Source organism: Bombus vancouverensis, chromosome 10, assembly GCF_051014615.1.
Source record: "Bombus vancouverensis nearcticus chromosome 10, iyBomVanc1_principal, whole genome shotgun sequence".
NCBI classification, from domain to species: Eukaryota; Metazoa; Arthropoda; class Insecta; order Hymenoptera; family Apidae; genus Bombus; species Bombus vancouverensis.
Genome location: NC_134920.1, coordinates 4,851,357 through 5,373,957, shown reverse-complemented (window position 1 = coordinate 5,373,957; position 522,601 = coordinate 4,851,357). Strand labels below are relative to the sequence as shown.

Here is a 522,601-nt window from a genome sequence, read left to right as displayed (position 1 = left end):
CGTAATACGCGGTGCCGTGACAGCCTCTTGAAAATTGAAACATTCTATTAAAATGTATGATTCGTTTACACTCATTCCGTTAGCTGTAAACATTTCAGATCTACTTCGATGACATTACACTTTTAATCTTTGTGCTTCATACGGAAACGTTCAACCAGAAAACCTTTCATATGGAACGACATATCGTCGTCGGTTTGCTGAAAGACTAACATAAATAAGGTAACACTTCATACAACATTTTCTTCTTATTTTTCCTTGTCGATATTATACCTCTGTAACTTGCCCGAAAAAGCTAGAAACATCTTACAAAGATAAAGAATCGATGGATCCGTGAAGCGAAATCGATGATCTACACAGCAAGAACGTTTCTTCTCTTCGTCTCTTAATAGCTTGTCTCCTTTCAGACGAAGGTTTGTGTTTATGTAACGTGTTCGATTCGTGGTGAAGTCACGAGGGCGGTAAAGGGTGATAAAGAGACGACCGTTCGTTAAGTAATGTTCGAGGGCAAGTGCGCAACCATATTTACGCGGCCATATTTATTTGGTTCGTAAAAGTTTCTTTACGAGACAAGGCGCTTTACGACGGCCAACGCGTGACATTCCTTTCTTGGCTGCCTCGTACTCGAAATCGACGGTTTCGTTGAAAGTCTCAGAACGTATCATTCGCATAAATTCTTCGCAAGAATCGTCACCTATGCTCTGCTGGATTTTCCTATGGTGGACTAACTCCTATGCTGGAGTTTGTAGAACAGGTCGTCTTTGAGATCGTTTTCGGCCGTGCAATATTTTTATTTCGCCTTTATTTTTGTCGAGACTCGTAAAAGAATTTCGTGACGATCGTTCGGGCGAAAGAGTTCTCGTAAAATCGTCTGTCCTGTCAAAGGTTAGCGGTAACGATCGATTTTCGGTAATGATTAAGTGTCGTACTTATACTTCGATTCTTTTTATCTTAAAATTGTAAATTATTATCCCGAAGCAATAAAGTAATACAGATGTACGTATAACCTGAAACACGAATTAATTTATAAGTTTCATTGATTTTCAGCCATACTTTGTGATACTTTAATGCGGGTTTTTAATTAAAACTCAGATATATCCGAACTTTTTTATATGTTTCAAAATAACGCCTTTATTAAGGTTCTGAACTGAACGTATCAATTAAATTTTTTATTACTACGAACCTATTTTCCAAAAGGATGTTGGCTAATATGAACAATAACTGAGGAAGTACAAAGTAAAATTAGATATTTACCTCGCTATCATTCTTTTGGAAATACGATACGCATATTAAATTATTATGTTTAAATTAATGTCGTCTTTCCATCATTTGAAGTCGTTAATTAGTTTATTTTTAACGCGAAAGCGTTTATTAAATTTTTGTATCGTTAACTATTTCCTTTATTCCAAGGGATAATCGGTAGCATGATCAGGGTCATAAAAATTCTAAAATATAATAAAGTTACCTGCTATGATACGTACATCTGTCAGTTGATAAAAGAAGTTGAAAAAAAGTTCCTAAAAATCTAAACAACGCTGAGGTACAATGAATAATCACCAAAGAATAATATATATAAATTAACGGGATTAAAATAATTAAGTGGAGAATAAAAGTACTTGTCTTATTTTCTATTAATTGTTGACTCAAGAAAGTTCAAGGTTGAGATTTTTCTTCACCGAAGAATTCACGGAGCGAGGTATTCGCCGAATCGGCGTTCCAGGATGGGCCGGTTGTGTCTCGGGTAGTCAGACAAGTTTTAAAAATACTTTACCAAACCTGTGCCGTCCTGTCGGAGACTTTTTGCATGATTTGGCGCCGGTTACCGATTCACACTGGCGAATCTCGACTTACTCCCTGCGTTCGACTAGGTGTAACGAACTTTGCTTTAAGAAACTACATCGCTAATGCGCGACCACCTTCGGGAATAATTTGAGCAAACAAATTATAGTTATTTTAATTTTTTGCTATATTTGTACATCGGAATAAAGAACGTAATAGTAACTAAGAATTGAAATATTTCGATAGCGATATTGCGTAAGGAATGTTAGCTTTTTAACATTATACTTTCTTTATCTTGTTATGGCTCTTAATATTTTAAAGGCAGTCACTGAAAAATAATTTGTAATTATTTTGAGCCAAATGCAGAAAAATCTACTTTACTCGAAATCGGCTTTACGAGTCAAGAACTTGGGAATAATTATACCTCACTCACTCAAAATAATAATTTTTGCTGATTCATCCATTGATGTCATTGCTGGTCTTTTTAGTGTAAATCGTTCAATTTATTAAAACTTTTTCTTTTAATGAAAGTCCTCACTCTCCATATTATTCTTCCTCATTTTTCCATAAAAAAGCTGATGAAAGTAAATCATTGAACACAAGCTTTCCAAGCGACGAGTTTTTCTTTTTTCACAAGGTTGTAAATCAGATAAACAGCATGATCTGAGTTAGATAATGACATTCAAGGCTACCATCCAAGTGACATAATGCCATGGAATCATAGAAACGCGTAATAACAAGACATTCTCATAGGATTAAGAACAAACTAGATCTTTGTATCCAAGTTGAAAAATAGCATCTCTAGATCTGTGATTCCAGTGATCTATAAAGATTCTTCACTCACCATTATTCCGTAAATACAATAAAACAATTATAAAACAACCATCGAGCAGAAAATTTTCGCAGAGTATAGAAAAAGATTGTTTCATAAAAAATATGTAGCCGAGGATATACGAGTTATTTTTCTCAACGTTCTGAAATCGACTCAAAAAAGCTTTCGACGAAGTGAAAAGAGTGCATTTTAAACGCGAAACACGCGTTCGCCGGAAGGGGCGCCAGCTACATTTCAATCCCCGAATATATTAATACGAAACTACAAAGTTCTCCCTGTGACCCTGCTAGATGCGTTGTTCGCGGTTCTCTGGTATGCGGACAACGTGTCGCGCAATCTTTTCTTATTCGTTCGCGCGAGCCGCCGATAGTACGACATCCAGCGATTCAAGAAACTATTTGAATCTAACATAGAAAACATTTAAGAATATACAAGGTGTTTCAATGAGTTATAGTGAAATTTCAAAAATGTGGATACAGAATGACAAAAGTATTCGAACGTTAAATACCTTTTATAAATATATCATTAAATATTTTGTAAGCTTGTTATAGACTTCCAAATTCGTTTCAAATTTCACCAGTATAATTATGACTAAATATCTATCAATATAATGACAATTGATAGTTCAAGTGCCTTGGTAATCTCTGGCAAAGTATATGGTTGCAGGGAATATCTTGTAACTTCTGTATACATCTTCAGATCTAAGATTTCAAATTTTATCAACGTCATCATGACAATCGTGTCTTATTATATTGCTAGTGAAATTTTTAAACGTTCTACGTGACACGCAAAATATATTCGTAAATGTTTTCTACGATAAACGTTTGAAAATTTGTATGAGCCTTATGTATTTGTATGCCGACGTGGTGAACTTTTGCACCACGGCTCGTCGTCATGAAGAGAACGCGCCATCGTTCAACCTTGCCCCCTTTGACGTCTCGCCGACTCGAAAAGAAGGAACGCCAGCTTCGCCGCCCCCATCCCACCCGCCGTGTTATTATTTAACGCAACTTACATAAGTAATAAGTTAGCCGCGTGGACGTCTCCTCCTTCGAGAAGGAAAGTCGATCGTAGGTGGTCGTGGAGGACCTGTGGTTTAGCAAATCATCCGAAGAAAAAGAAGTAGAATGCATAAATGGTGATTCGAGAGAGACGGAGTGAAAATCATGGTGAGATAACTCAGGAGTTTCAGAATTTGAATTTAATTACACATTTTAATTCCTGAAAGTACCATTTTTTAGGTTCATAAATATCTAAATTGTTAATTTAATCGGTGAAAAATATAAGGAATTTTCTATATAATGATAAATAAACGCAAAGTGCTACTTAATAAAAGATAGCAGTTGACTGACTTACAATGCTATGATTCACAGTTCTTCGACCGAGGAGCTTTCTGGAACAACAAACTACAAAAAGAACAGTATTTTCTTTATATTCAGAAAATGAAGAAACATTTCATAATAATTCAATTATTCGATGACCGATTGAGAAACTACACTCGGCACATGTATGTACATAAATTTACCACAGATGTATAGACTTTCTTTTAGAAAACTTTTCAGTTATGGAGGAATTTGACGTAAGAGGTGATATTTTATTCTTGCATAAAATGTTGCGGTATGAACAGAACGAAGTGAAAATGCACTTTGTCCTGACTTTATATATGGATTTTGCATTGAGGCTACCTAAGACAGCCGTGGCGTTCGAGTGGGCGGTGGTATACGGTGTTAGGACAGGCGATTTGTTCAAATAAATCGATGGAAACTGGAGGGAAACAAGAATTTCGTGACGATAGTTGAAAAGAGGCGTGTAAAATGTCACCAGCAGGAAGTGTAATAGCTAACAATTTAAGAACAAACACTGTAAATAGGGAGTGAGACTTCAAATATTTTAGCAAAAATAGTTTAGAAAAACGGAAAAATGCTAGGTAAGCCGGATACTACATGTAATAAAAACACTAACTCACCGCGATTCTGTCACAATATATATTTCACTGGTCGTTAAACACGTTATACAACGTTGAAGAAACATTTCTCGCTTACTCTGCGGACAAGCCGAGAAACTTCGTTGTTGTCCAAAAATCGCCAGCAACAAAACCTCTCTCGGAGCAAAGTCGCGCGCACGAGTCGGCTACACGATGACCAGGAGACACAGCCGCAAAAGTTGTTCGCCAGAATGGCGGCGGTGTCTGGCGGGTCCGCGAGGCGACACTCTTTATTTTCGCTGTCGCGATACCGTGCACGAAAACACGGGAACGAGGTCCGATAAAAGAGGGCCGCGGAATTTCGCGGCAAGTGACAAATTAGCTTGCCACGCGGCTTCGTAGCAGAACGTAGCAACATATTTATAGAGCGTCTGGCCGCTAATGGTAATCCAGGTGTTTCCTCGGCGACTCTATTTTCGTCCAGCCGTTTATCTACCTAGCGGCCCACGGGATCGCCGGTTGATCTTTTCTTTTCTCCTTTCTTTTTCTTTTCTCTATCGTTGCGTTCCCTTATCCCTTCCACCAAACTGTCTCGTTCTCTCGAACAAGTTGAATAAATACAAGCGTGGACATTACCAGATAATGGCGTGATTGTTAACCGCAATTCATTTCACTACCTACGTTATACGGCGCGCCGCGTGACGTCCAGACGCGGCGTGGATTTATCGCTATCTAAACGCTCTTTGGAAAGAACGCGCCACGATGTTCCGCGTTAATCCGCTTCGAGCACGCTCGCCATTTACTCGGTAACCGCGTGTACACGAGCTTCTTCATTCTACGGACTTGTTAGCCGCCGACTAAGGTTAAAATGAGCGCGAATAATTGAAACGTCTCAGCTCCTGCTCCTGTTTTCAACGGATGTCCCATGTGCGTTTTGCAGATAGCACGTGGGGAAACTAATTGTGCAATTTGTTTCTGTTTCCGGAACGACACGTGTGATCGTATATTTATTCTTTCCACGGGAATATATCGATGTTCGTTTTTTCATAATCAAGCAACTCTCTGAAAAGGTACTAACAATGCAGATAATAATAGCAGAGACAGGTATTGACAGTGAACACTAATAATTCGCAATTCCGCACATGTAGCTCGATGAAATAAAATAAGAAACTGATTTTTCTGTATTTGTCACGGCGCTCAAGTCGACCGAATGATGTCCAGACATGGTCGGGTTCACCGAACTCGATGCTCAGAAATGGTCCTTGGCATGTTCGGGAAGCGACTCGAAAAGGGTGCTGCTCGTTCACAGTGTGAGTCATCGCGGGAATTAGCACGGGAGGAGTGAGGTCCACGAGCGTAATTCAGCGGTGAATGTGTCGCTAGTCTTATGAGTGCGCGAACGCGTCGTGCCACGGTGCGTAATATCATGTAGGTGGCATTAAAATGGGTGAAGGTGGCCCCGGGGCATAATGGCTGCTGGTACAACGATACCCTGCGACGCAACAAGTGTTAGCCCACGCGCTCCACCACATGAAACGATACGTTGGCACAGGTACGGTCGGATGAGTAAAACAACGTTTATATTAGGCTACAGTTATACCAAATGCGTGGTATTTCTTACGAGTATGTTAATCCTGTTACGTTCTTTGAGTTATTTTTGTTCTGGCTAACCAATGTTGTCCATTGTAAACGCGATTTCGTGTAAAGATGGTTATGACAGACCAGTTGGATGTTCTTCTCGAAAGAAACACAATAGACGTGTCTATGTGTCTCTGTTGTTTTGTGTGGAGCTTAAGAAAATAAAATGCATAGATGATAAATGAACGAAAGCCTGTGTTGGTCGATCTGCATGGAGGACACGCGCTGGCACCTCACCTTGAAGCTGTTTCTCGGATTTCTACGCGCTTCCAAGGTGATTTCAACGGGCTCCTGTTCTCCTTTACCTTCCGGATGGATTGCGATCGGGGACCACAGCGTGAGAAACCCAAACGACAACACTGCTTCTCCGACGTTTTAGATTTAGGCGGCTGGGATGTTGCATTTTCTGCTCTTCTGCACTTTCTCGAGTTTCTTCCTTTTCCTATCGCTTTTCTTTTATATTCAAAATGTTAAGCTAAAATACTTGGAAAACCGTGATCTATGCTCAACAAAGTAAGTATAACTTATTCTTACAATAATTAATTTATCATCCATGTATATGTTCTTTATATCTTGTAACCACTTGACTGTTTCTCCCAAATAAAAATGATTCTATTGTCCTACGATATAATTGGCAATTCCGAAACGTTTGTGACGTATTTGAAGGTTGACGATTAATTTATGCTTTAAGTAATTGACGGGTTGGAAAGATCAACGACAAAGATCAGACAAACCTGGGTCCCGGATAATTATATACAAACTTTCTTCGTTGCTTGCATTTTACACGATCGTAACCTATTGCATAACGCTATTTACCTAATTTTCTGCTTATTTTCTATCAACTTTCAAATTCATCAAACATCTAATTCAAATTGAGCAATGCTGTCGGCGATTGCAATTTCCATAGTGAGGAGGGAAACGAACCCTCATCATGGTAATTGCCGTCATCGCTTAGTCTTCAAATCGAGGTTACACAGTCGCCTGATGCCAGCAATTAAATAATTTCCGTACGTTACACGGATAATTTCTCGCAGGAATCCAACGTCAGATCATTGGAGAAGTCTCTTCGTTTTCGCGGGCCCGAGAGAATTAATGGCTTGCCCCACCCTGTTCCTGGATGTCGTAGCCTGTATCATTTTCGCGACCCGCAGACTTTCACTCGAGACACCGTGAGGTTCCTTTTGTTATGAGACCGCGTGCCTCTTGTCGCACCTCGCTCGATTCCCACGTATTTTTCTGACGACTACGCATCGTTTGAAAGTGATCCCTTGTGGCCCTTTTCACTTTGATTACTTTCACGTTTTCGTGATATGCTTCAAGCATTAAAAATCACTGTAAACTTATGATTTCTTACAATCAATAAAATTTAGTTGAAGCGATAAAATTTTCTACTTTGATTACTTTCATATTTCTATGGCACGTTTCGAGCGCTAAAGATCGTTTTCACGATCAATCGATAACATGTAATTAAATAAAATACAAAATTTAATTAGATTTAATTAAAAGGAACGGGTTTTGGGAGGAAAGTATGAAAGTATAGTTCTCTGTGGCATTTCGTAAATTGATTACTTTACTCGTAGAGTGTGCCAAACATTGGAAATTTCTATAAATTTCTTTTAATTTTTTATAGTTGGTACAATTTCATCGAAAGGATCAAATTTTAGAACGAATTACGTAGTTTTCAAAGTAAAGGATTACGTTGACATTATAGAGTTACGTTTCTCTCCCTCTTTTTATTATTATATTGTATTCAAACATTTAGTAGAACAGAAGATTGTAATAAAAAAGTACTTTGTCATAATCTATTTCTATTCACCAATAACAGAGAAGATGATAAAACATATTTCTTCGTAAAATGATATATAACTATTTCTATGGTCAGGGAAAAGCAGAAGAGGCCGACTAATTAAAATTATTTCTCAATTAAGGATCGTTGCTAGCGTTAGAGGTATTCCAGCGGCTTTAAACGTACAAAAACAGCATTTCGAGAGATTAGAAGGTGCAGTCACGTTGTGGTCGCCCTTCGAAGCGAAAATAGCGTCGGAGCAGCCGTCTAAACCGGTAAAATTAACCGCAACAGGTGTAATTTATACTGGTAAATTGCTGTCTCTATGTACTCGCTATCGCGTACGCGCGTGTAATTACACAAGCACGTTTGTGTGAAGTGTTCGTTCGTCCGCAAAAGCGCTTTCAACACGTGCATCCCAGCGATGGCTCTTTAACGCGGCCGCTTCCGCCCGATTAACATTTTAATATCTTATTTATAACTTGACCATTGATCTTTAGCGAATGAAACGGAGAAAGATGGGAGGAGTGGAATAAAAACGAGCAAGAATTTAGGTTTCATTTCAAAGTCATTAACGATCGGGTAACTCAATATTTGAATTATGCAGCTTACTTATCTGTAAGTACCAAAGTGTAATTAAGGAAAATGGAAGTAATATTCATAAATAAACGTACAAGGTTGAACTACGTTTCACCACTTTTACTCAAATTATTCCAAGTCTGATATTGGAGTAAAACACGAAGTCGCAGGCTATCGCGTTACGATCAAACGTACGATATTTTTCATTACTTTTTAATAATTTTACTTTTTAATAATATTCTGAGGCATATATTCCAGCAATAAATGTGAAATTTCTGCATGTGACCCTAACTTCGTGTCTAGAAACTAGGAACTGTATAAAATTTCGAATGTTCACGATCCAATCTCAAATGAAAATACTTTTAACGTTCGAAGAAAAACTGTAACGAAATTGAAACAAGAAATCACATATATTAAGACATTCGCTGCTATTCAGATATGTATATGTATATGTATAATTATGTATATATATACCGTATGTACCTCTCAACTATGTTTTTTTTCGCTAAACCTGAGAAATTTTTTAACATTAGAAAGCCCATGATTGAGTTAAAAACAGTTCGAAGGACATAGAGGGGTCAATTACCTCACCAAATCCAATTAATCACAATTAAATGCAATTAAATACAATTAAATGCAATTAAATAGAAAAACACCATCTAAATTCGTCATCTACAACTATGGAGCGACTCGACCAACGTCAAATACGACCAACATAATCGAACCTCGGGCAAAACAGCGAAGTAGGACATGCAATCCCCCGCACAATGGGGTCGCCGAAGATGCGGTCGTTGCATTTCCGTTTCGCGGTGAACAGCAAAAGGCGAGTACAATTCACGGGACGCGGGCTGACGTTGTATGTCATCGCGCATCGCTGTCGTTGTCGTCGCATGAGAGACCGGTATTGTTTCATTAAAAGAACGTTGCAATTCACGACGATGGATAAAGACTGGTGGGGGATTCTGGTCGAGGTCTGCCAGAGAGGATCTCCGCAGCCTCTTCTGCTTTCGCAACGACCGATTCTTACTCTCGCGACGTCCGCCCACCTCGATCTCTCGATCGTGACCTTATATACGAGCTCGAAACTTGCGGACGTCGTAGACGCTGTCCCGAATAGATCGTGGCCACGAACCGTGAGGAACAGAGAGAAAGAGAAAGAAAGAGAGGAGACTATCACGGAGAGTCAAGTTCAAGGAGAACCTCCGGTTACTCTCTCGATTACATATCTGCTGGAGATCTGGCCGGTTCCCATGAAACTGACGAGAGAAAGGCGCGAAATTGTGTTGTTGTCGATGGAATAGTTTTTCAACGGCGAACTTTTGCTTGCTCGATCGATCATCCTAATTAACAGAACTTCTACACCGACATATTATGGCAAAGGATAGTATATGTCGAAGAATCAATTCGTGGCAAATAGATATACACTTTTGTAGCTTTAGTCATGAACTGTGTGAATGATTATATTCGAAAATTACAGAAGAAGAATGTGAGATACAATGGCTACAAGGAATATATGTACATCATCGTATTTATAATAGCGTTTATACACTAATTAATTAAGTCCAAGCGTATTGAGTTTCATATCATTTGGCAATACCTGCGTATGACTACAAAGATTCAATATGTTGCTCTGGTACCCAATGAGAAAAATGCTTCATTGGAAAATAAGGATATATGTAAACACTTTTTCCAGCCAATATATGATATACTCATAAAATTCATAAAAAGTTTCTACAAATTATCCGTATTAAATACAATTTAATCTGAGGCTTAAATATCGAATGTACAAAAATGCGGTCTCAAATACAATTCAACCTTAAGCGCAGAGTAACATCAAATATAAGTTTGCTGAACACGCAGGATATCATCAGACCACGCCAACTTTCGACCATATTGTAAATTTCAACGTGCGAATCTCGAGTGTTACGATAACCATATATAAAATCAAAAAACATTAAGTAACGTTACGCAACCATGGCGCGTCCCGTCACGCAATATTTGCATACCAATCGCACTTCCTCCTTGATCGTTCTGTTTGCGATGACATAACGCTCTCTCCTTCTCGCGTTTTCTCGTGTACGCACCAAACCGTCGAGAAAATTCTACGTGCTCGTCGATGCATCGTAAAAAAAAAAAAAAATATATAGCATAACCGATTATTTCTTAACTTTTTTAATCATTACAACATATCGTGAATTATTTTTTTAAATATTCCGCATTAATGTTATTCTATTCTCCTTTCACTTGGTTTAACATTTCTTTAAGGCTTATTGCAGTTTCTCTTACTCGTCGATCTAATTTATAAAATTAAATTCTTGAATTCTTACTTCGTAAATTTTTTGTAGTATTTAAACTGGAGAATACGAGCTGCCATTAAACGAACGCAAATTATAAGTAATGAAGGTAATGAATTAGGTAATTGAACTTTTATTATACGGACCTGCTTATCTTTTGATAGCTTCATATAAATTTCGTTTTTCTGCACTCGTTCTTTACGTAATCGGTCGACAAAGATTATTGCGAATGCTCGATTTTCTCGTCCGGTTCGTCTCCGTTTCGCCAGAAGATTTCTCAGATAAAAAAATGTAATTACACAGTGCCGATATTGGTTTCCTGGTGCTTGCCTCTTCGCCCGTTGCTTTTTTCAGGAAAGGGATGCCTTATAACTCCACGGTTATACCTAACCGCACCGTTAAATTGTTTATTAACGCGTTACGCGCCGCATGGATCATCGTCGACCCGGTTCACAGGAAGATGCGTTACACGATACCCTAAGAATGAAATGAGGAAGAGTGGAGATTCAGTTTTTGAAACCAGTGGACCGGTTATTTTGTAATTTTTTATATTTCGTGCGGATTTTCTATGTTAATTGGTGTTGAGGAGTTTCGTATGTTAATTATAATTAAACTATGAACATCTATGGAAATTCAGATTCGTATGAATAATTAAAGAAACAGAGTCTAACTAGAGGTATGTTTCAGTATATAAATACTATAACAAGTATACGTTGTATATTTTATATATTCTTGCACATTATCTGAATTCTACAAATCCACAGAGAAATTTTTAGTCCATGAAACTCGTCTTACTTTGATCATTCTGAAAAATTTAGTAACATGGGTCAGCGATAATCACCATGGCCGTCAATACGTTAAATAACGCGAAACATTAATGACACCCTCAACTTTTTTCAAATGTTTAACAAATGTTTAGCTTTTTTGTTCAATTTAGCGCACTTTCTCAGACATCTATTTATGGATCGAAGTAGGACAGTAGGTATTTTATTCTAAAAATTGCAGGGTCTCCGGTATAGTGCTATAAAGCTCGTCTTCGATATTCATGACTGAAGCACCGATGCGTCGTATTATGATGTCGAAATGTTAAATAAAGTGGGACGCTTAACCGTGTCGAAAAATTACGACGCGAGACGAAACGATTACACGAAGAGAATTGCGAACGTCGCTTATTTGCATACAGCCGCTTAGATGAAATATCCCCTGCCGGAGGACATAAAAACCGAAGAAAAATTAATGACGCTTTTCGCGGCGTGCTTCGATAAAGACAGGACTGACCTTACGTAAAATTAGCGCGAACGCCGTAGGTGGGTAGCTAAAGAAAACCTGCAGAGCGAAAAATTGTGAAATTTAAGCCGCTGCTTCATAACTTAATCCAATGGTAATTCTTTTACGATCCAGACAAACACGCAATTATATGAATTTTTATTTGGAATTTCGTCCGCCTTCGCAGCTATAAAAGATGCTGTATACAAATAAAGATTACGTTTTAAAGTTGCAGCGTTGGAACATTTATTAGTGGAGAAATTCACTGCAATCGACAGGCGACTAAAATTCTCAAGGCGTCAGAAACTGTAAGCTCAAAAATTGCTTAAAACACCAGAAGTTACTAAAGCGTTAAAATTACCGAGATTCAAAGACAGATTAGTTTCGTGAATCGCTCAGTTTCTAAGATTGTCAAAGTCCCAAGATCGGTAAAATGCGAAATTAATAGAACGGAAAGTCTGCGTTCTTGAGATCTTAGGGTTGTTGCACTGACAAGATCATGGAGATTCGCTAAGAAGTCACTGTTGAAGATTGATAATTGAGACGTCTTAATGTAAATACATCTATCTTATAATCGTGAACATAAGAATATCCATATTGAATTGCTTGGATCAAAAGCAGTATTTATTGAATCTACTAAGTTTTCGAATAATCGGTAGTGGATGTGCCAGTTCTGAAAAGTTTATCATCTTGTTTCAGGTGGCTACAGCTGGATCCTATTGATCAATGATGTTTAAGTACAGTCATAAAGTGATACATATTTATTATTTAATCATTTTCTCAGTGTACAATTTAAGGCAAGGTATACGGACAATTTTTAGAAATGAAAATGATAGTTCGTTTCTTAATCGCGTAGTAGTTTCAACAGTCGATTCAAGGCCACTGAAGTGATTCAACGATGAAATTATATTTGAACCGCGTTACGCGTAGCTCACCACAGGTGCAATGATATTTAATTTTAGCACGGTAGGCGTTATCCTTGACTAGCTATGCCAGTTGAAAGGTGTGTCTACACAGGTTTCGCGCCCGATCGCTAAACGTATTGCACACATTCCAGCGTGCCTCATTAAATCATTTGACAAGAATAATAGAAGATGTCCCGGCGGGTAAGATGGAGAAATTTATGCAATACTATCCTCGTACACGATGATACCACGTTAAATCACTCGACAAATTCATCAATGAAAAATACAGGTAGAAATGAAGTATCATTGAATCTAATCGTTAACACGCTATTATATCAAGTAGGTGAAATTTATCTATAATTTATTAAACGAGGAAAAGGAAATCGTGAAGCTGATGTGGTTGGTAAGCTATTAGGAAAATTTTTGTTTCGTATCTGAGTAGATTCTTTCATTCGAGAAGTCATTCACTCCTTCGATTACATCACCAATCGCTTTTCAGCGTTCAGCTGTTTGAAGATCCCTGAAAAGATTGAAACAGGTGGCGGCTGAAAGGCGCAATTTGTAGAGAAAACGACAAATCATTCGGCAGATTCGAAGCCAGGTCTATTAATTATTCTAACAACACCAAGAATAGATAGTAATTTAGTGCTATCGAAGACTGACAGACGATAATCTTGGCTTTAACTTTTACACTCATCATCGTGTCGCTACACGCTGTAACGTCGAATTTATTTTCTTCGGACACGAAGACAAATTCCACTTATCAAGAGCTATAGCCCAAACCTAATACAGCAGAGCTTTCTGTCTGAGCCCCATTATCTGAATATCCGAAATTTATTTATGCGGATTCATCGTCAATGCGATTAAATTACGCGAGCGCGGGACACGGCTTATCACGGCGGCATCGCGATTTCTACAATGGCCGGCACCCTTGTATTAGGAAAGCTGGTCGAGCGTCGATCTTTTCTGTTTTATGCGTACCTCGCAAACAAGAAAGACGAAAGCAGGGTAACAGCGCGACGTGAACGTAACTCGTCTGTTGTAAACGGTGCATTAGTGAAAGTGGCGCGGCCGATTACACCGATAACACGGCAAGAACCGACGTATTCGATGCTTTATTGGTGCGATTCCTCTACCGATACTTTCCTTCTATTCCCCGGTGACCTTCCACCGGCCATGCTCTTTTTCTCCAGAGACTTCACGTTCCATCGTCGATCACACGTGTTCTCGCGTGGGAGACGCGTGAGCCATTGTTTCGTCGCTTTTCGATGAAACCAATGGTACCAAGCCAATGGTACGGAGATAAGGTGCTGTCTGACCGATTGAAATCAACTGGTGGATTGATCTATGGTGGTTCAAATTGGATCGATCTTTTGAATAGTACGACGGATCACGAAAGCGTTCAAACACTTGCCACAGAATATTTGTTATTCAAGTTAATAATTACGAACTCTTGCGAAAGTACTTGAGACGTTGCAGGCTGTCCCAGTTCTTTCCGGCCAAACGTTGTCGATGTATTCTATAGGCCAAGATAAGGAAAAAATGTCATATAGACATATGTCATTGGAAGCATTGTTAAATGGTTATAACAAATGAGTGGGTATGAATAGATCAGGAATATTTGCACCTAGTAGTAGTCAGTAGAGGTATCATAATACTTACCATTCCAACTTCGACTAATAAATGAGAACTTCAACAAGTAACAAACGAGAACTTCAACAAGTAACAAACGAGAACTTCAAAGAGTAATAAATTCAATTGTTCTTGTCTTGACAGCAGAGGTGAACATTCTGAAATGGAGTTATCGTTGGTATCGTAGAAATATTATGACACCTTCTGACTACTACTGGATGTAAATTTCTTTATCTATTCATACTTTGTACGCCGTAGTAGCATTCGTTCTCTCAATTTTGTATGCCGAATTTTTTGTTACAACTCCTTAACAATACTCCCAATGACAACGACTTTAATGTGGCGTTTTTCCTTATCTTGATCTATACAATATACCCACAACGTCTTGTCAGAAAAGCTACGACACTCTGTATGTTCTAAAATAAGTTTTAGAATCACTATAGAGATAACGCCATTCACGTCTACTATGAATCTCCTTTTAAGAATTTATGTTTGACTTATTTCTTCAGATTTGAAATATGCTATATTTTATTAAGTATATTTCATTCCAATTATATTATACATAATGAACCTATTATATTTTATCATATATGGCCGTTATCGCTATATCATCGTATGAATCGTTAAAAGAAAATTTTGTATCGGAGAAGATAATCGATTCGTTGTACGAAACTCGGTCAAAACCTGAGCAGCTTACGACAAAAGGAAAATGGCCAGTGTGCGCGATTCCTTAGAAGAAGCGGAGGCAAACGACGCTACGCGGTGAAAGTAATTACGTAAATACAGCGGGGGCAGCCTCGCTGTCGACCACGGAAATCGAAAAATGCGTGTTAATCAACGTCAGCCTTGTTCGCTCGACTCGCCGAACTACATTCATTGTCGACTGGCTGAGTATCGACGAAACCAAACGATATACGTATCCATGTATTGCAAATACAATATGAACACGAAGAGCTTTCGACGGAAAATCAGCCGACTTCACCTTGTTTCCAGTTCGTGGCGAGTTCCCTATTAGCAACGCCAGACCTTTCACCGCAGACGCGTGCACGAGTACGAGCACATGGTCGATCGTTTTTCTCTTTCGCATGAAATTGTTACATCGCGTCGTTTATCTGGGTCTCAGGCGGTTGCCGGTTTCACCGCCTTGGAAAGGTCGCATCGTTGCACGATAAGCCAAACAGCCGTGGTAATTGCGCGTTCATAGGGAGAAAGAGAGAAGGAAAAGAGAGAAGGAAAAGAGAGAGAAATTGAACATAGCCTCGATCAAGGGAAGTTTTCGCAACGAGACGAATTTTAAAGTCGACTCGAGCTTAGAAAGCGCCGCTCTCAACGTGGAACGCGTCCGATCGGCGCGAGCTGGACGTTAATAATTCGTCGACGACTTTCGCGCTCGACAGTAGAAGAGTTACACTCGGCAGAGACCACGCGGTTTGCTTTCTGCGAATTTCACGGTTATTCGTTCGCCGCGTTGAGAAATTCTCGCATCGTAGCGATTAATAGATGTCGAACGTCTGCAGAGATGAATTCAGGCTCTTGGTTTCGTCTGTAGTAAAAATTCGTAGAAAGGTATTACACGTACTACAGCTCGTAATTATTCAAATGATACATCTTTGATATTTTATTTTACTTTTGGAATGTTAGGTTGTCCGAAAAGTTTCTTTCGTTTCATAAAGAAATTATAGACACACAACGTTTTTTGTTTTATATTATTTTGTCGAATTACGCACGATCCATTTTGTTCTGTCGAGATAAACGCCGTGACATTTCACAGACTTGGTTTCACGTTTGTATGAAGGTGCACTGTTGTAAAAAACGCGTTTGCGAAAGAAAGACACTTTCCGGACAACCTAATACAAATTAAATAGGGATTTCTTACTATTTTAAATACATACGGTTTTTTATGAGAAGAACGAACGTTGTTTTGATTGTGTTATTACCTATACTTGCTCGAGTAGGTAAGTACGAGTGCATCAAGATGTGCTCTAATTGACAGAATAAAGTAACATGTCTGTTTTAATGTGAAATCTAAATGCTACAATATTTCTGATGCTTTATAAAGATTTGAATAACTTTATGAGGATTTTCTCTTGAAAGTTCAAGTAAAGATTAATTTTCTTCGATTAAACATTCCGTATTTCCAACCCCTTCGATCATATATCTCGCTTTTGAGCGATTCTTTACATCGGCTAATCGTTGCAGGTTGATTTCTAAGAAGCACAGGACAATTCTTGGAAGAGAAAGTAACACTTTCAGCCACGCAGATACACCCACAACAACATAAATCTACCAATCATCTGTAACGCATCTATATGCAGCATGCGAAAAATCTAGCAGTCAAAACTGATTTGTATTAACCATTAAAGGTGTCAATGGATTGATCGATCAATCGACGGTCAGACTTAGAATGCGTTCTCGAATATTATCTGCGGATAGTCGGTCTGTTGTGACTTTCGTGCTAGACCTCATCTAGAGAATACGTTTCACCATTTAGTCGTTATATCACTTCGTCGCTTTCGAGTAGCCCTTACGATACTAATTCATCGCTGTCGGAATGGCGGAGCATCGCGAGAAAGGATCGACCAGCATCTACTCGCGACTTTCTGCGCAGCAGAAACACGCTGTTCATTGAATACGAAGCGCGATTCTTGCTAAGAAAGTTCCACTAAACGTCACTTCCGGAATAATTCCTCAGAAAGTTATTGTCGTCGTTCTCGAATGCTATTACATCTTGCGAATTGCTTCATTATGAATCGTGGTTCATTTCCAGTGTGGCAATTTGGGATGAGCAAGATTCATCGACATCGTGAAATTAGTTGAATCATTAACTCCAGCGAAATAAATTATCTAGTTTGTACAACTGGACAGAATTGTAAATTAGTCAGGAATATGCACCCTATATGGACATAATATGAAGTCTAACGTTGTAGCTTGATTCAATAACCTATTTAATAAACTTTGTTCCTTTTTGAAATAATTCACATAAATATACTGCGGATGTTTATGTAATTTCATACATTTTTATGAGTGACACTAAAGAAATAGAATTTACATAGAGATTTGTTTCGCTCGTTAAGATAACAAGTGTCTTATTTTGGACATTTTATGTACTTTTGTATATTACGTGCATTCTATGCATTTTTTACCCTTCCAATATCCGATAATCATTTAACAGTAACATCTAATAGCCAGTGAAAAACCAAGCTCTATGAAAATTCCAAATTTATGTCTTCAATAAAACCATCATAAACATATCTGCAGTCTAAAGTTGCAAAGATAGCTGAACGATTACATCGCGGATTACACAAGACAAAGTGTGGAAAGTCAGTTGGCCTAGGTACGAAAAAAGAAACGTACTCTCGTGACACTGGTATCCATTCCGGAAGACAGGCTGGCCAGGTCGCGTCCGAGATTAATCGCTGGCATTAGCGGGATTTATCGGACGTGCATCGTTTACTTCGCGGCCTGTACGGCACTCGCGGTGTATCGTCTCGTTACTCAAAACGACGTTTCGACCGTTTCCACGGTTCTTGGCTCGCGATGAAATCCGGCCCATTCTTCGGCCACACGAAATCTCACGGTCTCGGACGTCTCTTGATGTGACATCCCGATGAACCCTCGCGCCACATGGGAACGCCGCCGTGGAAATTTCATGTCGCGCGTTCTATAGTACGGCGAAACCTACAGGCCGATTCAAAAATGTATTCTTTATGATTCGAAGCTTCGTGGGGATTCAAGAACGAGCACCAGATCGAAGCTGGAATGAACAGAGCGTTTCTAATGAATATTAAGGAGCTCCTACATTGCTTTCTTCTAGATCGGAGACTTCTTAATGAAAATGGTAATGGTAATGCCAACGTGGATTGAATGCTTCGATGATGGTCTTAAGAATTAAGGTACTTCTTGAAAAAACTATAGAAAGTTATTAAAAAGAAAGATTCTTGAATTGTATTACCCACTTCCATTATTTAATGTATAGAATTGAAAAAATATTGGAAAATTGTTTTCCTATGTATTTATGTATTTATTTAAAAGTCATCATTCATTATGGTACTAGCGATCATGATATTTATGTGTATTACATAATTAATAAATGAGACAGAGTTATATAATATGTCAATTTGTTTTAAAAAAGTTTCTTAAAGAAAAGAACTGAACTGGATTGTAACAATTTCTGTTACGTCATATGAAAGAAGTCTGAAATCGGATGCGTATACTAACAAACAATTCCTTTACTAAATACATACAAATCCATTGTTCCACGTTGCTGTTATTAAATGGTATAATTGTAAGCCACGTTTATATAACTATTTATTATATGTTCATACATCGCAAATACTATCAAAAATCTTCATGATATTCCTCAAAATGTAACATCAAAAGACGAATTATTTACGTTCCACACCAACGGTCAAAGAAGAAATCGGCAGGCATACAAAAGAATACAAAGAAAGAATGGTAACACATCCAAACCTACTAAAGCGAGGAAAAACTCTCATAAAAAGAAGACCAAAGAGAAAACATCCTCACTAAAAAAATAAAATAGACAAACTCGAAGATGGTATCCCGCTGGGGATAGCCATCTACATGTTATTTAGCAATAAAGTTAGAAAAATTTACCGAATGTCCAGCTGGACAAATTATAAAGTACAAATTAAATAATAAAAAAAAATTACATGTTCTGATAGTGTTCGTTATTATGTTTATATAACGTTATAATTTGTATAAAGAACATATACGCGAGACCTCTGATACTTTCTTTGAGCATTAGCTGTGTGACTTAGATGAGATAAGCGTCAATGAACTCCTTCTGCTTACTTAATTGCAGATGCAATCTTTCTTGGGATTAGCAGGTTGCTTTTGTATCGTTCTGTAGAAACGCATGCATCTAGTACGTATATCCTGTCCCGTATACAAGTAGAATTTCATTAAACGTATCCTGACTCTGGTTGAATGCTACATTGTTTTGAAGATGCCCCCTTACATTCTGAATTAAACGAAGAACTCGTGACTCAGTCTGAGAAAGAACAGATTTATCTACGTGCCGGAGAATGCACCACTCACTGTGCGACTGCGGCAATCTCGCCATCATCCCCCATTCACGATTTCCCTCGATAAGAACATTCACAAGCGCGTGTACGCGTGTACCGGGTCGTTCAAGAATCCTGTCCCGCGATACGTGTACATCACACAAGCTTTAAAGGAAGCGACACGTAAATGTACTTGCTGTTGGTATATACAACTGCAAAGCATTGTCATTTTTGTCACATGCGCCAGTTTGAGACGAATCGGAAGGCACGACGGATCTAGGAATCGGAAGTTTGAAAGTTTGCAAATGCGAATGCTTGAAAATTTGAATATTTAGAAATTTAGAAGCGGAGAAAAAATTTGAGAATATATTTAAATTTGAGAACTTGAGAATTCAAAGTTCGAAAGTTTGGAAAGTTAAAATTTTGAACCCTTGGGGATTGAAATTATCGACAATCTGAAAATTAAAAGTTTGAGAATATTTCAATTTCTTATTTGAAAATTTAGGTGGAAGTTCACGCGTTTAGATTATACAAAATTTGTAAATTTCAAATTCTCAAGATTCGAAGAATTGAAAGTATTAAAGCATAGGAATTCATGAACTTGAAAATTGAAAAATTAGAAAATTGGAATTTTAAAAGCTTGGAAATTTAGATTATTAACATTTTACTTGTAATTCAAAGATTTCAAATGTTTAGACATTTGAAACTTATCCCGTCATGCCTCTGGCTTAATTCCCAATCGACTTCGTTCCACTTAATTTTCCATGAGAAAACTAGTTTCGCACGGTTCTAAATATTCGAACCACCTTGGATTCCAGATTCAAGATCCATGCCAACGAACAGCTCGAACGACTTTTAATCTTTTCACGCATCAACGCGAGGGAGGAAGATTTCACGGTTCGCAAGGGCGGAACTTCAGCTCGCCGTCCATTTCCTGCGACGAATTAATGAACTACGTTTCGCACGAAGCCACAGACCGAGGTGTAAAGTTCTAGGTAATCCGTAGTCTGAGCATTTGCGTAGAAAGCAGGTAAACGAACCACCTGTAGAACATAGAGACCGGATAAGGCAGCGACAAGTCGCTGTCGTTCCTTCGTAATAAGAGTTGTAATAATACATGGTACGTTGAATACGTAACTTCCGGCCCTTCTATTTCTCCCACAGAATATTATCCATAACATTCGATTAAATTAAAGATTAAGAAAAAGACCGGCACTGCGCTGTCTGAAAAGATTAACTTTAAATATTTGTAGCGACACACGAGCTAGAGGACAATTCAAATCATGTTGTTTTGCCTCGGAGTAGCAATATCGTTAGGATACACAAAATGTAATAATGAATAAACTCCGGGCAAAACAATGTCAAACGTAGACGAATTCGAATTTTCCGGCTCTCTCCCAACCAGTATAAATAAACGAATACGATCGTAAGGAGTTCAGTTATCTATTAGTTATCTATCAGTTATCAGTTAGTCGAATCAATATGAGAGCATCTACGAGTATCGATCAGTTATCAACGAGTTATCAGTGATCTAATTAGCGATCTTATTTTGCGACTTATACACTGTCTTAGCGAATCCGTTAATACGAGTGTCTTTGCGAACATTAACTGTATTTATTTATTTAACATTTTAAATATACTTGACCGTTTCAACAACGAGCAATCATGTCTAATAAAAATCACGATCAACCATCCTACACAAGTCCACTACACATTTCTATCAGATCAAATAATGAGAAAAATCCTAAGCTATTAGGTTGTCCGGAAAGTGTCTTCTTTCGCAAACGTGTTTTTTACAACAGTGCACCTTCATACAAACGTGAAACCAAGTCTGTGAAATGTTGCGATGTTTATCTCAACAGAACAAAATGGATCGTACGTAATTCAACAAAATAATATAAAACAAAAGACGTTGTGCGTCTATTATTTCCTCATAAAACGAAAGAAACTTTTCGGACAACCTAACATTATGGAACAGATTGTACAGAATATTCTTCCAAATGTTCATGCAAATATATACACTTTTCGAAGCTGAACCTGAGGACGGAACTAGTCTCGAAAAATATGTCAAAGAATTTCTAATAAATTTCTCACGAATTCATCATCACTATAATTTCGTCGAGGGTTTGAATATTGATAAATCCATTTAATACGATATCGTACGCACCTCGTTTCTACGGAATTTCAAAAAGTTAAAATGAAAAATCAATTTGTTGAAACTGTCAGAATACTGTAACCGTAACCCATTAATTATCCTACGAGTAATCGGTTAGAGTCAAGGTCGTTCGGGTTGCGACGTGAGCTTGCTTCCGGTGCAGTGGTATGGAGAAAGCGGTGACGACGAATTAATTTGACAAGCAACGTGTAATTGCGAAAATAATGTTGATTTATGGCTAGCTGGTAGAAAAAAACCCGCTCTTCCGAAGCTGATCGCCTTTCTCTCTTCCCGTTCAACGACTGTATGCTAATGATATCAAGCGTGAAAAAGCAACCATTAATGACGCTAAACGCGGCTCTTGATTTATCAGACGATAATTGGAATCGGCTTTACTACCTGGTTAGGATTCACCTTCGTCCTATTAAACAGTACGAAGGATTCTGAGGCCAAAGAATCCTTCGCCAATCTCGGCCTTTTCAACTATCTTGCAATTAGATAAAAGGATGCATAGAAAGCGGCGTGGAACGCGGATATATCGCGACAAACACACGATTATTAATTTCTGCCACAGCGTGCATTTCTGACCTACTGCCGATTAAAAACCGTAGCGAACCACTGAAATGGAATTTCTCGAGCGAACCAACTGCTGTGTCTCTCCTTTTTTCCTTAAGATGTTATCGCGAATAATTCCACTACTTTTATTGCATGTTGCAAGATATATGTCTTCCGCGATCCTTAGTGGCGCGATCGTGAACTGATTAATCGTTTTTCAACATTCTTCCAGGTGATATTCGTTTTAGCGAATATCAAGCTCAGGGAGAGTCTATTGCCTAACGTACAGAATGTTTCCTGATGATTTTTTTACATCGGTACATCGTTTCCATTAGCAGTAAATACAGGATAGGTCTAAGTGGAACTCGTGTTTAGTTGGAGGTGAAAAAATGTTAAGTGGTGTCGGTGAATCTATTTTCTAACATCACCTTTTTCTAGTGTAAGTGAAAGGCTATAATTATAAAATTTAAATGCACCTTCTCTTAAGTGGCACTGATTGAAATAGTCGTTTGGAAAAGGAGTGTTTAATTACGAAATTTGTACTGCAATGATTTTATTCTTCGTAATCGTCATAGTTACGTATAATATTACAGGATATCATGGGACGATTCGATTGATTTTTAAAAGTCGATATCTAGTAGTAAAACTGGCGTTTTTAATTGGCAAACCTCGTGGAAGTTTTATGTCACTGGGCAAGTCCTTCATCTTCAGATTATTCCATTCTTGACTTATAAAGTCAAATTAACCGACCGATCAGATAGAAGAATTTAATTTCTGATTTTAATGCAATTTGATTTAATTGTGACTTTAATGCAAGCAATAATATTTTTAAATTATAAATAAATTATATATATTTAAAGAGTAAATGTATCTAGTAATATATATACAATGTATTAATGCTATGTATATTAGTTCATAGTAAGTACCGCCTCCAATTATTACTTCGTCATTAATATATTCTTTGTTCTAATATAACTTTATTCGCACTGAATCAAACGTTCGGAAACTTATGAACAGTAAGATACACACACGTATCGTACAATAACGAACAAACAAAAAGATATGTATATAACAATACATATGTATATATCTGCATTGCAAAAAGAAGAGACAAAGAAAAAAGTACGCAAAACTGTAAACATACAAACACGTGACCTTGCTAAAAAATCAAGAAAATCCAAAAAAGAACATTTTAAGCTAAATCTTCATCTCGTTGGTTTCCATATCGTTTCAATCTTCGCAACCACCAATCCATCGATCCACGGAAGCAACATCTCGCGTAAACGAAGATCCCGAAGATAAGAAAAACACGGTGATCAGGGTTCGAGACGCGTGATTTCAGTTGCGTGAACGTAATTACAAGCAACCTTGGCATTGGTATCTTTCCTCCTCGTTCTCCGGCCTCTCTTCCTCCTTCTGTGTGAACGGGTTCCATTCATTTACGTGGCCGGCGTTCCTCGAGCGTTACGAAGGCGTACGTTCGCCGCAGCGCGTGTTAAACCTCGCGTAAAGATCCCAGACCAGCCACTGAGATTCTATGGGGACGGAAGAGGAAGGCGGAGACGACGGGACGATGCCCTGGGAGCACGGTTGACAAAGTCATTTTATGAGCGCCGCTTTTACGACGTGCTTTAGCGACCTCCGCGTTCGAGACAACTTCCAGTTCCACCTTGAACTTCCTGCATGGGGTAACCGGCTCGTTCGTATCGTCGCGACGATCGTCTCGTTCAACAACCACCGACGTTTTCGTTACGCGATCGCAATTGCGTGGGAACGATCGTGATCGTTTCGACGGAACGACTTTGTTTTCGTTCAATAAAAAATTCGAGTACCGAGCCTGAATTCGCTTTCATTTCCGCAGATTTGAGCTTCGAACGTGGATCGATGTCGTAATAGATCGTAGCACAGCAGTACATATATTATACAAGGTAGCATAAATAAAATATTACAAGCTGTTTTCTCAGAAATTAACGAAAATATCGATTTCATTCTTGCTTTCTTTTTTGCAACCCATTTTTTGATGGATTTTTAGAGGGAAACAGCGGGGCCTTCTAGATTTTTCAAACGAAAAGGGGTATTAATTGTTCGTTATTCGGATAGCTTTTATCAAACTGAATAATTTGTTTGAACCACTTTTTTTATTCCTTTGTATTTTTATATATTATTCAAAATTACTACTAAGGAATAAAATATAATACTTATAGCAATAGTAAAATGTATGATATGCAAAAACGTTTAACAAAGATAAAAAATCGTTGAAATCTTCAAAAAGTAAATCGTCATAAACCTATAACATTTCTGATCTAATATTAGATTTCAAGTTTCTGTGAATTACGTATTACTTATTTTGATTACTGCGCTATACCGGCTCTAACCAATGTTAATGTGGAAAGTAATGGTGTGTTGTATAACTCGATCGAGATAATTCTATTAGCGATAATTCCCCTGTATAATTTCTACGAGTTAACATTTCCTTCAAGATTGGAGAACGTGTTTTTGGAGGGCGAATTATAAGAATCATTCGCTATCTATCAAAAAATGTATTTTCAACGTACTTTAAAAACACAGCAATAAGACGTGGAGATGATTATAAAAAGGGAGTACCAGATACGTCGAGTAACATGTTACGCGCAATTTCATTAGAAAGACGTCCAATCAATTATTCGTAACGATATTAAATTACCGAAAGTGCAACAAGTTTATGACAAATCGCGTTACATTCACGAGCATCTGTTCTTACCACGATTTCACCTTTCAGACTATCCATTCTACACAACTATATTCGCCTGCGACTTGTCCCATCCGATCGAATATATTCATCTACTATTAACTTAATGTTCCATGTCCATGTACTATTTGACAGAGATACGATACTCAGCAAGATTCATTATATAACTAACGTTGATCCATAAGGGCACCGTAGAAAGAAAAAAACAAGATATATTCGTTCGATGGTTTCTCAAACTCGGGCCTGATTAATTGATACACGCAGGTTCGCGCAGAATCTGACGGAACGCTTCGAATTGTTCGGCTCAAAGGTTAATAAGATTATATTTGCAAATAACTGTGACTACGTTTTGCGAGCGAAGCTGTTTATGATTAATCGTATCCTCGCTGGTGTCTGCGATCCACGATGACTGAATGATATATTCCCGCTGACGTTTCACTCTATTCTGATCCTTATGATATTCGAACGCGTCTTTGACGTTGACTCTTTCCTTTCTTCCTGCTATCCTGCTTTTTTCATTTCGAGTGAAGGTAGATACGCTACAGTTGTCTATACTCCACATGTTGCCGATGAGGCTAATATTTCATCGATAATCATACCTCCGGACGAGAAGAAAGTCTCGATTTTTACTACCGTCGATTGTTTTAAAATTCTCGAAAGGGAAATGCGTAAATGTACCGCAAGACGATTGGCTTTTTTCTTCTTTCTTTCATGATCATTCCCATCCTGGTTATTAAGAAAAATGTCTGAACAGTGTATAGGCGTTTCGTGACGGTGAAACTTCGCCGTTTCGTTGTTTAGAAAATGATTCCGACTGCGAGGAAACATTGGCTCCGTAGCGATTATATTAACGGAAAGTCGTTGGTCTATCGTTTGGAAAGCCCACTCGACTGTGTGAAAATAATGCCACGTTGCGCCGATGTTATTGTACGGCTATTGATGTTGGTCGTGTCTTCGACATTCAATTATTAGGAAAATTAGTTTCATTGTGTGTAAGTGTTAACTGTCGCTTCTTGACAACTATATTGATGGAATGCCACCGTTTGATCAGTTTTAGAAAGTTGCTGCCATGGAAAGGGTAGCTATTTGATTGAACAGGAAAATTTTCCAATTATTTGACATTAACAATAAAGACGGTGGGAATGAATTATTATCCTTTTCACAGACGAATTTATGAAAACTGAAAGAATATTGTTTTCTTACTTTTTTTTTAAGAGAAATAACCGTCCTTTTCTAAATCGTGCTTGTCATCCTTCGTAGATTGTGTTTTATCAATTATTGATACCAGAAACTTGCATCTTTTATGTTTTCACAAAGAAGACATAGTGCAATTAACCTACTATTAAAGAAAAGAGCTGAAACAGTTTTCAAATTGCTTTTCATAGTTATTTCTAGATCGACGATCTTTTAAATATATCACTCCTCTATTAAACTTAATTAGCAATTAACTTTCACAAATTCTTCCATTTTAATGATCTTGATTCGATTTTATATAGAAGAAGGTCGCATTAAATCCTGAGTTTATAAATTATTAAGATGTTATACCTTCCCAGCGTCGTTCCATATTATCTGATACGAATTGCATGATTAAATTCAACTTACCTTCATGTATCCCATGTATCCCATTTCTCAAGGTGTCGCGCATTCTCGTGTGCAAGGAAACGGATGCAAAAAGCAGTCACGAACGCACACGCTCATAGATATGCAATACGAAAGAGAAAGTGGTCGTCTAACAATAAGTGGCACCATTCAGGCAAATTAGTCTGGTCGAATAATAGACTAATGTGCCAGTTCTTTTCGCGTTCAAACAGCTAATTATCGTTGGCACGCAGGAAGGTCGTGCCATTTTATATACTCGGTCATTGCCATAATATTCGGTTCGCCTTTTCACGCGTCGAGAAAGTGTAAAAGCGCGACTTACAGGATAATAGAGTACGCGCGAATGTAAAAGCAAACGGTAAATTCACAGGAAGCATTCAATTCAAGAAGCATTCGCAGAGGAATTCGGGAACATCGTCGTCTCTATTCTGACAGAAACAACTGTAGTGCTTTGTGATAAATAGGTTCATGCAACAAAATAATGAATCGAGTAAATTATGCTTGGTTTTCATTATGGGACACAACGATTATGACAGCCATTTTTTTTTTTTAATGTTAGCTACATTTGAATTGATAATCAATTTTTTCTTTTCATATTTACAAGATGAAGAAAAATTTCATAATATAATTCAACCATTCGATTGAAAAATACACTGAGCATTTATACATCCTATATTTATCTTTCAAAGCTCCCTTTTAAGAAAACTCTTCAATTTATAAATTATAAAATCGTGTAAACGTGCGTATAGAAAGTTTGGTAGTAAAGTTTTAATATGAGTGACTAAACTGATTATTCTTTATTTTGTTGCTTCGTAGATTACGTGTTGTACGAGTTACTAACATGTACCAAAGATATTCAGAAACCTTGAGCGAAGACCCTGTACTCGAAAAATATAATGTTACGCAACGAGAAAAATATGGAACACGACAACACGACGATTATGAAGGGCAGTTTTGTGTCAGAGAAAGATGATTTCACAGAAAATCGTTTCTAAATCGATCCTGTCTGGATTGACAGGTATTCAAATGCTCGATCTTACAATCGACAGTAAGAAACGTTTGAATATTCTATTACAGGCACAAGGATACTCTTTATGATCATTCAATAGATCCGCATACTCTTTGAATAACATAAACGCACTCGACAATCCAGGAAAGGAAGAAGAAGAAGGAACTAAGGACAAATGGATTGTCGTACAAATGGATTGTGTTTATGCAAATTTATGTCGTTATAAATACAACTAAAGAGATGAATTCTAAGTAAAGATTTATTTCAGTCATTAAATTTTATGACAAGTATGTACTACATTTTGTATATTTTGTAATCAAACGAAGAAATATTATGTCAATATAGGGTATCCAAATTTTTATTAAAGAGTTATAGTCATAATAATAATAATAATAATAATACCATAAATTTGTTATTGTATCCTAACTTCTCCTGAATCATGTTTTTATTATTACTCTTTTAATAAAGCTTGAAACGACCTAACGTTTTTATATAATATCGTTTGTATAATAAATATCTTTAATACTAAATTTGTTTATAAAACAGACTGCTTAATTATATCCATAGAACATACTAAACAAGTTTGCTTATCAAATTCTAAGATATCCTGTACATCTCCGCATATTAGTGTGTGCACTTTTCATCTTCAAATTTCTAAAATATAAATACATAAACTTCTCTTTGCTGGACCCAGCAATCTTACGTAAACCCATAAGCGGCGTTCACAAAAAGCGTCAGAAGCAGCTTCGAGCAACGACACGATTTCCCAAACGGTGACCGAGCTTATGGAGGGATAGCGTCCATAAATTACAGTCAAAGACGATGCAACAAGAAGAAATAATTTGAATACGAACAGTTTTTCAACGACGACACCAGTAGTCAAGGTGTTGCGCCACGTCACGTCGCAAGAAAATCGTCACGATGCGTCCATCGACTGGGAGAGAGATCGGTAGAGACAGGCAAAAAGTTGGCCGTTACGTTAACAGACAAGTCGAGCTGGGGATAGCTTTTTTTCATGCTCATAATTATCGGATACGATCGATGGATCATAGAAGATATCGTGCGTCGCAACACGCGCCATCGATAGCTATACAAACCGGAAGTAGATGACTCCTATGTCAAAGAAAACGATCGAAGCAGCTATTGCTTCTACTTTAAAATGCGTTTCACACCGAGTTTTCGCTTGTTTACACGTGAATTTTTATTGTCAGTATATTGTTTCGTCTTTGTTAGAGGAAGAGATAAATGAATGCAAATTACGACATAAATACACATACGTTTCTCGTTATTAATATGAATTGGAACACTTAACGAAAGTAAGATATATCTAACAAATGATTAGGAGGTTATTAAAATCTTTGGAGTTATTATTTTGTTTGAAATTTTGAAATATAAGGGGCCTGTATATTGTACGTGATAATATAAAAATCCCATTAATTGTAAATAATACAATGAAATTACTTTTCTTATTATTATAAATTCATCAATGATGAATTTTGATATTTGTATTATCAGATTTCCCATTGTATCTGTCGTTCCTTAGTCTCTCGCGTTTCATAAATGATTTCAGACTGTGAATTTTTGCTCAATAAAATATCTTTGAGAACCATGACACGGTGAACCGGAACTGCAACGTCAACGAGGTCCCGTCACGTTAATTACCAACGGTTGAACCAAAATCGAACCACGTATTTAGGATTGGAGATCGCGCGAAAGCGATGCAGCGGCTAATTGGATTTTACTAATTAGCTTTCACCTTTGTACAATTAAGCCAGCTTTTTCAACTCGCGAAGACGGAAGTCGAGTACTGTTTCTCCGTCGCGTTGAACCCGCGAACAGCGGTGGCGACGCTCGCTCCGATCTTCTCTAGCACGAGGCGATCGTTCGCGTGCGACTCGTTCGACGAGCGATTAGGCCAGCCGACTCCCGGGATTTCTACGGGGTTCAACGGCTCGTATTGTTCGTCTCTTGATTGGCGAACACACGGAGGCCGACCAGACGTTTTGCCTGCATTGCTGGTGAAAGTGGAATTAGGGAATCAGTGAGGAAATTCGAAAAAATTCGTGCCACGAAACAGGAGACTTTTAAATGCCAACTTTTTTAAGAACACGTTAGTACCTCGAACAGAAAGGGTTATATAAAGGAAAAGAAGGAACAAGAAGATAAAAGACAGGGAAGATTACGGCCGTTGATTACTGGGAAAATTAAATCGGATGACCCGAAGCGCGTCGTAAAAGTCGAAGCGGAATTGCTTGCATGACTGCAATAAATGCGGTGCGTGAACATGAACAACGCCGAGGGACAACTTCAACGAAACCTTCAACCCGGTCGTCCCATTCTCGTCGGGAATGTATTGGATCGTTTACAAAAAGGAACGATTTTTTTATCGAGATGAATAGGTAGTGGAAGAGCGTGGAGCAATTAAACCTACCCTTAAGGTGCGTAATCTAACCGTGAGTTCGAGTTGTCTTAATTTATGCTCGTCGCTTAAATTGCCAATCTTAAACGTCCTTCGCCTTCGTAATTCATAAATGATAAATAATCACAATTATCTGTACAATAGGTGGTCTAGATTTACTTAACGCATTCGCTGCTACTAAAATAGGGCTACCGCTCATATTTTTGGAGCCGGAAAAATATTTATTTTAAATAACAGTTATTACGTCCTATTATTGATGCTTTATGTTTGAGGCGCCCACCAGCTGCACGCATAGAATTAAGCTGGTCGCAATATTCCTAAGGAACGGTCATAAAACGAGGTTTTTCGATTTTATGTTAAGACCGGTAAGTGGCATAAAACATCTTCGATTCAAGGGGTTCCTTATGGTTATTGCTTCATCAGGTGAAAATTGGGCAAACGTGGGTTTTCTCATGTTTCCCGGGATTCCACCCGCAAGCGACCAGTGGTGGGCCGATCACCACCGAGTAAGAGTTTTCCTTTGCAACAACATCGTCACCGAACTTCACTGGATCTATGACTACAGATCAGTCAACATTTCTAGACTGGTTCATCATCTTTAGAACAGTCAACATCTCTTTATCGGCTTTACATCCTTAGATCATTCATCTACTTAACTTATACCATACGCACTAGCGTAACTATCTTTTTTACAAAGTTGTTGGGAATATATACTATCTTTGAACTGTTAATCAAGCGTTATACTAATTAAACCACCTCTATTATCCTAATCGAAATAGGGGATCGATCAGTTCGTGGCGTTGATTATCTAATCGTAACGGGAATTTACGACTCCCGTTGACGCGCTACCTCGCAACCACGTCTCTCCGCGACTGGTCGAAAAAACAAAAGTGTTATTTTAATATAGTGTTCTCTGTCTTGTTGCTCTTTTGAAATCTTTATATCGAAATTCATAGATTTAAAGACGCAACAGATACGCTAACAATATTATTTGGAATTAGGACCTGATATAGTAATATGTATAATAATGTTTAATATATAACAAATATGTACAATAATTCAATTGGTGCAACAGATATTCCAGTGACAGCGAAAATGTTAATCGTGAATTATAGAATGATACATAAGTTAAATCTTATTGGTTATTTCCTACGTTGTTAAAAAGTAACGACAGAGGAATTTTTTCCAGTCATTTAATAGTCTCGTTGATCGTCACGATCATGTGCTGCTTCTAATAGCCGACAACTAACTATTTCTCGATTTGCATCGCATTAGCGGCGCATACAAAGAAGTATTGTCAGGTGTTACGTCAGGTAACAACGTGACGAGAACGATAATTAAACCGACCACCTCCTTCTACGGGAAATCGGTGCTCGTTACGCGTGCGGTGTATCCGACGTGCAAATTGTCCATTTTCTAACGACGTTAAAAATAGAAGTGTCGATTAACACGATTGAATTGTAAAACCGTCACGATTAAAATGAAACTGAGTGGCATTGACGTATATATGGAATTTATAACGACGAATGGAAATGGAATAAAAGCGAAAAGCTGTGCATTGCAGAGATTCCATGATCCTCCGGGGAAAACCGGAAGAGTCTCTGTCACGTGGAAACTGTATCCAAGAATGATATTCCAAGAATAACAAATATTCAATACCCATACTCCTTCGCCATGATACGTATGTAAGATAAATTCCACGAAGTTTAAGATGCGTAGAATTTCAAATAGGAAACTAAAAATCCGTCATACGATACGACAAGATCCTCAATTTTTTAATAATAGAATATCTTTAAACGTAAGATAGAGAGATGTAAAAAGAAATGTTAAAATAAGAAGAATCACAGATATGACAATTCTGATATTGTTAAATGTTTTTAAAATCCACAAAAAACCTAAACTCTAGGCACAAATTTTTGACTAGATTCCTTTTTCAAAATATACTATCGGCCGATGTTTCATGCGAGATAGATAGTTTTGCGAGGCACGAGCACTGGCACGGCCGCGTTCCTCGATCCTGTGCACACGCCCTTCCCGTATTTTTTCCGACTCTCTGCTGACGTATACGCGGCTGGAACCCGACGTCCTCGGTGGAATGCATTTCAGGTACCAGCGGCGTTGTACCAAGAATTGGGCCCGTCGCCCTCCGTGGAATGCGGCGCTGGTTAATGTCGTTTTGCGATTATGCTCTAGCATATTTTCCACCAGACAAGTACTATTCCTCGTTTAGAAGATGGTATCTGAGACGACGACACAGGGTCGAGAGGAATACTTTTCTCTTTCACCCATTACAATAATACACCATGCTATACGATCTTATTTGTATGGTTCCTAATCATCGAATTAGCATCATTCAAAATTTCCAATATCATTCTTCCGATAAAATTGAGGAACCCGCGCAAATTGTAATAACCAACTTTATTAATCACTAAGGCGATATTTCCACAAGAAGGTAATTTAGTTATTTGTGTTTGTCTTTTCTTTGCCATCATTGCTGGCCGTGTGACTGACAGTTGATGCGAATCTTTTGAGTAATACACGTGTCTATTTTTACGATTGCATTGGACCTATGAGAAATAACCAATCAGATCAACATTCCTTGCAAGTGCCTTCTTCTGAACGACGAACAGTACATGCCTGCTCGTATAGGCCCTCGTGGCATCCCACACGTGTGTAACTTCATCGCCGCGCCGCCGTCGCCAGGCTCTTCGGCCGCTACGCAGATCGTGCATCCAGATACGAAATGGCATACGTGCCCGGTTGCCCGTTTCCACACAGGCGGATCTCCAGTTTCGCTGCTGGTCGACGCTAACGTCGAACCTGCAAACCGTGAACTCGTCTCCCTCCTCTTTGCACGCCGTTTCACGCTCGCTGGAATCTTCTCCGAGATCAAACGATGCGTTGGTGGCTCGATGGACTTCTTTCCAGATTTTTATCGGATTACTTCTTTTTGCTGAGCAAGAGATAAACGATATAGAGCGTGGTTCGATAGTTGAATTTTGCTTTCCTCGGTGTGAATTTTGCTTTCCTTTTGAGAATACTAATGGGAATTGAAATATAGAGCAGAGAGCGTATAAATAGGGAAATGTTTATTCATAAATTGAAATAACTGTGTTGTTACTTTATTTCTAAAATGAAGATATTAAAACTTTATTTCTATCTTTTTCTGTAATGTATATAATAAGAATTTTTCATATTTTTATAGATACAAATATTTATAAATATTTTTAACGTATAAGGATGGATGTATGTACTTCATAGCAAATATCTTGTCTTTTAATATCGCCCACTTAATAAGTAGTGTTAACCCCATTAATAAGTAGTTAGTTGTTCGAGAAACAACATTTTGTATGCACCGATCTAATAACCTGTGACTTGTAAAATACCTCTAACAATATTAATCTAATTACACAATAGTCATTTAAATGACACCAATTCCATTGAACCTAAACTTTTTCAAGCACCCAAGGTTTTCAACTAATTACCCTTTCGTCAAAGCGGGAATCGCAATGGAACCACGGTAAAACATGCCTGCAGGTACTGGCTACCGATCTGAATTAACAGGCGGCTGTACCTACTTCTTATGATGTACGCAGGAATCTCGATTAACTGATACATAACGATGCTGTCTCGATTGACGTTCAGTCGGCTCACGTATAACAATCGGAATCCCGCTGGCAAATAAATGAGCTCGCTGAAACGGGAGGAATTTCAAAGCGGCGACCTCGCATCAGGAAAAGAGAGTCTTGCAGCTAACCAATAAGTCACGTCAAAATAGAAAAAGAAAGGAAGAAAGAAAGAAGAAGTTGCATAAAATCTTTCATGGTTTTTGCCGCGTGAAACATTTAACAATCCGCTTATAAATTAAACAGCTTGGTTCGCAATTTGGTTTGCACAATCCAACGGCGGTGCAGCCGTTTCTTCGAGGTGTCGAAGCGGCTGTAAGTTCCGTAAGGTAGCTCTTTTTGCCCGGATGTAATAGCGTACGGCTCGTTGGCTCGCATAGATCGGTCAATCGGGGTCTAACAGTTGGGCATTTCTTTGCCAGCGTCTTTGCGGCAATTGAGATAGAATCTCGTTTTCTTAGCCTCCTCTCCGTACTTTTAACCAGCAACTACGGTTAAGTCATAGTCCGGCATGTGCACAACGGCCATTCATACAGTCGATTTCATTGACCATTTAAATGCCAGCAGAGAACATACATGTTGGTGCTAGGTTGCCCGGAAAGTGTCTTTCTTTCACAAACGTGTTTTTTACAACAATATACCTTCATATAAACGTGAAACCAAGTCTGTGAAATGTCGCGGTGTGTATCTCAACAGAACAAAATGGATCGTACGTGATTTGACAAAGTAATATAAAACAAAAAACGTTGGACGTCTATTATTTCCTTATAAAACGAAAGAAACTTTTCGGACAACCTAATACTTTTATGTTCGAACTTTGGAACAGAAATCTCAAACGCTATGGAAAATTTTAGATTTCAAACTTTTACGATGTTTACTGGATGATGTATTCGTGGCTCTTCCGGCTCCTGTTGTTCTTTTTCATAGCGTACTATGTTTTTCTCTGACGTTTCAAGTTTCTCGATCTGTCCTAAAGAATTAAACTGACATGATCACGAAATTAGAAGAAATTATATTTTAATATGTAATTTAATATCAATGTTTCGATATTATTAAGTGGAGGAAATGAAATAACAGGACTCTCGGAATTATAACAGGAATTTTCATAACATGACTCGTGTTACTATAACTGACAACCTATCGAATTTAAAAACTGCTCCGTAAAAAGTGCAAGACGTGGCTCCTCCCCTTCTTCCTCCTTACTCTCCAAATACAATACACGATTCACGTATCATCGACGATTTTATTCAACGCTAATCACCAAGATATGCGACTGACTATCACGAAAGCGACGAAGAATGACAGAGGATCGCGCGCTAACGATATCAACCAATCGATAAAGGTAGAAGCGTCGACCTTTCGTCCAGGTGACAGCGGCGGTTCGCGGAGCACGGCCCGTTTAACTGAGAAAATAATAAACGAGGGGAAAGTCCGGGCAAGTTATCCCTCACACGATTATGTCCTGACTTACGTTCTGACTCCCACGTTATGTAGCGGCGAGGATTCGCCTCGGCCGTAATTTACGGCCGTTTGACATTATCCCGTGGCCCTTGCAGGCGTGACCCGTGTGTTCACCGTCGGCTACACTGTCACCGTGCCAACGACGTCCGTTAGATCGGCCTAGGGACCCTAGCCTGGGTGGGAAGAACGAGCGAATGCTTGGCAAACCTTCCAACTATCCGTTCAAACCGAACTTGCCTGCTTTCGGTAGAGAACGATCGAGACGCGACTGCTGGTAGACTGGTTTGACTGTGGGAATATTCGTTGCTTTTGTCTCAGCTTCGTTCCATGAGATGTTTATGAAAGCGCACTTGCAACTTGGAGTTTCCATGAGAATCTTTGAGCGAGTCGATAGCACTGTCGGGTGTCTGAGTAATATGGACTTCTTAGAAGATAAATTGGTCACGTGGCACCTTTTATAAAGTTCTAGGTTCCATTCAATTCAGGTTCATGACTACCTAATAACTCAATGTCTTAGAAGATATATATTACTTATCTTCATGAATTTTGTAGTTACAGAGTTTGCAGCGGTAAAAAGGTGGCCCTTGTATCTATATCTTATTTATTGGGGAAATATAAGTTTCACATTAAGAAAAAAAAAAAAGAAAGAGACGAGGTTTATTGTAAACTTGTGCCCCTTTCGCTTAAATGGATCATCTGTTCGCAAACTCATTACCTTTTACAATAATCGAACCTTCTTGCATTATTTTCAGAGAATTCTTAGAGCATTCGATTTTCGGTTCGGCAAGCAATCGTCAAAAGTCAAAAGAATGTTCGTTTACACTTCAATTTTACTAAAATGAGGGAAGAACGAGCATTCGCTTGCTTGATCTAAATGCGCCTTTAGGAATATTCAGCGTGACATAACACAACGAGTTTCTTCACCATGAAAATACGTGATTCCTCCAACAATACAGAACGAACGAAGAGGACAGACGAGAGGAAACCGCGCGACTCAGCCCCAGGTCACGCAGGATAGCCAGAAGAGGTTCCTGTAGCCGGAGTGCGATGCCCTCTGACGATAAAATACACATTCGTCTGTCGCTGGTCCCTCGGCGATTAACAACGAAACTCTCTCGCGCGTAATTAAGACGTAACTCGCGAGCACTGCGTTGGCCAGGAAACACGTAATCTTAGGTGTTCCTTTTATGTCTCCTCTTTTTCTCTTTTTTTTTTCACAATGTAAACGTAACGACTTCTCGTAACGACGGAACGACGAAACGATAAGGTCGGATTATATCACTACTCGAACTCTCACTTTTACGCGAACACGCGATTTTCGTAATCGCATTTTGAAAATGGGACCTCTGTGCCGCGTTTCACTGTATCGTACCAAAAACGTAATGATCGTTCTGGCTAATATATCCGGCGTAACTGAACGATAAAATATCGCTCGACTCTCGTTTGCGATAGTGGAATCGCGCCATCGTACGAAAAATTTATTTATTTACTCGATCGAATTCGAGATGAAGCAATTCTCTGGACAATTATTAAACGTGCCTTGGATCGAACTCGGACCGAGGTGTGTTGTAAAATCCCGCGATACGTTTGATTTATATTTACTGCGGCGGAAAGGTGCGTTCCACGGCATAGAGAGAAAAAAGTAGATACATATGTAACAGACGGCTGCTCCATATAAATTTATATCCGACAGGCCGTTGCGTAAGAGAGAACTTTAATTCTCGATAGGCGAAGATTGCAGATGTGAAGTCACGAACGTGCAAGTTACGATTAATATCGACATGCTAAAACAGTTTATCCAACTTCTAAACGTTTTTCAGTCAAAGTTTACAAACTATCAAACTACAGAAAGGTCTTGATATAAGAAAAATAGGACAAGTTTAACCGATTTCGCAAGCTTTTCAAGTAAGCCTAGAGAAGTCATAGAAAAATCTTGATGTGGCAAAAGTAAAGCAAACGCGTATTCACCCTGCGTGTAAGAAAAAATCGTAAACTCTAGAAATATGAAAGCGTCTCAATGTGCAAAAAGAAGAGATGCCAACGTATTCCATCTCTAAAGGTACCATTTCCAGATTTCATAAAATTTATAATGCAAAGAACCTTACAGAGCTCTCATTATGGAAGATAAAATGGAAGAGGCGATCGTTTATTCGATTTGTTGCAACAGTTTCCATGTAAAACTTACAAGGTGGAAATAAATGGACGTATAAACGTCTGAACATTGGAATGTATGAATATAATAATATAAATAGTTTGATCCCCAACGCTGCGCGATGAAATTCAAATTAGAAAGTTCTCCTCTTGTTTCCGCATCGTCGGTAGAAAACAGTGACGGACATTTACTCGTGCAAACTTCTCTGGCACCAGCAAAACGTCAAGAATCCCTGTTGGAAGAAGAAAAGGGACATGGAGGCACGAAGAGATGCAGCGAGGTCGAGTCCACACCGGCCGGGAAGCGGAAAGCAAACGTCTGCCCGACATTTCTCCGGCACGGGCGTCTCACTGTCAATGTAGGTGACCTCGTCTCTTAATTAACATGGCTTCACTCGACGTAAGAGCGAGTTTAACTAACTTTTACATCGACCGCTCGTTCGGCGAGATAGCTTCATTAGCGCCACTTCATCCGCGTGCACTTTAGAAAGTGGCTGATGAACGTGCAATATGTTGTGGAACCGCTTACATCGAGCTTTCCTGCATGAACAGGAAAATCTGATCGGAAGACCAACGCCTCCTGAGAGGGCTACTCCTGCAGAGGAGTGCTTCGCTCGAGGCTGATAGAAAAACGGCCTATTGCCGAGGTGATTTTACAGAGAACGATAATAGGACATACGATACTGACGGTTGTGGCAGAGTATTCTGACCTAGCTGTATGTACATTCTCATTCAGAAGTATTAGAACGCCTGTAAATTCTGTATACTACGTGATAACTCATCTGATGATTAGACCGTCAGAGGAATAATTAGGTGAAATTTTATATTTGTGTAAACGAATAATTCAAAATATACACAGTAAAATATTGTGATAACCATACGATAACTAATTCGTCGATCATACAATTTTTTCGATCTATAGCACGTTAAAAGAATTTGAGACAAACTAATAGCACAAAGTTTGGATCTGATTTATAGGAATGTTTGTAACATATATGACAACAGAATATCTAATGTAGAAGATACGAATATTATATAACGTCACAGAAGTGTGAAAATACTTCTGAACGATGGTTTATATCATTTAGAATATGAGAAATATATCTATGAGAAATAAACCTATGCAAAACTAACGGTACAAGTTTCTTTGCATAAACTTTTACAAAAAATTTCGCTCAGTTTTAGCAACGATTTTTGACGATTTAATTTATCTGTTGATTTAATTTACCTAAACATGTTTCATTACACGAATGAAAAATAATAGCCAGCGGAGTAAAATCAATAAATTTCTATTGAAAATGAAATCCAATTATCGTGTGCAGAGTAGACAATTGAATTTTAAGACATTAAAACCTAACTGAACCAAAATGACCCTAAAATCACCTGCTGATTTTTAAAGTATATTACATTTTCTATCAAATCAGCGATATCGTTTAACGATTGTTTCAATGTACATATATTGGAAAAATGGACAAGGCAAAGGGGGAAGCAATTTCTCGGATTCCCTCGAAAGCTTCGATAGATCCTGCTGTCGAAGCGAAATTGCATTCGATCGTTTGGCGAAGAAGGCGCTCACGCTGGAGTTCATTTTTCCCGTTTGGAAATGCTCACGCGGAGAGTCCGCTACGCAGATGGGTATACACGACGACCTTATTCGGCTTATTTGGCATGGACAGACGCAGGTGCTGCAGGAAATCGACGGGAAAGGGGTCGACCGGAAAGAGAAACTGTGAGCTAATCACATCGAGAAAAGGGGCCCCGGTCGAGAGCAGATATACGCTCGTTAAACAATTATAGGTGTTTCAATGGTACTTAAGATTTACTCTACCACTTTAGCTTCAAATGTCGTATTGTTGCAAACGTTTCTTCCAAAAATGCATTAATCTCTGTCGACGATTAATATTTTGATGTGTTCCGGCAAGGTTCTTCTATTTCAATGAAACAAAGTTTAGATGTTTAAGATGAAAAAGCTCAAGTATTTTTTCGGAAATTAATAGTCGATACTTTTTTCCTGCGTTGTTTTGAAATATTTTATTATGCTTTATAAAATAATTGTATACTTAATTTTTATGAGAAATTAATTTTTCTGTTAATAAACTAATTCTGATAGTTGATTGTATTCAGGTTTTTTTCTATGAAAGTGGCGAATAATTTATAGTTGGAGTTCTAATCACGGTATCATTAACTTAAAAATCAATATATCAGTTTCACAATTTTCAGATAACGATTTATGGCTTTGGACGTTAAATGAATAAATCGTGCATCGATAAAAAGTTCTTCGCATGTAAAACATAATTCTTTGCGTTTCGTGATATTTGGATGTTCGTAACGTCCAATTAGCCTTCTACAAATTATCGCGGTCTATAATTAAGAGAAATCTTTGCATAATGAAGCAACTTTCTTATAGATATAGATGGTATACTTTGGTTAAATCGGCAACGTTTTCGACAGTGAGTTTCAGCTTTTGTTTCCTTCGTTTCATCGCCGTATATTCGTACATTTGGTTTCCATTTATGGAGCTCCTGATTTGTTAAGTACACGCGTGGCTTATCGTCACGCGTCGTCTACTCCTTTGTGTTCCATTCCTGTATCCTGGTAGATTCAAGGTCTTACATGCGATGACGATCGGTGCATTGCTTTTGTGGAAACGATGGAACAACCATACTGTAAGTGGTACGCGATGATTTGTTTGTAAAAGTGATCTTTCAATACTTTTGGAACAATGTACATCTGATTAGAAAGTACTCGCGTTTCCCAGAATTTCACAAGTAGCTCCACGATCGAATATCTTCCTGAAAACATACTTTCCAAACAAACAGGGTAATTGCTTCAGAAGCCTTGAGAAACCGAAGCAGGAAGCCATTCCATTCTAATCAAGGACGTACTGTACTCGAATCACTTTTAACCCGATGTTTTAATTCGATATGTATCTAATTGTTTAATAGAGACTTTGTGTTTTACTGAGAAAATGATGACGCTATACTTTCGTGTTACTACTAAAATTTTGATTATAGTTTATCATGGTTTTTCACTTTTAAATGAATTTAAAAAACACTACGGAACATTCGAAACACTGATTATTAGACTGCGTATTTTTATACATCTGTGGGAAATTTGAAGGTGCAACAATGCACAGGACTAATGTAATACACAAACGCATATAAAAATAGGCAAACTGTAGTACTCTTTATAATATTTAATTAGTAAAAAAAATTGCCTACTCAAGTCCTAGTTTTTTAATTATTGGATCAGTGCAAAAGTTCATGCCCGATTTCAATGAATGTCGCTAAATTATTTGTCTGCAAGCCACGTTTGTTGTTACATGTACAAACTTCATAGCGGATGAAAAAGTTCCGGGAAGGTGTAACAGTGGAAACTGCTGTAAAAAACATTCAGGACATTTACCAAGATGATGCGCCAGTTCTTCGTGAGGAAGAATGGTTTGCAAAATTCGGGCAATTTCCAATTAGATGACGAGCCACGCTCTGTCCGATCTTCTTTTATAGATGACGACGTTATGTTTAATTCGTTGCAAAATGATCATCGAATTTCAACTGAAGAAGTTTCAGAGAAACTTTTTTTATTGTACCAAGAGCTAGCAGGTGCACAGTCTTGGTAAACGTCCTGAATGTGTCTTACAGCAGTTCCCACTCATTACATCAGTTCCCATTCTTAAAGAATGACATGACGCAAATGAACCCTTTCTCTGTTCATTTTCGAAATCTTTTCCACAATATAGAAACTGTCAGAACACAGATGTCTGCTGGAAGTTGAAGTAACAATTGAATTTTGCTATGAAGTTTGCACATGCAACAGCAGATGTGATTTGCAGAGAAATAATTTAGTGACATCCATTAGAATCGGACACGAACCTTTGCACTGACCCAATAAATGCACAAAAATCTGAATTTGCATGAACAGCCACGGTCTACCAATCACGTATCCTGATATTAAAATTAACAAACTTTCCAAAAGTTGATCAATTTATCTTCTGTGTGTCACAATTATTAATGTTCGTATCATGGATGACGCATTGATCTAAATTTACCTATATATGCATATGATACCATGAGCGCCTTTTCATTCTGTTTTTCAACAACTCGAGCTACTCTGTTGCTCGATCCATATGCAAACACATGGAAATCGTGTCAAGAGCATGACATAGAAAAAGAACAAATGTCGATAGCTTGATGACGCTATAGTTAATCTTTTTGCAAAATTCGCGCAGTATTCATCCTACATACACGAAGCAATTACGTTTCACGACGGTCGCGTCAGCAATTTTCTGGGTGCTTCGAACCGTGGACTCGTGATCGTATCACGTTAATTATCTCGATCCATCGTCCACTATCAAATCCGTGAAGAAGCATAAATTCGAGAATCTTCGTCGTCTTCCTTCTAGGTAGAAAATCCTGTTACGTAACTCAACTTGTCTGTACGGGCAAAGAACCAGGATGTCAAACGACGGTAATCACGGAACAAAATAACAGCCACGCCACGAAAATTCCAGCTTTTATAATCGCACGAGAAAACGATCACCGGTGGCATAGCAATTACAGAAGTCTCGTATAAAATTAATATCTCGACCGGAAATGGATCGTATTTCTACAATAATGTTGCATAAACGCTTTTACGAATCGATCTGAATGCCAGACGTTTTTTTAACATTTGTTAAAAATCCTCCGATGCAATGCAAGCTGGGAAATGAAAGAACATTGACAAAGTGGTATATAACTTCCGTCAGACGAACAGTCAGTCTCTAACGCGTGAAAGTGGCTATTAACCTTATAATATTAACACTTGTACTCGTATTAACCTTGTGCCGCACATACTAAATTATCGTTTTTCTTTAAACTCTCTTCAAACGCTCCATTTTCGTCTGCGTTTTATTCTCCACGAACACTTTCATAGAGATTCAACATGGCACGTGACCGATTCGCACGAGAGACTATTAAACTGTGCTACGGTTTACCTTTTAGTGAAAACGGTTCGCTCTACATTACATATACATATACATGTTATATGTATTACACATACATATATATATTACGTATACATATCACAGCGAATATCTTGAAACTTAGCACAACATAGTCTAACTTAGTTTAACTTTCCTTTGTATTTCCGGCTCAAGTCGTTACAATTAAAACACGAGCTACCTTGCACTACTAGATGCACGACTAGCATACGAAAATCGAGCTCTGCTCGCGACATACCTATTACTTGGACTTAAATCTCATTGTCAACGATACTCGTGCGCCGTTTCTTTTCCAGCTGTACGGTGGAACGAGTTAAAAGATAGCGAAACACAACATAGCATGACATTACAGCCTAGGTACACGTGGAACGTAGAAGAAAACACTTGTTCCCCATTGTTCACCGATGGCACCTCGCTGAGGTAAGATCACCTACGGTCTCCCTCTACTTTCCTTCCGCCTATCTTTTGCCTTACAACCTTACTAGGAGCCATCGAAGGTCGACGTAAAGCGACGCTGGCGCTTCGTTCGTGGAATGCAAAAGAACGAGCGATTCTGCTCGCTCAGCCGTTTTGTCATTGGTCAAAATAGAACGGATGAAAAACGCGTGAATGAGGGGAAAGAAAAAACGGAAGCAGGCTGTCCGCTTTTGAAAACAACGACTGCCAGAATAGATTTGTTCATAGGTTCGTGTCTGTTTGTAGGCAGGCGGCCTCTTGTTTGTCCGCAACGCGCGGCCATTCAAAGAAAGCGAAGATTATGAATCTTAAGTAGTGGTGTGGTTTCTCGTAAAAAGGTGACGCTGTTGTTTTCCTTCATTTCTCCGTTCCTTTTTCAAGTTAGGGATAGTTACGACTGGGATAACGTGTTGACTTAAAATGTGCGAAACGTCTACCAGCGGGATAACTTGGTATAACATTTGTCTATGAGTTTAGTAGCGCCCATAGCTGCTGCTGCTTTTCTCTGCACGTTAACCGTGACGATAATAGAGACAAAACTGGTTCGTACATAGGTTGCCTCGTTTTTCGAAACCGATGCTTGCGAAGTTAATTATAGACCAATAATCCTGGTCGATTTAAAAACTGCCTCGTGTGTAAGTTTACCACTGCATAGCGGGGCGCTCGTAACAGAAATAGCACGATGTTTTCAACGACAATGATCGCTTACATGTCTCGAATGGAAATCGGAGAAAAATGTTTCCGCTCTGGTCCATTCGCTACATAATTTATTCGTTATCTGCCACGAACGCAACCACGGATCGATCGTGCCCATGCGTGCAACGGACAGAAAGATAATGGGTAAAAACGACGACTAACAAATTCCAGGCAATAAGCCGGATAATTTAAGGCCGGAACCTTTTCGACCGGTTTCTCTATCTCTCGCTCTCCCTCTCTCTTTTCTCTCTCTCTCTCTTTCTCTCTGCTTTAATACGGCCAGGCGTAGAACCGAAAAAGAAACCACCAGTAACGCTCGATGTCGTTGAGTGATTCTTTCATTTTCCAGCGAATTGACACCTCGGTAACGTTGTTGGCGTATGGACACAACGAGTCGAAAGTTTCCTAAGCGGACGTTAAAGTATGACGAGAGTAACCGAACGCGACGTTTCGCGATTTATACGCGGCCGTTGATAATAATCGATCGCCAAAAATGGAGTCGTTTGCGTAAATATCGGCAGCGTTCTTACGCTCGAGGCCAGCCAATTAGCTGATCGACCGCTACGCGTCCGTTTTTTCACACTGTTTCGTTACACTTCACCGTCCACCGTCGATAACGGCCTCTAATTCGCATCAATAGCAATTCCTGCGAAAAATGAAAACCAGTTCCCAGCTAGCATATCCGTTACGCTAAATCGCGTTTTAAAAGAATCGTTAGACCGAATCATCTTCCCAACGAATCGATCAAAACGACATGTTAATTGCACGTGCGCTATTGTCCATAGGCATTCGAAGACTTGGTGCAATTCGGTCAAAAAATTAATATTCTTGTCATCTGTGTTTTTACGAATGTAACTGAACAGATAGTATCCTAGAGAAAAAATGATTTTTTTTATTCGATATCATAGAGACTATTCTAGTTCGGACATTTTATGTACATTTGCTTATTACTATACATTCTATATATTTTTCTAACTTAATTGCTATATAATACAGTTACTATATTTTTTTGCTAGATATTAATTTGCAAGTGCCTAAATACTTATATAAGATCGTCTATACGAGGAATATGATAATAAAAAAATAGAACTATGTCATTTATAAAACGTAGAACTCGTGCTGTACCATTTTTCGCTTAACGGTTCGAGCGATCACGCTTTTTGCCGCTTTTAACACATTACTTTGAAGTGGTACATGATGTTGCGAGTTTCTTTGAACTTTGCGTGTGGCGTGTGGATGGTGTTGAATGCGATTCGTTGTACGCTTGTTGGACAACTGTAAAAACAGTGGATTCGAGAGCGATAGATACGAAATGAAATGCGAAAGATAATCGATAAAGCTGTTAAGTAAGTTTACAGTTCTGGAGAACGGTTAATGCGCGTCTTAATAACTGTTATTTAAACCAAGGCCTACCTTTTTGTCCTCTGGTTAAGGTGTCGTTAAAACAGTCACGAATACTCGCTGCGGTACTGTCACAAAAGCTCCGTACGAATATCCATGATTCCAGTCGAAGGTTCATTCCAGAGGTCGCGGACCTTAACGGTCACCCGCCTTTTTGGGAACGATTCTTCTTGCCGCGTATTGCTGTTTAGTTGCCACTCTATCCTCATTTTCCATTTTCTACAGTTACTATCTTGCATCGCTGGAAAAAGTATGAAGAATGTTCTTTATTCTGTTAGTTGGTCGTAAATCAATAGGAAAGTAACTTCGAATTGTGTGAGAAGAATGTAAATGAAAAAATTTCAATGTTCATACCTGTTCATATTGAACCTAAAGAGTAATTAAAAAAATCAATAAAGGTATAACTATAATTAAGAATAGAACTATAAATATAATGTATATGTGTACTCTGATCTGGGTCTTTGCATCCATGGTGTTACAATACAATAGAATCGATAGAGAGCACGTTCATATATTTATAGCAAAGGATTACCAAAAGTAAGTTATAGCTCTAGCTAAAGGCTACAAGGAACATAAATAGAAATCTATTTATTAGTTCCTTTGTTCCTAGATCTTATAACCCAAAACATAATTTATATTCAAGGGCACAATAATATGGGTCCCTCATTATTTAGAATATTTTTGTTTCACTAAATTCTATTTTTTGCGTAATAGCGGTCTCCAGGTCACGGATGTACATAAATAAAGATGTAAAGTTTTTCTTCAAGTAATTACTTCTACAATACCCATACATGTAAATAGGTATTAGATCATTCGATAATTTCATGCCAATTTAGAAGTACACATTGCCAATAATAATTGGAATCCGATAATTTCTGCACTCTAGCCTCCCATAATTCTTTCGATTATTCATACATTCTATCAGAATGTCTTTTAGGGGCATTCAAGAAACTAAATTTCCGTTTTGAGGAGGAATTCAGGTAGCTCTTTTTTTTATAGTCGATACGTTGCGCTGTGTTTCGACGTTTCGTGTACGTTTCTATCGATTTGAACAAAATTTCAATTTAAACATTTCCTCGTCTACTCGTTTCTGGAAACTTTCCAGAGGAAAAGGTAGGACTTTTGCGAGAAAACCGACGAGATCTCGCTCTTATTCGTTAGGCATGGCCCGCGGACTAATTACAGCGTTACTAATCGCAGAGAGGATCCTGGGCGTCGCGCAACGACCGCTCGACTTTCTTCTTACGGGCGAAATTGTTGTGACGTTCGAGCGACGGCCGATATTAATTTTAAACGCCAATCCGCGCATCATCCATAAATGGAGTGTCGTGATTCAGCCGGTCTGGTTTCGAGCCAACGCACGCAGAGAACTTGACCTGCTCGTCTTTCCGTCACAACTTCTTTCCTCGTATCCGATGGACTTTCTCGCTGGAGCGATCGCCTAACGTTTTTTTACCCATTGCCGCTCGGCTCTGCTCGAAAATTAACGAAAGCGTGGAAATCGTTACAACGATCGCAGCTAATGACCGCCTGCCACGGACGTCATTATTGTTGTACCGATCTCGCCGAACCGTCCTTACCGAACGGTTCGGTCGAGAAGGCATCGAGGATGATTGAGAATCGCTTGACATCGGCTCTAACGCGGAATTATATACTCGAGGTCGTTGTTAAGAAATCGTTAGAAAAGTTTAGGAACCGTTAAGATTCGCTACGAACTAATCCGACCCTGCTATGTTCCTTGGCTCAGTTTCGGGCCATTAGAAGTTTCGTTAGGTGTTTTCTTAGAACATTAAAAATCCTTCTGTTTGTCGAGGACTGCAGGAGGATTAAGGCAAATTATGATATATCCACTATTCGTAAGTATTAGAACAAAGAATGATAATTGATGCTACTGATCGATTGAGATCTAAATTATCAAAGGAGAAAAGTAATTGAGCGATTGTGTTTATGCAGAACAACGATCTAGGAATTTGTAAAAGTTATTTGTAAGACGTAGAAGAGAGCAGATGGAATTTGCAGCTATCTATGCTACTTCCTTATGGTAAATGAATCCATGAAAATACATTCTTTATTTTTCAAATATTTAATATTATTTATATATCTAGATAACGAATTTGGAAACTTCGTACAACATGGAATTGATCGATGTAACCACTGAGAAGTTCACATACCAGGAAAAACAATGTGCGATTAAGTATTTACCCCTGATATTGGATATGTTTTTATAGTAAGAGCAGAATTAAGGAGCGAACAGGTATTCTTCTTGACAAGTGCAATATATATTTTCTCAATAAAAAATCAAAGCTAAGATCGCAGCAAGTTGCACGTTCTATGAACCGTGTAAGATTCTCTTCCCACGAAATCGTCATGGTATCAAGGACTCATTAATTCCGTCAGACGTAACAGCGACACTGTTACTCGATTATTCAGTAGAACTGTTACAGCAACCCGAGTCGTATATTACGTAAATGTCCGCCGCTTTCAACCGAACTCGTGGCACTGAGTTCACGGTTAATCCTAAAAAAATGGACAAGAAATCGCAACACCGGAATGCAACGTTTGATTTATACTCTTTATCGCGTCTAACGGGCGCTGTGTGCATCCACTATGCAACTGGTCACGTTATTAACAACAATTAATTACCTGTTTAACACGGCGATTGCAACGTTCTGCTTCTTCTTTTTTTGATTTTCTGTACGTGTGCGTGCACAGAGAATATTCAATCGCGTTGAATTTGCATACGAGTCCGTTTCATTTCTAGAATGAAACGGGTTAGTCGTTTGTAAAACGGTGTTTTGTTGTTTCTACGCATACTTGTTCCGGTGGAAACGAGTTTAAATGTCTTTCGAAGAAACTAACGTTTACGTCATATTCGCTTTGTGCAAACTTCCTCAAAATATATACGTAGACGGTATTTTTAGAGATTTTAGAGAAACGTTTAGAAGAGGTAACGCATTTCACGGGAATTCTTCTGTTTCCTAACTCGCACGTTCCCACAATCGATAGATGGTTGAACGTTTAGAATTATAAGCACAATGTTCGTCGAAAGATAACTAACAAAATTATAGATACTTTTCATCTCATTCATGAACTGCTTTACCTATTAATATCATTATAATATTGTAATTTTCCTATTATATTATCTCAATATTAAAATATTTGTACGAATTGCTTGCTTATCATATAAGACGAACGCAGCTAACATAATTTGTTAAGCTTCATATTCTTTCTCGGTCGAAATGAATTGGCACTTTTGTATGTAAAATCTCCAAGGAAAAAGTTGTGCTACAAAATATCTTGATAGTACAGGTAGAAAATTCTGCTCAGGAATAAAAGCGTGCAATGTGAATACATAACTAATAAATCACGAATTCAGTCTGCCATTCGATGCTCTATCCTTAACGTACAAACTTCACCAAGCAAAAGTAAAAACCAAAGCGTGGTAGGAAATATAATGAATAGACTGGCGTCTCACGAACCACCCTATCACCCGTACACATCTGCACATCCATCAGTCGTTATCTTGGCGCGTAAAATTCCCACGTGTCAAAAATCGCTACGTCAACGAAAATTCCCATCGTCATTCGAAAGTTCAGCACAATCGCTGTAGCTATACCAACGTATACAAATACAGTCGTCTGTTCCATTACACCGGAGCACTATCGACCTCTGATAATAAATCGTACGCGCACAGTGTTATCTCCGCGGTGTAATTGCCGACACTGCCCTTGAATTAAATCTCGAAAAATTCACCATTTGCGAGTTCTCCCTTTACGGGCTCGACGAAATCAGATAAATGGAATTTTGGTGTACTCGAGATGCAAGGAAATTCACGAGGCGATTGAAAGCACGGCCGAAAACTGAACGCGCAGAAAAAGCGAGAAACGAGGTGGGAAGCCCGCTCGAGCGTGGAGACACGAGCCTGGGGCCAAGTCAACGCACTCCGATCGAATGAACGCAACGTGTGCTGACCGGATCTATGCACACACGTTGCGTGTATCAAACAATCCGTCGGTTGCGCAAGATACGACGATCGATTCAGAACTCTGCGTCTAATACGCTCGCTTACGTTGACAAGTTATTGTGAAATCCGCGCGCGTTCGCACGAGGCTCGCGCGCCTTTCCACTCGCCGCGCTCCTTTTCATTGTTAATTGATCGAGCCTCTCCTCTTAGCGTTCGCTTCTTGTCGCTTTGCTAACGCTGAAACCGTGCCAGTTTGACGTTTGACAAATGTCCGTTGAACGTGGTGATAATCGTAATGGAAAATAGGATTCTCCCTACGGAAGCAGTATCCCATTCTCCGCGTGAAAGTTTCCTACTGTGCCTTATTTGATTTTCAGACTTTTGAGACTCTACTTTTGAATAATGGTGTATACGTATTACACTGTCGACATCAGCGTACCGGAACCTTCTTCTGCGGTTTCGAACAGCTGCCAACACATCGACGCTGGTCCATTTACCTCGATTTAATTAAGGAAACTTGCAAACGAGTCGCTGCATCTACAAGACGTTTTCATTTTCATGGAAACGCTGTGATACCGTTCGTGAAGGAGATTAGCCGCTTCGCTGCGTTACTAGGCCGAGAATAATTTTACTCGTGTTTTTTTACTGCGTCAAAACTTCCGAAATATTCTTTCCCTTGAAAAACCGTGAAACGAGAACCGAAAAATACTTCGGTCTAATATAAGAGAACTCTGTATGTAATGTTGATGCGATTTTAATGCGGCGTTACTTGAAGCTTAATTATATTCCCAATAATGATATCGTACACTTAGGTGTGCTGCGTCATTAGAAATATAGATCTGTGAGATCGCAAAACGCCACTTAAAATTTCCTGACGAATGCGAATATTTACGCGAGTGTAATTTTATATACACGAAGAATAAAATATCCGCGATGATAGTGAATTTTTTGCATTCGTTCGCTGAAATGCAAAATTTTTGTTAGCGCTATGAATATTTCACGTTGGAATAATTTCCACTATCAAAATACGATACGCAACAATCTGTGTTTCAGCCTTTCCTGTTTATTAGCTTGCTTTAACCACTGCGAAATGGAGTTGTTCGCGAGTAAACAATTAAATCAAAGAGACAGCGCTTATGTTAATGTTTAACGCTTTCTCCAAAAACGATAAAACATTTTCAAGCAGTTTCATATCTATCTCTATTCTATCGATCGAGCATTGTTTAGAGATATTTCACAAGGAAATTTGAACAAAGCCATCACGTCGCGTCGTCCCGCGATACATAGTCGCTAGAAGTAAGAACTACACGAGGCACAAGAGACATAGATGCATACAGGCCTCGTTTCGTGCGATCGCTCGACCTCTGTGCATAAGTCGGTGATAAGTGGCCGACTGTATCAAGATAGAAAGCAATCTGGCCACGAGCGTCGCCGGTCTGTCCCAGATGAAATGGAAAAAATATCCTATTAGGAAAGCGCAGGAGGCTGCCGTTCAAATACGCCGCAGTTTGCGCAAGAGACTCGGGTTAAGTTAACAGAGGCAACGGTATCTCGTTTGACCCCATAACAACGCCGGCCACTTTACGTATCCGTGTATTAGGAGCGCGTTTGAAGATTCCATCGATGCCATTGGAACGCAAATGCTCGAGGAATGACGCTGTGATCGGGCAGGGGTAACACGTACTCCACGAGACGATCGTGCAGGCGTTTGCAGGATGGCATTGTCTCGCGGTTAGCAAGTATACGATCGAGACACGTACGAATTAAAAGGCAAATAAAAATTATCCACGTTCTTATATAAATATCTTGCGATACGTTGTTATATATTAGGTTGTCAGAAAAGTTTCTTTCGTTGTATAAGGAAATAATAGACGCGCAATGTTTTTTGTTTTATATCAGTTTATTGAATTATGCACAAACATAATAATAGAAATAGGACGGGATGGATCATACCTAATTCAGTAAATAATATAAAACAGAAATTGTTGTTCATCTATTATGACCTTATGAAACGAAAGAAACTTTTCGGACAACCTAATAGATACATTGAGCAAATTAAACGACGATCATTTTTACTGTTCTCAATGACGGTTGGGATGTGATGTCTTTAAATTAAAGTTGCAATTCCGATCGATTAACTCGAGGATAATTAATTTACAGAAAGTTTTTTTTTTTAACTTACCAGGAACGTTTCAAATAAAGGAACTCTTTGGTTTTAGAACTTCGATTCCATAATTTCTACCACGTTAGTTAGTGTCATTTTCTAAATTCATTTGGCAAGACGTACGTCGAAGAACACAACGATTCGATTATTTAGAATAATTCAAGACGTCCAGTATCTGTTAGAGCTACGAAACTCATTATCAAGAAGAGAAAGTGATAAATACTCGAAGGCGCCATAAATTTGACCTTCTTCGGTACTGCGTCATAAGCCAGATGGATCAACCGTTTTACGACTGCGACGCAAGAAATTGGCGTTCACTTCTTTGACTCTGACGAAAGCCTTGAAGAGGTATATATCTTATCGAAGCTTTCCCTGCTCTAATTATTAACACGTATATCCTACAAAAATTTGCAGATATCTGCATAAGCAATTATCCTATTGTAATATCGTAAAATAATTTGAATTAGAGATCGGTTGAAATTAGAAAAAACCGTGTACGTCGTCCTTCTGTGGTTCGTTTACATTTAAAAGCGCCTATGTGACTAATGTCACCTAGTTCTTACAGAGATATGAGAAGAACAACAAACAACGTTAGAGCAGAAGGACGGTTTCGTGTTTTAAGGAGGGACGACCGAGAGGTCAGAGTATGCGAGTCGAAAAGTGAGTATGTTGCGAGAGTCAAAGTTGATCGAGACATCGAAGAGTAGAGTTGAGAGAATTGATGGAGTTGTCAGTTGTTAGAGTTACTATAGAGAGAGTGAAAGAGTGTATGTTAGATTTGTTGTGACGAGAGTTGCCAAATAACTGTAAAGTTATTTGATATAGATAAGAGTATCGCATTTAGTTTCAGTTAAACAAACATCGTTTTCTGTCCAATTTATATTTGTATATTTAATTCACTATTAATAAATTGTAAATAATCGGAAAAAATTTATATCTTAATTTCCACGATACTACACTATTTTGTTGCATTATTAAAGTTTGGCCCTGAAATCGCTTCTTCATTACTCCGATTTTATTAAGAACCGAACCTACGTATATTCTCTCAAAGCGTACAAATCAATGTGAGTAGTAACGTCAACCGAATATCCAACGACGTCCCATCCGTAATATCCTAACATGACTGATACAACCAGAAGAAATAGTAAAATAATTGATAAATCGAAAGGCGAAGAAATGCAGTTTACCTGTATGTACACACTCGTGTATAGGGTAGAAATAATGGTTTTAGCAGCCGGTGATTAATGTTACGATGGCAAAAGCCGGAGGAGGAATTAGCGCGTCTGAATGTGACGAGCGGATAAATTTCCATTTTCAACGTCGCGTCGTGAGCTTGCGCGCTAGTTTAATTATCGACGCAAGCGTACGAAGAGAGGAGACGACAGCTTTCTTAACCAGATAGTAATACAAGGTCTCGCCGTAGCCCCTACAGCTCCCCTGCAAGGCTAACTGGAATATTTGCATAATTATTATAATAATACAGCATCGCGTTTAATAAACCATTTACCGATGGAAGAGGAAGAGGGGAGGGGCGTTCGATCATGCGTAGGGAAATAAGGGGGAGATCATTTAGAGAGGCGAGGATAAAATCACTTGGCACTTCGTGGGCAACGATATCGGCTATGTTTAACGAAACCGAAGCAGCTAAAACACTCGCTCTAGGCAGGAATATTAAAATAATTATTAGACGAGAAGCGCGAGGGAAGTTGCTGTATCTCGACAAGTTGGTAACGAACGCGATTGAAGTGTAATTCGCGTATGAAAGGATGCGTCAAATGTATATTTATCGCCACGCATATAATGATTGGATAGTGCGTAAGATGTTATCATCGCAGGTTGATTATAATTATTCGAATATAGATTTTCATTAACGAATACACGTACTGTGAATATGAAATTCTCAGATGTGAATACATACAGTGGCGAATGAAAGAATGTTTGAAAGATAAATAGTACGAAGGCGTGTTATAATTCAAGAAAAGTTATAATTGATGATAGTAATAAATTCTAATAAGTAGAAAAATATTTATAAAATTTCTGAAACAGAACTTACTAATATTTAAACACGCAAGCAAGTACTGATTTTTAACCTTCTGCTGGTGTATGTAATTTTAATTAAGAGCGAATAACCTTGCAGTTAATTGCGATCTGATAAGCTGCACTTTTATCGGAATAACAAAAATAGGCATCTATTATTTAACTTCAGTACGTTAACTTCAGCGTACGACTACCGTAACAACGGTTACAGGAACGTTAGTCACAGGCACGAGGATATATACTAGTGTTTTCCCACTGTCCTACACAGGCATAACAACGTTACGCGTTCCCGGCGTTTATGCTAATTTTTTCCGACAAGCCTGGCTATTTCAGAAGAAAACAGGGCCGCGTACGTAATATAGTCGTGTATAACGTCGGCTTGGTCGAGACGAAGAAATGAGATTTTCCACGTTTACGGGGCATTCCACGTGGAATTTCCTGTAAAGTCGCATTAAAGGAGTTTGGAAAAGATTCCCCGCAGAATTATACGTCGTTTCACTCGAATATGGTCTTGTTTTCACGTCCCTTTTTCTGGAATCCACCGCATGACAATCGACATCGTGAAAACAGTCACACAGCAAAAAGTGTACACCACGTGTTCCTGGTGATTTCTATTTTGACGTAGGATCGAGACAGGAGGCGAGAGAGTTGCAATTAAACGGCAAATGAAACGAACGCGGGTGTTCCAATATGGCGAACAAGGGAAACTGTGTGAAACCGTGATCGCGGGAATTTAAATCGATACGCATCAGACAGTAAGAGCGCAGTTTCTAGGTTTTCTCGATTCTCTTTTATTTTAATTCATGGACATTGTTACATAGCGGGTTGATGAAGTATCGTGTAAATATCATTTTTTTCTTTTTTGCTAATTGATTTCGCTAACAAAATTCTTTAGTAATTGAATATTGCTCTGCATATTGAATTGACGTAGAAAAAATTAAAATCTTTTTTAACGTAATTTTATAACAAGACTTTTGGCGAGTTAAATGTTTTAATTTTTTCAAACTGCTTTAAAAATACATTTACATTTTGCTGTCAGCATGAATTGTAACTTTAACCAATAGCCGGCGTCTTTTTGGTAGAAAATTTTAAGTTCGTAAACTTTGCGTAAAGGGTCAACTTGCGCGTGACACCAACGTGACCTCACTGGACGCTAGCATTTGGCTTGATAATACGTTCCTGCCACCGGATATGGAAATGTTGACACTTTGACTACCACGCCGAAATCACATGTTTCGCTCAGGACGCCACGGGAGTATTTTTGTTATTCAAAGCATATAATGGCAAAATAATAATAAATTGATGATGTAAGACAACATTCTTTCTCGATGGACCGTTTATCTTATTGGTGGTCACGGGTAACGACCATGGCGCCTTGGTAACAGTTGATAGCGACATATTATAACAAGGCTTCGTTTATTTCAACAAACCATTCGCATTCGAAATTTCGTCGTGAGCAAAACGTCCAGAATATATTGTTGAAACGTGTAGAAGATATTAGTAAACAGTATTTGCTCATTCTATATATAATAGCAAGGTATGTTCACACTTCTAACTTCAATTATATGATTATAAAGCAGCATTTACGATTTTTTTCTAAGCTGTGTTTATAATAATATTCGTAGATTACCCTTCAAAGATATGGATGCAAACACAGTGCACCGTTAGATGCAAGATTTGTTCTCATTTTTTTTTTATTGATGTTCTAATAAAAATGTTTAATTGTTCAATGGGGCACTTTTTATTTCAAAGTATCTTCTATTTGTCGGTTATATTCAAAATGTCCTAACTGTCAATTTTCATTCAATTTTTACAATTGTAAGAAGTTCAAGCGCTCCGGTCACCAATGACCACCGTGGCATCACAGGAGAAACCGTGGCCGGTCATATGACTAACGTGGCAGTCAAAGTGTAAATGATAATTGTATCGTTATGTGAGTACAAATAATTTTGTGACAAAGTACGTCTATAGGTTCTTTGACTTTGACGGTTCGCGATTGACTAATAACGTTGGATAAATAAGTTGATAGACATAATATGGGGAATAGTGGAGCACCGCGCCCCATTTTTCACGTGTTTTTCAAACAGTGTTTAATTATGGCGCATAATGTATTATTTACCGGAGTCAGTCGTATCGCAACAGATTCCTCAAATATTTGAAAGCGGCTCGCCGTTCGCGTTTCCCTGTCGAGGTATGGTCGATTAATAGGGCGCTCGTGTTTGTTCAGCTGTCGCCATCGCCTCCCAAATTTTTCAACGGCAAGCAAACGATCTGCATGGACCGATATCACAAGGCGAGGAAAATTTGTTGACGTTCCATGGCAGTGTTTACAGAATCCGTGGAAAGGCTTCTGCGGAGGAACTCCAAGAACAAACAGTCCGAATAAGAGATCTATACGCGTGTCGAGGAAAAATACGGTTGTGATACGTTCTCCATTGATTATTATTCTTTGTGATCTTTTGCGAATCGTACGATGTTCCAACGATTCACGGCAATGATTTAAATGGTCTAAGTTTAAAAATATTTGAATAACATTGGCTGAGTACCAAAAGATAAAAAGATAAAAGAGCGGAGATAAGAAGATCCAAAGCATCGTAACCTGAAGTTTCAAAAGGCCACAAAGTGAAAGAAATCAAAGATCTGGAACTTCGGGCATCTAAAGATCCGAAAAAGGAGATCCAAAAGGTTCAACCTTGGTAATACAACAAACTTGTTGCCGCATTAAACCATCGATCTTTCCGCTAAGCCTTTAAGTACCATACACGTAACAGAAGATCGTAATGTTATAAATGTGTGTTAAGCCGATCGTCGGCAATACCGCGAAACTGTATCCTTCTCGTTTTACCTGTGCAATTATCCTCAGCATCGTTTCCGGTTTACAGCGCATTACGATCTGTCTATAGGCAGGAAGTCGAGTGGTTCACATATTAATCTCGGCGAATTAAAATGCACGACGCGCACGCAGCTTCTGTTTTAGTGGCGCAATGAAACGCATTGAGTCACGCTCGCGTGCCAGCCAAACGGCAGAAAATATCGTGCGGTTTTAAACGCTGCTCAAAGTTTTCTGGCGGTCAGCGATTTTCATCGCATAATCAACTGATATCTATGGTAAACAAAGCTATTCTGAAAAAGTTCGAGAAGCCAGTTTCCTAGATAACGTAAAAACATTGAACCATTGCTCAGATAAAGTTCATCAAAATCAAAGGGAACTACGTTAAAAAATAACAGTAATTTAAATCCGAGCCGAGGATACAGAGGATTCATAAATATTGAAACAAATTAACGATTTCCCTGGACTCTGTTTGAATACGCGAAATTCGTTATTAGAAAAGTGATCGTTGCATTATGTAAAAATTCCACTATCATTTTTATCTGTTTCGATCTGATTCGAATATGAAAAACTTTACTGTATTTCCACTGTTAAATCACAAATTTTTCAACCTGCCATATATTAATAACCATCCGCTATCCACTATCATATATTGATATATAAACTATAAATCAACTGTTACACGTTAGTACGAATTAAACGTAATCGTCGTTTCATGACACAGAGAAAATTCAAATTTTACTAAAACCGTAATCAAAGTCGACAAACTTTCATCGCGATAGAAGGCGCCAGATACCGTTGCCGTGGTGTCTAGAAGAATGTCCTCGCGCCGCTATCGGTCCGAGAAGTGCCTCGAAATGTAACCGTTGAAAACACGACAGGACCGATTAAATCGCGAGAGAGGTAAGAAGCAAGAGAGCAAGCTTCTCCGAGCTACGTGGACACCGACGTTGGATAGAGGCGGTGGAGCGGCGATTCGCGGACGGACACGGTCGCTCGCGGATTCGTAGCGGGCCAAAGCAGGAACACGGGTTCGAAACAGGTTCTGGCGACGGCAGAAACCGTAGATCCCCGAGATGTCATTGAGGCAAATGGTAGGCGACCGGCTACGGCCGAGATTTCACTGTAAATGTCAAGCGTCGGCACATAAAACGTCCTGGCGATTTGAAGGAAAGTCGTTCGTGGCACAGGCGGAGGCTCGCTGTGTGCTTTTTTCGCGTTTTGTTTTAACTCTGTGTCGCCTTCCGACTCGTGTTTAGACACGAGGCTCGGTAACCGGCAAATATTCGACGAGTCGTGAGATTGCCAACGACGCAAGACATTTTCGATCTTTACACCCGATAAATGTAGGAAAACAAGTGCAACTTCGTGGCGATAACCCAAGCAACCAAGAGCGACTCGGTATCGGCAAAAGTGGAAAAGTTATAAATTCCTCCGACCACGCTGGGATCATTTTGTTCTACTCTGAAAGATCTCCTTCTCTGTCTTGTCCTTTCTTCTCGTATCTTTCTCTCTTCTTTCTTCTTTCTCCGATCGAACCTCTTTTTCCGTCTGCACCGTCTGCTCCACCCATTTTCCTTGTCACTCCCATTCGTCCTCCTCGTCCTCTTCGTCCTGTAGCTTTCTCTCTCTTGGCGAATACCTTCGCCAGACGGTAATGCCTTGAATGAAGTACGGTTACTCCACGCTCTAGTGTTTGGTATTTTATCAGTGACATTATTATTCCCGCGTCGGCGACGCTAGTTCGAATTTATAGACCGACAGAAATGTCTCCGTTGTTTCGCAATCGCTGTATTTTCGCGTCGTGGCACGAGGGACCACGTTCCACCGAGCCTCGTCGTTCGACTTCAAGCGTACACTGTTGCTCATAAGTACACGAACACTAAGTGTCCATTTCAATGGTCTCTTTCCTTTTTAATTTACTGTAGCTACAAAAGGTATTCGCCATTGTATTTGTTATAGTATTTAATCATAATGATTACTTCCATCTCAGTATATTAAATTTTACATTATTTAATAGTGCTTTCGTATAATTACAAAAATCTGATATTATGAAAATGAAATGAATTTAGAATCTGATAAAGGAATTCTTCGTTAGAAAATAAGGGTATGTAACCACTGTATGTTTATAAAAATGTGAATTTGCATTTAATGAAGCATAAAATCGTACTAAATCTTTCCACCTGTATTTCTTCAACTAAACTCGATTCCATCAGAAATAAGCAAATGGCTGTGTTCGATCGCTTCGCGGGGAGACGCTTTCACAGCATAACGCGCCAACGAGAGTCATAAATTCTCGTTACGATATGATGACCGACGCCACGAATCAGTCGACCCCTATATCGATTAAGATAATAGGGGTGGTTGAATAATTATAACACTGATTTGACAGCTTAAATATACTCTCTATTTCCAACTTTCCCTCGAAGAATATAAGGTGAAGTGTGACTGACAAGTTAAGATGTATTCTGTTGCTAACCCTTCTGTTGAAAGGTTGCTAGCAAGTAAGGTGTTTTCCGTGAAGCCAATATTTACACGGAACTAATAATGGCTGTTGCCCGCCCTTCATCACCGGCCGCTTGCAGGTGGAAGTGGCCGTTGAATATTGTACATGAGAAAATCCGCTTTTCCCATTTTTCCCTTAATGAGTAATAACTGTAGGGACCGTTTCGGCTTGAGAGATGTTTCTAACGGTTAAGGGCCTTTGACAGAAAAGTAAAGGATTGAACTTTATGGGGAGTCCTTAGGATGATTACTGATGTGAGTTAATATGTTTGTACAGGTGATAGCCATCTTGACCAAGGGGTGGATTGTGGTTTATGGAAAGGTCACACGACGAGACAGGTCGCATACTCTCGAGCTAGTATATACGTCAAGTACGATATATATAATGGGTACGAGCACGAACACACTCGAAGGACCAAGTTTCGGAAAGGTGTGACGCCTTGAATTTCGGAGGACAGCTTTGATTTAACGACGTTCATCAGGCTGAACGTTACGAGGGTTCTTCGCCCCTTGTCAAAACCGTTCCCCTCGTAGAAATCTCACCCACACAACTAGCACTCGCGTATACAAAGAGAAAAATCGTCGGTTTACGGGGTCTAACCGTGCGTTCGGCTCGCCCTGCTCAGTGCAGCTGTTTGCGAGCTTTTTATATTCCACTTTCCATCTCGACGGCAGGAAGATTCTTTCGAGACGCATTTACAGGTTTTTTTACAGGTTTACTACTTAAAGTTTAAATCTTGAAACGGAGTTGATTACACTGGTATCCATTATTAAAATTCTTCGCCATCGATAACGGTTATCGATAATAAAAATAAAATTCGGATCTTTTATATTAGTCAGTGATAACCAAAATTAAATTTCCCTCACTGATAATGATCACCGAAAATCGAACAATTTTTAATCATTTATAATGGTTATCCGTAACCAAAATTTGTTAATTACAGGTATTAACTCTTATACCATAACTTTTAAAATTTATCTTACAATAGTTATGATGTCTGGATTAATCAGAACCAGAATGGCTGAAAGATAATGTTGTGTTGCATGGCAGGGAACTCTTAGGCAGAACGTTAGTTTTATCTCCACGGAAATCCAACGCCTTATTTCTTTCAAACAGATAATACTAAAAGGCAACGTTCCAAATTCTAATGCTTTCTACCTAATTACAAGAATCGGGGATCATATCTAAACGATTGTGCAATTGTATCAGTAAAAAAACCCGACATTTATCTATTCGGTTGTAACTCAATCGTGACCCCAGCCACCGGTTATAAACAACAAACTGGAAGAAAAAAATCGTCGATAACCGTGGAACATGTTCGAAGGGGTCCAGCGGCTCATTCGGACATGGCGCGAAACGCTTTTCCAGGCTGAGCGCCCGTGCCATCGACGAGAGCCCAGAGCGTTCCCCTCGTCTCAAAACGCAATCGTTTTTGCTGCCGGTCCGGTTCTCCTCTGGCACCGACCTACCGGAACGCGTGGAACTCACCCAACATCCATCGAAGACCGGCTACGAAGTGCTGGAATATCAGCGATTCTCGATGTGCCCGTGAGCAACCGAGAACTCACGACTCGCGACTCACGGCGACCAACGGAATGAATCGAGATGAGGAGGGGGGATGTTCGAAGCGCGGTTGTTGGGGTAGCTGTGGGGAGGTTCCACGAGGGTAGGGGGAGGGAGGCTGTCCACGACAAGAGAAGGTGGAGAAGGCGAAAAACTGGGGCGAGGAGTCGAGGGGAGGCACGAGTACGTTGCACGAGCCGTGTATTCCCACTCTTGGACCAACGATGTGAAAAGGAGTGGGGGAAGGAGCCGGAGAACAGCGGCGGAGAGCAAGCGTGGAACTAGCGTAGAGTCTGCGCTAGCTCCGACTTTTCAGTGCCGTCGCCAGTGGCAGAGCCAGTTTCTCGTAGCATCGGTGAGCCGGCGGCATCGAGGCGCCCCTTCAGTATGAAGCCGACGACCGTGCCAGCTGCAGCTGCTGCACCTGTCGTCCCGTCTACCGCGACAACTACGCTCGTCGTACGCTCGGGTGATTTGCTCGCCGGACGCTCCTGATCGTGGATCCATACAACCGCTCGACACCGATACTACATGGATACCGTGCTTCAGGCTCCGATTTCGTTCATCGAGAAGGACTGAGCGGAAGAGATACGTCGCGCGGCTGACACACAAGTATATATACCGTGCCTCTGGATAAACCGTTCCCGTGGATCGTTCAGTGGAATAATACAGAGGAGGTAGGAGGATCGATCCGAGCGATTCCTCGACAAAGATCCTCGGGACGCCGCGAGAGAGGATCTCGTGAAATCTCCTGTCTCCCTTTATTTCTCTAGCCCTGTTCCTCTTTATATTTTCTCCTTCGCCTTTAATACGGCCGGTTCTTCCTGGACGTGATCGGACGGCGATCGGCTTGTGCTCCTCCAGTGTTTCTTATTCCTTTACCCTTCGCTGGGTAAGGTTGCCATTTCTTTCTTCGTCGTTATCATCGTCGTTATCATCGTCGTTGTTGTCGACGTTGCTCCAGTTCATCCTCCTCCACCTCCTCCTTACGTTCACTTCGTCGCGTCTTCTATAATATATAGCGGCGCGACGAGGTCGACCGGTCGCGAAGAAACTGTGATACGTAACGCGGTGAAGAAAGAGGAGACGCGTGCGGGACTCCGTATAATAAAAGTGAAAACTCGTTCCTCCGGTGTCGTGGTTCGGCTACTCGAACGAGAATCCGTGGAGCCTGTATCCCATCACCCCTTCGTTTGGATATTTCGGACTACTGCAAGAAACTCGTGGTTGGATCTCGAAGGAACGTGTGGCGTCGAACCAACCGCTCGTCGTTGGATCGAACGGGCAACCAGCGTGTGCATCAGTGGCGAGGTGAGTCCTTCGAACGATAAATTCCAGCACCCTGGCACGAGGGTCAAGAGCGGTCAGACCTCTCGCGCGTCGCGACGTGTGTAGACTGGTTTTCGAGTTCTAGGACTCTCTGTCTCTTTCTCTTCTTCTTGGTCTCGCATCTTCTTTTTCCTTCGTCGTTCTCTGTCTCGCGCATTGTCGTCATATCGTTTCCCTTTCTCCTGTCCTGTCTTTTTCTCTCTGTCCATCGAACATACCGGTGATAAATCTTCGCGATCTCGCCGACCGTTGACTGAGCAAATTACCACCGTGATCCTTCATCTTCCTATTACCACGCACACGCTACGTCGAAGGGTGATTGTTCTGACGGCGCGACCGTGGGACCATGGGGTTGCGTCGACGTGATCAGCTCGTGGAAAGTGAACGCACGTCGCGGACGGTTCACGACCGTGAAACGAGCTCCGCTCCGAAATTGGGATGGTGAAATTAACCAGGATCAACAATGGCGATCGGGCGATTATCCCGTTCGACGCAGCTGAGCAAATAACTGGGCTAAAATGCGTATCCCGTATCGTCTTCTCTCCCTGCGCTTTTACTCTTTTTGCAAAAACAGGCTTTAATTATTTTCATACCTCGTCGCCCCCTGATTAACTTTCTCGATAATTCGACAACTTTCTCGGAAGTATACGATCGCTGAAATATACGATCGATCCGTTTCGAATGGGTATTTTAGCTGGACGAAAATTTCAAAGCAGCTGTTAGAGGATCCTCGAATACGACATTGGTACGATAAAGTGGAAAACGTGCTCGTCGTTGAATCGACAGTAATAAGTCATACTAGGTGCATTACGAAGCAGAGAAAATTACCGGCATGATCTTTCATCTTCCCATTATCGTCCGGGTAGCACGGTCAGGATCACGTTGATCCCTGTCCCGTGAGCAGCTCCGATTCAATCGACTTGAGGGACTAGTCAACGTTACCGGAATCTCCGTGCTATGTCCTATGATCAACAGAGACGCATAACGAGACCTCCAGTCATTCAGAGGATCGTATTAAGCCGGACGATTATGTTAATTCCCGTGATCTTAATCTCTGAGAAGATACTGAACTTTCTTAGGTGCCGAGCGCGTGACACGCAAACGAGCTTAATGCGACTTGCTTCAAGATATCAGAAGATCTAGAGAACCGAAATCTTCCGAGTTACGATGTAGACAGTCAGGATGTTATGTAATAAATGTACTTATAAGTCCGAAGCTTCAGCACTATGACGTCACTCGGACTATGTGAGTGTTAATTGTTACTATATAATTATTATTAGTAAATTTTCAGTAGTCCTATAGATTTGCAAAAATTTACCGAATTCTGTAACATGGAAAAGAAATATTTTGAATTATTCAACTTCTCTATAAACGCGACAAATTTGGAATTTCCGTAAAAATATTTCAAGGATGGAGATCCAGAGCGGTTTAGTAATATTTTTACTAAGAAATGCGAAGACTACAAGAAGAAATATATATATATACATAGTTGCACTAATTATACGGGAACGTTCGTACAAAGACCAATCGAAATTTTCTATGAAGGTTAACGTTATCGATTAATTACATAGAAATCGGAATATCGAAGGTTCGCATAAAATTTACACCACTTTCGTCAACGATTACACGTTCGACTTAACGATTCCCCGAGTGACCCACATAAACGTTCTCGAAACCGGTGGATTCCACCTGAATTCTGTGTGCGTCGCGTCGTGCCCGAGCAAGAGTAGAAAAGTTTCCTTCAGGCGAAACTCAACACCTTCACCGTCCCATCAATGACGAGAATAACGAATCATTTTGCTCGTCCACGTTCTCGTTTACCGATTGTTCAAACAGACCGTTTCAACGGAGGTCGATGACCTCCTTACACGAATCCCAGGGTTCTTACGACCTCGACCTCGAGGTATAACCGCGGAATAATTCCACGATGGGATAGTTAAAAGAGTGGACGCAACGTGACGGAAGATCTCGAGGCCAGAGGTGAGATCGCCTCTCGTTTCGAGACTCTTGAATCTGCATCGTTCGTCAGATATCCAGCTCGATTACTCGAACGAAGGTTAACCCTCTCCATCGACGCTTCTTCCGTTTCATTTAAACCGTAAACCAGGAACTGTTCGACTATTAGCAAACGTGTGTTGCATTGAACGAGACAATGTAAAAAAAATCACACGATAAAAGAGCCAGGATTTCCATAGAAAAGTTCTGTTTCCACGTTGATGAGAGAGACCGAGGTTGCGTTCCCCGCGGAATTCTTCGTTTTGAACCTATGTACATTGTTCCATGTTGGCAGACGTCATAACAGTAATTAAACGTAATCTAGCTTCGGAGAGCCGCGCTGGGAACGAAGAAAATAGGGGACGTTATTAAGTTCGAATTCGCGCAGACAATAATCAAGCTGGATTGCGTCCCTTCTTAGAGGAAAGTGGCCTAATCCACTTTTCGTCTATTCAATTATACCAGATTACCATGGGAGATTCTTCTGCGTTCCGCTAACGCGAAACTTCATTAAACTTTATCTTGGGACGTCAACAATTTCTCGCTATATTTTTTCCAGATCCCTATATTTTCTAATAGCAAGTACTCAACAAGAATGTTAGCTTTTAGATTAGAAAAGTTCCTTTGCAAATTATTTTTATTAGTCTCGATGTGTCACAGCATTTAGTTTATACAGTAAGCGAGAGTAGGTTTGAATCGGGATCAGATTAGATGAGACTTGGTTTAAGGTTTTAAATTCAATTATATCCAGATTTGAATTCAGCTTAAATTTCACAAGTTCTCTATATGCTATAAAACTAGTATTCTCTGATTCTGCTCGCCGAATACTTATAATTTGAATAGATAATGATTTTTAATTAAACAAGGCAATATATGATAATTGCAAAAAGTTTTTTCTACGAAAAAGCAGGGATTAGTTAAAAAATTTTCGTGTTAAAGCAGCCTAAAACTCATTACAAATGTTTCCCAATTATCGATAACAAGTTTAGCAAGGAGCCTTTAAATTTTCAAGAAAATGTCGGTATAAAATAAAGCAAAAGAGCTAAAGATAATAACTTCGACAGACGGCGGGTTGAAGAAGCTAATCGAAAAGTCGTTTGCTTCACGAGGCAAGTTCGCGAAGAGACGATGGCTTAATGTTTCACTGATCGAACAACTCAGGAAGAACGTGGCCGTTTTCATCCGGCAACACGAAGCACCAAACGCTGTCTATACTGCTGCAATCTTGACCTAATCGGCGATTCATCCAACAGGCGGAAGAGGAATGCAAATGATAGATCACGTCGCGAGTGACGTAACGTTTGTCCAGGTTTGCGCAACGCCACCGTTTCACGGTCAAAACGTGCGACACGTAGCTGAAACCAGCTGGTCGAACTCACGGCTAAGAAGACGATTTATGGTCCTCGGTGCAGGGAAAGCAGAAATATTATCGTTTAGAATACATTAACCTTGCGAAAATGAGATTTATGTATTCACGATTTGATCGAAAGATTTGCGGGATCGCGTACTGTGCACGCGAATACATGAGATCTGGGTCGAGATATTATTGAATTCTATTATCACGTTCGTCTTTGTATCACTTGAAACGTTGATTGTGTATCTACAATACTACTTGAAGTAGCGTGTTATTGAAAAGACTACTACTCTCGAAATAAGCGAAACATTTCGACTATAATCTTAACATGTTTATAAATTCATTATTAAATCGTATTAAACCGTGTCATACATTCAAAAACTTCATCGACAAACAAGAATCACTTTTTCAAAATACCTCATTCTTTAAAATTATCAGCACATATTGCAAGCCACTGTAAAACATTGTTTGTCGTACTTTGTAAAAAATCATCTCTGCTATGTACAGACAAGACTTTATTTGCCTTGTCAAATTAAAAGATTAAATTCCTATGTTATACTTATGCACGTAACCTTGATCTTTCATGCAAAACCATTGCGTCACACGTAACTATGTGAATGACATCATTAAACTGTTGTTTACGCAATTTCATATTCTAGAACAAATGGTACATATTCTAGAAAAAATGGAAAAATTTGGAAATACACAGATTTGTTCTATTCAGTAGATATAACAATGAACGTTTTACTTCGGATGTTTTATACATTTTACATTTAAGTTTCTGAAGTGTATCCTAAAGGCATAAACATCCTCGATTTAGATACCACGCGTGCTAACAACGTGTTAAAAAACGCAAAGACTATACTTTCTAATCCTAAACGTGTCACGCCAAACTACTATACAAATTCCATATAAATCCTCAAACAAATGCCGCTACCGTCGAAGACACGATAATTAACGACAATTCGAGCCAGCGTTCTTCGTGCCACGCCACGTAATATTTGCATCCAAAGAGGCTAGTCGTTTCATTGTACAAGTGAGCCGCCGTTCTTTCTCCAGACACCGATCGTTAGCAATAGATGAAACGTCGTAAAAAATTAGCGTTGTTCAAACGACTGCGCTGTTCGTTGGTAGCGTGGAAAATTACGGTTTACGCCGAGAGCACGCCGTTTATGCTTTTTACGCTTTGCACGCGGATCGCCGTTTAGGCGCTGTTTACAACGATCCTCAGGGCGATCCGCGAAGAGTACGCTAGGCTACTTGTAATTCAGCGGCTGGATCGGCTGAAAGTAAGTTAGTCCAGGGTTACCGGTTCCCGTGGTAGCCGTTGTCGTTCAGTCGACGCGACAAAAACCGCGTGAACTCGGGCGTGAACGCGAGATCTGTCTGCGAACCTGTCGCGAACTCTAACGTTCCGTTCGGATCGGCCTTCCTCGTTCATCGGCGTCGCTTCTTTCGCGCTTACGAAGCTGCACCGTGAAGTTTTCCTACTTTTTACCAATGATAACGAGTAATGGGTAAATTGAGGGAGAATTGTTAGAAAATGATGGAATTTTTTGAGTGGAATAAAAAGTGATTGAATTTCAACATAATGTCTGTGTTGTTTCTATAGCCAAAATTTGGATAGTAGACGAATAAACAGGTACAAGTACTGCTGATAGTACTTAACAAGTATGTACCATCGATACTATTGATGGAAAGTATTTTCTGTTTCACGTACATTTTTGACGAAAACATAGCGCGTTGTCTTTTTATTTCAAATATATTCCTGTCTGAATGTTGTCTGTTTTTTGAATGTCCATTACAGTGTGTTTGCTAATATTTCAATTAGTGTTATGACAGATTTCTTCGATTCGTAAACTCGTTACGACATGGAGCTATTTATTGCATTACGGATGCTCTGTTCCGTATGAAAAGACTTATTCTACATATAAAAAACGAGCAAATATCCTGAAAATTTCCAAGAAAACTTCAATACGCGATATCTTAGAGACCAAAATGCAATCAAATAATAATCACAAAACTAGACTAATTTGGTTATTAGAAGAAATGTTGCCAATGAAAGTAACAGACAGAGAGTTTCTTTGATTATTTTTCCGCGCTATGAATCACCAAAAATGTATCGTTTTTCTCTCTATAAAAACAGGCAAAAAGAAGACGTCATTGAAATCAACGCGTAACGAAGTTCTTGCCCATTCCCATGGGCAAGCGAGTAGAACGTAAAACCAGGGAAAAGCTTGAAATCGCGGGGAATTGGTTGGATCGCGCCGGTGAAAGAGACTTTAATGCCCGCTAACAAGAAAGTCTACGGCACGAAGGTCGTGGTAAAACGAGGGACGAATTTTAAGGGTTCGAGAAGAGAAAGGCAGAATGGAAGATTGGCGATGTTAGAGAACAATAAACGCAAAGTAACGCGGCAATATCGCCGGCAATTAATTCAATTACACAGTGAAAGGAAGTTCAATGTCGACTAACAAGGCTCTTCGCGGACGTCACTGTCGCAGCGTACGATCGTGTCTGCATACACGGGTTTCTTTCTCTTTCCTTTACCGCCGTTTCCATATTCCTCGGCTATGAATGGGACACGCGATAAATCTGTCAGGAAAAAGCGAGTTGCTAAGGAAACCGCGTGGCATCCGCGTTTGACCTGGACTCGACCAAATGTTATTTCCTGCCAGATTAAAACCTCTATGCAGATATTTCGATTTCATCCGATATTCGATGCATAGGTGAATTAATCTTTTCATTCCTACGATTAGGTTACGCGTCATCAATTTAATCCTGCAATCGCCGTAAGCTCAAGTGCTACCTTTCTGGTTTCGTTCTTTCTCCAAACGTGATTAACAGCTTTTCTGTAGAAGAAAGCGTGTTTCGTATGGCTCGATTAGCTTTGTTATTCCACTGTGATCGCAAAAGAACATATAAATTATGTTTCGATTTTTTATTATTATTTCAGATTCATAGAAAATTTGCTACAAGTTTCCAACACGTACAAAATAAGTCCATATTACACCTAACTCGGCAGCAACTTGTCTCCAAAATTGGAATCTAACATACGAAGGTAATAATCGAAGCCAAGGCTGTTCAGGTTCTGCAAACTTCATGATTTCTGCACGAATAACCCAGTCGTTTCGCAATAGGATTTCAGACAAATGAAGATAAATATAGTAACTATTGATGAAGCGACGCATGCAACGACCTTGCTGAACAAATGCTACGATCACCGGTACAATCACATGTCGTGTCACTCTTCTATTCATCCTTTGATTCGATTTCCCATACGATTCGCACCGTGCGTTATCTGCAATCACCACGTTCCAACGTTTCAATGTATCCAACGGACAAATGAAGAATAATTGCCACGTAGATAAGTTTAAAACGGACAACGGCGTTAATTTTTGTCAATACACGCGGGTCGGTAATCGATGAAGTAAGGGGGATAATTGATAGAATTCGTGGAGGGGACAAACGATCGCGTCGATTACTCGGGGATAAGTTATTTTCTCCGACGACGACGTTGGTCTCTCGATCGATCCGCGGGATGGCCGTTAATAAATCGCCACGACGATAAAAAGACATTGCGAATGGTGCTTTTCCAGCCCGCGGGGCAGCTGTCGCCGCAATTACTTCTAATCGGTTTAGAAAATCCCGCGTGCCGAAACATAGCTACGACGTCCAATTAAGGAACATCTTCGACGATCGATCGCGATCGCCGAGTTCTTTCCGCGCTCGGTCACTCGACCGCGCGTTGCTGATTCGGCCCTTGATTTCACCACGCGCTCGATAACGAGCATCGCCAGCGAACCTATTAAATCTCTATGGTATCACTACGTTATGCTGCCTTTTGCTATTTGCTACAGCTTCCTGTAAATTGGATTGTGTAAACTGTCTTTTTTTTGTAAATGAAGCGGAAATAAATATAGGAAAATTTGGAAGATTCTGATCATTTAACGAGAATCACTCAAACCTTTCAATATTTTTCGTCGTTAAAAACGAGAGACACGAATGAATTCTCATGGCAGAGATTATTCATTTCTAACGTTATACGCATACTATGGCGCTCGTAAATTACAGGATTTTTTGTATTTTATTTCGCTTCTGCTATGAACGCTAAGTAAGCAGCGTATCATTAGTCAGACATTTTCGTGTATTAAATTTAGATTATTCAAGCAATGTACATCAACTTTTCAAGTGATTCGAATAATTATGAGCGGTAGTGCAAGTGGTTCTAATTCGATGATCAAAGACCGTGTGACGAGGAAGATAAACGTGCTTTAATTACTTGTTATATAATTTCCAGATGAAATAACAAATGAAAAACAACATTTCTAACGAAGATTGAAGAAGCATACTAAATTCTGCGCAAACTTCAACATTTTAAACTACCTTAGTACATGCTACAGAAAAATATTAATGCAATCGATTGATAAATTAATTCATAAATTCGTTTATTTTACTTTTACCCGGCCATAAAGTAGAAAAATGTACTTATCCCTTCGAGAAACTCGTCGAGTTTCCGGTAAACGTGAGCAATAACCAACCCAACACCGTGGACATTAATAAATCGGTCATTTTCTTTACTTTTTGGGCGGGACACGCTACACACGATTTCTACTCGCATGTAATTTCCAAGCGATTGCACTATTTGCAGACAGAAAGCTGCTGTCAATTACTCTTCCTGTAACATCAATAATCACGGTGTCTTGGAAGTGATTCAGGGGAGCAGCTAGAGGAACATTTGTCAATCAGGGAGCACGAAAAGAACCGTTTCTGATAGTTTCGAAATGTAAACTCTAAAACTGGACCGACGTCGTCGATCCTAATTTGCTTCTTGCTCCAATAACAAATGAATAATGAACTCGAGTGAAAAAAAGATCCATCCGTTGCCTGCTTCTTACTTATTCTAACGGATGTGATCTGTCGTAGTGCTCGAGGATTTCAGTTTAATCTAAATTACCAGCAAAGTTACGATTAATTATACGCGCGAGAAAAACGAATACCAGATACGAATTGTCTTTCATCGTCCACGAATGCCAATTTTACTGTTGAACCATCGAGAAACGAAAGGCAGTTAAAAGCGTTGAACGCTAAGCTATCTGCGACGACGAATTCAATGTATCGTCACCGCAAAAGGATCGATATCGTTCGACCAAACTACCGAAAGAATATTACAACGGACCGATAGAAAGCTACGTATCTCGATTCCGTCGCGTTTCATTTCTCCAACGAGCTAATATATGCCATGTCCATTTTAACGCATGTAATTACGATTGCAGCAAAAAAGCCAAGTAGCCATTGGATCGTTAATAAGAGGCGACTTCGCGCCAGGAAAAGTTCCTAACGGGCGTGTCAACCATACCGACACCATAGGCGAGTTGCCTGGTCGAGATAACTAGCCGTCCTCGATAGTCGATTAATAAAGAAATTATACGACGTAAACAGTGACCAACGGTGCTTGCGTGCCCCGTGACGACTTGCAGAAGATTTCCAGTTGCTTTTCTAGAACCGCATTAACTATAGCGAAGGCTCGCGCGAACGCAATTACTTCTAATCGTTTTAGAAAATCCACGATGTCGCTGGTTGATCCAGTCGAGACCAGACGCGAGCTGTGTGACTAAGCCGTCCTTCTGGTTTCTGTACGCCGGCTTTTCAAACCTCGTCCAGGTTTCCCCGACGCGTCTGCTTTAACCGTATCTGGCCGATAATGCCTCTTACCCGGTTGTGCATACAAGTCGCGAAGGAAGAGAGGAACGTAGCCGAGAAGCACGTTGATCGTTCCTCTTCCTGCAGCCGGTCTTGTTTTTCCCGCGGAATCGAGCGTAGGAGAAATTACCCGGTCGTCGGCTCGAAAAGCCGACCGACGATCGTTCTCCCATTAGCCTCGTTACGTTCGAGAATGGGTCGAGGAACTCTCTCCCTCTTCTCTCTCGTGTAAGTACGTACGTGGCTTGTCGCGTCTCTTCATCCTGTTCGACCGCCTCGATCGATCGCCACACAACCATGTGATAACGACCGGTGACGAGATGGTTTCTAGGTGACGTCGTAGGTGGACTGGACAACATGAAAGTTGCGTTGCGCCTGATGGAGGATTCGATAGTGGTTTTCGAGACGAGACAATGATTGGAGATGAAACGAAAGGGGACGGAATATTGTTGTTGATAATGAATCAAGATATACCTATAGCGTTCTTACTTAATAGACGCGTTTTCACCTTGGTACTTATTTGCTTCGATAGTGGGAACGTATTAAAATTAGAACGATATAGGCAAGATTAGCGTGGTCCTCGTATAAGGATAACACACAGAATCCTGAAACGTTCCATTTTGTCTTTGTACTTCTGAAGGATTTGTCAGTGGGTAATATTAACGTATAGCTTGTTCAAATAAACCAAGTATCTCGTACTTGATCCTTGGTGATACTGGTATTTTAAAGTAGGTATTTCTTTACTCGTGAAATTTGCAGGTTTTAAAAAACACTTTAGAAGAAGTGAAATATTTCAAAAGGAATTTTATCGAGTAGCTGCCAAGTTTTATTCCAGCAATGCTCTGGTACCGTGAAACTCTTGAGATCTATCACGTTGGCAGATAAAAGTTTGTTTGAACATAACTATGCGTTGGCGTGGAACTTTCGTGGAACGGTTGTACAGAGGTACAGAGCAATCTCTGTATCCCACCGGGACAAGAAACGAATTCTACGAGTTGGCAAACCCGGCTAGTTTTCTACTAGCTTGACTAGTTCATTGAACGTCATGCTTTCAAATCCAATTGTTCCAAAAACGATCCCAAAGTTTCCTCCAACTATAATCAGCATCGGGCCAGACGGAAAATTACTCGCCTTCGGGCGAGCAAAAGTTTTTCAAGCAACTTCTCTCCTCGAGGACAATGACCGATCTTATTCGGAGCAAACACGAGTACTTCGTCGAAAAAAGTTTGCCACAGAAGTTTCCAACTAACGAGTGCACGAGATAGTTAAACGATCTACCAAATTAGTTGCATCTATACAGAATTTTCTAAGAAGATAAAGAATTATTGAATTTTATTGACTTTTATTATCAGATTCGTCTTTGTTGAAACGTTAATTGTGTATATGCCAGGAGCAATATATCGATAAAAAGGGCGCTGTATTTGTCAGAAACGAAAGATTTTAGTCGAAATCTTAACACGTTTCATTATCTAATCGATTAAATTATACCGTATATGCACGTATATTGTGACTAAAGTTAATGAAATTTGGGGATCGTAATATTTCAACGGTTAAATTAACTTTTATACTATCACGACGTATTTTATCATAGCACTAAACAAAGTTTGATAAAGTATGATTTTGCTAAGAATCTTCAGAAAGTAGGAGAGTCTTTAATCTCATTCCCCAGAAGAAATTCCCCAGTTAAAAGTTTAACCGAAGTAGTTTGAAACTCATCAGAGCACACGGGATGGCTGTTCAATCTGTAAAGTTAGCTTCGCCAATAGACGATCTTTTCGAAAGAAAAGTAAAGTGAAAGAGCAAAGAATCACACGTTTATCGAGATGCGTATCTATACGAGATTCGTTATTTATCGTTGGTACCGTAAGCACCTTCACCTCGGTGCGGTAACGAATTTTTCCGCTATAGATCGGCAATGTTGCTGATATTTAGTTAGCCTGGTACACGTGGAAATTGGCGGCGAAAAATGATCGACTACGTGATTCGATGGATTTGAAAGTTTCAATTAAAAGCGCCCCGGATATGAGTGGCGGGCACCGTTTCTCAAGTTTCACTGGGATCGATCACGTATTTCATTAGAATTTACGTACTCTAGAACATGCCGGGGCGGCTCGTTACCTTCGAAATCGTTGCCTTGCAGCTTTTCGACTCGCCTATACCCAGCTTACTTCGTACGATTTAATGGCTTAATCGTCCTCCATTTTTCGCTTCGATAAACACTTCAATCTTGCGTAGTAATAGCCGCAACGATTTGCTAAATAAGATATCAAGATATGGAGATTTGAACATTTACAAGATTTGCCACTCAGAGATTAGAAGATTTGAACAATTGATAGATTTGAATGTTTAAATATTTGAGAATTGAGATATATTTAAGTATTTAAAGAGTTGAAAATCGAAAGATTTTAAGTTCGGAAATTTGGATAGTGGAAGACTACAAAATTTGAAAATTTGTATACTCGGAGGTAAATATTTAAAAATTTAAGAGATCGAAAGTTTAAATATTCGAAAGTTTGAGCTTTGTAGAATTTTTATATTCGCAAATTTAAGTAAACCAAAAATTAAACAAATTCGGGAATTTGAAAATTTGAAAATATATTCTTCTGCAACTTCGCGCTTCGTCGAAACTTGATTTTCTACGTATGTAAATTTCAACAATCTATCAATGTGTCAACTCCGAATGCAACATGCCAGACCTTGAAAATCACATATCAGGTGGGTAGTAATCAGTTCAAAAGTACAATGCTTAGTTCGTAGGGGGCTCGTAACAAAGTTGTAAATCAGCGGTTCGCTAACTTTCTCGAGACGTCGTTACTATCGATCATGCGTGCAGCTGGATGGAGCTGTTCGCGTGCCATTTCGCAAGGGGCCACGTTCGTTCTATTCTTAATGTCCGCGTGACTCCGTATATGGAAAGTGCGTGAAACGCACAGCAGCATTCCATATAACGAGGCGCACGTCAGAAACGGAGAAATGAATTTTCGCGCGTTTTCACAATTTGACTGTGTATCGTCTTTAACCCCAAGACGTGCAATTAGCCTCGCTAAATAAAAAGGAAAACGGTCGATCTCGCGACTCGTTTCTCACGCCGTTCGCGAGACCAGACCGCCATCGGTAAATTGTTGGCTCGCGCTGTTCGCGAAACGTCCATTAATCAGAAGCAATAACGCCGCGACGTCGGTGCATCCTGTTTTTACGGTTATTGAAAGTTATTACCTTGTGCAGACTGTTTCGGAATTATAGGCTAACAGAACTGGATGAGAGGAGTCGAAAGCTAGCAAAAAATTCTCGATAAACTTGTGTCCATAAACTAATGTTACATGGAATATTCAAGTTTCCACTTTGCGTGAATGTACATTAGTTCTCTTTTCACATTTTTACCTTATAGAAACGCGACTTTGTTGAAAATAATTCTCCGACGCATTCATAAGCTGTTTCAAAGAAGATTATTTTCTATCTACTTCTTTGGAACATCCTATAAACGAATTAAAAAATTAGCGAGAAACAAGTCATGTTAGTAGTGAAACGTAGAAAGAGAACTCATATACATTCCACGTTCTACTTTACATTCGGTATTTACTTGAGCATTAACATACATTCGTGGAAAGTGGAGAATCGAAAAGTGGCAGAATAATTATTCTGTTGTTTCTTTTTTCCTTGACATCACATAACATTTTTTAAATATCGTATTCTACACTAACTTTTAGTTAAAAATCGGCCTCTTCATTCCGCGTCACAGACTTTCCATCTCGTTCGACCTAACCGACTTAACCTCGGATAAACGAGGACCTCAGAACAACCAAATTTCAAGGCGAATTTTCAAGAGACCGCGAAGCGGACTCGAGCCGACCTCACCAACAAAACTGACACGTGAAAGGCGATTTTCCTCCTGGAATCGCTCAGTAGCGTTCGAAGAGTCCGTTAAACCCGTTTCCGTGCAAAAGGAAGCCATCGCGTGGCACGCGTTCGCGGGAAGCTTTCAGGACGTCGACACGCAGGCAAATCGACTACCCGCTTCCTTTACTTTCTATGAGAACCGCGCTTAACCGGTAAATTATGCGCCGTTGCGGCAAGAAGTCGCCACGCGAACCGTTTCCGAACGATCACGCCCGATCGAACGCTATCTAGTTCCTAAACTCGTGATTTCCCACCGAACGAGTCGGCAACAAGAAATTTACCCGTTTCATCGGATGTAAAACGCGTTTACTTTCTTCTCTCGGTGGATACTTTTCATCGTGGCCATGGAATAAACGGATGAGAAAGGATGATTTACGTAATTCCACGGGCACATTTCCATCGAACGATCGACCAGTGGGGAAACGACTGTTACAGCCGAGTCGTAAATTTGCCAACTCGATCTCCCGATTGTCGCGTTAGCCTCCTAGCGGTTATTTATACGTAATTCCCGGCGATTTACAGCGACCTCCGTTTGCGTCCATCGCGATCGCGCCGGAAGTCGAGGATACGCGACCCTTGACAGGCCAATGTGAACGTGCACGCGCGCCTTCCTGTCGCGCGTGAAACGCAAACCGCCGCGATCGACGCGGATCGTAGGATCAAACGCTACACTCCTAGACGAAAACTCTTGCGAAATAAACGTCCACGTGACTTTTCTATTCCGAGCGGTTACAAATAGTACTGGCGACTTTCTACGCAAATCGCGTCTTAAGAAGCGTCACAAATCATACGCTGCATCCCCGACCGATAGTCTCACAGACAGTTTCACGAGATTTACGTTTGCTATTTTTCTCATTCGACTAGGCGAATCTCCTGTGAGCCATTCGTGTCCTCGATTAATATTAGTTGCCGACCGAAATCTCCAGGTACTTACAAACATACATACGTGCATCGTAGAAATCTTTCTGTTTCCATGGTGTTTGTCGATTATTTTAATCCTTTGCACTGGATCGTTTGTTTATTCAAACCTAGTACTTTTTAATATTCTAGGCTTTCAAACTTTCTGAAAAAGTTCTTTGATACTAGAAACTCTCTACTACTGTTACGTCCGGTGACTCTCTTCGGTCGAGGCGTCCACCAGCTGTGCACATAGAATTAAGCGGGTCGTAATAATCCTAAGGATCGTACATAAAACGAGGTTTTTTGATTTACCGTTAAGACCGGTAAGTGGCATAAAACATCTTCGATTCAAGAGGTTCCTTATGGTTATTGCTCCATCAGATAAAAATTGGGGAAACGTGGGTGTTTCCCGGGATTCCACCCGCAAGCGACCAGTGGCGGGGCGATTACCAGCGAACAAGAGTTTTCCTTTGCAACAGCATCGTCACCGGGCTTTACTGGATCTACGACTACAGATCAGTCAACATCTCTGGACTGGATCTACGACTACAGATCTGTCGACATCTCTAGACTGGATCTATGACTACAGATCAGTCAACATTTCTATACCTTCAATCATTCACCTACTTCTCTTATTCCTTACGCAACAGCGTAACTATCTTCTCTACAAAGTTGTTGGAAATATATATTATAAGCTGTTAACCTGAGTGTTATACTAATGCAACCACCCCTATTATCCTAATCGAAATAGGGGATCAATCTGTTCGTGGCGTCGATTATTCTAATCGTAACGGGAATTTATGACTCCCGTTGACGCGCTTCCTCGTGATCGCGTCTCTCCGTGACTGGTCGAATAAACAACTACGTTATCATCAACCATCTGTTAACTCGAATGTTCCGAACATTTTCAAGAGAAATGAATGTTCGGAGGAAAGAAACTCAAGGGTAAAATACCACTGAAGTCACCAACGATCCAACTCACCTATAAAGGTGTTATTATCCTCCGAACTTTCTCCAGTTTCGTGCTTTCCGTCAATAACGAATTTCCATTTGCGAAAGAAAAAGAAGAAAATCCAGCCAATATATGGTAATAATAAAAATTGCTTCCCGTAAATCCGAAGAGTGGCTTTCGCTTCGAACGCACAATTTGCTGAAATCAGTCCGTTGAAATTGATCTTGGTCGTGCACACGGAACCATATTCCTTTGCCAGTTCGTCCAACGAAGCTCGCTGTACTTACAAAAATTGATGTCCGCCCCGAAAAGAAAGTTTCGTTCCGTTGGTTTCCGATGCGACTTCCTACGTAGTCGCGATTTCTAACTTCGCGCAGCACTTCCAGCTCGGAAAGCCGGTTTTCCGATGAAAAGTAAGAGCGTTTCACGGTAAGAGGCGTGGATGCGACTCACAGTGTTGGCCCTCGTGATTTGTTTGGACGTGGAACACGTGTGAAACACCCACGTTCCGCCAGAGTTTCGTGGGGGTCTCTCGAATTTCATGCTTTCTCCGTGGCAAAACGGAATTCGAGATCTTGTGCCGGTCGAGGCGCGTGAATAGGCCATCCGGAGACCTGCGCCGCTTTTTTTCAACTGTTCGTACCTCGTCACTCTTCGGGTCAGTGGCGAACAATTGGCCTTCGTGAAAGCCAAACAACGTGTCAGTAAGTCACGCCTTTCAGTTGAAAACAAGGGATGAAGGGTAAGGGTTGGCTGACGTACTGACACAAGAGGATTCAAGCTTCGTATGTGTCGTAGGAAGCTGAAAGGATGATTAGAGAAAGGAGTGCAGGTCTGATTAGTTGTTTCTGACAGAGCTTTTACTGCCAGAAAGACAGACACGCGTATTGGCGAAGTGCTTTTAGCATTTAGTAAGCTCATTGACGAAAGTGTTGTATACAATCTGGGATAAAAATAGTTGTATAGGTAATGCACTAGTTTTATTTATTATACTGCACTCTTTCAGTAGATAGATCATTTATCGAATAATCGAAATTAACGTTTGCATTTTCGTGTAATACAAGCGTCGTAATTTGTCGTATCATTTGAATCGATTTGTAACAAGCCATATTTAACAAAATCTTATCGATATTTTCTCTTTTCGACTACCTGTTCATTTATTTTTGTCTTCGATCGTACACAAATACTGTAAATAAAATAATGTTAGCACGACGCTAACGTATAATACTTCTTTTGTCCCTGCGCAGTCCCGTTAATCATCTTTCTAGTTCTGCACGGCACTTATTGTTAGTTAGAAGAGATCAATCATTTAAGGTGTAAGAATCGAACGTTTTGATTGATAGATCAACAGATTGACAGATTACTTTGGAGGATAATGTGAAGCTTTAAGAGTACAAAATGGTTGTTTAATTTTTGTCAGTGTTACAGGACTCATTGTCAGCAAGAGAAAACGATAAAGTCTCGAAAGTGTCATAAATTAGATTCTAAGTACTTTGTACTGTGTCATGGGTCAAGTTTTTGCCACTACGACATAGAGAAATGGTATTCTTTGTAAGAATCGCCGGCTCCGAAGAACATTCAGACAATATACGTGCAACAGATGTACCACGGTGTGTACACTTTTCATAATGTTTAATCTTAAAATTTTCTGGCATTTCTCTTTCAGAAAGATTCAAACGTGAAAGTCGTCGGATTACTCTTTGAAGCTTATAAATGACGAAATAATTCAAAGGTCTAACGTCGTTATCGTCATATTATTATTAAAACGTTACTAACTGATTAAGCAAACATTGCATTTATTTCCGATGAAACTCATACTAATTTTAATGCATTACATAATAATGTATTTATATCGTCAATAATCGACAACACAATTTTCCATATATCTGGAGAAATATTCAGTCGTGAAAAGGTTAAAGCGGTACATTTCACATGCCCTATCCGTTGATCCCAAGTATTATTCGCGAAGTATCACATTCAAGCGATTATTCCGCGATAAAATCCTGAAGAAATGGTTAAAGTTCCTTCCTCTGCCATCGGCCGTTTCAGAAAACTCGTGACTAAGGGGCATTACTAGATAAGCATCGCTTAATCAGTTCGTGCCCCGGGGCCACGAATAAAAAGCGAAGCAATAATATCAGGAACGAGAACCATATCCCAGGACGCAGCTCTTTTCAGCAGTGACGTCATGGCGCATTGCGGCTTTTCTGCTTGACATGGTTGCGTATCGGAACTAGTTTTTCTATCGCTGCAGCAGTGCCTAGCGCTAGTTAACTCGGCATAACCGAGAGAAGGTGAAAGAGCAAGCGTGCGTTTGCAAAGGTCAAAAGTATAACTCGTGACACGCGAAACGCTCATATTAACCACTGTAATAAAAATGTTCGTGCCGAATCTGGCAATAATTAGCAATAATAAAGCCCGCAGATCGGCTGCAATGCCTGTTCGTTTTGCGAACCAGAACAAGCGGAAGTTGGCTAACCACAGTGAAATATATCGCCTGATGATAAGTTTCAAATAATTTCGTAATGGTCATTTGCATCGTAAAGAATTTCGAAAAAGAAACATGTCAAATTTGCTTATCCTTTTCATCTTTGTTGAAGCGAACAGTTCTGAGAACGCATATGGATGCACGGTGTCATGTGGAGATTTAACTGCACGTGGTAAGAATATGTGCTGCGTACGTGAAACCTGTAAGAGTGTAATGTGCTTGTGAACGAGAGAGTTTTTTTACGACACGTCAGAAAGTACAAGTCATTCTAACCTGGTACAGCAGTGTAATTGAAACATATTATCACATATTTAACTCAAGTGTTTCGTTCATTAGCCGAACACGCGATTCTTACACAGAGATCGATTTGAAGCATAATTTAACTACGATTGCCAATTTGGAATATTTGAATAATAATACTGAAAAATAGAAATGATTCTGAATTTTCATATTATTATAGGATCAAGGATGCTTTAAAATTTTCTTATTTAAAAAATATAGGAAAAGAAGAAGAAATTGCTATTCTACGTTTAGTTGTCTAATGGAATAGAAATTATATTATATTTTCATCGTTCACATTAAACGGTAAACCGTGATCATAATGACCGCACCGTAATTAGTGATTCGTCGAAAAATCAACAGTATCTAATCACATGCAAATAGTAGCTGACATTATCATGCATACGATCTAATCTTTGAAATGGACTTCATCAAAACTTCGTTTGAATAAATTTTACACTGCTTCTTATGTAGGTCGAAAAATATCATAACATCTCGCGTACCCTGTTCACCTTCTCGAACTATGCCAAACTATCTGCGATCCGACACACCACGCCCTTCTTAAATAAAGATATCTAAACTTTTTCGAATTCCAACGCGAGATTTACTCACAAACCATTACCCTATCTCGACACTCCATCTCGATGCTAAATAACTCGGCGAAAGATTAAAACATTCTGTCCTTCGTTGTTCGATCACACCGGTATCAATTGTACAATCACTCGTACATTGTACAATCGACCAACCATAAATACGAATAATATGTATGTATCTCGTTAATCGTGTCAAAACCATAGAGTAGAATTTTTCTAAACTTTATTTATTGAAACAATTCGTATCTTGTCCTTGTTGACTAAATCGACTTACCGGAACCTGGACTTCTATTACGATATTTAAATGTAATTTAACGTCTTCTTCGAGTAGTCTTCAAGTAGCGTGATATTTGTATCTTATCGATAAACTAATGGTTGCAATTATAGATAATACAAGTATAGATAAATATACAGTGGCTACGAAATAAGGCGGTTCTTCGTTAGGTTTTACATTTCATTTTCAAAAAATCAATTCTTTATAATTATATGCGAGTACAGTTAAACGATACAAAATTTAATATACTTCAATATAATCGATTAGTATGTAAATGTGATAATAAATACAGTGCTAATAGTTTCCGCTAACTGTTCACTTACTTTTGTATATTCGTGTAACGTGAAGTTCTACCGTAATTCTTGATAAGCACTGTAGCCATTCTCAACAAAAAGCATCCATAATTCAATAAATTCACCGTCAGGAATCGGACGATTTTCTCAAACAGCAGCGCACGGAAGGCTTGGAAACCGGTCGACAAAAACAGCGTCGGCCATTGACTACCGGTAATCCTTGACGATCCTTTCTCGTCCTGTGCATCGAATAAGCTCCGTAAGGTAATTCACGCGGCTTGCTTGCACGCGACACAGGATATCCTTGAAGCCTGCTAACGGTGCTGCTGGGATCGGCCCGCGTCTGCTCGCGATGCCACGGGAACCTCGACTGAATTTTCCCATAGACCGCTCATCGCTCGTGTGCACACACGACTAGATAATGCCGAAGCTCGCGAGCTTGTCACCGGCACGCTCGTCGTGCACGTGTACACCTGACCAGGCCGATCATTCGAGGTAACGGAGCCTGGTTTCGATGGCGTTGCGGTTTCACGGAACAAGATTTTTACCGGTCGTGTGTTGCTTCTAACCACGCGATCCTTTCGTTCGAATTTGGCTCTTTACGCTTGCTAAGTCTTTGTACTTGGAATACTAGTACAAGGCTGGTACAATTTTTTTTTTTTGGTGTCATGAGTCATGAGTCATGTGTCTTATAAGCATATCAAGTTTACAGAATTATTAGGTTATCCTAAAAGTTTCTTTCGTTTTAGAAGAAAATAATAGATGCACAACATTTTTTGTTTTAATGCAAACGAAACGTGTCCTACGACAGCTAGAAGACAATAGAAGATAAAGTCCACAACATTTGTCAGATTAGGTTTCATGTTTGACCCACTGTAATTCCTTTTTGCAGCTGTGTGTTTAAAGCTACGTACACCTTTTAAGATTATTAGCGATTACGTTAAGAAATTGTAATCGTTAAGTCTTCGTGCTGTAAGTATTGATTGTTCTGATACGATTACTGTGATATCACGACTCACGAGTCTTCTGAACTGATTTGATTGGCAAAATGATTTGGGCAGCTGTGTTTTTTAGCTGTTCTAAATTTTAAGAGATATAATAAAGCTTCGAATTATTCATAAATTGTCTCGTTCGCGATCATATTCATGAAACATAGTTCCTTGCAACGTCTACACGTTTTTGTAGGTTGTGAGAAATAGCACTATTCGCTGATGAGTATGCACTTTCGAATTTCGCTTGAGTCATTAACGATTCGATCAAAGTCTCTGACTCTAGTGAAATATCGTAATCTTTTGTAATCCACTGCAAAATTAATAGCGAGTTGACAAATTATTGTACGAATAGCAATCCCATAGTTCTGTTCTAACGTGCGTGGTAAAGAGACAAAAACCACAACGAATTATCCGTTATTGTATCAGGCAGAAAAAAACACGCAACCTTAGCGGTAAAGTAATTTTCATTAGAGACATCATCGATGTTATCCGTCAAGTTATAAAGGAGCCCGTAACATTTACAAACAATCGCATGCAGGATAATTAATGAGCAAGGTGTAGCAAAGGTTTTCATAGCCTCAAGGCCGGCGTTTCTATTTATACCATGGACTTCCGGATGCGAGACGCAACCACGTGGAAAGCAATATAGGTTTAGGTGTACACATTGTATTTATAGAGGAAAGCTTCGAAATGCTTTCTCGACGTATCTTGTCGTTTATTTTAGTACAAGAACGTCCCTGCAACCACGATGGAACGTGGAATACGTAAATGTTTGCATTCCAAAAGCCCAGCAAACTTTGGCTGTGAGATATCTACGACGTACAACGTATTAACATTTTCAACGATCGAATTATAAATTCCGGCTCGAGCTAAAATCTGACGCAAGATGATTTAGAACGTGGACGGCCGTTCTAACCCGGTGCGATAAACGAATCGATTAAAAATGCATCGTAAAGTTTCGCAGCGGGCAATATGCGCTCGCAGAGAGGAAATCCCTGGTGAACATGTTGCTGAACGCGTGCAGTGTATACACGAGTCCCTTGCAATATGAAAGGGTCCCTTTAAGCCTCGGAGATTCATAGCGGGGAATCAAATGTAGATGCAGACGCGCAGAGCAAAGCGTACGCTCTGGCAGAGCCGCGATCCCATACGATTCGTGCCGTTACTCTCATTTTTCTTCCCACACACGTGCCGTTGTTACCATACTCGCAGTTCATTTGGCTGTCCTGCTCGTGGGGGAGCGTTGTATACTTCTATAGAGAAACGAAAGGGTTAGCGGAACTGCGCGTTTCTGCAGCGTTTGCACGTTTGCCTATAGGCGAATGATATTCCCAATTGCAAGAAAAATTTATTATTGGTATTATTTATCTTATTGCAATGGTCTAGAATAGTTTTTGACTTTTAACATTGCATACGTATTCCATTTGTTTTATAATTTGTATTATTATATAAGTTATTAAGTAAATTTAATTTGATCATATTTGCGACGTTCGGATACTGTTTTATTAACCTTTATGTTGTGTAATTAATTTCTTTAACTCTTTAAGACAGACTTTATCGTGTAATGTACCACCGTACGATTACATAATATCGAAAAGTATCGCAAGAGATTCGTTTCCGACATTTTCAACCGATACTCAGTGCGAATGAATAAACAGCGAATAAATAAGCGGCATTCTTCGACAGCAGTCGAACGTTGCAGCGTAAATGTTAAAGAAACGCGTTTAATAGCGTTTGGTTGAAAAGAGAAATCGCGGATTATTCTTTTAATATCGTATTTAAAGTCATCGTTTTTAATGATACTAGCAGTCTTAGTACGATATAAGGAAATAGGCTATTCAAACAAGACCAAGAAACGAGATAGCGAAATAACGAACCATAAAGGAGCCGCTATATCCGCGAGAAAAAAGAACGGCTAATAAAATTGACACACGTCAAGCGAGGATCATCGCACGAGATTGAAATCGTTGTTCTCGTCTTCTTTCGATTCTGGCTCTCGTCTCCGGTATCGTGCAATTAAGTAATTATATCGCGTATTCCTTATCGTGGGAACGCAACCACACACTTGTATCAAAAAGTCATTACGATTTTCGCTTTAGATAGACGGCACAAAGTAGCTTCCACACGTGGATGCTCTATTATTTTCTGCTCGGTCATCGATTTCACGAAACATCGTGTTTGCAATTTGCAACGCAACCTATCCATTACGAACTCTCGAAACGCGAATTTCCAATGATTCATTGCCTCTCCCTGAATATATCCGGAGACTCGGATCGCGCGGCGATGTTTATTCGAGCTATCCATTTTCGCGTATGAAAACCGGCTCGTCGTAAGAGTCACGCTCGAACCGATCACAATGAGAGAATTCTCGGACGATCGAGTCACAGAGAGGCGACGTGTCGCTTTTTTCTGGTTAAGACGGGATTTCCTATAAACGTCAGATACATCTACAATACAGATACAATGGAGAAGCATATCTCCGTTTTCCTATAAGCGAGTTTTATACGTTACGTACGCGTCGGACGATCGACCGCCTGCTGCAATAGCAATCTACACGCGAACGATCGATTTCTGTCGTGTTTGAAAAGTTTCAACAAGATCTCCTTTTTCTTGCGAAGAGAATGAAAGCTTGGAATACGTTGCAAATTAACTTATTCTACAAAAGTACTTTCAGATATCTATATCTGCCAATGAATAGAATTTTTAGTCAGATCCTACATTTCATTTGCATAGCGTCAAATTCTTATAGTCGTATAAGAATGCTACTAAATAATACGAGATTTAATGTACTTGGACCTAATCAACTGGTATGTAAATGCTATAACAAATACAATGGTATGCAAATACTTTTCGTAGCCACTGTATATGATAGTAGCGAGAAAGATTAGAATTTCAGTTCACTTTAAACACATATTTCACTTTCTCTGTACGTAACTCTCTCTTTTGGTAGACAACAATATACTAAATAATGAATACATAAAGAAACGAACGCGTTATGCTCGTACAACCCGTTCAGAAGTCACATAGATCAACTGTGTACATTAAAAAGCAGAAAAATGTCATGTTGCAGATATTACTTTTTAATCTTATCTGTGAATTTGCTATTATTTATCATCGACTCGTGACAAATGAACTCGTGGAAATAATTTGGTTTTTATGAATTGAACGTTACTCGTGTACTTACGTAATAAAATTGAGAAATTGCTTAAAAGTGAAGTTGACCGAAGAAATTGAGTAAAAGTAACTCAGTCGAACCATTTTACGTTTATGAGAAATCTCATCCGAGCATGGGTGCCGTGTTCAGCTGACAGCAGAGAACGTATACGTTTAAATGTTCGTGCCTGACGCTTACAGGAAATCCTGCCTTTGCTCAAGGAATATTTCCTACTGTTTCATCGTCAGTTTCCTTTTCCTCCACGCAACGACAGCCTCCCATATAAACTTAATCGCGAGAACTGTTTGTTACGGGCGGCCATTACAGACTCTCAATGGCGAGAGACAAACGCCACTTTGTTTCCCTCATGTCGTTCCTCTCGTGCGCGTACGTATACGCATACCTCGTTGCCATTGTGTCCATTAAAGGATCCAGTTCGTGATTTCATCTGGATCTCCGAAAGCCAACCGGCTTTCCAACTATTGCTTAATCAATTTCCAACTAGTAGCTTCTGGATTGTAATCGGTGGTGGAGAAGAGAGTTGATAGCGGTGGGGTATGAATACTCCATTACCAAGTACATTGCTCCGATTGAAACTAGTCGGCGAGCTAACGAGGACCAGGTACTAAGAAGCTCGTCCTGTTCAAGATAAGTCGTCGATTAAAACTTTGGTGTAGTGACTTCACGTCACTTGGAAACGCTTTAACTCTCGGACAACGAAGAATGGACCAATTCTGATTATCCAGACATTTCACGTTTATTATATTTTAAGTTACGTTCACGTGTTATTGCTTGATATTTTTATTATTTATGGACAGACGGAACCTAGAAAGTGATTTTTACCATCAACTAAATATCATAATAAGTGGCTTGTCTGGAATATTTCATATATTTTGTATACCATACATAATTTATATTATGGTAAATATACGTTAGACTAGTTATCATTGTATCGAACTATATAAAATATTGCATTTCCTATGTAAATTTAGTTATCATATAGGGGCAAAACACCTTGTCTTCGCTTTATTACTCTAAAGTAAAATATTCGACGTTGATGACAACAACGAACGAATTAGGTCTCCCTGTATCGTAGGATTAACTTCAGGAATACAGCGAAGAGAGGACAAGAAGAAGCAAGCATAAAGAAACCGTCCACTATCTAACTTCCGGGGAAATTCCTAACAACGTCACTCCTGGTTGTGGTTTCGCGTCCAATCTCGTCTACCGTGAAATTAATCGAATAAACCTCGTGCCCCTAAACGAAGCGGCATTCTGAATAGAAAATTTAATTCCCTTCTCTGCAATGCGTCTTTCATAACCTTTCGCTGCCTGGTCCAACACGATGCGGGTGCATTATTCGTTCAAATACTGGCATAGATCCAACTGGAAAACGCGCAACATTTATACTCTAAATAGTTGCTTTCCGTGTTCATCGATGAAACGTTTGGATAGGGACGCGAAACGTCGACAGGCAAGGCTTTTTTTCTCCGTGATCGTTTCAACGAGCTGACGTACCAATTTCGATGATCGAGGATGATCGAAAGCGGATCTGTTTCAGAGGCCGAACCGTGGCCCCGAATTCGATGGAATCCAGTTCAGGTCTGGTTTCAGACCAAGTGCCGTGGTATCCGCGCGTTGCACCGTGCCATCGGTTTACCACGCGAATCTCGGTCGCATGCAAATTGCATTTCATAACTTGTTACCCGTGCCGTGTTCACTAAGAGTTTATCGGCCTGATCTTCGCCTCGAAAACCGTGCTCTTCCTCCTGCATTTTTCCGTCAAGATCGATGTGTCCGCTGTATACACCTTGCGACACCGATCAATTGTCTCTTCACATTGAAATACTTGTTCTTTAACGTTCCTCTTTTCTTCCTTTCTTTTTTCTTTTGTTCTTCTTCAAAGATTTGTTAAAGACTATATAAAAGTGAAATATTAAACTTGAAATTATCGGAGATTCTTTGAAGAAAAAGTATGGGGTAGTTCAAAATGCTTTTGTAGAATTAGAACGACATTAGTTTGTATGTGCATCGTTTCGTTACGTGGATGTTTACCAGTCACTGAGTAGCTTCCACGGATACATCTTTCTGAAGTAGTTTGCGCAAATCACTTTTCTTGAGGTAAAAACAACTTTCTAAATTGTAGAATAATTGATAGGTGGACGATGTTTGTTGGTGAATGAAATATATGGAGTCGAATATCTCAAATAAAATCTATATTTCTTGCTCTTGTTCTTCGATGTACGATTTGATCGTTGCAGCCAATCGTGTAACACTAGTTTCGCAAATAGTTCTTTTCTAATGTCTCCTAATCTTTCTAATCTAATGTACAGGAACTTAACATCAATTATGAAAAATATAGTATTATTCGTTGTTTTCAAGAAGAATCTTCAATCTTGAAAGAAAATTTGATTAACCGTAAAACAAAGGAAGAATTAAGTGGCTGATCCCTTCGACGATAATTCGCTGTTTGTTTTAGCACAACCATTAAATTACCATTCACCTGCACATCTCGTAATTAGAATCTAACTTCTGCATCGTCACACTCGGAGGGCCGGGTGAACTTACAACCAGCGAAAGATATTTGAATGATAATACGCCGCGGAGACGTTCAGTTGCATCCGGTTCCCTCAATTATTGCCGCAGCTGACCCGCATACCATTAATTAGGTCGGTGGATCGTGCAAGATCAAAGATCTGGCTGGAGGAGTTTCATCGTGAATCTATAGGCCATGTACTGCTTGTGTTCCCTTCTCGCTTCTTATCTCCCGCGAAACTCTGTACTCTCACGATTGTCCTAGGCTTCACCTTTGCCCTCCCGTCTCGCCGCGAACGAGACCGTTGAAAATCGATTAATCGGCGAATCGATTTTTCACGCAACGCCACCACGACCGATCGGCTACAGCAAAAAACAATAAACAACAGAATCTGATGCTTCGGAACCATTGAAAAAGAAACCGCGTTGGCAATTAGTTGCGCCTAGCAAGGTGACGGAACGTTCATAAAACTGTACAATATCCAGCGTCCCACTGAGAATTGTTCGTTCTTCGAAGATCTTTGTTCCAAGAAAACGCCTTAAATCGCCAAGTAGCAAGCAACTGTCCCAACCATAATTCAGCTCCGACTGAATAAAACGCGGCTCGTATTGATGCGCTCGGAGGACCACGAGAATCCAAGGTCACCGGAAAACGAAACTCCTTCGGAAAGAACGAGAATCGCACGCAACAAATCTTGACCCAAAGGAACCGACTATTAGCTAAAAATAGACGCATCTGAAAACCTTCTACGATTCTTTCCGACAAATCGCTGTTACCAGGAAACCTAGCCAAACTGAACCTATCCTAACTTCCGTAGATTAAAGCAGATACATGTAGAAGAAGGCCGACGAAGCTCGTGAGAATCGAGGTTAGGCCGGTAAGTAGCCACGGGTGTACGTGAGTTGGCTCGATCCAACTCCTCTATGTATGTGCCACGATCTTATGGAAACAAGTCCAACCGATGTGGTTTCGAGCGGTGAGAATCTAGCCAAGAAAGATCTTGGGCTATGTTAGGTTGGGTTAGCATAGGGCGCGACCACCGCACTCTCATGCCACCCAAGACTCTCCGTGCTCTGTCGGGTCGCACCAGGTAGAACCTGAATCTCGAAGGTTCTCAACCGGCTCTCTCCTGCGTCTCGTCTCTCGTCAAACAACCTGATCTCTCTCGCGAGAGGTTCGCCAAGAGATGTTCTTTCTTTCGTTCTGTTAACCGACAAGGGAGCCGCGGAACGGTCCAGGTGAATGGAAAGCAAGTTTCGGCTACCATTTTCGAAGGAGCCGAGTTGCTCCGGAAAGAGCATGACCGCTGAAAAGAGCACGGTTCTTTCTGTCAATGGAAATGAATGATAGTTTTCTACCTGCGTGACGTTATTTCTGTACTGTTGTTCGTGTCGTGTTATGGAAATATTCCCTATTTCGTAGTTATTTACGAGTTAAAAATTCTATAGAATTCGAAATTAGAATATTATATGGTAGAGCTCGTTCGAATTCTAATAAATCGGAGTTCCGTATTGTAATTCTCGCGGAGCAGTAATGATTTTATTCCGGGACTATTCTCCAGCTCTTTAACAAGGGAAAAGAATAGATCTGGCAAGAACAAGGGAGAGAACCATAATACTTCTCACCTGATCTCGTTATTTCTATTCATTGCGTTTAAAAATAGGTTTAGATTTTGCTAACAATGAGCTCGAATCAGTCACGGTCAATAGCGAGGAATAATGGATCGCTTGAATTTGGGAGAAACAACTCCGTAGAAATTAAAGTTTACTACTAATTTTAATACGCAGATTACGTACAATTGGCTAATAAACAATGACACGATCGCAATTCGCGTAAATTCTCTGGACGCATCGATGATCGTTACGCGGCATTACGTGACCGTGAGCAGGCAGCAAAAAATGTATATAGAAAAGGCCATTCTATCTTATCGTTCGTGGGTTGGTGAGCAAGGAAATTTGTCGCGCGGCGGTGCCGAATTTTTATGGGACGGTAAGTTTTCGTTAAGTGGAACGCCGTCCGATTTTATTTGGTGATTCGGTTGCCGCCACACCTCGGCTCGCTTGCGCCGAGGCGAAAAAGAAACACTGCAGCAAAAAGAAGGATAATTAACGGCGGCTGTGCAATTCCTTGCCAAAAATGGCCGCGTGGTGTAACGCGTCCGCGGGTTACATAAAACGACCACGTGCCATAAAAGGAGCGTGTCAATTTGAATGGGAAGGATTCACGGGGGGGGGGGGCATGGAACGTTGCGAAGTTGAAAATGTATTACATTTTCAGCAACGTAATAATAAAGCAATACCGTACCTACGTAGCCGATGCGCAAACACAAGCGAAATAGGTGTAGAGAGCCAAAAGAAAGGTGTGAACGCGGCTCAAAGCCAGATACAGAAATTAAAGTGCGCGAAGTTTACCAGTTCACGGTCGTTGCGCGCTACGATTCGTTGCGACGATGATTTATTAAACCTCGTGTGCCTAGTGTACCCTGCTAAACGACCACGTTTCTTGCAGTGTTGCAAAATAGACGAAGATTAGAATGATACAGCTGGATTTATATCTACCTGTGTGGCATTCCTCCCTTCTTCGTCTATTTACGGTGTAATAAAGAGACGAGTAGTAACGCGGAAAGAACGCGTTGACCATTTCTAACTGGATTTTAGCTTACCTATGTGACAAAAGTTACGGCTGAATGCTATAGGCAGTTTGTTGTCTTATGTACAACACCTTAGTAATGAATAAACTCTGCCACTAGAATTGGATAAATGAAAAATATTAAAAACTTCGACTGGTCCTAATTAAATACTATTTTTTAATCGCGGTGGACGCAATTTGAATAAAAACATAATTTGAATGTAATTTAGGTTATAAAGCGCAGTATTTAAACTTAAGTAGAGTATACACAGCGCGTTCAAAGAATATTAAATTCAGCGTGCCTATTAAATTCTTCCAGCTCAACCACAGTCGTATTCGTATCAAAGATTAAACGTAAACGCGTTCTGCCCGATCGTTCTGGGAATATTTTAACGTTCAACCTACCGAAGAGTCCTACATAATCATCGAGTGAAGAGAACTAACGACCGCTACCTTCATCGTAGTTCCAAGTGATTAATGAGTTCCCCTAATTTTTATCTCGGCTGTTCAGTTTCGTTCATCGACGACAACCATATTCGGCGCCACGTATAGCGTCTTTCTCTGATTGGACTTTCAATATCATCCCGTTACGAACGAGATTTCACGTTTCATTAGGATACTCCATGGAAGAATCGCGGCGAACGTATCGCTGCAATTAATGAAACGGGATCAAAGGATGCGCCGCTTTCAACCTCGACCCTTGACTTCCTATCGTCCAGATCGACCTTGCGCTTATTAGAGCGATTCACCGAGCGGCATTTAATTAAAGCTCAGAGAAAAACAAACATCGATAATCGTAAGGCAGGAATGACTATCGTGGACTTTTATTCTCGAAACTACCGTTCGTTATACGCCCATTCTTGCGAGTTATGCTCTAGTAGTTGGCTCGAGAACCAGCCTCGTCATCTAACTGCCATAACCGCAAGCGCTGCAAACCCAGTGACAAATCCGTCAGACATGTGGAAGAATAGGTCAACTACTCGTAAGGCGATCTGAATTCTCAGCATTCAGCTACCGTGTCATACAAATGAAATTATTCGTTGTATGCGACACGGAATTACGTTAGAATCTAAATATTTCGTCATATTTAACATTTTCTAGACGAATCCTTCTTAGTGTGCCTTTTTTAAATGGAAACATTGAAATATCTGGAGAACCATTGGAGATACGAATCAAAACGTTTGAGTAACTAAAGGATCGTTAAAGATGTGAAAATATCAATCATCCTGACTCCGTAATATTTCGCAGTCCAAACAATGTTTAATATTTGATTTCAACTAGTTCATAGACGATAAGTAATGTTGATAAGACTTAACTGAAATAGCATGTCTAGTGCTATTTAATAATGAAACATTTTATACCATTAAGTAACTCTACATGACGCACCGTAGAAAAAAATACTATTGTATTTGTATAATAAATAATATCGTAAAACATTCCATTGGAAAAATGAATATAATTTTGAAATCTGCCCAATAATTTCATCCTTTACAATTCATATACGATTTACGCCATACGAAACAACTCACGTAATGTCAATTTCCGCATATCTCTGATATCCTAGATATTTCCGCATTTCTCAACTAAAACAAAAGATACTTACTTAAATACCTAAATTGTAGAAAATACTATTCGGAGGATACTATTAAACACGTAACGCAACGTAGAAAGGTTTGATTGTAAGTTAATTTCCAATTGAGCGGCTCGCTAGGAGAGAAGGTTTGCCTTTTGCTCGACTGGTACTTTCCTTCCTGCATTTAGGCACGCGTCGTCCGGCAGCTGGACACACCAGCATGTTACACGGTCGCGTGTCCACCGAGACGGATAGAAAGTATACGTCTCGCCGCGGAAACGAACCTCGAAGACTACCTGCCACGACATTGTCGAGAACAATGCAGCCCGGCCTCGGACAATGTGGTCTGATGTTAAAGGAAATATCCCCGGTTGCGCCGCGCTTGCAGTGTCGCTTTTCACTGAATTTCGTCCGAGAAATTTAAGCGTGCCCTTTGGGTATTAATGGCAGAAGGCTGTGAATGAAGTTCAGGTCACGCGACCGCTCTTTTGTTCGAGTAATCCGACGGTTTGTGACAGACCATTATCAGTGATTCTATGGAAGGTGAGACCGTTCTTTACACCGCTGGAGATTTATTTCTGAAGCTATTGTCTCACAAATTCTACGAAGAATAGAATTATTCGTTACTCTGTGGATAGATCTATCCACCTGAGGTCTAATTATAATTTCTTGTCATAACATAATCCTGTTAACGGTATAATCAGGGACTGAATATCTTGGATATCTCAATTATGAAATTAAGTAAAAGTTAAGTTTAGAGAGTTGTGAAATAGAGTTTTATAAATATAATGAAGTCAAAGTTAAATTAGTTTATAGTTGTTATCGTATAGTTTTCGTCTTACCGTGTTAAGACGCTATCAGGAACTATTAATAACAGAGGCCCGCCGTCTCTTAGAAATAATGAAGAATACAATACTTCGCTATAATTTTCCAGGGTTAAAGTAAATTTCTATGGACGATCTGAACAAATGTCCAACGATCAAAATTTTCGTCGACTAATATTTTTTCTACCGTGCTCAAGTCTATATGACCTGATCACAATTATCTTTACAGATTAATGTAACTTTCTTGTATTGAACTTTATCGAAAACAATAATTTTTTGTCTTATTTATTTTTTCTATACGCATTTTAGAACATGCGATTAAATGTATCATTAGATTCGTTGAAAAGATATGCGATCATAATTTACGCGAATAATAGGAGAGTTGACTCGATGTTCAATTGTCCTAACACTTAACGTCGTAACACTAAATTTCAACCGAGACTAAACGCATCGCATCCCAAGGGAGGATCGAATAGTTTCCAAGTATCCTTCCCTTTGCTCCACCTTAGAAGGATTCCTTCTACTACAAGGCTTTCCTTGATCGGCTTATATGGCATAAATGTTCGACGCCGGCATGAAACATCCGGATATACTTGTGCGCTGCTTTTAAAACGCATCGTCTCGGAAACACGTGGCTTTGATGTTACGACGTAAAAAGCTGTTGGGAGCTTCTTTGACTGCGGTGCCCGTGAGTAGCACAATGATTGACACTAAGAGGTGACTGTCTGAACGATGCGCTCGACAGCTCGACGCACGTGTTTTCTCTTCGCGCGATATATGTTCATCGCTTTTACCTGTTCTTACGCTCGTATTTTGTTTAATCATCGAACGTTTCTCACGAAACAAACGGAGATTCTCTCGTTCTCACCAGAAACAAATTTTCCAACCAACTTTCCACCTATATCTTCTCACGATATTTCTTCTCTCTGTTTCTTTTATTTCACTGATATCGATCTTTCATTCCCCTCGATTGGTTTAAACACTTAAGAAGACGAGACGCGGCGGTGGCGTGCAAAAACTTTCACGAATTCAATTCGCAGCCAACAGCTTCCTGCTTTCTCGATAACGACCCTAATCCTCGGGATAAAGACGGCATTGTTCGTTCGACGTCGGCCGCTTTAATTGTTATTTAATTAGTCATTGTTACGGACGGCCGAACCAACGGATTCACGCTATCGAGATCAAGGCGTTCGACCTCGGTTGAGCCTTCCAGATTACCCTCGCATCCATATCGATTTTATCCTCATGTACAAATCGATCGATCGCGAGTTGAATCAATTGTTTACTCGTACTACTTTTGTCTTGCTCGCGATACCTTTTCATCCTTTCATTAGGACAATTTCAATCTCCATGAAGAGGTTATTTTGCAGTATATTTGCGATATATCTTCATCGCTGTTCTCTGTTATTCGTTCCAAGACATTATTATCTATCGATTAAATAATATTCTAGTTTTCGATTCTACTTTTCAATTTATGCGCCGAATTCAAATAAAAAAGTACTTCCAATCATCGTCGCGATCGTTATTACCGTAAATCGAGGGAAACCAATCATCGGTTAACAGGAACTAACCAGAGTCTATAAATTGAAACTTGTCTTGCTAGTGGTTCAAGGATAGTCGCCAGAGAAGAAGAAATGTTCTTCCGGGAAGAGCTGGTCGGAAAGACGCGCCGCTTGGAAGAGAATCCCGAAGGTGGATACGCGTGCGTGGATATTACACCACCGCCGGGCTTGGATGCGGCTGATCATAGGATATCTAATAGTCGTGAGAAGTTGAGCAAAAAAGACGAACGAGGAAGATGCTTTCCTGCGAGCTCCGCGTACACACAAGCCATCACGCGAGCCCGTAGGAAGATCGCGAGCTACGAAACGGAACGTTACCAGGCAAGGCATTGAAATAAAGGGATAACGGTAGCTGGCCTATTACATTGCCACGTCTCTGTTTAACGTTCCGACGTTGACTCGTGCATAGAATCCGCATGGAAAACGAACTTCCAACGAAAGAAGTCGTTGATGGAAAAAGGTGCCTCGTTGCGACTGTTAATTACTTTCTCTGGTTCGTGATAAGAAAACACAATTGCTTGGTTTATGATGTATTGTCTGACAGTTATGGTCTTCTATTATATAGTCGGGCTTATTATTATTCTTCCGACAATAAGCGCGGCGAAGAAAAAACACGTGGAACGTTCATTTGTTTGAACTCTTTTAAGGATTGTTTTAATAGCGTTACGAAGGCGATATGGATCAAACTGTAGAGAGTACGTCAAGTTCGAAATACATCTAATTGTCACTTTTATTAACCATTCTATTGTATTCTTCGTCAAAGCTTACGCTCATTGTATACGTGTCGTGTAAATTCTCCCAAGATGTGCATCCCTCTATGATTATACCAGCTGAAGCAACTATCGGAATGCCCGATAAATCTTCTCAACAGACCTGAAAAAATGGCACGGCAAACAGGAAAAGGGCACGACCGATACCGCTTTGCATTTTTTCAACAGATTTTCTCAGAGACCCGTGGCGTTCGACTACTTCTTACAACGAGTCTTCGTGGTAAATGCGACTCGTGTTTGTGGTAATTGGACCATAATCCCTGTCGTTGGTATTCTTCTTGTGCGGCCTGTCGATGTTCACCATAATCACGAAAAACATCGTATAACAGAAATACCGTGCTCGATCGTTCGACCAGCGAAAAGGAATCTCTAGCATCCTGCGACTTTTACCAAGTCAGAGAAAGGGAAAAAAGACAGGGAAAGAATGCCGCGAAAGAAATTTATACCGAGATATCTGGCACTTGATGCAAGGCTATCGCAGCTGGGCACAGAAGGTGAACTCGTCTCGCCTTTGGGCATCGATCTCGAGAAGAACCGAGCTTCCCTCTCGTATCTCCTCTTTCGTCTCCGCGCGAGCATTATCCAACGATCGACCACACCCGAACCCTCCAGCGAAATCCGTCGTGGTATCGCAAACGCGTACATCTTCCTCCGGAATTCCTCTTTCGGCCTGGCATCGCCACCTTCCTCTTCCCATTCCCCCTCGACATTCGCTGGCCCTAAGATCATCGAACACAAGCCGATCCTTGTTTCCGTGTGTTTTATTTCAAGCTGTGTTCCATGAGAAGCCGCCTTCGTCTCGAGATTTGCCTGCCGGAAACTCTTGTCGACAAAATTTACTTCGTGAGAAAAGTCGCCCCTTGCTCGTACGCGAAGAAGACTCGTAATAATTATTTATTAAGGTTGATAAATAAGTGCTGATAATGTACTAGATTAAAACATCAATTTCAGCAAAGGTAGATTTATCCTTCAGTCAGTTACTAATTTGTCAAAGTGCAATATGGCGTATATACAACGTCGACTATGAAAAATGTAAAAATGAAGAAACAAATTTTTTACATATTTGGCAGATAGTATTTAAATGATACAAAAGATTCATAGCTACATTGGAAAAATTCCTGTAAGCAGAATGGCGAAGTCTATCAATAGGCAAAATCTTAATTAATGAACGATGCAAAGATCTCGCGTTCTTCTTGTAAACTGCAACGTCGAATGTATAAATAAGGAAATATGAACTCAATTTAAAAATAAATCTCTTGTAAGCACCATAAACATAAAACAGCTTTCAAATCTTCATTTCGAGCAATAATTACGACTTAAATTAAGTCGTATTCGGTATAAGGACTTTCCCTGTTTATATGCCACAGTATCTCTGCGATCCTTCGAAAGTCAACCTACTTGTTCCGAATATTCCGTACAAGTCAAATTCCCAGAAGCGACATGCGTCGTCGTGCTTCGATCCTCGAGAGCTTTCTCTCGCGGGCGTCTATTCGGAAGCGTCGTGCAACAAAAACGCGCACGATTGCCGCGTAAAACGATTATCGATCCCCTAAAGGACAATTCAACCGTTCCACCCGCTTAGAGACGAGCCGCGTAGACGAATGGATACAGAGAGAGAGAGAGAGAGTACGAAGCTGTCGGACAAAAAGCCGTTTCACAGCGAAAAATCCGTGAAGCGGCGCACTCTGGAGTCGGCGGCGCCTATAACTGGCCGGCAGAAGCCGAGGGAAAAGAGAGCTCGTTATCTTTTCTTTGAACGGCTGCGCTAAACAGCGCCTCTACATAATTGAATGGCTGAGGCTATTCAGGACCAAGGATCGGATCATTGGTGAACACTGACCGTGCTTTTTGTCCCGTTTTCTGCCCCGGAGACTCTGCGCTCGGACAGAGGAGATTTCCCTGGCGGCAGCGAAAAGTATCGTCACGATTTCAAGAAGAAATATTTATATAATACCGCGTCTGTATGCTCGTTTGATTTGACGTGGGTGGATTCGCCGAATGGATATGTCGGATTTGTAAACATTTGACAAGTAGCCGACTGTTTCGACCGACGAACGAATCGATCCGTGTCGCTGGATGAGAAAACACTTTGGAGTTACATCGAAACAAGTTTGATTCTTCGGCTATTATATTTGCATTTACTTGATTAATTTGTAATAAACGATAATGATATTGCTATATACGCTTTACAGTGCACTAATCATATTAGCGATTTTGTTTGCAACTTGTGGAATTGTATCGTATGATATATGCCTATACTGAACATTGTAAAATAAATTGTTATTATTATGGATGAATAATAATTGTAGAGGAACGTCAGCACCGTGCGTGCAAAAATATTCCAACGACGAAATCGTGCTCGGTTTTGAAGGATTAATTTGAGAATGAAAGAAACATCCACGTCGAAGAGACCGATGAAAAACAAACGGTAGGAAAGCAAAATAAATACCGTGGACTTGGAGCGATTAACGCCCGCCGTGTAATATTCGTCGGCGAGATTTCTACTAGTTGACTCTCGTCTGACGTGCGGTTGGCCTCTCCTGTAACCTTATAACCGTGCCAGCAGCGTGTACACGCACAGACAGGGAACTGGCAAGGAGACTGGCCAACTAAACGACGAAGAACGACAAAGATTAGCTGGGAACAGGCTATGTGTACCAGGGATCAGGAGAAAAGATCCGGTGAAAACAACCTGCGATCGTGTCTCTGTCATCCCTCTATCGTGATCGATCGCTACAGAGACCAACGATCGTCCCGTAATCATCAACATTACAAGTATCAGATTGCTGAAAATGAACGATTCGTAGCTTTGGTCAACTTACACAGAAGGCTCGTCGGTATATCGCTGATGTTGAATGAAACTAAGGCATTTAAACCAAAGAGTAAATAACTCTAACATTCACGAAACTGCAATACAATTGGAAATGTAAAACACGTTTAGTCTGGTAGAAGATTATTGCTGTTAGTCGAGTATGAAATATTTTCTTCTCGAACAAACATTTGGTAAAGCTTTCTCTTCCTTAGTGGATCCTATGTTATTTCAGCTCGCAAACTTTGTAGCACGCGTTGAAGAAACAATTCTTCAAAGTCCAACTTATATTACTCGCACCCTCGTTCGAAAAGTGTTGACCTTAGGGAAAGCCCGCAGATGGAGCGTTCGAGTTACAGTACCGAACATAACTCGTATTCAGACACTTTGTAAGTCACAGATAAAATTCTCTCCTTTTCTAACTGTTCAACTTTTACGGGACAAGCGTGACAAACGTCATGCGGGACATCGATCATACTGACTAATGTCCGAAACCGACTGTGTTGTCTAAAGCCGATTCACGGTTATCGTTCACGGTGTTCGCGTTCGTTTCTCACGTCCGAAAATTTCCAGTTCGTTGTTCCGTTGCTTTTCTTGTTGAAATCCGCTGTCTCGAACGATTGACCTTTACGAGCCCGTTTCTCCTAAATCGAAATATTTAAACGAGGCAGCCGACGTAAGCGTGGAATGCGGTCAACCAATACCATCGCTCGAAAATGCAATCACATTATATCATCCAGGAAGATAGCCGATATTTTAGAGAAACTTCACCAATCTCTACGGAATGGATCATAAAATTTTATCCACGTCATTTTTTTTTTCTTCTTATGACATCATTATCGTCTTCTTATGAAAGGCGCAGTCCTTCGATCCTTCAGCTATATTTTTTCGCTTCTTCAACGTCTTGAAAGTACCTTTCCATTAAAATTTTATGTTCAATTATGAATCAAGTATGCTTAGAATCCTAAAATATAACATCAAATTCAGAAACGCATTTGGTAAAAAATTTAGAACCATCGTCTAATCCCTCTATGTTCTCACGGTGTCATTTCTTTTATTAAGATGCTGTCCTGAACCAAGTATGATAATATATAACGTATATATGGTGTATAATTGATGATGTGTAAAGATATGACTTGCATAGAGTTCTATATATGCATTTATGCTCTAGTAAATGCAAAAAAGTTGTACAGTTACCATGCTTAACGTATATGTATATTATTAGAACGGTGTTGAAGTATTTAAAATAGCAATAACATATAAGAATAGTATAATTCAGCACATGAAAGGTTAACGAAGACGGGTTGAAGGTAAGAGAAGGGTATATAAAAAAATAATTCAGCGAGTCATCCGGACGCTGGTCTTTGTCCAGTGAGTGAAAGAGACCGGTTCAACCGCCGGAGAAAGGCTTCTTGTCTGTCCTTGCGCGTGTAAAGAACGAACGGAAAGAAAAAACCAAAAAGCAAGAGTGATTTTAACCGAGAAACTTGCGTGTTCCGTGTCTATCAAGGTCTCCGGCGAGTTCGTTCGTTACTTTGAGTCCTATGGAACGATATTCTGACGCTAACTCGATATAACCGTCTCGGAAATCGAATCTCTAATCAAGAAGACGAAGTAGTAAGACCAAACGAACGATAAACGAACAATGGGAATGCTTTAAATAGAATTTATGCCAGCGTCCATCGGATGTTAGAACTAGATCGTTCAACGCGTTTAACTAACGTCGTATTCCTTCCTATTGACCGTATTGGTAATGTAATTACAGGTCAATTTACGTTCAGCCGGTGTTACGTTTCGTAAAGCAACTTTTTCCCCTCAAGCTACACCGATTCGTCTCACTTGCCGTACCATGGAACACGTATCGCTTTCTCGCAGAATTTTAAACAGTAAATTCTCTGCGGCCGAGAATTGCTATCGCGCCGTGACGAAAACACTTGGACTCGATCGAGCGTCGCTACCAACGACGGACTCGTTTCACGATATTTTCGAAATCGATTTTTATCAAGATTCAACATTGAAAAGATATTAGGGCTTTCGACTGTTTTAAATATATTTGTAGCAACATCGAGCAGGTAGTTCTCGGCAGGCATACAGGAAACAGTTAAACGACACCGCTACTCTACTACATCTACCGTCTATCACCGAGACACCCTTTCAATTTCTCAATATTCTTGCTCCTATTTTCTTGTACGAAACTACAATGTCGAATTTATTTTGTGTTTTAACACTAGAACTACCGGCATTTGAGACGTAGCTATCTCTACTAAAGCCAGTCGAAATGACTGGTCTTTAAAAAATACGTAACAGTAGAATATTTTTATATTTATTGATCTATCACTATCTTATAAAAGGTACTCCATTTTTTGAGATCATAAAAACTATATAATAACAACTTTAATAATAACAATAAGTACAATAATAAAGAATATTCAGTACCAAAATCTTTGGTAACAAGAATATTAAAATAAATTTCCATTGGTAAATATAAGAAGTATAATATAATAAGGTAACTCCGATCTTCGTAATACCGGAAAACTTCAAATTCTTCTCTTTCGCTTCGTAATTGCGATTCATACGCTCTTGACGATACGCGACTAGGCGAACACACGATCGTAGCGAGTGCCGATAGTCCAGAACCACGTTGGCAATTGACTACGTGTTTAATAACGAACGCGCAGCACGCGCTTCGATCGAGGTCCGATTATTTTCTGCGGGCTCGCGAAGAGAGAGAGAGACTCGCTCTATAAATTTCGTACGCGAGGACAATCCACGATAAATCATTTTCCAGCGGCAGCGAACAACTAACGGTAATTGGTCTAGTCGATGCATAAGCACTACCTGGTTCGGAAGGTAGTGATATTAATGATCGCGAGCCGACGTGTATAACAAAGACCCGTTGTTCGTTTTGTGGTATCGCGAGGATAGTTGGTGCGGGTACACCCGGCCCGTTTCCCTCCCACGAACACTTTCTTCCGTGAAAAGTATCCGCACAGAGAAGAAAATACCTTTCTGCCTTCGCTCTTACGTGACGTTATTACGATCCTGAGGAAACAATGCTGTGTGTGCACGAATGTGTGCGGTCGATAGGCCTCGATTTTCTCGATGAAGGATAAATTTAGTAATTACGGCTACTAATTTCAACCGGCAATCCATCCACGCGATTAATTATCTTCGTTGGCGGTGGTCGCATAATTTCGTGACTAGTATTCGAAGGAAATATACAAGCACCGTAACGTCGAATATCTTGCAAAATGTAAAAGCGTTAAAATATCTTAAGCAAATCCTCCTTTACGGGCCCATGTTTTCATTTATAAACCTTGCGAGATGTAAAAATGCCAAAAGAGTCGACATAAATCTTGCTCGGTATTTACCGTATTCGCATTTGCGTCCGTTGCGAAATATAAACATTCCGCAAGATTTTAAATCTATCTTTCTCAGATCTATACGTTTGTGTAGGTACATTACCTACAGATTCTACGAAACGTAAGAGTTAAATTAATCTTCCTCGTACTTCTACGTCTCTATATCTACATCTACAGCGATGATCATCTACGGACAGCCGAAACTACTAACAACTACTTACAGACTTCCAATATGCTAACAAGCAGAGAATAAACTAATGTTGAGATACGAATCCACGGTAAAGAGTCAAGGGAAAATTGTGGTAATAAAATATGATCCGAGAGAGGCAGGTCTAGAAGCGGTATGGAAACGTCGAATGAATTGCGAATCGACCGAGCAAATGTATCTCGAGTCCGGTTACGATAATCAAGTAAATGATTTAACGAGCGCGCACCTATTCGCGAACCGCAGGATATTAATGATCGTGGACCGTGGAGAGGAACTCGTCTCGCTGTTCCCTTTACAGCCTGGAGAACACACGCGGCCAGCAGCCAGATTGTTTTCCTCCTACAGCCGTCACTTTCCTCTCGTACGTAGCAGGTCGCCGCGAAAAAATCCCGCTTTCAAGACTTTAGCTCGTGTTCCCCACCTTCGTACTGCGACAACCTGACATCAGGAATGATAATTCGCTTCTACGAATGCCTCTGCAAATGTTACATGCCTCTTCTAGTGCGTGAATGTAGAAGATAAAGTGGCGAGATGGGTTATATAATGAAAGACAAGCATATTCTGTGCTATGAATGATGGAGCAGTTCAGTGTTTTAGGATTAAGATCGATCGGTCGTGCAAGTATAGTTAAACAAGACTGGATGCGTTCTAAACTCGTGAAATGGAGTTGAGAAAGGAAAACAGAAGCATATCGTGGTGTGCGCATCGAGAATGGGTCTCTTAATGGATCCCCAAGTGGTAGTGAAATCAAATTTCGAGAAACCAACGAGGTCGTGCTGCTTTCAGGCAATAATTATCTCTAGACAAGTTATTTGCATACCTCGCAGTTCGGATCAACTTCCGCGGATGCGTCGAGTCGTAAATTGAACCATATACCGTAACAGATCTATCGGTGAAACCTGCTCGTGTTTAAAGTAGATTCTTATGTAAATTTCATCCGAGAGAGACATTAGCCATGTCGATACGTCCTCTATTCATCCAACTATCAATTTTTCATTGGTAGAATATCTTTTACGCCTCCGCTCGATCTTCACGATTCAACGCATTTTCCACGGTACGGTCGTTTATAGACGAACCTGTCGACGCCGACCTGCATATTTTTTCAACCACATGACGTCAATAGCAGATACGTATCTACGCAAGTGTTCCGTCGTTTTTTCTACAGGGTTCAGATGGTTAACGACAATTAAACCTGTATATCTCTGCGAACGAAGCCTTGTCGCGAATATTTATCGTATAATTACGATCTGCATGTTCATTTTCCTCTTCGATAACGTCAAACACGTGATCTAATTTACGCAACTACGATACGAGGAAAATCATGGTGTCACGGTGTCAAGTATTCCTTGTAACGCGCTATCGTCTCGTGTTTGCACAGCCTTTTAACGGTTCGTCGATTCGTATCCATCTTAATCCGCGTTCTGGAACATCGTATATTTTTCGAAAGGCAAAACGGTATCGCGAAACCGAACAGCCATCGAGTAATTACTTGGCACACGATTCTCTGATGGTAATCGAACCCATTGATCATTCTCCTACACGATCTCTAAATCACGTTTGTACGTATACACGTCAGTTTCTGGACAAGTTCCCGGGGTCGGTGGAAAGTGAAAATGGCTGACTCCCGTTTCCAAGCGATGGCATGTCATAGTCATAGGACCATGACGGGTACGACACATCGATAATGATCCACGCGACTATAATTAGCCCCGGTGGCTGCGCAGATCGTCGATTAATCGCCTAGCGAAGTAAACTGAGGAGGAAACGCATGGTTGTGGATGATGCCGCCGCGTAATGATCTTCGTGCACGCGCTCCATCCGCGCTCCCGCAATTAATAATGCCACGCGGATCGGTGTTCGTTCACGATCCTTCGACGTTTTAAAAAATTTCCCGTTGATGAACTCTGACCTCGACGCGCCGAGCTTTCTTATTCCCCCACAACCACGTGACACTTATTATTTCGCCGTGTGTACGATAATCAGCTAACGATTCTTTTAATCATACTTTTAAAGAATCTCTCGTTTCCGCGTTCAAACTACCGGTTTCCTGGAAGCCTCGCGGGAAAAATCATTAAGTCACCGTCATTGTCCAGGATGTTAACTGTTTTTACGACGCTTGTAAATTTCCATCCTGGAGACACTTTCGTGCAATCGAGTTTCCATTGGATACACTTTCATCCGAGGTTTAATTTGTCTGCGGGCGTCGCGACTAATCTGTCCGTGTCATTCGAGATTTCTACCACAGCCATTCTCCTATCTGTCTTCGATATTTACTAACGCGTCGTGTTAAAGTGCATGAAAAGTTCGTAATTGTTTCGAGACCGGAGTATTTTCACAAGACTGTTCCCTAGAGGCTAACGTCCCTGCAGGCGTAATTTGTATTTTGGTAAAGTGATGGATGGTTGATGGATGGTGTGGTTGTGGTATATCCATTTTTTACTTAATCCGATAGTGTATCCTTTAGACAGCTTATTACATAATTCATCTCTTTAGTAGGACAATTCCCTTGACTGCAATCCGATAATTGATTGATAATTCAACTTCATACAAATGACCCATATGTTGTTGTCGACCATTAGAAGGCGGTATAGTGAGGCTCGATGTTATGTACCGCGAGCAAATATACACGATGCCAACTTCTAGTAAACATAAGAAAATACTAATCTTCCTAAATGTACAATTCATTGCTACATAGGATAATATAACTACTGATACACGCGGTAAAATCACAGAGCAACTAATGATTCAAGAGCGAAAGATGTTTCTGCTTCCTGTGGTGTATCTTTTATACATTTTCTTCTCTAATTACCCTGCTGACTAGTTAGTCAGGAAGCCTTTGCCATACCATCTTTAATGATCGATGATTCAAAAATTGTTTAGGTCAATAGTATACATATGTCTTAATAATGTGTATCTCACTATATATGTCACTATATATCAACCCAATCTAAACGTATGCAAAGGACGACTGAATTTTTGATATCAAATAGAAGCTAGTTGAGACGATAACAGGCGAGAATCATAAAAATCTGAAATCGAAATATTCTGACGGAAAATTATTAAAATAATTCGAAGTCGAAGTTATGGAGCCCGGTGTACGTTGCACCATCGTCGTCAAGAATCACTCGTTCAACTCGTTATGTCCGATGCAATTTATCCTGCTGGCTAGTGTTACTCTCCTGACAACCGGTAGTCACACTCGACTGCAGTTGACATCCTTTGCCTGGATACCGAGAGGCGACTGCTTCATATTCCTCGATTTACGTTTGTTCGTTAGCGACTCGTAGAACCTGATCTCCGGCACGATGACATTTTCTACCCTGGAAGCGGCCATATAAAACCGCCTCGTTGGAACGGCATCGTCGAGAGTCCGAGTTTCCTTCGCGCACCATTTACCTCGCTAACGACACGCGACCCGCGCGAATTCCTTCGTTTTCTAATCGTTCCTTTCCTCTCCATACACGATCCTCGATCTCGCGTCTCGTACACGTAACTGAATTTCGAAATTGCCTCGCTTCGTAACGTTGACGACGTCGTGTTCTTTGCCTGAGACAATCACGGAAAGTTTAGTTTTGTAGAAAACTCTTTCGCGTACACAGTATCGATAGGAGCTAATTTCATGGTGGTACCCAGGTAATTAGTGCTTAACATCGTAGCGTGTATTAACGGCAATTTATAATACGCCACGGCAGTACCGCTACGTTTGCCTATCGCTGATCGAGACCCAGTTCCATAAGTCGACGCCATTAACAACCGAATTCATCCTGCTAAACGCGATCTTCGTAATTTTCACAGTGCGAACCTATTATTATAGCTACTGGTTATTGAATTAGGCTCGCTCTAAATTTCCATTTTTCACTCTTTTGAAAGAATTAAGCGGTAGAATTGTGAGTGTTTATTGATTACTGTGCTACTATTTATACGTACATCAGATAATTTATATTTCCACCTTTATCTTCGTTAAAGCTTCATGCATATTCTTATGCGTTAACCACGTGACTTATGAATACTAATTTTTCACGATCTTCATCAAACATCTCAGATCACAACAACTGTGTTTGGTTGAATCAGCAATAATAGCGCGATATTGAAATTAAAATATCTCCTAAAGTAATAGCTCCTTGATGTAAATAGAATAATACTTTCTTTATAAATAATAATGAGTGACATCAAACATTGTACTATAGTAAAAAAGATGTATGATACCATTTAAAACAACATACTTGACATACCCTCTGTACATCCATTTACAATGAGATAGCTACTAATATTAAACTTTGAACTTTGGTCTGCGATATTTTTACCGGAGATAATAATAATTTTATTGTTTACATTTTTAATAAATAATTGAGCAACCAGGGATAATAACACGTCTGCGTAGATACGATCGTTTTTTGACAAATAAAACTGAGATTCGCTGGGATGGTCAAACTCGTCCCAGGCCAACCGAACCTTTCCCTCTATCGTTATTTCAATAATGTTCATGTACGGTGCAATTTATACTGTTTGAGCCGCATTATCCTCGCGGTGACCCATGCGCTAACGGCCTCGACGCAATTGACATCCTTTAGTTGAGAATGCATCAGCTCCTCACGGCGTCATCCTCGTCATCCGCCGTTTTACCGTTGCTTGTCATTATGGAGATACGAAGCCTCGGTTATCCCTCGTGACCCTGCTCGCTAGTTGCTTTTCTGTATTTTTCCCATCTTTTATTTTTTCACACGACGCCCAACAGATTTCACGCGAATGACTCTATGGAAATCGTCTCGAGCGATCCTTGGAAAGTTCTCTGGATTTATCATGGACAATGTTTCTCTACGAAATATGCCTCGAATTCTGTTACGTCTCAATCGTGTTTTATTATCGTCTCGACCGAGAAAAAGTTTCTTAATGTTTTAAGAAAATCTTTGAGATACGAGAGAGATCATGAATATCGGTAATTCTTTGAAGAAATTTTCTAAGAATGAAAAAATACAATCTGGTCGAAAGTGAGCCAAAGGGGGCAGCAGAATTATACTTGGCGTGTGAAATAGACGCCAATTATATGGATAGAAAGATAATGAATTACATACTGTGATATTTGTGCGATATTGGATAATGGAGCATGATGTGGATAGTATGAGTAACATCTGAAAAGTCATAGTGGAAGTGTAAATCAAAAATCAAGAGTACACTGTTAAAAATGTGCGGCTATATCATCTTCATTACTTCATAAGGTGGATATTGCATAAGGTGCAAAATAGTTAAATTGATAAAGACAGTAATTGGTATCGACTTTTTACTGACAGCTTTTTATACTCCTGTTGCAAGTGAGTTTCATAACAAGCTAGATAGTCTAGCGATATTCTAATCACATATTCGATTACATGAAACGCACATTTCAAACGCTTTTTTTGTACTCATAAGAATTACATAATATATATACTGTCATTTCAGGTGAGTATCAAAGTCACCTTTACGCTACTTAGTAACTTAATAAACCAAAACGTTTACATATAGAATTAGTCTTATTAGCTTTTACCTTATAAGCATATACTTATTTTCGACCTAATTGTATGTTTCTAACGCTAAAAAAATATCTTTAAAACTCGCAAACTTGCTACAAATGCTCCTCCGTTCCAAATTTCGTGTTACATATTTCCTTAAAATATAACAAATCTTTCTTATTTGCTACAGTATGAACAAAACTGAGATACAAGGATTCGCAAAAGGGTTAAAAATCCAAAATTCGTTGCATTCTAATACGAAAGAAAATAACGTAATAATCCATTAATCTTAATTGTTCCACCGTTTTCCAAAACGTATTGCATGATCGTCGCGTAAAAATCGCGAAATTAACTCAACTCATTAGCGAAGCAGTGCGAACACGTTCGAACGAATGATTTGCGCTAATCGTTGGCGAGACCGTGCAAATTACGGACAATTTGAGGCTTTCCGTTAGCATATCGTGGCCATGTGTACATAAATCTTGATACGAGACGCTCGTTGGCCGTCTACTGAAATACGGTTAAAAGCGGAAATCAAGTATCCGCGGAATCGATAGACGATTTAAATGATAATTTATCCCGGCAGGAATACTCGAGTTTTATAATTATTGACTTCACGAGCTTTAATAGGCTGCTGGTCAGCTTTCCCATGTGGATATACTATATCGTTAACAAGGACCCAACAGCGGTGGCACTGTTGCGCGCAAAAGCGTTAAGGATAAATAAAACAACAAATGAAATGAAAGTAAATGCATAATGCATGTAGTAAGAGTAACGATAACTCCGTGCTCTATTTCACGTACGAGGACGATCATTTTAACAGACAATCAGAAGCAATTTCGCAAGAACGAAATTATGCTGGACATTTACAGCGTCCGCGGGAAACACGCTTGATACTGGCAATTTTAGTATCTACGTGTTCCGCTGCAAATACAACCTAACGATTCGAAAGATCGCCGAGGCAATTAAAATGAAACGAGGAAGGTACCTAAAGTATAAAGGTGATACAAAAACGCTAACGATAGGCATTTTTCGCCTGTATAATGTGTATTACATAAAAGATTATACAAAACATTTTCATCGTATCACGTAGCTTTGTTGTAATAGGTTGATATTGAAATAGAATTTATACCTGCATTTAATTGAAAAGTTCCTGTGAATACCGCACCGATAGCGCAGACAGGTGCAAATTAGTCCGTGACGAGGCGCGTAATAAATAGGAATTCCTACACATTCTCTCGCGGCGATGCTAAACGACGCCGATAGGTGCAAAATTATTTTCATACGCGAGTGCGAAACACGTAGTTTGTTGTTTGGCTTATTCCATCCGGATATCTCACATACATCAAATGCCCGTTAAGAAATAAAATAGGAGGATCTAGAAGTTAATACGAATTAATTACCACTTCTGCGAATACACGCAATTAGACTTTTATTAATCTTATACTAACGGAAAATCATATCATTTGCAATTATGAAATATTTTTTCCATTCGCTTCCTACGATGCATTTTTCACATCCTTTGTATCAAAGATAAAAGATACCTATCGTATCTCAAAAGGAACATAGTATTCGCGTAAGAAAGGAAGAACTTCGTCAGAAAATTTGTCTATCGTTTTCCACCTTTAAGATTGATAAAAAGTAAGAAACTTTAAACAATCGTAAACTCTATAACTACGAACCAATCCTAATCTAAAGATCCTGATCAAACCACTAGACAACCGAATCACGCAAATCGAAAACTCTAAAACATCAAGATAAGGCTCTGAACTTTCGCTATATCCATTAAAACAAAATAAAACCTCTTTAACAGAAAACACAGCAACCTCGTAGATTCCACCGTGGAACGTTGCCATAGAATGGTACACCTGCCCGTCGCATTGTCAGCGAGTAAAGAAAGAGAAGCGGAGCGTAGGATCGAAGACTGGGAGATCGAAGTACCGGAGGTTGTCCATAAGGAAACGGAGAACGAGGCGACTGAGCCGCGTGTGTTCTCCGGGACTCCTCTTCTCCTTCTCTCACCGACCGCCACTATGGTATACGAGCGTAATGGACGAATGGGCAGCTGCTGGCAAGGATTTAACGCGCGGACCTGGGTGGTCCCGGATAGATACGTACTCACGAGAGTTATACGTGCTCGCGGCGCTACGTATTCATAACCTTATCCACGCTCCGCAGAAAATAATACCGCGCGCCATTCATTATGTATACGTTTGCGAGCCGCGCCGCGGCATGTGTCCGCGCGGCTTGTGCATCCGAGCGGAGACCGCATGCGGCGAAAACTTTTCCCGCGAGCCGTCCCGTCGAAAGGGAGCGCGCGTACTTCGTGTCTTCGACCTCCGTTGACGGGACAACGCGACGATCACGATCCAGTTGCCTCGCCGGAATCGATGAATGCCAGATAGACGCGATCCAGCGTTCTCCTCGATTTAATAAATTACGAACGTGTGGAGTGCACGGGTATACGTGAGAAAGAGGAAATGTAGCCGATTGTAGAAGTCTGTTTACGTTCACTCGATTTATTCGTCTGCGTTGTTGAGGAATCTTTTACGCTTGCGTATCGATACGAAATGACTCCGAATTGTGTTGAATACTTTTTTATTTTATAGCGGTAAAGCGAAGTGCCGAATGAAAAGCATTTTAACTATGTGATGGTAAAATTTGTTCGAAAAATGTAATTGTTATTATGCTTATATAATAACACGTAAATATAGTTTGAAAAGTAATATATGTGAAATATGTCATGTATATGTATATAAAGATATGCATGCGTCAAAATTAGCTTTAACCGAACAGGTCACAAAATTGTTTGGACTCGATTTTGACAGAAATGACGAAGCTTCTAATTTTATGGGTGCTAGGAATATTTCTTGTTATTAATCCTTATGGAGAACTTATAAAATGCCTGTTACTATGATTTTATACATATGTACGTATATACAGACAGAGCAAGTACACGTACTGCACGCTTTTGCGATATTCTCCTCTTTGTTGGAAAATCGTCGATCTGAATAAAGTTTTGTCTCCACGAATTACGCACAATTACAAAACATGGTTGATAAGCAGCGTTTACCTTTGTACATCTAATAATACGTTTTTCCCCTGCATAGCGCGAAGAAATCTTCACAATGAAGTAGAAAGAGTATAACAACTTGCTTACAATGACCCTCTGTTTGCAGGTCTTTGCACCGATCTGGAATCTTTCCCATGACTCGAGAAAAAAGATTCATTTCATCTAAAACAATAAAAAGTCACGCTATCTCGTAGGCTTCTTCTACGAAGAAATCATCCCGCTACTTTCACGGTTTCACAAATATCATCGATATTTTATTACACGCGTTTGATTTATCTTTCTCTCTGCTCCTTTGTTCGTTTCTCTGTTCTTGCGTTCCTTCGATCGTTCGTCATCTGTTTCTTCGGGCCGACGCGCGACGTTGTATATCTGGTATATTTGTCAAGTATCGCTGCAGGGTGAACTCAAACATAATTATACACCGCACTGGTCACTGTTATATAATTACACCATGGTAGATACGAATATAAACCGTGCGTTCAACAGTTGGCTCGTTATCTGCATGTATCGAGGCTGCTCGAGCCGCAACTCTTTTCCGTGATTCAGCGGTAGGTGGATACATCCTCTTCGCCGTGTGTGCTTATAGTCGAAAGACAGAACGACCAAGACTTCCACTTCATTGTTGCCCTTGCTGGTGCTTACAATGAAGTCACGTTGAATCGTTGAATGCAACATAAACCGTCGCTTTGCTGTATCGTGCTGCTTGATTTAATAAATCACGAAAGCGCCGCGTTTAATACGCGCATCTCTTCCATCAATAACGTAGATACGTAGCAAACCCTCGGGGATCGTTCTTTCGGGATGGAACATTGTTCGTAGAACTCATCCCTCCTATGACTTCGAAGGATCGTAAATTTGAAAATTACACGCCTCGTTCAGTTTAGCAACGGAGCCAGAAACGGAGGGTAAGCTCAATTATATGGCGGATAATCGAAAGGGAAATGGAACAGGTACGAACAATCGTTTTAACTGTTGGAATCTGGGCGTGAAACGCTACGACGAAATTTAGCTTCTAGATCGCCATGATGTTTATTAGATATTTGTGGTTCTTCAGGCTAAGATCGTACTTTCGATGATATACCAGTAGCATCGATAATACCGATGGAAAATCCATTACGACTCAAAGTGCAAAAGCCCGTTGTTTCTTGACAGAAGTTGGATCTCCAACGAAAGAACCCCTGTACCTAATTTTTAAGAATTTTCTATACTCTCGGTAGTTTAATAGGGAAAGGATTACCGCAGCTGAACGATTACGCTTTCTCTAGATTCTGAATTTCAAAAAAACAAGAATGAGTAATTTATTTGGGCACATATGATGGATAAGTCAGCGACTTGATCATTCGATACAACTATCCCATCGACCAACGTTAAAAATATTCTTCGACGTTCGATCACTCGAGTAGTAGTTTCTCTTTTCTTATACATATTTTCGATAATCGACATTCGCTTTTAATCGTGTTCGGTGGTAAATCAGATTGGTCATGGTGTTCGCGGAATGAGCGGAGTAACCTTCGGTAAAAATTACAGCGCGACTGCATCTGCCGGCGCGTCAACTTGCTTTTAATTACCTAATTTCTCTTTAGGGACGTCTGCCTTTATTTGGCCTATCATTAGGGGCGACGATGCTCGTTCGATCCTACCCGTTATACGGTTTACGAGGAATGGTCCGACGATGTGCTTTCTAGACACTCGACGAAGCTCGTTCCGTTCGCTGGAAGAGCCGGTGCTACATCAAAAGGTCCGTGGCAACGGTTAATATATGCAAACCTCTTCTACTCGCCTCGCGTCTGCATTCTACGTATATACCCGATTCGACACCGTACCAACAGATGGATGAATAACGACAGAGTGGCAAATTGATGTTACAACGGATCGAAAGCGCGCTGGGTGATTTATTCGCTCGTAAAAATGGTACCTGTGCAAATATTCCGTGGTAGCCATCGTTCTCGGCGATTCTACCTTCTCGCCGATGAGCAGAGAAGGGGGAACACTGAAATCCTGACAAATATTTATGTACGCGAACGGCCACGTATTTATCGACAAGTTAAAAAGTATTATAGTTGAGCACGATTCTCTCTAGGCACGATTCAACTTCTCAGTCTTGCTATAGCTCGCGCTATTATTCATCTTTCATAAACACCGGTGTGTGTACGCGCTCATGTGTGCGCCGATATGTCCATATACAGATCCGTGCAAGGCTAAACAGATTTTCTTACGGGCAATGGCATGCTCATCCGCGTCTAGCGTCGACTAATTGTGAAACGAAACGACGAGACTATGATAAACTCGCGGCCTTCTTGCCTGCCTCCTGGGAAAACAGTCTTAACTCGACTGTTATTTTAAGCTTTCTCAACCGACGTTTTAGATTTTCCATTTGGAAATCACTGGCAAACACTTTCCAGCAATAGTCAGTTTCGAATATTTCAAATTGATCTGCTTGTACAAGATATTCTACGCGACCTTGAGCAGCAATTATGAACAACTACTACTAAAGCACCGTGACTGTGCTTCGTGTCGTGGCGTTACAGGTGCGTATTAAAAAGACACGGAGGATTGCGTTGATGTGCTGGCAATTAAGGGTGTAATTATCGTGTTCAATTTTGAACGTGTAACAGGTAAGAAAGAAATTACAGCGGGCTTATCGGACCGGCAATCAATCCTCGCCTTTCTCAAGCCACGATAGTCTTCACTGTGGAAGATGAACCGTGCGGCCTACTTTTTCATTCTACCATGGAACACTAGAAGCAATCCACCCACAATATTCGAATGTAGAGCCTGCGAGATCTTGATCGTCATTGTAGGTCAAGAATCGCGGAATATGTTCCTTCGGATGGGAAGACGTTGCACGAGTGGAACGAGGAAAACAGACGACAAGAAAGTGGTTTTTTGGAAATTAGTTTTTCAAGAAGAAAAAAATAAAATAAACAAGATATAAATAGAAAAGAATAAAAGAAATAAACAAGAAAGGGACACGTGAATATCGACAAGCAAAGATATTGGATAAATTCCGTTGGAATCGTTTCACAGAATGAAGCAATCAGTTTCTTTGATAAGACGAGACATCCTTTGGAAAAGACACATAACTGACGCAAGGAATGCATTTAAATGGCTCCATTGTGAGCAAAGTCCTGCGTATGGAATGGGACTCCGCTGGAACGGTTCTATCCCCTGTTCTATCTAACTTTGGGAAAGTGGGGGTGATCGATGAAAAATTATGTCGATGAAGTTGTTAAAGGACGATGTAAAGGACGATCATAGTTGAATCTGCCTTCCCTTAGAATATGGTCCATTCTTTGTAACTTCCATACAATCGATACATATTTTTTTCGATTTTTGAAAATTGTATATACGTCGTATTTTTTTATATTGCAAACGAATCAGAAAGCTGTAAAATCATTGTAGTTTGTGTTCGATCGAATTCAGGGACGAGTTAATAAAGCGGTTCAGATTTGAATGAAAAATAAGGCGTCTGTCGAATGACTTTCTCTTGACACGCGCGTCAATGAACGAAATTGGTACGAGCTGAAAAGGATCATTGCACGATCTTGGAATCAATCTATCGACATATCTGGATGGCCAGTTTCGGGAGACGAGCGGTTAACAACAGAGCCGGCATGACTGACGGCGACTTAATGAGATTCGTCACAATGCAAAGACACGCTGATGACTCATACTGCAGGAAGTCTACCCCGAGCGAAGCGAGACCGGATGTCTTCCGTTCTTTAAATTGGCACGAGGTGAAACGAAGTCAGTGACACTGCCGGTGACAGAACAATCTTAACCGTTTCAAATTTTCAGGTTTCTACATATTTAAATGTTCAAACGTGCAAACTTCCAAACTTTTAAATTTTCAAATATTGGAATATTCCAATTTTTATATTTTTAAATGCTTTGAAGATATTCAAATATTCGAATTGTCAGAAATTTAGAAATCTTTCAGTTATCGAATCTTAGTATTCGAAACTTTACAAAACTAAAACCGAACTTCAATCGAAAACTGCAAATATTCTATTCAGAAGATTGTTTCAGAAATAGAAACCTACTAGTCTTTAGAGATTCGTTGGACTTTCGAAGCCGAATGATAATTTATATACCTTTTAAGCTGTGAATGACAACTGTTCACGATCAACTTTCGCCGACGCGGTTAATTTGTCTCATAAGACAAATTTACTCGGTCATACTTCCCAAGATTCATTGATGAATCACTCCGAGACAAATTAATTTTCTCTGCCGCGTCATTGCGACCTTCACTCGCAGACTTAGTATATAAATTCATCGCGATTTTATCGAACGTACATATCTTGTTTAACGTTACCTTGTAAATATGGTTGATTTTATTTCCTGTCTTATCCTTATCCATAAAAAGCATGAACGTATTACGCGATTCAAGAAAGTGCATGTGTCGGTGAGTCACGCCAGAGGAAGTTCTCTTTTTTTTCTCCCTTTCCGTTTTCCTGATTTTTAATCGAGTACGATCTAGGCAAACTAGCACAAGGTGAAACGAAGGAAATTAAGCGACCATACGAACAAAAAGCATTAACGGAACAATTTTACCTGGCAGGGATTGCGTGTCTATGCGCCATTTTATATCTACATTTCTAGTATTCAATCGCCGCAATGCAGGAGAAGTTTCGCCTGTTCTCAAGATCGGCACGATAATAAAATATGATGAACGGTCTGCTAATTGAATACTGAGAAAGTTACATTATTGTTCCATTAACAACACCGATCTATCCTCTCTACGTTCCTCGACTCGTTCCACGTTTTACAGAAAATTCTCCATTTGATATGTAATGAGATATAAAAGATGTCTCACGGAGCTGTAATTCTTTACAAAACGACCAATAAAATCTCCGCAATTTCCTCTTTACGACTATTACTTCTCCTGAGAATATTTAATTTTCTGATTCGTAATAACATTTAACAAAATCCAATTTACGTCTAATTTCACTTTACTCTCTATCGAATGACGAGCTAGAAAATATTTCCACTAACGAAAATATGCAAATATTAAAACATCAAATATCTTGGTTGTTATTTGTCAACGCGAAGAAAGTATTCAAAGACTGTCAACGTTTCCCTCATTGTTCCCATATTTCAGCAAGGGACGTCAAAAAGTTTATAGGACCAATGAATTTCGTCTGACCCCAGGGGACAAGGGACCAAAGAGAGAAAAATATTCGCGGACGAATTTCATGGTCGGTGCAATTTCTTCAGGGTAGCGCAAACTGCAACACTATATTAGAGGAATTGTCTGGATCGGCTGCGCCTTGGAGCGTTGCCAAAGGCGCGAGATTACTTCGTTGATTCCTTCCGGGCCCCACAATTCGATGCGGCCGTAATTGCCAGGCTTCCGTGCCAAATTTACGACCGTTCTGTTTTACCAAAAAGATCTAGACGTTTTAGAGCGTGTACCTTGGCACGCTGTACAGCGATATAATATTCATCCATGCTGTTATCAGTGATAGCTGCAAAAGCCATTTTTCTTTGCTGTGTATCATTATCGAACCTAGATCGCGAAACGGATTTTTCCACTCTGCTATAAAGCAGAGACAAGCTTCAGAATAGAATAATATAATAAACTTTATCTCTAGATGGCTAACCAACTTAAAAAGATTATAAAGTGGCGAGTAAAATTATGACGAACTCGATTTAATTTACGAAATAAAAATGTGCAAACCTATATTTCTCCAGTGCTTCGAGTTAAGATAGATTCGGGAAAAACATCACGCCACATTTTTATATGAAATATTTTCGATAGAAAACGAAAATGTGCCGAGAAAAAGAATTCTTCGTCTTCTACTACATTTCGCTCATAATGAAATTTCCAAAAAGGAAGCATCCACGAGAAAACAATTTCTTCCGACGGTGTTTCACGTCAGAGCCGTCACGTTGATGCAATCATGTCCCCTTCGCACATAATTCTTCTCCGAAACGGCTCTTCCCTCTTTAGCACCCCTTTTTGCAACCTCTAGTCCTAGCGACCACGTGGATTTTTGCGGATGAGATTCCTTCAGCTTGCTGATGACCAAAGGGACTGGGCGTAAATCAATTAGGAGGCCGGCGTGGTAGTTGTTGATACAATAAAGAGAAACGTGACGTTGCTTTGTGACCGGCAGGAAACGAGACGAAGGGCGAATCGAACGTGTCGAGATGAAAATGAACGTTTCATCTGTTACATTTCATTGAGTTTCTTCGCTAATTATCCTACTTAATTCTTCCCAGTTTTCTGGGTTGAAACTCTTCTGTCGTTAAAAAATCTTGCAAATTCGAAGAAAATGCGAAAGAATCATTGTTGGCACGTATGCCCAAATTTTTGTTTCAATTTGGTAATGGTATCAGTTCTTTTGCCTGTTGAGATAAAACTGAGGTTGAAATACGAAGCGTTCGGACGCCACAGTGATCAACTCTGTAAATTGGAAAGTACAGATAAACGATGTTACAAATATTATTCTTTTAAATTCCAACAGGAATTTACTGTCAGTTGCGCCATTTACTTGTAATTAGCGAAATTATAAAAGTAAATTATCTGTTTCTTGAAAATTGAACATCGCATATATTGCCTAACATAACGAAATTAAGAAATTTATAAAAAAAAAATAAGGTTAATCAACTTGACTTTTGTGAGGCACATATGTACAAATTGGAAGAATAAACATCCTTTCACCGTGTCAAAGATTTTCTACAGAGAAATTAAATACATATATATATATACACCCATACGATTATTCCAAAAGTTTACGATCGTGCTAATGGAAGGAAACCTTAAACATATTGAGAAACGCAGCAGCTCGAAACCTTTTACAAATCGATTCGCGCGTTAAGTATTATCCAGCTGCGTTTAATTACTTTTAAGAGGTACTAATTGCCGAACGTCGATTCGAGGTGAACGCGCAGCTGCAGAATTCCTCGAAGCAGCCTCGTGGAATAATGCAACTAATGCAAGGTGCTGCTTCAACGTCCCATCCACCCGTGTAGCTTGATAGTATGCGCAGCACTCGAGTTTGCGCGAAAGTTTCACAAACGAGGATAACGGTACCGCGAACTCCACGAGTGTTATCGTTCCTCTACGTAATCGTAGATAAGAATTATCAGAGGAAAGCTTGTATACACAAACGAATTCAACGCTTGTCTACCTGTCGGTTGAAAGTAAATGAATAAAAACCATTAAGAAAGAAAGAAAACACTCTTACGAGTTCATCAAACTTCTTCGTTCGCGGATTTACGATCGAGAGATAGTGGCAAAAAGTAAATCGATCTTCGATCTAATTCAAACTCTAACTTTCGTCTTTTTCTCTCAACGCGAAATTGCTACATCAGAAGTACGTTAACGGGTTCGTTTCCTGTTTTTCAGATTCCGTGATGCCACCACCGCCGAGTGTTTGGAATCGTTAAGAACGGGCCTCGAAAAATGGGCTCGATCTTGGGAGACGGGACGAGCCCTGGAGGCTCAGGACCCTCCCGATGCCTCTTGCTTTTACAAAGGTCCCTGGCGATTCAGCTGACTAGGGGCCCGCCTCCTCAGGTTCTGAACGCCAGCCCACGGGAGAGTCCCAAGGAGCATCCAGCCGACGAGATGTGGATGTACGATAAAGGTTACAATTTGTTTCAGGTGAGTCGATGTACACGCCGCATTATCCTGAATTATCTGTATACTTCTCTATGCGTGTTATAGCCCGCGGAACGCATTCCTCTCGGCAGAGTTAGCCTCCCAACATTTTTCCATGTAACGATCTGTTACAACCGTACCGTGTGGCTACCGACTGTCCGTCCATTATACCCAACATACTTTTCTTTTATTCAGAAGCACAACTAGTTACATGCTTTATGCCTCGTCGAAGAGGCTAGCTATTCCGTATAATCTGACTCGATGATGGCGACATTTCGTTACGCTATTATAAATCCTCGTACGAACCCTCTTTTTGTTCCTTTCGCGCGAGGTATGAATCGGATACGAACACCATGAGACGTGACGGTCGAAATTGTTTTTGGGAAACGGCCAGATTAGACGTTAACGACGTATATGATACACGTGTACGTATAATAAAACGATACGGTGTATCTCTTCCGAACTGCTGAGCCGTTTTTACAACTCAGCGTTTCCGAAGCGAAGATTGGCGTTGATTGGATGCACCGTTACGCCGGAATGAGACAATATGAATTACGAGCAATTTTGCGAGGCAACCTTAACGGCAGGGGAGGATGAGACGAGGCAACGAGTTAAGTGGCGGATGTTCTATGGTCTTGTCGACTCTTCGATATCTGTCGTAATCCTGGTCCACGTGGCCTCTTCTACTCTGTCGGTTGCGGATTTACGCGACACGCAGCGAACGTGACAAAGCCGCTCAAACACTACAAACACCTAGATTCCACGCAAACGTGTTCCATCCATGGGTCTCTATCTGTCCATAAACAAGTTCCAGAACGGCTGATCGCTAATTTAACCGAATCGACGCTCATTCGTGAAGACAGGCCGTTTATTGACCACACCTAGATTTCTTTTCTCTTCGGGAGAGAACGATCTGTTCAATGGTTGCTCATCGAAGCTCATGCTGCCAGGCAAAGGAAATCAAATTGGGATCCGCCTTTCGACGGGGAAGAGCACCTCTTCAGTTTCAATGAGCACTAGCCGGGGGTGGAGCATTCTCCGGGGGAACGTTAACCACAGCTGCTCCTTCTTGCAAGGCAGGAAATAAGATGATAATAGTTTAGCTAGCAGGGCTCACTGATTCGTTCGATCTACGACAATGCCGCCTTCGTGCCAGCATCCTCGGCAACCTTTAACTTTTCCTTTAACTTTATACCTGCACCTCACTGAAGCTTGACTTTACAATCTCTGTCTGGGTCTGTTTTAACACTTGCCCTCGCACATAAATTCAGTAGTCGGATTGCGAAGCATCTTTTTAGACGCGTAGTATGTGCCACACAGATATAGCGAGGTTATAAATTTAACAAATGAATTCTTTCCATCTCCGCAAATTTGATGCCGCAAAGGTGTTAATCTTGAAGAGAAATCTCAAAGGACCTTAAGACTACGGGGAAGACAAGAAACTTCTATTAGAAAGTCAAAGTTTTGAGTATTGAATGGAGGAGGAGGGACTTTGTAAAAGTTTATGAGAGTTTAAAAGGTTTCATGCCCTTTTTACGAGATCAGAGTCAAAGTCGTTGACTACTTTGGAGGCTGTATTAAAGATCAAAGAAGACGACGAATCTCCAAGGTCTTTCTTCTTTGAAAGAACGTGAAAACGTCAAATTGATAAATTGGTGCCAGACAGATGCTTTCGTCACGCTTAGCAAGCAAAGGCAGTCGGGGAAGAATCGATCGTTGAAGGGCAAACGATAATAGCTCGTGCCACCCTCTTCTTGTTTTGCATATCGTCACACGATCACATCCCATGAATGCTTACTTCCCTTGCGCTTACGACCTTTTTTAGGTTTCAAGCCAGAAAATATCGTACGAATAAGTATGCATATACGTACTACTTGTATTATATCTTATAATTTTTGTTGAGGTTGACTGATAGAGGAACGAGTAGATGAATTTGTAATAGAAAAATATATTGAAATAAGTATAGGTATAAGTATAAATATAAGTATAGGTATAGTGTATGCTGATCCAGATCCTCACTCTTACAGTGTTACAATGCAGTAGGAAGAAAGAATGATAGAGAGCACGTTGATATATTTTTGGCAAAGGACATTAGCAAAAAGTTAACCTTGGTGTGTATCTGTAGCTGAAGGCTACAAGAAACAGCAATAGAAATGTACTTATAGCTCTTTTATTTCTAGACCCTGTAATCCGAAACAAAATTTATATTCAAAGGCACAATAATATGGACCTTTCCTTATTTTGAATTTTTTCACTAAATTCTATTCTCCTCGTAACAGCGGTCTCCAGGTCACGGATATAGAAAAGAAAAAGTTGTAGAGTTTTTCTTCAAGTAATTACTTCAACAATTTTAATAATTTTTATCTTTATTGTTGTTCAAGTCATGTTTTGTGATTTGTCTCAAGTCGCATTCTCCGCGGTTATTTACGAGCTTGTTACGTCATTTTTATCTAGCAGAACGGTTTATTGGTCATTTTGTACTTGGTAAATAACAAAACGTAAAATGATTTAAGTAGATCGATTCGATCGTTAAGAAAGGGTGTGAAACGATCTCTTGTTCGCTTGATAAGGAGTCATAATCTTACGGTGAATTGGATCAACGCACTATAATTGTCAGACTAATTAGAGCCGCGGCAGAAACTGCTGCATTTACAGCCGGCGTTGTCGTTTCACAATACGGAGACCAGCTTATTTATTGCCACCGTTAATTATTGTTCGCCGCGACTGACTTCAAGAGAGATATTATCAATGTTGCACGGAACTATCGAGTTGGTACTGCTGCTACAGATTCCATCTCGTTTAAGTCTGCCTTATGTTCGACGTTCTCTTTAGAATATTATACGGTGCTACGGTCCTCGATGAACGCTGGTATAGATAAATATCAATCGAATCTTATTGTACCTGTGGTCGTAAATTGCACTTAATTGCAGGGACTTAAACTCTGGGACAATTAACAGGTAATTGTTCGATCGAGTGGTCGCTGTCGCTCTTCATTTAGAATGGATTCGCCTATTATTGAGACATTAAATTAAAATCGTTTAGACCGTTCGAAATCAAGAACGTATTGTAATTAGTAATATCTGTGAAATGATCGGATATAAAATTAAACCTGTCCCGTGGAGTGAAAGCGCGACACGCTAGCGGTAACTGACACGGTGCAGTGTTGATTTTGCTATAGTCCAACGAGAGCTACTTGAAAAGAATGATTATTCGAGAAAACATAGAGAAAATTGAGTTCTCAGTTCGAAAATCCCGTGTATCCGGATATTGTAAATAAACGAGCTCTCGCGTATCAAAGGAAAATGTTTCGAATCTGTTATTATAAGGTTAGGATGCTGTTCCATTCATCGCGAAATAACCATATTGTATAGCAACGGAAAAGTCAGATACTTGAGCGTTTCACGACTATAATCTACAGATTACACAAGGGGTGAGCAGTTTACTTAGGGTCGCCGTAATCAAGCCAACTTTGCCGATCGATATCAAGGCAAACTTTATTTTGTACCTCTGGAAAACATCGTTCTCCACGAAATAATCGATATTTAGGTAGATCAGTAATTCTTTCGTATTAAAGAAATCGCTTTATCATTCTTTGTGCGACGAGAATATTGCCGTAACACGTTAGAAACGTTAGAAACACACGAGAAACAACATTTTTAGAAACAATGTCGTGTGGATTGTAAACAAGTTGAATGTCGAGTGCATAAACAACGTATGTACTCGGTTACACACCGGAGGAAGGAGTGAAACCATAGTTCGTTTTATTGCGGATATTATGCCAGGAACACACATATTTGCGATACATTTTCCTTTTGAACGTGAAACACGATCCTAGAGCAGACACCACTACACAACAGCAACAGTAACATACATCTCGAGCTGGATGCACCGAGGAATCGTGTTACCCCTGGTGCCGCCGTAAGCGGAAATGGATTGTAAATAGGAGTAAAACCGCCGGATTAATATAAATATCACGACGCAGAAGATCTAGGAAGTATATATCCTGGAAAAATTTTCCTCTAGATAATCGGATGAGATATGGCCTTTAGATAAATATAGAAGCTTCGATTAAATTTATGATTCCTATCGAAAGTGTGACTAACATAATTTATCGTTTTATAACAAATTTTAACAACGTTAATTTATTAACAGTATGAAATATAAAATGTATATAACGTTCAACATTTTATAGAAAATAATTCTGAACAGTTCGCTAAAGGATCGACACAGGCTCGTGCCTTTTATCAATTTGTTACGTTGCGATAAGAGTAAAAACGCAATATGCACATCGTTTCATTACTTATGAGCGATCTTATCTTCGTAATTTCTAATAAAAATTTGCAAGAATTAACAATTTATTTTTCATTATATCGTTGTGTCCACCTGACACCAAGAAATCAATTAAACTGAGATAATTTAGAAAAATGTAGGTTAATACATTTAAGAATTCAGGCAGTTTAATACCTTCATGAATCTTCTGCTAAAAGCATTAACGAGACATTCGTTGTCGATATATGCAAATTTATATTAATAATGGCACGCTTTCTCCGTGAAAATATCAAGCTAACGTTATTTGGCGATAAAAGCCCGGATATTTAAACAGCGTCAAGCCGATGTTGTTTATGTATTCGCATAGTAACCGGTTAACGGTAACTCGGTCAAATTAAGCTGATCTTAGATTGGAATAACGCTGAAATCTTGACGCATGATAGATGCTCAGTGCTATCACTGATACCAGCTAGAAACAAGATAATATACATAAGCATTGCGCAATAGTACCGCATGCCGTATTATACATGCAAGACGCGCGTAGATCACATTCCATATGTGCCTTGCATCTGAAATACGTAATTCCGTCTATAACGGATGCTACGTAGACGATTCCAGAGAAACTTCCAAACTAAGCATCCAAACAGTCATGAAAATTATTCCATTAACAGTCCATATAGGGAAGTCTCAAATTCGAAATTGGCAGTCACTCTGTACGAGTGAAGGTATATGTATTCGCGATCTGAGTTGGTAGTACACGAAGAAATTGAATTCTTCGAAGTGTTGCGACAGGTGGGCCTTGATGGTTGAATTACTCCTATGAAAGGCATTTTCGCAATTACTCTCGCGCAGTGATGGCCAGCATGTTCATCCTTCTATATTTGGAACGTACCGAATCTTCAACGTGCAAGACTTTCAGATTCTTAATTTCGGATTCGAGTATTTGAAATTTGAAATTCTCAATTCCTCAGTTTTAGCGATTCTAATTATCGAAAAAATTTAGAGAAATTTTGAGATATCTATCAGCGTTTCCAGTACGATACAATCGTGCGTCAAGTCAAAGATATTTCCCGATAGAAATAAATATTCAGAGGAAAGAAACTGAAAAGTGAAATTTCCCCTATTTACCTGATGGTTGTTAAAACCAAAGATTAGAATAACATTACGATAGAAGTCATACATCGGTTACGAATAATAATCACCGACATACTACTCTTCCATGATACAAGAACAAACCCGAATGCATCACAATCGCTAAAATCATTGAAACTGTACGATCCACCTGATCCTGAGTGAAACGATAAGATGATAATTTCCCCGGGAACAGACCTCGTTAGACCGCCAACAGTTCCTGCTCAATCTTGGAAATAGTATTCTTGGTAACTGGTAGAGCAAGTATCGCCGGTTGAAACGCGTGTATGACTGGCCATGTTGGAGCTTGAGCATGGGCGCACGCGCACGTGCACGTTGCATCTCGCCGGAAAGGGTTTCTATGGCGGGTAAGTCATAAAGATGCAATACACACGCGGCCGAGTTCCTCGTTTCCGCGCGAGCATTCGCCCGACGCAAAACGCCGTGAAATATGCATAAAGATAAGCGACGCCCTCTTCAAGCCGTAGGAACTCCTTTGGTCGCTTACGCTGCATTACCGCTGAGCTGGGGCCAGCTCGCAGCCCTACGGCGATTTAGGATCCGTTCATACTGATACATCGTGAATCCCGTACCCTCTCTTCCGTCCTAGTGTCAGTTTGAGCAATAATGCCTCTCTCTGCTGGCGAACAATACAATGGGCTGCATATATCTGAGCGAGCTTTGCGCAAGCTGTGCCAGAAGAACCAAACGAAGAAGAAGAAGGAACACGATGATTCCATAGATCTCGATGTGTTCAGATCGCCTGTTTAATTCGTTTCGAAAAAGTATAGCGTGAATATCGCAAGAGGAATGTGTCAGATAGTCGAAAATAACGAACACGTACGTTTTCTAAACCCCGTAACGGATTTCAAAGAAATGCAAATTGCTGTGTTCCTTTCGAATTACCGTTATTACGTCTGGTATGTACGTATTACTTGAAATACCAGCACTAACGCAACCAGTCGGCGTAGACGTCGAGCATACGGGTACATCCACGAGGATTTTGGTTCCGGAGGCCGCGTAGAACGAGACCGGCCCACGTTTGAACGAACTGATTTGCATAAACACCGAGCAACAATGTGCATGGACCATGAAAAGGACATTTTCGAACCAAGTCTATTTAAGTGGCAGTTCTGTTTACGCGACGATGCGTAGTTTGTAATTAGGATTTTATTTCCTTCCTAGATCCGGTACATCCTTGTTGGCAAAAAATATATGGTGGACGATATTTACCTTGCCTCTATTTCCTCCATAGATCCCAGTTGAGTTTCGCTACGAGGCTGTACGAATAGCAGCGATCTGTCCTTAAATGACCGTTATTACGATACATTGATCACGTTACCTTGAGGATGGTCGATGCAGCAATCGAGCGGACACTTTCCATCCGCATGGCGATTTCTGCCACGAGCACCGCCGCAAAAACACCGTGCTTTGTGCCGGCCTTCTCCGCCCATAACCGCAGTGTAACCAAGGATACCGGTTTGTTATATTCACCTTTTTACAATCTCAACAGCCGAGACTTCGATATTTGATTACAAACATTTTCTATCGACTGGAATGATCGTCAAAATATTTGGATCGCGTGTTTTCAATATTTCTGACTGTGGGATTTTTAAATAGACAGAATGATCTTTGACTTCTCTACGAGAGCAGCTGCAGTGAAAAATAATCGAGGAGGAAGCTATATCGCCCGGAAAATCGTTCCGTTTTATTGCATTTCACTTCGCGCCAGTTCTTTTTTCTTTTTCTTTTTTTTTTTTTTTTTTTGTTTGAGTACTCTCGATTAACCGCGAAGACCAGCGTTTTTAACTCGGCACAAGAAAGCGAAATAAACCGGGTAAACAGACGGGACCGTTTAAGAGAACTTTCAAACGTTCCCTCGGCCGGTAACGCGCGTCTGTCTCCTTCTATCGTCGACGGAACACAGCCGCAGGATTAAAAAGTAGCGGGTAATTGCCAGCAAATTTCTTCATCAAACATACAATTTCCAAGTGCATTAATCAAATCGCGCGACTGCAACGCGCTTCTTAATATGCCGTTCAGGCTTCTGGCTTCCGATCGTGTACGCTCAACGAGTCACACGTACATCCACTTCGTCTAATCCGACCGTTACACGTACAACGATAAACGATCAACAGAACCAAGGGCAAGAAACGAAAATGAAGAAATGATAGATGGGAGAGAAGGCGCTTATGCAGCTACGACTGCCTCAAAGATATTAATTAAGAAAAAAGAACCATTCTCGATACACCCTTGAACAACGTTCAAGTACCACATTGACTATGATACGTCTAGGTTCTCTCGATGATTAAGATTACACGCCCGTGCCGGCGTAATGCATCACTCCATCGGACGATTTATTCAAAAGTTGAAACGTGACTATTCCATAACAGTCATATAGAAAAAAATTCTACGAAGTTGTTTATTTCGATAATACAAGGATACGACTGGACGTTTTTCCAAATATGATATCAAAACGATCCTTGGCTTACTTCGTCGTCTCGATCGTCGCCTATGTCGTTGACTTCGTAAATCAGCATGTCGTGCAGCCGTGCACCGTGAACAGACGCGGAGACTTCTATCCGCAGCGCGAGAACTCGTTTATCCGCAGGATGCCCATTCACCTCGCAGGCGCGTCTTCCTTTATTTGTTTGCCAATTTAATTGCAAAAAAATGAACGAGACCTATCCCCTGTTTTCCCTTCGTCCGCCTCGCGGCGTGCTCCCTTCCCGTTCCATGGCATCTGGCCCCCCAGCCCCAGTTTCAAGTTTACGATGACATAGAACGACGACATTGCCGGCAACCCTGGCTCACCATTGGCGTCCATCGAGAAATATTTCCCGATGATGCGCTATTATATCGTAAATCCATGTGAGAAATTAACATACTCGCTACCAGCATCGTATTAATATTTTCACCTGATACTTCTTCAATAAGTTGAGATTAAACCGTGTACAATTTCTAACCGATAATATAAACAAAATAGTGTTCCTTGTTCTAAACGTATGTGTTAAAAACAGCAAGGAATTCTTACTTGATTCTCATAGAACGAGTGAGGTAAAGTATAAAATGTTTGAAAAATTATAAACCACGCTGTACGTGTGACGTTTCAAAGTTAATTTGGGTTAATCTTAAATATCTGCGAAATAAATGAACATGAATAGACTTGTTCAATTAAAAAAGAATACACCTCGGACATTTATTATTTACAGATGGAGAATTTAATACAGGTTTAGAGTGCTTAATATCTATTTATGAAAAGGGAATGATTAAATATGATTAAACGATAGAAATAGTAGATATGAAGGTTTAAGTTAATCTTATGTCAGAGTTTGTCGATAAAAGGACAACACAGTCGACGAAAGTCGACGCCTATGTAGTAGCCGGATACGTAGTTATACCCAGTTAAACCCTTCGCTCTGCATTGCGTCCGCGCAAACGCGCACGCTGCACTCGCGGTATTAGCATATAAATTATGTTATCGTGATTTATGTTCGCGAGCCGCGTGCCCACACAGGCACTGTGGGGCTACTGATTAAAATTCGACGGCAACCAGATCCGAAGGCCTATCAAGCGATTGAGAGCCGACAAAATGCTTCGATCTTCCGTCGATATCGACTTTCCATATTTCAATGAAAAGACAGGCTCTCCTTGATCGAATCAAATGGGGAAAAAATGTTTCCAACGCACTACCTTTATGAAATTTTATGTAAATTAATTTTTCATCCGTATTTAAATGTAAATCTCGGTTTCCAATGACTTCGCATAATTTCACACGTACCATGAATGAAGTGTACATTTTTACTTTTCTTACACAGTTAGATCTGTTTAAAACTCTGTATGTTCTTGATTTCGCTTATTTTTCAACTCGATCGTATCTTTCCATCGTTGAAAGACTTGGTAAGTTTCGTTGTAACTTTGAGTGCATTCTAGTTTCATTCTGAAGTTTGTGTTACACCATTGAAAAAGGGTAAAAGTGGAACACAAACTCGACCATAAAATTCGATGTTCGTAACAGGGATAAACCTACTTTCTTCCGGCTCTGCCGTCCATCACCATTACCCTCGATTACCGAAATCACACGAATCGTTGTTAATCTTTCATTTTCTCCTGTTCATCCTTTTGACCTTCTATCATCTATCTTCTCTGGAGTTCTCCGTCATTCTACTAACAATCTATTGGTTGTAGGTTTCGATAGTTTCGATTGTCTAATCCGAGGTCGACTTCCTCGAAACATTTGTTTCTTCGACTCGTCGCGAGTTCTTATTCGGCCTCGCGTAGCCGAGCCTCTAAAAGGATAAGCATGCTCGCGAGAGCATGGCTAGCATATTGCATAATAATTAGTGGGCAGCCAACGACCGTATACCCTGTAGAGTGAATTGCCGCAAGTTCATTGTCGGCAAAGAAATAGCAATATAAACGTAACGTGCACCAGGAACAGCGAGCCGATTAGCAACGCTATTACAAGAGTTCTCTCAGTTTCCACCTCTCTCCCGCTTATCCCTTTATTTCTCTCTGTCTGTCTGTCTCTCTCTCTTTCTCTTTCTTTATGCGCTATTCACAGGTAACTCTCATATAACGTGTCAATCAGTGTTTAAAAAAATGTCACGTTAGAAAAATCGCATTCCTTCGAACTCATATTACATACAGAAAACTTCATGTAAAATCAGAATTATTAAAGTTAAAAAGTACACACAAAAAATCACCTTTAATCGTGATTACTAGACTACGGGTATTTATGTAGTTAAATTCTCATTTTTGTAAACATTATGAAAGAACTGGTATCTGAGTAGAAATTTATTTTATCTACGAAATATTATAGCGAGTCTATTTTGAATATTTTACATATTTTTGCATATTATGTATCAACAGTCTCCACATTCTCGTATCTTTAACTTTTCCAACAATGTATTCCGCTGATATTTCTTTCTTGGTATAGGTATCACATTATACGATGGTTAGCAGTATTTTCAAGCATGCCGCGGCTCCCTCTCATAGTTCTTTTCATTCTTCCTGGTGTTATCGTAAGTAATGGTCGCTCAAGAAGAACAACGATCAAGTTTATGTACTGTTTACACGGTCTTCGACCGCTTTCTTCATGCATCGTTCCCAGACGCACGTTTTTCCATCGCGGTGAATTTATGCGACGCGAATACTGCCCTTGAAAATTCCTTTCCGCATTCTGTGCGCATGGAACGATTTGTCGGAAGAATCTTGGAAATTTATTGCACGAACTAATTGTTAAAAGTGATTTCAAAGTAGTTTGGTACTTACTTTATGGTAATATTTTTTATTTAAATTTTTATTGGGAGGAATTTGGCTATTCTCGTGATATTAAAGAATTTTGTAACGAATTTTGTAGCACCCAAATTAATAAGAAACATTCTCAATGATGGCGATAATGAAATTCGCGTATGTTCGTATCTGTTGGAATATTGAAGAATGGGAACAACAGACTTAAAACTGAGAAACCGCTTTCTTTCTTGTACGCAATGGACCAAAAAGACTGAGGTTGCAAACCATAGGAAGAGGTCTCGTTTCGAGAAGAATTCGTGAAAGAAACGATCTCGTGAAATCGATGTGGTCGACGTTATGCGTCCGCGTGAGATACGAATCAACGACCGTCGACAAAAGAAAGTTTGACGTAATCGAGGGAGTTTCACCTGCCGAAACACAAAAGCGATCAAACGATAGCAATTCCCCGAGATTGGTCAAAACTGCATCGAAGAATTGCGAGATCCGTCGTCATCCTTGAAGGCACCTTGACACGGATAAATCTGTTAAATCACCGCGTTAAGTAACGTCTTAATAAAAGCTGAAATGTTACTACCTACGATTCGCTCACGTGGCTTGTATTGCGATTATGTCCATATACCTTTCAATTTAATCCTTTTTACGAAAAATTTTATACTTCGATCGTTGGTAATCTTACTGTTAAATGATTAATATCCAAATGATTATTTCTTTACGCAATCGTAACTTTAACGATTTAAACTTGTAAACAATGATTTGCACTAAACATATCACCCCATAGTTTGGTGTTATTACAATTATTCCTTAAATGGACCATTATCTCGTCTTCTACTAGCGGAAAATCATCCAAAAGAATTCACAGATAATGCGTAACTATTTTCACCGATTGGAAATCGAACAGAGCTGTTATTGGCCAATCTTTACTTCCGAACGAGGGAACCTTCCTGCTGCGACGAATTATATGTAGTAAATCGAATCGAGAACAGCACGAAACTCTCTCGTTTTGTGGCTGTGCAGTCGAGCAACGCGAAATTCCCATCGCGGGGATCGTACTGCGCATTTCGAATTGGGACGATCAGAGTACTAAGGAACTCGAGTATGCTTTAAGGGATGTTATAAAGGATAACTACTTTCCTGTTTACGCGTGTATACTTGAAAAGTATTCTCGTTGCATTTTGAGACTCGCTCGGAAGAATATCTTTCGTTTCCGCGATTCGAGCACCGATATCTTGCCAAGCTGAAAGTTTCTAGAGCTTGACATCCACCGAATTATTTATTCCAATTTCCATTTTAATAATGCAAATGCAAAGGAAGTTTTTAATTAATTAAGTCTTCATACAAGATGGATTTCTTCTGTTTGAAATTCTAATGAAAATTAAAGAAATTAATTGTTCAAAATGTCTTCGTTATACGCTAGAATTTCGATAGTAACGACCATAATCGTATACCGTCATCTATCGTCGATAATACTCGAACGATGGACATAAATTAAGAAAGTTAAAATACGTATTTATATGTTTTATATTTGATAATCTAATAATATAATATATAATATATAATATTGTAGGATCTTTACTACAATTAGTTTATTTACAATAAATGAATTAAATATATGTTGGTTAAACAGGAAACGATGGTTGCTTAACGTGAACTAATCACAATAACGTATTATAATTAAGACAACTAGATAGTTAATTTGCAACTCTCGTCACCACGGATCCAACGCTCTCTCTCTCTCTCTCTCTCTCTCTCACGCGGACCACACTCTCTCGACAACGCTAGCAACATTATCTCCCTGACTTCTCGATTCACACTCTCTGGCTTCTCAACTAACACTGACTGTTAATTTGTCTTTGTCCCTTAGCAATCCCTTGTCTTTTGTCTTAGCCTCACGTCTTTTGTCTTAGCCCCACACGCACATGTTCCGCAACCGCTTGTTTATAATTCGCCCGATACCTCTTAGGCCTTTTGTCCACGATACTACAATATATAATATAGTATAATAAATCTAATAATATAATTAGATTATTAAACGTCTTTACGGTATCGCAGATATAGTTCAATAATTCAGCCAATTTTATAACTCAACATTGCCAAAGTATCGAGCACACTGGATTATTGGAATTCTACGATAACTTAATTTTTGAAAGTATCAGTCATTTCATTCAGAAATATCTTATTTTCGACGCACGGGAATGATTTTTAGCCCGAATTGGATATCGTTAGCGAAAAGTCACGCTCCGAGAGCACAAGTGCCATTACGGTCGATACACGGTCGGATTATTCGCGACGTTTCGGGGAGGAGCTCGTTGAACGCTTTCAATCGGGGCTCCAAGTGAAAAATGTCCTGTCAGGTGCAGCGAGTCAGACCCTATCGAAGGTCCTCCAATATAGGAGCTGCGTTGAATGCGCAAAAGGAAAACGGGAATACAAAAAAATTTGTGGAGAAAACGTTTCACGAGTGCACAGCACTAAATTGGTAGTGAGATTGTTGGCATCGGATATAGTAAACAGTATTATTAAAAGTGACTGGCTTTAAAGAACAAGAAACCGAAAGACCAGATTTAAATCGACGATCACGTAAGGTAAATCGAATATATAGGATAACACTTTTTCATATAATCCTTTCTTAAGAAAATCGAATATTAAATACGTACTTATAGTAGAACTCAGCCAGTTTCTGATTTGACAGAATTGGCGATCGACAGGAGTTATTAGTTATAAATTATCCTATAAATGAAAATAAATCGAATATTGACGATAAAGTCTTTTCGTTTGAAACCTCATCTTCAAGAAAATCAAGTTTGAAGATTTATCGACATATTCAAACACCATTTTAAGACACGTGGACTGTACTGCGAAGTTAATCAAGGATATGTGTTTGCACAATAAATATATTTCATACTCGAGCAAGTTGTCTTTAGTTTCTACGATTTCCCGTAGTTATAAATTTCTCAAACATAATAAAAATTAAAAATTCGAATTATAGCTTCATGCACGGTATGACAGTCCTGCAATTAAACTAGTTGCAAATAGAATTTGAGCAAGGTTACAACGCGAGAAAGTACACTAAAATCAAAAGAAACGCGTGATTAATGCCGAAGAAAGTAAGTAGAGAGAGGAAGTAGCAATGGATAAGCGACGAGAAAAATATCGCAATTTGCGATAACCACGAGAAACGTATTCTTGCGATATATTAAGTCGTGAACAGAGCAATAACCGTGGTCACGAAACGAAAACAGCTATGTTTCCTTATCTCAACCTTTCTGAAGAAAGAAACGAATCTTTTAACAACGATCCTCTCTTACCTCTAAACGAGTCTTTCTAATCTCAGCATAATACATTGCATAAGAAAAGACTTAACTTTCTAACTCATTATATAAACATAAACGCGTGCAACATTATGCTCATTCAACGTGACTAATTACCGATTTATCATTTATTTACTTGCTCTTACTATTACTATCTATTACCATTATTTAAGAAAAGTCGTAGCGAGAAAAACTTTCGTTCCAAATATCTAACTATCATCCTTTGAAACACCTTGACGACAAGAGCAACATCAAAGCTGCATGATTTACGGGTCACGTGTGACTCCTCCTTCCATCTCGAATAGAGAGACGAACATCATGAAATGAACAAAAGCATAATGCGTTGTATTCCATCCGCACAAAGGCCGCAATGAATCATAGTAGCCCGTGAATCGACCAATCGATTCGTCCACTTCTCTCTAATTTCATGGTTTATCGTGAAGCACAGAGGGAGAACAAAGTTCATTGATCACGTAGCGAGACAGAGAAGAAAAGAAGGGAAAAGGGCAATCGTCGGTGAAAATCCTGCGGGGCCATTCGTTTATGAGTACGTACTGTCTGGCTTATTCGACCCCCATCATGGCTTACGCCTATATATACGGACCGTAACTACATGGGGAACCGGGGAAAACTACGAGGGTGGCACAGTTTCGGAGTTTGTGAGAAGGGTGAACGCCAGCCAGCCCCGTGGCACTAAACACTTAACTGCCCGACCGTATTTTACAGGATGAATCCTAAGATTCTATCTTTCGTACGACCGCCATCTCGGTAATGGAGGATTCACCTTTATGGCACTGTAGTCGACAATTTGGCGAAATTTACATTTGCGGACCATCTGTTACGCAACGTCAAAGAGAATTATGATTATCAGATTGCCGATGTTTGTGTAGATTTATTTTTATATTGTTATTTTTATATTAGAATTATTTTTGTGAACACGGCTAAAGAAATGAAATATATATGTAATTGTGATTCAAACTGTTTCAGAGCTTTTTGGAGGCGAACTCCAAATGCTGGTGGAACGCAGCCTTGGTGGACGCAACCCGACAACTCAGGTACAAGGGTCACGTGTCACCTGGGGTGCTGATGGTCGGTGGACCACCCTGTGCCCTCGAGGTCTTGAGGGCAGCCTGGGCTCGGAATGTCCTACGACCGCCGGCCGATCACGCGATAACTTGCCTTGGTAAGTACATTCTCAAGCTTCTAACCATGATTACCCTCAATTTTTACCTACTCCTTCGTCCTTTGCAAACCAAGTTGTTACATACAACGACCAAGACCTGTTCTAATCGTACCGATTAATTACAGAACGATTTATTTCGAATGCTAATGAAACTCGAATCGGACGCATCAGCGACATGCGTCGATTATATCGCTGATCAAGAGAACGTTCGATGCCCATAGCTGGAATGGACGCGCGTACACCGTTGCAAATAAACAGAACTGCTATGCCACGCGGTTGTATCTCGTGTCGTTAGCGGAAGCGGATGATAATGCAAATTGGATGTGGCGTTAACGTTTGGTTGTGCATCGCGCTAGTATACGTTTAAATCGAGGAGAGCAACGTATCTCACCGGCTTTATCTTTACGCAACTATGGTTCTTGCATTATCGGCACCGCTTTACCGCGTTCCTTTGTGCAAGTATTCGAGTTCCAAGGAAGTCAGGCGGCGTATTCCATGCTCTTACGCGCTACCATGTGCTACCTAAGTATCGTTCGCTGTTGTCGTTCCGCGTGTCTCTAAATGCCTCTACGAAATTCATTTCCAACAGCGGCGAATAGGAACGCGAACGATATCGTCGATAGCATGCGATGTTTTTCTGTTTTTTGTCTTCTCGTGTACCTTTTTCACCAGCACGTTATTCATCGACGTGCCCTCCATCTTCTTTTTTCATTCCACGCCACCACTATTGCCATTTTTGCGCATCGCGTTCCTCTATCTATATACACCTACGCACCACTACCTCGCATACCAAACGTATGCTAATGCATGTAAGTTCCAAGGTACATTGGCGTAACAGCGCAATTAATAACGCCATGACTACAACATTCAGAGGTAGCTGGATCACCTGCATGGTTTGTTGGATTTTCGAGTCGATCACGTTTTACTGGTCCCGTCGTAGCTATCTCCACAGCTACGATCGAAATAATTCCGATGGAAACGAGACATTGCTCCTCCCTTATGCCGCGTCCTCGTTGAAGCAACAATGCTTATCCTCGTTGCTGCATGTCCTAAACAGAGCGCCCAACAAAGATATTAACTTGTAGAAACATTTTGTCCGTACTGCAGCAACGTAATCGAAAGAATTCACGCGTCGATTATCACGTAGAAATACTACCACACGAAATTTCCACTCGAAAAACTTCGACCTGGAACTTGATTACACAATGCGGCAGTTGCATAACGTGTAGCAGACAGTTATCGAAACATCCGTAAAATACACGTTTGGCATTTCACCATAAAACTCGAGCCAATCGTAACGCTAACGCAACGAGTCACGATGTCAGCCGATTCCTCGCATTATCCAACACCACGGTTGGCTAAAATTTCCACTTTATCAGGAGGATTTTGTCAGCCGCCGCGCCGGCTGATAAACGCGTTCAAACACACAGCAGGGTACACGCGCCTATGCGACTCGCTGCTCCGGCGGTGTCTCCTTGTAAAAAGCAAACGATAGCCTGCTACGTTCTACGTCGTTTATCTGCTTGGATTATAGAGCATCCGTGGTATCTAGGGGCCGCTTTCCTTATATGCTCGCTTTTCTTCTTCCTTCCCCTCCCTTTTCGCGTGTCTCTTTTCTAGTGCCTCGGTATCTCCTTCTTCATTTTCCTCATTTTTTCCTTCTTCTCTTCCCGCAGGCCGGTTCTCATATGCCTTAGACACTTGGATACACCTACACTCGGCTATCTCGTGTATTGGTTTTATGCTAATGTATATGCATTCCAACATGCCCGGACACAGTCATATAATTAATGATACCTTGTTCTCGCGGTTACTTTTTTCTACAAGCGGATTTAGAAAACTTCGTACATTGTTCGCGGCCTCGTTCGTTACCGCGTTCTCGTGACGAATACCTATGAATACCAACGACCCGGAGCTTTAACGCGAGATACACCCTTATTCATGGGATTATTAACAAATGTTGTTAATTTTGTATTGAACGTGATAATTGATCTAGATCGCTAGAGAAACAATTAACATACGATGAGAAATTATGGAAGCTGTTTGCGACAGTTTTAGAAAATAATAGCGAATTGATAATTATACGTAGACATAACTGTACAGTGTTTCCTATAAATTTAGTTGAAAGAATTTTGAGACAACTCAAATGGCCCAAAATTTAAATCTGCTTTATGAAATCATTTATATTGTAGGAAATGATCAAGTAACGCCATATAAAACATAGCAGTATATCAGAACAGAATTATATGAATATCGAAATTAACTAAAACAATATTCGTGAGATAGAATGAATAAAAATATTTATTAAATACATAATTGTTGATACTGAGCATACGTGATCTTTACAATCTAAAGTTTCAAACGAAGTTTGATGATTTCCAAATGAACTAACAGATTCCACTTCGTTTTTCTGTAAGTGTCCTGATAAACAGCGTAACGTAGATCGTTCGGTTATACTTGAGTTAAAACCGAAATTGACCGCGTGTCGCAGCTCAAAGTTATCCCGATCATGTAATAAAATGCTACCCTTCAACGAGCATCGATACGAGATCCACCTTGATCTCCCATATAAATATCTTCTACTATGCTCGGAGCGTCTTTGTAAAATCTGTGAAAACTGTCGGCTGAACACCGTGAAATCTCGACTCTCTAAGAGTATTACGCAAGAGAGAATAGCCGCGAATCTTCGAATGGTTTTCGACGAGTTTATCGAAAAAAGTAATCTGAAAAAAGGGGGCTGTTGAGCAAGGCGGCTTTATCGTCGATCATTAAAGAGGCACCGATGGTAATATAAATGAATCGTGGCGTAAAGTTCTTTGCCTTTCTCGCCGAGAAGATCCGTGCCAACGGCAGCAGGAGTGCTTAAATCGCGAAGTTGCCTTATCTCGAGTACCTTATCTTTACGCGGCTACGGTTCTCGCTTTATCGATACCAGTTTACCCGCGTAGCGTTTAGATGAGTTTACCCTTGCAACCAGAGACACGCGACGCGTTTGCAACAGCGTGCAAACAGCAACAGCAGTCTTTATTAACAACGATCGTGTCAAGCACGAACGTCGAAATCGTTCGTTCATATTCCAGTTTAACGATTGCGACATACCGACGATCCTATGTTTCCACTTTTAAACTACAGGGTGTCGTTCATACACCGTGCACCGGTCATTTTCTTCGTCGTCTAACGTTTCTTCCCTCTTTCCTATCGCCTCGTTTGCATACGTTCTGCTCCAAATTCAACATTCCTATCTCCGTTGCAGACGCGCGTATCTCGGCGACCAGCACGCGCTGACACCTATGTGATTTCGTTCCTCGCCATTCTTTTCCTCTTTACCATCGTCTTTGCGTTCCTTAGCTTCTTTTCTCTCTTTCTCTTCTTCAAACCACCGTGCTTCCCTTCCCAGCCTGTCGGCATTCTTTTTACTCTCTTTCCACTTTTTTACACATCGTCCGCTCGTATCTACACACGCCTACGCGTGACTATCTCGCATACCAGGCTTATGCTAATGCACGCGCATATCAACGCTCACTGGCGTAGGAGCTCGTTTAATATTATCCCCGCGTCGTGTGACCTTATTTTTACGAGGTTGTTGCACGAAATTACGACGCTACGCTTCCTTCTTCTGCCGTCTACTCTTCCAAGCTCGTCGGAAATTTTTCTTCTTCCTAACTCGGGAACTGAGAGAATTCGTTCGGAAGGTCGCCAACGGCGCAACCGAGCCGATCTCCCGGACGATCAAGCGCGTATCTGGAGGGCACTGGTCGTTCGTGTCAGAAATTCGAGAAGGAAAGGGCCTCGAGGATGCGGCTGTATGTAAAAGACACAACAATTCCCTTCGACTCGTTGCAAGATTCTCCATTCTCTTCTCGCGTATAAGTTGAAATGGACGAGAAATATCATGTTAATGTCCCGATAAATTCCCGATTTCTCCGTAGTTGCGAGCAACGCACACGTTCGTGCGTGAACATAACGCGAGAGGCGAAGCGAGTTTCACGCCGGCAACATAATTGGTCTGTCGTCTACCTCGTGGACGCCGGACGGCTTATCGGATCTCTCTATTTCCCTTCTTTCATCGTTTCGTTGGCTGTGTGTCACGAGAATGGCAAGCGGGATCCATAAAAGCGGCTGTAGTCGCATGCCTTCTCTGCCCGATCACTATCGATTTCGCAGAGCTACCTCAAAACGTACGCATCAAGGACAAGCATTACGCACCCATGCTAACAACGAAGATTCTTCCCTCGACGCGATAGTAAAACGAGATCCGTAATTTGCGACTTCTAAGCTCGTTATAGAAATTGCGTTTTATAGAAATGACAACACTGGCCGTTGCTCGTGGTTAAGATTTATCTTGCCGAACTATCTTTGCACGAAGTGAATGTACCGTTCGTATCTTCCGAAGGGATGATTCAGTGCATTTTCTGTGGGAACCGACTAATAGAAGGCGATATCTATCCATCGAAATTTCCAGATTTAATTCAGTACTAGATAGTGTAAGAATATAAGAATTGAATAGAAAATTTGAAACTCGTTAAGAAATTTGACGCCTAAACATGTAGTACAATGTTGCTCGCATCCTACAAGCTTCTCCGTGCATTAAAAGTTACCTTCTTTCCGTCGTAATATTTTCATCCGCACAAAGGATGATATGAAACTTGTAAATTTTGTGTAAGTGAATTTATTTTAACCGAATGAAGTATTGTATTGTATATCTTTTATGATATAAAACTACGTTTTATGTGATTTCCTTATAAGCAGAAAAACTGAGAATGGCCAAACAACAGCCATACGCTCATGGCAGAAATATCTGTAATTTCCACGGGATGGAGTTAAGATTGCATCGCTTTTATGCTACTCTGTACATGATAACCACGCAAAGTTTACAGATTTAATCGATTAGGGGGTAGCACAAGCATAGCAGTGTTACAAATTTGAAATTCATAATGGAGACCTTTATGAACAATTACAAGTAAATGATCCTTACATCATGCTACTATGTTATGTACCATACAATTCTTTCAGTGTTCCTACAAGCTCCTCCATAAATTGAGAGTTAAGATCGCTACTTTATACAGTATTTACACAAAACGTACAGATTTCATCGAATACCGGGTAGTACAAGAATAACACAAAAGAATAGTAAATTCGTAATTTGTACTTGATGCGCAATTATAAATGCAGGATCCTCGCATTATGCCACATATTATACCAATATACAGGAATACCATACAATTCTTTCGTCGTTGCTACAGCCGTTTCCCACGCATTTAAAATTAAGATCGGATCGCTTTTGTGTAACTCCGTACACGGTGTATTCACGCGAAATTTGCATCTTAAATAAGGAAGAAACCTCTCTGCGAGTTAGCCATCGATTCGGTTCGTTCAACCAGACACGCAAGCCAACCTAGCATAAGGCTAACTTCTTCCCTGGCACGTAACTTTACAAGTCGCGCTGCCTCCGCAGAAGATCATTCAATCATAAGAGCGTCAACATTGTCCGACTTGTTCGATCATTGCGACTCACAGCCGTACGCACCGATAACCGGCCGATAAATATCCCCGTGTCGCCCGATCAGGACCAAGTTATACGAACCTGTCCTGTTAAAGCCATACGAGAACAAGACAATTGTAGCCCACGTGCCAGCCTGTGCACCAACCCTCCTATCATTTTCTAGTCAGAGAAAGGGACGTTGTTGGGCCATACCAGCTATAGAAACGCTATCCTCGTCCCTTCTCCCTGTTTCCGCCACTTCGTCGCGCCCCTAGCTGAAATCTATACGCCGGACACGGCAGCACCGAGTGTCGATAAATCAGGCTCTGCGAGTCCATGCGCGGTTGCCTGCATTCCGGGGCAATTGATTAAGCCGCCATGCAGTATTGGATAAATGTACCCGACAAGCGGCGCGTTTCCATACATAATTTTCTAACGAACGATATATCGGCCTAACGATTTAGGTGGTCTACCGATAATCCGACTTTGAAGCGACAACACATTAGAAGGAACGCGAGCTATTAAAGGTCGCCAGCGAATAGCCATTATTCATTGATAAGGCGTGGAAAGATCGCCGCTTGATTTACGAGGACGTTTCACTTCGTTGAACTACTTCGACCGCTAATTAGGACATCTACATTGATCGAGCTTGGTACATGCTTACTTTTATGTAACACTTTTACATAACCTACGGTGTCTAGGTTTCTTCTTTCTTCTTCTTTCCTCGTTTTTTTATTCACGTAACTCGACGAAGATCCGTCTCGACGAAACCTATCGCGTTCTTGGGAATCTAATTCCTGGTGTTCCATTATCGACACCAAGCAAACATGGGTATCGTGGCTCAGTAACCGATGCGCTGTATCAGCGTTACAGACAACCATCCGTATCCGTATGTATAGGACGACGCAACGATCGTCGACTTGTGAAAGTCGTAATTTTAATAATTCGTCGTTATCTTTAGATAGAAAGACAGAAAGGAAGAAAAAGAGTGTCTCGATAAGGTTGATCGACTTAAGTCGGAAAGACCATGAGAACCGAGATCGGTGAATCGATCGAGATTAACCTATTATCTGTGCATGTCTTTCCGTTCTTTTTTTTCCCCTTGCGGCGTAAACGATCGCGATCAAGGTTGTTATTTCGATATCGAAACGATCAATTATCACTTTTATCGGGTGAAAAGCGTGGCGGGCTGTAATGGACGGTTGCAACACGGTTTTCATTCCACGCGTATCTCACTCATACGTGCATGCGACAATGAAACACGGCGCGACAGACGCACTTGTACTTTCACGCCCGGCGACCTGGCTGCAGGTCTCCCACTGCTTCCGGAAAGACCAACGTTGGGGAAAACATCTAATTCGCTATAAATTTATCTCGGTATGCCGGGTATTAGCATACACGACTCTTGTTGGACAACCTGGAAAGAAGGTCTCCGTTATCGTGAATAACAATAAGCGGCAGAGCACGACTTGGAAAGTGGTTTATGAGTTGTTCCCCGCGATATCCCGCAGATCGCACTCGCAGGATCGCCAAGGCGATTCGCTTCGCTTCACCACACGCCAGAATTGGCGCATTCCTCCCCGAGATATATCGATAGCCGCACGCTTCTTGCTACAACGGCGCATGCATTATGCCGATAGATACTTGTTTCGAGGTCCCAGCCACGTGGATCGTTCAAATGAGAATTCCAGATGCTAATGCGGACAAGTTAATACCTCGGCTAGATAAGGGGGCTCGTTAGAACAGAGATAATTCATATGTGGTGCCGGAAAGAACAACCGTCGCCGTTGGTTACGCTGTGTACGCACGCTTCGTTTTCGATTTGAATTAACAGACACGTCGATACAATGTATAATTACGTCGGACCGGCAGATGGAGAGAAAAATACGATCGGAAATAGTCTGGATGATGTCGATCGTTTGATCGATTCTTGAAATAGAAGCGTATCTTAGCTTTGCGCAATTGAGAATGTTCGTGAGCGTAATTGCTGTAGATCTTTATATTTCGATGAAAGAATTTTAAATACAGAGAAACCAGAAATCTTGGGAAATTAACCATCGTGAATGCTTAGAAGGATATTTCGAAAATTTCCAGATATAAAATACCTCGAAAAAGTAGAGTAGGAAACACTTCGAAGAAGTAAAGTTGAAGACTATCTCCTCAGATCGTATCAATTCGTTGTTATAAACGCATGAAATAGGCATTTTTTGAATTGCACTCTAAACAAACTTTCTTTTATATACTTCATATCTTCCGACAATTTTAAATTACATTCAACAATGGAGCAAGTAGTAGTCGCTTTATCTCAACTCTAATATCATCTCGTCGAAATTCTTAATGCGTCTAACGCGAAATCTGAGATACATGTCGGCTGAGATCACAGTCCCTTATCCCTTATGCATATGTAATTACGTATCGACCCGACTATGATCGACTATGATCGTCCTACTGTCCTAGAAAGCTGATTTTCTCTATTATGATAATTCACGATTCGTTAATAAATTTTACACTAAAGTCATAAATATATATAAATATAAAAAATTCCAAAAATATTTTAATATCAATTATCTAAAAAAAAATCCTCGCTATATATTTCACATTAAAGCCCCAAACATATTTATATGTTTCTGATATATCTGAAATATATGTATAGATATGATGAAATAGGCTGTGTCAGGTATCTCGAGTATCCAATTGCTCAAAAACTGTGAAAATTTTCATTGCCTACACAAGGATTAACAGCAGATTAACGCTCTCTACCAATGTAACTCTTCTAAATGCAAGGCTCAACTTACTCTCAACGCACGCAACGATCACATAACGATCCTATAAAGGCGTAATTCCTCGTCAATAAACATACATAAAACCTGTTAAACACTTTGCACGCGAGCAACGTGTTCTCAAAATTTAAAGCCGATACGAAAGTGTATCGCGTTCCAGTGTTAAGCCTGGGGAGCGATTAATCGATTACATCTCGAAAACAGCTTGAACAAATAAATAAACCGTAGGAAAACGTTTTGCGTGCAACGTGGCCGTGTTTGATGCACATTCTCGAGCGCATTAGACGCGCATACGTCAACGTTGCATGAACGTGCGTTCGAACACGAACCGTTCACAATGCCGACAAGTTATGCGTACTACAGGCCGTGGATCACTCGCGATCAGCGTGTATCAAATCGTTTCTAGCCGCGTATTTATTTGTTCTGCCACTCTCGAGCGGAGCCCCGTGGGACGTTCATGTAAATTGCCATTAGTACGAGCAACGGTTGCTCACCCATAAGACTTCGGACTTGTTCGTATCCACGCAGCTAGATAGAGAGTGGAAACAGGTCCCACGGTTCCCCTCTGTTTGATTCTTCCGCCGGCAGCGGCGGTACACGAATAAAATAACAGAGAGTCACAAGTAGCTATCTATTTGCCGCGGTGTAAATGTTTATGGGCCCATCAGGCTGGCCCATGGCGTTTTCGAGTGACAACTTCCTGTCGAGTGGCAGCTGCTTTCTCACCATCTCCTAAGAGTGACAATTGAACTGATGACGGTGGGATGGAAACGCGTACACCACTGTCGTCTTACTATCAGCTTTCCTCCGTGGATCGTCTTTACGATAATGGCCGTTAGCGATCATTACGATAATGGATTGTAACGTTACTGACGTATCTTGCGCTCTATCCGCGCATCGATGTCTCCGCTTGTATATATACGCTATATACACTGTCTACATACGCTTCGTTTGGTAGGAGCGTGGTTACAGTTACAAAGAAATAGGGTAAACGGTAATTTTCGTGAAATAATTTCATTTACTCTTCGTTTAACATCTATCATATTTTTTGTAGGCATAATTATATCAAAAGCAAAGATATTTTATTAAAGGATTTTTTTATCTATTTGCACGTACAAATCTTTAATGCGCTATGTGTTCGTTTCGAATCTGTCGACTCTCAACGGTACTTGAAAAAGTAGCTCCACAACTGTGGACGCGTCTGTATGTAATTATAATCACAAGACAGTTATTCGTATCATTTACCACGGTGAAACTTGAATTTACTTTACCGCGGTTTCCGCGCAATCTTCGTTGCATCAACAACAATAAGCGTAACAACCGCTCGCCCGATGGAGAGATCAGAAGTTGAAGACGAGCCTAGCATAGTTCCGCGTAATAAACTCGCAATTAAACGATCATTCAAGACCGGTAGCAAGACATTTCGTCTTTGCAGCGTAACGAATTTGCCTGCCTTAAATCAACATCGATTTTACCATTGATGCAGGACGCTGAGAGGTATGCGCAATTTGTAGTTGCAAGAAGGCTGCACCGAGCAACGGATAATTGCATCGGCTAATAAATTAATCCCAGATCTCCTTAGGGCACGCCCACCACAGGCGTATAGTATCGTCTAATAGTCTAATAAGTACCTTGCGCCGTTGCGATTGATCGGCTTGGGTCAAGGTGTCAGTGTTCGAGTAAAAACCACGCTCGACGACTGATCAGCTCGACGACGTGAGAAAATGCGAACTTTAATTGTATCGCCCTAATTGTATCGATATTAATTGAACGACTGCCGCGTGCTTTCAATAACAGAGATTCCAGAGACCTGTTACAGACCAACGAGTTTTCTATTCTCTCCCTCTGATAATATCAAGCAAATTAATTCGATCTAATTGCTCGTACATCGAGCCGATGCGTTACGACTCACGTAATTTATTAAACGTAATAGTCAGGCTTCTTTGGTTCGACAAGAAAGCCGAAGCCATCGCGAAGATAGAAAAACGGCGCGTTCTTTATTTAAAATTTTGTTTTCTTCAACGACGATTTATATGCGCTGTGCGACTCGTCTCGCGAAACGAGTCTCGTCGCTTATACACGTTCAAGTTACACGGCTCGCAACGAAGGGTAACTTTTATTGCCACAATCTAATTTAAGGACCAGCCGAGTTTCTCACCCCGCAATTTGGATTAATAACAAATGTAAATCAGCACTCCCTCCCACCGTCCCTTTTAAACACGCTTGCCGGAGTCTGGCATTCTTTCACACGTTGTTTGTCCGCCAGCGATGACGCCAGTTGCGGCCGTAGCTTTATTCGATTATTCTCGACGAGGGGTTAATGATTTTATCGCAGCGGACGACGCGTTCCAGAAACAAACGTATCTTTTATACGATTTATTCACTTGCCTTTTTGTCCACGGTGGCGACTTTGAAAAAGCGACGCGAACAAACGACAAGTTTTGTATACTTTAAGCGTGTCGAGAATGCATGAAACTCGTAGTTCATGGCCTGTTCTTTCAAACAACGCTATACATAAGGGAGCTATGGACGAACAACGACTTATTTGTTTGTCAGCCGCGATATTTATTTCCCTGTTGGAATACATCGGAGACGCTATACACGTAGGTATATTCGTTCGCCTACTCTATCGCTAGATCCGAATATAGCTCGGCTAGGACGAAGATGACACCTAATCAACCGAGTTCAGGATCAAACGACATGAAATACAATCTCCTGTTCGATATAAATCGCAATCAGTGTTCTTCGAACGTCGCGAAACTCGCCCCTTAGACACGATTTAAAGTTACCACGAATCAAGGTACGCGCATAGGAGAATCGTCGAGCAAGAGATCTACCTCGATTCACGACGCTTGAAAATCCGCATTCGAGAGAATCTTGAGAATCTAAGATCGATCGGATCCGATCTTCGATGCGCGGAGAAAACGGCTGGAAAATTACAGTGCAAAGGAGCGGCGGTTCGGACAACAAGAAAATGGAAGATCGTAGCATTCTATCTGCGAAAGGGAAACTTTTGCTTCTCGTGGATTATCGTGTGGTGTTGGACAAAACTCAGTTCGAATGAATTATCTATCGTGCTCTTCCAACCATGGTGTTGCGGCGCGATGTCGCGGTAAAAACTTGTTTCTTACCGCCGAAAAAAAGGTACAAAAGGAGGAATGACTCTTCGACGATCGGAAGGAGAAACCACGATACCGGATCTTTATTTCAGACGTGCCAGAGACCAAATGTACTATGAAAAACGATCGAGAAAAGACGAAGAGTTTCGTCGAATGGCGAGAAGAGCACGCGCTCAATTATTTCCCTCCTCGCTGAGTTTTCACCTGATTGTTTATCGTTCGAGTCGTAACAGATTCGTAATAAATGGGCCTTTTACTTTTACCGCTTTGCACTAATAAATAGCAACGGGCTGGACAGAAATCTGGGCACGTCGTCGCCGGAGCGCGCTTAATAAGAAGAGAAGGATAAGGTCTCGTTTGTCTAGAGGAACATGATGCAAAGAGTGCTGGTTTATCTCGTACGAGTATAACAACGTCCGTTTACTTTCGAGAACCACGTTGACTGTTATCGCTGCATCTTAACGAGAATCGGCAATCTTCACAGAGTGTCGTGCATAGACGGCCTTGCGCACTTCGCGTACCACCGTACTGGGTGTCTGGGAATTTCCTGCGTTTTAGATGAATTCTAGAAAACTTGTCTGACATTTTCTGTTCGTAAGATCAAGATCGACGTTGATCTAAGATGCGAATCCTAGGCTTTGAAATATTTAATATATTTCTTTTCTTTTCTCGAATAAGCATTCTTGTACAAAACTTTTTGAAATATCGCGAGACACACTGTGTATATTTTCTGTTTTACTTTAAATATTATCGATACATCTCGTCAGGCCACTAATGAAATTCTAAAACATTTCATACATCGCGCGTAATACGCAATATTCGTAAAAGGATTGTGTCAGTGATCAAATACTTTCGTAAGCCAAGGCATACAATGTGTTTTCTCTGTACCGATACCTTTATCACGAAGTTATAGATTTTCTAAATCTACTATTAACTCGAAAAATATCACGATGATATTCGTCCGTGTTCGACGCTGCTGTTCGATTGTTTTTGTAAGACTAGTTAAAATTATAATTTATGCAAACATTCGATAAATGTTGTGAATGTTTCGAAGGCATATTCGGCTGTCAGTTTAACATGAATTATAGTAGAAAGCTGAACGATGTTTCGAACCGAGCAAACGAAACGAACCACTTCATTCTACGTCAGAAACGACACCCAGTATACGGGATAGCGGACTAACAGTACGTAAACGTTTGTGTATTTAAACGAAATACAGTGGATGAAAAGCGTAGGAAGATCTATGCACTGATTCAGGTTTCCAGTGGATTCGTAATTGGAGAGAGTGAAAGTGCACTTTCAAAAGGTACGACCCGATATTCATACAAATTTTCCAAAACAGTACCCTCGTTAACGGTGCCTTGATTGTCGGCAATCACGTCCACGTATCGAGCGAGCACTGCTGAACGAACAGGAACAATACGAGTTATACGAATCCCACCTATATACTCTGGCGAAAACACAGCTTTCCACCCAAGTCAAGTCGAACCAATTACTCGTGACGCAACTTCTGAGATCTCCTTGGTCATCTGTTAAAACTGTTCGATTCGAGCATGCTATTTTTACAGACTCTTTTTGGAACGGACACTGTACTCGATGAGTTTCAACGAGCGAAACGTTTTCAGCAAAATGCTGTATCAGAATGTAGGTTAACATAGATAGTTGCAAAAATTGAAAGATGAACGTCGCGTTAGAACGCCAAGCAAATCTGTCATGCGTAGCAAGAAGCGAAACATTTTTATAGGAACAACACGGAAAAACACTTTTAAGGATGTCGGTAGATCATAGACAAGTAACTTGTATAAATATAATAATAACTTCCGTTGTTTTTACTTAAAATCGAACATGGATAGATGAAATATTTCCAAGGATCGTCGAATTCGAAAGACACGGACAAAGAATCCGCGAGCACGTACAGTTCACAAAGGAATTTCGCTGAGGCAGATATTAAGGGTTGGCACGTTAAAGTACCGTGGCCTGTTCCAGCAGGAAACATATTTCTTGTTCGAGGAGGTATACGTACGCGAGGAGAAAGACGCGTAGCCGGAACGATCCAGTTCCCATGGATACTCGAACCTGTATACACATAGGCAGCAGAATTCTGCACGACTTTGCGCCGCAATGGATATTTGTTATTCATAAGTCTGCCAGTATAACTTCTGGCCGGCTTCTCGTTTGCCGATACTGACCTGCACCACCCGAGGCGTTACTCGCGTACTTCCCATTTAGATCGTGGATTCGCGATTCGTATCTTCGTCGTATCGTCGTGCGACGAGTTTCTAAATTTGACGCGTCACGCGCGCGCTTGAAACGTTAGTTAGCCTCGTTATTGGCGAAAAAGAAGCAACAAAGAAATTGGGAGAAAGAGAACATTGGCGATATAAATGGCTCGAAATGGTGTGGCATCCTTTTTGCGTGATTTTACGCCGAAACACGTGCGCGATTCGCGCGAATGTAGGCTAACAGTTTGGCGTGATTCCAGCGCAAAAATCGTCGGGAACGCGTTTAATTTTCATCCTCGTGATTCGCATCGAATAGCGTTTTCATGTGACTGGACGGATTAATTGCGTCCCTTTCGGAACGCTTTTGTAGTTGCTCCGTCACTGGGATTGCGAATCCGACCAACAGGATCGAGTGTTGCGATTCATCGTTGGCCTGTTGGAAATTTGATTGAACCTCGTTTCACCGATTCGGTCTCCACAATCAAAACGTTGCGCTACTCCTGGTCTACGTAGAATGGAGTTCCCAATGAAAACGCGGATTCCAACGGGGTTAAATCTGAGCAAAGCAAATGTTTCAATCGAAACGTATACATATACTATATATACGGGGTGTTTCGTTTAATTGGAAACGATAGAATATCTCGCAAGAGGTTATAGTTATGAAGAAAATGTTTTAACAAAAGTTGTTTGATTCGAGGCGGGGCACTGTATAGTGGAAATTATTCTTTTTTCAGATCGAATAGAGGGAGAGATTCTAAAGTTTATTTCTTTAAATGGAATTGTATATTTTTTACTCGACGAAGTTGACTCGAAAATTTCTCCCACTATCCGGTCCGCAAAATAACTTTAATACCTCGTGAGACGTTCTACCGTTTTTAGTTAAACAAAGCATCCGCATACGAGGGAAACTTTTGGGCAACATTTTAATCTTGGCCGTCAATCACGCTTGTAAAACAATATTTCGTTTCTCTAATGTATTTCATTGTTCCGTAAGAGTACAATACGTTTTTGAGTTGGCATCTCAAGAGTTACTTGTCACCAGCACATGAAACAATGTCCGATCGCGTATAAAGATTTAATCGCGAATTCACAATTGCCTTCGACTCGTCTTCGTGCCATCGATTCGTGGCTGCTCATAGATCAACGGCAAATCTGCTTCGTGCATCTTTCACATCTTTGCTCGTCTTCGTGGGATTTTATCATTTTAAACGCCTGTACGATATTGTCGATAAAATATCTGCATTTCACTCGTAGCCCCCGATATACGATAATTTAACAATTTCTCCTCGCATTGCGTTACGTTGCTTTCATCGCTCCGACTACGCATATCAAACCGCGATCTATCGTAATTTAATCAAATTGCAGATCGAAGTAATAAAATCCTTCGTTCATTATGATATTAACGTGTATTAAGTATAATGCAATGACGGTAGAACAGTGTTATTGATGATGAGCTTTCTGAAAAAAGAGGCCAAGAGGACATACAATGAATCGTGTAAATTGCATTGGACGTTTTAATCCTAATTTTTTAATATTTAATACAATATTAATATAGTATTTTATATAATTTAATATTTAATATAATCGACTATATTTCAATCGATGATTAAGAATATATTTCAAGTTACATTCAAAATCAAATAGGACCATATAAAATTGAATTTTAAAGCATTTTTAATTTTTTAAGATTAAAATTATTTGTATAACGATTCTAACAGAACTTTCTTCTTTTCATATCCGGAAAATCAAACAAAATATCGTTCAACAGTTCAACTATTTGACTAGAAAATATACCTATATGTTTACGATAGATCCTTGCACCCGTCTTTTTCAGAAAGCCTCTCAATTGCAGATAGAACAATTGTTCTCCTTATTTCTAGTGCAATTTATGCTACAGTCTCATAACATATTTTTTCTCTGAAATCTTACTTCGAAAAGTCTCTCGATGTTGTTTCGAGATATCTTCTCGTTTTGCTATATTCACTTTCCTTCAGAATACATTTACTCTTACCAACTCACAGTTCAAACTCGTATTTCGAGCAGTTGAATAACACCCACGTGAAAATGCGAGAAGAAATTCTGAAAAAGCTTGCGCAATTTTGTCAGCTATTCATTGCTTTTGACTTTTACCACATTCATGACGCAAGACCATGGACCGTAGAGTATACGTAGCATAACCTAATCTGGACGCGACAATGAACATTTGAATCTAGACAAAATTCTTTCTACGATATCTTTCGTTGTTCCGATATACGAAATTAGAGAGAAAATTGGAAAGTTAAAACGTCGATAGAAACTTTCGTCGATCGAACTCCAAATCAAGGAAAACTTAAGCGATACTCCGCAAGGTCGCGAATAAACTTTCCTTACACCAGTGGCGAACACCTGTTTGCATAGTTGCGTCCTTGAATGTCTGAAGATCGGACAGAAGTATTCTTGGCGGCACTCGTAGCGCACAGAAGGCAGCTCCAAGTGGATTTCCATGTCTTGCTTTCACCGGTGTGATGTCCTTTAAATCGAGTGGCTTGTTTCAAAGTAAGAAGGGGACGAGCAAAAGAGAAATAGAGAAAGAGGGAGAGAGAGAGAGGGGGGAGGGAGAAAATAAGAATATCACGCGCCACGACAAAAAGTATTTTTAACGTTGTTACGCGAAGCACACGTTCGTGCGGTTTCGTAATTGCGAAATCACACATAAAATTCGCGCTTCCAACAAATCCGGTCTAAATTCCCGCGAGAAATCCAAAAGTATCTTTCGCAAGTGCCTCGTAAAAACGTCGCACGAGATGTCGCAGCCGTGTCATAAATTAACACGAACCACCAATCCGTTTTTTGCAACCCGTGAACTGGATTTAAGAAACTGAAATTCTGAGAACGGAGCGGCTGAAAACCGACCGGTATACGTGTCACTGAGAATATACGGTAAACGCTGATATTTCATGGTTTTTAGTGATTTTAATGCTTCTGCGTCAAGCGTGGGAGATATTAGCATTTTTTTAGAATTCAGCGAAATACGTAAATCAGTCGATACAAAGGTTGTTTCGACAAAATACGAAAGTAGAATATAAAGTCGCGGAAAGTTTCACGGATACACACGGCTTGGCGCCTTGTTACGAAACATAATCACTGGTCTGTCGATTTACGAAACCACGGAAACAACTGTAAACAATTCCGAGTATTGACACCGATAGCGTTGGTCCTATCGTCCCTACCTAAACGAAATGCCACGACGTGGATAATTCTATAAGTGGCGACCACGACAAGAAGCACAATTACACCGAGCGTGCGCTAACCTGCCAGTAGAGGTGAGAGGCGTGGCAAAAGGTTGGTAAAACGGGTCGTTCGGCATCACACGGACCAGTAAGACCCATTAATGCTGTATGTAGGCTAATGTCAAGAAAGCATGACAAGCCGCGCGAATGTGCGCGATGTGATTGATGACGCGCATCATCGCCCACTCTATAATGTCCAATTTACTACGTGAGACCAATTCACGGCTAGAATTGCTTGTTAAGGTGTAATAATCCAGTGGTTCGATCTCGCGCAATTTTCATTTACCCGGCACGTCGCGATTGTTATTCCATTAAACCACTAATATATATTTGATACAGAGAAAGTTTGCAAAAATTCTGCCGGGCACGAAATTACCCTTTAAAACAGCTAACGAGACAACCTTCTTCCTTTTTTTTTTTTTTTTTTTTTTTTTGTAATCGACGCTTTCTACTTGTTCTAGCGTAATAACGGTGACACGAACGATCATCGCGTGGTTGACTCGTTGCACGACAGGAGTATGAGCGGCCCGTCAAACGTCGGACAGAAACTTGAACCTGCCCCGACAACGTCGATTTCACTTTCCGCGATCGGACGATTGCATTCTATATAATGGGAAAAATTAGTTCTCCCTTGGGACGCCATCAGTTTCTAGTTAATGGTCGTCGCGACGCGAACGCGGGTCGATAATTTCAGTGTAACTTCGCAAGTTGCGACGTTTAAATATCATTAAATGTGTACGAGAAATGTTCCGTTCGACGGCCTGTCGATGCTCGTTAATACGACTAAATTGCATAAATCGATTGCAACATACACACGAGCTGGATCTCCTCTCGCGTGCCATACTCGCTACATGGAAATCGAGAAGCTCTTAAATTTCCTTGATATTTCAGGTGCCCGTGGTGTGAACGTACGTATAGAACGTGGAGCGATTTTCTAATTAAAGCGTGTGTCTACTCGATTCGATCATTCACGCTGGCGCCATTTAACGTGTTCGTAACAAAGTTGGGAAAACGTAGGTTACACGGGCGAAGATATATCGTCAGCATGCGTTTACACACGAAATACGAAGCCGGTTATTAATATCGCCCACGATTCTGTCGTTACTTGCGCTATCCTTGATGCATTAACGGCAATAACCGGAGTATAAATTTAACAACTATCGGCGAACATGTTTCGCTAAGTTCGCAGGAAACACTATGGCTCGCGATTGCAAATGAGAAATTCAGCGCGTCTGGCCTGAAAATACCGGGCCTACGTATAACGTCCCTAACTCCGAATGCACATAATTTACCTTATATAATGTACGGAGCGTGTTTGACCTTTTCCATCGTAATTTACGGAAATACTTTAAGAAACATTTCCCTACCGAAAGTGAAAATCATTCGCCATGTCTCACGAGGACCTACCTGTCCGAATTTGATAAATTATCACGAGTATCGTGCATTGTATGCTGTTGTTTCTCTGTCAGCCAACTGTCGTTTCACAAACTTTCTTCTATGAAACGAATATATTGAAAACAATGACGATAGGAAATATCGCAATTGTCCCGAGAAGAAACAAAGTTAAAATCGCGATATATTTTCGCGATACACATTTTATGGAACAAGCCACTTTGTGGATAGATAAACCGCGATTTTTCATCAACTACTAATGTCTCTCTTCACTTTGACACGTCGTAAAAGACACTTGATGTGGATACGATGAAACAGGTCCAGCAATGGAAAAACCGAAGAAAATCGCTCGATAACAATAAGAATTTCAATTTACTTACATATTATTTACTGGTGTCGAACGTATCCCGTAATGGTATACGGAAATCGATCGCAACGTTCCCATCCTGTTACCAGACAGCTCGAACTCGTTCTATAAATCATACAATAGTCGAGCCACGTATCCTATCGCTTGCTGTTTGCAAACTTACGAAAACAGTCGAACTATCGTTCGATTAATAATTGCAGAGCAGATAGAGCTACGGCGCGAGGCAAACGTTGCAAACGTCGAATCGTTGGATAATTCCGAATTCAATAACTCAAAGCTGACGCGCGCGGTTAAAGTGTAACGCGCTAAAAACGGCAACGATCCTTTCGAGATTGCACAACTGGTTGCCTAAGAAACAATAGCAGGCGAAGCAATAAAACCATCTTAATGACGGGCAACTCGCTCGAGAATCGTGCCGTATGGTACGATTCGATGTTTCATCGCGGCAAAAAAGCTGGATAATTATCGCTAGAATCGCGTTAGCCAGTGAATTTATTGGTGTTTATCTCGAAGGTAAAACGAGGGCTGAATCCCTTGGTGTGTCGGCTTCCCATTATCGAAAATGAGCGATTGCGATTGGTTAACCACCGATAGATCAACAAAGAAACTAAACTTGTTCATTTTCTTTTTTTTTTTAATATCTATATATATGGAAGGGAAATTGAAATTCCAGTATTTTCTCCATATGTCACAAGAATCAATGAGATTGCGTATAATTGCTTTCGTGATAACACAAACACAGTATTTTGTGTTTTTTTTTATGAGACTATACTATAATAATTGAAATACACTTCGAGCATCTTCATTGTTGACTGATTTATTAATTACTTATTATTAATTGATATGATTAATTTATTAATTATAGTTGTAATATTAAAGACACTCGATGGTGCAACATTTGCAGTGATTAATGAACATTACATGTACAAATCGAGATCAGGAATCAATAAGAAATGTATTACTATGTACAGATGCATACGTATGTACTTACATCGTTAAAGAATAGTTCATTCGAGTATGGCGGTACCACGATAGAGCCGCTGACAACCAGGTGCTATTCCAGATTGGTTAACCATCGCTCGTTGTTTTATTTTCAAAATGGGTAGTCGCTTAGCATCTTTCACGGAGATTAAATACCTTCTTCTGTTTTATACTACAAATATCGAAAATATCGGGAAATGATCTAAAAACAGGAATTTAGTTCCTGGCCATTTATCGTGCAAAGTTGGAAAAGAAAGTCCGCCGAGACACAACGCAGAAGCAAGTGGAGTACTCCCTCTATGCGATCTTATTTGTAGATACGAAACTCTCGATCAATCTTACGACTGCATTAGATATATCAGAAATAACCTATCAACCCTGTATCCCTCGCAGTGATTAAAAAGAAAAGCTTGAAGATACGAAAACATCAATTCATTCTAGCGATTAAAAAGAAGCAATACGAGAATATTAAACAGAAAATTGTAGAAAGAAAAAAATATTACAAGAATGTATCAAAAATCTAAATAACGATCGATAAGTCATAAGAAGCAGAGAAGTTGCAAAATGGAATCGGACGAAAATGTCAACTATGAAACATTGATATACGATAAAAAAAGGGAACTTCTATTTTTAAGCAACATATATGTGTAACGTGTGTTAACTGATTCACTTGATGTTCTCTCTTCTTCGGGTGAAATTCCTGTCTGAAATATTTTCTGGGCCATTAAACTCGCTGGAAGAATGTGTTGAATATTCACGAGCGAACGAAGAAGGTATCTCGTCACTGTTAATAAACGTATTTGGCGAACAGGCGAAGACGCCATTTCCAGCAACGGACTACATCAGATATACATAGGAACCGGCGGCTACGCCCTTATCGGAAAGAGCTAATGGTACCGGTACACGCGGCGCGACCTCAGACGGCGGAATCCAGGCTAGCAGTCGATTCTCATGGCCTCTCCCGTATCTTCGTTCCGGTCGACGAAAAATCGCGAACATTGAGAGATTCGTTTTAATTAAATGACGGCTGCTCTCTACCTTCCTATTCGAGTTGCACTCACTCTATAATTTTCAACCAAGAACATATACTATTTCTTGACGAAAATTATATATCTTTCGAGAGCTTTGATTTCTTTTAGCTAAGAAGTATCTTTCGTGTACCTTTTTAATTCATAACTAGAAACTTAGAAAATTGATAATACCATATATTCGGAAGCTTGGCCAAATCGCCGTGATATAGTATGAAAGGGTAAATATCAACGTTAGCTTTCTCGATGCGTGATCTCCGCATGTATCGGCGAGAAATCGATCTCTTTTTTCCCCGACCTAACCCATTATTCTTCCGTGTGAAAAGATTAGAATGGGAACGATTACTAGGAGAAAAACTGGATAGAACTTTTAACAAATAAGAACTCGTTAGCTCTCGACTATAGGCAAATTACCACCATCACTCTGAAAGATCTTTCGAAACACTTTCAATCTCTCGTAGCTGATTTATGCGGGCAATGGATCGAGTTCAACGAACGAAAAAAGAAACAGCCACTCTGTGAAATTCTAATTTCTCCGTTTGATATCGAAAGAGAGAGGACGTCGCGCCTAACGATCTAAACTGCGAAGAACTCTTTGTCGACGCCTGGAGATAGGCTAAACACGCACGAATAGTCTGAAGCCTGAACCAGAGTGGAACTTTACGAGGCCTTAACCGACGATCATTAGGAACGCGAAGATCGTCCTCGCCGTGCGCCAACCACATTGTCGCGACCCGGATCCGATCGCAGAATTCTCGAGGAAGATCACGACTCCCATCACGACTCCCATCACTCCTCGTGACTGTCGTTACTCAAAGGTTACCTACCTACGAGACTGGCCTGCAACCCATTTGCATCGGGTTCCAACGATGTCGGTCAGTAGTTCCTTCCGAATGTTCCATCAGCACGTGCAGCATTCGAGGCTGAGCTCTGGTTACGCGAATATGTAAACTGTTTCGAATAGTTTAAATATCTCTCTACTCGTGTGACATAAAAGGTACGGGTTGAGATAGTTAGATTTTCACGAATAGAAGAAAATCTATGTCTCTGTAAAAAATGATTAACAAGGAATAAAATAGCGTGTTGTCAGACGTAGATCGTTTCAAAATTATTCTTAAATTGGCGAATTACAAATAGCAAATAACTGATAGCTTGACTCAGACATCCTATTATCTCAAATAACTCTACTTTACGCTAATTGGAATGTCACTGTGCTCACATGTTGCAATTCATACGACCCTTGATGGAAGATATATTCGACGTTTCAACGATTAAAATTTATTGAATAGAAATTGCGAAAGTTTCTTTTAAGGAATATACACTTATCTTTTAAATTGTATAATATAATAGACAAGGTTTTGCTGTACCGTTAACAAGGAATTTGAGCCAAATGGTTTTGCAATTGATCCAAGAAGCGTAGAAAAATGATTAACTAACGGTATCGGTGACGAAGTGGTGATTATAATCTCGTGGCACGATTTGATGAACTATTTACTACATAAGAGGCACGTAGTGGTGAATAAATAACAGGAAATACGTACGGACATTGGGTATAGGATTTCATAAAAGCCCGCAGGGCAAGCTGCGTGTATCCCCATTGTGTCCTGTGTTGCGACTCAGCCTCACGGTGAAAGCTGACGAATTCACGGAAAGTCAAGATTTGCATGAAATTTACAACGACAGGCCTTTTTGTCTCGCGGCCTCTTCCATCGCGCGATTTTATTCTTCAAAGGTCGTGGGTACCTCGATATGTTTCGCTCGAGATATCATCTTTCGTGACTGTCCATGGAGGAAGAGGCGAAACACGGTGCGGGCACGAAGACGCATAGACTCGACCAACTTCATGAGAAGTGCCAATCATCTTTACAGAACCGGCTACGATGAACGAGCCATTGTTCTCGAATCAATATCTATTTACACGGGACTACTTGTGTGTATACGCACCTCTGGTGGCGGACGAATTTTAAAATCACCGTAGAACATCGCGATTATTATTACAAGACTTCGATAGTCCTATTACGTATTCACGAAGCTTTTCGTTCAAATATGCATAATCGATCACGAGAGTATTCGTGCATTTGCCAACAATTTTTACGAATATGTACGTACGTTACACGAAACGTTTTGAAGTTTCATTAGCGCTGCAATGACACCCAACTATCAAGATCATATTGGCAAGATTTTTAATGATTCTGAAACTGTATATCAAAAATGTGTTATATGTATTATAAGATCAGCGGTAAAAGCTTTATGTGGTAAACGTACGAATACTTTTACCAGCCATTGTACATTCTCTAACGCTACTCCAGCAGCTGGCTTCCTTCGCATAATTTTCAATAAGCTATCGCTGTTTCCGGCTCGATACGATACCAAACGATTAAGTCGAGCAACCGTTTCATACAACACGTTTATTACACGAGCCGGACAAACACGTGCTTCTATCGACGATTGACTTGTGCCTTAACGTTACGCAATATATTTGCATTCCGCTGCTCGGATAACAAAACGGTCGGCTGTTAACTCGGTAGTGTATCGATTGCCGACAGTAATACATAAATCCGATAGGAATGAACGAGCAACCTGGCCAGCATCTGACCAAAGTGCCAGCAACCACACCTTTCCCAAGAGAAATATAAAGATTCCTTTTGAAAAGGAATACAGATTTGAATCCAACGTTAATTCTTCGTATCTCTTTACTTTCTCTGATCTCGCCCCATTTCAACAAATCGTATTTTACCGGCATCCGTAATTGGTTATTATTTATCAGACAATAATTTTCACTTTCATGATAATTTGGAAAATGCTCATCACGAGGTATTAGGATAGAAATGGTAAAATGTTAAATTAGGGACACGAAAGGCAAAGGTTTACCATCGTTGCGATATCTTTGATCAAGTTTATGGCTAATTGCGCTTGTTATAGGTACTCTAAACACGGAACTATTCTCTGGTCAGACTACCGTACACCATAAAGACACTATTTGCTCGCGACTAAGAAGTGAAAGGTAAAGCGTTTTCCTAATGAATACAGGAGACTGCCGACCACGCACATACGCGTCTAATATAATCTATCAACCTCGGTGGTAAAACTCATTACTACGCAGCCGTAACCGGGGAGAACGCGACATTCGATGCGTTCCTCGCCGAGAACATCAATTTGCTTACGAGTCTCTCTCCGTATATGGTAAAACGTGCAATAGAGACGACACACACAGGTCAATGACGAAATTAAGAAAATCGAAATTTAGAAAATACATTACGACGTGTATCGAAGAGGAAAAATTAGACAAAGGGAGAAAGATGGGAAAAGAAAGGAAAAATCGAACCAATCGCATCCTTCGTGTTTCCAGTGAAATTTAAAAAGCAGATTACAAGATAGGATAGCAAAAATTAAAAATGCAAATGAAAGAAAGATAGATGATCGACAAAAGGGAAACAGAGAAGAGAACGAATAGAATCGTATGGGTCTGGATCAATGAGAGTCTAAATTCGGAAGGCAGATGACGAAGAATTTATAAATAAAAAATGGATGAAAGAAAACTGCTCGCCAAAGCGAAGAGAACTCGTAACGACTACCGTTCTCCGGATTTGAATCAAAAAGAGTCGAAATTCGAAAGGCAAATCACGACGGACGTCAAAGAGAGAAAAAATAGATAAAAGAAAGAAGAAGAAAGAAAGCAGGTCTCCAGGTGGATAGAGAAGGGGGACGAATAGCAATCTATAGATTTGCATAGAACAGCGTCGCCGGCTGGTAGAGGATAGGCGGAGGACTCAAAGGTCGTCTTGTTACGAGGTGATTCCTTGCAAGTGGTCTTTGCCATTTCCCATGGGCAGACCCATAAAGCGGCGGAGGTCGGCCAACCGACACGATGGATCACGGCGATAAGGATATATGCATCGTGTTCTGCACCGTGTACCAGTACACCGGAAGTGATCCGACCGTGTGTCTCGAAGTTCGAAATGCGCGCTCGTTCGCGACCAGCATCCTTCTTGCACCCCTCCGGGGTGTCTCTTTTCTGCCTACATGATACCTCAACGATATTCGCGTGGGCGAATCGACCGAATACCAAGTCTGCCTCTTACTTCGTGCGCTATCTACGTAGGCCGTTTGGATATTATAATAAAGGCCTCGCGGAATGATAGAAAGGTACAAGGGAAGCTGGTAATAATAGCGGCTCGCGGAACTCGCCTGGTTGGCAGGTGTTCATCCATATTTACCGAAAGGCCGCCTCGAAGATTCAACTTTATCGTTACGACAAAATGGTAAACTGTATTTTATAATACAGTTTAATTTCTGGAAAATCATGAGATCCTGGATTGTTGTATGTGCAAACGTATCGGAACTCGATGATAGAAGTTTCGCACGAAAGTAGGATTTTTTATGAAAAAGGATAGTATTTATTAAAGAGGCAATTCCTGACATATTGAGGTAGAATTTTACAGCTTCCACCATTAACATTTTAAACATTAATACTTTAGAGTATTGTTATCGCTTGTCTCATTTACTACGTTTTGTCTAAAAGCGATAGCTAGGTGATTTTTCCAGGAGAATGTTATGTTTTATTGCAAATTAAGGCGTAAAATGCTGATAATTATTCAAAGCTATTAAAATTATTCAAAAATTCAATTATTCAAAGCTGCAAAAAATTCCTTTTACACATTTTTGCAGTCACTGCCTCTTTATTTGAACAGTGTAAGCATCAAAAGCGTTCGATTAAACCACACCATGCCACTCACATATAAAGATTACTCGTCTTAACGTGAGATACTTATATTAAGTTGTCCGAAAAATGTCTTTCTTTTACAGATACGTCTTTTACAACGACGCGTCTTTATACAAACATGAAACCTAATCTGTCGAACGTTGTAATCTTTATCTTGATAAAACAAAATGGATCATATGTAATTCGATAAAATAATATAAAACGGAAAATATTGTGCATCCACTATTTCCTTATAAAACGAAAGAAATTTTTCTGACGACCCAATATTACAATACATCGAAGAAACGTACTTCTAAACGATTTTCAACTGTTCTATTTGCATCTCACTTACCCTCTTGCCTTATGATTTGTTTAACTGCATTCGTTAAACTTTGCTTTTACGATACCGTAGCTAATACAGAACGCTACATGTAACCTAGCTGCAAATAGTTTTAATTTCATAATTGGAAACGAAATCTGAAACCAAAATGAAGGTTCAATTCGAAGACGATTCTATGACTCGATAATGTAAGACGAGAAGTTGACGGCGATCCTTTTGAAAGAAAAGAAAAGATCGCTCGTGATCTTCTCTAGTTGAGTTCAACGTATATCTTCCAAGACAGTTTTTGTTGCGTCACAAACGAAACGTACCGCTTTTCCACGGTTTCCGTGTCTCTTGCTCTCGTCTTTTCTCATTCTTGACCGTAGCCTGTGTGTAATCCTAATACAGACACAGAGGCGAGAAGCACGAAGCTACTTGCCTGCATTAGATACCTAGTCCGATATGTATGTAGTGGAAAGCATTCAAAACGCGGCCGGGACAAGATTCTCACGAGGAACACGATGTTCCACGCCCCAGAAACTGACGTATCGAGTTCCACGATCCAACTGGCCTCTCCCTGACTCTTGTCTGTCTGCGCCCCTCGTTCCGTCCTCGTCGACAGCCCCACGAAAATTGTGCAACCGAAACGTTTCTCGGTTTCTTCGTGATCCCCGTTGTTGGCAGCTTACGGGTGTAACGACGCGGGGTATTATCCTGCCACTTTTTCCGACCGTGCTCTCGCGCCGGATAAGATCTCGTAAACGAGATCGAAACTGGCCTCTCCCACGCAGACATTATGCCGTCTTAGTTGGGCCATTTACTGCCCATACACCTTGTGTATACATGCTTCCACATGCGAAACAGTCAACGGTCGCGAATAAATTTCAAGCCCCGGAGACTCGCGTGGGGGACCACATACGCGTCCACCTCGGCCATTCAGAATGAAAAAATTGAAATAAAATTTGCTATCCGTACTTTACACCAGAGACTTTATAACTTTCTTCGGCGCTGATATCAGCGAATAAAACATTTGCAGAGCTTATCGTTGCGATTCCATCGAACCATATACCATGGAAAATGTCTCAACGATTTTTCATCTCGCGAGAAACTACATTGTTATCGGTAAATTGAATTATGCTAACGCTACGAGCGAGGCGTACGAAATTACATTATCACCGACACTCTTTCTCTCTCTCTCTCTCTCTCTCTCGAAATTTCTAGAAAGATCGTGTATACGAATGATTTCATTCGTTCAATTTCATTCGCGTGTCTGGTAACACGAGAGACGATAAATAACGTCAATGTAACCGAAGCCCACTTATTCTATACGCTGTTCTAATGTCTTTTGGCGAGGGCGTTGGTTAGTAAGCTGTCGTTTCTGCGAAAGAACCACGAAAACCGGACGAGTTTCGAACCTGTAAAGGTCTCGCACCTGTCTGTAAACCGTTCTCAGCTCTCCCCATCCGTTGTCGACTCGTCGTCGTCGGCGGCTCGTTCCTTAAAAGGAACGCGTGGGTGGGCTACCTCCTTGCATAATTACGTGCGTGCAACTCCCTCCTCGTGGGCCGTGGAGAAATTCCAGGCAAGTGGGCAACTGGACCTCGTGCGACGACCGTTTCCAACTTTTCCATTGAAATAACCACGTGATGAATATTCCATGAGAAAGTCGCGAAAGAATCGCAATCATCGTCGATCGGGCTTCTCTAGCGCCATACGCAACATTGATTTCTCGATGGCGTATTCCAACGATCAGTTCTCGGTTTTATCTCGCGTTCGACACGGATGCCGGTAGAAATTGAAAATCTGATATTACCCGATACATTACAATCGTCGGAAAGACAACTCTCCAATGCAAACTGGTTTCTCGCGATAATATCCAAGGAAGACGGACAGCTGGCGATACTCGTCAAGGAACAAACGAGAAAACTCGCGATAGCGCATGAAGTACAACGAGATCTCGCCGGTAATTTCTATACGAAGAATGTCCGGCCTATTTACGACCACCCTTTAACAAGAGCGTACCAGACAACAGACGCTTTCTGGTGAAGTTGAACACGTAATTACAGCTCTGTTTCTTCCTACCTGTCCGCGAACAGGGACTCAAAAGCAACTAGGGGACTAGAACAGCGAGCGTCATCGAGCGGTGCACGGAAATGGCAGTGATCCGTGATCGCGACCTGTTCCAGAGGGTAGATTCATTGTACGCCCAGGATTTAGTGGAATTCAAAAATACGAAAGATACAACCTTGCGAAAATTACATGCCACGCGATTTCACGCGATAAACGTTGAATACGGACCATTTACGTACAGAACGATTTCCTTATCTTAGATGGTACGTAGGATCTTGGAATAATTATACAATTGCTTGTTGGACATTGAAGAAGCCATTCGGAGTATTTTCACTCAACGAATTAGCTAAAATTATTATTTTCGCTAACGTTTTAATTATTGGCAAGGTCATTGCTAAAGGATAAGTATTTTACTATATTTTGTTTAAAATGTCATCAGGTTATTGTTGAGGTATAAAAAATAGTATATTTAAGAGAAATAAATATCAGAGGTACTGTCGTTAAGAGGGTGTATGTGTGTGTGTATAGAATAAAAATTAAATTTTTCTTCTTAAACGCTGATACTCGCGAAATTGCTTCGTTCAACGTCCATCGAATATTTTTCAATGTAGAAGCGGACGATCGATATCTGTCAAGGGTCAGCGCAATATCGTGTACAGAAGGCCGAGCTACCCTTCGAAATTGGCATATGGCACGCGGCGATGAGGGAAATATGTATATTAAAATGCATTACGAAGGCCCATGGTGGTCCAAAGTGACGGCGAACGAATAAAAGTATTCAACTCAGTTTTATTGTGTCACAGGGTCCATCGTGCGGTGTATACAAATCAGAAATGAGGGTTAACTTTCAAACAGACGAATTCGCGTACCATCTGTTTCGTTCATCGGTCTACCGACGTAACAAGCGAGCAGCTACAATATATCGATGAACTCGATATTTTTGAATTGTACAATATTCCAATAAAGTATAATCGTCGGACAAAATTGAACACGCTGACAGAAGAACTTTCCACGTATTAATTTGAAAATATATGTCTGAATGACTAAGAACATTGCATGTCTATCGAAGCATATCTCTCATGTATGATTCGCAACTTTTAATCGTCCATCCATTATCCTCGGATGCCTACCTGACTCAATCTCATAAATTATCTAGCTTTCAGGTAACAACGGAGCTAACTGCAATATTTCAAACTATTATAGACAATTTAGCTGAAATTTAACTTTTAGATCTGATCCTATCGATTTGCCTAGCTCGTTTCCTTGAATTACCTCAGAACATCGTCAACTCTGCTTGATGTCTAGTCTGCGATTTAAATACACCAAACATCCAAAATAGAGTACTCGTTATAGTTTTTGATGGATAAAAAGAGGTCTTATTTACTTAAAAGTGTAAGAGCTTTTATTCTATCTGAATAAAAACTAATTCTAATTCTACCGTTGCGATCATAAAAATATACCAATATTTGCATAAAAATCCGTAGTTTATCGATGGCCAACGCAATCTGAACTGTTAAATTAGACGTTGTATGTCAAAAATCAGCGTACGGTAGGAAGAAAAAGAATAGGAGGATTAAATGTGACAATCTTCCTACGTGTTCAGAAAAAATTCACATGGTGCAAAGGTGATACGGTTACTCATACATTGCAACACAACGTCTCTGATGACAAGCTGTTTCCTACACGTTGTGCTCTTGACAGCATTGAATATTCTTGGCACGAGCGTGCGGATACCACTGGAATTTCGGAGTCCTTCAGAGTCGCGAGCTTAGAATAATCCATAGTCTTTTCGTGGGCGTGGACCAAAATGTATGAGAACAGGAGGCCCTCGGGGGCTTGAAAGTCACCTTAAAACGTGACCGGAAGAACAAAGGCTTCAATTTCGCCACGAACGTCTCTTTCTTTTTCTCTCAATCTCCTTACGGCGTCGAAAATTTTCAGTTTCCATTTAGCCTTAATTACCTTTCCTGTGTATCGCGTTTATGGTACGCCGTTTGACTGACGTTTAAAACGCTAATTAAGTATTGTTAGCCCGGAGCAGATTTGTTCTGGCATACTAGTTTTCTCCGCTCCTAGAAATTGACCGTTTTAGTTCTAACTCTCTGTGATCTTGCACGTGGGAATGCATCTGGTCGGTGTGGCGTTTCACGAAAATCGAGACTACGAACCAAGATACGCGTGTATACAACGTTTCTGTTGTTTCGTACCTAATTTAGAAATTACAGACGTTGCACCGTCGACGATATTATAAATAGGTGGAAAAGACGTTTATCACGAATGGGAAAGTGTACCGTGGTATTATCGGTATCTGCTCGCCCGGTTATGACTGCGATTTAACGAAAATTGTTCTCTTTCTCTTTTTCTCCGCTTATCGAAAGGTTGAGATACATTCGCATGACCAGTCACGGAACGTTATATTACGTCGTTAAGCATTCAATAAACGTATATTAATAATACAACCGATAAATCTACGTTTACCCGTGTTACTGTACGAATGACCGAATCGATACCGATAAACTGCTATTTACCAACTATCCGCGCGGTCGTTTAAATTTTCCGCTTTCACGAAAGCATATAGCTACGCGCTCATCGCGCCATGCTACGCACGACAAATTCACGAGAATATTCCGTAAGTGGATTTATAGGCGTACGTCGCTCGCATGCGAATGCACCCGCAGATCTGCCGCGATGTACTTGTCACGAACTTAATACAGCCGCCCCTGTCTGCTGGAAATGAAATTCGATATATTTTGCCTTGTTAAACCTCCGTCCCATGAATACGTGAATTCAGTGGTAGAATTATCTTGGGATTATATGGAATAATCTGGCGCGAAGAGTCAGTTGAATTTCGTCGACCTCCGAACAGTATCGGGAACAGAATCGAAAGATATTTGAAATCGAAGCGTACTATACGTAATATCGGGACTGTGGATTTTTGCGAATTTATGGGAAACTCAAAAGCGTAGAAACGTTTAAATATCACGTTGAACGAGCAGAAAGTTACATACGTTTCTTAATGAAACACTTTGTTTGTAGCTGGTACGCGCATGGAAACTCGAACCATTTCGGTTGAAACTAGAAAGGCAGTTACAACTGAATGTTGCTAGTTCTTAGCAGACAACCTGGCTGTTACGATTTCATTCTGTCCAGCGAATATACAAGGAGAATTTTAATGAACGCGAGAACTTTAAAAATCCGATAGCCACATCTCCTGACGTCTGATCTTATCGTTCGTACTTCCACGAAGCTCTACATCCGCCGCTTGTTTCGCCTTGTAATCAACTTTGATCTCCCTTAGTAGGCGACAACTGTTAAACTTGGGGAATGCAAAAGTATGCGACAGTATATATTTATAAGTATAAATTTGCAAGTACCGTGGAAGTAGTTAAAGTTTAAAAGTATTTAAACGTCAAGGACAGAGAATTAACGTTTTCAAAAATAAACTATGCTTCCATAGTTAACTATTAGCCGAAATACCGTAACAAAGCATAATTATTTTTTAATAAAGGAAAGAGAAATAATCGACGATTAAATCAATTTCAAAATAATCAGAATCACGGATAAAATTCATTCCACATCATGCGCAACGACCTGACGTATAATTGGCATTTTCCTTCCTGTGCAGGCGACATCGACGATTGCCTGGTTGCCCCAGTGGCCCAAGGACAATTCACACCTCTACCGGAAGCTCTTTGTTGGGCCATTTTGGAGTTGACTTCTCAGAGGCAAGCTGCCACGCTCGACACGCTCAGGTCCGCCCTTAGGAACGCATTTCCGGCGATGCAGAGACCGAGCCGCGAATTAGTTTACGACGCCCTCGCGAAACTCATGCAAGAACGAAAAATTTATCACACGTCACAAGGTTACTTTGTCGTTACGCCCGAGACCAGGAGGCTGAGGCGCGATTCCAGCAACTCTAGGAGATGTTCCAGAGAGGTGAGCGGATCGAGAGGTCAGGGTAGCATGCTCATGTCCAACGACGAAGCTATGGCGCTCGTACACGGTGAGATGCTAACCCTGAGGGACGGCGACGTGACGCATCAAGCTGTGCAGACGAATCTCGCAGACGTTATTTGCGGAGGTAAGAAATCCCTGAGCTCACAGAAAGTTCTCTTACTTTTCTATCAGGTTTCATCGCGAAACTTCATCGACAAGGAAGATTGAAAATCGTGTGGAATTTGTTTTTCAATTTCTTTTATAATACACAAAGGCTAAAGAACACAAGGTACTACTAATATTACTAATTGCAAGAGAATTATTGTTGGTGCATATGATACATGTTGGTGCAAATTTCAAATGAAATAGATTTACGTAAACTGCACGTAGTACATGTATACATAGTACATGTATTTAATGAAAAGTAATATCCACGTGATTCGACGCGCTTTCCCAAAGACTGACACAATTACATTATTCGATTTTCAGTATCAGTCCTCGAATTGAAGAACTCTTGGATTGAAGTTTTTTCTCCATTTATAGCTTCATTTAAAATAATTTTGTATATTAAAACATCATCCGGGTCGAGTAAAGGATGTCTTTAACCTTCCCCAAATGCTATGTATTCGGTAACTTTCATCTTATTTCTTGCAAGTTTTTTAAGTTCGTATAAAGAAACTTAAATATTCTGATTATTCACGGTGGTCGATAGAAAGATCTTAATATTTCTTTGCGTATCCTCTTTGCGATAATTATACGTGATATTTAGCAATTTTCTTCTTCAACCTGATTCGTAATTATTGACAATGGGAAAATACGTTTTTAATGACTGACATCCGTTCATCGTTCGTCTAAAGTTTGGCGAAACGTTTCATATAAATTGCTACATTGAATTCAAAATTTAGAGGACCGTTACACATACGCATCGACTTTTAATGAAACGTACGTAAGTACGAGCGAAAGTACCTAACAAAATCGCGCATTTTCGTGTAAAAGATTAGCCAGGAAACAAAGTTTCTCGCGTCGCGAAGGAACTTAATCGCGGAGAGACTGGTCCATCGTGGCAAACTCGTTCGGCACGTGTTCGGAGATCGTTCCGAGTGTCCAGAAGTAGTGTTCGTTGGCTCGGCTTGCACCGGCAGATCTTTTTCTCTAAACTCGATGGACGAGTCCAGTGCGTTTATGTTGTTGTCGTCCTTGGCAGCCACGCAGTCCCGCAGCGGAAGACGGTGCATTCCTACGCCGGATCGGATCGAAAAATTGTCGCGATTCGATTTAAATTGCGCCACCCTTATCTTGGTATTTAGAGTGGCTGTCGTCTCGGTGGTGAATTTATACCAAGTGGTATGCTTTAAAATTAGAAATTCAAATGGAAACGCATATTACCAGAGAACTATATAAAGAAAAGTCTTCTTTATCGAGTATCGTGCGTGCTCTCTCGCTATGGTCAACGCGATTTCAGCATTGTACGATAATACTCTTTCCATATATTGCCCTGTACTATCAGCGTTTCTCCATTGCCATCCGGTAATAGCTAAAATATCGCGTGCAGCGATGTTACATTGTTACCCGCGCCATTGATCGCCGCCAGACACCATGAATCCTTGCATGCGATCGTATTTGCTAGCTTGAAAGCAAGCTTACGTTTCGTCCACGTCGAAGTCTCGCAGTTGCAGTTGTGATCGTCGTTGTTGCTGGTCGTGGTCGTGGTCGGTCAAAGTTTTGGAGCCGCGCAAACTGGAATTTTCTGGCGCATTGACACGGAAACACCTTCAGCACCTTGCATGTTTCGCCTCTTACATACATCAGCACGTGTATGGAGGACGTACACGCGAGCATCGGTACACACAACAAGAAGAGAATAGCGTCCGTGCCAAGCCGACGATCCCTGGAAAGCGTTTAGCACAGCCGATATATTAGCTATTGGTCACGACAATGTCTACCGTTACACACGCTGTCGAGATCACGTGGGGGGGGGCCACGTATATAATCTTCCTACTTTTCTCTGACTCGTTTCTCGAGTGATTCTCACGCTGCTAACCCACACTCGGTCGTCGCCACCGCCTCTGGCTGTGTACCAGGATGAAAATCAGGGACGAGGGTGTTCCACTTTTTGAGAACGCGATTCGAGACTCGCGACTTCGAGCTCAAACAGTGCTTGGAATGGGAGTCTTCGATGCTATTTGGAAATCGAACGATCAAATTTCTTTTTGTTTTTTTCTTTATTAATTACAATGGATTCTCACCCGGAATAAGTAATCGATATTTGATGATTGTAATGTTGATTTAATTGATGTTTGATTGGTATAGAACAATTGCATGGGATGTAATAACTTCAATCGCTTGTGATTTGTATAAAAGAATTGTTATATCGAATACGATACAGTCGATAAGAATAAAGAAACTGTACGAAGAGTATCAAATACTAAATAGATTATAAGCTGTTCTTCTTTTATCTTATTTATGGCGACAATAAGCGATAAGGTCAGTGAGTGCAGTTACTGAGAATTTAAAAAATTCTAAGCGATACAATTGTTGAATATATTTGTAATATCGTAAATCTTTGGGGTAAATAAGACGATCGATTCTGGAAAATCGAGTTTATTTTGAGAACAAATTAAATTATATACAACAGCAATTAATAACAAATCTACTAAAAATTTTACCTGGAAAATCAAGAATTGATTTTCTAAGTCCTAAAGTACCATTCTTCTCCCGTTATCTAATCTAGTCAGTAAAATGTCTGCCGGTAAAACAAAGCAAAAGTAAAAATGTCGGTTGGCGGATAGTTTGAATTCTATAGAATTTACATATAAGTATACGTAAAAGAAGACACGGAAAATATGTAACTGTTGGTGTTCGCAGGTAACCCCAACGACAAGGTTCTGTTCGCAAGATGTCGATCGATGCCGGGTCGCCTCGAGAGGCGACATTCTCTGCGACTTTGGGGATCCGCCAGACGTTTACCCAGAAGCGGAAGTTCACGGTCTTTGCCGCGAAGGCCAGAAAGAAGCGATACTTCGTCGAGTGCGGAATACGCGAGCACCGACAGCGCACCCCATAGTCCAACCAGTGAGTCGAATCGGGGAAGGGATTGTTTTGGTGGTGGATAATCATTTAATCGGAACGTATTGGCTTTCCACTTGAGGCTATTACTTCGATCTGGATCACGTTCTTTATAATAGAAAGCATCTCATTTCGAATTTTATACGCGGAGAATTTTCCTCTTTGCTATATTGCACGAAACAAGATATAAAAAAATATGTTGGAAGATACAAGTACCGAAAGCTTATCGCACTAGCACAAACATTCAGCGTTATAGCTTTTACTTAAAAAATATTATTATTCGAATGCTGAATAATTTTTACTTTCAACGAAATAAACTACCCAACCACGCTTTGCAGCTCTTCCATCTATCTCTGAAAACCTTAAGACGAGTTAGAACGAAAATCCTGACTGAAGAGTATCTGCAGTTCCCCAAGTTCCTAAACCCGCGAACCACGGCTGAGCATCGACCAAAGAACGAAGCTTCTTAGTCACCTTTAGCTGGCAAGCCCTTCCTCGATCCCCGATCTTTCATTACGAAATGCAACATCGGTTCCTCTCTTTTTTCTCAAGGTTTCTCCGGTATTTTTTCAGAGAAAATAGGTCTACTTTCGAGGCTATTCCGACGAAGTACACGAAGAAAGGGTGCTCCGTTAATGGGCACGTTCAGTGCTCAGTATCCTCCTACCGAGTGGTTTAATCCACGTGTCGTTCATCTACACAGCGTAGCCACGCAAACGAGAGCCGCTAGCCCTTCGGTGAGTTTTAAATCGGGACGATGCACTCTACTAACGAGAAAAGAAAAAAAGAAGATAAAAGAAAGAAAGCATCCATGTTTTTGCTCTCGACAGACGGAAATTGAATGCGAACGTCGAGATTAAATCGCGCGAGAACTCGAGAGGAGCGAGCCGATCAGCTTAACAACGGAGTAACGTTTTCAGATGATGGAGGGTCTAGCTCAGTCACAGGCCAGTTTCCAAGTATGGGATGATTCGAGCTCGGTGCGATCCGCCACGCTGCCCAGGCGACATCGACGCCAAGCCAGCGGCGATTCCTCTAGTTTATTGGCGAACTCGACGCCCAGAAGTTCCAGACGACATCGATCACCGTGTTCGACAATGCCCAGATCAAAGTGCTCTAGTTTAAGCAGATGTACGTCCAGAGCTTCTGTCCTGCCGCCAAGTACCAACCAAGAACCGTATCAGAGTCGTAATCAAACGCAAAATGGTAAAAATTCGGCGAACTCGTCGCCTAGTAGAAGCGGCGGAAGTTCCGGATCAGTTAGAACTACGAATGCTAGCCCCGCGAAAACGGCCACCCTGGGCAGATCCAGCACGAGACAATCTAATTCTAGACGTCCCAGTCACGATTCCACTGGTAGTGGTACCAAATCAAACGGATCGCCTCAGCATAAGGTAATAGGTAGCTTTGATTTAGACACGTGGTGATCGTGCTTCATCTACAGAGTCTGTACGTATCGTTATACTTGGCGATAAAGTTTAATTCCTGGATTTCCAAAGTTTCTATTTTATGTGTATTTGAAAATCTGTTTAGTATTAGACGAGTTAAAATCATATTTTATATGATAGCCTAGATCATTTGGGAAGTTTCACCTGCGAATTTTTTCGAGATGACTTCTTATTTGCTCTGAGAAAGTTTTTAAACGTTCGACTTAAAAGCTTAGATTCGTAGACTGCGATGAGTTCTAGGACTTTCTCAGATTTCTAGAAAGTTTAAAATAGTAAAAAAAAAAAAAAAAAATGACGCGAACATAGATGGCTTTACCTACAGAAACGTAGATACACATACATATAATAATGTACGTGATTGTTTGATAAGCGTTCAAAGTTATAAACGTATGACTATAAATTTCAAATTCATAAACTCTCGAACACAGATCAAATGGAAGACCGAATAGCACGTTCTACGTATCTTTGCAGGTTCTACAAAAGACATCATCCGGTCACTCGTCCCACTCCAGTGGAAAGTCGATTTCGAGCGGTAAACTCTCATCGTCGCCGTTGAAAACATCCACGTTACCAGCAAAATCCTCGCCGCTCAAAGTGGTGCAACAAGGATCCTTAACCCCGCTTCAAGAGGCACAAAATTCAATAACTCTACAGGTGTCGACGAATTTAAGTCCGGTCAGTCCATCGCAGGAACAACGTACGATACAGAACAGCGTGACGCTAGCCTCGAATGCGACCAGTACGACAACCATTTCCGGGTCCCCTGGCACAAAGATCTACGTGCAACAGAACAACTCGCCCATGAGATCCGTCATCACGTTTGAAAATGGCACGGTGAAGACCAAAGTAGCAGACAAGGAAACGATGGACTGCAAGGAGAAACAGGATCGGGAATTGATCGGTGAGAAGCTCTATAAGACCAAGATAGACGAGGAGAAGCTATTCAAGTCGAAGCTGGACGAAGAGAAGTTGAACAAGTCGAAGCTGGACGAAGAGAAGTTGATCAAATCGAAGCTCGACGAAGAGAAATTGAACAAGTCGAGCAAGCTCGAACGTCCATCCTCCCTTTACGCTTCCAAAGAGTCGAAACCGAGCCATCTCTTGTCAGAATCCGATAAAGAGAACAAGCCGAAAGCCGACGAGGAAATGCCTAACAAATTGAAACTGACGAATCGCTTGAACAACAGCCAAGCTCATTTAATAGACGGATCGACCAATAACATAGACAAGAATTCTTTGGTCAATGAGCATCCTCCATCCGCGTTAACCAGCATGAAGAATACCAACGATGCCATGAACAATTCAAGGAAATTGAGTTTATCGTTATCGAAGGATGCTTTAAGCTACAGGAACCTTCTTCGTCCGGATTCGAAAAGCAACATCGCGTCGAATCCACCATCGCCTACCAAGTCGTTCGATGGCTTCGGCGGATCCTTTAACAACGTCTACATAGAGAATCTGGAAAGTTCGAAGCAGCAAAAAGCGCCGCAAGGTTCGGAACCGAATTTGGAGAAAACGGTCAGTCGAGGTGATCTTTGTTCGTATCCAAGTCTAAGCGACATGCAGGTTCAATTCACTAGCCTAGCAGCGCAAAAGATTCTCAAAGGCTGCCCGATTAACAGCGTGGACACGTTGGTTGAAGTCAACATGGCAGCTGCGGAGAAGCCGAACAACTGCGACGTTACCGTTCACACTGACTTTGGTCTCGTTTAAAGTTTTCTTCTTCGTCGATCATCAGGAAACCGGGCGTGGGTTTTTCACGCGTTTTTCGTACAGTGAAAGGTTGAACTTTAGCACGATGAACTTCTCGGTATCTCGTATGCTTGCGTCGTGGTAGAAATGTTAAATAGCAAACGGAAGAACGCTGTACTGCTTAAGCATATAGAGAGAGCATTGTAACAGTTACCAATAAATAAACGTTTGTTATGTTCATCAAATATAGTATATGTATCGTACGATCGCACGTTATCTCTTTCCCCGACAGTTTTCACGATCTGATTATAGTATTCACGTTAAACGAATCCCATGCGATTCTCATTGAACATTGTGCTTCCATTTGATCATCTATATGCTTACGCGGCTGAACGTTCGATTATATTGTGTAAAATAAAAGCCAGCCATTCCATAGAGAATATTCGTTAGCTTATTTCTAGTTGCTCAGAGCTCAACACTCAACCAATCCGGCGAACTCTATTAATTATCAAGCGTTGATTTAATACGAATTAATTTTATCCGCGTGATATTTAAGTTACAAAGCGATATTTGAATGCTGCTTGCATTGTCGTTTTACCTCACTCATCGTTATTGGTCACTCTCGTTTGAAGATATCGCATTTTTCGAATTATCACACCTTTCATAAAGATGTTTATTAAGAAAGCAAACAAGTAATATTCCTTTGTCAAAAATTATTTTCCATTGTTGCTCTTACATACAGCTTAAAAATTATTCAGAAAACAATGCATTGCGCGCATCAAATTTCATCGTGCCTCCATTGCCCTTTCATATTCTTTTCTTTTTTGATTCTTGGTTTAGTTTAATATATTACGCAAAATGAACTATAAACGGGTACCACAGCGTCGTAACGTTAGCAGTTTTGCATCGCTTTACCGAGCTAAAGCGATTTGCTAAAGCAATACTTCACGTACGATAGCCTGACAATTTGCCTTACTCGAACGGAAGAAAAAAAAGATGATAATATTTTATGCAAATTCCAAATACTGCCAATTTCGTAGCGTCGATTTAGGATAGCGATCAATCTCGAGTCTTCGTGGAAGGTGTAAAAAAAAACCGATAACGTAACGTGCACCATTCGTTCATCTCGAATTAGTTGTCACAGTGAACGAGCGTCTATAAGCGTTAGACGATATTTTATTTCGGTCAATATGCCAAAGTAGAGAGGAAGCGTAGTGCAGTCAACTTTTTGTAGAGTTTAGGACATAGTTATTGACTACACGAGCTATAATTAACGACTATAATTAAAAAGTTACGGCTATAGATCGTCGTTACAATTATCGTATTCATAATGAAATTCAATTAGGACGGATCAAACTTTTCGAAAGAAAATTCTCACGGATAACAGCTATACGTATAAGTTTAATACCTAAATTATGCCCTTTATATATATACCTCTGATAAAACTGCAGAGAAATAATTGGAAGGAATATTTCGATCGGAATCGTCGTTTATAAGAGAAGAGAAAAATGTAAATTTAGATTGAAGTTTGTAGATGTGTAAAACGTTTATACCGAATGAAATAATCGTGACGCGAGAGACAAAAGTCAACTGCCTACAATATCACGAAATTCTAGTGACATTACACGTATAACGAAAAGGAGGTGCATTATTTCCCCATTGAGAAAATAAGCGGTACCATTTTATTCATTAGAGCAATGGTAAATCTAAGTGCCAAAACCGTTAATAGTACTTAAAATCGCCTTAAAACACTCGCAGCGCGACCTCATGACGTGATATGACAACGAAGTCGCGATGTAAACGAGTTGTCCGTGTAACGTTCGAATTACATTATTCATCTTAAAAACGTCAAACACGTAGTTGTAAGATGGTAAACGAAACTGGGCCCTCATGAATGGTCTCTGCTTTGTACATTTCGTACGTTGTATTACCGATTAACCGATGGTAATTTCGATAAACCTCTGAGTCTTCCAGTTTTTGTGGAAAATGGAACGACAGCGACCGTGTTACGTCCTTATTTCTTATCAAAACTAACTTGTAGAGTACTTGTGTAATCTTGTTCTTAATAATTATAACAACGAAAGCGTATGATAATAAAGAAGATAAAAAAATATATACTCCTGTTATTTTTCAACCCGAAAGTTAACACATTAATAGATTTAATATAATTAATGAATTAATACCTATTAGTCTTTCTTTTATGATCTCTAATATAAAAATCAAGTCATCGAAAAGTAAACGTTAAGGATGCACAAGAAAATAGAAATGTAAATGAAAACTAAATGATATATCGAATAGAGTGCAAAATGGATTGAAAGATTCGGCTACATAGATTGGATTACATTATATTATATGGAATAATCCTTACACAAAGCTATAGAACTGCTAACACTAGATGTTTTTTAAATCTTAGTAGTAAAGACGAGAGCACTCATAAACCGATATACTTTTTCTCATTTTAGTGCTTGATGCTATTTCCAACATTTCCAATTTAATAGAGAACAACAGCTGGTTCAAAAGATACGGTTTTTTGATCGATTCGGCAATTCTTCCAAATCATTAACAGTCGAAAGCAGTGTCCACACATTTTTGTATCTTCGCCGCACGTTCGACTCTTGAAACATATAAATTAATGGATTCAATGAAGCGTGTAATAGCTGTTACTATAATAGCTCATTCATAACTACGACAAATCGTTCACTTATCGATTCAATTGTTTGCTAGTAGCACATACATACGTTTCATAAATGTGTTTATCGTGAAATTACCGACTCGCTTTCTAGCTAATCTATCTTTTACAATACGACGTACCCAATATCTTTTGTTGATTCTTTTTCTACGACAGTCGGTAATACCAAAACATAATAAAAAATGTGTTTACATCTATCTTGTCTGGCAAATAACAGAATAGACGAACAAATAAAGTATAAGCATATGCTGTAAAACTACCGAATCAGTCAAAAACCGTATCATCTGAACGAGTTATAAGCTGATAACGCTGGTAATAACAGGAATTAAAACTAAGTGCCATCATTGACTAATCGTCGATCATAGATGTATATACATACTTTACCAATCACAATATATTCTACCGTACCAACCACCAATCTTACCATTTTAATGTCATTCCCGACATTACCGATTTAGTGTAGAATAAAATTATTGACCTCGTCTATAATACCACTGACGAAGAATTTTATATACTCGTATACTGTATACTGTAGACTCGTCTGTGATAATATTAAAATTTTAGACAGCATTTATAGTTGTCATATGTAATTGAAACTAAATTTTAATAAAAAGTTAGCAACAAACTACGCCTAATAATATATATAAATTATAGATAAGATAAATTATACATATCTTTGTATAACATAAAAATCAATGATTCTTTAAATTGTTTAAGATATTACCATAAGAGAGTTATAACAAAGTCAAACGATACCCAATCACGGATATACAGGACCTCTTTATGAAATAGTGAACCACTATTCAGGTAGATAATTTCAACATTAACATATGTGTTACTCAGAATAATACTGATGTATCTGCAATCTTATCATAAACGAAACCATATTACATGTTGAAGACAATTTCAAAGTATAGTTATAACAAGGAAATATCTCCACGTATACTATTTTAATTATTTAATTAAGTCAATAATTTTAAAAGAGATGATATAGTTTTGCGTTAAATATTCGGCAATATTCAATATTTCACAAAAGGTTGTTTTTCAATATCAATACTGAATATATTTCGATTCTACTAAGCTTATATTAATATCGTATCAGACATCAGACATAAAATTAGTATTACTAAAGAACGCGATATGAACAACAGGATGCCATCCTGAACTGATAAAACACAAAGAGGAAATGTTACTACTCACGGGTATAATAAATACCCGTGACCACTATACTTGTTGAAAGAATCTACGTAATGCAACCAGACGGCGGTCTCGATTCAGACCTTTTACCCTAAGACATGATTGATCAACCAGAGGAACAAAAATGCATGCAACTTACGATTAGATGCGGAGAACGTTGTTATCAATGTTGCTGTGGCCCAGAAGAAACCGTCATCAAAGCATCGAACTTTATCGTAGATGTGGAGGTTGTGAAAAGTCTTTGGTAAAAAAGAACGAGACTCTATTAAATTCATTTTAGTGGTAATAAACACTAAAATTGTAATAACGATAAAAATTGTAATTCTAACCTAAAAGCTTGAATCTAACTAAAAATGCAGATTCTAATGATTTTTAAAGTATACTAAACGTTCCTATTTTATAGCTTAATATTGAGATTTTAAAATTACATTAAGGTTTAATTACAATAAAAAAAACAAAGATTTAAAGCTTCCAAAATTATTTTTTTTCATCAGATCACAGAGAGTAAAATAAATTAAAAACTTACCATTTTTAAGTTATGCAGGGGATGGATCCTTTTGAGAAAGGTTTTGAGTTTCTGAGAGAACGAATACTTAAAAAACTATATATTATGAATTATTTAAAAACAAAAATAAAAGACTACTACTAACGCGACCATTTGAATTATAATCGACGAACAAACACTGACTGTAATTTCGCGAATGAATTGTATTTTTCATACAATATATTGTAGATACAATTAACTGTGACCCTAATTGTATTTACGATACAATTAATTAGAGCTAATGTGTAGACACTGACTCCACTGACCGCACCGCGCACGATCACAAACAGTCTCTGAAACAAAAATAAAGCCATATTAGTAGGAAAGCAGAGGCAAGCACGAAATCAAGTAAAAAAATAAAATCTAGTAAAGTATATTGTTCTTACATTTATTTAAGAAAATACAACTAAATGTCCCAATTAATTATTAGTCACTTTACATCAATATAAAATATAATGTTTAAAATTTATTTTTTATTCAATTCATTATTTAAGAATTCTAAAATATTTCTTGCTACTTCCGAATATTTATAAATATTTTCAAGAATTCAATTGTGAATATTTAGTATGAAAATTCAAAACATACCTGCTATTAATAAATTTTGTTACGTTTGATAAATACCTGATAATGCTTGCAATAAAAAAAGATTATGAAATAAAATTCTATAACACTTCACAAACATTGGATCTAACATTAAGATCGAAACTTGTTCATAGTCACCTACCATTGCAACTCTTTTGTAAAAGTAATAAATATTATTAACAAAAATTAGAAATAGCAAAATATACGTATGTATATCTTAAATATGAAAGAATGATTTCTTTAATCTTCTCTATTTTCACCTTGGTATTCTTAAAGTGAAACTACTTATCATTTAATTGTAGTATATGCGAGTTAATTACACAATATCAATTTTGTGTTATTATATACTGATTACTATGAAATGGTACACACATTCATAAATTACAAATATAGTTATAAAAAGTAATACAAAGATGATTCGATCAATCAAAAAGCAAAAATGATACACGATTAAATAAACGTATAGTAAGTAATTAAATAAACCTGATGAAAGTGTATAAATATACTTACAAAGCGGTTAACGACGCATGTTAGATGAGGTTAAACATCTTAACTACTGTTTAAAACGACGCACTAATGCTGCGCGCCAAACGTACGCGCGGGAATTGTTGGGGAAGTGGTACGAGCTTGTACGAAATACGCGCATATGTATTTTTCTATATATATGTGCACACAAATTTAATTTGATACGACCAATAGGAAAGAAGCAAATTGACTTCGAGAAAGCTATGTAATTTTACTTATTTTCAATTTTATACTAATATTAAATGAAATATATAGTAATGTTTAAATAAGCACGTTGTAACTAAATGAAGTTGATAGAAATTATTCTATTAACTTATTCTATTCTATTATTGTTTGTAAGCATTTATATTAATAAGTGCTTACAAAATTCCAAATCATCGAATTGACTCAATTTTTTAACATTCTGCTTACATACGTAGTTATTATAATTATATTTTCGATATTATTAATAGCACGAACATTATATCAATTTTTTTATTTCTATTTTAATTACTACGAAAAATAAACGAATTCACACCATCATTTTTTTCTTTCGTAACATCACTGCATTTAAGTATAGCAGGTATAATGTTCCACTTTAATTAAATAAAACAAGTGCTTAAATTAATAATAATTGATATTGTCTTCCAAACATTAGTACGTCGAAACATTATTATAAATATTAGAGAACTAATATAATATTAATTTTAATATTAGGAATATATTACTATTTGAAAACGATATTAAGATAAGAACTATTTTAATACAGTCCGGTTTAGATCATCCAAAATTATTTACGAAATCCTTTGATAATCTAGACTGGACTGACATACCTCTCGGAGACGCCATGGGAAATCGTGCGATATCTCGGGAACATCACAAGATGCGTGTGTTTTAGCTTTAGTTAATCATAAGATAGATACATGTGTTAAGTTCATCCATTCCGTACAATGGTACGCTTATTTAATTTGGAACAAAACAAAAATCTTTTCTGTCTTGCCTCATGCATTTATCACATAAGTCGATTTTGCGATTTATGGGTTCGCAATCGCTCAATTCCTTTGAATTATTACGTGGCGTACTCGCTCGTGCGTATTTCAGATACGCACGAATCAGCATGCACTTGACAACCTCTTGTATTCATAAATCGCTCCAAGGACCCCCTTATCTAGATGACTGTTCAATGACTATTCGCGGTTTGCATCGAGTCGCGGGAGTTCTCATCACGACCATGGTGCTTACAGAGTCCAATTGAGGATCCTACCCGATTGGTGCTTCGGTACTCGGACAGGGTTAAGACCAGTAATTTGATGTCCTTCGTAATCCTGTTCAGTAGTTCATCCCACCGGGAGTGAACCCCACTTGTTCAGTCAAGGACTAGTGCTTCGTAATCCTATTTGGTGGTTCCTCCTATCGGAAGTTTCACTTGTTTAGTTGGAGTGTGTCATACTTCTATGTGTGCACGAAGGCAAAATCAAAATTTTGCCATATTTAATAAATACCTGAAAATTTTTAATGTTTGCTCTTCTTTATATTACCTCGATCCTTGACTAATCTACCGTAATATCATCAGTCGGCAGCTTTGACAGTGGATCGTGTAAGTTTCGAATGGCAAGACAAGAATCGTGTGATGGTCAATCCTGGAATTCCCCGTTGGAACTTGGAGGTCTCTTGTGATACCGAATGCTGTCAGCGAATTATTGTACAATGCTTTTATAACGTAGCGTGAGAGACAGATGTTGCGTAATGTATGCGTCCTTTTAAGTTTTAAGTTTAAGTATTAGTTTTGATTCTCAGCTTAAAAGCGTACAACGTGCAATGCGTGCGTCATAGTTTTAATTAATCATACAATAGATATTCGTTAATAAATTATTAGCACCAGTTGTAGAACACCGTGAAATATTGCAGGGACATCCTGGGGTACATGTATTATATAGTTTAATTTCTTAAATTTCGTTCTAAGTTAAAGTCTTTGATATGAAAAGCTGCCAGTATGGCCACATCCTAATGTACACTAGATTGATATCTATCTGATATCTATTTTTAGTTTAGTTTTACATTTAAATAGGTTTTAATTCTAAGATCTAAATTACGTTAATCTTAAGTCTGATTGTTGGACGGCGTGAGGCAACAGGGGACTTACTTTTTGTTTTAAGTATAAATTTTAACCTTGGTCTTAAGTCTTACTTTCAAATCTTACTTTTAATTTGTTTCGTTAGTTTTAAGCCTTAGTTTTAGTATATTTATGAAGATTGAAGTACTTGATCGATACCTTTATCCACACAAGCAAGTTGTCGATGATTCTTTTGCTCTTTTCGTTTGTGCGCAACTTATCTATTTGAGTTATCCATAAATTGTGTTGCGAGTTTTTTAGGTAGAAGTATGTAGAAGTGTAAAATTCCATACTTCCTTTACAATTACACCATATCCTGATTCGTATTCTATTTGTAATTTCATAGAAAACTTTACCTTTAATTCAAATCACTATACTATATTAAATTGATAGTGACGCATGTAACACAAAAATGGTAGAGGGTACGAGTGAGACATACAAAAAAGCATTGCATATCACATTTATGCTGTTCTTAGCACAGAGATATAGAGATAGAGTATGCGAGTCATACGTTACCGTGTAAGTGGATGCGATATGGGAATCGAAAAAGAACACTGCGCAGAGACCCTTTCTATTCTTATTGAATCAAATATACACACTGACACCAGTCGTTGTTCTAGGTTCGGTGCAGATGAGAAAAAGAAAAAATAAGAAATAAAATTCTTCTGTTTCACAAAAGGAAGGTACATACATACGCATTTTCTTGTTCTTCCAACCCGCTTTCGCTGCGGCGATCTGCCGCAAATCACTCTTGTCCGCTCGATATCGTTGCTATCATATGTCTTTCTTCGTTTTCCTATTAAGAACAACAATGGCAGATATAACAGATCGCAAAGGGATTGCGCGGTAAAATGCCGCTCATCTGCACGGAGACTTCGTCAGTGATATCACGTATATTCTGTTCTTTGTCAATGCTTTAGCCACAGACGGTTAGCACCCTCGCAATTTGTTTTGATCGATCGGTATTTCAGAACATGAGACACAGAGTCCCGTAAGATGCCAGGTCAATTTTGTGCCTCATCTGTAATGGTACTGCTAATAGAAGAACCAAATCTGAAATACCGATAGTAGCAAAGTTTATCAATATACAAAAATAAAACATACAGATAAAAATACATAATTTCTAGATAAGTTTACAACCTTATATTCAAACTACAGATTTTAAATTATATTATTGTTCACAATCTATTAAGTGCACTTGCTTCTTTTAATCCATTCCAAACATATATTAAATATATATATATATATAGTTCATCCTAAATTAAAATAGCCTTAGTTCTATGACAAATTTTCTCTTTGTTATTCTTAACTTGGCAAATTGAGTAAAGTAACAGGATTTACTTTATTTCATTCAAACTTTAATAAATTGTACTTACAATTATCCTGGTAAAACCAAGAAAGTTCAAACTCATTGACCGTAGAACCGTTTAACTTTATCCCATCGACAAATCCCGTAAGAAAGCTTGCACGTGAGATTCTTTCGGCGACTGGAGCACTTTCGCACAAAAGTAATGGTTATACAATAAGAATCGAACGCATTAGTTAATCCCGTTTCCGCTTTCCTTCCTAATTGCTTAAATTGCCGGAAAAGTTTAAGCGAAGCTGAGGCCACGCAAGCGCACTGAGGCGCGCACGCTGCGCCACTACCACTCTGTTAGGTAAGGTTAGATTAGATTCTACATCGTTTTCCAACCCTCTCCTCATGTTCAGTACACCCCAAGCTATCACTGCGGTCGGTAGGTTTCACCTGTATAATCACATCGACGAATGCACGCGCACATATTCACACACGCGCACGTTCGTGTATTTGTTTATACGCTTGCACGATCGCGTATTCGTTTTGTTGAACATCGATCTACGCATCAATGCGATCATCTAGGTTATCAATTAGATCGGTGGTGGGTAACTAAATGAAAAGATGAATCCGTCACTTTTAAATACAGTTTGAACGATTCAAATTTTGTCCAAACTGCCGTCAAAAAATTGCGGAATTTCTTAGATATACGGTCGTCTTTTTCATAAATCGAGAAACGTATTAGTAGACTAATGCGAAGATGCCTAAGAAATTTTGGTTGGACTAAACAAACTCGCGTAGTGTTGCGGCGGTGGTTGTGAAAGTGGCCGTGAAGATTGTTACTACAAAGCAGTCTCGACGGAACTAATCACACAGGGTGAGTAAAATAATTTGTAGTTCACAAGATTAATGTTTACTCTCGAAGTATCTAAAACTTTTTCGCGTGGGAGCACGAGGATACTAAACTCGTGCTCCCTTAATGTAACTGATTTAAAGGTCTATGACTCAAGTACTTCGGAAGTTTCGCACAAACTAGCTCCCATAATAAATTTTTACTTAAACCAAGCTATACACCGGTTTTTTAAGGATTTTACGGTCCTTTAATTTAGTGGAAGGTTTGCGTACAATTCACCGTGGGTTCGTACTCACACGTGAAACTGTCGCCACGATTTTATCAAGTCCACCATGTAATCGTGTTTCAATCATGCATCGGCTAACTCAACAACAACATTGCGAGCACAACAGGGAAACCTCGAGCAAACGAGCAAATACGAAACGAAAACTCATCGGTTTAAATGTAACCGTGCACCGGTGGTTATAAATGTCGTAAAAGAAAAATAAACCGACAGCTTTCGTTCACGATACAGCCGGTCCTATTAGTAGATCACGTAATCAAAAAATGCGTAAATGAAAGCACCAACGTCAGAAACGTGGCAGTGACCAGAAAAATCATGTGAAGTAGAGAAATGTAGGGTAGTGGAAAATAAAATGAAATATCATGGTCCAGGATGAATTGATATAGAACAATTCCTCGATCCTGGCTGCGAGTACCTGGCCGCGTGGAATGAACACGTAGAGGCAGCTGCATATCTGTAATCACGCAAGTGTGAGTGACATCTACGAATATCTGAGCATGACGCGCAGGCGCCTCCACCTGTAGATACGCGAGGCTAAATACTAGATTTATCCGTCGGTGGAACAGACCGCTCGACGGAGTATGCGGATCAATAGAATTATCTTTTTTTTCCTTTTCTCGCAAAAGAACGGATCCTTTTACCCTGCACTTTTTACCATTTGGTCCCAACGTTCGGGGTCACGGAATCATACAGCGCACCATCGTGCGTTGTAGCTTGCAGAGAACTAACTAACGACGAGAAGATCGATAAAATTACGTATCTCATTGAAAGAGTTCGTATTCGTGTCGCTCCTACTCTTTTCTTTTACTCGCCATAAGGAAACTCGATCCCTCGATCGTAGACATCGTGGAATTGTTCTTCTTTGAACGACTCATCCTTTTGCTTTCTACTACTTCAACGATCCACATCAAGGGAGAAGTATCTTGGAGATAGAAAGATGCTTTTTCATGATTTTCATTTGTGTCGATTGAAAGAAAGGAATACATGATCTCTTGGCGTATCGAAGTATGTGACGAGAAAATGAAGCAACATTCGCTATATATGATATATATCCGGATTTTGACAAACGATCTTTAAGAAAATAGATTTTGCAAGCTAAGACTGCGGCTTAAAAGACAATTTAAGTCTCTTTCGAGAAATATTTTTTTTAATTAAAATTCATCCATCGTTCGCTAAAACGAAAATTAATTTGAATAGGGAAGAAAATATAGGCAAAATACGTGGTATCATCGTCGTTTAGTTGTTCTTACGATAAAGACTTGTTTAATCAAAACCACTGATGTTTTTATTTATTCAACTCCATACAATACATGCCTGTGTATCGAGTAGCGATACACTAGAAGGGAAATAATCGATCTGCTGCAAAACTTTTGATAGTGGCCACAAAATGTTCTCTTCTAAATAAACAAATAGTCGAGCGTTTTATTTTCAAGGCATATAAAGGACGAAAAATCCGAGTGATCTCGTTAAACAATTTCACAGGGTCTAGCTTGGGCGACAGTTACAACTACAATACTGTTCGTTTCACCCTCGCATTTCCCTCGTATTATCTCGTGCTCATTGCTGTCGTGGCCGTTTTCATTGTTCTTATTATTGTTTCCCATGCACGACGACGATCCCTCCATTAATATCACGGCCACCGCCAACTCCCGCCCACATCCCCCCGCGTCATTAACATTAGCATTTTTATGATTATTAAGGTCCATAAGCATTATTATTTTCGCCGGTGGTTTCTGGAGACGGGAAAACACGAGCGGAACGCATCACAGTGTTCCGTTATGAATTACATTACCTTTTCAAAACAGCCATGCATTATACATACGTACGCAGGAGCCACATGCAAAACGATAATGCCACCCCCGTGGTCCAGCTGTGCCGGTCCTGGACGCGTGAAATGTGCAACACGGAATAGAAGAAAATAGGGAAACGCGATGGAATAGACGTCTGTCGGCCGTACAATGGCCGCCGTCGGGTCAAAAGTTCAGAACTTTTGTCATGTAACTACATATGTAGCTGAACTAGGAGTCGTATTGATCTCGAGCGAGAGCTGGACGAACAAAGTTCTTGGAGATTTAACGAGAGGCTCTTGGCGATGAGCTGCTTTCCAAACAATACTTCGTATGCGCTACTAGGAAGTCCGAACGAGCGCGCTTATGCTCGAAAGTAACTCCGTGCACCGCACACCACCGGTTCGCACATCGCATCGCTCGCCAACTTGCAACCTATCCTCTTTCCTTCCCTTTCTTCCTCTTCTTTTTTTTTCGAGCCGAGTCGGCTTTGAGTCGCCACTGCTCTCTACGCCATTATCACCGGCTTTTTGGTCGCCTTCGGAGCTCGATCCACATAATGCCTACGCTTTTACCTCTCTTTACGACCTACGAAACGAGCCGGAAATGTCACAGCCGCGGTTTGTCGTTCCCTTCTATTCTGGTTGTGCTTTAGCGCACGGTGTAATGTCTCCTTTGATCGTCTCTCAGTGGATCTCGCGTTCTTCCTTCCCTTTTGCTAGATTAAACCTCGAACTGTTGCTTCGAAAGTCGATCGTGATGATGCTTTTCCTTCTTTGATTCCATCGCAATATTCTATTTCTATGATACAGTTTCAAGGGGCGATCGTGTATTTTACGGATAGCAGTTGGTCTTTCGCCTCTGTTTTACCTCGTATATATGGAATCAGTAAGTAATAATGAAACCTGGACAGCTGCTGGTAAACTTTATTGGTGTATAAATGTAATTAAAATTTTAGTAAATGTGAGCATGAAATTGAGCGATCTAGTGTAATACTACTATATAATACTACGTAATTATACCCGTAAATATACATAAATTACACCCGTGCGTATAAATTCTTTTTTTAGAGACATATTTCGAAATAAGACCCGCTAATGCATAACTTAGGCACACGCTAACGCCTAATAACTAGTCTGATGTATCACCGTCAAGGCGTTAAGCTGTGCAAGACTGTGACCATATTTATAGTTATTGTAAGCCCGTACCGCGCTGTACAATCATAATTCTCTTCTAATTAAATCGTTAACTCCGCTGCAACGCGCTTCTTTTCAGTGACTCGAATTTTCTTGACAGTAAGTAATTCAAGAATAGTTGGTAGCATATATGAAGGAAGCTTACAAATTAGAAATGTAGAAATGCATATGGTCAAGAGAAGAACAATGAAACAAAGTAAATCTGATTTTTCCAGTCGTATCGGATCAACGAACGATCTTTCTCTGTACATATATGCGATTCAAATTTATTCCATCGCCTCGAGGCGACGGTAAAAGACACATCAGAGGCGCGCACAGACAGAATGTGTCTTATCGATCCGTTCTATTGCTAAGGTCATAACAAATTCATAGAGGAAAATACTCGACGATGCCGAGGGAATGGCAGAAATACACGGTGCATAGTGTGAGGACGCAGACACTGATTTCATCTCTTATCGTTAATCAATACACGAGAGAATTACCGGAGAAACGTAGAAAAGTGATTCTCCGCGAAATCGTTTCCGACTAAGGTATAACCGTAATTGAAGGTAATCAGAATCGATAAATGTTATATCCGAATAGGATCGTAAAAAAACGTTAATTTTCCATGACATCCTTGTTTGAATAGAAATACCCTTAGCTCGATATGAGAGCAATGATTCATCCCTCTGTTTGAGCTACTTTGCATTTTAATTTAGACGACAAATTTTCCCCAACGAATTATTGCGTGATTTTTTAGAAATACATTTTTACGTCTCTGAAATATAACATTCATCGATTACCATTTTCCATTTTTAGCGCATTCTTCTTCCAAAACGATGATACTGCGTAGCTAATAAAAAAACTAGTCTCTACGCTGTTATTATCGGCTACCTATCATCCGAGAATAACTGTCGAAGATAAAAATACTATAGGCCAGTAGCCGTACATACGGTGAAACAATGTCCTGTCCAGCTATAAATATGAAAAGTCGCTATAACTGCGCTGCCTTCGTGTCATACTTATGGAAACTCGTAGTGTATTTTTGCCCGACTTTACGATAGCCTGTAGTTTCGTGCAATGTTTTCTTTCTTTCTTTTTTTCCTTCCCTCTCTGTCTGCCTAAAAATAAACGGGGGTGGTACCAACGGTAATCTAAAACATAGATGAACAATATCGTAGAACGAACACGTGGAGAGCAGAAATGCCGCCGGTATTTATAAAGCGTGTAATCTATGCGCGATATCTATCGCGTAGCTAATACAAATCTGCGAAATATTACACGATTGCAAACACGACCGGTTACGTGTTTTCTCAGTACGGCGAGCAGCCAGCATGTAATTACTACATCGTTAAAGCTTCAGTAACCGTTGTTGCACCGATAATTAATTTCCGCCGTTTCGTTGAATAATTCGTGCGATATGCAAGCGCCGCGTGTCGGAACGCGACGAGTGAAAGTGGCTGCCGCGTGTACGCAAAATACGCGCGACCATCATTACCGAACACGGACCAATAATGATCACCTGATGAAAATTTACACGAGCCTCATGCATACCAAACGCGGAACGTGCCGAAATTATCTGAAATCGTTTCGTTTTCGACGATTGCATGCTCGTTAATTAACATTGGTTTAGGCTCGATTAGAAGCGTTTTGCCTCTGATTAATCGATGTTAAAGTCTATTTATTGCCGAGAAATTGACGCTTATTCCTCGATAATTCTACGAAAGCAGTGACATTTTAAGGGACAAAGAGATGGACAACACAGAGTACCAACCGGAAATGACCGTGCTGTATATGGGTGTACGCCCGAATACATAGGCTAAACACGGTTCATTACTGCAGCATTCATTACGTACCTTCCGAAACGACGACCCTTCGTTGGTGCTTTCACCGTTAAAGCAAGGTAGAACAAGGTCGCTTTTCGACAACTCTTACAGACTTCTTGAATAAATGAACAACGCGATGCGTAACAAGCCCCGCTATCGTATTTTCGAAAATGCTCTTGAAACGTTACTTTTCACGTTCAGAAATATAGTAGTATAGTACATGGTATCGAATAAATAATTTTCACGTCCTATATAACGCTGTGGCAGAATTTGGAGCTTGCAAACGGTGAACCCTGTTTAAAGTTTGTTGTCAGCTCAGCGCTGACGGTTGTGTGTGCTACAACGGGAAATTCGTAAAGTTCCTTGGTAAAGTAAGCCTTATTTCGTTTCATTTGCAAATGCTATTTGCATTTCGAGACGAACTTCCGTGAAGGTATTCTGTTCGTTTTCGTTTCATTCGTTGTACTCTGTAGCACGCTACAGTATATAGTATACCATCGTAAATATTCAATATCCTCGCTAATTAACGTGAATCTATCTCGATTACTTTCTACGACCAACGAACGAATGTTTTTCAGCGTCATTTAATATTTGAACAGATTGCCCGATTTCGCTGTGATCGATTTCATTATAAAAACACTCGCGGTGGCTTTAATTGGAGAGAAACATAAGTACGGTAGATACACGTAGAGGAAACTATTTGTTCCTACATAAACATCGGCCTAGCATTATACGCGTACGTGTTCACCCATATACCTGACCTGGCCTGATACGCGATGCGAAAACGCGCTAAATAAACCTGGAATGATAACAGCAAAAGGATTCGCGTGACGTCCGAAGCATATAAATCCCTCTACAAATACGAAAATATACAAAAACATTTAAATAAAAAGAATATTTCCACCCCACATTTTTGCTTTATAAAAATAATATTTGGTATTCGAGGCTGTCGTTTTTTCTTCTTGCAGTCATATAAAAAAACTTAGTATGTATAGTAAATGGACGCGATACAGTGAGATCGCAAAATCGGTCAGTAGAATATATAACACAGTTGAAATATGTAATTTGAAGGACATAAGCAATTACCCAGAGCTTCGTCCAGGATTATACTATGTCGACTCAGGATCAGTTCAAATTTTACAAAATTCTGACTTCTATCAATTTTATGACTTATCATTGTACTGTCAGAAATTTCAGAAAGCTGACGTACGTAAGTGCCAGCGTGCATACAAAATGCACATAACCCTAGCTGCAGTTAGATCAACTAGTGACCCTATTTTAACGCTTCGTTTTACGACCTGGCTATATCGCTCCCGATACGAAATCTTCTCAGTGTCTCCGATGTCCCCAAAGGCTGTCCGTTCCATCGCCCTTCTTCAGTATCGTTCGATCGACCAGCTCTTTCTTCGGTGTTTTTAAATTGTACGCCAAGCCTAAGCGCGCCATCAGCTCTATAAAACCGGTGGTAGGATTCAGTCCATATGCGCCCAGTTCCGCAGCCTTGTAATCCCACGGAAAAGAATGATGGTAATTATGCCAACCTTCACCCAGCGCGAAGAAAGAAACGGTTGGGTTTTCCGTTGGCTTGACCCTCCTGCAGCCGAGTAGAAACGAGGTTAAATCGCGTTTGAAAAACGGCTCCGTCGTCGTTCGCAAGTTTTAATTAACTTGGCCCCGTGATCAGGTAGCGCGGAGTGAGTCGCGCCAAAACTTGCCTGTTATACGGTCGATTTCCCCACATGTGGGCGAAACTGTTCACGATAAAAGTGGCGTGCAACGACCAGACGTAGCGAATGAGCATCGCATGAACACTTATGAACCACGTTTCGCTCCACGCGAACACCGGCAACAATATCGGCAGTACGAAGCACAGCGAAACCATGATGACCTCGTAATACCTGCAATGAGATAGCAAAATGTCTAAATGACCGCGTTTCACGGTTTGACTAGCCGCGACGAAATGTAATTCACGTTGTTTTAACGCGAACGAGATCTTGGAAGCTTCCATGGCTCGGCTTCCGGTAACATGAACACAAATTCGTCGGCTCTCATTTCCGAGTTACGTGTCCTTTCAGTGAAATATTTCGATGCTTTGATACGGTGTAGCTTTATCAAAATTCCTAAGGAACGCGAAGCTAATCATAAGCTCGTAAAGGAACGAGGAAATTCATGAATCCATTAGAACAGGACTGATATCTTTGAATTACCACTGTAAACATGAAGATGAGCGAGCACGTTCCGACAGCCGTACGTGTAGGCAAACTAGCTTAGAGGAAATATCTTACTTGTCAAAGAATTTTATTACAGGATCCGCAGTGATGTCGCTCATATCGATTTTACTGCCGTATTCTTTCACGGCTGGATGCCTTTTAACCATCAGCCAGCCGATATGAGAGAAGAAAAATCCACGGGTCGCGTCGTGCGGGTCTGCATTTGTTTCTGTGTATCTGTGATGCGTCCTGTGATCTCGTATCCATTTATAAAAATGCGTCTAATCGAACAAGAAACATCTATGAAATTATTGCTCGAGACACTTCCTCGAGCGTGAACACAGAAAGTTAGAAGGGATTAACCTACCTGACCAGCCATGCAATATAAGTAAGCAAGAAATATTCGCAGAGGAATCTTGGCGGAATAACTTTTATGCGCCCACAGGCGATGAGCTCCTGCTGTTATTCCCAAACCAGCCACGACACCGTACGCAAAACCTTCAGGATGATGTAATATAAAAAGCATGAAAAATTTGTCGCAAGTCGATGATACGTTAACGTCTATGCTACGATCCTTCAATATTTATATCTCAGTTTCGTTTTCGTTTCAGCCAAGAGGATTTTTGATATTTAAAAAGTATATACGTTTAGCATGAAATCGAAATGGAGAGTCACGCATATCGATACTTAATTTCTTAATTGATCTTCCATTTAATAAATTTCTTAACTTCTTACTTTCTTCGAGCTTAAAAGATTTTCTAAGGGATAAAGGAATATTTGGGCGAGAAGAGCGCAGGATGCTTAAATCTCAAGCTTGCAGATTGAAAGAAAAGGATAGAATCGAGAGAAAAATGGGATAAAAATCGATTTTCCAGCAAACTCAAATGTTTGATGCGTCAATAAATGGTTTGTTTGAAATTCTGAATGGATGAAAATAAAAGAGGTAGAATGAAGGAAATTTGAAAAAGGAGAAAAGCGAATTTCCGGTACGAAGTAGAAACGAGTCACGATATGTACTTACTCCAAATCCACGTCCAAAGCTTGGCATCTCGATAACCGCTCACGAAACCGTAAACGGCGAGGAAATGAAGCACAATGATACCAATCACATTTCGCCATATTATCCGTTGGCTGGCCGAGGTTCGTACTGGCAGTGGAAGCGGTTCCACGTCCTTCTCCATCGTCTGATTCGCCTCCTTCTTTTCTTCGTACCATGTTACCGTGGTGGTACACATTCTTGAAACGAGATGCTACTCGATTTTCGTTCCTAATTTGAAAATTGATAGATACGCGTGCTAAAACGCCGATAGAAATGATCCTCTCCCCGGTCTCCGATCAAATTTTACGACCAGCCTTCGTGTAAAATTTCTGTTCGTTAAATATATTACCGATACTCTAATTATCTTACTATGGTCGCATTAATTAATTAACGTGATTAACCATTAAGCCAGCGATATGACTATAAATTACACGTACAATATAAAGGCAGTAATTGCATCCACTTCGGTTACATCATCGATTCTCGCTTCTCTGCATAAAGGATAGAAACATGCGTTGCTATATAGCTGCACATATTCTACCAAGCTTCACGGGCGCATAACCCGTTCGATAGGCGTAATTTGTCAGATATAAGGAAGTTAACCATCTCTTTTACGAGGCATTTTGCATTCGCGGTGGAAGAAAGTGTAAGGTCTGGGACGAATCGCGCGAGCCGACGCTGCTTGATAGACTTATATAAATTTTGTAGAAATACACTCGCGAGCCTGTGAAATAAATCACGACTGAAGTTTTCAAGAAGCGATAAGCACTCTTAATAATCTCCGTTTAATTGAACGCTCGTTTAATTCCAGAACTAAAATAAACTCCGAAGTCGTTCCAGGGGCCATTTTTCATTCACGGCAATTGCTGTTCGCTAAACAATCGAATCGAATTGCTGCGTAAACGAGATAAAATAAATAATGTTTTCTACGTTACAATTGGCTCTGTCTATTAGATTACCCGTCTCGCGAAATTTGTACGATTTGCTCCGGGACGAATATCGTAAGTAACTGAATCGATCTGAAATGGCGTGGAAAGATCTTGAATAGCGCTGGCGATTTTATATATAAATGTTGTCGCCCGTACACCAAGAAAGTATCTGTTAATCTCTGGTAATCTTTATTACCACTTGCACGACAGAAGCTAGTATTTCCAGACGGCGAACAAATCGACCGCTTATCCTTACAATTACGAGTAGATTTTCAACGATTTTACAACACGATCCAATTATTTACAGAGAATGTTTATTTTCAGGACTGTGATTTCTTGAATTGTGAAACAAATTTCTTTTTCCTTTTTATAAATTATTAGAGAAATTTTACAACTCAAGCCAACGAGATCTTTTGCGTATAAAATAGTTGTTCTCTTTGAACATAGTGTGTAAGATACAAATAAAAAAGCCACGTCTTTATTTCAGCTATAAATCCCCATCCATTTGAAAAACAATCAATTCTATATTTTTATATTCCATATCCGTTTGTTTCAAGTTTAAATTGCAAACTAATTGGCACTGCCACTCAAAGTGAAAGAAAGAACGAGCATTTAGTGACGTTGCACGAATTTTACGTCGAGCACCCGGATTCAATCAAAAGTTTAATGCATTCTAAAACAATTTCGTACAACGTGAATTATTCCAGAGTGAAATTAGAAGACAAAGAGAGCGGTGCCAAGATTCTCAAGATTCTTTATCATTTCTATTATCACCTCTATTATCGCTTTAAAATGAAATTGCCTCGTGAGGGCGGGAATTCTATTAACCGTTTTTGTTGTTGGAACGTGGTCGAAACGCATTTGGGCAGATGTCCGGCTTTATATTAATAATTCAATAACACCGATGACACATATGCGACTCTGTGTCCGCTGCATGTGATCGGAGCATAAAGCTACATGGCGGACATCTGCGACTTCCGGGCGCACGCTGCGCGGAAAAGATATTCAACGATATATGGAAAGTTTCCTGTTCCTTAACCGATACGTATGTTCGTAACAGTTTGACGTCGAACCAGTTACGATTCCAGGCATTCTATACAATCGTCCTATAGATTTATAGATTATGGAAGGTCTGTCGACCCTCCTTAGTTAAAATCTAGCATTTCTTCGATCTTGGTTATCTAGCATTTGGCATATTTGTGGTTCTTTGCGGGTTTCAATCGCGTTTTTGTTAGTATGCCGCGCTTTGTTCCAACATTTTATCGACATTCCGCTTCATTTCTTCAGGGCAAAGCGGAAAACTTTATTTCCCTTGAATCGCGTTTTAAAGCCATTTTATGGTGATACGTAAGTGTAAACGATTTTATGAGAAATTTTCTGTTGGATTTTTATCAAAGTACGTTCTTTTGATAAGTCAGTCACACAAAGACAGACGAATTACATAAATCTTTGCGTACTGTATATCGATCACTGTATATTGTGACATAAACAGACATTTTACATTAATCTCTACCTTAAATACATGTCTGTCGACCGATCGAAATGATTGCCGATGTTTCATCATTTTTTCGTGTTTTTCGTACTCTTCGATGCATTTCTGACATACACACACACAATTGCGATTAATTCGGTCGGTCTTAATGTACGTTTCACAAATCCGTATGCAACAAAATTCATATATTCAACCTGCTAATCTCTTTGGTCATTAAATGATTACGCGTGTTACTCCACATGGTGTTCTATTCCAATCCAGCATCTTTCGAAATTCGGGGAACCGTGATTTACGGTACGCCGCGCATAGCGAGCATCAAACCGAGCCTGCCCTGCTTTCGCTCGTAAAATTGCGTCTTTCGACATCGACGGCAATTTCCTTTTCGTTTTCTATGCCAGTTCATAAAAATAGGTGCGTCGATCCGTGGTCGCGTACCCATATAACGACGACCACGTATGATGGACCGTCGAACGACACTATCGTCGAAACTGACACAAGTGCACGTTCGCTGAAATTATCGTCCGTTTTCGCGTTGTTCGTTCACGATGCAACGAAACCCTGCCTGTAGCAACGATGTCATCCATGATAACGTCCCTGACAAATTCAATTGAATTTTCACCGTTAATGCGAGCGAGGTCGCGAACAGGTTTAAAATTGATATTGTTGCGGAAATAGAATATTGCGACACTTAGGCCTTTCTATTAACTTTTAGAAGGAATTGGATATATTCTTGCATGTATCATTTTCGTGCCAATTTATAGAAGATTCAAGAAAATTAAAATTCCCTTTAAAAATCCTGAGAATCTACTTTGAAAACTGAAAGTCTAAATATATTTAAAATCCTAAAGTTTACCAGGTCACCCTTTAATCAAGAACTTTTATAATTAAAGAATTAAAAGTTGATGAAGACAAATCAATTTTAGTTAGGATGATTATAGTTCTTGCTAGTGTAACAATTTTTATAGGTAACGAATATGGAACGAAATGACACATTTAAAAATAGGCCATTTATAAATAAAGAAATGATCATGGACGAGTCGTTGGGAATCGGGCGACGAGATAATTTTAAGTTAACCTTTCGAGGTGAATTTTTCTTCGCGCTATTTAGTTGATGAAACAAATTCCTGCGTGATTTCCATTTCCTAATTGTTACATGAAAAGTTATAAAGACCGTGAATGTTTATACAAATTTCAATTATTCTGAACACGATTAAAATGGAAATTAAGCGGATATTTATTTTAATCATTAAATTTCACATCGCTACGCGTCTAATATTTTTATTGTATTTCTATATATTGTTTGCGTTACGTATATTTTTACATCTTTTGACTTTATGGGTAATAAATAAATACCTAAACATCAGCAGTCTAAATAGAATAAATTAGCAACTTCCTAACAGTTATCTCAGGACGTCTTGTCCCATTAGTCTCGAAATGCTTAGACTCTAAATCCTCTCATTCGATTAACATTTCGCAAACAAACCATTGCAAAAGTTTATCTAATCGAGAACATCCTGTCGAAATATCGTACTGTCGAAATCTCTCGAGCGAGTTTTTGCATTCTCTTCCAATCGCTTCGCTTCATATCCCGACTTCCGGTATCAACGTAGCACGAACACGCGGTGATACCACCGTGACTATTCGCAGATATTAAATCCATGCTCGATTGCCTCAAGCTAGTGGATAACACTACGCTACAACGCTATGGGTAACGCTTTGCAATTATCTTCATCTGTTAATGATGCTTTTGCGATTTGTGTAACCAGCAGGGTCATAATGGGAGTAACAGAGGAAATTGCAGCTTGAGAAACGCGCCACGAATTTCCGCGGACGTTCGTTCGTTAGCGAAGAAGAAGAATCGGAGGAACGGCGTGGATGAGCGCGAAAGTAAGTTTCCGGAGAACGCGTTTAACGTTTGTTAATGCCTTGGATCTTTTTACGAACAGGGTTGAAGGGTTGATAATGAGTGAAAGCTACAAATTGGTAACGGCGAATCTATTTATCTTTCTTATACGGCTGATTCCGAAATTGCGATCCAACTACACGTTATTCGTCACGTAAAAATAGATCAAAGTATAAAATAACATTTTTTCATACAACGCTTTGTTTTCGGAAAAATCAAATATGAAAATTGAGCGGATAATGGCATAGTATGCTATAGCTCACAAAACTATATCATATATGATGTATACATATGTCGCAGACCAATTACACCTAATGAAATCACGAAGTTGTGGACTTCGTAACGATAGGTTTCATTAGAACCGGTTCATTTTTTCCAACAATAATTTAAGACTGCATTTTTTCAAAAAGAAAACGTGCTATGAAAAAGTGTTATTCTACATTTTAACTTATTTTTACGCGAAAAGGTACGTCCTTCTCCGATTACTCTGTATCATCCATCTTTCTCATTTCTCTATTCGGGAGTAATCGCTTTCTCGCTGAGAAAATGTTTGACAATCCATTAAATCGATCGAGTCGTAAAGAAATGGCGTTATTAGTCACACCGTCTAAGCTAAGTACTTTAAAAGAAACGAATGCTTGGGCAAGCGTTACAAGTCATTTGACCGGCATAACGCGTGTAATTTCGACTATGCACGTTAAGTAAGAGATACTTTCGATTTTTCTATACATCTACATTCCCTAACCATCACTCAAAACTTTCGATATTTTTTATATTTCTAGTAATATTGAGGAACGTGAGCAAACCTTAGTAGCAAAGACTATTATTATTATTAAAGTGAAACATAGTGAATTATCTCACTACATTCTGTGCAATAAGAGCAATAAACCATTAAAATACATAGATCGAGTTTAGAGCGGATGAAAGATTGGTACCCGAAAGCGTGATAGTGCTGAAAGATTTGTGCAGGATATTGCGTTCTATTGTAGCTGGAATATTTGTCGCCCCGCAGGAAATGGATTCTCCGAATAAAAGATAACGCGCTGTATGCGCGCAAATACAAAAATGAAAACATAGCGCAGCGAAAATTTCATTTCCTAATATTCTACTCATGGAACGTGATGAAGGAAGTTACAATAGAAACTACCCAATCCATTAATGAAATTGATTGAATTTTATCGATTTTCTCTAAAGTACCTGTATAGATGGTAATTAATCGAGGTTAAATTACTGTAAAAACTTTCCATCCCATGTTGCATGTTGCTGCCAAAACGAGCTTCCCCGTTTTCGTATGCGGCGTTCTAGTGGTAACGAAACAACGTGGTATAAACTCTGGGTTTGTAAACGCTTCCGTTCGAGTTATAATCTTTCAAAGTTCCAGCATCACGGAAAATGTTCGTAGTGGCTTGTTCCAGGGTAGATACAAGCTTCGTAACATCGCTTCGTCTCCTATATTGCTGAACGCCCCGAACATTCGAAAATTCTCTGGCTGCTTCGGATCGTTTGACAAACATCCACAATATGCTGGCGCGGATATAGTAAATTAATAACCGATATTCCATAAATCTAATGTTTGAGATATGCTCAAAGCAACTGGTCCGCTAATGCAGTGTTTAATAACTCGTACTATGGATTTCAACGACGAAAAATATTATTTATGCACGTATAGGTAAAGATACATAATTGCAAACGCGTTGATTGCAGAAGTAAAGAGAATACAAATTTAGGATTAAATACCTCATTAGGGAATTACTTGCATAACCATCAGCAATTCTGTACGATCATTATAGAACCGATCAAAATACATACACAAATATACATATTGCTTCGGTATCGCGTACCGACTTTGATGAGCAAATTAGGATTCTAACTGGTTTGTCGGAGTACAGACTCGTCTATGTACCTAACTACCTGGAATACCAAGCAACCGTATCTATAAAACGAGATTGATGTCTCGTACTGTCATTATCAATTAACCGAATTATCATGATTTTAAATGCAATGGAATCGTTTTCTATTTCCAAGCGTTTTAACTTACTTCGTTTATCCGGGCTAGCGGTTCTTGTTTCAAGTTGTTTCGGGACACGAAATTTCACCGTTTCATTCATAGTATTGTATACCCTGTTAAGGCAATATTGAATGATTCGGTATATGCTTGTGTCATGGATACGTAGAATGGTCTAATTTACTTGATATTTATTCATCAATGGTCATCAACGTTTAAACTAGCGGCTGGCTAATCCTTTAATAGCGCATCATTTATCAAATGTTAATGACTGTACACTAGCTTATCAAACACTCGGTCGAAACCACTGTATTAGCTGTTACGAATTATCAAGCTACGCACACGTGTTATTCGTTAAATATATCGCAATGAAGCATCATCTATCGATTATCGATAATTGCCAAAGACGTTAGCCTGTTTTCAACGCGCCGAACACGGCATACCTTATAGCACGGGTGGTTTAAACGTAACGATTACACGTAACGGCATCACATGGTTAAATAATCGTTTCAAAGGAAGATCCACAAAGTTATTACTTCTATCTATCACGCGTATATTTACATGCTGACTGTACGCACGTACATCCTTAATTTGTCGCAATTAGTTCACTCTGCGAGAAACTCTCGAAACGAGTATTCTCGATATTCGATCCTCTTCCTACTTTTTTTATTCCCTGTTTTGCCTCCTAGTCTAATTGCGTGTCAATCGTAGCGGCTAATTGCTAGCGCTGGAAAACCGGGTAGCTGACGTTATTCTGGCTCGTAATCAGAGAGGAACATTTTCGTGGAACGGCGAAGTCTCGACAGTCTCGTCTGCTGGCTAAACGACGGTAGCCGTCCAACTCATCGTACACACCGGTGTGCTTAAGTATCAGTAATCGATACATCTTGTCTGCGCCGATGTCACCGCGAACACCGGAGACCGGAGTAACATCGAGGACCGTCAAGCTACTCGGTGTACTTCGGGTTCTCTCTACTCACCCGCCGTGTCGGCCGACTACCAGCCACTTAGAAAGCCAGTTAAACACCACAGCACTAGCACTACCGGTGCGACGCGTGTCATCGAACTTGTCGATAACGTTTCACAGCGATTCCCTTGGTGGCCAGCCGTTTATAAAGTGCCCCCTAATCTCCTGACGTGTTCGTTCATTGTTAGATGCCTGTCCAACTATCAATGCCTCTCGAGTTGCTTGGAGGGGAGAGTGCCAACTATACCCGATAATCCATAGTTTCTGAGACGCGTGGTGGTAGGCCCCGTCTGGAAAACAGGGAGGAAAACGAGTCACTCCGGCCGTTTCAACTCCTACTCCTTCTTCCTCCTCGATCTCCTGTAATCTCGTTCCCCCGAGTCTTCCACATCCTGCTGTGCACAGGGGGTTATGTATCGTCGTATACACACGGTATATATACGTATACTGGCTCGCGTCTAGACGAGCGTCTACACGAAACACACGTACCGACGTTTCGTATTTTTCCTGTTATGGCGAAGCCATTTCGCATCTCGCTTATCTTCGCCGAACTATTGCCCTCGTATACGCGCCCCTCTTTTTGGATTCCCCGCTATTTATCTAAACGTCGGCGTGGTCGCGGGTGGAAGAAGCTGTCTGCATTTCCGACTATGATCGAACGAGATTTTGTCGAGATTGTCGGAGTCAAATTCAAGAGACACGCGCCGCAGGAAGTGTATTAATCTTGCAGCTGCATTTTGTTGCCTCCGGAGATTTATCCCTCGGAAGTTCTCAGTGTCTATCATCTTGAAATTTGACAAGCTAACATCTTTCATTCAAAAGCTGGTGGCATTTTGATTTTGGAAATTCGTTTGGAGAATTCTGTTAATATATATATATAGGGGAAATCTAATTTTATAGAAGAACACACGTATGGATAAAGCATCCTCGTTTTCTTTCTTTTTAAAGGGATATATTTGCGAAATCGTGTTTTGGTGTCTAGAAGCGTTTCACGGTAATCGACCTAATATGTTACCGTTGAATTCTCCCCAGAACTGGGTTCTATTGGACTTTGGAGTTTTCCAGATCGATCCATCTTGCATCTGCTTTTACTTCGCGATAAATTGAAGGTGAATGTACGAGAAAATCGGGCAAATTCGAAAATCCGGGTAAAATCCACTCTTGGAGGGAATTCAAGAGTAACGTATCACGTCGAGCGTGGTGAACACCGAATGTACAGAGCTTTTGCTGAAACGTGTTTCCTTTTTTTCTCAGCATTTGTTTCACGGGTATCAATACCGCTATAAGGACAACGTATAAAGAAATAAATATTTGTATCCCGCTATATTCATACATTATCGAAACTTTCACGAAATATACCTAGTCTTATACGTTTCGACCCTTGTACTTTATTTAACTTTCAACTATGAATCAATATTTTACTTTCTAAATTCGCGTTTCTTATAAAATTCTAAATCGACCAATCAGGAAAATGTCGATTCATCGTTGAATAATTCATCATTTCTTGTTGAATGAAATGCAATACTCGAGATTGTTACGGCAAATATAGTAGTTGTCTTAGACTTCGATGTTTGATAATTCTGGGTATTTGTTTAAGAATTACACAATCTCTGCGATATTCCGAGCTTCCGTCCTAGGAAGATTCTCCAATACACTTAACCTTGCATTAGAGATCGTGGAATTATGCTTTCGAATTGAAGTCTAGCATAGTCAAGGAATATTGCGCTACACATAGAAATTCGTTAGTGCCGTGTAATAGCCATTCAGTGGCATGCATACAAGGTGCCAGTCACTTTTATTCCGGTGATTTATTGCGATCGCATTTTGAGGGACCCGTGAACGTAAAAATGCACACTTTCACTCGCCGGCTGTTTTTTATCGCGTTCGAGCATATTCCGAGATCATTTTGATCTTGTATTACTATGCCATGGGCGCATGCTCTTTCAGTAAAAGATCAGTAAATCGTCAGTGTCTGAAAGTCGATTAAGTTGATAACGTATGTTGGGGGATTTTGTTCGTTTCAACCAAGTTACAGGAACTCGTATTTGCGTGGAATTGTAAAACGCTCCATATGTACGTTTAAATTAAGCGTGACAACAAATAGTGCACTCAGTGAGCTAAGACTCGTGTAAAACGTGACGAACTCTTTATCGAGAAACGTGGGATATTCTAAGGAATTTTTCAGATACAATCACGCGCATCGCTGCACACAATTGCGGCACGTAGGAAAGAAAGCGAGGTTACGAAACACAAATATATCGTACAATTAATTTTGAATGTGGCAACTTTGAAATTGTTCGGTTTTTACTTTTCGTACAGTCATTAAGGTTTCCAGGCTCCCTTTTACATAAAAAAGTGCGTCGTCATTAGCCTCGTAAACTTTCACCGCAACTAAAACCGCTTACTCGTCATATGACAGCTAATGAATACTACTCGTAAAATAAAATTGTACGCCCACTCGTTTATTTCTTAGACAGCAATCACGTATTTCGATTTAACGTTTGACAAATATCACCGTGCAATTTCAACGGATTGATAATATGTGCACATATATATCAAAAGATGCGAAAACGTTGAAAAAGTGCTTCCTACGTATCGAGTCCTCTTAGAAATTGTCCAAATAGAGCAGTGGTTTCCCAACAAAAGTTTACGAACCGATGAAAAGAAGCGTTCGCTCTATTTTCACAAACCCGTTCCTGGATTCCGCGTGCCTCACGATCGAAGATTTTTCGCCCTCTCCAGATTCGAATCTTTGCATAATGCCACCGATGATAAAATACTCCCCTGCCTGCAAATCGAAATCCCGGCGTGGCCGTATACGTACGTAGGTATATATACACGTACATGTACGCGGCGATCTTCTTCGCTAGTATAGGAAAGAGGGTGTCTGTAATCAAAATGCAAAACTCTTCGGCTTTCAATTGCATGGAATATCGGAATATCCGGGGCGCGAAGTGGATATCGAGTTACCCCGAACACGGTGAAAAACTGCACGTCCCGGTGCATGAAATTCCTCAGAAGACGGCTTGGTTCGCTTTGCAATTTACAATCGCCCGGTCTCGGGACCAGATTATCCTACGTTCCATGCACATCGATGATACACAAAGGGAGAAACGTACGCGGATGAAGAGAATTCTTTCTTGCTTCCCATCCTTGCGTCTATTCCTGTGAACGGAATAAGTAATTCAAGAAAGTCGAGGAAAACACACCCTCGACCCTCGACCCTCGACCAAGTCACCCAACGATTCGGCTGCACTCGTACAAACCGCTCCCCCAAACCTCGTCTGGCCCATAAAATTTCACCCGGCAATTTGGGAAATCGTCCAATCGCGAGGGATGAATGAATCATAAAACACGATAGGACACGGTCCCTGTGATTACCTCGGGAAAGATTTGGTTGGAACAATGGTAAAACTTGAAGCTCATCTCGCGGACGTAACGTCTCTGGATCTTCCAGCACGACTTCACGATTCTGGCTTCCTATGCAAATTCTCTGTGACTCGTAGACGGCGTTCGTTCATGGTAGACAGTAAACGGTTGTCTGCTGACAGGGATTGGAACAAACGGAGGGCATAGTGTAAACGCAGACAGGTGGACACACCGTGGGGCAGATACACGGTGACGGTGACGGTGGGCAAACTCTCTTCGTTTCCGCGGGCGGCATTACGTCTGGACGATTTTTTCTCATCTCTTTCATCAAGGCCAATAGTTTCTGTACATGAGCCATTCTGAGCATTAAATCGAATTCGTCGCGTTTGCGTTTTCTCGCCTTTTTCGTCTGCGTCGCCACTCCCACTAATTTGTCCACGAGATCTTTGCATCGACAGATCAAATTGTCAGGATGAAGGGGCGGGATGATCGTCAAGCTGCCCCAACAAAAGGATTCCAGATCCATAGTATTTAATTCCCGGAATTGATATTGGTAATGGTCGTCGGTTTCCTCGCGTGCGTAGAATGCTCTTTGTATGCTCGTAGGGGAGTGTACTTCGGTTATGATGCATTTGCCCAAGTAACTGATGCGTATGTAGAGCTCGATGGTGGCGTCGGTTGCTTGTAAATCCTCATCCATCAGAACGAACGTGCCGCGTGTCGACCTGCACGATTAACATAATTTTGTTCTGTCTTTACTTTTTTCTTAATTCAACCGCGCAGAAAAGCGGATTCACAAGCACCTGTCAGGCGTCTGAGCCGTATCAACAAGCGTTTCTGCATACTTAGAGAACGACGAAACATTAGGTATCTCTTAATTCGTGTCTCGTTAATTCGTGTATTATACTCGAGAAGAAATTGTGGCGCAGGAAATTTCACTAAAACCAGTTTAACGTTTACACCACCTGTACGTTTATCTTAGCGAGTAAAACGTTTCGAACTAATCCGAACGAGATAACAAGATTAACAAAGACAAAACAGACACGCGAGATTACTATCTCCTTTTTTCAGAAGGGGAAGAAACATTTTGCCCAATACGATTCAAACGGTTTTCGATACAAACAAACCGGCTGCTGTTCAAACTAATTCAGTACTACTTGGTATAGCAGTTTTTTAAATTACATTAGCTCGGCCGACGTAACATTTGCCGTCCGGTAATTCGTTTTGCCGGCGAATTTGCATAAACGCCAGGTCCGCGTATTTAAATGCATTTACCTTGATATAGGTTCCCGCTCCAGTGCGGCAGAAAAATAACCCTCCAGCTCCTTCCGTTCGCAGAGGTCCTTGATAATACCGTTAAACAGATCGTCCATCCTGACGAGGGCGAATCCGAAATTCCGTCGTGGCTCCAGCTCGAAATACTTGGACACTCCTTTGTACACATACAGCTGCAGATCTACTCCGGACATTTTCTCCTCGAACATAGTTTCCGGCACGGAGAACAGCACGGATCTGCCGCCATAAAATTGTTCGTTCTCGTAATTAGAGCCACGATACGAACGATAGTCTCGTCGATTCGGCGACAACGTTGTCCATTCGTCATCCAGCATTCGAAACATTATGACAGTCCTCTTCATAAGCGCAGAGTCGAACACGTCGGACCATGGCATGTACAGCTGTTCAATCGTGTCAATATAACGGAATTTAGTGGACGCCGTGCCAAAAATATAGGTTACGTGGATTGGTTTCGTCGAGTAATTTTTACATCGGTGGAGATACGTTGTTTTATTGTAAATATGTCATGTTGGTGAAATATTTATTTGTGGAAAGGTTTTTGCAGCTTTTTTTTACGAGTGACTTCGCGCAGTGAAGCACACATCTTGGTCATTCCATGCTCTAAAAATACAGATTTTAAAAGAGGAAGAGGAAACGGTGGTATGATACTTTTTAATACTATATGACGTATCCTTACGCTCTTACGTGACTGCTAGCCCATATACTCGCCATTACGTGACCGGCACAGAACGTGTTAGATTTAAAAATTTCAGAAAGATTGCGATGTCGGCTAACCTTATGTACAAGAAGCTAAGCAACCACATTTATATGCGGGTATAGAATTTCACTATAAAAGCTCTTACATCTTCGATCATCCAAATCGTTAAAATCGTATTTTTAGTCGTTATTATGTAAAAGCTTGCAATTTTGCAAAAAAAAAAGAATATGAAAAAAGATGTGGTAATACGTATCAATCAATAAGTTACTTCCCCACTCTCTAACTCGTGTTCTAAAAGAGACATATAATTGCCACTAAGTGGTAGATGCAACACCGTTGTCGATGTATAGTAAGCGACAACTCGATTGTATCAATCAATCTGATATTACCTTGTGCTAAACATAGAATGTCATCTAACAAACTCGTCCAAGTTCGAGATACCTGCCGTTATACCATCCTCGGACAAAATTCTGTTACGTAAAAATGGGGACAATAGGAATATTTCCTTTACAATCCACGCCTATCGCTATGACTTTTATGTTCGAGTGAAAAAACATATAGATGGGAATCGTCACAACACGGATGACGAAGTAGAGGATGCAACATCACAATCTTCTTGAGATATGGGACACAAATTCTTTGGAAACGTAATTTATGAGTTAATTTCTCGTTACGAAAGGCGTTTTCGACTCAACTATGGCCAGAAGTAATAACTAAACATAAATGTACGTTAACAATGAAAAATATTTTTTCTATTCGTTCGTATCTTTCTTAAAGGGGCGGAGTAACTTACCGATTGACTACGTAGCTACATAAACGTCGCGATGATATACAACTTATCTATAATTACTCACATTTTTCACAGCTACCTCCAACAGCATAATTCGCGAGTTGTGCATTACGATCAGGGACGACATGGTATAATGTATTATACGTGTTGCCCGTTTTACGCTTCCTTCAACGAGTTCGCGTGAACTTCTCTCGGGGAGTTTGATTTATCGTCGATAAAGCGTCAAGAGCGTAGGGAAGATTCTAAAATTTTTGCTTGTTACAAACTATTTCTTTATGTGCTTCGCGGAGTTTGAGGTTGGAGCGTGTCGCGCTTTCCAATTCTGCGACATCGCTACCCTCCTCCTCCTTCGCCGTTTCCACCGAGATATTGGTGCTTCTTTCGAGAAATAAATTCCATCCAGTAGCGACTGTCCGCTAACTTCATTTCCCTGTTCTCCCAGAACAATATACCGAACAAAGTTCCGCTGCAATCTAGTCTAATCGCGTTCGGATACACATAAATGGTTAACAGACAGCTTCAAGGAACTTTTATCGGACATGGGATCCGACGAGATATCGACCGAAGGATAAATGGATTTTGCCAAAGGATCCGATCGGGAGACTTTGAAATTCACTTCATCGATCTTTTAATCTCTGCTATCTGCTTTTTCGTCTTTATCCTTCGTTCCATTCGTTTCTCCCCTGCTTGCGTTAGATTAAACGAACGTAAATTTATGGTATTATCGATAATGTCTGGATGGAAACAACGGCTCCATGTCAATCTCTCGCCGACCGTACCGCTTTTTGTGCCCGTTGCATCCGTGAGTTGTTTGCAGCACACTAAAAGTACTCGAGAAACAAACCCCGGTCTCTGGTTCGGTAGGTGGGAACGCCATTAAAAATATTTGGTCGGAGAATACGGAACATCAGGGCGTGGCGTGGCAGAAAATAAAACAACGGGAACAACAATGGGGGGAAAAAGAGCACGAGGTAGAAGGAGGGGGCAGCGCTCGAGGGCGGAGAAATCGTATTAACGACGGAAATAGATAGCGAACAGCCGAGGTAAAAATCGGCGAAACACGAGCAATTTATAGATACAGCGAATGCGCGAAAACACGGACGCAATTTATTGGCCATGCCGGGAACGATCTTACCCTAAGAGTAATATCGTAAATCGCGCATCAGTTCAGTCGTTCAGACTACATTCGACGTGGGGAAAAAAATGTCGTAATCGCGCCCTTCCAACGAAGAAAGTCTAGTAAGCCGAAACGCAATAAGCGTGGCGGCACGACGCGGATGAATATGACGTAACACGCGTGAAAAGAAAAAGCTAAATGTCATTTAGCGCGTCTTTTTTACCGTTAATCCGTCCGCGATGCAACGAGGCGCATCGCAGAGAAAAATTTCACAGCGTTTCGTAACATTTTCGCATCGGCTTTTCAAAGAACTGTTTATTACTATGACACAAAAGAGGAGAAATTAACAATTGTTAGAATATTAACGCTATTCTTACGCAAAAATAAGAATGGCGTGCCGCGTGTGTCTTCTTTTTCCTTTAAAAAAACATTTCCTCTTTTGCTTGACTTTATCCCATCGTAGTTACGTTTTTACGTTTCATTCAAAATATCCACTCGCCCTTTTCCGATAAAAATGATGCACGCCGATAAGGAATTCAACCGGCACCCTTCATCTGATCGATTAAATAGATCCGCTAATACCCGGAAAAAAGCGAGAAGTTCGACTTGTGAGTGACGCTATCTGACGCTTTTAATCGAGCTACCATAAATCGCTCTTTCAGCGGGCCGCCGTTTTCGCGATCGCTAATGGTGGCCGACGATAGGTCGAGGAGCGAAATATAAATTGCTGACACGGTTAATTCAGCCTTGACGCGGCGATTGCGAAATAAAACGCGTTCCCTCGGTCTGATTGAATTTGAATTGAATAGGAGCGCCCTGATTACGTAAATTCAAGGTGCTCGGTACTCGGAGATAAGACCTATTTAACGTTGATTCTTTGAGAACTTGAACACCCAAAACATGTGAAAGAACGCGATTAAACGACGAATTGAATTAATTACAGAACACGGATCGTCGAATCGTCGAACTTTACCTTAGTTTCGACAGCACTGGCGATGAAAGGAACAACCAGCCCGTTGCAAACCTTCCGCGCGACAGTCAAGCTTAACGATTATTCGCGTGCTAATCGTCGCATGTCGACATTTCGGCAGATTGCACCCGCAAATCATACCGTGCAACATCGCGATGCAAGTATGAGGCGGCTGCTGCTGATCATTCGGTCGAACTAGCTACGTCAGTGGGCATTTGGAACGAACGGACACTATTGAAACTGACAAATTGCTCAAATTTCAGTGGCACGGCAAGAAGCTTTCGAGAAGCAATGGACAGGATCATGCGATTAATATATAGAAATATTAATATGTGTAAATTTATATTTCTGATATTTTTTCGGCGCATCGTATATGCACAAGGTGCTTTCGAATTGATATTTTACGAAGCTGATACGTGAAGCAATAAATAAAAGTTATTCCTGAATAAATCGATGCTGGAAATCATTGAGTACATCTAGTTTTTGGTACACATACATGTATTGTGTTTATAACACAGCTGCTCGCACGCAGCTTTGCCTGCACGGTATTTGTTTTTATAGCAATTTATGCTTATTACCCTCTGTTTGATCATCATTTAGGATTTGAATATCGAAAAATGCTTAAACACGGGTTTGTTTATTTTTAATGACAAGTTTATTTCCTGTATAATATATAATCCCAAATCCCCCAGCTGTTGGATATACGGTTATTTTTTCAGAAAACAACTTACCCCTTTTTCATTTCCATAAGGGTTCAACTTCGAAAAACGCTCACATACGTGCTTGTTTATTTTCAATAAGTGATTTGTTTACCGAATCTCAAATCTCCAGCTTCAGTGAACATAGAAGTAAGTTACAGTTATCATTTGAGAAAAGAACATATACCCCTTTTATTATATATGTGCATCATATATGAACAATATATACAATCATACATATCTCTATACAGATTGAATTTCGAAAAATGCTCACACGCGTATTTGCCCATTTTTAATGAGAAGTTCACATGCTGAACTTTACGTAACCAATTTTAACAACTCGTGGAATATGACATTCTTTTAAAAAAATTTTACCTCACTTCTATCCCGTTGGGATGAGTATTTCCAAAATTCTTATCACATGCCTACGTCGCATAAGCAGTATGCTGCTCAAATTTTACGTTTCTAGATACAATGGTTTGAGCTGGGCGTTGATCAATAAATCAGTCATGTGACATATATTATAATGTGTTTTATACTTTATTCTGGTTAGTGGGTAGTAAAACTGCGTGTCGTAAAAATACTATAACTTTAATAAGAGTAGAAATGAAGCATTAAATAAAGATTTCAACTTGATTCACTATTCAATTCACAAGCGAATTTTGTTTCGATTGAATACTACTAATTGATTTGCTGGAATCATGCAGTGAGAATGCCTCATGCAGAGGCTCCATTGATGCATAGCTCCATTTCAGTTTTGATTCATAAATGCATTTCAAGTGCTTCAATATTGGCACTCTGCGCCTTTTTTTCTTCTCACAAATAAAAAACGTTTCAATGGATATCGACTTTAACTCTTCGCAGTGAAAGAAAACTGTAGACCTGCTGAGCATCTTGACAAAAGATCAATTGTCACGCTGTTTTGAAAAATGGGAAACGCATATACAACGTGAAGATATAGGGATAGAGAGTACTTTGAGAAGAAGCACAAAGACTATTTTTATCACACCAGTCCAATTTAATACTAGAACAACCAGTTTCTATCGTATACTGAAATATATTGCAGATATAATTTAGATAGATATATTACAGATAATTATAGTTGAAATAGTACATTGACTATATATAATCAAATTCTGATCTCAAAATTTTATAGGCATTCATTTTTTCTTTAAATCGTATATGTTATTAATATACGAAAAAGCGTGGCAAACTACCTGTCTAACAAATTTAGTAGTTCTAATATTATATTAACAGCCAAAATAGTATTTATAATATACAATAAAACTTTCTCTTGATATATCTCCACAAAATCCTTCAAAACCCAGTTCTAAATAATCTCCCAATCGAATCAAACGTGCCATTGATTGTTCGAAGTTCGAATACGTTTATTGCTCTCGATTCTATGCGTATGCCGAAGCATTTTCTAGTGAAAGAATGAAATGTCAGAACACTCGTCATCCCGGCCGTCATTTACGATCGACCGGTGCAACTAGAGCGATTGCAAATTCGACTGGTGCTTGACCTACCTTCGGCAATTAATGCAGTCCAAATATTCGGCAGTCGGTGCTTTCATAGGCTTATGGACTCGTGAATAATGGTAATCGCGGTTGCGTAATGCGATAACAGAGAAATTCCGCCGATGTTTCTTAAACGACGCCAAATTCCAAGCTGCTTCCGGCTTAATGAGCGGCACTCGAGCAACAGCTGCTGCTGCTTCAAAATATTTGCGCTCACGAGTTTCACCGTTGCAGACTGTATCGATATATTCACATAGTCCGACGACGCACTTCAATTATGGTAACTACAAGTTTTGCACGTTCAGACATTCGATGTTTTGTTCAAAATTAATACAATTTAAAAGTGCACCCAAATAGCTAGCATACATGGTACGTAGTACAGCTCTCGTGCACGATAATTACGAGAAATATATCGTAATGTGCTAACACGGAGGCTTAGAAGGATGATAATAGTTTATATGTATATAGCGATGCTCGTTTGACTCTACTTTCAATCGTAGCCCTTTCTAAAATAGTAGGTTAATGAGAAAGTAATGTGAATATAGAAATTACTTAACTTACTAACGTTTCTCTTTATATTTCTTTTATTTAAAGAATTCTTCTATTTAAAGAAAATGCCATATTTTGAGAATAAGGGATTTTTAAACTCAGAAAAGGATCGAGAGTTTTTTAGGTACGGAACACCCTTCTTATAAAACGATTTTATCGTAAAGTGTCACGTATAAACCATTTGAAAATGTTTTTTTTAGTATAATAAAAAATCTACATTATTTTACTTCCAACCAAAACCTAGTATTTCTGAATTTTCAGTTAGAACAAACATCGAACCGTGTTTATTCACAGCATCGATGTAATAAATAAAAAAAGAAGAGTGAAACGCGCTGTCGTAAATAATTGATAAGCAAATATCGAGTAAATCGGTTAAAAAACGCTAGCCAAGTTAATCCCGTAGAACATCGATCGACGGAGTCGCAGGTGTACGAGAGATCGAGCAACAACGGACCAACATCCACAGCCCATGGAATATTTTTTCGGACGCGATTAATAGAAGGACCCATTGGCCGAGCAGCAATTTAAAACCACAAGAATAAAGCTCAGTTGGCCTCGCTGCTCGTAGGTACAGTCTAGGCAGAAATAAACAGTGCAGCCTACCTTGTGTATTTAAATAACACATAACTGCTTTTTATGTTTGGGTCCCTAGTAAAACGTTAAATTGTTTTGCCAAGTGGAACTTCAATGGAAGAGAATTGTATTTGTTCGTACTCGTTATCGAAGATAAACATACAATGAATCAAATTGAATCTATTGTAACGTTTCCCAACCTTTTTTCAGAGCCCACTTTCCCAGCCATAGAAGAAACATCTTTAGCCCCTTAACGTTCCAATAAATTTGACAAAATCCACTTGAGATATTTTTCTATTAGTGCGCTGAAAATCCTCAATTAAAAATGTTAAACTACGACGAACATCCAGAGAACACTTCACGACCCCCAAGGAATCTATCTTTTCTTTTTAACACTTATCACGACGATATTAAAACGATTGTATTAATAAGCTGCCAGACAACGTATCGTAGGACAATATAGCTGGATTCTTAGGACGATATTGAAGACAGAAACTGAGGCAAAACCCCGCATCGTCCCATTATCTCCACACGCAATAAACCATTCCAGCCAGCTCCTCCGTCTCCGGTCGTCGGGCTTTTCCACCCCTTAGCATTTCCTCTTCTACATTCGTCTCTTGAAAAAATATCAGCCGTTCTCTCGCTACACTCTGGCTTCTACCGTCCACAGTTTCTCTTTCTTCGAATAATTACAGAGCCATGCAATTCGTCTTCCGGTGGCCGAGCTTTTTTAAACGGGACAAAGATACGGGATGTAAATTAGAGACACCGTGAGCTTTCGTGATTAAGCCGCCGCGCCGCGCAAGGATGGAAAAGGATACTTCGATCTACGAAGGCAAAGCAACTCTGTGAAAACGAAGAAGAACGTGAGAACTTCGTTCGAGTACGTATTGGTGACACATTTGAATCCGTTTCTCATTGACGAGGAGATATGCTTCATCGGAAAGAATCCTACAAATGATTATTCGTATTCAATTCATGGTTCATCTTGGCGAACGAATCTAACCTAGTTTCTTCGTTCTCTAATTTAGTAAGGACGAAAAATCAATTATACAGGTTTCGGAATTCATTCCTGGTTTATCGTGCCGTGTTCTCGCGTTGGAATTTCAAACTTCTTGGTATCTGCCTGGTGTGTTTTTATTCGTGCAAACTTCACTTTTCCCTATGGTCTGATGTTATTCCTTTTCCTTTTTAAAGAATTGCTGTTACTTTTTAAAGAATTGCGTTACTTTTTTAACGTTTTAACCGTTCTTCGTGTCCTTGCGTTGCTACTTCTTCGTTAATCCAACTTGTTATTATAGTATCTTTTATAATGTCCTTCTTTTTATTGCAAGAATTCCATTTCTTAGTTTTACACTTTTCTATGGTTCTTTTGTTGTTACGATTTTCTTTAGAATTTCAAACCCTTGCTTTTGTAAATGTAGAAGATTCCTTTAAATTACAGTTTCATCGATGAAGTGAACTTCAATGAAAATATTTACTGGTTGGGGAACTGTAGAAGATGATAGATTATTTTCCATCATTGATCGCAGACGGATACGGTCCATGGAACCAGTTGCAATCAGAAGAGAATCCTTAGAAATGTGGACACAATAGCCAACTATATATGGTGAATGTTGGAATCGATTTTGGAGAAAGTGACTACCTACTGACCAGTAGTGACCACTGATTGACCACAGAATGGATATTGTCCATGGCCAGTAGTTGCGATGAAGGAGCAGTAGTGTAGTGTAGTAGTACTAGTGGTAGAGGAGGTAGCTCCAGGCACTCATAGAAATTGAAGGCACAGGAATTATTTAGAAGCCCGTGTGAAAAATGTGCTTTTACTCATCCATCCTTCCGTGAACTCCCGACGAGTGACGCTTAACCTGGAATGCACCACCACCCTGCCATCGTCTAATGTTTCACTGTATCTTCGGATTTGAGTCGACTATTCTTTAATGAGGTACACGAGGACATGTACAGCTGTAGAATTATCGATTTCAAATCTTGATTCTCACACATGCAACGATGGTTGCAAATGCTGCATTACTTGCTCTCTTACGTTAAATTAATGTTATCTATTCGTTTGAGTACTCTTACCAAGTTACCACAATCGTAATGAATTCGTTTACATGATAATAGCAAATATGGTGATAAAGGAAATGGAACTTTACAAACAAATTTTTCAAGCTATATAAGTCATCTGAGTACGGTGTTTGACGTAAGTTGTAAAATTATAAAGGAGAAGTTCATTTGCCAATAGCCAATATCAAGTGAAGCGGTTAAACCTATTATTCTCGATACTAAGGAAACAATAAATTAATAAATATTGTACAAACATTACAATGACCGATAAAGTCACAAATCAAAATTTATATTACGTTGAATCGATAAAAAGACAAAGTTCCTTAGATAATGCTTCAAGACCTTATTTAAAACTACTACATAAAGCACACTTTAGTTGTGGTTTGCTTCTTATCGAGAAAAGTAGGATGCTATATACGACCCTGGGGAACTGTGCCTCAATCGGTATCGCTACTTGCTACTTTAATTCGATCTTGGCCATATCATAAAAGCTAATGTTGGTACATCGATTCATCCTACTAATTTTCTCACCAAAATCATTCCTCATCAAGCGTTCAATTAGGAAATAAAAATACGGTGACGAGGTGAACGGAGGGGGGAGGGAGGTAAAAATCAGTAGCGTAAGCAAGCCTGGAACTTTTTCAATCGCGTTTCAATTTCCCCGCGATAAAACGGAGTTTAAGGATGGAGGGGGTTTATAAAACTCGTCGGAAATCAGAATGCTAAACGGACCGAAAAGGACTTACTTAAGCGATCCGAAAGCGAGGATTCGCCGTGGCTTTAAAGATAAGACCCCGGAACATCGAAACGATCCGACCCTCGTCGTTCCGGCGCGTAACTTTGAAAATCGTCCCGACGTGAAAGAACCGCGACACGGAGTGGGAAACGCGAAAGCAACGCGCGTGCAACTCTCGAAGCCCGCCGGAATCGATCGAGCCCGTTCTTATTCGTTAGAATGGCTTCTGCTCTTACTCGTCTAGAGAAAGTAATAAGAATCTCCGCCGAGGAGGATCGACGCGAGGATTTACAGCGAGCCAATCGTTTGCCCGTATAAACGTTTTTCAAATATACTGCCGAGCGGGGAACGTGCTGGGCCTCCTCTTGGCCAATAACAATATATATTTCCGCCTTTATCAAAGCTATTTGTCTTCGAATTGAAAAGCCGGGAATGAATTCAGAAAGGGCGGAGAACCTATGCCAGGAGCGATCCCGAACGACAACGGAACGATCTCTCTTTTCTGGCCAGCGTCGAGACGCTCGATTTACGACTTCTGGCTGTGAGACGTCGTCGGATTTATCTTCCGCTTCACGCGCGCGGATTAAACAGGCTAAATAAAGCATCCCGTATACCAGGGAATACGGTTAAGGAAAATTCATTTTTCACCTGAAACGTTATATGGCGCGTACGTGAGAAAAATTTAGTATCTAACCGCGAAAGGCTCAATCTTCACATCCTCCAACCACCGAGGATTACAATTCGTCTTGGGGACACATTAGCTCGTGATACATCCGAATAAATAGTTTCTGATCGATTCCGTTAGAATGAAATTTCATTTTAATCATTGGGTTCGAAGCGGTTTTAATTCGTTTTAATCGATAAACGTGATACGTTTCGAGTGGTAGACTGTAGGAAAAAAGATAAAAGATAATCGAACGATGGAACGATTCGAGGAGTTCGCAAAGATAATTGAGTTAAATTATCGAGGTGAAGGGTCGAAGAAGGTAGGTGGAAATGTTAAAATCATTTGCCTATTCTCTATTAAAGGCCGCTAAATATTAAATCTGAAAAATAAGTTAGCGAAAAGAATTGTTCATTTAATACCAACTCGTTTTACTCTGATTTGCGAATTGAAATACTACTCGTGTAAACGATTTCTTGAAACGCTTAAGACGTTCCGTTTAAAGTGAGCGTATCCTTATACGTACCTTTATACGTGTCTTCTATAATTTTATATATGTATTCAATGTTTTCTCAATGATTACACCGTACGATAGTAATAATCCAGCGCAACATATTCCGCTGAAAATGTTCTTGACGTTTCAACGATGGATCAAGCGTTCGGCGGAGAAAACAGTTTTTGACAAAAAATCGCATACTCGCCCCGAAGCAGCCTTTTGCTTCGAATGAAGCCGACTAGTTCAAAGCAAAAACAGGTAGCAGCACTTTTAATTAATACACCCGATACTCGGCTGATGTCTTCATTTTCCGTGCGTGATATTTGCCTGGCACATGGTAAGCAGGTCACACGAATGCGAACAGTTCGCGAATCGCCTTTGCGTTAAGTCGATTAGAAACGTGTACGGGTATGTATGTTCTCCTTTGCCATAACCGTGTCACCAGTTTATCGAATATATGCCGCGGTGGCAATTCATCCGCGAACGACTCGTTTCAGTTTCAGCCAATATTTCAACGTCCCTCGTGTAAAGGACACTCTAAAACGTTCCCAGGGTTGCAATAGTCTCGACGCTCGTTCCCGCAATTTATGAAAACGATGTTCAACCGGAAAAAAGATCGGGCAGGAGAGGACGAAGCGAACGATTAAATATCGCACGAACAATTAAGTTTCAGCAAAGGAAATGAAAGGGCGGAAAAGATCTCGGTGGTAGATTGTTGGTTGGCAAGGAAGCGTTTAAATTCTAGGACACGGTTCGCCCCGAGAATCGTAAGGGATTCTAATCAAAGTGGATCTTGTTCGCCAGCTAATTGAAAATCAGCCACCGCAGACTAGATAAACATTTATTACGCAAACCTCTGACCGCCGAATAAATTCAACGAATCCTCGATCGTTACTGCGTTTTACAAACAGACTGACACGCAGAGTTGACCGATGATTTATCGCGGGGATAAAGTGGATTAAATTAATAAACGTAGACTCGAATCTCCCCTTCCCACGGTCAATAAATAATAAACCTTTCACTTCCTAGCTGCAGCTATTAAATCGTATAATACAAACTTGCCAACGAACGAAACGCTCGCGTTTGCTGATCGTTGCAATATGTCGCCACGTAAATGTTGCGATTCTTATATCACTGTATCTACACTTCTATACATAGAGGATCGTGTAAACTAGTTTCACTCGATAAACGTTGGAACTATAATTTAGATTGATCGACTTCATCGTTGCAACGAGAATCGTGAAAAAAGCGACATTTCTATTAACGTATACGCGCGTTTGTTCCAGATGAGACGGAAATTTGAAATCGCAGCCCTTTACTTCCTCCTGTTGTCGATCACCTCCACTTACGTCGTCTCTGTCGCCGGTTACAAGGTGAGTATCGAAGCCTCTGTGTGTTACGTATACATCGTTTAACATAATTATCGTGACCTCGACGTTCTGCACGAAATCGCTTACCCGAGGAAAGAATAGCATGGAAACGACGGAATCACGTAAAATCGTTCCGTTTCACGCTAAGCCGTCAGCCAGGATAGCCTAGCTATTCGTCTGCCACGAAAACGCACAATATTCTACTGAGCAGATTTATGGTTCAACCTCGTGCACCCTTCGAAATTCTTTTTCCCGCATCGTCGCCTTTTTGCTCTTCGTGGTGCACGAAGTTATCGACGTTGAAGGCGAGAGCTGAACGCAGGTAGACAGGACGAAGAAGCAAGAAATTACCAACAGCTCGAATACTCGAAGGAATAAAAAGCGAGTGGGTTTGTTTCGTGAAATTCGACCAACAACGGAATAACGGTGATTCATCGTTTCCTCCGTTTAATCCTACGTTTAGTTGGCCGCTCGCAAAAGAAAAAAATGAATCGAGGAGATCTCTGGAAAATGTGCCCATAAGTTTATGGTAAACATACATACATATATACATTCCGTCCGTTAAAACATTTACTAAAACGAGACATAAGTCTCAAATATTATTAGAAAATTATTAAAACATCTAAGAATTATTATCTCGTTTAAAATCTTACATTAACATAGATAACACGTTATAGAATTTTAAGTATAGTATAAGATCATCAAATACTTGAATTCTTGTTAAATTCTTATTTATTTTGTAAGTATAAAAAGAACAAAGTTAGGAAACTAAAACTAAAATTTCTTATCTTATGCAGCCTCTTTCCACGAATCTCCTCGATTGTTGTAAAGGAAAATATTGATATAAAGTGTATTTAGCTTATACCTCTTACACGTGTCCTTCCGACTGTTCCGACTGTACCGAATGTGGTCAATTACAATGGGATTCTACTGCAGAACTTCCACAAAGGATAGGCAAAGAATCGTCAGGACATTGTCAAAGGTATTCCGCGACCCAATGCACCAGCGTATTTCAACATTATTCACCTGACGACCCACTCTTCGAGCAAGAAATGGCATAACCGGTTCCTTCCAATAGATTCTAGCGTACAGTGACCTATTTACAGTAACGGTAATAATCGATCAAACTCAAATATGATTCACTAAAATAGCGTGCATTCTCTATGACAGCAAGTTATTTGGAATAATGACCCGAAAGTCAAAATAAACGCGACATATGAAATGCGTGTTGATATCAATCGTCACTAATTTGAAATTATTTATGCTTATATATATCAATGGAAACTGTGGTTACATTCATGTAATATATATACTAGGTCATAATAATTTTCGAAAATATACGGTTTTATCGTTGTCGTTTAGATAAATTTAGAAGGAATAAATTTACCTCTCAGAGACGTACAGAATTAACAAGGTACTTTTAGACAATTTTTTAAACATTTTACTTCCACTTAATTTTTACGTTTTCCTAAAGTTAATAAAATACGCTCGTACATAGATGACGTAACGTAAAATTGAATGTTAAAGATATTCGATTATGTAGAATTTAGGATTGCCAAATTACTGAGCTCAATTCAAATCCCACTAAAATGGTGTAATCCAAATGGGATATCATTCAATTCCAATCCTGGGCTGCTTAATATGTAATATCAAAATCCTTCATAAACTATATCAAGACAAATTACCTTAAAATAAGACCACGAATCGAGCAATTTCGAAATTGAAGAATTCATCATGAATTATCTCGGAACGAGAGACGTATACTATGTAGAAACGATATAGCGCGGTCGTAAATTAAAGCTGGGGTTAAATTAGGGAGGATTAAAACGCCTATTGATGTAATCACAGGATGGTACGCGTTTTGTAGATGAAATTTAATTCTTCGTCTGCGAAAGTTATTTGCAAATTAATATTCTACTCTGCTCATATTCCTGTTTTAAACCTATACTGTAATTGTGGTATTAGTAAAAATTAATTTATATTTGTTAAAAAAAAGCTTTTGCAGAAGATAGAAAGAAACAGCTTCAAGTTGATATTGCACAATTCTGAACGAAACTCAAGATCCTCGCCTCTCCAAAGGTATCTCCAATTACATGCTTCGCCACTCGAAACTCTAATCCCCCATAAATTTTGCAACCATGCTATATCATTTTCACAATATCTTAAATCCCTCTAAAATCGTAAAACCGCAAATCGACCTTGGGACCGAAGAATTCCCAGAGAATCTCGAAGTTAAGAAGATGATTACAGACTATCTTAAAGTCCAAAGATCCGTCATGAGATCAATGTATATCGACTCATCTTACAGTATCCTGAGATGGTTTACCCTCATCTCATGGTCGAAGGCCACGTATTGTTTGGGTTTAGGAACGTTGAATTCGGAATGACCGAAACACAACCCTGGGGGTAGATTAAGATGAGTCTCTCGACCACTAGGTAGTCCATGACATGTTCTTAACCCTGAGGCAGTCCAAGAAAGGTTCTTTCAACACCGAGATTGTCCTTGGCAGTCCCCTCAAGCCTGAGATACTTTCTGGCAAATCCCTCGACTCTGAATTCGCCATGAAGCCCTCGATCTTAAAGCGATCTGTGGTAGGTCTCTCAACTCTAAATTGATCCAATTTGAATCCTTTGACTTTGAGACAACCTCGGTGTTATCAATTCATATCGCGTTATATTATCAAATCCATGCATTAGAATGACATACGTTGTCGTTCTTTCTTCATCGTCAGAATAGAACAGCGGGATAGCAGAACAGAATTTCTTCGCTACTTTTGATTCCCTGGAGAATCTAGTCCAAGTTATACCATATAGTCCGTTTCTCTCCTTCTATCGGAACCTACGGAATCACAGCATGGACATCTGACTTGCCGTCATTGCTGCACGAGCTGCTGTGCTGACCATTCCGTTAATGTTGACCGGAAGTGTTTGTTCTGATGCATGTGCACTAGTATGCTAGACACCACTTGTCTCATGGATCGTGTAGCGTTGTAGTCCAACATAATTGTTGGCGTGCCAGAATTTACCCAACGCATAGGTGGTTGGATCGGTGCCGGCATTTGTCCCGTGTACGTCCTCCAACATGCGAGGATAATTCGCTTCACGGCCTGAAGCGGATTTGATTGCACGACACCCATGATAAATGTAAATGCAAACAACGTCTGACAACTGAATTCGAGCGCTGCAAACTGGCTAATTTCCATAGCTGGTTGTTCTTCTGATTTCGATCCTAACGATCTTCTCAGACAACTTTCGCTCGACTGCGTTCCATCCGCAAATAATCTTCTCCCACTGCTATTACTCGTGGTTCGTCCGAGTGATATAGTATTATCAATTAATTATCGTCCCCGTTCAAGAAGTTCCAAGCCCACGGTAAACACGAAACGTTCGTACGCGACATTTCATTATCTCGGGCGAAAATAATGGCACGGTAATTTCGTATAAGGGGCGTACTTACGAGCGTTTTTCGTGGCAAGGAACATTCTGCTGTTACTTCTAATACCCGAACTAGTTCCCTCCAACTTACCTCTTAATGAACGTCCAAACGTGTACCTGTAACACCTTTTCGTTACATTCGCTTCAAGTTCGCCTCTTATACTGATTACTTCTTTGACAAAGAGCTGAAAATTTCCTCCAACGAACGTTCGAACGAAATGGAAGGGTCCTCCACTTTCGCGCGATAAAATTGCACCGATTTTCACGAACGTGGAACGTATTGTTAAAATCCCGATACGCCGTCGGCTGCACTGTAATCAATGGCATCGGCCACGCTGACAGCGTTAATCGATAATCCAAAATAACACGCGTTAATACGGCAAGTCGTGGAACCAACGAAATAGCTGGTCGTAATTGGATCGGACACAGTGTCGGACGTATCTACCGAACGTGTGAATGTATCCTTGCCTCGAGCGAAATCGTAATTTTTCCAAAACGAATTGGCTGTTTGCGTTCAGGTGATCGATTTGATAAAACTTCGTAGGAAAGTGTATGAAATACGGCTCGAAAGCTGAATGGTACAAGAAACAGAAATCGCTAGTCAGATCTCTAATTTGTGTGATAAATAAAATGTACTAAGAGGCACATCACTCGATGAATTCGAGTAGTGGTACAGGATTTATTAGGTGTCGTTACAACCAAGATCTTTCTTCGGTGGTTTGTTTTTAGATAATTACATTGTGAAAGTCTAACTTTCTGCGGTTAGACGCGCTTAATATTATCTAGCATACAATCGATCAGACGTCATGTAAAAAATGTTATAAATCAAATATTAATTCTTAATAGGTAAAATAGAACGTATACTTGAATAAAATTTAGCCATTTAATCGATCTTTACGTTGTCGTTAACGGACACGATCTTTTTGTATCATGATCGATATCGAAATAGTATCGCAATATCGTACGAGTTACATTATCTGTATTTTTCTCATGATGAAGATAAAATATTAAAATTGAAAAAAAAATTTGAAAATACGAAATCTGCGGAGCGGTGGCACGAGGAAGAGACGAGTATGTTTAGAAAATATGTTTGATGAAAAAAAGCAACGGATCCAACGTCAACCACAAGAATGAGAGAAGCTGCTTGAAGTTTAATGATTCTTAAGGACGAGTTCTCAGACTATCTAAATTAATTCTTAAAGTTCCCTCCCAAAAAGTTATTCTCCCTAGCGGCCGGTAATTTCAGGGAGTAATTGAAAACACCCGTTCCGTGAATGAACAATTTTAGGCGACGCTAATGGAGATACGGAATGCCGCGGTGTCCTCGTAAATTTCCTCGTGAAATAACGCGGTCGCGAGAATGAATGAATCCTAAAACTACTCATATTTTTCGATGTCGTTCTGATATTTCAGCTTCGTATATTAACCCCTTGCTGAACTTCCGAGTATCCGGCGAGCTTGACCGATCGCTTTGAGATCTCCGCCAACCAATTCCTGTTTTCTTTTTTGTCTTTCTCTGAACGATGCGACAACCAGCCAAACTATATCCTATGGCGTTCCGCTGTATGAAAAATCGAACAGATAGAAACCTGGATGCTCGATCCCTCTTTCCAACGTGTTTGTCTCTCGATATTGATACTTTATCATCTTTCATTCCAGGCAAGAATTTAACGTCGGATGAACGTCAAAGACCGAGGATCTCTTTATTTTTCGTCGAAATAATCATGGATGGAAGTAATACAGATCAGAAACAAAAGGATTTTCATCGTGTCTCCAAACAATTTATTTGTTTCCTTTTGCTTTTTTTCTTTTTTCCTTATTTTCGATCAATTAAATAAAAGGTACAATTAACAAGAATAAGAAATAAAAGTCTTTTGGTAGCAAAAATACGAAGCAATCTCCTTTACGAAACATCTTCCCAGCGGTTTTTTTAACAAGATTAATTTTCGTAACGGATGATGTATTGTATCAACAACGACTCGAGCACAAAAGAAATTACTTGGTAACAAAGTTTACTAATAACGATTCGTTCCTTCTCTTCTCGCCGAGTTCGACTTTTTAATAAAAATGGAAAGTAATAGCGGCTCGTGGCAAGTCGGTCCGGCCTGGTCAAACTCGAACGAAATTCCGTGTGTTCTTAGAAAGAGCATGATACTGTGACACAATGCACATGTATGTATACTAGCCAGCTGCATCATCGACAATAAGTAAAGTGCTTTGCTCTAAATTTTCGTTAACGATGCACTTTTTCCAAACTCGATCGTGCCTAATCTGAACTGTCGATCGTGCCTTCCATCGATTCGCCCTGCCAAGCGTACACGAACCTGTTTCTTGACCCTCTCGCGTCTTTAACCCAGTTTTCTCTGCGGTTCTTACGTATGCATTTTTCATTCTTTTCAGCACTCAAGGCGACACCGAGACTTTACTGTGGCCGAGAGCTACGATGCGTCATCCTCCAACAGTGACAGCCTTTCGATGACGATACCACCATCGATCGATCGGTCCTCGCTTCCTGAAGAATCATACCTTCCTGAAAGTAAGAAACGAAGGTTAATCTAATAGCTTGAAATTTCCACGTGAAACTTTATTCCGTTTTTTGTTCGTTAATATCCGTTTCGTTCGCTGTGTCTTATAAGAGGAAAGAAGAAGATCTATTAAAAAATGTTGTACATCACGGATGCAGTAGAAAGGCAGCAAAGATACGTGTACAAAGTCGAGCCTTTGCAAAATTAACGTACAGCCGTCGTTTCTTCTTCCACGCGAGAGAAACGAAAATTGAAAAGCCAACAAACTGGCCGGCATGCCGGAAGAAATTAATGAACGCGTTTACACACAGCGTGCATTTGATACAGCTGACAAGAATAAAAAAAGAAAAAAGCGAAAAAGAAACTGGTCATTCCCGTCATCTGTACTGTGAACGCTTTATTCGTGGTTACGAAATTTCTAAAGCAAACTTTCGCGTTATTCTTTCGTCGGCGCAACTGCTTTTCCCGCGAGTCTCGTTCAACATTTCTTAATTAAGTGATTATTCCGATGAATGTATAATTTTCAGCGCACAATGGCGCTATTCGAAGACCAGATTTTCGCGTTCTCGCCCTCGAACAGTAGTCGTTTAAAATGGAAAACGAAGAAGCGTCGTCGGCAACGGAAACGAGACCCATTTGTTTATGCTGTTTTAACCAAACGTCGTCCGTCATTCGAGAAAAGGGATTTATAAGTACTGTATTTTCAGGATAAAGAACGCCACAAAGAACACCACGCCGGTGATAGTCAGCGCACCGAAAATTTGAACGCCTATCGAGACCTTCGTAGTCATTCTCTTTTCCTGTTACTCCCGTTATCTTGATTCTTCCTCGGAAGATCTCTCTTTTAGTTTTTCGCTCTTTCACACTAAACGATACGCCGCGAGAATCGCGTAAAGGACAAGCCCAAGGATTAATATTAACGCGACTATGTAAAATAACGCGCACATTGCATATCAACTTTATCTGGTTAGAAAGTAAATTTAATTGTACGCATCGACTTGCACTCAACTTCGCATCGCAAAAATAAATAAATAATATTGAAATACGTGTATATATATCGATATTGCCTGTGATTACTTTGAACATATCCATTGAAATCAAAACGCAGCTCGACACAACAGCGACAACCGGTTCAATTATCGATGATATCGCGATATTAAATATCAGAAAACGATTGAATTTGTATAAACACAAAGACAGTCGATATGTTATTATAATCGCTGATATAATAACTCGAAGCTTTGCCGTGAATTTTACAAATTCGAGTGCTAATTAGCGTCAGTCACAACAGGTACCCGTATTAATTACGGCAAACACGCGTATGAAATATTTATCCTGCATTGTTGACCAGAACAAGTTTCAGGCAGAATTTATCTGTCGACGTTTACCAATAATTCAACGCTACGTCTCTGTCAAACGAGTGTAACATATAAAACTCGAAATAACCCGAAACAGAGAAAAAAATACTCATCCAGTTTCGAGCCGCTATTCTTTGTTTAATACGCGTCCCCTTCTCTGTCAAAGCCGTAACAAGAGGGCTCGAAATCTGGACAAGACCACGGTAATAAAATATTCGAGAGAGTCTCTTTGATGAACAAACTCAGGCCAAAGACAAGGAGATCGTAGATTCCGTAACGCGAAACCACTAAAAAGAAAGAGGAAAAGGGACGAACTACCTCGTAGCCAAAAGATTTAAATAACTTTAACCGCGAGAAGATTTTCGAGGATCTCAAAGCCTCGAATTCAATTCAGGACAACTTGAAATCGTGTACCAGCGTGCAACGATCGGAAAAAGCAAGTCACACGTGTATTTGCGGAATCAATCGCTCGGGGATAGCTTTCGATGTTGTTCGAAGCCCATGGCGAAATCGTGATGTCTCCCTTATTTTTCTCACAGGCCCACATCCGATCGATCCTTGCGTGGCAAAATATTGCGGGATCGGCAAAGAATGCGAACTGTCGCCAAAAAACAACACCATCGCCGTGTGCGTTTGCATACGAAAATGCCCGCGAAGGCATCGACCAGTTTGCGCCAGTAATGGAAAAATCTACGCGAATCACTGCGAGCTACACAAAGCTGCCTGCCACTCTGAATCGCCGTTAACCAGAAGCAGACTGATGCGATGTCTACACCATGGTAAAAATCTTATGTTATTTCAGTACAAATTATTATCGAACTCTTTGTGCTAACTATTTAACTGTTTAACTATTCTCGAACTCTTTGTGCTAATTAGCTTTGACACATCTATCAGACTACTTAGATTCTTTCAATTGTTTCTTCTATATTATTATTATTAGACTACATTATTATTAGACTATGGATGTTAGTGGAAATTTTGATTGAAGTGGAGCTTACGCAAAAATCGATTTAACCTACTAAATATTTAATAAATACTATATTATGGATATTTTATATATCTTTGCGTATCATGTACATTTCGTGTAAGTATCACTACACTTTTTAATTTCTTTATAAATCTCTGCAGCTTGGTTACTATCGAAATCTCAAACCCTATAAATTGTGTAATGTTGCAAATAGTAAAACAAATTACAGTACAAATCGTCGATCAAATTTTAGAAGAAAATATTCCATTTAAATTAGGTAAAATGTTAGAGCTAATGTGATTAAATTCGAGCCACATTTTAATCCAAAATCTCGTCTTTCTGAATCCAGACATCGAAAACGCTCATATTCGAAGAACCTTACACATGAATAGAACATCCCCTAAAACGGGCAGGATCGTTTCTTACCCAAGATCCAGAAGCCGAAAGAAGGGTGGTTTGAAGGATAACTTGATACCAGAGAAGAACGACTCGGACTCGAAGGAGTGCTCGAATCAAGAATACGAAATAATGAAGGCAAGAGGAGATATGTAGTGAAACGTCGCTTATAGTATTCGATCATTGAACGTTGTGCGATTATATTACTTCCATTCCAGGATAATTTGCTGCTCTACAATCACGCGAGATTAATGTCCCAAGATAACCACAGCAAAGAATACCTTGTCAGTATAATGTTTTCTCACTACGATCGGAATAATAATGGCAATTTGGAACGCGAAGAATTAGAACAAGTAACTTTCTTCTATTTTACTTTCTCCATGATAATCAATTTAATCGATGGTCGTATGTATTTTATGTGACAAATGGTAATTTGTAGTTCGCGGAAAACGAAGACTTGGAAGAATTATGCAGAGGCTGCAATCTCGGTCACATGATCAGCTATGACGATACGGATGGCGATGGAAAACTGAACGTGAATGAATTTTACATGGCGTTCAGCAAACTTTACAGTAAGTATTCTTTCAAACTACTCGATCTAACCATTGTAGCCACAAGTTTTCATCTTTTTAAAGGTTCAGGATATTTTTCATTTAATAACGAAAGCCAAGATACGTGCATTTGTATAGAATTAAAATCTTTACATACGTATAGTATCTTTTAAACTAGCGCAATCGTCCATAGGTGTCTCGGTGGTATCTCTGGACAAGTCCCTCGAGATAAACCACATATCCGCGAGGGTAAGCGATAATGTGGAAATCAAATGCGATGTCACGGGAACACCGCCACCTCCGTTAGTGTGGCGACGCAACGGGGCTGATTTAGAAACGCTAAACGAACCTGAGGTACAATGAACAAGTAACAATTTCTTAAAAAAGACGACCACTCCCCTTTTACGTATCTTTGTAATAAATACTTCGATAATAATTTAATAATTGTCACAGACAAATGAACTTTCATACTTAAACGATAATATATCTGTAATTACTTTTTTCTTCGGTAGATTCGAGTGTTCAACGATGGCAGTCTTTATCTAACGAAAGTGCAACTGATACACGCTGGAAATTACACTTGTCACGCAGTTAGAAATCAAGACGTTGTTCAAACTCATATCCTAAGTATTCGCAGTAAGTATTACGAATATTGCAAAATTCGTTAACGCAAGAACGATCATTTTTACGAAATTACTTTTTAGCTATTCCCGAAGTGAGGGTAACGCCGCGATTCCAAGCAAAACGTTTGAAAGAAGAAGCAAACGTAAGATGCCACGTGGCTGGTGAACCTCTTCCACGAGTGCAGTGGTTGAAAAACGACGAGGCGCTGAACCATGATCAACCGGATAAGTACGATATCATTGGGAACGGTACTAAACTCATCATTAAAAACGTTGATTACGCCGATACTGGAGCCTACATGTGTCAAGCTAGTAGTATCGGCGGTGTTACCAGAGATATCAGTAGCTTGGTGGTTCAGGAACAACCTACTCCAAGTAAGTCACTTGTTATGTGTATGTATAAACCTGTCCTTCTATACGTTAATATAAAGCAAAAAATAAATAGTCTCTCTGTCTGGGATATATAATTATATTCGCAAATATAAATAAATATATATGTCGGAGATAAAAGGTCATCAGAGCCTTCCCTTTGGAACTTCGGGAAAATCCCTTAACACCATAATCTAGATTCTATCACAGGCGTAATTAATTGTATTTGTTCGAGATTTGTGATAATGAGCTTGGGCTCGAGGCGACAACCAGTCGCCGAACGTAGCCGCGGTCACGGGATGAACGCTTTGTCTGACAGAGGCATGGAGTAATTCTATAGCTCTCCTTAAAAAGGAAATAGTTGTAACACTCAACAGTAAACATTCCCACGATCTCTGTCCCGTAGCTTGCCACTTGCAGACCCTGTTCTTCGAGTAAGATGATTGCCAGATGTCGATGCGTTTCCATAGTACAGGTGCAGCTTTCCCTCGAGGGCGGCTAGCATCTTTTTCTAACCACCAACATGGAAATTGACCAATTAACAGCAACGTCAATTTCCCTCACTTTCTGAACGAAGGCTATCCTCGACGAATCCGATGATCTCGTGTCCTTAGACACACCCCATCATAGTTTTCCTCTGCAGCATCATCGCGACGGAAAGTCATTCTCTCATGAGGTCGTATTAGCGAGTACTTAGCGTCTGTACGCTCGGTGGATATTCCACGTTTTAACAAAGAGTTAGTTTAGTTATACTTCCATCGTAGCCAAGCAAGTCGAGTACGATTTGAGCTTTTGAAGAAAGCGCATCCTGTTATCCCGTTGACCGCGGATTCGTTATTAAACCTAGGATCATTGTCATTAGCTTCTCGAGTATCTAATTACCACGGTTACTTGTCAACTTCTGTAATAATCGTATTTGCACTAGTCAATGTCTTCTCTATTGCATAACGACAATGTGTAATCCAAATGAAGATTCGTTTCACGCCCCTAACCCTAATTCTAATGTAAATCCGACATCAGAAGTGGGAACAAATCTCGAACAAATACAATCGGATAGATTGACGACAATTGTTTAATTACGCCTATGATAGAATCTAGATTACGGTGTTAAGGGATTTTCCCGAAGTTCCAAAGGGAAGGCTCCGATGTCCTTTCATCTCCGACATATATATATATATATATATATATATATCATTTATCAGTTATGCGATAAATTAGTTACTTACTATACATACCATATGTATAAACCTGTTCTCCTTCTACATGTTGGATAAGGTAATATAATACGTATAACGCAGTGTCAGTTAATGAAAAATAAAGAAGGAAAAGTAATTGTATTTGCAAATATAAAATATAGATCATTTATTGATCACTAATTTCGATAAATTAATAACAATTATGTTCTTATCTAGCGACCGAGAACGAAGAGCGGAGATTCTTCTCTTTCCACGAATGGGGCATTTTGGTATACGAACCGTCTGCTTGCCGACCACGACATGAAATTCGCTCTACGGATGTGATACCTGGTACACAGGTAAAATTAAACGTGTTATTAAATAATTGTAGTATAAACGATTCTAAGCTTTCATAGTCGAGATTGCTATTGTTCAATAAGTTTTTAAGTGTAAGTTGCATTTTGATTCGAATATTACTGTTGTTATATCGACGTTGTGAATACTTTCAAATACTTAATAGTTATAAATGGTAGCCTGGACTAACAAATTCATTTTCATGTTTTCATGTATTAAATTTCGTAACTTAGGAATACGTGTGTGGCATTAAGGGTGTCCCTTGTTCATGGGGACGCGCGATTAATGTAGCAAATCGATATGTGTACGTCAGTCAACCAGATAAAGATCGCGTACTTGTCATCAGTGAAATACAAATGGTTATAGTCGATGTGAGTAAATTTTAATTTGTCAATATTGACTCTATTCGTTTAATACAACTACTACGATTAAAAATAAATCTTACTCTCTTTATAATGTATTAGGTGGTACCGACCGACAAAAACCCTGTTCAGCTCTGGTATGTTTCCTCTCTCGATCAAGTATGGATATTGAACTGGCGCAACGAGAAAGACATCGATGTAAAAACGGTGCAAGTAATAGAAGATGCTGCTCAGAAAAAAAAGCACCGAGCCATTCGACCAGAGCCTATCGATGCGCAATTTGATATAATCCAAAATATTTATATTCCTGAATCGCAAGTAAGTCTCTTAATCATTGAAAGTTATCATCCACTCAGAAATTACGTAAACGTAAGTATTACCGTATACTTTTCATCTTTTAGGATATTGAGAACGTGTTCAAGTACGGTTACGTGAGTCATGCGAATCAACGTAACATGTATAAACTTGATTTAAAGAATATGAAATATACACGTAGCGCTGATTTAAGTTCTTATAATTGTGTTCCAGTGAATGTCCAATTTTCAGTCCTATGTGAGTAATTTATTTTAGTTATGTATTAAATTGATAAATGTTTGATACATAACTGAAACAATCTATAAATATACCTTACAATTTTTTCAGATGGATTTGTAGTAATCGAATGTCAAGAACCGGTTACCAACCGACCAACAGGCCAATTGTTGTTAGATTATTTAACTGACACCGTTCTTGCATACAAACCAAATCTTTTAGGGAAACCAACTATTTCACCCGACTCTCGGCACCTTGTCACGTTAGACAAACAAGACACAGGCGTAACTCTAGTCGTACAAGAAGTATCATGTAACTAGAATTTATTTTTTCTTTATAAGATTATTAACGGTATTACTAATAACAATTAACCAATCCTTTTTTTAGCCGATGGTTTGAAATTCGCATTTGACGTAAAAACGACATTGAATATCAGCGATATCGCGCTCTATCCATCACAAACGACGCACGGTTATGATATTTACGCATCATCCATTGACAAAGAAAACATTCTCTTCCTTGATCTGTCCACCGGTATGATGAAAATTTTAAAACACAATAATATAATATTGCATCAAAAGTTAAAACATTAATTTTTAACTATAGGTAAAGTGGAAATGATAACAGGCGTGGGTAAAGCAACGTCGCCTAATTTAACAAAATGGGGAAACCCGAATAGACCAATTGTACAAAGTGGCATATTTGGTAAATATATGGTCAGCCCATCTAGTGATGCACTATTCGTTTTAAATGGTGAAACCCGAACAATAAATTGCGAGATTGGAGGCCTGGAACATCCTGGAGCAGTGGTATGGTTTACAGTGTCTTTACATTAAACAATCGAAATTTTGACAACGATACACGGCGCGCATAGATAAAGAAAAGTAGCCAAGCACAGAAGAAACAGTGATATGTACATCACCATTTGAACAAAAGGGTAGAATAATTGTAGTTTTGTTAGGTTAGAGAAAGGAACGGTTGAAACAAATTTTGAGAAATATATTCTAACACCAACATACCATTATTCATGGTTATCGTTAAAATATCTAAAAAGTTTCCGAGTACTGCTCTTCAATAATTAACGGCGTATTTTTGACACCATCGAGCAAATAAACGTTTTTGATCGTTACAATACAAATATTTATCGCGAAACATTTAACGATAAGATTTTTAATGTACATACCAAAGATCGTCTTTTACATACATATTTAACGTACCTAATCATTACCCTATCGGTGGCCTTAGTTTCCCTCGATTTTGCATATCTCAATCTTTGTACTAATATATTTCTCTTTCGAATAAATTTTTGATGGCTATAAGAATACAATTACAATTCTTCCAAATAGCAATTAGAATGTTATTTCTTACCCAACATGTACTATAAATTATTAAAACCTAATATTATTAAACTCAATATAACAAAACAATTTAGAAATTTGGCGATTTCTATCTCTAACGATATATTAAAAGTTTTTCGTTAAATGATATCAAGAGATATTAATGTTATAGCCAAAGATTCGTCAATAACTTGTATATCGTAGCTAAACCAGTTGATTAGAAAACAAGAAACAATCACGAAATTACATAAATCGAATGAACACAAATATAATACAGTATAATCACTTCGTAGTTGGCAGGTTTTAACCGAAAAATTAGAACCATTTCTTTTACGATAATTTTTACAATAATCTATCCGGCAAAGACGTATAATACAGTCATCGGGTCACAAATAGTATATTAACAACGGGTATGATGATTATGTATTATAACGCATGCGTGTGTCCATTGTACGCGTGAAAATACGAGCGCATATAACAAGTAAAATGAATACCTTGTAATAAAATTACAACAAAACTAATTTAATAAATAATCTGCAAATACAAATTCTTTTTGCTACAATGTACATGCAGATTACGAACATCTTAGCAGTCTTGTATCCATTCAGATAAAAAGGAAATGGTGATACAGTGAATGGTTACGCTCCATCGTTAAGAATCGTACTTTTAAGTGTGTCTAGCCGTAACGTTCGCCTTTATTCACTAATAAATTACGTCTGTTCAAAACCCCAAAGTCTACTTTAATCACCTACTGTACAAATTCGACGTACGTTTATGCACTAATCTGGTATAAATACGCTTAGTTCTTTCCAAATTATCAACTCTTCCTTGCACAACTGCTGTTTTCCACGATTAATGTCATTAACAATCTGGTAATTACACTATACTTTCCAATTCAGTAAACAATCACCGATAAAATGCACAAATTTACCCCTAGTGATAGATACAATTGACAGTCAATGAATTTCCACGTGTATATCCCGCACGCTATACTGTCTGTAAAATGTTTTACAGACAACAGTTAAAACAGCATCAAATTGAATAAGGAAGGAAAAGAGACACAGAGGCAGACCATGAACGAATTATTAGGAAAAATAGATCGAAAGATTTGTAAGCAATTTTCCATTCAATATGACATAGTTCGATCAACATATAAACGCAGCACCTTGTAAACTCTTCTCTTGATTTCCCAGTTACTCTTCTGTTCCTCACACTTTGTATATCACTGGCACTATCTATTTGCCAGTTTCTTTGTTCCAGCACTGGTTATATATTGCACGATTTTAAATTGGTCCCTTGCCGACTGTAAAAAAGTATATATGCGTTGCTAAAATCTTCCTCCTGAGGTTTTTGTCTGCTTGTAATTTCATCATTGTAGTAGTACCACATATCAGTGCGAGGATTTTTTGCGTATGCTGTATAGTGTCCAGCTGAGACCCCTTATAACACATAACAATACATAAGAACATCTCTTACATCATTTTTAACTACGAATGAAATAAAATGAAGATATATACCTCCAAAATGACAAACGCATGCATAAAGATCGTATAAGTGTTGTCCAACGCTCAAACCAACCAAGGGAAATGTAACTTTATCGTCTAACTTCATACTAGTACACTCATAAAATACAAATCTATAATAAACAAAATACAATTATCGTATTTTGCAGAACAAATTTTATCTTTACGTCGCCATACAATCAAAAGTAAACATACCGTTTCAAATATACTATAAGGAACTTGGGATATCTATGAACTGTGAGAGTTTTCGTAGCGCATCGATTTCGCTCGCATTTTGGGCAAAACCAAGGGTTGTATTCGTCTAATGTTTCACTATAAAATATTATTTATTAGTTATTTGAAAAATTTGTGGAACTAGAAAATTTTAATCATTAATGATAAATTTTACCTTTGACTAAATGCTTGAAGACAATCATATAAAGACAAAGGATGATGAGGCCTTTGTTTGCTGACGCTAACATGATCAATGGGCGATGCGATCTTAGGAACCTGTTCCGTATAACGTACAGCTAGAGTATCACCATTACACAAGATTACCATACCCGTTTCGGGTACACTGCACCCTGTACAATGTGTAGTATACATGCAACGAGAACAATGATGCCCCTATTAAGAAAGGTACATTCGTTAATATATTTAATTCTATATCAAAAACTATTTATATTGAGATTAAATCCACAAAAAATAATAGAGATTCTAACCTGTCCTGTAACAAAATGAAGTGTATAATTTCCTTCTTGTGGTACATTTTTTCTTACAATATCATACAAGTCCTTAGCGTTTACTCTTGAAGGTAATCTTACTAAATGCGGATATCCAAAAAGTTTTGTTCCTTTACGATTGTTTGTCGTTTCATTTGTTGTATCATGTCGCAAGACCAATGGTACATTTAAGATCCTAATTGCAGGTCTTGGTCTGCCTGTTTGATCTATTTTAATAAAGGATGATGCAGTCATATAGGTTGAACACATTGGACACATTTGCGGTTCCGTTTGATTTTTGAAGTAATTCTGTTAAATTAAACATAAAACAATAACTTAGAAAGTTTACATTGTAACATGTGAGATTTAAATATGTACTTAAAGTTCAATTTTTGCAATGTGATATGACTGTTAAAGGATAATATAATACCCTCAGTATACAGCAGCTTCAGATTAGTCTGAATTGAGTTCCAAAGTATAAGTCTTTTGGCTTGCGGATTGTACTCAAATAGCGAATCATACGGGTTTCCATCTTTTCGTTTCCAAGTACCTCTACTTCGAGCGAAGTTTCCTGGGCTAATTGGCAACAAAAAGCTATTTCTGGTTCCCGTACGTACCCTTATGATACCGTCCGGCTAGAACGTTTATTGACTGAATCTCAGACCTTCCCGAGGTGAAAACGTGGTAACTATGTACCTTGCCTGTACACCCCTTCCGCTAGATTGAAGCTGCCGTTTTCATCATCGGGTTTACGTATTATACCAATTACGATTATGCGAATAAAGTATCAATAATAATGTAAAAAAATAAATTAATAGGAAATTTTGATTGTTTAATGCTGTTCATTCTTGCGAACATATTAGAAAAATTAAGCTACAGAGTAGCCTACCTCAATACAAGTATCGCACATAACAAAGTTGCAACTATTTCCGCTATGCTTTTTCAAATCTCCGTCCAATTCTTCGAGACAAATTGTACATGGAATTTCTTCTCCCATAACTGTACATTTTTGACAGGAATCAGCCTCCGATATACGATCTCCACCACCGTCTGATACTGAAGTGTACGCATCAGGAGGTTCCGTGAGTTCAAAGGCATATATAGATCGATTTGTATCATTGATGTGTCTCAAGAGTGTATTGTCATCCTTAAATGTAAAACCTTGATGTACAATCCAACAATGACAATTCCGTCTAGTGTGATAAGTTACAGCAAACAAGATACATAATTCCTGATACCTACGGTGCAAGGGTAAAATAATATAATCGAGGAATGATGGCCATAGTTGGCCAATAACAAGAAAGTATATAACGAAAACCAAATTAAACATATATAAAAGAATACAGAAACAAAGAAATTGAATCTGTGTGATGGAATGTAGCCTCGTAACTAAACTTTACGCTACGAGAATGTTCTTCCACAACATTTACTCTCGGAGAGCAGTATCAACGATTATCGAGACTACTCGATAAGCCGCCTTCTTCACCCTCCATAATTATTCTCGCATTAACATATAGACCCACGCACCGTTTTTCATGATATGGAATAAAATTGAACTTTATTCCTAATTAAAACAAATAACTTGATACATCCTTAAAAAACATATTGGATTAAAGGATTATTCTAGTAACCTCATTATCCAAATATCTACTAAATCTGCAGACTTCTTTGAAATATCATAAACTCACAATGGACTGACTAAACGAATAAAAATTTCTTAATATATACATACATGCGATAGGAATTAGTTAAGGAGGAGTTAAGTTCTATATGCTTACCAGAATCTTTGATATATGATTTTCTAAAACTTCGGCAAGTGCAATATTTCTTATTGCAATGTTTTCTTTGCCAAGTGTTTTTAGTAGCTCCTTTTTCAATTTCCCAATGCGTGATTGCTTATTTAATGAAACAACACACTTTATAGGTTGATCACCATTTGCGGGAACATATGTAACGTTTAATTGTCTTTCCATTGCATGGGGCAGCGGTACTGATAAATACATGAAAGGTTCATATGTAACAGAAACATGATTACATACTGCACAAACAACCTATAAAGGAAATATAACAATGAAAGTTATTTCAATCTTATATATAAATAACATGTATATTTGTAATTTAAACATTATCATATATCAGCAAAATGAGACCTGCTTTTTATGCTTCGCAAAGCAAGAAGGTATAACTGCTGAAGTTTAATATAGGAAACATTTTACGGTAAAAATCAATTATGTGTGTAAATTACCCCAACGCAGTCTCCATAGTATGAACATAAAGTATCATATATGATACAATAGATTTACCTTGCTTTTAAACTGTCCCTGGAAAGTATCAACGATAATACTTCTATTAGATTTTAAATGCTTTGCCCAATGTTTGTCGGCTTCAAGCTCATCTTGTGTCTCTATAGTACCATTTCCATAGCTTTGTGACATTCGTGTACATTGAGAACTAATGCTTCCTTGACCATCACGTTTATGATTCTTCTCTTGATCATCCAATCTCATACGTTTTACATTACATTTTTCTAAGCCATTATCATACTCTATATCAGAACCACTTGATGCATAATCTACACCACAATTGACTTTTTGAACATTGACTTCCTTTATTCTTTTGATACTGACACTTTTATTGTCAAAATCATGATTTTCCATTAGATTTGAATTGTCTAAAGGCATTCTACGAACATTTTCCTTTGGAAATTTTTGAGAATCATAATGAATCTCATTATTACATTCTTGTTGTGTTACTAAAAAGTTTGCATTGCTAGTTTTTGCTTCTTTATGAATATCATAAAGACCATGATATTTTGGTACATTTTTCGAAAGTTCGATTAATGTTTCCAGCCTTAACGAAGGCGTAACTTCACTTTTTTTTTCATCAACTTCATTGTGAATAAACGTACTTGACTTTGCTTCAACAGTTTCATCAGAATCAAGTGTTTCTTCATCATCTTCACCATCATTCAAAGGCGATCCTCGTGGCGAATTTGCAATACTATCTAATTCACCTATTGGTGAACCTAAATCTAAAATCAATTAATTTTTATAATTTCTGCGTATGTACGTATGTATATAATTTTTCTATGTATGTATATAATTTTCACTTATTATAAATCTATATTAAGTATATTTTTACCTCTTGGTGAACCTGCCATAGTAACATTAGGGCTATTTGGACATTCTGGTGATGGTAAGCAATCATACATTTCCAATATATCTGTATTACAATTGGAATTACTAGTGGCAGTGACTGGGGACATCATTTTCCCATTTGAATTCTCAATTGAATTAATAGAGTTGGCAGTGGTTGTAGATGAAGGAGTTTGACAATTTTTTGTACACTTTGCTGTATTCATTTGTTCATGTAAAGAATCCAGTAAAAGTGCAAGAAATTCTTGACAATCATGCTATTAATTATTATTTATAATAATTATTTAAATTATTCAATAATAATTAAACAATTTACAAAAATATCTTATAATTACCTGTCTATTATCTTTAAACTGTGAATGATACGCGCCCAATGTCTGTTTAAATTCAGTAGGCCTAAGGACACTATATTTTCCAGACCACATTTTGCCAAGAAGTACGCTAAAATGTGCCATTAATGAACCTGGAGGAGGTAGTTTTTCCCCTCCCTGCTGTATATCCAAAAAATGTCGCAGGACGGGTGGTGTTGCAGTCAAACATTGCAAACCAGCAGCCATAAAACAAGTATTACCAAGGTTACGAAGACCACATACTCCAGCACGTAAAACTACATCTTCTATAACATAGAAACACACAAAAATATTACTATTTAATGGACTTAATAAAGAAATTCATTTCAAAATGAAACTTTATTAGAATACATAAATACATGTGTATACATAAATACATAAGAATTTATACACACCCATGGGAGAATCATCTTGAGAATCTCCACCTTCTGAAAACAAATTATTTAGAGCTGGAGTACCGGGAGGTAAAAATGGGCCATACTCTATACCAGTTCCGCTATCACCAATAGGATCTGCACCAACATCTGTGAAATCATTTAAACCAGGTGGTGGTGGAAGTGGAATAGCATAATCTGATGTAGAACTATTTGCTTCAGTCCTATAACAAAAATGTTGATGTAGACCAATATGATTTGTTATATATAGCAATATATATTGCTAACTATTTGAACAAGTAATATTAATGATACCATGTATCTTCTATGCCCATATTAACTTCTGATGAAAGCAGTTTATCTTCTTGAAGAGTTAGAGTATGATCTAAAGAAGACGTCAATGGACTGAGACCAGTAGAATCTAACACCTCTGATATCTCTGCTACTTCAGGCAGATAAAAGATTTCAGACGATCCAATCATTGAAATATTTTCTACTTCTGAGACATCCACCTTATTGTCCATTCAGATAGTAAAATAACAAGTGTTACCTAAAAGTATAATTATTACAAAAGAAAGAATCAATGTACATTTGTTAAAATCAACATTATATCTTCTTCTAACATAAATACATTTTCTTCAAAAAGTTTTTCCATATTAATGCTTTTTAAAATAATTAAAGCTTACATTTGTCTTAACAAAAATTCATGAAATTAGTAATTTATCTATATAACAAACACAAACCTAATATATACCAAGGTATAAATATATAATACTATGAAATATTATAATACAGAGTACATTTACTAGAAACAAAAAGGTTTTATAAGATTTATTTGTTGCTTTGTTTTTCTTCTATTTTTTTGTTAATATAACATGCATTACTTAAGTATGTTTTATTTACTATAAAATTAACGATAAATAAACATGAAGGAACATTACATGAAAACATAAATGCCATTTCAAACTAGACTTTTACAAATTATATTATATTACATAAAATCATCAAACAATACTTAAATCATCCTAACCTAAGACGTCGGGGACGATTACCGCGAATTCTTTGGCGTCCTATTCTTGTAAGCCGGAAAACTCCTTGAGGAACAATTATTATCGATAACTGGATTTTTTTGTTTTTTATAAGTAAGATTATGTTATATTGGCTAGTACACTGATCAATATGGAAGAAACTGAATTCTATAGTCTATAAAAGTACAACTAGACCTTGCCCACTCAAATCGTAATCATCCTGTAATGTTGTAATACCATAAATTCGATATAAATTTACACAGAAAAACCATACAATTTCATATTTAATATGAGTGCATAAAAGAAAAAACAAAAACAATATTCACTTACATTGCAGAAAATCCACTTTCTTCTTCGTGAAGTATCTATACCGCCATTGCAGTAAACGGCATGGTCAATGGAAGCGTTAGAAAAAGAAGATTTACCTACGGCGCTTCAGGAAGTTGGCATATTTTCTCATTTATAATGTAGGTACTTCCTGCTTCCTAGGGAAATTTCATTTGCGCGCCTAAAATTGTATTTTACATTTGATAAAAGTTTTCGTTTCTACAAAAAATTATTTTATGAAAGACGATATGGATGTATCAAAAAACAATACATATTCCTTTTACTTCAGAAGAATTATATCTAATTATATATATAAATAAACAAATTATACAGATACATGTATGTAAATATGTAAATATTTTAATAATGTTTTATTTTATATAAATGAATTAGAAGATCTAACTAGATCTAACTGATTTTAACGAGTTTAATGAGAAATCCTTTTATCTTTCTTTTATCTCATGGAAACACTCCATTTGTGTATACACATTTTCATTGACGAATATATGTATATACAACACCCATACACATATTGAAACTAACAAAGCTATATATCTACTGATTTCTTTGACACACACGAGGGAAACAAATTTAATCATGTCTAATGTCAATTATCGTACTTTGTCACTCCTTTCTCCTCAGTGATAAATTAAACTATATAGTATAAATTAATTAGTAATTGTACTAGAACATATTTTAAAAAGATATAGCAGTCTATATGAAAAAAATACAATGATAGCTGAGTTTTAGTACAAATAAGATAAGGTAATGTTTGATCTGGAAAGAAAATAACATTTTATGACGAAAATTCGTTAATAAAAAATAACTATTTTATTTAGTTTTAAGAAAATGATATTATTAATACTACTAAGATTATTTTGATTCATTACTATTAGTATAAACAAGCATGTACATTATTCTTATTGCCACTCTTATTAGACATAATAATAAATAAATCTTTGATAGAATTCAATTATAATTTCATTAATATTTTACACTTATATGAAGAGTATTCATCCACCACACAAGGATTTTCTATTAAGTCTTTCAAGGAATAGATAATACTTTATTGATAAAAATGTCATCATCAGAACAATCAATGATTGTACAATCGAAGTTTGTCTCAGGGGAGACTGTAATAATTGTATCCTTTTATTAAAAAGCAGGATTATTGTCTCTTGCGTTTTTAAAGAATATATATAAGATATATATTTATAAAACCTTAATTATTTATAAAGGCAATGGATGCATCATTGATACAAGGTTGGGTTAAAGCTGCACGAATTATAGCACTTCTTAACAAGGGAACCACTCATGCATTGGTTATTTTAATTACTTCAAGAACACCTCCTCAAGTTTATAGTGATCTTACCATAGAAAGAGTATTGCCTATTGATCAAGATTTTAAATGTAATATAAGTATGTAATTTTATTTAATTATTTACATGTTTAATAATCAATTTATATGTAATTACAAGTTATAGTTGAACTACAACTATTATAATATTTTATCTACAATTTATCAAATTTCATTTATTAGATACTGATGAAAAGCAACAAGATGGTTTAGATGTTTATCTGAATGTTACATCAAGGAAATTACACCTTGTATTTGAAATGAGGCCTGGAGTAGCAACTAGCTCCTTAGTGTCTGAGATATTTAGGGCTATAGAAGGTAATCATGTTATTTATCATTTAATTTTATATTATCAACAATATTTTTCTATTAATAGTTGATATATGTTTTTTAATCATTATAGTATATCAAAAAACCAAGAATTCAGCATCAGAATTTTTATGGGTTCAAAAATTGACAGGAAATACACGTAATTTAAGTTCTAATACCAATGAAGAAATACAAGATAATACTGATCCTGTTAGTAGTTATACTAATTTTTATTATAATGACATTTTTTAGAAATTAATAATGGAAATTTTAAAATATTCTTTATAGTTGGTAGATTTAGAAAGTCCAGTTTTAGTTGTAACAAGACGCAGCATTGCTTCTGGCAAATCACCAGTAGCTGCCAGAGAATCAGCAGTACGATATCAAATGGCATGCAAAGAAGATGATTATACATACAGTAAAACATTTCGGTTTGTTTTATTTTCCTTATATATTAAATATGAAATATTTCTATTTGTCAGTCTATAACCAATTTATTATAGTATATTTATTGGTACATGGAATGTAAATGGTCAACCACCAAATGGTATTAAATTGCATGAGTGGTTGAGTTATGATAAAACACCTCCTGATGTATATGCAATTGGATTTCAAGAATTAGATTTAACTAAAGAAGCATTTCTTTTTAATGATACTCCAAGAGAAGAAGAGTGGAGGTATAAAATTTATAACGAAATATCTACGTTTTTATAATTATTTAAAAACATTATTGAACAGTATATCAATGTTATTATTGCTATTCATGCTATTAATATGTTTATAGGCAAGTTGTAGCAAAATCTCTTCATCCAGATGGTGTGTATGAACAAGTAGCTATTGTGAGATTAGTCGGTATGATGTTACTTATATATGCTTTACATGGTCATATACCTTATATAAAAGATGTATCAGTTGATACAGTAGGTACTGGTATCATGGGTAAAATGGTAATATTTATCATGTCTCATAAATGATTAAACATCTCAAAATTCTATATGTGCGATATTATAGCAATTTAAATCTTATCAGGGTAACAAAGGAGGCGTAGCAGTAAGCTGCTCTATTCACAATACATCGATTTGTTTTGTTAATGCTCATTTAGCAGCACATTGCGAAGAATATGAAAGACGAAATCAAGATTATGCAGATATATGTGCGCGATTATCTTTTGCAAAATATGTCCCACCTAAAAGTTTTAAAGATCATGAGTAAGTGTTTTATTCAAATATTGTTTCAGAGTATATATCAACAGAAGTACATTTAAAAACACAAAAATTTTTAATATAGCCAGATCTATTGGTTAGGAGACTTGAATTATCGAATAACAGAAATGGATGTTCTAGCTGCTAAACAACATATAGATGCAGAAAATTATGCTCCTATCTTAGCTTTAGATCAATTAGGTCAACAACGACGATTAGGCCGTGTTTTACAAGGATTTCAAGAAGCAGAAATTACATTTAAACCAACATATAAATATGACCCAGGCACCGATAATTGGGACTCAAGGTTTCACAATTACATTTACAATTTTTCTCTTTGTATTTAAAAACTTTTCATTGAGCATAAACGTATATAATCACAGTGAGAAAGGTAGAGCACCAGCATGGTGTGATCGTATACTATGGAAAGGAGAAGCAATTACATCAATAGATTATAAAAGTCATCCTGAATTAAAAATTTCAGATCATAAACCCGTTAGTGCAATTTTTGATTCTCAGGTAAATATAAATATTTTTTAATAATATATAAATCATATATTCTTGAGCTCTATATTTTTATATCTAAAAATTTATAGATCAGAATCATAGATATGACAAAATATCGTAAGATTCATGAAGAAGTTATGAAAAAGCTTGATAAGTTAGAAAACGAATTTTTACCACAAGTGATGGTTGATACAACAGAAATCATATTTGATACTTTGAAATTTCTTGAACCTAGCAGCAAAGAACTTATTATTGCTAATACTGGTCAGGTAAATAAATTTTTTAAACTTATACACTTATTGTGTATATAATAATTATACTGTTCTTAGGTACCAGTCCAATTCGAATTCATAAAAAAATTAGGCGATGCTAGTTATTGTAAAGATTGGCTGGATATAGAACCGTTTAAAGGTTTTATAAAACCAGGTATGATTTCTTCCCCGTTTTCTTAATCTGATTAGATATTTTATAATCTTATTTATACATCATATTTAGGAGAGAAATGTGATACTAGATTCGAAATATATGTCGACAAAAGATCGGCATGTAAATTAAATTCTGGAGAAGATAAATTATATGATATTTTAATTTTACATCTTGAGGGAGGAAAGGATATATTCATAACTGTTACAGGTAGCAATACTTTTAGTCGCTACTACATTGCTTTTAAGAAACAAAAAGGCAGATTATATAATTTTCTTAGGTACTTATGAAAGAAGCTGTTTCGGATCTTCAATGGAAGCTTTAGTTCACATTCCAGTACCAATTAGAGAAATTCCTATTGGTAGATTAATGGAACTCGTAAGCGTATTACATATATATATAAATTATATGCATAAGGTATCCTATTTAAATTAATTCAATTGATGCTGCTGGTCATTTGGGAAAATTTTTTTACATCAAATTATGTGTCCTTTCAAATTGTTCAATTTTGATCTGAAATATCTTTTAATATCATCAACAGTTTCGAAGATATTTAAATGGGGCATCCTGTATATAAAAGAATAAAACTAAAATACTACAGTTAAGTTAATATTACTTTATTTTATCAAATTGTAGGAAAATAATAAAAATCTTTCTCAAGAACCATATGCTATACCTAAAGAAATATGGCTATTAGTTGACAGATTGTATCGACATGGTATAAAAACGACGGGGCTTTTTGAGACACCCGGACTTCCCAGTGAAATTATAGCAATAAGAGATTGGCTAGACAATTGGAGCCAAGATCCAATGCGTATCCTAATCTAAATATCTAACTTACAATCTTATACATTATTATAAATAATTCTGATTCCTTAACTTCTACAAAGCTGGTAGCGTACATTCAGTTGCGGAAGCATTACTTTTACTTCTAGAATCTACAGCAGAACCTTTAATCCCGTATAATCTTCATAGTGTATGCTTATCTGCAGCAACAAATTATTTACAGTGCAAACAGGTGTGTAAATCTGTAATTATTTAAGAAAAGATAATACTATATGTTATGTTCCTTATTATTTAAAATATTTTGTCGTAGATTGTAATGCAACTTCCAGAAATAAGGAGAACAGTTTTTGTTTATATTTGTTATTTTTTGCAAGAATTATTAAATCATACTCAAGATAATGAATTGGATGCCAAAACCCTCGGTAAGGCTCTACACTATACTATGTATTACTATAATTAATAAACTTATTTGTTATTCATTTATATTGTAGCAACAATATTTGGATCAATTTTTTTAAGAGATCCACCAAGAAGTAGATGTGATAGAAATCAAAGTAGTCGTACTCAGATCGTCCAAGCAACAATTGACCGAAAAAAAGCTGCATTTGTTTATCACTTTTTAGTAAATGATCAAAGCGACTTTATTCTTGGCCGATAGTAATTAAACTTAAAAACAAGTATTTATTAAATGCAGTGCAGCTAATGCAAGCTTTAAACGAAATAAAATGTTTTGTTTAGGAGAAAATAATTTTATAGGTAGCAGCATGTTAAATAAATATTTTATGACATTAATATTTCTATAATAGTACTTAACAATTATGCGAACAAAATTTTTATGATGATATAATGCACGTATATAAATAACTTGCCAATCCAGAAACGTTTTAAATGAATACATCGTGTGCTTACATGACATATTCCTATAATCAGATAAGTAAGAAATTCATATTATAATTTCATCTAGTCTTTGTAGCCTAAAACGGTTAAGTATGTATTATACATGACTTTATTTATAGCAAGAAATTGTACTGACTTAAGTTAATTTTATATCAGCTTGTAATTATTATTGAATATTTAGAACTATGACACTGAATATATAAACTACTTGTTCAACGCTTATGACTGTATTATATAAGATTATTTAGAACTACACTATCAATACATGTTAACTTTTGTATCAAAATTTTATTAAAAAATACATATAAATTGTAATGTATATAAGTAATGTAGTTCATAATATTTTATAGACACATAATTTAATAAATCACGACAATTACATATATAATAAAAAGACATGAAAATAATCCATACATAAAATTTAAACAATGATTAAATACAAAAAATAATGTTTCAACACGTGTGTATTGTAAATTTGAAAAAAAGACACAAAACATTAAAATGATTTTAGAATATCACAAAATACATAATTCATACATTACAGAATATTCTGAAATTAATACCAGGAATGATAAATAGTGAACTCTACTAAAAGGAAAAATAAAAACAAATAACTCGAAAGTTATATATAGAGAGGAACATTAATTGGAAATTGATGTCCAATAAAGCATTATGAAAGAGACAGAAAATTTCGTTTTTAATGTTCATTTTCAACGACAAAAGGATGTAAATCTATTTACAAAATGAACTGAAACACACACTAGTATATTAAATGACGTAAAACTGATTAAGGGGTTTTAAAAATTGAATCCGCTCTGTGCAGTTTCAGTTGTTTTAAACTCCAACTGACCATCAGCTACTGCAGGTGTTGCCAATGTTGATTCATGTGCCTCCTATAAAAAAAATCTTTTTATATGATATACAAGTACAGTTATTGGTAATTAAGTACTAAATTTTTCATAAATTTTCTTACAGATTCTGAGAAGAAAGTATCTATCATTGCAGTAGCTTTTTGATATACTTGTTCTACTTCATGATGCTGTAAAGCTTCTAATTTATCCAAACCTCCAACTTCTTCTATCATAATGGCTACTCTATCAACTTCTCCCATTTTTTCTGCTGCACTGCAGATGTTACTTAAACCGTCAAGAACAACAATTATTGTTTTCCAATCTTTAGCTTCCAAAAGATTACAAAATGGTCCAAGCACTCCCAACTGTACTAAATGGGCTAATTGTTGTACTGATCCACCTGATGTCAAATTTGTTACTGCCCATGCTGCCTCCTTTTGAGATTTAAAATCTCCCTAAAAAATAAAACATGTAATTATAATTAAATACATTATAATACTCTTAATAATTAATTAGTTAAAAAACATAATTTACTTACACACTCTAAAACATGTATCAAAGGTGGTAACAATGCAGCATTTATAACTCCTTGAATTTGTTCCATGTTTCCAGCAGTAATATTACTGATAGTCCATGCTGCCTCTTTAACAATATTGAGGCGATGATGTTGTAGCAATAAACCCAAATATTGTAAACCACCTGCTTGTATTATTGCATCTGTTTGCGCATCATTGCCTGTAACTATATTACCAACAGACCGAAGTGCTGGTGTTAAGACTGTCACTTCAGTTGAACCGAGTAATTGTACAAGTTTTGGAATAACCCCACAATCAACGACTGCCTGTATTTTATCGTTAGGACCATCAGTAAGATATGAAAGAGCCCAGCAAGCATCAGCTATAATGAAAAACTTGTTTATAGTTACAAGATTTAGATTTATATCTATAATTAAAAATGCAGCAAATGTTAAATAAAAATAATCAATTTACCAAGTATGTCTTTGTCACTATTGCTAAGTAAACGATTTAGCACTGGAAGAGCGGTTCTCACAACATCAAATGGAGGTGGAGGATTTTTATTACGACACAAATTTGATAATGTCCAAACAATGTTACGTGTAAATGTTATCTGTAATGATAACAAACTTAATAATACTATTATACCTTCATTAAAATAAATATGTATATTGTACATACAGAAGTGTCAGGCTTAATTAACTCTAATAAAAGTGGCATAGCATCAGCTCCAAGAACAAGATCTCGAGGCATTGCTCCATCTCCAGCAATGTTTCCAAGTGCCCATACTGCTTGTTCAGCAACATTAGGTGATCCAGATTTAAGTAATGCAACCAATTTTGGTATAGCACCATGTTTAACAACAACAAGAGTTTGTTCTGATGTACCAGATGCTACATTCGTTAAAGCCCATGCTGCTTCAAATTGCAATGCAGTGCTACAAATATTTAATATAAATAATATTTTACACATACACTGAATAAGATTAAAACAAAATTATTATATATATATGTATATATATATATATATACTTGTGATGATAATCCAAAAATTCAACACATAGTGGAACAATTCCACGCTGTATCATATTATCTATAGGTGGACTCTTTTCCCGGCTTAACATTTTTCTACATGTCTGTGTTGCTTGAAGTCGAATTGTTTCATCCAAAGATGACATGCCAGTAACAATTTCATCTATAGTTGAAAGAAGTAAGTGATCACTATCATTCACAGAGCTTTGTGATTCTTTGCCTATATTTAAATTTCGTCGTTTTAATAACTGTTCATCTTTCCTAGCTTTACGTAATTCCACTGATATTTCATTTCTTCTTCTACGTGCTTCCTATAATAGTAATTCGTACAACATTGCATAAAATAATAATTCAAAAGTTCATTTTTACATATATGGAATATATTTGTTAATGTAACATAATATTTTATATATTTTTATAAATTACATGTTTTATAAATATATAATTGATTAACTTACTTCATGTTTGTAATTGAATTTAAAATTAGCTTTACGACTATGGCAATCAGCTTCTGGTGCAGGCATTTTCGTATCTTAAGCAAATTAGATCTAAATTTTCTTCTGTAAAAATATAAGTAGTATGAATCACTAATGTATGCAATTAAAAAATAGGATGTAACTTTTAATAAAATTCTACAATATATAATTAAAAGAATATGAAGTTTGTTCTTTCCCACCTACTAATTATATACGTAATGACTTCGGCGTAATTGCATGTAATGATTATGATATCCTGTCAGATAGCCTAGTATAAATGCGAACACTGTATTATATTGCAAATCGCGTTAAAATATTACGCTAAATATTTTAAATCTACGTTTCCTAACGGTTATTTACTGTCTTTTTTTCAGTTCTTCTCTACGTTATATGACATCTATCTATAGTGTAATTTTAAGTATATGTTAAAGTTGAAAAATTTCACTTACTGAAAGTATGTCAATAAATATCAAGATATGCAGAATACAGGATGGATTATCGAACACTTCATGAACCGATCGCGACCCGCGCGTTAAAGGTACAATGGCTGCTAAAGAATTTTCTTTGTACTTAGAACCTGTTGCTGTTAATCGAAGGACGTAAAAGAAATTATTGTTTATACCTTCAACCAACTAGGACTTCCATCCGTATATGACGAAATATCGTATTGAATCATGATTGGTGGTTGCAATTATGATGAGATGTGATTGGTTGTTCAATATTCAACGTTTAATTTTTAAATGAAAACAAACTAATCAAAATACCATTTACCTTCATGAATTTCATATAATCTGTATTATTAAAATAAAATAATCCATTTAACTTTTATAATCTTTTACTAATCTTCATGATACTTTTAAATAATGAAGATGTAAATCGTACTTGAAAAATTAATCGTAACGGAACATTTGAGCAATATTTTAAATTTATGTTTTTTCAATGCCTTCTAGTTTATTATTAAGATTAGAAAGCGAATTTTTTATAATTACATTATTAATACAATTTTAGTTTAATTATAGTAATAGTTAAAGCAAGATTAACTCAGTGTTATACAAAATATACATTTACAGACATACATATTTGTAAGTAGAAGATAATAGATAGATAAAAAGATAAAGAAATTCATATTACGAGCAATAAATAATTTGATTTCCATTTAATATATAAAGTTATTAATACACTGTACAAAGATTAATAAATATAAGACGTAATAAACATTACAAAAGAAATAACATTATAATATTACATATCTTACATAAACTTAGTAGATTCCTTTACTTTCCTTTATTTACAATATTATAAAATATCACAATATTAAATATATATGCAAAAACATCTTATCACATGAGGTATATGTATATTTTAATTGTAAAAATTTCTATTTGATCAATACTACATTGTGCCTTAAGTTAATTTTTTATTTCAGTTTATAATTTATATAATATAAAATAACAGTATATAAGTTTGAACATTTTTGTTAAGTTAGAGATATTATTGTACGTTTTGTAAGCTTTTTCATGTGATACATGATTCCAGAGTTTTTCTGACAGCATCACGTGCATAGGGGATATAAGATAAGGAATACCAAGTCATTGCCAATGATTGAATAATTATAAACATAAGAGCCAATCCAGGATTTTTCAGCTAAAAATATGCATATTAATTGAGTTCAATGTTATTTTATATAGGAAATAATATTCATGTATAACAAACTTTATTATATTATACTTACATGCAAAGCTGCAAATAATGTCATTACAATTGCGATAAATACTAAAACAGTTGCCACAACTCTTGTTGGTGCAAACATCTTCTTAAACTGATTGAATGGACCCATCAAAAAGCATGTGCTATGAATAAAATAAAAAATATTTTTCTTTAATCAGAATTATATGATTATACTCAACTATAAATTTCATTGAAAACAAATATTATGTGTAATTACAATAAAATAAAGGATTATTAGGAAAATGATTACACTGAATCTATGCTAATATAATTTTTGTAATTCTTGTTATACTATATTAACGAATTCACTGAATTATTTATTGTTGAGGCCCCTGAAGTAAAGAAGCATTATATAAGCAGATTATAAAGAAAATGTATCATGTAAATACTTAGATAAAAGTTTAATGATATTCGATTTTAATATATTATTCTACCTTGCTAATGAGATGATATTGCCTAATGTATAAAATACAGCAAATACTGTGAGTCCTTTGTGTAAAAATAAGGCAAAGGATCCAAGGAAGGAGCAGAGGATACCAACAATAAAGCAAATAGCAAAACCTTTTATTCGAGTAGACCAACTTAACGTAGATTGATCCATAACCTAAAAATAAAAATTTATACAATTTATCTTAAATTTAAAACTTTTTCAAGTGTTGATATATACAGTTATGTTGAAAAATATACACAACTTTGCATCCTGTTTTACTCTACGAGCTTACCAAAAAATCCACATCTGTATTCCATTAAAAATTGTATGCATTCATAACAATAATTCCATATGAATAAAATAAAATTATATGTATACCAAAAAACTAATATTATTAATAATTATATAACTTTAATATGGCATTAATTACCTGAGTAATAATACCACTTTCTTCATCGCATTGATCATTACCACTTAAAGCTCTCCTTAACTTATCCATCTTCTGTTTCAAATTAATTATTATTTTTAAAAAATAACACTTTTACTTTAATATTTTTAAATCAATACACTATCCTTTCATAAAATTAAAAACGATCTGTCTTTCGTAAATATGATTCATTTCAACATTCAACTATGATTATTATAATATAAATATTATTAAAATTGAAAAAACGATAATCTAATACAAAATATTATAAAATTTTTCACGCGGGAATGAATAGTATACTATGCGCAACAGCTGTTCCCTGTAAGCTCCACAATTGAATACATGCTTTATTTATCATAAAGATGCTCCTTCTATCTTGAATGTAAATACGTAGATATACAGGATGTCTTTAAAAGGCATTCAGTGATGCAACATAATAAATTTTTCAAGACCTATAAAATCGAAATTTTTAAACTATATAAACAATTAATTATTTTATTTATAGGTTGGGATGATAAGAAGTACATGACACATAAGTTTGGTTGGACTATGTATCAATATTATCTGTATTGTGATAAATAAATGTATTGTGAATAAAGTAAATCACGAATTACATTTAGTAGACTTGTATAATAAATTATTTTAATACAAAAAAGTTCGATATACATAGTACTTTTATATGTCTAAACCGTTAGTGTAAAATATAATTAAATCTTCAAATACTTAACATTCGTTTATATATATATATATACATATACATGTATAGTAAATATTTTTATCACATTTTAATAAATGTAACTGTTATAAAATTAAAAAGCACATAATAGTGATGTACAATTAGTATATGTACATTTCATTATGTAAATATTTTTTGGAACAAATGGATATTTTATGAACATGTAGATGAAATTCCATTTATGTAATCTGCTGCTTCTTCCTCTTCAATTTCTCTTAACACTGTTTGTATATCTGTGAGAGATAGGGATGCCTCTACCTAAAAGTTTTGTATATTTCTTATTATCCAAGATTTTAGTAGTCTCATAATAATAAAATATATAACTTACGTCAATGTAATTTAAAAGAATCAATGATGGACTTGTTGAACCATATTGAAATGATTGTAATAAGTATTCAACACCTAAATGTTTAGCAAGTTTTTGCCATCCTTGTGTTTTGTCTAAAAGGGTAGATAATTCTTTTTTATGTTCATCATTTAACCAACTTGTTTGTAAATTTTCATCTTTTAATTCTAACTTTGTAGCAACTGAGCACATTTCACTTGTGGTTTCCCTAGGTTGATCATTAAAAAGCTGTAAAATCTTTATAAAAAATGTATTTTTTATTAAAAACCTTACTATAACTGCGCATGATAATAAATTTTTAAATCAATATTTTCACATGTATATATAAAATAATAATTACGTCTGGTTTATTCATAGCTAAATCAAATGATGACTGCCCAATAGTTCCTTCTATATTTTCGTCTTCTGAATCTACTTCGACTTTCACATTAATATGTGATTCGTTTTTTTCGTCCACCTATTGAAGAAATCAAATAAAGAATATTATATATCATCTGAAGCATCCGAAATTAGAATAAAATATTTTTTACAGAAAAAAATAATGTACATCATCTGACTTCCGATTATGATTTTGAATATGCGGATCTGCACCATGTTGTATTAGTAATGCACACAGTTCTTTTGCTCGTGTTCCTGTATGTACAACTGCAGTATGCAAAGCAGTATTTCCACTAAAGTTTCTTTTATTCACAAGTATATTTGTCTATAATAGTAAAAATATTTAAATCAAAAATATATTATAATCATTATTAATAATTGTGTATTTATATTAAAATAATAAGTAACATGCCTTTTTGAGTAAATATTCAACTACATTTTTATGTCCACCTTCAACAGCTATATGTAATGCTGTTCGACCATAAGACATATCAGTATTATTTACATTTGCTCCGGCACGAATAAGTGAACATACTGCATCGTATGATCCTGCTTCAGCTGCAAGATGTAATGGCGTCCATCCAGCATCATTGTGTGCTTCAATGTCTATTCCTTTTTCGACTAGTAATACATCAACACACAACCCAGCATCGGGGACTAAAATATATAGGTGCATTAAAATGACTATTAATTGTAGGTATTTTAACATTTTTTTAAAATCTCCTTTTTTGGAACTTTTTAAGCACTAGATTCTATTTTTATCTATCATAAATAAATTATAGCAATTATGAAATACGAGAAAAAAAATTATGATATAAAGAAATAAGAATTAATTTAGTTTACATATATTTATTATATGTAATTGTATGTCAGTTTTACTTCTTAATAATTTAACATACTTTTTACTGCTGCATGTAGTGGAGAGAATCCATGCTCATCTGTTCGATTTGGATCAGCTCCAAGCATAAGTAATGCTTTTGCAGTTTCAGGTTGGTTTTGCAAAACAGCATAATGCAATGGGGTCTAAAAATAAGATATTATATCTATTAAACTATATTCAGTACATTTATAAATATCCTAATTTGCAATGTTAAAATCAATTTAAAATTAATGTAAATATTTTATAAATATTTTAAAAAGTATATTTACTTTTCCAGAACTATTTTGGCTATTAACCAGCGTTTTACAATCCTTATTAGTACATAATAACATTAACAGGTATTTGATAACATCACGTTGTCCGTATCGAAGTGCTGCGTGTAACGGCGAATCCCCATATGTTGATCGGTCTCTGAATAGCTTTTGGACATGTTCTTTTACATTTTTTACATCCATTTTCATACAATGCATAATTTCAATAAGTATATTTTTAGCGAACATTACATCATCCTGGCACTAATAAAAGAATATTCACATTATTTATTAATTCAAAAATATCTTATAGATGACTTAATATAAATTGAAAATAGAAGAAATATATACTTGTACAGTTGATACGCCATCAGTGGTTAGCATATTCTCTTCACCATTAACGAGCAATTTTAAATAATCTACAAAATGATGCAATTAAAATTTTTCAATAAATTCTATCTTAAGAAAGAAAAAGAGATTGCTTACTTACTGTCAACATCCATATCTTTCAGAAAATCTTTGCACACTGGTGTTGGAGGACCTTCAGATAATAATTTTATTATTTCTTTAGATAATTCTCGACTGCTATTACTTAAGAGTTCTGATGTATTTTCATTTCCAATACAATTGGGACTTGATAGTATATGTGAAAATTCCGAACTTCCAGAATGAGATATTCGTTGACGTTTCCTACCTAAACATTTATTACTGTCATTTTGAATGTGCGATTAGAGTTGTGTCGGCTTATGTCAAAATCTTGTAAGTTTGTAACCACATATGTATGTTCAAGTACTTGCTATCCGACTTGATTACCTCCCAACCTGAATTTAACCCAAAGATATCTTTAGGTGTCTGACATAATTATGTGATTTTCAACTTTCAGGATCTTGACTCAACACGAACCTATCTTCAAGTATCTGCACATCCCTTAATATTTATTTATTACCTATAATCCTATCACTTGGTTTGTAATAAAATTTTTTTGGTTCAGAACAACCTCCATCAGACGGCCGTTCTAACTGTATGAAAACTTCTTTTGTCGTTGTGATATTTTGATCTTTATATGGTGGTGTTCTACAAAAATATATATATATATAAGCTATTATATATTTTATTTGTATGTCAAAAGTTGAGGTAGCCTATTCCTAATACACAACTTACCGAAATACAATAGCATATTGATGATGTACATCCAATTCTGAGAAACGTCCATATGCACTCCAAATTTCACAATCATCCTCATTTAATTCAAAAAATTTTATTTTAATATTTTCTACAACAAAAAATATTGTATTAAAAGTATTTGTATAAAATTATGTTACTGCTTTTTATATTTTGTAAATCAATAAACTAATTTAATAATTACTTTTTCCTACTTTTTCTACCAGTATGAATACTTCTTCTGCTCCCTCAACACTACTAGTGTGTTTATCAATTCTGCATATTTTAAGTTCTCCAGTTAATGCACTCTCTATCAAATAGTAGATATTTTTTCAATTATTTTGCTTCTGTAAGATGTATTTTTAAATATTCTATTATTTTTCACTTACTAAGATTATTAATAGCATGTGAATATACAGGTTCTGTTATTGGCCTCATAATTCCATAATCATCTAAGATGAATGCTTGAAAGCACAGTGCAACACTATTCAAATTCATACATTTTTGATAATTTTCAGCATCAACTTTAATCTTTAAAGTAAAATGTACACTTAATTAAAAGCTTAGAAAAAATATGGGAGAGTATACTATATAGTACACATATATATTAATATAGTTAATATAAATGATAAGGTATTAAAATAATATACTTGTGCTTCCTCTCTAGTAGTAAGAATTGCCTTCATATTTTCAAGTTTCTTTTTCTCTAAAGCTTCGGCTTGCATCTTTTTTATAAGTTCATCTCTAATATGCCTTTTTCCTGTGTGTATAATTGCCATTCCATGGAATCTAGATATCATATAATACTAGTGATGTATAATACGAAATAGTAATAACATATCAGATTTTAATATATAATATAAAATTTACAAAAAATATAGTATGTAACACATGTAATATATAATATATAATATAACGTACATTGCAGTATATCCAACTTCAGAAGATACTGTGATATGATGTGGATCATCATAATCATGACCACCATCTCTACGAATTAATCTATGAGCATGAGGAATTCTGTGACTACCTTCGTCAGATGTAACAAGTGTACACCGTATTATTGCAGACTCCAGGAAATTATTTAACTAAATGAAGTATTAGTGTTATTTATTTATTATTTAAATAATTTAAAAACTCAGAATGTCTGATCTTTTTTATCAATATCAGATAAACATTATAGGAATAGAATGACAGATATATACTTGTACTGTTGGTGCATTCTTGTGACGATTAATAGCACTATTTGATCCCGCTAAACTTCCATGTGTTCCCACCATTTCTGATTTGTATCGAAATCTAAATTTTTCTATAGGTTGTTCCAAGATTGTTATAGATGGCTCTCCAATAACTTAAACAAAGCAATGATATATTTTTCAGTACCTTTATGCAAAAAAAAGGAAATTATATATCATAAAAAATTTTGTACCTGTCGTATCATTTAATGTTAAAAATTCATTGCCCTGTAATGGTGACAATGTAGTAGACATAGGTGAATTGACACTCACTGTCGCTTGAGATCCACTAAGTGGACTATAAACACCTTGATTGTTCATTGCTTGTAAATCTTAAAGAGAATAATATATGTATATGTAAATGAATATTTCTATGTCATATGTACATATATATGTTTCAGATAATCTATTATGTGAATTCACATTGAACATTTGTTTAAAGTACTGAAATTAAAAGTAAATTAACAATTACCACATTCATAAGAATAAAAATCCAGATTTTCAGAAACTGGAACTGCGTAATTCTCGTAAACTTCAGGCATTATGCGTTATTAGAAAATTATCACACAACTAAATAAATATTCACTACTTCAAATATAATATTTATAAATATGACGATATTTATATTGGACAATATATGACTATATAAAAAAGTTTACAAAAATAACAAAAGATTTAACAGTTCGGTACACCTCTCTAGATACTCACGCACTCACCGAACGTGAATATTTCTTATCTCAATTGTATATCCCAATATAACCTTGATGTTAATGTAGGTTTTTCCCCGTCAAATAACCAATCATTCTTTAGAAATGGATTTTCCGTAAGAAAGGGCTGTAACAAGCAGTTAAAAAACCCCACTTTATATTATGGTTTCATACGAATTTTATAAGTAATATTAGAAATTTTTAATATTTTGTATTTGTTTACTAATTATGGAAAATGATTGTGTTTTTTTCTTCTTTGTCCAATTTCATATATATATACATACAAAATTCTCACATGATATTAGCCGCTCCTGTAAAAACGTAATCAAATGTACTCGAAACTACATTTCATAAAATTGACAAATGTCAATGGTGGGGATATCTTGTAAATACATGCGTATGCATGTATACGTATGAATTAGAAAGGCATGTTCATATAGTGTCAGACAAGGCATTAGTACACTTCAAGTACGTATTTCATAGAGTAAAGTTTGTAAATACTTTAAAGTAATTCAGAAACGATGTCTCTCAAGAGCGAAAAAATTGGTATAATTGGCAGGTAATAAAGACAAATAGATAAATAGAATGTAATTAGTAATATTAATTATTTCTTACATATATTTAGCTTTATTAATAACAAATGAATAATATAGTGATTTATACACAATTATATTTCATATAACTTGGTTTTAATATAATAAAATAATTTGCAAATAGTAATTATTTAAATATAAATTTCATCAGAATATTTCATGGAAAATATATCATCCTAATCCGTTTTATAATATTATATATTTAACATTTTTTGTATTTAATATGATGTATACAGGGTGGATCAGGTAAATGGGAGCACCTAAATATATGTCTTATTTGTTGTCATATAAAAAAACTTCTCAGAAAAAGTTGCATTTTTTTAAAAAGCGCTTGTAATTACTAGAAATAGTTTTTTTTAGTGATTATTTTTTACGAGATCTTAAGGTCACTGATATTATTTTGTTGATAATCCTATACTTATTTCTGGATATTTTTGTAGAATGTGAAAAAACAAATTTAATTTCAAACAATAATTTAAACAAATTTATAGAATCGATCATTTAGTTTTGAGATATTTGCGTTTAAATCTATTAAAATTTTACGTAATATCTCGGGTTACGCAATATGCTTTTATCTGTGGGGTAAATAAAAACATTTAGTCTATCGCGATAAACGAACATCAGAGAACATGAAGGAAAGAATTATAACTGCAGATGCATCCATAATCCACAAGAATTAGAAAATATGCACAAAGAAATGCTTAAAAAATTCCAGTTACCATAACAACAAATCATCAATTAATGGTTATTTCTCATTTTTCTCATTTTGGAACATTTGTAGCCGAAATATCAATGAATTGTGAAAATATTTTCTAATAATAATTAATGCTTACGTTTTGATGCGAATGTGTGACAAATATGTGGTATGCAAATTGAAATGCCACATAATCAGAAACAAATATCTCAAAAATACATAATCCGAAGGATATGATTCTGTAGGTCGTGAACTTGTTTTTTACGGTTTGCAAGAATATCCAAAGGTAAATATATTGTTAAAAGAATAATCACAAAAAAACTATTTTTAGTATTACATGCGCTCCTTGAAACAGCACAACTTTCTTCTGAGAAGTTTTTTTATACAACAACAAATAATGCAGATATTTATAGTCTGTCCAACAAGACGAGGCAATAAAATTTGATTGCTGCGACTGCAGACGGTAGATGATTCCATTTAACTGGTTCATCATCTATAACTTATTAATTAAAAATATATAAGTACAAAATCTTTTTAACGAATATACAAAATTATATTGGTAATAATAGTTGTTTACACAAGAAACTAGAAGATTGCATTTATCTACAAAATATTTTTAAATTATAGTTCATAAACAATTTAGAAATCATGGTGCTGATGCTCTGAATTAAATCTTCTTTGATAAGATAATATTATAAGAATTTAATGATAAACAGTAGAGAATTAGATACGCTTCTCGATATAACAATATGTAGCTACATATATACAATTTATTATTATGTAAATATTAAATATAATATTTCACTTACATAACACAATGAAAAATAACAAATTATAAGATTAGAAAATATATTAATATTGGGAATACTGAATTTCCTTAAACTATTTATTTTAGCGGTCTAATCGGTCGCAGTTGGGCGATGCTTTTTGCTAGTGTAGGATACGAAGTAATTATTTATGACATTGTAAAAGAACAAATCAATCGTGCTCTCGAAGATATTCACCAGCAATTGAAGCGTCTTGAAAGTAGCAATCTTTTGAGAGGTTCACTTACTGCGGATCAGCAAATTAAATTAATTAAAGGTTCGCACTTATGTTTGTGGGTAATATATATATTCATAGAGTTGATATTCGAATAAATATAACTGTAACCTATTTTTGAGATCAATTTAATTAATTATTAACAGGATCGTGTAACTTAACGGAAGTTGTAAAAGGAGCTAAATTTATACAAGAATGCGTTCCCGAAAATTTACCATTAAAACTTAAGGTTTACAACGAGCTTGACAACTTAGTTGATAATAAAGTAATTTTATCTTCTTCAACGTCTACCTTCCGTCCATCCTTATTTAGTGAAAAGTTAAAACATCGTGAACAAATTATTGTATCACATCCAGTATGTATGCTTTTCTATTATATATGTATATGAAATAAAATAAATATGTATTATATTTATCTTAAAACATTTCCTGCAATAACTAAAGATATATATTGTTTCAAATATAGGTAAATCCTCCATACTATGTACCACTTGTAGAAATTGTGCCAGCTCCTTGGACGCGTGCTGAGATACCAATACAAACAAAAGCTATTATGACTGAAATAGGCCAAACGCCTGTTGTATTTTCTAGAGAAATTGATGGTTTTGCACTTAACCGAATACAGTATGTACTTTTTTATAATATATTAACTTATTATTAATCTTTATATATTTATCAAGAAAATTCGGTTAGATATGCAATTTTGAATGAAGCGTGGAGACTAGTAGCCGATGGAATTTTAAGTGCAAAAGATATGGACGCAGTCATGAGTGAAGGGCTTGGAATGCGATATGCATTTCTCGGTGCTTTCGAAGCAGCACATTTAAATGCTGAAGGTAAAATTTTTTATTATTCAGAAAACAAAATTAATTTTGTAATTAATTTTTGTGAAACAAATTTAGCAGCAAAGCTATCCCTCGATTTAGTTCCTCATGCAATTTTTTTTGCGGGTAAAAATCGCGTAAATGAAATCTGCCAGTACAATAAAAATAGATACCTTGTAAAGTGACAAGGAGACCGTATGAAAATACCATCTAAACAAAGACATAATTTAGTGCGTACAAGAAGTGCTGCATAAATTGAGAGCTGGTTGTAATTTTAATGGCAATAAGTAATGCAATAAATTACTTCATTTCAGGCATGAAAAAGTACTGTGAAACGTACAAAAATTCAATTTATGATGTAAGTATGACATTCGGTCCAGTTCCAAAATTTGAAGGTGAGATGGCAGAAAAGATTAGCAATGAATTAAATGAGATGTGTCCGCTAGAAAAGCTTCAAGAAAGACGTGCATGGAGAGATGAAGCTTTGACCAAGTTATCCTTATTAAAGAAAGAATTGAATAATAACAAGTAAAAATATTCATAGCATAGCATTATATGTTAAAACTGAGCTCGTTGTATATTAATTAATAAAGTAAAATGAGTATGTGTATGTGTGTTTAAAAGCTAATTCGTGTTATTTGTTTTTTATTAATACCTGTTGATATATAGATACATATTAAAATAATAGAATGTGTATAATACATAATACTATATAAAATAACAATATGAAATAGTAAAATAGTAGAATGAATAAAAGAGTTTATAGTTTTCAACACTAATACTATAATAATAATTAATATGTATTTGTCCGGTAAATATGTATTTATCATGCTATGCATAGCATGTATGCGTAGCATATGCCAGCATGGAACCAAACAGAGCAAATCCTTAACTTTATAGGTTCTTGTATATGCTAGCGCGGAAGTTCAGCATTTGTCCGTATGATGGAGCACCTGTATTATGACACACTTAGAACATGGGCGCAACTACTCTCATTTTTTTTTCGTCATATAAACAGATCTCGTCGGATTATTAGATCACAGTTAGGCACAAATCTGGAAATTCCAGTGGAGAGGTAAGGACTTGAGATAATCTTACGCATCGGAAAATGTTTCTGAAGTAAGACGCTTCAATCGATTTGTTAGGTTTTGTCATGCAGCGCCACTTGTGTCTGCAACTTGCAATATGATCAATTTTGCAGCTGATTCTATCCTATTATATAAATCAACATTTTTTTAAACATTCTTCTGTATCACATGAAACTTATTCTAAATAAACTGAAAAAATTTATGAGCAGTAATTTGATTTACATTCTTTGCTTTCGGTGGTAAGGATGGCGAAGGTGGCGTTAAATGCAAAAGTTTAACGCTATGACCAGCGGCCAATTTCTAAAGCATTTACGACCGTATGCAGAACGATGCCCGGTGTTGTCGCCATATTGATCTTTTTTGGCTTCATTTGACAGATGCTTGCTTTATGTTTTTGACAGTTTTTGATATAGAAGTGTTCAGACTGGTAACTTTGGTTTAGATTAGTATATGTATGTGACCCTAACTATGGCTACATCAAACTGTACGGATAATATCAAATATATTTATCAATTGCCATTTTTTGCACGATCGGAGATTTGTAAAATACTTAATCAAAATGATAAGTGGGAAGAACTTGCTGGTAAGTTCCAATAATATAATTCTAATAATTAAAATTGTATTTAGTATAATTTAGCAATACTTCATAAAAGGTTCTAGTAAAAAGCTTAACATTAAATGGGAATTCATTTAGGAACATGGATGAAATATGATGTATTGACAATACAGAGTTTGCGAAAAGAAAAAAATCCAACAGATGAATTACTAACAATGTGGGGTCACTATAATCATACAATATTGGAATTGTTTGTGCTGTTATCTAGAATGCAGCATTATCAATCTATGGTACCACTGAAATCATTTGTCGAAGAGAAATTTCATAAATTACTTTATAATGGAGAAGGAAATCTTCATAGAATACTTGAGAAACGCTTGAATAAAAACACAAAAGATTTGAAGATTGGAACACAGAATTTTAATCAAATTGCACCACCAGAACCAAATCTGCCAAAGATTATTGTAGAGAAAAATACTAGGGAGGAATCCCATAAAATTTTAAATCAATCTATGCAAGCCTTGCATATTGGAGTTGTTCCAAGTAATTCTAACAACTTACTTGTTGCTTCTCTAGCAGCAGCAAATCCTGCACTAGGTTCTTTACAACGTACTCCAACTAGTGGAAGAAAAGATAATGATGCTATCATTTTCTCAGCAGAAGCAGCTATACCTCATGTTCCTTATAATGAACTAAGTATAGCTACCAATGAATGGAACTTATATAATATATTAGGGAGAGGTGGCTTTGGGACTGTGTATAGAGGTAATCAGGATAGAAGCAATAAATTTCTTAATATATATTAATTTCATCTAAATAAAGTATTATATCTTTGTTATATAGGCACATGGAAAAATACAGCTGTAGCTATTAAGAAAATAGAAAAGAGAGGGGCAGACTCTGATGAAAGTCATCAACTTCAACTTCAACAATCCTTTAGAGAAATTAAAATTTTAAATTCTTGTAGGCATGAAAATATATTACCACTATATGCTTATAGTTTAGATGGCAAACTACCTTGTATTGTTTATCAGCTTATGAAAAATGGATCTTTAGAAGACCGGTTATTGTTAAAACAGAAAAGTCAACCATTATCTTGGATCCAGCGTCATGAAATAGCTAAAGGAGCTGCATGTGGTTTACAATATTTGCACACAGTCGGAGAAAAGCCCTTGATACATGGTGATATAAAGAGTGCTAATATTTTGCTTGATAAAAATTTGGAACCTAGAATTGGTGATTTTGGTTTAGCGAGAGAAGGTCCTGAAAGAGATTCTATGGAAGTAAGTTCTATTCTAATGATAATATTATTGAAAAAATGTATGAAATATCTTGTTATTTATTATTATTATTATTTGTTTTGTTATTATTTTCATTTCAGGTAAGCAAAATTCACGGCACTAGACCATATCTCCCAGAAGAATTTTTACATGGACGAAAATTATCTACGAAAGTCGATACATACAGCTATGGTATAGTTTTGTTTGAACTAGCTACTGGTTTACCAGCTTATGATAAATCTAGGTTGGGCAATAGGTTTTTAAAAGATTTTATTGACAGTTGGGAAGACAAAGATCTTCCTTTGCTAATAGATAAAAAAGCAGGTGAGAAAGACAAACAGGTTTACAACAACCTAATGATTTTGGGAAAGTGGTGTACTAATCGTATGGCACAAAATAGACCTGAAATGGATTATGTATTCAAGAAACTAAATGATTTATAATTCGATCACGCTTTTATTTTTTATGTAAATTGTATGAGAATTTTACATGTTTCGATGTGAATATCTCGTAAATTGTATATATTTAACATTATAGTATAGAAATTGGCAATATATAATGTTTAAGATATGTAACATTCTCATAGAATTGTAGTATATAATTTATGGTTTTGTTACAATATAAACATGTGTATGTAACAAATTATTACCAATTCCTAAGGAATCTTTGTAATTGTATGCTGTGTCATACTTTTGTTATAATTATATTAATATTTTTATTCTGTTATAAAAATATATATATATTTTTATATAGATTTTATATGTAATAACAATATTTTTAGAGGAAATAAAATTTTGCAAATGATGAATATACAAAAGACATCTTATTTCAATTATCTATACTATATAATAAAATAATAGATAACTTATCACAGGTACTGAGTAAATAAATTTTACGTTATGTGTTTTCAATAAAAATTTCATTGCAAGAGATGAAGGAGAATTAAAAGAGAAATTATAGAGAGTAATCATATAACGAAACGATTGTAATATTTATGGTTCATCATAAACAGGCATATTTAGCAATACATGTTTTAAGGAATATATAGCAAATACAACTTCATTTTTACAAAGAGAGTTTACATGCTATATATATATGTGTATTGCTTATTTTTTAAGTAAAATATCTTAACAAATCTGAATACGTATTTAAATTATTGCTGTTATCGAAGGTGATTTTATTTTTCAAATTATAAAAATAGAAGTTAAAATTATCTTAAGTATATCGTATGATAAACTCAATTCCAATTTCAGTTTAGAAATATCATTAAATAGACGAAATCGCGGAAAATATAAAAAAATTTGAGAATTAATACGTTAGACAAAATTAGAACATATTTGTGCGTCCTAAATATAATTACTTAATAATTGATAAATATAGTCCAGTAGTATAATACATAATTAATTTTTTACAATAATTAAAAATTATAGCTAGCATAATATTTTCTACGAGAAGAGAATGTTGTATTGAAATACACATTAAATTCGTTTTACACAAGTAGTAAAGCTAGGTACTTCCGATGGTGTAAATCGAAACGGAACAAAGTGATAGCTCTCGTAGTGATTAATGTTTCAATTAAAATACTGAATACAGGAATAATAATATGTAAGTGATTTATTATATTTGAATGTTTCCTTCTTGACATTAAGTATGAAAGAATATTATATACAACAACAATTTTTTTGCGAACGAATTCCATCAATCGAATCGGTTTTTTTACAAGTATACAAATGTCATACGTTATATTTTTCTTTTTATACATTACCAGAATATATTCATTATTTTATATTCGGCAGATTTATATTATTAGTTATGTTACATATTGGTAACATATGTATACATAAGTATATAAATCCAATATGTAACAAATAAAATACTGTAATAAAGTTTCTATATGTATACATGTGATAGAAGAAATATTATTACAATATTATTTATAACGTACGTTTAATTATGTGTAACGAAATATCAAATGCATTCCGTGGTACATCAAAAGAGAGCGTAAATTACTAAATGAATAAAAGCATGCAACGATAATATTCTGTTAGAATAATATCGATCCATATCGAGAATATTTTTAGCGCAAAACCCTGAATGTGTACTGTAACGTAGAATACCTTTTGCCGTATTCTGAGTCAATCAAAGTATGTAATAGAGAGCGTTGGTGCATTTTCCACTCATAGGAAAAAAAAACGAATATTATTATCTAATGTTAAAGTATATTTAGTTATATTAAAATAAATTTGAGCATCGTACACGAGTACTTTTATAATGTTTGGTTAGTCAGTTTTTGATAGCCGATAAAATTTGTATCGTTGTGTATTGACCATAGTGTAATGGTACTCGTAAATCGTAGCTATCTCTCCTGTCTACCGGAAGTGATTGTTGTTGCTGTTTGGTGGTCCACAATGTGCTTATCAATAATACGAACATCGTCACCCCTGCGATAGCCAATAACCATATTAATACCTCCTGCATTATTGGTCCTACTTGAAGCAGCAATCTCACGAGGAACAACAAGTCACTGGGTACTTGAGGTATTACCTGCAAATAAATTTATGAAAATATAAGTTTAAGACATTATGGTTGCTTGTAATTGGAATTGTTATAACTTTCCAATTTTAAATATGTATTTTTCGAAAAATGATTATGACTAGCGTAATATATATTTGTAGCGTAATTAACATATTAAACATTATATGTTCGTATTGAATAGACCTCGAAGCACTTGAAACCTGAATGAACATTTGTTCAATGCTATTTAGGGTTACATCTCACAATACTCATACATATCCTACTCTCATTTTATTACCACGCTTAAGTATATATAGAGAAAATGTTATCGGACAGTGTGTTAAACAGGTTTATAAAAGAGGCGATTATTTGTGATAGTATTAAGAATGTTGATCTGTCGACATTAAAGGTAGATTAAAGTAGATTAGGTAGAGCTTTATTCTACATGCCCATTGTTAATTACGAACGGTTTTACGAGCATGTTAGATGTAAAAATCTGAATGAAGAATACTCACCAGGTCACTCCAGAATAATGGTATTACTAAGTTATTAAAAATTTCAATCTGTGAATTGTACTGAACAGGATGCATAACAAGATTGATCTGTACTTTTGAGTTTACTTTCATCGGGAAGCCGATTGTCTATGAAGAAAAATGAGAAAAATATGTTCTGTTAATCATCGATTCTCAATAATAAAATTCGACTTCGGTTTTTCTTTATTGAAAACTATTCAATGGATTTAATTGCTTTGTTGATTTTTAATGGTTATTAGTACCAATCTTACGAGCACATTAAACATTATCGTTGTTCAATTAGATAACTAATAGATCGCTTTCGAATATTTACGTTATTCTCGCATATTATGGCTTTACTTGTGAAACACGGCGTAACACTTTCGTTAAGGAGAATGTGCTTTTGATAAAAGTTGCTCAAGCAGTAGCCAGCCTCGCAATACTTACATAAATTACGAAGCAAATAATAAAATCAAAGAAAGAAGCTACGTTACGTATCTTAAAACGATCATAATTGGCGAATAATTCCTCTCAAATGTTAATAAGCTAGTTGCTTAGTATTGTATTTACCGGTTCTAGAATTATCTTCGTGGTGTGTTTTTCTGGATCTGGATTAATACCTTCGATATTCTCCTGTAAACTGGGATCGGCGTGAAGAAAATGCGGTAAAGACATTGCTGCAGGGATACCTTAAATAAGTAAGATACCTTAATAACAAGTACTTTTATATATCTGTATTAGTTATTACGTTTCAATCAACGTTATAAAGAAAAAGCACTATAAAATATCTTGATCTCGATGGAAATTTCTAAGTTTTCTAACCTTTTAAATTTGTTAAGAAAGGGTATAAAAATTGTACTTAAGAAAGTTGGTTATCAGTTTCAAAAACAGTATAACAGCTACGTTCAAGAAACGATTAGTCTAATATTGTTTTATAGAAATGTTTGGTAGACACGTGGTCTAACACTCTGCATTATATGCGCAAAGTTCAGCTTTTGACATTTAATGTTAGAGTCTGGCCGATGATGTTAAGCTCACAGGTAGAAACTTTGCTATTCTGATATTTAGTCGGCGAGTCTGATTCGTGCAAGAACTTATATCATCCAACAAGCCAACGTATGGTGAGCTAGAATTGGTAAGAAATCTAATATCGCTAAGTATTCATTAGTTAATAAGAGATACGTACTGTAGTAACACGGCGTCATGTCAGATAGTCCTTTCTTTAAACATTTTCCTTTTTTCTTACAATAACACGTATTATCCGGATTTCCATCAGGAGTATCTAAGAAATTGTCTGACATGCTGTAAAGATAGCCACCTAGACCGTTTTCTGCTACCACTTCCTCTTTGAAAACAATTGGTATCGTTCTGCAGAACGCTTTCCTGAATATTCTGAATGCAGCACGTTTGTCTAGATATGCTGGGAATAATTCTCCTTCGGTGCTTCCTCTAATGAGATTACAAATAGTATTCCTGTAATGTGAAGTGTTTGCGATAATATTCAATTCTTCCACTTAACTTTTTATTAATTAATTTTTGTTGTTTTCACTCTCCACTTACTCTGGATATGTTTCGTTTCCATTATCTTCTCGATATCCCCATTGTGACATTCCTGGACTGCCGTTGTATAATTGAATACTTAAATAACGTCCTTCTTCCTCGGTCATATTCTCATTGTGCCCGACATTCATGAGCACGACGTTGTTTCCTTCGTCATACATCTAAAAAAGTTGTCAATAAATGCTTTTCGTGAATGCACTTTGATCATCGATCAATCGCATTTTCGATATAAATGATATAATTTCACAGTTAATATAAATTTCAAACGCAAAAGCGTGAAAAATTGCGATTAAAGGTATAACAAAATGTTTAATCGCTTCTTAAAATATCGATAAACGTAATTCGAAAGAAGAAAAATAGATATTATTAAGAAATAGTATCCATTTTCTAGCATTCCCGTTGCAAATTGACAATAAACGATTAAGTTACTGGTGGAAATATTAATATTGAAGTAAGCGGAAACATCATAGATCATAGAATTATTTTTAATTATATCTTGGTGGGTTGACATTTCTCACATATTTTCTAACGATAAGGAAAACACACGTGAATAACTGTTTGTATATAAGTGAGAAATCATGCCAACGTGAATAAGAGTTACACGAAGTCGATTATTATAAAACGTGCATTGAACTTGACATGATATATGATTTGCGCTTGTTACTATATATTATGCAATTATATCGACTTATTCGAAAAAAAGCGAGATTCTTGAAATGTATTGTGCACCACCATATGACGAAAAAAGAATGGGACAAGATACATATATTAAAAACATAACTTTCTGTTGCTGAATTCTCATATGCTATTTAAACTATTCTACAATTTGAAATGATATATTTCTATATTAGTTAAAACTTAATATTTTTAATTGATCAAATTAAATCATTTTAAAAATTTTATTCTATTAAAAATAGAATTTTATGCCTAATAAGATGGGATTTTAATCATTTATGAGATATTTTTATAATTGGATATAAAAATATCCATGATATAAATTAAGTAGTTTTAAAAGTCAACGAGATTAACGATAAAGAATAACTTCCGATCAAATTCATTCGCTGAACATACTCTAGGACAACCTGTTCATGTTTACTAATATATAGTTGTTTTTTGTGCAGTTAAAAGTTGTTGACACTAACCTCGTGAACCATGAAATGCATGTTTGCACAAACAGTGAAAGGAGCAACGGCTAGAAATAATTGCGTAAACCTTCGGTAATTTGGCGTATTATACTTGCAATATGGTGCACATGTGTATATCTGATATCGCATTTGACTCATGTATTTGTGTATGTATATATATATAATGTTATATTTTTCACACAATCGTTAAATCGCGTGGAGCTTGTATGTGTAATTGACGGTTGGAAGGTGTTGATGTGATCGTGCATATGAGAGTTCTGCAACAAAAAGCTTGAAATGATTCGATCGATTCATATACAGACGAAGTTAGTTACTTGTGTCAATAACCGGTATATTATTTATTTAATTTTTTTCGTCGCTAATTTATCTCATACGCAATACGATACTGGAATTGACGCATTTGCGTCAAGTTAATCTACTCATGTCGATGGTGTTTGCAACTAATTATTGCAATCTTGTTTACAAAATTGCCCGTCTTAAATTGTTTGCAGTTTAAATAGTTTATATTTCAGATATGTCTAATTGCCGGACGTTGCTCTTAGTATTTTCATTACATCTTTTAGGATGTTATTAGCATTTGAAGTTTAGGAGAAAAAGGGGAATGCCGATTTTAACGAATTTTGACATTTTTTAGTTTTACATTTACAAAATTTTTTCGTATGCTCTTCATTTCCGTGTGCCCTTTATCACCGGATATGTCGCATTATGAATTAAAATTTTTTGAGTATTGCAATTATAAAAAATTAAAATGTACAACGAAAAAACTCTCATTAAACTCTAAAGAATGAGAAGTATTCATGTGTTATACATATGTTATTTAAAATTATAAGTGAAAGTTGAAAATGACGCAGAATAAAATGGTGTTTTATTTTGATATATGAGAAGATATGAAGCTACGACATTATAATATCTAAAAATAAATTTGCGTTTTCTGGGAAATGCTAAAACTTGATATTCTCCCTTTCTCTTGCCGAACCTTCATTCAAGGTTTCGATAAATTCAGAACTTTCTATTGTTTAGTGTTTGGTGGTAAAAGTTTCTCTTTCAGCAATGCTGTAAAAATATGTATTGATATTTGTTCTATATACAGGATGTATGTATGCTACAACTATTGCCACAATTTTTCAGTGACGATTTCATTCATCGCATTTTACTTCCAATAATCTGACAAAAAAGTGTTTCAAACAAAAGTTAATCAATTTTCAAAATCAGTTTTCAGTTATTTTTTCAATGAATCGTTTTTTCCTAGAATTCACAGTTTCCAAAAAAATCAATTTGAAAAGAAATTACAAATTTTCAACTTTTGAGATGTTTTGTGCTATTAGAGTAGGAGCTTGTAGATAATATAAAATGATTTTATATAAAAATTAACTTAAAAAACATTATATTTTAATAATCTATTTATATTTACATCTTTGAGTATATAATTTTTTAATATTTTTTTTGTATTTTGTTTTTTTTACGATAAATTATAAAGCATCCTTGGCTTGTCAGGACAAGTATCGCAATAATAAGTTTCGTGTTTTTCTCCTGCTTTGTTGTGTGTACGAACACACCTTACAATCCCTTTTTGTTAGTGTTAAAATTACATGGAGCTTTCCATTTAACCGAATTTCATCACAATTAGCACGTCGAAGCTCGACAGAATCTTTTTATCTTAACCGCAACTCAATAGCTACTACTGCAAAAGCACAAAACATCTCCAAAGTTAAAAACGTAGAATTCTTTTCAAAAATAATTTTTTTGGTTCTAAGAAAGGACAGTTTGGAGATTCGTATTTTGCTCACAAAGGTCTACAAGAATCGCCTATTGAAAGATACAAAATTAAATACGCGTCAAACAGTGTTAACGGAAATCCCTGAAGAATCGTGACGAGAGTTATACCATTCACCTAGTATAGAGCAATGGTTCATGAAAAGCAAAGATCAATGACAAAACGTGACGCGTAATTGTTCGTTACAAGTGCTTTTGCGAAAGAGTTTCTTATGCATTTGATTATTCCGTTTACGAAAGCATTGGCAAAGCAATTTATAATAATGATATGTATATTGTATGATTCCTTCTGTATTTATTGCGTGTGTTTGTCTTGAATAACTAATCTTACATTTTATTAGCTTTTGTATGATAACTCTTGGAAGACTTTTCTTAGAACAGAATAACGTATGTAAGTACTATGTGATAAATATCGCACTTTAGAGTTTACTTATCATATGTATAAGTAGATTTGTTAATGTGCTTAGGTTTTCTTGAAGGTAAATCATCATTTATTCTTCCTATATTTATTTGTTTTATTAATTTTAATTTTAATTTTAACATTAATTGTTTTTATTTACAATTAAAGAAAATAACTTACCCTGTCAAGCAGCCCGAATTTGCCGAAGTTTATGAAACTTGGCATGATGTTGCTTGCAAGATGAATCAAAGTATCTTCATAGCCCCACAGATAATCGTGAACGGTTAAATGTAATATTGGTTTACTGTCTAACAAGTTTATCAGGCTATTCAAAGGGTAGTTCACAAAAAATCCAGCATCGTGCAGCGTTGAAAAGGCTCCCTGTGAGTGTTAAAAGTATAACAATACATATAAGAAAAATTAGAATCATTAATACAAACAATACAACGAATAAGAATATAGTACGTACTAAAACTATTTTATTGATCATGGATTTATTGCATCGCGTGAGATAGTTTTGCATAAATTTAGTGCGCATTTTAAATATCATCTCAGAATAAATAATCATGGATATGTGACGTAAAGAAAATAATTTTTTAATGGAATGACATCTCGAAATTCTATTTGTAATATCGTATATTAATTGTCGTAACTGACAACAAATAAAATACTATAATTAAAGTAGTAAATCTCCTATGATGATTTATTACTGATTTATTACTGATTTATTACTGATGATTGTTCCTTTTATTAGCGAAAGCTGGATAATTATATCACGGATAACGACTTTGAAAATGTAAAATATCGTTGAACTGTTATCATAGGAATTTTTATGAATCACTGCGACTAATGATTAATTAACATTTGCTCACATAATTATAATAGGAGCATAAATTGATAATTGTAAGATTACTTCAATTAAACAGTTTTGTACTTATTCAGTATTTTGCATACTCTTAACACTAAATCAATCTCACGTTAAAGAATATGGTATCGTAAAACTATCAAAGCATTTTCAAAATTGATCATTTCATGTCAATGCTTAAGCATTATTGAAATGTGACCATCAATAAAAAAAATGAACATATAATGTTCCCATATAAACCTTACTATCGGTAAGCTTCTCATCCTATACATTTTTATTAGTATCTTCCTTTGTAGTTGTACACAACCATATTAATTAAATGAACTATTCTCTCTGAAAAACTTTTAGAATTTCTTACTGGAATTTTTGAATGCTTACCGTCAGAACGTTAGAATGATTGAAATGTTGTATGCGAAACCATATTATGACGATCATAATTAATTGATTAATTACTCATACATTTGTAAATAATAACATTATCCATCGATTTATGAATTTATTATTTACTTACCAACATGGGTATGTTTGGAGCAAACACCGTATCTACTTCCGGATTGCCAATCGACAGTTCTGGTACATACACTATCTTTCTCTTTGGAACGTACGAAATCGTGTTGTTCTCGTACCAAGTGACATTTGTGTTTTCTAAAATTTCTCTACGAGTGAAGAGAAAAAATCAATTATGAATAGTTTGTCAAAATGATGAATAGTCTATCTAACTTGTATTAATTACTGGTAGACGTAGGGGCCAACTTCTTCAACTTTTAACTTTACTCCGCCTTCAAGAAATTCTTCCGCATTTGTGATATTGAATATGTATATTTTCATGTAAACATCTACGATAGGCTTCCTCCATAGTTCAAAAATCAACGAATTCGGTGTCATTCGAAGTTCCTGAAACAAGTTTTTGCAATTAGCACGATGGTTTGTTTTCAGACAAGCTGAGTAATTTTGTTTCAATGTCTCGAGAATTGTCATAGAAACTTATTTACGAATTTTAAATTACAATTTCTACGAACATGGTATAATTTAGGTACACTTACTTGATTTAATATTAATTTCATTGGATTGATAGTACGTAGAAGGCAAGCCAAAATGCTGCAACTGATGCCTACTGAGAAGAATATTATGCATTCTGTAATAGAAAAGAAAAATGATTAATAAAATTTTTTTAACTTTTTTGTTAAACAATCTTTTTCATAGGAAAACAAATATAAAACTAGTATTTTATGTCTGTCTCTATCTTTCATATGATAAGTTTTACAAAATAAAAGTTAAAACATCTATTATATTAATACTTTTCCGACATAAGTAGGTTAGTCATTTTTTATACAAAATCTTGAGCTGCATCGATTAATGTATTAAGAAATATATGATCCCATTAAAAAGAAAACAAAGTTGACCTCCACATGATCTTTACGCGTCTACCTACAGAAAAACTAATTGTAATATTAAAACACTCCCGCCTTGAAGCCATTTATCCTTTATCTGAAACATTTTTCAATATAATTAATGGTGTCGAAAATATTTCAGCTTAAGGGTAATTCTCGTGCAACAACACTATATGCAAGTAATTTTTATAAATTTTTTTCGAACCAACCATTGGTTATATGGGGCTAAACGTTTATGGGATATAAATAGGGAGTTTTAAATGTAATTTTCTTATTCCAGTTTCTTTTATCGTTTATTATATATTAAACAAGTCTCGTGATCATCTTTAACAATAGTTACGTTGTTGGCGTGCAGAATAGCATGCGTTACTATCATCAGAATGCAAAAATTAAGAAATTTTCTTAAAATTAGATAGCTTATGTGATTGAATCTATTTTTGAAAGATAAACGAAAAATTTGGAAGTTCTAGCTTTTTAAAAAAATTGACTTTATTTGGCAGATAAATGAAGTTTATATTGTTCGAAAAAATATTATAAATAAATAATCAAGTAAAAATTTGAGGTTCAATCCCTGGATTGTAACAAAAATTTGTAACAAAGTGAACGAGTTTTGTCCAAAATTGACTAATCAATTTGTTTTTTAGTTATCGTACACGCCAGTTTAAAAAGTTATTAAACGTAACAGTTTAAAAAGTCAATGAACAATAAAAAGAATTGAAAGGAAAAACATAACATTTTTATTTCAAGACTATATTTACATCCCAAGAACGTCTAGTCCATATAACTAGTAGTTAGCCTAAAAAAAATTCATAAAAATCACTTGCTTTTATTATTGTTACACGGAAATCGTCTGCCAGATAGGTAACTCAGCCTGCATATTACATAAATGTAATAATTTATTACGAATTACAAATTTATTGTTGAATGCCAGAAATGACGATTGGTCCAAGTTCTAAAATTCTGGATTATTTACATATGTCTGTCACTCTACTGATTATGAAAATCAAACTTATAAACATAATTCATTAAATTGGAAGAGAAACTAACAAGTACATATATTTACATCATATACAGATTAAATTAAAACATATGATAATTCGTTCAATGATTGCGTTTGAGATATGTAAATAATATATTTCACATAAAAGTGTTGATAGGAGTGCGAGGAGTACAATATACATATCTTCTTTTTGCATTTGTATTTTATTACTCTATAAATATTAATAACAATTCTATCCATTGGATAGTTAATCGCGAATAAATCTTGCGTCAATAAACTGAACAAGAAACTGAACAATATCAGATAATTTTCAGCTTTTTGTTGCATTATAACGTAAGTGCAATGTCAAGTAGTTGTCATTTATATTTCTTAATCGAACCTTGAATTTTTTAAACGTCTTTTTTTGACCATAGTACCACCGATGATCAACATAATAACATGCTAGGGCAATTTTGATCTCTTGAATTAACTAAATCTTAAGATGATTATGAATGATACATGAAGAATTTATTATGCAAGTTATGACGCATGTATTTACGTGTATGTAATTTCTCCTTTTAGTACTGGAATTCGATTATGAATTTGATTTTCAAGGAATTCTTTGTATTGGAGAGCAATTTATAGGATGCGTATTTTGGATAAAGTGATTAACGTTGCAAATTTTTTTTGGAACAGATTTGAAATGTCAAGATATAAATATTATTGATAATCGTCAATCATGTTCTACGGTACGTTTTGTGATTCGCACTATCCTGCTTACCTTGACTCAAATTCAACATTAAGTAACATATAAACCTAAAAAAAAGGACCAGTTTAAAAACGATTTCTTCGGTTAGGTGGATGGTAAAAGTATTACGTAAATGGTGGATGGTAAAAGTACGTAAATTGCAGGTAATTCATGGTTTGCTAAAAATTAGGGTGTCCACGAAGTTTCGTATCGTTTTATTGTTACACTGACAAAAAGTTGGACAAATTGGGTCGACGATTCTTCCTGGGGAGGTTTTCTTACATTGTATGAATATGCAGAAATACGTGAATCACGCGCAATACGTTTTATGAGCGATTACAGTGATTCTAGCAAATTAATTTCCACTTATGAATAAATGACGTATGTAAGTATCGAAAGCATCTCGTCCCGGAATTTAAGTGTTGAATATATGTATTACAGATTACAATATTATTTCCTAAGAGAAATTATTTCATTTTGGAGATTTTGAACATTTATAGTGATATGTAATGAAATATTTTATTTACAACTTTAGACTTATAGTAATTTACAACTTGATAATTGTAAAAGGTTGTTTGCTGTTTGTTTATTGTAAAAGATAATAAGATGCACTGAAGGTTAAAAAATTTATAGATTCGCTCAATTTATGATTTATTGCTTTTTAAAAAGAAGAGAAACAAAATAAAAATAGTTGATTCCGTTCCAACGAACTTGTCAATATACCTATCCTTTTTACTACGATAGTGTCATTTTTTTTTTATTACAGACAAATACGACAGACGAGTAAACAAGACGAAAGTTATTTTTATCTAGCCATGGTAACGTAATACTGAAATTATTCTAGATAATGAAGTACTGACTTACTACCAATGCGTTTTTAATATTCCTAAACAAATTAAAATTTGTTTCTCTGGATCCATCAATTTAATTGGTTATTTTCTTAAAAGTATGCAAATTTATAGCTTGCATAATATAGATAATTAAAAATATATTCCTTAGTAGAATAGATATTCATAGTTATTTATTTTAAAATAAGTAAAATTATTATTACTACTGTGTTAGTATTAGCTTCCTAAAGCTCTATAAAACAATATGAGGCATTGTCATGTTTGTACATAGCTGGAGTTGCGAGGTTTCGCGGGTCTGTCTCATACTGTCTGTACTCTGTACTCTGTAGCTACATAGCTTAACAAAACGTAATTGTAACGCGTACCATTGGAAGCTACTGTGTGTATACGAAAATGGTGTGTGTGTTTATTTACAGCGACATAGCGAAAGTAATGTATGCAAATGTCATTATGTATGAGCTAATAATTGCTACGATGGACAGATGTCATTTACTTTTTTAGTTTAGCGACGTGATTTGAATGAAGAACAATTAAAACGATAATCGGTGACAACATACGTTATTACATATGTAATCTCGATATGTAAACCTATCATGAATAGAGAAATGATATATTATATATGTATATCATTACATATTCAATGTACTAATGGAATCAGGATGTTGTGTTTGTTATTGCTATTGTTTTTCACTAAACGCATAAAATTTTAATTTACAAACTAGGAAAATGTAAACGAAAGTTGCATATGCAGTATCAAGAATTCAAGAGATAAAGTTTGTCAACTTCAATAGAATTCAGTATTTTCTGCACGGAGTCCTTATTCAACTAAACATAACCAATTCCCAATACAGTAAGAATTAATCCTTGACCTAAAGACTCTGGCCATTCACAAATCAAAACAGTTTGTCGGAAATATCATACCAGCCATTAGTTATGACTATTCACGTATATCTACGTAAAAGTATTATAAGAATCGAAATTTGTTAGTTGTATTGCCATTCATGTTGAATCATTATGTTATTTTGTTTCGAATGATAAAAAAGCGATGAATGAACACGTAACTTTTTTTAATAATAATTCGATGTTTTTAATGGAAGGAGGAGGTAAAACAGGAGGAAATTAGTGGAATATAAAGTATTCGAATAAAACGATAAAGACAGAATTATGATGTAGAAGTATTTTAGTCAGAATTTAACGAAGTATTAACAATTAAACTAGAATCACGAAATTCATTATCTCCAGTTCTTCCGATCGAAGTATACTAATTGATAAGTTTGGATTATTTATGAAAGTCTCTGACATGTCGTGCAACATTATGGCGATAAATGTCTCATTAATAAAAAGTAAAAGGTTCCTCTTATCTCAAATATCATACAAGATCTCAAATATCATAGATTTTTTATTTAGTAAAAAATTCAGCGTGACCTACCGATCATTCAAGACAAAGCAGGAAGGTATTTGTGTTGAGGTCAAAATCATGCTATCATATTAACATTCCTTGACTTTCTTTAGAAATGAAATTCAGCATGTACATTTTTCGAAAGTCTCTTACGAAACTTCGGTATTTTATTACCGGTTATACACGTTTGAGTAGTTTTTCAATGGCCGAGAACTTTAAACGGTTACCAAAGTTGATACTACTTAATATATGTTAATATATGACATCCCGAATCATCGAAATCTCAAACCATTTTCAATGAAGGAACTTTTTTGACGGACTATTTATTAACATTCTATCCATTAGATGCTTGTTACACATAACAGACAGTTAAAGTGAAATACATACGCATATGTCTCAAAGTTCTTTTATCTACTTTTTGACTTCGTTTAACTCGGTTCTCTTTGATTCATCAAAAATTGTTTTCAAAGCCTCGATTACTTAATATTCTCGAAAAGTGATATGTTTATATCCTAATACTTATGGAATATGTCATAAAAATTTATGATGTATCCAATGATCATAAATGATTATATAATTATATAACTAATTTAAGATTACGGAATTAACGTCTAGAAACCAGAAATGAAATCTAAACCGTATTTGATTTTTGTCTGACGAGTTAAAACATCAACTATGGAACGCCTAACTGAAAATAATTATTTATACTCTATAAGGTAAAAAGAAGAAATAGAAGCTGACAAAAACAACGTCGAAGGAAAACAGGAAAATAAGGAAAAGGTATAATCATTTCGTGCAACACTTCTGATGTTTTTTCCATATTATTATTTTCATCTAATTCATATATTTAGATAATGAAAACATATTGTTAAAACTTGATCGAGGTTGCGATCGAGCATTCGCAGCGAGTAACAAGTTTTTCTACGTTATAGATCGCTGTCTGGTATTAATAGTAACAGAACTAAAAAAATTTCAAATTTGGTTTTATTGAATAGAACGTTTATATTATGTTATACGTCTATATTATATATTACTTTTATCGTGTAATACGGTATATTTATAATTTCATCAGATACGTGTCCTCGTCAAAGGGTAAAATTATTACTTGTGCCGTTATCACCTTGGCCTTAACTGTACAGCAACACTTTCAGTTGTTTTGTGACGCTACAAATGGAAGCTTGCATTGCTTTCGCAAATAGTGGCATATCATGTGTTAAGCAAGCCTTATATGGCCTTACGAAAATTTCTTTGTAAATATTAAAAAACCACTCACAATACCGATTGTTGACATATTTATAAAATACGATATGCTTAATGATACTTATTGATTGACGTATGCATATATACACGTACATACGATTACTCACTTTTAAATTGCGGCAGCGGGTTTGTGAATTTCATGGTTGCGACCTGGTTTTCGCGTGTCTCGTTGCCTTACTTTTTTCTGTCTCCTTGATCGTAAAATTCTGAAACAGAGGGATTGCTTTATTATAGCGCCTTATTGATCAACTCTGTAACCCTAATTCAATAATACGATAATTTGTTTTCATTCAGGTACGAAATAGGAAAGAATCTCTTTTTCTCATAAGAATTGGAAAAATTTTTGTTACAGTCTCATTTTCGAGGTAATAGTATTTAAGCATGTAGCACAAGTTTTATTAGTCTTACTATTATATCTTGTTCCTACTGTCATAATTACTAATTTAATATTTTATAAGATAGGCGGAATGTACAAACATACTCATCTGAAGAAGTATACGTTTCGAACATACTATTCTACTAGGAATAATGTGATTATATAGTACGGGAAGTTTAGAAAGACATGTGCAAACACGGTACATATATCTATTCGACAAAGTCTGACTGGGAAAATAGATCTAGAAACATGTTAAAATTACGTTCAAACTATACATATACATATTCCAAGTTTGAAGCGGAATTTCATCTTAATTTGTCAAGGTCATTGACACGTGCGTGTTATTTGCGCAGCTATTCACACACCTATGAACAAAATAACCTTTTTTTTTGGCGGTAGAATTTTTCATCCTCGAATTTTTATTCCTTTCCTGTTTTTCTTATACATATTTAATGTATCTGATGACTTAGGCGTTTGAATATAATTCGAACATCTACATGGTAGATTGTAGATTTTTATCGGTAATATATATCGAGAATTTGCAATGATAATAATACGACAGTAACCATTTACAGTAAGTAATTGCAGCAACATTATGAATAAAAATGTTCTTCGGGACTTCTATTATTAATCAGAATAATTAATTATTTTATGTCGAACGAACAGCAAAAACAGTTGATAAATTAATTGGACGAATTTTGAATTCATAAGTTAATAGCTAGTGTGTCTTGTAATTTTTAAATATGAGAGCCGAATCATCGAGATGTCATAGATAAATGATCATCAAAATCAACGAATCGATAAAGGTTAAAAAAGAACTTATATAGGCGTTGCTTTGTGATTTAATTAATACGTTGATCTAGCCAAAACCTTTGGTTAAAAACTTGGGAAAAATTCATATATAATTTATGATTCACGCATAAACCTTCTCTGGTTCTCCTTCTTTTCTTAAATTATTTGATAAATTGGATGTTTTCTCGCTATATATTTTCTTCAATATTTGCATAAAAGACTCTTTTTTTTTGTTTTCTAGATATGATAAAATATATCATAAAGAAAATGTCATTTCTTTCTGATTTTAAATATTACTTTTTATGTAATACAATCGGAAGATCGTTGAATATGTTCGCATCTTGCTTCTTTTATAACTTTTTTCCGACTCTGTGATTAGAATTATATTATAAAACAACCGATATTTATAATTATTTTATTGCTATTAATCATAAACATTTGTGATTCGAAAATACTATAAATATCACATTTGACGTCAGTTGAAATATTTCTTAAAACAACTCCAAAGCGTAACTAAAAAAAATTTATGAATAGGTAATAAGCATTTCTTTACCGCTGTAAATAGCCCAGTAACTCTGATAATAAAATCCGCCTAGGATATAAAAATGTTCGTTAATATCTCAGATAATGGCATGGCATGACATTCTCAAATTTTGTCAGTTTCTTAAATCATATTTTCCTTTTTATAGCCTTTGACGTCATTAAAAAATGTAAAGCTTTTTTTACCTTCGATATGAACTGATGGAATCAGGTAGTCGATAAATTATTGTCTCTAAAATATTCGCACGCAAGAATACAAATTATGCTTGTTAACTCGTGAACATTTGACAATCAAAATACACTAATAATAGAGTAGGTAATAGTAGAGTAGAGTGGTTTGTATTTCGAGTACACAAATATACTGTGTTTAATTCGGACGAACTAATAAAACTAAATTTAAGTGTTGGGAACTCTGTTAAACATTACTGTGATCTAATTCGTCTAGTGATTTCAACGCCTGGTTAAGAACTCTTTATGTTGAGAAGCATGTACACCAACATTTGTGATCTGGAAACTTGATAGAAGGTTATCTTCCCTTAAACATTTACTATCGAAGTTTCACATTTAGGCAAAACGAGTATTTTAAAAGGATTCAATTAACACCTTTATCCATCGTTTTGAATGTAAAACGAGGTACAAATTTAGTAAAGATATTCTCCACACCTTCCTTAACTAAGGATTTATTCCTTTTTTCCCGGTGGAGTACACCAAATTTCTGACCGAATGAAACGCTAGTAGATTGAATGTTAAAAATTTTAACGGTATTTAAAACATTATCCTTATTTAGAAAGCAATAAGGAAACAAGATAGCACAAGTATTATGAACTTACGTAAATGAAATAAAGTCTGAGCACTAAACATGTCTATTGACCACATATTTAATTACATTTTTAAAAGGGAATTTTTTGTTTTGAACACGTAATTTCAAATTAACAGTTTAAATAATTTCAATTTTTCAACAGTTAAATAAATTCACATAATTTTCGAGTTCTGTATTTATAATGATTAATTATGAAATATAACTTATAACGTAGGCGCTATTCACTCATATTTGTTTATATCCCTTTTAATTTCACAAATGTAAGCGTAATTTTCTAATATCGCGCACAGTTATTAACATGATGACATAATAAACAAGGTGATCCGAGTAGGTGATCTGTCATCTTTCAAGTACGCATCTTGCATTAATATCAAAGTATAAAGCGAAAGAGAGTGCATATGCAGAATGAAACGTGTCGTGAGTACCTATGAAGCATCTCTTGGTGGAATCAGAGCTACCAAGCTGTTCGAAGAAAATATATTCTGCATACTTAATAACTCCAGCATACCTTGATGTTAACAATTTTTATGATCTTTACCCGCTGTTTCTTAGCATAGAAGTTCGTAGTTTCTCGCCTTGATACGACTGTTCTTAGAAAACGATTCATAAAAAGTATATGAAATATATATCTTCATATTTGGAAGAAAATGATTATTCATTATATTGTAAATAATTAGTGACTTCATGTGAATTTCAATATAATTCTAATTTATTATTTTATCTATCTACACAATGAATCTCTACGAAATTAGAAAACACATTACTTTATTTGATTGTTAATTAGCCTCATCATTTTTGATTCTTAATTTATTGTATTATTTCGGGTGCCGCATTGTTTTAGCCAATCAGACAAAACTTTTCACATAATACGACGAACATCTTACCACATGCAAATTTTGTTATTTGTTGCGGACCGACTAAAATTTGGAGAGAATAAAATTGTAGCACATCACTCAAACTACTTTACTTACTGAGTTAGAACTTTAGTTCTAACAGGTCGTACTAATTCGAAGGTATAACGCACAGAGTAACAGAAACAACATGTATCACAGTTCCATCTTTCCTGTGCGATTCGGAATTTCGTTGTCAATAAAAAATAAAACTACACGTAGTTTGTTTAATGATCAAATTCGCGGCACGAACACGACATGAAAATTCGTAACTACTCCAACAAGACACTTTATATCGTTTGCCACTATACATTCCCTCCCTATCTTGCCATTAGTGAGCACGAGTCTTGTGTTCACTCTGCTTTATACTGTCTCCTGATCACTAACCCCCATACGACGCCAATGAAGACAACGTCTACGATTTCTCTCGTTCCTCGGACATCAATATACTGATAGGGCGCGATGTCTGGTATATAAAAAGTGATATAAAAATTTCTAATTTTATTAAAATATCAAATTAATTTCTAGAAATAATTTGCTTTGGATTAAATTTAGAAGACTCGATTCGTAAGAATCTGTACATGTTAAAGTTTGGTATTTTGTGATCAAGTTATTTTTCTTTCTGCATTGAATTTTAAATCAAATATGACTTTCATCGGTTTTCCTGTTCTTTAAGCAAAAATAAATTATCTTTATTTATACACTGCTGGAAAAAAGTTGCGGACTTTGTTCCAACTTTTGCAAACAAAGCTTGCAAAAAATTTACAAAAGTAATAAATATTTAGATTTTCTGGAAGAAAATTCTTTGACGCCCTGCTTAATACTGAGCATTATGTAGCATTGGAAACATGGTCAACTTGTTTTTTAAAGTGAAAATTGAATAACATCTCTCATACTAAAAGCAGACTCATTGCTCGATTCAAAAAACGGAAGGAAGGTATTTATCGCTATATTAGGAAGTGTATATAATTAGTGAAATATTTATGGTAAACAATTAGTAAAGAAGTGTAATTAGTAAAACATTTAGTTTTATAATATCAAAATAAATATTTTAAATAAGAATATTTAAATAAACACAATTATACATTTATTAAAATAGATATTTTACAATATCAAATATTATTATCATTAATGTAGACAAACAAAATATTTTAAATACTAAGAAATGCATTTTTAGTAAAACTAGAAATACAGAGTGTATCAAAACTATATGTCGTACCATTGTAATAACATTCTACATCTCTGGTTTTATGGAGATTAGATAGTAAAAAAGGAACTGCAAAATTAAACACCTTGACCTAGAAATTCAAAGCCGAATCTTTTTGGTCTCTATCATGTTCCATTCATTGGGAAGATAAAACTTGTCAAAAGAACCATTATTCGCAGTTGAATCTCTTGAAAAATCCTCTAAATTCTCTTGAAAAATAATATTGAGATTCCAGTTCTTATTGTTGGACTAACTTTTTCGACTCCTTTATATTTTTATACATTCTTTTGAATTAATTTGTTTCAGACGTATAAACGTCTAAAGATTACATAGGTAATCTTTAATAAATTCTCTTAAAAAAATTAAAATATTTTTACATGTATCCATGTATCCACGTTCAGTATCCCAGAATGTAGATCCTTCTTAAAAGTATACTTTCAATGCCATTCTTTAATTGGTTCATTGAACCTATCAGTAATTCAGAAGGAAAGGTATTCAAAATTATTGACAAGCCGGTGGATTAAATAATTTGAGAAGACGCATAAATAATCATTCAAGGTTAAAAATCACTAAAATTCATTCTAACCAAATTAACAGTATCAAAATCAAAGAATTAGATTTAATCACGATACCCAATTAGATATAGTGACATAATATTCTAACTTTTATTTAGATATATTTTTATTTATTTATATATTATATTTTTTTATTTAGATGTATACATATAGGGCAAGTCAATAAGCTGTTTAAAATATCTTATTGCTTATCAAATTGAAAATAGAAAGTTTTCTATATAAAATGAATTGCATTCAAAAAGATTGTCTTTAATGAATGCGTTTTTATCTATTCTTTCAGATTCTTTGAAACATTGAATAAATTATTTCTACTTGTTTCTTTCAAATTCCAGAGAACCTTAAATTTTCTGGGATAAAACTGCATATTCTTATTAGTGAATCGATAAGAGAATGAATTTACTTATATCAAGGTGATCCTCTGTTAACCTTGAACCTCAAAACGAAAGTACATTACAAGTGACAATATTACCTGCTGCAGAAGTGATAAATTTATCGGGAACTCGCCGGCCTTACTTAAATTTTACTGGTTCTATTTGATTTTGATTGTATTTGCTTAGGCTAATTCTACACTGATAGACAATTTCCCGCAAACACGTATCGTAGACAATCATCGTAAAAAATCCGCAAAAAGACAGATACTGATTGGCTGCATCATGTTTCTGTGGACAATTGTCTGGCGATGTAGACAGCTTCACTTGTGAATACAAACCGAACTGTGACTTACTGGAAATCTATATTAATTTTTTGACTCATAATGTCCCACCCATATGTATGTAGTGTCTACGTTATCATGACTTGACAAATTGGACAGTTCATCATTAATACTGGTAACTGGTCTCAAATCTTTTCTCTTTCTAATTATTAAATACATAAAGTATAATCTGTCTAAATTAATAATGAACTTTTAAATTCATTAATTTCAACAATGAAATTCGATGGAAAGCAATACGCGATCGTTTCACGACAACCGAAAAGTTTTTATGATATGTATATATGAAAAGGAACCCTAAGGACTCTTTTTAGAGACAATCAATAATATTGCCAATATTTCAAGATTCTTAACGGAAATGCAGTTTGTCAATAAATATTGACAATATTATATTGACAGTACATATTGATCCTTTTAGTTGAGAACCTTGAAATGCTGGCAACATGTATTGATAGCCTGAGGATACCCTTAATGATATAATGATAATCTTACGTGCAGTTCGCTTCTGTTGAAACGTAATTACAACAGATCTACGATAAACATATGTATGTGTTTTCGGCATACCATTCGATGACGTATATTACTTTTTACCACTGCATACGTCAAACTTTTTTCAAGATGTCTGATGATGAACCTGTAAAGGATATAATAATAATATGTATCGTGCTCTGTAAGAATCGCTTTAAAATTTTATGTCGTATAGAAAACGTCTAGCTTTAGATTTAAATGTTAATTTCTCTTAAAATCGATTTGAGGTATTTCTGTAGTACCATCAAGAATAACTATTCAACGAAATCAGGTTTTGCTGATATGAGAATTAGAATCTGACATTATGATGGAAAAAGTTCATAAATATTTAATGACGAATGTGAATTTGGTGAAATATTCCACTTACCTGTTAGACAAAGCATAACTTGCTGGAAAATATCAATACTAAATAGTATTGTATAATAATAGTACACCACTTATTTTATTACAATTTATTCGCAATTATGACCCACTTTAATTCAATTAACGAAATCCAAAATATTCTGGCTACTTATTGCCATCAATGATTATACTAACACATGTTTTACCGTCTTTAACAGCAAAGATAGTTTATCACTGCACTCTCGATCATAAAGCTAACGAGTCTCTTGACAATGTTGCTAGTTATTGCCGTGAACCATAATAATCAGTGTCATCATTTCCTTTTATTTTCTTGGAGTTTCCCGATAACTTTTGTAGACCACGAGCAACACGAATGCTACTTTCATTTCAATGTTTATACAGTGACATTGTATGTATGCCGGATTAACGTGTTTTAAAAAATAATTTGTAAATTAAGCCATGCCTGTAACAGCAATACACAGTGTGTTCCATTTATTTGTAAACATGTGTAAATATGTAAATATTTCGAAAACTATGCGATACGAAGAAATGTTTGAAACAAATGCTGCACGATGGTAAAGAAGACATGTCATATCGCTATTTATCTTACTGTGCGACGACCTTGAAAATCTCTGTACATGTCACGTTTATGTTTTTAAACGGCAACTATATTCTTTTATTACATATTCTTCAGATATCGAAGCGTTTTCAAAACGCTATTTATTTGTAACTTTCTCATAAACTACTATCGAGATACTAATTCTTAAGAAGGATACAAAATTGTATACCTTTTAATGGTAGACGCATAGGAGGAAAAGCGACTAATTGCTTTAAGGATAGAATTTGACATACACTTATTTTATAGAGCCACTATAATGTACAAAGCCCGACCGAGTAACCACCCCGTTGTTTACAATGGATAACGTTAAGACCCTGATGACGCATCATATTTGAAATTTAATGTCTCGATAGTAATTTATACGAAAAATGCAAGTAGGTAGTGTTCTGAAAACGTTTCGATATCGGCTGCAAGAATATGAAATAGAAAATATAGTTGCCATTTAAAAATAACGATCTTCATAGATCTTTTTAAGATCATTGCAAAATAAATATCGATATGAAATGCCTCCCTTGATATTATATAACGTTCGCTTCAAACATTTTTCCGTATCGCCTATAGTTTTCGAGATATTAAGATGTTTATTTAGGCATTTCCAGGTATTACATTTCCAGTTAAATGACACACACTATATGATAAAAGGGACAAGTAGTAGCGGGAAAGTTATTTAAATCGTTGCACAAATCGCGATCGATAAAGCTGGCAAAAACTATTAAAATATGTATCATGGAAATAGGATATGATGTAATAATTTCTAGGTTCGTATAACATGATTAGTGATATTGTATGCATTTAGGAGTGAGAGTTTTCTGCTCCATTTCATTCAGTTTCGTAATAAATAATGTAATTGATTTTCGTAATTTCCAAGATTCGGAGCAGACGAGTAGCGTCACAGTTACCGCAGCAAATTACTGCCGCGTTTGCGTATTTAATTTTTGTTGAAGTCTATAAGAGCGTTTTGCATTAATTTCCCGCCTAAGATTTGCATCCCGCGTGAACTGATTCGCATGAATTTATGCTATCCTCAAACGGCAAATTGTCGCGGAGGTGACGCTCGTCTTTACCGAATCTAACTCTTTCTAGTTATCCACATATTGTCGCATCATAACAAGGGGTAATAGCTATTATTAGTCTGCGAATGTTTATTGCAATTTGATAGTTTTACGGTAATTAAAGGAATAAACTTTTGATCAAGATTTGTTCTTATTATACTTTACTTCTTAGAGTACTTTTTAAAAATAATTTATACAGCTTTACATTATATGCGTTTCAAATTTCCCATAAATGCATAAACACTCACAGTTTAATTATTATGTTTGCTCGAGTGTCGAGACACTAGATGAACGCAAAAAAGTAATGTACTGGTGACGTGAAATCCGTTGATATATTACTTACTGATACATGCAACTATGATAATTACGCATCTGTGGTTTAACGATCTTGGGACATTCAAATAAAAATCTAGAGGAGAGACAATCTTTACTCTTTTTTTTAGAACCTCTTAGTATCCGGAAAAATATGCAAAAAGTTATAATTAATAAAAAGTAGCAGAAGAGAACGCTACCTTCTACGATTGCAAGTACTTCCGTCGTTTATATAATAACCGTTTATAAATCTGAGTATTTGCGAACAGTGCATTATGCATTATGGAGACTAATGAAAAAAATGTAACTTCATCACGATTCATATTTATAAAGTAGCTTACATACATACGTATATTACATATATTAATCCTCAATTATCATGTATCTACGTAGATGTGTGACTAACAGCTTTGTTTCGCAGAATTGACTTTCCTGTTATGAAATTAATTTTAACAAGCGTTTCCAAAGAAAAGATGAATACTTTGTTTACTTCTATACATATTCCTAAAAAGCACTATGTATAAAAAATCTTACGAATATCCAAAATGAAATGTTTTGGTGATATGGGCTTACCGTGGTAGAGAAATAAAGGATCCTTTTCTTTTTTAAATAAAGTAGTTTGACTGATGAAATGTTCAAAAAATATGCTTATACATTTTTCTGCATAAATTAAAGACAGAAGGAGTGATGCAATTTTTTTCGAATAATTTATCAGCGCTAGGATACTAAAGAAAAAAAAAGGTAGTAGTGATACGATCATTAATGTTTGCCATTATCAGTGGACGTATCATTAACTGTGAAATTACTGTGACAAAGCATTAATTCAAAACATACATACATAGTATATAGATCGTACATTTCTTTACTGAAGGATATTAATGTTATAATTATCCATGAGATCCATTATGTTGAAGTTATTATGACTGAATGTTGATAATATTGTTTGAGTTCTTTCGTGAAAAGCGTACATCCCCCCCCCCTCCATGACTTACAAACGTGAATTTATAGCGCATATACGTGTTCCAATTGATTTTTAAACGTCATGCAGTAAATACAAAATTGCATTCAGAAAATTTTTAATCAGTATGTATACGTTATAGATATGTATGCAACACAAAAATATGTATACATCTGACAATGATTTGTAATAAAAAGCACTTTTCACAAGTGCGAATTTATTTACGTCAATATCCTTAAAAATAATTTTCAGCAAATTAAATTTTGTACTACTAGGAATCATATAAGAAAAGATTATTTTTATTATTAAAAATACATACTACATCTGAATATAGACCTATACTATAAACAGTATGATAAACTGCATGTGACATAAAGTAATAAATTAATTTGTTTATAAATTCAATATTAGTTGTACATATAGATTGAGTATGTTATAAATAATAATTAAATAATATATAAGATATATCTATATATTGGCTTCCATACATAGAAAAAAATTATTAACATTTTATATTTGTTATAGTAAAAAATTTTTTGATAATATGTTTCATAATTACCATTTTTCCATTTAACATGATTTGTTATTTAATTAATTTTATAATCAATCATCAATTTTATAATCAATATAATCAATAATCAATCTAACATGGATAATATACGAACATAATAAAAATACGTCAAGTAAGCAGTCTTAATAATTCTTTGTCAATGTTTCTCTTTCAGATGATTACGATCTACCCTAACCTAAATCAAGTTAAGATTTGTCAATTACGTGGAAAAATTGTATCTTGCTGTACCCATTTATATAAATTGTTGAAAGGTGTTAAATACTGACTGACATGGTGTTTATAAAGTGATTTATTTTGCATCGTTTTATTTTTTAATGTGAAACGTAAATAAATACGAATACCAACAGTTTTACGTTGATGAAATGGAGTGATTACAAATATATTATATAAAAAGAAATAGAAAATTATGTTATTTCCTGTATACTGGTGATATCGGCAGTATTTCTGGTATTTAATTATATATTTTTATCAAATTTTAGTATTAATATTTATGTACTGATAAATAATCTGTTTGTTTCTAATACGTGATAAAAATACATATGTATATTTTATGAAAGAGAGATATCAGATTGTTATGATTTTTTAAAATGCATATTTAGTTCTCTAATTACAAATAATAACATTAAAATTATAATAATATATGATTAATTGCAGGAAGAAAGTGGGTAACATTAGAACCTAATTTATTGAAATGATGATGGAGTTGAGTCATAGTTTGACTCTCAATGAGGATGCTCTTAATCAAATCCCAGAAGCTAAGAGGCCAGTTTTTATATTTGAATGGTTACGTTTCTTGGATAAAGTTTTAATAGCTGCACAAAAGGTATTATTAATTTAAATGGTATATTTCCTTGTTACAACGTATTTTTGTCAGGCAATATGTATATATAATACATTTGTTGTTGTGAACTTTTATAATAATATATAACTTTCAGAGTGATATTAAGGGATGTCAGCAAAAGCTAGTAGAACAATTAACCAAACACATGCAAGGAGCTCCTGGGCCTCCTACACGAAGACTTATTGCAAGATGTCTTGCAACTTTATTTAGTGTTGGTGATACATTTTTGCTTTTTGATACTGTTAATAAGTGTAATGATATTCTTAGAAATAAAGATGATTCTCCAAGCTTCCTCCCAACAAAATTGTAAGTAAAATTCTTGTATATTTAGTTAGTAATAAATTGTACACATTCTGTAAGTTCTAAAATTTGTTAATGTTTATAGAGCTGCTATATGTTGTGTGGGATGCATGTATGAAAAATTAGGAAGAATGATGGGCAGGTCATATGAAGAAACTGTACAAATATTAATAAAGTCTTTGCGTTCTGCAGAGTCACAAACTCGAATAGAGATTATGCATACTCTAGAAAAGGTAATATTCGATATCATACAGAGATTAAAATTATTTTGAAAATCTTACATATATTTGAATTATTAGGTTTGTGCTGGCATGGGATCTGCAATTACAAATGTTCATAAAGAAATATATAAAGTTTCTAGACATTATCTTACAGATAGGGTAATGGCTGTAAGATGTGCTGCTGCAAAGGTATTTTATTATGCTTTATTTGATATTTTGTAAATATACTGCTTAAAATATATTTGATGCAATATTTTCAGTGTTTATTAGAAATGTTAAATCATGCATCATTTTTATATACTACTGAAATAGAAAGTGTTGCTACACTTTGTTTCCGAGCATTTGAAGGTTCAAACTATGAAGTACGATGTGCTGTTGCAAAATTACTTGGTACATTGGTGGCAATGACTCAGCTTCCAGCTCCAAAAGGAAAAAGTCCTTCAGGTATTTTTAATCTGCGCGTTCAATTATTCATTATGCATTATGCGAGAACTATTAGTTATTATTATTATTTTAGTTACACAAAATAAAAATTGTAAACAAATTTCACTTGACGAAGTCTTGAATATTTTAATGTCCGGATTTTTAAGAGGTGGAGTAGGTTTTTTGAAGGGTACTGGAGAAATAATAAAAGGAAATTCTAGTGTTAACAGAGAAGTTCGAGTTGGAGTCACGCATGTAAGAAAAAATACAAAAGATAACATCTTATATTCATTTTATAAAACAATGTAATTAATTATTCATTGATATTTTACAGGCATATGTTGTATTTGTTCAAATGTTAGGAGGATCATGGCTTGAACGCAATGTTGGTACATTAGTTGCACATGTACTTGATCTTGTAACGAATCCAAAAGCAGCAAGCTCACATGTTGATGCTGTCTATTCTAGAAAATGTGTTAACTTTATATTACACGGTACTGTAGGGAAATTATTAGGAGAAGGGGCTCAAGCTGCTGCATGTAAAGAAATAGCCTACATTATTTTGAAACAGATGAATTCTATTGGTAAGAATAATTTTTTTTAGTTTTTATTGTTATAGTAATTTAATAGAATATACGTATATATTTTTTATCTTTTTATCCTAAATTTTTAGATTTTAGTCCAGAAAACGCAAAGGACTGTAACCAAGAAACATTATTCAGTCAACATTTATTAGTTTGTGCACTGCAAGAAATGGGAAATTTGATCTTAGGATTGGGTACAACAGCTTGTAATTTATTGTCTGATCAATCTTTGAGTATGTATCCTACATATATACGATATATACTTACTAATTTTTTTGATATTTATATTAATTTGAATGTTTTTCCAGATTTAATTGATACCATTATGGCTGTTTTGATTCATCCATGTCAAGCAGCTAGACTTGCAGCTTCGTGGTGTTTACGTTGCATTTGTGTAGCAGTACCAAGTCAGATAACACCTCTAATTGATCGTTGTGTAGATGGAATAGAAAATATGCGTAGTTCACCAGAAGCAATAGCTGGATATAGTAGTGCATTGGCTGCAGTTCTCGGTAGCGTTCGTTTATCGCCACTTGGAGTTCCACATACAAAAGGAAAAGTAATTATTTTTAAATAACATTTATGTCCCTTCATGTGATTTTATGATGGCATAGAATTTTGTAAAACAAAAATAATTTTATTTTAGATTATATTTAATACTGCAGAAGAACTTTTGAGAAGCGCAAGTCAAAACAGTCGTTTATCGTTAAACAGAACACATGCTGGATGGCTTCTAATTGGAGCTATAATGACTCTTGGTATAGTAAACTTAAATCAATGTGTTGTAGAACAATTAAATAGTAAATGTATTCGCATCCTTAAAATATTATATCTAATAAAAAACCATGGGTTTAGGAACGGCGGTGGTAAAAGGGTTATTACCTAGAATGTTGTTATTATGGAGAAATTCTTTTCCTCGTTCAAATAAAGAACTCGAAAGTGAAAAGGCTAGAGGTGACGCTTTTACATGGCAAGTGACTTTAGAAGGTCGAGCTGGTGCATTATCTGCGATGCATAGTTTCTTGTTACATTGCCCCGAACTTTTAAACGATGATATTACGAGACGGCTTCTAACACCAATTGAATCTGCATTGGCAATGTTAACGAAGTATGTTATATTTATGTATATTTCTAAAATATTTCTAGTCGTTGCTTCTAAAATATTCTTAGTTTAACGTTATATCCAAAATAACATTTCAGTTTATCACCTGTATTGAAAAATTATGGTCAACAATTAAAGGCTCCAGCTGCTATGGTTCGTTTGCGTTTATATGAGACACTATTATTATTACCACCTCAAACTTTTGAAGGTAATGATAAATATTTGTAATTATAAGAATTATGTGGAGGTACTACTTAAAGAAGCGAATAATTGCAAATATTAAACAGGTTCTTATACACATCTCTTAAGGATGTTGGTATCAGAGTTTACATTAACTGAAAATCCTGGAAATACTACAACTTCATTATTGCGTGCAGTTTGTCATGCCAATGATTCTGTAATCCTTGGTACATGGTTACAAGAAACTGATCATCGTACAATTGAAGATCAAGTATGTGTTTTAAAATACTACTTTATAACAGTGTTCTACATACATTTTTCATGTGCTCTATGTGTAGATGCTGTTAACATATCTTTCATATACCATTATTAACTTTTATTAATGTAGAAATTTAATGTAACAACTAAGTGGTCAAACTATAAGGAAATTTAACATATATAATATTAATTGAAATTAACATTCATATTTCCACTCATATCCAGATGGAACCAAACAGAAGGGCAGATTTGGAACATGTGAGTAATGTTCTATGAAGCCTTTCATTATCTGCTGTTCATCTGCACAATTTTCCTTTTACACTTTTTTTTATTTCTTATGAATATTGTAAATTAAATTATAAAACAATGATAAATATTAAGATTGGTAGTCCCAATTTATACTTTGTTTTAAAAACTGTTAATTATAATTAATTTCATGTTCATAGGTTCTATTAAGATAAATGTGTTATACTTGTTTTTATTTTTTACTTTGTATTGTTCATGCTATTGATATTAAAAACAATAAAATATAAAAATGGAATTTACTCAATCTACATATATATTGTATTTGTTTCAGCTGCAACCAAATAGCGCTGCAGGGTCTGGAGCTTTGGAACACAATCCATGTTGTCTTTATAGACCTGTACCACAAGTAATGTTTTTTAGATTTTATTAAAAATATAGATTTTTGTAATGATTTTAATTCCATTGTTAATGTTTTAGGACGATATAATTCCTGGACCTTTGCCTTTGGGAGTTGCAGTCATTGATCTCTCTGTATCCCTGTTTGGTCAGATCTTCCCACGTGTAGCAAATAAGCATAGATTGCAAATGTTAGATCATTTCAGTGAATGTATAAAACATACAAAATCTGGTAGACAAGAAGCAATACAGATGAACGTTTTTACGGCTGTGCTAAGCGGATTAAAGGGACTGAATGAAGCAAAAACTGGCTTTGGTCAAGAAGATGTTAAGAAATCTGCGACTAATCTCATTATTGTAAACATTGTCTTATAATAACATTACAGTATATTTTCATTTTATTCGTTATAGAGAACTTAATTGATATTGTTTATATTGTAGAGTGCTTTGGTAAGTAGTAATTCGATACTAAGATGGGCAGCTGGAGAAGCTGTTGGAAGAATGGCTCAAGTTATTTCTGATCCCAAATTTACGGCGGAATTAGCACAAACAAGTTTTGACCGCTTAAAATCTGCTCGCGATGTTGCTAGTAGAACTGGTCATTCTTTAGCGTTAGGGTGTCTTCATAAATACGTGGGTGGGATGGGATCTAGTCAACATCTGAATACAAGTGTCAGTATTTTACTCGCACTTGCTCAAGATAATTCATCTCCAGTAGTACAAGTAAGTCTATATTGATATATGTATAGCTAGTTTTAGTTAGGTACTCTTTAGGCTGCTCTTACATAGTCTTTTATGTATAGTTAGTTTCAGTTAGGCACTAGTTAAAAAAATGTAATTTTATCCTTTTATTCAGGTATGGGCATTGCATGCTCTTGCACTTATAGCTGATTCTGGTGGACCAATGTTTCGGGGCTATGTTGAACCTACATTATCTTTAGCATTGACTCTTCTTCTTAACGTTCCTCATTCTTATATTGATGTACATCAGTGTATAGGAAAAGTATTATCAGCTCTTATCACAACAATAGGGCCAGAATTACAAGGTCCATAGCTTTTACTATACTTCAATTACAAAAGTTTAAATACACATAATGTATATTGATTGTTTGTATCTTTAGGCAATACATCAACGATTTGTATGGCACGTTCATCGTTTTTATGTGCTTGTGCAATTATGCAAGATCATCAAGACCCTCTTGTACAGGCAGAAGCTACAGGATGTCTTCAGCAACTACATTTATTTGCACCAAGACATGTTAACTTATCTTCTCTGGTTCCTACACTATGTGTAAGGTTTACACTACATTTATATTTCATTTGTCCATGTTATAGTTCAGTTGTCATAAATGATATAAAAATATTTCTTTATATTGAAATTTATTTTATTTATAGCGAACTTTATCAAGCAATCATTTGCTTCTACGTAAAGCTGCAATCTCTTGCCTTCGACAATTGGCTCAACGCGAAGCGAAAGAAGTATGCGAACATGCAATGACATTAGCTAACGAAAGTCGAGATACTAATATAGTAGAAGGTCTTGTTATAACAGAAACTGGTCTACCGGGGGTCTTGTTTAGTATGTTAGACACGGAAACTGATAGCAAATTAATTAAAGACATTCATGACACGCTAACGAGTATGCTGCAAATTTTAGCAGCAGATCATCTATCTCAATGGTTGTCCTTATGTAAAGATGTTCTTACAATAGCTTCAGGTATTATAATATACTGTAATATGTCAACAAAAATAACCATTGCTAAATTGAATAAGATTAATAAGATATTCATGCTTATGACGTATAGAAACATGTAATAATGAAGAAGGAAATACTATTGACGTCGAAGATAGTACTACGGATACTGATAATGCAGATACAGAAGGAGATGATGATCAAGCTGAATTTCATGCAGACGAATCTACAAAACAACGGCCAACTATCACACCAAGGTGGCCAACTAGAGTATTTGCAGCACAGTGTGTTAGAAAAATTGTCGCTGCTTGTGTAAATAATAAACAAGCGCACTTTGATCTTATCTTAGCGAAAGAGATGCAAACATCTAAGGGAAAAAGTATTAATTCTTCAAATTGTAATATTTTAAATATAACTACCAACTTATAACTTTGCTAATATTTCCTAATTACAGGCGACTTTCTAGTATTACATCTTTCCGATTTAGTACGGATGGCATTTATGGCCGCGACAAGTGATTGTGATCCTCTTCGGCTTGAAGGATTGAAAACGTTACAAGAAATCATAGATAAATTTGCCAAAGTTCCTGAACCAGAATTTCCTGGACATTTGTTACTTGAACAGTTCCAAGCACAAGTAATTAATTATAAATATAGAATTTTGAGGTATATTTCATAAATATATCACATTATTATTTAATAATTATCACAGGTTGGAGCTGCGTTGAGACCTGCATTTTCAGCAGAAACAGCATCTCATGTTACAGCTGCAGCATGCGAGGCATGTAGTGCTTGGATTGGAAGCGGAGTTGCTAGGGATCTCAATGATCTTCGTAGAGTACATCAGCTACTAGTATCTTCTCTAGAAAAATTAAGGGAAGGACATACACGACCACAACTTTATAACGAAAGTTTGTTAACACTTGAAAGATTAGCGATTTTGAAAGCTTGGGCAGAGGTAAGAAACAAATTGTAATACTATCCTTTCTCTCTTTATACTTATTACTTTCTTCATCAGGTGTATGTAGTTGCTATGGTAAAAGATGGTTCTGCATTAAACAATAAAGACACATTCAATCAAAATTCGAATCAAATTGATGATGACAATTGTGAAGATTTTGGGAAATTTGAATTTCAAACTGAAAGTTTATTAAGCTTAGTGCAACCAGAGTTATTAAGTTTAAGTCAATATTGGCTAGCTGCCTTGAGAGATCACGCATTACTTTCCTTACCTCCAGGTATAAATAGTTTCCGTGCTGTATATAATATTTTAAATTATTTATGCATAGTACTTATAACGATAAGTCAATATTTTATTAGAATTTTCCAGCCAACTACCTCATGATGGTGGAGCTTTTTACACAACAGATACAATGGAATCTGCTCGACCTCATTATGCTGAATCATGGGCACCAATTTTACATGCTGCAACACTTTGGCTTAATGCAAAAGGATTTGGATTAGAAGAGAGTAAAAATGAAGTGGAAGCATCAAACGCAACTAATAATAATAATAATAATAACAATAATAATAACAGTGATGTCTCTACTAATAATACTACGAATGTTGAACGTTTCCATTTATTATTTGGTAAAAATTCTTCGATAATATTAAATTAAACATTATATCTTATTTTTTAGATAGTTATATTTATTAATTATTTTAGGTATATGTATGGAAGCATTATGCAGCCCTCGTGCTTCGGAGTCAACTCAAAATACAGAAACATGTTTAAATGCATTGTACACTTTATTAGATTCTACTTGGGCTCGTAAAGTTTTAAGTACAGACCGTTCATTACCGATTGAATTATGTAATGTTCTTCACAGGCAAGTCCCTTATTTATATAAATATAAATATACATATTATATCTTACTGTATATTTTGTTGCAGGATGCTTTTAACAAGAGAAAGTTTCGTAATACAAATGATAGTAATGGAAGTTTTGAAACAAATAATGAAAGCAGCACAGGAAGATTTGACAGAGAGAAAGAAATCTAAATTAGAAGGTAAAAAAATATTGTCTTACATATTCAGGGAAATTAAATATACAAATATATATATTATTTTATAACAGAAATAGCACCAGCACATGAAGAAAGCAATGAAACTCAACATGTAGATTTACTAGGGGAAGGAGAAGAAAGTGGTGAACTTAATCCTGGAAAGTCATTAGTATTTGCTATTCTAGAAGTGTGTTTGTGTCTTTTAGTCCGACAAATCCCAGCACTAAATCCTAATCCTGATGGAACAACAGCGATCTTATCCCAAAGGGGATATATGCCATCTGAAGAAAGTGGGAAACTCATAGCTGCTGCTCTTAATATAATGGAGTCTCTTCCTACTCTTTGTTCTCCTCAAGGTAAATATATGCTTTTAAACAAAGTAGATATTTATTTTTAACACATACTCTTTTAATATTAGGAGCTGTAGCAATTTTACCAACACTCCTGTATTTATCAACTGGAGTGATCAGAGAAACTGCAGTGCGTACGGACAGTGAATGCAATAAAACAACATCAGATACACCAGTTCATGCAGCTTTACATTGTATAAAAAGTCTTACCACAAATAAATATGCAAAAGATCATAGAAGTCAGGAACAATGGACAAGTCTTTTACAAAGTGCTCTTGCCAAAATCATCGATCTGGCTAAAACCGGTATTTGAAGTTAAAATCACATAAAATTTGTTTTGATACTAAAACATATTTAGCTAATAAATTTTTTAAAATATATTTATAGGAAATGATGAAACGAAAATGGACGAAGTGGCGATGATGTTAGGTATTGCGGTATTTGTTCTTCATGCATCGTCTGAAGTTGTGAGTGCACCAAATTTACAATTTCCGTGTATAAATCATTTTAGACACGCTTTCCAGTCAGAAAACATAATGGTAATAATGTTTCAATATTATGTTATACATTGTTTATAATTTGAGATATTTACCGTTTGAAATTTTATAGGTCAAATTAAAATGCGTTCAAACGTTGAGAACGATATTTTTACATCCAGATCGTGCAATAAGCACTCCTTATATTCATGCATTAGCTCCAAGATTAGTAGAATATCTATATAGTGACAAGAGTAAACAGATTACAACTGATTTAGAATTATCTTTCACTTTGGAATGTATTAGCACAGTTGAAGCTCTTATAGGACTTGCCGATCTTTCACATCGTACGTATTAATCTGTATTATTTGTATTTTATTTATTACATAACATTTACAACAGTATATCAATATTAGAATAGTGTTATGACAAAAAGTATGTTACATGCTATTCAGGAGACCTTTTACAAGGTTTGTAAAAAGAGAGTAATATATTTACTCTGTATTTTATATGATAAAATGCAGTTTATTTGACTAATTTTAAATTATTTTAAATTTGTTATAATCTTAACATATTTTTATAATTAACTAGGTATACAGATGTTGACTTTACTTGTGCCAATCCTAATTAATTATTTATTAGAGGGAGATCAACTACAACATGCTTCCAAATATCAATTAAGTCTTCATCAACAAAGTTTTCAATGGCTTAATAAGATAGGACCAAAATATCCCCAGGTACTTAGTTCATGTTTAAATAAATTCGTCTTTAAATACAAAATACAAAATAAACATAAATTACTAGTATCTAAGTATTCAATGTTTTATTTTAGGAATTTAAGATGTTAATGTCTCAATCTACAGAACTAAAAACTAAATTAGAAAATGCAGTGAGATCCACTCACCAACAAGCACAAAGACATACTAGACCAGTAGATCTTGTAAAGCCACAGATAAAAATTTCTACACCATCCATCAAACTCAAAACAGATTTCTCAAATTTTAATTGAAACTTTCTATAATCACATTTGACATGTTGTATATTTATTAGGGAAAGAAATGTAGTTTATTTATTCTAATTAAAACTTTTATAGCTTTAACAATTAAATATATGTTACAGGAACAATACAAACAAAATCTAGGCTTTTATTTTTTAAACAAACATTATACTTTTATAACATGAACAGTAAAAAATAAGATAATGTAAAAAATAGGACATAATAGTGTTTCTAAATAATATACAACATGTTAAAAATAATGCATCTAATCCTACTACTGAATAATAATATATCATCATTGTATTAGTTCATTAGTTAACTTCCATGCATGATGTGTGGAACAGATATAAGATATAACTTGATATTATGTGTAAGATAAAATATTTTAATTATGAAATTTTCATAAAAATTTCATTAATATAAGTACTTGTTTCATAGTACTTATTCCTTAGCACTTAGTATTATTTAAGATAAAATAATGATTTAAATATAAAAACATTTAAGAAGATAACATTGGCATAATTATGCAATATATAAGTTCAAAAACTCTTTTTTCATCGTACGAATTTATGTTCCTTAAATAAAAAAAATTATTGCTTTCGCCTCTTTTAGTAAGATTTATATATAAAAAATTTAACGTAATTTTGAAAATGTATATTAAAATTGTACAATTATATTTATTTAAAAATGTAAATTGTATTTTGTAGAAAATTTTAATAATTCTCATAATTTTATTGATATCTTTATAAAAAATTGAGATAGTAGGGATTACATCAAGGCACAATAAAAATTATGTAAAGTAGTAGAAAAGTGTAAGTATTTTATATTCCATAACTGAAACAATAAATTTTCATAAATTATTTTTCATACAATTAATTTTCATATCACATAAAACTATAATATTCTGTATTATTAAGTAAAGTTTATTTAAAAAGTATTTTATATTTATTTAAGTACAATTTTGATACCTTAAAATTTGTACAATATATAATTATATATATATAATTATATATACAATATATAATTATTTACAATAATAATTATATTTTACAAACTTTAATTTCATACAGTGATACATAATAACAAATATAACAAATAGTTCAATTTTTTAAATGAGTAGTATAAATTTTCATTGTCTAATAATCTGTAGCATTAAGATAGATATATTAAACTATGTATACTGTCAAATAAATTAATTACATAACAAAGAGCAACATTATATGTGTTATGAAATAATATAGTTTATATAAAATTATGCTAATGAAATACAAAAATATTAGAATAAAATATAATCATTATATAAATGTAATATGAAATACTCCTTTATAGCATAAATTAGGTAATAAAATATGAAAATATGTTATATTATTATTAATTATTATTACTATTATCGCAATATTAACTTTAATATCTGTAATAATCAGATAGAAATGTATTAGATATTATGTATTAACTTTAATATCTGTAATAATCAGATAGAAATGTATTAGATATGATATCAGAAATTATCAAATATTAGCAAACAGACAAACTTAAAAATACATTAAAAAGTCCTGTATTGCTTTACTATAAATATTTTCAAAATATTACAATAATAATTAAAATTTTAAACATACAAACTTACTTAATTAATACTACTTAATAAAATACTTAATTAATTAAAGACATTTAAAGAGATTAATACTTACTTAATAAAAGACATATGTTGAAATTAAAATAATATTTATGTTCATTTAAATGTCTATTTTTCTATATTACTTCTATGTATATGTGTATACTTATCACACTAAATTTTGATGTAAATCTTACAAATATTATGCTCATTTTGTTTCTAACACCAATTATAACTTATATTGAAATTTTATTTATAATGAAATATTCAATAGAGCACTATGCATTTGACATGTATTATAATAATAATGAAATGTATTTATATTGTATTAGATGTTAGATAATACAAAGTATTAAATTAAAATTTGATGCTTTACAGATATATACATATGTAAGTTATGAAAATAAAATATTAATTGTGTACAGTTACATCTTACATTAATTTCTGATATAATTTGGATATTTTTAAACTTAGTATAAACCTTTATTAATTAGGTAAATTAATAAAGTTCGATTTAGTATCTTTAATAAGTCAAACGTATTGTTGCAGAAATATCAAATGAATTAAAAAATCCTGTTATTTCACCAAGTTGTATAATTACTTATCAGGTAGAAATAGAGGGGATTTCCAGAAGAAAGTAATCATTGCGATGAGAATAGTCTGTTAGTCAGTTCGCATAAAGTGATCTGTCGACTATATACCATTTATTTCATTGAGTTAGGTAGTTTATGTGCTAGTGGTTATTTTAACGACTATAATTCCAAACAATATTGTGCAAATTATCAAGTTAAAACTATTGCGAAGTCATTATTCTACCGCCTGTGAATATTTATGAAAAATGGTAAAAGCAAGAAGATTCATTGTAGCAAAACATTTTCAAAAGAATCCAGAGCCATCAGATTTGCAATTGATCGAAGAAGAATTACCTTCTCTTCATAATGGAGGTAAAGATTTTAATAATAGTGTTGTATATGTATCGATTAGACAAATGAAAGTAGATGTCACACGATTTGTCATTAATCAACATTTGACACTGATAACTATGTATTTTTTAAAATAAAAAACTAGTTATATCGATATTCTTACTCATTATACTCATAAATTCATTATATTCATTGTTTATGATTACATTTTTTTTCCTGTAACATTGTGCAACAACTTCAATGTCAAATGATATAAGATGTAATTATGTATTTATTTAACCCTCGACTCGTGACTGGACTGAACGGAGGTCACGATTAATGCTTACGCGGCATTTATAAAATATTGTAGACATATCCATTATCCTAAAATATTTTTTAATACACATTTTTCTGATGATCAAAATGGAAGATATAAAACATCACTCAATAAAAACATACAAAATATACTCATTACTTTGAATTTACAGAGAAAATTGAAGATTATATTTAGAAATATTCGTTTATTATTGATATGATTTTTAATATATGTACATTTCGTTGATATAATAGAAAAAGGAAAATATTATAAAACATTATTCAAAAATAAAAAGAAGAACACAATAAAAATTTATCTATGAATTTTAAAAATGGTACAGATAAACATTTTTTATATAAGAATTTTTTATATAGTGAAACTTGAAAAAACGTTTTAGAAAATAACGTTGAATTGACGGGATGAAATTACACAACTTATATAAGAAATACATGCATTGTACATGTTTCCAACGTCTACACTGTATATTGAATAACTTAGTAATCTATAAATGTTATAGAGAAGAGTGTCATACAATAATGGATGTTTTAGCTTCTAAATGACATCATTATTCAATATACTTTATTCTTACGGGGAGAATGTTTTTAACGTGTTTGTACGTATTTCGTAACTATCGCGATTCCGTAGGGTCAAATGAGACAGTTATGATATCATTATCAGCCTACAGACAATATCCCTTGTCATATTATTGCATAACAAATTTAAAATAAATCTTGCATTAGATGATTTAATATCTTTAACATTATGATTATCATACTATTAATAAGTACTAATTGTATGCAAAAATATTGACATTAAAAAATAAAAGATAATAAGAAATAAAAATATATTCTGTGTATATTTAGTATTTAATAATATTGTTAAAAAATTAAATATTGAAATAATTGTAATGTTGTGGAATAAATATATATATACATATAATGTCCTAAAAGCTGAATAACATATGATTTATGTTTTCAGAGTACCTTGTTGAAGCAGAATATCTCTCTGTGGATCCTTACATGCGAGTTTATATTCAGAGATATCCAGTGGGTGTAACAATGATTGGTGCACAAGTAGCTAAAATCATTGAATCAAAGAATCCAGATTTCCCAGTAGGAAGAAGAATTGTTGGTTATTTGGGGTGGAGAACACATACCATTATAAATCCACATCGTTCATCTGAATATGAATTCTTAAGCCAAAAACCAACACTGGTACCTGATATTGGAGATCTATCACCATCACTGTATCTAGGAATTTTAGGAATGCCAGGGTAATAATTACTACATCAAGTGTGTATTTTGTAATCTGATCTGATTTTATATAATTTTTTATAAATTTGACCAATATGATATATTTATCCATTCTAAACAATTTATTCAAAAGTTTCATATTTTCTATGCCAGAGCCACAGCATATTTTGGTCTTCTAGAAATTTGTAAGCCGAAACAAGGCGAGGTTCTTGTTGTAAGTGGAGCAGCAGGAGCTGTTGGTTCCCTTGTTGGTCAAATAGGAAAACATGTTTTTGGACTTACTGTCATTGGTATTGCTGGTTCAGATGAGAAGTGTAAATGGCTTGTAGAAGAACTTGGTTTTGATCATGCTATTAATTACAAAAAAGGAGATGTTGAAGTTGCTTTAAGGAAAGCTGTGCCAAAAGGAATTGACTGCTATTTTGATAATGTACAGTTCTCTAGCATTATAAAATAATATCAAAATTTTGTCACAACATATTTATTATGATTATGTTATAATAACAGGTGGGAGGAGACATTTCCAGTATTGTTATATACCAAATGAAACCCTTTGGTCGCATAGCTGTATGTGGATCTATATCTTCGTACAACGCAGATTCATCATCGCTACCAAAATCGACGATTCTTCAACCGTCGTTTGTGTTTAATCAATTAAAGATGGAAGGTTTCGTAGTGACTCGTTGGGATAATCGTCTTTCAGAAGCCACAAAAAAGAATCTTCAATGGATACACGAAGGGAAGCTTCGCTATCGTGAAACAATTACAAAAGGTTTTGATAACATGTTTGATGCATTTGTTGGCATGTTACAAGGAAAGAACATTGGCAAAGCTGTTGTTCAAGTTTGAAGGCTCAAGAAAAGAATATTGTAATTTGTTTAAAACTACTTGTATACCTCTCTAAAATATATATATTTTTTGACTTAATTTCATAATTTTGATTATAAACCCTCGTTGTTCATATAGTAATTAGTATAGACAAAAGATACAAAGTAATTAGCATAGACAGTTTTATTGCAATATATTACACAGATCATAATGCATCACAATGAATAATTACATTTGGTTTTTTTGATGCCCGAGAGCATGATCCTTAAACCTTAGGTACATATCTTAGTTATCGTAACGTTATGTCTAGTACAACCTTATACGATACCTTACTGAAAATTACGCAAACTTACATCCATTTCTACTTACAATATAATACATTTCTCGATTTAGTGGAAATTCCATTATACCGAAACTTCCTCGAGAGATAAAAATTTACACAGAAATTTCAATAATTTAAACAGAAATGTATTTAAATTCAATTTACATATATGTTATTACGGCAAATATTTCTGGTGATACAAATTAATTTTTATAATTACATTATCAAGATATCGTTGATGTTATGCCATAAAGTAAAAAGTTATTCAGAAAATATTTTGAATGTCTCATAGGACAGTACCTTTTATACAACTCAATTTCTTATCTTCAAGCTTTTCTTCGTAGATTTAATTTATATATGTTATAAGATCCACTTTCGCGAATCGAACATAGTACAATGGAACATGTATACAATGCTGTCGTAAAATTGTCGATGAATTAACTTTGTTCGTTCATTTTGTCTCTTAAAAATTATTTAGACTTGAAAAATTCGAGGCGCGATAAAAATCGGGCATTCATTTTATGCAATTTTAATAAACAATGTAAGGCATAATTTAAGGAAACTTTGCTTATTTGTTTAAATATTTTTTTCTTTAATTATAAAACTTCTCTAAATTTAAATTGTTTGTTCTAGGAAATTATTTTGTCACAATTCTGTTACGATTTTCATCGTGTCATATATTTCTGATTGTTTTACATCATCTAGTTATTGGAAGATGTGTTCACAGATCGCAAAAAGTAAAATTACATCTACACAAAAATGAGCTTCACCGTTAAAAAAGATAACGTTGCAATTGCTAAATACAAAGATTGTATTACGGTTAAAAGATTGGAAATCATTTAAAAGCTCTAAATCTTAGGATACGCACAGGAGAATCTATCACTCTTACGAACGTTTTTTTCAAGTTCTATAAGAATATCACGGATAAATTATAGAATGCTTTCATACATTCAAGGTCACTTTAACTGCAAGTTACATCTACCAAACATGACTCAATATTGCTCTTTATTCCTTTTTCTTATATAATGTATTGGTATATTGAAGATTCATAGTCAATTTAAACGCAATCTTTTACATTTCTCAATATATAAAATAATTAGATGTCATAAATAACTTAGTGACCTCGACCGATCAAAACTTTTATCCTCAATTATAGTCTAAATCGTCGAATTTTCTCCTGTGAGTCCTGAATCTGTAATGAACCATTATTATTTCATCGAACAGACACATTTTGATTATGATTTAAGCGGTAGTGAAACTTCCTTTGAAATTCACCAGATGTGTTTTTCATACACTTTCACTGCCTGCTAATTGTTCGTCGTTTTTAATCCTGAATCATGAGTCACGATCGTGTCTCATCAAACGAACACGTTTATATCAGGATGTTCACTGGAATTTCATCACGTGACATTGATCTCCTCGTCTTCTTCGTTCTCTGTTTGTTCTTCCGGCCGTTGAGGACTCGTTAAAGGACTCACGTCGCTCAAGTCCATCCTCGGCCTGTCTCCATCCGCGTCGCTTAAGTCAGGATTCGGATTGTTCTTGTTTGGCAATGTTTGCTCTCGAGAACCTCCGGTTGCTAGCAACTCTCTCTCTTTGCTATTCCTCCATTTCATTCGCCGATTTTGGAACCAAATCTTCACCTGCAAATTATATTCGTAATTCGAAACATGTTCATTTTGGATGATGATGTACAACTTACTTCAATAACGTAACGTTCGAATGACAGAAGATACGATAGACGATTGATCGAATTGCATCATAGAACGATCAGTGGAGAAAGGTGTAATAAAGTGTAGGTGTGTTAAAATTATATTGATAGACAGTTTGTCTAGAATTAATTTTCTATCATTATCTTTACCGCAGCAAAAGCGAAAAAAGCGATTTTACATTAAACAGGGTCATCTCGAATTTTCCCCTAATGGCGTCGAAGAGATGAGTTCTTCGTGTTCTTTGCCTTCTTCCCGATGAACATTAGATAAAAATTGGAGGAGAGATCGGTAGTTTCTCTTTCTATTAACGTATTGATGATGTCAATCCTACATTTACATCAAATTATTCAAATTCTATCGACTCAATAACGATGGACGATTATGAACATTACCTTTTAAAATATGCCTTAGACTTTGTAATCACTTACGTGGAAAAGAAAATAGAAATAACTAGTTCCTCGTGTAATTTTTTTTCTTTTTTTTTTTGAGATACTAATTATCATTAGATTATGCATGCTAAATTTGAAGCAGTAGAAATGTATATAATATGCGAAGATATATAAAATACGCGTAGTAGAGAACAAGATATAATTTTTAGTAGCTGAAACAAATCTCTACTGAGGTTCCTTTTTTTCACTTTGTTCATAAAAAATGTGAATCTGTTTAAAAACCTACAGTCTATTAGTTACGTACTTGGTTAATGAAAAATTCATAAAGAGTGGCGTTGATCGGCTTGCCCTCTCAGAGATTCACATCTTAATACAATAAGTATTCACATATATATATATATATTTCTCTCCAGCTCTCCTATAAACGTGGTAACCTGCGAAATGGAGATGGGAAGAGGGTGCGGCGTGATTTTCGTAATATTAAAGACCATGCATTACCGAACCGTTGAACGGGCCAACGTCAAACGCACATGAACTCTGAAAATTTTCCACCCTTCCCATCCCTTTTCCGCCGAGTTTCGCCTTCGTACCACCCTTCCTTTTCTCCAGCCTGATCCTGCTCGCCACTTTATTATAGCCTTAAGCTACGTCGAAGCGTTGACCCTGAGGCCGTGGATTGATTTACCTAAACCGCTTTTCGAATTTTCATTGGTCGCCACTCCGTGCAAGAGTGCCTGTGAGCCTAGTACGTGAATGCATTTGACATCTTTGCTGGATCTTAAAAGTTCTTTTCAATTTGCCTTTGGGGCTTGCCAACAAGGCGTTAGACCTTATGTAGAATCGACTTTATATTGTATTTCTCGTTCTTGCTCCTACTTGGTGAGACGGAATCCGAGATTTTCAGCTTACTTTGGATTTTCGTTTCGCGAAGCAAAGAAATCGCGAAGAAAGATGAGTTATTTGAATGGGACCGTATTAAAACTCTTTCAGAATGAATTTTTCTTTTAATAGTGAACACGATTGTATAATACTGTGGGCTATGTTTCATTCGAACTTGGAAAAGTTATAGGTTCAGCATAATATTTAAAATGGAATATGTAGTTGCATTTGCGATGGAATCGTATATTTCTGTGAGGATGTCTCAATGTAACGATCTTTTTTTTTTTTTTTACAAAGGAGTTTATTGAGTCCAGAAAATACAGATTTTAAATGCATTATTCACAATAAACATGAATAGTGCATTATTCACAATAAACATGAATCGCATTATTCACAATAAACATGAATTGCATTATTCACAATAAACATGAATGCATTATTCACAATAAACATGAATGCATTATTCACAATAAACATGAATTCAATGTAACGATATCATGATGGTTAGAATGATCTAGCAGTTTTTCTAAAAGCGACCAGCTTTAATTGTCTAACATCGTACAACGTACAAAAATCTTGTTCCATGGCATAAAGAAATACGAATTTAAAAAAGACACACACAGAAACGCTAATTGATTTCATCGTTAGCAATTATGTAATAGGAAATAATTGGTAATGTGAAATCGATGGAAAAAATTCATTGTTCATACGTTTTATAATCGGTTGTAATTTAGGATGATATTACGAACGATTTTGCACAAAGTATCAACAACTTTTGAAATCCGTTCAACAACATTATCTGCACTTGACGTTCGCCCCGTCGTTATTAATATTGCTTGGCTTCGGTGGTAGGGAGGGTGAGAAATTGATAAAAAAGTTTATTATTCTTTAATATCTCGTCGAATATTTTATGAAACTTCGTTCACGGACGTGAGCATGCATCTGACATACTGAAATGTGAACGATTTGGATGCATCATGTTACCTTTCATCCTTTGAACTTTCATTTGTTGAATTTTTTTATTTTTACCTTTTTTTCATTTGTTTCGATTCCTTCCTTTTTTCTAATAGAAATGAGAATGAATTTTAATAGAAATTTTTAAGTAGAATGAAGTTTGCGTTATTGATAGACTCTATATTGGTAACGAGCTCATTCCGACGGTTTCGCTGATGGCAATCGATCATTTTCTAGATTGGGTATTGAACATGTGTCTAGGTAAGGATTTTTGCATCAAAATTTTACATGGAGTTAGTTTGACTTAACGCGGATATTAACGAGAATCTATATACATATAATATGCAGTCGGATGTTTCAAGCTGCTGATTAGATAAGTTCTTAGAGTTCAGAGTTCAGAGTTCGTTATTGCAAATCAGTTTTAACTAGATTGATCTCAGTTTTTTTGTAAATATAGATATGATAAAGTATATTCTGAATGCAACTACCAGTCTACTTAACAGTTAATAGTCATTGAAAGAATAAATTTTAAATAGGACTTTGAACTTGTTTTTAGAAACTTCTTTTAGAAAAATATTTTATTTTCAAATATAAAGCTGTACTTCCTTTCATATTAAAAATTCAACTTAAATTAATTATGTTATATATAATTTATACAGGGTAGTTGGTAACTGGTGGTACAAGCGGAAAGGGGGTGATTCTACGCGAAAAAAGAAGTCGGAAATATAGAATAAAAATTTTTTTTTTATTTCTTTTCTTTTTTTAAATTTTTCCATCGAGACAACCATCTACAGTGAGATCCGTTATAACGTACCGCACGCGAACTGAGCGAAAATTCAAAGTCGATTTTCTCGAAAACAAAGCCTCAAACGAAAAATTTTTATTCTATATTTTCGACTTCTTTTTTCGGGTAGAATCACTCCCTTTCCGCTTGTACCACCAGTTACCAACCACCCTGTATAATACATAATATATAGATATATTATAATTATATTTAATATAAAATAGTAATACATAATTTGATCAATAATTAACTATATATGTATATATTATGTATATATTATATTAACACAGTTAGAGCAACGATGAATTGAAACTTTCACCATGCGTATAAAAGTGTGAAATTGAACTTATAGAACGTTAAAGAGACAAAAGAAAGAAACGCGAGTTAGATATGACGGATTAAACGCAATAGGAGAGGCGAGAAAATTACATGGATCTGCCAGGGATTAATTTACACAAATTGTTTTCGTATTTTCATTCGGCAGGGTGTGTGCGCTTGACAGGATGCAGAACCCTAACGATTCGACGCGATAATACGCTCTTTAGCAATAGGGTAAACGCGCGTTATATTCTCAATACCGCGGCTGGCCCATCTTTGTCGCGAAAACACCATTGCACGATCGCCATGTAATTGCGCTGTCCACGTAGTTCATTGAAATTGAATGAAAAAAATGCTCGAAAAAATATTGAAAATTTTAGACGCAAATATTTGAAGAAAACAAATTTTTATTCCGCTTAAAGCAATTGTAGTAAATGATTTGGTAACAATAATTTTTATACTGTTTAAAATAATCAAGGAGTTACTCTTGGGATTATTTAATAACATTTTGATAATTTCGTATATTACATGAATTTACCAATTTAACAGACATTTTTAAGTACCTAATAATTATTCAAAGATCTTATATATTTCTATATTTTAATAACTGATATAAATTGTTCTTTGTAGATTTGGAGAATGATTTTATGGAAATGAATTTTTGTGGCATTTAAAGTAGCCAAAAGATTAATCTTAATCGTTCCATAGTATTTTAATAATTTTCTATTATATATTATACATTTTTACATTCTAATAATTGCTACAAATTGTTCTTTATTGATTCTGTCATTTATTGCTTGATAATCCATTCGTTTAAGTACGATCTACAATTTCGCGCGAAATTTCGCAACGTTTAACTTGACAGCGACGTTTCAACGTAGTGCGTAAAAATTCTGTTTAAAAGCTTTTGTTTTTTGCTTGGTTAATTAAATGATTTATAATTAATAATTTGCTGCTCGTTTAAATGAAAACTTCGCGTAGATATATTCAGGAAATACACGCGTCGGTGAAATTGCCTCTTTTTTTTCACGAGGGAAGTGTAAATCCGGGAAATCGGACGAGCGGATGAAATAAACGCTCGAGCGTTCGCTCGTTTAAAAGGCAAAAATCCCTCGAAATCCGATGCTTCCTGCGAACGAAAGAGATTAAAGAGGGAGGTTAATATCGAGCTCAAGACGTTGCTCGCTTGGGGTTGAACACTCCATCCGAGGATCCTCGAAAATCAAAAAGAGGGGATCGTTTCACCTGAATATAAATATTAAAAAAAAGAAGTAGAAAGTCATTCTCATTAATCGCTTTAACTTTTATTCTTCGTTATTTCATGTTTAATGAGATTCCTTTTAATTAAATAATCGTAATGGAATTTGGAGGATGAATAGTAAAGAAGATTAATCGCGTGTAGATGTAATAACAGAAGCAAAGAAACATATATATTCCAGAATATTTCAAATAATCTCTAAACATTTTACTCTATCTTTGAATAAACGTTACATTTATTCGTTGCTATTTGATATTTAACGAGGCTTTCTTTTTAATTAAGTAATTGTGAAAACGAATCAACAAGAAAATCTTGGGAAAGATAGATCATTTACCTAACACTAATTAATATAATATCAAAAGCAAAGGGAATTTTGGGGCTGATATTTGTACGAGTTTCGAGAGAACGGAAATTGCGGGATGCATTCCAGGGAAATCAAGGGATTCGGTACTTCCGCACTCCCCTTTCGGCGTGATCCTTCTTCTTTTCGTTTTACGTTTTGCAAGTGGCGACGGTGATTGATTGTCCCGTCAGTGGCAGACAGGTTCGGAACTGTATAACAAAAGTAACAAAGCGGTTCTCCGTTCAGTGTGAAAGACGCGAGGCTTTTCGGAGAAGTTGAATCATTTCGTTGTTCACGCTTTTCGTTCGTTTTGTCCGCGTATCGCGCTACTCCTCGCTGCCGTCGATCATTTTTATAAATTGTTCGAATTGTTTCTGTCAGCCGTGTTGAAAAATATTTCTTATTCTCTTTCTTCTCTACATCTATCTTCCCTTCATCACTGACACCGATCGTCCCATTTTATTTCAACTACTTTGACACTCGGCTTATCAGCTCGTGAGGATTGGAGTTGTCATTAATGACCGTAACGAGTTATTTTGACAACAAAACAATATAAAAGTGATTTAAATTATAACGAACGATTACTCGACCAATCACGTTCGATGAGATATAATCACTTCAATCGTTGGACTGCAATCTTCGATTCACCCTCTCCACCCTCTTCACCGTTTAATCGTTAACTTATTGGCCGTAGCCACACAGTCGCGCGTTCCTTTCATCCACTCTAAATCCTCATCTCGATTAAACACGTCGATAGCAAAAGCCCGCTATATAAGGTGACACGCTATTCGAAGTGCTAAAATCGTCATAACTCTCTCCCTCTCCTACCGTTTAACTCGCCTTCTGCCACTTCTGAATCATTCTGGCGAACCCAAGACCATCTCGAGGATCTATATAAGAAATATATAATTCTCCTGTAATATAACTGCAGCCCTTTGGGATGGCTATTAAAAAAGGAGCCGGGAACGTTTCACGCGGGCCGCGCTAAGGATCGGTCCATACGAAAGGATCGGGCATAACGACGACATCCGAAACGCGTTCTATAGAGTGGGTAATCGTTAAACGATTGGCTGCAGCCAGCCTACCGGTCTCTCCTTTCGCGAGCCACCCTCTAACTCTCTCCCTCCGCCGTAGCCTGAAAGTTCTCCTCTATTCTGCTCCCTTCCTCGCGCCCACACGCGACCGCCCTTACTTCCGCCTCTGCCCACCCCAACTTTCTGCCCCTACCTTCAGGACTATGGCTACCACCCCCTAGTTCTGGCACCCTCTTTATCTCCCTACGACTCACCACGTCCCTCCTTCGTCCTCTCGTATATACACATACACAGTCACACATACACGTATATTATATATACAAATACAAATACGCTTGTATGTATGTGCGTATGTATATAGGAGGTACGATAGGTATTTCTGTGCGCGGTGGTGGCGCCATCTGGTGCAGTTTAATAAAAGACGATCGATTATGACGTCGGCCTCAGAACTACCCCTCAGTCTCGCTCTCTCCACGATCCTCTTCCTCGCCAGCCTGTCTTCCCTCCCCTCTTTTCTTCCCCTCTTTCTCGGTACTCCTTCTGTACATAATACTTCTCCAACCCCTCTTTTGTCTCTCTACCCCTCTCGATAGTCTCACCCTATCGCGTCGTTCTTTCCTTCCTGTCTCTCTTCTTCGTTCCTCTTTCGACTCGTAGCGCTGATCGTCTTTCTCTTCGTTTTCCTCCCCCGATTCGATTCGAGCGGCTCGCCGCCGCGTACACCGAGAGAGGAAGGGTGCAGTGAGGATGGAAGGACGCATGGAGAGAAGAGAGAAAGGGTGCACCGAGAGAGGAAAGAGTGCACCGAGGGAAGAAGGGTGCATCGACACCCTCCGCCAACCTGGTCACGGTACCGGGTCGTTTCGTGGCGGTGCGGTGGGGCGAAGAGATCGAAGGGCACAGAGGCGGAGAAAAGGGGCGAGAAGCGGGCACGAACAGGGTGCTAGAGAGCCAGAGAGAGATTCTCTCTCTTTTCTTTTTTTTTTTTTTTTTGAAGGGGGTATGGTGCGGTCAGCGGAGGGGCGAGTGGGTGAAACAGGAGAAAAAAGGAGGAGAAGAGGAGGAAGAGGTACGGCACAAAGCTACCACGGCGCGATTCTGCGGCCGAAGGGTTGGCTGATGTATGGAAAGGAAGTCGGCTCTTAATGGTTGGGGGTGGGGAGGGAATCCAACCCTCCGGATTTATATCGGCGGCCCGCGTTTCATCGGTGATGCTTTAATCGAGCCAGCCACCCACTGATAAACGATAGTGTTAATCCATTTATCCTTGAATCTATGCCACGTTTAATTAGTCCCTCTTTTATGGGATACAATTGTGATAGTAATTAGTTTCAAAGACCGATGTCGATTAAGTTGGAGCATAACGCGTAAATTATTTGCCACGTCGAATTTTTACTCTCGTTCGATATCACTGGGACATTAATAACAACAATAGTTTAGATTGGATTACTAATTTCTCGAGTATTTGATCTCATTTTATATTTTACACCGTAAAAATCGTCAATCATCTTTACCACGTAAGATGCAAAGTATAGATTAAATTTGGAAATATGTAAATCATTGCGATCGTCTATTACCGAACGATAACAATGAGTTTGATTTCGATATGATAGTATAGCAGAGTTGTATAAAACGCGTACTAAACGTAGTTATACTTTTGTGTATTTAGAAAGAAAGTAACTTTCCCAGTTGCTTTAATAAAAAGTAAATTCCATTCTTCATAAGATTTGGAGAAATTTACTCGACAAAAATGTCGGGTTCTCCTATTTATAAGGCTGTCTGATTTTATAGACACGAGCGGAGCAATTTTCACGAAGGGTGGGCGCAAAAGGGGAGCGTAACCGGAAATCAACGTCGACCGCGGCTGCTTTTACTTGGGACACGAGCTGCGAATTTGGAATTCGTCTGCGTGCCAGTGGTATAACGCGGTACAGCTGTGAATGGCTACGACCTGGCACGAATGGGAAGCGATATTTCCGGGCGAAATGTCGCGCCAGCGATATCAAACGCATTCGATTGCGACATGTGAAGATGTTTGAAGGCCGTTTTGAAAGTTATATGACAGGGAGAGTGAAACGGTCGTCCTGCTATCTTCCTAAAGAATTTTAACACGACGGAGAATTACTTTAATTAATTGCGCGTTCGGAAGAGTGTTGCTAGATAGGCAAAGCTAAATTAACTATTATCAGCTAAACGAATATAGGTAGTTCCATAAAATTTGTGCCCTACGTAAAATGCCTTTCTCAAAACAGAGCAAGTTCAATTTGAGACATTTTTTCGAACAATAATTGTATTGCAATGTTCAAACAAAATATCCGTTCTACTAAAGAATATACTAAAATATACTTAAAAACAAGGAATCGTAAAAAATTGTACAATGTAAACAAACTGAAGTGTACCAAATATCAAAGGAACTGTTCAAACTTAAACTACTTTAAACTACATCATTAAATTAGCTGGTTGAACTATCCTCCTTCAGAATTCCTATTAATTATCCAGATAATGCTCGAAAGTCGTCACAAATAAGAGGTTCTCAAACTTTCCATGAATGTGCAGCATTGAAACCAAGACTAACAAATTTCAATACCATCACGAAAAAAGTACTCATTCTGAAAAAATCTTGTAGTAAATAATCAAGTGACACACAAAGCGATTAAAAAACGTGCAAACCGCTTTTATCGAAATCGATAGAGAAAATAATGGTGAAGACGAACCTAATGATTCCATGGAACTTAATGACGAGCAAGAGGGATGAAGAGAAAACAAGAATCTATCGAGACTCTATTCGATCTTCGGCGATCTTATCGGTCGCGAGGCGGATACTGCGGTTTCGTAGAAAGTGATTAAAGTTGATTCACAAAAGGATGAATCTATATGCATACCGCGGTATTGTATATTCATGGTTTCTTAGTTCGTCTGGCGTCGGGGGTAGCCGGCGCTTTCTCAAAGTAAAATCCATAATGCATGAAGGTCCGCGGGCTAAGCCGAACAGCTTAAGCCGTAAGATATTGCGCGACGTTATATTCATGTTATGCCCTGTAAGAGGCGGCCTTTGTTTTTAATATCCATCGCAGACTGTACCGCGGCAAGTTTAGGGTAGCGTTATGACCAACTTCCGTGATCTCTCGCTCAATTTTTGATCCTCTCTGAAATCTCCCGGAGAAGAGATCAACGGCGCAGCGTCTTACAAAATATCAGAAACAAGATGAAGTAGAATCTTTACTCTTTAATCGTCCTTCGGCTCGTCTTCGCTCGACTCGCATTTTTCCGTTAGATTTTAGATTTTCCATTAGATTTTATATTTCAGAAAATTTCCTAAATTTGAACCAAGAATGTGAAAGAATTGATACGCAGTATTCTCGTGGCTCGATCTTAAGATTGTCTTGAAACGTTAGAATTGTTTTTCTTGGTTGGAACTACAATGAAATTAGGGCATGAAAAATTCAAGTGTCACGGCAGTATCCGAGAGATTAGAAATTCCACGTTTGAAAGAAATCAAATGAATTAATTTGTTTTTGCTACTGAGTTTTCCTAGAGGGATTTTACGACCGAAGAATGATCTAAAAGTGTAACATGATGCATTTTTATTATTTTATTTTAGTACACTGAAAAGGAATTGATTTCATAACTGTTGTCTATTCACTTGTTTCTAAAATTCATTTACTTCTAAAGACTGCTGTAAAGAAAAGAACACGATTTCACGAAATTCGGGGGTACGAAAATGAAGGATATGCGTTCGGGGATATTTTTTTGAATACTTTCGTAAGAACTTTCATCGATATTCTCGAAAACGTGAAATTAATTGCAAGGGATATATCGTATATTTTTCCAACAATGAACTACATGAAATATCTGTAGTAGCATTCTTCATCAAACGAGACAAACGATCAAGATTGTACGTTTACTGATCGGGGTAAAAGATCGACTACTGTGTAAATAGTAGGATGGTCCTTCTACAGAGAACAGTGACCGATTGTTCTAGGAAAAGGTTGTTCAAAGTAAACTCGATCCAAGAGCAGTCCTAATGGCTACAAATTGATTTGACCGACGGAATTCAGGAAACTCTATATTTGGGTGAAATGCAAGCCTAATGGTCGATCTATCTAACGTGTCAGTGTCAGTTTCATGGGAAAGGGCAAGCTGCTTCTATTTTCCGCGCGAACCCATCCAAACGTCGAGATATAAACATGGAAGAACAAATTAATTTAAACAACTCTCTCTTCTATTCTTTCAATTTCTTTTTGTAATTCTGTTTTAAAAATAATATTAAGTTTATTATCTATCTAGAAAAATAAAAATATTTCTGAGTGAGATATAATATCGACAAGGGGCTATTGTTTTGGATCAAATTAAAAATCGAAGACTAAATGTACAGTGAGAAGGAGAAACTCGTTTTTTCCCTGAGGATTAAATAAGCTGTCAGTAGCACCGAATGCGAGCTATTCTTCGCGCGACCTTTATAATTCGTTAAATCTTCAAGACGTCTCGATCATCAGAAGAGTAGTAGCCTCCTTATTTTGGAGATAAAGAAATGGAAAAGATGGAGGGTGCGTTTTAATTTAGCATTTTGCGTTGTGAGATCTTCAACTAACACCGTGTATTCTGTTTTTCCTCATCCCCCCACATTCTCGCAATTACTTTACTAAAATAAATTAATAATCCGAATGCTTTAATAAATATTTCCAACTGGTACTTCTTACGTCTCAATTAATCTTGTAAATAATGTAATAATTTTCATTAAATGGTAACGGGGCGAACCAACAATAACCAAATAATTAATTATCTGGTACCGAAGTATGATAAATTCTTAGAAAAGATATGTAACTATAAAATAAGCAAAAAATAATAAATGCAGCGTATAGAAATAAATAGAAGCAGGTTCGTTCTTAATTTGATTTTCGACGAGATTAAAAATTATTCTTTACATCATGAATTAATATTGGCGACGTGACTCTGACAGGTCTAGTATCTTGTAAGAAAGAAGAACCGACGCGATGCCGTCGGTTTTGATTATTAAAAAGATAACAAGCCCTCCGGACCCTCTCTTTACTTTTTCCTACGCTTCCGCTTGCCCGACGGAAACGTCTTAAGCACAAAAGTGCCTGCTGCTCTTAATTCCGCTTAATTTAAGGTCGACGCGTTGATGAATCTTGCCCGGAGGCGATACGGACGGTTTTGACATGATGCTGTACCTACAATGTTACTTCGTGACAGGACTCAAACTCTTTCATTCGTTGTTTATCGTCTGATCAATCCTACTAAACTTTTCGAAATTTTATATCTTCACGGACAAACAATAAAATTAAAAGGGAAGTATGATACATTTTAAACGTTACGGTGACGAAAAAAATGTTGAGCAGGATTCTGGAATTTTTTTTCATAGCGACGATGTTGGAAGACAAAATTCGATAATGTAAATTGACCGGAAAGAGTTGTAAATTAAATATTGTCGCTGTAGCCACAGCCAAGCAATATGGAAATGGGAAGAAAAAGAGGAAGTACTAGGTAAATTCTTAAGTATTAATTTTTTCTATAAAAAGGCCGGCGATAGATGAACATTTTCCTGTCGTTAAACGAATCGAGAGGAACAAAGACGTGAATACGGTCGGAGAAGGGTGAGTTCACTCACCATCACTAATTACTTTAGTCAACCCCCTTTAACCCTCGACGTCCCTCTTAAACCCACCCTCGTCATAAACTGTAGTGAAGACTCGAACCTGAGTGAAACGGCACCTTGCCTTCTCTTCTCTCTATCCCCAACCCTCTCTGCACCGCGCTACTTCTCAAAGTACAAACCTACCCCTTGGAAAAGCTTTATTATTATCATCCACCCGTACACCGCAAGTCTTTAATTAAATCTCACGAAAGATTCATAAAACCGGTATGATTACAGATACGACAAAGGACGGAACTTAATCCAAAAAGATGCCTCCACGATACAACGGGAGACTTCGTCTTTCTTCAAGATTCATTTCTTTTAAATATCGTTTTTATTTATTTACAGGTACAATTTTCATGGAAAAATTTGGAACAAATTTAATTATTCCCTTTTCTAACCTTGATACACGGATTGATTCATTTTGTGCTTCAATTTTCAACGAATACTTTAACCCTGCCGAGATATTCGAATTCTTATATTTCAATCTTGCTCTCATTTCAGCAAGAGAAAATAATTGGATTTGTAATGCTTTAAGAAGATGTTTAACGTAACATTCAAACATCCGGAATACCAATAAGGATTTTCTTCAAATTTAAAATATTTGTTAACATCGGACAAATATAATAGAATCGAAAATGATTCAAAGAGTGTAGTAAAATCAAATCAAATTCCCATTTGAACGTTTTACAGAGATCTTCGTATCAAGCGAAAGTAGATTTAATTAATAATTGGTAAATTAAGTTGAAAAGTAGTGATTAGAAAAGAACTCGTTGCAAGAGATCAGGAAATCCAGCATCTGCTGCTTATAGTCGAACATTATTAAGAGAAACAGAAAAGAGGAACTCGAGAGGGAAGAGAAAGCCATCATCGGACAATAATCGCTTTTATGGGTGTTCGTGTGGTGAACCGTGATATTAGATAGCAGCCAAGTGCGCAAAGCCCATGCTCCTCAAATCGCACAACACTCAACATACCCTCCAACAACTTGGAGATTGTTCTTTTCTTTCTCCTGTTTCCTACGTAACGATAGAAACATTTACGATCGAGTTACGTTTTATTGTTCCAAAAATAACATTGTCACTTTCAATATTCGTGGTCAATGTCACAAAACTCAAATCCTCCGCACAACTAAAATGCCGCCAGCTACTTCTTATTAAAATAGCTCTTTTTACTCACCGACTGACGTAAATCTGAAAATTAACAAAAATGTGCTCTCCGGACACAAAAATTTCAATGAAAAACACAAAATGGAAGCTCCAGAGATATATCGCTACAATTAGGTAACGTCACTTCCAACGATTTTCCTTCGCTAAACAGGGTTGTCGATTCTGCTGACCGATGATATTTCAACCCTTTAACAATTTTATTGGGACAGCTCGTGAAATCTCGTTCGATATGCGGGAGCCTTTGCTCGTAAAAGAAGAGAGATCCTTGTATCTTCACGCTGGTACTACTAGTTGTTCCAACTAAAGCGGAAGAAGGAGAAGAAGAAGAACCTGAAGAAAGCGACGAAAGAGAGAGAGAGAGAGAGAGGACTCTTTGTATATGCGAAGTCGCAAGAACCGTCAATTTACTGCAACTCCAAAGTATATGTATATATCTACTGGCATACATATATACGTATACGTGTATCTTTGTGTATGTGTGCAGGTTTCTGTGCAGGAGTATGCGTGGTCTTTAGATTTTCTCGTAAAACCACAGGCAGAGTGGGCTTCAACCAATGGCAGTGGAGGCATGGCGCTCGAGGTGTGAATTATACATGAGAATATATCCTTCCGTGCCCTTTCTCTCCTTCTACGTTCTCTTTCTCTTACTGCCAACTTTATCTCCGTCTATTCAACCCGTTGCTAACCAATGGTTATCTCTTACCGTTATTTGCGCTTCATCTACATACTGCCATATGCTCGTAGCTATGCAAAATGTATCATCCTAACCTGGCTATATGTGGCGAATACAAACGGAACACCTTTTATCCGAGAAAGATCAATGCACGTGGTTGAATTTGCTCATAGCTATCTCTTCAACTGATCGAATCAGACGGGTTTGAATAGAGTAGCTTAATTACAACTAGACGATTGAACTAATTAGAATATCTGAAGATAGATAAAACAGAGGTTTCTCCGGGATAATATCTTTCCTGATTTTTGCAAAGTTATAGATGGCAATTTATTCGTTCCATTTCTTCGATATAGCGCGAGAACTCTATGTGCACAAATTGTAATTGTTCGACTTAGCTGAGACTTTTACGATATACTGTTTGAAATTGAAACGAGCAATTTTGATAAAGGATGAATGCCGATGTAAGAATTCGAGCGTCATGATTATCGCAGATTTGCTTCAGGCACCAGATGCATCGAGAAAAGTAACTTCTGAATTATACTTATTATCATATTACAACACGATAACGAATCAATCCATCTTCTAACATTGTCCAACCTGAAATCCAATTCGACACAGAATTACTCAAAGAACGATAAATTATACCACTCTATAACAAACTTTCACTCACAGAGAACAAATGAACGGTTCGAAAATGACTAACAACGCTAAACGTGCAAAAACAAGTTAAATTTACAGAACAAAGTAACTGACACGTATCAGGTATAATAACTTTCCGCGATGAAGCGACGATCGAGGAAATGCATGTTATAATTATCCGACATGATAGAAGGAAGCACGATGACGGCGGAATTCATTGACCGAGTAGGAAACAAAATTAGCGGGAACATTGCCGCACGCATCCCCCGGTTATCCGAGCGGATCGGCAAACTATGCTCATGAAATCAAATGAAACTAACTTACTATGCCATTTTCTGGGCATCGTTTAGTTTCATTTGCGTCGCCACAACGAAGCTCTGGCCTACTAGCGACGGCGAAGCTACGTTGGTGTGTTGCACACGACCCCACGCGTCGATATACGTGTTCAGCTAATGAACTGGCATCGCCCGATTAACCCCAAACCGGGGGTATTATATGCTTCTAGCACCATGTGCAGCCGCGGCTCTTTCTCCTATGTACACTACCGACGCGAGGTGATGATATCTCGCGTGATCACCTCCGCGTGATCACCGCCCACAACTTTAAACTTCACGATTTTGACGTTAGAATAGGACAGAAAATATTACGCGCCTTTGGACACTTCGTTTCTAATTGCGTTTAACCATTGAGTCGGTAATAAATTTAGTTCGCCTGTTTCGTTGGCTCGCTAGTTGGTTTCACTATGGTGATGGTTACATATTCATTTCGTAGGATATTATGAAAGTTAGTGAAGGAATTTAGACGTGTGTTTGAATTTTTTGATGATAGATACGTAAGATTTTTGACACAGATATAAGATATACAGAGAGGTAGAATATATAAATTACTCTTTGATTACAGGTAGATATGATTACAGGTAGATTTGATTGTAATATATATAGCTTATTAATATAATTTATGCTTCGGTTTGTAGAAAATAGAAAAAGTGTGTTAGAGGAGTAGATACTGTTAAAAACTCGATGCGCAAGTTCGATATATGAGAAAGATCGCCATAGTTTAGAACAAAATAGTTGTGCAGAAAAATGTATCGTGCTGGTTTGCTCACTTTGTCCTTCAATGAAACGATCCATAAAAATTGTGTAAATGCAAAGTTATTAGAAAATATGTGAATGAAGTAAGTATACATACTGTTTTGTCAAAGTACAAAGTATGTATTGAAAAAATAAATTCCTTACGACAGCTCGATACATAAATTAAAGATACGACTTAGAAAAAGAATAAATACCCACAGTAGTATAATATGACTTTAAGTTTAATGTTTTGTTAGAAATAATTCTATTATTAGTAGGCAAGTTAATAACCCCTATAAGAGGAAGAATCGGGCTTTCGATGCTTGTACAATGGTGACGCTATAAACGTGCTACGATTGTTAGAATCGCTTTTTGATTACTTTGCCGCTAATGACTCAGAAATGTATTAAATCGGTTTAATGGGATAACCGTTACAATCGAAATGTTTGCAAGGAGTTCAAATAGCCCGTAAAGTTGTTAGTACACGGGACTAGTAATGCTCTTTCTTTCATTCCAGACTTGTGTTATGCGCATGTTGTATATCTTTTATGTAAAGTAGATGCATATGGTAAAGTTTGAAGGCCCGATGTATGTAGATACCACGTGAGAGTTGGCTCGACGAAACCTGAGCATTAGTCTCCATCAATTCAGTGAATGGAATCGTTGGAGGGTGAGAGCAGTGGCTTCGTCGCTGAATTAAATGCTCCGTTGGGACCAGGTTTCGTACTTCGTTAAAGCGACAATTAGTGCCCTAATAAGGTCATTAAGCACCTTATATTCTACGACAAACCTGGTCCCCTTACGTCTTCGTACGGATTAATTTCTTGATTATGCGCTCGACTATCAGCGAATATCGAATGCAATCATTTATGACGTTAATTAAATAAAAAAATGTAATAAGACTGATCGTATTACAGCATTAATAGATATATCGTGATCTTTTAATTACTGTTATTAAAGAAAATTCCAAACAAGGTAATTAGATTTAACCTTGCAAACAGTGTTACCAAATAAAATAAGTTTACAAAGAAACTAACTATTTAATTCTTAATAATAGTATAGCGTGAATCCGAATAACAAAGAACTATTCGCTTCGCTAGCTGGATTAGCAAATTAGTATGCTATTAAGATCATTAAACGCGGTATTAAGCATCACGTTGTTCATTCATGCGGCTGCGAAGGCAACCGCTTGATCATGACAAGCCTGTGTACATTATAATACACGCAAGTTTACCTGAATATGGCATATTTGATGCTATTATCTCGTATAATCATTATTACCCACGAAACTATTTGAGCTTTGACTTATTAACGAATCTGTTGTGTCTCTAATATTATAATCGATCATTCACACATGATGAAAATAATTTTCATTTATAATAAGTATTTCAACAGATATTTCCTTACCTGGGAATCCTTCAGGCCGAGCTTTTCAGCCAATTTCTTACGATCCGGCTTGCTGATGTACTTCTGTATCTGAAACCTTTTCTCAAGGCCACGTCTTTGAAGGTCCGAGAAAACCGCTCTTCTCATCATTCCTCGACGAGGTTTTCCACGTGCGTTTGTTGCCCATGGAAATACCAGGCCAGTGCTCGTGAAATCACCCAGCCCACCTTGAATCGCACCTGGAAACGCTGTCCCACCACCTGGAGCACCCGGATGATGACCTCCAGTTCCAGAACCCGCAACTACCGATTACATACGTTTTACATTCAGGAAGATTGCCTTGAAACATGATTTTTATTTTAAATGTTGAGATTGAAGTTATAAGTTACAGAAAAGAATATATAGAAATATCTAACACATAAGAAGTTATAAAAATTACAGATATATTAAAATCACTCTCTATAAATTTTAATTAAAAGTATTAAAAGTAAGTAAAATGCACAGTAATATAAAAGTAGAAATAGTGGCTCGCTATAGACACTTCTCATGAATATATTATACGTGTTATGTAAAACATTATGGAATTTCATTAACACTTTAAATGAGACACGACTGTCATGATTATAATATTATATGCACACTTAAGTTTTCCATCGATATTAACATTCAAATTTTGGAATTAGTAATAAAACATTGAATTCCATATCGTGCTCATAAAATGACGTTTTTACCCCAAAAGTATTAGATGGTGCGGAACGTTTCTTTCGTTTTATAAGGAAATAGTAGATACACAATTTTATTCTATTGGAAAAATGGGCCATACGTAATTCAATAAAATAATATAAAACAAAAAATGTACATCTGTTATTTCCTTATAAAACGAAAGAAACTTTTGGGACAACCTAACGTTACATTTTTATCACCAGTACAAAATTGCACTGCACAAGGAACAACCACATATTTACAGATACGAGTCAATTAGTATTGAAGCAATGTGTTTTCTTTTTTAATTTTTTCGTTAGAACGTGGAACTATTCTATCAGAATTTGGAAAAACGTCAATAGGCAAAATTTATTGCTCGTACGTTAAAGGCCCGGTCTCGATAGTAATTGAATCAAAGTCATCTAATAACGAACGGGCAATTGAATCTCCAGATCGTATCTGTACAATATTGCCAAGCTGAGCATGACAGTATTATCTGCGCCGATGATATTTGCACGCACTTGTTGCATGCGTGCATTTTGCTTGTGGCGGTGCATGTACATAATATGGTAGTGCTTTCACTGCACTTCATATGCACTCCATGTCCCATACGAGCCTACCTATAACAAGATATTCGATAAACCCGTGCCCGTGCACGTGCCCGCGTTTATACGCTTTGGCGCCATGTGCGGAAGTTTCGGTTTTAAATGTTCATCGAGATTGTGTTTCCGCCTCGCGTCCAGCTTGTTTATTAACTTTTCCTCTCTCGAGTATCCCAAAATAAATATATAATGACCAATATTTTTTGTGAACAATTTAACACCATCCTTCATCGCTCGTTGCGGCTCTTTTTTAACCAGTATTTGCAATGGATTAACGACTAGAATGATTGTAGAAATTAGCAACAACCTTTTCCAGACCTTTTCTTTGTATGCCTTTTTTTTTCTTTTCAGTAGTTCTTTATCTATTTTCTTCGTGTGATAATGAATTGAAAAATCGTTGTGGAAAGTTCAGAAAAATTGAAGATATGTCTCCTAGTAACTAAGTTGATTAACATAGCTCATTAAAATATAAATCTACAAGTCGTAAAAAGAGAAGTATTTACCTGTTAAGTAGGGTCCCCTGTAGAACAATTGTTGCAACGTGTGGTGCGCATTCGGGGGTAAATGACGCTGAGGTGGCTGATGACTCGGCCTGTGATAAGGATGATAAGCTGCTGGTCTGGCGATCGGTTTCGCGATACTGTAACTCGCAGAATTTTGTAAATTCTGCAAGAACGCCGGTATCGCTTCCGGCGGAAGTCCTTGAAAATTCTCTGCACAAGTATAAGACACATTTTATCGATCAATAAGAAATTCATTGAGCCAAGTAACTCGATGAAGATGTTGCCGATAAAATCGTGTGTAAAGTACGTCAAATTTTCCGTTAATAGGTTGAGTGACATTAATTCGAAACATTTAAACTGAGGTAAAAGCGGGTTTTTTACGGACGAGTTCCCCGTGAAACGCCCAAGGTTTCGGATCTTCGCACGACGGATTGCTCAAGTCGTCGTATTCCTTGCGATACATAATTCGAGCTGACACCCCCGACTAAAACCCTCCTCAACAGCTCCAGGCGGAGCCCAACCTCTTGTTGACGCACGCTTCAACACCTCTGATATAAATATACGGATATTTGGTACGTGTGAATCGCTTAGATATATATTTTACCTTCCACTGCTCAAAGAATAGATATATTCTTGCTATCATTTTTTCATTAAAAAAAGACCCTCTCTTCTTCTAAGCAAAACTTCTATCCAGAAAATCTGCTTGAAAAGTTTTCGAAGAATATAACAGTTGCCAATTGTATGGACCATGAAATTCCATTAAAAATGAACAAGCACTTGATAAACCGCAGCTAACTCTCGAAAGAATAAAAGAGAAAAGAAAGGTGTACACCAATCATTTACAGGCGTCTAAGAGGGTTGATGGTCCGACGTGTGTTTGCAACATACATTTTTTCAGTCATATAGCCACGCCCAATTTAACCGAGCCAAAAAGGATAGCAAGAGAGAGGAAGCGAAGGCGACGTGTTTGAAAATAATAAAATAATAGAGCGGCACGGTTCCCGCGTACGTTTCACGACGACCAAGAAGCCAGAATCGAACGGAGAAAGAGAGGTTTGCCTTGCGTTCCAACCAGACAATGCTTTAACAATGGCCCATACACGACGTCCTATTGTACCGGTGTACCCCATAAAATACTCATCGCCTTTTATCGTTGTTTTCCTAGCCAGCCAATAAGAGGAGCTGCCTGCCAGGATCGCGAGCCCTGGCCAACTAATAACGGCTTAACCTCCAACGGAAACATTGAATGGGAATCGTTTTTTAAGCTGCTCCACCTCCTTCGAGCCTACTCCCTTCGCGAATACTATTTCCATCCCTTTTTCAATTCTGTCTTCGTTCCTCTACGACCATTCGAATCGAGCAGATTAAACGTCGAAAGCCTGTTGAGGATACGAGGATATCCAGGACACAACGTTCTGTTGTTACAGTTGTAGAACTGTGCTTTTTTTCGCCATTCTTTTTTTAATGCCCGGGCTTAAAGACCCTCCCTTCGCTTTTACCCCCGGATTCACTACACGACCAAGATACAACATATCGGTGGTTATTCTTTGGGATTAGGGTATTTGATGCATTATTAAGTAGACACCGCTGCAGGTTTCCCGATGAATGGGGGTACTACGATTTATGCACGGTAGGAAACGATGTTGTTCGATAATAGAGGAACGATGTTTGCCTTAGCGCATGGTTAGCGGGCTGACGTCCCATGCCGGCTTATTACGTCTGACGTGCCAACTCGATCGAGAATATAAGACGGGATGGTTTTTCTTGCGATACCGGGAATTTGAGTCTTCAATTTTCAATTTCAGTTTCTAATTTTAGTTCCTTCGTGGGTCTATATAGCTCATCAAATTCGTTGGAGTGGGATTAAAAATTTACGTGTAATTAATGTTTAGTGACTGGAGGGGGGTTTGGAGCAATAAGGACAGGTCCGATACTTAAATTGCATTTATTGGAAGAAGAAGGAAGGCATATGTTTCATGTTCTAAAGTGCAAATGTTCGATGGATTTTCATTTTGAGTTGGTTTTCGATGGTTTATCGAAATATTGGAAAATTGGACTATCTGCTTATCGCAGTTGCCCTTCCAATTTGTTTTTAACGCAACTTACGATCCAAAGGTCTCTGTAATTAAATTTCTGGCAACGTAGACGAGTTACTTCCAAAGAGTGATCGAAAAAGCGAGGACGGAAAAAGAAAAAAAATAATAAAACGGCACGGGGTACACGCATTTCGCCATCCATCTACACGAGTCTCCGGTCGTGTCACGCTCGATATCGAAAAATATCAATAATAGCGACAAACAACAACGAGAAACAGGCGGCAACGGGGCGGTGGGAAGGGGGGTTGGCGAAAGAGAAGAGCAAGGGGGGACGAATAAAAGCGTGGCACCGGGGAGAGAGACGGAAACAGCACGCGCCACGCACTGCAAAAGAGAGGAAGACGAGAACGGAGAGCGAAAGAGTGCGAGGATCTGGTAAATCGCACAACGATTGGCGAAAATGCTATTCGAAATTTAACGTCGCTCTCTCGTCAAACGCCCATCCACTCCAGACCGTGCGCCGCGCCAACCCCTTCCATACCTAACTCCACGTTGCCACGGCGTTCGTTCGCGTCCGTCGATGAATTTCGAGTTTGTTGCCAATCACTTTTTCGCGCAATTATTTCACAACATTTCGACATGACGTACAAACCAAGCGGACCGAACGATAGTACCCATGGTCGCGAAGGGAGGAAGGGGGAGGAAGGGGGAGAAAGGGGGGATGGAGGAAGGGGGTGGATTGTTGGGATGAGTTGCATCAAGAGGGAGTCAGGGGGTGGAGACAGCTCATGGACGCTGGAGGGTCTATCGGAGGCGATGGATTCACGCAAGAGGAGAGGGTGGGTTGGGGGTGGCAGAGGAAGGGATGTAACACATGCACGTGGCACGGTCAATGCATCCGCTATCCGACAAATGCATGAAACCCCACCCCCCTATTTCGAGTGCACCAAATTTCCCCGACTACTCTTCTCTATCTCCCCAACGTTACCTTCTCCTCTTCCACCGGCGCATGGATGCAATCCGCCAATGTTAAATGCAACATTTGCCTCTCCACCTATCTACATTCGTCCACACGTATCCCTCCCCCTCCCCCTACTGATGAACCATCTCTCGGTTCTCTCTTTCCTCGTTCGTCTCGTTCCCACTTTTCGGTTTCCTATCTGCTTTCTATCCCACTAACATGGTCGGCACCCGTTTATGTATTTATCGTATGTGCATGAACTTTATCGACTCGTGTCAATCACTCGTTAGTGGTAGGGTAGGGTGGATGAAACAGAGGAAGGGAGGGAAAAAAGAACGACGGGGATGCAAGAGATTGTACGGTTGATGTACACTGAAGTGGTTCGGATACGTGATGTGTTTTTCGTTTTCTCTTCTGTTTCTTTCTTTCTATTTTTTCCTTCTTTTTTCTTTTTTTAAAGAATGAAAGAAACGAATTTTCGATTGATTTCATCGTTTGTTTCGAATCGGTGGTCAATGATGAAACGATTCGAGAGAATAATGGAACGTTCGTTGTAAGCTACGTTAAAGAAGTATTTTACGTTAATAAAATGACCGAAAGGATAATAGGATAATATAGAGATATTTTCATGGTACAGTTATGTCACCGGTTCGGTCATAAATCGGAAGGTTCGGTAATAGGACGGGCAATTTCGTGACGACGTCGCCGGAATTACTGTGAATAAGGAAACGCGATAAGAGGCACGGTAATACATCATTTGATCCTGCCGCTTGTCTAATATTATAGGCACCAATCGTAAGGGCTTAATATTGGGGTGAAGGTAAGTGGCGGACCAGCTGACGTCCTGCTCCACCCTGCACGCACGCTGCGACTCGTCTTGAGGGTGTGCGGATGAGATTTAGGGACCGACGACAGAAGTCTGCTGGCGACACTGATTTGTGGTGAGCTTTGTTTCAACACTCTAAATGCTCAGAGATGACTAAGATTCTTCTGACGTGCTCGTTAATCCGAAACTTATCTTCCTAACTGATAACTCTGCGAAATTTAATTAGAGATGACGGTATTATAACCGACTATTTACTATACCTTATTCGAAGATTCTATTAAAATTCTATTAAAGCAGCCTTTAATAAGGATCGCTAACAGATTATAAGGATCGTTAACGACAAGGATCGTTAAGTAAACAACGATTGACGATCTTGTAACTACTTTTTCAAGTATTATTATTCCTGGAAAATAACTATATTCAACAAGACGACGTTTTAAGGCACTACTCCTGTTGTTCCTATGTATATCCTTTATCTAACATTTAACATAAAAAATTGCAGATCACTGTTTAACATAAGCGTATGAAAGATTCGCATTACCGTCTTTTTCAAAGAATCTATTCTCCAATCTCATCTACGGATCGAAAGCTACCAAAACTATGTATCTTAAATCTAAAATCACAGGCGATAAACGCGTGCCAGGTCTCAAGTTAGAACAGTTACCCGAATGCGGTCGCCTGTCATGATTGCCGCCAAGTATAGCGTTGACGCTGAACTTCAGCTGCGGCTTCTCCTTCTCCTGGATGGTTCTGCATGCGGGTCCTAAGCACTGCTCGTCGCCGCAGGAACAGGCGGTCGTTCTCTCACCTATCCTGTCGACGACACGCTCGACCGCCACGTCTCTCTCCCCTTGAATCGTCATCTCATCGGACGTGTGCATGACGTTTCTGCATCCAAGGTCGTACCGCCTGTCCGGCTGTAATGCCGTCACGCGTTCACCTCCTAGAATTCCATCGTCCTTTTCCCTCTCGCCTTGAAGTCCTCCGTCCATCTCGATACTTGTCGGATCCTCGTCGACGTTCGAGTTGCACGAGTCCACCGCGGAACTTGATCGGTTCTCGATCCTCTCGTTACAGAGCCTCTCCATCGCGCATAAACGATCCACGATTACGTGTCCGTCGATTCTCTCGTTGTCCACGTCCACGTACGTGATCTGACTCCTCTCCATACCGTCCTTCTCCCGTAGAATGTGCATGCGATCGTTCTGTCGATCGATCCTCCCGGAAGATCCTCGTTGATGGTCCCTGCAGTCGATCATCGAACTTCCACGATCCGAGCCACGTGCACCGGTGGAGGATCGTTGATCCAGCTGATCCTGATTTGCACTCGACGGCGAAACCTTCTCCCTGGAGATCCTTAGGTTCGCCTCGCATTCTCGTTCTCGCTGTCTCGCTACCAGACTCGCCGCCCAGTTCAAGGTCAAGCTGGTTAAATCGGCACCGGGCGACGCCTTGCTCTGGAGCAAGTTCTCCATCAAAAACGGCGAGGTCATTGCACTTTGTTGCAGATTCTTCAGCATCGCCGCTGACGAAGGAAACATACCACGGCTGTCCCTCCCCTCTTCCCCCCAAACTTCGTTTCCACCGATTGGTCTTCTGTTTCGATCACAGAATCGTATTGTTCTCCTTGCAATAATGGTATTGTCTTTGACAATCGATAATAATATTTGAGCTGATATGGATCACAAATACATTTTCTTTCGTTCACTCAATCTGATACTTGTATCAAATGTATTATACATTAAAGTCGTAGTTTCTACAACTACTATCTACTCAAGAGCTTTATGCACAATTTAACACTCGTTGCTTTCTATCTAAGCAAAGATCAACGAAGTCCTCGAGTTCTCCAGCTCCAGCCAGCGTAAACAGCATCGATAGCTCCCACGATATTCGAAATCGACATTACACGCGTATCTTCGTCATCTTTGCAAAACCAGCAGTGACTAAACGAACATCACTATATCGTCCCTCGATCCATTCGTGCGTATGTCCGAGTCCTCGCCTCGGATCGATGCGTTAATCGAAGCACGCGACCGCGGAGCATGGCATGGTCTCACTCAAAAATCACAGAAACGTTCGATAGAACCGTAGACGCGTGTCATATCACTTCGCAAGTAATCAACCGCCACGGAACTGTCACGAAGGTGGTTACGTCGTGGAAGAACGTGCGATTTCGGCAGCGGAATGTCAACTGACGTGCATGCGAGCGCAGAGAGAGGGATAGAGAGAGAGACAGAGAGAGAGAGAAAGAAGGGGTGCCCAGAGTGTGGCAGCGCAACGTGAGAGCGTGCAACCCTCGAATGAAAGCCGACAAAGGCATATAGCTAGCTGTGTTGCCCCTTCCCCGTGAAGCGGGATTCACGAAACAGCCCCCTTTAACGTATAGCCAGTGGCTTGTGGGTATATAGGTAGAAGAGGGTGTAGAAGGGAGAAGGGAGTGTGTTACTCTGTACCCTTGCCCCTTCTCGATACCGTTCCACCTCTTGGAGAAAACCGGCGTGCAAACCGCCCCTCCTCTTCCCTCTTAGGTGAGATAATACAGACTATAAGCCGAGCAATTCGGGGTTTGGCTCGCTCGGTAATGCCGTAATAAAATCATACTCCCATCAAACGGCGCTGCGCGCACCCCCTTTAAAGGTAACGGAAGGGAGACGGAGAAGGCGGGAAAGGGACGGAGCTCCGGAGAAGAAGGAATGGAGTGGGAAGGCCACGGTGCACAGTACAGAGGCAGGGGTGGCTTGCCAAGTGGCAAGGGAGGAAAAAAGCTAGGAGACTCGCATTCCTTTGGTCCTAACGATTGGATTTTATTTGACGAAGCAGACCAACGGTCCGTCCAATCGGCTGCTTCGAGGGTAGTCCATAGCCACGCCTACTCACCCCTCTGACTACCACGCGTGTTTTCTCTCTCTCTCCCTCTCTCTTTCTTTCACCCCGTTCTTACTCCCTCTTGCTTGCTCTCACCCTCTGTATCCTTCTTCTTCTCGCCCCTTCCAGATACACATACATACACGCTACACAACTGCGCGCACAGTTTTGCTATGTCCTTTTCGCTCTTATATTCGTTCGGTTTAGCCACCGGAGCCAGTAGGGGTTGCCGAGCGGTTCTCTCTACACCCTTATCAACATTATTATCTCTCACTACTATCGACGCCGCGGATGTACGTGTGCCGTTTTATCGGCGTGGTTAGGTACCGTGGCCCGTCTATTGCTGGTAACACACTGATGCTGTACATACGCGGCAGCGTGCGCGCGCGTGAACGTACGTGTTGTACGAGATCGTTTCGCCCAATGTGATTTTCTTGTAGGTATAATTGCTTCGCCGGCCACTTTTCTCCTGCTTTAAACCGCCGCTATAACGATTATAACGATTACGCTGCCTGGGTGTATGATTATAACCGTTATAATAATAATAATAATAATAATAATAATAATAATAATAATAATAATAATATTAATAATAATCAACCGACTTGGCGATCGTCCACGATCGATCTGCCGGCCGAACCAACTCGGCTACTTATCTCCATTAACACTTTTCTTTTACCTTTCCTTACAGATCTTAAATAGAAATCGCAAAACATTAAACGGAAATTTAATTCTTCGTAGGAATTGAGTTTTTTGTTCAATAGCCTTGATACGAAATCACGTAAGTATCGGCATTCGATTGTCCGAAATCTGATTTTCGTCCGTATACGCATCCAGCCACGCGACACACACACAGAAGTCGTCGCGTTCGTCCGGCGGAAATGTCGGTAGGGTTAATCAAATTAATGAGCACAACGATCCCCGGAATCGGACGTTGTCCGTGTACGTTGACCGCTTCCGCGTCGAAGAAACAGAGACAGCGTACGCGAACTACACTAAATCTTGATCGATCGTGTCGGAGACGGGCACGCGAACTACGCCGTGCGATATCCCGTTGGCGCACGTACTCCTCCAACGAGTCATCGAAACACACGAAAATAACAATAGTCGGGTAGAAAAGAAGTAAACGAGCTACGCTGGCGTAGAGAGAGAAGGTAACAAGGGTGGGTGGTTTAGAAAGGTTGGTAGTCGGGAACATATTTGGGAGCTTAAGTAGAATCGTCGTCGCGTAGAAAGACCCTAAAAACAGGAGGGGTGGTTCCATCGGCGATGGTTCTCCGGCTTTTTCTTACACGATTTTCCAGCCTCTATAGTGGCGTCCACCAGCGGCGTTGCCCGCGCCACGTGGTGGTGGAGGGTAGTACAGCCAACGAGAGCGTACCGCGAGCCACCCTTTCCTCTCGATTCGACCCCTCGCACCCCTTTGCGGAGGGTGGGATGCCACGGCCACGCCTACCCTTCGGAATCACCTCTACCTCGTCGACGTCACGACTTATCACCCTCTCAGCGTGGATGGTGGTGGGTTGCCTCGTGTGCAAAAGGGGCTCACGGGGGTGGTAGATGAGGGAAAGAGAGGGGCTGCGGCGGTGACGAGACGCGACGAAGGGTATACGACATTGGCGATGCTCGAGGAAGAGGGACCAAAGGCGGTGAAGAAGGAAAAAAAATAATGAAATGAACATCGCGCGCGCGGCTTTCTCAAGGGTGGGGAATCGTGGAATTATTATAAGAGTTCCGGGGTTGAGGTTGCCACGGCTTATATAAATTGGAGGTGGATTCGGCGAGTGGTGTGCAACCTCCTGCAAAGTGTCTCCGGGGAAAGAGGGATATTCCCGGGAAAAAGATTCGTTTTGTACCAGCGGCAGATAATTATTCATTCATCCAACCACCTCGGAATGGGATATCAAAGTTTCAAAATGGGCGAATAATACGGTTTTTGGGCGCGAATTGTTCACCCCTTTCTCTCTTTCCTTGCCTTTTTTTCACCACGTCCCCCTTTTTACGATTCTTTGGAGATAATAACTTCCTCCGTTCGTACATTTTGATCATTCGCCTCTTACGTTTATGAGGATAGGCGAATTCCAATCGTTTTTAACGAATTTAAAAATAGGAAGTATTTCTTTACTAGCTTCTTAAGTAGTTCATACGTATAATAATACGAGTCGGTGAACCTCACAGTTAACGTAGTCGTAGACGCAAAAGTACAAACTATTCCTTCTTTCTTTTCTCTCATAATACCAATTAGTTCGTTAATAGCGCGACTTAATGAATCCTGCAATTAATGTACCAAGGATAGGAAGGGGACGGGTGTCAACGAGACGGAAACTACGAATTCCCTACACTTGCCGGTACCGCGATATTACTCCAATTTGCATCTTTGAACTTTCCTGCTGCCGTGCCCGAAACTTCTTTGCGCTCCTCTCGCCCACGCTAATGCTAATCAGGCAACCGCCTCGTACAAATTGATATTTAAGCGGTAAGTTCTACAACCGATGAGTTGTCCGACCAAGATCAAAATTCTTCCCGTTAACATGTAAAGTGGCGGCGATAAGCCGACGATTTGCCCGCGATGCGAAAACTTGCGCGTTTTCCTATTCACGAAGGACGAAAGCTTCAAAATCCGGTTGAACGAAAAAAAAGGGATGATGGCGTAAAGAAACGGAAACTTCGGGAACAGGATACGAAATAAAGTAGCTTTCGATTCGACACGTTTCTCGCGTAACATAACAATTTTGCAGAATATCAGAAAAGGGACAAAGCGAGGAGCGAACGTCTCGCGTCACAAGGATAATCGTGGGGTGGCCCAAGTAATAATATTATTCTGATAGGGGGCAGTTATGAGCATATGACGCCATGGACTTATGTCTCTTATCCCATAACAACTTTGCCTATGTGTACGTGTATATTTTCCATCGCTGTCCATACTATTCCAAGCGAACAGTCATATGCGTATGTGACGCAGTTATTGTTGAGCGCGTCTGATACGAAGAATCGTGCGTGAAATCGGCTTTATTGAATACGTTCGCCCCCTCCTCGATAACGTGGCATTAAGTACACGTATCGACTTCTATATGTCGTTCTAATGACTTGTTATTACTGTACCATTTCACATATGACTAGGGATCTTTAAAAAGAAGAATCGATCTTTTAAGATTCAATAGCGGTATCAGCAATTTGTTTCTTGAATTATATTTTTATCGATTTATATGTGCCATGAGTCAGTTGTTGTGCAACATTAAACGTAAGAATTATAAGAATAAGAAATATACGGAATAACTGAAATTCATATTATTATACTACTGGTATAACTGGAAAAGCGATCACATAGCTCATAATTGATCATTTACGTAATGATTACGTAATATCTCTGCCGACAGATCATCTTGAATATTTATTAGCATAAACAGTATGTTTAAATAGCACTCTCTCATATCCTTGAATTTTGATCATCTGTTTGATATTCAAGTCGTAATTCAAATAGATTTGAATGCGATACAAAAAAGATATATATATCTTATACGGATAAACATACTGACCATCTTAAAAAATTCAAGGAAAAATATATCACTAGAAGAAATGTGTTTTTTCATCATACTTCTCTTTTTCAAATTACGTGTTCAACATTCCCAATATCGTTAAAAAACATTATATATGTATTGTATTTAGATCTTTGAATTCTGGAGGGACACTTTGTAGGTGTTCTTTTTTTTTAATCTATTTGAATTGTCAGGCATTGAATCGTATCGAAGCCGATATTTTTTGATAATAAACGACGAAGCATGGAACTGTGAAAGCGTCCGTAGCCTCGCGCGAGAAAGACGTATCGAGTAAGTTGTTATATAGGTGGGCGGGTATATAAATTGTCACCTAGCAGTCGCACGTAGGGGCTGCTGCTACGGGTTCGAGATTGCTTTGTTTGGGATAAAGAACGGTAGGAGAGGAAGTCGGTATAGAAGGATAATAAAGAAGAAAGCGGCGGAGGGAAAGTAGGGTGGCCGGGGAAAATCCGATATCTCGGTGAAATGAGAACTTCGCTGCTATATCGATGTACATCGTACGTACCCCCGTGTACACATCCTACAGAGAATCGAGACTTTCTCTTACTTTGTGTTTTTTCTTTCTCTTTCTTCCAAGAGAAGAAAAAAACGTGTTTCCAACGATCGATCATGGACCAAATTGAAAGAATTATTCAAATGTAATGGAACTTATTTCGTTCCTTTCTGAATTATTCATACAATAGGTACGTTTATGAAGACGATTTATCGCGATAAAACAAACAATTGTTAGAAAAGGAAAGCTTTGGAATTTACATTTATCACTTGTGTAAAAGATATTGCTAAAGAATTTATCGGAGCCATAAAACAGCTGTTAAACCGTTACTCTATCACAAAGCAGGCATAAATCCTAATTATAACCATCAACTCGTAATATTCTAAAATTCACCGCCGACACGTAGTTTCATTTCAAACTTCCGTGCTGTTATTCCATAAAATTAAACAAAAAAAAAGAGAGATCAACGGTAAACGGTTGTACGATTTATTTGCGAAAATTTGTTTCCAACAAACATAACGACCATACATATACGCGTAGCCCGCGTAAGCTTGAGGGACTAATTTGTCAAAATTTTAATTAAATTCAAAAGCCTGGCCGCGTTACTTCACCGAAGCAACAGCTCGAAAATTAATTCGTCCTGCTTCCCCGCGTCGCAACACGTATTCTACGATACACTTAAACAAGATCTAAAAAAGAATAAACATAAAAAAGACAAAGTGGAAAGAAAAAGAACAGAAACACAAAAAAGATAGAAACAGGAATAGAATTTCGCTCGTCGATTCTCGTACGTACTGTCGTGTACACAGCGGTCACGTATGTCGTTCGAAGGAAAATGTGATGGAAAGAAAAGGAAAAAAGGCGACATTTCGCTGTTTTACCCGGCCATACTGAAAGGATCGACAGAGAAAGGGTGAGAAAACAATTTCCAGCCCGCTCGTGCTCGGCCTTCGAAACGGCGTTCGCCGCCATGCTCATAGACACGTTCGCGCCGTTTTTGCCTGGCGTCCGGCAGCTCGAAAGCTGCTTTTAAAAAAGCTCCGCGCGTTCACGGTCATGATTCACGCTACGAATCGGTACCACGAAAGCTTCCACCAGCAACCTCTTGCGTGTATTCATCTCCCCGACATCGTCCAACCTGTGGACGTGTATCTCGCGCAGAACGGTCTCATATGAAACCTTCCTTCACGGATTAACTCTCATGTTTCTTTTGTCTGTTAAATTGTTTTACAATATATCGCGTATACGCGTGTACTTTAAGAAATATTTGCGATGATAAAAGAGATGGAATTCTTGAAGTTTTCATTGAGAATGTTTCTTACGATGAAAAGTATTTTTATGGTAGTTCAGGTAAATTTATAACATAGCAAAGCTAAAATCGAGTCGTTGAAGCGATCAGAGAGAACGAGTAGGCCATCCTCTTCGACATGAATGTCAACCATAAAGCCCGAACTTGTCGGTCCCTATGAATAGTCAAGAACTTGCACGATTAATCGAAATACGGATCCTAAATCCCAAAACGTGTACATCGAGGACACGTTCGAGCAGTACCCGATTTCGTATTAATCTAGTCGAAAATCACGGGGGCACCGGTGCGCGACGACACCGAAATGAACGATGAAATTACACAAGCTGTCCACCATCCAAGGGCAGGTATCAAGGCGCGTTGCAAATTGTTTCGGCTGCCAGCAACCTTCCCAGTTTCCGCTCGTTGTGGGATATCTGCGCCTTGCGTGACACTTCAAACTCGAACTCTCTCTTTCTCTTTGTCACCTTCGAGGGTGAGCAATAGCGAGCATATGGGACAGAAAGGGAGAAAAGTGACAGAGGAACAGAGAAAGACAGAAAGAGAGAAAAAGGGGAGGAGAAGGAGGAGACAGAGGACTCGAAGGGTTCGTGTTAATTAATATCACGTCACACGCGTTGCCCGGTTAAAATCTGTCTCCGCCTCCGCTTTGCCGGAATACTTCTCTCTCTCTCTCTCTCTCTCTCAACCGCGCGCGTGAGCGCTTTCAACCCTTTCTGTCGTTTCTATCGCGTTCCTTCGCCGTTTCTCGTTCCTCTACGGCCTCGACAGTTTGCATAGGGAACGCGTGTGCGTACACAGGACCGTTTCACACCATATACATACACGTATAGTATATGCACGTATATGGCAAAGCCGAATAAGCGGTAATCGCGGGTTCGCTTCCTCCAGCGGCATTGTTCTTGCCGTTTCGGCATCGTTTGACACACGCGGGAAGGATTATACGCGTACCCCACTTTGCGCGTTTCATTATGCAACTTTCTGCACGTGAAATTAATTACGCTGTCACCGGTCGCGCCTGGTTACTCCACTACTTACGACGTTACAAAGGGGAAACACGCTGTAAACGTTCAGGAGTTTAATCGATGATGTGCCCCTTTTTGCGGCGCGCCTTACGCGTTCCTATAATTAATCCCTGATTTATAAACGTTCGCTAGAGCTTTGAAACTTTAGGATTGACGAATATACGATTAAGATTCTATAATATCGTTTTAAGTATCTTCCATGTAAAACCATCTTTAAACAAATATAGTAATTCACGGTAGTATTCGAATACTTGGCATAGAAAACTGTTTCGTATAACGCACGTGATATATTCATAAAGGAAGTCTACAAATCCTCGACTGCTCCCATGAGACACTCTATTCTATGTATAACAAATGCTCGACTACATTCGTAAACCACTCTACTCTATTCATAACAAATTGAAGTGACTCAAAAAATAAATACTCTCTTTCTTGCACTCTGGTGCAATCTAATTATTACAGAACCCTTAAATTATAGAGTCTCTTTTCTCCTAACAATAGCCGTATTTTTATTTCCGGCGGCTTTATAAATTCGTGCGGCCCTTTTATATCGGCTGCCCTCGGTCGCTTGATAAATTAATAAAAACTATAACCGAACGATATCGTATTATGCCACGGCTTAATTAACCCCGATACCTCACTCGTTCGTTCAACATTTTCTGTTTGAAAATCCCGATTGGAGGGCCGAGAGAGAGAAATATCGAATAAGAAAGAGAGAGATGATGAGAAGGGAATTAATTAAACATACCGAGAGAACGAGCAACACCCGGGACCGAGCTCACCGTCCGCACTAATCAGTATCGTGGGAGGATTTAAAATGTGGTTTTTATGCCAATTACACGCGAATCGAATGGAAGCCGACCGCGATGGATACAGGGACGGGGCCAAGTGCTAGAATGATGCGGTCCAGGCCTTTATCGGGCAGGACACGAACGGGGATATTCTGTGGTCCATTCACAGCATCCGCGTTGACGCTTTGATCATTTGTTTCATGGCGGGCGATGAAAGCGTCGGATGAAGGCGATGACAGCTAATGCGCCGTGAGGGCCACTGCCGCCGCTGTTTTCACGACGGTAAAATCCAAATTCTCTCCCATCGTCTATTTCGCTTCTCTTTCTCTCTTTCTTCCTTTTGTTCGATCCCTGACGCGTGCATACTTTGTCCCGTTCGAGGCCTGTGACCTTTCCCTCCAGCGAGAACATGTCTATTGGTTAGCCTCGGACACCTTTTGTGAAAACAACGCCACGATCCCGCGAATTGGTCCAACGAATCGTCAAATTGCTATTCTTTGGTGATGTATCCTTGCGAATGGATAGAAGAATTCACGATATTTTACAAGTTTGCCTATTGATGTTTTAAAATTTTGTATATTAGAATATATTTCTGTCGGGAAATACGAGAGACAGTGCGATACAACGAGAAGAGATAGAACTTTTAATTGGAAGAAACTGAATAAAATTAGATATTAATAAAGAAGACTACACATACAAAAATAAAAACGCGTTATTGTGTTTTATTTATTAAGCTTTAAAAATTCATGACATGATTCTGTATGCGTTATTTTCTGTGCTATTTTTAGTGAATAGCTTTTAGGGAAGCTCATCGCCCATAATATAAACATAGAACAAACTCGTAAGAAAAAGTATGATTCAGCTTCTTTCCTCCTTGCTAGATCTATCCGCGAATCGAATAAATTGATCGCGATTATCGAAGAGCTGTTATATCCAGCGGGGAGGAAATCGGTTGCAGAGAGCCCGTGGCAAATCGGGCCGGGTTGGCCGGCACCGAGTGGGCTAGGAGAAAATCGTAGGATCAAATATCCGGCGTGCTTTCACGGTACGCTTCCCTAATTTGTATTGCGTATGGCAGCGGTGCCGAGATATTAGGGGCAGTTATCGCAACGTATTGCTCCTAATCGTTCTGCCCTGACGGTAGCTGGCGAGGGCGGCGAGAGCGTGGAGGAGAGAACGAGCGTGAAACAGAGAGACCGAAGAGGGCCGGTGTAAAGAAAGAAGGAGAGAAAGGAGGGCCGTACGCGTCGATGGGGTGAGCCAGGGAAAAGAGGAAAAGAGCGAAAGGGAGCACCAGCGGGGGTGATAAAGGGGGAAGAGAGAGGAAGGAAAAGTGGGAGAAAGAAAAGAGGAGGTAAAAGAGGCAGAGAGCGTGGAGAGAGAAAGAGAGAACGATCGGGGAACACAGCGTGCACTGGTGCTTTTGACAGGCCGATGAATTGAATAATCGCAAGTCGAGTCGAGGGGGTCCGCCAAATCTCAGTGCCCAATACGTCGACAGATTATAGATATAGGTAGCCACGTACGTACGTGCCGCGTGTATCTGTATGACCAGGGTCCGGAATCTTGTGTCGGTGCGTGCGTGTGCCTGAATAGGCGAAGCTGATCACGGATTATCAGGTTTGTGGAAACAAGCCTGCCAAGTCGAGGGTTAACGATATTATCGTGTACCGCGTGCGTACAGACACTTTGACGTTTCTCGTTGATCGGTTTCAACTTGTCGATGGTTGCTATTTTCTCAATGGTAAGCAGCCCGGTTACGTAGCGATACCGCAATAATAAGAACGATAGAGAGGGAAAAAAGAGGCTGAACAACGCGATACGCCGGCTTTGAAATTCGATTCCGTAAAAGCGAATGACGTTTCAACGACGGATGTTTTATCGGGTGCACCTTTGTTTCGATCGGTGCTGATAGCGTTAATCGTAAAACGTTGAATTAGAAAAGTTACAGCGCGACCGATTACGTATGAATAATTGCGTATATGTGACTATAATGGTAGAATAATTTATGCATTACACAGTGGGATGAAATTAAATTGGATTTACTTATAGCATTAATTCGTTCAACACGAAAATTCACGAATTACGCGGTTCGACAGTTCGCAAGCTACGAACGACGTCTGGCTAGCACGTGGCCTCTTCACTTTTACTGCTTCTGTTTTGAACGTGTAGCCAGCGGGAGATTGCGCGATCCCATAATGCGTAGGGTTCGATTTCTTATTGTAGACATACGCGCAGGGGATCTGACCGAGGAAACGAATACGTTTGCTTTGAAGTTCATAGCATGCAAAACGGAAATACTATTGGAAGATAAGGAGAGAATGGAAAGCATTAACCCTTGAGGCAACATCTTTTACGTTTACTTACTCCTAAATCGTACTATCACGCATTTACATGAAAGCATTCAGCTGAAAACTCAATTATGTTCTTTCGAACAAATATAACTTTCTTTGACAATTTATATACCCTGAAATTCATCGCCTTCAAGCGACATACACGTGTTAACTCGTGATAGAGCCATTTGAAGAAAAACGATAAAACGCGCAGACCAAAAGCTGAAATTTCTGACCATCCCCCTGGAAGCTAAATCGAAACTGCATCAAGGTTCGTGTATACACATACATGGTGAAAGGCGATACGTTACAAGCAGTCAGGCCACGGCTTAGGTTTAGGTACTGACTTCTGGCTCGGCCTGGATACGTACGGAGAATGAGAATGGGTGGAAACCAGTCAGAGAGCGAGCCGAGTCGAGTCGAGCGTCTGGTGCGTTTGACGTTGATACCACGATAAGATGAAAGAGCCTCGAAGCTTATATCCGACCTATATGACTGTATTGTTGCGCACGTCTAAGCATAACGTAATGCGGTGCCGATACACGGCTGATATATATTTCAGACGTGGTATTTGCTCTTTATCGAGAGGGAGAAATACGAATCCCTCGGAGGGATTGCTGGGAGATGTTCTCCTCGAATAACTTTGGAAACTGATCTGATTGTGTCCCATTTCGGGCTGAATCTAGCAATTAAGATATTCCCTATCGGGAAATCGAGACGTCCGACAGCAAACGTCGCTTGTGATTGTAAGAATCTTAAAAGTGGTTATATTCGAAATAAAAATATCTATACTCTCATATCTCATGTAATATCTAACTCTCATCGGCTCGAATTAAAGTGTATACGCGAGGTTCAAAGTGTAAAATAATTGAAATATCAAGAATAAATTGAAGAAAACAGAAGTTAAAAACTTAATCCTGTGAAAGTTACGCAGTTGTACAAGTGACTTTTCTCCTTTTCTAACTAAACGTGTCCTTCATCGGAAATCACTTTTAACTTTAGCAAACCTTAATTTTTCGAACAACTTTCTTAATGAATTACTATCTACTCTGTAAATTTTAAATCCTTCTTTACACGAATTCTAACATAACCAAGATACGACGATACAAGGAAAGAACATTTGAAAGGTGAAAACAAAAATCGTGGAGGCGTAGTGCAGATGGATGAAGCGATACCAAAAAATAGCAGGGCACGCAAACACATGTATGATACGTGTACCTGAAACACGGGCTGTAGAATTACGCGTATACCTAACATCCGATTCACCTGTTTTCCGGCGTTTCGCCGATTGGCTGCCGTAGCGGTGTCGTTTCGTTCCTTCGTTTTTCATTCGACCAGTCGAAGAGAAAGCGAGATAGAACATGGGCGGTTCGTTTATTTAAACTGCAGGTGCCAGTGGAAAAATGCGGCCTCTACCCTCCGAACCGACCACACGAACACACTCTCCTACACACGACTTGCACACGATATCACGTGCGTGTACGTGTATAGAAACGTAGAAAAGAGAGACACACATCGATGCAGCCTGCGGCTGACGAGCGACCGAACAACAAACGCCAACCAGGAAAACGTGGAACCGCGGCTGATTGCGGCTTGAAAATCAAGCCAAACCCATTGTCGGGACGTCCTATTAGTTTTCCATTTACCCGTGACTCTGTCTCCCTCTGCTTCTCTTTCCCTCGCTCGCTCAACCTTCCGTTTCTTCTGCCTTCTTTTTGGGACCGTCTTAATTCTGTCGCTTGATGCACTATGAAACGAATAGAGAAGACATTTCGAGATCTATGGTGAGAAAGAGTCAGTATAATGAATTCCTAACAAATTTCTAATAATGGTTATAACTTCGAAATTCATAATTTTTGAATGAAAATTTAACGTAGAATCAGATTTTTCTGTCTAGTGGAATGTCTACCTATCGTACGTAATAATAAAGAAATCAAACTTTGAAGGAGTTATTAATTTGGGTGACGATATTAATCGTCATATGAGCTATTTGATTAAATTTATCAATTTGCTATTATTTATGCTATATGACGGCGTGTCATTTGTTTCTTGAAAATTAGATATCAACCGCGTATCTGTGTGATAACATTTATAAAAAATCGAATTGATCAGTTTGGCTCACGTGTTAAAGAAAATCTATGAAAGAAGATGTCCTGGGAAAGGAACACAATGTCGCGATATCCAGAAGAATCATCGGTAGAATGTTACAAGTAACACGCGACGATAATGGGCCGATCGGAGTGGCCCTTGGAGTATCTTCTTAAAGGGCCTACAGACGAGATGTTTCATGGGAAGGTCAAACGTACGGTATTATAGTTGCTATCTGTCTTCGCGTATGTATGTCGCTCGGCAGTCAGAAACACTCGTCCAGAAATGTCACCCGCACGCCGCCTCTATAAAGGATTTCTATGGATCGGTCGCGTGCCACCAAGTATATGGTCCGACGAGTTGTATGCAAGTAGAAATCGTTGTCTGCATTTAATCTGTCGGCGATTACATATTGGTCTGTTGTAAGTAGCTCCCTTTACGACCTACCGCACGATCGTTCCGATATCAAATCGTGATCCCCGAAAAGTGGATAAACAGATGGTGGAAACGTGTCGATAGATGGTACCATTGACCCTGATTGATCGAACAAGGAAATGATCGAGTATGGAGAAATATTGTGTACAAGTTTAAATAAATCAGATGTTACGAGTGTTCTATTTGAAAAGTTCCAGGCAAACTGAAATACAACAAGAATCAAGATGTAACAATACTTGACGTTCGTAGGTACGAAGTACGGCAAGTTTGTTCCAACTGAATACTAGAGTTATCCGGTTCTTTGTATCCGGCAATAAAAAGTTTCCGCAACATTAGCTACCTTGTCTCTATTTCGTTCGACTACCTGGCGCATCGGAGCAGGTTATGCAAATTTCAAGAGACTCGAAATACGACCGCTCCAAATTCTTCCCGCTTCCAGTTTTAATTATCGAATTATGCCGAAAGGGAGAGAAACGAAAGGTACGGACTGTTTATTGCGACTACCCTGAAGAACACCGGGACCTTAATCGTTCAATCGAGCGGATCATGGACAAAGAGATATCATTCTTCGCGACGAATGACGCCCCTTTTATTGTAGATAATTAATGTAACTGGGAACGACGTAATTGCTTGTTAATACGAGCTGCACATCTGCGTTATGATATTGTAATCTAGTGTCTAGTAACGCTATACATGATATTAAACGAACTGAATGACACGTACCTACATATTTTAAGTGTTCACACTGTCGGAAAACTCTTAAACTGATTCATGTTAAAATGTAAAATGAAAATTTCGTTCTAGCGAGGAAGAAAACAAAATTTCTGCATAAATTTCGTTGGTTCGTATAAAGATGACCGACCGTCTTGAGAGTTTGTTCAATTCCATCGTCTGTTGCACCTTCAGTATATTGTACACGTATACACGAATAGTATCGTTACAAGCGCATACAGACTGGAAAGGTACGGACACAGTAGCAGCTTTAGACCTTATACAGCAAAGCTATGCCGTGCAACGCGAGTTGGTTGGTTCCATTTGAGTCAGGGTATCGAGGTGTCAATAGCAGCTGCTATGCTACACACAAGACCCCTGACTACGGCACCCCCTTGTTGTATTCACTTCACTTCTTCACCCTTATCTACAGCTTGGACCTGGATACTAGAGGCATATTCATGTCCAGACGGTAAACGAGCTTCAACAATGTCCGCAATTTTTCTGACCGATTTGTACTTCCCTTTTCTTTGCACTACCCTATCATTTTCCTCTTTATATTTCTTACCACATGAAAGGATTTAATGTATCAAACGCGAAATGGAGAAATTAATTTGAGGAATCTAATCGTATCACTTTTTAATACTGTTTTCAAGTAGCATAACCACTTGAAATTCAACTTTTCGACACGAATTCTTTATATTTTAAATATACATAATAATCGTATTTGTATCTTAGTTTGTGATCTATACGAATAAAGAAGCTACCGCAATAAGGAGAAAACTTAATTTTCAAGAATTTGAGTAACATGCAATCAATCAAAACCAAATTAGTTTTCCAAACGTATTACAAATTCATAGTCAACTAATATTCCTAATAATAAACTTTCGCGCTTTTAAATATGAGATCCATGCCTTTCTTTTTCTTCCAATAAATGCGATATAGATATTGGATCTGCTTGAAATCCTTCGGATTTTATTTATTACAATCTGCAATAGTGATACACTCACGAATAAAGTATCACAAAATTGAAATAGATCCTAAAATCCATCTCAAGTTATGCATGACACCGGATTAAAGTAAATCGGTCCAATAAGATCCAATTAGACGATATCCCCGGTCGTATACCTACGACAGTTGATTAGCTACTCCGATAAAGAAACAAAAGAGAAACGGCAGGCGGATGCACACGGTCGATATGTAAGTAAGTCAGCCGATTCGGTCGCGATAAAATGCGCTTCCTCGCGGATGCAGTCTCGCACGCTTTCAAGGTAGGTGGAGCGCCCCCGCTGTTTTTAAGCGTCGGTGACTAATTGGTGATGTCGCGGCCAGGCGTTGAGACACACCCCTCTCTCACTCTCGTCCTCTTTTGGTACTCACCCTCTCGACCGTACACCGACGACCCTCTTCTCGTCGCCTCTTCTCCGAACAGACGCCACCACCTTCCCTTTCTCCTACCTTCCAGCGCTCTTCGCACAACAGTGGTGTATTAATGGCTGCGTTCTGTCGGCACACCTACGACAGAAAATTTGAAGGTTTGTTTGCTTTTCGAGCAGCGCATTCAGTGTTCCTGCTAGTAGATTTAAATGGAAGATGTCTTAGAGTATAGGCAAATATTCGAAAAATACTAATAGGTCTTAATAGGGGATACTAAGTATTATTTTTTGACAATACAGAATCTTTATCGCGTATGATAAAGGTGTGATTTGATTCAGACAATGTTTTATTACGCGTTTATATATAGGGAATATACCTATAGATATTATTACCTTTCAAGTTTCTACGGTTTAATAGAATGATAATAATAAGAGAGCATTTCTTTTTTAGCCTTATTAAATAAGTACTTGAATTGAATTGGTGTAGAAGTCTGGAACACCTTTGTAAAATACGCTACTGCCGCCTCTTATCCCCTAACCTCGCTCCTCCGACTGTTCCTCCTCAATAGGGGAGGTACAAAAGGGAGCTTTAGTTGGCTCGTTATTATTACTATACACGCCCACATGAAATAATTATACTCCACATTAGTACGTACGTGCACCACGGAGAACGAACGTTTTCTCAATTATTAAAGTGAAAAAGAGGAGTGAATGTTTCCAATAGAAAGCATCGATTAATACGTCTTTTGAGTCTAAATCAGTATTGAAACAAAATCAATTATTATTCAATTATATACATCGATACATTTATTCGTATAGCTATTGCAATCGATTTCCACCCCCTTCATATGTTTCATATTAAACTACTTGCAATCCAATAAATAAAATTCATAACGTTAATCTCCTATCCTATATTAATCTTTCTAATATTAATCTTGCCAGAAGAGCAATTAAAAGAAATTATAAAAATCACAAATCTATTAAAATTATAATGATACAACAGTTTGATGTATTTCTATGAACTTACTTTCGATAGTCGTTAGACCATTTGTAACAGGACTCGGTTAGTCCGGTATATTTGCGGGATATCCTGCGTTCGTAGATAGAACGGCTAATAATGGCGGTGGAGTCAGGTCAACGACAATGAGCTCGACTGGGTGTGAGCAACGTTTACCCCATTTTTCCTGAAAAGGAGAGGAGAAAAAAAAGAAATGAAAAAAAAAATGGATGAAAAAATCGACCTCGCGCATGCCTGCCGCTTGTAACCCCTACGTTTTTTCCACATTTTTGGAAAACGATCGAATTATGCCGCCCACTTCTGCCTTTTCCCTTTTCAATTCTTCTTTCACACCGGTAGAAACGATTTCTCTTCTTTTTTTTTCTTCTTCCCCTCTCTGTCTCTGTCGTCCGATGATTCCCGTATACGAAAGAGCGACACACGGTTGCCAACGTCCATTCGGCTTTGTACGAAAAGTTTCTCTGTCATCAGTCATTTTCTTCGGGGCGACCGACAATAATATGGCATATAATAGAATCGGCATAATGCCAGTCGCCTTACGTCCTGACACGAAGTCGAGGATTTTATTATGACACATCGCTCGTTGTTACGTCTGTCGCGCACGTTCTCGCGCTTTATGATGTATAAATTGATGTATAAATTAGCGCCTAATATTTTCCATATTTTCGATTTTAGCCGGAATAAAGGGAGGTACATTATACATAGATTTGCCTGCGATAAAGTATTTTTCGATAAGCAACCCCAAATGTTGTCAATAGTTTGCTTTTCTGTGTTATACATGAAACTATTTACTGGTAGTTTGCACGATGATTTGAAAGTCATCTGTTAAGGACTATCTTCGTTTCTATCATCGTGTTTCTTCGTCTTAAAGTTTTTATGCGATAAAATTTGTAATTAGAAAATAATAATTCAACTATATCATAATTTCATCGTATTACACTATTCTGAACATTATTAATAATTATCTCTGTTTATACTGCAGTGTTTCTCAGTTACAAATTTGTGTGTGAGAAAATTTATAATTGGACGATAAATTCACAGAATTGGAAAGTTCAGACGTTATCAAAATTACGAATATAGATTTCATTGAAAGTTGTTAGCGATCAGAAAAGTTCTTGATTACAATAGATTCCATCGAATGCACGTTTAGTATAATCCCCATAACGGTGTGCCCTCTTTTTGCCAGAGGCGTCGGGGTTACTAAAAGGCACACTCCAATGTTTGACCAAGCTGTGCAAATATAAACGAACATCGTGTAGATCGGTGTAAGAGGAGCACAATTCGAATGTGCTCCCAAACCTCCCTGTTGGCAAACATTTTAACAGGATTAGAACACACTTACCGGGTCTAATCTGACCAAATAGTCCTATGGGAAACCGCAAGCTTTAAGTAGCTGTCATAGAGTTGTCGGCTCCGCGTGATTTACGTTCTTCCATGATGTATTTCAAACGAGGAAAACTGATACTTTCTTTAGAAAAATTATCTGTAATAAAAGATTGGTAATTAACGAAAAAAATACACAATTACTTTTATATCTTATGCGTATTCTCTAATAAATACCTCGATTAAAATAATAAAGTTATTAGAAACTAAGTGTCTTCAATAAATCTGCGATGTAGCGTTTCGACGATCGTAACGCGTTATACTGCGAATTTCCCATTATTATCTCTAATTTATTTCATAATATCTTTCGCTTCTTGCTGATTTTATACTTCACTTTCGTTGGTATAGAATTAATTGCTATTCTACCACGAAGAGCCAGAGGAACACGCACGTAAAAAGCAATTTTCCGTTCATACAATTCTCCGGAAGAACTTCATCCTAACGCGTCTACTATTGAAAATATTATAAGTGGAAAAATATTGTTCGATATTATTACTCGACGGAGGGGCATTACAGCGTATCTGTTATTCGAAATTTTGCTCCAACTTTCTTCCTCGTTCCTATCCTAAATAGTATAATTTACTTAAATAATTTAATATTTCGTTACTTGTTTCGCGCAACAAAGCCTTCCTTTCATTGTTAAAGTTAATTTATTTCTCATCAGAAAGGCACATTTTAGAGGAGAGGGAAATCAGAAACAGAGAAATATACCTCTACTTGTGCTGCATGAAACCAACTGAATCTTCGCGCAAATATCATTCTTGCTTGATTTTTTGCAGGGTTTCCGTGCCAGCTCGCGATGCGCTACGCCGTTCATTATACATTCAAAATATTATCCTTACATGTGTGTTTGCTGTGTAAATGCAAGAGAGCTGCAACGAAAGAAAAAAAAGAAAAGGTAAAAGACTGTTCAGTACGTGTTTGCTTAGAATAGCAATAGTGTCAGAGCTCATGACGTGCTCTTTGTAATCGTGACGACCCGGATGGCTGGTTGGTTAGTCTGCTCGTCTCGTGCATATGCATGCAATTGCAGACGCGTATTTGCCTTTCCACCGATTCCCACTTGTCTCCAAAGTTATACAACAAATTGCTACAAAAGGGCCACGACGAATGTAGTTTGTTATCGAAACGTTTTCGATATGACCATCTGCTACAAGAGAATTTTATTATGATTCTTCGATAAACAAATTTTAGCAATTTCTCTTTTAACTAGAAATAAAACTTAACTTTAACCGAACCTTAACTAAAAGAGAAAAAAAGGAGAAGATTTTTCAAAGAAATATATGGCTATAAAAGGGACATACATTTGCGCAAGAAGCACACGTATGAAGTCTCGTGATGAATATAATAGCATCTAATGGAATATTATCATTATTCGCAACTAACTCTATCGCTCTTCCTCTTTCTCAATTCTCTCATCTCTGTCTCTCTTCATCTCTTCTTCATCCGCTATTGGAACACGCCTGCTGCACTCGTAGATGTCCATTAATCACGGACATAAGCAGGCGACTAATTGTTGGGTTTCAGGGAGAGAGGTATAGACAGAGTGGAATGGATAGAGAGGCATAAAATAACGTCCCTTTATCGAAGGCACGCACCCCTTACACACGATGGGCCCTTCGATTCATCCGGAGATCGGGAGGATCACGCTGTGAAAGTGATCGTGGATCGTGCGACGGGACGTGACTTGTCGATTTCACAATCGTTTATTATTTCTTCCCGGTCGTCGACTATTCTACCCGGCTGTGTCTCGTGTTCGTGTGACGACGCTCTTAACATCTCAGAAAGTACATATTTCACGAATAACTTGCGTTAGGCGTTTATTTAAAGTTTTATAAAATTGTCCAATTATTTCCTTAAAAATTATCGAACTTGGAATAAAATTTAATTTTATAAATAAGAAAAAAGGAAAATGCACGTTAGCGGAAGTATGACAGATCATGCCGCGAATAGAGAGAAAAGCTTCCCATAAAATTGGGCGATCATTTGCGAAGCATTTAAAGGCGGAGCCATGAAAAAACCGACTACCCCATTGAGGACAATTGCAGGAATGTCAGCAGAGAGAACGAACGTAAAGGTGCGATGTGCCTATAGGTACAAATCAACGGCGTACGTCGCTTCTCCATAATCCATCATCGCATGCCTATTCGCGGAACAGAGAGACGATCTGTCATCCACTTTCGTTTCGTTGCGTCAGTCCATTCTACCCGAAACATTTCGGTCCTTGTCTCGGCCATTTAGCCGAACTCAGCCACAGCTTCTTTTTTTAATATATATCTCTGATTTTTTTAATTCGTCCCTTCTTTCTACCTTCTTCTCTCCATCTGCACTCGACTCTCGAAGCGTTTCTTTTTTACTTCTTCTTCAATTTCGTTACATTTTATGCTCCTTCTTTGTTTACAAGAATAGTTATCAAGATTACAGAAATTGTAATTATCTTCATAGCCTTCGTGCATAATTGAACTCATAATATTAGTTAATAAATTATTATGCAAAAGGATCTTGTACCTTTATTACAATTTCATTGTAAATTTTGATCTATAGATACTAGAAACATTTAGCATTTGCATTCCAAAGGTAATATGATATAAATAGCGATAAATTCTACGTATGCGAAATAATCCTGCAGACGTCTAAAAGGCAGGATCTATTTGTCATTAGGTCTGAAATAAATGTGCAACTGACCTGGCTTGTTGCACCTCGATGCGCATCCATCGTACAGAAATCGGTCGCCACTAATGACGTTGATTCGTTCTACTTCGTCGCCACTGCGCCGCTAGTATTCTGTGAAATCCTTGCACCATTCAATCAACAGTTCTGCAAACGATTTGGCCTGTACGCACCTGGTTCATCGAAATTTTCCGACAACCTTTACCAAGGAAAGCGATCTTTAGTTTGGCCTCAAAATTCATTATTTGTTCGTAATCTAATCTTCCAACTAAAAAATATTCGCATCTTCCATTTTGTGATTGATAAATCTATTTGTCTTCTATGTAACCGCAAAATTCATTCTAAATTCAGTAACTCGATTCGTTGAAATCGTCGAATACTAAATTCATCGTTTGTTGTTTCTTAAACCGTCGCTGCGTAACGTCGTGATGCTACAGCTTGGTAAAAGATAAATGGCGTAATGGTCGATAACGAAAAAATAAAAGGAATAATAGGGTGGTGGGTCTCGGTTCGTTACGACGATCGCCGTGCAGACCGGAATTCGGGGGAGAGGGTGTCCACCCGTCCCACGTTTCCAACCCCTCGCAGGAAAGTTCGCGCTTAATATTATTAAATTGAAGGACAATGGCGGTGGCCCATGACACGCGACGTTTAAACGATTTTAATAACATTTCACGGAGATTTTTTTAATAATATGATAATAAAGGGAAATGAAAGAAAACGCTCAAGGGATTATTATCATTCTGTCACGGAGGCTCCATCCGCACTTCGCTCTGCCTCCATCTGCCTCGTCCCGTCCCTTTTCATCCGTCACCCAACCTGCCGCTTCGATTCTCATCGCCAGATATACCGGAACTTCTGTTTCGCTTTCGTTTTAATATTCGTCGAAAAAGAATTCAGTATCTTCACCTCGTTGCTCCCACGCGTTCCACCAGTACCTTTCAGTTCTTTTAATTTCTCATTCCCCTCCTCGCCATACCTTATTCTCGATACCGATCCTTTTATTGAGAGGCAGAAGTTAATATTGGCCACGTTCATGTTCATGTTCACCCCTATGTTTCGTGTTTCAATTAAAACCGTCTTTACCGGTTTCACGTACTTGCGGTCGAGAACATGTCTCCTCCGGTCACCTTGGCATTCTTTTCATCCATAGATTGATTTATAGGTATTATCTTATTTTTCTTATTATTACGTTATGGTCACAGTTGATATGTGTTCTGACAAATATATCATACAAGAAACATAATGAACATTCTTGTTGATCTAATTTTCATGTTACTTATTGTTAAAAAAACTATGATAAATAGAAATGTCTCCTCGTAAATACCGCATACGTATCTCTTTACAATATCGATCAAAGTATCTTAACTCCAGTGATTCTTCTGAATAAATACAGTTTTATAATTTTACATTTCAAAGATAAAGCCAAAAAACGTGAAACGCGAAACGTGAATCTTCAATCCTTATGATAATCCATCTTAAGCATGATATATCCCTCATTTCGACTTCGAATCAACTACAGCTCACCTTTCATGGTTTTATACTTTGTATAGAATAAAGGAGTGATGCGCGGAAAACCCGACAAGCATTACGGGTTAAAGAATGGGGATATTTTACGCTCGGTAAAGCACGGTCCATCGGGCAAGTCCACCCCTATCCATGCACAATAGACGAGGTGGTTAGGTGCCCTAGGTGTCAACCCGGCCTCGTTTTTGTACGGGTGGTCTCCTTTCGATACTGTTCTTTATTTTCGTCGAGTAGAGCTCGAGCACCCAAAAGAGTTCCCTTTCGGAACGTTCAACGTGTTTCGTACTACAGGACGTGTTGCATATTCTTTTAGCCGATTTGTCGCGTTTCTCTATAAGCTAACGACAAATGCAAAATTTTTCGACTTAGAAACGAAATATTAAATGTGCCATTTTTTTATCTCGAAGGTTAGATATAAAAGACAGTTAGAATATTATCAAGTGCGAAAATTCCAAAAATTCGTAGCGAAATATTACATATAGGGTAGTTACTAAGTATGTACATAATTGATTTTAATATACGGGGTGGTTGGTAACTGGTGGTACAAGCGGAAAGGGGGTGATTCTACGTGAAAAAGGAAATCGAAAATATAGAATAAAAATTCTTTTTATTTTTTTTTCTTAAATTTTTTAAAAAATCTACAGTGAGATCCGTTATAACGAGACGTGATAAAGTGCACGCGTACCGAGCGAAAATCCAAAGTCGATTTTCTCGAAAATAAAGCCTCGAACGAAAAATTTTTATTCTATATTTTCGACTTCTTTTTTCGCGTAGAATCACCCCCTTTCCGCTTGTACCACCAGTTACCAACCACCCTGTATAAAAAAACTGATTTTATTATGGTGTTATTAATAATATAAGTGGTAACTGATAATTAAATTAAATTTAAGTCGTTTCGATAAGAGTTATTCAATTGACCAGTCAATTTTAAACTATTAAACGTATCAAAACACGATCACAAGGCACAATTATCGCAGTTCACTCTAGTCCAAGAACTTCCTTCGTTTCTTGTTGTTCGCCACAATTAGGTTGTTTTCCCCGGCGGAAATTTCGGGTGCTCGAGAGAAGGGCGAGAAAAACGTTGGATGGATGCCCGCGATCATTATCATTAACGCGGCCGACACGGGCGTAGAACTCGGCCCAACGAAGCATAGATAAAGCTACAAAATATTAATCTCTTGTCGGGGCGAATGTATTTTTCAAAATTTCAACGTGCCGTTCTATAATGCTCCAATAGTTAATGCGGGACCATTAGTCAAACGTCGGGGCTCGTGCACACGAAAAGAGAAATTTCGATTTTAAATCGCTACATTTATCATGCAAGCAGGCGCATATGACACCGTTCTGATTTTATTTTGTTTCTCTTTCTTCCCTCTCCCCGGTTCCATCTCTACGCTCCAAACCCTTTTTTTTCTCTCTCCCCCCTCGTGTTTCTCTTTCTCTGTTTCGAGAACCGCTACAACGTATGGGCTACTGGTTGCGAGTTGTTCCTTGTTTTTCGAAAACCGATCCGCTAATAACTTGTAGCCATATTTTTTCCTTGGCCCGCGCTTCAAAACGCGAAACCCAGATTCAAAAACGGATTGCTGAAAAAGAATCGCACGTTGATTGATATAGGAATTTTCAATCGAGCGATGAATATTTTGGTAACTGAAGCTATCGAACGACTATACTTAATTGGTTCGATTATTTTCATTCTTGTATCATGCTAGGGTAACTTTTAAAATTTCTCATTCTTAACTTGATAGACATATCAGTTTAATTATACATAGGTACCTATTAATGATAATACCATAAATATAGTAAATATTGAAATTAAGAGGTTCAAGAGTTGTAATACCCCAAACGATTTAATTTGTTGCCACTATTTTTGTTAAATTTATTAATTTGCTATTGAATATGTTAAGGAAAACAATTTGTGGAATAATAAATTAACAAAAGATTTGATCTTTTTACGATATTTTCAGATAATTCAAGAAAAAGCAATCGGTCGCCACAAATTGACAATTAATGCGTACGAATGATTCCTGGGCTCTGTAAACAGTAACATATATATTTTGCAAAAGCGTCACCTATACCTAATCTAAAACCCATACTTGTCTCATAAAGTACGCTTCCATTCATCCTTCCTCGTAAACATGCTATCAGAAAATAATAAAAACGCCAAGGGAAATCGGCCTGATTCCGCACCGGGAGCCATAACACACCGGGCCAGCTCGTAAATTTTGGACCGCCGTTTTACTCTCCTATTTATTTCTCCTTTCCGAGAAATCGATCAGAGTATAACGCAGGTATCAAAATCGAATCGGTCTTAAGCGAACCACGTTGCGTGAAATGTAACAGAAATTTTTATTAACGGCAGTATTACTTTTTGGGGACCAAAGAAGTTACCTATGAGTTGATTTCAATCAAATCGAATCTTCATTTTAATAGATAATAATCTCTCAACGTATAAATTTCTCCTTGGTTTATTAGCGAAAATGATTAAACTTTTAAAATAAAGAGCAACTAACTTGCAAATGGATATGCAATATATTTTTATAAGATATATCTTTAGGTATGTTAATATAGATATAAGACATCGGACCTCTTGAATTCGTAAAGATCAATAAATAAATTAAATATAATTTATACCCACGTAACATAGACATGTTTATTAAATAGTTAATCTAGAAAAGAAAAGAATTATTCACAATTATTTCAAACATTAAAAATGTATTTCATTTATTCAACTGAATACTTAGAAATATGCGAAAAGAACGACAAATCGATTATTTTAGTTTGTTATGAGCTTCAACATGTTTATATCTGCACGATATTAATTACTGAAGGTAATTCGGTAAATGTCTGCCGCTTTGGAAATTAACCTTCGAATACATCGTCGACTAAATTTTCATTAAACGAAGATTAAGCGATCTCATGTGAGAGAAACCCGCGAGACGCGCGCCTTTGATCGCTTCTTCGCCACAATTGCCTGTCAGTGCAAGCATACGCACGATATTCTAGCTGATCAATTAATTACGTACCTCTAACATATTAATAAAATTCCAAGCTATCAAAGAATAAACGTTATTCTCGTCTTTTCCAATCGATTTCAGAGAGCAACGAGCGAAAATGTTTTTCAAATAACGTTTTGGCACGCGCTGATGACTATAAAATGAATATATTTTGTTAATATTTGCATACATCACGGTGTACCAAAGCATAGGGCAATAAACAAATGCATAATGGTATGAATATTCATGATCGGTTAACGATGGACAATCATGAAACATACAAGAGCAGCACAACTATTCCACATTTTGCATATACACATAAAAAATATCTAAAAATTTACCATACTGCTTGAAAGTTAATCTTACAACTTTTCATATTATTAGCGGTTCATTTGTCACTTTCTTACAATTTGCTCTCATGCTCCAGCTATTTCACTATTTTACAAAACCTCGTTACTGAAGTGTACATAAGAATATTATATATCACAAACCGTCTAAACTTCTTTAAACTATTCATAAATCATTCAAAATCATGAAAAGTTAGAATCAGACCTTTGAGTTAACTTGGAATTATATTTTGACTTCTAGTCGAAAGAAGCAACTATGTTGCGATAAAACCGAGGGTAGATCCACTGGTTCAGAGATCGTCGCAGGTACAACGCGACCATTGAAATGTTCTAGGTACAAACGAGAGAAAAAAGGGGTTGCTTCTCCCAGGAAGGTCTGCGAATGGTAAACTGGGCGTAACCCCCAATATCATCTTACAAGTGTGCGCAGGAATCGGCGCCAGGGATCGAAAGGGGGAGAAAGAGAAACAGAGAGGAAGAAAGAGAACGGATAAAACGTGGCTGATTTATTTATCGAATCATAAATTACCGGGGTTACAATACGTGGCAGCATGCAAAAGCCCGCGCGTCTCCACGGTGTTCCTTTTCTCTCTGTTCCTCCCAAATGGTGGATCGAAAATGCGGTGAGAGACCGAGGGCGTAAACGTAACGCATGTTTGCATTGCGTGCCCGACCGGAAACACGATTTATACGATGCAAATTAAATGTGTACGCTACACACACGCGCCTGGCTAACATTCGTCCATAACAAAAATCCCCTACCGATCTATCGTTGTTATTCTTAACGTTTTCATTACTGTGTCTCGTGCTTGTGACTTGTTCCTTAACTACTTGTGCATACTATCTAACTTGACTCCAATTCTCATGAAAAGACTTTCATTTATTCTAAGAAAGTTTAAGGAGAATTGTAAACAAAAGGCGGTAACGACTTGTGTAAAACTTGTATAGGTTTATTTACCTATTGGCATGTTCTTCTCCATTTTTATGTAGTTAAAAATGTAATTTAAAATATGTAGTTTAAAATAGATAAGTACCTTCGATAGCTTACGTGTATTACTTTTACTTGTCTTATTCACATTTTATTTCAAATATCTTAATTGCAACATATACATACATAAAATCCTGTAGAAATATGTAACGAAATTTCTTGTCATTCCGTTCTTAATATTTTATAGACGTAACATATGAATTTTATTCTAATTCTCATCTTTTGTTCAAACTACTGAATAGAATATGAAGATTGATAATTATGGCATTCGTTTGAATACAAAGTTTCAGTAATTGATTCAGATGGATCTATGATGGTCTAGTATTTGTGAGCGATTATTATTATAGGAACTAAAACACTTACGTGGTTGAAAGTACGGTTTGGAACCCTTTCTAAATCAGAATATTGAATAAACTGTGATCCATTTGAAACGCGTGCGGGGGATTCTTCACGGTCGCGTCCACATGTCTACCAATTAGATACACAGGATACAATCACTATTACCCTCCATGGCCTACAAGCAATTATTCATTTCTCGCAGCAATAAAACGTCTTTTTATTATAATTTTTATTCGTTATCACCTTACGATGAACAAGAGGTTTCATTAATGAATTTCCAAGATAAATACAATTTCGAATCAAAATTATTACACTTCCGTTGTATTATTATTAGATCGAAAATTTATGGTTGGTTAGACAGAGTAAAAGATTGTTTCTACCTACTTGCTTCGCGTTAAATAACCAATTTATAACACGTTACAAGTACAATTCATTTTAATGTGATTCGAATGAATACCCTTACCAGTTACCTAGTCGTGTTGTGACAATGTTTAGGGAACATTTTGGGGTCTAACATTTGTGTACGCTCCCCTTTTTAGCCAGTTTTCATTGTACAACGAAAACGTATCGGCCATTGACAAATGGGAGATATTAATTTTAACGTACCAGAATTTCGCGTGACATCCACGTCATGGGATACTACCCTCGATTGTCGCGTTCATTCTCCCGTGCTCCTCTCAAAATTCGCTAGATACATCCAGATATCATAAATGTAAAATCTAAAATATCAGGTTTATAAAATTCATAAACTATCATAGATTTATTCTGGACTTTCTGCAATAAATGCAATTGAAATATCATGTAATTAAATAGCTTTATCTTTACTACATAATAATGGTGTATCCAATATTTCAATACAATTAAAAAGATCTAGCGACAACTAAAATTTATAATACATTAAATACTCAATCATTTTCTATTTCTAAAAATTAATTCGTTCATTCATTCAGAGCAGTGTATTAACAGATATTTATCGAATGTTTCAATAGTTCTGTCGATCTTAGACGATTTCATTGTAATGGTTGTACTTGATCATACGTGTAGTATTCATTCTTATAATATAAAACATACCTACTACTTATCCCGGACACAGAGTTAAGGCCGTAAAATGACGCGAACGTATCAGACGGAAATACGTTCGAAAAGGTAGGGCGACATTGGGAATTGAAAAATAGTGCCTTGGGCCGCTGTCGTTCACAGTGATGGTTCCGTGACAGCCAATGTAACGCACGAATTAACGAAATAATTGATTTTCATACCGTTCGGAGTCAGCGGCGCGCGCAAAAGACTGAGCGAGCCGATCGCCGAACCGAGGAGATATTTTCTCGATTTCCTGACCACAGGTGCATCCACGTTACTGCATCGTGTATGAAAAAGCTTCAGCCTTAGGCGAATTTTCCTTTACAACGCGAAAATACTTGGCTCGTTTTTCATATAATTCTATACGCTCCTTTCCCGATTTAACATGAATACTACTGTGATCTTTACCATTACAAGCAAACAATGTTTTAACAATTTTGGAAGATATCTAAGATCTCTCGTTTCTTATTATCGTATACATTGTCTTATTACATTGCCTTATTACATTGTCATTATCTCCGTATATATTGCTGAAATTAATCATTTAGAATATATATCATTAATAAAAAGTTCATTTTTGATATTTAACAATTTCTGCTTGAACATCATATATTTACAACATTAATAAATTCTCGATGAAATGAAACTAAAACTTAGCGAAGTCTAAAATGTTTGTTAATACATCTATTAGTTTTCATAACTGTACATTAAGTAAAACTAAATATTTTAATAAACTGCATATGTGCTTATCGCAACAGACGAGGCGTGTTCCACTTTCTGGCTAATAATTCACCAAAGTCGAGTAAATCGGCGTGTCTCGTAACGTTAATAGGTAAAGCGAAAGAGATTATTCGTAGCCAGCTGGATAATATAAGCCGGCGAGCACGCTGCTATATGGATGGGGGTCGGTCGAAGGAAGGAAACGAAGGCGGAAAGAGAAAGAGAAGGAAAACGGGGAGAGAGAACAGATTTATATTTGAAATTAGATTAAGCTCCTGCGCTTGAAAGCTATATAAACGCCCCTCTAGCCAGCAGTGCCGCGTACGTTCCGCGTTCTGCAATCCACTAAGAGGAGAGACTCAATAAACCAACCACTCACTCTCTTTCTTCCTTCATCTTTTTCTCTTTCCCATTCTCTTTTTCCCTTTCTCTCTCGTATCTTTTCTTTTCCTTCGTTCACTGCATTTTTACAGAATCCAACTCTGTTCCTTGCTTTCTTCCTACATATCTCTTTTTTATTTTTATCAATAAAACTACCCGTCAAATCGTCTTATTTCTCTTTCTTCCCAGTTTTACGAAGTGTATGATCTTCCTTGTGTGTTTCTATTTTTCACGAAGAAGTAACCATTCTGCTTATCCTGCTTCATACTTTCGCCAATCCGTGGATACACTCGTATTATTCTTGAAATAGCTGCGTGGAACTCGAGATATTATTCGTGCTTTCTCTGACGCCTTTTGTTCTAACGAAAGACATCGACTTTGCCACAGTACTCTTACGATTAAGTTTCTTTTCTTCTGATTTTCTTTTCTGATCGCAATCTTCATATTCTTTATTTTATATTAACTTAAATCCTTTTATTATTGTTACAAACTTACTGGTTATGACAAGTTTCCTAATGTTTTCCAGGATCCTTGTATAACATAGCAATCCATTTTGACTTGTAATTTAGATAAATATTAGAGAAGTAAAGTAATGTAAATTGTTTTGTAAATTATAATTATAATTATATTTATAAATAAATATATATATATTTATTTGTTTGTTTATTTATTTATTTATTTATTATTTATTATTTATTATATATTAGAGATCTCGATTTCACGTGTACCTAAAATATACGTGTACACATGTAGTTAATATCTCCGCGTTTTAATCCGTGTATTTCTCAATACACGGGTATATGGAGTTAGGTATACGGATCGTAATATCTGTACATGCATCCGTGTACTGACTTTCACAGATACACGTGTATAGAAATTATATAATTTCACGTGTATTAATCCGTACACCATATTTCATTTTTAATTAGATATCAGAATATTTAAATATGCAAATAAGTAAATAATTTGTGATAGTCTACTAGCATTTTCATTATTGCATGTATTTTCTGGCGATATTCGTTTGAAGTACTAAGGTATATTTAAAAAAAAACTATAATTTCGGAAATTTCGAGATGTTTCAAACTTGAATGGAACGAAGGTAACACTCTTTCATTAAACCATATATCCTTTTTTTTTATGTACACGTGTACACGTGTATTTTCAATATACGTTCAAAATCAGGAACTATAATATATATATATATATATATGTATATATGTTTATAAGAAAACACACTCTTTATAAACTATTAACTAAAAATTGTCATTCTTAAATTATTTATAGCTAAAGTTTTCAATCAATGACATTTATTAATCTTGTATAATAACTCTACATGGGAGTTTGTAATGTACCTGGACCCACACCATATCCGTATCCTTGAGGTCCGAAATTTCGAACGTAACATTCTAAATAGCAACATAAAATCGATCGTTTGCTAACTAATAACTATAAAGAAGAATATACAAGATTATAAAGATCAGAATAACTAACGTTTGCAATAAATTTCCCCACAATTCTCCTGATACGTTAAGGGTTCCAAGGGTTTTCTGCAGCAATAGCAGCTGAAGCACGTATTATGGAACGGTATACCAGACACAATCTTGAACGGGCAACGTTCACGCGTTTCAATGTCAATTAATAGAAAACTATTAATTGATCAAAATAATGCAAAATTACCTGCATTTCAGCTTGATACACTTTTCGGCCACAGCGCTGACAATCAAGACCTCCGCCAAAACAGTCGCATGCAGTTTTCGGTCGGCAACATCCTAGGTCAATGGGTTCTGCTCTATCGGTGCTACAACACCTTCTGGTTCTTACTCGACATATTGGACTTTTTGATCTTCATAGATAAAGAAATGTCACTAGTAAGGCGCCATAAAATAATATAAAGCGGCAATATTGAAATGTTCTTACCGGCAGCAGCATGTGCTACCTCCATTTCCACAACAATTTCCACTTTTTGGACCACAACAACAAATTACTTGAGGACACGATCGTGGTGGAGAACAAGGTGAACACGGACGACAAGGTGGTACCACGCAAGATTTCGCAGGTAAACACATTTGTCCAGGTTTTCCACAACCACCACGACATCCTCCTCCACAACATCCACCTCCACCACAACTTTGAGATTCTACAGTGCACGGTTGACGACATCTAAAAATCGGTTTCTTGCAAATTGGCCGTTCAAGCGATGATGAACAACAGCAACGTCTCTCAATAACTGGTTGAACATTGGATGAGCAGGTTGTACAGGACGTTACAGCTGTGCGACATTGTTCTGATGGATCTCCTGAAACATAAAAATTACAATTCTGACTAGTTTTCTTTATAGATAAATTGTTTTTATGTACTATAGTAGATTCCCGGTTATCAAGTCCCGTTTTAATCAGATTTTTACTAAAATGAAAATAATTAACATATTCCGTTATCCACATTGTCTAGAAATACCTTTTATAAATAATAGACAGTGTAGATACATAATTGTTTATCTTATGGTGTATGTGATAATTGGTATATATTTTCGGATTAACTAACTATTCGGCCCTATAAGGACAATTAAGCGGGAGTCTATCATGCTTGGATCTCAGTATATTTACTTCTGCAAAGACAGGCAGTTTCAACTTTTGTTGTTCCACACGAAGGTCTAAGGCGAGTTCCGCACGGTCCACCGCATCCTCCCCGCATTCGTTCGTTTTCATCAAGTGATGAGTTCGGGCCACTTTGATGAGCGTACGTCATCATGTCTTCTTTCGACGATGCATCGTCTTTTTCGTTCATTATTCTGTATGTGCGCGACTCTGAATTGCCTTTGACGCAACGATCTTGCCCACGATTCTTCTCGATGTCATTGCATTTGCTTATCGTATCTTCTTCGTCGCACTCTGACGCGCTTTTTTCAAAATGTATTCTGCCACTATCTTCGGTATGATTTACGTTAACATTTTCGTATCCGCCGTCATTTTTACCAACCGAATCGTCCGCTTGCCAAATATCGTAAGTATTATTATATTCCTGTCTATTATCGTTATTGTAACGGAGCCTATGATGAGCATCCTGCATTTTCGTGATACAATTCTGGTGGTTTTCGCGCATATTTCCGAAGACGACGTCATGGAACAAGACTCGTCGTCGGGAAGGCAGCGGACTGCGAGGCGGTGGTACCGGCGGATACGCAAATTTTCGTCTTGACGGAATAATGACGCTAATGTCACTAAATTCGTACACGGGGTCGTATTTGTTAATTTTATTATTCCGGTTGATAGTGGTCATTTGAATTTTATCTATGCTGGAAATATCTACGCTTAGAAAGCCTTATTTTGACAAGTTGTCACTGCACTGATGTTTTTAGATAAAAATACAGAAATAAAAATAGAAATTTGAAATTAATGACGCAACGTGGCAACTATACTGTTAAGCAACCATTAAAGAATTTGAAACTACCGATATCTTACCGACGGATGCTATTTCCGGTGAAAAGTTGTAAATACAAATTCAACGTAAATGCTAGTCTAATATATCCAATTATTTTTGCACTTAGGGCTAAACATTTCTTCAGAAATAGCTTACAAAAATCTGGAAGAATAGGAGTAAGGAAAATTCAGAAAATTCGATATACCTTAATTGAGCCTCTGTAATGTTGACTTCATTATTACTAAACAAAATCTTTGGTTCAGATTGATCTGTTTCTTGTTTCTGCGCTTCAAATCGACAATCTTTCGCGATATCGTTATTCTTCTGCGACTCCAGAGACAACGTACTATTTTAATAAGAGCATCATTAACAAGGCATTTTTGCTTGAAACTAGGTATGACCAGAAAAAGCGGAAATATGTATGTATCGAGAATAAATTTAAACCTGCGGAACTTAGAATGTTGACGATTGTACCACGTAGTAATTGCGTTAGGACTGGGTGAAGGGTCGCAAATTGTTGTCATTGAATTAACAACACCTAGATTTGCACACTCGTTTTCTAAGAAATGCTTTTTCTCTTTGTCAAAGTAAACGTTTGTCTCCTCGGCTTCGCTACCTCCACCGCGAAGTCTATGCTTGTCAGATTGATAATGTTGATTTCTATTTAGTGACGCGTTACCGATTGAATTTTCTGTGTCATAACACTGGTAATTTAATGATTCCTTTGCCGAAATTGTTAAGGTTGCAGGCAAGTGCTGTACTTTTTTGATTTCATGATTCGCAGTTGACAAAGACAGGCGAACGTAACAATTCTTGCAAAATAATTCTCCGAGATGCGTCACGACGTTACAACTATTCAGTAATTTTCGACAATTACCTATGGAGCATTGAAAGTCAAATTTAAATAATCTTGGATTTATGATCGAATAATGAAAGAAAACATTACAAGAGGAAGACTAATTGACTTAGATTAAATTTTTTAATAGAAATTTACGATACTAACGACAAGAGAAACAAAACGTATGCCAAACTTTTCCAAGAGCTAATTTCTCTTCTGCGAAGTAAACCTCGCGATTACAACGTGGACAAACTCCAGGCATTTATTAATCAACGTTATCTACTTCTTGTTAGTATTTGAAAACACATGTTGCAATGATTTTTACATATTACTATCCTCAATTATACTATACACAATTTACATATTAAAATCCTCTTCTATTAAAATGTCTTCGATTACCTGTACGATGTACGTTCTAACATTTATGAACGTTTACAGAATAATCATTTAGAACACAATAAATTTCACACATAGTTATTTTTTAATTTTGTAATAATCAATTTTTGTTATATAAAAACAATCTATATAAATTTCCCAAAAAATGTTAAAAAATGTCGAACATCAATTACAAATCGATGTAAAACAAAACACAAGCATAAATATTATAAAATAATATTAGAGACTGTTAATATGCAAGATCATATACAATTATCTTTTACAAGTAATAATGTCAAGTATATTTCATTTATTTTAGTATATATCATTATTATTATAAAGAAATACACAATTACTCTTATTAGAAACGTTTGAAATATATATTTGCTTTTTTACATTTACCAAATAGAGAAATTATAATTCATACATACTACATTGGTAAACGTGTGAAGGAGGAAGTCAATGTGTTTAATCCACATGCAACAAACGTCAGGTCATAGTGCAAGTGGCTCCGTGATTCAAAGAGGTTAAGAGAGCTGCCTAATAGAAATGGCAGCAATAAAGGGCCTGGGTAGAAATATCCCCTATCTGAGGCAACAATTTGCTGCCCTTTTAGGAAACACCAGTACTAGTGTTAAATTCATATGCATAGTCGTTCTGTTTTCCTATTGCCTTTCTTTCTCCACGGAAACGGTACGTGTATTGAGCGTAACACCAGGTTACCTACTGCCTCCAGTTTTTTGGATTTGGACTGCATTCACCTTCTGTTTCCTTGAGATACATTTCTGGGAAGTATGCGTGGATATTGTGACAGTAGGTCTTTGTGGCAAATTGATCGAACCACTATGGGGCGCGATGGAAATGATGACTTTCTTTGCTATCGTTAATTTTGGCGTCGCTGTATTATCTGCTTTATTTTATTTATTCCTTTATATGTGCACCAACGATCCGGATCTGCTATTTGATATACACATTCATGGACTAACTGGATATATCGCAGGTATATTCTTTATGAATAGCCTTTTGTTGTCATCGAACACATGTCATGTAATATGTGTATATATACACATATATATGTATAGATGTATAATATATTTTGTTATATTTTTTCAGTATAGTATTATAGTTTTAGATAATATTAAATACATGAAATATATAGAAATTAATTAAAGAAAATTACTTGCATTAACTTGAGACATAATTAATGTTATTTATCTTTGTTTGTAGGTGTTGCAGTAGCTGTAAAACAAATAATGCCAGATCATATTTTAGTTAAAACACCAATTGGAAAGATTACGAATAGGAATATACCATTAATGGTATGGGTTATGGGAGTGATATTATGGCTTTTTGGATTATTAGAAGGCACTCATCCAACTATGTTTCTTAGTGGTTTATTAATATCGTGGATATATCTTAGATTCTATCAAAAACATAACAATGGCACACGTGGTGATATGGCAGATAATTTCACATTTGCAAGGTAAATTTTATTTTAATGTTATTGAAAAACATGAAATTAGATAGAATATTCTTAATCTTATGCATATGAATTTGATTATAGTTTCTTTCCAAATGTCTTACAACCACCAATAGCAGTTGTGAGTAACACGGTACATGGCTTTTTTGTACGAGTTGGAATTTGTAGAAAAGTAGTTAGAAGATTTGACATGTCCAATGCCCCACCTGGTCTCATTATAAATCTTCCTGGTATCGATCCACATGATAGTGAAAGAAGAAGGTTTGACATTCTTTTGCGTTTATTAAAAAATATGCATATAATAAAGTAAAAAAGAAGAGCAGTTAGTTCAGTAACAATCTTAAAGTTAATTTTGAAACAATAATATTTGTAGGTTTATAATTGATAATAATTTTCAGGCAAATAGCATTAAAAGCCTTGAGTGAAAGATTGAGCAAGGATCATGCAAAACCATGGCAACAAGAAAGAGCTAAAAAACATTCTCCAGTACCTCCTGCAGTTTCAATCCCAATTCCTGATACTGCTACACCCAAGCCACTTGCATCTCCTCTCATTCCTCAAGTTAGTGTTAACATACATAATCATACTTCTACTAATACGTGATCACATCAAATAGACTGATTTCAAATACATGCATAAGTATTTTAAGAAACTTCTAAAGAAAATATTAATAATATGCAACAATATTGATAATATGGCAATGTTTCGTGAGATAGTAATTTTTAGTAATATACATATGTAAGCAAAGCGCGATTATAAAAAAGAAAAGAACAGCAAAGAAAGTACTTTCAGATCTTTCTAATTTGTAATTATACAGCCACATCGAAAAAGCATTTATTTCTTAATGTCTATTGGTAAATTCAAAGAACAATATGTAATATTCAAGCTGTGCCTTGGCGTTTATAACTTTTAATTAATTTGTGTATCCAACCTTAAATCTGTTTTTAAACATATAAACGCCTAGTTGACTTGTTCTTTGATATCACCACATACAAAATGGCATTTTATACGGTAAATAAATTTATATATATTAACCATAATGCCATATTGCAGATTGTACATTATATAGTCTTTAGAAGATTCTTAACAAGAAATATAGGAAAGCCGATCTTTCTAGTTTGTGATGATATTTTCCAAGAAAATCGCGTTCTTTGTTACTAAGAAACTATAAACTCTATTTATGTAACTGAGTATTGTCGGTAAAAGATAAATAATTAAAATTTTTTTAACAAATATGTTGAAGGTCCTGAAATACTGTATAAGTGCAGCAATGTTCCGTCGTTAATATTATTCAGTAATAGCTGGAAGGTAAAGATACATTACTAATAACAATGAATGAAAATAGACTGGTTTCCAGTGTAATGTAAAATAATTTTACTAGAGACAGATTTAAATTTGGAAAAGGTTATTACTTTATCAACATGTTTTAGGAAATATTTTATACAATCAGGATTACAATTAAATATTCTGTATAGTGTAAAATGTTAATGTACAATACATATAGATGTTGAAATGAGATGACGATTATAAAACACAAACATTTTCAGCTTATTTTAAAGTCATACTTTAACAAAAATTGTAGGATAAAATGCTAACTTTTTACATCATGAAAAATGAAGAGATGAGTATCAAATGCATTATTTCTGTAGATTTTAAGGCAATTATTTTAGGACACAGAGAACAAATTTAACTTCAATAAATTATTTTCATATTACTTCAAGCAATAATTATATTTATATCTGTACCTAAATACCTAATATAGGTATATTAAAGATTTTATCTAAATTATAAAATACATGTATATTTTGATTAATACACATGTATTGCTTGTATACACATAAATTTATATTATTTATGTTCATTGTGTATTTTATTAATTTATTCTACTAATCTTGTCCTATATAGCTCAAATGTAGTTAACATAATTCTTACTGCTTATTAGGTACAGGTATTTAAAATATATTCATTTAATTACATTGTAACACAAACATTATTTTCATTTTATATCTGATTTATATTTTCACACGTAACATTCTTTCTTTACTTAAAACAATGCAACAATCAACTATTGTGCCACAAACACATGTTGCAATTTTTTTCGCCATCTATTGATATTTTTAAACAATTGTTAAATATTGATTATTATAGTTTAAAAGTAATTGTTTAAAATTATATATATGTATGAAAAGGTGAATGGAAAGTAGTTCGTATAAATGTATAGCAATGTGGATAATATTTGATATATCAATAGGTTGTAAATACCAGGAGTGATGTAAAACGTGAAGGGATCAAGACACTATAATGATGCAGTAATTATACATAGATAGATACATTAATACATGTGTGACGGAGTAAGATTAAAAACTATTTTCATGTATGGTTCAAAACTATCCCTTAAGAATGTATGTTATTCATATTTTGGCCTTCCACTTAAAGATTACTGATAAAAAAATTTTTAAGTACTTTTATTATAAGATTTTTAGTCAATTAATATTTATTATAAATATTACTAGAATTAAAAAGCGAAAGGCCAGAATGGAGTGTATGAACAAATGAATATTTGTTAATTTCATTAAATACATTATAAGAGTCTAATATAATAATTACACATTATATATATGTACATGTTATATATAATGAGTTTTGTACATATGTTAAAATCGTTATAGTCTGTACAATATTAAATTTTACTAAAAAAATACATATTTCCTATTTTCCTATACTGCTTGTAGGATAAAATTATAACAATTAACACTAGATATTCAATACATAATAGAAATACTTATTTGAAATATTAATATCTTATTATTTAATTTACATTACTCCTAATTTGTTAATTGTATATAAATAATAAGTATAAACTGTTTTCATATTACATAAAAAAAGTATCTCATTCTTTGTTACAAATCCTCTTTCTCAAACTATAAGTTTAAAAGCGGGAAATAAATAAATATATCTATAGGATGAAAAGAACTTTATTGCTATTATAATATATAATCTTTGTCATTGAATGTTGCAATTATAGTTCTTGAAAAGTATAAAATATTCCGAATATTTTCTAATGGTGGCAGCACATTTTCAATATTTTGAACTACTTTTAACTGTCATAATAATTTTATCACAATTTATATCATACAAGTCTTTACAACAAAGACATATACTTTTTTTACCTATAAAATTGTTGTTGATGCTGTGACCATTGTGTTTGTGGTGGTGGAGCTTGTTGTTGTGGAGGTGGTGGACCATATGATGGATCTTGTATATATCCTGTTGGAGATGGCCTTATTGAATTTGGTGTAGAAGATACATATTGCTGTTGTTGTTGTGGTGGTGGTGGCACATAAGATACTTGAGCAGGATGCTGTGGTTGCGGATAATATTGTGTTTGAGAAACAGGTGGTGGCACATTATATCCTCCATAATTAACTTGTGGAGGTGGAGGAGGATAATAATGATGACTTTGTTGCGTGTGTATGTCATGTGTTGTCATAGCTGTATCTTGAATAGGTACAGTTATAAGATTTGTTCTTAATGGAGCATTATTTGGCAGTGGAGGTGCAGGATTTTGAGAATAATTCTGCATTGATATTAATGCCTGTGGTCTATGTTGTTGTCTATGCTCCACTGGAGTTTGATTGACCATTGAATTCACTCTAGGATCGTTTCCCATTATGGGTTGAACCATATGTGATTGCACTGATTTTATGCGGGTATTCTGCATAGCAACCGACGAAACTTTTGTTAATTGAGATTCTATCTCTGATTTAGAATGCACATATTGAGGAGGATCAACTTGCATTCCTTGAACTTGCTGTGGTGGAGCTGATATATGTCGATGATTTATATGAGCCTATGTACAAATTGATACATCTATATGATCAAAATAAATTAATAAAAATTGGAAAATTGAAAAATAAAGAGAAATTACCTGTAAATCTCTTTGACTAAGGTATGTTCTTCTACAACCTGCATTTCCATATCTAGTTCCTCCATGTGTACACATAAACACAGTACCCAAACCAGTTTGTTCCACTCTAGAAACCTTTTCCATACAACGAGGACAAACTTTATCTTCCCTTTTGGCACAAGATAAGCAAAATACATGTTTGCAAGGTATCTGAAACAAAAATATAAGCATAAAAATTTATGAATATTAAATTAAGAAATATAACTATAACACTTAAGTCAGTTGATTTTATAATGATTTAGTCTATTCTAAAGATATACTATGTTTATTTTTTAAGCTTTTATGACTTAGATATTAACTATTAAAAATTTATTAGGTTTGATTTATATGTATATAAATATATATTTGTTATAATATCTTTTCCTCATAAAAGAAACTCTCACCATGCGTCCATAAATAAGAATTGGTTTCAAACACTTATCACAACAATGTATCATAGGATTTAACACTTTTTCTCCAATGAGATTTACTCTGTGATCCCATCTTAAACGTAGCATTGGTTCAGGCGGTCCTCTATTGATAGTTGTAAAAGTTGGAGCTTCCAATTGTGATATATCAGCTTCCAAGTCAAACTGTTGCTCCAAAGGAAGCTGCTGTGTTGGTGGAGCTTCATGTTCTTCTAATTCTGTTCCAACAACTTCTGTTGGAGCTTCTTCTACTTGTTGAGGAGTATCTTCTTCATCACTTTCAATGACCTATTTGAAATATATATACAATGAAATAATAACATCAGCTAAGTAGGATAGACATTAAAAAAATAAAGAGATAAATTAAAGAAATAAATTAATCAAAAATTTAAAACTAAAAGAACATTCAGATTTACCTTTACTTGTTTTTTAGACCTTCCTCTAGCCCTCCCTCGTGTTCTACCACGTGCTCTACCACGAGTTCTGCCTCTCATTCTTTTACCACTATCTTCCTCCATCACTATAATTATAAAAATTTAGAAACCTAATCATCTACTATACAATCATTAATTTTTGGAAACATAAGATCAAAGAAATAGTACATTAGTTATTATCTCAAAAATTAAACAAACAAATAATCAGTAATAAAAGTATGGTTTAATTTGATTGATTCGACGTTTTATATATTTTATTGTAAGGTATATTTTAATTTCAAAATTGTATGTCGGTAAGGCGGTACTTACCTAATTATGTAGGTTATATTTCTAATTCTAGGTAATAGATTATAATATCAATTATCATATTTATTGATAAATGCTTTAATTTGCTGAGAAGAAAATGTTTACACCTAACAATTAAAAAGTTGAATTTTTTTATTATTGGACTATGTAACGTCTCGCACTGAATCTAGTTAGACCACATATATGTATGAATGAAGAAATAAGCTGTTGCTACAATCTCCATTGTAGTAATCCATGTGACGTAGTATTTTGTTGTTACCTTGGAGACGACAGTCTACTTCACACAAAATGCAAAGTCGTATATTGAAACAAAGTACCCTGCATCTTTATGTTTATCATTGCATTTTGGCGAATGTTAGTCAATATAAACTTGATTAATTTAATAATTTTACTCTTGTTTGAAATTATTCTAAATAATGTAAAATTATGTAAAAAATATGATTAAATAAAATTGTTACTTTACATTATAATGTGTTCATAACTGAAGACAACTTCAAGGTAATCCAATGGAGGGAGTAGTTCTGAAATCGAAGACAACTCAAGTGTTTTTAACATAGTATTTAAGTACCTTATTTTGTAATTTGTAACAATTTATTTGTAACAATAAGTTTTATAAAAGATGTCTTGCTGTTCAGGAGATGAGGATGATGAACAACGGCCTGAGCCGACACGTGTGCGAGGATGCACAGATATTTTCTGGCTTTGTTGCTTTATAGTATTTTGGTTTCTTATGGTATGTAAATGAATTTATCATTAAATTTTATCTTAAAAAGTATATGGAGTTAAAAATGTTATTAAACATCTTTTACATAACGATATGTATAATTTTTGTATACAAATGTACTATTTGTTAATGGTGATATTATATTACAGATCTTAATAGCAGCTTTTGCTCTTGTTTATGGTAACCCTTTACGACTTATTAATGGATATGATAGCTTTGGAAACACTTGTGGTATGAAAAATAACCCAAAATTTGGTAGTATGGAATTATCTGGACAAGATACTAGCGATAAACCGTTAGTATTAATATAAAAATTATCATTTTTACAAATAAAATATAGGTAAAAGAATATAAAGTCTCACGAAATTGATTATTTTAGATTTCTATTCTTTTTGGATATACATAATGTTACACAATCCTTAAAAATTTGTGTAAAGAAGTGTCCAGATCGAAATATGACAACAATGAATGATGTATGTACATTTTATAAAGAAACAGGATCTCAACTTTGTCATGACAAGCCAGGAAATGATCTAAGTGCTTGTAGTAATGGAAATAGAAAAAATAAAACTGGTTCTTGTCCTGGGTTACCAGTGTATAATAGTATACCAGTTCTTAATCGTTGTATTCCTAAAGATCTGGGAGAAACTATAATTGCAAATTTATATGGCCTTATTAATTCTTGGGATATTATTGAACAAATTTTAGGAGATTTGTATAAAACATGGAGAGAGATTTTGTCTTTATCCTTCTTAGCTTTTGGTATGAAATTTATTATATTCATTGTTAATTCTATATGTTCTATAAAAATAATTAAATGAAATGTTTCATTTCAGTTTTATCTCTCTTTATGATTGCCATATTTCATTTATTAGCAAGTATTGTAACATGGATTGTGATGATTCTTGTCAGTGTAACTACTATAGGTAAATTATTGAAATACAAAAAGGTGTTAAAAAATATGATTATTTAAACTGTTATTCAATAGAATATAATTCATATATTTGATTGTATAGCTGGAAGTGTATTATTATGGTGGACATATATAGAAATTAAAAGAACTTTGGATAAAACTAATCCAAATCAGCTTTTAGAAGAATCTGTTAGAAATGAAAGAGCGTTTCTAGCTTTTTCTATTATTGCAACAATAATAACTGTAAGTAATTATCATTAACTATTACTTTTTTGATTGATTAAAACATTTGTTTCTCTTATAAATTTTCATATATTTTAGGTCATTTTATTATTACTTTTAAGCATATTAAGTAAACGTATTGGATTTATGACAGCATTATTCAAAGAAAGTGCTAAATGTTTGGCAGAATTACCAGGTTTATTTTTTCAACCCTTATTAACATTTACTGCTCTGATATTATTTTTTGCATTTTGGGTAACTGTAATTCTTTGCCTTGCAACAGCCAGTAAGTATTTTAATTTGTCTGTGTTGCATAATCTCAAAATAGAAGTAATATTTATATAACAATGCAAAAATTATAGATTATCCTGGAACAAAATCTGTACAGATGTATAAAAATCATATATTTGATCCTCTAAATTTTAGTCTAATTAGAGAAAAAAGTGCATATGTTGAAGAAAGGAAATTTGACTTTTCTCTTGACTCATTTAAAAGTAAGTCTATACTAACATATCTAATATGTCCCTTTTTTAATTTAGCACTTGTTATTACCATTGAAGTGTTTTAGCTTTCACACTTGTGGAATATGTAGACCCAACTTGGGTAAAATATATGTGGTGGGTGTATATCATAGGATTAATATGGACATCTGAATTCATTATTTCTTGCCAAGATATGGTGATATCAGGAGCTGTAGCTCACTGGTATTTCAGGTAATATTATAAGAACAATCGTCTTGTGCATATAAATAAAGTAGAATATACATATTTATATGATATATATATTTATTATTTCAGAGGCAAAGACGCTAGTACATCCCCAGTATGCTCTGCTATGGGAAATTTAGTTAGTTATCACTTAGGTTCTGTAGCTTGTGGTTCATTTTTAATAACACTTTTTAAGTTACCTCGTTTGATCTTGACATATCTTTATGCTAAGTATGTTTTACTAATAAACATAGATGAGTCTATAAGATGTATGAAATATAAAAATTTGTAATATAAATATTTCACAGATTCGAGAAAAGCAAAGAAACATCTCCATGTGCACAGTGTGGTTTAAAATGCTGCATATGCTGTTTTTATTGCTTAGAAAAATTTATTCGATATATGAATCATAACGCATATACTGTAGTTGCCATTGAAGGAACACACTTTTGCAATGCAGCTAAAATCGTATGTTATAATTTATTTTCATCTGCTAGAAGTTTATAAAAGTAATGCTGTAGAAAATACAATAATTTACATTCTTCTACTTTTGTAGGCATTTACAGCTCTTGTTAGTAATGCTTTACAAATTGCGGTAATTAATGGAATAGGAGATTTTATTCTATTTTTGGGTAAATGTTTTGTCACTGCTGTAACGGGGAGTGTTGGATTGCTATTTATGAAACAGGATCCCAGATTACATTTTTATGCAGCACCAATTTTCGTTATCTGTGTTTTTGCATTTTTTATTGCTCATTGTATTATTTCTCTTTATGAGGTATATTATAAAGATTGTTTATATGAATAGATTACATGAATCTTATACATATTTATCATTTCATGTTTTATTACAGACTGTAATAGATACACTGTTTCTTTGTATCTGTGAGGACAAGAATTTAAATGGAGAGAATGGAAAGTGGCGTCAGTCAGCATTAGCTCAAATTGGATCTAATACTAGTTCAAATGGACAACAATCACATGAATTAGTACCAATGAACACATAAGTATTATGCTAAAGCACAAACTTCCTTCCCAATATTCCTTCACTTTTATAGATGCTTTTATGCAACATTATATCGTCTATAAAATTAAGATCATCATATACATACATATATATTATTATACATACATTATATAATATTATACATACATTATATAATATTATATAATAATAGTGTAATAGCAATTATATAATATATATATGTATGTACATATGATTACGAATATGTACCTTACATTGAAGTTATAAGCTATATTTAGATAACAGCTTAAACTTATCAATTAACAAATCTTTTTATACATCTAAAACTACTGCCATATATGTACAAAATATCTTTGATTTGTAACTCAGGATTTCTAATCAGTTTTTAATCAGTTTAGCATATCCTTAAAAAATGCATAAAAATAATATTATTAATTAGTATTTCTAAAGGCTATTACACAAAAACCGTGAGAAATATGTATTTTGATTATAAAAAACAATGTTATATATTTTTAAAATATTGAATTATTATGATATACTTCTAAAATCTGTTTTATAAAAATATTAAATTAAAAAAAGATCAACGGCTGTTTATATTTTATGTACGATTTTGTAAAATTTATTAGTAAAAGTATTGTTTGCTATTTTTATAGTACTTAATATATGTGGAGAATACAGATTTTAATCATGCATTTTTTAAAGTCCTTAGATACATATATTTTCATAAAAACATCAACAAAAAAAAATTGGTTTTCACGATCTTGGAGAGAATACGTGTTTTCTTTTCCTTTTAGAATTGTTATCAGTATTTATAAATGTAACATAAATATATAATTTTCTATATAATGAAAATAATGAATGACACAACTGAAGATGTGAAAAATGATATGAAAGATCTACAAGTGCTATTATTCACTAAAATAGAAAGAACTAAGTATGTATACTACGGAATCGTGACGTCGAGACTGAATTATTTTGGATTTGTAAAATCTAAATTAAACTACCCCAATGTTATTGCAACCTCAATTTCTATACTTATATGATTCCGTACTGCATTTGTGTTGGTTCTAAGGTCTTTAATATCTTACCTTCTAGTTCTGAAATACATTATTATCATGTGGTATATGCAAATAATAAAATATTTTTTTATGTTTTATTTTAGGTGTTTTTTAAATATTAAGTGAAAAAAGAAAAGTATAATGTGTAACTACAATAACCATCTCGCTATTTTTAAATTTTGAATCTATACCTGAATTTTCATACCTGAATGATTATTATTGTTTAAATAATTCTTAATTAACATCTTAAGTCAATTTAAATTTGAGCTTAGAGTTTATACATGAAAACATTCAAGCATCTGCATTAATATGCAATGTATAAGGTATCCTCCTATAGTATCCTATAAAGTGTGCTTTAATGTAACTAAATCAAGTACAAATATGTGCCAGCGCAATTTATAATGCGATAAGAATCTATGAATAACTTTATGTAATATTATCAAATGACATATACTACGATAATAAATTTACTTTTATTTCAAGGCTATATAATACATTATAATATATTATATATATATATATATGTCGGAGATGGAAGGACACCGGACCTTCCCCTGGAACTCCGGGAAAATCCGTAAAATCGTAATTAAAGTTTACTACTAAAGTTTACTAAAGTAAATCGGCGAAGGGAGTAGTACACGTTTGAGTTAGAGCAAGTATACCTACCCTCCCGTTGACCGTGGATTCGTTATCGAACCTAAGACCATTATCACTAGTGTTGCGAGTGCCTAATCACCGCTGTTGATCGTCGAATCGGTAGTGTTCATACTCGTAGTATCAGCCCGTATCTTCGTTATAACACAACGCTGGCCAACTCCAAGGGAGGTCTATCAAACGCCCACAACCCTGTTCCTGACTCTTCTCCGACATATATATATACATTATAACGTAGAATATTATCTTATTATTAATGGAATCAAATATTTGTTTTCTGTCTATATCTTTGTTTATGAATTATATTAAGTGCAATAATGTAATTTTTTTCTTCAATGATGTGTAATTATACAAAATAATTATACTTGTTTATTCAATCGTGTTTAACATTATGCATTTTATATAAATCAGTTTTAAATAAATCGCGTTGCACATGAGAATATGTAGTTCTATGAAAATGTATGTGTAGTATATAAATTATATAAAATTTAAACAAGATATGTATAAAGTTCATATACGTGTATTTTATATATTTTAGATTGCTAATTCTTCTAGGCTTGTCTTTATAAAGTATGTATATTACACTGTATGAAAAATAAAAATATATTGTTTATGAAATAGTTAAAATATTTTTATTAACGTAATATTATTACAATAGAATAGAAACTTTTGAGTGCAATATTGCAGCATTAATTCCTTTTTTTCTTTTTAGAATTAGTCTTTTTTATCTTTTTCCCTAATCGCATCTTAATTTTTTTTTTCTTTCCACTTTCATTAGCCTGTACTTCTTTTGTTTCTTTCTGTTGTAATTCTATTGCTTTTTTTAATGGATCACCTTTAAATATTTCATCCATGGGATTCAATGAATATGATTCCTTTGGTTTACTACTCTCTTGTGCCACTTTCTGTTCTACCTTATTTATGTATTTACCAGCAATATTCTTCTTCAAAGACTGTCGAAACTATAATATTTAAAATGTTATAATTATTAAATTTAGTACTTTTAATTTTGTCACACGTTAAATTTATCATAAAAATTTGATTGGTTTATACCTTAGCAGGGGATATATAAGAAGGATTATCCCAAAGTACTTCTCCACTAAAGCTATTAGCAAATATTTTTATTGGATTTAATACAAATCTTGGACCTATTTCAGCTAAACCTCCATCTTCTGTTAAAATTTGGAAATTTCGAAACCATATTCTATTGTCTAATATAGTGAATGTATATATATGGTCAAAAAATGGTTGACTCTTAGGATGATGATTGGGAACACCAAAGATTTGAACAAACAATTCTTTCAACAAACCATAATGTGGTTTTGTGTTAAAATTCTCATCAAATGATAACAATGGTCTAGAACCTCTTAAACAATTTCCAGTCATTTTTAATTCTGCCATAGTATAAACTACAACATAGAAGTCATTAATCTATTTGTGACATTAAGATTATTTATAATATGATATAGTTTATAGAATTTAACATTCTATAATTAAGTATTATAATACGTACTATTTTCAACAAGAAATTTTGCACATGGTCCTACCGAAATGTTAGAAAACCATAAATACAAATCCCTTTTTCTTCTGCCTTCAAATAATATTGATTTATTGCAGTTTTTCATTTCCGATATTTCATTAATCACTTGTAAATTTTTAGTACGTTCTATTTTAGATTCAGGGCGATGGTGAGGCATAAGAGTTTTTAAATCATCCATGAGATGACGATGTCTATAGCTGATTCCTCTAGTAGCAAATACTAACACTCTTTGCTTATTAATCCATTTTATCTATAACATAAAATGAAAATGTCTAACAAATTTATTACCAATTGAAATATGTTTTATATATATTTATATCTCTACTTGCTAGAAGTTCAAAATAAAACAGAAAAAAGATATTTTTAAACCTTTTTTGGTGGTGGTTCATCGGATATTCTCTTTGCTGGTAAAACTTCGGGTTGTGGTATTTTTTCATTATTAAGATTATCGATTCGTTTACGTTTTAATTCCTTTTTCGCCATTATTAATTCGAAGGACTCACATAAATAAATATAAAAATGTTTCCAAGAGTAAGGTTAACTGTACAGGAATATATTACACTTGCTTCCCCTATCATGGAGGCAGTAAAACTACACAGACTACATATGGGTATTCTGTTCAACATAAACAAAATTTGATTATTGCCGCTGCAACTATTGGCTGCTGACTAGTGAAACTCAAATGCCACTATATGTATGTATTTAACGTAGGTACATAATTTATTGTATTTAAAATACAATTCCTGGATTTATGTAAAATAATTTAATTAATTTTGTAATTTATATTATGTTTTATTAGATATCAATCACATCGTAGGATATAATAAATCATATTTATATGTAGTATATAGTATAAGCTCTATAATTTTATAAACTATATAAATATTGAATTAGAAAATATACTAGTTATTAATAAAAAATAATGTAACATAACATTAATTGTTAATATACATACATATGTAGACAATTAAATTTCTATGAAAACAGTACGACATGAACATGATAATCGTGATCATGAATTGGCGTATAATTTTGTTAGGTATACTGATTTTTAAAAGAGGAATTTGTTATGAAAAGTGTAAGCCAAATATAGGTGAGTGAAAGAATATACTAATGATATAAAATAATTTTATGTAATATTTTTACGTTTAAAATATAAGAAAGTTGAGACAAAGCAAATATATTTCAACTGATTTCAAGCAATGAAGCATATTATTTTCACGTTTAATAAGATATATAACAATAATTGAAAACTTTGTTTTTTTAGCAATTATTGGAGGTGGTATTGGTGGCGCAGCAAGTTCTCATTTTCTTACAGAACTATTTAATAATAATCTTAATATCGATTTATACGAAGCAAAAATTATCGGTGGGCGTTTGGCCACTATAAAAGTTGACGGTAATGAATTCGAAGCTGGAGGTTCAATCATACATCCTCAAAATAAATATATGCGAGATTTTGTTGAATTACTCGGTACTTTGTTTTCTTATTTTTACATTTCTACAGATATAGTTTCATAAATATCTAAAATGTACGTCTGTTGATTTAGGTTTAGAACACAGACCATCTAAAGGTAAAAAAACAAGTATTTGGAATGGCAATGAAATTATATTTGAAGAGAGTAACTGGGAGATATTATCATTTATTAAATTAATTTACAGATATGGTGTTCAGCCATTCAGTCTCAACAGGTATCCCATATGTATTCTTAAAAAAGTATATCAAACATCTCACCACATATATTTGATATTACAGTAATAGTTGACTTTATTAATTTTAAACAGATATGTAACTTCTATAATAAATAACTTTGAAAAAATATACCATCTACAGGATAATGGGGAAGTTTTCACGAATATCAGTAGTCTTTTGTTTTCTATGAATCCTGAATTTCCAAAGTTATTAGAGAAATCTATTAAAAGTGAGATTTTGAATCTGGGTTATTCAGAAAAATTAATTAATGAACTTGTGAAGACAACATTAGTAGTAAATTATGGGCAAGACACAAATGTTCATAGTTTTGTTGGCTTTGTGTCTTTAGCTGGAGCAGGTTTTAATTTGTGGTCTGTAAAAGGGGGAAATAAAAAGGTTGTTTTTTTTTTGTTAATTTTGTAGAAAAGATATTTTCATTTCATAATTAATCATTGTACTAATATTTTAGGTACCTGAACATTTAATATATAGAAATAAACATGTAAATGTTGTGCCTTCACATGTAATTAAAATTATTAACATATTAAACAATGGTACTCAAAATTTATATGAAGTGCATTATCATAATCAAGGTATGATGTAAAAATAATAAATGATATCTTTATAATGATTAAGGAATGATTTCTATTTCAGACAGTACAAATATAATGAAAGCAACATATGATATTGTAATACTGGCAATTCCACTTATCCATAATCAAGAATTTCCTATAACTTTTGAAGGGTTTCCAAACAATGATTTTTTCAGTCCTGCAAAGTACCATGAAACTATAGCTACATTTGTGAAAGCAGATTTAAAACCACACTATTTTGGCTTAGAGGCAGAATTAGATAATATTTTAAGCTGTGATCCTAACAGAACGATAATTAGTTCTTTGGGAAGGTTAAATTCTGTAGAAGGTTCAATGAAGAATAGTAATGTTTGGAAAATATTTAGCAATAAACCTTTAAAGTCAAATATTATAAATGAAATGTTTTCAAATGTAAGACTACTTTATAATATTTGTATAAACTGTGATATATATGACATGCAACATAAAATTAATTTATTATGTTTAAGGTTCAAGAAATAAAACAGATTGCTTGGAAGGCATATCCTGAATATTCAACAAAAATTCATGAAGCAAAATTTAAATTGCATAATGCACTCTATCATGTTAATGCTATTGAATGGATAGCTAGTGCAATGGAAATGAGTGCAATAGGTGGAAGAAATGTTGCATTATTAGCACATAGAGATTTTTTTAGAAAGTTTTGTATTGAAAAAATTATACAGACAAGTTCACTTAAAAAAAAATTACCCACTGAATTGTAATATAAGATTAGTACAAAACAGTTAATATTAGTTTTAATTTAAAAAATTGTAAAATGTGTATAATTTTTGTAATAAAGCTATTATTTAAATTACTGTAATATTTTTTATTACAAACATGAACAGTTTTTAGCTTATAATTTCACACAGTATATAATTTTAATTGTGTTATGTTTATTTCATGTTATTCACGTTAATTTATATTAAAACGAAATAAGTAGAAATTTTTATTTCAACTGCAATTAGTTTCTGAAGTGTTAAGTAGAAATTATCGTATGGTAAACATACGAATTTGGTATAACTACAAATATATACTATTTTATAATAATGCAATGATTATAAAATAACTATTATTACTCAAGTGTACTCAAGTAAAAATTGTGTATGAATGTTAATATCAAAAGCTTTTCATGTTGCATAAACATTAAAATTAAGATTTTTGTTATAAATTTAAAAGTCTCTAAGAATATAACCTCTTTAATCCTTGAATGAAACATATGAATGTCAATATCATACGAATGTGACATGTGAAAAATGTGATCTCAGAAGCAAAGTTGTATGTAATGTTATAAACATTTCACTTGAAAAGAAACTGTATGTAATGGAAAATCATTCGGTTCGTATAAATTACGCGTTAACACCTCGTGACACAGAACAGCAATTAATACATGATGGTGAAACTAAATCATATGAAGAAAATATTAAGAAACACGAAGAAACGACTGTAACAAGTGAAACTATGGGTGGTTCATTCTATCCCAGAGCTATGTTATTTCTAGTATTATGGTATCTCATTAGTGGATGTACTTTATTCTTGAATAAATACATATTATCATATATGGAAGGCAATCCTACAATTTTGGGTAAATTAATATCTAAACTGATATAAACTTTCTTTTCTATTTCATGTTTAAAATTATAGACTTGAAATGTTAACAATTTTTGCTTTTAATATTAAGTGTTAATTTATTTGAATAGGTGCTTGTCAAATGTTAATGACCACAATTTGTGGATTTATTCAAATGTATTTTCCATGTGGAATGTACAAAACACGTCCCAGATTAATGAGACCAGCAGGTTTTTATAAGCATATGATATTGGTTGGATGTACAAGGTTTACAACTGTAGTACTAGGGCTAGTATCACTTAATTATGTAGCAGTGAGTTTCACAGAAACTATTAAAAGTAGTGCGCCACTATTTACCGTCCTTATTAGCAGATATTTATTAGGTAAGAATCAATATATAGTTATTTTTTTCTATTATTAATATACAATCTTTTAATAAACATTTCTACCTACAAATATTTTTAAGTTATATAAATATTTGTTATTCGAAATATTAAATTAATATATTATTTACAGGGGAACATACAGGATTATATGTAAATTTATCTTTAATTCCTTTAATGTGTGGTCTAGCTCTATGTTCAATAAACGAAATTAGTTTTGACCTCAGAGGATTTATTGCAGCTATGGCTACAAATGTAACAGAATGTTTACAAAATGTTTATTCCAAAATGTTAATCAGTGGTGATAATTTTAGGTATACGTAAGTATTATATATATATATATATATATATATTAATATTAGATCTTTTATTTACTGTCATTTATGTCTTAAACTATTCAACTAAATTTTTTATATTCATTAATAATATGAAATTACAGGCCTGCAGAACTGCAATTCTATACTAGTTTAGCATCAATTGTGGTACAAATACCAGTATTGATCTTATTTGTAGATTTACCAATACTTGAACATTCTTTGAGTTTTAAATTATTCACAGCATTTTTACTTAATGGAGTGTTCTTCCATTTTCAAAGTATTACAGCATATGTACTTATGAATTACATCAGTCCTGTGACACATAGGTGTGCTTTTTATGCTATTTTAAAATAAAATATTTATAAGATATTTTGAAATTTGATTACTAACAGTATTTTGTATCATTGCAGTGTCGTTAATACAGCAAAGAGAGCATCTTTAATCTGGCTCTCTGTTTTACTATTTAATAACCCTGTAACTGGTTTATCTGCTATGGGAACATCTTTAGTAATAATAGGAGTGTTATTGTATAATCGAGCACAAGAATATGATAAACTAAACAAAGCAAAATCACGATACAATTCTAAAGTTAATTTACAATAATATTAATTATTCAAATTATATAAATTTGATATTTAATAAAAATAATTAACGCGTTTACGTTAATTACGTAATGAAAAATGAAAACAAGGGTAATAATTTTTATAATAGAGTATTTTATTCACTGCAATGATAAATTATTTATAATTTCAATTCTCTTTATAAAGTAAAAGTATATTTTACACTTTAGATGCATTTTACAATAAAACAACTTTAACTGAATACATGTAATAATTCAGATATACATGATCATAAAAGTTTTGTCGTATACAATGAGTATATCATAAGAAAAGAATAATTTATTTTTGACAGATTAACATATATGTATGTAAAATATTACTGATTTAATACAAGATTAAAAAATCTTAAGAATAATTTTTTATCTTATTAAAAAATGTAAAAAACCATAAATTCCTTAATTTATAATTGTATTTAAGTTTCTTTGATCACTATTATTTTTGTATCATTATTTTTCTACACAGTTTAAAAATATTAATATACAATTGTCTAAAATCCTCTAAATTCAATGGGTATTGTACAACATTGTACAATTTTTTCATACAAAGAATAGATGATATAAAAATATATACAGGATACGGCACTATTAGAATAAATGGTGTACATATAATAATGTACATTATGAAACATGCGAACATCAGTGTAGTGTGGAATGTTAAAATATGAATGGCAATATATCCTTCCCAAAAAATTAATTAATTTCAAAAGACAACACGTATAGTATCATAATTTTCTATCATAGTAAATTAAGTTGGCTCCTACTGTATTAACACATTGACTGTTATGATGACTGGCATTATGTTGATATCAAAATTAATTACATGTAAATTAAATAAAAAATTATTCATAAAATTTTTACTATTTCTAATAGTTATAGTTTAAAATATTAAATGCACCATAAAGTGCTTGAACAACTTTTCTTTTTAGTAAAGTATTATGTAGAAAATCATCCGGCAATCAACATATGTTTACAAACTAGCTTTAAGAGCTTGATCAAGGTCAGTTAAAAGGTCTAGTTCTGTTTCAAGACCAATAGATAAACGAATTAACTTGTCAGTAATGCCTAATGTTGCTCTAGCTTCTTCAGGTACCGAAGCATGAGTCATCACGCACCTATGCAAGAAATTAAAACAATAAAAATGGTGGAAAGACTTATATGTATTGATGATAAACTACCATTTACTCACGGTAATTCAGCAAGAGATTCATAACCACCAAGTGATTCTGCTAATGTAAATACTTTTAAGGCCTTTAAAAATTTGCTGGAATCACCTTTTAGATAAAATGAAACCATTCCACTATGACCAGAAGTTTGTTTAAGAGCAATTTCATGCTGTGGATGTGAGGGAAGGTCTACAATTAAATTTTACATTTTACAAGATGACGAAAGATATCAGTTACATACTATCTAATTGTAGGGAATATTGTGTTACATTTTTCTAAAATTGTATGAGATGTTAAAACATAAAAGTTATAAATTTAATACTTCATAAAGATACATACATGGATGGATTACTTTTTCTACACAAGGATGCGATTCTAAAAATTGTGCAACTGCTAACCCATTTTTCATATGTTGCTGCATTCTAATTTCCAGAGTTTTTAAACTCCGATTAACCAAAGAACAATCTACAGGAGATGGAACAACACCCATAGCTAACATAAAAATTGGAAATTATATAGAAAATTAGCTAAAACTAAAATTAAAGAAATATTAGGGATGTAATTCAAAAGTACCATTTTGAAGAAATGCAAGTCTTTGTGCTAGATCATCTCTATTTGTAATTGTTGCACCCATAATAACATCTGAATGTCCATTCATGTACTTCGTTAGAGAATATATTACAATATCTGCTCCAAAATTTAATGGTTTCTATAAAAAATATAAAACATAAATTATGTAATCATGTTATAGTGGTAAATAAAATGTACTACTCACCTGAAAATAACATGTTAGGAAAGTATTATCTACTACTACAATAATTTCAGCATCTTTTTGTTTGACTGCTTGAACAACAGCCTGAATATCAACTAACTTTAGTAGAGGATTAGTTGGTGTCTCTAACCAAACCATCTAAAAAATATAAATGTATAATTCATATGTCTTAAACAATATCAAAATTTGTTTATTATTATAATTAATATTATAAAAAATAAAATTTCAAAATTTCTCCACACCTTTGTATTAGGTTTTATATTGGTTATAACATTATTAATATCTGACATATCTACAAATGTAACTGTATTATTTTGCCTGCATAAACATTTTTGGAAAAAACGATTAGTTCCACCATAAATATCATCTGCAGATATAATATGATCTCCTGCATTTAATAATGAAGTTACTACTGTTGTAGCACCTAAACCTGATGCAAAAGTTAATGCATATTTTCCATTTTCTAGAGCAGCTAAACAAGTTTGTAAAACATTTCTTGTGGGATTGTTACTTCTTCCATACTCATAACCCTAGAATTTAATATAACATATAACATTAATAAATGATAAAATAATGACCCAAATAGTAAGTATATAAAATTTAACTGTTTATGATTTTTATCAACTATGATTAATAGTCACTTGATAATACAATTGGTATTAATTTTAAAAATTAAAAATGTTTAATTTATGTATAACTTATATAAGTACTCACATTTTCATTATGTTATAATACTATAAGATACATTAATAATTTATGAAATATCACTGAAACTAATTTAGTTTTAAAATAAAATGCATTTACCTTAGTTTGCCCAGGTCCATCCTGACGAAAAGTAGTGGACATTACAATAGGAGGTACTACTTCCCAATGATTCCATTGTAATGGATCTTGTCCGGCATGAATAGCTTTTGTGGCAAAACCCATTTCTGTTGACATCTTGTTAAGTGCATTTATTATATAATTAACAGTAATTTTTATTGAATAAAATGAATTTTAGATAACAGAATATTATTGACAATGAGATTTGGCACATTATCATTAATCATATATAATTTGATCTCAATTACATCATGTTCAAGTTATAATAAATGCCATTTTTTCTTTTTTTAATAGTTTCATTGAAAGATTAAGATTTGAATTTTTTGATATATATATATTGTTATTATCGAGCAAAAAGAAATTCATCCATTATATCTAAGATAAAAATGTATTACTTACTTCAGTTATTTTTAAAGATTTTTAAAAGTAACAGATAGGTTAAAAACTTATATAAATTAGAATTTATATTAATGTTTGAAGAATTTTGGCACACGTACTTTTATTATATTCAATATAAAATGATAACCTCGCATACAACAGTGCCTACTTACAATCTGTTAGCTAGACACTTCACGTGTCATCAATCAGAAAATTACTACTAAGTGCCACTGATAAAAGATTGATAAAACACGAAGCTCCTCGTAATTGCTTCAAATCCTACAAATTTTACATACGTCATAAGCTCACGATATGTATCGAATTATATTGCATTATCGAGATATCGCTATCGCAATTCAAATATTATAAAATAGGAATTTTACTTGAATCTATATTAAATAAAGAATAATAGCATTTAGTTTTTTTCTTAAGATCTTTGTTATATGTTATATGTTAATATTTCTAGTGAATTTTTGATAGATAAAGAAAACAATTATAAAACAATTGAAAATAATTTGTTATTAATTATTTCAACATTTTATCTCAACAATCAAATCAACATTGACAAACATTATAACATTTGTCTTAATTTACTATATGTAGTTTACACTGCTTTTTATCTTTAGTAATTTTTTTCAGTACTACTGTTAATCTAGAACTTAAAAATAAAATTTGTAAAAAAGAAATCATAATATATCTTTGTAACATAATATATCATAACTTCAAATCTCAAAGAAAGATTTTGGTTTAATAAAAAGTTACTAACATAGAATAATATTTTATGAAGCTCGTATGAAGCTTTTATTCATAATTTTACTAATGCATAGAAAATGTTACAGATTAGCGAATGACATGCATTTATAATTCCGAAAAATAATATTGGTTGATTCTTATAGACGACAAACATGTCGACCAATGCGACGCATCCCACCATAATTAAATCGATATTTATTCGATTATTCGAGGAGCTATCAACCTTCTCTCAGTGAAGTCTCTCCGTCTAACGAATTATTTTGATTGATACGCTAAATACTCTTTTACAGAATACAGAACACAACAGTTCTCTGAGATGAAAAAAGAAAAGGGAATTATTTCGTTGCTGTTATTATTTATTATAAGTCTTGTACGTGGTGATATGTTTTGTAATCTTGTAAATCGAGAAGATCCGTGCATTAACTTGTGCGAAAAAACACCATTATCTTTTACAAATGTACGCGTTATCAGCAAATATATGTTTATAAGTTACATATTATGAACCGATACATTAATGATGACGATGACGTTCATTAATTCTAGAGTAAATATGTCAAATCATGTTGTCAGCGAGGATGTAGATTCTTCAATTTAGTGGATTTAAATTATGGATTAGAACTAAACAGCTTAAATGGTACTAGGGATGCCTGTGAAGCTTGTATGTAAAGCATATAATGATTATAATAGCATTTAAATTAAAACTAAATCTAATTTTAATTATAAAATAAAATATATAGTATAATATTTCATATAATTACTAATTTAAAAGATTATTTTTGCATGCCAACTAAAAATATTTTTTATAATGTAAATTACTTTCTAAAAAATTACGTAAGATTATTGTAACTAATAAATTTCTAAATAAAATATTTCTTCATTTTGTTGTAGCATGTGCAGAAGCATATACAGCTCCTCAAGATCGCTATGCATGTAGCACTGGTTGTGATTTCATGGCCAAACAACGTGTTTCAGATTTGTTATCACTATTTTCTGTTGCCGTCTATATAGAGGAAGGTGTAGATTCCAATTTACTTGTAATGTCACCTGATATACCTGAAAATGATATTTTGAGTGATCCAGGTTTGCGGAAGGAACTTTTCCCAGGATGGTGGGATTTTAATGGATTTAAATTGCCACAAACATATATTAAGACTGTTCCATTAGATGCTGGGGTAAGTTTTTAACTGTGTATTTTATAATAAAAATTTAAATGATACAGTTTTAATCATTTATTGAAGATATCAATGAAACTAAATATATATATATATAATTCAATGAAACAAAAGTTTCTTGTTAATTTAATATTTCTATTTTTTAAATTTATTTTATTTTAATCATAATATATATTTCGTTTTCGATATTTATCCTGTTTGGAAATTTCACTTTATGTAGAATATATTTATTTATTATAAGTCATATAAATCTGATTGATCATGATATGATAGACAGTGGATTATGGTGTACCATCAGACTACTCTGGAGAAAATGACCAATCAGCTTCAGTACCTGGATCTGATTGGCTTCAGTGTGCTTCGAAACATATTGGACTACCACATTGGCTTTTAGCCTCTGCTATTGCAGCAGCAGCATTGTCTGCATTTTGGTTATGTTTATATCCAGAAAAACCTACTGATCCTTTTAAAGAAATACTTATTGAAAAATCTGATATTTCTCCAACAGCTACATTATATGTACACGAAGCACCATTTCATAAACAGCCTCCACCAAAATATTTTGATAGCATAGATCCTGCAGAAATTAATATCAAAGTTTAGCTAGAACCTTCAACTTTATAATTTTTTCAATAATTTTGAAGGTTGTTGAAATTTCAGTATAATAACGCTGTTTTCAAGAAATTGTTTATATTATGTATCATAGATTGTTGTGAATACTACAATTATTAAGAAGTATCTGCACTTTCAATTTTCAACAAAATTATTCATAGACAAAAGATAATCCTCTAAGAATATATGTGTATAAAAATAAGACTTTAAAAAGTTAATTGAGATTTTGAAACATACATATGAAAATTAAAATCAAAATAAATGATAAAATAGGTAATAAAATATTTTGTGGGGAAAATTTATGGTTGAATAAATGGTGATATATGATAAAATTATTTTGTACAGAATAACATTGTTTTTATAATAACAGATCTTATTATTCTTCTTTTCCCAATAGATAAAGTAACTGAAATCAGTATTGAAATAAAACTTGCAAAGTAAAAAGGTATATGCACATGTATAAGACTGCAAATTATGTACTTTATTAATAATTGAGTAAGGATTAAAAACTTTTGTATTTGTATCAATATATTATTTTGTTAAATATAATGTATAAATATAAGAAAATTTATGTATGATCATTGAAAGCAATTGCTTTTGGGAAGTTTTGTTTTATTGTTCTTACATTGGTTATTCATTTTAATAATGATAAATTTTATTTTACATTTAAGTACAGTCAGCTTGTTTCAAGATGTTTGTATATTTAATGAATGCACGTATTCTTTTGTATCTTTTATATCCTATATTATAGTAGTTTAATAAGTTTAAAACCATAAAGATAAATTTTGGAGTAAAAGGGTATGTATTTGTAAAAATTATAGTTAGAAATTTATTTTATCAACTTATCTCAACTTTTATTTTACATGGGGAAATGTGAAATATTGCAATTATAAAAACAAATATGATACAATGTATAGTTGAGCGAACTCTAAAACATTATGTATGATATTATGTTGTATCATTTAAATACATGATATCATGTCATTGTAATTATTGAAATATGGTTTGAGGCTTTTCGATAGTACATGTCGACTACATTATGCAGTAATATATAAATTTCATATTTTTTCTCAACAAACTAAAATTAATATATAATTATGTAACCAATGTAAGACATTACTTAAAAATAATTAAAAAAGTCACAATGTCTTTATCCTTTAGTAGAATATTATGAATTATTGAATATGCAATGTTTAACAATTTAATGTAATTTAAAATAAAGGGTCAATGAAATAGTTACACAATTATTAGTGTATTTATGTTTCAAAAAATGATATCTTTTTCGTATTACTGTAACGTTAAAGTGATAAAATATATCATGGTCTTATTCAGAATAAATATTGATATATATTGATGTAAATGTTACAAATACGATGCTAAGATGATACATTAATGTTATAAATTTTTTGATGAACTAGTTTATAAACAAGTTTTATGTGTCTTGTATATAATTATAGGAATTGATTTCAAAATTTGCTCTATAAAAAATGAGGAAACTTTTTTAATGTTTAATATCGATACCGAAAACTAAAGTAATTATAAGTCTTTGAAAAATTGTCAGATATATTTAAAACTTTAATATGTTATGAAAATTGTAACGGAAATTGAAGATAAATGTTTCTTTTAATTATATAAGATGCAATATGCTGTAAATATTAATATAATTAAAGGATAAGAAAGTATATTTCAAACCAAAGTATCATGTTCCTTACATAGGGTAGTGCTAATTTATTGTATTAATATTTATTATCTCATTATACACTGCAAAAATAAAAAAAAAGATAAGGTATGCAAATAGTACTTTTTATTATACTCCATATTCGCACTATTTTATTCAAACAGAACAATTTTTAGAATTCTTATTATGAGACAGGAAGTTAACTTTAACACGTAACAAGTGACAAGATTAGCACCTTTTAAAATGTTGATTACAATCATCGAACATAAGTATATTCTACTGTAATAAGGAAGGTTTATATTAATAATAAGTCATTTAATCTATTTAATGCAAAAAATTGTGTACAAAAAACAAATAACTATTTTGAAATTCTTTTATTATTTTTTACGTCAGTTAGAAGTTTTCTATGATAAAGAATTATTTTTTTAATTCAAGATAACCACAATATGTACAGTATAAAAAAGTATCCTGAATCAAAAAAATATTTAATTCTTAAATATAAAAGGAATCAATTTGTACAGTATAATTAACTTTGTTTAAATATTATCCTAAGTAATTAAAGCATTTACAGCCAATAAAGTTTCGGATCATCTCTTCTCACTTGTAATTTTAATACATGTCTATATATTTTTAATGCAGGACCTAGAAGTAAATCAAGTCCACTTAACACATCAGACCGTTTCAGTAATAATAAAGAACTGCCATCAATGTCCTGAAATACATATCAATATATGAAATATTTAATAATAGATACCAGATAACACAAGTTCTTTTTAGAAACAGAAGAAAAGTACCTGTTGTCTGAATACTTCTGCTTCTTTCGGAAAAAGTCTTGCAAAATATTGATATACTTGTTCAGATGTCCAATTAGAAGCATCAGGTATATTTGGATCAATTCCATCTCTTGGACCATCATCTTCCATTTGGTCGGAAGATCCTCTAGCAGGGGAAACTTGAGGACTTAAAACTGGGGGTAACACAGGCGGATTTGATGGCGTATCAGGTCTGCTAGTAACCAGATTAATATTCTGGTTTATATTTGTTTTATATTGTTTTTGAACACAATCATTGCACTGCCACTTTGAATTTGATTTAGGAATTATTATACGTGGTGTGTGGCAATAATAATGGTAAGCATCATCACAAGTAAAACATGTTGCAAGTGGTCCCTGTAAAATTAAGCTATATTACAATTGGGAAAAAGTTGTTAATATATTTTTTATAATCTACTTACAGCGTCTGAGGTTTCACAACATATTGTACAACTCTTGCAACGTTCACATTGCCAATTGCTACCTGCTTTTTGAATCATTTCTTCTGGACTATAAATACAACTTGGATGTGCTATAAATAAATGAAAATATATTAAATCATTAATTTAAAACATTTATCATATTTTCAAATACGATAATACCTCGTACAGTACAATCACGACAAGCAACTAAAGTCTCTTGCTTTTCTTTGGCACAAAGACTACATTGTCTACAAGGTCCATCCTTAACAGTTGTTTTAGAAGAATCCTGCGATTCTTGAGGTATAGAAGATTTATTTTGCGAGCCTGGTTGTCTTCCACGTTTTCTTTTTACAAGATTATTGTCAGAAGGATCAAATACTTTTTTTGCTCTCTGGAACGAAATTGTATTTTCAATTTTTTCAACATATACAAATCGAATTAAAAACCTTAAGCAATCAATTATATTTAAAAAATAGAAAAGATACATACCTTTCTACGAGCACTACGAAAGCCCCCAACATTAGTGTTGGATGGCGTAGGCGAAGGATTAGTGGAACTTCTCCCCGCATCCTCGTCCTCTCGTTCTTCGCTCAAATGTCCAGTCTCTTCTCTCTTTTCTTTTTGCGAATTTATTTCTTCTTTATTATCTTTTTGGTAGTCCTCAAATTTGATCTCTATGTCCATAGGGTCGTCTGTTCGAACTAGTAGGCGCTGTTTACGCTCAGCTTTCGACGACCTTTTAAGGTTATGAGTCTGATTATCCGTATTTTTTGAGTCTTCTTTCACGTCTTCAACGGAGGTTTGCGGTGGCTCCTGCGGTTCTCGTTCTTTCAAAGAATCGTGTTCTACTGATGATTCGGTATTTTCGTTTCTTCCAACGATTATCTCGAAACATTCTTCTTTTCTGATCTGTGGATCAGATTTGGGGCTTGCCTGACGCGAGGACCTCGGTGTATTCGACCTAGAGTCCGTAATCGTCAGGTTTTCTGTTTCGTCAAAATCATAAAGACCACCTGTGGTTGATGAAACAGTTTGTAATTCCTTACGTCGCACGTTTCCATTCTCAAGGGTAAAAGATTCTCGATGTGGCTCAGCGGTGGTTGTCATGTCAGACGTCGCCACCAACGAGTAATTGCCGTTAGAAAGACGCGTCAAATTACCACTTGCTACTTCTTTTCCAAGAAAATCTTCTACCATACGTCTAGAAGTAGGATTTGAGACACCATCAAGCAACTGTTCAATCAATCTGTAAGCTGGTACACCTTGATCAAGGTAATCTGGCTCCTCGACAACGAGTTCTGCCACGGCACCCGCTACCATCCCGGAGTTTAATTTCTCTTTGACGAAACCCTCCGGTCGATTTTTGTAAAGCTGTAACCGTGACCATTTCGAGGCATTTCGGTAACTAGTATTACCCTTATAGTCGACCTGTATCACTTTTTCTGCTTCGATTAACCGATGAAGATCGGCTATGGTGTCCCGTGCATCCACCGAAAACTTCCTTAGTAAGTAGTTGCAGATGCGATCAGCGTCGGGTCGCGCCTTTCGTCGACGCAACTGATCTATTGCCTCCAGGATTTGCTCCTCATGGAGTATTTGCGTTTCTACTCGGTGTTGCTGCATTATTACGCGTCGATAAAATCTTCTCTGCCACAATAGTATATCTGACAATTTCTATTCACACGATCGTTAAAAAGAACATAGGACCAATGTAAATTCGTTTCACGATGATCTCTGCACGTTTTCACGGTGCTCGATGCATTCGCGCGTGATGTCATAACGACCGGCAAAATTCTATATATTGCGCGTATACATCCGCTCTTACTTTATCATTTAGTTGATTTTCGCATAAATGTCCGCTCTGTTTTCGAAATGATTCTTCTTAGAACGTAACATGAAAGCGAAACTCTTGCAACCGTATACCTATCTCAATTTATTATCGCGTAAATATCGAAAGTTCTTGATTACCATTCGAAACAATGGGTAGATAAAATGTCGATCATTCTTGCGGTGGAAACAGTCCGCTCCGCTTCGTATCAAGCGCAGAATCGTTCTTACACATATAAACAAGTGGAAGCAATACGTTATAATAAAAACGTGTATCTCAATATATTTCTACGTATACGGATTGTCTAGTCGCTTTTTTTTTCAACTGTACAAGCATATTGGATTGAAATGAGAAAAATAACACGACCGATGAAACTCGTTAACGTGATGCAATATTATCGATTGCACGGATCGACCAAGTCAATAACGTGCAAAATCTATGGCGCATTCGGAACGCGCGAAATGTCCGCTAACTGTTTGGCGTTAATCAGCCGAGTAAAGCGATTAAACGCGGCTAGGAAAACGAAGCTCACGAATTATCACTTTCTACCGTCTTATGTCCGATACCGGGAGAGAATTTCGAATCGCGTACCACAAATGCGCTGATCCATTGTTGGACTGAAGCCGAGAGAGGTGTATACGACGGCGACGAAGAAGCAATCTGACAAAGTCAGGTCGTCCGCCGCTGCTGGATCGAACATCGAACTGCAGCGCGACGCATTTCACACCCTTTACACGCACTTTTAACGACGTCAGGATACTTTCGTGTCCACGTACGTAACTTCCTTCCGGTAATCGTCCTCACTGACGATTTAAAATTCGAACAAATCGTTATCGAGGTATCGCAGTCCGAACAAAGAGAACTGTCTTCGTATTAATTCGAAATTGCTTGCTATCTTTCTCTTTTGTTTCGCTTGTGAAAATCCACCGATCCATGCACCCATAAATAATGCCTTCTTCACGAGGACGAAACGGTATAACCGGGGAATAATCGCACTACATACGTGCCAAGTGACCGTCGAACGTTTTCGCCACGCGCCAATCGTCCAACAAAACGGATACCTTTCCTCTTTCGCTGATCTCTCTCGCTCACCGTTTGTCCAACAACTTTTCCACAGTATTGGATCTCTTTCTGTAAGCGCGCTTCGCGACAGGCCACTTCGATACACGCGACTAAACGATACACCACGATTTTATGAGTCCACAGTCCTTATGTGCATGCCACACCAACGCGTATTCGCGCTTACGTGTATATATGTTATACGCGTATATGCGTATACGTACCACGCGGGATATATCGTCGCCGGTTGCGTTCCCTGTACGATACCTTTGTACGTGTTGACACTGTGTACAAACCGTTCGCTAAATCTTTCTACGCTCTATCACCTCGATCGTATGCGATGACAAGTACTACAATTTTAAGAATATCGATAAGCTTAGACAATCGTATCGCACAATAGCTATCGCAGCACACGGCAAACCTGCGAGACGCGGTCTTTTACCGAGGTAGACTCGGTGCGCGCCAGCCTCTTTTCTTACTCCCGGTTCGACCAGACAAAAATCATTGCGAATCCACGCACACCTACAACAACATCGATTCGCTTATTACAAATCGCTTTCACTTCGATCAGTTACGAATTTTTTTCATCATTTCCTATGTCGTTCCGCGATAGTTTCACGAACATCGCATAACTCCGATGTAGCGCAACGCGTGAGACGCGCTCTTTTCCTAGAGGCGGCCTCTTGTGCGCGCCGCGCTACCTCTGCTCGTTTCTACAGAACGCCCAAAAAGATCGAACTCGGAGAAACTGTGACGCACTTCACCTCACTGCCACTGTCACTTCCGAGAATTCTCAAAAAATCGTTTGCATCGCCGATTAACTTTCCAAACGAGCTGCTTTCACAAATTATTTCGACAAAAGCGAAGAGCGCGAAGCCGGGTGCGGCTACACGCAAGTGTGGACGGTCCGCCGCTGGAGTACGGAACACGCGGAGCGCACTTTTTGCGGGGACTGGTCCGTGCAGGTACGGCGATGTCTTTCTTAACACCCTGTAGGAATCGGCTTCTGCGCATTGCTTTACCAATTTTACAGTTATTCTAATAACACCTTTTCTTTTTCCTTTCCTACCTATTGTTATTTAACTATGTAATTTTGTCACCTTCTTATTGAAGTAATTCAATTAATAGAACATAGTTTTTTGAAAAATATTGATAGATATTCACGGAAAAAAGATTTTAGGAATTTTACTCTTAATAACCACTTTTTTTCATATTTTGCTAAATATTTAGTACGGTATGATATATTACGCAGAATTAAGCGATAATTTATTATATATAAGTTTAAAGCATAATGTATTTTTTGTAAATTTCAATTGAAATAAAAGTATGTCTTGGAAGAAAATTTTTTCTATGATTTACATGTGGTACGTTACTGTGTCTGTGATTTTAGAAACGACCGTGACGTATCGGCCATTCCCGAGCGCTGCTATCCTCGTTCCCGGCCGAGTAGCTCCCTTTTGAGCCTGCTTTCAGATCGACGGATCTGACGCAACAGATCATAAGCAAATTTTAAGATATGTTGCACGTGGCACAATTTAAATACGCTTATTTTTGTAGAAGCTTTTGATACCAGGCTCCGTTTGAAACGCGTAGAATTGAACTTTTCGAAGGTAACAAGAGTATCGAGAAAAGTATATAAACTGTTGATTATGAAAATACAAATACTTAATGCGCAAAATAACGTACGATACAATATTAGATATATTTTGTATAAGAAAATATAGATTATAACTTTTTACGTTAGACTAACAAATATGCCCCATAGTAGTAAATGGATAAATAAAAGAAGGAAAATGGTAATTGTTTCGTGTTTCAAATATTTTATTGTAAAACACTGTAAAAAAATGTAAATGTAAAAAATACACACGTTGTAAAAAGCTTTATGTATGTTTAATAATACAACCATTATCAATTATAAAGGAATTTTATAAATTAAATATAGCTGTTTTCTTTGTCCATCACATTTGTACTTGTAAAACTGTGCCGCTGAAGTTTTGAAATCTGTTAAAAAAATACTATAATTTAATTACTATTTACAAATATGGATGAGTATTATTAAAATACGATTTTGTACATACCAAATTGGTCGGCTTTACTTTATGGATAAGTTTGTTACTATCCCTTAACGGACTTCGCTGGATATTGTTTCCATTTTTGACCTCAAATGAAGAATGTAATCGTTTTCTTATAGGAGGTGTTTGTGCTTTTGGAATACCAGATTCTGTTGGTCGTCGTTTAGGTGTCGTTTTCTTTGGAGATGGTAATTTATTACTTCTAAAAAATAAATTACTTTTTATTGTTCTAAGTTTTCAGATATAATATAAGTTCAACATACCTTCTTGGACTATTATTTAGCCCACTGTTATTACTGACATTTACACGTGTAGTTACTGGTGAAATGTCACAAGAAAAGTTACGTTTTTTTGGGCTGTTAGCTATATGCGACTGTACTTTCCGCGTTTTAGAATGTTCAGTATCTGGAGTTGATGAAGCTACCGGTTTTGAAGATCGCGATTTTTTTACTGGTTGAGGTCCGTTGGTTGTGGAATTAGGTGTACTACTAATTATCTTATGAGGTGGTGTTGTACTTCCAATAGATGAAGTTATTTTTTTATTAATATTTTCTGCAAAAAAGCCAAATAAAATATTAGTATAATAAGGAAAAATAGAAATATAATTTTTTTTATTTATTTAACAATATACCTCTTTTTTGCATATTTCCTATAGGAAGAATAGCTTTCATTGGCCCCTTTTTATTTATTATATCAATGTCTATCTTCTTCTTCAATCTATTTTTAACTGTACATATCATCGAAGTTTTCTCTTTCTGTAGATCTAAGATTGCTCCCGTTTTAGTTTGTGTATCTAAAAGGAGATATAAATTAATTATCTTAAATATTTTTCTTGTCAATGTTATAAAAACAAAAAATTACCTCTTGGTAATTGATTTTTATTGTTATTTATAATGACTTTTTTATTCAATACTGGGCTAACAAAACCAGGATCACTAGGAAAACGTTTTGTTACTTCCTTCAATTGAGATGTATCTTTATTGGTAGATATTAATGAACCTGATTGAGTCTCAACTGGTGGTGTTTGAGATACAGATACGCTTCTTCTAATAAAATTTTTACTAATTGTTTGCTTCTAAAATAGACATCATCATCTATATTAATTTATTAGGCAATTTATTAAAATTTTGCAATTTTTTTATAGTATTATGCTTACTTTTGATCCTAAGTTTAAACTCAATCTATTAACCGATTTCGATAGAAATGATGACTGCTTCTCATTTTCAGATTTTAGTTTTGATTTTTTTGGAGTTTGTTGAATTTCTATATAATCATTCTTATTTTTTGTATCTTTATCAACATTACAATTATTGGAAGCAACATTCAATACCTTTTCTAAATTTTTAAGTATATTCAAAGTTGGATGTTCTTCAGTCTGTCTACATATTAATTTTCCTATGTTTGCAAGCAGTTCGATTACCACTTTTTCGTTCAATGGACTGTTATTTTTCTCTTTACAAGAAGAATCGTTTTCAGATATTTTTTGAGCACTAAATTCATTTTTATCTTTTTCTTTGTTTATGTTTTCAATATTTATTTCGATTCCTGAAGTTTCACATTTTTGTTTCTTATTTATATTACTTAAGTACTTTTGATTATCAATACATTTACTCGTATTTACATCATTTACATTAATGTCTTCAAAGAATACTGATTCTTTAATACTTTCTGTTGAATCACCAGTCAAATTACCTTCTTTACTATATTCCATATTATTTTCTGCCACATTTTTAATTACTTCCAAATTACTACTTGATTTTGGTGGACTCTTTGATAAATTATTGGTTGTGTTAAAATAAGTAGTTAATAATTCGGTATTGTTCTCACAATTAATACCTAAAACTTTCTCCAAATTTTCCAATAATTTATTTGCTTCTATATTCTTTTCTGTTCTGATTAATTTTTTAAGGTCTAGTAAAAGTGTTACTGCTGTAGTACGTTTTTCCATTGATATTGGTTCAACAAGTTCCATTTCTAAATCTTCCATATCTTTTTTTATTTTATTACTAAATTCGTCTTTTCTATCTTTATATGACTCATTATCTTTATTCTCTGTAATTTTTATATTTTTTGATTTTGATCCAGCTCCATCAGGAGATACAGGCAATTCAATTAAATTTTCTGAAGTTTCATCATCAAATGCTGGTAACAACTCTAATGTCCATGAAGGATTGCTTGTAATGAGATCATCAATGCTTGCTAAACAATAAAATGCAAAATACATATCATTTTAAATTATTGTTGCAAATGTATATTTAAACTATGTATACATTTAAGTATCAATTTTGCTTATTTTAAAAATATATTCTAGTACCGATCATTTCTATATTTTTTGTTTTAGTTATTTAAGGCTTAATTATTGATCTCTTTTATTATCTACCCTTGCTACATTTTCTGGTATTAAAATTTTATTAGATTAACATTATCCAAAGAAGTTAATGAGAATTAGATTTTTGATAAGCAACATTGATATGGTACTTATTATATGTATTTAAAAAATATTGAATGTAATAAAAACTTACAGCCCGAACTGGTTTTTATGGCCAATTCTTCAAAAGTTTTTGCAAGAAGTTTTGCTTCCTGAAGTATTGATTTATTAATCTTATTTCCTTCCTGTAAAGTAAAAATGAACTAAGAAATGTTTTTTTGACAAATAATTTTTTATATATAAATTAGGAAACTTACAAGGAATACAGAATCTGACGATGTATCTGAAATAGTACTTTTATGGTGTTCATTGCTACAATTACTGTCTGGTGTGAAAACATCAACATCTATTAATTTATTATTTATATCACACATTTCATTTTTTTCAGTTACAGTTGTACATTCTTTTATATCACTGGGAGAATTATATGTGAGTTCATCTTTATTACTGGTACAATTTTGAGGAATGTGAATCCCTGATAATCTTGCTTTAAGTTTATTAAATCGGTCTGTTAAATCAGACAATGAGGATCTTGTTGATACATTTGCTACAGAAATCTCTAAATTCTTTGTTGGTGATAATGCAGATTCTCTTTCCTTATTATGATCTTCACCTTCAGTTAATTTTGTATTTCCTGATCTTTCTGACGAACAACTTTCTAGGAATGTTCGATTCATAGTTCCATTTGATAACATTAGTGATGAACTAATATTTGAGGAAACAGAATTTAATTTAGGTATAGAAGAAATATTTGACAAATTTGAAGATATAGAACTTCTACTATCACTTTTTAAAAATCCTTCATTTAGCATGTCAAGCGAATTTAAGGAAGAGATGTTACTTGCACTATTAGAATTAGTTCTTAATGATGCAGATAGTGATATTTGATGTAGACATTCTGATCTCTTTGGAGATGTTCCTCCTTGTGAAAAAGAACGCCTAGATTTTGCAATTTTCAAAGTTGCATTAGGAACTAACATTTCTTTTTGTAAAGTAGATTTTATTTCATTTTTATTTGATTCACTGTTTTCTTCAAATAATATATCATTCATCACAGATTGATTCAAGATGGATAAATCAAGATCTTGAACATTAATGGTAGGTATAACATTATCTGATTTAAAATTATTGCTTAATATATTAGTATTACCTGAATTAACAATTATACTTTTACTAGTTATTTTATTAGCTTCTGCATTGCCTAGATTTAATTTGTCATTAATCAAAAACTCATCTAATGTTTTATTCAGTTTTAACTTTTGTCTATTTTTCTTCTTAGAAACACGACTATCTGGTAAATCAAAGGAACCTGATCTTAAATAAGTATTCTTTTTGCATTTTACTTTCAATGCTTTTTCTAAAGTTATTTCAAAAGGATCATCCTTTTTCTGAATATATTCCGTAGTTTTATGTAGCACCATATCAAAAGGATTATTCTCTAAACTATCACGTTTTCCTATCATTAGAGAACTTGTTTCGTTCATTCGAGTATTATAGTTATTGCATATAATATCTGCAGGAGCTGGTATTAAAGGCGATGCAAGTCTTGAACTTAATGAACCCTTTCTGTCAGGGCTATCTAAATCTATAAGATCACACATATTCGCGTTTTTCTGTTTACGACGTTTGAGATCTTCACTTCCAATAATAGTATTACAATGTTGTCATACCAATTAAATGTTCCTAAAATCGTAACGAAATTTTATGATACATATTATTATTATTATTATTATTTGCAAACACCGTTGTCACAATCTGTAAATATGTGAGTTGTTTCTCAACAAATACATAATTTCTTGATGTATATTCAATTTCACTTTGATCATTGATATTTAAAAATCATTTATGTTATATGAATACCACCTTAAATATAAATTGTTTATTTTTTGTATAATATTCACGTATTCGGAGATACTAACGTCTAAGTCTAGATACTTACAGTTACTATTACAGACAATTTAAAAGTTTTTACTCTACTGCCCCCTAGTAGATATTTAAAAACTAAATGCTAAACGGAAGTTATTTATAACGTATTTCAAGATAATTTAAGAAACAAAAATAAATATATGCAAAAACTATTAACAAGTTAAAAAATTATTCTAGCATAGAAACTTAATTTCTAGATCATAAAAATTATAAAAGAATTACCATTCCCTACTACTACAAGCATATTCACATTTCTCATTAGCGTTCTTGATTTCCTACAGTATTAAATCATATGAGTAAAATAGATTATTATTATCACATTAAAGTATGCAAAATATTTTAATATGGATAAATGATATCTTTTCTTTAAATTAACATTGAATTCTAAATATATGAGTATAAATGTATGAAATTTATGAGCATCGTGAACTGTTTATAGAAACTATTTATTTATATTATCTCTACTTATGTAATTCAAGATTACCGGATAATAAACAACTCGTTATGGTATCCTTGAAATATTTATTCAGATATAAGAGAATCTACATTGTAAAACAACAAAAATGATTTAGCGATAATATCTAATGTATAAAATTATAATAAGAACTTATAATTTATATTACTATTTTTATATATATTTAAATTTTACATAATCTCTGTATAAAAAACTAAATTTAAAATCTGGCAATTTATTTAAATACCAGCAAGTTTTATTATATATATATATAAAATCGAAACTTTTATATTTCCCTTCTTTTTATACAAGTTTTCTAGTAAAAGTCAAAGATTGTCGATGCGTTTCACTAGTAGTTAAACGTTCCGCTATTGGCGGGGACTTAGAAGGAAATGACACGCTATTGGCCAGCGAGCGTTGTGTATACCGGACGTAACCTATCGCATTGCTCCGTTGCGTTTACTAACGCAATATAAAGATGCACATAAGGAGATGGCTTCGTTAATGTTGGCGTCACCGCTAAACAGTTCTTCCGTTGATCGAGGCAAGAGGATTTGGGCTTCGGTAGTTTTTTAAATTCGCTGGAAGCGTCTTTCACGGACACGGTGTTATTGTGCACCAAATTGATGATTTGATAGTGCCAGGGCGAGTGATAGTGCAATAAAAAAATTGATTTATTGTGAAACAAAATGTCAACGAAGGCAACAAAGAAGAGCACAGCGGCGAGTTCGAGTAGCAACGTGCAGTCGTCACAATTCAGCACGTCAACGCCGATCGGCCAGCGGCCAGGGAGTCCTTTGAGTCCGACCCGTTATTCACGTCTTCAGGAAAAGCAAGATTTACAGAATCTAAATGATCGGTTGGCTTGCTACATTGACAAAGTACGACATTTGGAAACCGAGAATTCGAGACTTACGCGGGAGGTACAGACGACCCAGGAGACTATCACCCGCGAAGTATCTAATATAAAATCTATGTACGAGCATGAATTGTCCGATGCAAGGAAACTATTGGATGACACTGCGAGAGAACGAGCAAAGCTAGAAATTGATACCAAACGGTTATGGGATAATAACGAGGAGCTCAAGTCCACGTAAGTCACATTTAGTTTTATTCTGGTCGAGTGATAATGCGTCTCGGAAATACGTATGAATCGATGCAAGCCTGATTTCAAAGGGACGAGGCCGAGGCAATTATAAAATTTACGATTTCTTGTAACCAGCATGTCTCATGTTTTAGCGTTAATTCCCGCTATGTTTACGAGCTCGAAACCGTTTGATTTGCATTTATATTTTATGTATATATTGTATATAATTTGCATTTTATTACGCGTTATTTACAAAAATATCGCAAAATTTGGGGTATAGATGGAGGTGATTATTTGGAAAGTTATGATAAAGGTATACTTATATTTATAGTTCATGATATATTTTTGCAAATAGTATTATTGTTTTGCAATAAATATTTCCGAAATTTATAAAAATAAATGGTTGATTCTGTAAGGGTTGTTTACATACGGTTCGTTAGATATATTTTCTATCTGATTCAATGTTATTTATAAATTTCATATCACCAATTAAAATGTAACAATATTTGAATGTGTTTGCCGAAGAAAATGATAAAATTAATATTGATACTTAAGAAAAAAATTTTGTTCTCTAATAACAAAATAAAGTATATTTGTAAATAAAATATGTGGAATTAAAAGAAAATAATACATGTTTAAAAAATTATTAGAATTAAATACAAGGATATCAGGAAGTAATGTATTTTATAATTGTCTATTTTTATACTTAAAAAATGTATTTCGATATATAGACGTACATTGTACTTCAACATTTGCATGTTAGAATTCTTATTACTCCTACATTTGCTTGTATACATTAATGAATGGTAAACATGTGTAATGATATGCAAATGCTTTATACATTGGTTTAATGTTAATTTAATGACTCTTAACTTAATTCAGAATTAAGCCATTGTATACATTTATTGATACAAATTGTTTAGTTACATTGTTTTATTACATGTATTATGCACTTCACTTTAAGTGTGCTTCACTATAAGTCAAATGACACTATCAATGTTGATTGCTATAACTAGGCTAGATATCTAAGGAACATCAAACATAAATGGGATTTTTATATTATGTTAATGCAATAGAAATTCATTTATAGCATTTATATAGCTTTATCAAAATATGGGTATAGATATATATCTGTGAAAAGAATTTGCACGTTTGTTTACTTTTCCCTTTTCCTAATTGTTACATTCTAATCTAAAGAAAATATACCACGAAGTTTATCTGTAGTAGTTATCTATAGTATTCTTTAAAATCGAATATCAATTCCTTATGTTTATTTTTCCGAAATATATATCGCTAGAACGTAGTTGAATGAAATTTTCAAGAGAATGATGTTCCATTGATAAAATTCGTTATAAAATTTTCGGAATATTTGGGTGTGCCTAACTAACTTGAAACGTGACGTTACTACGAGCGATTGTGTCACGTTTACTATGCGGCGGTGATGTCATCTTCAACCGCATGTATAACCTCGACTAAAAACATTGACCTCCTTTCGAGCAAGCGTTTGAGCAATCGATAAAAATACAAGTAAAACGAGAAACGAGAAGCGGGAAATACATATTACTTTGTTTAACAGGCTAAAAGATAGAAACGAATAAAAGTATGTATGTATATACATATAGTATGTAGAAATGTCTTTAGATTTATTGTAAACATATATTTAATATTATGAAATATCGAAAATTTAATAGTTTATATTTTTATGAATAAACACAAGTAATAAAATGAAAAACTAATGTTTCGGTTGGATTGAAACTTTGACTCTTTGTAGTTTACATACATAGTATATTTTGAGGAATATCAATATAGTACATATGTATATATTTGCTTGTGTTTTGTTTAACGGAATATCTCCACTATGTTTTTGAACTCGACTGCTGAGGGTTTTAGCGTCTGGATTTATATTCAGCTTTTTGTTTTATTTTGTATTGTAAAGTGTATTGTAAAGTGTAAGCCAGTCGTTAAAAAATTCGAAATGTGTAATATTTTTAATTTTCCCAATCATTTTTTTATCGATCTTCAAAATTTACTGCAGTTATCATTATGATGAAATTATATGTAACATATATGTATACATACATTGTCAATGTTGGCTATATAGCAGTTATAAAAAACGATACTTCTTGGTGAAGGAAGTGACATTGATAGAGTTGTAAAATACTTGTTTTCGTATGATGATCCAAACCTAGCGTTTTTTGTGGTAAAATCTTGTCATGGGTAAAATTTATATATGTGTGGCCTATAAATTTTACTTCATTCCAGAGAATCGTTTTTATTTTATATACTTATTATTTTTTAATTGAGTATTTGAATTAGTCTTTATTTGTTACATTTTATTTTATTTATCACATTTTTATATCACATTGATACATATTATATTTTACGAGTCTAATATACTGTACATTTTAAACTAACGAAATATTAAAACTTTTCGAGACATCGTTGTACAAAATAAAATTCTCGATGTGGGTCGTTGCCTGAAATAGAAACACTAAAGCTCTCTTGTTTTCGACTACCAGAATGTCTTAAATGATTAAAATTTTTTCATGGAATTTATTATGTATATACATACTTAGAAGAGAAATATGAAAAGATTTTTTGTATTATATAATGTCAAATTTAATATTTTTAATACATAAATGGAGAACAATGCATGAGATTGCACTGTTGAGTTATGAAAGTTTTAGATATTATATTTAAATATAATATGATATTATACATTTTGTCATATATAGATTATAATATTTTAATATATTATATTATGATATTAAATATTAATATTATAATATTAAAATATCTAAAATCTATAACTGTATTTTAAATATTTCTTAGCTAATAAATTTTGTAAATATTTTGTGTGGTTTTCTCAGATTAGATAAAAAGTTAATGGACTTACAAGTTGCTGAAAGAAATTCATTATTATATGAAACACGCTATAATGATTTACAATCACAATATAATCAGTGTCAAGCAGAACGTAAAAAAGATACTGAGAGGAGAAATGAATTAGAACAAGAAGTAGAGAAATTGAAGGCATTGTTAGAAGATTCCCGTAAACATCTGGGAGAAGAAACTCTACAACGTATTGTTCTTGAAAATAATATTCAAAGTTTAAAGGAAGATATTAGCTTTAAAGACCAAATGTATCAACAGGAATTAACGGAAACACGAACAAAGAGACAGGTTTGTATTTGACGGTATTTAGTTAGTGCCATTTTAAAAAATAACCACATAGTTATAGGTATATTTAGTATAAATGTTTCTGTATGATTGTCCATTTTTACTATATTTTATTCTAGATTGAAATCTCTGAAATAGATGGTCGTCTTGCTGAGGAATATGAAGCTAAAATGCAAAAATCTTTGCATGAATTACGAGATCAATATGAAGCTCAGATGCGAGCTAATAGAGAAGAAATTGAATTATTATATGAAAATAAAATTAAAAATTTGGCAGCCCATGCCCAACGTAACAGTGGAGCAGCAAGTTTAGCTGTTGAGGAATTAAGGCAAACAAGAACAAGGATTGATACACTTAATCAAAGAATCAATGAATTGGAAGCATCAAATAATGCTTTTAGTGCACGAATAAGGTAATTTATTATGAACTAATTGAATTTATATTTTTATGTAATAAATTTTAAGTATTTTAAGCTATTGTACAAGTTGTAATAATTTAAATATAGGATAAATTTAAATTTATTGTACAAATTTAAATACAGGGATTTAGAAAATTTACGTGAAAATGAGAAGGCCCGTCATGCAGAAAATGTAGCATCTTTGGAAGCAGAGCTAGCACGTATACGTGATGAAATGGCTCAACAAATACAAGAATATCAAGATCTTATGGATATCAAGGTTGCTCTTGATTTGGAAATTGCAGCATATCGAAAACTTTTGGAATCTGAAGAAGCCAGGTAATACAGTTAATGTTCTATAAAAATATTTATAAATTTTATATATTATAATACAATGTAGTTACAAGCATTAAATGAAAAAGAATTTTGTAAATATTTCATATTTATTTATTTACAGATTAAACATCATGCCTGTACAGTCAAGTTCAACAGCGTCTAGTGGCAGGACTACTCCTTCAAGACACACGCCATTAAGAGGTGGAAAACGAAAACGCACTTTGTTAGAGGAAAGTGAAGAACGTAGTAGTACTGATTATAGTGTATCTGGAACATCTAGAGGGGACATAGAAATTACAGAAGCTGATCCTCAAGGACGATTTGTCAAACTCACCAATAAAGGCAATAAAGTAAGATATTTAGCACTGAATAAAGTATTCCAGCATGTTCAATAATTCTATCATACTATATTTAATGTTTTCAATTTATTTTTATTTTTTATAGGAAATAGGACTTAGTGGTTGGCAAATTATTCGTAAAGCTAGTTCTCTGGAAACAGTATTTAAGTTCCATCGTACTGCAAAATTAGAAGCAGGTGCAACTGTAATGGTGTGGTCTGCTGATATTGGTGCTACCCATGAACCACCATCAAATATTGTTATGAAAGGCCAAAAATGGTTTACATCAGATGTTATGACAACTACACTTCTTAACAACGACGGCGAAGTGAGTATTTCTTACATTTTGTTACTACTGTGTTATTCAATGAATGTAAAGAATATCTTCAATATTTTATTCTTCAAATAGGAAATAGCTACTTCAGAGTGTAAAAGACAACAATTGTCTACATCTCTATCCCGACATAGGGAAAACTTGGGTTTTCGACCTTCGGAAGAACTTCACCATCAACAGGTATGTATGAATATGCAGATACAATATTAAGATAGAGGTTATAGAATTATACACATTATGATAGTCGATCTTAATTCGGCTTATTCTTTTTTTTATCCACAGCTAAACCAAATCTTAAAAGGTTTATTTTATTATTTAGGAATAAGTATTAGTGTTATATGTTTTTAAAAATATTTTAATACTATTTTACTCAGTAATGGTATTAATAAGAACATTGAAAATATAAGTGAGAAATATCATAAATACGACCTTTAAAAATTGTTACTGTATCAATGTCCATAGTTGCAATGAAAACTTAAAAACCAATTACAAAATAATTAATGATCTTATTATTTCGAAAAATTGTTTCTTTTTTTGTAATTGTATTTAGTTAATGAAGACAATGTGGCTATAAAACATTCTGATTTTCTTGTCATTTATTTTTATAAAATTCTTATACAAAGTTTCTTTAAGTTTTCTTTAAATTGATTTTATTGTTAGATTTAATGTTTTAAATATAAAATAAAATCGGGATATGTATCATCAACGAATCTTCTTATTCCATAGAGAAGATATCTCTACCCATATTAAGTGGGCGAGCGAACGGTTCTGATGGGTCAATTTATGTAAGTTTTCTACTTATCGAACGTTAAAATAGTCGTCGATGATCAATGTCATTCGCGCTTTAAGTAAAAGAAATTATTTGCTTTGTGTTTTCTTCTTCACAGCACTTTATTTTCATGCTCACGCTTAACTAAAACATCATGAATGTTAAGAATATAATGTAATTTTTGGTTAAAATATAAACATCTCATTAGTTAACCACATTGTCTTTAAGATATATATTTAAACAAACTCATTATACATATAAATATACAGTTATTGTTCAACATTTTTCATTATCATCGATATTGTTATTAACACAATACTATTGGTATTCTTACTTATTGATACTTATATCAACTAAAACGTTAAAATACTAAAAAGTTATTAACATATAGTCCATCACTTTATTGCTGTTATATTTACTTATTGAATTGTTTGAAATTTATACGAATCAACATCTTTTTTTATATATAAAAATAAAAAAAATTATTTTTCATTTGTATTTATAGAGGCTTATTAGAAAATTTCGCCGATGTGATGCATGCATAAACATTATTTTAACATTTTTCCAGAAAAGTTTGGTATTAACTAAGTGAAATCAGTTGATGGAAATATTCATCAAACGATTTCATTGTTTCAAAAGTACATATATATCATTCGTTAAATTTAATTTACAGAATAAAAGGTTCCATTAAAATATACAAATTGCCTGCGTCAGTAATAAAATAATTATATATTTCTTACCAATAAAGTAAATATTATGTGCGTGTATATTTTTAATATATGTACGTGTGTATATCTTTACACGCATGTAAGAATAAACGTACAATATTTATTTCTCTCATAAATTTCTTCATAAAAAATTAACATTCATTAATATTGGCTTAAGATTCTGTAACTAATAATTGTCGAATAATATATATAATGACATAATATAATCATATCATGCCAGTTGGATTCATCGAGCGAACCAATTTTAATTCAGGTATCCAATCTTAATATTTTTGTCTACATAAATATGATTCTTTTTTTGTTTCAGGGTGATCCTCAAGGAGAAGAATTTTGTCGCCTTATGTGAAAATAAGTCCACAAAATAATCTCAAGAATTCTAACAGCACGTTTTTAAAAATGCTTAAAAAAAGGTACACAGAAAAAGCACGAGAGAATTTGGTTTAGAAATCAAATCTCAGAAATTTCATTCATATAAAGAATTCATATAAAGTTTCGAATGATATATTTTGCTTAAGAAAACAATAAAGAAGAGATTAAAAACAGAACTCACGACACATGTTAGTACTTTATATTTATAGAGATATGTACTACATATGAGAAAATATTCTGTAATATAATGTTTAAATCAAACTTAATGAAGAGTTTCATGAAGATTGAAACGATTATTGCATTTACATATTTGCACTTCGTACAAAACTTATTTGTCTGTTATATCAGAGTTGCTGCTTTATTGAATAAGAAGCACGAATAATCTTTTCAGCAAATAACTATTTTTGGCGTACCATTTATTTCTACCTAGTCGTTATCGTGCCTTTTTAAATGTAAAAGAAAGAGATCTTTTTTCTTAGTAGGTAGTAGTATTTATTTTTAAGTACAAACCCGGATGCAATAGGAGCATGGTGCCCGCCGTATATAATATTCAGATCGATTCGTTTGACAGGAAAATATTTTCTGATATGTATACTGAGTTTTCTATTAATTAATAAGACAAGTAAAAAAATGGAACTATGTTTATTGCAAAATGTATCAGCTCCGCCATCCGGAACATCATTTTGTTAATTGTATTCGACTTTATACCATTTATACAAGTAATAAAAATCTATAATTAACCATATCCCTATTATCTTTTCTTATAGTCCTTATCTGTCATTAAATTCTATGTAATTTAATCAATACAAAATTTATATTTTTCTCTTATAGAATAAATTTCAATTTTGCTTTTTGTGTTAAAAATTTAGTAAAAATAATATGATATCCATTCTTTCAATTTATTTAATAATTTTACTAAGATTTTAATTATTTTATCGTGCACAGTTCTGAACGGTCGGTATTACAGAATGTCATGCGATAATTTCTATATTCTCTGTAGCAAATCGCAAAGGACCTATAGGAACGTTCAGACGATCAACATTATTGTCAATATTTAAGGTTCTCAACATTCTATTGACAATATATATTGATCGCCCAGACTTTAGATGGTCTCTTAATATATATAATAATGTTGAGAATCTTAAATATTGACAATAATAGTCACAATAAAATATTGATCGTTTCAAGATATGTGATTCTTCTCGAGATCGATAGTTCAAAATGTGAGACATGAAGTTCCATTTAATATCAGGTCTATTCTATACTTAGTCAATCCCATGACGTTACAATTATAGAACTATTTTTTATCAGTGATGTGCTGCCATCTGATGGTGACTGGAGTAAGTAATTTTGAATTAAAAATTCCTTAGTTGATTGTTATAATTTCTAATGTTGTATAATTTTTATATTAGATGTTATTTGTAAGTAAAGATCTTGATAATATAATATAAATATAGTGGTAAAATAATGGTGTAGTAGATTCATGTTAACGAAAAACTGCTACCAGCGGGTTCCGTGGTGTAGCGGTTATCACATCTGCTTTACACGCAGAAGGTCGCCGGTTCGATCCCGGTCGGAACCACACTTATCCTATTTTTTTTAAATATTTTCGTTTTACAATTAATAAATATGTTTAAAAAATGCCAATCAATAATAGTTGTAAACAGCAAAGGGTAGAAAACACATTATCTTCTTTTGCACCTACTTTATTCTAATACAACCCTTATCACAATTCCAAAATACTGTCCATTAAAGAGAGAAATATATATATATATATATATATAATCTTCATAAATATAGACAAAAATCATATTAATCATTATTGAACAACAATTACAAATAAGGGTGTCGTAGCCCTCCTTAACACGTACAACATAATATATTACATTATAATGCAATGTATCCACTCGTCTTATGGCTTGGAACGAATGAAGAGTTCGTCTCAAAATATATAAAGAAAGAAATATAACATTTTCTTTCAATGATAGCAAACAGGAATGAAGACTAAATGACGTTTTTTACACTGTATATAGAAAGTATGGGCAAAACCAGGTGCCTGGCTTCATTTAAAACATCAAAACACCGTGTAAAGACTTTGGAATATAATTCAGTTCTTACCGTAATAGATTCTTTAAATCCGAGCGTTATAAAAAGCTCAATTCATCAACGCGACACTGAAACTTTTTAACTCGAAATTCTTGAACTTTCAATGGATGAAAAACTACGACGTTCTCTGTTCTGCGATTGATTTCTTACTATCACGAGGTCCAGCCGCGAACGTAACATCATCCGTTGGCCACATATTGCAACTCTTATCTTAGAAAGATATTAATATGCGTCATGACCCGCGTATCCCAGTTTGCTCCACATTTCCTATCATTAAGCTGTCATCGTACTCCTTTTGTTCGGCTTATCTGCGCTTCGTTTATAGTTAATTATCACACGTGACATTTAAAATCCAGTTAAACGAAGGGAGAAGAAATGGAGGGAATCACGGAACCGGAAATCAAAATTGGTATATTCGGCTGGCGTTTGCCCTGTCATGCGTTTGTGTTCGCACGATGGGATGAACAGAGTGTGTTTCTTTCGTTTCTTTTCGTTTCTTCATTCACTGTTTCCGTTCTAACCATCTGGCAATCCACCTGCACCGCGTCGCAGCCAACTGCTTCGTTTTTTTGGCATCGTGTAACGAGAGCAAATCCGGTTTTTAGTCGGGCTTCGGCTATTCAGCGCTTCTTTTTCAGCTGGTGTTTTATAGAGACCCAATACAGGACGACAGGACGACAGAACGGAGAGTAGCGTGGACATCGATGCGTCTTCGAACGATCGCGTTTCTTCTTCCTTCTTCTCTCGTTCTTTTTCGTCTCGTCTTGCAGAGAATCGCGAAATCGACGTGATCATCAAAGATTCAACTGCGCATGACGATACGGATCGTCGATGCTCATGCGATGCCCACGTTCCATCAAATTTCTCATTTTATGTACCGTGTGTATATAACGCGATTGATATCGCATCGACTCTTTCCGTCAGTGACATTTAAGCGATGACATCCCAAAAAGTACAAAATTACGACGAATTATAATTAGTGACAGGCATTCGACTCTCAGTTTTGAGACGATTTTACGTTCTCTGAGACTATCAGAATTCTAGCCACTTGGAATATGATTCGACGCTCTAGTACTCCGGAAAGTCTTGGAAGTGTTGGAAGTCGCTCACGTTAACACGCGTTTGTTTTCGCGCCTACAGAAGCGGAGATATGGAATTGGTGCTCGGTCGTTTGTCTTCGAAGCAGACGACTGCTTGGTAACTTGATTATTCGCTTGGTAATTACACGACGAAGTAGGAAATTGGGTCAAGTGTTGCGAGAATACTTTGGGCCATCTTCGATCTCTAGTGTTCTTCAACAACTCCTATCTTTGTGCGAGGCGTACTTTGATTCACGTGGCTCTCGCTTCCGTGCTTCGCGTCTTTTCAGACGCGAATCCGCGCGATGAAAAGTTACATTGTTTCCACGCTGCCGAGAAGAAAGAACTTGTGAAAAGACAATTTTACTATTATATTGTTTGATCCGTCCGAATGCTACTGTGTGTGAGTTTGATCGTAATCTCGCAGGTTAATCACTTATTTGAATACTTGTAAGAATTCACGTTATCGACGAATGTCGTTTAACGTTTCTTATCTCGATCAAGTAGCTTTATTATTAAACAAAAATATCTGATCAAAAGATATCACTTTTGGGAGCGGACAGCGAAATTACTTTGATCTTCGTCTACATTAATGTTTCCCTGCTTGTGCTGCTGCTAATTCAGTACTAACGATATTTATCTGATCTCGTGAGTCTAGCTTCTAAATATGTTGTTCCACTTTGTTATCTACTACCTAATTTCAAAAACTTTGTTATCGTTTTCAACTACATAACATAGCTCAGCCCACGGATACTTATCGTCACTATTCTCTTTTACAACTGAACTAATATTATTAATGAAATTTTACATATCGCAAGTTACAAGTTTTCAATACAAAGGATTCCTACAAATTACTGTTGCAATTTTACAGGATACAAGCCAGCTGATTTCGACTAGACAATCGACATCACATGGCAAAAATTACTTACGAAGCACAAGTTTACATCTATTCCGCGACTACTCGCTTGTCAATTCACAAACGGCTGGATAAAATTCATAGCGATGTCGATCAAGATTTTGACAATACTGGATTTAGTCACGCATTTCACCTCTCAAAACTGTCATCTCTTCAGTCTCGTAATTGATCATAACTTTATTTTCTGCCGCGATATGTTTTCCTGACTTCAAACGATTTTATGAAATTTGTAGAAAAAAGTAGAACTTTCCCTGTCTGCCACTGTTTTACGAAAAATAGCAGTGGGTCGACTTGCAACTCTACGATCGCCTGTTTTCCAAGAGTTACTAAATTATCGTGCAAACAGGCTCATGACAAATTTTTTACCGAACCGCAACCCTCTTTTAACATTCCCGAACATCGATCGTTCGATAGATCTTTTCCTTATCTACGGAAACCGCATGTTTCAACTTGATCGTCGACAAAACAATGAAACGATTCATGATGGAGGAGGTCAGATACGATCAACGTAGCCAGATCGGTACTAATAAAAAGGATTAGGTAACAATCGGGTCGAACGGCTCGAATTTATCATGCATCCGTGTTCCCTGTGGTAACTGCAGGTGGCCCATTCAGGATGCGGGATGATCGGTCAGAAGTAGTCAGTCATGAAAAAGACGCAAGGACTTCTACCTCCCGCGTGGAACAATCAGTTTCAATGGTTCGGCTTCGTTTAGAACGATACATGGAGTTTCCGTTTGGTTGTTTTGGTGAGTGTTCCGAGGAAACTACCTGTTGGAAAGCAGCGTGAAATCTCGAGAAACCAGTCGCACGGATGTTCAATGTTCCGTCTCCACCTGCAGCCTCTTTTTATTCTTGCTGCTGAACTTCACCCTGACCCTAATCTGCAGTTACATCTCAACCAACAATTAAATTGCCTTTAATAATGATTTCCATGGATTCGATTCAACTATGAGCCGGATGATATTTCAGGTTCTATGTCGCAACGATCGAGCAAGATTTTCCGTGGTTGTATTCATGGTTCTATAATATAACATTTTTTATGCTTTTTGTAGTCTGATGTTACTTGTGTCGTCTTGGGAAATGGGGTGACAAATACGTTAACATGTGTGCTTGGAGGAAAGAAAAGGAATGTTTCGGAAGGATTTACGATTAAAGATTAAAATAATTGGCCGGAGAGATCGGTACTTGTGTTATATTTTTAACGCTTTGATTTTCTCTTACATCTATAGCGTGTCAACAGGACAACACAGAATCTATGTCAACACCAAATACACAGCATGTAATGAACAATCAGCTCGCTGTGGAGTGCCGAAGCGTGCAGACGTGTCTCTAGTGCCCAGTGAAGTTCGAAAACAACACGTGTCGCCCAACCGTCGAAAGTGAACACAGCCAAGTGTTTCCCACCCTTTAGGGAGAAGAAAATCCCACGCACCTAACCCCAACCCGAATACTAGCCTCATAGCCTCACGACTAGTTATTCATTTCGAATTAACTAGCTCGATGATAGCCCAGCAATCACGACCAGGCTCTCCTGAGCAAATTCGCAACTACCTCGCGCTACCTCCTCCGTGGCAGAAGTGCAGCAGATCCCCCCGTACCAACGACGCCAATAATACAAAAAAAACGAAAAATAGAAACACTAAAATCAAACACAATCGACGCCCGGAACGAACAATCAACGATACAAATAAACACCCTCAACAGGTTCGCCGTATTGGAATCCATAAACGACGCCATGGAAATCGCAGACCCGCCACCAAACCAACACGCACAGAGAATCTCCCCTCCCCCACCAATATTTGTTGATGATGTCATCGACATCCAAACAATGATCAAGTCCTTAGAGAGAGAGATATCTCCAAGGAGGACTACAACTTAAAGATAAATAACAACAAAGTAAAAATACTGCCGACGAACCCAGAAGCTTGCAGAAAACTCACCAAGATACTTAGGACCCTGAACGCCAACTTCCACACCTACCAACTCATTTTCCGCCGCTTCGTAACAGGACACACAACAATCTCCACACGCAACAGGACAACACAGAACCTACGTCAACACCAAAAACACAGCACGCAAGGAACAATAACCACACTAACACCAACACCGCTAGAAACCGAAGCTACGCGCAAGTAGTCAACCGGTTGTCACCCTTAGACAACCAAGAACAGAACAACCACAGCAACGATTTATAGAAATCAAAGAGTTAATAAAACATTCTATAAAAGACACCGAAATACTTACAAAAATGATAAGCGACCAAAACGAACTCCTCAGACAGCAAACACAGCAGATAACAGTCATGTTACAATTACTTACTAACATTTTTTTTTTTTATTTATTTGTTGAAATTACAATCAATTCTCGCGTTGAGAATTTTCAGTAATTTTTCTGGCGTGGCGCAGTGACATGGCTGTTTATTTACAATAAGTTAATACTTATTATAGATAGGTATAATTTATAAGTATTATAAGTAAGTGCATATGCTTAGTTTGGATAACTAAATGAATCTAGCGTTTAGGTCTAGCGGGTAGTGCCTCTTCAGCCTGCGAATCTGGTCCGTCGTGTCAAGTAGTCCAGTGATTAGGGGGTTTCGGTGTTTGTTGACTCTTTTGCTATATCTGTCGCTGTATTTTGCTATTTCCTCTTTGACTGTGGGTATCTTGAGGTCGCGATGGATGGTTTCGTTGGTAACATACCAAGGCGCGTCTATTAAGGATCTTAGCGTTTTCGATTGGAAGCCTTGTAGTATTTCGATATTGGAGTTACTTGCTGTTCCCCATAGTTGGATTCCGTAGGTCCAGACAGGTTTTATTACGGTCTTGTAGAGGGTAATTTTATTCTGTATGTTTAGTTTGGAGCGTCGGCCCCTGAGCCAATAGAGTTTTTTTAGTTTGTCCTTTAGTTGCTTCCTTTTATCTGAGATGTGTTTCTTCCACGTTAGTCTCCTGTCCAGGGTCATGCCCAGGTATCGGACTGAGTCCCTGCTAGGAACTGTTGCATTGTTGATGGTGACTTGGGGGCAGGTTTGTTTTCGGAGCGTGAAGGTTACATGTGAGGATTTCTTTTCGTTGATTTTGAAGCCCCATTTATGAAACCACTTTTCCATGGAGTCGAGACTTCGCTGGAGAGTGGATGAGGCTATTACCGGGTCTGCGTGGGTAGCTAATAGCGCTGTGTCGTCTGCAAATGTCGCTATTGTTATATCGTTTGATATAGGTAGGTCGGCAGTGTAGATGGAGTACAGTAGGGGTCCGAGGACACTACCTTGGGGTATGCCGGATTCTATTGGGAATGTTGCGGAAGTGGCGTCTAGGCATTTAACCATGAATTGTCTGTTGGTTAGGTAGGATTTTAGGATGGAGTAGTAGGGGTGAGGTAGGAACTTTTTAAGCTTGTATAGTAGCCCTTCATGCCATACTTTGTCGAATGCCTGTTGGATGTCTAGGAAAACCGCTGAGCAATATTTTTTCTTTTCGAGTGTTTGGCTGATCGTATGAGTTATGCGGTGGATTTGCTCTACTGTTGAGTGTTGTTTTCGGAAGCCGAATTGGTGATCTGGGAGTGTTTTCAAGTTCTCTAGGAGTGGAAGAAGTCGGTTCGTGAGCATCTTCTCGAATAGTTTGGACAGGTTAGGTAAAAGACTGATTGGGCGATAGGAGCTGGTTTCGTATATCGGTTTACCGGGTTTAGGGATGAGGGTAATCAATGAGATTTTCCAGGCCTTAGGATAGTGTTCAAGGAGAAGGATAGCATTAAAAATTGATGTGATGAGTGCTATCCCTTTTATGGGAAGTTCCTTGATTGCTTTATTGCCTATTAGGTCGTGTCCTGCTGCTTTCTCGGGGTTTAGGCGACTGATTGTTTCTATAATCTCTGCAGAAGTGAAGGGTTCGATAGGAGGGGACAGTTGGAAGGGGGTGTGCAAGTATTGAGTAACGTCCGCGGCAGCTTTGGGGGAATGGGGTTTGAATACTTTAAACAAGTATTTAGCAAACAGGTCGGCTTTTTCTATAGGACTTCGCGCACATCCACCTTGCGGACGGCGGATTGGTGGGATTATTTGTATTGTATGTAAGCTGGAGAGGTATTTTTGGAAACAGTCGTTTTTTTAGCTCTTTATGGTTTTGGATAGCTTTCTAGTTGCGTTGTTTAGTTTGCGTTTGTCATCCGGTGTTCTATGGGTTACGTTATAACGATATAGCATATAACGTAATACGCTATAACGTTATACCATATAACGTAATACGTTACAACGTTATACCATATAACGTAATACGTTATAACGTTATACCAAATAACGAAATTTTATATAACGTTATACCATATAATGTAATACGTTATAACGTTATACCATATAATGATATTTTATATAACGTATTACGTTATAACGTTAAACCATAAAACGTAATACGTTACGACGTTATACCATATAACGTAATACGTTATAATTTTATACCATATAACGATATTTTATATAATGTAATACTTTATAACGTTATACCATACAATGTAATACGTTATAACGTTATACCATATAATGAAATTTTATATAACGTATTACGTTATAACGATATACCACATAAGGTAACACGTTATAACGCTTTATACGGTATAGCGTTATAGCATATAAAGATATTTTATATAACGTAATACGTTATAACGTTGCACCATATAACGTAATACGTTACAACGTTATACCATATAACGTAATTCGTTATAACGTTATAGCATATAACGATATTTTATTTAACGTGATACGTTATAATGTTATACCATATAATGTAATACGTTATAACGTTATACCATATAACGTAATACGTTATAACGTTATACCATATAACGTAATACGTTATAACGTTATACCATGTAACGATATTTTATATAACGTAATACGTCATAACGTTATACAATATAACGGAATACGTTATAACGTTATACCATATAACGATATTTTATATAACGTAATACGTTATAACGATATGTTATATACTGTAATACGTTTAACGTTATACCATATAACGTAATACGTTATAACGTTATACCAAATAACGATATTTTATATAACGTTATACCATATAATGTAATAAGTTATAACGTTATACCATATAATGATATTTTATATAACGTATTACGTTATAACTTTATACCATATAACGTAATACGTTACAACGTTATACCATATAACGATATTTTATATAGCGTAATACGTTATAACGTTATACCATGTAACGATATATTATATAACGTAATACGTTATAACGATATACCATATAATGTAATACGTTATAACGTTATACCATATAACGTAATGCGTTATAACGTTATACCACTTAACGTAACACGTTATCACGCTATACCATATGACGTTATATGTTATAACGCTATACCATATAACGTAATACGTTATAACGTTATACCATGTAACGATATTCTACATAACGTAATACGTTATAACGATATACCATATAATGTAATACGTTATAACGTTATACCATATAACGTAATGCGTTAAAACCTTATACCATGTAACGATATTTTATATAACATTATACCATATAATGTAATACGTTATAACATTATAAAATATAGTGATATTTTATATAACGTAATAAATAATAACGTTATACCACGTAACGTAATACGTTATAGCGTTATACGATATAACGATATTTTATATGACGTAATGCTTTATAACGTTATACCATATAACGTAATACGTTATAATATTATACCATGTAACGATATTTTATATAACGTAATACGTAATAACGTTATACAATATAACGTAATACGTTATAACGTTATACCATATAAAGATATTTTATATAACGTAATACGTTATAACGTTGTACCATATAACGTAATACGTTACAACGTTATACCATATAACGTAATTCGTTATAACGTTATAGCATATAACGATATTTTATTTAACGTGATACGTTATAATGTTATACAATATAATGTAATACGTTATAACGTTATACCATATAACGTAATACGTTATAACGTTATACCATATAACGTAATACGTTATAACGTTATACCATATAACGTAACACGTTATAACGTTATACCATATAACGATATTTTATATAACGTAATACGTTATAACGATATGTTACATACTGTAATACGTTTAACGTTATACCATATAACGTAATACGTTATAACGTTATACCAAATAACGATATTTTATATAACGTTATACCATATAATGATATTTTATATAACGTATTACGCTAAAACTTTATACCATATAACGTAATACGTTATAACGTTGTACCATATAACGTGATACGTTACAACGATATACCATATAACGTAATACGTTATAACGTTACACCATATAAAGGAATACGTTATAACGTTATACCATGTAAAGATATTTTATATAACGTAATACGATATAACGTTATACCATATAACGTAATACGTTATAACGTTATACCATATAAAGATATTTTATATAACGTAATAAGTTATAATGTTATACCATATAACGTAGTACGTTATGACGATATTGTATATAACATAATACGTTACAACGTTATTCCATATATCGTAATACGTTATAAGGTTATGTTATATAACGTAATACGTTATAACGTTATTCCATATAACGTAATACGTTATAACGTTATACCATATAACGTAATACGTTATAACGTTATTCGATATAACGTAATACGTTATAACCTTATACCATATAACGTAATACGTTATAACGTTATTCCATATAACATAATACGTTATAACGTTGTACCATGTAAGGTAATACGTTATCACGTTATACCTTATATCAATATTTTATATAACGTAATACGTTATCACGTTATACGATATAACGATATATTATATAACGTAATACGTTATAACGTTATTCCACATAACGTAATACGTTATCACGTTATACCATATAACGATATTTTATATAACTTAATACGTTATAATGTTATACCATATAACGTAATACGTTATAACGTTATTCCATATAACGTAATACGTTATAACGTTATACCATATAACGTAGTACGTTATGACGTTATTGTATATAACATAATACGTTATAACGTTATTCCATATAACGTAATACGTTATAACGTTATACCATATAACGTAGTACGTTATGACGTTATTGTATATAACATAATACGTTATAACGTTATTCCATATAACGTAATACGTTATAACGTTATACCATATAACGTAATACGTTATAACGTTATTCGATATAACGTAATAGGTTATAACCTTATACCATATAACGTAATACGTTATAACGTTATACCATATAACGTAGTACGTTATGACGATATTGTATATAACATAATACGTTACAACGTTATTAGATATATATCGTAATACGTTATAACGTTATTCGATATAACGTAATACGTTATAACGTTATACCATATAACGTAATTCGTTATAACGTTATACCATATAACGATATAATATATAGCGTAATACGTTATAACGTTATACCATATAACGTAATACGTTATAACGTTATTCGATATAACGTAATACGTTATAACCTTATACCATATAACGTAATACGTTATAACGTTATTCGATATAACGTAATACGTTATAACGTTATACCATATAACGTAGTACGATATGACGTTATTGTATATAGCATAATACGTTATAACGTTATTCCAAATAACGTAATACGTTATAACGTTATACCATATAACGAAATACGTTATAACGTTATTCCACATAACGTAATACGTTATCACGTTATACCATATAACGATATTTTATATAACTTAATACGTTATAATGTTATACCATATAACGTAATACGTTATAACGTTATACCATATAACGAAATACGTTATAACGTTATTCGATATAACGTAATACGTTATAACGTTATACCATATAACGTAGTACGTTATGACGTTATTGTATATAACATAATACGTTATAACGTTATTCCATATAACGCAATACGTTACAACGTTGTACCATATAACGTAGTACGTTATGACGTTATTGTATATAACATAATACGTTATAACGTTATTCCATATAACGTAATACGTTATAACGTTATACCATATAACGTAGTACGTTATGACGTTATTGTATATAACATAATACGTTACAACATTATTAGATATATATCGTAATACGTTATAACGTTATTCGATATAACGTAATACGTTATAACGTTATACCATATAACGTAATTCGTTATAACGTTATACCATATAACGATATTATATATAGCGTAATACGTTATAACGTTATATCATATAACGTAATACGTTATAACGTTATTCGATATAACGTAATACGTTATAACGTTATAACATATAACGTAGTACGTTATGACGTTATTGTATATAGCATAATACGTTATAACGTTATTCCAAATAACGTAATACGTTATAACGTTATACCATATAACGTAATACGTTATAACGTTATATCATATAAAGTAATACGATATAACGTTATACCATATAACGATATTTTTTATAACGTAATACGCTATAACGTTATGCCATATAACGTAGTACGTTATAACGTTATGTTATATAACATAATACGTTATAACGTTATCATGTTATACCATATAACGATATTTCATATAACGTAATACGTTATAACGTTATACCACGTAACGTATTACGTTACGACGTTATTTTATAGAACATAATACGTTATAACGTTATTCCAAATAACGTAATACGTTATAACGTTATACCGTATAACGTAATACGTTATAACGTTATACCATATAACGTAATACGTTATAACGTTATACCATATAACGATATTATATATAGCGTAATACGTTATAACGTTATACCATATAACGTAATTCGTTATAACGTTATTCGATATAACGTAATACGTTATAACGTTATACCATATAACGTAGTACGTTATGACGTTATTGTATGTAGCATAATACGTTATAACGTTATTCCAAATAACGTAATACGTTATAACGTTATACCATATAACGATATTATATATAGCGTAATACGTTATAACGTTATACCATATAACGTAATACGTTATAACGTTATTCGATATAACGTAATACGATATAACGTTATACCATATAACGTAGTACGTTATGACGTTATTGTATATAACATAGTACGTTATAACGTTATTCCATATAACGTAATACGTTATAACGTTATACCATATAACGTAGTACGTTATGACGTTATTGTATATAACATAGTACGTTATAACGTTATTCCATATAACGTAATACGTTATAACGTTATACCATATAACGTAGTACGTTATAACGTTATTCGATATAACGTAATACGTTATAACGTTATACCACGTAACGTATTACGTTACGAAGTTATTTTATATAACATAATACGTTATAACGTTATTCCAAATAACGTAATACGTTATAACGTTATACCGTATAACGTAATACGTTATAACGTTATACCATATAACGTAATACGTTATAACCTTATACCATATAACGATATTATATATAGCGTAATACGTTATAACGTTATACCATATAACGTAATACGTTATAACGTTATTCGATATAACGTAATACGTTATAACGTTATACCATATAACGTAGTACGTTATGACGTTATTGTATATAACATAATACGTTATAATGTTATTCCATATAACGTAATACGTTACAACGTTATACCATATAACGTAGTACGTTATGACGTTATTGTATATAACATAGTACGTTATAACGTTATTCCATATAACGTAATACGTTATAACGTTATACCATATAACGTAGTACGTTATGACGATATTGTACATAACATAATACGTTACAGCGTTATTCCATATATCGTAATACGTTAGAACGATATTTCATATAACGTAATACGTTATAACGTTATTATGTTATACCATATAACGATATTTCATATAACGTAATACGTTACAACGTTATACCACGTAACGTATTACGTTATGACGTTATTGTATATAACACAATACGTTATAACGTTATACCATATAACGTAATACGTTATAACCTTATACCATATAACGTAATACGTTATAACGTTATACCATATAACGTAGTACGTTATGACGATATTGTACATAACATAATACGTTACAGCGTTATTCCATATATCGTAATACGTTATAACGATATTTCATATAACGTAATACGTTATAACGTTATCATGTTATACCATATAACGATATTTCATATAACGTAATACGTTACAACGTTATACCACGTAACGTATTACGTTACGACGTTATTTTATATAACATAATACGTTATAACGTTATTCCATATAACGTAATACGTTATAACGTTATACCATATAACGTAATACGTTATAACGTTATTCGATATAACGTAATACGTTATAACGTTATACCATATAACGTAGTACGTTATGACGTTATTGTATATAACATAATACGTTATAATGTTATTCCATATAACGTAATACGTTACAACGTTATACCATATAACGTAGTACGTTATGACGTTATTGTATATAACATAGTACGTTATAACGTTATTCCATATAACGTAATACGTTATAACGTTATACCATATAACGTAGTACGTTATGACGTTATTGTATATAACACAATACGTTATAACGTTATACCATATAACGTAATACGTTATAACCTTATACCATATAACGTAATACGTTATAACGTTATACCATATAACGTAGTACGTTATGACGATATTGTACATAACATAATACGTTACAGCGTTATTCCATATATCGTAATACGTTATAACGATATTTCATATAACGTAATACGTTATAACGTTATTATGTTATACCATATAACGATATTTCATATAACGTAATACGTTACAACGTTATACCACGTAACGTATTACGTTACGAAGTTATTTTATATAACATAATACGTTATAACGTTATTCCAAATAACGTAATACGTTATAACGTTATACCGTATAACGTAATACGTTATAACGTTATACCATATAACGTAATACGTTATAACGATATACCATATAACGATATTATATATAGCGTAATACGTTATAACGTTATACCATATAACGTAATACGTTATAACGTTATTCGATATAACGTAATACGTTATAACGTTATACCATATAACGTAGTACGTTATGACGATATTGTATATAACATAATACGTTACAACGTTATTCCATATATCGTAATACGTTATAACGTTATGTTATATAACGCAATACGTTATAACGTTATCATGTTATACCATATAACGATATTTCATATAACGTAATACGTTATAACGTTATACCACGTAACGTATTACGTTACGAAGTTATTTTATATAACATAATACGTTATAACGTTATTCCAAATAACGTAATACGTTATAACGTTATACCGTATAACGTAATACGTTATAACGTTATACCATATAACGTAATACGTTATAACGTTATACCATATAACGTTATTATATATAGCGTAATACGTTATAACGTTATACCATATAACGTAATACGTTATAACGTTATTCGATATAACGTAATACGTTATAACGTTATACCATATAACGTAGTACGTTATGACGTTATTGTATATAACATAATACGTTATAATGTTATTCCATATAACGTAATACGTTACAACGTTATACCATATAACGTAGTACGTTATGACGTTATTGTATATAACATAGTACGTTATAACGTTATTCCATATAACGTAATACGTTATAACGTTATACCATATAACGTAGTACGTTATGACGATATTGTACATAACATAATACGTTACAGCGTTATTCCATATATCGTAATACGTTATAACGATATTTCATATAACGTAATACGTTATAACGTTATCATGTTATACCATATAACGATATTTCATATAACGTAATACGTTACAACGTTATACCACGTAACGTATTACGTTACGACGTTATTTTATATAACATAATACGTTATAACGTTATTCCAAATAACGTAATACGTTATAACGTTATACCGTATAACGTAATACGTTATAACGTTGTACCATATAACGTAATACGTTATAACGTTATACCATATAACGATATTATATATAGCGTAATACGTTATAACGTTATACCATATAACGTAATACGTTATAACGTTATTCCATATAACGTAATACGTTATAACGTTATACCATATAACGTAGTACGTTATGACGTTATTGTATATAACATAATACGTTATAACGTTATTCCATATAACGTAATACGTGATAACGTTATACCATATAACGTAATACGTTATAACGTTATTCGATATAACGTAATACGTTATAACGTTATACCATATAACGTAGTACGTTATGACGTTATTGTATATAACATAGTACGTTATAACGTTATTCCATATAACGTAATACGTTATAACGTTATACCATATAACGTAGTACGTTATGACGTTATTGTATATAACATAATACTTTATAACGTTATTCCATATAACGTAATACGTTATAACGTTATACCATATAACGTAGTACGTTATGACGTTATTGTATATAAAATAATACGTTATAACGTTATTCCATATAACGTAATACGTTATGACGTTATACCATATAACGTAATACGTTATAACGTTATTCGATATAACGTAATACGTTATAACCTTATACCATATAACGTAATACGTTATAACGTTATACCATATAACGTAGTACGTTATGACGATATTGTATATAACATAATACGTTACAACGTTATTCCATATATCGTAATACGTTATAACGTTATTCGATATAACGTAATACGTTATAACGTTATACCATATAACGTAATTCGTTATAACGTTATACCATATAAAGATATTATATATAGCGTAATACGTTATAACGTTATACCATATAACGTAATACGTTATAACGTTATTCGATATAACGTAATACGTTATAACGTTATACCATATAACGTAGTACGTTATGACGTTATTGTATATAGCATAATACGTTATAACGTTATTCCAAATAACGTAATACGTTATAACGTTATACCATATAACGTAATACGTTATAACGTTATATCATATAAAGTAATACGATATAACGTTATACCATATAACGATATTTTTTATAACGTAATACGCTATAACGTTATGCCATATAACGTAGTACGTTATAACGTTATGTTATATAACATAATACGTTATAACGTTATCATGTTATACCATATAACGATATTTCATATAACGTAATACGTTATAACGTTATACCACGTAACGTATTACGTTACGACGTTATTTTATATAACATAATACGTTATAACGTTATTCCAAATAACGTAATACGTTATAACGTTATACCGTATAACTTAATACGTTATAACGTTATACCGTATAACGTAATACGTTATAACGTTATACCATATAACGATATTATATATAGCGTAATACGTTATAACGTTATACCATATAACGTAATTCGTTATAACGTTAATCGATATAACGTAATACGTTATAACGTTATACCATATAACGTAGTACGTTATGACGTTATTGTATATAGCATAATACGTTATAACGTTATTCCAAATAACGTAATACGTTATAACGTTATACCATATAACGTAATACGTTATAACCTTATACCATATAACGTAATATGTTATAACGTTATTCCATATAACGTAATACGTTATAACGTTATACCATATAACGATATTATATATAGCGTAATACGTTATAACGTTATACCATATAACGTAATTCGTTATAACGTTATTCGATATAACGTAATACGTTATAACGTTATACCATATAACGTAGTACGTTATGACGTTATTGTATATAGCATAATACGTTATAACGTTATTCCAAATAACGTAATACGTTATAACGTTATACCATATAACGTAATACGTTATAACCTTATACCATATAACGTAATATGTTATAACGTTATTCCATATAACGTAATACGTTATAACGTTATACCATATAACGTAGTACGTTATGACGTTATTGTATATAACATAATACGTTATAACGTTATTCCATATAACGTAATACGTTATAACCTTATACCATATAACGTAATACGTTATAACGTTATACCATATAACGTAATACGTTATAACGTTATACCATATAACGATATTATATATAGCGTAATACGTTATAACGTTATACCATATAACGTAATACGTTATAACGTTATTCCAAATAACGTAATACGTTATAACGTTATACCATATAACGTAATACGTTATAACCTTATACCATATAACATAATACGTTACAACGTTATTCCATATATCGTAATACGTTATAACGTTATGTTATATAACGTAATACGTTATAACGTTATCATGTTATACCATATAACGATATTTCATATAACGTAATACGTTATAGCGTTATACCACGTAACGTATTACGTTACGAAGTTATTTTATATAACATAATACGTTATAACGTTATTCCAAATAACGTAATACGTTATAACGTTATACCGTATAACGTAATACGTTATAACGTTATACCATATAACGTAATACGTTATAACGTTATACCATATAACGATATTATATATAGCGTAATACGTTATAACGTTATACCATATAACGTAATACGTTATAACGTTATTCGATATAACGTAATACGTTATAACGTTATACCATATAACGTAATACGTTATAACGTTATACCATATAACGATATTATATATAGCGTAATACGTTATAACGTTATACCATATAACGTAATACGTTATAACGTTATTCGATATAACGTAATACGTTATAACGTTATACCATATAACATAGTACGTTATGACGATATTGCATATAACATAATACGTTACAACGTTATTCCATATATCGTAATACGTTATAACGTTATGTTATATAACGTAATACGTTATAACGTTATCATGTTATACCAAATAACGATATTTCATATAACGTAATACGTTATAACGTTATACCACGTGACGTATTACGTTACGACGTTATTTTATATATCATAATACGTTATAACGTTATTCCAAATAACGTAATACGTTATAACGTTATACCGTATAACGTAATACGTTATAACGTTATACCATATAACGTAATACGTTATAACGTTATACCATATAACGATATTATATATAGCGTAATACGTTATAACGTTATACCATATTACTTAATACGTTATAACGTTATTCGATATAACGTAATACGTTATAACGTTGTACCATATAACGTAGTACGTTATGACGTTATTGTATATAACATAATACGTTATAACGTTATTCCATATAACGTAATACGTTACAACGTTATACCATATAACGTAGTACGTTATGACGTTATTGTATATAACATAGTACGTTATAACGTTATTCCATATAACGTAATACGTTATAACGTTATACCATATAACGTAGTACGTTATGACTTTATTGTATATAACACAATACGTTATAACGTTATACCATATAACGTAATACGTTATAACCTTATACCATATAACGTAATACGTTATAGCGTTATACCATATAACGTAGTACGTTATGACGATATTGTATATAACATAATACGTTACAGCGTTATTCCATATATCGTAATACGTTATAACGTTATGTTATATAACGTAATACGTTATAACGTTATCATGTTATACCATATAACGATATTTCATATAACGTAATACGTTATAACGTTATACCACGTAACGTATTACGTTACGACGTTATTTTATATGACATAATACGTTATAACGTTATTCCAAATAACGTAATACGTTATAACGTTATACCGTATAACGTAATACGTTATAACGTTATACCATATAACGTAGTACGTTATGACGTTATTGTATATAACATAGTACGTTATAACGTTATTCCATATAACGTAATACGTTATAACGTTATACCATATAACGTAGTACGTTATGACGTTATTGTATATAACATAATACGTTATAACGTTATTCCATATAACGTAATACGTTACAACGTTATACCATATAACGTAGTACGTTATGACGTTATTGTATATAACATAGTACGTTATAACGTTATTCCATATAACGTAATACGTTATAACGTTATACCATATAACGTAATACGTTATAACGTTATTCGATATAACGTAATACGTTATAACCTTATACCATATAACGTAATACGTTATAACGTTATACCATATAACATAGTACGTTATGACGATATTGTATATAACATAATACGTTACAACGTTATTCCATATATCGTAATACGTTATAACGTTATTCGATATAACGTAATACGTTATAACGTTATACCATATAACGTAATTCGTTATAACGTTATACCATATAACGATATTATATATAGCGTAATACGTTATAACGTTATACCATATAACGTAATACGTTATAACGTTATTCGATATAACGTAATACGTTATAACGTTATACCATATAACGTAGTACGTTATGACGTTATTGTATATAGCATAATACGTTATAACGTTATTCCAAATAACGTAATACGTTATAACGTTATACCATATAACGTAATACGTTATAACGTTATATCATATAAAGTAATACGATATAACGTTATACCATATAACGATATTTTTTATAACGTAATACGCTATAACGTTATGCCATATAACGTAGTACGTTATAACGTTATGTTATATAACATAATACGTTATAACGTTATCATGTTATACCATATAACGATATTTCATATAACGTAATACGTTATAACGTTATACCACGTAACGTACTACGTTACGACGTTATTTTATATAACATAATTCGTTATAACGTTATTCCAAATAACGTAATACGTTATAACGTTATACCGTATAACGTAATACGTTATAACGTTATACCATATAACGTAATACGTTATAACGTTATACCATATAACGATATTATATATAGCGTAATACGTTATAACGTTATACCATATAACGTAATTCGTTATAACGTTATTCGATATAACGTAATACGTTATAACGCTATACCATATAACGTAGTACGTTATGACGTTATTGTATATAGCATAATACGTTATAACGTTATTCCAAATAACGTAATACGTTATAACGTTATACCATATAACGTAATACGTTATAACCTTATACCATATAACGTAATACGTTATAACGTTATACCATATAACGTAGTACGTTATGACGATATTGTATATAACATAATACGTTACAACGTTATTCCATATACCGTAATACGTTATAACGTTATGTTATATAACGTAATACGTTATAACGTTATCATGTTATACCATATAACGATATTTCATATAGCGTAATACGTTATAACGTTATACCACGTAACGTATTACGTTACGACGTTATTTTATATAACATAATACGTTATAACGTTATTCCAAATAACGTAATACGTTATAACGTTATACCATATAACGTAATACGTTATAACGTTATTCGATATATCGTAATACGATATAACGTTATACCATATAACGTAGTACGTTATGACGTTATTGTATATAACATAGTACGTTATAACGTTATTCCATATAACGTAATACGTTATAACGTTGTACCATATAACGTAGTACGTTATGACGTTATTGTATATAACATAATACGTTATAACGTTATTCCATATAACGTAATACGTTATAACCTTATACCATATAACGTAATACGTTATAACGTTATACCATATAACGTAGTACGTTATGACGATATTGTATATAACATAATACGTTACAACGTTATTCCATATATCGTAATAGGTTATAACGTTATGTTATATAACGTAATACGTTATAGCGTTATCATGTTATACCATATAACGATATTTCATATAACGTAATACGTTATAACGTTATACCACGTAACGTATTACGTTACGACGTTATTTTATATAACATAATACGTTATAACGTTATTCCAAATAACGTAATACGTTATAACGTTATACCGTATAACGTAATACGTTATAACGTTATACTATATAACGTAATACGTTATAACGTTATACCATATAACGATATTATATATAGCGTAATACGTTATAACGTTATACCATATAACGTAATACGTTATAACGTTATTCGATATAACGTAATACGATATAACGTTGTACCATATAACGTAGTACGTTATGACGTTATTGTATATAACATAATACGTTATAACGTTATTCCATATAACGTAATACGTTATAACCTTATACCATATAACGTAATACGTTATAACGTTATACCATATAACGTAGTACGTTATGACGATATTGTATATAACATAATACGTTACAACGTTATTCCATATATCGTAATAGGTTATAACGTTATGTTATATAACGTAATACGTTATAACGTTATCATGTTATACCATATAACGATATTTCATATAACGTAATACGTTATAACGTTATACCACGTAACGTATTACGTTACGAAGTTATTTTATATAACATAATACGTTATAACGTTATTCCAAATAACGTATAACGTAATACGTTATAACGTTATACCATATAACGATATTATATATAGCGTAATACGTTATAACGTTATACCATATAACGTAATACGTTATAACGTTATTCGATATAACGTAATACGTTATAACGTTATACCATATAACGTAATACGTTATAACGTTATACCATATAACGATATTATATATAGCGTAATACGTTATAACGTTATACCATATAACGTAATACGTTATAACGTTATTCGATATAACGTAATACGTTATAACGTTATACCATATAACGTAGTACGTTATGACGATATTGTATATAACATAATACGTTACAACGTTATTCCATATATCGTAATACGTTATAACGTTATTCGATATAACGTAATACGTTATAACGTTATACCATATAACGTAGTACGTTATGACGATATTGTATATAACATAATACGTTACAACGTTATTCCATATATCGTAATACGTTATAACGTTATTCGATATAACGTAATACGTTATAACGTTATACCATATAACGTAATTCGTTATAACGTTATACCATATAACGATATTATGTATAGCGTAATACGTTATAACGTTATACCATATAACGTAATACGTTATAACGTTATTCGATATAACGTAATACGTTATAACGTTATACCATATAACGCAGTACTTAATGACGTTATTGAATATAACATAGTACGTTATAACGTTATTCCATATAACGTAATACGTTATAACGTTGTACCATATAACGTAGTACGTTATGACGTTATTGTATATAACATAATACGTTATAACGTTATTCCATATAACGTAATACGTTATAACCTTATACTATATAACGTAATACGTTATAACGTTATACCATATAACGTAGTACGTTATGACGATATTGTATATAACATAATACGTTACAACGTTATTCCATATATCGTAATACGTTATAACGTTATGTTATATAACGTAATACGTTATAACGTTATCATGTTATACCATATAACGATATTTCATATAACGTAATACGTTATAACGTTATACCACGTAACGTATTACGTTACGAAGTTATTTTATATAACATAATACGTTATAACGTTATTCCAAATAACGTATAACGTAATACGTTATAACGTTATACCATATAACGTAATACGTTATAACGTTATACCATATAACGATATTATATATAGCGTAATACGTTATAACGTTATACCATATAACGTAATACGTTATAACGTTATTCGATATAACGTAATACGTTATAACGTTATACCATATAACGTAATACGTTATAACGTTATACCATATAACGATATTATATATAGCGTAATACGTTATAACGTTATACCATATAACGTAATACGTTATAACGTTATTCGATATAACGTAATACGTTATAACGTTATACCATATAACGTAGTACGTTATGACGATATTGTATATAACATAATACGTTACAACGTTATTCCATATATCGTAATACGTTATAACGTTATGTTATATAACGTAATACGTTATAACGTTATCATGTTATACCATATATCGATATTTCATATAACGTAATACGTTATAACGTTATACCACGTGACGTATTACGTTACGACGTTATTTTATGTATCATAATACGTTATAACGTTATTCCAAATAACGTAATACGTTATAACGTTATACCGTATAACGTAATATGTTATAACGTTATACCATATAACGTAATACGTTATAACGTTATACCATATAACGATATTATATATAGCGTAATACGTTATAACGTTATACCATATAACGTAATACGTTATAACGTTATTCGATATAACGTAATACGTTATAACGTTATACCATATAACGTAGTACGTTATGACGTTATTGTATATAACACAATACGTTATAACGTTATTCCATATAACGTAATACGTTACAACGTTATACCATATAACGTAGTACGTTATGACGTTATTGTATATAACATAGTACGTTATAACGTTATTCCATATAACGTAATACGTTATAACGTTGTACCATATAACGTAGTACGTTATGACGTTATTGTATATAACACAATACGTTATAACGTTATACCATATAACGTAATACGTTATAACTTTATACCGTATAACGTAATACATTATAACGTTATACCATATAACGTAGTACGTTATGACGATATTGTATATAACATAATACGTTACAGCGTTATTCCATATATCGTAATACGTTATAACGTTATGTTATATAACGTAATACGTTATAACGTTATTCGATATAACGTAATACGTTATAACGTTAGACCATATAACGTAGTACTTTATGACGTTATTGTATATAACATAGTACGTTACAACGTTATTCGATATAACGTAATACGTTATAACGTTATACCATATAACGTAGTACGTTATGACGTTATTGTATATAACATAATACGTTATAACGTTATTCCATATAACGTAATACGTTACAACGTTATACCATATAACGTAGTACGTTATGACGTTATTGTATATAACATAGTACGTTATAACGTTATTCCATATAACGTAATACGTTATAACGTTATACCATATAACGTAGTACGTTATGACGTTATTGTATATAACACAATACGTTATAACGTTATACCATATAACGTAATACGTTATAACCTTATACCATATAACGTAATACATTATAACGTTATACCATATAACGTAGTACGTTATGACGATATTGTATATAACATAATACCTTACAGCGTTATTCCATATATCGTAATACGTTATAACGTTATGTTATATAACGTAATACGTTATAACGTTATTCGATATAACGTAATACGTTATAACGTTAGACCATATAACGTAGTACGTTATGACGTTATTGTATATAACATAGTACGTTACAACGTTATTCCATATAACGTAATACGTTATAACGTTATACCATATAACGTAGTACGTTATGACGTTATTGTATATAACATAATACTTTATAACGTTATTCCATATAACGTAATACGTTATAACGTTATACCATATAACGTAGTACGTTATGACGTTATTGTATATAAAATAATACGTTATAACGTTATTCCATATAACGTAATACGTTATAACGTTATACCATATAACGTAATACGTTATAACGTTATTCGATATAACGTAATACGTTATAACCTTATACCATATAACGTAATACGTTATAACGTTATACCATATAACGTAGTACGTTATGACGATATTGTATATAACATAATACGTTACAACGTTATTCCATATATCGTAATACGTTATAACGATATACCATATAACGATATTATATATAGCGTAATACGTTATAACGTTATACCATATAACGTAATACGTTATAACGTTATTCGATATAACGTAATACGTTATAACGTTATACCATATAACGTAGTACGTTATGACGTTATTGTATATAACATAATACGTTATGACGTTATTCCATATAACGTAATACGTTACAACGTTATACCATATAACGTAGTACGCTATGACGTTATTGTATATAACATAATACGTTATAACGTTATTCCATATAACGTAATACGTTATAACGTTATACCATATAACGTATTACGTTATGACGTTATTGTATATAACATAATACGTTATAACGTTATTCCATATAACGTAATACGTTATAACGTTATACCATATAACGTAGTACGTTATGACGTTATTGTATATAACATAATACGTTATAACGTTATTCCATATAACGTAATACGTTATAACGTTTTACCATATAACGTAATACGTTATAACGTTATTCGATATAACGTAATACGTTATAACCTTATACCATATAACGTAATACGTTATAACGTTATACCATATAACGTAGTACGTTATTACGATATTGTATATAACATAATACGTTACAACGTTGTTCCATATATCGTAATACGTTATAACGTTATTCGATATAACGTAATACGTTATACCGTTATACCATATAACGTAATTCGTTATAACGTTATACCATATAACGATATTATATATAGCGTAATACGTTATAACGTTATACCATATAACGTAATACGTTATAACGTTATTCGATATAACGTAATACGTTATAACGTTATACCATATAACGTAGTACGTTATGACGTTATTGTATATAGCATAATACGTTATAACGTTATTCCAAATAACGTAATACGTTATAACGTTATACCATATAACGTAATACGTTATAACCTTATACCATATAACGTAATACGTTATAACGTTATACCATATAACGTAGTACGTTATGACGATATTGTATATAACATAATACGTTACAACGTTATTCCATATATCGTAATACGTTATAACGTTATGTTATATAACGTAATACGTTATAACGTTATCATGTTATACCATATAACGATATTTCATATAACGTAATACGTTATAACGTTATACCACGTAACGTATTACGTTACGACGTTATTTTATATAACATAATACGTTATGACGTTATTCCAAATAACGTAATACGTTATAACGTTATACCGTATAACGTAATACGTTATAACGTTATACCATATAACGTAATACGTTATAGCGTTATACCATATAACGATATTATATATAGCGTAATACGTCATAACGTTATACCATATAACGTAATACGTTATAACGTTATTCGATATAACGTAATACGTTATAACGTTATACCATATAACGTAGTACGTTATGACGTTATTGTATATAACATAATACGTTATAACGTTATTCCATATAACGTAATACGTTACAACGTTATACCATATAACGTAGTACGTTATGACGTTATTGTACATAACATAGTACGTTATAACGTTATTCCATATAACGTAATACGTTATAACGTTATACCATATAACGTAGTACGTTATGACGTTATTGTATATAACATAATACGTTATAACGTTATTCCATATAACGTAATACGTTATAACGTTATACCATATAACGTAGTACGTTATGACGTTATTGTATATAACATAATACGTTATAACGTTATTCCATATAACGTAATACGTTATAACGTTATACCATATAACGTAATACGTTATAACGTTATTCGATATAACGTAATACGTTATAACCTTATACCATATAACGTAATACGTTATAACGTTATACCATATAACGTAGTACGTTATGACGATATTGTATATAACATAATACGTTACAACGTTATTCCATATATCGTGATACGTTATAACGTTATTCGATATAACGTAATACGTTATAACGTTATACCATATAACGTAATTCGTTATAACGTTATACCATATAACGATATTATATATAGCGTAATACGTTATAACGTTATACCATATAACGTAATACGTTATAACGTTATTCGATATAACGTAATACGTTATAACGTTATACCATATAACGTAATACGTTATGACGTTATTGTATATAGCATAATACGTTATAACGTTATTCCAAATAACGTAATACGTTATAACGTTATACCATATAACGTAATACGTTATAACGTTATATCATATAAAGTAATACGATATAACGTTATACCATATAACGATATTTTTTATAACGTAATACGCTATAACGTTATACCATGTAACGTAGTACGTTATGACGTTATTGTATATAACACAATACGTTATAACGTTATTCCATATAACGTAATACGTTATAACCTTATACCATATAACGTAATACGTTATAACGTTATACCATATAACGTAGTACGTTATGACGATATTGTATATAACATAATACGTTACAGCGTTATTCCATATATCGTAATACGTTATAACGTTATGTTATATAACGTAATACGTTATAACGTTATCATTTTATACCATATAACGATATTTCATATAACGTAATACGTTATAACGTTATACCACGTAACGTATTACGTTACGACGTTATTTTATATAACATAATACGTTATAACGTTATTCCAAATAACGTAATACGTTATAACGTTATACCGTATAACGTAATACGTTATAACGTTATACCATATAACGTAATACGTTATAACGTTATACCATATAACGTAATACGTTATAACGTTATACCATATAACGATATTATATATAGCGTAATACGTTATAACGTTATACCATATAACGTAATACGTTATAACGTTATTCGATATAACGTAATACGTTATAACGTTATACCATATAACGTAGTACGTTATGACGTTATTGTATATAACATAATACGTTATAACGTTATTCCATATAACGTAATACGTTACAACGTTATACCATATAACGTAGTACGTTATGACGTTATTGTATATAACATAATACGTTATAACGTTATTCCATATAACGTAATACGTTATAACGTTATACCATATAACGTAGTACGTTATGACGTTATTGTATATAACATAATACGTTATAACGTTATTCCATATAACGTAATACGTTATAACGTTATACCATATAACGTAGTACGTTATGACGTTATTGTATATAACATAATACGTTATAACGTTATTCCATATAACGTAATACGTTATAACGTTATACCATATAACGTTATAACGTAATACGTTATAACGTTATACCATATAACGTAATACGTTATAACCTTATACCATATAACGTAATACGTTATGACGATATTGTATATAACATTAAACGTTACAACGTTATTCCATATATCGTAATACGTTATAACGTTATGTTATATAACGTAATACGTTATAACGTTATCATGTTATACCATATAACGATATTTCATATAACGTAATACGTTATAACGTTATACCACGTAACGTATTACGTTACGACGTTATTTTATATAACATAATACGTTATAACGTTATTCCAAATAACGTAATACGTTATAACGTTATACCGTATAACGTAATACGTTATAACGTTATACCATATAACGTAATACGTTATAACGTTATACCATATAACGATATTATATATAGCGAAATACGTTATAACGTTATACCATATAACGTAATACGTTATAACGTTATTCGATATAACGTAATACGTTATAACGTTATACCATATAACGTAGTACGTTATGACGTTATTGTATGTAGCATAATACGTTATAACGTTATTCCAAATAACGTAATACGTTATAACGTTATACCATATAACGTAATACGTTATAACCTTATACCATATAACGTAATACGTTATAACGTTATACCATATAACGTAGTACGTTATGACGATATTGTATATAACATAAAACGTTACAACGTTATTCCATATATCGTAATACGTTATAACGTTATGTTATATAGCGTAATACGTTATAACGTTATCATGTTATACCATATAACGATATTTCATATAACGTAATACGTTATAACGTTATACCACGTAACGTATTACGTTACGACGTTATTTTATATAACATAATACGTTATGACGTTATTCCAAATAACGTAATACGTTATAACGTTATACCGTATAACGTAATACGTTATAACGTTATACCGTATAACGTAATACGTTATAACGTTATACCATATAACGTAATACGTTATAGCGTTATACCATAAAACGATATTATATATAGCGTAATACGTCATAACGTTATACCATATAACGTAATACGTTATAACGTTATTCGATATAACGTAATACGTTATAACGTTATACCATATAACGTAGTACGTTATGACGTTATTGTATATAACATAATACGTTATAACGTTATTCCATATAACGTAATACGTTACAACGTTATACCATATAACGTAGTACGTTATGACGTTATTGTACATAACATAGTACGTTATAACGTTATTCCATATAACGTAATACGTTATAACGTTATACCATATAACGTAGTACGTTATGACGTTATTGTATATAACATAATACGTTATAACGTTATTCCATATAACGTAATACGTTATAACGTTATACCATATAACGTAGTACGTTATCACGTTATTGTATATAACATAATACGTTATAACGTTATTCCATATAACGTAATACGTTATAACGTTATACCATATAACGTAATACGTTATAACGTTATTCGATATAACGTAATACGTTATAACCTTATACCATATAACGTAATACGTTATAACGTTATACCATATAACGTAGTACGTTATGACGATATTGTATATAACATAATACGTTACAACGTTATTCCATATATCGTGATACGTTATAACGTTATTCGATATAACGTAATACGTTATAACGTTATACCATATAACGTAATTCGTTATAACGTTATACCATATAACGTAATACGTTATAACGTTATTCGATATAACGTAATACGTTATAACGTTATACCATATAACGTAATACGTTATGACGTTATTGTATATAGCATAATACGTTATAACGTTATTCCAAATAACGTAATACGTTATAACGTTATACCATATAACGTAATACGTTATAACGTTATATCATATAAAGTAATACGATATAACGTTATACCATATAACGATATTTTTTATAACGTAATACGCTATAACGTTATACCATGTAACGTAGTACGTTATGACGTTATTGTATATAACACAATACGTTATAACGTTATTCCATATAACGTAATACGTTATAACCTTATACCATATAACGTAATACGTTATAACGTTATACCATATAACGTAGTACGTTATGACGATATTGTATATAACATAATACGTTACAGCGTTATTCCATATATCGTAATACGTTATAACGTTATGTTATATAACGTAATACGTTATAACGTTATCATTTTATACCATATAACGATATTTCATATAACGTAATACGTTATAACGTTATACCACGTAACGTATTACGTTACGACGTTATTTTATATAACATAATACGTTATAACGTTATTCCAAATAACGTAATACGTTATAACGTTATACCGTATAACGTAATACGTTATAACGTTATACCATATAACGTAATACGTTATAACGTTATACCATATAACGATATTATATATAGCGTAATACGTTATAACGTTATACCATATAACGTAATACGTTATAACGTTATTCGATATAACGTAATACGTTATAACGTTATACCATATAACGTAGTACGTTATGACGTTATTGTATATAACATAATACGTTATAACGTTATTCCATATAACGTAATACGTTACAACGTTATACCATATAACGTAGTACGTTATGACGTTATTGTATATAACATAATACGTTATAACGTTATTCCATATAACGTAATACGTTATAACGTTATACCATATAACGTAGTACGTTATGACGTTATTGTATATAACATAATACGTTATAACGTTATTCCATATAACGTAATACGTTATAACGTTATACCATATAACGTAGTACGTTATGACGTTTTTGTATATAACATAATACGTTATAACGTTATTCCATATAACGTAATACGTTATAACGTTATACCATATAACGTAATACGTTATAACCTTATACCATATAACGTAATACGTTATGACGATATTGTATATAACATTAAACGTTACAACGTTATTCCATATATCGTAATACGTTATAACGTTATGTTATATAACGTAATACGTTATAACGTTATCATGTTATACCATATAACGATATTTCATATAACGTAATACGTTATAACGTTATACCATATAACGTAGTACGTTATGACGTTATTGTATATAACATAATACGTTATAACGTTATTCCATATAACGTCATACGTTACAACGTTATACCATATAACGTAGTACGTTATGACGTTATTGTACATAACATAGTACGTTATAACGTTATTCCATATAACGTAACACGTTATAACGTTATACCATATAACGTAGTACGTTATGACGTTATTGTATATAACATAATACGTTATAACGTTATTCCATATAACGTAATACGTTATAACGTTATACCATATAACGTAGTACGTTATGACGTTATTGTATATAACATAATACGTTATAACGTTATTCCATATAACGTAATACGTTATAACGTTATTCGATATAACGTAATACGTTATAACGTTATTCGATATAACGTAATTCGTTATAACGTTATACCATGTAACGATATTATATATAGCGTAATACGTTATAACGTTATACCATATAACGTAATACGTTATAACGTTATACAATATAACGTAATACGTTATAACGTTATACCATATAACGATATTATATATAGCGTAATACGTTATAACGTTATACCATATAACGTAATACGTTATAACGTTATTCGATATAACGTAATACGATATAACGTTATACCATATAACGTAGTACGTTATGACGTTATTGTATATAACATAATACGTTATAACGTTATTCCATATAACGTAATACGTTACAACGTTATACCATATAACGTAGTACGTTATGACGTTATTGTATATAACATAGTACGTTATAACGTTATTCCATATAACGTAATACGTTATAACGTTATACCATATAACGTAGTACGTTATGACGTTATTGTATATAACATAATACGTTATAACGTTATTCCATATAACGTAATACGTTATAACCTTATACCATATAACGTAATACGTTATAACGTTATACCATATAACGTAGTACGTTATGACGATATTGTATATAACATAATACGTTACAACGTTATTCCGTATATCGTAATACGTTATAACGTTATGTTATATAACGTAATACGTTATAACGTTATCATGTCATACCATATAACGATATTTCATATAACGTAATACGTTATAACGTTATACCACGTAACGTATTACGTTACGAAGTTATTTTATATAACATAATACGTTATAACGTTATTCCAAATAACGTAATACGTTATAACGTTATACCGCATAACGTAATACGTTATAACGTTATACCATATAACGTAATACGGTATAACGTTATACCATATAACGATATTATATATAGCGTAATACGTTATAACGTTATACCATATAACGTAATACGTTATAACGTTATTCGATATAACGTAATACGTTATAACGTTATACCATATAACGTAGTACGTTATGACGTTATTGTATATAACATAATACGTTATAACGTTATTCCATATAACGTAATACGTTACAACGTTATACCATATAACGTAGTACGTTATGACGTTATTGTATATAACATAATACGTTATAACGTTATTCCATATAACGTAATACGTTATAACGTTATACCATATAACGTAGTACGTTATGACGTTATTGTATATAACATAATACGTTATAACGTTATTCCATATAACGTAATACGTTATAACGTTATACCATATAACGTAGTACGTTATGACGTTTTTGTATATAACATAATACGTTATAACGTTATTCCATATAACGTAATACGTTATAACGTTATACCATATAACGTAATACGTTATAACCTTATACCATATAACGTAATACGTTATGACGATATTGTATATAACATTAAACGTTACAACGTTATTCCATATATCGTAATACGTTATAACGTTATGTTATATAACGTAATACGTTATAACGTTATCATGTTATACCATATAACGATATTTCATATAACGTAATACGTTATAACGTTATACCATATAACGTAGTACGTTATGACGTTATTGTATATAACATAATACGTTATAACGTTATTCCATATAACGTCATACGTTACAACGTTATACCATATAACGTAGTACGTTATGACGTTATTGTACATAACATAGTACGTTATAACGTTATTCCATATAACGTAACACGTTATAACGTTATACCATATAACGTAGTACGTTATGACGTTATTGTATATAACATAATACGTTATAACGTTATTCCATATAACGTAATACGTTATAACGTTATACCATATAACGTAGTACGTTATGACGTTATTGTATATAACATAATACGTTATAACGTTATTCCATATAAGGTAATACGTTATAACGTTATTCGATATAACGTAATACGTTATAACGTTATTCGATATAACGTAATTCGTTATAACGTTATACCATGTAACGATATTATATATAGCGTAATACGTTATAACGTTATACCATATAACGTAATACGTTATAACGTTATACAATATAACGTAATACGTTATAACGTTATACCATATAACGATATTATATATAGCGTAATACGTTATAACGTTATACCATATAACGTAATACGTTATAACGTTATTCGATATAACGTAATACGATATAACGTTATACCATATAACGTAGTACGTTATGACGTTATTGTATATAACATAATACGTTATAACGTTATTCCATATAACGTAATACGTTACAACGTTATACCATATAACGTAGTACGTTATGACGTTATTGTATATAACATAGTACGTTATAACGTTATTCCATATAACGTAATACGTTATAACGTTATACCATATAACGTAGTACGTTATGACGTTATTGTATATAACATAATACGTTATAACGTTATTCCATATAACGTAATACGTTATAACCTTATACCATATAACGTAATACGTTATAACGTTATACCATATAACGTAGTACGTTATGACGATATTGTATATAACATAATACGTTACAACGTTATTCCATATATCGTAATACGTTATAACGTTATGTTATATAACGTAATACGTTATAACGTTATCATGTCATACCATATAACGATATTTCATATAACGTAATACGTTATAACGTTATACCACGTAACGTATTACGTTACGAAGTTATTTTATATAACATAATACGTTATAACGTTATTCCAAATAACGTAATACGTTATAACGTTATACCGCATAACGTAATACGTTATAACGTTATACCATATAACGTAATACGGTATAACGTTATACCATATAACGATATTATATATAGCGTAATACGTTATAACGTTATACCATATAACGTAATACGTTATAACGTTATTCGATATAACGTAATACGTTATAACGTTATACCATATAACGTAGTACGTTATGACGTTATTGTATATAACATAATACGTTATGACGTTATTCCATATAACGTAATACGTTACAACGTTATACCATATAACGTAGTACGCTATGACGTTATTGTATATAACATAATACGTTATAACGTTATTCCATATAACGTAATACGTTATAACGTTATACCATATAACGTAGTACGTTATGACGTTATTGTATATAACATAATACGTTATAACGTTATTCCATATAACGTAATACGCTATAACGTTATACCATATAACGTAGTACGTTATGACGTTATTGTATATAACATAATACGTTATAACGTTATTAAATATAACGTAATACGTTATAACGTTTTACCATATAACGTAATACGTTATAACGTTATTCGATATAACGTAATACGTTATAACCTTAAACCATATAACGTAATACGTTATAACGTTATACCATATAGCGTAGTACGTTATTACGATATCGTATATAACATAATACGTTACAACGTTGTTCCATATATCGTAATACGTTATAACGTTATTCGATATAACGTAATACGTTATAACGTTATACCATATAACGTAATTCGTTATAACGTTATACCATATAACGATATTATATATAGCGTAATACGTTATAACGTTATACCATATAACGTAATACGTTATAACGTTATTCGATATAACGTAATACGTTATAACGTTATACCATATAACGTAGTACGTTATGACGTTATTGTATATAGCATAATACGTTATAACGTTATTCCAAATAACGTAATACGTTATAACGTTATACCATATAACGTAATACGTTATAACCTTATACCATATAACGTAATACGTTATAACGTTATACCATATAACGTAGTACGTTATGACGATATTGTATATAACATAATACGTTACAACGTTATTCCATATATCGTAATACGTTATAACGTTATGTTATATAACGTAATACGTTATCACGTTATCATGTTATACCATATAACGATATTTCATATAACGTAATACGTTATAACGTTATACCACGTAACGTATTACGTTACGACGTTATTTTATATAACATAATACGTTATGACGTTATTCCAAATAACGTAATACGTTATAACGTTATACCGTATAACGTAATACGTTATAACGTTATACCATATAACGTAATACGTTATAGCGTTATACCATATAACGATATTATATATAGCGTAATACGTCATAACGTTATACCATATAACGTAATACGTTATAACGTTATTCGATATAACGTAATAGGTTATAACGTTATACCATATAACGTAGTACGTTATGACGTTATTGTATATAACATAATACGTTATAACGTTATTCCATATAACGTAATACGTTACAACGTTATACCATATAACGTAGTACGTTATGACGTTATTGTACATAACATAGTACGTTATAACGTTATTCCATATAACGTAATACGTTATAACGTTATACCATATAACGTAGTACGTTATGACGATATTGTATATAACATAATACGTTACAACGTTATTCCATATATCGCGATACGTTATAACGTTATTCGATATAACGTAATACGTTATAACGTTATACCATATAACGTAGTACGTTATGACGATATTGTATATAACATAATACGTTACAACGTTATTCCATATATCGTGATACGTTATAACGTTATTCGATATAACGTAATACGTTATAACGTTATACCACATAACGTAATTCGTTATAACGTTATACCATATAACGATATTATATATAGCGTAATACGTTATAACGTTATACCATATAACGTAATACGTTATAACGTTATTCGATATAACGTAATACGTTATAACGTTATACCATATAACGTAATACGTTATGACGTTATTGTATATAGCATAATACGTTATAACGTTATTCCAAATAACGTAATACGTTATAACGTTATACCATATAACGTAATACGTTATAACGTTATATCATATAAAGTAATACGATATAACGTTATACCATATATCGATATTTTTTATAACGTAATACGCTATAACGTTATACCATGTAACGTAGTACGTTATGACGTTATTGTATATAACACAATACGTTATAACGTTATTCCATATAACGTAATACGTTATAACCTTATACCATATAACGTAATACGTTATAACGTTATACCATATAACGTAGTACGTTATGACGATATTGTATATAACATAATACGTTACAGCGTTATTCCATATATCGTAATACGTTATAACGTTATGTTATATAACGTAATACGTTATAACGTTATCATTTTATACCATATAACGATATTTCATATAACGTAATACGTTATAACGTTATACCACGTAACGTATTACGTTACGACGTTATTTTATATAACATAATACGTTATAACGTTATTCCAAATAACGTAATACGTTATAACGTTATACCGTATAACGTAATACGTTATAACGTTATACCATATAACGTAATACGTTATAACGTTATACCATATAACGATATTATATATAGCGTAATACGTTATAACGTTATACCATATAACGTAATACGTTATAACGTTATTCGATATAACGTAATACGTTATAACGTTATACCATATAACGTAGTACGTTATGACGTTATTGTATATAACATAATACGTTATAACGTTATTCCATATAACGTAATACGTTACAACGTTATACCATATAACGTAGTACGTTATGACGTTATTGTATATAACATAATACGTTATAACGTTATTCCATATAACGTAATACGTTATAACGTTATACCATATAACGTAGTACGTTATGACGTTATTGTATATAACATAATACGTTATAACGTTATTCCATATAACGTAATACGTTATAACGTTATACCATATAACGTAGTACGTTATGACGTTATTGTATATAACATAATACGTTATAACGTTATTCCATATAACGTAATACGTTATAACGTTATACCATATAACGTAATACGTTATAACCTTATACCATATAACGTAATACGTTATGACGATATTGTATATAACATTAAACGTTACAACGTTATTCCATATATCGTAATACGTTATAACGTTATGTTATATAACGTAATACGTTATAACGTTATCATGTTATACCATATAACGATATTTCATATAACGTAATACGTTATAACGTTATACCACTTAACGTATTACGTTACGACGTTATTTTATATAACATAATACGTTATAACGTTATTCCAAATAACGTAATACGTTATAACGTTATACCATATAACGATATTATATATAGCGTAATACGTTATAACGTTATACCATATAACGTAATACGTTATAACGTTATTCGATATAACGTAATACGTTATAACGTTATACCATATAACGTAGTACGTTATGACGTTATTGTATGTAGCATAATACGTTATAACGTTATTCCAAATAACGTAATACGTTATAACGTTATACCATATAACGTAATACGTTATAACCTTATACCATATAACGTAATACGTTATAACGTTATACCATATAACGTAGTACGTTATGACGATATTGTATATAACATAAAACGTTACAACGTTATTCCATATATCGTAATACGTTATAACGTTATGTTATATAACGTAATACGTTATGACGTTATCATGTTATACCATATAACGATATTTCATATAACGTAATACGTTATAACGTTATACCACGTAACTTATTACGTTACGACGTTATTTTATATAACATAATACGTTATGACGTTATTCCAAATAACGTAATACGTTATAACGTTATCATGTTATACCATATAACGATATTTCATATAACGTAATACGTTATAACGTTATACCACGTAACGTATTACGTTACGACGTTATTTTATATAACATAATACGTTATGACGTTATTCCAAATAACGTAATACGTTATAACGTTATACCGTATAACGTAATACGTTATAACGTTATACCATATAACGTAATACGTTATAGCGTTATACCATATAACGATATTATATATAGCGTAATACGTCATAACGTTATACCATATAACGTAATACGTTATAACGTTATTCGATATAACGTAATACGTTATAACGTTATACCATATAACGTAGTACGTTATGACGTTATTGTATATAACATAATACGTTATAACGTTATTCCATATAACGTAATACGTTACAACGTTATACCATATAACGTAGTACGTTATGACGTTATTGTACATAACATAGTACGTTATAACGTTATTCCATATAACGTAATACGTTATAACGTTATACCATATAACGTAGTACGTTATGACGATATTGTATATAACATAATACGTTACAACGTTATTCCATATATCGTGATACGTTATAACGTTATTCGATATAACGTAATACGTTATAACGTTATACCATATAACGTAGTACGTTATGACGATATTGTATATAACATAATACGTTACAACGTTATTCCATATATCGTGATACGTTATAACGTTATTCGATATAACGTAATACGTTATAACGTTATACCACATAACGTAATTCGTTATAACGTTATACCATATAACGATATTATATATAGCGTAATACGTTATAACGTTATACCATATAACGTAATACGTTATAACGTTATTCGATATAACGTAATACGTTATAACGTTATACCATATAACGTAATACGTTATGACGTTATTGTATATAGCATAATACGTTATAACGTTATTCCAAATAACGTAATACGTTATAACGTTATACCATATAACGTAATACGTTATAACGTTATATCATATAAAGTAATACGATATAACGTTATACCATATATCGATATTTTTTATAACGTAATACGCTATAACGTTATACCATGTAACGTAGTACGTTATGACGTTATTGTATATAACACAATACGTTATAACGTTATTCCATATAACGTAATACGTTATACCCTTATACCATATAACGTAATACGTTATAACGTTATACCATATAACGTAGTACGTTATGACGATATTGTATATAACATAATACGTTACAGCGTTATTCCATATATCGTAATACGTTATAACGTTATGTTATATAACGTAATACGTTATAACGTTATCATTTTATACCATATAACGATATTTCATATAACGTAATACGTTATAACGTTATACCACGTAACGTATTACGTTACGACGTTATTTTATATAACATAATACGTTATAACGTTATTCCAAATAACGTAATACGTTATAACGTTATACCGTATAACGTAATACGTTATAACGTTATACCATATAACGTAATACGTTATAACGTTATACCATATAACGATATTATATATAGCGTAATACGTTATAACGTTATACCATATAACGTAATACGTTATAACGTTATTCGATATAACGTAATACGTTATAACGTTATACCATATAACGTAGTACGTTATGACGTTATTGTATATAACATAATACGTTATAACGTTATTCCATATAACGTAATACGTTACAACGTTATACCATATAACGTAGTACGTTATGACGTTATTGTATATAACATAATACGTTATAACGTTATTCCATATAACGTAATACGTTATAACGTTATACCATTTAACGTAGTACGTTATGACGTTATTGTATATAACATAATACGTTATAACGTTATTCCATATAACGTAATACGTTATAACGTTATACCATATAACGTAGTACGTTATGACGTTATTGTATATAACATAATACGTTATAACGTTATTCCATATAACGTAATACGTTATAACGTTATACCATATAACGTAATACGTTATAACCTTATACCATATAACGTAATACGTTATGACGATATTGTATATAACATTAAACGTTACAACGTTATTCCATATATCGTAATACGTTATAACGTTATGTTATATAACGTAATACGTTATAACGTTATCATGTTATACCATATAACGATATTTCATATAACGTAATACGTTATAACGTTATACCACGTAACGTATTACGTTACGACGTTATTTTATATAACATAATACGTTATAACGTTATTCCAAATAACGTAATACGTTATAACGTTATACCATATAACGATATTATATATAGCGTAATACGTTATAACGTTATACCATATAACGTAATACGTTATAACGTTATTCGATATAACGTAATACGTTATAACGTTATACCATATAACGTAGTACGTTATGACGTTATTGTATGTAGCATAATACGTTATAACGTTATTCCAAATAACGTAATACGTTATAACGTTATACCATATAACGTAATACGTTATAACCTTATACCATATAACGTAATACGTTATAACGTTATACCATATAACGTAGTACGTTATGACGATATTGTATATAACATAAAACGTTACAACGTTATTCCATATATCGTAATACGTTATAACGTTATGTTATATAACGTAATACGTTATAACGTTATCATGTTATACCATATAACGATATTTCATATAACGTAATACGTTATAACGTTATACCACGTAACGTATTACGTTACGACGTTATTTTATATAACATAATACGTTATGACGTTATTCCAAATAACGTAATACGTTATAACGTTATACCGTATAACGTAATACGTTATAACGTTATACCATATAACGTAATACGTTATAGCGTTATACCATATAACGATATTATATATAGCGTAATACGTCATAACGTTATACCATATAACGTAATACGTTATAACGTTATTCGATATAACGTAATACGTTATAACGTTATACCATATAACGTAGTACGTTATGACGTTATTGTATATAACATAATACGTTATAACGTTATTCCATATAACGTAATACGTTACAACGTTATACCATATAACGTAGTACGTTATGACGTTATTGTACATAACATAGTACGTTATAACGTTATTCCATATAACGTAATACGTTATAACGTTATACCATATAACGTAGTACGTTATGACGTTATTGTATATAACATAATACGTTATAACGTTATTCCATATAAGGTAATACGTTATAACGTTATACCATATAACGTAGTACGTTATGACGTTATTGTATATAACATAATACGTTATAACGTTATTCCATATAACGTAATACGTTATAACGTTATACCATATAACGTAATACGTTATAACGTTATTCGATATAACGTAATACGTTATAACCTTATACCATATAACGTAATACGTTATAACGTTATACCATATAACGTAGTACGTTATGACGATATTGTATATAACATAATACGTTACAACGTTATTCCATATATCGTGATACGTTATAACGTTATTCGATATAACGTAATACGTTATAACGTTATACCATATAACGTAATTCGTTATAACGTTATACCATATAACGATATTATATATAGCGTAATACGTTATAACGTTATACCATATAACGTAATACGTTATAACGTTATTCGATATAACGTAATACGTTATAACGTTATACCATATAACGTAATACGTTATGACGTTATTGTATATAGCATAATACGTTATAACGTTATTCCAAATAACGTAATACGTTATAACGTTATACCATATAACGTAATACGTTATAACGTTATATCATATAAAGTAATACGATATAACGTTATACCATATAACGATATTTTTTATAACGTAATACGCTATAACGTTATACCATGTAACGTAGTACGTTATGACGTTATTGTATATAACACAATACGTTATAACGTTATTCCATATAACGTAATACGTTATAACCTTATACCATATAACGTAATACGTTATAACGTTATACCATATAACGTAGTACGTTATGACGATATTGTATATAACATAATACGTTACAGCGTTATTCCATATATCGTAATACGTTATAACGTTATGTTATATAACGTAATACGTTATAACGTTATCATTTTATACCATATAACGATATTTCATATAACGTAATACGTTATAACGTTATACCACGTAACGTATTACGTTACGACGTTATTTTATATAACATAATACGTTATAACGTTATTCCAAATAACGTAATACGTTATAACGTTATACCGTATAACGTAATACGTTATAACGTTATACCATATAACGTAATACGTTATAACGTTATACCATATAACGATATTATATATAGCGTAATACGTTATAACGTTATACCATATAACGTAATACGTTATAACGTTATTCGATATAACGTAATACGTTATAACGTTACACCATATAACGTAGTACGTTATGACGTTATTGTATATAACAGAATACGTTATAACGTTATTCCATATAACGTAATACGTTACAACGTTATACCATATAACGTAGTACGTTATGACGTTATTGTATATAACATAATACGTTATAACGTTATTCCATATAACGTAATACGTTATAACGTTATACCATATAACGTAGTACGTTATGACGTTATTGTATATAACATAATACGTTATAACGTTATTCCATATAACGTAATACGTTATAACGTTATACCATATAACGTAGTACGTTATGACGTTATTGTATATAACATAATACGTTATAACGTTATTCCATATAACGTAATACGTTATAACGTTATACCATATAACGTAATACGTAATAACCTTATACCATATAACGTAATACGTTATGACGATATTGTATATAACATTAAACGTTACAACGTTATTCCATATATCGTAATACGTTATAACGTTATGTTATATGACGTAATACGTTATAACGTTATCATGTTATACCATATAACGATATTTCATATAACGTAATACGTTATAACGTTATACCACGTAACGTATTACGTTACGACGTTATTTTATATAACATAATACGTTATAACGTTATTCCAAATAACGTAATACGTTATAACGTTATTCCATATAACGTAATACGTTATAACGTTATACCATATAACGTAATACGTTATAACGTTATACCATATAACGATATTATATATAGCGTAATACGTTATAACGTTATACCATATAACGTAATACGTTATAACGTTATTCGATATAACGTAATACGTTATAACGTTATACCATATAACGTAGTACGTTATGACGTTATTGTATGTAGCATAATACGTTATAACGTTATTCCAAATAACGTAATACGTTATAACGTTATACCATATAACGTAATACGTTATAACCTTATACCATATAACGTAATACGTTATAACGTTATACCATATAACGTAGTACGTTATGACGATATTGTATATAACATATAACGTTACAACGTTATTCCATATATCGTAATACGTTATAACGTTATGTTATATAACGTAATACGTTGTAACGTTATCATGTTATACCATATAACGATATTTCATATAACGTAATACGTTATAACGTTATACCACGTAACGTATTACGTTACGACGTTATTTTATATAACATAATACGTTATAACGTTATTCCAAATAACGTAATACGTTATAACGTTATACCGTATAACGTAATACGTTATAACGTTATACCATATAACGTAATACTTTATAACGTTATACCATATAACGATATTATATATAGCGTAATACGTCATAACGTTATACCATATAACGTAATACGTTATAACGTTATTCGATATAACGTAATACGTTATAACGTTATACCATATAACGTAGTACGTTATGACGTTATTGTATATAACATAATACGTTATAACGTTATTCCATATAACGTCATACGTTACAACGTTATACCATATAACGTAGTACGTTATGACGTTATTGTACATAACATAGTACGTTATAACGTTATTCCATATAACGTAACACGTTATAACGTTATACCATATAACGTAGTACGTTATGACGTTATTGTATATAACATAATACGTTATAACGTTATTCCATATAACGTAATACGTTATAACGTTATACCATATAACGTAGTACGTTATGACGTTATTGTATATAACATAATACGTTATAACGTTATTCCATATAACGTAATACGTTATAACGTTATTCGATATAACGTAATACGTTATAACGTTATTCGATATAACGTAATTCGTTATAACGTTATACCATGTAACGATATTATATATAGCGTAATACGTTATAACGTTATACCATATAACGTAATACGTTATAACGTTATACAATATAACGTAATACGTTATAACGTTATACCATATAACGATATTATATATAGCGTAATACGTTATAACGTTATACCATATAACGTAATACGTTATAACGTTATTCGATATAACGTAATACGATATAACGTTATACCATATAACGTAGTACGTTATGACGTTATTGTATATAACATAATACGTTATAACGTTATTCCATATAACGTAATACGTTACAACGTTATACCATATAACGTAGTACGTTATGACGTTATTGTATATAACATAGTACGTTATAACGTTATTCCATATAACGTAATACGTTATAACGTTATACCATATAACGTAGTACGTTATGACGTTATTGTATATAACATAATACGTTATAACGTTATTCCATATAACGTAATACGTTATAACGTTATACCATATAACGTAGTACGTTATGACGTTATTGTATATAACATAATACGTTATAACGTTATTCCATATAACGTAATACGTTATAACGTTTTACCATATAACGTAATACGTTATAACGTTATTCGATATAACGTAATACGTTATAACCTTAAACCATATAACGTAATACGTTATAACGTTATACCATATAGCGTAGTACGTTATTACGATATTGTATATAACATAATACGTTACAACGTTGTTCCATATATCGTAATACGTTATAACGTTATTCGATATAACGTAATACGTTATAACGTTATACCATATAACGTAATTCGTTATAACGTTATACCATATAACGATATTATATATAGCGTAATACGTTATAACGTTATACCATATAACGTAATACGTTATAACGTTATTCGATATAACGTAATACGTTATAACGTTATACCATATAACGTAGTACGTTATGACGTTATTGTATATAGCATAATACGTTATAACGTTATTCCAAATAACGTAATACGTTATAACGTTATACCATATAACGTAATACGTTATAACCTTATACCATATAACGTAATACGTTATAACGTTATACCATATAACGTAGTACGTTATGACGATATTGTATATAACATAATACGTTACAACGTTATTCCATATATCGTAATACGTTATAACGTTATGTTATATAACGTAATACGTTATAACGTTATCATGTTATACCATATAACGATATTTCATATAACGTAATACGTTATAACGTTATACCACGTAACGTATTACGTTACGACGTTATTTTATATAACATAATACGTTATGACGTTATGCCAAATAACGTAATACGTTATAACGTTATACCGTATAACGTAATACGTTATAACGTTATACCATATAACGTAATACGTTATAGCGTTATACCATATAACGATATTATATATAGCGTAATACGTCATAACGTTATACCATATAACGTAATACGTTATAACGTTATTCGATATAACGTAATACGTTATAACGTTATACCATATAACGTAGTACGTTATGACGTTATTGTATATAACATAATACGTTATAACGTTATTCCATATAACGTAATACGTTACAACGTTATACCATATAACGTAGTACGTTATGACGTTATTGTACATAACATAGTACGTTATAACGTTATTCCATATAACGTAATACGTTATAACGTTATACCATATAACGTAGTACGTTATGACGTTATTGTATATAACATAATACGTTATAACGTTATTCCATATAACGTAATACGTTATAACGTTATACCATATAACGTAGTACGTTATGACGTTATTGTATATAACATAATACGTTATAACGTTATTCCATATAACGTAATACGTTATAACGTTATACCATATAACGTAATACGTTATAACGTTATTCGATATAACGTAATACGTTATAACCTTATACCATATAACGTAATACGTTATAACGTTATACCATATAACGTAGTACGTTATGACGATATTGTATATAACATAATACGTTACAACGTTATTCCATATATCGTGATACGTTATAACGTTATTCGATATAACGTAATACGTTATAACGTTATACCATATAACGTAATTCGTTATAACGTTATACCATATAACGATATTATATATAGCGTAATACGTTATAACGTTATACCATATAACGTAATACGTTATAACGTTATTCGATATAACGTAATACGTTATAACGTTATACCATATAACGTAATACGTTATGACGTTATTGTATATAGCATAATACGTTATAACGTTATTCCAAATAACGTAATACGTTATAACGTTATACCATATAACGTAATACGTTATAACGTTACATCATATAAAGTAATACGATATAACGTTATACCATATAACGATATTTTTTATAACGTAATACGCTATAACGTTATACCATGTAACGTAGTACGTTATGACGTTATTGTATATAACACAATACGTTATAACGTTATTCCATATAACGTAATACGTTATAACCTTATACCATATAACGTAATACGTTATAACGTTATACCATATAACGTAGTACGTTATGACGATATTGTATATAACATAGTACGTTACAGCGTTATTCCATATATCGTAATACGTTATAACGTTATGTTATATAACGTAATACGTTATAACGTTATCATTTTATACCATATAACGATATTTCATATAACGTAATACGTTATAACGTTATACCACGTAACGTATTACGTTACGACGTTATTTTATATAACATAATACGTTATGACGTTATTCCAAATAACGTAATACGTTATAACGTTATACCGTATAACGTAATACGTTATAACGTTATACCATATAACGTAATACGTTATAACGTTATACCATATAACGATATTATATATAGCGTAATACGTTATAACGTTATACCATATAACGTAATACGTTATAACGTTATTCGATATAACGTAATACGTTATAACGTTATACCATATAACGTAGTACGTTATGACGTTATTGTATATAACATAATACGTTACAACGTTATTCTATATAACGTAATACGTTACAACGTTATACCATATAACGTAGTACGTTATGACGTTATTCTATATAACATAATACGTTATAACGTAAATTCCATATAACGTAATACGTTATAACGTTATACCATATAACGTAGTACGTTATGACGTTATTGTATATAACATAATACGTTATAACGTTATTCCATATAACGTAATACGTTATAACGTTATACCATATAACGTAGTACGTTATGACGATATTGTATATAACATAGTACGTTACAGCGTTATTCCATATATCGTAATACGTTATAACGTTATGTTATATAACGTAATACGTTATAACGTTATCATTTTATACCATATAACGATATTTCATATAACGTAATACGTTATAACGTTATACCACGTAACGTATTACGTTACGACGTTATTTTATATAACATAATACGTTATGACGTTATTCCAAATAACGTAATACGTTATAACGTTATACCGTATAACGTAATACGTTATAACGTTATACCATATAACGTAATACGTTATAACGTTATACCATATAACGATATTATATATAGCGTAATACGTTATAACGTTATACCATATAACGTAATACGTTATAACGTTATTCGATATAACGTAATACGTTATAACGTTATACCATATAACGTAGTACGTTATGACGTTATTGTATATAACATAATACGTTACAACGTTATTCTATATAACGTAATACGTTACAACGTTATACCATATAACGTAGTACGTTATGACGTTATTGTATATAACATAATACGTTATAACGTAAATTCCATATAACGTAATACGTTATAACGTTATACCATATAACGTAGTACGTTATGACGTTATTGTATATAACATAATACGTTATAACGTTATTCCATATAACGTAATACGTTATAACGTTATACCATATAACGTAGTACGTTATGACGTTATTGTATATAACATAATACGTTATAACGTTATTCCATATAACGTAATACGTTATAACGTTATACCATATAACGTAATACGTTATAACGTTATACCATATAACGTAGTACGTTATGACGTTATTGTATATAACATAGTACGTTATAACGTTATTCCATATAACGTAATACGTTATAACGTTATACCATATAACGTAGTACGTTATGACGTTATTGTATATAACATAATACTTTATAACGTTATTCCATATAACGTAATACGTTATAACGTTATACCATATAACGATATTATATATAGCGTAATACGTTATAACGTTATACCATATAACGTAATACGTTATAACGTTATTCGATATAACGTAATACGTTATAACGTTATTCGATATAACGTAATACGTTATAATGTTATACCATATAACGTAGTACGTTATGACGTTATTGTATATAACATAATACGTTATAACGTTATTCCCTATAACGTAATTCGTTATAACGTTATACCATATAACGATATTATATATAGCGTAATACGTTATAACGTTATACCATATAACGTAATACGTTATAACGTTATTCGATATAACGTAATACGTTATAACGTTATACCATATAACGTAGTACGTTATGACGTTATTGTATATAGCATAATACGTTATAACGTTATTACAAATAACGTAATACGTTATAACGTTATACCATATAACGTAATACGTTATAACGTTATATCATATAAAGTAATACGATATAACGTTATACCATATAACGATATTTTTTATAACGTAATACGTTATAACGTTATACCATATAACGTAATACGTTATAACGTTATTCGATATAACGTAATACGTTATAACCTTAAACCATATAACGTAATACGTTATAACGTTATACCATATAGCGTAGTACGTTATTACGATATTGTATATAACATAATACGTTACAACGTTGTTCCATATATCGTAATACGTTATAACGTTATTCGATATAACGTAATACGTTATAACGTTATACCATATAACGTAGTACGTTATAACGTTATTCCATATAACGTAATACGTTATAACGTTATACCATATAACGTAGTACGTTATGACGTTATTGTATATAACATAATACGTTATAACGTTATTCCATATAACGTAATACGTTATAACGTTTTACCATATAACGTAATACGTTATAACGTTATTCGATATAACGTAATACGTTATAACCTTAAACCATATAACGTAATACGTTATAACGTTATACCATATAGCGTAGTACGTTATTACGATATTGTATATAACATAATACGTTACAACGTTGTTCCATATATCGTAATACGTTATAACGTTATTCGATATAACGTAATACGTTATAACGTTATACCATATAACGTAATTCGTTATAACGTTATACCATATAACGATATTATATATAGCGTAATACGTTATAACGTTATACCATATAACGTAATACGTTATAACGTTATTCGATATAACGTAATACGTTATAACGTTATACCATATAACGTAGTACGTTATGACGTTATTGTATATAGCATAATACGTTATAACGTTATTCCAAATAACGTAATACGTTATAACGTTATACCATATAACGTAATACGTTATAACCTTATACCATATAACGTAATACGTTATAACGTTATACCATATAACGTAGTACGTTATGACGATATTGTATATAACATAATACGTTACAACGTTATTCCATATATCGTAATACGTTATAACGTTATGTTATATAACGTAATACGTTATAACGTTATCATGTTATACCATATAACGATATTTCATATAACGTAATACGTTATAACGTTATACCACGTAACGTATTACGTTATGACGTTATTTTATATAACATAATACGTTATGACGTTATGCCAAATAACGTAATACGTTATAACGTTATACCGTATAACGTAATACGTTATAACGTTATACCATATAACGTAATACGTTATAGCGTTATACCATATAACGATATTATATATAGCGTAATACGTCATAACGTTATACCATATAACGTAATACGTTATAACGTTATTCGATATAACGTAATACGTTATAACGTTATACCATATAACGTAGTACGTTATGACGTTATTGTATATAACATAATACGTTATAACGTTATTCCATATAACGTAATACGTTACAACGTTATACCATATAACGTAGTACGTTATGACGTTATTGTACATAACATAGTACGTTATAACGTTATTCCATATAACGTAATACGTTATAACGTTATACCATATAACGTAGTACGTTATGACGTTATTGTATATAACATAATACGTTATAACGTTATTCCATATAACGTAATACGTTATAACGTTATACCATATAACGTAGTACGTTATGACGTTATTGTATATAACATAATACGTTATAACGTTATTCCATATAACGTAATACGTTATAACGTTATACCATATAACGTAATACGTTATAACGTTATTCGATATAACGTAATACGTTATAACCTTATACCATATAACGTAATACGTTATAACGTTATACCATATAACGTAGTACGTTATGACGATATTGTATATAACATAATACGTTACAACGTTATTCCATATATCGTGATACGTTATAACGTTATTCGATATAACGTAATACGTTATAACGTTATACCATATAACGTAATTCGTTATAACGTTATACCATATAACGATATTATATATAGCGTAATACGTTATAACGTTATACCATATAACGTAATACGTTATAACGTTATTCGATATAACGTAATACGTTATAACGTTATACCATATAACGTAATACGTTATGACGTTATTGTATATAGCATAATACGTTATAACGTTATTCCAAATAACGTAATACGTTATAACGTTATACCATATAACGTAATACGTTATAACGTTACATCATATAAAGTAATACGATATAACGTTATACCATATAACGATATTTTTTATAACGTAATACGCTATAACGTTATACCATGTAACGTAGTACGTTATGACGTTATTGTATATAACACAATACGTTATAACGTTATTCCATATAACGTAATACGTTATAACCTTATACCATATAACGTAATACGTTATAACGTTATACCATATAACGTAGTACGTTATGACGATATTGTATATAACATAGTACGTTACAGCGTTATTCCATATATCGTAATACGTTATAACGTTATGTTATATAACGTAATACGTTATAACGTTATCATTTTATACCATATAACGATATTTCATATAACGTAATACGTTATAACGTTATACCACGTAACGTATTACGTTACGACGTTATTTTATATAACATAATACGTTATGACGTTATTCCAAATAACGTAATACGTTATAACGTTATACCGTATAACGTAATACGTTATAACGTTATACCATATAACGTAATACGTTATAACGTTATACCATATAACGATATTATATATAGCGTAATACGTTATAACGTTATACCATATAACGTAATACGTTATAACGTTATTCGATATAACGTAATACGTTATAACGTTATACCATATAACGTAGTACGTTATGACGTTATTGTATATAACATAATACGTTACAACGTTATTCTATATAACGTAATACGTTACAACGTTATACCATATAACGTAGTACGTTATGACGTTATTGTATATAACATAATACGTTATAACGTTATTCCATATAACGTAATACGTTATAACGTTATACCATATAACGTAGTACGTTATGACGTTATTGTATATAACATAATACGTTATAACGTTATTCCATATAACGTAATACGTTATAACGTTATACCATATAACGTAGTACGTTATGACGTTATTGTATATAACATAATACGTTATAACGTTATTCCATATAACGTAATACGTTATAACGTTATACCATATAACGTAATACGTTATAACGTTATACCATATAACGTAGTACGTTATGACGTTATTGTATATAACATAGTACGTTATAACGTTATTCCATATAACGTAATACGTTATAACGTTATACCATATAACGTAGTACGTTATGACGTTATTGTATATAACATAATACTTTATAACGTTATTCCATATAACGTAATACGTTATAACGTTATACCATATAACGATATTATATATAGCGTAATACGTTATAACGTTATACCATATAACGTAATACGTTATAACGTTATTCGATATAACGTAATACGTTATAACGTTATTCGATATAACGTAATACGTTATAACGTTATACCATATAACGTAGTACGTTATGACGTTATTGTATATAACATAATACGTTATAACGTTATTCCCTATAACGTAATTCGTTATAACGTTATACCATATAACGATATTATATATAGCGTAATACGTTATAACGTTATACCATATAACGTAATACGTTATAACGTTATTCGATATAACGTAATACGTTATAACGTTATACCATATAACGTAGTACGTTATGACGTTATTGTATATAGCATAATACGTTATAACGTTATTACAAATAACGTAATACGTTATAACGTTATACCATATAACGTAATACGTTATAACGTTATATCATATAAAGTAATACGATATAACGTTATACCATATAACGATATTTTTTATAACGTAATACGTTATAACGTTATACCATATAACGTAATACGTTATAACGTTATTCGATATAACGTAATACGTTATAACCTTATACCATATAACGTAATACGTTATAACGTTATACCATATAACGTAGTACGTTATGACGATATTGTATATAACATAATACGTTACAACGTTATTCCATATATCGTAATACGTTATAACGTTATGTTATATAACGTAATACGTTATAACGTTATCATGCTTTACCATATAACGATATTTCATATAACGTAATACGTTATAACGTTATACCACGTAACGTATTACGTTACGAAGTTATTTTATATAACATAATACGTTATAACGTTATTCCAAATAACGTAATACGTTATAACGTTATTCCATATAACGTAATACGTTATAACGTTATACCATATAACGTAGTACGTTATGACGTTATTGTATATAACATAATACGTTATAACGTTATTCCATATAACGTAATACGTTATAACGTTATACCATATAACGTAGTACGTTATGACGTTATTGTATATAACATAATACGTTATAACGTTATTCCATATAACGTAATACGTTATAACGTTATACCATATAACGTAGTACGTTACGACGTTATTTTATATAACATAATACGTTATGACGTTATTCCAAATAACGTAATACGTTATAACGTTATACCGTATAACGTAATACGTTATAACGTTATACCATATAACGTAATACGTTATAGCGTTATACCATATAACGATATTATATATAGCGTAATACGTCATAACGTTATACCATATAACGTAATACGTTATAACGTTATTCGATATAACGTAATACGTTATAACGTTATACCATATAACGTAGTACGTTATGACGTTATTGTATATAACATAATACGTTATAACGTTATTCCATATAACGTAATACGTTACAACGTTATACCATATAACGTAGTACGTTATGACGTTATTGTACATAACATAGTACGTTATAACGTTATTCCATATAACGTAATACGTTATAACGTTATACCATATAACGTAGTACGTTATGACGATATTGTATATAACATAATACGTTACAACGTTATTCCATATATCGTGATACGTTATAACGTTATTCGATATAACGTAATACGTTATAACGTTATACCATATAACGTAGTACGTTATGACGATATTGTATATAACATAATACGTTACAACGTTATTCCATATATCGTGATACGTTATAACGTTATTCGATATAACGTAATACGTTATAACGTTATACCACATAACGTAATTCGTTATAACGTTATACCATATAACGATATTATATATAGCGTAATACGTTATAACGTTATACCATATAACGTAATACGTTATAACGTTATTCGATATAACGTAATACGTTATAACGTTATACCATATAACGTAATACGTTATGACGTTATTGTATATAGCATAATACGTTATAACGTTATTCCAAATAACGTAATACGTTATAACGTTATACCATATAACGTAATACGTTATAACGTTATATCATATAAAGTAATACGATATAACGTTATACCATATATCGATATTTTTTATAACGTAATACGCTATAACGTTATTCCATGTAACGTAGTACGTTATGACGTTATTGTATATAACACAATACGTTATAACGTTATTCCATATAACGTAATACGTTATAACCTTATACCATATAACGTAATACGTTATAACGTTATACCATATAACGTAGTACGTTATGACGATATTGTATATAACATAATACGTTACAGCGTTATTCCATATATCGTAATACGTTATAACGTTATGTTATATAACGTAATACGTTATAACGTTATCATTTTATACCATATAACGATATTTCATATAACGTAATACGTTATAACGTTATACCACGTAACGTATTACGTTACGACGTTATTTTATATAACATAATACGTTATAACGTTATTCCAAATAACGTAATACGTTATAACGTTATACCGTATAACGTAATACGTTATAACGTTATACCATATAACGTAATACGTTATAACGTTATACCATATAACGATATTATATATAGCGTAATACGTTATAACGTTATACCATATAACGTAATACGTTATAACGTTATTCGATATAACGTAATACGTTATAACGTTATACCATATAACGTAGTACGTTATGACGTTATTGTATATAACATAATACGTTATAACGTTATTCCATATAACGTAATACGTTACAACGTTATACCATATAACGTAGTACGTTATGACGTTATTGTATATAACATAATACGTTATAACGTTATTCCATATAACGTAATACGTTATAACGTTATACCATATAACGTAGTACGTTATGACGTTATTGTATATAACATAATACGTTATAACGTTATTCCATATAACGTAATACGTTATAACGTTATACCATATAACGTAGTACGTTATGACGTTATTGTATATAACATAATACGTTATAACGTTATTCCATATAACGTAATACGTTATAACGTTATACCATATAACGTAATACGTTATAACCTTATACCATATAACGTAATACGTTATGACGATATTGTATATAACATTAAACGTTACAACGTTATTCCATATATCGTAATACGTTATAACGTTATGTTATATAACGTAATACGTTATAACGTTATCATGTTATACCATATAACGATATTTCATATAACGTAATACGTTATAACGTTATACCACGTAACGTATTACGTTACGAAGTTATTTTATATAACATAATACGTTATAACGTTATTCCAAATAACGTAATACGTTATAACGTTATTCCATATAACGTAATACGTTATAACGTTATACCATATAACGTAGTACGTTATGACGTTATTGTATATAACATAATACGTTATAACGTTATTCCATATAACGTAATACGTTATAACGTTATACCATATAACGTAGTACGTTATGACGTTATTGTATATAACATAATACGTTATAACGTTATTCCATATAACGTAATACGTTATAACGTTATACCATATAACGTAGTACGTTACGACGTTATTTTATATAACATAATACGTTATGACGTTATTCCAAATAACGTAATACGTTATAACGTTATACCGTATAACGTAATACGTTATAACGTTATACCATATAACGTAATACGTTATAGCGTTATACCATATAACGATATTATATATAGCGTAATACGTCATAACGTTATACCATATAACGTAATACGTTATAACGTTATTCGATATAACGTAATACGTTATAACGTTATACCATATAACGTAGTACGTTATGACGTTATTGTATATAACATAATACGTTATAACGTTATTCCATATAACGTAATACGTTACAACGTTATACCATATAACGTAGTACGTTATGACGTTATTGTACATAACATAGTACGTTATAACGTTATTCCATATAACGTAATACGTTATAACGTTATACCATATAACGTAGTACGTTATGACGATATTGTATATAACATAATACGTTACAACGTTATTCCATATATCGTGATACGTTATAACGTTATTCGATATAACGTAATACGTTATAACGTTATACCATATAACGTAGTACGTTATGACGATATTGTATATAACATAATACGTTACAACGTTATTCCATATATCGTGATACGTTATAACGTTATTCGATATAACGTAATACGTTATAACGTTATACCACATAACGTAATTCGTTATAACGTTATACCATATAACGATATTATATATAGCGTAATACGTTATAACGTTATACCATATAACGTAATACGTTATAACGTTATTCGATATAACGTAATACGTTATAACGTTATACCATATAACGTAATACGTTATGACGTTATTGTATATAGCATAATACGTTATAACGTTATTCCAAATAACGTAATACGTTATAACGTTATACCATATAACGTAATACGTTATAACGTTATATCATATAAAGTAATACGATATAACGTTATACCATATATCGATATTTTTTATAACGTAATACGCTATAACGTTATACCATGTAACGTAGTACGTTATGACGTTATTGTATATAACACAATACGTTATAACGTTATTCCATATAACGTAATACGTTATAACCTTATACCATATAACGTAATACGTTATAACGTTATACCATATAACGTAGTACGTTATGACGATATTGTATATAACATAATACGTTACAGCGTTATTCCATATATCGTAATACGTTATAACGTTATGTTATATAACGTAATACGTTATAACGTTATCATTTTATACCATATAACGATATTTCATATAACGTAATACGTTATAACGTTATACCACGTAACGTATTACGTTACGACGTTATTTTATATAACATAATACGTTATAACGTTATTCCAAATAACGTAATACGTTATAACGTTATACCGTATAACGTAATACGTTATAACGTTATACCATATAACGTAATACGTTATAACGTTATACCATATAACGATATTATATATAGCGTAATACGTTATAACGTTATACCATATAACGTAATACGTTATAACGTTATTCGATATAACGTAATACGTTATAACGTTATACCATATAACGTAGTACGTTATGACGTTATTGTATATAACATAATACGTTATAACGTTATTCCATATAACGTAATACGTTACAACGTTATACCATATAACGTAGTACGTTATGACGTTATTGTATATAACATAATACGTTATAACGTTATTCCATATAACGTAATACGTTATAACGTTATACCATATAACGTAGTACGTTATGACGTTATTGTATATAACATAATACGTTATAACGTTATTCCATATAACGTAATACGTTATAACGTTATACCATATAACGTAGTACGTTATGACGTTATTGTATATAACATAATACGTTATAACGTTATTCCATATAACGTAATACGTTATAACGTTATACCATATAACGTAATACGTTATAACCTTATACCATATAACGTAATACGTTATGACGATATTGTATATAACATTAAACGTTACAACGTTATTCCATATATCGTAATACGTTATAACGTTATGTTATATAACGTGATACGTTATAACGTTATCATGTTATACCATATAACGATATTTCATATAACGTAATACGTTATAACGTTATACCACGTAACGTATTACGTTACGACGTTATTTTATATAACATAATACGTTATAACGTTATTCCAAATAACGTAATACGTTATAACGTTATTCCATATAACGTAATACGTTATAACGTTATACCATATAACGTAGTACGTTATGACGTTATTGTATATAACATAATACGTTATAACGTTATTCCATATAACGTAATACGTTATAACGTTATACCATATAACGTAGTACGTTATGACGTTATTGTATATAACATAATACGTTATAACGTTATTCCATATAACGTAATACGTTATAACGTTATACCATATAACGTAGTATGTTACGACGTTATTTTATATAACATAATACGTTATGACGTTATTCCAAATAACGTAATACGTTATAACGTTATACCGTATAACGTAATACGTTATAACGTTATACCATATAACGTAATACGTTATAGCGTTATACCATATAACGATATTATATATAGCGTAATACGTCATAACGTTATACCATATAACGTAATACGTTATAACGTTATTCGATATAACGTAATACGTTATAACGTTATACCATATAACGTAGTACGTTATGACGTTATTGTATATAACATAATACGTTATAACGTTATTCCATATAACGTAATACGTTACAACGTTATACCATATAACGTAGTACGTTATGACGTTATTGTACATAACATAGTACGTTATAACGTTATTCCATATAACGTAATACGTTATAACGTTATACCATATAACGTAGTACGTTATGACGTTATTGTATATAACATAATACGTTATAACGTTATTCCATATAACGTAATACGTTATAACGTTATACCATATAACGTAATACGTTATAACCTTATACCATATAACGTAATACGTTATGACGATATTGTATATAACATTAAACGTTACAACGTTATTCCATATATCGTAATACGTTATAACGTTATGTTATATAACGTAATACGTTATAACGTTATCATGTTATACCATATAACGATATTTCATATAACGTAATACGTTATAACGTTATACCACGTAACGTATTACGTTACGAAGTTATTTTATATAACATAATACGTTATAACGTTATTCCAAATAACGTAATACGTTATAACGTTATTCCATATAACGTAATACGTTATAACGTTATACCATATAACGTAGTACGTTATGACGTTATTGTATATAACATAATACGTTATAACGTTATTCCATATAACATAATACGTTATAACGTTATACCATATAACGTAGTACGTTATGACGTTATTGTATATAACATAATACGTTATAACGTTATTCCATATAACGTAATACGTTATAACGTTATACCATATAACGTAGTACGTTACGACGTTATTTTATATAACATAATACGTTATGACGTTATTCCAAATAACGTAATACGTTATAACGTTATACCGTATAACGTAATACGTTATAACGTTATACCATATAACGTAATACGTTATAGCGTTATACCATATAACGATATTATATATAGCGTAATACGTCATAACGTTATACCATATAACGTAATACGTTATAACGTTATTCGATATAACGTAATACGTTATAACGTTATACCATATAACGTAGTACGTTATGACGTTATTGTATATAACATAATACGTTATAACGTTATTCCATATAACGTAATACGTTACAACGTTATACCATATAACGTAGTACGTTATGACGTTATTGTACATAACATAGTACGTTATAACGTTATTCCATATAACGTAATACGTTATAACGTTATACCATATAACGTAGTACGTTATGACGATATTGTATATAACATAATACGTTACAACGTTATTCCATATATCGTGATACGTTATAACGTTATTCGATATAACGTAATACGTTATAACGTTATACCATATAACGTAGTACGTTATGACGATATTGTATATAACATAATACGTTACAACGTTATTCCATATATCGTGATACGTTATAACGTTATTCGATATAACGTAATACGTTATAACGTTATACCACATAACGTAATTCGTTATAACGTTATACCATATAACGATATTATATATAGCGTAATACGTTATAACGTTATACCATATAACGTAATACGTTATAACGTTATTCGATATAACGTAATACGTTATAACGTTATACCATATAACGTAATACGTTATGACGTTATTGTATATAGCATAATACGTTATAACGTTATTCCAAATAACGTAATACGTTATAACGTTATACCATATAACGTAATACGTTATAACGTTATATCATATAAAGTAATACGATATAACGTTATACCATATATCGATATTTTTTATAACGTAATACGCTATAACGTTATACCATGTAACGTAGTACGTTATGACGTTATTGTATATAACACAATACGTTATAACGTTATTCCATATAACGTAATACGTTATAACCTTATACCATATAACGTAATACGTTATAACGTTATACCATATAACGTAGTACGTTATGACGATATTGTATATAACATAATACGTTACAGCGTTATTCCATATATCGTAATACGTTATAACGTTATGTTATATAACGTAATACGTTATAACGTTATCATTTTATACCATATAACGATATTTCATATAACGTAATACGTTATAACGTTATACCACGTAACGTATTACGTTACGACGTTATTTTATATAACATAATACGTTATAACGTTATTCCAAATAACGTAATACGTTATAACGTTATACCGTATAACGTAATACGTTATAACGTTATACCATATAACGTAATACGTTATAACGTTATACCATATAACGATATTATATATAGCGTAATACGTTATAACGTTATACCATATAACGTAATACGTTATAACGTTATTCGATATAACGTAATACGTTATAACGTTATACCATATAACGTAGTACGTTATGACGTTATTGTATATAACATAATACGTTATAACGTTATTCCATATAACGTAATACGTTACAACGTTATACCATATAACGTAGTACGTTATGACGTTATTGTATATAACATAATACGTTATAACGTTATTCCATATAACGTAATACGTTATAACGTTATACCATATAACGTAGTACGTTATGACGTTATTGTATATAACATAATACGTTATAACGTTATTCCATATAACGTAATACGTTATAACGTTATACCATATAACGTAGTACGTTATGACGTTATTGTATATAACATAATACGTTATAACGTTATTCCATATAACGTAATACGTTATAACGTTATACCATATAACGTAATACGTTATAACCTTATACCATATAACGTAATACGTTATGACGATATACCATATAACGATATTATATATAGCGTAATACGTTATAACGTTATACCATATAACGTAATACGTTATAACGTTATTCGATATAACGTAATACGTTATAACGTTATACCATATAACGTAGTACGTTATGACGTTATTGTATATAACATAATACGTTATAACGTTATTCCATATAACGTAATACGTTACAACGTTATACCATATAACGTAGTACGTTATGACGTTATTGTATATAACATAATACGTTATAACGATATTTCATATAACGTAATACGTTATAACGTTATACCACGTAACGTATTACGTTACGACGTTATTTTATATAACATAATACGTTATAACGTTATTCCAAATAACGTAATACGTTATAACGTTATACCATATAACGATATTATATATAGCGTAATACGTTATAACGTTATACCATATAACGTAATACGTTATAACGTTATTCGATATAACGTAATACGTTATAACGTTATACCATATAACGTAGTACGTTATGACGTTATTGTATGTAGCATAATACGTTATAACGTTATTCCAAATAACGTAATACGTTATAACGTTATACCATATAACGTAATACGTTATAACCTTATACCATATAACGTAATACGTTATAACGTTATACCATATAACGTAGTACGTTATGACGATATTGTATATAACATAAAACGTTACAACGTTATTCCATATATCGTAATACGTTATAACGTTATGTTATATAACGTAATACGTTATGACGTTATCATGTTATACCATATAACGATATTTCATATAACGTAATACGTTATAACGTTATACCACGTAACGTATTACGTTACGACGTTATTTTATATAACATAATACGTTATGACGTTATTCCAAATAACGTAATACGTTATAACGTTATCATGTTATACCATATAACGATATTTCATATAACGTAATACGTTATAACGTTATACCACGTAACGTATTACGTTACGACGTTATTTTATATAACATAATACGTTATGACGTTATTCCAAATAACGTAATACGTTATAACGTTATACCGTATAACGTAATACGTTATAACGTTATACCATATAACGTAATACGTTATAGCGTTATACCATATAACGATATTATATATAGCGTAATACGTCATAACGTTATACCATATAACGTAATACGTTATAACGTTATTCGATATAACGTAATACGTTATAACGTTATACCATATAACGTAGTACGTTATGACGTTATTGTATATAACATAATACGTTATAACGTTATTCCATATAACGTAATACGTTACAACGTTATACCATATAACGTAGTACGTTATGACGTTATTGTACATAACATAGTACGTTATAACGTTATTCCATATAACGTAATACGTTATAACGTTATACCATATAACGTAGTACGTTATGACGATATTGTATATAACATAATACGTTACAACGTTATTCCATATATCGTGATACGTTATAACGTTATTCGATATAACGTAATACGTTATAACGTTATACCATATAACGTAGTACGTTATGACGATATTGTATATAACATAATACGTTACAACGTTATTCCATATATCGTGATACGTTATAACGTTATTCGATATAACGTAATACGTTATAACGTTATACCACATAACGTAATTCGTTATAACGTTATACCATATAACGATATTATATATAGCGTAATACGTTATAACGTTATACCATATAACGTAATACGTTATAACGTTATTCGATATAACGTAATACGTTATAACGTTATACCATATAACGTAATACGTTATGACGTTATTGTATATAGCATAATACGTTATAACGTTATTCCAAATAACGTAATACGTTATAACGTTATACCATATAACGTAATACGTTATAACGTTATATCATATAAAGTAATACGATATAACGTTATACCATATATCGATATTTTTTATAACGTAATACGCTATAACGTTATACCATGTAACGTAGTACGTTATGACGTTATTGTATATAACACAATACGTTATAACGTTATTCCATATAACGTAATACGTTATAACCTTATACCATATAACGTAATACGTTATAACGTTATACCATATAACGTAGTACGTTATGACGATATTGTATATAACATAATACGTTACAGCGTTATTCCATATATCGTAATACGTTATAACGTTATGTTATATAACGTAATACGTTATAACGTTATCATTTTATACCATATAACGATATTTCATATAACGTAATACGTTATAACGTTATACCACGTAACGTATTACGTTACGACGTTATTTTATATAACATAATACGTTATAACGTTATTCCAAATAACGTAATACGTTATAACGTTATACCGTATAACGTAATACGTTATAACGTTATACCATATAACGTAATACGTTATAACGTTATACCATATAACGATATTATATATAGCGTAATACGTTATAACGTTATACCATATAACGTAATACGTTATAACGTTATTCGATATAACGTAATACGTTATAACGTTATACCATATAACGTAGTACGTTATGACGTTATTGTATATAACATAATACGTTATAACGTTATTCCATATAACGTAATACGTTACAACGTTATACCATATAACGTAGTACGTTATGACGTTATTGTATATAACATAATACGTTATAACGTTATTCCATATAACGTAATACGTTATAACGTTATACCATATAACGTAGTACGTTATGACGTTATTGTATATAACATAATACGTTATAACGTTATTCCATATAACGTAATACGTTATAACGTTATACCATATAACGTAGTACGTTATGACGTTATTGTATATAACATAATACGTTATAACGTTATTCCATATAACGTAATACGTTATAACGTTATACCATATAACGTAATACGTTATAACCTTATACCATATAACGTAATACGTTATTTCGATATTGTATATAACATTAAACGTTACAACGTTATTCCATATATCGTAATACGTTATAACGTTATGTTATATAACGTAATACGTTATAACGTTATCATGTTATACCATATAACGATATTTCATATAACGTAATACGTTATAACGTTATACCACGTAACGTATTACGTTACGACGTTATTTTATATAACATAATACGTTATAACGTTATTCCAAATAACGTAATACGTTATAACGTTATACCATATAACGATATTATATATAGCGTAATACGTTATAACGTTATACCATATAACGTAATACGTTATAACGTTATTCGATATAACGTAATACGTTATAACGTTATACCATATAACGTAGTACGTTATGACGTTATTGTATGTAGCATAATACGTTATAACGTTATTCCAAATAACGTAATACGTTATAACGTTATACCATATAACGTAATACGTTATAACCTTATACCATATAACGTAATACGTTATAACGTTATACCATATAACGTAGTACGTTATGACGATATTGTATATAACATAAAACGTTACAACGTTATTCCATATATCGTAATACGTTATAACGTTATGTTATATAACGTAATACGTTATAACGTTATCATGTTATACCATATAACGATATTTCATATAACGTAATACGTTATAACGTTATACCACGTAACGTATTACGTTACGACGTTATTTTATATAACATAATACGTTATGACGTTATTCCAAATAACGTAATACGTTATAACGTTATACCGTATAACGTAATACGTTATAACGTTATACCATATAACGTAATACGTTATAGCGTTATACCATATAACGATATTATATATAGCGTAATACGTCATAACGTTATACCATATAACGTAATACGTTATAACGTTATTCGATATAACGTAATACGTTATAACGTTATACCATATAACGTAGTACGTTATGACGTTATTGTATATAACATAATACGTTATAACGTTATTCCATATAACGTAATACGTTACAACGTTATACCATATAACGTAGTACGTTATGACGTTATTGTACATAACATAGTACGTTATAACGTTATTCCATATAACGTAATACGTTATAACGTTATACCATATAACGTAGTACGTTGTGACGTTATTGTATATAACATAATACGTTATAACGTTATTCCATATAACGTAATACGTTATAACGTTATACCATATAACGTAGTACGTTATGACGTTATTGTATATAACATAATACGTTATAACGTTATTCCATATAACGTAATACGTTATAACGTTATACCATATAACGTAATACGTTATAACGTTATTCGATATAACGTAATACGTTATAACCTTATACCATATAACGTAATACGTTATAACGTTATACCATATAACGTAGTACGTTATGACGATATTGTATATAACATAATACGTTACAACGTTATTCCATATATCGTGATACGTTATAACGTTATTCGATATAACGTAATACGTTATAACGTTATACCATATAACGTAATTCGTTATAACGTTATACCATATAACGATATTATATATAGCGTAATACGTTATAACGTTATACCATATAACGTAATACGTTATAACGTTATTCGATATAACGTAATACGTTATAACGTTATACCATATAACGTAATACGTTATGACGTTATTGTATATAGCATAATACGTTATAACGTTATTCCAAATAACGTAATACGTTATAACGTTATACCATATAACGTAATACGTTATAACGTTATATCATATAAAGTAATACGATATAACGTTATACCATATAACGATATTTTTTATAACGTAATACGCTATAACGTTATACCATGTAACGTAGTACGTTATGACGTTATTGTATATAACACAATACGTTATAACGTTATTCCATATAACGTAATACGTTATAACCTTATACCATATAACGTAATACGTTATAACGTTATACCATATAACGTAGTACGTTATGACGATATTGTATATAACATAATACGTTACAGCGTTATTCCATATATCGTAATACGTTATAACGTTATGTTATATAACGTAATACGTTATAACGTTATCATTTTATACCATATAACGATATTTCATATAACGTAATACGTTATAACGTTATACCACGTAACGTATTACGTTACGACGTTATTTTATATAACATAATACGTTATAACGTTATTCCAAATAACGTAATACGTTATAACGTTATACCGTATAACGTAATACGTTATAACGTTATACCATATAACGTAATACGTTATAACGTTATACCATATAACGATATTATATATAGCGTAATACGTTATAACGTTATACCATATAACGTAATACGTTATAACGTTATTCGATATAACGTAATACGTTATAACGTTACACCATATAACGTAGTACGTTATGACGTTATTGTATATAACAGAATACGTTATAACGTTATTCCATATAACGTAATACGTTACAACGTTATACCATATAACGTAGTACGTTATGACGTTATTGTATATAACATAATACGTTATAACGTTATTCCATATAACGTAATACGTTATAACGTTATACCATATAACGTAGTACGTTATGACGTTATTGTATATAACATAATACGTTATAACGTTATTCCATATAACGTAATACGTTATAACGTTATACCATATAACGTAGTACGTTATGACGTTATTGTATATAACATAATACGTTATAACGTTATTCCATATAACGTAATACGTTATAACGTTATACCATATAACGTAATACGTAATAACCTTATACCATATAACGTAATACGTTATGACGATATTGTATATAACATTAAACGTTACAACGTTATTCCATATATCGTAATACGTTATAACGTTATGTTATATGACGTAATACGTTATAACGTTATCATGTTATACCATATAACGATATTTCATATAACGTAATACGTTATAACGTTATACCACGTAACGTATTACGTTACGACGTTATTTTATATAACATAATACGTTATAACGTTATTCCAAATAACGTAATACGTTATAACGTTATTCCATATAACGTAATACGTTATAACGTTATACCATATAACGTAATACGTTATAACGTTATACCATATAACGATATTATATATAGCGTAATACGTTATAACGTTATACCATATAACGTAATACGTTATAACGTTATTCGATATAACGTAATACGTTATAACGTTATACCATATAACGTAGTACGTTATGACGTTATTGTATGTAGCATAATACGTTATAACGTTATTCCAAATAACGTAATACGTTATAACGTTATACCATATAACGTAATACGTTATAACCTTATACCATATAACGTAATACGTTATAACGTTATACCATATAACGTAGTACGTTATGACGATATTGTATATAACATATAACGTTACAACGTTATTCCATATATCGTAATACGTTATAACGTTATGTTATATAACGTAATACGTTGTAACGTTATCATGTTATACCATATAACGATATTTCATATAACGTAATACGTTATAACGTTATACCACGTAACGTATTACGTTACGACGTTATTTTATATAACATAATACGTTATAACGTTATTCCAAATAACGTAATACGTTATAACGTTATACCGTATAACGTAATACGTTATAACGTTATACCATATAACGTAATACTTTATAACGTTATACCATATAACGATATTATATATAGCGTAATACGTCATAACGTTATACCATATAACGTAATACGTTATAACGTTATTCGATATAACGTAATACGTTATAACGTTATACCATATAACGTAGTACGTTATGACGTTATTGTATATAACATAATACGTTATAACGTTATTCCATATAACGTCATACGTTACAACGTTATACCATATAACGTAGTACGTTATGACGTTATTGTACATAACATAGTACGTTATAACGTTATTCCATATAACGTAACACGTTATAACGTTATACCATATAACGTAGTACGTTATGACGTTATTGTATATAACATAATACGTTATAACGTTATTCCATATAACGTAATACGTTATAACGTTATACCATATAACGTAGTACGTTATGACGTTATTGTATATAACATAATACGTTATAACGTTATTCCATATAACGTAATACGTTATAACGTTATTCGATATAACGTAATACGTTATAACGTTATTCGATATAACGTAATTCGTTATAACGTTATACCATGTAACGATATTATATATAGCGTAATACGTTATAACGTTATACCATATAACGTAATACGTTATAACGTTATACAATATAACGTAATACGTTATAACGTTATACCATATAACGATATTATATATAGCGTAATACGTTATAACGTTATACCATATAACGTAATACGTTATAGCGTTATACCATATAACGATATTATATATAGCGTAATACGTCATAACGTTATACCATATAACGTAATACGTTATAACGTTATTCGATATAACGTAATACGTTATAACGTTATACCATATAACGTAGTACGTTATGACGTTATTGTATATAACATAATACGTTATAACGTTATTCCATATAACGTAATACGTTACAACGTTATACCATATAACGTAGTACGTTATGACGTTATTGTACATAACATAGTACGTTATAACGTTATTCCATATAACGTAATACGTTATAACGTTATACCATATAACGTAGTACGTTATGACGATATTGTATATAACATAATACGTTACAACGTTATTCCATATATCGTGATACGTTATAACGTTATTCGATATAACGTAATACGTTATAACGTTATACCATATAACGTAGTACGTTATGACGATATTGTATATAACATAATACGTTACAACGTTATTCCATATATCGTGATACGTTATAACGTTATTCGATATAACGTAATACGTTATAACGTTATACCACATAACGTAATTCGTTATAACGTTATACCATATAACGATATTATATATAGCGTAATACGTTATAACGTTATACCATATAACGTAATACGTTATAACGTTATTCGATATAACGTAATACGTTATAACGTTATACCATATAACGTAATACGTTATGACGTTATTGTATATAGCATAATACGTTATAACGTTATTCCAAATAACGTAATACGTTATAACGTTATACCATATAACGTAATACGTTATAACGTTATATCATATAAAGTAATACGATATAACGTTATACCATATATCGATATTTTTTATAACGTAATACGCTATAACGTTATACCATGTAACGTAGTACGTTATGACGTTATTGTATATAACACAATACGTTATAACGTTATTCCATATAACGTAATACGTTATAACCTTATACCATATAACGTAATACGTTATAACGTCATACCATATAACGTAGTACGTTATGACGATATTGTATATAACATAATACGTTACAGCGTTATTCCATATATCGTAATACGTTATAACGTTATGTTATATAACGTAATACGTTATAACGTTATCATTTTATACCATATAACGATATTTCATATAACGTAATACGTTATAACGTTATACCACGTAACGTATTACGTTACGACGTTATTTTATATAACATAATACGTTATAACGTTATTCCAAATAACGTAATACGTTATAACGTTATACCGTATAACGTAATACGTTATAACGTTATACCATATAACGTAATACGTTATAACGTTATACCATATAACGATATTATATATAGCGTAATACGTTATAACGTTATACCATATAACGTAATACGTTATAACGTTATTCGATATAACGTAATACGTTATAACGTTATACCATATAACGTAGTACGTTATGACGTTATTGTATATAACATAATACGTTATAACGTTATTCCATATAACGTAATACGTTACAACGTTATACCATATAACGTAGTACGTTATGACGTTATTGTATATAACATAATACGTTATAACGTTATTCCATATAACGTAATACGTTATAACGTTATACCATATAACGTAGTACGTTATGACGTTATTGTATATAACATAATACGTTATAACGTTATTCCATATAACGTAATACGTTATAACGTTATACCATATAACGTAGTACGTTATGACGTTATTGTATATAACATAATACGTTATAACGTTATTCCATATAACGTAATACGTTATAACGTTATACCATATAACGTAATACGTTATAACCTTATACCATATAACGTAATACGTTATTTCGATATTGTATATAACATTAAACGTTACAACGTTATTCCATATATCGTAATACGTTATAACGTTATGTTATATAACGTAATACGTTATAACGTTATCATGTTATACCATATAACGATATTTCATATAACGTAATACGTTATAACGTTATACCACGTAACGTATTACGTTACGACGTTATTTTATATAACATAATACGTTATAACGTTATTCCAAATAACGTAATACGTTATAACGTTATACCATATAACGATATTATATATAGCGTAATACGTTATAACGTTATACCATATAACGTAATACGTTATAACGTTATTCGATATAACGTAATACGTTATAACGTTATACCATATAACGTAGTACGTTATGACGTTATTGTATGTAGCATAATACGTTATAACGTTATTCCAAATAACGTAATACGTTATAACGTTATACCATATAACGTAATACGTTATAACCTTATACCATATAACGTAATACGTTATAACGTTATACCATATAACGTAGTACGTTATGACGATATTGTATATAACATAAAACGTTACAACGTTATTCCATATATCGTAATACGTTATAACGTTATGTTATATAACGTAATACGTTATAACGTTATCATGTTATACCATATAACGATATTTCATATAACGTAATACGTTATAACGTTATACCACGTAACGTATTACGTTACGACGTTATTTTATATAACATAATACGTTATGACGTTATTCCAAATAACGTAATACGTTATAACGTTATACCGTATAACGTAATACGTTATAACGTTATACCATATAACGTAATACGTTATAGCGTTATACCATATAACGATATTATATATAGCGTAATACGTCATAACGTTATACCATATAACGTAATACGTTATAACGTTATTCGATATAACGTTATACGTTATAACGTTATACCATATAACGTAGTACGTTATGACGTTATTGTATATAACATAATACGTTATAACGTTATTCCATATAACGTAATACGTTACAACGTTATACCATATAACGTAGTACGTTATGACGTTATTGTACATAACATAGTACGTTATAACGTTATTCCATATAACGTAATACGTTATAACGTTATACCATATAACGTAGTACGTTGTGACGTTATTGTATATAACATAATACGTTATAACGTTATTCCATATAACGTAATACGTTATAACGTTATACCATATAACGTAGTACGTTATGACGTTATTGTATATAACATAATACGTTATAACGTTATTCCATATAACGTAATACGTTATAACGTTATACCATATAACGTAATACGTTATAACGTTATTCGATATAACGTAATACGTTATAACCTTATACCATATAACGTAATACGTTATAACGTTATACCATATAACGTAGTACGTTATGACGATATTGTATATAACATAATACGTTACAACGTTATTCCATATATCGTGATACGTTATAACGTTATTCGATATAACGTAATACGTTATAACGTTATACCATATAACGTAATTCGTTATAACGTTATACCATATAACGATATTATATATAGCGTAATACGTTATAACGTTATACCATATAACGTAATACGTTATAACGTTATTCGATATAACGTAATACGTTATAACGTTATACCATATAACGTAATACGTTATGACGTTATTGTATATAGCATAATACGTTATAACGTTATTCCAAATAACGTAATACGTTATAACGTTATACCATATAACGTAATACGTTATAACGTTATATCATATAAAGTAATACGATATAACGTTATACCATATAACGATATTTTTTATAACGTAATACGCTATAACGTTATACCATGTAACGTAGTACGTTATGACGTTATTGTATATAACACAATACGTTATAACGTTATTCCATATAACGTAATACGTTATAACCTTATACCATATAACGTAATACGTTATAACGTCATACCATATAACGTAGTACGTTATGACGATATTGTATATAACATAATACGTTACAGCGTTATTCCATATATCGTAATACGTTATAACGTTATGTTATATAACGTAATACGTTATAACGTTATCATTTTATACCATATAACGATATTTCATATAACGTAATACGTTATAACGTTATACCACGTAACGTATTACGTTACGACGTTATTTTATATAACATAATACGTTATAACGTTATTCCAAATAACGTAATACGTTATAACGTTATACCGTATAACGTAATACGTTATAACGTTATACCATATAACGTAATACGTTATAACGTTATACCATATAACGATATTATATATAGCGTAATACGTTATAACGTTATACCATATAACGTAATACGTTATAACGTTATTCGATATAACGTAATACGTTATAACGTTACACCATATAACGTAGTACGTTATGACGTTATTGTATATAACAGAATACGTTATAACGTTATTCCATATAACGTAATACGTTACAACGTTATACCATATAACGTAGTACGTTATGACGTTATTGTATATAACATAATACGTTATAACGTTATTCCATATAACGTAATACGTTATAACGTTATACCATATAACGTAGTACGTTATGACGTTATTGTATATAACATAATACGTTATAACGTTATTCCATATAACGTAATACGTTATAACGTTATACCATATAACGTAGTACGTTATGACGTTATTGTATATAACATAATACGTTATAACGTTATTCCATATAACGTAATACGTTATAACGTTATACCATATAACGTAATACGTAATAACCTTATACCATATAACGTAATACGTTATGACGATATTGTATATAACATTAAACGTTACAACGTTATTCCATATATCGTAATACGTTATAACGTTATGTTATATGACGTAATACGTTATAACGTTATCATGTTATACCATATAACGATATTTCATATAACGTAATACGTTATAACGTTATACCACGTAACGTATTACGTTACGACGTTATTTTATATAACATAATACGTTATAACGTTATTCCAAATAACGTAATACGTTATAACGTTATTCCATATAACGTAATACGTTATAACGTTATACCATATAACGTAATACGTTATAACGTTATACCATATAACGATATTATATATAGCGTAATACGTTATAACGTTATACCATATAACGTAATACGTTATAACGTTATTCGATATAACGTAATACGTTATAACGTTATACCATATAACGTAGTACGTTATGACGTTATTGTATGTAGCATAATACGTTATAACGTTATTCCAAATAACGTAATACGTTATAACGTTATACCATATAACGTAATACGTTATAACCTTATACCATATAACGTAATACGTTATAACGTTATACCATATAACGTAGTACGTTATGACGATATTGTATATAACATATAACGTTACAACGTTATTCCATATATCGTAATACGTTATAACGTTATGTTATATAACGTAATACGTTGTAACGTTATCATGTTATACCATATAACGATATTTCATATAACGTAATACGTTATAACGTTATACCACGTAACGTATTACGTTACGACGTTATTTTATATAACATAATACGTTATAACGTTATTCCAAATAACGTAATACGTTATAACGTTATACCGTATAACGTAATACGTTATAACGTTATACCATATAACGTAATACTTTATAACGTTATACCATATAACGATATTATATATAGCGTAATACGTCATAACGTTATACCATATAACGTAATACGTTATAACGTTATTCGATATAACGTAATACGTTATAACGTTATACCATATAACGTAGTACGTTATGACGTTATTGTATATAACATAATACGTTATAACGTTATTCCATATAACGTCATACGTTACAACGTTATACCATATAACGTAGTACGTTATGACGTTATTGTACATAACATAGTACGTTATAACGTTATTCCATATAACGTAACACGTTATAACGTTATACCATATAACGTAGTACGTTATGACGTTATTGTATATAACATAATACGTTATAACGTTATTCCATATAACGTAATACGTTATAACGTTATACCATATAACGTAGTACGTTATGACGTTATTGTATATAACATAATACGTTATAACGTTATTCCATATAACGTAATACGTTATAACGTTATTCGATATAACGTAATACGTTATAACGTTATTCGATATAACGTAATTCGTTATAACGTTATACCATGTAACGATATTATATATAGCGTAATACGTTATAACGTTATACCATATAACGTAATACGTTATAACGTTATACAATATAACGTAATACGTTATAACGTTATACCATATAACGATATTATATATAGCGTAATACGTTATAACGTTATACCATATAACGTAATACGTTATAACGTTATTCGATATAACGTAATACGATATAACGTTATACCATATAACGTAGTACGTTATGACGTTATTGTATATAACATAATACGTTATAACGTTATTCCATATAACGTAATACGTTACAACGTTATACCATATAACGTAGTACGTTATGACGTTATTGTATATAACATAGTACGTTATAACGTTATTCCATATAACGTAATACGTTATAACGTTATACCATATAACGTAGTACGTTATGACGTTATTGTATATAACATAATACGTTATAACGTTATTCCATATAACGTAATACGTTATAACGTTATACCATATAACGTAGTACGTTATGACGTTATTGTATATAACATAATACGTTATAACGTTATTCCATATAACGTAATACGTTATAACGTTTTACCATATAACGTAATACGTTATAACGTTATTCGATATAACGTAATACGTTATAACCTTAAACCATATAACGTAATACGTTATAACGTTAAACCATATAGCGTAGTACGTTATTACGATATTGTATATAACATAATACGTTACAACGTTGTTCCATATATCGTAATACGTTATAACGTTATTCGATATAACGTAATACGTTATAACGTTATACCATATAACGTAATTCGTTATAACGTTATACCATATAACGATATTATATATAGCGTAATACGTTATAACGTTATACCATATAACGTAATACGTTATAACGTTATTCGATATAACGTAATACGTTATAACGTTATACCATATAACGTAGTACGTTATGACGTTATTGTATATAGCATAATACGTTATAACGTTATTCCAAATAACGTAATACGTTATAACGTTATACCATATAACGTAATACGTTATAACCTTATACCATATAACGTAATACGTTATAACGTTATACCATATAACGTAGTACGTTATGACGATATTGTATATAACATAATACGTTACAACGTTATTCCATATATCGTAATACGTTATAACGTTATGTTATATAACGTAATACGTTATAACGTTATCATGTTATACCATATAACGATATTTCATATAACGTAATACGTTATAACGTTATACCACGTAACGTATTACGTTACGACGTTATTTTATATAACATAATACGTTATGACGTTATGCCAAATAACGTAATACGTTATAACGTTATACCGTATAACGTAATACGTTATAACGTTATACCATATAACGTAATACGTTATAGCGTTATACCATATAACGATATTATATATAGCGTAATACGTCATAACGTTATACCATATAACGTAATACGTTATAACGTTATTCGATATAACGTAATACGTTATAACGTTATACCATATAACGTAGTACGTTATGACGTTATTGTATATAACATAATACGTTATAACGTTATTCCATATAACGTAATACGTTACAACGTTATACCATATAACGTAGTACGTTATGACGTTATTGTACATAACATAGTACGTTATAACGTTATTCCATATAACGTAATACGTTATAACGTTATACCATATAACGTAGTACGTTATGACGTTATTGTATATAACATAATACGTTATAACGTTATTCCATATAACGTAATACGTTATAACGTTATACCATATAACGTAGTACGTTATGACGTTATTGTATATAACATAATACGTTATAACGTTATTCCATATAACGTAATACGTTATAACGTTATACCATATAACGTAATACGTTATAACGTTATTCGATATAACGTAATACGTTATAACCTTATACCATATAACGTAATACGTTATAACGTTATACCATATAACGTAGTACGTTATGACGATATTGTATATAACATAATACGTTACAACGTTATTCCATATATCGTGATACGTTATAACGTTATTCGATATAACGTAATACGTTATAACGTTATACCATATAACGTAATTCGTTATAACGTTATACCATATAACGATATTATATATAGCGTAATACGTTATAACGTTATACCATATAACGTAATACGTTATAACGTTATTCGATATAACGTAATACGTTATAACGTTATACCATATAACGTAATACGTTATGACGTTATTGTAAATAGCATAATACGTTATAACGTTATTCCAAATAACGTAATACGTTATAACGTTATACCATATAACGTAATACGTTATAACGTTACATCATATAAAGTAATACGATATAACGTTATACCATATAACGATATTTTTTATAACGTAATACGCTATAACGTTATACCATGTAACGTAGTACGTTATGACGTTATTGTATATAACACAATACGTTATAACGTTATTCCATATAACGTAATACGTTATAACCTTATACCATATAACGTAATACGTTATAACGTTATACCATATAACGTAGTACGTTATGACGATATTGTATATAACATAGTACGTTACAGCGTTATTCCATATATCGTAATACGTTATAACGTTATGTTATATAACGTAATACGTTATAACGTTATCATTTTATACCATATAACGATATTTCATATAACGTAATACGTTATAACGTTATACCACGTAACGTATTACGTTACGACGTTATTTTATATAACATAATACGTTATGACGTTATTCCAAATAACGTAATACGTTATAACGTTATACCGTATAACGTAATACGTTATAACGTTATACCATATAACGTAATACGTTATAACGTTATACCATATAACGATATTATATATAGCGTAATACGTTATAACGTTATACCATATAACGTAATACGTTATAACGTTATTCGATATAACGTAATACGTTATAACGTTATACCATACAACGTAGTACGTTATGACGTTATTGTATATAACATAATACGTTACAACGTTATTCTATATAACGTAATAGGTTACAACGTTATACCATATAACGTAGTACGTTATGACGTTATTGTATATAACATAATACGTTATAACGTTATTCCATATAACGTAATACGTTATAACGTTATACCATATAACGTAGTACGTTATGACGTTATTGTATATAACATAATACGTTATAACGTTATTCCATATAACGTAATACGTTATAACGTTATACCATATAACGTAGTACGTTATGACGTTATTGTATATAACATAATACGTTATAACGTTATTCCATATAACGTAATACGTTATAACGTTATACCATATAACGTAATACGTTATAACGTTATACCATATAACGTAGTACGTTATGACGTTATTGTATATAACATAGTACGTTATAACGTTATTCCATATAACGTAATACGTTATAACGTTATACCATATAACGTAGTACGTTATGACGTTATTGTATATAACATAATACTTTATAACGTTATTCCATATAACGTAATACGTTATAACGTTATACCATATAACGATATTATATATAGCGTAATACGTTATAACGTTATACCATATAACGTAATACGTTATAACGTTATTCGATATAACGTAATACGTTATAACGTTATTCGATATAACGTAATACGTTATAACGTTATACCATATAACGTAGTACGTTATGACGTTATTGTATATAACATAATACGTTATAACGTTATTCCCTATAACGTAATTCGTTATAACGTTATACCATATAACGATATTATATATAGCGTAATACGTTATAACGTTATACCATATAACGTAATACGTTATAACGTTATTCGATATAACGTAATACGTTATAACGTTATACCATATAACGATATTATATATAGCGTAATACGTTATAACGTTATACCATATAACGTAATACGTTATAACGTTATTCGATATAACGTAATACGTTATAACGTTATACCATATAACGTAGTACGTTATGACGTTATTGTATGTAGCATAATACGTTATAACGTTATTCCAAATAACGTAATACGTTATAACGTTATACCATATAACGTAATACGTTATAACCTTATACCATATAACGTAATACGTTATAACGTTATACCATATAACGTAGTACGTTATGACGATATTGTATATAACATAAAACGTTACAACGTTATTCCATATATCGTAATACGTTATAACGTTATGTTATATAACGTAATACGTTATAACGTTATCATGTTATACCATATAACGATATTTCATATAACGTAATACGTTATAACGTTATACCACGTAACGTATTACGTTACGACGTTATTTTATATAACATAATACGTTATGACGTTATTCCAAATAACGTAATACGTTATAACGTTATACCGTATAACGTAATACGTTATAACGTTATACCATATAACGTAATACGTTATAGCGTTATACCATATAACGATATTATATATAGCGTAATACGTCATAACGTTATACCATATAACGTAATACGTTATAACGTTATTCGATATAACGTAATACGTTATAACGTTATACCATATAACGTAGTACGTTATGACGTTATTGTATATAACATAATACGTTATAACGTTATTCCATATAACGTAATACGTTACAACGTTATACCATATAACGTAGTACGTTATGACGTTATTGTACATAACATAGTACGTTATAACGTTATTCCATATAACGTAATACGTTATAACGTTATACCATATAACGTAGTACGTTATGACGTTATTGTATATAACATAATACGTTATAACGTTATTCCATATAACGTAATACGTTATAACGTTATACCATATAACGTAGTACGTTATGACGTTATTGTATATAACATAATACGTTATAACGTTATTCCATATAACGTAATACGTTATAACGTTATACCATATAACGTAATACGTTATAACGTTATTCGATATAACGTAATACGTTATAACCTTATACCATATAACGTAATACGTTATAACGTTATACCATATAACGTAGTACGTTATGACGATATTGTATATAACATAATACGTTACAACGTTATTCCATATATCGTGATACGTTATAACGTTATTCGATATAACGTAATACGTTATAACGTTATACCATATAACGTAATTCGTTATAACGTTATACCATATAACGATATTATATATAGCGTAATACGTTATAACGTTATACCATATAACGTAATACGTTATAACGTTATTCGATATAACGTAATACGTTATAACGTTATACCATATAACGTAATACGTTATGACGTTATTGTATATAGCATAATACGTTATAACGTTATTCCAAATAACGTAATACGTTATAACGTTATACCATATAACGTAATACGTTATAACGTTATATCATATAAAGTAATACGATATAACGTTATACCATATAACGATATTTTTTATAACGTAATACGCTATAACGTTATACCATGTAACGTAGTACGTTATGACGTTATTGTATATAACACAATACGTTATAACGTTATTCCATATAACGTAATACGTTATAACCTTATACCATATAACGTAATACGTTATAACGTTATACCATATAACGTAGTACGTTATGACGATATTGTATATAACATAATACGTTACAGCGTTATTCCATATATCGTAATACGTTATAACGTTATGTTATATAACGTAATACGTTATAACGTTATCATTTTATACCATATAACGATATTTCATATAACGTAATACGTTATAACGTTATACCACGTAACGTATTACGTTACGACGTTATTTTATATAACATAATACGTTATAACGTTATTCCAAATAACGTAATACGTTATAACCTTATACCATATAACGTAATACGTTATGACGATATTGTATATAACATTAAACGTTACAACGTTATTCCATATATCGTAATACGTTATAACGTTATGTTATATGACGTAATACGTTATAACGTTATCATGTTATACCATATAACGATATTTCATATAACGTAATACGTTATAACGTTATACCACGTAACGTATTACGTTACGACGTTATTTTATATAACATAATACGTTATAACGTTATTCCAAATAACGTAATACGTTATAACGTTATTCCATATAACGTAATACGTTATAACGTTATACCATATAACGATATTATATATAGCGTAATACGTTATAACGTTATACCATATAACGTAATACGTTATAACGTTATTCGATATAACGTAATACGTTATAACGTTACACCATATAACGTAGTACGTTATGACGTTATTGTATATAACAGAATACGTTATAACGTTATTCCATATAACGTAATACGTTACAACGTTATACCATATAACGTAGTACGTTATGACGTTATTGTATATAACATAATACGTTATAACGTTATTCCATATAACGTAATACGTTATAACGTTATACCATATAACGTAGTACGTTATGACGTTATTGTATATAACATAATACGTTATAACGTTATTCCATATAACGTAATACGTTATAACGTTATACCATATAACGTAGTACGTTATGACGTTATTGTATATAACATAATACGTTATAACGTTATTCCATATAACGTAATACGTTATAACGTTATACCATATAACGTAATACGTAATAACCTTATACCATATAACGTAATACGTTATGACGATATTGTATATAACATTAAACGTTACAACGTTATTCCATATATCGTAATACGTTATAACGTTATGTTATATGACGTAATACGTTATAACGTTATCATGTTATACCATATAACGATATTTCATATAACGTAATACGTTATAACGTTATACCACGTAACGTATTACGTTACGACGTTATTTTATATAACATAATACGTTATAACGTTATTCCAAATAACGTAATACGTTATAACGTTATTCCATATAACGTAATACGTTATAACGTTATACCATATAACGTAATACGTTATAACGTTATACCATATAACGATATTATATATAGCGTAATACGTTATAACGTTATACCATATAACGTAATACGTTATAACGTTATACCATATAACGTAATACGTTATAACCTTATACCATATAACGTAATACGTTATAACGTTATACCATATAACGTAGTACGTTATGACGATATTGTATATAACATAATACGTTACAACGTTATTCCATATATCGTAATACGTTATAACGTTATGTTATATAACGTAATACGTTATAACGTTATCATGTTATACCATATAACGATATTTCATATAACGTAATACGTTATAACGTTATACCACGTAACGTATTACGTTACGACGTTATTTTATATAACATAATACGTTATGACGTTATGCCAAATAACGTAATACGTTATAACGTTATACCGTATAACGTAATACGTTATAACGTTATACCATATAACGTAATACGTTATAGCGTTATACCATATAACGATATTATATATAGCGTAATACGTCATAACGTTATACCATATAACGTAATACGTTATAACGTTATTCGATATAACGTAATACGTTATAACGTTATACCATATAACGTAGTACGTTATGACGTTATTGTATATAACATAATACGTTATAACGTTATTCCATATAACGTAATACGTTACAACGTTATACCATATAACGTAGTACGTTATGACGTTATTGTACATAACATAGTACGTTATAACGTTATTCCATATAACGTAATACGTTATAACGTTATACCATATAACGTAGTACGTTATGACGTTATTGTATATAACATAATACGTTATAACGTTATTCCATATAACGTAATACGTTATAACGTTATACCATATAACGTAGTACGTTATGACGTTATTGTATATAACATAATACGTTATAACGTTATTCCATATAACGTAATACGTTATAACGTTATACCATATAACGTAATACGTTATAACGTTATTCGATATAACGTAATACGTTATAACCTTATACCATATAACGTAATACGTTATAACGTTATACCATATAACGTAGTACGTTATGACGATATTGTATATAACATAATACGTTACAACGTTATTCCATATATCGTGATACGTTATAACGTTATTCGATATAACGTAATACGTTATAACGTTATACCATATAACGTAATTCGTTATAACGTTATACCATATAACGATATTATATATAGCGTAATACGTTATAACGTTATACCATATAACGTAATACGTTATAACGTTATTCGATATAACGTAATACGTTATAACGTTATACCATATAACGTAATACGTTATGACGTTATTGTAAATAGCATAATACGTTATAACGTTATTCCAAATAACGTAATACGTTATAACGTTATACCATATAACGTAATACGTTATAACGTTACATCATATAAAGTAATACGATATAACGTTATACCATATAACGATATTTTTTATAACGTAATACGCTATAACGTTATACCATGTAACGTAGTACGTTATGACGTTATTGTATATAACACAATACGTTATAACGTTATTCCATATAACGTAATACGTTATAACCTTATACCATATAACGTAATACGTTATAACGTTATACCATATAACGTAGTACGTTATGACGATATTGTATATAACATAGTACGTTACAGCGTTATTCCATATATCGTAATACGTTATAACGTTATGTTATATAACGTAATACGTTATAACGTTATCATTTTATACCATATAACGATATTTCATATAACGTAATACGTTATAACGTTATACCACGTAACGTATTACGTTACGACGTTATTTTATATAACATAATACGTTATGACGTTATTCCAAATAACGTAATACGTTATAACGTTATACCGTATAACGTAATACGTTATAACGTTATACCATATAACGTAATACGTTATAACGTTATACCATATAACGATATTATATATAGCGTAATACGTTATAACGTTATACCATATAACGTAATACGTTATAACGTTATTCGATATAACGTAATACGTTATAACGTTATACCATACAACGTAGTACGTTATGACGTTATTGTATATAACATAATACGTTACAACGTTATTCTATATAACGTAATAGGTTACAACGTTATACCATATAACGTAGTACGTTATGACGTTATTGTATATAACATAATACGTTATAACGTTATTCCATATAACGTAATACGTTATAACGTTATACCATATAACGTAGTACGTTATGACGTTATTGTATATAACATAATACGTTATAACGTTATTCCATATAACGTAATACGTTATAACGTTATACCATATAACGTAGTACGTTATGACGTTATTGTATATAACATAATACGTTATAACGTTATTCCATATAACGTAATACGTTATAACGTTATACCATATAACGTAATACGTTATAACGTTATACCATATAACGTAGTACGTTATGACGTTATTGTATATAACATAGTACGTTATAACGTTATTCCATATAACGTAATACGTTATAACGTTATACCATATAACGTAGTACGTTATGACGTTATTGTATATAACATAATACTTTATAACGTTATTCCATATAACGTAATACGTTATAACGTTATACCATATAACGATATTATATATAGCGTAATACGTTATAACGTTATACCATATAACGTAATACGTTATAACGTTATTCGATATAACGTAATACGTTATAACGTTATTCGATATAACGTAATACGTTATAACGTTATACCATATAACGTAGTACGTTATGACGTTATTGTATATAACATAATACGTTATAACGTTATTCCCTATAACGTAATTCGTTATAACGTTATACCATATAACGATATTATATATAGCGTAATACGTTATAACGTTATACCATATAACGTAATACGTTATAACGTTATTCGATATAACGTAATACGTTATAACGTTATACCATATAACGATATTATATATAGCGTAATACGTTATAACGTTATACCATATAACGTAATACGTTATAACGTTATTCGATATAACGTAATACGTTATAACGTTATACCATATAACGTAGTACGTTATGACGTTATTGTATGTAGCATAATACGTTATAACGTTATTCCAAATAACGTAATACGTTATAACGTTATACCATATAACGTAATACGTTATAACCTTATACCATATAACGTAATACGTTATAACGTTATACCATATAACGTAGTACGTTATGACGATATTGTATATAACATAAAACGTTACAACGTTATTCCATATATCGTAATACGTTATAACGTTATGTTATATAACGTAATACGTTATAACGTTATCATGTTATACCATATAACGATATTTCATATAACGTAATACGTTATAACGTTATACCACGTAACGTATTACGTTACGACGTTATTTTATATAACATAATACGTTATGACGTTATTCCAAATAACGTAATACGTTATAACGTTATACCGTATAACGTAATACGTTATAACGTTATACCATATAACGTAATACGTTATAGCGTTATACCATATAACGATATTATATATAGCGTAATACGTCATAACGTTATACCATATAACGTAATACGTTATAACGTTATTCGATATAACGTAATACGTTATAACGTTATACCATATAACGTAGTACGTTATGACGTTATTGTATATAACATAATACGTTATAACGTTATTCCATATAACGTAATACGTTACAACGTTATACCATATAACGTAGTACGTTATGACGTTATTGTACATAACATAGTACGTTATAACGTTATTCCATATAACGTAATACGTTATAACGTTATACCATATAACGTAGTACGTTATGACGTTATTGTATATAACATAATACGTTATAACGTTATTCCATATAACGTAATACGTTATAACGTTATACCATATAACGTAGTACGTTATGACGTTATTGTATATAACATAATACGTTATAACGTTATTCCATATAACGTAATACGTTATAACGTTATACCATATAACGTAATACGTTATAACGTTATTCGATATAACGTAATACGTTATAACCTTATACCATATAACGTAATACGTTATAACGTTATACCATATAACGTAGTACGTTATGACGATATTGTATATAACATAATACGTTACAACGTTATTCCATATATCGTGATACGTTATAACGTTATTCGATATAACGTAATACGTTATAACGTTATACCATATAACGTAATTCGTTATAACGTTATACCATATAACGATATTATATATAGCGTAATACGTTATAACGTTATACCATATAACGTAATACGTTATAACGTTATTCGATATAACGTAATACGTTATAACGTTATACCATATAACGTAATACGTTATGACGTTATTGTATATAGCATAATACGTTATAACGTTATTCCAAATAACGTAATACGTTATAACGTTATACCATATAACGTAATACGTTATAACGTTATATCATATAAAGTAATACGATATAACGTTATACCATATAACGATATTTTTTATAACGTAATACGCTATAACGTTATACCATGTAACGTAGTACGTTATGACGTTATTGTATATAACACAATACGTTATAACGTTATTCCATATAACGTAATACGTTATAACCTTATACCATATAACGTAATACGTTATAACGTTATACCATATAACGTAGTACGTTATGACGATATTGTATATAACATAATACGTTACAGCGTTATTCCATATATCGTAATACGTTATAACGTTATGTTATATAACGTAATACGTTATAACGTTATCATTTTATACCATATAACGATATTTCATATAACGTAATACGTTATAACGTTATACCACGTAACGTATTACGTTACGACGTTATTTTATATAACATAATACGTTATAACGTTATTCCAAATAACGTAATACGTTATAACCTTATACCATATAACGTAATACGTTATGACGATATTGTATATAACATTAAACGTTACAACGTTATTCCATATATCGTAATACGTTATAACGTTATGTTATATGACGTAATACGTTATAACGTTATCATGTTATACCATATAACGATATTTCATATAACGTAATACGTTATAACGTTATACCACGTAACGTATTACGTTACGACGTTATTTTATATAACATAATACGTTATAACGTTATTCCAAATAACGTAATACGTTATAACGTTATTCCATATAACGTAATACGTTATAACGTTATACCATATAACGATATTATATATAGCGTAATACGTTATAACGTTATACCATATAACGTAATACGTTATAACGTTATTCGATATAACGTAATACGTTATAACGTTACACCATATAACGTAGTACGTTATGACGTTATTGTATATAACAGAATACGTTATAACGTTATTCCATATAACGTAATACGTTACAACGTTATACCATATAACGTAGTACGTTATGACGTTATTGTATATAACATAATACGTTATAACGTTATTCCATATAACGTAATACGTTATAACGTTATACCATATAACGTAGTACGTTATGACGTTATTGTATATAACATAATACGTTATAACGTTATTCCATATAACGTAATACGTTATAACGTTATACCATATAACGTAGTACGTTATGACGTTATTGTATATAACATAATACGTTATAACGTTATTCCATATAACGTAATACGTTATAACGTTATACCATATAACGTAATACGTAATAACCTTATACCATATAACGTAATACGTTATGACGATATTGTATATAACATTAAACGTTACAACGTTATTCCATATATCGTAATACGTTATAACGTTATGTTATATGACGTAATACGTTATAACGTTATCATGTTATACCATATAACGATATTTCATATAACGTAATACGTTATAACGTTATACCACGTAACGTATTACGTTACGACGTTATTTTATATAACATAATACGTTATAACGTTATTCCAAATAACGTAATACGTTATAACGTTATTCCATATAACGTAATACGTTATAACGTTATACCATATAACGTAATACGTTATAACGTTATACCATATAACGATATTATATATAGCGTAATACGTTATAACGTTATACCATATAACGTAATACGTTATAACGTTATTCGATATAACGTAATACGTTATAACGTTATACCATATAACGTAGTACGTTATGACGTTATTGTATGTAGCATAATACGTTATAACGTTATTCCAAATAACGTAATACGTTATAACGTTATACCATATAACGTAATACGTTATAACCTTATACCATATAACGTAATACGTTATAACGTTATACCATATAACGTAGTACGTTATGACGATATTGTATATAACATATAACGTTACAACGTTATTCCATATATCGTAATACGTTATAACGTTATGTTATATAACGTAATACGTTGTAACGTTATCATGTTATACCATATAACGATATTTCATATAACGTAATACGTTATAACGTTATACCACGTAACGTATTACGTTACGACGTTATTTTATATAACATAATACGTTATAACGTTATTCCAAATAACGTAATACGTTATAACGTTATACCGTATAACGTAATACGTTATAACGTTATACCATATAACGTAATACTTTATAACGTTATACCATATAACGATATTATATATAGCGTAATACGTCATAACGTTATACCATATATCGTAATACGTTATAACGTTATTCGATATAACGTAATACGTTATAACGTTATACCATATAACGTAGTACGTTATGACGTTATTGTATATAACATAATACGTTATAACGTTATTCCATATAACGTCATACGTTACAACGTTATACCATATAACGTAGTACGTTATGACGTTATTGTACATAACATAGTACGTTATAACGTTATTCCATATAACGTAACACGTTATAACGTTATACCATATAACGTAGTACGTTATGACGTTATTGTATATAACATAATACGTTATAACGTTATTCCATATAACGTAATACGTTATAACGTTATACCATATAACGTAGTACGTTATGACGTTATTGTATATAACATAATACGTTATAACGTTATTCCATATAACGTAATACGTTATAACGTTATTCGATATAACGTAATACGTTATAACGTTATTCGATATAACGTAATTCGTTATAACGTTATACCATGTAACGATATTATATATAGCGTAATACGTTATAACGTTATACCATATAACGTAATACGTTATAACGTTATACAATATAACGTAATACGTTATAACGTTATACCATATAACGATATTATATATAGCGTAATACGTTATAACGTTATACCATATAACGTAATACGTTATAACGTTATTCGATATAACGTAATACGATATAACGTTATACCATATAACGTAGTACGTTATGACGTTATTGTATATAACATAATACGTTAAAACGTTATTCCATATAACGTAATACGTTACAACGTTATACCATATAACGTAGTACGTTATGACGTTATTGTATATAACATAGTACGTTATAACGTTATTCCATATAACGTAATACGTTATAACGTTATACCATATAACGTAGTACGTTATGACGTTATTGTATATAACATAATACTTTATAACGTTATTCCATATAACGTAATACGTTATAACGTTATACCATATAACGTAGTACGTTATGACGTTATTGTATATAACATAATACGTTATAACGTTATTCCATATAACGTAATACGTTATAACGTTTTACCATATAACGTAATACGTTATAACGTTATTCGATATAACGTAATACGTTATAACCTTAAACCATATAACGTAATACGTTATAACGTTATACCATATAGCGTAGTACGTTATTACGATATTGTATATAACATAATACGTTACAACGTTGTTCCATATATCGTAATACGTTATAACGTTATTCGATATAACGTAATACGTTATAACGTTATACCATATAACGTAATTCGTTATAACGTTATACCATATAACGATATTATATATAGCGTAATACGTTATAACGTTATACCATATAACGTAATACGTTATAACGTTATTCGATATAACGTAATACGTTATAACGTTATACCATATAACGTAGTACGTTATGACGTTATTGTATATAGCATAATACGTTATAACGTTATTCCAAATAACGTAATACGTTATAACGTTATACCATATAACGTAATACGTTATAACCTTATACCATATAACGTAATACGTTATAACGTTATACCATATAACGTAGTACGTTATGACGATATTGTATATAACATAATACGTTACAACGTTATTCCATATATCGTAATACGTTATAACGTTATGTTATATAACGTAATACGTTATAACGTTATCATGTTATACCATATAACGATATTTCATATAACGTAATACGTTATAACGTTATACCACGTAACGTATTACGTTACGACGTTATTTTATATAACATAATACGTTATGACGTTATGCCAAATAACGTAATACGTTATAACGTTATACCGTATAACGTAATACGTTATAACGTTATACCATATAACGTAATACGTTATAGCGTTATACCATATAACGATATTATATATAGCGTAATACGTCATAACGTTATACCATATAACGTAATACGTTATAACGTTATTCGATATAACGTAATACGTTATAACGTTATACCATATAACGTAGTACGTTATGACGTTATTGTATATAACATAATACGTTATAACGTTATTCCATATAACGTAATACGTTACAACGTTATACCATATAACGTAGTACGTTATGACGTTATTGTACATAACATAGTACGTTATAACGTTATTCCATATAACGTAATACGTTATAACGTTATACCATATAACGTAGTACGTTATGACGTTATTGTATATAACATAATACGTTATAACGTTATTCCATATAACGTAATACGTTATAACGTTATACCATATAACGTAGTACGTTATGACGTTATTGTATATAACATAATACGTTATAACGTTATTCCATATAACGTAATACGTTATAACGTTATACCATATAACGTAATACGTTATAACGTTATTCGATATAACGTAATACGTTATAACCTTATACCATATAACGTAATACGTTATAACGTTATACCATATAACGTAGTACGTTATGACGATATTGTATATAACATAATACGTTACAACGTTATTCCATATATCGTGATACGTTATAACGTTATTCGATATAACGTAATACGTTATAACGTTATACCATATAACGTAATTCGTTATAACGTTATACCATATAACGATATTATATATAGCGTAATACGTTATAACGTTATACCATATAACGTAATACGTTATAACGTTATTCGATATAACGTAATACGTTATAACGTTATACCATATAACGTAATACGTTATGACGTTATTGTATATAGCATAATACGTTATAACGTTATTCCAAATAACGTAATACGTTATAACGTTATACCATATAACGTAATACGTTATAACGTTACATCATATAAAGTAATACGATATAACGTTATACCATATAACGATATTTTTTATAACATAATACGCTATAACGTTATACCATGTAACGTAGTACGTTATGACGTTATTGTATATAACACAATACGTTATAACGTTATTCCATATAACGTAATACGTTATAACCTTATACCATATAACGTAATACGTTATAACGTTATACCATATAACGTAGTACGTTATGACGATATTGTATATAACATAGTACGTTACAGCGTTATTCCATATATCGTAATACGTTATAACGTTATGTTATATAACGTAATACGTTATAACGTTATCATTTTATACCATATAACGATATTTCATATAACGTAATACGTTATAACGTTATACCACGTAACGTATTACGTTACGACGTTATTTTATATAACATAATACGTTATGACGTTATTCCAAATAACGTAATACGTTATAACGTTATACCGTATAACGTAATACGTTATAACGTTATACCATATAACGTAATACGTTATAACGTTATACCATATAACGATATTATATATAGCGTAATACGTTATAACGTTATACCATATAACGTAATACGTTATAACGTTATTCGATATAACGTAATACGTTATAACGTTATACCATATAACGTAGTACGTTATGACGTTATTGTATATAACATAATACGTTACAACGTTATTCTATATAACGTAATACGTTACAACGTTATACCATATAACGTAGTACGTTATGACGTTATTGTATATAACATAATACGTTATAACGTTATTCCATATAACGTAATACGTTATAACGTTATACCATATAACGTAGTACGTTATGACGTTATTGTATATAACATAATACGTTATAACGTTATTCCATATAACGTAATACGTTATAACGTTATACCATATAACGTAGTACGTTATGACGTTATTGTATATAACATAATACGTTATAACGTTATTCCATATAACGTAATACGTTATAACGTTATACCATATAACGTAATACGTTATAACGTTATACCATATAACGTAGTACGTTATGACGTCATTGTATATAACATAGTACGTTATAACGTTATTCCATATAACGTAATACGTTATAACGTTATACCATATAACGTAGTACGTTATGACGTTATTGTATATAACATAATACTTTATAACGTTATTCCATATAACGTAATACGTTATAACGTTATACCATATAACGATATTATATATAGCGTAATACGTTATAACGTTATACCATATAACGTAATACGTTATAACGTTATTCGATATAACGTAATACGTTATAACGTTATTCGATATAACGTAATACGTTATAACGTTATACCATATAACGTAGTACGTTATGACGTTATTGTATATAACATAATACGTTATAACGTTATTCCCTATAACGTAATTCGTTATAACGTTATACCATATAACGATATTATATATAGCGTAATACGTTATAACGTTATACCATATAACGTAATACGTTATAACGTTATTCGATATAACGTAATACGTTATAACGTTATACCATATAACGTAGTACGTTATGACGTTATTGTATATAGCATAATACGTTATAACGTTATTACAAATAACGTAATACGTTATAACGTTATACCATATAACGTAATACGTTATAACGTTATATCATATAAAGTAATACGATATAACGTTATACCATATAACGATATTTTTTATAACGTAATACGTTATAACGTTATACCATATAACGTAATACGTTATAACGTTATTCGATATAACGTAATACGTTATAACCTTATACCATATAACGTAATACGTTATAACGTTATACCATATAACGTAGTACGTTATGACGATATTGTATATAACATAATACGTTACAACGTTATTCCATATATCGTAATACGTTATAACGTTATGTTATATAACGTAATACGTTATAACGTTATCATGCTTTACCATATAACGATATTTCATATAACGTAATACGTTATAACGTTATACCACGTAACGTATTACGTTACGAAGTTATTTTATATAACATAATACGTTATAACGTTATTCCAAATAACGTAATACGTTATAACGTTATTCCATATAACGTAATACGTTATAACGTTATACCATATAACGTAGTACGTTATGACGTTATTGTATATAACATAATACGTTATAACGTTATTCCATATAACGTAATACGTTATAACGTTATACCATATAACGTAGTACGTTATGACGTTATTGTATATAACATAATACGTTACAACGTTGTTCCATATATCGTAATACGTTATAACGTTATTCGATATAACGTAATACGTTATAACGTTATACCATATAACGTAATTCGTTATAACGTTATACCATATAACGATATTATATATAGCGTAATACGTTATAACGTTATACCATATAACGTAATACGTTATAACGTTATTCGATATAACGTAATACGTTATAACGTTATACCATATAACGTAGTACGTTATGACGTTATTGTATATAGCATAATACGTTATAACGTTATTCCAAATAACGTAATACGTTATAACGTTATACCATATAACGTAATACGTTATAACCTTATACCATATAACGTAATACGTTATAACGTTATACCATATAACGTAGTACGTTATGACGATATTGTATATAACATAATACGTTACAACGTTATTCCATATATCGTAATACGTTATAACGTTATGTTATATAACGTAATACGTTATAACGTTATCATGTTATACCATATAACGATATTTCATATAACGTAATACGTTATAACGTTATACCACGTAACGTATTACGTTACGACGTTATTTTATATAACATAATACGTTATGACGTTATGCCAAATAACGTAATACGTTATAACGTTATACCGTATAACGTAATACGTTATAACGTTATACCGTATAACGTAATACGTTATAGCGTTATACCATATAACGATATTATATATAGCGTAATACGTCATAACGTTATACCATATAACGTAATACGTTATAACGTTATTCGATATAACGTAATACGTTATAACGTTATACCATATAACGTAGTACGTTATGACGTTATTGTATATAACATAATACGTTATAACGTTATTCCATATAACGTAATACGTTACAACGTTATACCATATAACGTAGTACGTTATGACGTTATTGTACATAACATAGTACGTTATAACGTTATTCCATATAACGTAATACGTTATAACGTTATACCATATAACGTAGTACGTTATGACGTTATTGTATATAACATAATACGTTATAACGTTATTCCATATAACGTAATACGTTATAACGTTATACCATATAACGTAGTACGTTATGACGTTATTGTATATAACATAATACGTTATAACGTTATTCCATATAACGTAATACGTTATAACGTTATACCATATAACGTAATACGTTATAACGTTATTCGATATAACGTAATACGTTATAACCTTATACCATATAACGTAATACGTTATAACGTTATACCATATAACGTAGTACGTTATGACGATATTGTATATAACATAATACGTTACAACGTTATTCCATATATCGTGATACGTTATAACGTTATTCGATATAACGTAATACGTTATAACGTTATACCATATAACGTAATTCGTTATAACGTTATACCATATAACGATATTATATATAGCGTAATACGTTATAACGTTATACCATATAACGTAATACGTTATAACGTTATTCGATATAACGTAATACGTTATAACGTTATACCATATAACGTAATACGTTATGACGTTATTGTATATAGCATAATACGTTATAACGTTATCCCAAATAACGTAATACGTTATAACGTTATACCATATAACGTAATACGTTATAACGTTACATCATATAAAGTAATACGATATAACGTTATACCATATAACGATATTTTTTATAACGTAATACGCTATAACGTTATACCATGTAACGTAGTACGTTATGACGTTATTGTATATAACACAATACGTTATAACGTTATTCCATATAACGTAATACGTTATAACCTTATACCATATAACGTAATACGTTATAACGTTATACCATATAACGTAGTACGTTATGACGATATTGTATATAACATAGTACGTTACAGCGTTATTCCATATATCGTAATACGTTATAACGTTATGTTATATAACGTAATACGTTATAGCGTTATCATTTTATACCATATAACGATATTTCATATAACGTAATACGTTATAACGTTATACCACGTAACGTATTACGTTACGACGTTATTTTATATAACATAATACGTTATGACGTTATTCCAAATAACGTAATACGTTATAACGTTATACCGTATAACGTAATACGTTATAACGTTATACCATATAACGTAATACGTTATAACGTTATACCATATAACGATATTATATATAGCGTAATACGTTATAACGTTATACCATATAACGTAATACGTTATAACGTTATTCGATATAACGTAATACGTTATAACGTTATACCATATAACGTAGTACGTTATGACGTTATTGTATATAACATAATACGTTACAACGTTATTCTATATAACGTAATACGTTACAACGTTATACCATATAACGTAGTACGTTATGACGTTATTGTATATAACATAATACGTTATAACGTTGTTCCATATAACGTAATACGTTATAACGTTATACCATATAACGTAGTACGTTATGACGTTATTGTATATAACATAATACGTTATAACGTTATTCCATATAACGTAATACGTTATAACGTTATACCATATAACGTAGTACGTTATGACGTTATTGTATATAACATAATACGTTATAACGTTATTCCATATAACGTAATACGTTATAACGTTATACCATATAACGTAATACGTTATAACGTTATACCATATAACGTAGTACGTTATGACGTTATTGTATATAACATAGTACGTTATAACGTTATTCCATATAACGTAATACGTTATAACGTTATACCATATAACGTAGTACGTTATGACGTTATTGTATATAACATAATACTTTATAACGTTATTCCATATAACGTAATACGTTATAACGTTATACCATATAACGATATTATATATAGCGTAATACGTTATAACGTTATACCATATAACGTAATACGTTATAACGTTATTCGATATAACGTAATACGTTATAACGTTATTCGATATAACGTAATACGTTATAACGTTATACCATATAACGTAGTACGTTATGACGTTATTGTATATAACATAATACGTTATAACGTTATTCCCTATAACGTAATTCGTTATAACGTTATACCATGTAACGATATTATATATAGCGTAATACGTTATAACGTTATACCATATAACGTAATACGTTATAACGTTATTCGATATAACGTAATACGTTATAACGTTATACCATATAACGTAGTACGTTATGACGTTATTGTATATAGCATAATACGTTATAACGTTATTACAAATAACGTAATACGTTATAACGTTATACCATATAACGTAATACGTTATAACGTTATATCATATAAAGTAATACGATATAACGTTATACCATATAACGATATTTTTTATAACGTAATACGTTATAACGTTATACCATATAACGTAATACGTTATAACGTTATTCGATATAACGTAATACGTTATAACCTTATACCATATAACGTAATACGTTATAACGTTATACCATATAACGTAGTACGTTATGACGATATTGTATATAACATAATACGTTACAACGTTATTCCATATATCGTAATACGTTATAACGTTATGTTATATAACGTAATACGTTATAACGTTATCATGCTTTACCATATAACGATATTTCATATAACGTAATACGTTATAACGTTATACCACGTAACGTATTACGTTACGAAGTTATTTTATATAACATAATACGTTATAACGTTATTCCAAATAACGTAATACGTTATAACGTTATACCGTATAACGTAATACGTTATAACGATATACCATATAACGTAATACGTTATAACGTTATACCATATAACGATATAATATAGCGTAATACGTTATAACGTTATACCATATAACGTAATACGTTATAACGTTATACCATATAACGTAGTACGTTATGACGTTATTGTATATAACATAATACGTTATAACGTTATTCCATATAACGTAATACGTTATAACGTTGTACCATATGACGTAGTACGTTATGACGTTATTGTATATAACATAATACGTTATAACGTTATTCCATATAACGTAATACGTTACAACGTTATACCATATAACGTAGTACGTTATGACGTTATTGTATATAACATAATACGTTATAACGTTATTCCATATAACGTAATACGTTATAACGTTATACCATATAACGTAGTACGTTATGACGTTATTGTATATAACATAATACGTTATAACGTTATTCCATATAACGTAATACGTTATAACGTTGTACCATATGACGTAGTACGTTATGACGTTATTGTATATAACATAATACGTTATAACGTTATTCCATATAACGTAATACGTTATAACGTTATACCATATAACGTAATACGTTATAAAGTTATTCGATATAACGTAATACGTTATAACCTTATACCATATAACGTAATACGTTATAACGTTATACCATATAACGTAGTACGTTATTACGATATTGTATATAACATAATACGTTACAACGTTATTCCATATATCGTAATACGTTATAACGTTATGTTATATAACGTAATACGTTATAACGTTATCATGTTATACCATATAACGATATTTCATATAACGTAATACGTTATAACGTTATACCACGTGACGTATTACGTTACGACGTTATTTTATATATCATAATACGTTATAACGTTATTCCAAATAACGTAATACGTTATAACGTTATACCGTATAACGTAATACGTTATAACGTTATACCATATAACGTAATACGTTATAACGTTATACCATATAACGATATTATATATAGCGTAGTACGTTATAACGTTATACCATATAACGTAATACGTTATAACGTTATTCGATATAACGTAATACGTTATAACGTTATACCATATAACGTAGTACGTTATGACGATATTGTATATAACATAATACGTTACAACGTTATTCCATATATCGTAATACGTTATAACGTTATACCATATAACGTAATACGTTATAACGTTATACCATATAACGATATTATATATAGCGTAATACGTTATAACGTTATACCATATAACGTAATACGTCATAACGTTATTCGATATAACGTAATACGTTATAACGTTATACCATATAACGTAGTACGTTATGATGTTATTGTATATAACATAATACGTTATAACGTTATTCCATATAACGTAATACGTTACAACGTTATACCATATAACGTAGTACGTTATGACGTTATTGTATATAACATAGTACGTTATAACGTTATTCCATATAACGTAATACGTTATGACGTTATACCATATAACGTAGTACGTTATGACGATATTGTATATAACATAATACGTTACAACGTTATTCCATATATCGTAATACGTTATAACGTTATACCATATAACGTAATACGTTATAACGTTATACCATATAACGATATTATATATAGCGTAATACGTTATAACGTTATACCATATAACGTAATACGTTATAACGTTATACCATATAACGTAATACGTTCTAACCTTATACCATATAACGTAGTACGTTATAACGTTATACCATATAACGTAGTACGTTATGACGATATTGTATATATCATAATAGGTTACAACGTTATTAGATATATATCGTAATACGTTATAACGTTATTCGATATAACGTAATACGTTATAACGTTATACCATATAACGTAATTCGTTATAACGTTATACCATATAACGATATTATTTATAGCGTAATACGTTATAACGTTATACCATATAACGTAATACGTTATAACGTTATTCGATATAACGTAATACGTTATAACGTTATACCATATAACGTAGTACGTTATGACGTTATTGTATATAGCATAATACGTTATAACGTTATTCCAAATAACGTAATACGTTATAACGTTATACCATATAACGTAATACGTTATAACCTTATACCATATAACGTAATACGTTATAACGTTATACCATATAACGTAGTACGTTATGACGTTATTGTATATAACATAATACCTTATAACGTTATTCCATATAACGTAATACGTTATAACCTTATACCATATAACGTAATAAGTTATAACGTTATACCATATAACGTAGTACGTTATGACGATATTGTATATAACATAATACGTTACAACGTTATTCCATATATCGTAATACGTTATAACGTTATGTTATATAACGTAATACGTTATAACGTTATCATGTTATACCATATAACGATATTTCATATAACGTAATACGTTATAACGTTATACCATATAACGATATTATATATAGCGTAATACGTTATAACGTTATACCATATAACGTAATACGTTATAACGTTATTCGATATAACGTAATACGTTATAACGTTATACCATATAACGTAGTACGTTATGACGTTATTGTATATAACATAATACGTTATAACGTTATTCCATATAACGTAATACGTTACAACGTTATACCATATAACGTAGTACGTAATGACGTTATTGTATATAACATAGTACGTTATAACGTTATTCCATACAACGTAATACGTTATAACGTTATACCATATAACGTAGTACGTTATGACGTTATTGTATATAACACAATACGTTATAACGTTATACCATATAACGTAATACGTTATAACCTTATACCATATAACGTAATACGTTATAACGTTATACCATATAACGTAGTACGTTATGACGATATTGTATATAACATAATACGTTACAACGTTATTCCATATATCGTAATACGTTATAACGTTATGTTATATAACGTAATACGTTATAACGTTATACCATATAACGATATTATATATAGCGTAATACGTTATAACGTTATACCATATAACGTAATGCGTTATAACGTTATTCGATATAACGTAATACGTTATAACGTTATACCATATAACGTAGTACGTTATGACGTTATTGTATATAACATAATACGTTATAACGTTATTCCATATAACGTAATACGTTATAACGTTATACCATATAACGTAGTACGTTATGACGTTATTGTATATAGCATAATACGTTATAACGTTATTCCAAATAACGTAATACGTTATAACGTTATACCATATAACGTAATACGTTATAACCTTATACCATATAACGTAATACGTTATAACGTTATACCATATAACGTAGTACGTTATGACGATATTGTATATAACATAATACGTTACAACGTTATTCCATATATCGTAATACGTTATAACGTTATGTTACATAACGTAATACGTTATAACGTTATACCATATAACGATATTATATATAGCGTAATACGTTATAACGTTATACCATATAACGTAATACGTTATAACGTTATTCGATATAACGTAATACGTTATAACGTTATACCATATAACGTAGTACGTTATGACGTTATTGTATATAACATAATACGTTATAACGTTATTCCATATAACGTAATACGTTACAACGTTATACCATATAACGTAGTACGTTATGACGTTATTGTATATAACATAGTACGTTATAACGTTATTCCATATAACGTAATACGTTATAACGTTATACCATATAACGTAGTACGTTATGACGATATTGTATATAACATAATACGTTACAACGTTATTAGATATATATCGCAATACGTCATAACGTTATTCGATATAACGTAATACGTTATAACGTTATACCATATAACGTAATTCGTTATAACGTTATACCATATAACGATATTATTTATAGCGTAATACGTTATAACGTTATACCATATAACGTAATACGTTATAACGTTATTCGATATAACGTAATACGTTATAACGTTATACCATATAACGTAGTACGTTATGACGTTATTGTATATAGCATAATACGTTATAACGTTATTCCAAATAACGTAATACGTTATAACGTTATACCATATAACGTAATACGTTATAACCTTATACCATATAACGTAATACGTTATAACGTTACACCATATAACGTAGTACGTTATGACGATATTGTATATAACATAATACGTTACAACGTTATTCCATATATCGTAATACGTTATAACGTTATGTTATATAACGTAATACGTTATAACGTTATCATGTTATACCATATAACGATATTTCATATAACGTAATACGTTATAACGTTATACCACGTAACGTATTACGTTACGACGTTATTTTATATAACATAATACGTTATAACGTTATTCCAAATAACGTAATACGTTATAACGTTATACCGTATAACGTAATACGTTATAACGTTATACCATATAACGTAATACGTTATAACGTTATACCATATAACGATATTATATATAGCGTAATACGTTATAACGTTATACCATATAACGTAATACGTTATAACGTTATTCGATATAACGTAATACGTTATAACGTTATACCATATAACGTAGTACGTTATGACGTTATTGTATATAACATAGTACGTTATAACGTTATTCCATATAACGTAATACGTTATAACGTTATACCATATAACGTAGTACGTTATGACGTTATTGTATATAACATAATACGTTACAACGTTATTCCATATAACGTAATACGTTATAACCTTATACCATATAACGTAATAAGTTATAACGTTATACCATATAACGTAGTACGTTATGACGATATTGTATATAACGTAATACGTTACAACGTTATTCCATATATCGTAATACGTTATAACGTTATGTTATATAACGTAATACGTTATAACGTTATCATGTTATACCATATAACGATATTTCATATAACGTAATACGTTATAACGTTATACCACGTAACGTATTACGTTACGAAGTTATTTTATATAACATAATACGTTATAACGTTATTCCAAATAACGTAATACGTTATAACGTTATACCGTATAACGTAATACGTTATAACGTTATACCATATAACGTAATACGTTATAACGTTATACCATATAACGATATTATATATAGCTTAACACGTTATAACGTTATACCATATAACGTAATACGTTATAACGTTATTCGATATAACGTAATACGTTATAACGTTATACCATATAACGTAATACGTTATAACGTTATACCATATAACGATATTATATATAGCGTAATACGTTATAACGTTATACCATATAACGTAATACGTTATAACGTTATTCGATATAACGTAATACGTTATAACGTTATACCATATAACGTAGTACGTTATGACGATATTGTATATAACATAATACGTTACAACGTTATTCCATATATCGTAATACGTTATAACGTTATACCATATAACGTAATACGTTATAACGTTATACCATATAACGTAATACGTTATAACGTTATACCATATAACGTAGTACGTTATGACGATATTGTATATAACATAATACGTTACAACGTTATTCCATATATCGTGATACGTTATAACGTTATGTTATATAACGTAATACGTTATAACGTTATCATTTTATACCATATAACGATATTTCATATAACGTAATACGTTATAACGTTATACCACGTAACGTATTACGTTACGACGTTATTTTATATAACATAATACGTTATAACGTTATTCGATATAACGTAATACGTTATAACGTTATACCATATAACGTAATACGTTATAACGTTATACCATATAACGATATTATATATAGCGTAATACGTCATAACGTTATACCATATAACGTAATACGTTATAACGTTAAACCATATAACGTAATACGTTATAACGTTATACCATATAACGTAGTACGTTATGACGATATTGTATATAACATAATACGTTACAACGTTATTCCATATATCGTGATACGTTATAACGTTATTCGATATAACGTAATACGTTATAACGTTATACCATATAACGTAATTCGTTATAACGTTATACCATATAACGATATTATATATAGCGTAATACGTTATAACGTTATACCATATAACGTAATACGTTATAACGTTATTCGATATAACGTAATACGTTATAACGTTATACCATATAACGTAATACGTTATGACGTTATTGTATATAGCATAATACGTTATAACGTTATTCCAAATAACGTAATACGTTATAACGTTATACCATATAACGTAATACGTTATAACGTTATATCATATAAAGTAATACGATATAACGTTATACCATATAACGATATTTTTTATAACGTAATACGCTATAACGTTATACCATGTAACGTAGTACGTTATGACGTTATTGTATATAACACAATACGTTATAACGTTATTCCATATAACGTAATACGTTATAACCTTATACCATATAACGTTATACGTTATAACGTTATACCATATAACGTAGTACGTTATGACGATATTGTATATAACATAATACGTTACAGCGTTATTCCATATATCGTAATACGTTATAACGTTATGTTATATAACGTAATACGTTATAACGTTATCATTTTATACCATATAACGATATTTCATATAACGTAATACGTTATAACGTTATACCACGTAACGTATTACGTTACGACGTTATTTTATATAACATAATACGTTATAACGTTATTCCAAATAACGTAATACGTTATAACGTTATACCGTATAACGTAATACGTTATAACGTTATACCATATAACGTAATACGTTATAACGTTATACCATATAACGATATTATATATAGCGTAATACGTTATAACGTTATACCATATAACGTAATACGTTATAACGTTATTCGATATAACGTAATACGTTATAACGTTATACCATATAACGTAGTACGTTATGACGTTATTGTATATAACATAATACGTTATAACGTTATTCCATATAACGTAATACGTTACAACGTTATACCATATAACGTAGTACGTTATGACGTTATTGTATATAACATAATACGTTATAACGTTATTCCATATAACGTAATACGTTATAACGTTATACCATATAACGTAGTACGTTATGACGTTATTGTATATAACATAATACGTTATAACGTTATTCCATATAACGTAATACGTTATAACGTTATACCATATAACGTAGTACGTTATGACGTTATTGTATATAACATAATACGTTATAACGTTATTCCATATAACGTAATACGTTATAACGTTATACCATATAACGTAATACGTTATAACCTTATACCATATAACATAATACGTTATGACGATATTGTATATAACATTAAACGTTACAACGTTATTCCATATATCGTAATACGTTATAACGTTATGTTATATAACGTAATACGTTATAACGTTATCATGTTATACCATATAACGATATTTCATATAACGTAATACGTTATAACGTTATACCACGTAACGTATTACGTTACGACGTTATTTTATATAACATAATACGTTATAACGTTATTCCAAATAACGTAATACGTTATAACGTTATACCGTATAACGTAATACGTTATAACGTTATACCATATAACGTAATACGTTATAACGTTATACCATATAACGATATTATATATATCGTAATACGTTATAACGTTATACCATATAACGTAATACGTTATAACGTTATTCGATATAACGTAATACGTTATAACGTTATACCATATAACGTAGTACGTTATGACGTTATTGTATGTAGCATAATACGTTATAACGTTATTCCAAATAACGTAATACGTTATAACGTTATGTTATATAACGTAATACGTTATAACGTTATCATGTTATACCATATAACGATATTTCATATAACGTAATACGTTATAACGTTATACCACGTAACGTATTACGTTACGACGTTATTTTATATAACATAATACGTTATAACGTTATTCCAAATAACGTAATACGTTATAACGTTATACCGTATAACGTAATACGTTATAACGTTATACCATATAACGTAATACGTTATAACGTTATACCATATAACGATATTATATATAGCGTAATACGTCATAACGTTATACCATATAACGTAATACGTTATAACGTTATTCGATATAACGTAATACGTTATAACGTTATACCATATAACGTAGTACGTTATGACGTTATTGTATATAACATAATACGTTATAACGTTATTCCATATAACGTAATACGTTACAACGTTATACCATATAACGTAGTACGTTATGACGTTATTGTACATAACATAGTACGTTATAACGTTATTCCATATAACGTAATACGTTATAACGTTATACCATATAACGTAGTACGTTATGACGTTATTGTATATAACATAATACGTTATAACGTTATTCCATATAACGTAATACGTTATAACGTTATACCATATAACGTAGTACGTTATGACGTTATTGTATATAACATAATACGTTATAACGTTATTCCATATAACGTAATACGTTATAACGTTATACCATATAACGTAATACGTTATAACGTTATTCGATATAACGTAATACGTTATAACCTTATACCATATAACGTAATACGTTATAATGTTATACCATATAACGTAGTACGTTATGACGATATTGTATATAACATAATACGTTACAACGATATTCCATATATCGTGATACGTTATAACGTTATTCGATATACTGTAATACGTTATAACGTTATACCATATAACGTAATTCGTTATAACGTTATATCATATAACGATATTATATATAGCGCAATACGTTATAACGTTATACCATATAACGTAATACGTTATAACGTTATTCGATATAACGTAATACGTTATAACGTTATACCATATAACGTAGTACGTTATGACGTTATTGTATATAACATAATACGTTATAACGTTATTCCATATAACGTAATACGTTACAACGTTATACCATATAACGTAGTACGTTATGACGTTATTGTACATAACATAGTACGTTATATCGTTATTCCATATAACGTAATACGTTATAACGTTATACCATATAACGTAGTACGTTATGACGTTATTGTATATAACATAATACGTTATAACGTTATTCCATATAACGTAATACGTTATAACGTTATACCATATAACGTAGTACGTTATGACGTTATTGTATATAACATAATACGTTATAACGTTATTCCATATAACGTAATACGTTATAACGTTATACCATATAACGTAATACGTTATAACGTTATTCGATATAACGTAATACGTTATAACCTTATACCATATAACGTAATACGTTATAACGTTATACCATATAACGTAGTACGTTATGACGATATTGTATATAACATAATACGTTACAACGATATTCCATATATCGTGATACGTTATAACGTTATTCGATATACTGTAATACGTTATAACGTTATACCATATAACGTAATTCGTTATAACGTTATATCATATAACGATATTATATATAGCGTAATACGTTATAACGTTATACCATATAACGTAATACGTTATAACGTTATTCGATATAACGTAATACGTTATAACGTTATACCATATAACGTAGTACGTTATGACGTTATTGTATATAGCATAATACGTTATAACGTTATTCCAAATAACGTAATACGTTATAACGTTATACCATATAACGTAATACGTTATAACGATATATCATATAAAGTAATACGATATAACGTTATACCATATAACGATATTTTTTATAACGTAATACGCTATAACGTTATACCATGTAACGTAGTACGTTATGACGTTATTGTATATAACACAATACGTTATAACGTTATTCCATATAACGTAATACGTTATAACCTTATACCATATAACGTAATGCGTTATAACGTTATACCATATAACGTAGTACGTTATGACGATATTGTATATAACATAGTACGTTACAGCGTTATTCCATATATCGTAATACGTTATAACGTTATGTTATATATCGTAATACGTTATAACGTTATCATTTTATACCATATAACGATATTTCATATAACGTAATACGTTATAACGTTATACCACGTAACGTATTACGTTACGACGTTATTTTATATAACATAATACGTTATGACGTTATTCCAAATAACGTAATACGTTATAACGTTATACCGTATAACGTAATACGTTATAAAGTTATACCATATAACGTAATACGTTATAACGTTATACCATATAACGATATTATATATAGCGTAATACGTTATAACGTTATACCATATAACGTAATACGTTATAACGTTATTCGATATAACGTAATACGTTATAACGTTATACCATATAACGTAGTACGTTATGACGTTATTGTATATAACATAATACGTTATAACGTTATTCTATATAACGTAATACGTTACAACGTTATACCATATAACGTAGTACGTTATGACGTTATTGTATATAACATAATACGTTATAACGTTATTCCATATAACGTAATACGTTATAACGTTATACCATATAACGTAGTACGTTATGACGTTATTGTATATAACATAATACGTTATAACGTTATTCCATATAACGTAATACGTTATAACGTTATACCATATAACGTAGTACGTTATGACGTTATTGTATATAACATAATACGTTATAACGTTATTCCATATAACGTAATACGTTATAACGTTATACCATATAACGTAATACGTTATAACGTTATACCATATAACGTAGTACGTTATGACGTTATTGTATATAACATAGTACGTTATAACGTTATTCCATATAACGTAATACGTTATAACGTTATACCATATAACGTAGTACGTTATGACGTTATTGTATATAACATAATACTTTATAACGTTATTCCATATAACGTAATACGTTATAACGTTATACCATATAACGATATTATATATAGCGTAATACGTTATAACGTTATACCACATAACGTAATACGTTATAACGTTATTCGATATAACGTAATACGTTATAACGTTATACCATATAACGTAGTACGTTATGACGTTATTGTATATAACATAATACGTTATAACGTTATTCCATATAACGTAATTCGTTATAACGTTATACCATATAACGATATTATATATAGCGTAATACGTTATAACGTTATACCATATAACGTAATACGTTATAACGTTATTCGATATAACGTAATACGTTATAACGTTATACCATATAACGTAGTACGTTATGACGTTATTGTATATAGCATAATACGTTATAACGTTATTCCAAATAACGTAATAGGTTATAACGTTATACCATATAACGTAATACGTTATAACGTTATATCATATAAAGTAATACGATATAACGTTATACCATATAACGATATTTTTTATAACGTAATACGTTATAACGTTATACCATATAACGTAATACGTTATAACGTTATTCGATATAACGTAATACGTTATAACCTTATACCATATAACGTAGTACGTTATGACGATATTGTATATAACATAATACGTTACAACGTTATTCCATATATCGTAATACGTTATAACGTTATGTTATATAACGTAATACGTTATAACGTTATCATGTTATACCATATAACGATATTTCATATAACGTAATACGTTATAACGTTATACCACGTAACGTATTACGTTACGAAGTTATTTTATATAACATAATACGTTATAACGTTATTCCAAATAACGTAATACGTTATAACGTTATACCGTATAACGTAATACGTTATAACGATATACCATATAACGTAATACGAAATAACGTTATACCATATAACGATATAATATAGCGTAATACGTTATAACGTTATACCATATAACGTAATACGTTATAACGTTATTCGATATAACGTAATACGTTATAACGTTATACCATATAACGTAGTACGTTATGACGTTATTGTATATAACATAATACGTTATAACGTTATTCCATATAACGTAATACGTTACAACGTTATACCATATAACGTAGTACGTTATGACGTTATTGTATATAACATAATACGTTATAACGTTATTCCATATAACGTAATACGTTATAACGTTATACCATATAACGTAGTACGTTATGACGTTATTGTATATAACATAATACGTTATAACGTTATTCCATATAACGTAATACGTTATAACGTTGTACCATATGACGTAGTACGTTATGACGTTATTGTATATAACATAATACGTTATAACGTTATTCCATATAACGTAATACGTTATAACGTTATACCATATAACGTAATACGTTATAACGTTATTCGATATAACGTAATACGTTATAACCGTATACCATATAACGTAATACGTTATAACGTTATACCATATAACGTAGTACGTTATGACGATATTGTATATAACATAATACGTTACAACGTTACTCCATATATCGTAATACGTTATAACGTTATGTTATATAACGTAATACGTTATAACGTTATCATGTTATACCATATAACGATATTTCATATAACGTAATACGTTATAACGTTATACCACGTGACGTATTACGTTACGACGTTATTTTATATATCATAATACGTTATAACGTTATTCCAAATAACGTAATACGTTATAACGTTATACCGTATAACGTAATACGTTATAACGTTATACCATATAACGTAATACGTTATAACGTTATACCATATAACGATATTATATATAACGTAATACGTTATAACGTTATACCATATAACGTAGTACGTTATGACGATATTGTATATAACATAATACGTTACAACGTTATTCCATATATCGTAATACGTTATAACGTTATGTTATATAACGTAATACGTTATAACGTTATCATGTTATACCATATAACGATATTTCATATAACGTAATACGTTATAACGTTATACCACGTGACGTATTACGTTACGACGTTATTTTATATATCATAATACGTTATAACGTTATTCCAAATAACGTAATACGTTATAACGTTATACCGTATAACGTAATACGTTATAACGTTATACCATATAACGTAATACGTTATAACGTTATACCATATAACGATATTATATATAGCGTAATACGTTATAACGTTATACCATATAACGTAATACGTTATAACGTTATTCGATATAACGTAATACGTTATAACGTTATACCATATAACGTAGTACGTTATGACGTTATTGTATATAACATAATACGTTATAACGTTATTCCATATAACGTAGTACGTTACAACGTTATACCATATAACGTAGTACGTTATGACGTTATTGTATATAACATAGTACGTTATAACGTTATTCCATATAACGTAATACGTTATAACGTTATACCATATAACGTAGTACGTTATGACGTTATTGTATATAACACAATACGTTATAACATTATACCATATAACGTAATACGTTCTAACCTTATACCATATAACGTAATACGTTATAACGTTATACCATATAACGTAGTACGTTATGACGATATTGTATATAACATAATAGGTTACAACGTTATTAGATATATATCGTAATACGTTATAACGTTATTCGATATAACGTAATACGTTATAACGTTATACCATATAACGTAATTCGTTATAACGTTATACCATATAACGATTTTATTTATAGCGTAATACGTTATAACGTTATACCATATAACGTAATACGTTATAACGTTATTCGATATAACGTAATACGTTATAACGTTATACCATATAACGTAGTACGTTATGACGTTATTGTATATAGCATAATACGTTATAACGTTATTCCAAATAACGTAATACGTTATAACGTTATACCATATAACGTAATACGTTATAACCTTATACCATATAACGTAATACGTTATAACGTTATACCATATAACGTAGTACGTTATGACGATATTGTATATATCATAATACGTTACAACGTTATTCCATATATCGTAATACGTTATAACGTTATGTTATATAACGTAATACGTTATAACGTTATCATGTTATACCATATAACGATATTTCATATAACGTAATACGTTATAACGTTATACCACGTAACGTATTACGTTACTACGTTATTTTATATAACATAATACGTTATAACGTTATTCCAAATAACGTAATACGTTATAACGTTATACCATATAACGTAGTACGTTATGACGTTATTGTATATAACATAATACGTTATAACGTTATTCCATATAACGTAATACGTTATAACCTTATACCATATAACGTAATAAGTTATAACGTTATACCATATAACGTAGTACGTTATGACGATATTGTATATAACATAATACGTTACAACGTTATTCCATATATCGTAATACGTTATAACGTTATGTTATATAACGTAATACGTTATAACGTTATCATGTTATACCATATAACGATATTTCATATAACGTAATACGTTATAACGTTATACCACGTGACGTATTACGTTACGACGTTATTTTATATATCATAATACGTTATAACGTTATTCCAAATAACGTAATACGTTATAACGTTATACCGTATAACGTAATACGTTATAACGTTATACCATATAACGTAATACGTTATAACGTTATACCATATAACGATATTATATATAGCGTAATACGTTATAACGTTATACCATATAACGTAATACGTTATAACGTTATTCGATATAACGTAATACGTTATAACGTTATACCATATAACGTAGTACGTTATGACGTTGTTGTATATAACATAATACGTTATAACGTTATTCCATATAACGTAATACGTTACAACGTTATACCATATAACGTAGTACGTTATGACGTTATTGTATATAACATAGTACGTTATAACGTTATTCCATACAACGTAGTAGGTTATAACGTTATACCATATAACGTAGTACGTTATGACGTTATTGTATATAACACAATACGTTATAACGTTATACCATATAACGTAATACGTTATAACCTTATACCATATAACGTAATACGTTATAACGTTATACCATATAACGTAGTACGTTATGACGATATTGTATATAACATAATACGTTACAACGTTATTCCATATATCGTAATACGTTATAACGTTATGTTATATAACGTAATACGTTATAACGTTATACCATATAACGATATTATATATAGCGTAATACGTTATAACGTTATACCATATAACGTAATACGTTATAACGTTATTCGATATAACGTAATACGTTATAACGTTATACCATATAACGTAGTACGTTATGACGTTATTGTATATAACATAGTACGTTATAACGTTATTCCATATAACGTAATACGTTATAACGTTATACCATATAACGTAGTACGTTATGACGTTATTGTATATAACATAATACGTTATAACGTTATTCCATATAACGTAATACGTTATAACCTTATACCATATAACGTAATAAGTTATAACGTTATACCATATAACGTAGTACGTTATGACGATATTGTATATAACATAATACGTTACAACGTTATTCCATATATCGTAATACGTTATAACGTTATGTTATATAACGTAATACGTTATAACGTTATCATGTTATACCATATAACGATATTTCATATAACGTAATACGTTATAACGTTATACCACGTGACGTATTACGTTACGACGTTATTTTATATATCATAATACGTTATAACGTTATTCCAAATAACGTAATACGTTATAACGTTATACCGTATAACGTAATACGTTATAACGTTATACCATATAACGTAATACGTTATAACGTTATACCATATAACGATATTATATATAGCGTAATACGTTATAACGTTATACCATATAACGTAATACGTTATAACGTTATTCGATATAACGTAATACGTTATAACGTTATACCATATAACGTAGTACGTTATGACGTTATTGTATATAACATAATACGTTATAACGTTATTCCATATAACGTAATACGTTACAACGTTATACCATATAACGTAGTACGTTATGACGTTATTGTATATAACATAGTACGTTATAACGTTATTCCATACAACGTAGTACGTTATAACGTTATACCATATAACGTAGTACGTTATGACGTTATTGTATATAACACAATACGTTATAACGTTATACCATATAACGTAATACGTTATAACCTTATACCATATAACGTAATACGTTATAACGTTATACCATATAACGTAGTACGTTATGACGATATTGTATATAACATAATACGTTACAACGTTATTCCATATATCGTAATACGTTATAACGTTATGTTATATAACGTAATACGTTATAACGTTATACCATATAACGATATTATATATAGCGTAATACGTTATAACGTTATACCATATAACGTAATACGTTATAACGTTATTCGATATAACGTAATACGTTATAACGTTATAGCATATAACGTAGTACGTTATGACGTTATTGTATATAACATAATACGTTATAACGTTATTCCATATAACGTAATACGTTATAACCTTATACCATATAACGTAATACGTTATAACGTTATACCATATAACGTAGTACGTTATGACGATATTGTATATAACATAATACGTTACAACGTTATTCCATATATCGTAATACGTTATAACGTTATGTTATATAACGTAATACGTTATAACGTTATCATGTTATACCATATAACGATATTTCATATAACGTAATACGTTATAACGTTATACCACGTAACGTATTACGTTACGACGTTATTTTATATAACATAATACGTTATAACGTTATTCCAAATAACGTAATACGTTATAACGTTATACCGTATAACGTAATACGTTATAACGTTATACCATATAACGTAATACGTTATAACGTTATACCATATAACGATATTATATATAGCGTAATACGTTATAACGTTATACCATATAACGTAATACGTTATAACGTTATTCGATATAACGTAATACGTTATAACGTTATACCATATAACGTAGTACGTTATGACGTTATTGTATATAACATAGTACGTTATAACGTTATTCCATATAACGTAATACGTTATAACGTTATACCATATAACGTAGTACGTTATGACGTTATTGTATATAACATAGTACGTTATAACGTTATTCCATATAACGTAATACGTTATAACGTTATACCATATAACGTAGTACGTTATGACGATATTGTATATAACATAATACGTTATAACGTTATTCCATATAACGTAATACGTTATAACGTTATACCATATAACGTAATACGTTATAACGTTATACCATATAACGTAGTACGTTATGACGTTATTGTATATAACATAGTACGTTATAACGTTATTCCATATAACGTAATACGTTATAACGTTATACCATATAACGTAGTACGTTATGACGTTATTGTATATAACATAATACTTTATAACGTTATTCCATATAACGTAATACGTTATAACGTTATACCATATAACGATATTATATATAGCGTAATACGTTATAACGTTATACCATATAACGTAATACGTTATAACGTTATTCGATATAACGTAATACGTTATAACGTTATTCGATATAACGTAATACGTTATAACGTTATACCATATAACGTAGTACGTTATGACGTTATTGTATATAACATAATACGTTATAACGTTATTCCCTATAACGTAATTCGTTATAACGTTATACCATATAACGATATTATATATAGCGTAATACGTTATAACGTTATACCATATAACGTAATACGTTATAACGTTATTCGATATAACGTAATACGTTATAACGTTATACCATATAACGTAGTACGTTATGACGTTATTGTATATAGCATAATACGTTATAACGTTATTACAAATAACGTAATACGTTATAACGTTATACCATATAACGTAATACGTTATAACGTTATATCATATAAAGTAATACGATATAACGTTATACCATATAACGATATTTTTTATAACGTAATACGTTATAACGTTATACCATATAACGTAATACGTTATAACGTTATTCGATATAACGTAATACGTTATAACCTTAAACCATATAACGTAATACGTTATAACGTTATACCATATAGCGTAGTACGTTATTACGATATTGTATATAACATAATACGTTACAACGTTGTTCCATATATCGTAATACGTTATAACGTTATTCGATATAACGTAATACGTTATAACGTTATACCATATAACGTAGTACGTTATAACGTTATTCCATATAACGTAATACGTTATAACGTTATACCATATAACGTAGTACGTTATGACGTTATTGTATATAACATAATACGTTATAACGTTATTCCATATAACGTAATACGTTATAACGTTTTACCATATAACGTAATACGTTATAACGTTATTCGATATAACGTAATACGTTATAACCTTAAACCATATAACGTAATACGTTATAACGTTATACCATATAGCGTAGTACGTTATTACGATATTGTATATAACATAATACGTTACAACGTTGTTCCATATATCGTAATACGTTATAACGTTATTCGATATAACGTAATACGTTATAACGTTATACCATATAACGTAATTCGTTATAACGTTATACCATATAACGATATTATATATAGCGTAATACGTTATAACGTTATACCATATAACGTAATACGTTATAACGTTATTCGATATAACGTAATACGTTATAACGTTATACCATATAACGTAGTACGTTATGACGTTATTGTATATAGCATAATACGTTATAACGTTATTCCAAATAACGTAATACGTTATAACGTTATACCATATAACGTAATACGTTATAACCTTATACCATATAACGTAATACGTTATAACGTTATACCATATAACGTAGTACGTTATGACGATATTGTATATAACATAATACGTTACAACGTTATTCCATATATCGTAATACGTTATAACGTTATGTTATATAACGTAATACGTTATAACGTTATCATGTTATACCATATAACGATATTTCATATAACGTAATACGTTATAACGTTATACCACGTAACGTATTACGTTACGACGTTATTTTATATAACATAATACGTTATGACGTTATGCCAAATAACGTAATACGTTATAACGTTATACCGTATAACGTAATACGTTATAACGTTATTCGATATAACGTAATACGTTATAACGTTATACCATATAACGTAGTACGTTATGACGTTATTGTATATAACATAATACGTTATAACGTTATTCCATATAACGTAATACGTTACAACGTTATACCATATAACGTAGTACGTTATGACGTTATTGTACATAACATAGTACGTTATAACGTTATTCCATATAACGTAATACGTTATAACGTTATACCATATAACGTAGTACGTTATGACGTTATTGTATATAACATAATACGTTATAACGTTATTCCATATAACGTAATACGTTATAACGTTATACCATATAACGTAGTACGTTATGACGTTATTGTATATAACATAATACGTTATAACGTTATTCCATATAACGTAATACGTTATAACGTTATACCATATAACGTAATACGTTATAACGTTATTCGATATAACGTAATACGTTATAACCTTATACCATATAACGTAATACGTTATAACGTTATACCATATAACGTAGTACGTTATGACGATATTGTATATAACATAATACGTTACAACGTTATTCCATATATCGTGATACGTTATAACGTTATTCGATATAACGTAATACGTTATAACGTTATACCATATAACGTAATTCGTTATAACGTTATACCATATAACGATATTATATATAGCGTAATACGTTATAACGTTATACCATATAACGTAATACGTTATAACGTTATTCGATATAACGTAATACGTTATAACGTTATACCATATAACGTAATACGTTATGACGTTATTGTATATAGCATAATACGTTATAACGTTATTCCAAATAACGTAATACGTTATAACGTTATACCATATAACGTAATACGTTATAACGTTACATCATATAAAGTAATACGATATAACGTTATACCATATAACGATATTTTTTATAACGTAATACGCTATAACGTTATACCATGTAACGTAGTACGTTATGACGTTATTGTATATAACACAATACGTTATAACGTTATTCCATATAACGTAATACGTTATAACCTTATACCATATAACGTAATACGTTATAACCTTATACCATATAACGTAGTACGTTATGACGATATTGTATATAACATAGTACGTTACAGCGTTATTCCATATATCGTAATACGTTATAACGTTATGTTATATAACGTAATACGTTATAACGTTATCATTTTATACCATATAACGATATTTCATATAACGTAATACGTTATAACGTTATACCACGTAACGTATTACGTTACGACGTTATTTTATATAACATAATACGTTATGACGTTATTCCAAATAACGTAATACGTTATAACGTTATACCGTATAACGTAATACGTTATAACGTTATACCATATAACGTAATACGTTATAACGTTATACCATATAACGATATTATATATAGCGTAATACGTTATAACGTTATACCATATAACGTAATACGTTATAACGTTATTCGATATAACGTAATACGTTATAACGTTATACCATATAACGTAGTACGTTATGACGTTATTGTATATAACATAATACGTTACAACGTTATTCTATATAACGTAATACGTTACAACGTTATACCATATAACGTAGTACGTTATGACGTTATTGTATATAACATAATACGTTATAACGTTATTCCATATAACGTAATACGTTATAACGTTATACCATATAACGTAGTACGTTATGACGTTATTGTATATAACATAATACGTTATAACGTTATTCCATATAACGTAATACGTTATAACGTTATACCATATAACGTAGTACGTTATGACGTTATTGTATATAACATAATACGTTATAACGTTATTCCATATAACGTAATACGTTATAACGTTATACCATATAACGTAATACGTTATAACGTTATACCATATAACGTAGTACGTTATGACGTTATTGTATATAACATAGTACGTTATAACGTTATTCCATATAACGTAATACGTTATAACGTTATACCATATAACGTAGTACGTTATGACGTTATTGTATATAACATAATACTTTATAACGTTATTCCATATAACGTAATACGTTATAACGTTATACCATATAACGATATTATATATAGCGTAATACGTTATAACGTTATACCATATAACGTAATACGTTATAACGTTATTCGATATAACGTAATACGTTATAACGTTATTCGATATAACGTAATACGTTATAACGTTATACCATATAACGTAGTACGTTATGACGTTATTGTATATAACATAATACGTTATAACGTTATTCCCTATAACGTAATTCGTTATAACGTTATACCATATAACGATATTATATATAGCGTAATACGTTATAACGTTATACCATATAACGTAATACGTTATAACGTTATTCGATATAACGTAATACGTTATAACGTTATACCATATAACGTAGTACGTTATGACGTTATTGTATATAGCATAATACGTTATAACGTTATTCCATATATCGTAATACGTTATAACGTTATACCATATAACGTAATACGTTATAACGTTATATCATATAAAGTAATACGATATAACGTTATACCATATAACGATATTTTTTATAACGTAATACGTTATAACGTTATACCATATAACGTAATACGTTATAACGTTATTCGATATAACGTAATACGTTATAACCTTATACCATATAACGTAATACGTTATAACGTTATACCATATAACGTAGTACGTTATGACGATATTGTATATAACATAATACGTTACAACGTTATTCCATATATCGTAATACGTTATAACGTTATGTTATATAACGTAATACGTTATAACGTTATCATGCTTTACCATATAACGATATTTCATATAACGTAATACGTTATAACGTTATACCACGTAACGTATTACGTTACGAAGTTATTTTATATAACATAATACGTTATAACGTTATTCCAAATAACGTAATACGTTATAACGTTATTCCATATAACGTAATACGTTATAACGTTATACCATATAACGTAGTACGTTATGACGTTATTGTATATAACATAATACGTTATAACGTTATTCCATATAACGTAATACGTTATAACGTTATACCATATAACGTAGTACGTTATGACGTTATTGTATATAACATAATACGTTATAACGTTATTCCATATAACGTAATACGTTATAACGTTATACCATATAACGTAGTACGTTACGACGTTATTTTATATAACATAATACGTTATGACGTTATTCCAAATAACGTAATACGTTATAACGTTATACCGTATAACGTAATACGTTATAACGTTATACCATATAACGTAATACGTTATAGCGTTATACCATATAACGATATTATATATAGCGTAATACGTCATAACGTTATACCATATAACGTAATACGTTATAACGTTATTCGATATAACGTAATACGTTATAACGTTATACCATATAACGTAGTACGTTATGACGTTATTGTATATAACATAATACGTTATAACGTTATTCCATATAACGTAATACGTTACAACGTTATACCATATAACGTAGTACGTTATGACGTTATTGTACATAACATAGTACGTTATAACGTTATTCCATATAACGTAATACGTTATAACGTTATACCATATAACGTAGTACGTTATGACGATATTGTATATAACATAATACGTTACAACGTTATTCCATATATCGTGATACGTTATAACGTTATTCGATATAACGTAATACGTTATAACGTTATACCATATAACGTAGTACGTTATGACGATATTGTATATAACATAATACGTTACAACGTTATTCCATATATCGTGATACGTTATAACGTTATTCGATATAACGTAATACGTTATAACGTTATACCACATAACGTAATTCGTTATAACGTTATACCATATAACGATATTATATATAGCGTAATACGTTATAACGTTATACCATATAACGTAATACGTTATAACGTTATTCGATATAACGTAATACGTTATAACGTTATACCATATAACGTAATACGTTATGACGTTATTGTATATAGCATAATACGTTATAACGTTATTCCAAATAACGTAATACGTTATAACGTTATACCATATAACGTAATACGTTATAACGTTATATCATATAAAGTAATACGATATAACGTTATACCATATATCGATATTTTTTATAACGTAATACGCTATAACGTTATACCATGTAACGTAGTACGTTATGACGTTATTGTATATAACACAATACGTTATAACGTTATTCCATATAACGTAATACGTTATAACCTTATACCATATAACGTAATACGTTATAACGTTATACCATATAACGTAGTACGTTATGACGATATTGTATATAACATAATACGTTACAGCGTTATTCCATATATCGTAATACGTTATAACGTTATGTTATATAACGTAATACGTTATAACGTTATCATTTTATACCATATAACGATATTTCATATAACGTAATACGTTATAACGTTATACCACGTAACGTATTACGTTACGACGTTATTTTATATAACATAATACGTTATAACGTTATTCCAAATAACGTAATACGTTATAACGTTATACCGTATAACGTAATACGTTATAACGTTATACCATATAACGTAATACGTTATAACGTTATACCATATAACGATATTATATATAGCGTAATACGTTATAACGTTATACCATATAACGTAATACGTTATAACGTTATTCGATATAACGTAATACGTTATAACGTTATACCATATAACGTAGTACGTTATGACGTTATTGTATATAACATAATACGTTATAACGTTATTCCATATAACGTAATACGTTACAACGTTATACCATATAACGTAGTACGTTATGACGTTATTGTATATAACATAATACGTTATAACGTTATTCCATATAACGTAATACGTTATAACGTTATACCATATAACGTAGTACGTTATGACGTTATTGTATATAACATAATACGTTATAACGTTATTCCATATAACGTAATACGTTATAACGTTATACCATATAACGTAGTACGTTATGACGTTATTGTATATAACATAATACGTTATAACGTTATTCCATATAACGTAATACGTTATAACGTTATACCATATAACGTAATACGTTATAACCTTATACCATATAACGTAATACGTTATGACGATATTGTATATAACATTAAACGTTACAACGTTATTCCATATATCGTAATACGTTATAACGTTATGTTATATAACGTAATACGTTATAACGTTATCATGTTATACCATATAACGATATTTCATATAACGTAATACGTTATAACGTTATACCACGTAACGTATTACGTTACGACGTTATTTTATATAACATAATAC

At 34.5% G+C, this 522,601-nt stretch overlaps 27 protein-coding genes, 6 long non-coding RNA genes and 2 other non-coding genes across 55 annotated transcripts; 19 read left to right on the top strand and 16 right to left on the bottom strand.

The window, feature by feature from the left end:
• The first annotated feature begins 5,219 nt into the window (after window positions 1-5,219).
• On the top strand, window positions 5,220-28,045 carry LOC143303240 (uncharacterized). Of its 3 annotated transcripts, none has more exons than XR_013059352.1 (4): window positions 5,220-6,084; window positions 20,478-20,654; window positions 27,513-27,714; window positions 27,774-28,045. It is a non-coding gene; the product is annotated as an uncharacterized LOC143303240 (long non-coding RNA). The 3 variants fall into 3 exon arrangements; XR_013059351.1 differs by having other exon boundaries at window positions 5,220-6,683; XR_013059350.1 differs by lacking the exon at window positions 20,478-20,654.
• LOC143303276 (uncharacterized) lies at window positions 15,880-17,545 on the top strand. The gene is made up of 2 exons (XR_013059413.1): window positions 15,880-16,198; window positions 16,832-17,545. It is a non-coding gene; the product is annotated as an uncharacterized LOC143303276 (long non-coding RNA).
• A 16,372-nt stretch (window positions 28,046-44,417) lies between the features above and the next one.
• Window positions 44,418-175,185, bottom strand: LOC117157793 (uncharacterized). Its single transcript, XR_004464317.2, has 5 exons — window positions 175,146-175,185; window positions 174,036-174,346; window positions 173,649-173,748; window positions 44,906-45,134; window positions 44,418-44,767 (listed from the first exon to the last, which is right to left on the bottom strand). It is a non-coding gene; the product is annotated as an uncharacterized LOC117157793 (long non-coding RNA).
• On the top strand, window positions 60,281-171,736 carry knockout (Stork-head domain-containing protein knockout). Of its 2 annotated transcripts, none has more exons than XM_033336055.2 (8): window positions 60,281-61,268; window positions 116,346-116,603; window positions 131,552-131,747; window positions 163,107-163,562; window positions 166,283-166,489; window positions 167,057-167,220; window positions 167,404-167,877; window positions 168,403-171,736. In XM_033336055.2, the coding sequence occupies exons 2-8, from the start codon at window positions 116,403-116,405 to the stop codon at window positions 169,642-169,644; spliced, it is 2,940 nt and encodes a 979-aa protein (XP_033191946.2). In that variant the 5' UTR covers window positions 60,281-61,268; window positions 116,346-116,402; the 3' UTR covers window positions 169,645-171,736. The 2 variants fall into 2 exon arrangements, with proteins under 2 accessions (XP_033191946.2, XP_033191945.2); XM_033336054.2 differs by having other exon boundaries at window positions 167,036-167,220.
• LOC143303278 (uncharacterized) lies at window positions 67,334-68,570 on the top strand. The gene is made up of 2 exons (XR_013059415.1): window positions 67,334-67,696; window positions 67,776-68,570. It is a non-coding gene; the product is annotated as an uncharacterized LOC143303278 (long non-coding RNA).
• LOC117157879 (U6 spliceosomal RNA) lies at window positions 70,862-70,963 on the top strand. The gene has a single exon (XR_004464329.1). It is a non-coding gene; the product is annotated as a U6 spliceosomal RNA (small nuclear RNA).
• A 3,761-nt stretch (window positions 175,186-178,946) lies between the features above and the next one.
• On the top strand, window positions 178,947-226,636 carry Fstl5 (follistatin-like 5). Its single transcript, XM_033336170.2, has 17 exons — window positions 178,947-179,423; window positions 211,844-211,930; window positions 217,763-217,898; window positions 219,785-220,024; window positions 220,562-220,746; window positions 220,827-220,961; window positions 221,048-221,180; window positions 221,353-221,513; window positions 221,672-221,795; window positions 221,864-222,157; window positions 223,564-223,685; window positions 223,914-224,051; window positions 224,145-224,360; window positions 224,444-224,594; window positions 224,685-224,885; window positions 224,961-225,107; window positions 225,180-226,636. Exons 2-17 carry the CDS (start codon window positions 211,844-211,846, stop codon window positions 225,407-225,409), a joined length of 2,700 nt encoding a protein of 899 aa, XP_033192061.1. The 5' UTR covers window positions 178,947-179,423; the 3' UTR covers window positions 225,410-226,636.
• Window positions 185,085-187,938, bottom strand: LOC117157870 (acyl-CoA Delta-9 desaturase). Its single transcript, XM_033336178.2, has 5 exons — window positions 187,702-187,938; window positions 187,048-187,178; window positions 186,756-186,961; window positions 186,186-186,368; window positions 185,085-186,064 (listed from the first exon to the last, which is right to left on the bottom strand). The coding sequence occupies exons 1-5, from the start codon at window positions 187,913-187,915 to the stop codon at window positions 185,800-185,802; spliced, it is 999 nt and encodes a 332-aa protein (XP_033192069.1). The 5' UTR covers window positions 187,916-187,938; the 3' UTR covers window positions 185,085-185,799.
• On the bottom strand, window positions 198,533-201,294 carry LOC117157869 (uncharacterized). The gene is made up of 3 exons (XM_033336175.2): window positions 201,232-201,294; window positions 199,660-200,060; window positions 198,533-199,109 (listed from the first exon to the last, which is right to left on the bottom strand). The coding sequence occupies exons 1-3, from the start codon at window positions 201,292-201,294 to the stop codon at window positions 198,533-198,535; spliced, it is 1,041 nt and encodes a 346-aa protein (XP_033192066.2).
• On the bottom strand, window positions 225,728-233,506 carry LOC117157864 (uncharacterized). 3 transcript variants are annotated; one of them, XM_033336168.2, is made up of 15 exons: window positions 233,372-233,473; window positions 233,044-233,261; window positions 232,329-232,563; window positions 232,128-232,237; window positions 232,035-232,067; window positions 231,625-231,905; window positions 231,276-231,546; window positions 230,438-231,165; window positions 229,913-230,185; window positions 229,024-229,281; window positions 228,135-228,443; window positions 227,822-228,039; window positions 227,629-227,745; window positions 227,428-227,546; window positions 225,728-227,349 (listed from the first exon to the last, which is right to left on the bottom strand). In XM_033336168.2, the coding sequence occupies exons 3-15, from the start codon at window positions 232,535-232,537 to the stop codon at window positions 227,177-227,179; spliced, it is 3,099 nt and encodes a 1,032-aa protein (XP_033192059.1). In that variant the 5' UTR covers window positions 232,538-232,563; window positions 233,044-233,261; window positions 233,372-233,473; the 3' UTR covers window positions 225,728-227,176. The 3 variants fall into 3 exon arrangements, with proteins under 3 accessions (XP_033192059.1, XP_033192057.1, XP_033192058.1); XM_033336166.2 differs by having other exon boundaries at window positions 232,035-232,237; XM_033336167.2 differs by lacking the exon at window positions 233,044-233,261 and having other exon boundaries at window positions 232,035-232,237; window positions 233,372-233,506.
• Window positions 233,507-233,932: 426 nt separating this feature from the next.
• On the top strand, window positions 233,933-239,463 carry Ocrl (Oculocerebrorenal syndrome of Lowe). The gene is made up of 19 exons (XM_033336171.2): window positions 233,933-234,133; window positions 234,377-234,512; window positions 234,607-234,787; window positions 234,909-235,043; window positions 235,129-235,244; window positions 235,323-235,465; window positions 235,538-235,711; window positions 235,819-235,981; window positions 236,064-236,242; window positions 236,322-236,543; window positions 236,620-236,755; window positions 236,833-237,012; window positions 237,073-237,169; window positions 237,239-237,376; window positions 237,447-237,544; window positions 237,803-237,980; window positions 238,057-238,184; window positions 238,263-238,374; window positions 238,444-239,463. The coding sequence occupies exons 2-19, from the start codon at window positions 234,447-234,449 to the stop codon at window positions 238,608-238,610; spliced, it is 2,613 nt and encodes an 870-aa protein (XP_033192062.1). The 5' UTR covers window positions 233,933-234,133; window positions 234,377-234,446; the 3' UTR covers window positions 238,611-239,463.
• Window positions 239,464-239,519: 56 nt separating this feature from the next.
• On the bottom strand, window positions 239,520-242,332 carry Pen (karyopherin subunit alpha). Its single transcript, XM_033336173.2, has 8 exons — window positions 242,172-242,332; window positions 241,705-241,806; window positions 241,247-241,557; window positions 240,897-241,152; window positions 240,690-240,828; window positions 240,239-240,597; window positions 239,823-240,155; window positions 239,520-239,742 (listed from the first exon to the last, which is right to left on the bottom strand). The coding sequence occupies exons 2-8, from the start codon at window positions 241,768-241,770 to the stop codon at window positions 239,647-239,649; spliced, it is 1,560 nt and encodes a 519-aa protein (XP_033192064.1). The 5' UTR covers window positions 241,771-241,806; window positions 242,172-242,332; the 3' UTR covers window positions 239,520-239,646.
• Window positions 242,333-243,119: 787 nt separating this feature from the next.
• On the bottom strand, window positions 243,120-244,708 carry LOC117157797 (vesicle transport protein SFT2A). Its single transcript, XM_076622410.1, has 4 exons — window positions 244,311-244,708; window positions 243,885-244,054; window positions 243,455-243,572; window positions 243,120-243,366 (listed from the first exon to the last, which is right to left on the bottom strand). Exons 1-4 carry the CDS (start codon window positions 244,377-244,379, stop codon window positions 243,238-243,240), a joined length of 486 nt encoding a protein of 161 aa, XP_076478525.1. The 5' UTR covers window positions 244,380-244,708; the 3' UTR covers window positions 243,120-243,237.
• Window positions 244,709-244,922: 214 nt separating this feature from the next.
• Window positions 244,923-250,050, bottom strand: Rel (nuclear factor NF-kappa-B family member relish). Of its 2 annotated transcripts, XM_033336058.2 has the most exons (18): window positions 249,767-250,050; window positions 249,489-249,626; window positions 249,265-249,410; window positions 248,981-249,147; window positions 248,710-248,848; window positions 248,449-248,590; window positions 248,265-248,369; window positions 248,060-248,171; window positions 247,845-247,972; window positions 247,389-247,592; window positions 247,250-247,317; window positions 246,917-247,162; window positions 246,667-246,790; window positions 246,180-246,424; window positions 245,937-246,092; window positions 245,730-245,846; window positions 245,372-245,626; window positions 244,923-245,301 (listed from the first exon to the last, which is right to left on the bottom strand). In XM_033336058.2, exons 1-18 carry the CDS (start codon window positions 249,834-249,836, stop codon window positions 245,197-245,199), a joined length of 2,667 nt encoding a protein of 888 aa, XP_033191949.1. In that variant the 5' UTR covers window positions 249,837-250,050; the 3' UTR covers window positions 244,923-245,196. The 2 variants fall into 2 exon arrangements, with proteins under 2 accessions (XP_033191949.1, XP_076478521.1); XM_076622406.1 differs by lacking the exon at window positions 244,923-245,301 and having other exon boundaries at window positions 245,438-245,597; window positions 249,767-250,049.
• Window positions 250,051-250,404: 354 nt separating this feature from the next.
• Window positions 250,405-253,780, top strand: Had1 (beta Hydroxy acid dehydrogenase 1). The gene is made up of 6 exons (XM_033336063.2): window positions 250,405-250,560; window positions 252,184-252,371; window positions 252,476-252,684; window positions 252,795-252,952; window positions 253,022-253,164; window positions 253,467-253,780. The coding sequence occupies exons 1-6, from the start codon at window positions 250,523-250,525 to the stop codon at window positions 253,682-253,684; spliced, it is 954 nt and encodes a 317-aa protein (XP_033191954.2). The 5' UTR covers window positions 250,405-250,522; the 3' UTR covers window positions 253,685-253,780.
• Window positions 253,781-254,093: 313 nt separating this feature from the next.
• pll (serine/threonine-protein kinase pelle) lies at window positions 254,094-256,853 on the top strand. Of its 2 annotated transcripts, XM_076622409.1 has the most exons (5): window positions 254,095-254,227; window positions 254,485-254,823; window positions 254,935-255,561; window positions 255,640-256,079; window positions 256,178-256,853. In XM_076622409.1, the coding sequence occupies exons 2-5, from the start codon at window positions 254,691-254,693 to the stop codon at window positions 256,517-256,519; spliced, it is 1,542 nt and encodes a 513-aa protein (XP_076478524.1). In that variant the 5' UTR covers window positions 254,095-254,227; window positions 254,485-254,690; the 3' UTR covers window positions 256,520-256,853. The 2 variants fall into 2 exon arrangements, with proteins under 2 accessions (XP_033191952.1, XP_076478524.1); XM_033336061.2 differs by having other exon boundaries at window positions 254,094-254,823.
• An 819-nt stretch (window positions 256,854-257,672) lies between these two features.
• LOC117157785 (scavenger receptor class B member 1) lies at window positions 257,673-275,234 on the bottom strand. 4 transcript variants are annotated; one of them, XM_033336042.2, is made up of 11 exons: window positions 274,883-275,234; window positions 271,578-271,676; window positions 265,889-265,980; window positions 265,579-265,739; window positions 265,357-265,501; window positions 264,161-264,361; window positions 260,663-260,823; window positions 260,289-260,575; window positions 259,673-259,791; window positions 259,106-259,231; window positions 257,673-258,620 (listed from the first exon to the last, which is right to left on the bottom strand). In XM_033336042.2, the coding sequence occupies exons 2-11, from the start codon at window positions 271,609-271,611 to the stop codon at window positions 258,360-258,362; spliced, it is 1,587 nt and encodes a 528-aa protein (XP_033191933.1). In that variant the 5' UTR covers window positions 271,612-271,676; window positions 274,883-275,234; the 3' UTR covers window positions 257,673-258,359. The 4 variants fall into 4 exon arrangements, with proteins under 4 accessions (XP_033191933.1, XP_033191932.1, XP_076478522.1 ...); XM_033336041.2 differs by having other exon boundaries at window positions 274,970-275,234; XM_076622407.1 differs by lacking the exon at window positions 274,883-275,234 and adding an exon at window positions 274,009-274,027.
• An 855-nt stretch (window positions 275,235-276,089) lies between these two features.
• Window positions 276,090-278,780, bottom strand: LOC143303290 (uncharacterized). Its single transcript, XR_013059439.1, has 3 exons — window positions 278,275-278,780; window positions 277,140-278,013; window positions 276,090-276,563 (listed from the first exon to the last, which is right to left on the bottom strand). It is a non-coding gene; the product is annotated as an uncharacterized LOC143303290 (long non-coding RNA).
• A 3,118-nt stretch (window positions 278,781-281,898) lies between these two features.
• Window positions 281,899-293,043, top strand: LOC117157784 (HEAT repeat-containing protein 5B). Of its 4 annotated transcripts, XM_033336037.2 has the most exons (35): window positions 281,899-282,208; window positions 282,416-282,584; window positions 282,697-282,908; window positions 282,988-283,135; window positions 283,202-283,312; window positions 283,384-283,567; window positions 283,641-283,801; window positions 283,881-284,130; window positions 284,220-284,363; window positions 284,439-284,689; window positions 284,777-284,888; window positions 284,986-285,238; window positions 285,331-285,440; window positions 285,520-285,683; window positions 285,896-285,928; window positions 286,248-286,322; window positions 286,394-286,669; window positions 286,754-287,035; window positions 287,169-287,358; window positions 287,434-287,603; window positions 287,708-288,029; window positions 288,118-288,384; window positions 288,460-288,641; window positions 288,717-288,962; window positions 289,023-289,242; window positions 289,325-289,594; window positions 289,671-289,833; window positions 289,898-290,013; window positions 290,082-290,366; window positions 290,429-290,665; window positions 290,748-290,899; window positions 290,970-291,183; window positions 291,292-291,306; window positions 291,428-291,573; window positions 291,669-293,043. In XM_033336037.2, the coding sequence occupies exons 2-35, from the start codon at window positions 282,453-282,455 to the stop codon at window positions 291,843-291,845; spliced, it is 6,270 nt and encodes a 2,089-aa protein (XP_033191928.2). In that variant the 5' UTR covers window positions 281,899-282,208; window positions 282,416-282,452; the 3' UTR covers window positions 291,846-293,043. The 4 variants fall into 4 exon arrangements, with proteins under 4 accessions (XP_033191928.2, XP_033191931.2, XP_076478431.1 ...); XM_033336040.2 differs by lacking the exon at window positions 285,896-285,928; XM_076622316.1 differs by lacking the exon at window positions 291,292-291,306 and having other exon boundaries at window positions 291,479-291,573.
• Window positions 293,044-294,088: 1,045 nt separating this feature from the next.
• LOC117157777 (prostaglandin reductase 1) lies at window positions 294,089-296,843 on the top strand. The gene is made up of 4 exons (XM_033336029.2): window positions 294,089-294,389; window positions 295,642-295,936; window positions 296,070-296,346; window positions 296,424-296,843. Exons 1-4 carry the CDS (start codon window positions 294,284-294,286, stop codon window positions 296,763-296,765), a joined length of 1,020 nt encoding a protein of 339 aa, XP_033191920.1. The 5' UTR covers window positions 294,089-294,283; the 3' UTR covers window positions 296,766-296,843.
• Window positions 296,844-296,897: 54 nt separating this feature from the next.
• On the bottom strand, window positions 296,898-322,501 carry Dbx (homeobox protein Dbx). The gene is made up of 4 exons (XM_033336026.2): window positions 321,625-322,501; window positions 317,138-317,347; window positions 315,352-315,632; window positions 296,898-298,709 (listed from the first exon to the last, which is right to left on the bottom strand). Exons 1-4 carry the CDS (start codon window positions 322,499-322,501, stop codon window positions 298,467-298,469), a joined length of 1,611 nt encoding a protein of 536 aa, XP_033191917.1. The 3' UTR covers window positions 296,898-298,466.
• A 27,020-nt stretch (window positions 322,502-349,521) lies between these two features.
• Window positions 349,522-355,906, bottom strand: LOC117157772 (uncharacterized). Its single transcript, XM_033336022.2, has 8 exons — window positions 355,810-355,906; window positions 355,251-355,683; window positions 355,012-355,152; window positions 353,993-354,681; window positions 353,307-353,685; window positions 353,067-353,232; window positions 352,881-352,989; window positions 349,522-352,795 (listed from the first exon to the last, which is right to left on the bottom strand). Exons 1-8 carry the CDS (start codon window positions 355,904-355,906, stop codon window positions 352,719-352,721), a joined length of 2,091 nt encoding a protein of 696 aa, XP_033191913.2. The 3' UTR covers window positions 349,522-352,718.
• On the top strand, window positions 355,511-360,221 carry LOC117157776 (transmembrane protein 115). Of its 3 annotated transcripts, none has more exons than XM_076622318.1 (5): window positions 355,511-355,932; window positions 356,429-357,019; window positions 357,247-357,502; window positions 357,584-357,760; window positions 357,898-360,221. In XM_076622318.1, the coding sequence occupies exons 2-5, from the start codon at window positions 356,569-356,571 to the stop codon at window positions 358,100-358,102; spliced, it is 1,089 nt and encodes a 362-aa protein (XP_076478433.1). In that variant the 5' UTR covers window positions 355,511-355,932; window positions 356,429-356,568; the 3' UTR covers window positions 358,103-360,221. The 3 variants fall into 3 exon arrangements, with proteins under 3 accessions (XP_076478433.1, XP_076478434.1, XP_033191919.1); XM_076622319.1 differs by lacking the exon at window positions 355,511-355,932 and having other exon boundaries at window positions 356,422-357,019; window positions 357,898-358,060; window positions 358,743-360,221; XM_033336028.2 differs by lacking the exon at window positions 355,511-355,932 and having other exon boundaries at window positions 356,425-357,019.
• On the bottom strand, window positions 359,490-362,859 carry Hakai (E3 ubiquitin-protein ligase Hakai). The gene is made up of 5 exons (XM_033336027.2): window positions 362,617-362,859; window positions 362,290-362,393; window positions 361,850-362,161; window positions 361,428-361,616; window positions 359,490-361,349 (listed from the first exon to the last, which is right to left on the bottom strand). Exons 2-5 carry the CDS (start codon window positions 362,389-362,391, stop codon window positions 360,666-360,668), a joined length of 1,287 nt encoding a protein of 428 aa, XP_033191918.1. The 5' UTR covers window positions 362,392-362,393; window positions 362,617-362,859; the 3' UTR covers window positions 359,490-360,665.
• A 242-nt stretch (window positions 362,860-363,101) lies between these two features.
• Ctl1 (choline transporter-like protein 1) lies at window positions 363,102-368,434 on the top strand. The gene is made up of 12 exons (XM_033336025.2): window positions 363,102-363,346; window positions 363,487-363,632; window positions 363,717-364,099; window positions 364,174-364,263; window positions 364,354-364,493; window positions 364,572-364,758; window positions 364,835-364,966; window positions 365,041-365,185; window positions 365,270-365,410; window positions 365,488-365,647; window positions 365,736-365,957; window positions 366,034-368,434. The coding sequence occupies exons 1-12, from the start codon at window positions 363,233-363,235 to the stop codon at window positions 366,184-366,186; spliced, it is 2,013 nt and encodes a 670-aa protein (XP_033191916.1). The 5' UTR covers window positions 363,102-363,232; the 3' UTR covers window positions 366,187-368,434.
• Window positions 368,435-368,482: 48 nt separating this feature from the next.
• LOC117157815 (ribosome biogenesis protein BRX1 homolog) lies at window positions 368,483-373,057 on the bottom strand. Its single transcript, XM_033336092.2, has 5 exons — window positions 372,916-373,057; window positions 369,786-370,031; window positions 369,390-369,666; window positions 368,930-369,285; window positions 368,483-368,838 (listed from the first exon to the last, which is right to left on the bottom strand). The coding sequence occupies exons 2-5, from the start codon at window positions 369,897-369,899 to the stop codon at window positions 368,566-368,568; spliced, it is 1,020 nt and encodes a 339-aa protein (XP_033191983.1). The 5' UTR covers window positions 369,900-370,031; window positions 372,916-373,057; the 3' UTR covers window positions 368,483-368,565.
• On the top strand, window positions 370,294-372,538 carry LOC117157814 (prenylcysteine oxidase 1). The gene is made up of 7 exons (XM_033336088.2): window positions 370,294-370,509; window positions 370,684-370,890; window positions 370,967-371,108; window positions 371,202-371,505; window positions 371,579-371,702; window positions 371,764-372,113; window positions 372,191-372,538. The coding sequence occupies exons 1-7, from the start codon at window positions 370,410-370,412 to the stop codon at window positions 372,443-372,445; spliced, it is 1,482 nt and encodes a 493-aa protein (XP_033191979.1). The 5' UTR covers window positions 370,294-370,409; the 3' UTR covers window positions 372,446-372,538.
• Window positions 373,044-374,891, top strand: LOC117157860 (solute carrier family 35 member E2A). Of its 2 annotated transcripts, none has more exons than XM_076622317.1 (5): window positions 373,044-373,305; window positions 373,421-373,672; window positions 373,806-373,986; window positions 374,112-374,315; window positions 374,400-374,891. In XM_076622317.1, the coding sequence occupies exons 1-5, from the start codon at window positions 373,044-373,046 to the stop codon at window positions 374,590-374,592; spliced, it is 1,092 nt and encodes a 363-aa protein (XP_076478432.1). In that variant the 3' UTR covers window positions 374,593-374,891. The 2 variants fall into 2 exon arrangements, with proteins under 2 accessions (XP_076478432.1, XP_033192054.1); XM_033336163.2 differs by having other exon boundaries at window positions 373,806-373,992.
• On the bottom strand, window positions 373,804-378,053 carry Cth (Cystathionine gamma-lyase). Of its 3 annotated transcripts, none has more exons than XM_033336161.2 (8): window positions 377,917-378,053; window positions 377,348-377,482; window positions 376,786-377,073; window positions 376,547-376,681; window positions 376,345-376,480; window positions 376,111-376,263; window positions 375,795-375,960; window positions 373,804-375,720 (listed from the first exon to the last, which is right to left on the bottom strand). In XM_033336161.2, the coding sequence occupies exons 2-8, from the start codon at window positions 377,480-377,482 to the stop codon at window positions 375,576-375,578; spliced, it is 1,158 nt and encodes a 385-aa protein (XP_033192052.1). In that variant the 5' UTR covers window positions 377,917-378,053; the 3' UTR covers window positions 373,804-375,575. The 3 variants fall into 3 exon arrangements, with proteins under 3 accessions (XP_033192052.1, XP_033192050.1, XP_033192051.1); XM_033336159.2 differs by having other exon boundaries at window positions 377,863-378,017; XM_033336160.2 differs by lacking the exon at window positions 377,917-378,053 and adding an exon at window positions 377,765-377,907.
• Window positions 378,054-378,688: 635 nt separating this feature from the next.
• LOC117157861 (transmembrane protein 59-like) lies at window positions 378,689-382,075 on the top strand. Its single transcript, XM_033336164.2, has 4 exons — window positions 378,689-378,953; window positions 379,040-379,154; window positions 379,385-379,668; window positions 379,942-382,075. Exons 1-4 carry the CDS (start codon window positions 378,813-378,815, stop codon window positions 380,269-380,271), a joined length of 870 nt encoding a protein of 289 aa, XP_033192055.1. The 5' UTR covers window positions 378,689-378,812; the 3' UTR covers window positions 380,272-382,075.
• Window positions 382,068-386,980, bottom strand: Lint-O (L(3)mbt interactor in ovarian somatic cells). The gene is made up of 5 exons (XM_033336156.2): window positions 383,682-386,980; window positions 383,373-383,583; window positions 383,193-383,302; window positions 382,753-383,127; window positions 382,068-382,670 (listed from the first exon to the last, which is right to left on the bottom strand). The coding sequence occupies exons 1-5, from the start codon at window positions 384,813-384,815 to the stop codon at window positions 382,524-382,526; spliced, it is 1,977 nt and encodes a 658-aa protein (XP_033192047.1). The 5' UTR covers window positions 384,816-386,980; the 3' UTR covers window positions 382,068-382,523.
• Window positions 386,903-388,016, top strand: LOC117157862 (uncharacterized). Its single transcript, XR_004464325.2, has 2 exons — window positions 386,903-387,044; window positions 387,470-388,016. It is a non-coding gene; the product is annotated as an uncharacterized LOC117157862 (long non-coding RNA).
• Window positions 387,948-392,533, bottom strand: LOC117157856 (uncharacterized). Of its 2 annotated transcripts, none has more exons than XM_076622027.1 (8): window positions 390,837-392,533; window positions 390,674-390,764; window positions 389,308-390,350; window positions 389,013-389,226; window positions 388,783-388,944; window positions 388,415-388,703; window positions 388,158-388,353; window positions 387,948-388,094 (listed from the first exon to the last, which is right to left on the bottom strand). In XM_076622027.1, exons 1-8 carry the CDS (start codon window positions 392,178-392,180, stop codon window positions 388,038-388,040), a joined length of 3,396 nt encoding a protein of 1,131 aa, XP_076478142.1. In that variant the 5' UTR covers window positions 392,181-392,533; the 3' UTR covers window positions 387,948-388,037. The 2 variants fall into 2 exon arrangements, with proteins under 2 accessions (XP_076478142.1, XP_033192046.1); XM_033336155.2 differs by having other exon boundaries at window positions 387,948-388,080; window positions 390,837-392,531.
• A 920-nt stretch (window positions 392,534-393,453) lies between these two features.
• LOC117157858 (lamin Dm0) lies at window positions 393,454-401,242 on the top strand. 2 transcript variants are annotated; one of them, XM_033336158.2, is made up of 9 exons: window positions 393,454-394,052; window positions 396,917-397,229; window positions 397,346-397,638; window positions 397,768-397,962; window positions 398,081-398,309; window positions 398,404-398,625; window positions 398,707-398,811; window positions 399,358-399,416; window positions 400,436-401,242. In XM_033336158.2, exons 1-8 carry the CDS (start codon window positions 393,649-393,651, stop codon window positions 399,379-399,381), a joined length of 1,785 nt encoding a protein of 594 aa, XP_033192049.1. In that variant the 5' UTR covers window positions 393,454-393,648; the 3' UTR covers window positions 399,382-399,416; window positions 400,436-401,242. The 2 variants fall into 2 exon arrangements, with proteins under 2 accessions (XP_033192049.1, XP_033192048.1); XM_033336157.2 differs by lacking the exon at window positions 399,358-399,416.
• A 764-nt stretch (window positions 401,243-402,006) lies between these two features.
• TRNAV-UAC (transfer RNA valine (anticodon UAC)) lies at window positions 402,007-402,079 on the top strand. The gene has a single exon. It is a non-coding gene; the product is annotated as a tRNA-Val (tRNA).
• Window positions 402,080-522,601: the final 120,522 nt, after the last annotated feature.

Excerpts from the sequence above, each read along its gene's own strand:
- LOC117157772 (XM_033336022.2), bottom strand. The coding sequence starts at position 355,906 with ATGCCTGGAGTTTGTCCACGTTGTAATCGCGAGGTTTACTTCGCAGAA. Across the intron at positions 354,682-355,011 it reads ATTACAGAGGCTCAATTAAG|CATAGATAAAATTCAAATGA; the intron begins GTATATCGAATT and ends AGATATTTCCAG. Across the intron at positions 352,796-352,880 it reads TGGGGAAATTTATTGCAAAC|AATGTTACGTTCGAAATTTC; the intron begins GTTAGTTATTCT and ends GTTGCTATTTAG.
- Dbx (XM_033336026.2), bottom strand. The coding sequence starts at position 322,501 with ATGTTTCCTTCGTCAGCGGCGATGCTGAAGAATCTGCAACAAAGTGCA. Across the intron at positions 317,348-321,624 it reads TGACAGGCGACCGCATTCGG|AGAATTTTCAAGGACTTCCG; the intron begins GTAACTGTTCTA and ends ATACTTGTGCAG. Across the intron at positions 298,710-315,351 it reads TCGGCCTGAAGGATTCCCAG|GTGAAGATTTGGTTCCAAAA; the intron begins GTAAGGAAATAT and ends TATAATTTGCAG.
- LOC117157815 (XM_033336092.2), bottom strand. The coding sequence starts at position 369,899 with ATGGCGAAAAAGGAATTAAAACGTAAACGAATCGATAATCTTAATAAT. Across the intron at positions 369,286-369,389 it reads AAAATTTCTTGTTGAAAATA|TTTATACTATGGCAGAATTA; the intron begins GTACGTATTATA and ends TCTATGTTGTAG. Across the intron at positions 368,839-368,929 it reads CTTATATATCCCCTGCTAAG|TTTCGACAGTCTTTGAAGAA; the intron begins GTATAAACCAAT and ends TAAATATTATAG.
- Had1 (XM_033336063.2), top strand. The coding sequence starts at position 250,523 with ATGTCTCTCAAGAGCGAAAAAATTGGTATAATTGGCAG. Across the intron at positions 252,953-253,021 it reads TTTGCACTTAACCGAATACA|ATATGCAATTTTGAATGAAG; the intron begins GTATGTACTTTT and ends AAATTCGGTTAG. Across the intron at positions 253,165-253,466 it reads AGCACATTTAAATGCTGAAG|GCATGAAAAAGTACTGTGAA; the intron begins GTAAAATTTTTT and ends ACTTCATTTCAG.
- LOC117157870 (XM_033336178.2), bottom strand. The coding sequence starts at position 187,915 with ATGTGTACCACCACGGTAACATGGTACGAAGAAAAGAAGGAGGCGAAT. Across the intron at positions 187,179-187,701 it reads GCTTTGGACGTGGATTTGGA|GTTTTGCGTACGGTGTCGTG; the intron begins GTAAGTACATAT and ends ATCATCCTGAAG. Across the intron at positions 186,065-186,185 it reads GGAAATCGACCGTATAACAG|GAGGGTCAAGCCAACGGAAA; the intron begins GCAAGTTTTGGC and ends ACTCGGCTGCAG.
- LOC117157776 (XM_076622318.1), top strand. The coding sequence starts at position 356,569 with ATGGCAGCAATAAAGGGCCTGGGTAGAAATATCCCCTATCTGAGGCAA. Across the intron at positions 357,020-357,246 it reads ACTAACTGGATATATCGCAG|GTGTTGCAGTAGCTGTAAAA; the intron begins GTATATTCTTTA and ends CTTTGTTTGTAG. Across the intron at positions 357,503-357,583 it reads GATAATTTCACATTTGCAAG|TTTCTTTCCAAATGTCTTAC; the intron begins GTAAATTTTATT and ends ATTTGATTATAG.
- LOC117157864 (XM_033336167.2), bottom strand. The coding sequence starts at position 232,537 with ATGGACAATAAGGTGGATGTCTCAGAAGTAGAAAATATTTCAATGATT. Across the intron at positions 231,906-232,034 it reads TCAAGATGATTCTCCCATGG|AAGATGTAGTTTTACGTGCT; the intron begins GTGTGTATAAAT and ends TCTATGTTATAG. Across the intron at positions 228,040-228,134 it reads TTCATTTTGTTACAGGACAG|GGGCATCATTGTTCTCGTTG; the intron begins GTTAGAATCTCT and ends CTTTCTTAATAG.
- LOC117157858 (XM_033336157.2), top strand. The coding sequence starts at position 393,649 with ATGTCAACGAAGGCAACAAAGAAGAGCACAGCGGCGAGTTCGAGTAGC. Across the intron at positions 394,053-396,916 it reads AACGAGGAGCTCAAGTCCAC|ATTAGATAAAAAGTTAATGG; the intron begins GTAAGTCACATT and ends TGGTTTTCTCAG. Across the intron at positions 397,639-397,767 it reads GCTTTTAGTGCACGAATAAG|GGATTTAGAAAATTTACGTG; the intron begins GTAATTTATTAT and ends ATTTAAATACAG.
- Fstl5 (XM_033336170.2), top strand. The coding sequence starts at position 211,844 with ATGAGACGGAAATTTGAAATCGCAGCCCTTTACTTCCTCCTGTTGTCG. Across the intron at positions 224,052-224,144 it reads TACAAATGGTTATAGTCGAT|GTGGTACCGACCGACAAAAA; the intron begins GTGAGTAAATTT and ends ATAATGTATTAG. Across the intron at positions 224,361-224,443 it reads TTTATATTCCTGAATCGCAA|GATATTGAGAACGTGTTCAA; the intron begins GTAAGTCTCTTA and ends TTCATCTTTTAG.
- LOC117157861 (XM_033336164.2), top strand. The coding sequence starts at position 378,813 with ATGAAAAAAGAAAAGGGAATTATTTCGTTGCTGTTATTATTTATTATA. Across the intron at positions 378,954-379,039 it reads CACCATTATCTTTTACAAAT|AGTAAATATGTCAAATCATG; the intron begins GTACGCGTTATC and ends CATTAATTCTAG. Across the intron at positions 379,669-379,941 it reads CTGTTCCATTAGATGCTGGG|ACAGTGGATTATGGTGTACC; the intron begins GTAAGTTTTTAA and ends ATGATATGATAG.
- LOC117157785 (XM_033336042.2), bottom strand. The coding sequence starts at position 271,611 with ATGAAATTCACAAACCCGCTGCCGCAATTTAAAA. Across the intron at positions 260,824-264,160 it reads AATTCGGGCTGCTTGACAGG|ATGTATGACGAAGGAAACAA; the intron begins GTAAGTTATTTT and ends CAACTTTTTTAG. Across the intron at positions 260,576-260,662 it reads GGAAACGAAACATATCCAGA|GAATACTATTTGTAATCTCA; the intron begins GTAAGTGGAGAG and ends TTCACATTACAG.
- pll (XM_033336061.2), top strand. The coding sequence starts at position 254,691 with ATGTATGTGACCCTAACTATGGCTACATCAAACTGTACGGATAATATC. Across the intron at positions 254,824-254,934 it reads TAAGTGGGAAGAACTTGCTG|GAACATGGATGAAATATGAT; the intron begins GTAAGTTCCAAT and ends GAATTCATTTAG. Across the intron at positions 255,562-255,639 it reads CTTTGGGACTGTGTATAGAG|GCACATGGAAAAATACAGCT; the intron begins GTAATCAGGATA and ends TTTGTTATATAG.
- Cth (XM_033336159.2), bottom strand. The coding sequence starts at position 377,898 with ATGCGAGGTTATCATTTTATATTGAATATAATAAAA. Across the intron at positions 376,264-376,344 it reads ACTTGCATTTCTTCAAAATG|CTATGGGTGTTGTTCCATCT; the intron begins GTACTTTTGAAT and ends TTTTTATGTTAG. Across the intron at positions 375,721-375,794 it reads GAATCTCTTGCTGAATTACC|GTGCGTGATGACTCATGCTT; the intron begins GTGAGTAAATGG and ends TTTCTTGCATAG.
- Ocrl (XM_033336171.2), top strand. The coding sequence starts at position 234,447 with ATGTCATCATCAGAACAATCAATGATTGTACAATCGAAGTTTGTCTCA. Across the intron at positions 235,982-236,063 it reads CTGGTATCATGGGTAAAATG|GGTAACAAAGGAGGCGTAGC; the intron begins GTAATATTTATC and ends AAATCTTATCAG. Across the intron at positions 238,375-238,443 it reads ATTGGATGCCAAAACCCTCG|CAACAATATTTGGATCAATT; the intron begins GTAAGGCTCTAC and ends TTTATATTGTAG.
- Ctl1 (XM_033336025.2), top strand. The coding sequence starts at position 363,233 with ATGTCTTGCTGTTCAGGAGATGAGGATGATGAACAACGGCCTGAGCCG. Across the intron at positions 365,411-365,487 it reads TTGACATATCTTTATGCTAA|ATTCGAGAAAAGCAAAGAAA; the intron begins GTATGTTTTACT and ends AATATTTCACAG. Across the intron at positions 365,648-365,735 it reads TTTGCAATGCAGCTAAAATC|GCATTTACAGCTCTTGTTAG; the intron begins GTATGTTATAAT and ends CTACTTTTGTAG.
- LOC117157797 (XM_076622410.1), bottom strand. The coding sequence starts at position 244,379 with ATGGATAAGTTAAGGAGAGCTTTAAGTGGTAATGATCAATGCGATGAA. Across the intron at positions 244,055-244,310 it reads AAAGTGGTATTATTACTCAG|GTTATGGATCAATCTACGTT; the intron begins GTAATTAATGCC and ends TTTTATTTTTAG. Across the intron at positions 243,573-243,884 it reads AATATCATCTCATTAGCAAG|CACATGCTTTTTGATGGGTC; the intron begins GTAGAATAATAT and ends TTTTATTCATAG.
- Lint-O (XM_033336156.2), bottom strand. The coding sequence starts at position 384,815 with ATGCAGCAACACCGAGTAGAAACGCAAATACTCCATGAGGAGCAAATC. Across the intron at positions 383,584-383,681 it reads TTCGTAGTGCTCGTAGAAAG|AGAGCAAAAAAAGTATTTGA; the intron begins GTATGTATCTTT and ends ATTTCGTTCCAG. Across the intron at positions 383,128-383,192 it reads GTTGTGAAACCTCAGACGCT|GGACCACTTGCAACATGTTT; the intron begins GTAAGTAGATTA and ends TTAATTTTACAG.
- LOC117157784 (XM_033336037.2), top strand. The coding sequence starts at position 282,453 with ATGATGATGGAGTTGAGTCATAGTTTGACTCTCAATGAGGATGCTCTT. Across the intron at positions 288,963-289,022 it reads TTTTGAAAGCTTGGGCAGAG|GTGTATGTAGTTGCTATGGT; the intron begins GTAAGAAACAAA and ends TTTCTTCATCAG. Across the intron at positions 290,367-290,428 it reads TACTCTTTGTTCTCCTCAAG|GAGCTGTAGCAATTTTACCA; the intron begins GTAAATATATGC and ends TTTTAATATTAG.
- LOC117157860 (XM_033336163.2), top strand. The coding sequence starts at position 373,044 with ATGGAAAATCATTCGGTTCGTATAAATTACGCGTTAACACCTCGTGAC. Across the intron at positions 373,673-373,805 it reads TATTAGCAGATATTTATTAG|GGGAACATACAGGATTATAT; the intron begins GTAAGAATCAAT and ends TATTATTTACAG. Across the intron at positions 374,316-374,399 it reads ATCAGTCCTGTGACACATAG|TGTCGTTAATACAGCAAAGA; the intron begins GTGTGCTTTTTA and ends GTATCATTGCAG.
- Rel (XM_033336058.2), bottom strand. The coding sequence starts at position 249,836 with ATGCCTGAAGTTTACGAGAATTACGCAGTTCCAGTTTCTGAAAATCTG. Across the intron at positions 249,411-249,488 it reads AACATTAAATGATACGACAG|TTATTGGAGAGCCATCTATA; the intron begins GTACAAAATTTT and ends GCTTTGTTTAAG. Across the intron at positions 246,093-246,179 it reads TTGAATATTTACTCAAAAAG|ACAAATATACTTGTGAATAA; the intron begins GCATGTTACTTA and ends TTACTATTATAG.
- Hakai (XM_033336027.2), bottom strand. The coding sequence starts at position 362,391 with ATGGAGGAAGATAGTGGTAAAAGAATGAGAGGCAGAACTCGTGGTAGA. Across the intron at positions 362,162-362,289 it reads GGTCTAAAAAACAAGTAAAG|GTCATTGAAAGTGATGAAGA; the intron begins GTAAATCTGAAT and ends TATTTCAAATAG. Across the intron at positions 361,617-361,849 it reads TTCTTATTTATGGACGCATG|ATACCTTGCAAACATGTATT; the intron begins GTGAGAGTTTCT and ends TTTTTGTTTCAG.
- knockout (XM_033336054.2), top strand. The coding sequence starts at position 116,403 with ATGGGCTCGATCTTGGGAGACGGGACGAGCCCTGGAGGCTCAGGACCC. Across the intron at positions 131,748-163,106 it reads TCACGCGATAACTTGCCTTG|GCGACATCGACGATTGCCTG; the intron begins GTAAGTACATTC and ends CTTCCTGTGCAG. Across the intron at positions 167,221-167,403 it reads CGAGAGCCGCTAGCCCTTCG|ATGATGGAGGGTCTAGCTCA; the intron begins GTGAGTTTTAAA and ends TAACGTTTTCAG.
- Pen (XM_033336173.2), bottom strand. The coding sequence starts at position 241,770 with ATGCCTGCACCAGAAGCTGATTGCCATAGTCGTAAAGCTAATTTTAAA. Across the intron at positions 241,153-241,246 it reads TTTTTGGATTATCATCACAA|CACTGCATTGCAATTTGAAG; the intron begins GTATATATATAT and ends AAATATTTGTAG. Across the intron at positions 240,156-240,238 it reads TGATACATGTTTTAGAGTGT|GGAGATTTTAAATCTCAAAA; the intron begins GTAAGTAAATTA and ends TTTATTTTTTAG.
- LOC117157856 (XM_033336155.2), bottom strand. The coding sequence starts at position 392,180 with ATGTGTGATCTTATAGATTTAGATAGCCCTGACAGAAAGGGTTCATTA. Across the intron at positions 390,765-390,836 it reads CGTCAGATTCTGTATTCCTT|GAAGGAAATAAGATTAATAA; the intron begins GTAAGTTTCCTA and ends TTTACTTTACAG. Across the intron at positions 388,354-388,414 it reads CTAAATAATAGTCCAAGAAG|AAGTAATAAATTACCATCTC; the intron begins GTATGTTGAACT and ends TTTATTTTTTAG.
- LOC117157869 (XM_033336175.2), bottom strand. The coding sequence starts at position 201,294 with ATGTCGTCCCTGATCGTAATGCACAACTCGCGAATTATGCTGTTGGAG. Across the intron at positions 200,061-201,231 it reads TGGAGGTAGCTGTGAAAAAT|CTGTACATGCCATGGTCCGA; the intron begins GTGAGTAATTAT and ends ACGATTGAACAG. Across the intron at positions 199,110-199,659 it reads GAGCGGGAACCTATATCAAG|GTCGACACGCGGCACGTTCG; the intron begins GTAAATGCATTT and ends TTAATCGTGCAG.
- LOC117157814 (XM_033336088.2), top strand. The coding sequence starts at position 370,410 with ATGAACATGATAATCGTGATCATGAATTGGCGTATAATTTTGTTAGGT. Across the intron at positions 370,510-370,683 it reads AAAGTGTAAGCCAAATATAG|CAATTATTGGAGGTGGTATT; the intron begins GTGAGTGAAAGA and ends TTGTTTTTTTAG. Across the intron at positions 370,891-370,966 it reads AGATTTTGTTGAATTACTCG|GTTTAGAACACAGACCATCT; the intron begins GTACTTTGTTTT and ends CTGTTGATTTAG.
- LOC117157777 (XM_033336029.2), top strand. The coding sequence starts at position 294,284 with ATGGTAAAAGCAAGAAGATTCATTGTAGCAAAACATTTTCAAAAGAAT. Across the intron at positions 294,390-295,641 it reads ACCTTCTCTTCATAATGGAG|AGTACCTTGTTGAAGCAGAA; the intron begins GTAAAGATTTTA and ends TTATGTTTTCAG. Across the intron at positions 296,347-296,423 it reads TTGACTGCTATTTTGATAAT|GTGGGAGGAGACATTTCCAG; the intron begins GTACAGTTCTCT and ends TTATAATAACAG.